This window comes from Giraffa tippelskirchi, chromosome 11 (assembly GCF_054371585.1).
Source record: "Giraffa tippelskirchi isolate mGirTip1 chromosome 11, T2T-mGirTip1v1.2.pri, whole genome shotgun sequence".
NCBI lineage: Eukaryota > Metazoa > Chordata > Mammalia > Artiodactyla > Giraffidae > Giraffa > Giraffa tippelskirchi.
Genome location: NC_137285.1, coordinates 2,213,187 through 2,779,877, shown reverse-complemented (window position 1 = coordinate 2,779,877; position 566,691 = coordinate 2,213,187). Strand labels below are relative to the sequence as shown.

General features: G+C 48.3%; 10 protein-coding genes, 11 long non-coding RNA genes, 5 other non-coding genes, 4 pseudogenes and 3 gene segments (V, D, J or C); 19 read left to right on the top strand and 14 right to left on the bottom strand.

The window, feature by feature from the left end:
- The window catches only part of DRG1 (developmentally regulated GTP binding protein 1), an 80,992-nt gene extending 78,710 nt beyond the window's left edge, over window positions 1-2,282 (top strand). For all 8 annotated transcript variants that reach the window (XM_081542419.1, XM_081542425.1, XM_081542421.1 and 5 more), the window contains 3 exons: window positions 60-227; window positions 492-614; window positions 1,464-2,282. In XM_081542419.1, coding sequence (XP_081398545.1) covers window positions 60-227; window positions 492-614; window positions 1,464-1,563 — 391 coding nt within the window. In that variant the 3' untranslated portion in view covers window positions 1,564-2,282. The remainder of the gene's footprint in view (window positions 1-59; window positions 228-491; window positions 615-1,463) is intronic.
- A 3,861-nt stretch (window positions 2,283-6,143) lies between these two features.
- On the bottom strand, window positions 6,144-51,224 carry EIF4ENIF1 (eukaryotic translation initiation factor 4E nuclear import factor 1). Of its 47 annotated transcripts, none has more exons than XR_014068974.1 (19): window positions 45,752-45,786; window positions 44,545-44,664; window positions 31,255-31,328; window positions 29,150-29,277; window positions 27,814-28,100; window positions 27,418-27,619; window positions 23,828-24,003; window positions 19,197-19,332; window positions 18,803-18,982; window positions 17,917-18,149; window positions 14,988-15,059; window positions 14,352-14,535; window positions 13,362-13,441; window positions 12,877-13,016; window positions 10,701-10,789; window positions 9,284-9,416; window positions 7,828-8,172; window positions 7,421-7,585; window positions 6,144-6,906 (listed from the first exon to the last, which is right to left on the bottom strand). XR_014068974.1 is itself a non-coding variant. In XM_081542353.1 (19 exons), the coding sequence occupies exons 2-19, from the start codon at window positions 44,635-44,637 to the stop codon at window positions 6,665-6,667; spliced, it is 2,958 nt and encodes a 985-aa protein (XP_081398479.1). In that variant the 5' UTR covers window positions 44,638-44,664; window positions 50,835-51,224; the 3' UTR covers window positions 6,144-6,664. The 47 variants fall into 47 exon arrangements, 42 of the variants coding, with proteins under 42 accessions (XP_081398479.1, XP_081398484.1, XP_081398478.1 ...); XR_014068970.1 differs by lacking the exon at window positions 45,752-45,786 and adding an exon at window positions 45,572-45,654 and having other exon boundaries at window positions 12,877-13,019; XR_014068972.1 differs by lacking the exon at window positions 45,752-45,786 and adding an exon at window positions 45,572-45,654.
- Window positions 32,897-33,004, top strand: LOC145528005 (U6 spliceosomal RNA). Its single transcript, XR_014070085.1, has one exon. It is a non-coding gene; the product is annotated as a U6 spliceosomal RNA (small nuclear RNA).
- TRNAR-CCG (transfer RNA arginine (anticodon CCG)) lies at window positions 33,899-33,970 on the bottom strand. The gene has a single exon. It is a non-coding gene; the product is annotated as a tRNA-Arg (tRNA).
- On the top strand, window positions 51,002-137,730 carry SFI1 (SFI1 centrin binding protein). 27 transcript variants are annotated; one of them, XM_081542315.1, is made up of 34 exons: window positions 51,002-51,188; window positions 52,908-53,037; window positions 62,330-62,494; window positions 63,936-64,007; window positions 78,499-78,609; window positions 86,113-86,207; window positions 88,736-88,853; window positions 90,727-90,829; window positions 102,543-102,699; window positions 104,866-105,027; window positions 106,742-106,812; window positions 108,623-108,715; window positions 111,018-111,115; window positions 112,330-112,396; window positions 114,527-114,604; window positions 117,049-117,179; window positions 123,311-123,392; window positions 123,714-123,892; window positions 124,592-124,667; window positions 125,151-125,246; window positions 125,624-125,700; window positions 126,036-126,296; window positions 126,424-126,526; window positions 127,645-127,741; window positions 132,546-132,706; window positions 133,149-133,223; window positions 134,034-134,108; window positions 134,198-134,374; window positions 134,448-134,710; window positions 135,194-135,298; window positions 135,397-135,583; window positions 136,595-136,878; window positions 137,366-137,477; window positions 137,543-137,730. In XM_081542315.1, the coding sequence occupies exons 2-34, from the start codon at window positions 52,940-52,942 to the stop codon at window positions 137,645-137,647; spliced, it is 4,134 nt and encodes a 1,377-aa protein (XP_081398441.1). In that variant the 5' UTR covers window positions 51,002-51,188; window positions 52,908-52,939; the 3' UTR covers window positions 137,648-137,730. The 27 variants fall into 27 exon arrangements, with proteins under 27 accessions (XP_081398441.1, XP_081398443.1, XP_081398445.1 ...); XM_081542317.1 differs by lacking the exon at window positions 114,527-114,604 and having other exon boundaries at window positions 62,321-62,494; window positions 135,194-135,274; XM_081542319.1 differs by lacking the exon at window positions 126,036-126,296 and having other exon boundaries at window positions 62,321-62,494; window positions 135,194-135,274.
- On the top strand, window positions 91,919-93,616 carry LOC145526542 (uncharacterized). The gene is made up of 2 exons (XR_014068981.1): window positions 91,919-92,100; window positions 92,725-93,616. It is a non-coding gene; the product is annotated as an uncharacterized LOC145526542 (long non-coding RNA).
- PISD (phosphatidylserine decarboxylase) lies at window positions 137,669-165,783 on the bottom strand. Of its 10 annotated transcripts, none has more exons than XM_081542411.1 (9): window positions 165,552-165,783; window positions 158,719-158,798; window positions 155,329-155,504; window positions 141,728-141,893; window positions 140,328-140,564; window positions 140,041-140,179; window positions 139,710-139,856; window positions 139,391-139,551; window positions 137,669-138,981 (listed from the first exon to the last, which is right to left on the bottom strand). In XM_081542411.1, exons 3-9 carry the CDS (start codon window positions 155,502-155,504, stop codon window positions 138,757-138,759), a joined length of 1,251 nt encoding a protein of 416 aa, XP_081398537.1. In that variant the 5' UTR covers window positions 158,719-158,798; window positions 165,552-165,783; the 3' UTR covers window positions 137,669-138,756. The 10 variants fall into 10 exon arrangements, with proteins under 10 accessions (XP_081398537.1, XP_081398536.1, XP_081398539.1 ...); XM_081542410.1 differs by having other exon boundaries at window positions 165,705-165,783; XM_081542413.1 differs by having other exon boundaries at window positions 165,746-165,783.
- On the top strand, window positions 145,790-149,690 carry LOC145526541 (uncharacterized). Its single transcript, XR_014068980.1, has 3 exons — window positions 145,790-145,847; window positions 147,370-148,550; window positions 149,329-149,690. It is a non-coding gene; the product is annotated as an uncharacterized LOC145526541 (long non-coding RNA).
- Window positions 165,784-178,430: 12,647 nt separating the features above from the next.
- On the bottom strand, window positions 178,431-222,038 carry PRR14L (proline rich 14 like). 7 transcript variants are annotated; one of them, XM_081542278.1, is made up of 10 exons: window positions 221,466-222,038; window positions 221,002-221,216; window positions 208,742-209,256; window positions 201,849-201,921; window positions 194,030-199,178; window positions 193,092-193,163; window positions 192,327-192,498; window positions 191,670-191,776; window positions 185,323-185,394; window positions 178,431-182,637 (listed from the first exon to the last, which is right to left on the bottom strand). In XM_081542278.1, exons 3-10 carry the CDS (start codon window positions 209,204-209,206, stop codon window positions 182,358-182,360), a joined length of 6,390 nt encoding a protein of 2,129 aa, XP_081398404.1. In that variant the 5' UTR covers window positions 209,207-209,256; window positions 221,002-221,216; window positions 221,466-222,038; the 3' UTR covers window positions 178,431-182,357. The 7 variants fall into 7 exon arrangements, 6 of the variants coding, with proteins under 6 accessions (XP_081398404.1, XP_081398403.1, XP_081398407.1 ...); XR_014068950.1 differs by lacking the exons at window positions 221,002-221,216; window positions 221,466-222,038 and adding an exon at window positions 217,623-217,762 and having other exon boundaries at window positions 192,327-192,493; XM_081542277.1 differs by lacking the exons at window positions 221,002-221,216; window positions 221,466-222,038 and adding an exon at window positions 217,623-217,762.
- Window positions 208,006-208,077, top strand: TRNAF-GAA (transfer RNA phenylalanine (anticodon GAA)). The gene has a single exon. It is a non-coding gene; the product is annotated as a tRNA-Phe (tRNA).
- Window positions 221,279-291,618, top strand: DEPDC5 (DEP domain containing 5, GATOR1 subcomplex subunit). Of its 40 annotated transcripts, XR_014068965.1 has the most exons (45): window positions 221,279-221,685; window positions 222,889-223,006; window positions 227,110-227,197; window positions 227,992-228,038; window positions 229,620-229,705; window positions 230,778-230,861; window positions 231,853-231,902; window positions 233,348-233,417; window positions 235,018-235,096; window positions 235,972-236,033; window positions 238,917-238,986; window positions 239,649-239,721; window positions 240,995-241,098; window positions 241,385-241,459; window positions 242,767-242,901; window positions 243,612-243,673; window positions 243,811-243,884; window positions 244,647-244,716; window positions 244,914-244,950; window positions 245,652-245,772; window positions 248,282-248,502; window positions 249,703-249,906; window positions 250,641-250,776; window positions 251,990-252,087; window positions 254,201-254,266; window positions 256,997-257,122; window positions 257,348-257,504; window positions 257,673-257,833; window positions 259,566-259,683; window positions 261,499-261,666; window positions 264,389-264,608; window positions 265,852-265,985; window positions 271,584-271,692; window positions 274,417-274,482; window positions 277,035-277,183; window positions 278,709-278,854; window positions 279,690-279,767; window positions 280,153-280,285; window positions 281,221-281,329; window positions 281,979-282,203; window positions 284,881-285,050; window positions 285,860-286,031; window positions 288,377-288,437; window positions 290,683-290,765; window positions 290,882-291,618. XR_014068965.1 is itself a non-coding variant. In XM_081542288.1 (43 exons), exons 2-43 carry the CDS (start codon window positions 222,949-222,951, stop codon window positions 291,172-291,174), a joined length of 4,776 nt encoding a protein of 1,591 aa, XP_081398414.1. In that variant the 5' UTR covers window positions 221,989-222,027; window positions 222,889-222,948; the 3' UTR covers window positions 291,175-291,618. The 40 variants fall into 40 exon arrangements, 25 of the variants coding, with proteins under 25 accessions (XP_081398418.1, XP_081398414.1, XP_081398409.1 ...); XR_014068955.1 differs by lacking the exons at window positions 221,279-221,685; window positions 256,997-257,122 and adding an exon at window positions 221,989-222,027 and having other exon boundaries at window positions 257,321-257,504; XR_014068958.1 differs by lacking the exons at window positions 221,279-221,685; window positions 256,997-257,122; window positions 274,417-274,482 and adding exons at window positions 221,989-222,195; window positions 254,612-254,703 and having other exon boundaries at window positions 257,321-257,504.
- LOC145527985 (U4 spliceosomal RNA) lies at window positions 239,444-239,571 on the top strand (annotated as a pseudogene).
- Window positions 291,619-306,214: 14,596 nt separating the features above from the next.
- Window positions 306,215-308,345, bottom strand: LOC145526528 (uncharacterized). The gene is made up of 3 exons (XR_014068968.1): window positions 308,175-308,345; window positions 307,335-307,557; window positions 306,215-306,470 (listed from the first exon to the last, which is right to left on the bottom strand). It is a non-coding gene; the product is annotated as an uncharacterized LOC145526528 (long non-coding RNA).
- A 1,641-nt stretch (window positions 308,346-309,986) lies between these two features.
- LOC145526527 (uncharacterized) lies at window positions 309,987-322,591 on the bottom strand. Its single transcript, XR_014068967.1, has 5 exons — window positions 322,015-322,591; window positions 318,672-318,831; window positions 313,119-313,301; window positions 312,789-312,895; window positions 309,987-311,539 (listed from the first exon to the last, which is right to left on the bottom strand). It is a non-coding gene; the product is annotated as an uncharacterized LOC145526527 (long non-coding RNA).
- LOC145526526 (uncharacterized) lies at window positions 314,884-316,923 on the bottom strand. Its single transcript, XR_014068966.1, has 2 exons — window positions 316,754-316,923; window positions 314,884-315,605 (listed from the first exon to the last, which is right to left on the bottom strand). It is a non-coding gene; the product is annotated as an uncharacterized LOC145526526 (long non-coding RNA).
- Window positions 317,157-326,725, top strand: YWHAH (tyrosine 3-monooxygenase/tryptophan 5-monooxygenase activation protein eta). Of its 3 annotated transcripts, none has more exons than XM_081542312.1 (2): window positions 317,157-317,413; window positions 325,281-326,725. In XM_081542312.1, exons 1-2 carry the CDS (start codon window positions 317,327-317,329, stop codon window positions 325,932-325,934), a joined length of 741 nt encoding a protein of 246 aa, XP_081398438.1. In that variant the 5' UTR covers window positions 317,157-317,326; the 3' UTR covers window positions 325,935-326,725. The 3 variants fall into 3 exon arrangements, with proteins under 3 accessions (XP_081398438.1, XP_081398439.1, XP_081398440.1); XM_081542313.1 differs by lacking the exon at window positions 317,157-317,413 and adding an exon at window positions 322,733-322,778; XM_081542314.1 differs by lacking the exon at window positions 317,157-317,413 and adding an exon at window positions 322,758-322,873.
- Window positions 326,726-330,019: 3,294 nt separating this feature from the next.
- Window positions 330,020-432,990, top strand: SLC5A1 (solute carrier family 5 member 1). Of its 11 annotated transcripts, XM_081542206.1 has the most exons (20): window positions 330,020-330,292; window positions 350,371-350,506; window positions 352,610-353,376; window positions 383,862-383,981; window positions 384,375-384,590; window positions 384,718-385,029; window positions 388,579-388,650; window positions 404,537-404,641; window positions 405,496-405,555; window positions 406,938-407,042; window positions 416,033-416,138; window positions 417,185-417,265; window positions 418,461-418,681; window positions 418,928-419,063; window positions 420,295-420,402; window positions 422,715-422,865; window positions 425,588-425,756; window positions 426,837-427,052; window positions 428,744-428,849; window positions 430,644-432,990. In XM_081542206.1, exons 6-20 carry the CDS (start codon window positions 384,895-384,897, stop codon window positions 430,865-430,867), a joined length of 1,995 nt encoding a protein of 664 aa, XP_081398332.1. In that variant the 5' UTR covers window positions 330,020-330,292; window positions 350,371-350,506; window positions 352,610-353,376; window positions 383,862-383,981; window positions 384,375-384,590; window positions 384,718-384,894; the 3' UTR covers window positions 430,868-432,990. The 11 variants fall into 11 exon arrangements, with proteins under 11 accessions (XP_081398332.1, XP_081398337.1, XP_081398339.1 ...); XM_081542204.1 differs by lacking the exons at window positions 350,371-350,506; window positions 352,610-353,376 and having other exon boundaries at window positions 330,028-330,292; XM_081542205.1 differs by lacking the exons at window positions 330,020-330,292; window positions 350,371-350,506; window positions 352,610-353,376 and adding an exon at window positions 334,527-334,632 and having other exon boundaries at window positions 384,375-384,494.
- Window positions 380,246-404,628, bottom strand: LOC145526514 (uncharacterized). 2 transcript variants are annotated; one of them, XR_014068940.1, is made up of 4 exons: window positions 404,375-404,628; window positions 399,849-400,276; window positions 397,466-397,528; window positions 380,246-381,750 (listed from the first exon to the last, which is right to left on the bottom strand). It is a non-coding gene; the product is annotated as an uncharacterized LOC145526514 (long non-coding RNA). The 2 variants fall into 2 exon arrangements; XR_014068939.1 differs by lacking the exons at window positions 380,246-381,750; window positions 397,466-397,528 and having other exon boundaries at window positions 398,832-400,276; window positions 404,375-404,543.
- On the top strand, window positions 392,465-392,556 carry LOC145528093 (small nucleolar RNA U13; annotated as a pseudogene).
- A 5,727-nt stretch (window positions 432,991-438,717) lies between the features above and the next one.
- LOC145526483 (solute carrier family 5 member 4) lies at window positions 438,718-494,589 on the bottom strand. 6 transcript variants are annotated; one of them, XM_081542216.1, is made up of 15 exons: window positions 492,966-494,589; window positions 464,365-464,436; window positions 463,320-463,424; window positions 461,165-461,224; window positions 459,319-459,423; window positions 456,989-457,094; window positions 455,748-455,828; window positions 453,138-453,358; window positions 449,577-449,712; window positions 446,486-446,593; window positions 444,354-444,504; window positions 441,520-441,688; window positions 439,912-440,127; window positions 439,443-439,545; window positions 438,718-439,105 (listed from the first exon to the last, which is right to left on the bottom strand). In XM_081542216.1, the coding sequence occupies exons 1-15, from the start codon at window positions 493,032-493,034 to the stop codon at window positions 438,894-438,896; spliced, it is 1,914 nt and encodes a 637-aa protein (XP_081398342.1). In that variant the 5' UTR covers window positions 493,035-494,589; the 3' UTR covers window positions 438,718-438,893. The 6 variants fall into 6 exon arrangements, with proteins under 6 accessions (XP_081398342.1, XP_081398348.1, XP_081398345.1 ...); XM_081542222.1 differs by lacking the exon at window positions 492,966-494,589 and adding an exon at window positions 465,143-465,175; XM_081542219.1 differs by lacking the exon at window positions 456,989-457,094 and having other exon boundaries at window positions 463,320-463,444; window positions 492,732-494,589.
- On the bottom strand, window positions 481,493-483,371 carry LOC145526344 (adenylosuccinate synthetase isozyme 2 pseudogene; annotated as a pseudogene).
- A 1,149-nt stretch (window positions 494,590-495,738) lies between the features above and the next one.
- LOC145526522 (uncharacterized) lies at window positions 495,739-497,257 on the bottom strand. Its single transcript, XR_014068949.1, has 2 exons — window positions 497,116-497,257; window positions 495,739-496,835 (listed from the first exon to the last, which is right to left on the bottom strand). It is a non-coding gene; the product is annotated as an uncharacterized LOC145526522 (long non-coding RNA).
- Window positions 497,258-497,480: 223 nt separating this feature from the next.
- On the bottom strand, window positions 497,481-503,520 carry LOC145526518 (uncharacterized). Its single transcript, XR_014068944.1, has 2 exons — window positions 501,961-503,520; window positions 497,481-501,164 (listed from the first exon to the last, which is right to left on the bottom strand). It is a non-coding gene; the product is annotated as an uncharacterized LOC145526518 (long non-coding RNA).
- Window positions 499,759-502,485, top strand: LOC145526504 (immunoglobulin lambda variable 1-40-like). The segment is given in 4 exon segments: window positions 499,759-499,857; window positions 499,967-500,517; window positions 500,740-500,997; window positions 501,298-502,485. Coding segments are annotated over 2 exon segments (387 nt in total).
- A 5,250-nt stretch (window positions 503,521-508,770) lies between the features above and the next one.
- Window positions 508,771-509,319, top strand: LOC145526731 (immunoglobulin lambda variable 1-40 pseudogene; annotated as a pseudogene). The gene is made up of 2 exons (XR_014069129.1): window positions 508,771-508,869; window positions 508,979-509,319. The product of XR_014069129.1 is annotated as an immunoglobulin lambda variable 1-40 pseudogene (transcript).
- A 4,747-nt stretch (window positions 509,320-514,066) lies between these two features.
- LOC145526519 (uncharacterized) lies at window positions 514,067-521,699 on the bottom strand. Of its 2 annotated transcripts, XR_014068945.1 has the most exons (3): window positions 518,433-521,699; window positions 516,134-516,261; window positions 514,067-515,659 (listed from the first exon to the last, which is right to left on the bottom strand). It is a non-coding gene; the product is annotated as an uncharacterized LOC145526519 (long non-coding RNA). The 2 variants fall into 2 exon arrangements; XR_014068946.1 differs by having other exon boundaries at window positions 516,134-521,699.
- LOC145526506 (immunoglobulin lambda variable 1-40-like) lies at window positions 518,249-518,767 on the top strand. The segment is given in 2 exon segments: window positions 518,249-518,347; window positions 518,457-518,767. Coding segments are annotated over 2 exon segments (357 nt in total).
- A 12,072-nt stretch (window positions 521,700-533,771) lies between the features above and the next one.
- LOC145526505 (immunoglobulin lambda variable 1-40-like) lies at window positions 533,772-534,405 on the top strand. The segment is given in 2 exon segments: window positions 533,772-533,870; window positions 533,980-534,405. Coding segments are annotated over 2 exon segments (387 nt in total).
- A 180-nt stretch (window positions 534,406-534,585) lies between these two features.
- LOC145526509 (uncharacterized) lies at window positions 534,586-535,775 on the bottom strand. The gene is made up of 2 exons (XR_014068933.1): window positions 535,661-535,775; window positions 534,586-535,504 (listed from the first exon to the last, which is right to left on the bottom strand). It is a non-coding gene; the product is annotated as an uncharacterized LOC145526509 (long non-coding RNA).
- A 1,135-nt stretch (window positions 535,776-536,910) lies between these two features.
- LOC145526520 (uncharacterized) lies at window positions 536,911-542,438 on the top strand. Its single transcript, XR_014068947.1, has 3 exons — window positions 536,911-536,994; window positions 541,067-541,505; window positions 541,622-542,438. It is a non-coding gene; the product is annotated as an uncharacterized LOC145526520 (long non-coding RNA).
- Window positions 542,439-548,769: 6,331 nt separating this feature from the next.
- Window positions 548,770-551,093, top strand: LOC145526730 (uncharacterized). Its single transcript, XM_081543095.1, has 5 exons — window positions 548,770-548,868; window positions 548,978-549,300; window positions 550,073-550,130; window positions 550,175-550,325; window positions 550,958-551,093. Exons 1-5 carry the CDS (start codon window positions 548,823-548,825, stop codon window positions 551,091-551,093), a joined length of 714 nt encoding a protein of 237 aa, XP_081399221.1. The 5' UTR covers window positions 548,770-548,822.
- A 4,429-nt stretch (window positions 551,094-555,522) lies between these two features.
- Window positions 555,523-555,629, top strand: LOC145528004 (U6 spliceosomal RNA). Its single transcript, XR_014070084.1, has one exon. It is a non-coding gene; the product is annotated as a U6 spliceosomal RNA (small nuclear RNA).
- A 9,451-nt stretch (window positions 555,630-565,080) lies between these two features.
- LOC145528056 (small nucleolar RNA SNORA70) lies at window positions 565,081-565,215 on the top strand. The gene has a single exon (XR_014070129.1). It is a non-coding gene; the product is annotated as a small nucleolar RNA SNORA70 (small nucleolar RNA).
- The last annotated feature ends 1,476 nt before the right edge of the window (window positions 565,216-566,691 follow it).

Below are 566,691 nucleotides of genomic sequence, written 5' to 3'. Positions count from 1 at the left end.
GACTGACAGTCTTGTCCATAGCTCCAGACTAACATACTGTTTTTCTTCTACTTCTGTAGAGTCTATATTCCCTGTATCTATGTGTTGAATAAGATTGACCAGATCTCCATTGAGGAATTGGATATTATCTATAAGGTGCCTCACTGTGTACCCATCTCTGCCCATCACCGCTGGAATTTTGACGACCTGTTGGAAAAGATCTGGGACTATCTGAAACTAGTGAGGATGTAAGTCTTAGTGGAGAGGGTATTATTACTTAGGACTTAAAGAAGACTGTCCAAAAATAATACCTGCTAGAGCTCATTAACATAATCTATTTTTAGAGAGAAAAATAAATTAATTCCTATCATCTGCAAGGCCATATTGAGGGCACCTTCTTCCTCAAGATAGAGGTTATCCGTGTCTGGTCTCTGGGTTGATGGAGGGTTGAGTTGTGTTCACACATGAAGCATTCTAAGAAGTAAGCAACCTGTGCTTCCTCTGTGTTCTAGTTATACCAAACCCAAAGGCCAGTTGCCCGATTACACGTCCCCAGTGGTGCTGCCTTACTCCAGGACCACGGTGGAGGATTTCTGCATGAAGATTCACAAAAATCTTATCAAAGAATTTAAATAGTAAGTATCATGGCATGTGGTACCTTCTTTTCCCTGTGAGCTACTGATTCTTCTAACTAGTAATTCTTAGGATAGTGTTATAGAAATTAGGCGTCAGGAAATGCTTGCTTGGTTAGAACCTTGCAATGTCTTCTTAAATGCTAAATCAAAACAGAAAGTAACACCGTGCCAACTTAGAGCAGGAAGAGCCTTAAACACCTCTTCAGGTTGGGAGGGCTGATAATACAGATTGCTCTGACGTGCTCTTGTTAATTCATTTTCCTCTTGGCAAACACAAAATGTTAAGTCTTCCTGCAAGCATCATATTGGGCTTCACTGGGTACTGAGGCCCCCCTAAACCTTTTGGATAAGTAAATACTCTCTTGATAAGAGTTCCTAGTATGGCTAAGGAAGGACATCCTACGTTTCTTACCAGTAACCGCTGATGGTTCATAGACCCAATAAAAACTAGTATTCTGTAACTGACATTGCATTTGTAGGAATCAGTTTCCAATCAGTTATTTCAGGGTATTTCTCTGTAACAAGCCTATGCTTTCTCCTTTTATTTTTAAATTAGTCTCGTCACACTTCTCATTTGTATTTTTTTCCTTTGAGTTTCATAAATTGGTTCTGGAGCATGGGGAACCACATAACTTTCAAGTCTTCCACTTCTTATGTGAAGGCTCCAGTGTGCCACACTTCAGGGGAAGCTAAAGCCTCTGGGCTTTGACTGGGGATAGGGAACCTTGTCTGTTGCAGGCGTTTGACTCTTAAGAACTGGGATGCTAACTCTAAGCAGAAAGTGACACGTAGGTAGGCAGAAGCTAGGTGATTATTTACACTGAATGTTCTTTTTTTCCTTTCATACAGTGCTCTGGTGTGGGGTCTCTCTGTGAAACACAATCCTCAAAAAGTGGGTAAAGACCATACGTTGGAGGACGAGGATGTCATTCAGATTGTGAAGAAGTGATGCCATCCCCTTCCCCCTCTGCCGGGCCAACCCTAGCAGCTTTCTCCACGATCAAACACCTGACTCCAAGCCCCTCCTGGATTTGGCAGGCACTGGATCAGGATACAGGGAGGGAGATGGAAGCACTCAAATTGGAACTTCACTTGTCTTAACTTGGTGTCACCTTATATGTTGAGCTGCATAAAGGACCTGGTAGGCCAGCTGACTATGTTCAGTTCATGTGTCATTGTCGGAATTTGTTTTGAGATGGATTGAATGAGGATGGTTATCTTAGTGAGGCAGCTGCAGAAGATGTACTTAGGAGCTTGGTCTTGAATGTGAAATGGGTAAAAATGTGACTGCAGCATTTCACCTGATGGTTAGTCCTGAGAAATGCTTCCAGCTGGATGTGGCTTTCAGTCCTTTCAAGTGGTCTTTCTCTAATGATACTGGAGAAAGGAAGGACTCAATGTAAGTTAACTGATCATTCCCTGCAAGTCTAGCCCACTTGGGAGATGGTGTAGTGTGGTGGTTGAGTAAAATACTCCAGCCAGACACATCGGACTTTGAGTGGCAAGCCCACCTTTAATTAGCTGTGAACCCTGCATAAATTACTTGATCTCTGTAAATGTCAGTTTCCTCATGTAACATGGAGATAGTAATAACACCTTCTAGAATGGAGATTCTTAGTATTAAGAGATGGTCCTTGTAAAATGCTTATTAGCACAGTGTCTGATATGTAAGTACTTGGTGAATGTTGGCTGTTGTTTTCACTGGTTCCTCTCCTTTAGTTAGAGCACAGCTGTGTATCCGTGTTGGGCTGAGTGTTGAGCTGAACTGTGCTGCCAGCTGCGTGCCACTGTCTCCTTTGCTATAACCCAGCCCTTATTGAACTCCCATGGCAGTCCTGGCCCCAACCACATAACCTGGGTGAAAGCATGGAAGTAGCCCAGTGCAAGCGAGGCAACCAGTATGATCAGAGCAGGTTTGTGGGTACACCTGTGTGTGTGTATGGAGGTGGGAGGGAGGGTAGGCTATAAGAAGTAATGGGGTCAGGATTACTGGAGAGGGTACTAAGGACACCATTAAAGGTTTTGGACTGGGAATAAGGGAATTTAAATTGACTGGCAGAAATCTTTGCGTCTGGAGTGGATTAGTGAGAATATGGGAGAGGGAGGGTGGGGACATAGAGGAAGAGAAATCTAAACCTGGTAACTGACTTGCTCTTTGGAGAGAGAAGTCAAAGATTATATAACTATGGATTGCAGGGATGATAGAGAAGGGTGGTCCATGAGAAAATCAGGAAGGGAAACAGATTTACAGGAAGACAGAGTTTGATTTTAGATGAAGTGAGCTAGAGCTTCTAGCAGGCTGTGAGCGGTGAGGATGTGGGATTATCCACACACTCAGCCTTTTCCAATAGTTGCTACTCTTGTTATCTTAGTGACAGTTGTTTCCCTCTCATAGTCTTCCTAGAGTTTGGGCTTAACACTGTCCCCATACCCAGGAGATAAGCCTCTCAGGCCTGGTATCCTAGTCACTTTGGAGGGTGTAGAGCTTGGTATCACTGGTACATTCATGATAGAGGCCATAATTTAGAGTCTACTCTGGCTTTTCAGAGAGACACTGGCTTTCTTAGATATGGGATTTCCAGCAAGGTTTACTCTCCAGGCAGAGCATATATTGGGTTTTGGGGAATCCTCAAATTCACTTTCATTGGGCAATGAAATGCCAGAATCTTGAGAAAGATGTTGAAATCAGGGTTCATTCCAAGGCTTCAGGATATGCTTTGAATGGACTTTGCTTCCATCCTTCCACACCTCCTTCTTCCATCAGTGGCCCCCTGATGTTCAAGGAGAGCGTTACCCTACCTCTCCTTTCTGGGCTCAGACTTGGGAGTTCTGGGAGAGGTACAGTTTTGTGTTTGGAATGCTGCCTGGGGTAGGGCCACCAAGGAGGGTTATTCCTACAGGGCAAAGCTTTCTCTTCCTGAACTCCAAGACTAGGGTTGTTTGACTGTTACAACATGGCTTGAATTTCCGTTTTTATTTTCGAATGCTTTTAGCTGTGTTGCAGTTCAGTTCAGCTCAGTTGTGTCTGATTCCCTGCGACCCCATGGACTATAGCACGCCAGGCTTCCCTGTCCATCACCAACTCCTGGAGCCTACTCAAACTCATGTCCATCACATTGGTGATGCCATCCAACCATCTCATCCTGTCATCCCCTTCTCCTCCCACCTTCAGTCTTCCCCAGCATCAGGGTCTTTGCCAGTGAGTCGGTTCTTCGCATCAGGTGGCCAAAAGTATTAAGCTGTGTTTAATAGCAGACAATAACTTAACCAGCTGAAATGGAAGAAAACTTGGTCTCTCACATAAGTTGTGTGGAGCTCAGATGGGCTAGCTGGTAGGTCACTGACGATCCACTTTCTTTCCGTGATGCCACCCTGTCCGCTGCTTTGCTGGGCAAATGGCTCCCCTCACAGTCGAAGAACATCTTTATAGCCTTGGGCTTTATACCAGTATCCAGAGGATGCTAAAGAGGGCTGAGTCCTAACTTTTGATGAAGCATTTCCCAGAAGCTGTACAGCCAGTTTCTCTTTGTTTCATACCCATTCTTGAACCAGCTGGTAGTAAAGGGAGTAGAATATTGGAGTCTGTTTACTCCAGTATGTTATCTTCATTCCTGGAGTTTATCCCTTTCATTTGTAGGCCAGTGGACCTGACTTCCTTTCTACTTTAAGAGGCTGTCTTATAAGATATCTCCTATAAGAAGACCTGGCTGTACTTTCCCATTTAAAAAAAAATTTAGCTTTATTTTTTTTCATTGTGCCTCACAGCACACAGGATCTTAGTTCCCTGACAAGGAATTGAACCCAGGGCCCCTGCATTGGGAGTGTGGAGTTTTAACCACTGGACCACCATGGAAATTCCTGTACTTTCCCATTTTTTCCCCTACTTCTCATTGATTATTACTAATTTCCAAAGTACTGGTTGCTCAACTGCTTCCTTAGGGACGGGGGCAATGTTCTTTCCTACCTGACCCCTCAACTTCCACTAGATTCTCTGTAGCCCTCTGCTGTTTTACTTTGAGGAGGCTTTGCACATCCTTCCAGCCTTGATTGCTTCTAAGCTTGTCTCATGCCTGCTAGACTTCCCAAAGATGCTCCATGTCAGATGGCTTATTAGCTGAGACATCACGTCATCATGTTCTCCTTACTCCATAGCTGGCTCTTAGTTTCTGAAGACTGTATTCACTTCCTTTTTTGCTTCTATTCCCATTCACCAAAATAGTTTTAAGATCTATGTATTTAGCTTCTGCTGTGCTATTCTTAGCAACACTCCTTTATTTTCTTCTGACTCCATCTCACCAGTTACTGGCTTTGCCCTTTGCTTGGTGCCTACATTTGTTCATGTCTGTCGTATTAGCTTCTAGCCTAAAAAGGAATTCCTCACTAGCAGCTTCAAACCAATCCTCCCCACTCTACACCTAGTGCTGTTGGTTCAACATGAAAGGAAAGGAGGTGAAAGGACACACAAGAAAGATGGAATTGGGTTCAGGTTTCTGTCCTGCCACTGTTGCTTGAGATTGTTTTCCAGATTCTTTGTTTATGAAACAAAGCAATTTGTGAGAATTCTAAACAGGGCTTATTTCTGAAGTTGAATCACTCAGCAGATCCCACTGCAGGGAGGGAGGGGTGAAGTTGAAGTACTATGAAGAGACAGACCTCATGCTCCATCCACAAAGCCAGGTTTTGTTGTAAAGCGACCTACTTTGCGTTCTTGGAAGTATAGGGCAGGGTAGGCAGCTCCAGGTTTATAGGCTGCACCCCTAACCCTTAGGCTGTTTTTTTTAACCTTTTAGTCAAAATCCAGTCATCTTGCTAACTTAACTTGTGAATCAGAACAGTCTCATTATTTGAGCCTCTAGTATGAAGTCCGACTAGAGTTGAGGGCCCTAAATGGACAGGAACTGAGAAATCGGCTAAGTGAACTCGAGGAGCTTGAGACTTGTCACCTCAGATTGGGAGGAATAAAAAACCTTCAGTCAGGAAAGGGGACTCAAGGCCATAGTTAGAGTATTCTGGGAGAATCCTCTTCCCAGTGTTGTGCATGTAGTTACGGTACACAGAATACCGGAGCGGAGGAGTAAGAACACGGAAGAAACTAACACAGGCACCAGAGTCTTGAGGGAAGTTCTATATAGAACAAATTCTGGAATCAATCAGAATTCTAATGCTCCATTCTTCCCTACTGGGGACTCTGACCTGGAGAACAGGAAGCCAACTGTTGACTTTTGCCCCAGTAAACGTGACAAATGACTATATACCTGATTACCCAATAAATTATTTTCACTAGGTGGGTTTAATTTTAGAAATTACACACTATCATCTGATATTAGCCACAAGACTACCTGTAGGGTCAGCTCAGTCTAAACTCACCCATTGGGGTCATTAAGGCTCAAGAAAGAGGGCCATGGCTTCCTCCTCCCAATCAGAGTTCAGTTCCATGAGTCTTAGAGAAAAAACTCCAGGTAATTTCCCGCAAGAACCTACTGAAGAGGAAAGGATTCAGGAAGAAATAAACACAACAGTGCCATCTACTTCATTCACACACTTAGCATATGCAACTTTAATCAACCAAAAGAAGCCCCAACTGTACAAGTGAAAAAAAAAATCCAAAATGTTGACACAGGCTTAACTAATACCAGCTACTTTTATGTACAGCTGTATAATTTCAAAAAAGCTATCCTATATGTATGTACAAAAGTTGTTTATACACAGGTCTGTACATAAGGGTCTATACATTTATTTCCTCAGAACCCTTAAGGTGCCACCTCTTGGTGAAGACACCAACACTTCATTCACATATCTTACAAAAAAAGACTTTCTAGGACTGACAATACTGCATCCTGTAGTCAAACCATGGAGACTCCACTGACTGGTTTAAGTTCCTTCCATCATAACACAGTCCACACCAGATGCCTGGGTGCCCCTACACAGCTTCACACAAGAGTGCTACAAAGTAAAAGCCGTAAACCAACGTGAGATGAGGAAGCAGAGTCCTGACCAGGGAGCTGCCTCAGGTCCAGGCTTTGGTGAGCGAGTGAGCCTGCCTGCCCTGCTCACTGTCGGTACTCCAGTTCATCTACACTGATGACTTTGGTGGGCATGGAGGGCAGGGGCTGCTGTAGCACATCTGAGCCAAACCATTTGGCGAGGCCCACAGGGGAGCCGCTCCTCTGGCTGGGGCGGTGCTCGAGCTGGGAGTGAACGTGGGGCAGGCCTGGCCGGCTGGGCACGTTCTGAGGAGTCGTCTGAACGCCGACAGCAGCTGCCTGGGAACCAGAGCCTGGAGGATGAAGAACTGTGGAGATACGAGGGAAGGTTCTCACTCGGAGCACAAGGAGGGAAAGTAGTTCTCCACTAGGCCCCGCTTCACTATCCCTGAAACTACAAACAGTTCTTAACAAGGTGATTGATTCTAGGCTTCTTTTGGAAACTCCTTTCCAAAATGCCACAACAGTATCTTGGAAAGCTGAGCTATTCAGAAGCCATTTGTATTGACAGTCCATCCTAGATGACACACGCCCTACTCCCCATGAGAAGCACAAGCAATGACACAAGCTGGGAAGAGTCTCTACTATCGGCACTCCCTGTGCTGAATCTGTCAGAAGGGTCCTCAGCCTCCTCTCCAAAGAGGCAAACAGACCAAAAATAAATAAAGCCAGGGTACACCTGGCTTTCCAACTGTCTTTACAGGAATTCCCAATCCAATCTTGCTAGGATATATTAGTAAATAGTGTCATTTTATCCCCTTCACTAGAAACTGGATCAAAAACTCCTATTCCTCAGCTCATCTGGTCCTCTCCTGAACCTACCTGAGCGCTGCAGCTGCTGCTGCATCATTGCCAGATGCAGAGGTGTCCCAGGACGAGGGTTTAGGAGAGGGTGACTAGTGGCAGGTAAAGGGTAAAAGGGTTGACTCAGGATTGGGCCAGATAGTCCCTGTAAATGAGTCAGGTCCATCCCAGGGGGAAGCACACCTATTGGGCAGAAAGAAGAAACGTCAGAAATAATCGACCTGAAAATTTTCAAGCTTGACTATCCAGTTTTGCTGATCGAAAGTTCCTTAAGAATGAAGGATGCTTAAGCTAGGTCCCTAATCCTTCAATGGACTGAGGAATAGATCAGATTGGACCCAATGGAATGTCTTTCTAGGGGTAAAACCCTCCAATGGTACAGCACTTCATCAGTTCTGGCAACTCATGCCAAGTGGGAAACTCACCAGCTTGGAGCAAACTTGGAAGATGCTGTGGATGTACTCCCTGGGCCAGCATCCTTTGGACCAACCCTGGGTGAAGCTGGTGAGCAGGCCGAACGATGGGGACATGGGGGACCAGGGGAACTTGGTGGACAGGGCGGAGAAAAGGTGTTCCTGGGACTGGGGATGCCAGGGTGGGCGTCTTCCTCCCAGCTGCTTTAGGTCGATAATCTTGTTCTTTGGTGTAACGATTGGTCTGGGACAGTGGGGTGGAACAGGAAAACCGCTGCAGGGTTGACAATTTGGGATTTGTGGTGGGAGAAGAGTCCCGATCAGCAGTGGGCACAGAGCTGGATGACAGGAGGTTCTCTGTAAGGATCCAGACAGAATATTTTGGTATTCACAAACTTTTTTTGTCCTCCCAATGAATCAGTAACTCATTTGTCAGAAAACTCACAATCCTTATTTGATCTCCTCAACAGATTGAGAGGACTGCATTGTAGGGCCCACTGTTTCTTGCCTTGTGAACTGGCCTAGTCAAGGTCATGGGTAGTTAGGGACAGACTTTGGAGTAGATCCCAAGTATTCCAGTCTTCCAACACCTTGCTGGAAGAGTTTATTTTTGCTACACTCTAAAAATCTAGAGACTCTGAAGTTGTAAATGAGATAACTTAAAAAAGGATTCATCTTTGTTCTTCCCAATCCAAGAACAGCTATGGGCAAGCAAGCCTGGCAACATCAGGTCTGGTGGCCTGACTTGGTCAGGGACTTGGCTCTGTCCATAGCTAGGGCTGTGGTCTGGCTCTGTGTGGGAGCTAGTCCTGTCCTAGTCGGCTGCTTGGGATTAACATGCTTTTCAGCCTAAGGGGAAAAAGTGAGTAAAATTATGCAAGTTCATCACAACAGAAAGCCTAAAGAGCAATTACTGTCTGGTGAAGGAATCTGAACTGCCTTTTAATAGGACCAACAGGATTGCCTTCCTTTCCCCAGAGGCTTTCTCACAGGCAGAAAGCTCTTAGACCAATACTCTAGACCTATATAAAACTCACTCATTAGAATCTGTTTCACTATGTCCTTAACCATCCCAACTGTGCAACCCCTAAAAACCTCTTACATTTTCCACATATTTCTGAAAGCCTCACATACCTCCTATATGCTTCACCCACTGCACAGATCTTACTGGGTAATTAGTCTCCAGACTGGAGAGAACTTTTCAGAAATAAAACTGGTTGAACTTGTATTAATTTGCCAAATAAATGTACTCATAATTCAAGCCTAAATAAGGATCCTGAATGCTTGTTCTTCCTAATGCCAGCACTCATGCCACTATTAGACTGGGCAGAATTTCAAGTGGCTAAGTGACTGTGAGCTGCCCCACTCCTTCTGTTAGACTCAGAACTGAGGTCCAGAGCAGCAGGGGCCTTGCCCAAGGCTTTGTGGGCTGGTGCCCTGTCACACAGCCTCAACAGCTCTGAAGTACCTTCACTGGGCTTCTGAGTGTCCTCTTTACTGTCACCAAGAGCTGCTTTTCCAGAGGCTGGCTCCTCCTTGCTTTTCTCTTTGCTCTCATACATCTTACGAATCACTGAGGTAGGAGTGAAGGAAGGAGAAAGCTGTAGAGGAAAACAGTATTCACACATTCTTTAATTGCCTCTCCCTAATCACGTGGCCAAACTACTGAAGCTAAAGAGTCCCCTTTTGGCAGCACGTGGCAGAGGCCGACTCCAGCGTCGCGGCCTCTAGCTGCTGGAAGAAGAGCATCCGGATGGACCGAACAGGCGGCGGCCCCAGTGCGCCATCCCTTGCTCGCAGTTCACTTTAATCAAAACCGAGATGCAGCCAGCACACAAAGGTAGTTAAAGCACAGAAATTTCTACCTGCCTGTCTGCAGCGATGGAGCCCTGCCTATGCAGCCTCTGCTCCAGCCATTCCCCAGCCCAGAGTTAGGCTGGGAAGGGGAAAACCATGGCCAGGAGAAAACCCTGAAACAGGAGGCCCCCTCCCCTAAGCTGGCAAAGGACATTTCAGATGCAACCACAGAACCTAAATCTCTCTGTACTCTTAATGTTTCCCACCTTAACTTGGCTACCAGAAAACCCAATTAGCTTCTTAATGGTCTCCTCTGCCACCAGTACTCACCATTTGGGGTCCTTTGTTCCCACCTCTTTACTGCCAATTTTTACATTGATGTTTTTACTGTGCATGCAGCTTTTCTCATTAAACAACCCCGTATCCTTAATGACAGGAGACAGGGCATGAATTACGAACAGAAAAGCTCCTAGATCCTGCCTTCAGGGTGCTTGGTGCAAAGACCACTTGGGGTCCTGAAGTACAGAATAATAGTCTTTTCCCCTCATCTTACCAGCCCTGAATAGGTGATAAAGGTGGGGTGAGTAAAACCTAAAAAAATAAATAATGCTGGTTCATGAGTCAGTTGTAAAGCCTGACTTGTAACCGCAAATAAGCAAACCACTCTGTCCCAGCCTTAACTTTCACTGAGCCCTGAATCTAAATTTGTGGACTCGCACCATGTCTTACCGGACGCCCCATGCTCTAGCTCCCATCACCCATCTTCCTCACCTCCCATCCTTCACTTTCATCCCTCCTCTGCTCCCCGCTCCAGTGGTCATTCATTGGAACATACCACACCACCCTGTATGCCCTGGCCCTGACTCTTCTGTCGGAACACACTTTCCCCAACATGGGGGCTTCACTAGAACTTAGAATCGTAAGAGACTACTTCCTGAAAGGGGAGGACCTAATAAACAGGCAGGTATAAACGTCTATTAAATCACTGACTCCTGTGGAAGGCACTCAAGGACAATTCGGGGCACACAGTGACTTAGGCACAACAAGCAGGGAGGAGCCTAGGAGTCATTCATAAGGGCAGAGGTCACTGACCATGCTTGTGATGGAGGCGGCTGGGGCAGGGGAAGAGGAATTCCCTCGGTGCATGGGTGCTGGTGACTTGGTCACTCGCTGTTGCCTGTAAACAAAACCCAGTCATTAGTGTGAGTCCCAGCTGCGTAAAACTCAAGGCCAACCCAGGAAACACCCCATTTCCTTTCTTCAATTTCCCAAGCATTTAATAAGTGTCTAACATGTGCAAAACTATATGCCAAGTTCTGAGAAAGACAAAAGCTTAATGACGCATAGTCCTGGGCCTTGTAAGAGCTGTCATCTAATGGGGGAGATACTAATCTAGGGCAAACATGGCACGTGAAGGGTACCGGCAGAGTACGATGGGAAAACCAGGGGCAGGGGGAACAGGTACAGGGACGTGGGAAGGTCTTGGGAATGTAGGGTTATCCAGGGCTGGTGTGTAGTTTATTGCTGACTATGCCAGTGAGGCAGGCTGGAGAGGGCCTGCATTCTGTAGGGCAAGCTGTGCTCCAGAGGGTAGGGAGCAACAGCGAGTACCACAATCTCTGGTATAGAACTGAGGCTCTGAGAGACACCAGTTCAAGTCAAACAGAGCACCGAGACTGAGCTCTTTTAGTACCCAGTCACCTGAAGCATTCCCTGCCACTCCGGGTGGGCATGCAGGGCCAGCCCCAGGCCTCCCAAATAAAGTTTAAAAGAGCAGACTTCCTTCTCTCCCCAGACATTCTACTTATTCTCGCTTAACTTGGAAGAAAAAAGGAAAAGAGTTGATGACCACATAGGCTGAGAGAAGAATGAATTATGTGAGCTCACTGGCTACTCAAAGTTCACTGCATTTCAGTGATGTCAGACCTTGTACTGCAAAGGCCAAAACCCAAGGACAGTCAATGATTCTGAACTTCACTGACTCATAAGCAGAAGGGAACCCTAAACTCCTGGCTGCCTTCCAGTCTGTATCAGGTAAGCCCCAGTGCTGCCACACTGACACCAAGTGAGACAGCGAGGGGAGAGAGTATTCTGAGTGACCAAGAGGTGAAAAAGAGCAAGACAAGGAGAAACCGTGTCTGTTGGGGGACACAACTGTACAGGGTGTACAGGGAGGGCCTACCGTCTGATCCAAAAATTGACACTGTCTTGGATCTACCTGCTAGTTGCAAGTAAGTCACATTTGAAAAACCTAAGTTTCTGTATCTGTCAAATGCAGTTCTTTACCCCATCTACCTCACAGAGTTGCTGCCAAGAGCAAATTAAGTTGTGGATATCTAAAGTGCTTTGAAGGTCAACAAATTGTTACGCTGTAGAGAGAAGTCCAGTGAAGGGGCTCAGCAGACCAGTCGTGAGCTCTCTGTATAGGCTGGAGGGCTCTTATAGGACGGGCACATTTATACAAGAGAACAGGGTACTTACTAGTTCAGTGTTTTCTGAGTGTCAACATATAACCAGATGAAGTAAGACGCTGAGGCAGCATTTTTAATAATCACATCAAAACAAACAAGTTTCAAGTACCAAATACTATATGGGGTGGGAGTACAGTGTTTAAGGATGCACACTTTGCTGATAAAACTAAAACTATGAAGTTGGTGACTACTTTTAAGAGACTGGACAATGGTCACTTCTGGAGAAAGGAGTACTGGGACAAGGCACAGGGAGGGCTTCTGGGGAGCTGCCAAGGGAGTCTGCCTTACAATAAGCTACACATTTGCTTCATGCAGTTTTCTGCCTGTTTTATTTTACAATAAAAAAAAGGACAATATTGCTACCCTTTCTTCCCCAACTTACGGTTCATTTCATTTCACTACCTGTTGAAACTGGTGGAGAGGATGGGAGAAGAGTGAAGTCAGAAATTATTTGATCAACAAACTTGACTCAGTTTGATACTCAACAAGGAGCCTGAGGGTGAGGAAGCAAGGTGTTTTACTTTTCATCATTTCATAAGTATAACCGCAAATAAGTAGCTATGTCAGCTACATCTGTAAAACGAATCCTTTAAATGAAGAATATAAATAAAATTATATAGGATGAAACGCCTATGCCCCTGCAACAGAATTCAATTATACGATTTCCTCTACTGAACATTTGGTAGGTAAGAACTGTCAGCATATGTTGTACAGTGTATCAGTGTGTACAACAGAAATGATACTGTGGATAACTCATTTGCAAATCTCCACAAGGGTAGGATTAGAAATTTACCTGTTTCTGAATCCATCTCTGGTTCTGTCCACCTGTGGTTTGCCAAAACCAGGCTGGTAGAAGTTTGCTGCCTGCACCGCGAGGTCATGTGGCACGGCCAGCCCCTCCAAAGCTGCCTGCTGCAATTCTAGCTGGCTCATCTGCTGGACAGATGTGGCAGAAGGGGAGTTAGCACAAGAATGACAGTCAGTGCAGCTTCTACAAAGGTCTCTCTCTGATCTTTCAGAAGAGGTATGTTTTAAGCAGCAGCTAAGAGACACTAAGATACTGCAAACCTGCCTAAACTGTGCTGCCATCCACTGAACTGGATGTTAGGGATTTATGACTTTATATGGTGATATAACTTCACCAATTTTCTAGCCTTCACTGAGCTTGAGTTACAGTTCAAAACCACTTCCAAGCATTACAGCCATGTAATTCTATATCCCACAAGCAACAACAAGGGTGAAAGCAAGAGACTAGTTTGAGAAAGAGCTCAGCCAGACCTGGGCTGTGACTGGGCTCATGGGCTTGCGCATGCCTTGGAATGGATCTCCGAGAAGCTGCTGTGGTCCTGATGTGAAACCTGTTGGGAAGGTTACAGATTCAGTGCGTGTCAAGATAGCACCTGTCCCTCAGAGAGGCATTATCTCTACTGCACGATGCTCCTCTCTGAGCACCATCTCTTTCATGAAGGACTGATCTCCTGGGCTGATGATGTCACTCTTCTGTACCCCTACAGTGGGGACCTCACGGACCTCTATCCGAGCACTTCATGATTTGAGCTGCTGGTGTATCCATCCCCCACTAAGCTGTCTCTTCAGAGCTGAGACCTCTATCTGGGAGAGAAGAGCTTTTCTAGCCAGTGATCTGGTTCACGTAACCACACCAGCTGGTACCAAAGCAGACACCAGTGTTCTGAGGTTCACACGCTTTCCATCAGATCTCCCTAACTGTGGAAAGATTACAAAAACTTCCTCTCACAATATGCCTGGCAGGGGTCAGAACAGCCAGCAGCCTCGAGTGGTCGAGGGTACAGGAACACTGAGGTTCTGCACACTCCTTTTGCTAAGACAGCTTTCTGGAGGTGCTTCTCCCATCCATGTCCTGAATCAGCCATAATGCCTCACAGTTGTTGGCAGAGAGCCACTAGTCTGACTTCTCGATGAAGGAAAAACCTAAGGAGCCGAATTGATTTTTTTCAGTTGAATTTCCCAAATAAGGAAGATGACTAAAGAGCTGGATTCAATTTAGTTCTCCAGAGAAAAAACATAAAACTGTAACATAAACCTATTTATCCAGAAGGGCAGCTAGATAATTATCTTCCACTTGTGTCCTTACCACCCCCTGAAAAAAGCATAACAAATCAGCATGTTTCTTTTTAAACTCTTCAAGGGTACCAATGAAAAAGACTTTGCCAGTTTTAGGAGACGTGTATAACCGAGGGAAAGGAGAAGGGAAATGACAGATGGACACCTATGCACAAAAGCATTTACCAACTGGTGATGGTATTCTGGGACGAAGGTAGTCTGCGGAGGCTGCTCTCGTCTGAAACACCTGTGACAACGGAGGAGAGGGTGCTCTTTGGCCCAGTAATGATGTTGTAGGCTCCAAGCTCCCCATAAGGCCACTCAGGAGATTGGAAGAAGCAGGTCTCTGAACAGGTGGGCCCAGAAGTTCCTAAAGGCAGAAAAGTCAAATCCTTGTGAACATACCTAGTTCTTCCTCCTAGTCAGAGGCTGTGGATTATGAATTTGGAAGCCAATGATGAATCTCCCTCCTGCTTCATTGAAGGACTTGGCACATGTACATGCAACGAATTTCTCTGAATGTTCAGCTACCAACATTTCCTTTAAGTTAGTGCTATAAATATAGGTTAGATACTGTAAATTTCCACAGAAATTGCAAACCTGCAAACGGGAAACCAATGGCTTTACTCGATCATCTTTTTTAGCCACCAACCCACCCCACATTTATAGCTACAGAGAACTATGTCAGGCAGCAAAACCGTATCCTTCGTTGCCAGGCAACACGGATCATTCTCTACGGCCCAAAGCTGGCCTACTACACAAAACCAGTTTGGAGGACTACTGTTCAGGACTCCAAGGCCTCAGTATAAGATAGTGAAGTACCTGCAAGATGTTCTTAGGGACAGGCTGGCCTGGAATCTCAGCAGGGGACATCAAATGGCTTTCAAGGGTTCGCTAAAAAAGTCAAAGGAAAACTGGTTTTAACCTTCTCACATACTTATAGATTAATTGGGGACCACAAGAAAACATTAAAAACTCCCCAGGGAGTTGGCACTTAACAGCAGAATGATGTCCAAATCACAGAAAACTTATATCAACTTCTTACTCTCTTATTGCACAGGTCCCAAAGATCGCGGAACAGGAAGAATTTTCACATGTACATTTGCAAAGTCCACTCAGAGACCCTCAGACAAGGTCTTTTCCTCTGGTAACCCTAAGTCCATTTCACTATTTCTAACACTGCATCCAAAAGAAGGGAAAAAGAAAACGGCGAAATGGGGGAACACTTGTTTAGTAAGAAGCCACAAGTAGGAAACTTTGATAATTTACAGATTTTAATGTTTGCAGCAACCTTTGCTAGCTATTATCTTTAACAAGATTTACAGATCATAGATGGTACAAAAACACATGGGAGTTCGGCCAAAATCATTATATTTCAGAGTTTCATATTTTAGGAAATTTAAACTTTATTATTTTTAAACAGCTATTCCAAAGTGGGTCTCCTATTCAGGGTGAAATTAAAATCTTCCACTTTCAGTTCTTTTAATGCAGTAGGTTATATTTTGCATCCACCTTACGTTACCTCTGGTGCTTCAGGACACCCTTGGGTGTCCATTTAGCTCTGCCTGAAGTGCGTTCTCTGTCAAGTTTCCCTTCCACCAGCTAGAAGTGCGAAGGTCCACAGCAGTGTCCTCAGGCACGACAAATAGCCCACAAATATGCAAGTGTTTCACTGTTGGGTTTGGAATTGGAACTGACTGTAAATGATTTTAATAAGATCTCCTCAAGAGTCATTTAATTCCAGCTAACAAAAACACATACACAGCTTTATACTAGATGGCTTACTATATTTGGAGGATAGAGTCTACAACTTAATTTGAAATAGAGTTTAGATTGAAGCAATATGTCCTCTTTTGGGGATAAACAATATGACTGAACCAAAATGGCTGGAGGCAGATCAGAAACAGTATACATAACACACACAGCTGTAGGAACTAAAGGCCTGGAAGCCGTCCATGACAAACAGCAACAAGCAAACTAAGCAGTATTTTGGGATAATGCCTGGTGCATTTAATAGATTTCCTTGTTTTTTTTTTCTAGGTTGAGTTTGTGTTACTCTTTGCCTAGCACCTTAAATTATATCATCCACTCCTTTATGCATCTGTTTGAGGCTCATTCCCTCAGCCGAAGCCAAATATATTTCAGAGCACTGAACCCCCAATATCAGGCAAGTTATCTTCACAGCTCAGGGGCAACTGTGTTAATATCAAGCCCTAGAAATCATATCTGAAACAAAATGTTCAAAAGCATCAGGTAAACAGCTGAACCCCCCCCCCCCCTTGCTCCCATTTCTTTACTTACACCAAACGAAGCTATTTACAAGATTTGACCCACACTGCTGTAGTCAGGACCTAATCACCAAGACATAAAGGTAACAAGAAAGCAGAACAGGACCATTTACAGCCAAGTGATCTGGTCCTCATTTGAAAGCATTTACATCCAATAGTTCCTTGCATGGAATTATTTAAAGCAGCTTACAAAGAACATTCCCCTGTAACTGGCATGGTGTGGTCAGATACACAGGAATAACTCTACCTATCTGAGATGTCTCCTTCTGGAGGTAGAGAGTCAGGTAGGTAGGCCAGGAACAATGGTATCTCTGTTAGGATTTATCACTAACAGCTAGTCATATTCAAAACATCAAAAATCAGCTGTTCTCCCTTGGTACAAGGCAAATGAAACCGAGGCTTCCCCCATGGCTAACCAGTAGTTCCCATACAAGAAGGTGTCAAGAAAAACAGGAGGCAAAACTCAATTTGGTAAAATTGCGATAACTTAGCAACTAGAGTAAGTCTGTTTTTTTTTAAATTAATATTATTCGATTTACTGTTTCCCTTTCACTTTGTAATCATCAAGGGTTAGCAATACTAACACACAGACCATGGCTGAGAGGCACCCTCTAAATGTGTTATGAGAAAGACCAGTACAGGCTACACACCTGCATTTACTGACATACAATGTCCCTGTAACCCAACTTCATGCCTAAAGGTGTTTTTATAAGTTTGGAGTCACAGCTTTTTCTATTAGTAAATAAACAGAATGCAATTGTCTTGAAAAACCCATCTTAGATACTTTACAAATGCCATGTATATCTGTCAACTACCTAATCAAGAAAGCAAGTAATCCCAGGTATCTGGAAGTAATTAGAAGTTGTGAAAAGATTTTACTATAAAAATATGGTAAATTATTTTAACTCAAGTAGCTGAATAAGGGCTTCCCTGGTGGCTCAATGGTAAAGAATCCTCCTGCCAATACAGGAGATGCGGGTTTCATCCCTGGGTAGGGAAGGTCCCCTGGAGAAGGAATGGCAACCCACTCCAGTATTCTTGCTGGGAGATGCCACGGACAAAGGAGCCTGGCGGACTATAGTTCATGGGGTTGCAAGAGAGTCAGACATGACTTAGCGACTAAACAACAAACAGCTGAATAAACAGAAAACTTTCTCTCGAGTTCATCCCAAAAGGTATTTTTACACCATTTTTTTTTAAGCACTGAGTTAAGATAAGCAAGTTATATCTGAATCTATCAATCTCTATACTGTCACACACAATACATTCAGATAAACCTGCTTTTTCAAGTAACAAACAGTATAGTGGTAATTAGAGAACACACAAAAGCATCAAGGATCAAATGACTACTAAAGAATTTCCAACTTACTCAGAATACCTTTTTAAAAATCCATTTATTAGATGGGAAGTGGAATAGAAAGAGAGAAAAGGAGAAAAGGCTGGGGTTTGTGCCAAATACTTACACTGACTTTAGGCTGAGAAGGCAAAGTCCCACTTGCCTTCATGGTGCTCACTAGCTTGTTGAACGCAGTCATATCTCCATCTTTTCTGAGCTGCCGATTGCTGGTCACAGTACTCAGGGTCTCCTCTAAATGTTCTGCCATAAAGGGAGTCGAACTCTTCACTTGCTGGTCGACCTTCAAGCCCTTGAGCCCTGCTTCCACCTCCTCCACGGAAAGCACAACCCCTGAATGTGCTGAAAGGTTGAGAAAGTCTAGGTTAAGCCAAGCAAAGGAATATGTGGTAGGAATTCTCTTTGTATTCTGTGGTGGATAAGGGGAAAATGATTTATTTCACAGTTGAAGTGAAGTTTTCAGGAAAGACTGATACCAAAAACAGACAACCTGAAGGCACTGAGATCCTGCAGGGGGATGTCTATTATAAAGAGTTCTGGAGACTCGTTATGAGGGACAGGAATCCCAGACAGCCCAGCAAGAACAAGAGGGCTGCCTGCACAATGGTTCTTCTATCATGAAGGCTGCATGTTCAGGGCTTATAACCTAAGCAAGAACATGGCAGACCAGGGCAGAGGTGTGAGCAGCTGCCAAGTTATGCTCAGGAGGACTAAACAGTCACTGGAGGGTTATACTCGGGCTCCAGGTGAGCAGGACTTAGAAGAAAGGTTCTTGCCACCTTGCCAAGGTCATCAGCTCATGACCTGCTGATCTGGTAGATTCTCAAAAGAGGTGGTACTGTTTGATAAAAAGTGTTTCTGAAGAACATTAAACAAAGCCCACCATCTATTTGACTTTTGATGAAATAGCAGTCTGTTAGAACCGATTCTGCCTTAATTAAGACTGAGCATCCAAATGTTTCAAATACCTAAAACAGACTCTAATAGACACTTACAGCTCTCTTTAAGCTTTTCTTTATTTGCAGAAAGGCTGGAAAGGAGCGGTTTTAAATCCACTTTGGCTTTCTGTAGCATTTCTAGAATATCCACTTTAGTTTCGGCATGGTCTTCTAATGGTATAGGAGCAAAATAATTCCCCGAGTTCTGTCCAGGAGAGAGGATGGCTTGTTCCAGACCTAATATGGCAAGTTAATATATGTATAATTAATTGGTCCTCAATAAAGCACAGAAACACATCTTCAACAGTATTAAAAGGACACAAATTGAAGGATATTTTTCAGTATCCAGAAACCCATGAACACTAATGCACCCCTGACTAATGAAGAGGAAATGAACCATATCAAGGAAAGCTCAAGCCTATGTCCAGAGCAGAATCTGAAGCAACTGTACCTGCAAGCCTCTCCAGTTCCTCATGAGGTGTTGACCCAAGGCTGCTGGATCGGCTTCCTGATCGGCTCGGGTTAGAGAACCACCTACTGAACCGACTGGCAGAAACTGAACCTTCTCCCAAAACATCTTCTATCATCTAAAGGGAGAAATGAAAGAAGCTAAGATAACAGTTTCCGGGTGAAAAGGACAAGAAGGTTCAAATTTTAAGAAAGGGTCACTTACTTTGAAACTTCCTTTGATGCTGCTGACCTGAAGGCAAACACCCTCAGAACTTAGGATTTTGAACATCTTTAACTTCTGTTCCCCTCCTGGATCGTTTCTGAGTAACCCAAACTTGGGCATAACCGTGCACTTTCTAAGCACATGAAGCAAAACCTCTGTGCCACAGAAAGTGTTCTGATTTTCTATCATTTGCCTCATTAGAAAATCCATGAATGTTCTAAGAGGGCACAGTTTCAAAATCAAAGTCAGCACCAAAGTAAAGCATTCCACTGCCAAGCTGATGAGTGGCCTTCAACTAAGCATCAGGTGTGGAGAGCTGATGAAAGAAAACCCTTGCTTTAAACTTCAACATCCTCAAGATTGTAATGAACACCGTGAAATCCAATGCTGCTAATTTCAGAACCCAAAAGCTAAAAAGTAGAGCTCATATTTCCAAGTCAAAGTTTAGGAAGTGTCAAAATGTGAAAGACGAACTTTTAAATGATCTCTAATATCTGTTTGAACTTCATGGAAAGTTTCAGGTGTTTGTTTTCTTTTAAATCTGACCTCCATAGTTTTTGGTTTAATAAAGCAATTAAATGATGCATTATGATCAGAAATAATTTTTCAAGTGTTTCATAACAGTAATTTCTATTACCAGTCCTTCTTGAATACTAGATTTAAGCATTTTTTGGAAAGAAATTTTCAGTTGTACCCTATTATAAATCTAATTAAATACCCAAATTGATCTTTATGCAGTGCTCTGATCAATATTTAGAAAAGACAAGATAAAGCAAATATCAATCCAAAAATGAGGCCCATCCTTGACAATAAGGCATAAACAGCAAACAGGTTTTTCCCCAAGACTTGTACATATATGACGGAGCTAGGGACTTTGTTTTATCTGAAATCTAGAACTCATACTTCTGTCTTCACAGGTATTGTTCAGCAGATTCAATCACATTCCACTTGTAAACTCTCACACCTTGAATAATGCCGATTTTCAAGTGCACTAATTTGCAATCATTAAATTTTAAGATAAGCATTATAAAGTGATGTTTCACTGTGAAAAATTGGGAACTGTACCCAAAACACAACCGCCTTGGTGAAAAGTGGTTATTTTTAAAAGTAAAAGCTACAGCTATTTAAAATATTTTAATTTTGCAAAGAGTTTGAAATTTTACAAATAGCAAAAATAGCTTTGCACTGTACTTTGTTTTTATTTCCTCTGATCATACTGTATAGGAGAAAAACCAGAAGATACACAGGAGGAACATGAAAAAGTAAAGAAAGTAAATATAAAGTATCTGGATGTTTTCTAAGGATTTGACAGTAAGTGTTGAGAAACTCATTTCCATATTTTGATCAGTGACCAACTTTGTTAGAGAAGCTAAGTTTTATTCTAGCTAAAACATACGTAGAAACAAAATTGCTTTTACACATGTTTACTGGAAATGCCAATTTCAAGAACTAGAGCGTTTTGAAGCCAAAAAGAATCCTAAGAGTCAATCTGGTCAGTCATTTTTACCACAGAGCCAGCTGGGATGCTCCAATGCTCAGCTGAATGCTGCTACATCCCACAGCCTCCTCTAGTCAAGAAGAGGAGGCTGTGAACTGCAGTCTGGTATGTTTCAGCTGCTCCTTCTAGACATTTTTTAATAGCATTTTTAAGGTAACCCATACGACTGCTAGTTTGGTCAAAGGTCGTTTAGACTGCTCATATCCAAGGATTCATATTATTCTGATACAGATACTGTGAAATATCTTTGCTCTTTTGACAATTACTAGCTTTTACTGATCAATGCTTTTCTTACTTTCCACTTTGATGGAAACATCTATATTTTGTATTTGCTTCATTCTAGTGTGATTTTTCTTTGGATTTCTAATGAATGCATTTAAGGCTGCATGTTTTCTTCTTAGCATACTTTTGATTACACCACCAAGGTTTTTCTTTGTCATGTTCCTGTTCATCACTAAGTGATTTAGGATTTCTGTTTTGATTTCCTTTTCCTTCATTTGACATAGTTCTATGTACCTGTTATGTGTCAGGCTTTGTGGTAAGAGGTGCATATCTAAAATCAACTCATTTTTAATTATTTATTTAACTGAAATTATTTGCATGTGTGATCCAAATTTTCATTTTGTACAGATTTTTGTGGCTGTCAGCTTCTAATATATTGTAATGCTAGTAAATATAACTTACAAATATAGGTGCAATTCTGTTTATGCCAATTAATACCCAACATTTATGGGGCCTACTAAGTGCCAGGTACTATCTCAAACATTTTATATCATTTGTCAGTTGATATTGAAACATTATATTGCCCTTATTTTCCCCAACTGATTGGTCATTTTCTGAGAATTATGAGTCTAGTTGCTTATACAGCACAGAGCATCTCTTTTTACTGATCCCAGCTTTGCTTTTAAGCAAACCTATTGCAGAATATATACCTTAGTGAGTTGTACCTCCAAAACCTAGAGAGAATTCCTAGCCTAGGTTCCTATTCAGAATTAACCAAATTTTGGTTGAGGGTGAGGGCTAAAGGATAGGATGGTGCTGTTTCCATTCCTCCCTTTTATATTTTATAGAAAGTACAGTTGTGGGGAATTTGGAGTAAAGAACTATTAACTGAAAGTACAAAAACTAGAATTCAGTTTTCACTACTTACTAGCTATGTGACTTCAGGCAAGTTATTTAAATCTCTCTGTGCCTGCTTCCTCATCTATAAAATGGAAACAGTTGTAGTCTAACTTACAAGGTTTTTCTGGGGATTAAATGACTTGTTAAATGTAGGGCCTAAAACAGTCGGCACGGTATGCATGTTATCTGCTATTAAAAGTTTAGCTTTCAATTCTTTCTCTGTCAAGGCACACAGGTAAGTTTCACAGGCACTCACATTGGGAGCCAAGTACAGGCCTCTAAATTTTGACCTTAGCTGTGAAAACTTTTAGAATAAGATTTCCATCTGTCTTCTAAGAGAATACAAAAAAAAAAGGTCACTAAACACAGTTGGTGTAAAAATAAAAAATTACTGTCCCCTAAGAATTTGAAAAGACCACTCAGTTTTACATCAGGTAAATTAAACTCACATCTGGGTGCAACCCTTCTGCTCACAGTGAGCCGAAGGACTACAGCCAGCTCCCTGTAAGCGAGGTATCAGCCTAGAAGACTAACAGTCGGAACTGTGCCGGAACTTAAGGAGCGAAGCCAGGCAGCTGCCAGTCGGCTTGCGGCCACCCTCTGCCTGCTCCCGACCAGCACTGTGGACAGGTGTGCTCTCAGGTCAGGCTGCTCCACAATAAGGTAAGTTCAGAGAGGTGCAGTAAATGCTTAGAAACTTTGGTAGCAATCTGGCATTGCTGAGATATTTTTACTTTATACTAAAGTATTGGTCCTCAGTAGATTGGAAATAAATCTGGTCCTCAGCATAGAGAATTTAAGCTCTACTGCCCTAGCACTCACCTGTGGCCCTGTACCTCTGAGTGCTATGCGGTGTCTGCTCACCTACTCTGGGTGGCCATCCTTTAGGCTGTGGGCAGCAGGCAAATGACAAAGGAGACAGGACAATGCTGCCTGCTTGGTCATGCCCAGTTTTGTCCACTCATGTAATAATAATAACCAAGAAGCAGTTATAGTTGAGGACTCAAGTTAAAGTCTGTGAACCAGTAATTCTAAAGGACTGGCCAAACTTTCTAGCTGTATTTCATGTCCTATAAATGATGTCCAAGATGTACAGATGCTTTTGGTCAAATGCCTTTAAAAATTCTGTCTCATCAGACCTATGCACTGTTTCAACGACTCCAGAGTTCTGAGGGCATAGGTCACAGTTTTATATTTCCTCCGAAAATTTGATGAGGCGTTGCTAATCCCTAAGTGGTCAAAGGGGACGGGGCAAGGGCGGGGACGAAGTGCAGGTTTGGGATATCTTATTGTTTCTGCTTTAAAAGTCGAGAAAGATTAGCCCTCAACAGTTCAACAGCGATAGTGATAGTGTCCCACGTTCCTTTGCACAAAAGGTTTTCAGAACTATCACATCACACAGGTACCACCTAACCAGCGTTACCCGAGGAATGCAGATCAGTGTGGTACTGACCACCAGTTATAAAAATCCACCTCCACAGTCAGTTTTTACAACAAACACTTAACTATTTAAAAATAGAAGCAATGTTTTTAAACATCTGAAGAATTCTTAGTCCAATGGTAACAGCCTGGAAAAAGAGTTAACTGACAGAATCCCCACTCAATCATTTCTATTTAGCCTCTCAAAACAAAGCCAACAAAAATTCAAATAATATTTAAGAATAAAAGTCAAAAAAACTCCCAGTCATCTAGCAAAACAAAACTTTTAAATAGAATCTTAAAGACTCAGGTCAAATTTAACCCCAATTGGCTGCTCCAATTGTGATTATAAGCATCCTGCTACACTCACCGAAGCCAAGCATGGCACCTTATCAAGGTTAAAGAACTCATTAAAGTCAAATTCTCCTGGGGACTGCTCGGGCAAGACGGCCTCCCTTGGCACTTCCTGATCAGCAGCGGGCTCCTGTTCGAGGATGACCTCCACCTCATCCTCTTCAGCCACTCCTCCATTGCACTCGACTATGCCTGAAAGCAAAACCGGACAAAGACAGTCTGATCAAGCACCCCGCTCCAGAGGTATCTGGTGGCCTCAGCACCATCACAAATGCAAAAGAGCCACGGATGACTTTAAAAGCAGACTTCCTGCGCCAGTGTAGCACTTGCCACATATGGCTCCTATGGGAGCCAGGGGAGGAAAAAGCCCGAGTGCCAAGCCAGAACACCAACTTGACTCAGCAAGGGCTATAGTACCCCCTCTGCCCCGTCTTCAAGTTTTCCATAATGCAGTGGGTCGTCTTCTAATTTTTTTTTTTAAAAGGACAATCTTTGAGCATATCTCATAAGAATGGAACCAAATTAACTTCGCTCAGCTTTCACCCATGCACCTGCATTAACACTTTAAGTCCGAGTAGTCGTGTGAAGCCCAGTCCAAGGGCAGTTTTCACTCGCCTAGTGACTGCAGTTCATCCTTCAAGGCGAAATTCAAATGTCACCTCCACTGGGAAGTATGCCCTGCCTACCCAGTTTTACCCTACCAGAAAACTAATCACCGCCTTCTCTATAATGTTTGTGTTATCTCTCAGAGTACACATCACACTGTATTAACAGTCTGATGACACTCATCAGCTTTGCCTTACTGTGCAATGCCTGGTACATGTAAAACTCAGTTACGTCCAGTTGTTAGGATGGGAAGATAAGGGAAGCTGACATCTTAGTTTTAGCCAGAGGATGGGCATAAAGCAAAATCCTTCAGATAAAACTTATTTTAAAAACTTTAAAATTAAAGTGCACTGAGAGATACAGGAAACTCAACTTTTTAATATGAAGAACAGAGCTCCCAAAGCCCTTCCCTACAAAAGCACCTGTGGAAGAGCTGCTTATGGTTTCAAAGTCACAGCAGATATGAAGTCCTCCTAGGGGAAAAAAAAGAGTGCCAAAGCCTGGACCCATCCCTTCTCGAAAGGCCCCAACAGGCCTGCAGCCTTGTTATCACTCAGCCAGGATATTCTAGACCAAAAGAGGCTATGTGCTATCACCTGCTTTGGTTCCAACAACACTTCAAAAAGCTAGACAGCAAGGCAGGGGACTACAGCAACTGAAAGGTTAGGTGACCTGCTCACCCAGGTCTTGAGATGGTCAGGTGGCGGAAGCGTCAGCCGGCGGGGGGGGGGGGGGGGGAGCAGTGCTCCTCCACGCCCTGCTCTGTGCTGTGCCGACGGCAGCACTGCCCCTCTGCAGAGGTGCCCGCCCCCTCAGGGCCCTGGGCCTCCTGAGGGCCTAAGACCCCAGCAAGACGGCGTTTTTGTGCCTCGGACAAGGCAGTGGGTCAGCATACATTTAGTGCCAGCCAACAGAGGCTGACTGACATTTAATTAACTAAAACTACTACTTTGGTGGAGGTATTTTCCTCATTGTACAGACAAGGAAACCAAACCCTAGAAAACGCAAACAACAGCCTAATCAGTGCCAAGTCTGTGTCCTCTTCCACTAGAGCAGTGCTTCTAACTCATTGAACCCACTGGAACCTGTCTGCGTACTTCACGATGAGAGCCAGCAGAGTCTGAAATTAGTTCAAATGCTCACAAAAAAGCTTTAATGATTCTCCTATTCTCCTGTGTGGAGATGAGAACATCTCTTAGCAGATGAATGGCTTTTGCAAGCAGCAAAAGTGCCCTATGAGTAATTTTATGCCAGCTTGAGAGCAAAATGGGTCTAACAACTGAGAGTAGGTAGGAATATGCTCTAGCAGACAAACACAACTGGCTATTTATTATGATAGTCTCCAAAGCCAGGGACCCAGGAAAGATAACTAAAGGTTAAGTTTTATCGTATTTCAGAATGAATATATACTTTTCTTTTTTTGGCCTTGCAGTGCAGCATGTGGGATTATCTTAGTTCCCTGACCAGGGATCGAACCCATGCCCCCTGCAGTGGAAGTGTGGAGGAGTCTTAACCACTGGGCAGCCAGGGAAGTACAGAATGAATACAAATTTTTCATTAGAGAGAACACAAATTAAATTTTCTATCAATGGAGGGCTTTAACCATTTCCTCCTTCCAGACAATTTTTTTTTTCTGTTTATAAGTTTATACATATTCCAACTTCCATTCGTCACCATATATACAATACCTAGCACTGGGCCCTATATACTAGGTGCTCAACACACACTGTGTTAAAACCACGCAGGCAAAGAACACATCTGTTTTGTTGATGGCTATACTCCTAGCACTGTGATGTGCCTGCAAAGAACTCAACATACTGAGTTCAATGGAAAGCTAAAATACACACATAAATGGGCTCAAATGCACTCATCGGCCCTCCCGTCCTTTCATTCTTGCAGCCAAGATGCAACTAGAGGACGTGTTCATCTTAAAGACAGTGGCTAGGGTAATTAACCGATGGGGGTGACAGAGCCAGGACCCCTGGATTCTACTTGAGGCTCTGCCATTAAACCCGTGGGGCAGGGTTCCCGTTGCCACCTTTTTCCAGGCCTGTCTCTTTTTGCATTTGTGAGGTGAGGAGGTGACACTACTGATATATTTTGCTACTTATGGTTCCTTCCTTGTTGACACAGGAATGGCTGAAATTCCTATTTCATCTTAGTGAAAAAAAAGATGGGCTTTTTCTCACCAGAAGCCTGATCTTTACAATTAGGTGAACAGGTCACACTTGGTAGTGCTGCCTTCGCCTAACTGAGATAAGACAAAGGCATCTCTCAAAGGCAGTTTAACCACAGTCTCTCAAGTTGCCCACTTGCCTCTTCACTGCTTCCTTCCAAGACCACCAGCCTGGTCACTGCCCTGAACACGACTATGAGCCCCCACCCTGCAGCAGGCATCCCTCACACTTCAGCTCTGCCTTCTTCAGTTCAGCCAGGGAGGTGCCTGAAAAAGTGAGTTTGGGAGAAGCCAAGTGACAGCTGACTAGGAAGGCCTACCACCATGGTGAGGGAGGTGGGCTCAGAAGCACAAGCATCTTGCTCAACTTCACTACTCACTTCCTCAGTGTCCACAGACAAGTCACAGGAGCCACCCATGTCTCCATTTGCTCATCTGTAAGATGGCTACGACAGTGTCTACCTCACAGGGTTGTTAGAAGTAGGATTATGCAGACAAAATGCTTATCACATGTCCAGCACACATGCGCTCAATGAACGTGACTCCTCGTTGTCTCTATCACATGCTCTTACCTTTGGGGGCCCTTTCGTGTACACAGTGCTCTTACTGGGTAGGGGAGACTGCTCTGTTTAGCACTGCGGGCAGGACACAAGTTGAGGAGACGTACAGCCTACACACAGTGAGCTCACGCATAGGAAGCAGTTTCAATATTAAAAACTTGCCACTTCTAACACTGCTGCCTATCTCTAAGTGTACAGTTAGGCCAACACTAAACACGTCTCATTTCAGAACAGTGAGCTTTCCCTCCCAAAGGTTTTGCTGACCTTCCTTCACAGAGGCTGTTCGTCGCCTTGTTCTTTTTCTCCCCTTATGGTCTTCTTCCAGTATCTTATCGTCAAAGCCAGTCAGCTCAATGGTTTCGGACTGACTCGTGGGTCCAGCTGAGAACCATTCTGGTTCTTCTTCTGTGTAGGAATCGTTTCTTCTACGCTCACCAAAGACACGCTTACTATCCACAAAGTCCCTCTGGAAAAGTACACAATGCAAAATAAAAAGTAAGATTCTAGTCAGGGCATTTCTACCTCAGTCCGAGTCTTGATGAGTTGAGTGATGCTCACTGATGCGATGAAGATGCTCCCCACCCCGACTCTCGGCTCCTCCCTCTGGACTAAGAAACGGGCCGTGCTCACCCAGCATCACAGAGTAAACAGGAGACAAACCCTGAAACGCTTGTCCTTGTAGTCCCTCTCCCGGTCTCGGTCTCTCACGTCTCGCAGGTCCTTCTCGCTAAGACGGTGATCCTTCTCAAAGGTCCGAGCAGAGATGATCCTCCCACTGCCGATCCTGCGTCCGCCAAGCAGGCGGAGCCCGTCGCCGTCTTTCTCCAGCGGGCTTCCAGAGCGCCGGGAGCTGACGGCAGCCGTCACGTGGCAGCCCCCTCCAAAGCTGCGTCTCTGTGGGCTGAGAACAACATCTAAGTCATCTTCCTTCACACGCTCTCGTGGATCTGCAAAGATGCCAGAAAGAGAGAGTCAGGTGAAGCAGCAGGGGTAGTTCTCCTCCCTGGGGGGATGTGTCCATGACTGGTGGCCACTGGGGTCCTGGGAAAGAGTCACCACTGAAACAGCCAGAGAGTTCACATATTTAACAAAGGCTAGGCCTTCTGCTTCATCTCTCTGGAGGAAGAAACGTACTTCATAATCAATAATTTTCCATGATTCATCTCCACAATCCTTTTAACTAAATTCTTTCTTCTTTTTTGGTTGTACAGCATGGTATGCAGGATCTTAGTCCCGGTGTGTGTGTTCAGTTGCTCAGTGGTGTCCAACTCTCTGTGACCCCCTGGACCGGAGCCTGCCAGGCTTCTCTGTCCATGGGATTTCCCAGGATTTCCCGGACCAGGGATCAAACATGCACCCCCGCAGGGGAGACGCAGAGTGCTAACCACTGGGCTGCCAGGGAAGTCCCTTGACTAAATTCTTATCTCTATAATTACTAGCAAATATTTCGTTAATTAATAAAATATAGTAGGTGTCAGTATTTGAAACAGTAACTACTTTAAAAGTTAAAGTCTCTCTTCAACAAATGGTATTGAACAGCTGACTATCCATATGCCAAGAAAGCCTAATCTTCACATTGCTATCACATACGAAAATTAACTCAAAGTGGATCACAGATATAAATGTGACCCTTAAAACTGCAAAGCTTCTAGAAGAAAATATGAAGGAAATCTATGACAGTGGGTTTGCAGTTTTCTTAGGCATTGACACCAAGAGCACGATCTACTTTAATAAAGGATAAACTGAGCTTGATCAAAATCTAGAACTTCTGCTCTTTTAAAGTTACTGTTCAGAGAAGACAAAAGCAAATCTACTCACCATGGCCACACAGGAGGGGTATGATTTTACTTGCCAGGTAATCATAAATGAACTGTTACATCAGTTTTCTGATAATGATACTTTCTCCCAACGCCTAAAACTCACAGCTACGAATGAAGCCAGGAGCAAAGGGCACTGCCTCTGAAATTGCTGCTCCCACTGCTTGGAGACTGCTTACCTACTATCCTGCGCACCAGGGAAGGCCGGTCCGTGTCCAGCTCTTTCTTCAGGCTCTCCACCGGTGAGCTCCGCCCTGAAGCTGGGTAGAGGGAGGCATGCCACTTCTCAGGGTCCCAGACACCATCACTGCAAGTCAACGGGCACCATGGTCAGCTCCTGCGCCACAAACTACACAGGTAGTCTGACTTCTACTACTGCAGGAGACAGGCTATGGAGACCCCTTTCCAATGTGAAACTTCACGGTGACCATCAGAATGGTTCCCTCCTTCAAAATAAAAACAACTAACAAATTCTGCAGTACCTTGGTGGTGTTCATGTAACAGAAATAGTCACTTGAAAAGCAGTGGTCTGAGAGTAAGTGTATGAACCCTTGTCCTATACAAAGAAATGCTCCCTAAACATTGATTACTCAGTTTACTGAAGCTTAGTACAGGGAGGAAAAAGCCCCTCAATCCTCTCACTAGAAGCAGCTCCTGGAATGCTTGGCGTATATTCCAGAATTTCTATGGACAGTCTTGGTTTTTCCCTCTAAGGTGCGTAGTCCAGGTCTGATATTGTTACTCCCATGCTAATGATGGGGTGGCAGGTGGTGCCGTGTACAGAGCAGAAGCTCTGGAGCCTAATGATCTGGTACCAAACTCCAGCTCTGCCACCACTGACTGGGACCTCTGGACCCCTTACTGAGCTATGTCCCTCAGTCTTGTGCGAAAAGGACTTCCCCGCCCCCAGGTCAGACCAGGCTGTGCCACACACTAGCTCTGCACCCTGCACTTGTCCTTCACAGCCTGTGCTGGTGGTCATGACAGGCTCCCAGGAGTATCTGGATCCCTGCACAGACCCACAGTCCAGGATGATGGTATGGAACTCGCCAGCACCTGACACACAGTACTTGCCACACAGCAGGTAGCAATGCAACCTTTCTTCAGTAAGTCAGTGAACTTCTAGGTCTCAAACTCCTCATAATAAAGGAGGTATTACCTATCAAGGATCACTTGGAGTGTAAGAACCCAATAAATCTTAATCTCTGAGAGAAGAGAAACAGCAGAATGAGAAGCCCTTTCCTCCCTCTCTTATTTTCATTATTATCAATATTATTAGGCACAATGGCTCCACCTCAGGATTAAAGTGAGTATGTGTGCCCATGATAACTTTTATTTTATGCCAAGGAATAGTTGTAACAAGAAAATTCAATTTGAGGCATAAAAAAACCTTTACAGCTTTAATGAAGGAAAAAACCAAAAACAAAAAAACCCCAAACTCCAGCTAATCTGAGACTCAGCAAAAAATACTAACCAGTTGGAAAAGCCATTATTCAAGGATCACCCTTACCAGGGGCAAGTGGTGTGGAATCCAGATTCAGCAACCCTATGAACCGTCCATATACAAAATTTTTGAAAAAGCATGCCCTATTTTACCAAACAAACACTTTATATTCTTTAAAAAAAACGTGGGCCAATATGAAGTATTTACCTTGATATTTAAGTGACCTTAGAGTCTTAAGATAACCATAAGAAATCAACGTAGGGTTATTGTAAGAGACTTTCAGACCATTGTTAGCTATGGCCTTCTCAAACCAAAGCTTTCTACCTCTTTTGAGGGAGCCCAAGATGCAAAAGGACTAATCTCTGAATGGCCTAATGGTTCTCCTGTTTGGTGTGGAGGGGGCTGATAAAAGGCTCAGAGTTCTCCTGATCATCCTACTCGAGGCAGGCCCTTGAAGAAGGACCCTCAAAAGCATGTGCAAAAAATCACTGGTGGAGAGAAAAGACCCCGGCTGGGACTCCTGTGCGCAAGTCACCTCTGCTTTGTGACTGTGCGCCTTTGACCAAGTCATTTTCTAGTTTTAGTTTCATCACCAGTTAGTTGAAAGGGAACTGGTTCAGCTGTCCCTGGAGTTCCCTGCAGCTTGTATCTCTGAATTGTAGCTAATCGGTAATGAAGCTGATGAAGACACTTAGTCATGTTCAAGCTTACTTGCAATGTATTCATGTGGAAACCCAATATCATTACCCCTGAAACCTCCCCACTTGTTAATTCTAGCAAAACAATACCACTCGTAATTTACTAAGTTTGGTATAACAAGAAGCTGACCCCCACAAATACCTGTCGTATTTCTCAGAGAGGCATGAAGGCCTCTGTTTGGAATGAGGGCGTTCTTTAATATCCAAGAGCTCCTCCTAGAAAGAAAAATCATATGGTGATTTTTAACAATATTTCTTGGGTCACATACTTTCAACTTACTTTTGTTATCAGTAACTGAGTGTCTATATTAAGCAGTTCACACAATTCTCATTCATTTACACCCTGGCTTACTCCTGAAAGGGCAAAGTCGGCTCAAGGTTCTCACTAGCCGCTCAAGCATAATTGGCAAATGATATTAAGTGATCAGTTTATTGCTAAAACACATTCTCTCATACACTTCTATCCAGTAATATACTCCACAACACTGAACGCTGATAAGGCATGGAAGCTTCAGGCTTATATAAAATGTTCAGCTAAACTGACTAGTCTTAAATGCACCAGAATCCAACTTACAAGGGGACAGATTTTCTTTTTATTGAATAGTGAAATTGCAAGGGGAAGAAAAAGCATCCCAAACACCCATATACCATTTATCTTGTGTACATGTCCTTAACATTCACAATCCCTCTCCTAACTTATTTTGGTGCTCAAATTGAGAGCCTCTTCAAGCTGGCTCCTGTATCCTTTTGACACACCCCATCATCTTAAATTTTTATTTATTTATTTAGGCCGTGATGCCTGCCATGCAGGATCTTAATTCCCCAACCAGGGATTGAACCTACACCCCCTGCAGTAGAAGCACAGAGTCTTAACCACTGGACCACCAGGCAAGTCCCCCATTCTTTTTTAAAAAGCACATTTTTACTTTCTGCCTTACATGTACCCATCCTGTCCTAGCCTTAAGAGTCAGCCATTTCTCTGAGAAACCCAAGTTCCTATAAGTGGAGAACGGTCTAAGAATTCAAGGTTTGGTAATTCGGTATTCTCATTTGCTTCCAGATATGTTATATACCTGGAAAATGAGAAAAGAAGAGAAGGTAAAGGTAAAGGAGAAAAGGAGAGATATACCCATCTGAATGCAAAGTCCCAGAGAATAGCAAGGAGAGATAAGAAAACGCTCCTCAGTGGTCAATGCAAAGAAATAGAGGAAAACAATAGAGTGGGAAAGACTAGAGATCTCGTCAAGAAAACTGGAGATGCCAAGGGAACATTTCATGCAGAGATGGGCTCAATAAAGGGCAGAAACAGTATGGACCTAACACAAGCAGAGAGATTAAGAGGCAGCAAGAATATACAGAAGAACTGTACAAAAAAGATCTTAATGACCCGGATAACCATGCTGGTGTGATCACTCACCTAGAGCCAGACATCCTGGAGTGCAAAGTCTAGGGGGCCTTAGGAAGCATCACTATGAACAAAGCTAGTGGAGGTGATGGAATTCCAGCTGAGTTATTTCACGTCCTAAAAGATGATGCTGTTTAAGTACTGTACTCAACTATGCCAGCAAATTTGGAAAACTCAGCAGTGGCCACAGGACTGGAAAAGATCAGTTTTCATTCTAATCCCAAAGAAAGGCAATGTCAAAGAATGTTCAAACTAGCGCACAACTGCACTCATCTCACATGCTAACCAAGTAATGATCAAAATTCTCCAAGCGAGGATTCAACAGTATATGAACCAAGAACTTCCAGATGTTCAAGCTGGATTTAGAAAAGGCAAAGGAGTGCTCGCTTCAGCAGCACATATACTAAAAATTGGAACGATACAGAGAAGATTAGCATGGCCCCTGCGCAAGGATGACACGCAAATTCGTGAAGCGTTCCATATTTTTAGTAAGCCAGAAAGAAAAACACCAATACAGTATACTAATGCATATATATGGAATTTGAAAGATGGTAACGATAACCCTATATGCGAGACAGAGTAAGAGACACAGATGCATAGAACAGTCTTATGGACTCTGAAGGAGAAGGTGAGGGCGGGACGTTCTGGGAGAATAGCATTGAAACATGTATATTATCATATGTGAAACAGAACACCATTCCAGGTTCGATGTATGAGACAAATGCTCAGGGCTGGGGCAATGGGATGACCCAGAGGGATGGGATGGGGAGGGAGGTGGGAGGGGGGTTCAGGATGGGGAACACATGTAAACCCATGGCTGATTCATGTCAATGTATGGCAAAAACCACTACAATATTGTAAAGTAATTAGCCCCCAGCTAAAATAAATAAATTTATTAAAAAAAAAAAAAAGAAAAGGCAAAGGAACCAGAGGTCAAACTGCCAACATTCACTGGATCGTCGAAAAAGCAAGAGAGTTCCAGAAAAACATCTACTTCTGCTTCACTGACCATGCCAAAGCCTTTGACTGTGTGGATCACAACAAAATTTGGAAAATTCTTAAAGAGATGGGAATACCAGACCACCTGACCTGCCTCATGAGAATCTGTATGCAGGTCAAGAAGCAACAGTTAGAACCGGATACGGAACAACAGACTGGTTCCAAATTGGAAAAGAAGTATGTCAAGGCTGTATACTGTCAGTTAGTCACCCTGCTTATTTAACTTATATGCAGAGTGAAGTGAAGTGAAGTGAAGTGAAGTTGCTCAGTCGTGTCCGACTCTTTGCGACCCCATGGACTGTAGCCCACCAGGCTCCGCCGTCCATGGGATTCTCCAGGCAAGAATACTGGAGTGGGTTGCCATTTCCTTCTCCAGGGGATCTTCCCAACCCAGGGATCGAACCTGGGTCTCCCGCATCGGAGGCAGACGCTTTAACCTCTGAGCCACCAGGGAAGTCATGCAGAGTACATCATGTGAAATGCCAGGCTGAATGAAGCACAAGCTGGAATCAAGATTGCCAGAAGAAATATCAATAACCTCAGATATGCAGATGGTACCACCCTTATGGCAGAAAACGAAGAAGAACTAAAGAGCCTCTTAATGAAAGTGAAAGAGGAGAGTGAAAAAGCTGGCTTAAAACTCAACAATCAAAAAAGTAAAATTATGGCATCTGGTCCCATCATTTCATGGCAAATAGATGGGCAAACAATGGAAACAGTGACAAACTTTATTTTCTTGGGCTTCAAAATCACTGCAGGTGGTGACTGCAGCTGTGAAATTAAAAGACGCTTGCTCCTTGAAAGAAAAGCTATGACCAACCTAGACAGCATATTAAAAAGCAGAGACATTACTTTGCCAACAAAGGTCCATTCCGTCAAAGCTATGGTTTTTCCAGTAGTCATGTGTTGATGTGAGAGTTGGACCATAAATAAAGCTGAGTGCCAAAGAATTGATGCTTTTGCACTGTGGTGTTGGAGAAGACTCTTGAGAGTCCCTTGGACTGCAAGGACATCAAGCCAGTCCATCCTAAAGGAAATCAAACCTGAATATTCATTCGAAGGACTGATGCTGAAGCTGAAATTCCAATACTTTGGCCACCTGATGTGAAGAACTGACTCACTGGAAAAGACCCTGATGCTGGGAAAGACTGAGGGTGGGAGGAGAAGGGGACGACAGAGGATGAGAAGGTTGGATGGCATCACTAACTCGGCTGACACGAGTTTGAGTAAGCTCCAGGAATTGGTCACGGACAGGGAAGCCTAGTGTGCCGCAGTCCACGGGGCTGCAAAGAATTGGACATGACTGAGCAACTGAACTGATGTTATACACACACACACACCTGCTCGTATACATATATATACACAAAACCATTGCCTCCTTTTTATATAAACATTTTCACAGTAAATTAAAAATAGCAATTCCCAAACTCTCAGTACTAGTAAAATGGTACAGCTGCTTTGCAAAAAAGCATATACCACTGTGACAGGGCCTCTACAACACCCTTGTCACAGGCCTCACAACAGAACACTTGCTGTTTGTCTGATCACTGCTTCCCCTATCTTGGGGTGAATATGGAGGGACAGAGTTACTCTCTTAGCCGTTAGGAATCACTGCACAGAAGCATGCCATGAAATCACTCAGTGTCATCAGACATCTGAGGCACCTCAGTGTTTTCTCCATGATAGCAAAATGCCTGAGAATAAAAAGACATTTTAGTTTTAATACCACAATATCAATCAGGCGTTTACATTTATTTATGATTCACTTATGAATTGTGTCTTATTAATTGGGTAGAAATACCTAGAAAAATTGGGAATGTTGAGATAAACAGAATCCCAAACGTAAGAAAATGTCTAGAGGCTACTAAAAATTCTGAAAAATACTGGCAAAGCACTGACATACCACCTGCAAACTGGCAGTAGCAAGTGGAGGTCAGTGAAATCTGTGTGATGAACAATGTCAGAAAGGCAGGAGTGACACAAGCTGGTAGTGAGGGGTGGGGTGGATGGACCAATAGTAGTTATGATGACAGAAGATACAACAACAGAAATCCTAAGGACAGTAGGGCTTAAAACATTTTCCATTAAAACAGGAAGGACCTTGCAATATAGGAAATACTTACAGATACACCAAAGGAAAAAAACACTGCAATTTTCTGCTATTTGAAGCAGCTCAAAGATGAGTACACACCTATCACTTCACCATTCACAAATCCAATATTAAACTGAGAACCCCAGTATACTATTAAACCAAGGGCAATATACTTCATCCTTAAATAAGTATATTGTCAACATACAAAGTTTCTAAACAGTGTGGCTCTGAAATGTTTTAACTCCAAATGATAACAGGGAGCCCAAGTGATAGGTGTTCTTTATTATTACTATAGCTGTTTGCTGAAACGAGATACCACTTCATGTCTGCCAGGATGGCTGCTTAAAAAAAAAGAAAAGAAAACAGTATTGACAAGGATGTAGAGAAATTGGAACCCTCTATCATTGCTGATGGGAATGGAAAATTGTGCGGCTATTGTGGAAAATGGTGGCAGTTCCTCAAAAAGTTAAACACGTGACCTAGCAATTCCCCTCCTAGTTACACACCAAAGAGAACTGAAAAATTACAAACCTATACAATGCAACAGTTAGCAATAATACAGAATAAGTACTGATACAATATGAGCCTTGAAAACACTATGTTAAGTGCAAGAAGTCAGACACAAGAGGCCACATATTGTGTGATTCTCTCTATATGCAACCTTCAAACTGGGCATATCCACAGAGTGAGAAAGTAGGTTAATGGTTGCCAGGGGCTGGGGAAAGGGAACCATGGGGGGTGACTGCTGGTGGGTAGAGTTTGTGTTTGTGGAGACGAAAATAGTCTCCAATTAGATAGTAGTGATGGCTGTACAACTTTTCAAATTTACTAAAAACCACTAAACGGTACATCTTATTTTTTAATGTTTTATTCATTGGACACACCGCATGTGGGATCTTAGTTCTCCAACCAGGGATCGAACCCATGCTCCCTCCATTAGGAGCTCAGGGTCTCAACCACTGGACCAGCAGGAAAGTCCCTAAACGGAACATTTTAAGAGGGGTGCATTTTATGTATGTGAATTCTATCTCAACAGCAAAAAAGTTTTAAGGAAACTAAGAGGTTCAGTTACCAAAGGTTAATGTTTTGTTTTTCTTTTTACAGATTTATCACTCAAATTACAGATTAATAAACACCAACGACTCTCAGATACAGAAAAGAGGCTCAGATTGGTAAAAATGTTTTATCTTTCTCTCCCATATTATTCTAGTTTTCTCTGTCGACTATATGCTTGGCATGTACTAGGTGTGAACGCTCAAGTGACTGTGCAAACCTGACAGGCATGTAAGAGCATGAAGGGGAGTTACGGGCACGAAGGTTGGTGCACGTGGGCACCAACCGTGTCAGCAGCACCATCCGTGCCAGGGTATGCCTCTGACCAAAGAAAGGCAGTGGCCAGAACACAGCCCACCTGTCTACAGAGGATACAGAGTCATTTACTTTATTAGTAGGCCAAGAACTTGGAAAACAAAACAATTCTTGAATTGTAATAATTGCTGGAAATAACATCTTTCTATAACATCTTTAAACATCTAGGTCAAACTATATACTGTTTTTGAGAGCAGGGCTTCTAAAACCAGTTTCACAGCATCAAAGAAACTGCATATAAACATATTTGAGCAATTTCTGCAATAAGTGTTCTTCTCCATTGGTGATCCAAAGACCTCCACTGGATTCTAAGAGATTAAGAAGTAGCACTTTAAACCAGTCACGTTTCTCAAAATGTGGCCCAATGTTCACCCTAACATTTGGGGGAAAATGAGATCCTCCTCATAGGGTTTAGAGAGTTAAACCTGTTACCTTCAGCAACGTCTCAGGTTGCTTAAGATGGTTTCCCAGCCTGAAAGGATCCCCCACGTTAAGTGGGGAGGAGAGAAACCATTAGCTAAGTCAACACAAACTCTGCTCTTTCGTAACTGTCCACAGAACCCTTCCTGTGTGCCGGGCTTAGTGGCTAGCACAGGCAGATGACTGTTGTCCCTGGCCCACTGTTCTCCAGTCTCTCAAGAGATGTCTTCTTGAACTCGCCATCTCAGGAGTTCTTAACAGCAATTATTCCTGAAAAGGAATCTCTTTGGGATACTTTCAAAGAAAATCTTCAAGTTTGGTGAAAAGCAGAATACTTCAGAGTGCTCATTTTGAACTGAATATGTTCCCTCCCTATGAGTACTTCAGGAGGGAACGGGAGATTACCCTTTTGTAGAGTTCTGACAACCTACAGAAACTTGCAACATGGACAGATTTACTGAAACTATCATCTGGTCAAGAGAAGAGTTATTATCTGAGACCTTACTTTTTTTGCATAAGTGACTAAAACCTGACTGGGCAAGAATAAGCTGCTAATTCCTTAAGAGTCCCACACCCATAGAAGTGTAAACGTATTTTCTTAGGTTTAGCAGCCTTCCTTAAAGAAAATGTGTCAAGCTTTCCCAAACAATCTATTTGGGAACTACTAACATGGACACCCACTTCCAGTGATCAGAATTAAAGTAGAAAGCAAATGATGTAAGCCCTTATACGGTTTCTGCAGAAATCCTATGCGTTCTGTTGACAATCTGACCTAGAATTTCACACAGGACACTTAGCGAGATGTTCTTTACTTCTGTGAGCTGAGTTTAATTCATATGAGTAAGATGTCCAGGTCTTTTGAGGGGGGTGGTGGTGCTGTGCCCTGCGGCGTCAGGGATCCTAGTTTCCCAGCTAGGGATCAAATCCGTGCCCCCGGTATTGGGATGAGGGGTTTTAACCACTGGACTCCCAGGGGAAGTCCCCAAAGCCCAATTTTGTATGATTACCTTGGATATTTCTATTTCACTGTTAGCTGTCCAAGCACCCTGGAAGTGACCCAGTACCTCACCTATGTGCCTGTTCTTCCTGAAAAGGGCAGACGTCCCTGGAACAGCATTTGGGCTGGGTCCCCCTTTGACCTCCTCTCCTGGTCCCCACCCTCCACACGCCCACTAACTTTGGGCTTGGCCCATGAGGCTCTCAGATGGTTGCTGACTGACCTGATATCTCAATCTATGAGTCACATGACTTTTCTGAAAGGCTTAGAAAGCTTTTAAAAATAGCAATGGGGTAATGGCATCCATAGGTGACAGCCAGGCAATGGTAAATGACCGACAGAGGGTCCGTGGGATTCACTTCCCATCCCCCACTCAGGGAGTCTGCTGAGGGGGCACCATTCAGAGCAGCTCTTACAAGCAGGTCAGGGTTGAAACTAGATCCTGTAGGGTCCTGCAGGACTCAGAACCTGGATTCAACCCAAGCCTCTAATGGTGGCTGATCTGATGCACTTTCTTCTATTGAAAGAATTCATGTGAAGATAAGAAAACGGAAATAAGGAAAAAAAGAAAAGGAGAGCCTGCTTTTTCTGTTGATCTGGCCAACACAAAGAAAAATAAACCTTGGCTTTTAAACGTGTTTGTACAACTGATAAAAGCAATGTAAAACATGAAGTAAGCAGGTAAATAAGTACAGAAAGAAACTTACGAATATCATTTTTAGGGTAGAAGCACTGTATCTGCAATACTGCTTTATGGTTTCATGTTAAAATGGAGATGGTTACTGTGACATATAGAAAGTAAGCATGTTGATCTAAAGTCGGTATCTGAAGAAGCTACCTTTCAGTGCCTCCCCCACCCTTATTATATCATAAACCGTTTCTAACACTTATTGTGTGTCAGGCACTTTTCTAAGCACTTGACATCCATTTCCTCATTTATTCTCCACAAAAATCCTATGGGGTAGACATTGTTCTATCTGCATTTCACAGAGGACAAGGATGAGAGTCAGAGAGCTGAGAATATGACTGAAGGCAACACAGGGTCAGCAAGTGGCAGAGTGGGGATCCCATACCAGGCAGCGGGTCTCGGCGGCTCCTCCTTCTCTCCACTGATTCTCCTGGAGGGTGAAGGAAGGCACCCACCCCTCCCAGCAGCTCTGTCACTCAGTGCTGGGCTGGTCTCTGTCCACCAAGACCACCAGGAACCCTGAACAAACTGCCACCTCCCTGGGCAGGCTTCCCCTGCGCCAGCTCCTCTCAGAGCACCTTTCCTGAATCAAAGGCCCTGCCCACAAATGTCTATGTCCCAAGTTCCCATTGTGAAATGACTGGCTCCGTACCTAGCCAGAAGTTCCCAGCACGAGCTAGGAGAGGATACCCAAGGGGGCAGGGGGCCCTGAATCCCAGCTTTTCCAGATGATTCAGAATTGGAACAGGTAGGAAAGAGCACTCAGTCAGCCCCCTCTAAGAACTTCCAGTTAGGTGTTCTGGACAGCAGAAGCTTTAACGTGGTATCGTGATTTTTCATACTGTAATTCTGCCTTCCCCAATATAAATAAGCACCCCTATTTTTATACTAGCTTAAAAGTTTGTAGCTTAGTGCCTCATTGAAATGCCACCTATTAACTCAATTTATGAGGTACTTGTGAAGTTATCGAACGAGATCTCGGTATGGCAACGACTTAACCATCTTACTACTGATTTCAACCTAGACTTTAAATCAAAGGGTATTCTCAAAGGCTTGACTTCAAGTCTCGCACGTGGTTCTAAGAAGGCCAGAATGATTACTCAAAGCAGTCCACCTCAGTTGTTTGTCTGTTTTCTTAATGATTTTCCCTGGCAGTCAGCACCTTCACTGCTGGGGCCCAGGTTCAATCCCTGCTTGGGGAACTAATATCCTGCCAGCCGTGCAGCGTGGCAAAACAAACACGCACACAGAAACAGACCGAAACGTAGAGCAAATACACCAACATGGCTGCACCGCTGCAACAGCTGCCCACCAGCCACACACCAGGGGGATTTCCTTTAACGGTCCTTACACTGACAAAACAGTGCCAATTTATAACTAGTCAAGGCGATGAAGAGCACGCAGGTAACTCAGATAATCCAACACTTATTTTTCAGGTGGTAGATTTAACATGCATGCTTAACACTGGTCAGTATCAAGCTGAATATTCTAAGTGTCCTCTGCTTTTACTCCCTGTCCAACTGGCAGGTGACAGCATTCATTAAGGAGTCTGTGGCAAGCTACTGGAGCAAAAGAGGAATAATACAAAGCATGTAATACTCTGTGATCTAAGACAATCAGTTTGTTCACCCGAAGAAAAAAAAACAAGGATCTGAACAGTGAGATAGTCCCAAGCATTTCTATTTTGTATTTCAGGCAAAAGATGCTATCACTAATTGAAGAGCAGGTACCACATCTCAAGAACTGGTAAAATAGGACCTCTGAAGAAGGTAAGAAGCAGCTCAGTGAGTCCCCAACTGTTTCCACTCGTAAGCCTCACTACCTCCTGTTTTCTAAACTGCTGCTGCTGCTGCTAAGTCGCTTCAGTCGTGTCCGACTCTGTGCGACCCCATAGACGGCAGCCCACCAGGCTCCGCCGTCCCTGGGATTCTCCAGGCAAGAATACTGGAGTGGGTTGCCATTTCCTTTTCCAGTGCATGAAAGGGAAAAGTGAAAGTGAAGTCACTCAGTCGTGTCCGACTCTTAGCGACCCCATGGACTGTAGCCTACCAAGGCTCCTCCGTCCATGGGATTTTCCAGGCAAGCGTACTGGAGTGGGGTGCCATTGCCTTCTCCGGTTTTCTAAACTAACGGTTCTCAAACCTGAATCTGAGTCAGAATTCTCTGAATTGCTTGTTATTCAGCCAGAGATGGCTGGCCCTACCCTTAGAGTTTGATTCAATGCCTATGAGATGGGGCCTGAGATTCTGTATTTCTAACAGTTTACCAGATGATACTAAACCACGGCTTCCCTGGTGGCTCAGGTGGTCGAGAATCTGCCTACAATACGGGAGACCTAGGTTCAATTCCTGGGTTGGAAAGATTCCCTGGAGAAGGAAATGGCTACCCACTCCATTATTCTTGCCTGGAGAATTCCATAGAGGAGGCTGGCAGGCTAAAGTCCATGGGGTGGCAAAGAGTCAGACATGACTGAGCAGCCAACACTTTTACTTTTCACTAAACGTTACTGCAAGCAACACACTTTGAGAACCACTGTCTAAACCATTTTTAATCCATGACTTTTGATGTGGGATCCCACTCTATAACTTCCCAAAGTCCTTAAACATAATGCAATCACTAAAAAAAAAAAAAAAAAAGCACCATTTAAATACTACCAAATCATAGCTTTTGATCTCAGGAAAATGCCAATCTGGCAAAATGGACCTGAGTAGGTTTACACATTAAGGGCTCAAAACCCTCAAAATAGCAAATGATATAATAAGTCTACTTATAACCATCCAAATTAATAATCACTGAGGCTTAGGAGGAGGCCTGAAAATTCCCAGTGTGACTCTTACACGAGTTCCTGAGACATTCATGGCAGCACGACAGACACTAACCGAACCCTGAGGAGTAACTGTGCACCTGAGTCCCTGACAACATCAACACCATATTTCAAGTTCCCCACGGAAGACGAAAGCCTTGCTACTCAAAGCATGGTCAGTGGACCAGCAGAATGGGCCCCACCTGAGAGTTGGTTAAAAAGTCTCATTAAAATAGTTGGTTAAAGAGAGACAGAAACATCATTAAATGCTTTATTTATTCCAACAGTTTGGTCCCAATAAGTAGACAGGGAGGAGGATGGCTCAAATATCATTCCAGGAGTAGAATCAACAGACCGTTTACTATAGTGCTGAGAACACAGAAGTGTTTTAAACTTCCTTCACAAGGAAAAAGGCTTGGTTTGCCTCAAACCCCACATAAAATTACCAGAGTATTGAGAAACATGAATATGAAAGCACTAACCTAATACCCCAACACTACCCAATAGTGACCCTAAAATTGTGTGTGTGTGTGCTCAGTCCTGTCCAACTCTTTGCAGCCCCATGGACTGCAAAGCCTGCCAGGCTCCTCTGCTCATGGAATTTTCCAGGCAAGAATACTGGAGTGGGGTGCCATTTCCTACTCCAGGGATCGAACACATGTCTCTTGTGTCTTCTGCAGCGGCAGGTAGATACTTTACCACCAGCATCACCTGGAAGCCCCTATAATTGTCATTAACTAAAAACTCTTAAATGAGGTGGAAAGTACAACTAATTCTAACTAGACTGGGTAGAGACCATTGAATCTAAACTTAACTGTCATTAACCGAAAAAATTTCTTTAAGGCACATTTATCTAACTGAGGCAGAATTCTGAGGCTAGACTGTCAAATACAGGCAATACTGAGCTTCTTAATGTTTACTGTAGACATACATAAATTCTACACTGAGAAATTAATATCTTAATATTATAATTAATAATATCTTCCTAAAAATGACTTATTCATAAAGATGGATATACTTTAAAAAATGAAATATACACCTTACCCCATCAAGGTGTGAAAGTGATTCAACAGTCTCTATGCCTGGACTCTACAACATAATGTACCAGTCAGAACTTTTACTCAAAACGTACTGGGAGATCTGAATTCACTTGAGTTTATAAAAGCACTTTCCTTTCTTTTAATAAGCCTTTCTCCATTCAGATTTCACTGTCAACATTTTAGGTGATGAATTTAAGCTGTGAAACACTACGCAAGCACTCCCAGGCTTGAGACAAGCTGCGTTCGGGAAGGCCAAGCCTGAATGCAAAGGCAAGCGCTCTCCATCACTGCATACGCTGTTACGCCAAAGCAGACTGGGTTAAGATAGAAACTGACCAAACGCCTTTCACAAAGGAAAACACTCTTGTCCTCAAGATTTTTTTTTTTTACACTAAAAATGAATATCACTCCAATAACATTGGGTACTTGATAAAGTACCCAATTCATTTTTAGTGAATTAGCTAGTTAAAAGTAGCAGCATCAGTACACACACAAGCTAGTTACAAGCAGCGGCATTAGTGCACACCCAAGGCCTGAGTTTAAAACACTCAACAGTCAGCATCTGGGAAGCCAGGGACAACGACCACATTGGAGTCCCTGATTGGGTTCGCACAAGGGGAGTAACAGACATGAGGCCCAACGGGGGCATAACCCTCCCACCAACAGGCCCAAGCACATTTTATGTACTGCAGCCCAACACATTTCGAGGAACTAGGGAAGAATTCACTGTTCCTGTCAACTGCTTCAGAAATGGTCAGTAGCCCACAAGACAGTAAAGCAATAGCTTCAATAAACACATGACCTTGAGGTGAGTCCTCCCCCAACAGCCCCAGGAAAAGCAGGTATCTAGAGGAGTTGAAATCACCACAAGTCTTCAGCTAAGGGAAATCTGATTAACATCTTACTTTCTTGAGTGCATATCCATTTTATAACAGCACATAAGAAGAATGTAAAAATCTCGTTACCCTCGGCAAAGCACACCAAAGAGTACTCCTGTGAGTTCACCTCTCAAGGAAGCATCAACACAGAGGACACGATGTCTGTGAGGCATCCCAGAGCTGGAGTCCTTACTCTACGGATTGTAAGTCAGTAGTGACATACCAGTTACACAGCTGTTATATCAAGTGTGCGCCAACACATTTGTTGTTGTTGTTTAGTTGCTAAGTCCTGTCTGATTCTTTGCGACCCCATGGACTGTAGCCGGTCAGGCTCCTCGGTCCATGGGATTATCCAGGCAAGATTACTGGAGTGGGTTGCCATTTCCTTCTCCAGGGGATCTTTCCAACTCAGGGATCGAAACCCAGTCTTCCTGTATTGGCAGGCAGATTCTGTACCACTGAGTAACCAGGGAAGTGCCAACATATTCCGATCCACAAATTCACACAGGGAGGATCTGAGCCTTCAGTGGAAGCCTACTTAGGGGCAAATTTTAAAGTCTGGGGCTTTGTACTTTCAGAAAAAAAGTTCAAAGCAATGTTTTACTCAATCTAGTTAATATTTAGTCCACATAGTCAGTCAGAATGAGACTACCGCTTTAAACAGTACTAATGAAGTTTCTGCACAATGTTACTAATCTCCTCACCTATAAAGAAACACTATTTCATTAGTAACAAAGCTTACTTTTGTATAGCGATGAGGGGATCTGGAAGCGGGTTGCTTCTTCAGGTCGAGAAAAGCATCTCCATTTTCTGTTTCACCCACACTTCTATCCATGGCTCCTTGGTTGACAGTTTTTTGCACCTGGAAGAAATCAGCACAAAATTGTCACCGAGAACAATAAATTTTCAAAAGTCCTCACTGTCTAAGAAACTGAAATTATGGACTCCCTTTAAAAAACCCTTTCTCTAAACCAGAACCCACTGGAAACAAAACCACCGGTACTTGGATATCTCTTATAGCAGAGAACTCGAAGCATCAACAGGGTAAGGAAAGCAGAAGTGGAACGTGCCCAGATCAGGGGACAGCCTCTAGTAGCTTTAATATGAAAAGAAACCAAGACTGATCGCTGCCACTCGTGAGGGCCGGCCGGCGGTAGTGGGGAAGTTTCCCGAAGTGGGGGCAGGTAGGAGACGGGCTGGGATCGGGGAAGTCGGGCAGTGGTAAAGTGCCTGTCATTTGCCAATGGACGGCGCCAGCTGCCCCTTGTTACCGGAGGCAGGGGACTGGAGACTGGGCCACAGCTCCCCTCGCCCGGCCCGCCGCACCTGTGGACATGTCAGGGGCGCCCGTGCCAAGGAAGGGGCGAGCGCTGGCTTCAGATCCGAAACTCGGCTTCCCCGGGCCGCGACCCCAACCCCCGGCCTCTCGCGCAGGCCCTGGCCCAGCAGCCGCCTTCGGAGGAAGGGCGGGGACGGTACTCACTGAGGGCAGGCAGGCCAGAGGGAGCGGGAGGGCCGAATCCCCCAGCCCCGGCGCTCCGAGATGGAGCCGGCGCAGGCCCGCCGCCGTCCGCCCCGGCCCGGCGGCTCGGGCCCCGCCAGCCCGCCCGCCGCCCCGCTGGCCTCCGGTCCCTGCCCGCCCCCCGCGCGCGCCCCGGCGCTCGCGCTCACGCACGCGACCCAGGGGAGCAGCGCGCCCGCGCCCCTTCTCTCCCCGCGGGCCCAAGCGCGCGGAACCCCGGACCCCGCCGCTGCCGCCCGGCCCTTACTGGTTGCCTCGGCCGCCGCTCCCCTCCCCGCCGCCCGCGCCGGCCCGAGAGCTGCTCCGCGCGGCCTTCGCTCTCGCCCCCCCACCCGCCCGGGCTGTCTCCCTTCAGCCGCCGTAACCGCGGCCCAGCCTCCGCCCCTCCTCTCCGGCCCCCTCCCCCTTAATAACTCCCTCCACGCACCCGGGCCGCAGCACCGCCTTCGCCGCCGCGCGCCCGGATGTGAGGTGTCCGCGGCGGTGCCGGCCGGAAAGGGGAATCATCGCGGCGCGCTCCCAGAGCGCCGGGCCCTGCGTGCGCCCGGCGGCGGGGAGGCGGAGGCCGGGAGGCGATGGCGGCGGCGGGTGGAGACCGGGCCGGGGGCCGGGAGAGCGCTCCCGGATGCGCGCAGGCAGTCGTCGCGGGCAGCCCCGGGGAGGACGCCGCGTTCCCACGCGCGCTTCGGGGCGGGGCGGAAGGGGAGGACGGCACGGGCGGAGCTTGGAGCCCACCATCACCGCCCGGCGGCTGTCGGAGGAAGGCAGCCGCGGCCGGGAAGTGGGGCCGGGGGCCGCAATCTGGGGACGCGGCGGCTGCTGCGTTTGCACGATCCGCGTCGGCGGAGCACCCTGGGGCTTCGGCCGCAGAATTCTGTGTTAGGCGAACCTGGGGGCTTGGAGCCTTCCGGAGTGTGTTCGAACCTCGGCTTTTTTTTTTTTTTTTTTTTTTACTGGTGGTGTGATCTTGGGCAAAGCTCTGAGTTCCGCTCTTCTTACTGAAATGATCTATGTGTGTGAGGAATAAGTGAGATTACGCTTCGCTGGGTTAATAAGCAAAACTGCCACGGTTGCTTCTGAATGAGCTACACGCGACTGACACATTCGTTGAAATATTCTTTCCCGCCCCGTAACCTGAATCTCTCCTTAGCCTGCTCGGGAAGGGGAAGTGCAAGTGTTTTTGGCTGAAAATGAGATTGCAGATGTCAAGCGCTTAGTACGTAGCGCTGGGACCGGCAGACAGGGCCACAGGGAGGCAAAGATCAATATAATTCCCCTCCTCTGTGAGCAATGAGAGTAACTGCCGTGTTGGGAGGAAAGGTTTAACTGAGATCACGTGTGAGCCTGGTCTGCAGGAATTTCACGAGTCCGTTTCTGCCTCGTGGGACCGTGAAATGTTACGTGACTGTGGAGGGAAACGTACTTTTTCTCGTGGAAGGATAGCGAAGTCTACGTATCTTTCAATGGGCCTGCTTTCTTGAAGCTTCATTTGTGAAATCAGCCCATTGGGCAGTGAGGGAGCTCTGAGTTCCCATCCTGTGGGTCTTGGCAGCAGAGAAAACAATTATGGAAACTTTATTTTTGTCTGTAATATTGGGTAAAATGTGTTTCTTACAAACTGTCTTCTATCCGCAAGCCACTATGGAGAAGTGGAGCAGGCCGTTGTTTTGTTGAAGCTCGTAAACCCCGGCCCTGACACTCGGGGTGAAACCAGAGTTACTTTACATTTTGAACCTGTTTTCTCAACTATCAAGAAGAAATAGCAGTGCCTACTTTCCAGGCTTGTAGTGGGAACTAGAGATAACAGTAAAAACACTCTTCTGGTTATCTTTGGCTGTGTAACAAACAATCCCCGAACTCAGTGGCTTAAACCAACATTTACTTTGCACCACATCTGCAGTTTGGGGTGGTTCTAGCTGGGACGGCTGGTCTCTGCCCCCTTTGGCTTCAGCTGTAAAGCTGGGCACTAGGAACATCAGACGGCTCACTAACGTGGTTGGTGGTTGGTGGTGGCTGTCAGCTGGAACCAATGCAGCTATTGGCTGGAACACTTAACACCTGGTTTCTTGTGTGGCCTGAGCTCCCTGACACCGGTGGCTAGATTCCCAGGGCAAGTGTCCAGGTAGGAGAGGGCCAGTCATAAACTGTCTAGCCTAGCTTCCAAGTCACTCATTGTCTGTTCTGCCACATGCCAGTCTTTTTTTTTTTTTTTTGATGTGGACCGTTTTTAAAGGCTTCATTGAATTTGTTACAGTATTGCTTCTCTTTTATATATTTTTTTTTTTTTTTAGCCAAGAGGCATGTGAGATCTTAGCTCCACAACCAGGGATTGAGCCGGTAACCTCTGCATTGGAAGGCGAACTTGTAACTACTGGACAACCAGAGACGTCCCCACATCCCACATCCTAGTCCTTAGATAGGAGTCACTAAGCCAAGCCTGTATTTAAGGGAAGGGGACTTAGACTACACCTTTATATAGGAAGAGTGTCACAGAACTTGCAGGCATGTTTAATTACTGCAAGTCATATAAGAAATGTGCTCCAGGCATGGTAGCTATTATGCTAGAGGCCTGGTCCTCTGATCTATCCTAGTGAGAATGTACTCTTCCCTCGGGCTCTTCTTTCCTGTCTTGTAGAATCTTGTTCAATTTACTTTTTACCTCTCAGAACCTTAATTTATCCTTACTAAAGGAGACAATTATTACCTAGGGATAAAGGCAATCATTTACTAAAGGAGAGCCATCTTTAGGAGAGCTACTTTCACCTGTCACGTAAAGCTGCTGCTGCTGCTGCTAAGTCGCTTCAGTTGTGTCCAACTCTGTGCGACCCCATAGATGGCAGCCCACCAGGCTCTTCTGTCCCTGGGATTCTCCAGGCAAGAACACTGGAGTGGGTTGCCATTTCCTTCTCCAATGCATGCAAGTGAAAAGTGAAAGTGAAGTCGCTCAGTCGTGTCTGACTCTTTGGGACCCCATAGACTGCAGCCTACCAGGCTCCTCCGTCCATGGGATTTTCCAGGCAAGAGTACTGGAGTGGGTTGCCATTGGCTTCCTCATGTAAAGCTAGATGCTTGCAAATCTTTGTTTCATTGTAGCTTTTGAATGTTATTCTCTTTGGCAGGAATGATAATTTGTAATTCCAAATGCCTCCTTTGCAACTAAAAGGAATTTTCAAGTATCAGTATGGGAAATCCCTTTGAGAGAGTAAGAAAGAGATAAGTGATTTATTCTACTTATAAATTATTTGTAAGATCTTAGTTTAGGTTCAAATTCTTGTTTCACAGTTTGGCATCAGGGGACTTCTAAATTTCAGTCTGTTGAGGAACAGTTCAAGAACAGCAGAGAGACAAATGGAAATTAGAAACCTAGAAATTTTGAGAGCAACCTCAACTCATAAAGTTGGGATTACATCTCCACTGCTCTCCACCTTTCTAAATGGGCTTTTTCCTAATCAGCTTTTCTGTCTCCAAGGGTACTCCCTAGTTCCAAGAAAATAGGATTTGAACAGTTTCACAGCTGTGGCATCATGTACTCAAGGATTCAGTTCAGTCGCTCAGTCGTGTCCGACTCTTTGCAACCCCATGGACTGCCGCACGCCAGGCTTCCCTGTCCATCACTAACTCCCGAAGTTTATTCAAACTCATGTCCATTTGGAGTTGGTGATGCCATCCAACCATCTCATCCTCTGTTGTCCCCTTCTCCCGCCTTCAATCTTTCCCAGCATCAGGGTCTTTTCCAATGAGTCAGCTCTTCGCATCAGGTGGCCAAAGTATTGCAGTTTCAGCTTCAACATCAGTCCTTCCAATGAACATTTAGGACTGATCTCCTTGCAGTCCGAGGGACTCTCAAGAGTCTTCTCCAACACCACAGTTCAAAAGCATCAATTCTTCAGTGCTCAGCTTTCTTTATAGACCAACTCTCACATCCATACATGATTACTGGAAAAACCATACTTTGACTAGACGGACCTTTGTGGGCAAAGTAATGTCTCTGCTTTTTCATATGCTGTCTAGGTTAGTCATAGCTTTTCTTCTAAGGAGTAAGTGTCTTTTTATTTCATGGCTGCAGTCACCATCTGCAGTGATTTTGTAGTACTCAAGGACTACAAAAGAATTATTAAGGGACTTCTGGAAGACCATACAGCAAGTTATTTGCAGAGCCTGAACCCTTCCTGGCACCTTACACCTTTGATTTTATATATGCTAAGTACTTAAGAGAGTCCGACACCACCACGTGCTGCTGCACTATCTCCTGTTATTCTGATTAATCTTTCCCAAGAGGACTAATTATTGTAATTCAAATAGAAATGGCTTTAATTCCATCCTAAATCAGTCAAAACCAACGGTGGTAAATGCACATGACAAAATATTAGTAAATCATTTAAAAAGCATAAGCATGCTTACTGATTTATCTTCCTGGATTGTTGTAATTTGTATAAATATTTACATAAATATTAATACTTATAAAAGCAACTTTAAGTAAATGGTAGTCATTGTGTTAAGATTTTTGAAAGTCACTAAATTATTTTAAAAAGTACTTGGCCACATCAGATAAAAGATTGTCCTGTGTCCCGCTAAAGTGGACCTTCTCCTTTTAAACACTTGTAATTACAAAAACTGATAGAAAATAGAGTAAAAATGCAAATCACCTGTGATTCTAATCCCAAAGCACCCAACTTATTTTTCCTCATTTTTCATTTTACGTTTTTAACGTAAAATGTCTCAAGCATTTATATTCATAATGCTAGCCTTTGTTTTTCGCTCTCCACCAGAAATCTCAGGCGCTTTAAATGTTTTACAAAACACAGAAGGAAAGGATACAAAAATGCCCTACCTTGATGCCTTAATGACCTATAATGAAAAAGAATCTGAAAATATATATCTGAATCATTTCGCTGTACACCTGAAACTATTAACACTGTAAATAAACTATTCTTCAATTAAACAATAATGCGTCTAAGCTTTAGCGTCTCCCATCCCCACGTTAAAACGATGATGAGTGGGCCGAAATGTTAAAATTAACGGCTGTTTATGCAATAGTAATAATTAATTCTTGTTGATTACATTTGAAAAGTAATGGTCGAGACGATACCAACCTGGGATAATCTTAACCGCCCGGCTGCGCAACCACGAGCCCTCCCCCACGCAGTCCTCGCCGACCATCTCCCCGCCGCGCGCGCTTCGGCACCGGCTCACTGTTCCCTGGGAACGCGGAGAGCCCAGAGCCCAGAGCGGCCCATCACGCGCGAGGCCGGAGGTGGCGGAAGGACGACCTCGGTCCCCACCGGCCTCCACGCAGGAGTCTCGCTCGTCTCTAGTGCCTGCCCCGCTAAGTGTGACTCGGGAATCCACTCAAAACAGGTTCAAACCAACATCGACATCGTAAAGCAAATGAAACAGCCCCCACCGCTCCTGTCCGACAGCAGTAGGAAGCTGAGCTCTGAGAGAGGCGAGCAAGCCACAGAGGCACCGGACTCTCCGCGGGGCCGCCCCAGGCGCGCCTCTCCACGCACCTCACGGTTAACGCGTTCCGGACGCGGCGAGGCGGCGTCGGCGGCTGGGGGTGGGCGTGCCCCTTCCGCACTGAGGCTGCGCGAACTCCCGGTCCTGGGCGGGGCGTCCTCACGCACGCAGTGTTGCCGTGGAGACGGGGGCGGGGCCGGCGCGAGACGTGCGTCCTGAGGCGCGGGAAGCGAGGCGGCGGCAGGCCGTGGCGGGCACGGGCCGCGCCGGCCTGAGGGCTTGGGACCGCGTCTCCCGAGACCTGTCTGAGGCGGCCGGAGCCCAGAGGCGAGCGCACGTCACTCCGAGCCCGGTCGGTGACTACGCTGTGGGCGCGTCCGCTTCCTCCTTCTCTGGACGCGCAGGTGATGCTGCCTCCCCGCGGGGCTGAGGAGGGAGACGGTAGGCGAGGTGGAAACGGCGCGCAGAGCGGCGCCCGGGGTCCGCGCTTCTCGCCCCGCGTCCTCCCCGCACGTCAGGTGCGCCCGGGCGGGTGCGTGTGCCGCGTCCGTGCAGGGCTCGTTGGCGCGCGCGAATTCGAATTCCCTGCTGTGTGGCCGAGCGAGCAGCTAGGGTTTGCAGAACTCAGGGGCCACACCAGAGCCCCGAGGGCCAATTGGACGAACGCCCGCAGTGGGAGATGAGTGCTTGCTTTTTATTTTTTTATTTAAAATTAATTTACTTATTTACTTTTGTTTGCACTGAGCCTTCGTTGCAGCGCGCGAGCTTTCTCTGGTTGCCCGGTGGCAAGTGGGATCTTAGTTCCCTGACCAAGGATGGCACCTAGGCCCTCTGCATTGGGACGCCGATTCTTAACCACTGGACCACCAGGGAAGCCTTATGGTGCTCAGTTTTTATTTGATGGGAGGCAGTTCAGGTTAATTGTTAATCTCTGGATTATAGTATATATTTGTTGAGCAAATGGTGTTAGGTCCCTGCGTACCGGCCCCAGCTGTACCACTTAGTGATGACGTGGGCCCTTCATTTATAAAATGAGGATGGTTACCACCTGTTGAGGTGGTTGTGTTAAAGCAACTAGTTAATGAAAAGTGCTCAGTATTGATACCGTACCTGACACAGAGTACCCGCTCCATAAATGCTATTTTGACTCTAATCTAGACTTTCTAGGTGGCATGGTACCCACCTAAGTGACAGGGAAGTATAAGGCTTGGAGGTGTCATGGAAGGCTTCCTGGAGTTGAAATTTATTCTGCAACTTGGCATATAAATTTAGATATTTCCTTGCTTTTCTTTAGCAAGATCACTCATTTCTCAGTTATTGTTAGAAGCTGCAGAATACTGTAGAAACTTCCAGTTACTCTTAGATTTGCATTTTTTCAAATTAACATGTGTGTTAAAAAATTAGTATTGGGACTTTCCTGGCAGTCCAGTGGTTAAGATTCTGAGTTTCCAATTTCGGGGGTGTGGGTTCCGTCCTCCCTGGCTCAGGAACTAAGATCCCATGTGCCGCCTGGCAGGGCCAAAAGAAAATTGATATTGAAAGTTTATATTAGGAAATAGTCTCCAGGCTGCAGTTCCAGTTTCCATTCTTCTAACTGTTCATCCTGATGTTACTTGTAAATTGGAAGTAAATAACCTCATAGGTGACATTTTTTGATTTGTCAGATTTACACCTTGTGTCGACCATTATTCATAGGAAATAAGTACTTGGCTCAGTTTTTCTTTCCTCATCCCATCAACGTGGTTGTGTGGTAATTTGTTGTTTATAGTGTTTACGTTAAGTAACAAATATTCACTGTTGAACCAAGGGTATGTGCCCGCGCACGCCCTCAGTTGCTCAGTTGTATCTGACTCTTTGCAACTCCATAGACTGTAGCTTGACAGGCTCCTCTGTCCATGGAATTTTCCAGGCCAGAATACTGGAGTGAGTTGCCATTTCCTTCTCCAGGGGATCTTCCCAACCTAGGGATGCAACCCAAGTCTCCTGCATTGGCAGGCGGATTCCTTACCGCTGGGCCATCTGGGAAGGTGCATGCTGAACCAAGTAGACTGTTTCAACTCTTCCTCTCTTGTATATCCCATCATTTTTTCCGAGAATTAATGCTTATTTTATAATTTTCCTAGTATTCCATGCACAGATCACTAATTTTTGATTCATGAAGAATCTGCTTACTGAAAAATGTGTATCAAGCCACTGGTTGAATTTTCAGCAAAAAAAGATTAAGCAGAGAATGGAGAGGAAGGTTGACTCCAGGTGAGTGATGAGACTTGACAAAAAAGATAACTGAACTTGTGACTTATTTAGAAACTTTTAAATATTTTGTGTGTGAAAATAGTAAATTCTTAAAATGTAGTTTTTTCCTAAAATCAGGAGTAATGAGTAACAGTTTTTTGTTGATATTTTGGGTTTCTCATCTAGGGTATAGAGTATAATGCACATTTTATACTTTATGTTACAGTCAGAATCCATTTTGGGTTTGTGGAGATACCCATCATTAAAATTCTTACTTTGAGCAGAAATAAGGATGATATTCCTGAGAAGTTATATTGAGGCTGGCTTTCTCCTTCTCCTCCTTTGGATCATGGCTGCTTTCAGCCTGCACTAAGGTTCTTTTGATTCCAAGTAAGAGACTTCAGTTCTGGCTAGCCAGGGAAAAAGGAGAGAATTTACAAGAAAGAGGCTGCAATTTACTAACAACCTCAGATTCTCAGGGGTGACTTGCACCTGGCCCTTATGAGTGTCCTGCCCCTTAGGACAGGGATTGGTTCAGGGGTGGGCATGTGACTGCACGGGGCCAATCAGAGGTTTTCCTCTACAGCTGGGACAGGCTTTCAGGAGTGAGACCCACCTGGTGCTGAGAGTAGCAGCTGCTGCAGTCTCCACCCTGCAAAGGCTGGGACCCTGTATGCAGGTCAGCACACTGAGCAGGAAGAATTGACAGTTGGAGCCGCCAATTTGAGTCTCTAGTCGTGAGGCTCTGGTTCAGACTTTGGAAGTCCATGAGCTGGGAAATTACCTCTTTGTGCTGGTTATCTTCAGTATAACCCTCCACTTGTGTATCCAGGGCTTTCCATTGAATTTGACCAGTGAGGTCCTGGTAGAAGATAGTGAGGAGAGAGAGAGAGGAAGGTGAGGCCAGACCGTTTATCCCCTTGGCTCCCTCACTGCAAGATGCCTTTTGGCTTCAGTCTTTCCCAGCATCATGGTCTTTACCAGTGAGTTGGCTCTTCGCATGAGGTGGCCAAACTATTGGAGCTTCAGCGTCAATTCTTCCAATGAATATTCAGGGTTGATTTCCTTTAAGATTGATTGCTTTGATCTCCTTGCAGTGCAAAGGATTCTTAAGAGTCTTCTCCAGCACCACAATTCAAAAGCATCAATTCGTTGGCACTCAGCCTTCTTTATGGTCCAGTACTCACATCCGTACGTGACTGCTGGAAAAACCATAGCTTTGACTATACGGACCTTGGTCGGCAAAATGATGTCTCTGCTTTTTAATATGCTGTCTGGGCTCGTCATAGCTTTCCTTCCAAAGAGCAAGCAACCTTAGATCCTAACTAACATACAGAAGGTTTTTGTTTATTTATTTACCTATGCTGGGTCGTAGTTGCAGCATGCAGGATCCAAGTCTCTGACCAGGGATTGAACTCGGGCCCCCTGCATTGGGAGCACGGAATCTTAGCCACTGAACCACCAGGGAAATCCCCATACAGAAGTTTATTTATTTATTTTTTTTAATAGAATCTACTAGGTCCTAGGCAAGGTGGAAGCCAGCGTAGCTGGAGAGACCTATTCAGCAGCGTTTGGTCCCTTCCTCCTGAGCAGTGCCATCTTTGTGCTTTAGCCCCCACCTCCTGTACAGACTGTGTCTCAGCTCAAAATTCAGTTCTAGGAGAATAAATCTGGTTGGTCCAATGTAAGTCAAATTTCTCCCCCTGCTCTAATCAAATTTTTCTTGGAGCAGGGTCATGGAGCTCCCAGCACAGCTGCTGAGGTCCTACCCCTGCTGACCCCACAGCTTTTGAGGGATCCATCCTCAAAAACTGAATCCACGCCCTGACAGTGTTTACCAGTGATCGGTAGAGTGCTTGTCAGGCCTACCTTACTTTAGCTTCTGAAACAAGTTAACCATGGCCTTAAATTGAAACTCTGTTTCCTCAAATACTCTGCAGCTTTACCATGGGAAGCTTTGATAGGAGAATGGATTCCCTAGGTATTCTGCTGTAAAGCAATTTGAGATCCACCCTGTGAGCCCTGCAGTTCTCCTTGAAGTTCCTTAACTCTCCTTGAACTTTTACACTGCTCGTACCTAATATTCACACCAACTCTTTCCAGTTCCCAACTCCCTACTAGTTTCTGCTCAGATTTCCAAACTCAGTTCCAGTATCATCTCTAGGAAGCCTCTTACCACCTTGTTCCCCCCGGTGTGGATTAGGCACCCAGTGTGGGTGTTCCCATAACACCTGAAGTTTACCTTTTTCATAGCATTTAATGATTGGTGTTCTCGTCCTCTTAATACACCATAAACTCTTGAGAAACTTTTACCGTTATATACTTACTGCCTCACCAGCAATAAGTGTCCAGTAAACTTTCTCTGAGTGAATAAAAAGTGTATGTGTATGTATGTGAATATACATGTATAACATACACAGACATACATCTCTGTAGTATCTGAAGCCTTTGTGGATTTGTTGTTTCTGTTTCCTTAATCACAGAGTCTAGCTTCTTTGTGTGCTGGACAGTGTACACTACAGATTTTGTATAGAACTGTCTCTAGGTTTATGAAGGTTTCTTCTTTCTGAAGGATTTGCGTTTCCCTTTGTTATTCTCCTTGGTGCATTACTATTCCACAGTCACCTTAAACCAGTTGTGAGGCTTATGATTCCCTGACCCTCTTAGAACCCAGAGTGTAAATCCTCTCAAGGCTGTAGGACTTCTGATTCACCCACACCCTCAATTTTGAGAATGGTCCCTGCGTCTTTTGGAGATGGGCTTGTGCTTACTAAACTGGTGTACCTGACAGCATGCCAGTTACTTCTATTCACTTCAGTGCATGAAGTACCAGTTTGTTTACAATGAGAAATAACCAGGGAAACCAGCAGTGTATGCCTACCTGCTGCAGGAAGCCATATTATATTCCAAAGTTTTCTTAGGAAGTTTGAAATCACAGTGTGGGAACATAGTTGATACATCACCTCCAGGATGAATGTAGAGTATCCAAATCTGACTGTGTCACCCCCTCCCTACTTAGAACTTTCCAGTGACTCTTGTTGCCTTTGGGCTCCAGTCCCTGCTCCTTTGCTTTGCCTTCAAGGCCTCTCCACAGTCCATTTTCTAGCCTCATTTCTCACCACTCTAAGCCTCATACTCTGTTTGCAGCTATCCAGCTCTGTTAGTTTGGGTCAGGTTCAGGAAATCCAGAGTTGTTGTTTAGTTGCTGAGTCATGTCCAACTCTTTGTGACCCTGTGGAGTGTTGCCCACCAGGTTTCTCTGTCCGTGGGATTCTCCAGGGAAGAGCACTGGATCAGGTTGCCATTTCCTTCTCCAGGAGATCTTCCTGACCCAGGGATTGAACCTGTGTCTCCTGCATTGGCAGGTTGATTCTTTACCCTGAGCCACCTGGGAAGCCCGAAATCCAAAGTAACGGATGCTAAACACGATAGAAGTGATTTTCCTTTCACAGATAGGAAGTCTAGAGGCAGGTGGTTAAGATGGTTCTGTCCAGTAAGGTTCTTATGGACCCAGGACCTGCCCCCTGTCCACACCGCTGTCTCTGAGAGGTGGTCCTCGTCCTCCCGGTTCAAGCGCATAGCCATTCCAGGCAGCATGTAGGAGGGAGATACAAAGACAAAGTGTGCATTGGGTGGCTCTTAGGTAGATCGTAGGAACCTGCTACCTGATGAGCCCCTATACATCGTCTTAGAACTTAATTTTAGAAGGTAAGAGTAGGGGAGCCTCAGAAATGTAGCCTTTATTCTGGGCAACCATGTGTGCAGCCAAGTAGAGGATAAGTAGTGGGTGTGCGTCAGTGTCCTATGCTTGCTGTAAGCTGTCAATATTCTTGTTTTCTCATGGTAAGATATGAGAAACACACTGAATACATATTTGTCTTTGTAACATATTAAAAAACTGAGAAATTACTTTGCTGACAAAGTCCGTATAGTCAAAGCTATAGTTTTTCCAGTAGTCATGTATGGATTTGAGGGTTGGACCATAAAGAAGGCTGAGCATCGAAGAATTGCTGCTTTTGGTGGTGTTGGAGAAGACTCTTGAGAGTCCCTCGGACGCAAGGAGATCAAACCAGTCATTCCTGAAGGAAATCAACCCTGAATATTCATTGGAAGGACTGATTCTGAAGCTCCAAAACTTTGACTACTTGATGCGACGAAGAGCTGACTCATTAGAAAAGACCCTGATGCTGGGAAAGACTGAAGGCAGGAGGAGAAGGGGACGACAGAGGACGAGATGGTTAGATGGCATCACCGACTCGATGGGCATGAGTTTGAGCCAGCTCCAGGAGATGTTGAAGGACAGGGAAGCCTGGCGTGCTGCAGTCCATGGGGTTGAAGAGTGTCGGACCCGACTGAGCGACTGACCAACAGCAACAACAAGCCCCAGGCTGTGCGGCTGAGCGCGTTACAGTAGGTCCTGGTCCTGAGTGAATAAACCAGCCCTGCAGGGTGCACCCGCCAAGTAAATAGTTAAATGAATCGGTCAGGGCGTGCCTTCCCCTGGGCACTTTTTTGTTTTTTAAATCTTTATTTTAAAACAGTCAAAGTACAGGTGATTTGCAGTGTTGTGTGTGTCTCAGGTGTGCAGCAAAGGGATTAAGTTGCACATATGTCTATGTTCTTTTTCAGACTCTTCCCCACTGTAGGCTGTTGCAAGATATTCAATATAGTTCCCCGTGCTATACAGTTGGTCCTTGTTGTTTATTTTATAGTAAGTGTGCGTCTGTTACTCCCAAACTCATAATTTATCCATTTCACTTTTGGTAACAGCAAGTTTTCTGTATTTGTGAATCTATTTCTGTTTTGTAAATAAGTTCATTTATATCATATTTTAGATTCCCCGTGTGACTGATATTGTATGATAATTTCTTTGTCCGACTCATTTCACTTAGTATGATAATCTCCAGGGTCATCCGTGTTGCTGCAAATGGCATTATTTCATTTTTTATGACTAATATTCCATTGTGTATATATGTACCACATCTTGTCTGTCTGTTCATCTGTCGATGGCCATGTAGGCTTCTTTCATGTCTTGGCACTTCCATTTTTTTGTGTTTCTTGGCTAATCATTGTCCTCCTGTTGACACTTTTTTAAAAAAGTGATTGTATTCCTGTGTCCTGAATTAGACCAGGCTCCTCCCCTGTTCCTCATGATTGTTGGGTTTCTGATACTGTTTTTGAAGTGCCTTCTGTTGCATCTATTTCATATTTCTTTCTATCCTTCTGCCTTTCCTTTGTTCCATAACTGAACACATTTTATATGTCTACCTACTGTGAGTGCCTGGCAGTGTGTTAGGGGCTGAGTATATGTTAGTAGATAAAAGTGGTTCCTGTCATCATGAGGCCTTGTGATGGGAAACGGGCACATACGAATGGAGACTCATCTGTGGTTTCAGTTTGTGATCTCCTCCTTTTGGTGTTAGAATAGCTTAGATTTCTGGGGCTACTTCACGTACACCAGAGTTGGTATCTTTATGATCTTTAAACTTGCAGAGCTGCAAATAGTTCATCTGCTGCTTGACTCACTAGCTGGTGAGGGGGAGCCCAGAGTCTGATGAAAGGAGAGAGCAGTGGTCAGGGATGACTTCACGCATGGGCTTCCCACTCTGATGACCGGTTTGAGGATGTAACAGGGCTTCAAAAGGGCACCGACCTAGCACTTTTTCCATCAGTTTGCTGTTTCATAGGCTCTTAACATTTTTAGAGCCTCTTTTATTTTTGTAGTAAAATGAGTGGGATGAAAGCCTCATTTTAAAAATTTTTGTTAATGTTTTATTTTGAAATAATTTCAAATTGAGAGAAAAATTGCAAGATTAGGACAAAGAACTATATATCTTTCTTGTCCTAGATTTTCCTGTTAACATTTTTACCACATTCATCTGCTTCTGTCTCTTTCTCCCCATCTCTGTCATCTGTCTCCTCTCAGTGTTTTCGTGTCATTTGTAGACACGTGCAGGGGAGCACAGCATTTGAGTCACCGATACGCATGCTCCTGGCTGAGCTCAAACGTGGCCGTGCTCTGCCTCCTTGTTTCAGCTCATCCTCTGAGTGCGGATCCTTTCCCCAGTCTGTGCACGGCCGCGTTTGCACAGTTTGTGCTCTCTGTTGACGGTTTTGCTGTCCGAAGTGGCCCCTGATCACAGTGCTGAAGTGCTGTCTAGTGTTCCTCAGTGCAGGGAGACTGTGCTGTACCTTATGGAGAAAATGTAGGGGACTTCTCTGGCGGTTCAGAGGTTAAGACTCCACACTCTCAGTGCTGGGGGGATGCGGGTTCAATCCCTGGTCGGGAAACTAAGATCCCGCCTGCCTTGTTTGTTGTTGATCATTTGCTCAGTCATGTCTGACTCTTTGCAACACCATGGGCTGCAGCACGCCAGGCTTCCCTGTCCTTCACCATCTTCTTGAGTTTGCTCAAACTCATGTCCATTGAGTCGGTGATGCCATCCAACCATCTCATCCTCTGTTGTCCCCTTCCCTCCTGCCTTCAGTCTTTCCCAGGATCGGGCTCTTTGAGATGCGGCCTTGAGACGAGGCTAAAAGTAAAAAGAAAGTGTAGGCCTTCCCTGGTGGCCCAGTGGTTAAGAATCTGCCTGCCAATGCAGGGACCACGGATTCAATGCTAGTCTGGGAAGATTCCACGTGTCACGGGGCGACTAAGCCCGTGCGCCCCAGCTCCTGAGTCCACCCTCTAGAGCCCGTGCTCCATAACAAGAGAAACCGCTGCAAGGAGAAGCCTGTGCACTGCAGTGAGGAGGAGCCACCGCTGGCCGCGCTAGAGAAAGCCCATGCACAGCAATGAAGACCCAGCGCAGCCAAAGATAATTTTTTTTTTTTTTTCCAAAGATAATTTTTTTAAAAACTGTATGTTAGACGCACTTTGTGCAAGCATGAGTTGTAGGGCTGTTGACGGTGACTTCCGTGTTAAAGACTCACTGTATGTACTAAGCATAGTGTCTTTAAACACAGGCACACATAAAACCAGGCTCTGTGTTGATTAGTTGATGATATTTTTTTTGGCATGCAGGATCTTAGTTCCCTTACCAGGGATCAAACCTACGCCCCCTGCGGTGGAAACGTGGAGTCTTGACCACTAGACTGCCAGGGAAGTCCCGATGAGAACGCTTTAAAGGCTGGCAGGAACCTAACTATGTCTTCTCCTGTAGGGACAGTGGTTCAGGATATTCACTAACTCACTGCTTATGATGACTTTATAGAACTTACCACAAATAATAAGAATCAAACTATATATTTCTTCCCTCCCCTGGACCATTTGTGAGTAAATCGAAGTCAGTTGTCCCCAAAATGATAATTTATAGCAGAAAGAAAACAACAAAATGTAAGAAAAACTTCCCTTTTCATTTTGTCTTTTTGATATTTATTCGTTCGTTTGGCTGTGCTGGGTCTCAGTTGCAGCCTGTGGAATCTAATTCCCTGACCAGGGGTTGACCCTGGCCCCCCGCACTAGGAGCACAGAGTCAGCCACTGGACCCCCAGGGAGGTCCTTCGTTTTGTCTTTTTAGTCCCCTTTAATTTGGAAATATTTCTCAATATTTCCTTATTTTCCATGACCTAAACATTTTTGAAGAGTTTAGCTTACCTTTTATGGATATATTTGAATTTGCTCAGTGTTTCTTCATGATGAATTCAAGTTATGTATTTTTGGTAAGAATTTCACAGAAGTGATGTTGTGTTCTCAGTACATCAATATCAGGAGATATGGTCCTGTTACCATTGATGTTGACTTTTATCACTTGGTATAGATGATGTCTGGAGAAGGCAATGGCACCCCACTCCAGTGTTCTTGCCTGGAGAATCCCAGGGACGGGGAAGCTTGGTGGGCTGCCGTCTATGGGGTCGCACGGAGTCGGACACGACTGAAGCGACTTAGCAGCAGCAGCAGCATAGATGATGTCTGTCAGGTTTCTCCACTATAAAGAAGTGAGTAAGTGTTTTGTGGGGAGATGTGTTGAAACTACATTAATAGCCTGTTTCTCATCAGACTAGCACCCGCTTGTTTTTACATCCATTGACGATTCTTATCTGAGTCAGTTATTCCTGTGATGGTTCTTAAAAGTTTATTAGTTGTATTCTACTGCAAAGTAGAGCTTCCCATTTTTCTTCATCTATTAATTTACTCATTTACTTACTTCAGCATGGATTTGTGGATTCCTGTTTTATTCAGTGGGTTTTAGTCTGTTACTGCCGAAATTGTCCCAGATTTGGCCAGTGGGAGCCCTTTCCAGCTGGTTCCTGTGTCCTTTTGACATTCTCCTGTCATCCTTTGAACATTTCTTTACTTTTTGATCCAGTAAGATAGTCCAGGCTTGTCTTATCTTTTTCTCGTCTCAGACCTGAAAGTCAGCCACATTCCCAAGCACTGCCACGTCCTCTTAGGAGGCAGTGGCATTTCAGAAACAATATTTGAGCTCCGTGTTTGCTTATTGCTGATGGGATGTTGTTGCACTAGATATTTCCTGCAGGCAGATCTCTGACATGTGTTTTTTAAAATCATGAGTTCATACCAATAAGAAGATCTCTTAATGTTTCTAAAATGAGATTAAAAGTCATAAATTTAGTGTTTCGTCAAGGTGTGTAGTTTCACATTGATGTAAAAGTCACATAACCTGGAAATCATTCCTGGTTGTTTCTATGTGAAGAAACCTGTTTCTAACTTGAAAATGATTCCCCTTAAATGACACGTTTAAGAAGTGTGTGTTAGGACTGAGATCTCCAAGGTACCCTGCAGCTCTGTAGTTTCTGCCTAGAGCTGATCTAGCAGTACCCACCTCCAGATGGGATGCGTATTTCTTTTGTTTTTTCTTTTAATAATTTTAATTTGTTTTTTGGCTGCAGTGGGTCTTTGTTGACGCACACAGGCTTTTCTCTAGTTGCTGTGAGCGAGGGCTATTCTGTAATTGCGGTGCACAGCCTTCTCATTGCAGTGGCCTCGCTTGTCGTGAAACACGGGCTCTAGGGTGCTCAGGCTTCACTAGCTGTGGCTCCTGGGCTTTAGAGCACAACAGACTTAGTTGCTCCCAGGCATGTGAGGTCTTCCCGGACCAGGGATCGAGCCCATGTCTCCTGCATTGGCAGGCGGATTCTTTACCACTGAGGCACTAGGGAAGCCTGAGGGTGGGTGTTTTGGTCAGAGATTGGGCAGCTTATTGTCCTTGAAGCAGAGTTATTACCTTTTCTGTCTCAATGAGCTTATCTATTTAATTTCACTTGTATGTTAAAAGATATTTGCATCACATGCAGAGATAATTTGATTCTCTCCTTTTCTCCTTTACTCCTCAAATTTGAGGTCTTTTAGGGACAGTGCAGTAAAGAAACCTTATTCTCCAAAGATACTGTCCACAAAGAAGTCCTCTGCATTCTCTGGGAGCCGGAGTGAGCTATCTAGGGCCAGTCACCCAGTGAAGTACCATCCCTCACAGGCCCGGACCCGAAGGGGCCGGCTAAGAGAACTGCGTGTCAGGTGAGCTTGCCAGGGGTTCCCTGCCTCAGGAACTTTGCCATTTTCCTCCCTTTTTGGTTAAAACAAGGGGGTGATTCTTATTCTCTAATCTCAATTAATTGGACACCACACTGCCTGTTCTTCATGACAGAATGTTCAGAAAATTTAGGAATCTGCAAATGTAAAAACCATCATTGAGTGTTTTCATTCATGGTCTCCACTTGTGCCCCACAACGTGTAAGCTGTAAAGAGTCTTCCGGAAAAAGTCTAAACATGGTCCAAGAAAATGATCATTTTCTGCTACTCTTGATTAGGTCTTTGAAAGGTATCCTTTTTTTTATTCAGCAAAAAGTTATCAGGTGCCTGCCTGGCCAGGTGTTGTGTTAGATGCTGAGCGTATAAGGTGAATATGACATTCCTAGTGCAAGAGCTCACGGACGTGTAAAATCAAGTAGGCTTGGCAGACAAGCCACAACAGTGAAGTGTGGTGAGTGCTGTGAGGAGGGCAGATGTGGTCCACAGGTTCATGGCGAGAACAGCCACACCAGCCCAGCGTTGCCAGCGGTGACTTCCTAGAGGAGGGGGAGTTTAGCTGAGTCCTGAAGGATAAGTAAGATTAAGGCAGGTAAAGGGCAGGAGGAAGGCGAGTGTTCCAGGCTGAACCTGGAGGTTAACTGCCCAAGGCAGGCTCATTTTCCCCGTGTGCTCCAGATAGTGTGCTGGGGAGGCTGTGCGCCTCGGTCCCTGCCCTCAGGCTCAGAGTATGGAGGGAATGACAGGCCCCTGCGAGCAGGTTCCTGGGGTTCTGCATCAGCACATGACTCTAGGGGTGGGAGCAGGGCTGAGAGCACCAAGCTCCTTGCTCTGTTTGGTTGGGGAGAGCCCAGGAAAGCTTCACGTAGGAGTGAGCATTGAGGGTGAACCTTGCTGGGCGAGTGGGCATTTGCCAGGCCTCTGCTAGGTGTTTCAGGCAGGAAGAATGTGAACAAAAGCACCAGCGTACACTTGCTTTTCCTCGACTCTGAAATCTTTATGGACAGAGTATTTATATTAAAAGTATTTTAAAAAATAATCTCAATTTTAGCTTTTTAAATCTGTCCCATCTTGTGCTGTTTTTTTTTTTTAATTTATATTTATTGCAGGATAATTGCTTTACAGTATTGTGTTGGTTTCTGCCATATATCAACATGAATCAGCCACAGGTGTCCATATACCACCTCCCACCCGACCCCATCCCATCCCACCCCTCTAGGTTGTCACAGAGCCCCAGGCTGAGCTCCCTGCGTCACAGAGCAAATTCCTCTTTGTTCTGTGTGATGCAGGATTATCTATGATTCACTTTCGACTCACGCTAGCATCCCACCCCCTGGGACCGTTAAGTTTCCGTCTCCTTTCCAGAAAATTGATGATACAAACCAGATGGACTTGTTAAATGTGTATGTCCTTTCTCTCCTTCTTTCAGATGTGTGGCCAGAAAGTTCTTGTATTTGTGGATTCGAATGACTTTTGGAAGAGTACTTCCCTCTAAAGCCAGGTAGTATAGCTCAGAACACCGGACTTCCGCTGGGTTTCATCCTAGCTTTCTGTTTTGTGCGAAGCCGGTGTGTAACCTTCACTGTGGCGTGTGTTGCATTCCTGCTCTGCTCCTCCCCAGCCACCAGGAGGGGAGGATAATATAACGGTAACTTAACACCTATTAGTCTGGCTGAGTGAATGTTACAAAGGAATCATAAGTAAACTGGGACAGCTAAGACCCTCTGGGGGAAGAAGTATGTGCCCAGGAGAAGCAAATGAGCTCTTTCAGGTCCCTGTTGAGACCAACAGGTTGACTTGGTCTGGGGCAGAACCTAGAGAAACGTTGGCGCTGGCGAGGGGCGTGAACTATACTCAAGTGAAAGTCGCACAGCTTCAGTCTGTCTAGGCTGCCGTCTGCTGCTGTGGGTGTTGGTGAAGGTCACTGTGGCCGCAGTGCCCAGAGTGGACCACACAGGGAAGACACTGGGGTCAGGACACTGCAGGAGGGGCCAGTGGATGAACTGTTTCAGAGACTGAGAACCATTGAGAATGTGGTTGTTGTTATTCTGTCGCTAAATCACGTACAGCTCTTTTCGACCTCATGGACTGCAGCACACCAGGCTTCCTGTCCTTCACTGTCTCCCCGAGTTTGCTCAAACTCATGCCTGTTGTGTTGGTGATGCCATCCATTGCATCTTATCCTCTGTCGACCCTTCTCCTCCTGCCTTCAATCTTTCCCAGCATCAGGTCTTTTCTAATGATCTAGCTCTTTGCATCAGGTGGCCAAAGCATTGGAGCGTCAGCTTCCTCATGACTCCTTCTAGTGAACATTCAGGACGGATTTCCTTTAGGATGGAGTGGTTTGATCTCCTTGCAGTTCAAGGGACTCTCAGAAGTCTTCTCCAGCACCGCAGTTCAAAAGCATCAATTCTTTGGCACTCAGCCTTCTTTATGGTCCGATTCTCACATTCATACATGACTACTGGAAAAACCATAGCTTTGACGAAACAGACCTTTTTGGCAAAGTGATATCTCTGCTTTTTAATATGCTGTCTAGGTTTGTCATAGCTTTTCTTGCAAGGAGCAAGTATCTTTTAATTTCATGGCTGCAGTCACCATCTGCAGTGACTTTGGAGCCCAAGAAAATAAAGTCTGCCACTGTTTCCATTTTTTCTCCATCTATTTGCCTTGAAGTGATGGGACCAGATGCTATATCTTTGTTTTTTGAATGTTGAATTTTAAGCCAGCTTTTTCACTCTCCTTTTTCACTTTCATCAAGAGGCTCTTTAGTTCCTCTTCGATTTCTGCCATTAGGGTGGTATTATCTGCATATCTGAGGTTCTTGATATTTCTCCCAGCCATCTTGATTACAGCTTGTGGTTCATCAGAGTACATCTATTTCACATGATGTACTCTGCATATAAATTAAATAAGCAAAGCGACAATATACAGCCTCGTTGTACTCCTTTCCCAATTTTTTTTTTTAGATTTAAAAAAATTTATTATAATTGGAGGCTAATTGCTATACAGTATTGTGGTGGTTTTTGCCATCCATTGACGTGAATCAGCCACGGGTGTACATATGTCCCCTCGGCCTGAACCCTCCTCCCTCCCCATCCCATCCCTCTGGGTTCTCCCAGCACATCAGCTTTGAGTGCCCTGCTTCCTGCATCGAACTTGGACTGGCGATCTAGTTCACATGTGATAATGTACATGTTTCAGTGCTAGTCTCTCAAATCATCCCACCCTTGCCTTCTCCCACAGAGTCCAAATGTCTGTTCTTTACATCTGTGTCTCTTTTGCTGTCTTGCATATAGGGTTGTCGTTACCATCTTTCTAAATTCCATATATATGTGTTAGTATACTGTGTTGGTGTTTTTCTTTCTGACTGACTTCACTCTGTATAATAGGCTCCAGTTTCATCCACCTCATTAGAACTGACTCAAATGCATTCTTTTTTGTAGTTGAGTAATATTCCATTGTGTATATGTACCACAACTTTTTATCCATTCATCTGCTGATGGACATCTAGGTTGCTTCCATGTCCTTTAGCCATTGTAAACAGCGCTGTGATGAACATTGGGGTACATGTGTCTCTTTCAATTCTGGTTTCCTTGGTGTGTTGGCCCAGCAGTGGGATTGCTGGGTCGTATGGCAGTTCTGTTTCCAGTTTTTTAAGGAATCTCTACACTGTTGTCCATAGTGGCTGTACTAGTTTGCATTCCCACCAACAGTGTAACAGGATTCCTTTTTCTCCACACCATCTCCAGCATTTATTGCTTGTAGACTTTTTGATGGCCGCCATTCTGACCGGCATAAGATGGTACCTCATTGTGGTTTTGATTTGCATTTGATAACCAGTCAGTTGTTCCATGTAGGGTTCTAAATGTTACTTCTTGACCCACATGCAGGTTTCTCAGGAGGGAGGTAAGGTGGTCTGGTATTCCCATCTCTTTAAGAATCTTCAATAATTTGTTGTGATCCACACAGTCAGAGGCTTTAGCGTAGTCAGTGAAGTAGGTGTTTTTCTGGATTCTCTTGCTTTTTCTATTACTCATCGGATGTTGGCAATTTGATCTCTGATTCCTCTGCCTTTCTAAATCCAGCTTGTACTTCTAGAAGTTCTTGGTTCACTGTTGAAGTGAACTGTTGCTTACTTCAGTGAAATGAAGTGTACTATTGAAGCCCAGCTTGAAGGATTTTGAGCAGTACCTTGCTAGTGTGTGAAATTAGTGCAATTGTACAGTAGTTTGAACATTCTTTGGCATTTGGGATTGAAATAAAAACTGACCTTTTCCAGTCCTGTGGCCATTGCTGAGTTTTCCAAATTTGCTGGCATATTGAGTGCAGCACTTTAACAGCATCATCTTTTAGGATTTGAAATAGCCCAACTGGAATTCCATCACCTCTACTAGCTTTGTTCGTAGTAACGCTTCCTAAGACCCACTTGACTTCACACTCCAGGATGTCTGGCTCTAGGTGAGTGACCACACCATTCTGGTTATCCAGGTCATTAAGACCTTTTCTGTACAGTTCTTCTGTGTATTCTTGCCACCTCTTCTTAATATCCTCTGCTTCTGTTAGGTCCATGATGTTTCTGTCCTTTATTGAGCCCATCTTTGCATGAAATGTTTCCTTGGTATCTCTCATTTTCTTGAAGACATCTCTAGTCTTTCCCATTCTATAACGTGTTTTTTAAAAGCTGAAATGTTATAGGTTCTCACCCCTTCCCCCTCTCCTTGCTGTACCTTCTCCTTTTTTCTGACAGAGTAGCTTTCCTGATCTGGAATATCAAAGTCGCTTGATTCAGAGTCTCTCGAACAAATTCAGCTTTTGCCTGTGTTCTCTGGAATCTTTTTCTCTGTATACCTGGTGTGAGGGCCTTGCTGTTCCCATCATCTCCCTGGGTCTTTACCAGTGAAGCTCCGGGGGTGGCACCAGCTCCTCCCAGCCTTGGGGATGAAGCATAGTCCACTTCTGCTTCTCCACCTTCCCCTGGACCTTGCCCTGTCCTTCACTGCCTGGGGAGCTCTTCTGCCTTCAAGGAAAGCTTTTTCTGTGTGTCTTTCTTTCTTGTTGCCACTGGGAGAACTAATCAGGGTTACACAGGAAGTCTTGTTTTTCTCTCTCTTTTTTTTTTTTTCCACTCTTTTTTTATTTTACTTGAATATTTTATCTTCCCTGTGTTAGCTTGCAAGTTATATACTCTTTTATTCTTCTTTTACTGACTGCCCTAACAAATTTGTTTAACTTTTTGGGGTCTAATGTTAATTGGTTTTCTTGCCCTCTCCCCAGACAAGGTCGGCTCCTTTGACCACTTGAGTTCTGCCTGCCGCTGTCCCCGTTCATGTGCCCTACTGTACGGTATTTTAATGCAGTTTGTATTAAAATCTTCAGAACAATATTTTTTTCTTTTGTCTGCATCATGTAGCATGTGGGACTTTAGTTCCCCCGACCAGGGGTCAAAAAGTAGGTCTGCTTGTGATGAAATTCTCAGATTTTGTCTAAAGATGTTTTTACTTTGCTTTCATTTTTGAAAGATACCTCACTGGGTATAGGAAGTCTGCGTTACCAGGTTTCTCCCCGGTTCTTTGAAGATACTCCACCGTCTCATGACTCGCATTTGCATGCAGTTGCTCTTTTGAAGATTCAGTGTTTGTCTTATTTCTTGAAGATTTAACATGATATACCTGGGTGTGGATTTTTGGTTTTTTTAAGTCTTTTAGCTCATTTTGAGGTAGGTTATAGGGTTGGTTGGTGGTTTTCTTGTTTTTTTTTTTTTCCTCCTGTTTTGTGGCATGTCTTTCTGGAATTATCTTTTTGTCCATTGTTGCTGTTCAGTAGCTCTGTTGCGTCAGACTCTGTGACACCATGGCCCACATAACTCCAGGCTTCCCTGTCCATCACCATCTCCTGGAGTTTGCTCAAACTCACGTCCATCGAGTTGGCGATGCCATTCAGCCATCTCATCCTCTGTCGTCCCCTTGTCCTCCTGCCTTCAGTCTTTCCCAGCATCAACGTCTCTTCTAGTAAGTCAGCTCTGCGCATCAGGTGGCCAAAGCTTTGGAGCTTCAACTTCAGTCTCAGTCCTTTCAGTGAATATTCAGGGTTGATTTCCTTTAGGATTGACTGGTTTCATCTCCTTTCTTTCCAAGGGACTGTCAAGAATCTTTTGTCCATTGGCCTGTTATTCTCCTTTTCTTTTCTCCTACAGTAACTTGTATAGAATTTGACCTCACTTTTCTGTCGCTCTTTTTTATGTGGAATGAATTTCTCTGGACTCTTAGAGTGAAGTGAGCTGTGGTTAGGCCTCCTACTGTCGCAGAGCTCCCTCTTCCGGCCCTTCCGTGCTGTCCGCAGCTGTGGTGGCTTGCTCGGTGGGGCACCACACCTGGTGTGAGCCTCTGTCTCCTTGTCTCCTTGTCCCTTTCCTACTCAGAGTCGATTCTGCTCCCAGCAGTTCCTCCTCAGTACGAATCCCTGTCTGTTTTTAAGGTCAGCTTGGTTTTGGGACTGTAGGATCTGAGGTCAGCACCTTCAGCTCTCACATGAGCCCTGATTTTGGAGAGCACAAAACTCCTCCCTGTTTCAGCTGCTGGTCTCAAGTTGGGCCTCCACACTTTGCAGTGACTACTTATTGGCTGATTTAGGTTCTCCTGTTCTCAGGCTCCTCAGAAACCACCTTCATTGCTCCTTTTGATGCCGAAAGCTCAGCTTCTCTGTACTCTGGTGCTGAATCAAATCTTGGACACAGAATTCCGAGTGAGCGGAAAAGGATAGCTCTATTGCTTTGCCAGGCAAAGGGGGACACGGGCTAATCCCGCAAAACCAAGTGTCCCAACTTGGCGAAGACAGTGACAAGTTTTATAATAATTGTTCAAGGAGGGCGTGATCAGCTTGTGGACATTCTTCTGATGGGTTTAGTGGTGAGGCAAGTAGGAGTCCACGTCATTAACCTTCAGGTCTAGCTAGTCTGGGGTCTACATGCTGTGTATTAAGCATAACTTCTCCCCGCTGAAGGGGGTTTTAATATCCACAGGGCAGCTCAGAGATACTGTCATGTGGGTCCTTTGATGGGGAAGCAGGACCCTGCCCCAAGGCTGCTCTTGACTCTTCTTTACTCCTTGGTCTCCCATCTTCTCCCTTCCCTAATTAATGACTGCTTGAATCTGCCCATTGGAATGCAGGGAAGATCCTAGAGGCTGAATGAAGGCTGTTTCCTGTAATCAAAGAAATGAAGGACACAAAGGCTTTGTGTCCAGGAGCCCCACTTTTCTTCTCTATGAATGGTGGTCCTTTGACTTCGATGATTTGTCCTCACCTGCTTGCATTTTGGGTTTTTAGGGTTACTTTGGCACCTGGTTTTGTTGTAGTTGATACATGAGTTTTTGGTTTTTCTGCATGGTTTCTCTGTGTGTTTTATAAGGATTCAGAGATTGAAAAACTATGTTGCTGCCTTCACTCTCTTCCCCAAATCCTTTTTCTGCTTAATTTTTTTATAACTTAAATTTGCCTTGTTTAACTGGAAACCTCTTCAAGTAATACCTATTTATATACCAAGTATTGGGAAATGCTGACTGTGTTAGAAATGCATTTGACTCCAAGTTAGAGAAAGTCAGAAGATGGCTTATGCAAATCAGGATTTGGTTTTTCTCACAGCCTGGTTGGAAAAGATGCTGATGCTGAGAAAGATTGAAGGCTAAAGGAGAAGGGGGGTGCAGAGGATGAGAGGGTTTGATGGCGTCACCGACTCAATGGACATGAATTTAAGCAAACTTCAGGAGATAGTGAAGGACAAGGAATCCTGGTGTGCTGCAGTCTGTGAGGTCACGTAGAGTTGGACACGACTTAGTGACTGAACAACAGCTGTTTGGGGATATCATCAGAGACTCAAACTTTTAGATACGTTTCAGTTCACCATCCTGAGCATATTGGCCCTTTATCCTCAGAGTTGACACTGCATAGTTGCAGGATGACTGTTCTGGCTTTTCACAGAAAGGGCAAGGAAGGGCGGTGTCAGCTAGACTTGTCTCTTTATCAGGGAGGCAGAACTTGCCTAAAACCCCCAGCTGCACGCTACTTTTGTCTCATTGGCTAGAGCTCTGTCACTGGGCTCTTTAGCTACAGAAGAGGCTGGGACCGAAAACCTTCCCAGCCTTTCTGCTGGATGCTGGTGAGGAAGTAGAGGCTGGGCGGGGGGTGTTGGGTCTCTGTGACCCATGTCTGCCTCACTGCATCAGAGCTTTCATATTGTACCCTTGTTCCTTTCTTCGTACTTGAGTGGCGCAGGGATCAAGGAAAGGATGCTGGGCTGGATTTTAGGAGACCCGAGTTTTGGTTCTTAACCAGACCCTAGATAATCACTTGATCTGGGATTAAGTTACGACTCTGGGCCTCTGTTTCTCAAATGGTAAAACTGAGAAGATTTGTTCTCTAAGCATCCACCAGAATTATAATTCTGATACTGTGTTTTCATTGACTTTGAATTTTGTGATGGAGTGGGTATTTTCAACTTGCAATCTCTTTTTAAATCAAGTGGGTTATAACTTTGGGCAAGGTTGGACATATTGATCTTTCCCCCTTTTTTTGGTATTTTCCCATATTGAATTATTTATTTCTCACTTTTAGGAACATTAGAAGAGAATGATATCATACCAGAAGTTTGAGAATAATGCCTTTATGTGCTTAGAGAATCTTTTGACTTCTATAAACTATAGTTGTTTTATGTTTTATTATTAATATATGCAACCAGAATAACCACTGAATTAGTAAGGGCAAAAATAATATAGTATGGGTCCATAGGTAAGGCCATTTTAAGTAGGAAGTTCTCACTTCTCTTTTTGAAGAGAAGATCTGAGTTAATTACTCAGCTAATTTGGGAAGTAGATAAAAACATCATGTCCATTTATAGTATTTAATTTATCAATATTTATTCCTCATTCTTAACCGAGGCCTTGCTTCCTATTTTCTTGAGAAAATAGAAGTAACAGAGGAGACCATCACTGCATCTGCCCACGGCCAGCACCTGTCGCCACGGGACTCGCGTTCCCTACTGTGAGGGAGATGAACTGTCCACGTTCTCATCTCTGGCAAGATCTTCTTGCGCTGCATTTCCTAGTGCCTACTCCAGGCCATCACGCTAGCAGGTTTTTTCCCCCCTCTCTTTTCTGCATTAATTTTTACCTCTTTCCTGGATCATTTGTGCCGGCATATAATGCTATTATTTTCCTGTCCTGAAAAAAACCAACTCTTTGATGCTTCTTCCTCCTGCAGCTAGTTCTCTGTCTCTTTGCTGCCCTTCACGTCACGTCTCCTGAACATCCCCAGGCTCTCCAGCACCTTTTTTTGTAGTCTCAAATTTATCTCATGAGGTTTTTGTTTTCCACCTTGACACCAAAACTGTTTTTACTTTTGTAAGGTCATTTTTGTTGTTCAGTCGCTAAATTGTGTCTGACTCTTTGTGACCCCATGGACTTTACCACGCCAGGCTCCCCTGTCCTCCCAGAGTTTGCTCAAATTCAAGTCCGTTGAATTGGTGATGCTATGCAGCCATCTCATCCTCTGCTGTCTCCTTCTCCTCCTGCCCTCAGTCTTCCCCAGCATCAGGGTCTTTACCAATGAGTTGGCTCTTCTTGCCAGGTGGCCAGAGTATTGGAGCTTCAGCATCTGTCCTCCAGTGAATATTCAAGGTTGATTTTCTTTAGGATTGACCGGTTTGATCTACTTATAGTCCAAGGGACTCTCAAGAGTCTTCTCCAGCACCACAGTTAGAAAGCATTAATTCTTTGGTGCTCAGCCTCCTTTATGATCCAGCTCACATCTGTACATGATGACTGGAAAACCCATAGCTTTGACTACATGGGCCTTTGTCGGCAAAGTGACGTCTCTGCTTTTGAATACCCTGTCTATGTTTGTTATACCTTTTCTCCCAGGAAGCAAGTGTCTTTTAATTTCATGGCTACAGTCACCATCCACAGTGATTTTTTTTAGCCCAAGAAAATAAAATCTGCCACTGCTTTCACTTTTTCTCTTCCTATTTGAAGAAATGGGACTGGATGCCATGATCTTAGTTTTTTGAATGTGGAGTTTTAAGCCGGGTTTTTCACTCTCCTCTTTCACTTTCATCAAGAAGCTCTTTAGTTCCTCTTTGCTTTCTGCCCTAAGGGTAGTGTCATCTGCATATCTGAGGTTATTGATATTTCTCCCGGCAACCTTGATTCCAGCTTGTGTTTCATCCAGTCTAGCATTTTCCGTGATGTACTCTGCATATAAGTTAAATAAGCAAAGCGACAATATACAGCCGTGTTGTACTCCTTTCCCAGCTTTGAACTGGTCATTTTTTCCATGTCTGGTTCTACCTGTTGCTTCTTGACCCACATACGTGTTTCTCAGGAGGCAGGTCAGGTGGTCTGGTATCCCATGTCTTTAAGAATTTTCCGTAGTTTATTATGATCCACACAGTCATAGGCTTTAGTGTAGTCAGTAAAGTGGAAGTAGATGTTTTTCTGAAACTCTCTTGCTTTCTCCACGATCCAGCAAATGTTGGCAATTTGATCTCTGGTTCCTCTGCTTCTTGAAAACCCATCTGTATATTTGGAAGTTCTTGATTCGCACGTTGCTGAAATGTAGCTTGAAGGATTTTGAGCATAAACTTACTAGCATGTGAAATCAGCGCAATTTTACGATAGTTTGAACATTCGTTGGCCTTGCCCTTCTTTGGAATTGGAATGAAAACTGACCTTTTTGAGTCCTGTGGCCACTGCTGCGTTTTTCAAATTTGCTGACATTTTGAGTGGAGAACTTTAACAGCATCATCTTTTAGGATTTGAAATAGCTCAGCTGGAATTCCATCACCTCCACTAGCTTTGTTTGTAATAATGCTTCCTAAGGCCCACTTCACACTCCAGGATGTCTGGCTCTAGGTGAGTGACCACACCATTGTGTTTATCTGGGTCATTAAGACCTTTTTTGTACAGTCCTTTTGTGTATTTTTGCCACCTCTTCTTAATCTCTTCTGCTTCTGTTAGGTCCATACTGATTATGTCCTTGATCATGCCCATCCTTGCATGAAATGTTCCCTTGATATCTTCAATTTTCTTGAAGAGATCTTTAGTCTTTCCCATTCTATTATTTTCCTTTATTTCTTTGCCTTGCTCAGTTAAGAATTTACTATTGATTTTAGAAAGTTCACTACATTTGCTAAAATCAATGATGAATTCTTAAATTTCCTCTCACTTGGCTTAACTGGGGAGCGTTAGCAGCCCACCGTTCTCTCCTCTGAGAAGCCCTTTCCTCTCCCAGCGTCCAGGTTACCATCCTCTCGCAGTCTCCCCTCACCTCTGCTCCTTCTACTCTCCTGTTGGTTCCTCCTCACCTAAGCCCCCACCCCCAGTCCTTGCACTGCCCCTCTGTCTGCGTCCCACTCACGGCAACCTCATCAAATCCCAGATGCTCCCCAGGGGTACCCACCCGCCCAGAACTCTCCCTTGAACTCTGGACTGCTGTCCATCTGACATGGCTCCCTGCATGAGAGAGACGTCACAGCTCAGCGTGTCCGTAGCCAGAGTCTGGGTCTTCCTCACAGGCCTCCCTGCTGAGTCTTCACCTCTCCAGTAAAGGAAACACCCATCCTTCCGGAGACTCGGGTCAGAAACCTGGGTGTCCTCCTCGCCAGCTCTTACTCCCTCACACCCCAGCTGCAGCACCAAACTCCAAAATCACGTTGATTCAGCCTTCAGAATAGATGCAGACCCGAGCTCCTTTCAGCACCTCTGGTTGCCACCACGGTGGTTCAGGCCATCATTGTGTCTCCCTTGAATGCCTCCGGGGCCTCATCCCTGGTCTCCCGCTTCCAGCCTTGTCCTTAGTCAGTCTCTCTACACAGGCCAAGGGCTGCTTCCCATCCTGCTTTCGGTAAAAACCAGAGTCCTTACTGTGACTTACAGGCCTGTCACCTTTCTTTGTTTTAACTATTTGTGGATCTTTTGCTTTTTTTCGTTTCTGCCATCATAGTTTTAATTTCCAAGAGTTCTTTTTTTTTGTTCTATGAATGTTCCTTTAAAAAAAAAAAAAAAGGACATCCTTGGCGGTCCATTGGTTAAGACTTCACCGGCCAGTGTAGGGAATGTGGGTTTGATCCCTGGTCGGGGAGCTAAGATTCCACATGCCTCGCAGCCAAAAACCCAAAACGTGAAATAGAAGCAATATGCTAACAACTTCAATAAAGACTTCAAAAAATAATAATAATAATATCCTCGAGGCTCATAACTTTTTGAGGTTAATATAGTGAATCATTTTTAAGATTTTTGCTCTTTCTTCTAAGCTTCTTTTTTGTGTGTGCTTTTGTTCACTGTCGCATGTGAGAGCCTTTCCTCAAACGTCAAGAGATCCTTTTACTGCCAGCCTGTGTTGAAGAGTTAGGCACTAAAACTCAAATTTAGAAGATAGATGCATCCATTATATTTGTGTGCACAGGGACTTGTAAACTGAGGGGTTCCCTTTAGGCTTTTGGCAGCTTCCTGGGGAGACCTCCATCGTTCAGTATCTGAAGGCTTTTCCCCTTAGGCTGATCAGTTTCCCCAGAGGAGAGAGTCCTCCAGACTCCTCCTGGGTTGAGGTGGAGTGGAGTGGAGGCCGTGGTTACAGGCCTGCGGCAGGCGGAGGAGGCGACTGGGTCTCGTTGTTCGCTGTGCAGACTCCCCGTCTAGGACCATCTCTTGAGCTCTGCCTGGTGTGGGAGAGTCCAGGGCCGCTCGGGTTCGTTCTCTCCAGAGATGAGCCTGAGTCTGTGCCCGAGTGAATAGTGGGATCCAGGGACCTAATCTCTTCTTCACAGGCTTGCAGAACAGTCGTGTGTTTTCATGCCAACCCAGGGCTCCGCACTTCCTGATGGCTCTCATTCCCGCACCTTTCTTGGGTCTGTGCCCCCAGAAGCTCCGCTCGCTCTCCCTGCCAGCTGCCCTGCCTGCTCTCTGTTGTCTGAGATTTGTTGGCGTCTCTTGTTTAGCATTGCTGTTGCCACTCTCTTTCTTTGTGGGCTTACACCTTTTTAAAGTATTTGCTGTTATTTTAGTGAGGTTTTGGAAAAGAATGGAATTAGATGGATAGAGTCGATGGTAGAAGGAAGTACTTGTGCAAAGGGGTGTGGTTCTTTTCCATTAAAAGTTATGGACAAAGCTGTTCAAAATTTTTTCAAACAAAAGAAATCTGTAATACAGGAAACACCAATCTCCTGTAATGCCTCCCGGAGAGAGAACCGCTAGTAACAGTTTGGTATTCTGGAGGTCCTTTCAGTATTTTAATATGTATAATATAATAATATCTGTATGTACACGTACATGCATATAGACACGTTTTTATGCATACATACATTTTATACATATTTATTTGGTGTGTATTATATTAATTCTAACATGGGTACTGGAAATACAAAAATTACTAATAACTTTTTTTAAGAAGTTACACATTTTACCTACCATGAGGTGGTGGTGGTGGTTGTTCAGTCGCCGAGTCGTATCCAACTATTTGAGACCCCGTGGCCTGCAGCATGCCAGGCCAGGCTTCCCTGTCCTTCAGCATCTCCCAAGTTTGCTCAAACTCCTGTCCATTGAGTTGATGATGCCATCCAACCATCTCGTCCTCTGTTGCCCCCTTCTCCTGCTGCTGCTGCTGCTAAGTCGCTTCAGTCGTGTCTGACTCTGTGCGACCCCATAGACGGCAGCCCACCAGGCTCCCCCGTCCCTGGGATTCTCCAGGCAGGAACACTGGAGTGGGTTACCATTTCCTTCTCCAATGCATGAAAGTGAAGTCGCTCAGTCGTGTCCGACTCTTAACGACGACCGCATGAACTTCAGCCTACCAGGCTCCTCTGTCCGTGGGATTTTCCAGGCAGGAGTACTGGAGTGGGTTGCCATTGCCTTCTCCCTTCTCCTCCTAGCCTCGAGCTTTATTTTTCATCCAGCAGGTTTTCTGGCATACCTTCCATTTCAGTATCTTTAATTCTATTCATAAAAAATGACTATGCATCGTTGATTGAATTTGACATTGATTAGAACTTAAGCTGTTCTCTTTTGATGGGTATTTGAGGTGATTTTCTCTTTTTATTTATTATTATGAAAATAGGTGAATTTCTTTATTTTCATTTTTATTTTTTTCCATTCTTTTTCAAGTTCTTTTTCCATTTATGTGATTTTAGAATACTGAGGAGAGTTCCCTGTGCTATATAGTAGGTCATCGCTGATTATCTGTTTTAAATACAACCGTGTGTACATGTCCATCCCAAACTTCCAGTCTACCCCTCTACCCTCTCCCTTCTTCCTGGTGACCCAAAATTCATTCTCTTAAGTTTGTGAGCCTTATTTCTGTTTTGTAGGTAAATTCATCTGTATCATTTTTCAAAAGATTTTGCATAAAAGTGATGTCATAGGATATTTGTCTTTCTCTGTCTCTTCACTTAGTATGGTAATCTCCAGGTCATCCATGTTGCTGCAAATGGCATTATATCATTTTTTGTGGGCAAATAGTGTTCCATTGTATGTATGTACCACACCTTCTTTATCAGCTTATCTGTTGATGGACGTTTAGATTGCTTCCGTGTTCTGGCTATTGTTAATAGTGCTGCAGCGAACAGTGGGAGTTTAATTTCTCTGTGTATATTTTTGTCAGCCAGTTTTTTAAAACCTGTAACTGAGTGAGGTAACCTGCAGAACCAGGAAAAATTTGGAGTGACTGACAGGTCCCGAGTAACCAGTCTTCTTGACCATGCTTGTTAACATCAGTACACTCGCACTGCCCCGCTGTTTTCTTTCTTAGTAGGTTTTTCTCTTCTTATTTTATCTTGCTTCTGTTTTGCTCTTGTTATAAATCTCCTGGCCAGATTTCAGTTAAACTAATGCACTCTTTTCTGTTAAGTCCTAGGAATGCCATTAGGCATTTGCTTATTTTATAACTTTTAATCTCCTGGGTATGTAAATGAGAAGTGGAGCTGCTGTCTTTTACTAATCAAATATTTTTCAGTCCTGGGAATGAAAAAATTGAGACTGTTAATTCTCAACTCACTGTATTTGAGAAGTCAGAGTTTTTACTTTCACCTCTTTAATTGATAAGATCTAGAGTATAACATTTTTTAGCCTTATTTCTAGTTTAAGTAGATCTTTTATCGCCAACCTAGATAGCATATTGGAGAAGGAAATGGCAACCCACTCCAGTGTTCATGCCTGGAGAATCCCAGGGACAGAGGAGCCCAGTAGGCTGCCGTCTCTGGGGTCGCACAGAGTCGGACACGACTGAAGCGACTTAGCAGCAGCAGCAGTAGCAGATAGCATATTTAAAAGCAGAGACATTACTTTGCCAAAAAAAGTCCGTCTAGTCAAGGCTATGGTTTTTCCAGTAGTCATGTATGGATGTGAGAGTTGGACGGTGAAGAAAGCTGAGTGCCACAGAAGTGATGCTTTTGAACTGTGGTGTTGGAGAAGACTCTTGAGAGTCCCTTGGACTACAAGGAGATCCAACCAGTCCATCCTAAAGGAGATGAATCCTGGGTGTTCATTGGACTACAAGGAGATCCAACCAGTCCATCCTAAAGGAGATGAATCCTGGGTGTTCATTGGAAGGACTGATGTTGAAGCTGAAACTCCAATACTTTGGCCACCTGATGTGAAGAGTTGACTCATTGGAAAAGACCCTGATGCTGGGTAGGATTGGGGGTAGGAGGAGAAGGGGACGACAGAGGATGAGATGGTTGGATGACATCACTGACTCGATGGACATGGGTTTGGGTAAACTCCGGGAGTTGGTGATGGACAGAGAGGCCTGGCGTGCTGCGGTTCATGGGGTTGCAAAGAGTCGGACACGACTGAGCAACTGAACTGAACTGAAGATTTTGACCTGTTATCAATTGATGAGCCACAGTTTTTTATGAGAAAGCAATGACCATAGGAGACAGTAATTTGGGAATAGATATCAGCTCCAACATCAGATGTGTCTCTGATTTTTTAATTTTACTGCCTTAGGCTTTACTATGAACAAAGAATCCTGCGAAAGGTCTTTGAAGAGTGGAAAGAAGAGTGGTGGGTTTCCCACCGAGAGTGGAAACTCCGGGTTCGAGCCGACTGTCACTACAGGTCAGATTTCATGTTACGTATTACTTTAATTTTACTGGTGAAGTGAAATGAAAGTTGTTCAGTCATGTCCAACTCTTTGCGACCCCGTGGACTATACAGTCCATGGAATTCTCCAGGCCAGAATACTGGAGTGGGTTTGCCTTTCCCTCCTCCAGGGGATCTTCCCAACCCAGGGATCGATCCCAGGTCTTCCGCATTGCAGGCGGATTCTTTACCAGCTGAGCAACAAGGGAATTTTACTGGTACACATTATCAAATAATTACTTGTTGGCGTAATCCTAGATCAAAGGAAGATAAGTCTTTTTTTTTCTAGTTTTATTGAGATATAATTGACATATTAATTACTGTATGCATTTTAGGTGTACAGAATAGAGATTTGACTTACATATTGTGAAATGATTACCACAAAAAATTTAGTTAACATTCATCGTCTCATATAACTGCAATAAAAAAAATGGGGAAAAAAATTTTCTCCTTGTAATGAGAACTTTCAGGATTTATTCTCTTAACAATTATCGTATATTCTCTTAACAACTGTCATATGTATCATACAGCAGTGGTAACTGTAGTCATCATATTGTACCTTGTATCCCCAGAACTTACTTGTGTTATAACTGAAGTTTGTACCTTTTGACCACTCCCCCAGCCCCCGTGCCTCCGGCAAACCACAGATCTGATCTTTTTCTCAGTTGTTTTTTTTTTTTAAAGAATGCACATGTGAGATCATACAATGTTTGTCTTTCTGTGACATATTTCTCTCAGCTTAATGCCTTCAAATTCCATCCATGTTGTCAAAAAGACAGGATCTCCTCTTTTATATATATATATATATATATATAATTTTTGTGGAATTTCCTCATTTTTAAATGGCTGAATAGATTCCACTTTATGTATTTGGGTTGGCCAAAAAGTTCGTTCTGTTTTTTCTGTACTGCGCTTTTTGACCAACCTAATAGATACAGCTTTACCCATTCATCCATCTGTGGACTCTTAATTTGTTGCCCTGTCTTGGCTTTTGTAAATAATGCTGCTATGAACATGGTGGTGCAGATATATTTTCAAGTCAGTGTTTTTGTTTCCTTTGGATATATTTCCAGAAGTGGGATTGCTGGATTGTCTGGTAGTTCTATTTTTAATTTTTTGAAGACCCTGCATACTGTTTTCCTTAGTGGCTATTCAGTTCAGTTCAGTTCAGTCGCTCAGTCGTGTCCAACTCTTTGCGACCCCATGAATTGCAGCACACCAGGCCTCTCTGTCCATCACCAACTCCCGGAGTTTACCCAAACCCATGTCCATGGAGTCAGTGATGCCATCCAACCATCTCATCCTCTGTCGTCCCCTTCTCCTCCCGCCCCCAATCCTACCCAGCATCAGGGTCTTTTCAAATGAGTCAACCCTTCGCATGAGGTGGCCAAAGTATTGGAGTTTCAGCTTCAACATCAGTCCTTCCAATGAACACCCAGGATTGATCTCTTTTAGGATGGATTGATTGGATCTCCTTGCAGTCCAAGGGACTCTCAAGAGTCTTCTCCAACACCACAGTTCAAAAGCATCAATTCTGTGGCACTCAGCTTTCTTCACCGTCCAACTCTCACATCCATACATGACCACTGGAAAAACCATAGCCTTGACTAGATGGACTTTTTTTGGCAAAGTAATGTCTCTGCTTTTAAATATGCCATCTAGGTTGGCCATAACCTTCCTTCCAAGGAGTAAGCGTCTTTTAATTTCATGGCTGCAGTCACCATCAGCAGTGATTCTGGAGCCCAAAAAAAATAAAGTCTGACACTGTTTCCACTGTTTCCCCATCTATTTCCCATGGAGTGATGGGACCAGATGCCATGATCTTAGTTTTCTGAACGTTGAGCTTTAAGCCAACTTTTTCACTCTCCTCTTTCACCTTCATCAAGAGGCTCTTTAGTTCTTCTTCACTTTCTGCCATAAGGCTGGTGTCATCCGCATATCTGAGGTTATTGATATTTCTCCCGGCAATCTTGATTCCAGCTTGTGTTTCTTCCAGCCCAGCGTTTCTCAAGATGTACTCTGCGTATAAGTTAAATAAGCAGGGTGACAATATACAGCCTTAACGTACTTCTTTTCCTATTTGGAACCAGTCTGTTGTTCCATGTCCAGTTCTAACTGTTGCTTCCTGACCTGCATACAGGTTTCTCAAGAGACAGGTCAGATGGTCTGGTATTCCCATCTCTTTCAGAATTGTCCACAGTTTATTGTGATCCACACAGTCAAAGGCTTTGGCATAGTCAATAAAGCAGAAATAGATGTTTTTCTGGAACTCTCTTGCTTTTTCGATGATCCAGCAGATATTGGCAATTTGATCTCTGGTTCTTCTGCCTTTTCTAAAACCAGCTTGAACATCTGGAAGTTCACGGTTCACGTATTGCTGAAGCCTGGCTTGGAGAATTTTGAGCATTACTTTACTAGCATGTGAGATGAGTGCAATTGTGCGGTAGTTTGAGCATTCTTTGGCATTGCCTTTCTTTGGGATTGGAACGAAAACTGACCTTTTCCAGTCCTGTGGCCACTGCTGAGTTTTCCAAATTTGCTGGCATATCGAGTGTAGCACTTTCACAGCATCACCTTTGAGGATTTGAACTAGTTCAACCGGAATTCCATCAGCTCCACTAGCTTTGTTTGTAGTGATGCTTTCTAAGGCCCACTTGACTTCACATTCCAGGATGTCTGGCTCTAGGTGAGTGATCACACCATCGTGATTATCTGGGTCGTGAAGATCTTTTTTGTACAGTTCTTCTGTGTATTCTTGCCACCTCTTCTTAATATCTTCTGCTTCTGTTAGGTCCATACCATTTCTGTCCTTTATCGAGCCCATCTTTGCATGAAATGTTCCCTTGGTATCTCCAATTCTCCTGAAGAGATCTCTAGTCTTTCCCAATCTGTTGTTTTCCTCTATTTCTTTGCACTGATCGCTGAGGAAGGCTTTTTTATCTTCTTGCTATTCTTTGGAACTCTGCATTCAGATGGGAGTATCTTTCCTTTTCTCCTTTGCTTTTTGCTTCTCTTCTCTTCCCAGCTATCTGTAAGGCCTCCTCAGACAGCTGTTTTGCTTTTTTGCATTTCTTTTCCATGGGGATTTTCTTGATCCCTGTCTCCTGTACAATGTCCCAAACCTCTGTCCATAGTTCATCAGGCACTCTGTCTATCAGGTCTAGTCCCTTAAATCTATTTGTCACTTCCACTGTATACTCATAAGGGATTTGACGGCAATGGCAACCCACTCCAGTGTTCTTGCCTGGAGAATCCCAGGGACAGAGGAGCCTGGTGGGCTGCAGTCCATGGGGTCGCTAAGAGTCGGACACGACTGAGCGACTTCACTTTCACTTTTCACTTTCATGCATTGGAGAAGGAAATGGCAACCCACTCCAGTGTTCTTGCCTGGAGAATCCCAGGGACGGCGGAGCCTGGTGGGCTACTGTCTATGGGGTCGCACAGAGTCGGACACGACTGAAGCGACTTAGCAGCAGCAGCAGCATACCTGAATGGTCTAGTGGTTTTCCCTACTCGTACCAAGAGACCATAAGGTTCCCTTTTTTCTATATCGTCACCAGCATTTATCTTTTTTTTAATCTCCTATTTTACGGAGACCTAATTTCCTACTTTTCTTTTTTTTTAATTGAGGTGAAATTGGTTTATAGCATTATATCAATTTCAGGTGCACAACATTATAATTCTCTCTTGTCCTTTTCATGATGGCCTAGAGGTGTGAGGTGATATCTCGTTGTGAGTTTGATTTGTATTTTCCTGATGACTAGTTATCTTTAAGTATCTTTTCATGTACCTGTTGGCTGTTTGTGTATCTACTTTGGGAAAATGTCTGTTTAGGTCATTAGCCCACTTTTATTTATTTTTGTTGAGAAGTAGTATATTAAACACATGCAGTGCATTAATGCTCATTTAGAAAAAGAATGGTTAAAGGAAGTTGTATAATTTTTAGATTGGATAAAGATGAAAACATTGGGGATTCTGGAACAGTGTTTACTTGCACTTAATACATATTCTCATTTTTCCTACCATAGGACTTTTGAGCCCCCCAAAGGCTTAATTGTTGATATGTATAAAAAAAAAAAAGTAACCTCACTTTTCAGTCTTCTGTCTTTACCTTTGCCCACTTTTAAATTGGATTGTTTGATTTTTTGCTGTTGAGTTGTGTGAGTTCTTTATATATTTGGATATTAATCCCTTATCAGATGTATGGGTTGCAAGTATTTTTTCCCATTTTGTAGGTTGTCTTTCTCACTTTATTGACTGTATTTTGCTGTGCATAAGCCTTTTGGTTTACTGTAGTCCTGCTTGTTTATTTTTTATGTTGTTGCTTGTTCTTAGGTATCACATCCAAAGAATCACTGCTAAGACCTTTGTGAAGGAGCTTTTTCCTTGTGTTATGTTTTCTCCTGGGAATTCCATGGTCTTGTATTTAAGTCTTTAATCCATTTCTATTTAATTTTTGTGACTAGTGTTAGATAGGGGTCTAGTTTCATTCTTTTACATGTGAACAGCAAATTTTCCCAGCACCATTTATTGAAAAGACTGTTTTCCCCCATTGATGGCTCTGTTGTCAAATATTAGTTGACTGTATATTTGGGTTGATTTGGGGGCCCTGGATTCTGTTCCGTTGGTCTCTGTGTTTTGACGCCATGACATTGTATATGCTATGCTTAGTCGCTCAGTCGTGTCTGACTCTCTGCGACCTCATGGACTGGAGCCCGCCAGGCTCCTCTGTCCATGGGGGTTCTCCAGGCAAGAATTCTGGAGTGGGTTGCCATGCCCTCCTCCAGGGGATCTTCCCAACCCAGAGATCGAACCTGCATCTCCTGGATTGCAGGTGGGTTCTTTACCATTTGAGCCACCAGGGAAGCCTATGACATTGTATACTACCGCTTTATAGTAGAGCTTGAAAATAGGAAGTGTGATGTCTCCTGCTTTGTTCTTTCTGAGGATAGCTTTGACTATTTGAAGTCTTTTGTAGCTCCACATAACTTTTAGGATTGTTTTTTCTACTTCTGTAAAAATGAGATTGGAATCTTGGGGTTGCATTGAATCTATAGATGACTTTTGGTAGTATTGACATTTTAACAATATTTTCCCAGTTCACGAACATGGACCACTTTTCTGTTTATCTGTATCTTCTTTGATTTCTTTCATTAGTGTCTTGTAGTTTTCAGAGTGGAGACCTTTCGCTTCTTTGGTTAAATTTATTCTTAAATATTTTGTTATTTTTGATGCTGTTGTAAATGGGATTGATTTACTTCTTTCTTTTTCAGATAATTTGTTGTTACTGTAGAGAAATACTACTTATATTTTACATTAATTTTATATCCTATGACTTTACCAAGTTCATTGATTAGATCTAAAAGTTTTTTGGTTGAGTCTTTAGGAGTTTCCGTATATAAAATCATGGCATCTGCAAATAGAGACAGTTTTACTTCTTCCTTTCCAACTCCGATGCCTTTTGTCCCTTTTTCTTGCCCAGTTGCTCTGGCTGGGACTTCCAGTACTGTGTTGAGTAGGAGTGGTGAGAGTGGGCACCCTTGTCTTGTTCCTGAACTCAGAGGGAAGGCTTTCAGCCTTTCTCCATTGAGTATGGTGCTAGATGTGGGCTCATGATATGTGGCATTTATTATATTGAGACACTGATGATCTTATGGTGTTCTTTTTTCATTTTATTAATGTGGTGTGTCATATTGACTGAGTTTGTGGTGGTTGGACCATCCTTGTAAGGAGAAGAGTTTTGTATTATTTTCTGTTTTTCTTCAAATTCTTTTTAGAGTAAGCAAGATCAGAGTCCTAAATTAAACTAAGCACACAATACTGTATGCATGTGAACTTATACACACAGAGATAACCCTGTAATTCAGGTAACCATTATGTACTGATCATGCTAATGATTAGAATAGATTTTTCCTCACCAACTCCCACTGCTGTATAATTTCTAATTCTGTTTTCTAAACCAATAGAGTTGCTTTAATTTATATTGCTTGGGAGGAAATATATGCCCAATATAGAACCTTAAGAAAACAGAAAAGAAGGACTTCCCTGGCAGTCCAGTGGTTAAGACTCCGTATTCCCAATTGCAGGGGTCACAGGTTTGGTCCCTGGTCAGGGAACTAAGATCCTTCATGCTGCACAACACAGCCAAATAAAATAAAATTTAAATTAAAAAAGAAAATAGAAAAGAAAGAAAAAAAACTTTAAAAAAAGTATTTATTTTTTTAGTGATAGAAGAAACTCAATCTGTGACATTCGTATTCCCAAGGATAAGTGAAAAAAGTAAAAATTGGGAATTCTATTACATACATATTTTCTATACCATTTTTAAAAGTAAAAACTTAATATGTCTCACACATTGTATCTTTTCCAAATGATATTCACTCATAATCACATCTTTAGGCTCTTTGGGATAGGGTTTCTGATTTATGGATATTTCAGATAAAGTACAGACAATGTTTTTGTTAGGGGCTTCCCTGATAGCTCAGTTGGTGAGGAATCTGCCTGCAATGTAGGAGACCCCGGTTCAATTCCTGGGTCAGGAGGATCCGCTGGAGAAGGGATAGGCTACCCACTCCAGTATTCTTGGGCTTCCCTTGTGGCTCAGCTGCTAAAGAATTCGCCTGCAATGCGGAAGACCTAGGTTCGATCCCTGGCTTGGGAAGATCCCCTGGAGAAGGGAAAGGCTACCGACTCGAGTATTCTGGCCTGGAGAATTCCATGACCTATATCGTCCATGGGGTCACAAAGAGTCAGACGCGACTGAGCGACTCTCACTTTCACATAGATAATGTTGAATCGTTCTAATAAGCTGGCAGAGTATGAAATCAAATCTTAGGAAATGGGCTAGTGAAGAGATGGAGGGACTGACAGTCCTACTGTGTATAACGCATGTATTGAGAAGGAAAAGACAAAGGAGGACACTGACCGTGTTTTAGTGCAAAGGAGAGGTGGTGTTCTCCGTGGCGTGGGTGATTCAGAAACAACTCGCATTCTGAATGCTACAGCTCTGTGGGTGCTGAAGATGCAGTCACTCTCAGGTAATTCATGCCTTTTTTCCCTTAGCGATAACATAAGGTGTGGAGAACAACTCTGCATCAAAGAGGACAGATTTCACCGTGTTTATAGGAAATGTAACTTTAGCTTAGGATATGTTGCTGTTTAGTCATTCTTTATGACCCCATAGACTGTAGCCCTCCAGGCTCCTGTGTCCAAGGCATTTTCCGGGCAAGAATGCTGGAGTGGGTTGACATTTCCTTTTCTAGGGGATCGTCCCAACCCAGGGATCCAACCCACATCTCCTGCTTGGCAGGCGGGTTCTTTACCGCTGAGCCACCAAGGAGGTCCAGCTTAGGATATGGATTGGCTTTTCTGTGTCAGAAGTGTTCTGTTAATTTTTCCTTTGTGCAGAACGGACTGGGTATATCAGATTAAGAGTTGTTTTGTTTTAAAGAAACACCTCTTGCTTTTGTGGCTCCTCAGATATTACTTGTACAGCCTGATGTTCCAGACCTGGAAGACCTACGTGTATCAGCAGCGAGAGATGAGGAGCAAGTACCTGAGAGCTGAGAATCATGGTGAGAAAAGGAAGTACATGCTAAAGAAAATGCCTCCATTTACTTGTTTTTGCTTTTTTCCCCCTTTATTAAGACTTTATTGGGAGTTCCCTGGTGGTCTCATGGTTAGGATTTGACATTTTCACTGCCATGGTCTGGGTTCAGTCCCTTGGTCGGGAAACTTGAGATGTTGAATAGAAGTGGTGAGAAGAGTCATCCTTGCTGTATACTTGGTTAGTGGAAAAGCTTTTGAGTTCCTCACCATTAAGTATGATATAGGCTTCTTGTAGATATTCGTTATCAAGTTGAGTAAGATCCCTCCCTTTTCCTAGTTTACTGAGAGCCCAGGTTTACTTTTAGAGACGCTTCTGTGAAGGACAAGTACATTGTCTTTGAGACAGAATAACTCTGAGTCAAAGGGAAGAGTTGTTTGACTCCCCTTTCTGTTTTCCGGGATGTGTGATTTCTCATCAGGAGCGCCTGTGATCATATCCCTGTGGTTTTTCTCCATGCGGCATGGTTTGGGCACCTGCCACTCACCTCAGCATGATTTGCATGAACTGGCTGTTCCCGTCCTGGCTGTGTTTCTCCCACAGCGCTTGGGGCTGTTGTCTGTCTTGCCACAGTGTGTCAGATTACACAGCTTGCTTCTGATCTTGGTCCAGGTTGCCCTTTAGTGATCTTGTGACAGTTCAGCTCTGGTTGGTATCTGGTTCCTCTGTGAGCTGAACTCAGAAACCTGTATGGGTGAGTCTAAGGGAAAAAGGCATATTGAATGATAATGTAACCTCCTGCTATTTCTCATAGCCCCGAACGCCTTGTAGGCCCCTCAAACTCAGCAGGTCCCTTGGACGCCTTGTCCACTGCACCCTGTATAGACCTGCTCTTCCCATAGCTAAGAGAGAATCCTCACTTAGGAACGGCTTCCCCGTGCCCACAGCGCTCAGCTGTCTTCTCTTACAGCACGGCTCCCTCAACTGTCACTTGCATTCTCCTTTGTCACTGCCTGGTAGTAAATGTTATAAGGCCCTCTTCTTTCATCTCTTTTCATTTGTTTTCTCCTTTTCTTACATAATCTCATTTCAGTGCAGTTCAGTCGCTCAGTCGTGTCTGACTCTTTGCGACCCTATGAACCGCAGCACGCCAGGCCTCCCTGTTGGCAAATGTACCTCTAAAGGAGGCACTGTTTTGTAGGTGAGGCACTTGTGTGGGATTACTTAGCTAAGCAACAAGGACAGTACTCAGGCCCAGCTTGTCTTACTCAGCAGCCTACTCTCTAAAACCACAGCGCTACGCTAGTCCTTCTTGCCTGAGATGTGCTGATTCCGGAGGTCTGGGGTGGGCCTGAGGAAAACTGTGAAGTGAAAGTCGCTCAGTTGTGTCCGCCTCTTTGCGACCCCATGGACTGTAGCCCACCAGGCTCCCGTGTCCATGGAATTTTCCAGGCAAGAATACTGGAGTGGTTTGCCATTCCCATCTCCAGGGGATCTTCCTGACCCAGGGATAGAACCCGGGTGTTCTGCCTTGCAGGCAGATTCTTTTATCTTCTTTGCCACAATGGGAAGCCCAAGGAAGCTACATATTAAATTCTTTTTCATCTTTTGATGTGATTTGTCAACAACTTTGAAATATAAAGTATAGCTATAGTCCTCCTGTCCACATTTTAGAGAATGTCCTGAAAATGTTTTACATAATTTTATTTTCTCCTTTGTGTTCTAAAAAAATAAAGAAACTTCACCAGTAATGGCTCTCTCAGTGAAAATGGAATTTACTATAAAGGGAGGGCTGTGGACCTTTGCACCTGCTGTATGAAGTAAATTTTCTATCCTCCGGGATCATTGCTGGCCCTTTTTATTTTGTTTCACAAATTGATACAAGTAGTGTCCTTTCCTTTTTATCTTGCTTATTCTACTTTACAAATACTGTTTCAAACAGCAAATTTTATAACATGACTTCTTTTTTAACCTTATATTGCTAAGTCGCTTCAGTTGTATCCGACTCTTTGCGACCCCGTGGACTATCCTCTATCCACGGGGAGACTGGAGACAAGAATACTGGGGTGGGGTGCCATTTCCTACTCCATTAACCTTGTATTAATGGAAAATTTAAAAATCTACAAAACAGACAGATAGAATAATGAACTTCTGTGTAGCCATCACCCAGCTTCCAATTATCTATACTCACTAGTCTTGTTACATCCATATCCCCATTCACTTCTCTGCTTCCTTTGTTATTTCATGTGTAGATATTGCAGAGTATATAACTCTAAAAAAGTATAAGGACTTTTAGAGTTCTCTGAACAGTGCAGTGCATTGGTTTTCCTTTAAATGTTTTGTAAATGTCATCACTTACATAACTATTCTTTGCATCTTGCATCTTTATTAACTTTGTAGAGCTTCACAACTTTTCCAGCAGAGGGCACTGGAAGACCGGAGGAATTGAGATGCTCAGAGGAGGCACCCATCTGAGAGCCTTGGAGCTTTTTTGCCTTAATCCAGAGTAATCCATCTCTCCTAACCCCTTCTTGGAAATCTTTTTGGTGCATCTAGATGCAAAGCAAAAGATGCGACAGGCCTGGAAGTCCTGGTTGATCTACGTGGTTTTCCGTAGGACCAAACTCGAGATGCAGACCACCGCCCTGGAGTTCAGGCAGCGGAGTATTCTGTGGTAAGTGTGCTGCCTGGCCTACAGGTCAGCAGCATTTGTTTTTACCTCATCCTTGCTTTATGCAGCTGGAAAGCCAGCATGAAAGCCTACCTTAAAAGATTTTGAGCATAACTGATACATAATAAATATTTATTGGTACCTTGTTCAACATTAAGATCAGGTTTTCACAAAATCATAAGTAACACTAATTGAGTTTTATGTTAAGCCTTGTGTTAAGTTTCTGTGTATGTTCATTTTTTTAATGTAAAGTGTCCCATGTACTCCTTACCATAAACTGTAAGATAAACACTGTTATCCCACAGATTAGGATGCATGAGCTCAGGCGAGTCGCTCAACCTTTCTCCTGTGTGAGGCGTAACTAGTGAAACTGGGGCTCACCCCCCATCTTTCCGATGCCACAGCTCACACTTTACCTGCTGCCCTGCACTGCATCTCAGCAGCAGCATCCTCCATTGGGGAGACCGCCTGAGTCAGTCCACTTTGAAAGCCAGAGGTGTGTGGCAGTGAGCTGCTTTATAGCGGCACCGATGCCTCTGTGTGCTGTTCCCAGTGGTTCTCTGGTGTCCCGAACGGCAGCGCACTGAAAGCTCAGTTCCTGGCCAAGAGAGCGGGGCCCTGTGTGTAGTGTGGGTAAGAGCAGAAGCCTTGCAGCTAGACTGCCTTGGGCTCAAACCCCTATTCTCACAAGTATTGGGTCATTTCACTTCTCCAGGCCTCACTTTCTTCACACCGTGAGATGTCTTTTTCAGGTTGTCATGGGAAATACATAAGATAATACTTGTGAAGTATTTAGCCTAGTGTCCAGACCGTCAGTGGACATAAAGAAGTTATTTAAAATGTTTGTTAATTTAAAATTTATTCAGCAGATATTTGTAAATGCTTAGTAAGTATGTAGTTCCACTAGAATCTATGGGGGGGTCTTTCTACATAATTTTATTTATTCGGTGTCTGTTAAGGGCTTAAAATGTTTTTGATTGAGTCCTGAGGTTACATTCAGGGAACTTATAATTTCTCTAAGTGCTTAAAAAGGTAAGTAATAATGCCAGATAGGTTGAGATTTTGAAAAGATACAGCTAAGCATGGCTTAAGTTAAGAGGAAGGAGATATTGGTGAGTTAGAGTGACCAGGGTAAGTGGGTGTAAAACAGAAGTTGCAAACGCTCATTTCCACATTATTGCTTTTCTGCAGCAAATCAAAAAATAAGTAGGAAGGAACCCAAGGCTAGAATGAAACCTGGCAAGGACAGGAGGAAGGGAAGGGATCCATCAAGACTGGAAATCTCAACGCCATTATTGGCTGACTTCCCTGGGGGTCCAGTGGTTAAAACTCTGCTCTTCCACTGCTTAGGGCCGTGGGTTCAATCCCTGCTCAGGGAACCAAGATCCCACATGCTACATGGAGTGGCTATAAATAAATACTAGTAGTTTTGCAGTTTATTCTGTGGAAGCTCCTGAAGTAGTTGGCAGTGATTTTTTTTTTTTTAAACCCACATTGGCCAAACAGAGGATATCTAAACTGTCTGAGGCTGGCTCTGACCTTGTGTGCTGAGTCACCTTGGTTGTATCTGACTGTGTGACCCCATGGACTGTAGCCCGCCAGTCTCCTCTGTCCATGGGATTCTCCAGGCAAGAACGACTGGAGTGGGTTGCCATGCCCTCCTCCAGGGGGTCTGACCTTAGGAACCATCCGTTTCCAGCCCTTCGTTGGCAGCTCTAGAACCGTTCCTTGATTGCTTGTTCTGGCAGCAGGTCTAATGGTGTCAGTCTTAGGGAGAGGGATCTTAGAGCCCGGGGTCTGAGGCCCAGCCCTCACGGCCCTGCTCTTCCGGCTGCCCCTGCTCTGACGGGTCCCGACCTTGATCTGCTCTGCGCAGGCTGTGGTGGAGTGCGTGGAGACGGCGACTGGGACAGGTCCGCCTAGGCCGAGCCCTCCAGGCCGCGGCCGTGAAGCGCCGGGCCCGGAGCCTCCAGCTGCAGGTGAGTCCGCAGACTCGGGCTTCGGGGTCCTCTGTGCACGTCGTCAGGCCGCACACCCCCGGAGGGTGCGCTGGACTTCCCAGCAGACGGTGACCGCCGTGCTGCTGCCTCTGCTGGGCCCTCTGCGTAGCTCCAGGGGCGGGAGTGGTGCGAGGCACACGCAGCGTGGAAGGCTGGGCTCTCCAACAGAGAGGCCGCCGGAAGGAGCGCCCAAGATGTGATCTTCATTGCTAGTTTGTTTTCAGCTGCTCTGGGCCTTCGTTGCTCTGTGCGGGCTGTCTCCGGTTGTGAGTGAGGGCATCTCTAGTTTCCATGCGGTGGCTTCTACTGTTGTGGAGCGCAGCTCTAGAGGGTGCGGGCTGCAGTTTTGGTGCAGGGCTTAGTTGCCACACAGCATCTGGGATCTGCCTGGACCAGGGACCGAACCCATGTCTCCTGCACTGGCAGGCAGGTTCCTAACCACTGGACCACCAGGGACATCCTGTTAGACGTGATTGCCAGTGGTTTTTAGAGAGCTCTTGCTGATCGTGGAGCTGGAAATACACTTAAAGAAACAGCAGTGTATTCTTTATTTTCTCATGACTCTTTTCCAGAGCAAATTAGAAAACAGCAAGAGCAAAGACAAACTAAGGCTGAAAAGAAAACCTGGCCTTTCTCATGTAATCTCTTTGAGTTCCTTTTTGGGAACGCCGCTGACTTTTGGTCAGTTACAAAGGACTAACATCTGTACCAAATGTATGGCGTTTGATAGACTTTCTGAATTTCTGTCACTTTTTAGTGTCTCCTGGGTACTTATAGGCTGCCAAGTCAGTTACAGAGAATAGAACAGGGAAGAAGAGAAAAACAAGTGCCCTTTGTTATATGTAGGAGTAATAACTTAAAAAAAAAATATTTTACTTATTTGTGCTGAGTCTTTAGTTGTGGCATGTGGGATTTACTTCCCTGATCAGGGATCAAACCCTGGCCCCCTGCATTGGGAGCGTGCAGTCTTGGCCGCTGGACCACCTGGGAAATCCCCAGTAACTTTTTGTTTAATTATTTTTTATTTTTGGCTGTGCTGGGTCTCCGTTGCTGCGTGTGGGGCCTTAGTGGGAGCCCCTCTCGTTGTGGTGTGGCGGCTTCTCTTTGGAATACAGCTCTAGAGCGTGTGGGCTTCAGTATTGGTGGCGCACAGGCGTAGTTTCCCTGCGGCATGTGGAGTCTTCCCGGACCACAGATCAAGCCTGTGTCCCCGGCGTTGGCAGGCAGGTTCTTTACCGCTGGACCACCAGGTAAGCAAGCTCCGCCCCAGTAACTTTTTATTAGACAACATTTTGCATCATCTCTGCAAGTATATGCAATATATGGAGATCGTGTGCAAACAACGTAGCTCAGGGGTCAGCACGCTTGGCCACTGGTCAGGTTTGGCCAGCTGCCAGTTGTAAAATCTTTACTGGGATGCAGTTACACCTGTTCATTTCTGTATTGTCTAAGTTGCTGTCAGGCTACAACGGCAGAATTGAGTAGTTGCAACAGAGACCACATGGTCTGCAAAGCCTAAAATAAGAAAAAGAAAATTTAAGAAAAAAATTTGTTGACCTCTGAATTCACAAGGCCTTCTGAAGGAACAGGAAGGAGGTAGGCTTAGTTGTTGCCAGTGATAATGTGGTAACAAGAACAGTGGGAACCGTAATGGCGTTTTTGTCCTCTTACGTCCTAGATGCTGGACTAAGGCCCTTACACGTGTTATCACAATTTTCAAAATTATTTTTAAAAGCCTCTATTATTATTACTTTGCCAACAAAGGCCCATCTAGTCAAAGCTATGGTTTTTCCAGTGGTCATGTTTGCATGTGAGAGTTGGACTATAAAGAAAGCTGAGTGCAGAAGAACTGATGCTTTTTTTTGTTGGAGAAGGCTCTTGAGAGTCCCTTGGACTGCAAGGAGATCAAGCCAGTCCTAAAGAAAATCAGTCCTGAATATTCATTGGAAGGACTGATGCTGAAGCTCCAATACTTTGGCCACCTGACGCAATGAACTGACTCCTTGGAAAAGACCTTGATGCTGGGAAAGACTGAATGCAGGAAGAGAAGGGGATGACAGGGGATGAGATGGCTGGATGGCATCACCGACTCTATGGACATCAGTTTGAGCAAGCTCCAGGAGTTGGTGGTGGACAGGGAGGCCTGGCGTGCTGCAGTCCATGGGGTCACAAAGAGTCGGACACAATTGAGTGACTGAACTGAACTGATTATTACAGGCTAAATAACTCCGATAACTGGCCCTGACCTTTGTCGTGCACCTGGCAAAGGTCGGGGCAGTATTGGAACCCAAGGAGCCTGAAAAGTGCAGACTTGTTCCTTGACCACCCCGCTGCCTTGTCCTCATAGACTCGTGCTCTCGGGAGGGAGCGGGAACTATGTGAAAGAGTTGCAGCGTAGGAACGTAGCGAGGCTGGCTTTCCGTCACTGAGGGACCCCGGCTACGTGAGTGCTCGTCCCTCTCAGCCAGTCACTTTGAGAGCCTGCAGGCTCGTTCTGCTGGTGCCACCATGGCTCAGCACACTTTGAGAATTCCTTTTTGACTTTTGCCCTCGGAGTTTGCAACTGCGGCTTTGAATGGCTATCTTCAGTGAGAGGTTTTCATGATTTGAGGTTGGATTTAATATATAAGACAACCAAAAGTCATTCAGAATCAAATCCAATGAAAAACATGAGCAATAAGAAAACACTGATATGGACCAAAAGCTTTGTGAGACTCTTAAGACAAATTTTATGCTGCAGATTGTAAATAAAATCCTTGTGTCTGATAAGTACCGTATGATTTACCAAGAACCTTAAGTCATTCCTCTCAATCCTCACATCTCTGAACTAGGCAGGACAGACATCATGAGATATGTGAAATAATAAAAAATGAAGTTTAAGCATAGAAACGTGATGAAATATAAAACGTTTATTAAAAATATTAACAAGAGTCTTCCCTGGCAGTCTAATGGTTAAGATTTCACTTTTCAGTGCAGGTCTGATCCCTGGTCCGGGAGCTGAGATCCCTCAGGCCTCACAGCCAAAAATCCAAAACATAAAACCGAAGCAATATTATAACAAGTTCAAGGAAGACTTTAAAAATGGCCCACAACAGAAAAATTAAAAAAAAATTAACAGATATCCACATCTCCAACATACAAATTTAAAAGATGTTAGCATTTTTCCATCCTTGCCCCCAGAATTTGATGTAATTTAATGTCACATTTCAAGCCCTCCCCGCCCTTCCTTCTGCCACCTTTCCTTCTTAGAGATAACCCCACCCTGATGTTGAAATCCTTATTCTCTTATATTCTTTTTCACTTGTAAACGTGTATGTATACATGTACAAAAATAATAAATGTTCTGGCTCTGTGTTGTTAGGAAACTTATGATTGGCATCATACTTTACATTTACTTTGCAGCTTGCTGCTTTTTGGTTTTAATGCAACAGTGTATTTTTGAGGCTTATTCATGTTGATACATAGAGATCTATTCACTGCATACATTCAGCCATTTTACTGAGTAAGACTCAGTTTATCTGCTCACTGCTGCTAAACTGTTACTTCTTCCTAATTACTTTTTTGTTTTTTTTACAATTACAAAGTGTTGCAGAGAGCATTCTTTTTTAAATTAGTTTACTTTTGGTTGAGCTGGCTCTTTGTTACTGCTCCAAGGCTTCTCTAGTTGTGAGCCAGGGCTACTCTCTCTGAGAGTTTCCATGCGTGGGCTTCTCATTGCAGTGGTCTTTCTTGTTGCGGACCACAGGCTCCAGGGTGCGTGGGCTTCAATAATTGCAGTGTGTGAGCTCAGTAGTTGTAGCTTGCGGGTTTAGTTGTTACGTGGCATGTGGGATCTTCCTGGACCAAGGATCGAACCTGTATCTCCTGCGTTAGCAGGCAGATTCTTGACCACTGAGCCACCAGGGAAGCCCGCTCGGAGAGCATTCGTAAACACACATCCCTGAGTGAGAGTCGGAGAGCTGCTCATTCCTGAAAGTGAAGCTGTTGGGTCTTCGGGTGTCATCTCGTCCTCCTTATCCAGCATCCCCCGTTTGCTCTCCACCGCTGTGCCAGTTTACATGCTAAAGCTGTTGTCCGGTCTCTCTCAGACTCATCAGCACTTTGCATTGCCAGACTTGGTCGTTTTCACCAATGTGATACGTGGGAGGTGGTTCTTCATTGTTGCTTCAATGTACATTTCACTGATTCCTAGCGAAGCCCAGTATCTTTTCTGATCCCTGATTGTCATTGGGTTTCTGGTTTTGAGCTTGTTACCGTCCCTCACTCCTTTTTTCTGTTGGGTTATTTAGCTTTTTCTGCTCCATGCACCTTGTTATAGATTCTGCTTACTGATCTTTTCAACTATTAGGTACACTATTAGGTATTTTCTTCTAGTCTGTAGCTTGTTTGTTTATTTATTTTGCTGTATTTATAGTGCCTTTTTTTCATACAGGTGGTTTTTTTTAACTTTATTTTCTTTACTGGGATGCGTGTTCGTTGCTGCGTGGGCTTTTCTCTAGTTATGGTGCGAGGGCGTCTTGTTGCCGTGGCTTCTCTTGTTACAGAGCATGGACTCTAGGGTGCGTGGGCTTCAGTGGTTGTGGCTCCTGGGCTCTGGAGCCACAGACTCAGTAGTCGTGGTGCATGGGCTTAGTTGCTCCGTGGCACAGGGATCCTCCTGGATCCCGGATCAAACCCACGTCTCCTGCACTGGCAGGTGGATTCTTTACCACGGAGCCACTAGGGACCCCCATGCAAGTGTTGTTAATTCCATTGTAGCCTAACTTATATTTTATAAGTTGTGTGGAACAGAGTCTTTGTCATTTTCTTTATGGGTAATTAATTTCTGCAACACTCTTTACTGAGTAGTTCATCTTTTATCTTTTTTATAATGATCATTAGTCCACTTCCATTTGGAGCAAGGTCCCATTTGTTCAAGGGTCTGTTCTGGGCTCTCTGGTCCATTGGTGTAGCTGTCTATCTCTAAGCCAGTATCACACTATTTTAATTATGATTTAACGAAGCAGGTAAGAAAGAACAAAGGTTCTCTCATCAGATTACCTGGGTGGAAATTCTGCTGCCATCACCTGTTAGCTACCTGCCCTTTTAAAATGAGTTATCTAATCTCCTGTACCTTACATTACTTATTTGTAAGTAAATAATAGTGTTGGCTTCCCAGCCCAGTGGTAAAGAGTCTGCCTGCCAGTGCAGGAAATGTAGGTTCAATCTCTGCGTCAGGAAGACCCCCTGGAGAGGAAATGGCAACCCACTCCAGTATCCTTGCCTGGGGAATCCCCTGGACAGAGGAGCCTGGTGGGCTACAGTCCATGGGGTTGCAAAGAGTTGGACATGACTGACGACTGATCACGCATGCAAATAATAATGGTACTACCTCACAGGACTGTTGAGGATTAAGTGTGATGAGGCATGTAATATGGTTAGAATGATGCTTGCAATATGGAATCCTCAGTAAATGCTAACTGTTTATTACTACTACTGATCTTACTGTGTAGCTCTTAAGTCTTCATATGTGGAAAGAGATCTTCTTTACTCGTTCTTTTTCAACATTGCTGTGGCAGTTCTTCCTTACTCCTTAATTTTAGTATCAACTCATCAAGTTCCACAACAAAGCCTACTTGGATTTTTATTGCAATACACTGACTTTTCACACTAGATTGGAGAAGGTTGTTTATGATAGATTCTCCCCACCTGTGAACTTGATGTAGCTCATGATATATTGGCGAGTGTGGGAGGGAGAGCAGGAAAGGCTAGGCTGTGGTGTAAGAAGGACACAGGCCGAGTAAGGCTGTGCAGGCTCTTTTCCCAGGGGGAGGGGCAAGCTCCTGGCCTTGTGTAGAGAAGACATATGATCACACTTCCCTTTTAACAGGGTCCCTCTGGTTCATTGAGTGCTGCCTTTTGGGGAAGAAAGGGAAGAGAGAGTGTGGGTGTTCTTATATTTTCAAGAAGAAGTAATGGAAACATAAACCAAAAACGGATGAGTTGTTACCTCTGAGGGAAGGGAGGGAACGTATGGGAACAAAATTTCAATGAATTTGCTTCGTTACATGGTTTTAAGTTTGAAACCATGTAAATATTTTATATAATTAAAAATAAATCAAAAAGTAAAAGAACCAAGCCCTAGGATTTTAGAACACACTGAAAACAAATATATCAAGTTTGTAGCAATGACCACAAAGAGAGAAGAATTACTCTAAAATATGATACTTCTCATTCCTAGCTGGGAGTGTTCTAAGGACACAGAGAACTGCTAAGAGATATAACATTGCATTCAGCGGTCTTATTGTTAGCAGCAGGCTTGGATTGTTGCGTTGAACTATTATCGCTACTTTGTGAGATAAAGCAAATAACCATGGCAGTATCATTAAGAAGCAGATTTTCAGTATAAAAGGAAAGATTACAGGTATAAAATCAAACAAAAGCCCTGTAATCTGAAATTAGAAATGCCAGTATCAATATGGACCCATGATTTTTTTTTTTTTTAACCTGAATTAGTGAAATTCTAACTATTGACTGAAAAGACTTAGAGGCAGTGGTAATATACAGCAGTTAGCATCCCCGGTGCCTGAGCTGTGGCCTCTTATTTCCTTTTCTTTGCCACTAAAAGGAACTGAGGTGTTTTTTGGGGAGATTACTGATTCCAGGAATAGAGCAGGAACTAGACATCATAAGCCTAAGTCCTAGGAGATGGTGTGCAGGACTGTGAGGAAATGAAGAGCTTGATGGGCTTGTGTCAGCAGACCTCCTGTAGGCTTAAGACAGAACAGTTTGAGCATCAAAAAGCATAATGATTGTCGTGGATTGAAAACATACAAGGTATACAAAAATTCATGCATTCATAGAGGGAAAAAAGAGGTGATTGGTCACAATTTTGGGTTGATAGAGCTTTAATTCTATTCTTTGGAAATTAATGAAGACCAAAGTCAAGCATCTATCCTGCCTTTCCTGTACAGACTAATCTGAGAAATGAGAGGGGTAATGAGAGAATAAGGCTTTTTTAATAGAATTCTAGTTAATAAACAGATGCAGGAGTATTTTAGAATAATTGTTATTTTTCCTTCCAGTGAGAAAATTGATCTGGGCAGTAGTCACCCAGTGGAAAGACAACAGAGAAATATAAGGGAGGGGTCAGACTGATGCCATCTGAAGCCACTGAACAGTCTTGGCACTGAACAGTCGCTGAAGCTGTGGCAGCCTTCCACGCTGTGACGTAACAGGAAGGAGCCCGCAGCACTTGAGACATGTCCCTGCCTAAAATTTGAGCACGACTCCAGCCAAGCCTAACAGGAATCTTACTACCAGTTCTTGGGAAACACAGGAATCAGAGGGACAATTTAAAGACACTAGGAGGAGACAGTTGGCCAAATCTAAGATGTAGAACAGTTTATAGGGCACGTGTGTGCCGCAGTAAAGATTTTAAGGTTGGTACAGCAGTAATTGTGGTTTTGGACCCTGAGTTTTAAATCATTATACCTAGGCTCATATACATCTTTATTAATTAAAATAGGAACCGTTACAATCAACACATTTTTGCCAACAAGAAATGAGTTTGTTTATTCCTATAGCATAAAAATCCACGCCTCAGGATTTGATGAACTCTTGGAAAGCATTTTCTGTGTCCTCCTGGTTATGGAAGCATTTTTCCTGCAAAAGGTTGAGATGCTTGAAGAAGTGGTAGTTGGTTGGCAAGGTCAGGTGAATCTGGTGGATGAGGCAGAACCTAGGGCCCAATTTGTTCAACTTTTGAAGCCTTGATCATGTGACGTGCAGTCAGGTGGTGGTGTGGAGAAGAATTGGACCCTCTCTATTGACCAGTGCCGGCTGCAGGCATTGCAGTTTTCGGTGCATCTCGATTTGCTGAGTGTATTTCTCAGATGTGATGGTTTCGCTGGGATTCAGGAAGCTTTAGTGGATCAGATAGGCAGCGGACCACCAAACAGTGACCATGACCCCTTTTTTGATGCAAGTCTGGCTTTGGGAAGTGCTGTGGAGCTTCTTGGTCCATCCACTGAGCTGGTCATTGCCAGTTGTCGTATAAAATCCATTTTTTGTCACATATCACAGTCCCATTGAGAAGCGGTTCATTGTTGTTGTGTGGAATAAGAGAAGGCAACACTTCAAAATGACAAGTTTTGATTTTTGGTCGGCTCATGAGACACCCACTTAATCGAGCTTTTTCACCTTTCCAGTTTGCTTCAAATGCCGAATAACCTTCGAATGGTTGATGCTGAGTTCTTTGCCAACTTCTCGTATAGTTATAAGAGATCAGCTTCTATGATCTTCTCGACTGGTTGTTGATGGCCGGCCACTGTGCTCCTCATCTTCAGGCCTGTTGTCTTCTTTGCAAAACCTCTTGAACCACCACTGCACTGAACATTCTTAGCAGTTCCTGACCCAGATATGTTGTTGATGTTGCGAGTTGTCTCCACTGCTTTGCAACCCATTTTGAACTTGAATATAAAAACTGCTTGAATTTGCTTTTTGTCTAACAGCATTTCCATAGCCCAAAATAAATGTAAAATAAACAGCAAGTAATAAGTCATTAGGAAAAAATAAAGCAAGAAATGCACATTAAAATGATGTATAACATAACCACATTTAAGAATGTATTCCAGCATCAAGTGGCAAAGTTCAACAATGGAAAACCGTAGTCACTTTTGCACCAACCTAATAGAAGATCCTGGATCCTGAGTGCCACAACTAAGACTTGGCACAGCCAAATAAAAAATAGTTATTTAAAAATAAGTAGCAACATGGAGAGCTTTAAGTTACAAAGCAATCACAACTAATGAAAAGGACCACTGGCTGCTGTGCTAAGAACAGACCACAGAAAATCAAGGATAAAAGCAGGGAGGACAGTTAGGAAGCGATTACAAGTTCCAGGAGAGATTCTGGGCCCAGAGGAGAGCAAGAATGTGTTGGATTCTGGGTATTGTTTGAAGGTATTGCCAACAGGTTTTGCTACTGGATAGATAAGGTGTGAACCTTCAGAGAAAAAGTCTGAGAGGACTCCCAGGTGTTTTGGCCTGAGTCACTGGACCAGTGGAGTTGCTGTTTCCTGAGATGGGGAAGATGGGGGGAGAGGAGGGTCTGTGGGGAAAGACGGGGAGGAGCTGCATGCTGAGCTCCACGTCTTCAGCCTGGTGGGCCTTTCACGTGACCACGCGGGGGTGTCAGGGAGGAGCTGGGTGTGTGTGTATGGAGCCTTGAGTCCACACCGAGAGGTAAACTCAGGAGTCCTCGGCACACAGGTTTCATTTGGATCCACGAGACCGACTGAAAGCACAGAGGGAGTGGGTGAAGCCAGTGGCCCTGAGCCTGCCCGGTGAGGGGACGGGAATCAGCGGAGGAAGAGAGGCGAGGCGGAGGCGAGGAGGCCGGGTGGGGACGATGAGCTGTGTCTGACGTTCTGGCAGGCGAGGACTGAGGTTTGACCTTTGGATTGAACAACGTGGAGGTCATCGATGCCCTTGGTAAGAGCAACTTCAGTGAACCCAGGGAGGAGAGGATCTCCCTGCTTGTTGGGAGAAGAGAAGTGAGAAAGTAGCCAGCCCTTGTGAAGAGTTTGGAAAGGAAAGGAGAGCACTTGGGTGTTGGTGGATGGCTGAGTGGTCTAGAGAGGGGTGTTGGGTGGTTGGTTTGAGGCTCACTGATCTATTCCCGTCTGGAAGTATTTGTGTGACCATAGTCTTTTAAAGCTTTATTTATTTACGGCCGAGCTGGGTCTTCGTTGCTGCACCCAAGCTCTCTCTAGTTGCAGTGCACGGGCTTCCCGTTGTGGTGGCTTCTCTAATTGCAGAGCATGAGCTCTAGGCATGCGGGCCCAGGAACGGGCTTAGTTGCCCCGAGGCTTGTGGTATCTTCCGGAAGCAGGGATCGAACCTCTGTCCCCTGCATTGGCAGGCAGATTCTTAATTACTGGACCAAGAGTGAAGTCTAGTGTGACAGTAATCTTTTACCCTCAACTTTTTAATTTTGACAAGTTCCAAATCACAGAAAAGATGGATGCTGGCTTCCCTTCACTAGGTTAACCATCCTTAGCATCTTCCCACATTTGCTCTCTCAAGCGTATCAGTGTATTTCTTATATTTTCTGAGTCGCTTTAAAGTTTAACCCTGAATGAAAGTGAAAGTCACTCAATCGTGTCTAACTCTTTGTGACCCCATGGACTCATACAGTCCATGGAATTCTCCAGGCCAGAACACTGCAGTGGGTAGCCTTTCCCTTCTCCAGAGGATCTTCCCGACCCAGGAATCGAACCAGGGTCTCCTGCATTGCAGGTGAATTCTTTACCAACTGAGCTATCAGGGAAGCCCCCACCCTGAATACTTCAGCTCATATCTCCTAAAACGAGGATGTTTTCTTATATAACCACACCCTCACTGTCATAGCTAAGAAGTGTGTTGTTGATACGATAATATCAAGACTACAGTCCGTATTGCAGCTGTACACGTGCTCTTTCAGTGTCGGATCCAGGGCCCAGTCAAAGGCCACCCATTGCTTTGGTCGTCACATCCCCAAAGGGAAAAATAATAGCATGTTTGAATGCTGATTTTAAAAATCTAGCGGAGAGTGAAAGCTGATGACACAGGAAGGGAATAGGGGTAATTGCCAGAGTGATAAACTTGAGAAGGTAAGAAAAGATGGGCTGTGTCTGTGGCAGGGGTGACCTCTGTTGGGAGTGTGGAGAGAAGGCAGGGCCCCTGGGGGATGTGTGGGAGCTTGAGAAAATTGTCTTTTGATTGCTTTTATTTTCTTGGCGAAATAGAAAAAATGGTTATTCAGCTGAGAGGAAGGAAGGGAGAAGGGATGTCACAGGTTTACAGAGGTATGAAGGTATAAAAGAAGGTATCAAGTCATCTGTGACAGTTACCTTCAGAGTAGGGTGTGCACGAAGAGCTTCCCAAGGGTGCCAGTTTATGGATAATCTTAAGGGCATCCGTCCGCAGACGCTCGGTTTCTGTAGGTCTGTGTCCTGGGGACTCACGTGCTGAGACAGGCCTCGACCACAGGCTTCCTCCCCCTTGGGAAGAAAAGACAGAGCCTCACCTGTCCCAGATCTGAATTAATCACCATGCCTTGGATTGTCCTTGCTTCTTGTAAACTCATTAATTTTATTATTCCTCTTTTTTTTTCCCTCTTAATCTGGGGGGGCGGGGAACAAAACCCTTTGCTGGACCCTCATTGCTGTGAGGGCAAACCCTCTGCTGGACCCTCATTGCTGTGAGGGCTTTCTCGAGTTGCACTGAGCGGGGCCACTCCCTAGTTGTAGTGTGCGGACTTCTCAGTTCGGTGACTTATCTTGTTGCAGAGCATGGGCTCTAGGGCCCATGTGAGCCTCTGTGGTTGCAGCACACACCCTTCCCAGTCTGTAGAGCACAGCTTCAGTATTTGTGGTGCAATGGCTTAGTTGCCCTGAGGCATGTGGAATCTTCCCCAGCCAGGGATCGAGCTGTGTCTCTCGCGTTGGCAGGCGGACTCTTTACCACCGGGCCACCAGGGAAGTCCCAGAATGCCCTTCTTAAAGATCCTCTCACCCCAGACCCCCCTCACTTCCGACCTGCTTTGGAATCACCACTTCCTCGTTTTCTGATTTCACCCTTTCCAGTGTGTGGGTTTCTCCTTTCTCTCACCTGTATTTCCCCTCTGTTTTCCTGCCTCCCTTAATCATCGTCTTTTCTCTGGTTTTCAGGCTTGGTCACGGTGGCAGGAGCAGCTCCTCTTTGTCTGGAGGGAGAGACGGAAGACGGTCTGTGCAGTGAAACACCTTCAGCACCGGCAGCGGTGGAGAGCCCTCAGGGCCTGGCTTGAGTACGTGCAGCTGCGCAGAGAGAAGAGGCTGCAGAAACGTGAGTCCTGGGCGCCGGGGGCAGAGGGAGGGTGGCCATGCCCACTGCTGCCGGGGATGCTCATGTATTAGTGGGAGGTGGGAACAGTTACACCACAGGTTTTGAGAGAAGAGATCGTGGAGGACAGTAAAGCACCCTTGACTCACATTTATTTCCTTCTGGTTGTTTTTTCAGTATTTTATTCAATTTTTTTAACTTTATTATTGTTTTTTATTGAATGAAAGAGTCTTTACATTCTATAGACCTTTACAGTTTTCAAAAGTTTCGCACACATAATCTCATATAATCCCACATTAAGCCCTCTCCCCACTGGCAACCACTATTTTCTTCTCCACACATCCGAGTCTGCTTCTTTTTTCCTTTGATTCACTAGTCTGTTGTGTTTTTAGATTCCATGTATAAGTGACTTCATACACTGTTTGTTGTGTCTGACTTGTTTTTACAGTGATGTTTTGTGTCCTCGGTCCCCTCAAGGGACTGGAATTCTCCAGAAGGAGCTCCTATTCAATGTATTTAATTCAGTAGGATTTTAATTATGCTGTAAATACTGCGATTATTATGATTAGTATGATACATACAGTTTTGTATCTTGCTTTTTTCCATACAACTAATCGATACTTTCCTGTGTCTTTAAGTTATTTTTTATAAAACTTTTTTTGTGTGTGTGGACCATTTTTAAAGTGGTTGAATTTGTTACAGTATTGCTTCTGTTTTATGTTTTGGTTTTTTGGCCATGAGGCACGTTAGATCTTAACTCCCCGAGCAGGGATCGAACCTGTATCCCCTAAATTGGAAAGGTGAAGTCTTTTTTAACTTTTATTTTATTTTGGGGTATAGCCTAATGAACAACGTTGTAATAGTTTCAGATGGGGACTCAGCCATACATATACATGTATCCATTCTCCACCAAACTCCCCTGCCATCCAGGCTGTCACATAACATTGAGCAGAGTTCCTTGTTATACAGTAGGTCCTTGTTGATTATCCACTTAAAATACACCAGTGTGTACATATCCATCCCAGACTTCCTAACTATCCAGAAGACGAAGTCTTAACCACTGGACCAGGGAAAGCCCATAAATGTTTTTTTTTTTTTAATGACTGTGTTTTACAGGGGGTGCTTACCTTAATCTACTTAGTCATTCTTCTATTAATAGATATTTGGGGGAATCCGTGGAAGTCCAGTGTTAGGACTCCATGCTGTCACTGCTGAGGGCGAGGGCTTGATCCCTGGTTGGGGAACTAAAATCCCATAAGCTGTGTGGTGTGGCCAAAAAAAAGAGAGAGAAAACAGACCTTTGGATTGTTTGTCCCTAGTTATGCAGATGCATGATTTATGATTCTGAGTTCTCTGAGCACTGTCCTGATGGTTTGATTTCCCTAAACCATAGGGAAAAGGTCAGAAGTGACGATAAATTGGTCATGAACGCCAGTACGTTTTGTCCTTCAGTTTCTTGAGCCCACACAGAAATCCTGGCCACAGGGTTAGGCTCTCCTGCTTCCTGCAGGATTCCTAGCCTACCAGCACTGTCTCTTGGGAGAGCTAGTGTGCCCACTTGAAAATAGTGACAAGGGACCCACTGTCTGGATGCCCAAGCCTGGAAGTGGAAGGCATGAAGCTATTTAATGATGAGTTGCAGACTAATACTTGCTTTCACCTGTGGCATTCTCATTCCAGGACCAGTGCCCTTCCCCTCTCTGGCCTTAAGCTCATCAGGCCATTAGCTAGTTAGTCTTAAAAGGAGATGGAGCTGGCAGCCTGCATCAGCCTGGCTGAAGGCTCACAGCCGCCTCTGCCAGCATGTCGACTGAGTCGTGTGTCACTGACTCGTTCCCTGAAGTCCCATCCGGGAAATGCTGGTCAAGAGGAGTAAAACGGGGCTTTCTTCAGAAACAGCAGTCCCCGTTCCTGCTCCTCAGTCACTAACCAGGAGCCTCGGCTCTTTGACAGAATCCTTTTCTCTTTTCTTGGAGAGCAGAGATGTGGCTAAGGGGTCCCTAGTAACCCTCCCCTGTCCAAAACCCTTTTTTTCTAACGTTCTCTGTGGAGCAGCAGCCTTGAATCCCTGCTGCCAGCCAGTGGTGGGTTTCAGCTCGTCCTAAAGATGCCTCCAGCTCGTTGCGCAGCCTTGAGGGGGCAGCACTGACGCTCCTTTCTCTGTTGCAGAGATGGCGGAGCGATTCCACTGCGTCACCCTGCTCCAGACGCACTTCTGTGCCTGGTGGCGGGCCTGGGAGCGGAGGGAGAGCCTGCACGCCCACCACACGCGGGTGGAGGGGCTGGCCAGGAGAACGCTTCTGCGGAGGGCCTTGACTCACTGGAAACACTGTATCCTTTGCATTTCTCAGGCCTGTCCGCTGGCTCAGCCAAGGGTGAGAGCCCGGCAGCCTGTAAGACAGTCAGGAGATACGTGGGAAATGATTGCCCAGCAGTTTTGGACAGTCCTGATCTCTGGTCGGCTTTTTTTAAAAAAATGTTTGTTCCATTCTGGGAATACTCATACCAAGGAGTGTGTATAACAAACATTTGTAGTTGAAAGAATAATAGTAAAATGAGCACTCGGTAGAACATCGCACACACCCCAGGCTGCTCCTCCCTGACTGTATTCCCTCTCCTCCCTGCCAGAAGCATTCCCGCTGCCCTGATTTTGTTATCATTTCATCCTTTCCTTCCTGCCCATTAGATGGTGGAAATAGCTATGCCATTTCTGCTTCAGAAATTTGTTCAATTTCACTTCTGTTTCAGAAAGCCTTCTGTCCTTGGCGGCCATGTTGTTATGCGCCCAGCTTCCGTTCCCTGAGCTGTTGCTACGTGCAGACACTGTGATTATCTCCTTAACCCTCACAGCAGCCCTGTGGAGTGGGTGTCACCATCTCCACCTCACAGATGAGGAAGCAGAGTCGGGGATGCTGAGTGCTTTTCCATGTCACTGGCAGAGCCAGGCTTCTGACTCCAGTGCCCTTTCTTAGTCCCTGCCCCTGCCCCAGTCTGTGCCCAGGTTTGGGATTTGGACGGCCCTGGGTATTCAGTCACATTTTTGTTTGTTCACTGAACTCTTGTTTTAAACTCCTGCCCAAGTTCTGGGACACAGGGAAACCTAGAGACTTAAAAGCTCATTGTCAGCTGGGGAAAATAGACATGAAAACCAGTCTGTGTAAATGTGGCGTGATAAGTACAAATCATAAAGATTTGTATTAAGTCCTGCTAGAGCCGCTGTGGAGACCTAGCCGAGGAGGTAATTGATGTTTGAGCTGAATTTAGGCCTTGGGAGCTGACACGTTCTCCCGACAGGAATCGGGAGAGGCGGTTCGGGTGTAAGGAGTGGCATTCATGCAGGTGTGGATGAGGAGGAGCACCCAGGGGTGGTGACCGGGGTCTGCAGTGCCTTGTGGGGTGTTAGGGGCAGGCAGGTACGGGCTGGGGACCGGCTCGTGGGGCCCTTGTGTAGCTGGTCAGGAATCTGGGCTTCATCCCGGGACACTGAGGATCCCCTGCAGGTTTTTGAGAAGCGATGCAGCAGATCTGTATTTTCGGAAGGACGATGCTCAATGGTGGGAGTGAAGCTGGCATAGGGGACCGAGTCTGGTGCACGGCCCAGTGCTGGGGGTGGGGACAGAACGCAGAGACAAGGAGGGGAGCAGATGGACTTGGCAGCTGAGAGATAGAGGGGTAGGAGGAGAAAAGGACTGAAAATAACTCCAAGGGTTTTAGCTCAGACATCTGACCAGATTGTGCTGCCAAAACAGAGAGTGTGGGAAAGCTCGGAGCAGGTTCTGCTGGGATTTTGAAATGTTTACTCCGACTGGTAGCAGTTTATCGTGACTATTTTTGCCCCTCACGAAGCAGGCATCAGAGGGGAGAAAGGCAGATAAATAACTCACATGGTGGTGCCCCTCAATCCTCTCTTCCCTGGGTCATCAGGCGAGACGAGGCCGACACCAGCCCTCCGGGCTCGCCCGTCATCCCCTGCAGCCGGGACCCTTGGGATGGGTCGCACTGGGCTGGGGCAGGACCTTGTTGAGACAAGCCTTGACTTGGGCAGACATGCTGCTGTGCACAGAAGAAGCTGCGCGGTGGAAGGCGGCAGGAGAACACCACAGGCGCCGCTTGCTGGTGAGGGCGCCGCGGCCGTGCTCCGGCATCCATTCTTGGGGGGCCCGACCCACGTCACGCTCTTTAAGTGTGTCTGGTTGTGTGGTTGGCATTCGTCATGAAGCCCCCTTCACTGTCATGTCCTGATTTTAATTTTGGATCAGAGACGGCGATGGTGTGGGGTCAGAAGGGTTGGGAGCTGCAGAGGAGCCTTAGCAGCGATCTAGTCCTGGGCTGTCGGCACGGCAGGCCCCCTTTTTAAATGGTGGAGGCCTAGTCTTGAAAATCAATCCAAGTTGAGGTGCGGTGGACGAAGCCCGGTCTGGGAATAGTGTCCATTTTGCCGGCTGCTCTCCTCCACCCTCACCACACGAGGTGGCCTCCAGACACTGTCAGGAGCCTCTGGGGGCCCACAGAACACTCCGTGAAAACCCCTAGGAGCTTCTTGTCTGTCTCAGGAAACTGAAGTCAGCCTGTGGAGCATGGGCTGTGCCTAGTCACCCATGAAGCATTTTGGACAGAGCTGGAGCCAGGCCAGCATGTCTCGCCCCTGTCCCCCCACCTGAGTCACCAAAGATGACTTCTTTTCCTTCTGTTTACTCTGCGAAACTGCATCTGCAGTTGCGTAAATACACCAGACTGCCAGGAGGAATAGCAACAACTGCAGATATGTAGGTGACACCACCCTAATGACAGAAAGTGAAGAGGAGTTGAAGAGCCTCTTGATGAAGGTGAAAGAAGAGGGTGAAAAAGCTGGCTTAAAACTCAGCATTCAAAAAACGATCATGGCATCCGGTCCCATCACTTCATGGCAAATAGATGGGGAAACAATGGAAACAGCGACAGACTTATTTTGGGGGGCTCCAAAATCACTGTGCACGGTGACTGCAGGCATGAAATTAAGTCACTTACTCCTTGAAGAAAAGCTGACAAACCAAGATAGCATATTAAAAAGTAGAGACGTCAGTTTGCCAGCAAAGGTCCGTCTAGTCAAAGCTCTGGTTTTTCCAATAGTCATGTACAGATATGACAGTTGGACCATAAAGAAGGTTGAGTGCCGAAGAATTGATGCTTTTGAACTGTGGTGCTGGAGAAGACTCTTGAGAGTTCCTTGGACTGCAGGGAGATCAAACCAGCCAATCCTAAAGGAAATCAACCCTCAGCATTCATGGGAAGGACTGATGCTGAAGTTTGAATACGTTGGCCACCTGATGTGAAGAACTGACTCATTGGAAAAGACCCTGATACTGGGAAAGATTGAAGGCAGGAGGAGAAGGGGGCGACAGGATGAGATGGCTGGATGGCATCACTGACTCAGTTGACATGAGTTTGAGCAAACTCCGGGAGATGGTGAAGGACAGGGAAGCCTGACGTGCTGCAGTCCATGGGGTCACAAAGAGTCGAACATGACTTAGCAACTGAACCATGTGTACACGTTGACTCCACATGGTAAAAGAATAGACAAATAGAAGTAAACCCACCGTAAGCTGCAAGTCTGTATCTCTTCTGAGAGGCGGTGGTGATACTTTGAGCTTTGTCTGGTGTTTCTGTGTGGGTCACAGGGACTCCTGGTCAGAGTGAGGGTGGTTGGCTGCTGTGTGTGCAGTACTTATGGGCAACAGGGAGTGCTTATTTAGTGCCTACTGTTTATTAAGCGCCTGCTGTGTGGGCTGGCTTGCATCAGGCTCCTAACTGAATCTCAAAGCAGAGAAACACTGTCTGGGACCTGGGAGCATCTGTGAACAGCCATGGCTGAGCTTCTCACCACCTTCTCCGGCATCGAGCTCACTGTTACAGGCACACTACTGACTGGTGTCTGTTCTTTTCACAGCAATTTTGCTTTAAAGCCCTGAAGGACAACGTGACCCATGCCCGTCTCCAACGCATAAGAAGGAATCTTGCTCACCAGCAGCGTGATGTTGTGGTGAGGCCCTCTTCTGTACTAAGGCACCTCTTCTGATGGCCCTTCTTTCTCTCTTTTTTTAACCTTTGTGCTTAGAGATTTGTTCAGATCTTGAGACTCCAAAACGTTCAGGTTCATCTTCTTCAGTGATCCATACCAGAGGATAGAGAAACTCTTGTTTTTCTCTTATGTAATGCCATTTTTTATCTGTTTGCTTAAAAAAAAAATCGGTGGTTGAATCAGAGGTCAAGGACTGTGGATTCAGCCCTGACCTGGGGAGTATACTCAAGTCCTGCACCTGGGGGCCTTGGCACTGTGTGCACTGTGCGTCTGGCATTTTCAGTGGTTAATCTCCCTGAGGGCAACCAGCGTTCCACCTTCATTTGTCAATTGTGCTTCTGGGCGTAGAAGGGGGTTTTCTAATTGTGAAAGTGTTCAAATATACAGAAAAAATATAAAAGATAGTATAATAAACCGCAGTTTACCATTTAAGTTCAACTGTTAACATTTGCCTTTTTTTTTTTGAGTCATTTCAAAGGAAATTACAGATGTTATGACGTTTTACATCTAAATATTTCAGTATGCATTGCCCCCAAATAAGAACATTTTGCTCTGGAACCACAATATCATTATCATCCCTGACAAACGGACAGTAACGCTCTAATGCTAACCAGTGTGTGCCCAGTCACGCAGTCATGTCAACTCTTTGCAACCCCTTGGACTGTAGCCCGCCAGGCTCCTCTGTCCATGGGGTTTTCCAGGCAAGAATACTGGAGTGGGTTGCCATTTCTTACTCCAGGGGATCGTCCCAATCCAGGGAGCGAACCTGTATCTCCTGCATTGGCAGGCAGATTCTTTACCACTAGCGCCACCTGAGGAGCCCAATATTAACCAATACCGAGCACATATTCAAATTCATTTGCCCCTGACCCAAATGTGTTTATAGTTGTTTTTTACAAGCCAGGATTCAATTAAAAATTGATGACTTACTACATTGGGTTATGCCTCTTAAGACTCTAATAAATCAATAAGCTACCCCCACTCCCTGTTTCTTTTGTTTAATGTGTTTATTTTTTAATTGTGGTAAAACACACAAAATTTAAGTGTACAGTTCAGTGGCATTAAGTACATTGACATTACTGTGCAGCCATCATCCATCTCCAGAATCCTTTCATCTTGCAGAACCAAAACAATAAATCCCAGTCTCCTCCACCTCCCCTAGCCCCTGGCAACCACCAGTCTCCTTCCTGTCTCTGTGAATTTGACTGTTCCAGGTACCTCATATTTATAGAATTTGCCCTTTTGTGACTGGCTCATTTCACTTAGCATAATGTATATATGTATTTTTAATGACATTGACTTTTTGAAAAGGAAGACCAGTTATTTTGTACAGTCTTCCTCTTCTCCATTTTTCTGTTTACTTTTGATGTCATTTGATTTCCATTTTTCTTATGTAGCTCTTATGAACTGGAAATTAGATCTAAGGGCTTGACTGCTGCTGCTGCTGCTGCTAAGTCGCTTCAGTCGTGTCCGACTGTGTGCGACCCTATAGACGGCAGCCCACCAGGCTCCGCCATCCCTAGGATTCTCCAGGCAAGAATACTGGAGTGGATTGCCATTTCCTTCTCCAGTGCATGAAAGGGAAAAGTTAAAGTGAAGTCGCTCAGTCGTGTCCGACTCTTAGCGACCCCATGGACTATAGCCTACCAGGCTCCTCCGTCCATGGGATTTTCCAGGCAAGAGTACTGGAGTGGGGTGCCATTGCCTTCTCCGAAGGGCTTGACTAGATTGAAGTTAAATGTTTTTTGGCAAGACTACTTCGTAGACAGTGAGCTTCCCTCACCAGGGTAAAGAATCCACCTGCCAATGCAGGAGATGCAAGAGATCCAGGTTCAGTCCCTGTGTTGGGAAGATCTCCTGAGTAAGAAATGGCAACCCACTCCATAATTCTTCCCTGGGAAATCCCACAGGCAGAGGAGCATGGTGGGCTGCGGCCCATGGGGTCACAAAAGATTCATAAGTAGTGATAAGTGATAAGATCAGTTTTAATTTCTAAAATGGTGTTGGCCTCCATGAGGCTCCGATTAGGAACAGCTTCTTCATTTTGATTTCTACAGATCTGATAGATCTAGCTGTTTGTTTTATGTTGGCCCAGAATAGTTCCATATAGTTTGGCCGTAATTATTTTCAAGTCTGTTACATGTCAGGTGTTCCAAATTGAGGTAATTCCTGCGTCTTCTGGAGTTACAGATTCACTACCTAATGGGTCAGGAGAGATCGTTTTGCGTTAATGAACTTCCATTTCCTTCTTGTTTTGCTTCAGCTGCTGCACAGGTTCTGGGACTTCTGGCAGTCGCGGCTCGAGCAGAGGGAGGAGAGAGAGCAGCTGCCCTTCCTGCGTGCTGCCTGGGACCACAGCAGGTAGGGACGTGGCCTGCAGGCTCCCCAGGGGCCCGCTGTGACTTTCTTGCTGGTCTCCAGGAGTCATCACTCGCCCTTCCCCACGTTACTGTGCAGATTTGGAAAGGCCCTGCCGTGGACCAGTGGTTCCTGCGCTGCCTCTTCCTTTTGGTGGACGGGGTGGGAGGCTGGGATGAGGAACGCTTGTGCTGGTGCTTGGCCACCAGTGCCTCAGTTTTCAGGCGTCAGTGACGCCCCGTCTTGGAATTTAGGCATCGGTAGGGTTACAGAGACGTCCCAGGCAGGTGGGTGTGCGTGGCTTGGTCTTGGAGGGTGTGAAGCATGTCCTCAGTTAAACATTCAGTTTAAGCAAATGAAAGCTCCACACGTCCACAGGGAAAACTCAGAATGTATAGAAAAGAAGTAGAAAGTGAAAAGTAAAGAGTGCCTGGACTCCTTCCTTCAACGGCTTAGTCTTATTCTAAAGAGGGAACCACTGTTCACTTTTTATTTTTTCTGACCGCCCCTCGTGGCTTGTGGAAGTTTTAATTCCCCCACCAGGGATTGAACCAGGGTCCTCAGCAGTGAGAGTGAGGAGCCCTGACCACTGGATTGCCAGGGAATCCGCTTTCTAAAAAATTTTTTATTACTTTTTATTCACTTTTTTGCTGCAAGACATGTTCAATAAACCCTCCCCCAAGAGTATAACTTAATTTGCATAGCTATGGGTCCAATTTTGGAGCACTTTTTAATGAGTCAGTAAGAATCCCAGTGTTTAGCCAACTCAGATTGGAGCTGTCAGGATATATCACTATTATAAATCCTGTTTTACAAAGTTGAGTGTGGTTCTCAATCTCAGTATTACTGTGAAGGCATGTCACAGACCAACATGGTCCTAAAAGACCCCAGAGTTTGGCCATAAAACCAGAAAGTTCAGCATATTTGGGGGATTTCATACGTATTACCTAATTCCAAGTCCACTGTCCTTGGTGGTCCAATTAGGTTTACAAGAAAGCTGTTAAATTTTGGGGGGCAGGCCACAGTCCAAAATCAGGGGTTGGTGGATTTCATGTCTGAAATCAGATTATTTCCTTCTCTGCTAGAATGGTACCCCTGAGGTCCCTGCACTGCTCAAGAAGTACCTACACCCAGATTTACCTTCCTTAAAGTCGGAACAAAGTTTTAGAAGCCTGGAAGTGGGAGAGTAATTCCCTTGGTGCTGTGTTTCGTTTCAGAATGACATCGCTTCGCAAGTGTTTCCAGTTGTGGTCACAGTCCACCCAGAAGAGGCGATCCCAGCAGGTACGGAGTTCTCAGCTCAGCGGGCTCTGCTGGCGTTGGCAAGATTCTTGGGGAAAGCCTGTCAGGAGGCTTGGTGTTCTGGTTTGTAGGCAAGGGCACTGTGAAAAGCTCAAAGGCTCTGCCCCCCCAGGGCCCTCCAGGGGTGTCAGAAGGCCTGCATGACTCCCATCCCTGCCTCCGTGTGCTTTGACAGCACAGCTGCTCTCTGAAGGCGATGAGCGTATAAGCCATTCCGTTCATATCTTGACCCAAATCTTGACTGTCCTCAGCCAGCCCGTCATCCCGTGGGACCTTCGGGAGATGCCGGGGAACGTCCAGAGCCTGAGTCCCACATCCCAGAGCTAAACCACGTAAGACACAGGTGCCCACAGTGGTGGGAGGAGGCAGGTGGAGAAAGACTTACTGAGCAGCTGCTGTGCCTGAGACTGAGCCAGGCCCTGAGGATGCAGCTATGATACAAAGCATACAGGGTTCCTGCTCTCACAGGGCTTGTAGTTCAGTCCCATGGGGGGCGCTAACGACGGCTGAGCGCTGAACTGAGAAGGGTGGGTTTCCAGGCCATATCGGGCTCAGGGAAGTGTGTGTTCAATTAGTGATGTCTGCAGGCCCTCAGTAGGACATGGGCTGCTCAGCTCTTTGCTTGGCCTTCCCCGTGGTGAAAACGGGCGGGACACGAACTAGGCTCCTCCTGGTTATTTCGCTGCTGCCCTCTCCACCTCCTTAGCTATCTGCTGCTCGAGTCTGACACATGGCTCTAAGGAGCTTGGCTGGTTCCTTGGTTTGGACATCACACTGACTCCCTTGGGAGCTTGTCCTGTTTGCTCTTCTCACTGTTCCTATTTCCGCTCTGCCCTTCACAGCTGTGCACAGTCCAGCTGCCAGTCCTTCCTGGGTGTTCTCTGCCTGCTCCTGTTTCCCAGTCTGTCCGCTGCCCTGGCAGCTCAGGTGTCAGCCCTGGCCCCTGCCCCCGTCCCACATGCAGGCTTATCGCACGGCATTGGCTGCCCCCGACCTCGTCCACCCCACCAGGCTCTAGGCTCCTTGAGCGTAGAGCCTGTCCTGCCCCATTCATCTTGTGAACTATTGGCCGCGGGCAGGCCCTGGCCAGTGTTGGGACGAGCAAGGGACGCGTGGTGAACAAACAGATGAGCTGCCAGTGGTTGCTTCAGACCACCTCAAAGACCACCCCAGTGCTTGGGGTTTGGAACTGACCCAGGGCCTGGGTCGTTTCTGTGTCACCTTTGCCTTCCACACCTAGAAGATGCTTAGAATTGGTGCATTCTTTGACGTCCCTTTGGCTGTTTTGGAAAGGCTATTGCCACCTGGTCTCTCAAGGTCATTTAATGCAAGCGCAACAGAATATGAAGAAAGAGCCCTTTTAGAAAAAGAATGTGGGCCCCAGAGTTGAAAGGTTATGTTTATTCAAGGTGGAAAAGAAGCAAAGGGTCTTATTGAGTTTCTCCCTGAAAAACAGGGATCCGCTAGACCCTGGGGCCCAGCACTGGAAGAAGGTCAAGGGTCAGAGTCCTTATCTCTCCAGGCCTCCAGCTCAGCCCACACAGTGGACGGTCTGAAAAAGACTAAGAGCCCTGCTCAGCTGTTGTGTTTAAAAAACCTGTAGCTAACAATTTGAGTATTATTCTCTTGGTTTAGATATCCAGGAACACAGGTGGTCTTTGAGGTGGTCTGAATTCCTTTTATTTTAGGAAAAGATAAACATGTAATTTATTATGCGTTTCCTTCTATTTAAGAAGTGATATACAAAGAATGGCGAGAACGTTTGCTTGTTGTTGAAGCTGGGTGAGAAGTCTGTGGGGATTTGTTATATTATTGCTTCTACTGTTGTTTATACTTGAAAATGCCCATAAGCAATAGGTAGACATCATAGAAAATTTGAGAAGTGTAGAAAGACATAAAAAAGAAAAAATTAAAAAACCCATAATCCTGCCTCTAAGATGACATTTGGTGAGTAAACCTGATAATTTTTTTCCTTTGTGTGAGTAGGAGTGTGTGTTCCCATATATTCACAAACACACACGTAGGCATGCTGTGAAATTTCCTATTGCTCTGTAAAAAAAATCACCCCAAACTCAGTGGATTAAAACAACCACCATTTCATTATGTTTTAAGGATTCTGTGGGTCAAAAATTGAGAGAGGACATAGCAAGGATGACTGGTCTCTGCTCCGTGTTACTGGGGCCTCTGCTGGTAAGATTCTAGTGGCAGGGGGCTGGGGTCATTTAGCTTAGTTTCTTCACTCACTCCTCTGGTTCCTGGGCTGGAATGACTCAAAGATAGGGCTCCACTGGGACTGGCAACTAGAGAGCCTACGCTTGGCCTTCCCCAGAGGCTCGGGCTTCCTTACAGCATGGCGGGCCCTGAGTAGCAGACTTCCTCTGTTGCAGCTCAGGGCTCCAAGAGTGTTCCCATAAACAGGACAGGAGCTGTGTGGCCCTTTACGACCTAGCCTTAGAGGTCACTTAGTGTCACTTTCACCATTGGTCAAAGTAGTCACTGTCCACCCAGATTCAAGGAAAGGAAGATCAGAGAGTTTGCAGTCTTGTTTTTGGCTTGGTTTTATTTGTTGTTACTGTTTTTGGCCAAGGCATGGGGGTTTTAGTTCCCCAACCAGGGATGGAGCCCGTGCCCCGTGTGGTGGAAGCCCTAGCCACTGGACTGACAGGGAATTCCCTGCAGCCAGCTCTATCTTAAAAACCGCCACACATGTGTATGCTTCCCCCTCCGCCCCAAGATTTTGTATTATGGAAGCAAATGTATCCTTCTGTCAGTGGTATGTCTTCCTACTGATGTATCCTTAGAATAGTAGTTGTTTTTGTTCAGTCGTTCAGCCGTGTCCAACTCTTTGTGACCCCATAGGCTGCAGCACACCAGGCTTCCTTGTCCTTCACTACCTCCTGGAGTTTGCCCAAAGTCATGTCCATTGAGTCAGCGATGCCATCCAACCATCTCACCCTTTGTTGCCCTCTTTTCCTGCTCTCAGTCTTTCTCAGCATCAGGGTCTTTTCCAATGAGTCAGCTCGTCGCATCAGGTGGCCCAAGTATTGAAGCATCAGTCCTCCCAATGAATATTGAGGGTTGATTTCCTTTAGGATTGACTGGTTTGATTTCTTTGCTGTCTAAGGGACTCTCAAGAGTCTTCTCTAGCACCACAATTCAAAAGCATCAGTTCTTCAGTGCTCAGCCTTCTTTATGGTCCAACTCTCACATCCGTACATGACTACTGGAAAAACCATAGCTTTGACTAGACGGACCTTTGTCAGCAAAGTGATGTTTCTGCTTTTCAATACTCTGTCTAGGTTTATCGAAAGTTTTCTTCCAAGGAGCAAGTGTCTTTTAATTTCATGGCTGCTGTCACCATCCTCAGTGATTTTGGAGCCCAGGAAAATTCCCATTTTTTTCTCCATCTATTTGCCATGGAGTGTTGCAATCAGATGCCATGATCTTAGTTTTCTGAATGTTCTGAAGTTTAAGCCAGCTTAAAACTGGACAGAACAATAGTAGCATGTTTTTTTTCCTATTTTTTATTTAAATATACATGTTTTTTTATTTTAACTTGTGTTGGCTTCTGCCGTACAACAGTGCAGCTCAGCCATAATCATACATACCCCCCCCCCATCGCATCCCTCTGGGTCGGCACAGAGGCCCCTCTGTACACAGCGACTTCTCACCAGCTGTCGTCTGACACCTGAGAGTGTGTATGTGCTGACACTGCCTCTCCGTTCTCCCACTCGCTCCCTGCCCGTGTCCACAAGGCCGTTCTCCACATCCCTATCTCCAGTCCTTCCCTGCAACCAGTATCATTTTGTTTAGATTCCATGTAGATATGCTATATTTGTTTTTCTGGTTTACTGCGCTCTGTAACAGGCTCTAGGTTCATCCACCTCACTAGAACTGACTCAAATCCATTCTTTTTTATGGCTGAGTAATATTCTGAGAGATATATATATATATATCTTTATTCTGATCTATATACCACAGCTTCTTTGTCCAGTCATCTGTTGATGGACGTTTAGGTGGCTTCCATGTCCTGGCTGTTGTAAACAGTGCTGCTATGAACATTGGGTACATGTGTCCTTTTTGATTATAGTTTTCTCAGGGTATATGCCCAGTAGTGGGGTTTCTGGGTCGTATGGTAGATTTTACTGGTCCTATGGTAGATTAAGTAGCCTTTTATAATTACATAAAAATTTAAAGACTCTGTATTTCAAATAAGTATTATAAAATCAAAAGATACAGGGGTGAAAACAAAATTGATAACACACATGACAGAGGACTAATAAGTTTAAGGTTCAAAAAACCCATATATGTCACTGAGTTAAATGCTGACAGTCAGTAAACTGGGCAATGAGGATGAATACTTGGGCCATAGGAAAAAAGTTAGATAAATATATATACACACACATATGGGGTCAAATGTATGGAGAGACGCTTAATTCACTTGTAATGAAAGGGGAACTTTTTCACCTATCATTTCATTTTTCACCTGTCATGTTGGCAGAAATTAAAAGGAATGATTTTCATTTTAAAAGGTGTTTGTATCGGAAGCAATCCTCCCTTGAGAATGTGACCTTGAAAGATTTTTTTCTTTTTTAATGTAAAGTACAAATGGTCATTCACTGTTTTCACTTCAGCTGTTGCAGGCCAGAGCAGACAGCCACTTCCAGCAGAGAGCCCTCCCTGCAGCCTTCCAGGCGTGGAGGAGACTCTGGCGGTGGTGCCAGCAGGAGCGAGCCCTCGAGGCCAGGGCAGCGCGCTTTCACAGGTACACCGGGCGGCTCCTCTCCGCGCCCGGCCACATGTCTCGGGTCCGGGTCTGCTGCCCATGCACCCCTTTGTTTTGTTTCCCAGCCTGCCAGCTCCCTCGGCCCGGGTTCTTCCTGGATTTTCAACAGTGTGGGCTCACTGAGCTCATCTGCCGGGAAAAGACAGCCCATGTTTCCCCTGGGGAAACATTTGCCCATCTGTGTACAAGTGCTTTGAGAACTGCCCTGGTTTTACGTCCCTTCCCCCATCACGAGCCGCAGTGAGCTGCATTAAAGCTGCCCGTCAGCTTCCCAGATCAGAGTGTGGTTGGACGTCGCATCACCTTGGCTGGCTTTCTTGAGTGTGATTTCCCTGAAATGCTTGGCTCCTCTTCTGCTAGACCTTTTTTTTTTTTTTTTACCTCTTGATGGATGGGGTCTTCATTGGGGTTCGTGGACTTCTTTAGTTGGTGCAAGTGTGGGCTTAGTTGCCCCGGGGCATGTGGGATCTTAGTTCCCCAACCAGGGATCAACCTGTGTCCCTCACATTAGAAGGCAGTTTCTTAACTACTAGGCCACCAGGGAAGTCCCTTGACCTGACTTTTTGAAGCCTTGAAAGTATTAATTGTCAACAAAGTTAGGATGGGCAGAACTCCATCCTTTTAGCTCCCATGGGGGACAGACTTGCCCAGAGAAGGTTTGCACCACCTGTTAGGGGAATACAGTGGAGAGGTCATTAATGACTAACTGTCAGCCACGGAGGTGTAGGTGTGGTGCGAGGGGAGAGTGGAAAATACAGAAGCGCATTTGCCTGTGACGACATCATCTTCACTAATAATTTCCTTCTCACAGCAGCCCTTAGAGAACAGGTTCAAAGTGGTAAATGACTCACCCGTGTAACAACAGCCAGTGTTTACATTCAGATCTCCCTGATTCCAAAGTCCAAGTACTTGCTGCTAGATCAGGAGGAAGGTACTTGGTTCAGTTCAGTCGCTCAGTCGTGTCCGACTCTTTGCGACCCCATGGACTGCAACACACCAGCCCTCCCTGTCCATCACCAACTCCCGGAGTTTACCCAGACTCATGTCCATTGATTCGGTGATGCCATCCAACCATCTCATCCTCTGTCGTCCCCTTCTCCTCCTGCCCTCAATCTTTCCCAGCATCAGGATCTTTTCCAATGAGTCAGCTCTTCACATCAGGTGGCCAAAGTATTGGAGTTTCAGCTTCAACATCAGTCCTTCCAATGAACACCCAGGACTGATCCTTTAGGATGGACTGGTTGGATCGCCTTGCAGTCCAAGGGACTCACAGGAGTCTTCTCCAACACCACAGTTCAAAAGCATCAATTCTTCGGTGCTCAGCTTTCTTTATAGTCCAACTCTCACACCCATACATGACCACTGGAAAAACCATAGCCTTGACTAGATGGACCTTTGTGGGCAAAGTAATGTCTCTGCTTTTTAATATGCTGTCAAGGTTGGTCATAAGTTTCCTTCCAAGGAGCAAGCGTCTTTTAATTTCATGGCTGCGGTCGCCATCTGCAGTGATTTTGGAGCCCTGTGACTTGGTAGGAACTTTAAATCTTGGTGAGGAGGAGAGACTGATACTCAAGGGACAGTTGGAGAACAATCCTGAAGAACAGACCGTGTGTCCTCAGAGTGTCAGCACAGGTTCTTCCAGAGCTCAGAGCTGGTGCTGAGGGGTGTGCCCTGGGGAGGCTGGCTTTGCAGGTGGGGGAGAGTGGATGGTGGGATGAGGAGGGCCAGACTGAGGGGCCGCTTGAAACTGCAGGTAGATCATTGACAGGTGTTTGAGCAGGTGCATAGAACTGGTGACAGTTTTGGATATTGCCCTGAGGACAGTGTGCATCAACTAAGGACAGACACAAGGGGAGGGACCTGCATTGGGAGAAGTTGACATGCACTTGGCTTTGGAGGACGCCAGACGCTGGTCTGAGACGATCAGCCGGAACCCTGGGCTCCTCACACTAAGTTCAAGGCAGTGTTTGTAGTGGTGGCCACGAAGCAAAGAGGCTGGTGTCGGCTGGCACTTATCTCTGCCCCCTCCACTGCAGAGAGGGGCTTTGCCTTAGTTTTTGTACTGAGTTCTAATGGAAGAGGCATTCAACAAATGGCTTCACTACCTAAAACACACGTTTCCTTTACAAATGAGCTGGTTCTGTTGCTTGCTTGTTGTATTTTGGCATGTCGTGGGGACCAGAAATCGAGGGCACTGTCAAAGCAGCCCAGAGGAGCTCCAAAAGGGATGTGGTTGGCGTCAGCCTTGGGCGAGTTTAGAACCATCACTCGAGACAGAAGGGTAGAGGGCGAACCAAGGCAGGGAGTCAGATGGAGGCTTGAAGGCTGGCGAAGAAGACCTAGAAATTACTTCTTTGGGTTTAGTTGGATCTTTTTAGAAAACTTAGTTTTTCAGGTTCCTGCCTTCCTGGTTCACAAGAAGGCAAAGTGATTGAGAACCTGGCTTAGAAGCCGACAGGCCTGACTGAGTTCATACCCACACTCCACACTTGGCAGCTCTGTGACTCTGGGCAAGTTACTCAGTCTCTCAGAGCCCCCGTTTCCTCAAATGTAAAATTGAGGTGAATTGACAATATCCCACAGGGTTGCCATGACCATTGAGTAGGATAATCCATACCCTGGAACTGATTTGTGGCTCTTAGGGTAAATTAATGTCCATGGGTTTGGTTTGGAGTTTAGCAAATCAAAGTTCCAAAAAATGCGTATGTTCTATCTTTCCATAATTCTTGGGGTACATTTTAAAAAAATATTTCAAGAATCTAAACTAAATTTATGATGGAATCTCATGAATTATGACTAAAAATAATAGTTTATTAACCTGCCAGTGAAATATTAGAATGAGGCAGTACTGTTCGCCTTTTTTTTTTTTTAATTGAGCTAAAATTTACATACAGTAAAAGGTATAGATGTTAAGTAAGTAGATTGAAGTTTTACAAGTTGCGTCCCAGGATAACTAGCAGCCCAGCTGAGATACAGAACGCTTGCATCACCCCAGAGCGTTCCTTCCTGCCTTTTCCAGTCAGTTCCTATTATAGGTAATCCCTGTTCTGCGTTCTGCTGTTCTAGGTTCGTTTTTGCGTGCTTTTGAACCTCGCACAGTGGGATCATGCAGTACCTGCTGTCTGTGTCTTCGAGTCTTTTAAGGTTCAGCCTAATGTTTTTGAGATTGAGCCAGGTTATTGCATGTATCTATAGCTGTTTTTAATTTGCTGAGTAGTATTCAATTGTATGACTCTAAGACACTGTTTCGATCTGTTTTAACATAGGAGTTGTTTTCCAGTTTGAGACCATTGTGCCTAAGGCTGCTGTGGACATTTTGGTTTAGTGGAGTACGTTTCCACTTCTCTTGGGTATATACCTTGAACTAGACTTCTGGGTCAGAGGGTGGGCATCTGCCTAATCTTGTAGGTGGCTGTATCATTTTCTGCTCTCACCAGAAAACCTGAGGATTCTGGTTGCTCCAGCATCCTCACCAATGTTAAAATGTTTTGTTTGTTTATTTTTGGTTGTGCTGGGTTTTCGTTGCTTCGCGGGCTTTTCTCTGCTTACGGCGCGTGGAGGCTGCTCTCTAGCCGGCCTCGCGTTGCAGTGGCTCCTCCTGTTGCTGAGCACGGGCTCTGGGGCCTGCGGGCCTCAGTAACGGGGGCTTACGGGCTCTAAAGCACAGGTCCATTGGTTGTGGCGCATGGACTTAGTTGTTCCACGGCATGTGGGAGCTTCCCAAATCGGGGATCCAACTTGTGTCCCTTGCATTACAAGGCGGGTTCTCAACCACCGGACTGCCAGGGAAGCACCAACATTTGTTCCTGAAGTCTTTTCAGCTTCACCATTTTGGTGGGTATGTGGAGAGCTGTTTCATTTTCCTGATGACTAACGATGTATAGCATTTCTTTAAAGCCTTATTGTTGTTCATTCGCTAAGTCATGTCTGACTCTTTGTGACCCCATGGACTGCAGCAGGCCAGGCTTTGCTGTCCTTCACTATCTCCTGGAGTTTGCTCAAACTCATGTCCATTGAGTTGGTGATTCACTCAGCCTTCTTTATGGTCAAACTCTCACATCTGTACATGACTGCTGGAAAAACCGTGAAAGTCACTCAGCCGTGTCCGACTCTTTATGACCCCCATGGACTGTACAGTCCATGGAATTCTCCAGACCAGAATACTGGAGTGGGTGGCCTTTTCCTTCTCCAGGGGATCTTCCCAACCCAGGGATCGAACTCAGGTCTCCCACATTGCAGGTGGATTCTTTACCAGCTGAGCCACCAGGGAAGCCCAAGAACACTGGAGTGGGTAGCCTCCCTTTTCCAGTGGATCTTCCTGACCCAGGAATTGAACCAGGGTCTTTACCAACTGAGCTATCAAGGAAGCCCACAGCCTTGACTGATCAGACGTTTGTCGGCAAAGTGACGTCTCTGCCTTAAAGCCTAATGAGCCAGAAACAGGGCCTGTGTGGTTTGACCAAGTCAGACTGGGAACTCTGGAGTGCTGCTCTCCGTACCTGAGGGGAGAGCATTTGTAACTGAGTGGGCTCTAAGAGAAAGAGGGGTCTGTTTTGGACGGATTGCTGTTTCTGAGGCCACACGGGGCGGGTTGAGAGGTGGGGACTCACTCGGGAGCACTGTCACAGTGAGTGCCCTTGGGAGTGAGTGGTCGTGGCAGAGCCTGTCTGGGCGTCACTGCTGAGGACGAGGGGGTCCTCGCGGCACCTGACAGCTGCCGTGGGGCCGAGGGGAAGCAGGCTCGGCTTGTGGTTGGCTTCGTCAAGTGGGACCGTCCTCCAGACCTGATGCATGGTCGGGCTGTATTTACGCTTTTCAGTCTGAGCTGATTTTCATTCTTGGAATACCGGACAGGTTTTGATCCTTTTGCCTTTACCATGTGCTCACTGACCACTTTATACCTTTTGTGAGGTGTCTGTTCAAGTCTTTCTCCTAGTTTTTTAAGAAATTGAGTTTTGTGTCTTTTAAAAACTGTTACTGATTTGTAGAAGATTTTAAAAATATTTTCTGGATACCAGTTCTTTGTTGGACTAGGATATTGAAAATATTCTCTTCCAGGATGTGGCTGGCTTTCTCATACTCTAACAGTATTTATTTTAAGTGAGAGCAAAGTAGGTGATTATATTTGTACTGACATGAATTAACAGTGTTTTGGGGGGTTTTTTTTGTGAGTGGAAGTGTTTAATTTCAGTACAGTCCACTCCTTGATTTTTCCCTTGGATAGTTTGTGCTTTGGGGGTTCTCAGAAATAACTGGCAGCCTCTGCCTCAGCCCAGCGAGATTGTCGTGCCCGCCTTGGCCTCCCTCCCCTGTCCCCAGTGTCCAGAAGGTGCCCCCAGGCGAAGCGGGGCCCGCCTTTGCACGTTCCCTGTCCCTCGGTGCTCACACCTGCGGTGCCTGGAAACAGTAACTTCGTGCATATCCTGTCCCAGTTTGTACCACGTGGCTGGAGCGGAGGCCCAGGGCAGACGGGTTGCAGTGTCCTGGCAGGAAGTGGAGCTCTTTGTTCTGAGTGGTGTGTCCGACGGGTTAAACGCCAGGGTCGCTGTCTCGTCCCACAGCGTCAGTCCTGATGGCCTTGCCAAGGCACAGCCCCTGCAGGCTGTTGACCAGTTGTCCCAGGGCTGCTTTTGCGGGTTTTGGTGTCGCGATGGTATGCAGGTAGGCGCGGGCAGAGGTGCAGACCATCTCTCTGTCCACCTCACCTGAAACACTTGTTTAAAATTCTTTTTCCTGGGGCCCAGCTCAGCTTTGGGGGGTCCGGCTTCTGTTTTTAACTGCTTCCCCTAAGGATGTGTGTAGCAGCAGCTTGGCTGCTCAGCAGGGACTGGAAAGGCTTTCCCTGCACCTGTCAAGCGCTGTGGGTGATTCAGCGTGGGGCGCAGGAAGAAACGGGGTCTCCAAGCCTGAGTCATCTTCACGCCATGTGGGTGAGGCCGGAAACAACGTGGAACGTGGCGGGTCATTTGGGGGGGCTGGCTTTTGTCTGCTCTCCTTGCTCCCCACCTGGGCTTATTTGGCTCTTAATGTAAGAGAAAAAATCCAGTCATTGGAACTTCTCATTCTTGTGGAGCTGAGTGCTCTCCTGATGTTCATCTGGGTTCTTTCAGGGAGATGTTAGAGAAGCAGGTGTTTGCCATCTGGTGTCAGAAGATGTCTCAGCATCGAGAACACCGCTTGGCAGAGAGGATGGTGAGTGGTTCCCCCGGCTATTCCCAGGGAGGTGCCGGGACGCGCAGGGCCTGCTTCAGGTCTTTGCACCTGGTGCCTTGCCGCTGAGGACACTGCTGGACCCGGACCCGTGCTGCAGGGAGACCCGCCTGCAGCCAGGATTCATGAGGTCAGGGCAGGGCCTGGCATCTGTTTCCTTGTCACTGGAGTCTGCAGATGGTTTCTGGGCCCATCCAGCTCCTGCACCTCCAGCTCTTCCGCCTTGGTCATCGTTCGTGGCCTGGACTTTTCCTGGCTTCCCTACCACCTCCTCTGTGACCCTTCCAATCTCTCCTGCCACAGGCCGTGCTCCATGCAGAGCGGCACCTTCTGCAGACGTCGTGGTCCACGTGGCGCCAGCAGGCGGCGGCACACCGCCTGGAGCGGCAGCAGCATGCACTGGCCTGTGCCCACCACCACCTCGGGCAGCTCAGGAAGGCCTTCTGTGTCTGGAGGGAGGGCGCCCGAGGGCTCAGAACAGAGTGAGTGGCCACTCATGCCTCGGAAACCCTTCCCGGGGCAGCTTTGACTGTAGTAGCAGACTGTTAGCTCTGAGTGTCTGCCGGTGCAGGGTGGGAGGTGGTCGTGTCAGCCTGGATTCTGGTCTTAAGTCTGAGAAATTCAAGTTGAAACAGTCTAAGCAAAAGCGGGGCTGCAGTGAGAGGCTCCTGGGGCGCTCGTGGATCTCTGGGCTCAGGACCTCGGCTGGTCAGCAGGGCCTATGGACCTGAGTTCCTGCCCGTCAGCTCCATCCTGCTCACTGACTGGGGCCACTTGAAGCGTCCGTGGCTGGGGCAGGCTGTGGCAGTTGCACCACACCCCATAGTCAGAGGCCAGGGCAGACCCCCCGTGTGCCCTGCAGGCGCCGTCCTGTCCTGGTTCCTCTCTTGATCCGCGTTGTGCTCCGAGGGTCTCTCACCTCTGGAACTCTGGCCACGCTGAACCCCCTCCTCAGTTACCTGTGCCCACATGAACACAGAGCCCTGTGAATTTGTCCACAAAAATTGGGCTGTATGAGTGCTGTTCTGGGTGGAACGCCCAAATGCTTTGGCAGCTGTTCCCAAAGGGTCTTGATTCCCCTCCATATTTAAGACCCCCTGGGCAGGGTCCCGGCTGCAGTGGGGTGCCCCTCGAGAGGGCCTTCGCAGGGTCTGGGCTGAGCGCCAGCTGTCTCCCCACAGAAGGACGGGCAGTGTGCGGGCTGCACGGTTCCACGCGGCGTGGCTCCTGCGCTGGGCCTGGACCAGGTGGCGGGAGGTGAGGCTTTGGCACGGGCACCGCCCGCTTGGGGCTGTGGGTGGGTGGAGCCTTGATGGGGTGACTCGGGACGAACAGCTGGTCTCCTCCATGGTCCCTCGGAAACCACCTGCCCCTGAGTGTATGGAGGAGGCCGGGCAGGTGGAGTGAGCTCCCAGCTGGTTTCATGAGACGACTGGTTCGCAGGTCCCCATCGTGTTAGGTGCCAGGCTTTTCCTCCTGGACGCTCTGAGTCTAAAGTTCCTGGTCCAACGGTTCACAGACATCCTCTTCAGGGTGAAAAATGTTCACACTGATACTGGTTCGCACTGTCATCCTCACAACCCTCTAAGAACTAGTTCGCATGTTTACGGAGGAGGATGCTGGGCTTGGGGTTAATAACCACTTTACCCGAGCTCCCCCAAACCAAGTGTGAGACCGAGGCACGGCTGAGCCCCCCTCAGCCCTGGGCCCGCGGCGGCCGGCTCTCTCCTCTGTCCACAGCGCCTGGCCCTGCGCAGTGCCGAGTGGCAGAAGCTGGTGCGAGCTGACCTGCATTACCAGCACTCCTTGCTGCACAGGGCGCTGCAGACCTGGGGGGTACGAGATGCCGCGGCCCCCAGACCTCCGCAGCTGGCGGGGGGGGATTCTGAAGGCTTTGTTTCCCTTCCTTGTTCCTCCGGCCCCTTCCAAGGTGGTAATTCCACAAGACTCGGAGCAAGTGCCCTGGCCAGTGGATCTTACACCACTGAGCTAGTTCCCCATCCTTCCCCAGGGGCCAGGGGCCTGGGGCCTGGGGGCTGGACTCACCAGGTGAGTCCTCTCCCTGTTGCTGGGTGGGCTCCTAGCCTCCCCCCTCGCCCCCCGCCACCCTCTGTGGTGCCTGCTCTGGGCATCGCCGGCCCTGCACCTCTGCGGCTGCCCCAGAGTGGGGAGCGGTGCAGCCCGGGTCCTCCAGTCCTCCTGATCGCCTGCAGGTTTATCAGAGCCGGGTGCGGAGTGTGCTGCAGGAGGCGGCTGCCAGGGAGAGCTGGCACAAGAGGCAGCTGCTGCGGTGAGTCCGCGCGTCCCTGGGCACAGCCCAGGGACCGAGGAGCAGGTTGCAGACTCCGGCAGGTTGGGGGACCACGACCAGGGTCTGGCGGTCGCTGCCTCCTGCTGCTGAGAGCGAGGCTTCGGTGTTTCCAATGCTAGTGCTGTTCATGGGGGCCTCTTGTGTCTTGAACCCGTGCTGTGTGCTGAGCGGAGCCTCTGGGAGGCCTGCGCCATCTCCCGCATGTCTTGTTCATCTCAGCACCTTTCCCTGCCCCGTTCAGACCTGCGGGATGTGCCTTGTCAGCTCCGCTCCACTCCCAGAGCCCTTGCCCTCACCCCCACCCCCCGCTCTAGGCCTCTCCAGCCCGGGACCGTCTGCGTCTCACACCCGTGGACTCACTCACGCCCCTCGGCTCCGCTGCTTTGTCCCCCTGCCTCTGTCTGTTCAGCACCTGCTGTTCCAGGCTGCCCGTGCTCTTCCTCCATCTTCCCGTCTGCACCTCTCTCATCACACATCGTCGTCACCTGGTTGCAGCCCTGTGTCCCCGAGGCGCCTGAATGCATGAGGCCGTGGTGCCCATGCTGCTCCCACGACACCGCTCAGCCGCGTGCGGGGTGTGCAGGCCACGTAAATCGTCTGTGCGACAGACACGCCAGGGTGTGGGGAGACCTGGGTTCACGGCCGAGCTGAAGAGCCTCGCACTGTCCCCCCGGGTCACCCCGTCCCCTCGTGTGCCTGCAGGCGTGTGTTACGTCGCTGGAGAGAGAACACCGTGGCCCAAGCGGACGAAGCAAAGAAGAGGTCCCGGGCGGCAGCTCACTATAGGAGGACGCTCTGCTCCAAGGTGAGCCCTGTGGGCCAGCTGGTCGCCCGGGGCGCTGGGGCTGCTCTCCTGCGAGGAGGCGGCCTGGAAGTGGCTCCAGAGGTGTGAACTGGACGAGGAGCCCGGAAGAGGAGACGGCGCCCTTCTGCACACACACAGCTGGGCCGGCAGGCCGGCTTGTTTACTCGTTCGCTTTACTGAATTCTGAACCAACCTCCATAAAAACAAAGGCAGGGCGAATACTGACGGTGAACCAGCTCTCCCCAGAACCAGGGTTTCCCGCACACGTGGAACTTTCCACTGGGACTCCACACCTCCGTCCCCTCGTGTCAGCACGGGGTGTACAGCGGGGAGGCCTCCATGACCCCTGGTGCTCTGCGGCCTTGCGGGGTTCATGGCCTCAGGGGCTTTCCATAGAGCATGCGGGAACGTGAGGTCATTGGTCCCGGTTGGTGGGAATTGGCTGACACTCGGTGTGCCCTGGTTCCACGTGCTGCGGGGTGCGTGGCTCTGGGAACAAGTCACATCACGTGACAGGACACACGTGCTGTGCAGGAGGTGGTCCTTGACGCTGGGGCGTCTCGGAAGAAGGCAGTTTGCTGGGAGCCCGGGGCTGGTCCTGACAGCTCTGGAGCCTCCGTGGACGAACAGCACTTCCACGTGGTCAGGGTCCGGTCTGCTCTCAGGGAAGTTCACAGGCCGGCTTGAGTGCCCTGCTCTGGAAAGGACGCTTGGGGCTCTGCTTGGCATCGGGGCTCCGAAGGAGGAGGCCTCTGGGGAGTGGAGTTCATGACTGTGGGGAGCAGGTGGCAGGCACCCTCTGTCCTGTTGCTGTGATTTCACGTGTGCCTCATGTATGACAGTGCATGTGACATGAAGCTTCCACTTAACAAATGGGAAGAGAGCCCGAGTGAGACTTGCTGTCTTCACCGCACTGTGTGAAGGTCAGCTCTGGGCCCGTTGCCTGGGGTACAGGGCTTCCTGTGAGGGGCTTGGGCGTGGAGGCCTGGATCTGTGTGGATGGCGGACACTTCCCAGAGCCCGTGTGAATGCTGTTCCCTCCACGAGGAGCCGCCCGCAGAGCCGGGGTGAGCCCAGGAAGTCGGGACGTGCTGTGACCACACTCTTCTGCCCCTCAGGTCCTGCTTGAGTGGCGAGAGGCAGCCTCCATACAGCTGTATTACCGAGAGCAGGAGGAGGGGGCCATCAGGGAGGCCCAGCGGGTGCTGCGTAGGGGTAAGTGGGGCCCGGGAGCTAGGTGGTGGATCAGTCACTCAGTCACGTCTGACTCTTTGCCATCCCATGGACTGCAGCACGCCAGACTTCCCTGTCCTTCACCGTCTCCCAGAGCTTGCTCAAACGCATGTTCATTGAGTCAGTGAGGTCATCCAACCATTTCGTTCTCTGTCATCCCCTTCTCCTCCTGCCTTCAGTCTTTCTCAGCATCAGGGCCTTTTCTGATGAGCTGGCTCTTCGCAACAGGTAGCCAAGGTATCGAAGCTTTAGTTTCAGCATCAGTCCTTCCAATGAATATTCAGGGTTGATTTCCTTTAGGATGGACTGGTTTGATCTGTTTGCAGTCCAGGGGACTCTCAAGAGTCTTTTCCAACACCACAGTGCAAAAGCATCTGTTCTTTGGCACTCAGCCTTCTTTATGGTCCAACTCTTCACATCCAGTTTGTCTACTGGAAAAACCATAGCTTTGACTATATGGACCTTTGTTGGCAAAGTGATGTCTCTACTTTTTAATACACTGCCTAGGTTTGTCATAGGAGCAAGCATCTTTTAATTTTAATTTTTTAATTAAAAAATCTTTTAATTTTCTTTTAATCTTTTAATTATCTTCCATCTTTTAATTTTCTTCCAAGGAGCAGCATCTTTTAATTTCATGGCTGCAGTCACCATCTGCAGTAATTTTGGAGCCCAAGTAAATAAAGTCTTTCACTGTTTCCACTGTTTGCTCATCTATTTGCCATGAGATGATGGGATCGGATGCCATGATCTTCGTTTTTTGAATGTTGAGTTTTAAGTCCGTTTTTTCACTCTCTTGTTTCACCTTCATCAAGAGTCTCTTCAGTTCCTCTTGGTTTTCTGCCATAAGGGTGGTGTCATCTGCATATCTGAGGTTACTGATATTTCTCCTGGCAATCTTGATTCCAGCTTGTGCTTAATCCAGCCCAGCATTTCTCATGATGTACTCCACACATAAGTTAAATAAGCAGGTGACAATATACAGCCTCAATGTACTCCTTTCCCAATTTTGAACCAGTCCATTGTTCCATGTCTGGTTCTAACTGTTGCTTCTTGACCTGCAAACAGGTTTCACAGGAGGCAGGTAAGGTTATCTGGTATTCCCATCTCTTTAAGAGTTTTCCACAGTTTGTTGTGATCCACACAATAAAAGGTTTTAGCATAGTCAGTGAAAGAGAAGTAGATGTTTTCCTTGAACTCTCTTGCTTTTTCTATGATCCAGCGAATGTTGGCAATTTGATCTCTCATTCCTCTGCCTTTTCTAAATTGAGCTTGAACATCTGGATGTTCTCAGTTCACGTACTGTTGGAGCCTGGCTTGGACGAATTTTGAGCATTACTTTGCTAGCATGTGAAATGAGTGCAATTGTGCAGTAGTTTGAACATTCTTTGGCATTGCCCTTTGGGATTGGAATGAAAACTGGACGTTTTCCAGTCCTGTAGTCACTTCTGAGTTTTCTAAAGTTGCTGGCATATTAAGTGCAGCACTTTCACAGCATCATCTTTTAGGATCTGAAATAGCTCAGCTGGAATTCTGTCACCTCCACTAGCTTTGTTCGTAGTGATGCTTCCTAAGGTCCACTTGACTTCACATTCTTGGATGTCTGGCTCTAGGTGAATGAACATACCATTGTGGTTATCTGGTCGCGAAGATCTTTTTTGTATAGTTCTTCTGTGTATTCTTGCCACCTTTTCTTAATGTCTTCTGTTCTGTTAGGTTCATACCATTTCTGTCCTTTATTGTGCCCATCTTTGCAAAATGGTCCCTTGGTATCTCTTAATTTTCTTGAAGAGATCTTTTGACTTTCCCACACTATTGTTTTCCTCTATTTATTTGCCTTGATCACTGAGGAAGGCTTTCTTATCTCTCCTTGCTATTCTTTGCTAATAGCATTGCTGTTTGCTAATAGCATCTGAATGCTAACTCTGCATTCCAATGGGTATATCTTTCCTTTTCCCCTTTGCCTTTTGCTTCTCTTCTTTTCTCAGCTATTTATAAGTCCTCCTCAGACAACCATTTTGCCTGTTTGCATTTCTTTTTCTTGGGAATGGTTTTGATTATTGCCTCCTGTACAGTGTTATGAACCTCTGTCCGTAGTTCATCAGGCACTCTGTCTGTCAGATCTAATCCCTTGAATCTATTGGTCACTTCCACTGTATAATCGTAAGGGATTTGATTTAGGTCATATCTGAATGGTCTAGTGCTTTTCCCTAGTTTTCTTCAATTTAAGACTGAATTTTGCAATAAGGAGTTGATGATCTGAGCCACAGTCAGCTGCTGGTCTGTTTTTGCTGACTGTCTAGAGCTTCTCCATCTTCGGCTGCAGAGAATGTAATCCACCTGATTTCCGTGTCGACCATCTGGTGCTGTCCGTGTGGAGTTGTCTCTTGTGTTGTTGGAAGAGGGTGTTGCGTTCTCTTGGCAAAACTCTGGAAGCTGAAGAGAGGCCTGTGAAGATTAACCTCAAGGTGCTGGCAGGGCCGTGCTCCCTCCAAAGGCTTTGCGGTTGGGGGGGGTCCCCTCCCCTGCCTCAGCTGGCTTCTGGTGGCTCCCGGCCACCCTTGCTGTGCCTCAGGCTGTAGACATGTTGTCACTCCGGCCTTATCACTCCTCACGTCATCACGTGTGTCTGTGTATCTGTGTCTCTTCTTAGGAGACCAGTCATACTGGGTTAAGGGCCCACCCCACTCCAGATGTCATTTGCTCCATACACCAACCTTCTCACTACATGGCGTTAGCTCTGAGGTTCTGGGGTGGATGTGACCTTAGGAGTAAACGGTACATTGCAGGCCATCTTCACATCCTTTTCCCAACCGATTGCCATTAGTGAAAGGCCCAGGCTTGAGATCTACAGAGAAATACAGCCCTGGAGCTGGAATGGGGTCTTGGAGGCAGGTCGATGGGGAAGTCCTGCCCATGGCTGCTGCTTATCAGGTTGGGCCCGCCACGTCAGGGTCCTGCTTCCTTGTCTGCTTAGGAGCAGGGACTGTCCACTTGGCCCCAGGCATGGGGAGACCTGCCGTTCCAATGGCCTGGGAAGACCACTGCTAGAGAGAGATGTGCAAACAGGGGCCCTTGGGTCTGCAGGGAGGGGCAAGTCTGACACTGAGGAGACAGCTGCTGGTTAGAATGAATGAGAAATGGTTTAAATTGGACCATAGAGAAAATGGATCAAGTTGTTAAATTGGCTTAATAGCATTTGCTCTGAGATGAAAGCTAATCCACTCAGGTTTGGTTCTGACTGGTTCTTGTGTCAATGAACACAGATCCGTGCTCCCTTGGACAGAATCTCAGGATCCAGCATGCTCCTCTGTGACCTCAGACTTCCCCTCACCCTAGAAACGAGGGCTGAGTTTCTAGTCATTCCCAGGAAAGAGACGAGGGGCTCAGCCCGCCCCCGGTCTCTGCTGGGACAGAGCTTTGGCACTGGTGCTGCAGGGCACCCAGTTTGGGTCAGGCGGCCGCGGAGGGGAGGTGACCGGCACACAGCTGAAGCTGCCTCCCCCGCAGGCCTGCCGGCAGCATCTTTCCTCAGACGGGGTGGTGGCACGTGGCTGGCCCTAGGCTTCCGTGTCCATTAGGGCCGGTGCCGAGCTCTGGGGGCTGCTGACGACACACCGTGTTCTCAGCACAGAACACGTATGCAGGCCATGCCTGTGGGGCCGTTTCTTGGCGTAATTAAGCCTCCGTGTCTCAGACACACCTTGGTGGCCTGGGGCTGGGCCAGGGCTGCAGGCAGACGGGGCAGGGGCGAGCGGCTGTGGGCGTTCGTGCTGATCGGTGGCTGTGTGACTCGGGCAGGGCCTCCGCTCAGCCCCAGCGTGCCGCCTGTGTGTGGGGACAGTAGTGCCTGCCCTGGAGGTGGTCGTGGGGGTCCAGTGAGGCTGATACGTCTGTGTGTAAAGCAGGGCCCAGGAGACGCAGCACTTGGCGCGACCCCTCCGGGCTTCTGGGCGCAGCCTCCCCTGCCTGCTCCGGCAGGTCCTGGAGGACGCCCGTTGTGGCCTCAGAGCCTTGGGGTCAGCCCTCTTCCGTTGTCTCTAGAAAAATTTCTCTTGGGGCTGAAGAAAAGGAAAAAATCCCAAAGGGAAAGCCTCACCAGAAAAGAGCGCTTGCTCCCTCGAGAGAGTCTAGTGACAGACACGCAGGGTGCAGCCCCGACCCGCCTGCTTGCGGAGCCCGACCGTCAGAGGACGCACTCAGCAGAGCTTCGCTCTCCCTGGCCTGGCTCAGCCTGCCTGGGCTGCCGAGCCTCGGTCTCCTCTCCCTCTGCCTCAAGCCCAGCAGCATCTGGCAGGCGGCCCTGCGGGGTCTTGGCACACCTGCGATCGCTGTGCACAGGCGTATAGCTCGGGTGGGGTGGGGCCCAACGGGAACAGACCTGGTTCCTGTCAGGCTGTGCGCAGCCCCTGAGGGCGGCCAGAGCCGTCCTCACAGAGGGGCTATGTCCACACGTGGGGGTCTCACACCTAGGTTCTCCCCCCTCTGAATTTCACCGTTGCCTACTGGTCCATAAGGGCTTCCCAGGTGGTGCTAGTGGTAAAGAACCTGCCAATGCTGGAGATGTGAGAGACGCAGGTTCGATCCCTGGGTTGGGAAGATCCCCTGGAGGAGGGCTTGGAAACCCACTCCAGTCTTCTTGCCTGGAGAATCCCATGGACAGAGGAGCCTGGCGGGCTGCAGTCCGTGGGGTCACAGAGTCAGACACGACTGAAGCGAGTGAGCACGCACAGCACTATTGGTCCACGTGCGTCCTCCACAAGAGCTGACTGACTGCAATCTGTCTTAGGCCGCCTCAGGACCTGGTTTTGGCGCTGGCGGGAGCGAAGCCAGAGAGCTGCCCAGCAGAGGGTGCAGACGGAGCGGGCAGTGCAGCATTCCTGCCGGAAGCTCCTGCGGGAGGCCCTGGCCCTGTGGAAGGCGCACCATCAGGGCTGCGTCAGGAAGAGGGTGAGGCTGAGGGCAGCTCCATGAGCTCCCCCACGCAGCTGGGCTGCCTGGGCCAGGAGACCGCGTTCTGGCGAGGAAAGGTCTTTCCTGAAGCGCTCCCAGCAGCCAGTGTGGATGGTGGTGACTGGGGTCCTGAGGGCGCAAGGCTGCCTTTCTGGTTGTTGAGTGCAGGCTGGGGAAGCGGCCTCGGGACCCTATCCCCCAGGTGGACGGTGGCTCGGCAGAGAACCCGTTGAGTCTGAACCATGCCTGTCAGCACTGGGTGAACTGCAGAGCCATATGGACACCCCGTCTGTGCAGGAGGCCCTTGGCTTCATCCAGGACGACTCCTGCTGGTGGGAGGAGGTGCCTGTGAGCCTGGAACCCATGCCGCCCCCATGGGCTCTGGCTGTGGGCACCTGCCGGCCCCAGGCCCACGGCCCATTGCATGCTCTCTCCCCAGCTGCGGCAGAGGCAGGCCGCCCGACTCCGGGCCCAGACGCTCAGCTGGGCCTGCTTCCACCAGTGGAGACGGCAGGTGGGCGCCCTAGAGAAGCCCCCTCCCAGTCCTGCTGCTCCCCACGGGCCCACCTCCAGTGTGTTCGTTTCACCCTCTTCCTGGGCTCCCTCACCCCCACCAGCCCACTGCCCAGCACTGCCAGCTTCCTTCACTGGGAACCTGTCTAAGGCCAAGTCCATTCCTGCAGCGTCATGTTGAAAACATGTCAGTGTGACATGTAGAAATTGATAGGAAACGCACTTTTGGTCTTTACTGAGGCTTTGCTAAGACACCCAGCAGACTGTGTCCTGTGTCCCGCTCGGCGGCCCTTCAGGGGTCAGGTCCCTTTCCTCCCTGGAGCCTGGAGCACTGACCCCTGCTTCTGACCCCGGAGCGCTGCCCCCTGCTCCTGACCTCGGAGCCTGGAGCGCTGACCCCGGAGCCTGGAGCACTGCCCCCTGCTCCTGACCCCTGAGCCTGGAGCGCTGACCCCGGAGCCTGGAGCGCTGACCCCGGAGCCTGGAGCACTGCCCCCTGCTCCCGACCCGAGAGCGCTGCCCCCTGCTCCTGACCCCAGACCCTGGAGCGCTGCCCCCTGCTCCCGACCCCAGAATGCTACCCCCTGCTTCTGACCCCAGAGCGCTGCCCCCTGCTCCTGACCTTGGAGCCTGGAGCACTGCCCCCTGCTCCCGAGCCCGGAGCTCGTGGACATTATTCTTTCCCAAGGGGCTTCCTTGATCCCCGGCCTCAGGGCAGGCAGGGCCGGACCCAGCTGGAAAGGGATCTGAGAGGGACTGGGGCCACGTGAGGGGGTCTCCCTGAAGGGGACGCTGCCTTTCTGGCCCGTAGCTGGTGGACAGGAGGCAAGAGCGGCAGCACACGGCACGGGCCCTGTGGTTCTGGGCCTTCTCCCTGCAGGCGAAGGTAACGGGCTCCCCGTCCCAGCAGAGGCCACAGCCGGTGGAGGGGGGCCCCAGCAGGACGGCTGGGCGTCACCTCTCCTCTCCCTGGAGGCCTGGGCCGCCTGGCGGGGCTTTGTGCAGGAGACGAGGAGGAAGACGGCGCGGGAGGAGCAGGCGGTGCAGGCCTACCACCAGCAGCTCCTCAGGGAGGGCGTTGAGCGCCTCCTGCGCTTCGCAGCGGGTATGAAGGCCTTCCGGCAGCAGCTGCACGCCCAGCAGCAGATGCAGGTGGGTCTGGGGTATCCCCAGCCCCGTGGGGAGCGGGCGGGCACAGCAGCGCCTGACCAGAGCCCGGTTGCAGGCGGCCCACAGCCTCCACCGTGCAGTCCGTCGCTGTGCCATGCTCTGGAAACAGAAGGCATTGGGCCGGGGTGGGGAGCTGCAGCCCCCTACGTCCGCCGTGCCCAGCAGAAGAGTGGCGTTTGAGCGTCCCCTTCCTAGCCATGTTGCTGCTGGGGCTGGTGATGCCCCTCTGGAGACCAAGAGGCCACCAGCTCCTCATGGGCTCTGGGGAGCCTTGGACGGCCTGGCGTCAGCCCCCGGGGACTCCCAACTCCTGGAGCTGTGAGTAAGCTGGGAGTCGCCTGTCCCTCACCTCCTCCTCCTCACTTCCTCCTGGGGCAGAGCTTGGACAGTACAGGAAGGACACTGGGCTCCGGGGTCACGGCCGAGCCACCGGGAGCCCCCGTGCAGCAGAATCCTGCCCCCCTTCTGTGGGGCGCTAACCGGGGGCTCAGCCGCTGTTCCTCCCAGACAGGCCCCCTGGCAGCCCCTCCCCGCCAGGCCTGGTAGTCTCCCCCCTTCTCCCGTCACAGCCAGGAGATGGGTGCCCTCTGGGACACCCCGGCCCCCCTGCTTGGGTCCAGTGAGCGGCAGGGGTGAGGCAGCAGGCCCGTGGCGTTTCTCGCTCAGGAGGGGCCTGGGGCAAGAGCCTTCCTCACCTGGCCTCCAGTCTCCCAGAGAGATTTCAGGGGTCAGGCTGGATGACTGCCCCCGCAGAGGTCCCAGGCCCTGGGCAGCCTGGAGAAACAGCCTGTTTCTTCCCAGCAATGCTGCCCGCTGGGCACGGAAGCAGCCGCGACGCCCAAGCTTCCTGGTGGAGCCCTTGCAGAGCCAGGTGCCCCTGAGGTACGGCCCCCTCAGCAGGCAGGGGTAGGTGCTGCAGTCCTGGGGCCTTGGGGCTGTGGCCCCTTTCCTTCCCACTCCTCTGGGGGCGCTGCCTGACCGGCTCCTGCCGCTCCCCCACTCAGGTCTGAGGCCCTGTGGGAGTGCGGCCTACACCGGGTCCGGACAGTGGGCCCTGCCCAGTCAGCGCTGGACCCAAGCAGCCCCCTGCCACGCGCCCCCAGCCTGAAGCTGCCGCCCACGCCCCCCCCGGCCCCAGAGCTGCTGCCCCCGTCCTCCTTTGCGCCATGTGAGGCCCAAGTACCCGTTCGGGTAAGACCCCTGGGGCCTGTTCTCGGTCTGGTCTTTGCTGCTGCTTTCTCGCATACTCAGTGCCATAGCCAAAGCTGTGCCAGCTGCTTCGGGAGACGCACCCAGTGTAGGGGCCACTGTCCTGGGGACACAGCAGGGAATGGCCCCCGAGGCCCCTGCTCGTGACGCTTACACGGAGGCGGAGACGAAAGGAAACCCCACACGCAGAGGTAGAGGCTGTGGACCACGGAGGGTCGTGCCGGGCCTGGGGAGAAGCTGGACTTTAGGTCAACAAGAGGTTGTGGCTGCGGGTCCAGCAGAAGGTGCTGGTGGCTGGGACACGGTGCACGCCGTGGGAGGCAGACCAGGCAGGGCTCGCTCTGATGGGTTTGGTGAGAGGAAGGGAAGGAGTCCAGGATGGCTCCTGGCTTTCCAGCCAGAACCACTCCAGGAATAATGAGTTCTTACACTGCGAGAGGGAAGAGGTGGTGGCCAGGGACCCAGGTGAAGCGTGAAGAGTGAGTCCTGAACTTGTCAGGTTTGAGATAAAGCAACAGACTGAGCCTGGCCTCCAGGAACCAGGTCAGGGCTGCCGATCAAAGCTGGCAGGTTGCAGCACAGGTTGGAGGTGATCCCGAGAAGCGAAGGGGTTACAGGGAGGAGGGGCTGCGACTCTGGGTCCTCGGGACGGGGAAGTGAGGAGGCACAGGTGTGCCCTGGGCTGGCCCCGCAAGGAGCTAGTGCCTGACGGGCTGCGACCTGAGTGGGGGTGGAGAGAGGGTGGGAGCATCGCGTCCCTCCAGGGCACGGCGTCACCACGAGGGAGGAGGGTTGGAGCACCGTTCTTTTCAGGGAAATGGTCGGTCATTGCGGGAAGGGGTGAAAGTTCAGTACAGCTGGCAGCGGCTGCTCCAGTGATGGGGACCCTCTGGTGGGGTCAGGTGAGCTGGCCCTGGCAGGTGCAGGCGTGGGGAGCCCCAGCTCCCCACCTTCCGCCCACTTCCCGGGTCAGTGGTCATCTTTCCTTTACAGCTGTCAGCCCAGCCGATGACCGCTGGGCTTCCGCCCCAGGTCCCTCCGTCCCTGGCCAGTGTCCCCAGCCCCTGTCTGCTCCTTCCTGGGGACTTCAGGGGCACCAGGCCTGGGCCTGGCTCTGGCGCCCTTCCCGGCACCTTGGCTTACCCTGGACTGAGCCAGGAGGCTGGCCGAAATCAAGCCTGTTCTCCTGTGGGCACCGGCCACAGCGACCTGGAGGCTGAGCTTGAGGGCATCCGGCAGCAGCTGCAGGACTACCAGACCACGAGGCAGAGCCTCAGGTGAGAGCATGACACTCCTGCTGCCCATCGCGGGGACCGGGGCGCTGTGTCCCCAGGGACGGCCCCACATGCAGGCAGCAGCTGCCCGCTCAGTCCAGCGCATTTAGGTCCAGGGTGGTCTCACCTTCAGGAACCTGAGGGCGGAATGCTCAGGAAGAGCTGAGCAGAACTTGACACCCAGCTGTGCCCCCTGGAAGCCGGTGGTCTGCCCGGTGCGTGTGACTCATGCGGGACGGCGCCCTGTGCCCTCTGTTTGGATCCACAGACAGCCTCCCCCATGCCCGGGCCAGGGCCCCTCCGCGTGGGCAGCAGCCTTGATCAGAGGGAAGGGCTCGGGTCCCACGAGGCCTGCTCTGCACAGGCCGAGGACGGTGGGGGGACAGGAGCCTTCCTGCCTCCGCCCACAGCAGGAGCAGCGGGCGTGCTTGTCCCCCGGCCGCAGGCTCTGCCTGGGCAATGCCAGGCAGCAGGTGCGTTATGCCCTCAGGTCCTGCCAGCGGCAAGCACACAGCCTGAGGCAGTGGCTAGAGCTGAGCAGGGAGGAGCCCCGGGCTGAGGACCAGGAAGCCGAGTGGCAGGTTCAGGAGGAGCTGCAGAAGGTGAGGTGCGGGCGGCCGGGACGGCCCCTGGGCCGGGCTTCCTCTCAGCCGCCCCGTCCCTGCAGGTGGAGGTGCAGATCCAGCAGCTGGCCCACGAGCTGCAGGCCCGGCGCCAGCCCGTCCACGCCTGCATCGCTCGGGTCCGGGCCCTGCGGCAGGCTCTGTGCTAGTCACCACGTCCAGGAACAGAATGCAGAGCAGCAATGTTTTTTAGTTTATTTCAAAATGTTGCAATTAAATGAATCGCTGTTCAGAAGTCTCCCACTTTTCATACAAAAATACTGTGCTACTGATACAGTTGAAAAAGTTCAAATGGCTTCTCCTGCAGGAGAAATTCACAGCAGGGCCCCAGGAAACGTGAAACTTGGCCCTCCCCCCGCCGCCCCCCCCCCCCCCCGTGGCTCCGTAAGGACTTCGTACCTGTTAGTATCTGTTACGTGGGGACGGGTTTTCTAGGCACGGACACCCCGCTCCGTCACACACCAACGACAACAGCAAGGTTGCTTTGTTTCCAGTGTAAGCCCCTGACCAACAGCAGCACCTTCTCCGTATTTTACGTAGGTCTGGATGTAGGGAGGGGACGAGCTCCCCCCTGGTCCCAGGTGGGCTACCACCAGACGCCTGCCCTTTTACTTCGGACACCACTGCGGGGGGTTCGATAATGGGTCCTACCAGCTCCAGAAGGTCACTTGCTGGGGCCTGCAAAGCACCGAGCCACCAGAGGCCACCGTTGGGAGCTGCTGGCAGCGTCTCGGCGGGTGACGTGTTCAGCCACAAGTGCAAAGAGAGAAGACAGCCTTTCCCAACAAGCAAGGTGGAGTGAGCTTGGAGACAGAAAGCAGCTGCATTAATGGCCCCGGTGTGGGGCCCACAGTCAGTGCCAGGAGGCACCTCACCCTGTGCAGGGGAAGCAGAGGCGGAGGGCAGAAAGCAGTGATGGGAGGAGCAGCAAGAATGTACCTTAACTACCGCTTATCTCAGAACGGAAATCAGGACCAACCGAACGCTCGGCTGGGAGGTAAAAGATCCAGTTTATATGAGACGTTAACAAAATCTCCAAGAGAGAATCCGCTGTCCTGGCCCACACTTTCTCTTCGGGGGGGAGAGGGGGTGACAAGAGGTCTAGGGCACGGTGGGCTCTGACGACCTCGTCTGCACCCGGGAAGCAGGGACGGAAGTCACCCAGGTCCTGCCTGGTCAGACCCGGCGGTACCCTCCCTAGACAGCCTCAGAGGTTCCCCTTGAAAAGACCCTCAGGAGCCATGGCCACGCAGGAGGCTCAGAGGGAGCCCAGAGCCTCCCCAAATCGGATTTTCTGTCCTGCTTTCAGCTTGAAGTTGAAGTCCCTGGGGGCCTCGAAGATGAGCACGATGGTGGAGCCCAGGTTGAACTCGCCCAGGTGCTCGCCCTTGCGCATGGGGATGCCCTCCTTGTTGGCATGTGTCACGAAGCTGAAGTCGTTGTAGGAGCCCTTGCTGTACCGGGGGCTGTTTGTGTGCAGGTCCTGGAGGCGGGGACAGAGCATGTGGGCCTTGGACACACCCTGTCCCCCACCCTGCTTGGAAAGGGAAGTGGGGACAGCAGCTCAGGCCACGGGCCAGGTCTAAGCTGAGAGCCCCTGACCTGCTGTGAACTGGGGCCGGAGGGAATGACGGAGCCAGACCTGACTGTTGGCCTGTACCCCTCACACACTTGCCATCCAGCAGCACCGCCACCCAGGCTCCCCCTTGGGTTTCCAGCAGAAGCAAAGTGCCAAGCAGGGAGGTTAATTCCTTCCCCCTGCAGCCACCTCTGGACCGGGCTGGGGGACCCGCCTTCCTAGAAATCGCCGCTCTGGCAGCTGTGGCCACACAGGAGATGGTGTGGGGAACCCAGAGTGGCCCAGCCCTTGAGCACCAGTGGGACCTGCTTACCCGGTCGAAGTAGATGCGGATGGAACCCACATTGGTGGCCCCCACGGCTGTCAGCGAGAAGAAGCCATGTTTCCAGTCCCCAGTCAGGACCACCCGCTCGTTGTGGCAGAAGAGCTCTTTGATCCAGCGGGCCATGCCAGGGTTCACAGACATCAGGGAGCCTGCGGGGACAGGGACGCTGGGACTCCCCGCCCAGCATGGCACTCCAGACGCAGAGCAGGCTGGACCCCAACCTGCACCTCCACACCCAGCGCTGCCCCCCAACTCTGGAGCCCAGGTCCTCTGACGAGGTCCGCGGGGGCAGCCGGCCCCAGCCTACCGGGGAAGTGGCGCCTGTGGGAGACGGTCCAGTCAGTGGGCGAGTGGAAGCAGTGGTAGTCCCCGGGGGCCAGGTAGATGACGCAGTGGTAGAGCTCGTTCCCTTCTCGCGTGACCAGCTGGCTCCGGAAGGAGCTGTGGGGCGTGGCTGTGGGCAGAAGGGCCAGGTGCTCAGAGCCCCCTGCGCCGCCCACCCCAGAGCCTGCGTGTACAGCCTGGACGCCGGCTCTAGGGAGGCCTGAGCTGTGGGCAGAGGGTCTCCTGGTCCGCAGGCCCCCCCTCCCTCCCCGACCCTCCCCTGCTGGCGCCCAGCACCGCGGGCCAGGACCCACCTGGCGGGAAGGGCAGGTCCTCTGCGGGCGTGCGAGGGCCCAGGAATGACTCCAGCGAGTAGGTGACCCCCTTCACCTGCTCCACTTCACAGTTCTTCACCTGTCCGAAGTTGAGGATCTTCCCATCCGACGGGCTGATCTGGAAGGGTCAGGAGAGGCTCGCTGAAGAGCAGGGTGTGGAGGACAGGGCCACGGCCTCCCCGAGGGTCCAGCCTGGAAGGAGTGCCCACCAGGCCAACTGTGCCCAAAGGCACCGAGGCGGGAACGGGAGGCGGGTCAGGCCTTACCACGCTGTGCAGGCCACACACGGGCCGGGCCTGCGGCTTCAGCTTGCGCCGGAAGAACTCGCTGAGGTTGCGATAGTGGTGCAGGTCCTCCACGGCGGCCTCCTTCATGTTCACCCCGAAAGTCCAGATGTACAGGCTGTAGACGGGCCTGCGCAGCCAGTGCGGCAGCTCCACTTGGTTGAGGCGGCCCCAGGCCCGCGACAGCAAACGCGTTGGCACCGATTTGTACAAAGCCACCTGCAGGCCCCGGGGGGCAGGTGAGTGTGCCACACCATGCACTCAACCCCAATACCCCTGTCCCCATCAGGGGATCCCCCCGCCCTCCCCACAGGGACCACCTCCTGAGGCCTGAGCAGCTGGGACCCTTGAGGGCTTTGTGACATGGTGGTTTCTCACCAGGAACCAGACTGAGCTTCCAAGTCTTTTACACACAGTGACTTACATAGCTCAGGTATCAGCCATTTCCTGCAGAGTTCCTACCTCATTTCTTGGCTGGGGAAGGGCATAGGCATACAAGGATCGGATGTGGTCACACAGAGGCTGTGGTGGGCAGTGCTGCCTGGCGTCCCAGGCAAATCCACACCCCAAAGGCAAGGGCTCACTATGCCCTGAGCAGAGGGGCTTTCGGGCACTGACACCTACACTCCCAGGGCCTCGCCAGCCCACACAGCTGTCCCCACCTGAAGCTCCTCCAGGAGAGGGGACTCTGCCCCTCAGTCAGACCGTCCAGCCCAAGCTCTTAGATGTCAGGTGCCACTGCTATCGTGGGACCTGCTTTAATCGGTGGCTGCTGCTTGCTGAACACTGCCAAGACACCAAGTCCCTAGGGTGCAAAAGCAATTCCACTCCCAACTTGAAACACCTCTAAAGAGGCACTGAGTTAGCAGCTCTTAGCACTCCCAGCTGATACCCATGCGTGGGGGTGGCCCAGGGCTGCCCTATAACTAGGCCTAATGCCCAGTGCCCCCACCTAGCCCTGCTGGGGGCCCCTGGGTCCTCAAAAGGCATCCCCGCCCAAAGAGGCCACACAGGCTCTAGCCTGCGTGAACTGCCCTCTGGCGTCCAGAAACTTGATTCTTCTCAAAATCACCTCTAAGCTCTTTTCTGCCTGAACACAGATGAAACAGACACCATTTTCTCAATGCCCGATGTGGGTTCTTTCCAGAAACAGCCCTCACACGGCAGAAATGCAGGCGGAGAGCAGGCCGTGGACGCTGGGCCTTCACAGTCACCTGCCCACGGCCCGCATGGCCACCGACCGGCCCGCCCCCTTCACCAACTCGCCTTCTGACAGCATCTGTTGGAGGGCTCGGCCCCCACAGCACCACCTCTGCCCAGAGAACGGGCACCCCCCTCAGGCCTGCTGGGGGGAGGCAGGGCCAGCAGCCCTGCACACTTACCCTGCTCACAGGCCTCCATCCCACCCGGCTGAGGGGCCTGAGGGCGCCGAGGGGCAGGAGGTAGCAGAGGACCGTCAAGGGCCAGGAGCGCAGTTTCAGGGCAGGTTTGGACATGCAGCTCAGCTGTCCCAGCCTCCGCCTCAGGGCCAGCTGAGGGAAGTGCAACCTGCAGGGCACATGTCCATTCACGGCCAAGGTCAGCAGAGGCCCAGGGGCCGCACCGTCCCTGTCCCCATCCAACCCGCCCTCGCCCTCGGCAAGCTCGCCAGCCAGCCGTGGATCCGGTGACACTGGCCAGACCCCACCCTGAGTCGGGCGCTGGGCTGCCTCTGGTCGGCGCTCACCTCCCAGCCTCTCTACCTGCATGTCAGCTGAGATCTCTCAGAACAGCTTCTGAACCTGGCAGGGGCCCCGTCTCGGACCTTGGGGCTGAGCACCCCAGGAAGGCAGTGTAGACAGAGCCCGCTGGGCGGTCCCCACCTGCCTGAGGCCAGTTCTGTGCACATGGGCTTCAAGGAGAGCTAGGCTGAGACCCCAGGCCTCTGGCAGCACAGGATCTGGGTAAATCTCTCCATGGGCCAGGCCTCTTATTTCCTCCTCTGGTCACAGGTAAGGGATTGGGCCCGATAAGATCACACACACACGCAGCTGCACACACACAAACCCCTCACGGCTCCCGCTCCGTCCATCCCTGCTTCTTTCTACGTCAGCTCGGGTTCTCCACAACACTCCAGAGGCTGGTGGTGGTAAGCTCCCTGCCAACCCTCAGGCCTGCCCCAATTCAGTACAGTCAGCACAGGCTCAGCTTCAGGGGAGCCAGAGACCAGAGTAAGTTTTTCCTGAGTCGTGACACTGAGGCCCAAGTCACCATGCCACAGACCCAGGACCTAGACGCTCTCAAGGCCCCGGTGTGGGCATGAGGAGACCACACTACCACCCACTCTGAGAGTGTCCCGGTGCCTCAGTTTCATCAAAAACACTACATTCAGCTGGAGAAGGCGGCACCATCTGCCTGTCTGCTCTCAGAGCAGCTCGGTCCCCTGCCCCCAGTTGCTCAACAAACCAAGGAACAAAGGCACCACCGCCCGATACTAAAAGCAGAGAAAAAAATCGAGCTGAAGGCCGGGCCCTGCAGCTCAGCAGCGGTGGCCCTGAAGTTGCTGCCTCCGCACTGCTCTCCAGACCCTCTGCGACCATTCTCTCCCATCCCCTTTAAAAGGTCTACGAAATGGGTAGGGGCCAAGCACAGCCCGACACATCACTCCTCTACCCCAGGTTCCTCCCGCCCAGCCTGCTCTCTGCAGAAGTGCGGGGACCAATCCCAAAGAAGCTGCGCCCAAGCGGGGCGGGGGTGCAGCGCGGACACCGGACTAACAGCCCGCGGGCCCCCACCCATACCTGAAGCAGGCTCTCCGACTCAGGCCCCCCGGAGTGGGCCCCTCTAGCCGCGGGAGCTGGTCCCCTAGACCCCTGCCGCCGCCACCACCTCCACCACGGAGCCGCTGAACGTGAACTCTGACCTTCCGGAGGTCGAGGCGGGGTGCAGCGGGGTTCGGACGCAGCCGTGGGCATCTCACCATTTCGCCGCGCGGAGCTCCGGTCCTCGCCGCGCCTCCGACTGACACATGGTGGGCAGCGCAAGGAGGCGGGGCCGGGCGCGCGCCTTTGTCTCTCCTCCTTCCTCCCTTCCCCCCGGCGGCGCTGCCACCGCTCCTCGGCCCCAGAGGTTGCGGCTGGGGGGGCCCGCTCCCCGGCTCGGTCCGGTCCGAAGGCTCGGGGGCGCAGGTGAGAAGTCGGGGCTGTTGCAGAGACAGGCGCGGATCACGGACCTGCTCGGCCCGCGCGCAGGACCCGCCCTCGGCCCGCTGTGTCCCTGGCCACCTGCCCACTCCCGGCAGGGAGGGGACTCGGCGCCGCCGGGCCCCGGAGCACAAGCGGGAATCTGAGCCCCGCGCCCCAGGCGGGCACCCAGCGTCGGCCCTGCGGCCCCTCCCTCGACAGGACCTGAGCCGTTTTTTCTTCCAGTTGACAAAGTAGCATCTGAGGGATGAGGGCGCGGCGTGGGACCCCGGCGTCTGGCCTGCTCTGGCTCTCCTCGCCACTTTCACCCCTGCCTCCTCAGAAGAGGGGCAGCCGGGCGCCCTCGGGGAAACCCGCCGCCCGCCTTTCCATCTCTCTGGGGAGGAGCAGCACTTTGGTGGAGGACGCCCAGCCTCCGCAGATAACCCGCAGGGGGAGCAACATTCCGCAGCCCGGAGTCCCGAGTCCTGCCCGGCACACTGCCAACCCCGCGAGCCTGGCGGCATCTTTACAGAAGACACGCGGGGGCCTCGGGCTGCTCCAGCCCGGGCTACCGAGCAGAGACAGAGCAAGAGGCCCCAACTCGGACAGGCCGGACGTCTGACGCCCTGGGCAAACCCACCTCAGTCAAGGAGGTGAAAGTCCGGCAACTGCCGGCTCCCGGGGTGGACGTGGCCACGGGGCTGGACGAGGCCGACTAAGGTTTGGATGTTCTCCTGGATTTCCACCTCATCTCAAACCAGGACGCCCATCTCCCCAGGCCACCCTCCTGAGTGGTCAGAGGGTGCCCACCCAGGCTTCCTCTGCCCAAGGGCCAGGCCCGAGCTGACGTCCTGCTGACTCCCTACCACCCACCTAGGAGCAAGCACGCCCCACGTGAGGCCCCAAGCTTGCCTGCTGGCTCCCAAGGGAAGCAGGCCCACAGGGGAGATGGGCAGTTGGGCTTGAGCATGGAGCTAGGCTTCAGGATGAGGTTCACCACCCGTGCCCCACCCACCTCTAGAAAACTGGATTCGTGGTGGGGGCTGGTGAAGTCTTGTGGGCCTGGACAGGAGCCAGGCCTCCTTGGGGCAGTTTTCCTCACTGTCCTACTGGTGGGACCGTGACCGATTCTGCATGTTGTCAGGCACATTGAGGAGCCCACAAACCAACCCAGCTCATTCCCAAACATCAGGCCTTCAAAGCAGATCCCCACACGTGCCTCCGCAATGCATCCTCTCCCAGGGCCTCCAGTCCAGGGGCCTGGGCGGGGGGGGGGGGGGCTCTGCGGAGATCAGCCCAAGGAGCTGCTGTCCTGGAGTCACTCCAGGAACTGCCCTGAGGAGCCCGAAGTCTTCATGCCTCAGTCCTGTCTCAGTCACTACTCTGCCGCCTCCTCTCAAACGGGACACTGAGACCAGGGTCAGATTTCTTCTAAATCACCATCGGTGCACCCCCAAAGGCCCCCAAGAAGCAGACATGAATTCAGCTGTCCCCTAGAAAATGGGCCAGCACCCTCCGACCAGCTCAGAGCTGCACAATGGTGGGAATGGGGTCCCTAGAGGTCGCCCCTTCTCACTAAGGGCATCCCCATTTCAGAGCCCCACTTGCCCTCTGTGCTACAGTGGCCTTTGGAGGCCAAGCCCGAGCTTTCTCCCTCTCTGGCTCCCTGAGTGCAACTTGGGGCACTCAGGACTGAATGAGGAATCTGCAACCTTACCTCTCTCCCTAGAGTCCCAAGGACACTCTGTGGGATGAGACGGGGCGGGGACCAGTAGGACTTCAGAGTCATCATGCAGCCTCAGAGCCAGCCGCGTGGCTCTGCTAGGGGACAAGGTGATTCTGGATGCCCCCGCCCCCCTCACCCTCACCCTGCGAGCTGGGAAAGGCAAGTCGCAGGTGCTGTCTGGGTCTCAGTCTCCTCATCTGGAAAGGGGAGGGACCGTTCCTCCTGGTCACCTGCCTGGAGGCTCAGAAACCCCACGCCTCCATTCCCCCCAAAAGCTTAGCGCAGCCTCATCCCGCAGACCTGGCTCCTGACGCCTCCCCTCCCTTTCAGACCCACGCTCTGGGAGGACAGAAGGGACAGGGCGGAGGAGGCAGTTCTGACAGAGGAGCCCCGACCACAGGGCAGCAATGATGTGAGCAGGAACGGAGAGCTCAGGAAGACCAAGCTGAGGGGCTCACCTCTGTCAGGACGCGCTCTTCCGGGGTTCACACCCTAGCAGTGCCGCAACATCCCCGCCCACCCCTCACATCCTGCCCGAGTCAGCCCGGGGCCGAGGGTGTTCCGTGTGAAAAGCTCACTGGGTGCCAGACACCTGGCCTGAAGCCTCAGCAGGTAACCCCCAGAGCCCCCAAATCCGTGTCCCTGGCCTGACTTGCTGTGCACATGCCTGCTCTGTGGGGTGGGGTCACAGGGCAGCTGTGTCCAGGTGAGACCACCAACCATTCCTCCGCGAGTGCCAGGGCTCGAGGTGACAAAATGTCACAAGTAGGGAACCAAGAAAATGGATTCTCCCTGTGAAATGGGTAAGCCATCTTGGGGAAGCCTTAGGTGAAAGAAGAGGAAGCAAATAGAAAGGTCCAGACGCTCCTCTTTCAAGGGAGGTGCAGGAGAGGAGGCAGGAGCCTTTCTTAGACCCCCTCCAGGAAAGGAACCTTCTCCAGGACAATCCCTGGCACCAGCGGGGAATGGGGTTCTGGGAAGGGCGGGTTTCACCCCCTGCGGCCCGGGGTTCCCTCCCCTCCCCGCCCCCCGGCCCCCGGCAGCACTGAGGAAACGGCGCAGGGGAGACACCGAGTGGCCCGTGTCTCCCTTTTCCGGGCTATGGAGCGAAGAGATGCTACCAGACGCGGAGGAAATGAGCTCATCCGCCGGGCCCCGTGACCCACCGTGTGGGGCCGGGGAAGGGCGCGGGCTGCTCCTCAGATCCCCGGCGGTAAGGGGCGACCCACATCCCGGGAGGCAAGGGCCTCCGCGCTGGGCGAGGCCTTCGGCTGCGCGCCGCTCACTCACCCGCAGGTGGTCGGCTCCGCTCGCGTCCGCGCCGCCCGCCCGACTGAACTCCCAAGGAGGCGCCGCTCCGCGGAAGCAGGGGGCGGGCGGGCGGGGGCCCGGCTCCAGCCACTCACGCCGCCGGGGCGGGGGCAGAGGCCGGACACCAGGATCAGCCGCGCCCGCCCCGGCCAGGGTCCCTTTAAGGGGCGGGGCGGGGCCAGAGGAGCGGCAGGAAGAGGGGACCCGGCGGCCCCGGGACTCCGCAGGGGGCCTCCTCCGGGGCTGGAGAGCCGGCCGTCCGCGGGGCGGCGCTCCTCGCCGCCGCCGCCGGGGCCTCCGTGCCGTGCGGACCTCCACCGAGAGCCGGCTTCTCTGGACGAGCACAGAGCCCCCTCCGGCCACCTTTTCTAGCCCTCGGAGCTGACAAAGGCAGCGCAGCCCTCGCTCCTTCCCACACCCAACCCTGAAGACAAAGCCTGCTTCCCGCCCCAACCCCTCTTCTCCAGGCAGATACACCCTGACACATAAAACCCCCAGTGTAGACTAGCAAAGGAGGCCCAGTGGGCAAGGTCCGCCCCAGCCCTGCACACAGGCTTCCTCGCAGGGATCAAGACCTGTGGGGTGATTCTCCTCCTATCTTCCTGCCCCACTGGATGGTGGGGCCCCAGCCTGCAGGTTTCAGCACCCTACCCCCCAGGCCCACCAAAAACGCGGGTCAGCATGGGATGGAATGAACCAGTTTTCAGGGGAGCACCACCACCCCTCCTCAATCACAGAAAGCACGCAGGACCACCCCAGCATCTTCTAACCACGGGGAATCCACTTTCCAGAGCAACATTTAGAAGAGCCTCTTCCTCTTCAGGAAGCCTTAGGGCTTATGAGGAGATGGGCAGGAGAGCCAAGGCCGCCTGGAAGGACACGCAGTGGCATGCACAGCCCACACACCGGCCCCGCATCTGGATCCACCAAACCCAGGGCTCCGCAACAAACCACAGCCAGGGCACATCACAGCGGGCAGGAGGGAGAAGATGGGTGGCTCCTACCTCATGGACCGCATGACACCCAACACCGACAAGGCGCCAGCGGGAACTGGGAGGCAGGGGGAGTGCGTGGGACCGGCCAATACCTTCCCACCTCGGTCTCCCGGCCCGGCCTACAGCATTCTCAGTGAGTCTCCGGGCCCCTTCTCAGCCTAGAGCTCCAACCAAACACTACTCACGATGGGATGAAAAGGAGTTAAAGCACAGAAGATGCTGATACACAACCCTAACAAGTAAATTACAGATCCAGAAACCTGGGGAGACCGTCGCGCCTTCCCCAAAGCCTGGAGTGCACCCAGACCAGACGGAGCCCAAGGCAGACCCGAGGGGGGTGACAAACGTGGCCCAAGAGCCCAGCTTCTCCTCCTCCGAGCGGCCCCTGGAGCTGCTGCTCTCCACCGTGAAAGGACCAGCTGGGCTGCTCCACGTCGACCTGAGCTCCTCTGTAATCATTCGAAACTCTCAGGCTGATAGGTGCTTAGAAAACTCATAAACCAGCCCACAGGTCTGCCCTGAGGTCGGCCCTCTCTGCCTTCTAACCTGCCCTCCACCGCGTGTATCTCAGGAGGGAAATGCCTTCTGGACCATATTCCAGACAAAACTCAACATGATTTCTGGGACTAACAAAACCCCTTGGAAGGTGCAGTCTCCCCAACTGAGGCCCCCCCTGGCCAGCTACACTGGGTCCTTTCTGCCCACCTTTCTTGGACTCCCCTGGGCGGGAGCGCCACCTAGCGCCACCGCAAGGTTCTGCAGGCCCCCAGCCACTCGGCCCCTCCCCACACCGCACCCACCGTGCCCTGCTGGGCCAGGGGGCCAAGGGAGTGGCAGGGAAGGGAGTGGCAGGTGTCCTCCGTTAGTTCTTATTCCCTAGGGCTAGCGGACGCCCATGAGGAAGAACAGTGATGGCCGGCGTCCCAAGGCTGGCACAAGGAGCCAGCGGCAGGTCACCAGCCTGGCAGGAGCCTGGGCAGGAGCCAGGACAAGCACGGAGCACCCTCAGGTGACTTCTTGACCCAAAGGCTTCTCACAGCCCCGCCAAATCCTCCTTTGGTGTTCTCCAGCGTTTCCCAGCAGTGCCACAGCCTGAGGACTTCTCTGCCGCCCAGAGAGCAAGCAGGGTGCAGAGGATGAGGAAGCCCCGCAGAAAGATCCCTCTTGCCCGGAGCCCAGCCTCATCCATTCCTTGCCCCCTCAGGGCTCCAGGCACAGGTGCCCCCCAGGCTAGGGGAGAGGAAAGGCTGGAGGGGCTGCCACAGCTCCTGGCAGGTCCAGACTCTCTGAGGACAGAGCTGGGCAGGCCAAGGGTTTGCTTCCCACCAACTTGACTGCCCATTTTAACATCCAGAATTGTCTTCTCAACACCTATGAGGTAAGAAGCAGAATAGCACTTACTGAATACCCACCCCCTGCCAGCACGCTGCTGCTGCTAAGTCACATCAGTCGTGCCCGACTCTGTGCGACTCCATAGACGGCAGCCCACCAGGCTCCTCTGTCCCTGGGATTTCTCCAGGCAGCAGTACTGGAGTGGGTCGCCATGGCCTTCTCCACTGCCAGCATGGGACCAGGTATTTATACCTGTGTCATTCTCATTTAAAAGCAGCCTGTTCACAGAAAGGAACAATAAAGTTATAACAATTACAGGAAGTTTAAAAACATGTAAAACATGTTCCACACTGTCCAGGGTCATGGAGGGAAGGAGGTGCCAAGTGCAGGCTGGTGGGTGGGGCGGGCCACGTGGGAGACCCGACGGGCTGATCCGGCTTCCTTTCTTTTCACAGCTGGAATGCCGCACCTTCCTTTTAACGATACTAAACTGGGCCGGAAACATGGAAGCTGTGTTAACACAGGGACTACTCCCTGAACACCCCATGGCCAGGCTGAGACGACAACAAACCGCATCCTGTGCTCAGATACGGACTGAAGTATCGAGGGATGAAGTTTCAGTTCACAATGTCTGCAATGTTCTTTCAGTGACTCCGAGGGGAGTCCATAAATGCTCGCAGAAATGAAGCAGATACAGTGAAACATTAACGCCCATCAATCCAGTGGTGTGTGGGGGTAACTCTTCTCTCAACTTTTCTGCCTTATTCAAATGCTCACAATAAAAAAACTGGAAGACTCTGTTTAAGCCACAGAAAAACTCTAAATTCTACTACTGGGGAGAAAAGCCCCAGACCGGGTTGGGACACCGTACCTCTCCTGAGAATCCCTCCCTCCTGTCCACACAGCAGCTCCTTGCCTGGTGGGAGAGGCAGCCGCCAACCACCACCCTACACCTTGGGCCCCATCTCCATGGAGTCAGCTCCTTGGTGCAGGAGGAGGACTCGTGCCAGCTTCTGCCCCAAAGGCCACCCTGTCCACCCCGCCCACACCTGTCCTCAGGCCCCGTCAGAAAGGGACACCTCAGAAATGCCAGAACCTGGGGGGGCGGGTCTGCCACCAGATGCCACCCTGTGTGCGACAGGAGACCCTGGGGTGGGCACACCTATGTGCTCCCACCACACGCCTGCCACCCATGTCTACCTGCTGGCACACCTTTCAGCCTCTCGGTAAGAAACACGAAGATCTGTTTCCCCTTTTGCACTTACGGAGACACAAGCAGGGCATATCTGAAATCACAGCCGCCACACAGACAGACGGCGTGACACTCTGGACACGGGGTGGCCTTCCAGCCCCGGCCAGTGCTGTCCCCTCAAAGCCACCTCTCCGCAGAGGCCCAGTGATGACTGCCCTCCCCCTGGAGGCCAAACACCAGGCCCGAGCTGCCCAAAATGATCAACCTCTTTGACCCTGAACCCAAAGCTTTCCCAGGAAGGACGTCATGAGTTCCTGAAGATACTTGGGGAAGAGTCCTCGCCTCGCCCAGCCACAGCTCTGGATCTAAGGGCAGGTGTCCTCCTGATCTGACCAGGGCTGAGGAGGGTGGGCTCCTTATTCCGTGCCAATCAGACTTAAATATTAAACTGACAAGTACGCTGAGCCAATAGGGGCAGAGAATAAACACATGAAAAATGTTGATGGGGACTCACATTCAGAGAAAAGCCAACTACAGACCGTAATACAGCATGAAGTCTGCACCCCTCCACCTGCTCAAGTCAGAACTCGAGGCATTTTCCATTCCCACCCCCACATCCAATCCATCAGTGCATCCTGTCCACTCTCCCCTCAAAACAGCCAGAATCAAATGTGCAATCTCCAGACTACAATGAACTAGTGCAGGCAACAGAGACACAGCGGACAGATACCAAGAACAAGTGGTCACCAGCGGTGGGGGGCGGAACACTGGGAGGGGGAGTGGGCGGTACATTGTAGGACATGGGAATACAGTCAGCAGTTTATAATAACTGTAAATGGAGCATGACCTTTACAACTCATGAATCACTGTATTACACCTGTAACTTACATTCTACATTAATTACACTTCAATAAAAACCAGCATTGACCGCCTTTCCCCTCCGCCACTGCACCCACTCTGACCCAGGCACCGCCTCTCCTGCTGGGATCCTGTCAGAGCCCCCCAACAGGCCCCCTAAGCGTCCCCGCGGCAGCCAGGACGACTGGGTCAGAGCCCACATCACTCAGTGCCCGCTCAGAAGACAGGCAGGGCTGGCGCCACCGTCCTCCCGCCCTCCGGGCCTCCAGCCACAGGGGCTCTTTGTTCTCCATCAGCAGCGACAAGCGCTCTCTGTCCAATCTGCCCGGGTGGCTCTCCCCGCCCCTCACTGAGCAGGGCCCGCCTTCCTTCCTTCCCTGGTACCTGCCCAGCCCAAGACACTTGCCCTTGACCTGTCTGTGCTTCCTCCGCGGTGTTTCAACCCCTCGACATGCCCATGTGTCCCTGTTTCTTGTCTGTCTTAGCCCCTAATAAGGGCAGCTCTCTAAGGATGGGAACTCTGGTTCTGCTCACTAGTGAATCCCCTGCAGCTCAACAAGGCCCGGCCCATGAACGAGCTCAAAGATTTGTTGTATGGAGTAAACACGAGAGGAATAATGTCTGAGACAGCGTTTTCACTAACACCCATTGTGGTTCATGTACAATGATCCTATGCCTAATGAGCAATGCCATTACAGACGGGTACAATAGGTCTAGATGCCAAACACACAGCACAAACTGTGCAGGTGCCCAGACCCTTTCAGACAGCAACTCCACACTCAGCATTCAGCCCGAGGAAAGGCCTATGTGCAAAGATTTGCTCAACAACATTAATCACTGGTAAAAACCACCAGTGCACCAGAATCCACCACAGTAGCAGAGTCACTTAAAGTTCGTACTTACATGGAGTCTGCAAAATCATCACACTAGGTTGGTGCAAATGTAATTTCAGTTTTTGCATTGTTGAAATTTGCTGTTTGATACTGGAATACATTCTTAAATGAGGTTGTGTTATACAACATCTTAATGTGCATTTCTCACTTTATGTTTTTTATGCTAATGACTTATTACTTGCCATTTAGTTTATATTTATTTTGTACTATGGAAATGATGTTAGACAAAACGCAAATTAGAGCGATTTTCTTATTTGAGTTCAAAATGGGTCTTAAAGCAGTGAAGACTCGCAACAAAACAACGCATTTGGCCCAGAAACTGCTAACAGACAGACAGTGCAGTGGTGATTCAAAAAGGTTTGCAAAGGAGACGACCGCCTTGAAGATGAGGACTGTGATAGCCAGACACGGGAGGTGACAGTGACCAAATGAGAGGGCCATCGACGCTGGTCCCCTTACAGCTACACGAGAAGCTGCCGAAAAACTCGGTGTTGACCATTCCACAGTCGTTCGGCATTTGAAGCAAACGGGAAAGGTGAAAAAGCTAGATAAGTGGGTGCCTCACGCACTGACTGAAAATTTAAAACATCGCTTTGAAGTGTCGTCTTCTCTTATTCTAAGCAACAACAAACCATTTCTCAATAGGACTGTGACATGCAATGAAAAGTGGATTTTATATGACAACCAGTGATGACCAGCTCAGTGGTTGGACCAAGAAGCTCCAAAGCACCTTCCAAAGCCAACCTTGCACCAAAGAGTCATGGTCACTACTTGGTGGCCTGCTGCCCATCTGATCCACTAGAACTTTCTGAATCTCAGTGAAACCATTACATCTGAGAAATATGCTCAGCAAATCGATGAGATGTACCAAAAACTGCAACGACTGCAGCTGGCACTGGTCAACAGAAAGAGCCCAATTCTTCTCCATGACAACGCCTGACCACCCACTGCACAACCAACGTTTCAAAAGTTGAATGAATTTGGCTAAAGTTTTGCCTCATCTGCAGTATTCACTGACCTCTTGAATATTCACCGACCTCTCACCAACCAACTACCACTTCTTCAATCATCTCAACAACTTTTTGCAAGGAAAATGCTTCCACAACCCGCAGGAGGCAGAAAATGCTTTCCAAGAGTTTATCGAATCCTGAAGCACAAATTTTTACATTACAGGAATAAACCAATTTATTTCTCACTGGCAAAATTGTGTTGATTGTAATGGTTCCTATTTTGATTAATAAAGATGTGTTTGAGCCTAATTATAATGATTTAAAAATTCATGATCTGAAACCGCAATGACTTTTGCACCAACCTAAAGATACGAAACAGGAGCAGCTGCCCCTGTACAGCACAGGTCCAAACTGCACGGGTCCACTGATAAGCAGTGTTCTCAATAAATATGTACCACAGAAGTATGTAAATGGAGGGTGGGCACACGCATTTGTATCCACTGTAACACAATGCACAGCACCCAGGTAGCTGGCTTGCATTCAGATACGGAGCCACGCATCCCAAGGGTGGCCTGTAAAGTTACATGCGTATTTCTGACTGCTTCAGGGAGGGAGGTTGGTGCCTCTAATCTCTACATTGTTCAAGGGTCAACTGTATATCCATTTAAAAACAGAGACAGACAAGAAGTGAATACATGAAAACTAAAGCCCACGATTACGCAAGAAGTCACCTGGTGAGAAGGAGGGGGAATCATGACTGTGCTCCCCGTTTTCCAACATTTGTCAGAGCATTAACATCGATCATCTCTGTCGTTTACGAGAGAGAGACTGATTTAAGAAGGGGGCTGACACCACTCAACGGGAAAAGGATAGCCTTCTTTCAACCAACAGTGCTGGGCACACCGGACATCCACGTGAATGCAATCAGACACTTACCTTACACGACATAAAAAACAACTCCAAATGGACCAGAGACCTAAACATCAGACCTAAAACCATAAAATTATTAGAGGAGAGACTTCCCCTACGGTCCAAGGGTTGAGCCTCCACGCTCCCAATGCAGGCGGCTGGGCTCTGATGACACACGTGACGGGGCCGCTAGGCCCGGTGCTCCTCCTCGAGAGACACCAGGCTGAGCGCCGAGCGGCGCCCCCACTCGCCGCAACCAGGGGAAGCCCGCGCCACGACGGAGGCCCAGCACAGCCAGTGAGGCAATTTAAAGAGGGAGAGAGAGCAGGCCTAGCTTCAGCCCAGCTCTGTCAGACCCCCCGCTGCACTGGGTCACTCTGCCCCCATGTCCGGTCACCGTCCGGAGCCTAGAACTTCTGAGCTAACTCAACCCTGTCCTCTTTACAAACAATTGTCTTTCAGGTACTGACTCACATATGGCAGCAATTCCAGTTATACAAACAATGGATGCTAAAAAAAACCACTGACGCTGGTCTTTTGTGAATGAGGAAGCGCAGACTCTTTTGGGATTCCTTGGAAATGAGTGGGGATTTCCTGAAAGCAGGTGAGCGGGTCACAGGGTGGGTCAGCTTGACAGATGCTCAGGGTCAGAGGGAAGAAAGCATGGGTCTAACACTCCAGTGGGGTCATTTGTCACAGTCTCACAAGTACTTCACTAGTTGGAAGAAGGATGTGTTACACAGGAAACCACCAACGACAAAGGAAATACACAGCACTCAGCACACTTAAAAAGTGTGACTGACGTACTATAACAATGACCCCTCACCAAAAGGAGTCTGCAGTATGTGACCCCAAAACAGAAAACTTGGAAAGTGATCTGTCTGAATCCACACAGCTACTAAGGAGCAGAGACAGAACCAGCCTTCAAGACTGGGACCTTGGCTGCCGGGTGCAGCAGAGCTGAATTAATGATACGGGGAAGCTCACAGGGAAACCCACACACATCACCCCAAGTACCATCAAGTCTCTGCTTTCACAGGTTATCAGGGTCTACTGATAGCGCAGAGATATTTCATTTGTTAAATTAAGGGTGAAAAGAAAGCAATTTTTAAACTCACACCTTTACACTCTATTCCAGTATTGAGTGAACTTCCACCCGCAGTCAGGAATGAGCCTGCGCCGCGGGAGGCCCAGGCGCGTTAAGCTCATCAGGCGTCACTGGGGCCACAGCTGCCACTAGGTGACACCCAACCCCACCCCCACTTCCTGGCGCAAGAGCATTTTGAGCAGGAATGAGAGAGAAACTGGACGATTTCAGTCTGGTTCCTCGTGAGAACGTATCCACATCACCCAAGTCCAACCCCTCCAGCTCGCCCTCAGGCTGAAGAAGCGTGACCGGCCAGGACGCCCGCCCCAGTGGAAGGCATGAGCTCTCAAGATTTCAGGAGGCCTTGGGGAGACCAGGGATGCGTCTGAGGACAGAGGGAAGCCTGACACAACGCCCAACGTTGGACTTCTGCATCGCCCCAAACCCACCGGAGACATGAGCTCCAAGAAACCCGATTCCGCTCTCTCAGACGGCTTAACTTGGGGGCGATTTACAGACAGGAACTGTGCTCCAGGAGAACGCCAGGAGGCTCCCCTGCTTCCTACCTCCCAGTGACCAGCGAGCCTGGGCGGGACATCCAAGCCCAGCTTCTCCAGCTCTCGCTCCCGGTACTTCTCATACTGCCGGTACCCTGCATACCCGCCGCCTGTGGCGACCAGAATGGGCACGGGGCGCAGCAGGGACAAGGTGCGGGCAGGGGCGGTGTGGACTTTCCTGGCATCTGTAACAAAAAACAGGAAAGTGTTGAGCCAGGAGAAGCGACAGGGTTGAGTCATGCAAACACGGCATCAGCAGGAAGGCTGGGACCAGCCCTCAGCAAAGCTGACCAGACCCCGCGAGGCTGGACTCACACATCTTCCCCGTGAAACAACCATGTACCTCGACTGCTGCCACAGCTACAGAGTTTAAGATGAAAACATCAAATGCAAAGAGGTCAAGAAACTATCCTAGGTTGCCCTGCCGGCTACCCACAGGGCCAGGCTCTCTCATCTCGCTTTTATGACTCAGACCCAGTTCTGACTGGACACTAGTATTCCTTCAAAGGCAAAATCTCATAAGCTCTTACAGTTCAACAGTAAAAGACAAACAGCCCAGTTAAAAAACATACTAAGGGCTTCCTTCATGGCTCAGTGGTAAAGAATCTGCTTGCCAATGCAGGAGACACAAGTTCTATCCCTGGTCTAGGGAGCCAGGGAGCAACTAAGCACATCCGTCACAACCACTGAGCCTGTGCTCTAGAGCCTAGGAACCAAAACTGAAGCCTGCCAGCCTACAGCCCACGCTCCACAACAAGAGAAGCCACCGCAGTGAGAAGCCCGTGCACCACCGAGTAGCCCCTGCTCACCACAACCAGAGAGAAGCCCACGCGGCAACAAAGACCCAGCACAGCCAAAAACAAGTAAAACCAAAAAATAAATAAAGACATACTAAGGATATGAATAGATGTTTCTCCAATAGGAATGGCCAGTAAGTACATGTAAAGATGCTCAACATCCATTATGGGTTGAATTATGTCCCCCCAAACCAGGTGGCTACATGGTAAAGAATCCACCTGCCAATGTAGGAGACACAAGAGACTTGAGTTCGATCCCGGGGTGGGGAAGGTCCCCTGAAGAAGGAAGTGGCAACCCACTCCAGTATTCTTGCCTGGAGAATCCCACGGACAGAGGAGCCTCTGGGCTACAGTCCACGGGGTCACAAAGAGTCGGACACGACTGAGCGACTGGGCGCGTACACATACACAAAATTCCTGTGCTGAAGTCCTAACCCCAGCACCTCTGACAGTCACCTTCCTTGGACACAAGGTCTCTACAGAGGGAGTCAAGTTAAAATACGGTCCCCACAGTGGGCTCTGATAATATGACTCGTCTGTTTACAAAAAGAGAAAATCTGGAGACAGGCACGCACACAGGGAGAACGCCACCTGAAGACAAGGGCAGGGAGGTGAAGGCAGCGAGCGGAGGAGACGGTGGCGCCGTGAGAAGAGGAGCGTGGGTTGTTTTGTTTTTCTTTTTCTCTGGCCACGCCGAGAGGTTTGTGGGATTTCGGTTCCCAGACCAGGGACTGAACCTGGGCCCTCAGCAGTGAGAGCTTCAAGTGCGAACCCCCGGACCGCCAGGGAATCCCCTGCTGTTTCTTTTGTTAATGAGCAAGTATGGATGTCATTAATCTCTCCCCTCTTCTGATTATTCCTAAAGAACCCTTATTACTTAACAACTAAATAGTGTACCTCTAACCAGAAAAACTTGTCAGAAAGCAAGAAACTTTTTTTTTTCCTCTTTCTGGATTATCTGGTGAGGAGAGACCTGCTGTACACAACCTCGTGGCACTGAGCCAGCGTCCCAGGCTGGCAGGTCACACCCTCCTCAGTGCTTTGGCTACACTGGTCTTTGCTTCAGTTACAGGACTCTCTCTCTCTTGCCTTCCAAAGGCTTTCCTGACTCCGCTACAGGAAGCAGGAAGCAGAGGGTGCCCTCCACTCCTGACTGCCTCCCTGCTGCGTCTGTCCCTTCATACAAGTACAGGTTTTCTGCAGGTCTGCGACATTCTGACTTCATCTCTGAGGCTCCCCTCCATCCTTCAAGTGAGTCTTACATGTCCCCACACGCAAGTCCTAATTAAGTAACACCCAGATGTGCCCCTATTTAACTACCTTAATAATAAGGCTTTTGTTTTTATTCTCATTAACCATCTCATTTTATTCTCAAGGTATGATTACTGGGCAGTCAAAAACAGCTTTTGGTACAACAGAATAAAAAGACTATCTAGATAATAAAAACAAAACACATTTTTGTACAGATTCAAACAGCTGTTTAAAAGATCCATAAAGCTCATAACCCACTGCTGACGTGGGTGTGGGGAACTGATGTACTCATGAGCCCTTTCTGCTCAGGAGTGTAAACCGGGACAACCCTCTCTGAAGAGCAATTTGGTCTAAATACCAAGTTATAAAATACACAAACCTTTTTAGTCAGCAATTCTAAGTCACCAAATTTATCCTGAGGATGCATAAAGACATGTTACTACGGAACTGTCTGTAATAGAAAAAGACTCAGTTCAGTTCAGTCGCTCAGTCGCGTCCGACTCTTTGCAACGCCATGGACTGCAGCATGCCAGGCCTCCCTGTCCATCACCAACTCCTGGAGCTTACTCAAACTCATGTCCATTGAGTCAGTGATGCCATTCAACCATCTCATCCTCTGTCGTCCCCTTCTCCTCCCGCCTTCAATCTTTCCCAGCATCAGGGTCTTTTCCAGTGAGTCAGCTCTTCACATCAGGTGGCCAAAGTACTGGAATTTCAGCTTCAGCATCAGTCCTTACAATGAATATTCAGGGTTGATTTCCTTTAGGATGGACTGGCTTGATCTCCTTGCAGTCCGAGGGACTCTGAAGAGTCTTTTCCAACACCACAGTTCAAAAGACTAGGAGCAACTTAAATGTCCAACACCAAATGGTACAGTCAAGCGACAGAACACCACGTACGCACCCAGTAAAAATAATCGGATAACAGCAGCTAAAGCTTCAGTGGTACCTATGTGCCAGGTACTCTAAGCACTTCACAGGCACAATTCCACCTGATTCGAACGACAGTGACAGCCCTATGAAATAGGTGCTGCGTTTGTGCAGATTTACTGATGAGCAAACTGAAGCAGAGAGGCCAGCATCATCTCTAATCGCTACTTGTGCTTGCGCTGAGTTGCTCAGTTGTGTCTGACTCTTTGCAACCCCACAGACTATAGCCTGCCAGGCTCCTCTGTCCATGGGATTCTTCAGGCAAGAATACTGGAGTGAGTTGCCATTTCCTTCTCCAGAGGATCTTCCCCACCCAGGGATCTAACTCACATCTCTTGAGCCTCCTGCGTTAGTAGGCAGATTCTTTACCACCGTGTCACCTGGGAAGTCCAATCTTTTCTAAGTAGTAAATTGCTACTTACTTGTGGAAAAGGTTCTGAGAGGCAGCTTCCTCAAGGACTGAAGGAAGTGGCTCAAGGCAACATCTTCACAGTGAGGATGCCTATAATCAAGCAAAAAGGAACCGTTAAACATTTTTTTAATTAAAAAAATTCGAGGATCAACTGCCCAAATTTGAATGCAATCTATAGAGTCAATAATACTATTGCATCCATTTAATCTACCAGTTTTGACCACTGTACAGTACTGTCGTTTTGTAAGAAAATGTCCTTATAGGAAAAGGGCTCAAATATTTAAAGGTAAAGGGGCACCAAGTGTTTCAGCAGAAAATATATACATACACACACTAACAGAGAGAAAAAGGGAGGGAAGGGAGAATGATAAAGCAGATACAGCTGACATATGGGGAATCAGAGTACAGGGTATTTGGAAATTGTCTGTACTATTTTCATAACTTTTCTTAAGTCTAAAACTTTTTCACAAAACTACTCTTTTCTTCAGACCATACTAAGCAGTAAAGCCGCACTTACACAAACAGCATAGGTTTCTTCACCACAGAAGGGCTGTACACAGCCCTGTGGCCTCTAACTCCTGTTAATTAAAGAACCTAATGAAGTGGCTGCAAGTTTAACTTTTCTTCTTTTTGGGCTGTGCCGCAAAGCCTGCAGGACTGAACTTGTGCCCCCAGCAGCGGAAGCACAGAGCCCTAACCATGGGACCACCAAAGAATACCCTGAATTTTTAAACTTTAAATGTTTACTCTGGGGAAAGAATGATGCAAACAAATCAGGTGGAGCTATTCTAACCCACTTTGAGTCTGGAAGGCACAACTTGTTCAGAATTTTAAAATTATTATTTGTGGCTGCTGCTGCTGCTGAGTCGCTTCAGTCGTGTCCGACTCTGTGCGACCCCATAGCCGGCAGCCCACCAGGCTCCTCTGTCCCTGGGATTCTCCAGGCAAGAGTACTGAAGTGGGTTGCCATTTCCTTCTCCAATGCAGGAAAGGGAAAAGTGAAAGTGAAGTCGCTCAGTCGTGTCCGACTCTCAGCGATCCCATGGACTGTAGCCTACGGGGCTTCTCTGTCCATGGGATTTTCCAGGCAAGAGTACCGGAGTGGGGTGCCATTGCCTTCTCCATTATTTGTGGCTACTTTGCCACAAAAGCTACTTTCACAGGGTAAAAGTGTTTTCAAGCATTCTGAGAATAAAAATGACCATTTTCATGGCTTCAAGCTGTAAGGAAATAGTATTTTATTCTTAGTCTCTCTTCATTTCCTGTTTACCCAGGGAAATAGGACACACCTCCAGTGCAGTAAGTGACTGTGCGAGCAAGGAAAGCACTGATGAATTTTTAGTAACCAACTGGCTCTCTCCTTAATCAAAGAGCAAACACCCCACCTTCAATTCAGACAGCACTTCAGTTCCCCCAAATATTGACCTGAAATCTAAAGTAAAGAAACTATGTCCTTGTTAGTAAGGGTTTCTTTTTTTCCCCTTCGGAGCCTTTTATGAAAGAAGTAGAAATTTACTCTATTATAAATGTCTAAACTGCTATTTTTGTGGAAAATAGCATTTACGACTTTCATACAGTAATATTTACATTCATGGATTCTTACTAGTTATGTCTTACATAAATATCCTGTAAACATTATCAGATTTAAACACCCTCATTTACTCCTGTGCAATTTCCTTGACTTAATAACACTCTCGCAGCATGGTGCTAACAGGGTGAATCTGATTCTCCTACAGGCAAGCAAGATCTGTATGTAGAACAAGTCTGGGACCTTGACCATCACCACCCCTCAGAGGCCAGATGGACAGACAGCTACTAACACAAAGGAGGGTGTGTTGCAGTAGGTGAATGTTCTTTCAGAGTGAACAATGCTCATCTCTTAGACTGGATACTCCCACTGCAAAAGCAAGAGCCTAAAACTCTGCTTTCCAAGTGGAATTGGAACAAGAAGTGTAAATTCTGACTGAAGGCTGCATTGTTGTGTGGTGTACACTGCTGCATTATGCATTCCAGAACTGCTGCTGAGCCCCTAACTGAAAGAATGCCTGCAGACTGGGGAATACGGCTTTTTTTTTTGCCCCTGGTGGGGTGGGTGGGTGGGTGGGGGGTTGGTTAGGGGAGGTACAAGTGGGAGATAATGGTTTATCCACTGTAACACAATGCACAGCACCCAGGTAGCTGGCTTACATTCAGATCTTCCCAAGAACAAAGTCAAGGTCTTGCCATCCACTGCTGCAGCCCCAGCTCCTGGAACAAGTGTCTGGCAAATAGCTCGTTGCATCAGCTTGTCTTTCATTTCTGGATCATTCTTATTCTCATATAAATACCATACTTTTCCTGATCTTACAGGAACACTGCCCACCCCTCTGCAGGCTCGCAGAAAGAGCAGTGTTCACTGTCATCACTCCCTCGTCTCCCTGTCTTAATCCCACTCAACCAGGCTTTTGTTCCCACCACATCATCTCCTGTCAAGGTCACCTCTTCCACGCTGCCAACCCCTACTTGCACTTCTTGGACCTCGTTTTATTTGACCTCTTAGCAGCATCTGTCACAGGTGATCCCCTCCTTTTTTTTCCCCTCCAACTGAGGTATAACTGACATGTAACATTATATTAGTTTCAAGTGTAGGATATTATTCCCTATTTGTATATATTGTGGAAGGATCCCCACAATAAATCTAGTTAAACATCCCTCACCATACATATTTGCAAATTTTTCCTGTGATGACAGATACTCTCTTAGAAACTTTCAAATACACAAAACAGTACTAGTAACTATAGTCCCCACACAGTACAGGACATGCCTGGGACTTTCGTGTTTTTTAACTGGGAGTTTGTCTCTTTCAATGTCTTCATTGACACCTTGCCCTTCTTGAAACACATATAGCCTTTGGAACCCTGATTTTCCTCCTGTCAGTCCGGTCTCCCTAACTTCAAACAGCTGCCATGCCCAAGGCTCAGACATCTGCTTTGTCTACGCTGCCGCCCTAGAGATGTTCACCCAGTCTGGTTTTAAACAGCCAGATGCTGAGGACTCCCCTCACTGCTAATACAGAGACCTCCAGAACATATTTCAACCTGGCTACCCAACACCCTCACTTTAATCACCTCAAACTGAGTTTGTCCAAAACAGAATTCCCCACCCTCCCTCACTCCCTTTCAACGGCTCCATCCCCCAGAGCTGTCCATCTGTGCCAGAGAACCAGCCAGACCATTATTAAATCCACTTCCTCTACCCAACAGATGAGATTTCCTACAAGTGAGTTCTAACCACTGCGAGAACCGTTCAGACTTCCCAGGTCCCCTTCCAGCCTGTTAGATGGAGACAAACATGCAGATCTTGGGCAGCCATGTGTTACAGATGGCGAGAGACGGCCCTCAAATCACGCTGCCCTCCCGATTAGAAGCAGCCTGGACTTACATGATAGAGACAAAAACTTTCACTGTGTTAAGTCACTGAGATGCTGGAGTTTACCTGTTACCGTAGCAACACTGCTATAATTAACACCATCCCAGAAAAAAGGCATCACAATTCCCCCAGTGCACAGGTTGAAACCCTAGGACTCCTTTGCCGGTCCTTTCTTTCTCGCTGTCCACATTCAATCCACACTTTTGAAATATACCCTTATCTGCCTACTTCTCTTCTCTGGCCTGAGCCAGTGGATCTGTTGCTGAAGAGCTGCACTAGCCTGTTCTCCCTGCTTGGCCTCCATGTCCCATTTACCACAGAATATTCAGACTGCCCTTTTCAAAACAGACCCTATGTAAGCAGTCCTCTGAACCCCAGACCTCCTGCTACTTCCCCTGTCCTCACGCATCCACCCCCGCCCCTTGCACACCCACGCCTCTGCATGTGCTGTCTGCTCCGCTGGGCACACCCCCCCAGCTGGTTCGGTCCCTCCTCACTCAATTCTCTGCTCAAATGCTTCCTCCTGACCACAAGCCCAAGAGTTCTCTCTCTGGAGTGCTAGCTCCTTAATTAACTTCCTTTATTTTTCTTTGTAACAACTTCTCACTACCTGAAATGAACTGATTTTATATATATTCACTTATTTGTTTCTGTCTGTACTTGTCGACGAATACAGGGGTTTGTCTGTCTTCCCGCAGGACCTCAATCTCAACAGCGAGATTAAGCTTCAGCGAAATGAACGACTAGGTTCAATCACGTGTGCCTTCTGTACGGTACACCCACGTGCACCTCCAGCGAGGAGGCAATTAAAGCCTACAATTAAGCACGCAAGTCTGACTTTGGGGCTCAGATCTCCATCCCGCCACTTGTTAACTAATTCTAAGCCTCAGTTTCCCCACCTCTGAGGACCTACCTCATCAGGAGTAAATGAGACAATCACATTAAACCTTAATCCCAGGCCCTGGCACCTAGCTACATATTACTCTTATCAAAGTTAATGGAAGTGATATTTAGCTAGCACACACTGGGATGGCCACATCAACTGTGACCACTGTTCACCCTAACTAGTCTGTGTCCACACTGTCATAGTTTTAAAATATTTTTATGATTTATTTATTCATTTAGTATTATTTTTGACTGTGCTGGGTCTTTGCTGTTGCGAAGAAGCTTTCGCAAGCTGTGGGGAGTGGGAGCTACTCTCTAGCTGTGGTGCTTGAGCTTCTAATTGCAGTGGCTTCTCTTGTTGCGGAGCACAGGCTCGAAGACTCAGTAGTTTCGGCTCCCCGGGCTCTAGAGCACAAGCTCAACAGTTACGGCACATGAGCTTAATTGCTCCACGGCATGTGGGATCTTCCCAGAACAGGGATCGAACCCGTGTCTCCTGCATTGGCAGGCCGATTCTTTACCACTGAGGCACCAGGGAAGCCCAGTTTTAAAATATTTTTAACATCATCCCTGGTGGTAACACTAACTATAGTCCTTATATCCCTCCTGCTTTTTAGAGCTGTGAAAGGTTCTCCTGAAAATGAACTGGCAGGTTTCTTAAGGCCTTATTCCATGTTCTATCTCGTATTATTTAGTCGTGTTTCCTCTCTCTTCTACTAAACTGTAAAATTCTTTCAACGCAAGGCCTGTATCTTTTCATTCCTCTCTTTTCTTCTGCCCCCCCGATCTCTGATCCCTGGCACTATAGATGACAGTGGCAGGAATGTCATAAATACTCCTGAAGGAAAGTCTTGCACAAGCAACCACCCCCTGGGTACTATGTTCATATATGCTTGAACCAAAGAATCGTCCAGAGCACCCATGAAGAATACAGATGCCAAGGCCCCAACCCACACCTGTTGAGCCTGAATTTGGCAGCACTGTGGGGATATATCTGGGAAGCTCTTTTTCTAATAAACACCCACTCCATTCTTTTATCAAGTTTAGGAAACAGGCCCTAAATTATCACTTATAATTGCTTTTTCTATTCTCTCACCTGTTACATATCACTCAGTTACTGGAAAACTCTGCAATATGAGGCTTTCAAATATATGTCTCACAAACAGACACTGCTTTACTTAAAAATCATGGAAATTTATCTTTTGGGTTTTTTTTTTTTTTGCATCTCAATATAGTTTCCATCTGGATATGTAATAACTTTGAAAACTGAATTACTGTACCCAAATCCTCACCCCTCCTACCCGGTGGACCTAAATCCAGTTGTATCTACCTACACTGGTACTAAAGTTTCGACTTTTTTCCCTTTCCCTTTTTAAATGATAATGGGTGAAGTCATCTTCCTCACCATAGTTAAAAAAAATATATGAGGGTCATTTTTTTAGTCTTTCCAACTTAAGACACATTTTAGATGATTTCACGTCTGACTCCTAAACAGCACACCTGGTAACAAAAAAAACTACAGAGACCCTCTTGTTCAAACCCTAACAGTTATCACCAGACTGTGGAGCCCTCTCCTGAGAAAGTTACACCATTTCTTAGTAGTTAATAATAGGAGAGTGAAGCTTTCCCGGCCAGGGCAATGACATTTTCTGTTCCCTGTCAGCCTAAACCAGTGTCTCTACTTCCCAAAATTACAGCACCAAGCTCTGGTCCACGCTGACAACATGAAGCCAGTCCGAAACACAAAAGTTGTGGGTGTCGCAAATCTTAGCTCTTCGAAATGACACCGAGTGACAGATTCTGAGTCACAGCTACCAAGATTTTAATCCATTTTCCGAGAGTCCAAATGCTCCCATGCTAGTTCTTACATAAGCTATTTCGAATAATGAATGTCCTCACGGTGGGCAGCCTGTCTCCCTGCGTGAGACACAGAGGTACCTGGGAAGGAGTCTCAGCTCTGCGGCTACCTGGCTGGGTGGAACTGAGCAAGTCCCTCCATCAGGCCCTCGCTGCTGCTGCTGCTAAGTCGCTTCAGTCGTGTCCGACTCTGTGCGACCCCACAGACAGCAGCCTATCAGGCTCTGCTGTCCCTGGGATTCTCCAGGCAAGAATACTGGAGTGGGTTGCCATGTCCTTCTCTAGTGCATGAAAGGGAAACAGGCCCTCGACTTCGCCAAAAATAAAGGGCTGGATTTATAACCCCTCTAGCAATCTAAGAGTTGACAGTCACCAGGGTAACCGAGACCCTATTTCCATCATGGCCTATTCTGAGATTACGGACTCCAACCCTCTCACTTCAGAGACCAAGAATCCGCCCAACTCCCATTCCAGTGCTCTTCCCACATCTCGCCGCCCCTCCCAGCAACACGACTCCCTGAGAAAGAAGCGTTCAGCCCTGCCCCGGCTCTAGTGGCGGACACGCAGCCCATTTCACCTGGTTTAGGGGGTGCTTTTGGTTTATATTTTTAGTTTTTGCCCCTTGTGAGGTGGAAAGGGCAAAAAGAGAGGTTTAGGCCAGACTCGGACCGTCCTAGGCGGAGGCAGTCGCACCTGCGCCCGAGCTCGAGGTGAAGGTGAGCGGCTCCGTCTCCACTCGAGCACTCCTCAGGGCGAGCCCGCGACAGAGGAACGCTTCCTCTCTCTAGACCCCGGTTTGGCTCGGGCCGTCCCCCGTCCCGAGGCAGGCTCCCCAGACAGTTGTACCTGCTCCGCCACGCGACCCCGGGCAGCCACCTCAGACATACCGGCCCCACGGACGCCGCCATCTTGTCTCCTCCTTCTCGGCGGGACACGCCCCCCTCCCCTTTTATACGCGAGTCGCACGCATGTGTCGTAACGAGTCTCGAACTCTCGGGGCCAATGAAGAACGCAGAGTGTGTGGGGGCGGGGCTATGTGTCCAAGCTCCTTCCCCAGCCCCTTTAGGCACCTGCTGAGCCGGGTCGCAGAGGTGAGCAAGGTGGCCGCGCCTACTGTGCTAAACCTGGATCTGGGAGCAGGGTTGCCAGGTCTCCCTCCCTCTGACGTGCGTTTCCGCATGTGCCCGGAAAATCTGACTCACCCAAGGTCTGCGAATGGATCAGTTGAGCTAAATCGCTCCTTTTACGGGTGGGGAATCTGAAAGCGTCCACAGCTCAGCTACCGTTGAGTAAGCGCTTCTTAAGTGCCAAGCTCTGTGCTAATGACTTAGCCTGCATGGTGTCTCATTCTTAACCTCCCATAGGTGTACTATCAGGGAGGCCAGAGACCAGAGGGCTTGGATCACCTAGAAATGCAATTAGTCGTCGCACGAGGTAACTAATGTGACAGCGAGTGCTCCTGCAAAGTTTCTTGACCTTCAGGTTTAAGCGAAAATAGACTTAATAGTCTCTGCCTTCGGCAACTAGCTCTGAGAATTATTCTTATTTTAAAGAGAGAGAAATCAGAGCTCAAGAAAGCTAACCATTAGAATGCTAAAGGGCACACTGCTATAAAAGAGAAAAGCTAGAATTTGAACATACATCTCTGGTTCCACAACCCATGAACTAAACATTCTTCCTTTTAATCCCTGTGCCTAGAATCTGGCTGAATATGGATCCCCAAACTGAAGGAATATAGCTCCGCTTTTTCCTCCCTAAGCTGCTAATTGTATTTCTCTTCACCAGGCATTTGACATTTGCCTGGTGCCTGCAATTACTGATATTTCTATATGGTTCAGTTCAGTTCAGTCGCTCAGTTGTGTCCGACTCTTCACAACCCCATGAACCACAGCACGCCAGGCCTCCCTCTCCATCACCAACTCCTGGAGTCCACCCAAACCCATGTCCATCGAGTCGGTGATGCCATCCAACCATCTCATCCTCTGTTGTCCCCTTCTCCTTCTGCCCTCAATCTTTCCCAGCATCAGGGTCTTTTCCAATGAGTCAACTCTTCGCATCAGGTGGTCAAAGTATTGGAGTTTCAGCTTCAACATCAGTCCTTCCAATGAACACCCAGGACTGATCTCCTTTAGGGTGGACTAGTTGGATCTCCTTGCAGTCCAAGGGACTCTCAAGAGTCTTCTCCAACACCACAGTTGAAAAGCATCAATTCTTCGGTGCTCAGCTTTCTCTATAGTCCAACTCTCACATCCATACATGACCACTGGAAAAACCATAGCCTTGACTAGACGGACCTTTGTTGGCAAAGTAATGTCTCTGCTTTTTAAAATGCTATCTAGGTTGGTCATAACTTTCCTTCCAAGGAGTAAGCGTCCTTTAATTTCATGCTGTAGTCACCATCTGCAGTGATTTTGGAGACCAGAAAAATAATGTCAGCCACTGTTTCCCCATCTATTTGCCATGAAGTGATGGGACCGGTTGCCATGATCTTAGTTTTCTGAATGTTGAGCTTTAAGCCAACTTTTTCACTGCCTCTTTCACTTTCATCAAGAGGCTCTTTAGTTCTTCACTTTCTGCCATAAGGGTGGTATCATCTGCATATCTGAGGTTATTGATATTTCTCCCAGCAATCTTGATTCCAGCTTGTGCTTCTTCCAGCCCAGCGTTTCTCATGATGTACTCTGCATAGAAGTTAAATAAGTAGGGTGACAATATACAGCCTTGACGTACTCCTTTTCCTATTTGGAACCAGTCTGTTGTTCCATGTCCAGTTCTAACTGTTGCTTTCTGACCCGCATACAGATTTCTCAAGAGGCAGGTCAGGTGGTCTGGTATTCCTATCTCTTTCAGAATTTTCCACAATTTATTGTGATCCACACAGTCAAAGGCTTTGGCATAGTCAATAAACCAGAAATAGATGTTTTTCTGGAACTCTCTTGCTTTTTCGATGATCCAGTGGATGTTGGCAATTTGATCTCTGGTTCCTCTGCCTTTTCTAAAACCAGCTTGAACATCTGGAAGTTCACGGTTCACGTATTGCTGAAGCCTGGCTTGGAGAATTTTGAGCATTACTTTACTAGCGTGGAAGATGAGTGCAATTGTGCGGTAGTTTGAGCATTCTTTGGCATTGCCTTTCTTTGGGATTGGGATGAAAACGGACCTTTTCCAGTCCCGTGGCCACTGCTGAGATTTCCAAATTTGCTGGCATGTTGAGTGCAGCACTTTCACAGCATCATCTTTCAGGATTTGAAATAGCTCAACCGGAATTCCATCACCCCCACCAGCTTTGTTCATAGTAATGCTTCCTAAGGCCCACTTGACTTCACATTCCAGGATGTCTGGCTCTAGGTGAGTGATCACACCATCGTGATTATCTGGGTCATGAAGATATTTTTTGTATAGTTCTTCGGTGTATTCTTGCCACCTCTTCTTAATATCTTCTGCTTCTGTTAGGTCCCTACCATTTCTGTCCTTTATTGAGCCCATCTTTGCATAAAATGTTCCCTTGATATCTCTAATTTTCTTGAAGAGATCTCTAGTCTTTCCCATTCTATTGTTTTCCTCTATTTCTTTGCATTGATCACTGAGGAAGGCTTTCTTATCTCTCCTTGCTATTCTTTGGAACTCTGCATTCAGATGGGTATATCTTTCCTTTTCTCCTTTGCTTTTTGCTTCCCTTCTTTTCATAGCTATTGTAAGGCCTCCTCAGACAGCCATTTTGCTTTCTATATGGTTAGTTATGCTCAACTAGGACATAACCAGGCCTTACAGGGAGCCTAACAGGCATCGGATTTCCTATTGAAGAGGAGACATTTCCCTCTATGGTGTTCAAAAGTCTGAAGAGGGTGGGGAGTATAGAATGGGTTTTACTATTCACTGTGAGTAGTAACTCAAAACCAGGGTGAAGAAAGAAGTGGGAGATGGAGATTATTTCAAAATGAAGCACATTTGTGGAAATTGAATATTCACATGGTGGCTCAGATGGTAAAGAATCTGCCTGCAGTGCTGGAGACCTGGGTTCAATCCCTGGGTCAGGAAGACCCCCTGGAGAAAGGGAATGGCTACCCACTCCAGTATTCTTGCCTGGAGAATTCCATAGAAAGAGGAGCCTGATGGGCTACAATCCATGGGGTTGCAAAGGGCCAGACACTACTGAGCGACTAACACTTACACCATATACAAAAATTAACTCAGAATGGATCACAGACCTAAAGCTAAGAACTGCAACTGTATAAAACTCTTAAAACAAGGGAAATTTTCATGACATTGAATTCATCAGTGATTTCTTGGATATTACACCAAAAGCATAGGCAACAACAAAATAACATAAGTTGGATTTCATCAAAATTTAAGTTTTGTGCATCAAAGGACACTGTCAATAAATTGAAAAGACAACCCTGAGAATGAGCGAAAATATTTGCAAACAAACATATCTGATAAGGGTATGGTCTCCATAATATATACAGAATTCCTAAAACAACAACAACAAAAAACCCCCAAATAATCCAATTCAAAGATAGGCAAAGGACTGGAACAGACATTTCTCCAATGATAATATACCAAAGGCCAATAAAAGATGCTCAGTATTATTAATCATTAGGGAAATTCACATCACAAGCACAATGAGATATCAACTTCACACCCATTAGAATGGCTATAATCAAAGAGAAAGGAAAATAACAAGTGTTGGCAAAGATTTTGAAAAATCAGAACACTTATGAGTTGCTGGTAACAATGTAAAACGGTACAGCTACTATGTAAAATGATTTGGTGGTTTCTCAAAAAGTTAAACACAGAATTATCATATGATCCAGCACCTGTGTGGGTGCTCACTAACCCTACCAACTATAGCCCACCAGGCTCCTCTGTCCATGGGGTTCTCCAGGCAAGAATACTGGAGTGGGTTGCCATTTCCTCCTCCAGGGGATCTTCCTGACCGAGTTCTTTACCACTAGCGCACCTGGGAACCCCCAATCAAGCACCCGGGTATAACCTAAAAGAATGGAAGCAGGGACTCAGAGATTTGTACACAATGCTCATAGTAACATTATTCACAATAGCCAAAAAGTGGTTCAATAGATGAATAAATAAAAATGTGATATATCTATATAATAGAATATTATTCAGCTATAAAAACATGTATGAAGGGACTTCTCTAGTGGTCCAGTAGTTAAAAATCCACCTTCCAATCCAGGGGTCATGGATTCAATCCCTGGTTGGAGAACAAGGATCCCACATGCTATTGGGCAACTATTAATAAATCCACAGTCTGGGCCCCCCGAACTCCCAAGCCACAACTAGAGAGAGAATCCCGGACACTGCTCGAAAGACCTGCCATGCTGGAAAAAAGATCTGTGAGCAGCAACTAAGACCCAATATAGCCAAATGAGTAAATATTAAAAAAAGAAAATGTATGAAGTACTGATACATGCTACAACAGGAATAAACTTTGAAAACATTATGGTAAGTAAAATTACCCAGCCACAAAAGGACACATATTGTTTAATTCCACTTATATGAACTGCTTGCTGCTGTTGAGTTGCTCAGTTGTGTCCAACTCGTTTGCGACCCCATGGACTGCAGCCCACCAGGCACCTCTATCTGTGGGATGTTCCAGGAAAGAATACTAGAGTGGGTTGCCATTTCTGGAACGGGGGCTTCCAAGGTGGCCCTAGTGGTAAAGAATCCGCCTGCCAATTCAAGAGACCCCAGGTTGATCCCTGGGTTGGGAAGATCCCTGGAAGAGGAAATAGAAACCACTCCAGTATCCTTGCCTGAAAAGTTCCATGGACATAGGAGCCTGGTGGGTTATAGTCCATGGGGTGGCAAAGAGTCACACATCACTGAAGTGACTGAGCATGCAACCAATAAATAATCTACTTTTTGTCTCTATAGATTTCCCTATTTTGCATTTTCATATGAATGAAATCATACAATATATGGATTTACATAACTGGTTTCTTTCACTTAGCATATTTTCACGGTTTGTCCATGTTATAACATGTACCACTACCTCATTCATTTTTATGATTGAATAGTATTCCATTATATAGATAGACTGCATTTCTTTATCCATTCATAGTTAATCATTTCTACCTTTTAGCACTTATGAAAAATACTGCTATAAACATTCATATATGGTTTACTGTATAGACATATATTTTCGTTTCTCTTCTGTATATACCTAGGAGTGGAACTGTTGGGTTGTATAGTTTAAATGGGCTTCTCCAGTGGCTCAGCTGTGGTTCAGAAACAGTATGGACCTAACAGAAGCAGAAGATATTAAGAAGAGGTGGTAAGAATACACAGAACTACACAAAAAAGATCTTAATGACCCAGATAACCATGATGGTATGATCACTCACTTAGAGACAGACATCCTGGAATGTGAAGTCAAGTGGGCCTTAGAAAGCATTACTATGAACAAAGCTAGTGAAGGTGATGGAATTTCAGCTGAGCTAGTTCAAATCCTAAAAGATGATGCTGTTGAAGTGCTGCACTCAATATGCCAGCAAATTTGGAAAACTCAGCAGTGGCCACTTACTGGAAAAGGTCAGTTTTCATTCCAATCCCAAAGAAGGGCAATGCCAAAGAATGTTCAAACTACCACACATTGCACTTATTTCACACGCTAGCAAAATAATGCTCAAAATTCTCCAAGCCAGGCTTCAACAGTACATGAACCGAGAACTTCCAGATGTTCAAGCTGGTTTTAGAAAAGGCAGAGGAACCAGAAATCAAATTGCCAACATCCGTTGGATCACAGAAAAAGCAAGAGAATTCCAGACAAACATTTACTTCTGCTTCATTGACTATGCTAAAACCTTTGACTGTGTAGATCAAAACAAACTGGAAAATTCTTAAAAAGATGGGAATACCGGACCACCTTACCTGCCTCCTGTGAAACCTGTATGCTGGTCAAAAAGCAGCCGTTAGAATCAGACATGGAACAACAGACTGGTTCAAAATTGTGAAAGGAGTATGTCAAGGCTGTATACTGTCACCTTGCTAATTTAACTTATATGCAGAGTACCTCATGCAAAAAGCCAGGCTGGATGAAGCACAAGCTGGAATCAAGATTGTGGGAGAATATCAATAACCTCAGATACACAGATGACACCACCCTTATGGCAGAAAGCGAAGAAGAACTAAAGAGCCTCTTGATGAAGGTGAAAGAGGAAAGTGAAAAGCTGGCTTAAAACTCAACAGTAAAAAAATGAAGATCATGGCATCTGGTCCCATCATTTCATGGTAAATAGATGGGGAAACAATGGAAACAGTGACAGACTTTATTTCCTTGGGCTCCAAAATCACTGCAGATGGTGACTGCAGCCATGAAATTAAGACACTTACTCCTTGGAGAAAAGCTATAACAAACATAGACAGCATATTAAAAAGCAGAGACATTATTTGCCAACAAAAGTCCATCTAGTCAAAGCTATGGTTTTTCCATCATGTATGGATGTGAGAGTTGGACCATACAGAAGGCTGAATGCTGAAGAATTGATGCTTTTGTACTGTGGTGATGGAGAAGACTCTTGAGAGTCCCTTGGACTGCAAGGAGATCAAACTAGTCAATCCTAAAGGAAATCAATCCTAAATATTCATTAGAAGGACTGATGCTGAAGATGAAGCTTCAATACTTTGGCCACCTAATGCAAAGAGCCAACTCATTAGAAAAGACCCTGATGCTGGGAAAGATTGAAGGCAGGAGAAGGGGGTGACAGAGGATAAGATGGTTGGATGGCATCACTGACTCAATGAGTATGAGTTTGACCAAACTCCCGGAGATGGTTAAGGACAGGGAAGCCCGGTGTGTTGCAGTCCATGGGGTCGCAAATAGTTGGACACAACTGTCAGAGTGTTCTGCCTATGTTTTCCTCTAGGAGTTTTATAGTTTCTGGTTTTACATTTAGATCTTTAATATATTTTGAGTTTATTTTTGTGTATGGTGTTAGAAAGTGTTCTAATTTCGTTCTTTTACATGTGGTTGACCAGTTTTCCCAGCACCACTTGTTAAAGAAGTTGTCTTTTTTCCATTGTATATTTTTGCCTCCTTTGTCAAAGATAAGGTGTCCAAAGGTGCGTGGATTCATCTCTAGCTCCATTTAAAAAAAATGTATTTGGCTGCATCAGGTCTTAGTTGCAGTACAGAGGATCTTCCATCTTCATTGTGGCATGCCCAGGCCCCATGTACAGTAAAAGACACCACCCTTCTCCTAGGACCCCACCTATTGTCACACCAGGTCCTGGTGGTATTAAAAGGAGGAAAAAACACTGTAGTTGCTTGGGACAGGTTCGAGGGCCTTTACCATGGTCACATGGAACCCTCTGCTCCGGACCCCCCTGGCTACTTCCCAGCAACCCTTTGACATGCACTGGACTAGAAGCTTCCAGTTACTGTGTTGACAATGGTTTCTCTGGTCGGGACAATTATACTGATTTCATGTGTTGTCAGATTTTGTTTCATCTCATTTTTCCTTTAAGTCATCTCATGTAGAAACACATTGGATTGGTGAATCCCTGGGTAAAATCCAAGGGGGGAGGAGTTTCCTGAGTCCAAGTAGAGATGCTTATCCTCCAGAGTGAAGGTTGGCTAATGAGGTGTCACTTCCTGTTCTGTAAATAAAGTTTTACTGGAATACAGTCACCCCTATTCGCTCACATATCATCTACAGCGGCTTTCCTGCTACGACCACAGAGTTGAGTAGCTTCAGCAAAGGTCATATTGCTTGCAAAGCCTGAGGTATCTACTGTCTTACCCTTCACAGAAAAAGTTGTCTAAAATCTTGTCTAGAGCACCCTGCGTGGGGGCCCCTGTCCTGGCATCATCAGAGATGGGGGCTAGCCACAGCCCCACAGAGAAAAAATGTAAGAAAGGATTTGGGTTTAGCTCACCAAAAGGGAAAATTATTTCCATGGGATGGTCTATGCTCTCTGACATTCCGTTACTATCAAGAATTCAGATTGGAATCAGAGGAATCTGGATCAGGTTAATTGTCCTGGGATTGGTGGGGAAAGACACAGAGGGCTTGTTGGAGAGCTGAAATGCTTGTAGAAAAGGCCAGGGAAGTCTTGCTGACAAGTTCAGAAGGGCAAAGGGACAAGCACATACGCAGCCAGTCCAGAGGAGTGGAGGTCGTGGCTGTCAGCACCTCATCTCACATCTGACGCTCCACATAGATTGTCAGCATAGAAACTTGCTATAGAAATTCTTTAAGAAGGACAGAGCGTGAGATGGTTGAATGGTACCACTGACTGAATGGACATGAGTTTGAGCAAACTCTGGGAGATAGTGAAGGACAGGGACGCCTGGTATGTTGCAGTTCATGGGGTCGCAAAAAGTTGGACACAACCGAGTGACTGAACAACAATAGTTTAATTGTTTAAGGAACTGGCAGAAGGTTTTCCAAAGTGGCTATACCATTTTACATTCCCATCAGTAGTGATGAAGTTTGCAATTTTCCTGGAAATTGGCACTGCCGTTGAAGGGGTCCCAAGGAGTCAGACATGACTTAGCAACTGAACAACAACAACATAGAAATTCTAGCACAATTCTACAGGGGAAGATAATCAGCACTTTTCAGGAGTAAACAACAATGAAACAAAAGACACTCATATACAACCTCTGATATCTTAAGCATGTGTGTATGTATGTTTGTGTGTATATATATATACATATACGTGTGTATATATGTGTGTGCGTGTGTGTGTTAGTTGCTCGGTCGTGTCCGACTCTTTTGCAACCCCATGGACTATAGCCCGCCAGGCTCCTCTGTCCATGGAATTCTCCAGGCAAGAATAGTGGAGTGGATTGCCATTTCCTTCTCCATATATATATGTATATGTATATACTTATGCACATGTTCCAACCCTCTTAAATTTTAAGAATATATATGTGTCTGTGTGTGTATGTAAAATCTTTACATACCAGAGCTTCAAGGCCTCCTTCCAGCTATGAAGTTCTACAATTTTAAGGCAACATGTGCCTGATCTGGGATTCTGTTCAATCTTTGCCAGCCATGCAGCATATGGAATCTTAGTTCTCCAACCAGGGACCCAGTCTGTGCCCCCGGCATGGGAAGCGTGGAGCCTTAACCACTGGACTGCCAAGGATGTCCCCATAAATTTTTGAGATAATAAATCAGTTCGAGATTGTGTCTGTTTAATGAGGAGAGGAGAGGGGTACTTACTGGACAAAGAGAGAGGGAGGGAAAGGAGTTGACAGAAAAGGAAGAGGCAGCGATGGAAACAAACACACCCATAAGGAGCTGCTGACGTGAACAAGAGGCTGTGAGGAGTGTGGCAGGTTCTCCGGGCCTCACCTTCAGCACCTGGCCTCTTAGAGAATATCACGAGAGTTCTTCCGAAGCTGTGTCGTGGACCTAAACGTGGTGCTCGACCTGCAGGCAGATAAATGTACTCGGTGGGGCTTCTCTGAAGCTCACAGAGTGGAGAGGGCTGTGGATCGCAGTGCAGCTGGCTGAGCTCATGGGGAGTGGGTGGGCTGAGGAAGCAGCTGAGAGGTGCCTGACAGGGAAGGCAGCCGGAGGGAAAAACCTCCAGAGACCCGAAGACGTGGAGGCAGTCAAGCGTAGGGGTGGGAGAAAGAGTATTTGCACCCGATGGTACAGCTTTTTGTGCAAAAGCATCAAGGCCAGAGGCAGCAAGGAGGGTTTGAAGAACTAGAGGGCGGAGCGCCTGGGGCGGCGGGGCTGGAGAGGCAGGTGTGGGCCGAGGGGTGGGGTTTGCTAGCAGAGGCGGATGGCGCGGGGTGGTGTAGGGAGAGACCACACAGGCGCCGTCAATCAATGTCTTTAAGGCTCAGCTTCCTCATCCACAAAGGGGGTTAAAAACATCTACCTCATCAAGTTGTTGTAGGATTCAAGAAGGTAATAAACACAGAATGCTTGGCACTGGGGGTCAGTAAACGCTAGTGTGGGCGAGAGGAACATCGGGGAAGGATTTCAAGGGAGTGAGTGGCTCTGACAACGGCGAAATTAGATCGCTTCTGGCTGGTGGCAGTAGGGGAAACCCATCAACCGCTGCGGTACCTGGGGATATTTGCCCCGTGTTTGTTTTCTTCCAAGGACCATTTTACCCTCTCCCAAAGTCTGAAATTAAAATGCAAAAGGGAGAAAAATTCTCAAGACGATTCTTGCCCTCAGGAGCCTCCACCCTCGGCATCCTGGCGTGTCTGTGCCCAGGGCCAGGGATGCAGGCTCCAGACTGGGCTGCGCGGAGGTACCTGGAAGGTAGGCGACCCCACTGGAGGCGCGAACACCTCGGCTGGCCCCGCCCCACCTGTGAGCCACAGCCTATCAGACGTCACGAGGTCAGCAGTGGGTGTGGCCGCGCCGGGAAAGGGCCCATTTCACTTGCGGCGCAGCCACCAACCAGGTCCTTGGAAGGGTAATGGAAGGGAGGAGAGTTATGAGGTCTTCAAATACTCAGAATTGGCAGGATGGAGAGGACCTCAGCCGGCCTGTCAAACAAGAGGGTCTGTTAATGAAGGCGACCTTTCATTCACAATCAAGTGTTTACGGAGCCCCTATAATATACACCAGGCATCACCGACTCAAAGGGCATGAGCTTGAACAAACTTGGGGAGAGAGTGAAGGACAGGGCAAGCTGGTGTGCTGCAGTCCATGGGGTCACAAAGAGTCGGACACCACTTGGCTACTGAACAACAACAACAAGGCAGTGTTTTAGGTGCCTGAGGGGTCACAAGAGGGACCAGAGAGGAGCCTACGTTACAGGAATGAACAGATACAGGGAGGAAATGATGAGCGCTAGACACATAAAGCATCGGAAAGAGGATGCAAAGGAGCTGGGGTGGGGGGAGGGTACACTTTTAAGAAGCGCGATCTGGGAAGGCAGAGAGCTGAACAGTGTCTGTGGGCACCATGTGACCATGTGGGAGAAAACCCTTCTGGGCACCAGGAGTGCTGGGTGAATACATCATAGGGAGGACCACGCCTGCACCGGCCAAAGAACTGCAGAAAGGGTCTGGGTGCAAGTCCTGGTCAAACTGCTCCCACCCCAGGGAAATGCCCAAGCAGGAGTACCGGCTGACAGCGAGCAGGGAGAGGACGGAGTAAGCTTGAGCAAGCGGTTAGGAAAGACTCACCTGTGACCCTGCAAGTTACCCGAAGAACTGGGGATTTTCTAAAACCCTCCTCAAGAGAAGTTCCAGAAGGAACTGCAGAAATTAGGTCTCCATCACACGCAGAGGGCAGGACACAGTAGAGGATTCTTCCACCAGTCTGGCCCTCTTGCTCTCAAGGCGCCCTATCAAGGCTATGCTTCTGTGGTGGGGATGCTAAAGCAGTAACATGGGGATTTTCCTGGTGGTCTGGTGGTTGGGAAACCGCCTGCCAATGCAGAGCACAGGGGTTTGAGCCCTGGTCCAGGGAAGATCCCACATGCGACAGGGCAATTAAGCCTGTGTGCCCCAACTACTAAAGCCTGCGTGCCTCAAGCCCGTTCTCCACAACGAGAAGCCACTGCAATGAGAAGCCCATGCACTGCATCTATAGAGTAGCCCCTGCTCGCTGCAACTAGAGAAAGCCCGCGCAGCAACAAAGACCTAGCACAGCCACACATAAAGGACGAAACTAGTAACAGCCTTAGGTGATGACGGGCCTCTTCCTTCTAAAGGAAGAAAAGGTGCGGGGAGGACTCTGCTTCAAGTAACCGTGAAACCTAACCAGCACAAGCACATCCGCCAGGCAGGATGCTCCCCAAAGCTGACAGACCACTCGGACAGAGATCTTTGCTGCAGAAATCCAGGAATTGGGAAAAGGCCAGGAAGAGAGATGGGTGCTGCTTTTCCTCTGGACAAAGAATATCCTCGGGAGTTGTGCTTCTTTCTGGAACGTGTCAGCGTGATGGTACGTAGCCTTGTATTCAGTCGTTCTCTCACTGGTTTCCACTGGTTCAACACCGAGTTGAGAATCCGAGGACTCGCAGCCTAACCTCACGCACGGTTGGGAAGGATACGTGACAGAAGGCAAGACCTTTTGTTCATTGTATTGTTTTAAGGTCTTTTTAAAAGTAAGTGAATGTACTCCACCATACTTATCCCCTCCCAGGCAGCCTCCTTAGCAGGCTAAGCTCTCACTCCAGACATCTTGCTCATATTTGATGTGTATTTTGACCTGAATTTGTTACTGCTTTTTTGATTTCCCAGCCATGTGACAAAACTAGCACTATTCAAAAACCACACCTAAAACACTGTGTGTGGTCGGCTTCCCTACCCAACTTAATTGGGTGTGACTTGAATCTCAAGGAGTCTTAGCTGTTTCCAGATACCAAAGGCCCTCAAAATGATCCACCACCCGAGTAAACTTAAAATGCTGCACAACTGGCTCAGAAGGCCACCCACAGGTGGAGATATACATATGTCCTGGGCACAGGGCAGTCCTCAGAAAATGGTGACCACTTTGGGAGGGAACATGTTTGCTGTGATATATATAACTTTGCAATGTCTATTAAAAAACAACAGCAACGTCATGATATTACAGGTAAAATTTTAACTTATGAAGCCGTAAGAACAGCCTTGAGAGTTAGTTGAAAGGTTTAAAAAAAAAAAAAGAATCTTTTTATTTTCATAAATTAACACACATAACAGTGGGATTTTTAGTCACAAACTACCAAACAGAAAAGGAACTGCAGGGGCATTGTGTGTGCCAATGTTACCAAAAATGTACAAATTTCACTGAACTATTGACCATGATAATTATATAAACACTTCAGGCGGCTATTTACTGGCCCAGACCAGCCCAAGGAGATGCTGAGGCCTCTTGCCAAGGATTAATATCCAATTCAGCACCAGAGAGGGGCTCGTGAAGACACATGATGTACAAGCGTCCAATCTGACAGGGTGCGGTGCTAGACGGCGGACTACGCGGGAACCCTTGCTTCACAATCAGAATAAATAGCCTCTGCTACTCAGTGTGTGGCTAGGTGATAGTATCACACTTTGATTTTAGTAAAATGAAGCCTTCTTCCTGGCCAGCTTTTGATACAGGAAGTTTGGTTGCAGCAAGGAGCCCTCCCTGTGCACGAATCCAGGGTACGGTGCTCCGAGCCTCTGGCCAACCACTTACAGACTTTGGGGACAGCCACCCACGATGTTGTGTCTCAGAGGTCCTTTCCATGATACTGGGGTGGGGGACACGCATAGAAAACAGAACACAAGGGAATTAAGGAAAGCACCAACTGCATACTCTGCCCCCAGGGAATGGGGGAGAGTACCACCGCCTACAAGTTGGTCTTTTGCGGATCTTGACTTACATTATGAGATGAACTCCTAGCCTGGAGATGAGCGCTGGCTCTGCGTCCCGCCAGCAGCATGCGCCTTGGAGCGGTGGCCCTGCGCTGCACACTCTGTGCCGGTCTTGGCCTGGCAGGCAGAGAGCCAGCCCCAGGGGGAGGACCGAGCCCAGAAGGCAGGGTCTGCAGTCCACTTCAGGTTGGCTCTGGCGCCCTCCGTAAGGCCCTTCCAGGCAACACTGTGACAAAGTGTCTGATTTTCACAGCTCGAGGGGGAGTGCCGAGTTCCAGATTCACAGCATGAGTTTCTGAGCTCTTCTGGCTCCAAGTAAGGCAAACGCTACATGTCTCTGCACTGCACCCTCCTTGGCTGTAGCTCTTAAGAGTAAGGTCAGTGAGAAAAAGTGGACATAATCTGCTTGAATGGGTGATGAGGTACATTTAAACTGACAGAGAAATGAAGCTGGAAAGGAAACCAGAAGAAAAAGGGGGAGGGTGGCCAATACTGCCAGAAACTGACAGAGGGAGAAAACCACAGCTGAGGGTCAGTGAGACGCCGACGGGCAGAACTGCTGACTGGACCTGAGATTTCTCCTCTTTCCCATATGGAAAACACTAACTCTTGTGGGGCAGGAAGTCCCCACACTTGGAAACTACTAACTCCCAACCCAGAACCAGACCTCCCAAGGCTCTGGGCAGGTGGCGCCAGCAGCCAACTGGTGGCAGGTGGCACAGCTCCTAGGACCACGGACAGTGCTGCAGCTGCCAGACGTTAAGACAGGTGCAGCTGAACACAGCTAAAACCTGACGTGGACTTCAGGCAAGCAACTTCAAGTCTGCAGTGGGGGCCCCTTCTTAACTTTGGAATGAGGCCCCAGGCCGCTGGAAATTACAAGGAGAGGCTGGCCTCAGAGAAGCTACTTCCTACACTCCCAGGACAGGAAGGAACCCGGGTTCCACCTCCTCCACGCCTCCCCTCCAGACAACGAGGCTCCAAACCCCGCTCCCAGCCCTGACAGATGCCACGCCTGCAACAAGCAGACTTGACACTGGATCTCCAGAACGTTGGTGAAACCGCAGCCGCACCCACTTCAGTCTGCCACCTGCCACATGGTGGACTCATCTACACTGGCGACGGAGCTGGCGAACAGGGTTCTGTTCATTTGCTGGGAGTCTGTCCAGCAGGAGCACCCTAAAAATGTTCGTACGCGGGCACAAACTCATCCCTACTCCCTTGAGCAAAAAGCTGGACAGAAGCATTTGTGTCTGAGGACCCTATCCCAGGACGGGAGAGGTACCGAGGTGACACACAGGTCACGTCCACACAGTCTGAGCAGAGTGGACGCACGGCGGCAGCATCTGGCTTGCACTGTCCACAGCCGGTGTGAACGTCTGGCTCTCCTCTGATGCTGCGAGGCCTCCATGGGTCAGCAGGCGGGTACTTCGGTTACTGAAAGCTCTGTCTGAGGCAATGGGCCTACGAGACAGACGTGGCACTTTTCTCACACTGTCTGTTTTCCTGCTCCAGTGTGGCACAGACTGTCAACCTGCAGAGGAAAGGCACACAGAGACCCCCACCCCCCACCCCCTCTCCCTGCCTGCTGACACACGGGGAGACAAAAGGAACCCAGGAGACGAGACCCAGGACGGGACCCCTCGACCCTCTCACAGGCTGACTCGGAGACGCCCCCGGGGATCTGACAGTTCCCGCTGGCCGGCGCTGCTCCCAGGAGAGGTTCCTGGGAGGATGGAGGAGGCGACCAGTGCCCTGCTCACCAGCTAAGGAATGTTAATTCTCTGCGCTCTTGTTTTCAGAGACAGAGATGAAAAAACAAGATAAAACACAAGGGAAGAGGGGAAGCAGGGTGAGGACAGGCAGGGCTGATGTGGGAAAGGAATGAAACCTCTGGGCCGGCCTCGCACAGCTGCGGCCCTGCCCACAGACTCCCTCGGGGCACACGGAGAAGCTAAGAGACCTGCCTGCCATTCCTCCAGACTTCCAGTCGGACCGAGGCAGGAGCCCAGAGGACAACGAGGTGCCCTCTGAGGGGGCTGCCTGTGAACTTCGTGACCTCAGCTGGCCCCTCTCCCCCTGGACTGAGCTGCTCTGGCAGCTGTGGACACTCCGGGTTGGCCTTGGTCACCACCAGGGCCACTGCGGACCTTTGCCACGGACACCACTTCAGATGAAACCCGCTGAGACCACACCCAACCTTCCGACTTGTTAAATGACCGGGAGAGAAACCTGCTCTTACTGCCGTCATTACAATAAATCCATCTCGTTAGTGGGCGAGAACGAGAACCCAGATGACACACGAACCACGCCACGAGTTGCATGTGGGGAAGAGGCTGCCCAAACGCGTTGACGGGGAAAGGCTCTCGGCCACCCACTGACAAACCGGGTCAAATGCCTGTCGTGTGTTCTGGGGATGTGTATTGTCTTTCTCCTTGATGTCTTAAAAAATCTGTTTTAAAATCACATTTAAAGGCTCCAAACATGCAGCAAAAACTTTAAAAAAAGAAGGAAATAAAACAAATGAAAATAATCAACACCACAACATAAAAAGTGCAACTTACTTCAAATGGGCCCTGGACGGGCTCCTCTGGCACTAGTGACCCACAGTCACAGAGGGGAGAAGACAACAGGGCAAAGCCACACACACACACACACACACACACACACACGCACACACACTCACTCACTCACTCACTCCTGGTTCTGGACAGACAGACTCAAAAGATTAGAAAACACAACAGCTCATCTTTCCTCAACTACTGAAGTGAGCCAGCGAGCCCTCACGGGACAGGACGCCAGGTCTCTCCCTAGGCCACATGTCTGAATGATCTTGGTCTAGCACCACCGTAAACGACGTGTGACTTTCACATGGACGTGCAAATGCTGTGAGTCGCTGAAACCTAGTGTTGCTGAAGGGGTGCTGCGTGCCCCTCCACGGATGGCGGAGAATGGGGGAGAATGGGGCGAGGAGGCCGGCGTGATCCGGGACCATTTCCAAGAGAAAGGGAGCATTCCTGAGGTTCTGTGCTCAGCAGTACAAGCTAGAGGGCCCTCCTGCACCAGCTCCTACAGAGCCCGCACCCGGAAGGAGGTAAAAATCCACAGCCTGCGCTCTGAGGGGTTTAGGCGGGAGGGCAAAACCAGGCAACCTCTTCCAAGGAGGCCAAGGAAAGCCTGAAGCCGAGACCCCCAACCTGAATCGCCACTCAGCAGCCGGACGACTGCTCCTGCTCCTCCTCTTCCTTGGCAAAGAAGGTCTCCAGTTCCATCAGTTTCTGTATCAAGAGCGCATCCAGCTCCTGGCTCTGCAGTGCCGCCTTCTGGGCCCGCGTAAAGCTGCCCGCTACCTTGACCTTCCCGCGCGCACGCCTCTTCCGAGGGACTGTGAAATCCTGAAACTCCAGGACTCGCTTCCTCTTCTGTTGGCTGATGGAGATGAGCGTACCATTTCGTTCCTTAGGTTCCTCGAAAATGGTCTCTAAACACCTACAGGTGAAGTACAAGACGGGGTCACTGACACGCAGACCTAGGGGGCCACCGACCCTCCCCGTCTATGCTGAAGGCTCACTGCTCCTGACTCAGCTCCCTTCTCTGGCCCGCAGCTTTATTTATGACAAAAAATATATATATATATATATGTATATGTATATATATGGATATGTAATACAAGCACTTTGAATATGTAATACAAGCAATTTGGAAAACTGAGCAGTGGCCACAGGACTGGAAAAGGTCTGTTTTCATTCCAACCCCAAAGAAAGGCAATGCCAAAGAATGTTCAAACTACTGCACAATTGCACTCATCTCACACGCTAGCAAAGTAATGCTCAAAATTCTCCAAGCCAGGCTTCAACAGTACGTGAACCATGAACTTCCAGATCTTCAAGCTGCATTTCGAAAAGGCAGAGTAACCAGAGATCAAATTGCCAACATCTGCTGGATCATTGAAAAGGCAAGAGAGTTCCAGAAAAACATCTACTTCTGCTTTATTGACTATGCCAAAGCCTTTAACTGTGTGGATCACAATAAACTGTGGGAAATTCTTAAAGAGATGGGAATACCAGACCACCTGACCTGCCTTCTGAGTAATCTGTATGCAGGTCAAGAACCAACAGTTAGAACCAAACATGGAACAACAGACTGGTTCCAAATTTGGAAAGGAATGTGTCAAGGCTGTACATTGTCACCCTGCTTATTTAACTTACAGGCAGAGTACCTCAAGCAAAAAGCCAGGCTGCCTGAAGCACAAGCTGGAATCAAGATTGCTGGGAGAAATATCAATAACCTCAGACATGCAGATGATACCACCCTTATGGCAGAAAGTGAAGAAGAACTAGAGAGCCTTTTCATGAAAGAGGAAAGTGAAAAGTTGGCTTAAAACTCAATATTCAAAAAATTAAAATCATGGCATCCGGTCCCATCACTTCAGGGCAAACAGATGGGGAAACAATGGAAAAACAGTGACAGACTTTATATTTTTGGGCTCCAAAATCACTGCGGATGGTGACTGCAGCCATGAAATTACAAGACGCTTGGTCCTTGGACAAAAGCTATGACAAACATAGACAGCGTATTAAAAAGCAGAGACATTACTCTGCTGACAAAGGTCCGTCTAGTCAAAGCTATGGTTTTTCCAGTAGTTATGTATGTATGCGAGAGTTGGACCATAAAGAAGGCTGAACGCTGAAGAATTGATGCTTTTGCACTGTGGTGTTGGAGAAGACTCTTTAAGAGTCCCTCGGACTACAAGGAGATCAAACCAGTCAATTCTAAAGGAAATCAACTCTGAATATTCATTGGAAGGACTGATGCGGAAGCTGAAACTCCAATACTCTGGCCACCTGATGCGAAGAACTGACTCATTGGAAAAGACCCTGATGCTGGGAAAGATTGAAAGCAGGAGGAGAAGGGGACGACAGAGGATAAGATGGTTGGATGGCATCACCGACTCTATGGACATGAGTTTGAGCAAGCTCCAGGAGTTGGTGATGGACATGGAAGCCTGGCGTGCTGCAGTCCATGGGGTCACAAAGAGTCAGACACCACTGAGTGACTGAACTGAACTGAATACAAAGCACAGAGTGAAGAAACAGAAATTGGACAGGAGGGTAAAGAATAAAAGTAAGACACCCCCACCCCACTAGCAACAGTGCTTCGTGTATCCTCCCAAAGTCATTCAGCATACAGATGTGCATAGGCAAGCACGCATCAGCAGAGGTCAGCCCTGCTGTATGAAGGGCTGGGTAGCAAACATTTAAAAACTGATGAGCCACTTGGGCCTCTGCTACATATTTATTTTCCATTTTTAAACAGTCCTTTGAAAGAACAGAGATCATTCTTAGCTCATAGGACTGGAAAAAAAGAAAGAAAACAGGCGGCTGGCTGAACCTGGCCTGTAGTTTGTGGACCCACGGCACCATCCATCCAACAGTCTGGGCTCCTCATTACTCAGGGGCCGCAGACCACGGGTGTCCTGTGCTGCTCTGACTAGCAATACCCTTTAAGAGTGCCCAGCTGGGTACACAGGGATCCCATGTTAAATGGCTATGCGGCGTAACCCACAGTCAGGATGGATCATAATTTAATCAGAACCCTAGCAATGAGTGTTTTTAAAAGTTGTTTCTAACCCTCTCCTATTATTGGGTTGGCCAAAAAGTTTGTTCAGGTTTATAAGATCTTACGGAAACATTTAAAGGAACTTTTTTGGCCAACCCAATATTTAGCAATGCTGCAATCAATAGCATTACATGACAAAGGCTTCAGAGCAAATGCTTATCCTATCTTATAGGATAAAACTCTCCTTCATCCTAGATACCACAGGAATGCAATAAAAGTTCAAGATTTGAACAGAATTTAGACCCAAACAAAGCCAAGTAAGTGAAATGCCTTCTGTATTTGGGTTTGGAGTCAAATCTGAGGATCAATGAGTCTTAGTCTTGAAGACACAAGTACAAACAAAAAGAAGATACCCAACCTGACACACACTTCTCTCCTGTCCTACTACTGGCTCCAATTCACGCTAACACTAAAAACACCAATTCTAGTTATTTTTGAGATCTGGTATTGGAAGAACTGAACATAAAACCCTTTCCAAAGTGAAAGGGCGGGAGATTTATGTCGATCGTTTCGGAAGCCCTCCCAATCTATTATTTCCTACTTGTGTGTACCTACCTGTTTGCAGGAGGAGATTTGTAATTCTTGTTGGTGTATATTTCTTCTAAACTAAACTCTTTTTTCTTTAACCTGAAAAGAGAAAAAAGTATAAATTCTTCATGGTCTCGCTTTGAAGAAAACAGATTTATGTATCTAGCTCTGCTGGTTAGCTGTGGCATGTGGAAGCCAGCTCACTGACCAGGGATCAGTTCCAGGCCCCCTGAATTGAGGGCTTGGAGTCTCAGCCACTGGACCACCAGGGAAGTCCCTTCACGGTCTCCTAAGAGGAGCAAGATTGGTTTCCCAACTTCATCCTTTCCGAGAGTTCTTGATATATCTCACGAGAACCACGAATCCTGGACCTTCCTCTTCATGCCACTGATCTTAGACTTTGTGAGATTCAGCTCAGTTATACCTACTGGGAGGGATATAACTGGATCTGTACCTATTATCTTAGCTAACAGTTTCTTTTTTTTCCTACTTTTTCAATATTTCTTCTCCTTAACTGACTGCTCTCTTCTTTATCCTCCCCTCCTGGCTTGAAAATTATACATCTTTTGTTCTTTTAGCGGTTGGCAAGAATTTTGATTAGCATATTTAACTTAGAAACCGAAGTGCAGTAATATTTTTACCCTTCTCTCAAACAACACAAGGTCCCTGGAAGTTCTAAGTCTAATCAATACTGTCCCAATTTATACGTTAGCAGTGTTCTATTTTGCCTTTTGATTTTGTAATTATGCATCTAATGAGACAACCATGTTATCTCTTTATTCTGTTAATTAAATCTCCTTTATTCTATTAATATGGTATACTACATGGATTGATTTCCTATGTTCAACTAACTTTGCATTCCTGGGATAAAACCCACTTGGTCATGGGTATAATCATTTTTTCGAATATGTTGCTGGATTCAGTTTGCTAGTATTTGAAGATTTTGGTGTCTACATTTACAAACTTTCCTGGCTTCTTTTAATACCATCTTTCTGTGTTTGGAACTCTAAACTCTCCTTATGATGCAGTTAGGTATGAAATTCTTTTTACTGGTCCTGTATGGGATTAGTATCTTTTGCCAGTATACTAGAGAAAACACTGAATTACCTAGTATGTGAACTATTTCTGAATAAACCTGTTAAAAAGTTTTTCATTTAGATGCTACTTTACTGAGGTGTAACTGACACATAAAACTGAAAGACATTTCAAGTGTAGGTTGTGATCGCCTGATACAGGTATACATTGTGAAAGAATCCTTCCTATCAGTTATTTACGAGTTTGTTTAATTTTTTTAAATTCATTTTGTAGTTGAAGGATGACTGCTTTACAATACCGCGCTGGTTTCCACTGCCCGTCAACACGCAGGTGGGTCCTTTCCCACACACGGCTCTTGTGTCGGCTGCGCTGGCCTTCGCTGCTGCACTTGGGCTTCTCTAGCTGCAGTGAGCAGGGGGTCCTCTTCGCCGCGGTGCGCAGGCTTCTGACTGCGGTGGCTTCTCTCGTGGAGCGTGGGATGCAGGGCATGTGGGCTTCGGTGGTTGTGGCGTGCAGGCTCTAGAGCGCGGGCTCAGTAGTTGTGGCGAACGGGCTTAGGTGCTCCGCACCACATGGGATCTTTCTGGATCGGAGACTGAATCCACGTCCCCCGTGTTAGCCGGCAGACGCTTATCCACTGTGCTACCAGGGAAGTCCTGGCATCGTGTTGTTTAAATTGCTGAGATTTTACAACATATTTTAAGATCTCTTAAGACTATATTCTTTTTTTTAAATTTACTTATTTTTGGCTGGGCTGGGTCTGGCTCGGGCTTTCTCCAGTTGCAGCGAGTGAGGGCCACTCTCTGTTGCGCTGCGTGGGCTTCTCATTTCGGTGGCTTCTTATTGCAGAGCACAGGCTCTAGGCGCTCATACTTGGCAGCTGTGGTATGCAGGCTCTAGGGCAGGCAAGCTTCAGCAGTTGCAGTTTGCAGGCGTAGTTGCTCCACAGTAGGCAGAGTCTTCCTGGACCAGGGATCGAACCCATGTCCCATGCACTGGCAGGCGGATTCTTTACTGGATCACCGAGGAAGTCCCAAGGCTAGTACTCTTTCACTTCACTTGTCTGCTGAATTTTCCAGGCTGTTCTTGCTTTAGTTCTGTACCTACATTAAATACATGGCTTTCCACCCATTCATAGCTCCTCCTAAAACAACAGCGCTTGGTCAAGTGTATTTGCTTTACATTTTGTTTACTGGAATGTACCAGTTACTAAGTCACTGCTACTCAGCTCAGAACGTGCCCTCAGCACCTGCTCTGTGATAGCGCACTCTCGGCCTCCTTTCACAGTGAGTACAGTGCTGGACTTCGGCAAAGGAAGGCACCAGAGGACACTGCGGGAGGAAGGGAGCTTTATTCTGGCTCCTGCCACGTGGTCCATCGTGGGTGTTTGCACATTGGGGTGTCTGGGGTGGAGTCAGATGGGGACACTTGGAGGGGCTCAGCCCCAGCTGAACAGCCAGAGTGTGTAGCCTCCGAGGACCCCTGCGGCACTAGTTTGGTGACCACCACACCACAGATAAGGCATTCAGGGACAGAAGCCCACGGTGAGACCCCAACTTCCTGGGGGTCATTTCCTGTGACTCCCCTGGAGCAAACATCCCCCACTGCAGGCCATGCCAACTGCAGCAGCACCCCAACACCCTGGGTGCAGCCCTCCAGCCTCATCTCGTGTCCCACAGGCTGCTGTTGTCTCCTGCTCACCCGGCTCCAGCGTTAGCAGCCCAGTCATCTGATGGCTGCAACCATACCTTCTGCAACAAAGTCAGGCTCCAGCTGAGGCGAGGGCCCTAAGAAGCCCTTCAGAATTCTCTGTACGGGGCACTTCCCTGGTGGCTCAGTAATAACCTATGCAGGAGGCATAGGTTCAATCGCTGGTCCGGGAAGCTCCTACGTGGGACAGAGCAGCTAAGCCGATGTGTCGAAACTACTGAGCCTGTGGTCTAGAGCCCACGTGTCCTAGAGCTCACGCTCCACAGGGAAAGCCAGTGCAATGCGAAGCCTGCCCACTGCAACCCAGAGTAGCTCCCTGCAACTAGAGAAAAGTCTCTGCACACCTCTATGGTCACTCTTCTGTTATATTAATAGTTCAACACTTTAGTATTAAACTTGCCCTGTTTAAAATACCACGTGGTTTCCACCTCCCAAATAGACTCAGACTGCTATGTGATACTAAGGTGAACCCCTAAGGCTCTACTAGACTGGGGTCCTCATACCAGCGTATTGGGAGACTTTCAAGAGAGCACACGGGAACTCAGCTCCAGCGTAATCAGCCTCCTGAACTCTCATCTCCTGCTCATGACTCACTAGAAGTGTCCGTATGCTCAGGCATAACTTCCCACAAATTCTTTCCGAATAGTCCCATCCACCCTGAACCCTACCTTAGTATCGGAATTAAATCACTGATCTCACGAACTCCTCTTTAGAGATTAATGAAGTCACCGTAAACTTGTCTTGGATGTGTCTCTCCCCACCTCACACAAGGTTCCATGAAGTGGTTTACCCAGAGGAGGCTCGGCCTGGTGTAACGATATCTGGATTTCAGATTCAGCGTGGGACGGAGCTCTCAGAGGGACTTTGTTTCACTCACCTCCTGACTACCATCAGACAACGCCTATTTAAGAAAGAGAGCTTCCAACACCAAAAACAGCTTAACTGTACACAATGTCTTTTTCAAACTATTCTCAACAGTCTGTTATTACTTAGAAAAGCTGGAATTAATAGTTGATTCTTCTTCTTTAAAAAAGAGTAACTGTTTACTGGGACTATCAAACTTTTGAAGATAAAGTATATAAAACTTAGAAGAACTTTAATCAAATCTTAAACGGAAACATTTAAGTCAATTATTCAATCTTCATCTTATAAAATACAACTTCTACTTCCTGTTAACAACAAAAATTATATGATGAGCTGCCATGCCAATTGGTTTGCAGTGATACACTTGTACCCTACATTGAAGCTATGAGATTTTACATAAATTAATGGATCTTTTTTTTCCCCATGATTAATTGTTCCTAAAAGTCTAATCACAGTTTGATTCGTGCATGTGTACACATGTACTGAAGCAATATCATGCTTTCTTATGTAGTCCTCACTTCGTAATTTATTATTTTAGCTACAAATCTCATTGCTTTATTATAAATTCTTATACATAAATTTAAATCCTTATACATGAATTTAAGCTTTGTCTTATGACTTTTAAAGATGTGTTTCATAGTTTATTTCTCAATGGTCTGTATCGTTCTTTTGAAGGTGATTATTAACATACTTGTTGTTTCATAGCCCTGGCCATGGATATTTGTGGCATCATGTCATTTTATATAAGAGACTTGGGCATCCGTGGAGTTTGGTATCCGTGGGAGCTCTTGGAACCGCTTTCCCGAGGATACTGAGGGACGACTACATTTGATTGGAAAACAGAAAAGTAAGGAAGTAAGAATATCTGGCTGATGGGCTTGAATAATAAAAAATGTCTTTGCCAATTAAGTTATATGTCAAAAATTTTCCCTAAGTTTAAGGCACTAAATCAGCATCTTCAAGACACAAAGGTGTACTTGAAGTAGTAAAAGCATCTTAATCAAAATATCTTTGGTAAAGACTTATTGAAGATCTTAGTTTTCCACCTCAATCATTATATAGGCTTAAATAAAGCACCGCTAAGTGACAAAGTCGTATGTAATTTGTTAGCTGTCTGTCACTGGTCAGATCCTCCTGGGTCACGTCCCACAAACCAAAACACTGCCTACCTGCAAAGCCTGGGTGACAGAACCCATGGGAGTCAGCAGTTTTCAATTCTTTGCTTTCAAAAAAAAATTAGGTGATAAATCATTAAATATAATTTGATGATAGATCACTGAATTTTTTTTAATATTACTTGACAGAATTTCAAAGGGTTGCATGTCATTGTTCCATTAAAACTCTCCATTCCCACTACTTATCTGAATAAGATGAATAAGGTTTTCTAGAACTTATATCTACCAAAAAATTCAAGATAGAATACCATGATTCTGAACCCTATTTCATTCTAGTAAAAAGTACTATTCAGCACAGGATATCTGAAATACTTTAAAAATTTCTCTTGAAAAGACACCGTAGGATGATCAATACAAGAACTGTAGGATACAACACATTAATATAAAGCCAGGTGGGAAAGTGGAGCGTCGATCATAGTGACAGTCAACTGTCACGTCTGTGTTTTGTGAAGCAATAAAATAGACACTTTTTTCTCTCAACTGGACTGTACAACAATTTTCAATATTGGGAATTCTTATTTATCTTCTACAGGTAAGTCCTTGATGTTCAGGAAGGTGAAATAACTTACTTTGGGTTAATCAAGGGACATAGGCTTCCATTTGCCAATGAGAAATGAACGAGTGAAATCCATCACAAAGGAAACGTAATTGGGTATCTTCTAAAAATGTGTGTATCTTCACTGTGTGTATCTTCAGTGTGTGTGCACGTGCGTGTGTGTACATGCACATAGTCGTGTCCCACTCTTTGTGACCCAAAGCACTGCAGCCCACCAGGCTCCTCTGTCCATGGAAATTTACAGGCAAGAATACTGGAGTGGGTTGCCATTCCCTTCTCCGTGGGATTGTTCCAACCCAGGGATCAAACCCAGGTCTCTTGCGTCTCCTGCATTAGCAGGTGGATTCTTTACCACTAGCGCCACCTGGGAAGCCCATTTGTGTAATACACATCATCCCCAAACTCGAATCACGTCAAATACACAATCTGGAATCATGCCCAATACATAATTTAGTAATCGTTTTCTTTCCACTTCGCTTTTTAGGGATGAGCAATCATCTCTGTCACAAAAATCTTTAGAATCCAAAATTTTAAAGGCTATACTCTGGACCATAACATGGATCTAGCATTTTCTTAATTAAAAAAAAAAAAAGACTTCTCTCATAACTTGTGGGTCGCTTTCCAGTTCTGCGTGCAGAATGTTGTGAGTCTGGGCTGTGGGGTCGGGTGAGACCTGTGGGGACAGGAGCCACCACGGCCAGGACAGATGTTCTGGCATAACACAGGCCTCTCAGCCACTGAGCCCTGGCACTGGCATCTAAGCCTGGGGACAACAGCAGTGCTGACTTCCCAGCACTCCTGGAGGAGGCACTGGGATCGTAAACACAGAGGGACTCGGCATAGAGAGCTCAGGAAGCGACCCAGAAACCTGCACACAAATCTCTGGCCACGGTAGTGGCAAAATTCTTTTGGATAAATTCCTAGAAGCGTTGATATAACAAAAGCTCAGAGTATATGATCATTGAAAAGGCCATTCTATTATACTAAACAATTTCCAGAAAAATGCATCCGTGTATGTTACAGAAGGCGCTCACCTTTTGGGTCGAGGAAGGCCCATGGGTGTGAGGTTAGGGTCTGGCTTAGGAATGGTTTTCCGGATGCGAATCTGTGAGACTTTCTTCGGCCTCTTTTCTGGCTCAGCCTATTTTTAAGAAGAAAGACAGTCAGGTTGTAAGCCACTCTAAACACACAGAGGCCCCTCTGCTGACACCCACCACCCACACTGCTTCCTCGGTGTACAGGTGACCTCAGGAAGCAGTTTTCTGGCAGAGGCCCCCCCACCCCTCCAGCCAACAGCGTTTTCAGCAACTGCCCCCTTCATGTTACTGTGCGTGCAGTTCAGATCCCGAGATGATCAATGCAGAAGTTTAAAACTGCTGGAGACAGTGGATGCGGAGAAGCTGAAGCACAGCACCCTTCACTCATCTCTGAATGTGTGAAACCCCCTGCACTGTGCTTCAATTCTCTGAACGCTGCTACAAGCGTCATTACGAAAGAAGGGTCCGGAGAGCAAGGAGGATGAAGAGACCCCAGGCGCCCTTTAGTGGCCGACACCAGCGCCCCTGGCTTGGTGACATCCAGTCCTGGGCTGAAGCTGAAGGTGGGAGTGAGGAGACTTGGGGGCCTCTCTGCACCTGTCATGGGATCCGAGGCTCTTCTGCCACCCGAACCCACCGGCACTTCAAGTTTACCTCTTTCTGTTCTGGAGGGCTGCCCTGTGGTCGGGGGCAGGCGGCCGTCACACCATCCAGCTCGTCAAACCCGGGAACTGGGAACTCGGAGGCTGAGAACAGGAGCTTGCTGACGGCTGAGTCTGTTACCAGGGGAGACTTTGGTACCAAGGCAGGGAATGGAGGCTCTAGCCTGGCACCACGGAGAGAGAGACAAAGAAGAAAACGTGGGACAGGTTCACCTTCCACGTCGGCACCTTCATCCTAACATCCAGATAAGAGCTAAGTGACATTCCCGCAAGGCTATCCCTACGTTGCTTCTGGACACGCCTGTGTCTGCATGTGTGATACACTACAAGAATGTGGTCAACCCAGTTCCCTGGGGTGGAATAATGAAACTTGGAAGATGCACTGAATAAGGAAGAAAATGTGAAAAAGGAAAAGAGTTTTTGCAGGAAGGAGACATTTAGGGAACTGAACAAACTGTGCTTGGATGTGATCAATAGCATCCGGGCACTGAAATCGGCTCAACGCTTGAGATGTATCTTGAGGGGACTTGTGGTACAAAGCTGGCTCCTGATTTGACTTTTTCTTTTTTTCAGTAAATGGGACTGACCACACAACTTTAGTTACACAGCCCTGAGGCTGAACCTCTGCCTGTGCGCCTGAGAGATGCAGATCAGGCTTAGAAGAACAAGAGGTCAGAATTGCACCAAGCTCAACCCACAGCAGCTGCTAGAGTACCCCACACACACACATCGTCTCCCTCCCTCCGCAAGCCCTCACCTCATGTGACTGCCACCGGCACTGCAAGCAGCTTCCAGGCCCAGAAGAGGCATGGACGGTAACACGGTGCGGCTGCAGTAGAGCAAAAATAAGAGTGACAGGTCAGGGCGGCGGGATGGTGGGAAAGGCTGTGGGGCCCCGCGGGTTTGGAAGGATGCTCCATCAGAGCCCAAGGAAGACCTGAGAGGTGTCCATCTACCCAGGGAGACAAAAATCTGCCTCCAGGCACGGAAATTACGTGTACGTGCCCATCACTGGGATGGAGGTGGGCTTACAGGAGGGCTGTGTTCTAACTTAAATGGAAAGGCAGAGAGAGATTAGAAGGCAAACTGATATTGGTGAAATTATTTTCAACTATTCTCAGTGGTCAAACCACAAGAACTCTTTCCCAGTTCACGTAAGTCTATGAATTCTATAGCTATAACATGTACATGCCAATCTTTGAAGTTCCTCTGCTCCAGAAAGAAACAAAGGTAGGCTTATAAATAGATTGGGTGATGCCTGCGTAACTGATTAATTTAAAAAGTACTTTTATATCCTTTACACACCAAACACTGAGTATAACACCTGTGAACAGATCATAGGTACAAGTCACAAGTCACCACTTACAGTCTTTAACGTGCAATGCGATTTGTTCTTGTCAAGAAGAGGGCAAGAGAAGAAAAGGAGAGGTTTAAGATTTAATGGTTCGAAGAATTAAACCAACAGAACGAAGGAAGATACCAAATAAAGGGTTCTGCAGGAAATCCAGATCCTTCAGGAAAATTCGAGGGGCCCGCACTTCAGATTACTGCTGCACTTTCTTAGCAGAGATCTGGCAATAAACAGGCAATGCAGACACAGACTCTGAGCCTTGTAGCTTTAGGAGCGCCCTCCCCTCTCCCCACTGGGAGGATGCAAACACAGGACTTCAGCAAAGGACGGGGCGTGGAGTTTACCTGCTCGTGGCCCCCAGAGGTGACTGCCGCTTGCTGGGAGAGGGCAGAAGGGCGGAGATCTCCAAGGGGCGGGCGGAAGGCCCGTGCTGGCTCCAGATGGAAAGCACCCGGCCCACTGAGTAAGGCAGAGAGCAGAAGACCTTGTCGGCTATGGAGGCGGGAGACCGCAGCCCTTTGAGGCCCTGTGTTAACTGGGTCATGAAGAGCCTCTGCATGGCAGGCGTGTGGCTGGTGCAGCTCCGCTTCTTCGTCCAGATGCGGTAGCATCCCGGGGAGCAGAGTGCTAGGAGCGTGTGGAGGCCGAGGACAGAACAGCCCACTCTGGTCTGGACTAGGGCGGTGGCCCTGCGGTCCTGGAGGGGAACTGGAGGCTGGGCGCCTGCCTGGCCGCAGAGACCAGGGTCTTCCCTGAACGTGGCCATTCCAGGGCAGCCATGGGCCAGGAAGAAGGAGAAGGTCCACTTGGGAGGCGGAGAACGGCCCCAGCGGGCCTCTCCTAAGGCGAGTCTCGCAGGCGCACAGTGCTCGGGGAAAGTCCTAGGGGACTCGGCCGCGCGCTCGGGGCCCAGCTTCACACGGAAGGACACCGGAAAGGTTTCGGAACCGAACAGCAGCGACGGCGTCTTGTCGCTCAGATCTACGAAGCTCATTTTGACAGTTTCGAGTGAATAAAGCGTCAGGGATTTACTGCTAGGCCTCCTGTCCCAGTCACCAGCTGCCAGACACGCATTCAGCTGCGTCGCGCGGCAGGAGAGGCCGTCCAGGAGTCGGCGGTATCGGAGCTGCTTGTGGCTTTTAGCCACGGGAAGAAGGTCTGAGGAGCACCGCCGAGACCGCAGCTTCTGGGTCCTGGCAGCGGGGGCCAGTCTGGAGGCGAGGATGGACAGCTTGCTGAGTAAGGCCAATTCTTTGGTAGGCATCCGCACATTCAGGCCCCCCGAGGGCGGGCCCGGGGCGGCCTTCGGCTTTGGTACGTGGCTCACAAGGCTTCTGGCTGGGGCTGTTCCGGGCTCTGGGAGCGCAGGTATAGACATGGCGTGGGAACTGAGAAATCTGTGTGCTTTCGTGGGGATGCTCTCAGAGGAGCTCTTTAGGAAAGCAGAACGTGCGACTCTACTCATTTTCCTCCCCACGGAGACCAGCTCCCGGCAGGAAACTTTCTTGCAGGTTCGGGGGGGCTGCTTCTTTAAGGGCAGCGCCCCCTTCCGGTGCGAGGCGTCCCCAAAGGCACCGTGGAAGGCCTCCCGCGCGGCGGAGCTGGGGTCTCGTGCCCGCCGAGGGCCAGGGCGGGGGCCGGGGCACGTGCATGACTCCGTGTCCCTTCTCAGCGGGTGACACGAGCTTCCCTCCTTCAGGTCTACGTGCTTCTCGGCAGAGGCGCCGATGGCCGGCTTTGCTGAGGTGACTTCCGCGTCTGAGGCGGGCTCCTCTTCGCCACCCTTAGGCGGGCTCTGACTCTGCACCTCATCCGACAGCGAATGAGATGTCGTGCATTGTTCCGATACCGTGTGCGCTTCTTTTTGACGTACCTGCTCCTCTTCCTCGTGGTTCGGAGCCTTCTGGCTTGATGGTTTCTCCGAGCCAGCCGGCATCCTCGGAGCTTTCAGGTGGGTCTGAGAGACCTGGCTCGCGTCGTCCCCTTCCCTGATCGCCGTCTCTTCCGACTCCTGCCCGGCAGGAAGCCGGCCCCACGGCCCCCTCTGCTGTTGTGCAGTGTCTTCTCCGTTCACTTGAGTTTCTGCATCTAGCGTCCAAGGCAAGCGTTCCGCCCTGACGGCTGTGCGGCTTTCTTTGCTAGGATCGCTCTCACTCCTTGGTGCTCCTCCCTCCGTCTCAGGCAAGACTGTGTTCTTATTCTCACAAGGCAGTTCACCGTCTATTGGCTTAAAAAGGTTTTGGGGGACAGTTTCTTCACTATTAATAATTGTTTCTGATTTTTTTTGAGACAATGGGTGCAAAGGCATTATCTCGGTGGATTTCAGGCTTTTCGAGGGGACAGAGTTTACATTGTGGTGTCCAGAAGATGTCAACTCTACTGAGGAAATTTCAATGGTATTTTCTTCGTCTTGCTCAAGGTTTATTTCTAGTCTTGATCCTTCAATTGTTCCTTGTATTTCTCTCAGAGATGCTTCCTTAACTTGCTCTTCATGATGAATATAATTTAAAGACATATTTATTTTACCCAATACTCTTACATCTGGTTCATGATCTGCGATAGACACTATGTCAGGCACACAAAGGTCTGGACACACTTTCATTTCACAGTCTTCTGTGGGTCTGCATACTTTCTCTTCACATGATGTTTTAACATTGAGAGAGTCTGATGTAGAGGAAACAGCATCTTGGAAATCCGAATCCTGGTCAATCATTCCTGTAAATGCAGCGACAGGCGCTCCCCTCTGGGACACCGTACTCCCTGAGGCTTCTGGCGACATCGCCCTGGTGTGTCTTGCACCCCCAGCGAGAGTACCAGAAACTCTTCCATCCAGAATGCCTTCTGTGGGCTCATCACCACAGCCTGTGGAGTCCATGTCTGCTGTCCCACCTGTGGGCTCCTCACAATCAGAAATCCTCCCACAGCCCCGTTCCTTGGGGCTCCTGCCAGATGCTGAGCTGTTACTGCCTGAACCGATGGGTGGAGCCTTCAGGCTGTGGCTTGCCTCTCGGTCAGGCTCTGTGGGCAACTCGCTCTGGGCACAGCCGAGTGTCTCCTCAGCTGGGTTACCTTCACCTCTGCATTCACCGAGTCTGTCTGGGTCACTCTGGGAGTCGAGGGCTTCATCTGCCTTCTGCTTGGGAGTTTCAGCTGCTTGGTTCACGGTCTTAACACTAGAGAACATCATGGGAGGAAACTGGCCAAACAATTTTTCAGGACTTGGAATGTTTGTAGGTTGGTTTAATTCTTGTGCGACACAATCAGAAACGTTACGTCGACAGAACACAGTCTCTTTGGGTATGTCCTGTTCTTTTTCTTCTGGCCCTTCCTTGCTTGATTGGACTGTTTGGTCTGGAGCTTCACTATTTAATGTGCCTGCCATCACTTCATCTCTGGCCTCACCTCTGGGAAGGCTGCCTCCAGTTTCTCCCTCATCTGGCTCCCTTTCCTCCGATGCACAATTCTTTCTACAGCTGCAGCTTTCCACAAAGCTGTCTCTCCCTTGGGGGTGGTGATCGATATGCTGAAAGGTATCTTCATACTTGGTTAACAGACAGTTCTCAACGCCCAGGGTCGATCTGCTGGGCTCCAGGGCAGCATGGGCAGGACACCTGCTCTCCTTTGGGATGTTTTTCTTCACACAAGGGCAGCTAGAGAGATCCCGAGATGGAATGCTCTGACGTTCCCTGACAGAGACCTCTAGAGGCAATGCTGCCACTTCTTTCTTATTTGAGGGAAGTCCAGAATGCAGACTACCTGCTCCCGAATTGGCTGCTTCGGTCTCTCTTTCTAGGCTTTCTGGTCTGCTGTTTAAGGTGGGACTGTTTGAGGAGGCACCACAGGTTCCGCCACTTGGTGGAGAGATGTCGTTCGTCTTTGTTTTCACAGGGACGGGGTGGGTACCAGCAGTGACACCTGTGCCATCCTCTAAAGGAGGGCGCTGGCTCTGTCGGGAAGCCCCGCTTGCTGCTACAGGCATCTCTTTGTCGGTTGGCAACTTTGTGTGGGTTTGAGAATTAAGGGACACTTGATTTAAAACACATTCACTTCCTGTTTTGTTTATAACCAGTTCGTTGTCATGAGGAAATTCATTCACCTCGCAGGCGGCGCTCTGTTTACCTAAATGTGGACCATGGTCCTGGGCGTTTTGTAGGGCTATTTCTGACTCAGGCCTGTCATCAAGTTCTAGGGATGGTGGTAATGGAGTAATGTCTTTCTTGGGCTTAGACGTCTCATTTATAGAATTCATCTGGTCCTCTGGAGTTAAACTCACAAGGGATTTCCCTTCAATTAAGAATCCGTTAGGAGAGGCTTCGTGTGACTGGGGTCTGCCTTCAAGACTTCTCTGGGTACATCCGTTAGGCGAGGCTCCGTGTGACGGGGGTCTGCCTTCCAGACCTCTCTGGGCACAGACGATCTCAGGCAGCACGCTGGGCTCTGGAGGGGCTGTCTGTTGTGGTTCTTCAATCTGCATTGAGGAGGGAGAGCAACTCCCTTCAGAGTCTGTGCCTGGATGGCTCATTTCAGCAAAAGTTCCTCTGTGGTCCTCATGGTTTGCCAAGCTACTGTGAATGTCTAAAGTGATTTTCAAATCATTTTTTTCAAACATTCCTTCCACGGCTTTAGTAAAAGAATCGGGCATGAAGGAACTGGAGCAGCCTATATGGGGACTGCCTTGAAGGCAGTAGCGATCGTGGGCGTTTTCTTTGGGGAAGACAGTAGTCTCTTTTTTTCCAGAACAGTGATGACTAGCATCCTCTCCTGGTTGCCTGGCATTAACAAGGAAGAGTTCTCTTTCACTCCTGGGGTTCAAAGGCTGTTTGTATTCTTCTCTAGAAGACAAGCTCTGGCTTTGACCATTCCCATCGAAACAGGAATTGTGCGTCTTTTCAGCAGATCCCTTTGGCAAGCTATCACCTTCAAACCCACACTTTTCTGAGGACATTGTTCTGGATCCTAGACCAGATAAACCTGATGTGAAGTGGGAAGCTTTAGAATTTTCTTCTGAGGGTTCTGTTATAACCACCTTTCTCATGGCTTTGGGACTGTCATGTGCAGAACTGTGTCTCTCACTATGGTGGCCAGGGACCTGTTGGTGATTGTCGTCGGCTTCACAGACAAGGTTTAATTTACATAACTCTTCCTCCCTGCTGTCCGCTTTGGAAATGGCACTGTTCCCTGGTAACAATGATAACCAAGAAGGATAAGTTCTTACTTCTTCACATTCTTTTTCTTTAGGAGTTTCTTCTGTTAATCCAGGGTCCACAATGTTTAAAGGCTCTAGGGAAACTAAGGTGCTGGATTCTGAAACCTCAGCACTGGTCATGATTTTGTCTGTCTCTGAGTGTCCATGGCACCCAGCCGAGAGACCCTGACTCACACGACCATTCTCAAGTCCTTCGTTATCGTCCACCTTAGTTCCATGGACCTTCATAACTTGGACTTCTTCAGTAGATTTCAGAAGAGTTTCAGCTGTGATTTGTACATTTCCTTCTGTGTAAGAGAAATAAATCTGAATTAATGTGTAATCATTTGCTCTACCTTCATAAATTTAATCACGCAACAAAAAGAAACAACTCCAAAAGAGAACTGCAAAGTTAGTGCTACAATACCATTGGCTTTGTTCTTCTTTGCAAAATATGACAGAGAGCCAAAAGAGTACCTGAAAGAAACAGGTTATTCTGAACAAATCCTTTCTTTAAATATGTTACTTACTTAAACACACTGACCTAGCTGGACAAATGATGATAATGGAGAGACATATGCTGAATTCAGTCTTAGGAAGCTTCCATCCTAAAGCATTTATAAAGCAGACTCACATTAAAGTAGCTTATGTTATGAAATGACCATCTTAATACTTGAATAAATAAGTAATAAGTAAGATTATCTTTGAAAAAGAATAGTAACACATAAAGCCTTAATTAAAAGAGATTAATCTGTAAGTGGAATATCAGTCTTGAACTCAATTACCTGCAAGGCTTTCCTCCCTACAGGGTCGGTCATGAGTTGGTAATAATTGAAGTTGAGAGACAGATTCACATGGATTTAGCATTTTCTCCTTTCCACTTCTGAGTGAGAAATTTTTCATTATGAAACATTAAAACACACACACAAAATACCTAAGATGTAAATGTAACTCATGAAAGAGTTTTACTGCCCAGAACTTCTCTGAAATTCTAGGCACAGAATGTAGTATAAAGAACTTCCCCCAACCTGTTAATCTACAAAAGACGTTTTGTCCCTCTCCCAAAGCTGTTCACATAGAGGTAAATATGTGTATATGCCTGTACATACGCTGCGTGCATGTAACAGGACGCCTGCACTGGGCAGACAAAGCAAGATGCAAATCAACCTACACATCTAGTTCCCACCAGAACATAAGCTCCACGAGGGGAAGGATCACCTGTTTTGGTCTCTCCACCTCCCTGTAGTCTAGCGTAATACCTGGTACATAACAGCACTCAGTAAATATTTGTGGAGCTGATAAATGACTACAGTTAGGTGATGTCAACAGATGCTATTGGATTTTAATGCTCACTCTGTACTGAACACTCCATGGTGACCCTGGAGACTGGTAGGTATGTTACAGATGTCAGCAGAATGAGGAATTAAGTGAGGGAAGCTGTTACAAGTTAGGTACACTGGAGGGTGAAATGTGTTCTGTGAGGTGTATGCCTGTTTAAGCAGCACAGGAGTTTCAGGACCTTGGCTGAACATCCTGGATTTGTGGTCATGTGATAACTGTTTAAATGGTGCTTACGTCTGCAGAAATTGACAGACATCCTAAAACTTGTATGAAAATGCAATGGACACACAACAGCCAACACACAATCTTGAACAAAGAAAACGGACTGAAGGGGTCGGAGAGGAGGATAAGGAGCCTGCAAGATGGAAATGTTCCATTTTTTTTATTGTGTCGGTACAGCTGTGATTACCCAACAGCATGTGTTTGTGTACACACACACACACGAGTGAATTCCACTGTATGTAAGTTATACCTTAATTAAAAAAAAAAAAAAATCAGTGCCCCAAATGTCTAGACCGCGTCCTGGTTGCCTTTTAAATGGGTGTGGTACTGGCTCATTTTTCAACTTTCCACTCCTCCAAAATGTGAATTACAGGAAGATAATGACCATCCTCAGCTTCAGAGCTTTACTCTCCACAGGACAGCGAGGCCTTTGAGCCACAGAGAGAACCTCCAGCAGCAAGAAGCAGAAGGACGAACTGGGACAAGTGTCCTTTCTCACAGGGATGGTCTGCACCCCCTTTTCTGTCCAGGCTGCCAAGAAGCATCATCAAATCTGACGCTGTTCCACAGTAACAAAATGTTCACGTGATTAAACATATTTGCTGTATTTTTTTTTTTGTAGCTCTGATTATTCTACATAGTTAATCTTAACTATATAATAGATACACACAGAATCGTAGGTCAGCACTCTCTTTTAGGCCTCGGTTTCTTCCTTAATCAATTAATAGATCAATCACAACGAAGGGAGTATCTCTGATGTCCATATCCTACCATTGTTTTGAGGAGCAAATCAGTGTAAGTGCTCAGTCATGTCTGACTCTTTGAGACCCCATGGACTGTAGCCCATCAGGCTCCTCTGTCCATGGGATTCTCCAGGCAAGAAGACTGGAGCAGTTTGCCATTCCCTCCTCCAGGGGATCTTCCTGACCCAGGGATCAAACCTGAGTCTCCTGCATCTCCTGCATTGGCAGGCAGAGTTCTTTACCACTGCAATACCTGAGGAGCAAATGAGGTAACAGAAATGAGCTTGGCAAACTCTCAAGGTGATGGGAAGTGGACGTGGGATGAACAGAGTGGGATGTCCTGCAAGGCAGTGGTCCCTGCCCCGTCCATGTGAACCTGTTTGGATGGTAGTGTTGCTTTATAAAGTCAAATGGAAGATTCCACACTAGCTTTAAGGTTCAACTCATAGTCAATGGGGCCTCATTACAGAAAAAGTGGGAAGGAAACTTGTCAGAGAAGAGGCACCGTTGGGTAACACCAGAGGCCTCCGAGCATGTCCATGGGCAGTAATACCAACAGCTGCTATAGTGAGTCCCTTGTGCAAGACAGAGACCTACAATCCTCATGTTCTCAGCGGGAACAAAAATGGTGTAACAAGTGGAAAAAGGAAAGGATGTGAGAGAAAGAGATACCTTTGTTCCTCAGGCCATCTTCAGGGAGGCCCGTGCATAAAAGTTCTTCGCTTGCCTGCATCCGGAGGTCCTCCTGCGGTAAGAAAACCCAGCGGTCAAGGAGGACCCGAGACTCTGAGCTCACAGTGCCAACGATCCTTTGAGAGGCTTCTCTGCAGCTCTTGGAAATGTGCTAGTGGTCACAAGGACTGGGAACTGAAGGAAGCCGCAAATTCAAGTTCATATTATTAGTAAAACCTCCATTCCTCTAGCATATGAGCTTGAAAAGTAAAGTTTCCCAAGGTCCTGACAGATCCAAACAAAACCTTGTGTCTTCCGAATCAATAAACACACTGGTGCAGTGTGATCTTAATAAAGTGCAAACCTAACTAGAAACTGTCAGGAAGCTGGATGGCACCCAGCCCCTAAACATTTTCTTCCTTCCTGGAAGGGCTACTGTCCCTTTTCATCCCCGTTCACTGGAGGAGGGGGTGGGGGGGCGCCAGTGACAACTGACCAAAGGGACTTCAGGAAACAGGCAGCGGCAGCACGGGTGTGGGGCCCGCTGAGGACAGGGTCCAAGCGGGCTGACCGGCTGCAGACACCGACTGACCAACGATGGCTACTCACATCAAAGGGTCCTTCTGGGTCAGCTCTTTTTATCTGCCCACAGATTTACATTTTTTTTTGCACGTAGACTCCAGACCAGTTGGACCCAAAGGTTGACGATGTGGACCCCTACTTACCTCATCACCGACCCATCAGAAGGGCGTCCACCAGCTCATCACGCCCTCTTTGAACAATGACTATAAAACTTCTCACTGTCTTCCCCAAGTGGGGACACTTGGATTTGAGGGCATTAGCCCACTGTGTCCCCCTTTGCCTGCAAAGCAACAAAGCTCTCCTTTTCTACTTCACCCGTCCCAAAACTCTGTCCCAGAGATTTGATTCGGCACCAGCATCAGTGCACAGAGAGGTTGAACTTTCAGCATCACCCTGGGGAAACTGAGGGTAGAAACCAGATGCCCGCCGCCCAGCAGTCAACTGCTGCAGCCACGCCCGTGCTTGACGGTGCACCCCGAGGAGACTCGGGAAGAGAGGCGCAGGGCACTGACCTCAGGGAGCTGAGGTGCGTATCGAAGGAAGGAGTTCAGTCAGTTCCGACTTGTGCATCTTCCTATACAGACAAAAGCACTAAATTCCTTAACTGGAGATATCTGGGGGTTTTTGGTCTTCTTTTTTTTCTCTTTTGGTTTTTCTTTTTGCCTCGCCGTGAGGCACGAGGGGTTTTAGTACTTCCCTTCCCCACCAGGGGCGGAACTCATGCCTCCTGCAGCGGAAGTGTGGAGTTCTAACCACTGCTTTTCTTTTACATCAATAATCTTTTGATGTTCAAAAAAAAAAAAAAGAGTAAAATTTTTCCCTATACTAATTTAATTGGTAAGTACAAGATTCTGACTGACACAACACTCACTTAAATCTACAGATGGTGAAGTCACTGTTGTAACTTCTGATAATTTTTTTTATAGCACTTAAAAAAACAACAACCATGCAAAACCATCTCATCTCTAAGCCAAGTGCTGCGGTGGAAACAGAAGACCCAAGCAATGGCGGCAAGTCCAGGGGTAACAGGAGGGAAAAAGCATCATCACCGGGCCTGAGGGAAGAGGCCTGGCATGGAGTGTCACGTAGGAAGCAAGGCAGTTCCTTTGCTTTTTCTCGCAACTTCAGAGACGAATGCTTTGGTGGAGCGTGAACTTAAAACAGCTCTCTCCAACAGAACTTACCTGTTACTGTACTTGACCAAAACGTACAAATTCTAGTGTGATGCTGGGTCAAATTTATTTGCAAATGGGGAGAGGAGAAAGTTCTCACTTATCACGGAAGGAAGGACGGAACTAGAAAATCACCGCTTGGGAACCATCATGGTGATAATTACCTCAAGAAGAATCATCAGGGGGTGTTAAACCTAGTGGCTAAAAGTCTGAATGAGAAACAGAAATACTTATGTAGTCTCCAAATACCTCCCCACGAGATACTCAATAATTGTGAAGGGGAAAATGGTACCTCCACCGTGGAGAGGCCGGGCAGTTCCCCTGCCCAGGAAGAAGCAACAAGCCTGTGAGAGAATGCATGGAGAAGAACCAATCATTTCTGTGGGATTCCTGGCCTCCTAAATGCACAACCACGATCTGACCACGAGGAAACGTCTGACAAGCTCAAGCTGAGGAAAATGCTACAAAATAAACGGCCTGTACTCTTCAAGTGTCAAGGTCACGAGCTGAGGAAACACTGCAGATTAAAGGAGACTCAAGAGACACGACAAATGAATGTCACCAGCGATCTTGAATTTTTCTGAGACCAAAAAAACATTTTCTTTTGCTAAAAGACATCAGTGGGACGACTGGCGCAGTGTGAATATGGTCTTTCGATAAAAGGGTTAATGTCTTGATTTTGATTAGTGTACTGCGGTCACCTAACAGAATGCCGAATGTTTGCGAGTAAATACATAGTCAAGTATTTAGGCCTCACAAATGCAACTACCAACTAAGATCAGATGGGGAAAAAAAGCAAATGTGGTGAAAAGTTAATGGTGAGGAATCCACATGAAGGTCTCCACATTGCTTCTGCAACTTTTCTGTGAGTCTCAAATTATTTCAAAATGAAAGGTTAAGAAAGCACCTTTTTCTGTGGTAACCCTTGACCTGTACTCCAAATGAGACTGCCCTGCACACTTCTAGCTCTCAGGCTGAAGGTCTGCGGGGTGAGACTGGATGCTATTAGAATATTTCTTCAGATTAACCCTCTATGGGCAAGGCCGAGTGCTGGAGCAGAAGCCGAGGGACAGGACCCAGACTCAGCCCTGCTCCAGCCTCAGGACTCCCACCTGTAGCTTTGTGGAGCAGAGAGAGAGCTCACAAGTGGTTTTATAAAGGGGGACCACAGGCAGCTTGCTCCATGAACAGAAGCTCTTGCTCCCCAGCAGACCTTAGACACTTGTCACCCCTTCCTGTGAGAACGCTGACAGGACTGTCACCAGCACACCCCAGTATCATCTGGGGTGACTGCCCTAAGCTTTTCTGGGTCTAAAGAGCCTCTGCTGGGTGAGAGTGGACCTCCCGCCAGCAGCACACAGCTCCCCTGAGATTCCAAAGGGCTCTGGTGATCTCGCCACGTGACTCCTGAGGGGGCCCTGATGGGGCTGCTGGGAGTTCCGTTCTGCCACACCTGCTCCTCCAAGGAGGGGTCCTGGCTAGAGCCCCCACACCCAAGCCAACTGCTTCAGGCCAACCTCCTCTCCCTGGATAGCGGCACGATCCTAACAGGGAAGGGGAGAAGCAGGGGCCAAGAGTGACAGACTCCCCTCTCCCTCTGCCTCGCTGACTTCTCTCGAAAGGTTTTGAGTCAGGAAAAACAAGTCTCCCCTCACAAGGGCTGCAGACCCTACAAAGCTTTAAGTTCCAGATCTGATCTGGGTTATCCGATATGACCAGGTGAGTCTGAGGTCGGATATGAGGGCCACCCAAGCACCGCCAGCAGGGTGGTAGGCAACCTCCAGACCTGGGAGCTTGACCAGCCTGGGCCCCAAATGCAGATAAGGGCACAGAACAGGTAACTCGTAAGCCATGGCTGAGCAGCCTAAGCATCCCGTGTGTAACTCCACTACCCTCCTGAGGCCGGCCCATCATGTAATAAACACCTGCAAAAACTTATCAGACATGAAGTTCTCTTCCTATAATCCTTTATCAGCTAGTTTTTCCCAGTTGTCAAGTACAGATGTGAGAGCTGGACCATGTGTGTGTGCTTAGTCGCTGTAGCTCTGTCTGATTCTGTGACCCTATGGAGTGTAGCCCACCAGGCTCCTCTGTCCGTAGGGTTCTCCAGGTAAGAATACTGGAGTGGGTCGCCATTTCCTCCTCCAGGGGATCTTTCCAACTCAGGGACTGAACACGTGTCTCCTGGACCTTCTGCATTGCAGACATCCGGATTCTCTACCAACTGAGCCACCTGGGAAGCCCAAAGAAGGGTGAGTGTTGAAGAACTGATGCTTTCAAACTGTGGTACTGGAGAAGAGTCTTGAGAACCCCTTGGACTGAGAGATCATCAAACCTGTCAATCCTAAATGAAATCAACCCTGAATATTCACTGGAAGGACTAATGCTGAAGCTGAAGTCCCAAAACTTTGGCCACCTGATGTGAAGAGCCGACTCACTGGAAAAGATCCTGATGCTGGGAAAGATTGAGGGCAGGAGAAGGGACCACAGAGGATGAGATGGTTAGACAGTATCACCGATTCAATGGACATGTATTTTGAGCAAACTACGGGAGACAGTGAAGCAAAGGGAAGCCTGGCATGCTGCAGTCCATGGGGTCGCGAAGAGTCAGACATGACTTAGCGACTGAATAACAACAACAAATGTACTTAAGTTTCAGGATTCCTCGAGATCAAGTCCTAAACATTTCTCTCTACCATCAAGATTTTTTTAAATCTCCATAGCTGATCACTAGTATCTTAATATTCCTTGCAAAATCTGTTTCCAAGATAAAAGCTAATGTGGATCCCTCTTGCAAAATCAAGTGAGATCACTGCAGTGGTGTGTAGCATTATATAAACTACATAAAATAAGAAAGGTCACACCACAGTGGAATTTGTGAAACTGACAGCAACTCCTCCGCCTCAGCCTGCCACAGCCAACATGTCACTCTCCTGCCCACTGCTTTCAACCAAAATCAACTTGCCATAGTTCTCCAAAGTCTAGGCAGATTTTAGGAGGGTACTGAAAACCATTCTTACTGTTCATCTGTAGTCTAACGTCCTGTTAAAAGCTGGCTGTGAGTCCTAGAAAAGATGCAACACTGGTTCTACCTATGAGGTTAGTATAGAGCCAGGAAAAAAAAAACAAAACAAAACTCCACCAATATCTTTAGGAGGGAAATGAACACATACTGGGCTCTTCAGCTTTTATAAGCGGGCTGGTTACAAGCTCCCAGGGGCCTGATGTATCTCTGAGCCTTGAGCCCTAGATGCTGTAGCCCTCCTCCAAGCCTGAGCTTCCTGAGCTGCGGGCAGCGGTGGTCCAGCTTCAGGCAGAAGCGCCGACACAGGGAACACATGAGAGCGGGGCCACACGTGGAGCAGACGAGACCCCCGCACTGCCTGGCACTCGCGGAGATGGCCACAGCCACGCGTGTGTGGTGAAGCACACTGACCATCAGTGAGACCCGGAGTCTCCAGATGGCCCTGTCTCCTGCCCTCGCCCGTTTGGGAAGGAAGAGCCGCGGGACAGGAGCTCTGATCCCTGTTACAGGTTCACAAGCGATGCTCCTGCGTGGATCTCAAGTCAGAGAAACTTCAGGTAAGGCATCGATTATGTGAGCTGGGTGAGGCGTTTCATGACAGCCCCCCACAGGGATTTACCTAAGAGAACGGCTGAAATAATGAGAAAGTTTTACCTTGTGTGCGAGCTCAGTCACATCCAGCTCTTTGTGACTCCATGGACTGTAGCTCATCAGACTCCTCTGTCCATGGGGTTTCCCAGGAAAGAATACTGGTGTGGGGTGTGGGCTGCCATTTCCTCCTCCACGGTATCTTCCCGACCCAGGGATCCAACCCGAATCTCCTGCACCACAGGCGCACTCTTCACCGCTGAGCCACTGGGGAAGCCCGAGTTCCACCTGAAGGCCTGGCCACAAGCGCACAGTGCCTCAGGCTCTGCTCTGTCACACAACAGGCGCTGAGAACCGCAGGGATGCGGGGACCACTGTGTCCTGGCTGATCTGGAGACGAGCTTACGGCCGTCAGCTTCACTGCTGAGAGTGTGAAGTTCAGACCCTCAGCGTACCAGCCTTTCACTTGAGTGAAGTCGTAGAAATCGCACGAGATCGGGTCTTTTATGAACATGCCATTAAATAACAAGTTTCTCAAGAGCGTCACACACCTCAAGTGATCACCAGCCACTGTGCATCCTTACTGGATGTCTCCGGTCCACATATCTGTCAGACGATGTACACCGAGTCCTCGGATGTTTCAGCCAGCAGACGATTCAGAACTTTTTCCGCGTCTGTGCTGAGCATAAATATCTTGAGGCTAAAGCTTTCACAACAGATTCAACCCGGCAGATCTATCCCTGTGACTCTCAGCACCAAAAAAAACAAACAAAAGAGCAAGCACAGGGCTTTCTTGGTGGCTCAGTGGTAAAGAATCTGCCTGAAATGCAGGAGACATGGGTTCAATTCCCGGTCCAGGAAGATCCCGTATGCCATGGAGCAACCAACCATTAGTCTCACCTAACTAATCCTTCTTACTCTAATATCAAACTCACAGAGACTAGATTTTTCATGCCACACCAAGCAGAGATTCCACTTCTCACTCTGTATTAAAGAACGGGCTTTCCGATTTAAACTTCAGCCTCCCATGAAGTGGGTTACCCTGAATCAGTTCTTTGGAGATCATTATGTCTGATGTAGAAAAAATAAAATCAAAAGTTTAGAAATGACTTCAGAAACACAGAGACCCCTCGAGGGTATCCATCCTGTGAAGCCCTTACTGAGTCCACAGTCTCCCTCAGGCACCTCTGTGACACCTCACTCTGTCCTAACCGTGATGCTACCAAAACTCAAGGAACCGGTACACATCGTTCCTTAACGCTGGACACAGAAACCCCACACAATTGTCACAAAGAGACTCAACATTCCATACACAGCAGCTGCTACAGAGGGCTGACACTTGTCTCATGAGATAAGCGCTTCCTCTCTTCAAGGGTCTGACATGACACGCGTTTTTAAAGATCACTGAAAGAAAGTTAACATCAAGATCAACATTTTGGAAATGTTTCAAGAATGAACCGTAAGCCACCTGTGAGCGTCAGTCCAGCTGGAGAGACGCCGAGCGAGCCGAGGTCTCCCCGTCTTACCTGGCCGGGGCTGAGCGGCTCTCCAGTAGCTGTGGGGCACCCACGCAGGTCTTCTGCTCCCTCACAGGGGGCTCTCACCACCTCTGCCTGGTCCCCTCCGTCTCGGAAGACCTTTTGCTCCAGGCTCTCAGCTTTCGCTTCCCTATCCAAGCTCCCAGGAGCCACGGGACCTTCTGTTGAGGGGTTCGCCAGCCCACACTGCCCAGGCTCACCCCCATGGTCCGAGGGGGCTTCTTCACAACCACTTTCCGCAGGAGTCCTCTGCAGCTCCGAGGGCACAGCCCTACTCTGACTTACACGAGAGCTTGAGGCTCCGGGTTTTACATCTGGAGTTGCACTCGGCTCGGGGTCAGCATGAAGCTCTTTGGAGGCACTCCCTGGGAGTTCAGAGTATAATTCCTGCACCTCAGCAGACATGGAGGAATCAAGTGGAGCGGGCTGGGTCTCCACGCCGGATGACAGCATGGGGGCAGGTGCAGATATGGAGTCAAGCCTCTGACACCAAACGGTTCACCCTGACACAAATCAAAGGAAGGGATAAGAATTTAAAACCTTGCAGGGTAGAAGGAAGCTGTCTCAGCTCAAATTGGCTAAAACAAGCGCCAAAAATTCTACCTCAAATGCCGGCATTATCTGGCACCAAGAAATCTGCTTAACAGACTGAGTTTGAGGAAAAATAAATACCTTAAACCTTTAGTAGACGTCTGTCTAATCTCAATTCAGAGACTGCCTTGTGAACAATTCTCAACTTAAAGCTGGATTTAAGTGAGATCTGATCAAACGTAGATGAGAATAAGACATGTCTCAGCACTCAAGGATAGACCCGATGTACTGGATAAATCAGAAGATCAACGGGAGTTCCCTGGTGGCCTAGCGGTTAGGATTCCTAGCTTTCCCTGCTGGGGCCTGGGTTCAATCTCTGGTTTAGAAACTGAGACCCTGCAAGTTGTGAGGCAAGGTCAAAAAGAAACAAATTTTTAAAATTAGAAGATAAAGACGGTTTTCCATTTGTTTTCAGGCCACGAACCTTGCCCATTTTATTTAGCGCTATATCCCCACTGCCTGGAATAGTTGCCTCACATCTAGCAGGTACTCAGAAAATATCTTCTGAATTAACATACACCGAGGGACTCAGAATCTGATTGACTGACTTCTCTTCATTAAGAATCTTCTTTGGAAGAAGATACAGAGAAAACAGAATTCCACTCTTTTATTGTCACCAAAACCCTGAGCTGTGTCCACACAGTCTGGAGCCAGACTGGACTATACCAGCTCTGGGGCAGAATCCTTCCTGACTTCTACTCAGCACCTCAAGATTGCCCAAGTGCCTTCACAGACACCACTCATGTGATTTTCCTGACAGCCCCGTGAGTTGAGCAGGGCAGCCGTTGTCCTCCCATTGTAGGCTCCAACACCATTGCTGAGGAGGGTGAGGGTGACCTGCCTGAAGTATTGGGTGCTTCCCAGGAGGCTCAGTGGTAAAGAATCCGCCTGCCAATGCAGGAGACATGGATTCAATCCCTGGGTTGAGAAGATCCCCTGGAGAAGGGAATGGCAATTCACTCCAGTATTCTTGCCTAGAGAATCCATAGACAGAGAAGCCTGGTGGACTACAGTCCATGGGGCCACAGCGAGTCGAACATGACGGAAAGAGTGAGCACGCACGCTTGAAATATTACATGGTTAATTAATGCAAGGGAGGAGAGGGGACTCCCGGGGCTTCTAATGTGGTGGTCACGTTTCACTTCTTCTTTTGGGTAACAGAAACAGGTTATCTGCTACAATGAGTACAGTTAAGAAGTTCATGATACTACATTATTAAAATAAAACACAGAGACAGGGAATGGTACCCCCAGAACCAGGGTTTCTTGGCTGGTGACTTTTCCATTTTAGTCTACCCAATGTGTGCAGTTTCCACCACAAAATCCACTTGACCTGACCACGGCGGAAATGGTTAACCAAATGAGATACTGCATGCTCTCATTCTTGATGCTTTCCCTAACCCTGAACAGGAGGACAGAGAAGGTGAGAAATATTTGGCATCTCCAAATTCAGAATGAGAATTTACTAGAGGTACTGGCGGCCAATCCCTTTGGCCGAAATGTACACAGAAAGGATGTTTCAGAAAGCTACTCCCACTGCTTCCGAATGTCCATGTTTCCCCGATAAACACATTACATCAAGTAAAACCCAGTGCCAACTACAGAACTGTTCTGACTGTGTTCAACAGTCTCATCTCTCCAGCGACCGCAACTGTGTTTCTGAGCAGGACTCCCCGAGACACCGCCTAACTCCTTAGGACCCAGCGGCCTTTGGGCCCTGTCTCTATTTGTATCCCGATTCCGAGGGAGCCCGCCAACATCGCTTCCACCAAGGCACACGCTCCGCCTCCCCATCACTGAGCACCCTGCTCCTTGAAAACCCCTGGTTTGACAGGGTGATGGAAGGTCCCCTCCACTGGCCTGTGCTGTCTGCACTGAGCTGGGACCGAGGAAGGGGGACAGGGGGGTGGGTGACAGGTTCTCTCATTGTGGGTCATCCTGCCTTTCTCCTGGTTTTCCAACCTGTGGTGGACAGTCTATTCACGCCCCCAAGCTCTCATCCGCTGAACGCCTCTGTGTTCTCAAGGAACCCTACTCTAAATGAAAGGACACACTGTGACACCGCTAATTTAAATGCTAGAAATTATAGGAAAGCAGACGGCTGATCCATGAGATTGAGGTAACATGAGAAGAGACTTAACTCCAAACGGGAAACAAGGAGAGAGAGGCCGGTGAGCAGAGCAGCAGGCAGGACTCGCAGACTTCCACAGAGAGCGCTGACAAGGCCTCCTTTCTGGAGCTAGTCTCCTGTTCTCCGCTAGCTCCTGGATATCTCCAGGGGTACCCTGGATTTTAGGCCAATGTGTGTGTGTGTAGATACGTGGGGGTTAAGGGAGTAATAGTGGAATTGCTATTTGAGGCCCCTCCCAAAAAAGGCGGGCAGTGCTCCATTTTAGTTTGGTTCAGCTTCCCTTTCACATCAACAGACACCATCCAGCTTCTGACTGTCACATCACAAACTGACTGAAAGAGTGAGGCAGGAGATGGTCGTGTGGATGGACAAGGCTCCGTGGGTCTCCCCACCCGCCATCGTGTGGGGGTTTTCAAATCCAGCCCTGGACACACCTTCCCCGCCTTCACTTTTTTCATGCCCTTGCCTTTTCATACAGCTTGTTTGCCAAGAGGGTGACTCAAAACTGTCCCTTTAGGCACAGAGTAACCACATGACTCCGCGATTCCACTCTGAGTAACATGTGCAAAAACCACACGACTGCACAAAAACTTGTACATGGATGTTCACTGTCACACTGTTCGCAGGGGCCCAAAAGCAGAAACTCAAATATCTATCAACGGATGAATGATCAACAAAATGTCGTCCATCCACAACGGAGTATTACTCAACTATGAAAAGACACAATGCGCTGGTTCATGGCACGACTCAGAGGCACCTTGAAAACATTATGCAGGTAAAAGAAGCCATCATGAAAGACCACTGTTATCTCATTTCCACGAAACGTTCAGGGCAGGCAAATCTAGAGCCGGAAAGCGGATTAGTGGTCGCCCGCTTCTGGAAGCGATGGTTTTTCCAGGATTCACATGTGGATGTGAGAGTTGGACCACGAAGAAGGCTGAGCACCAAAGAAGTATTGCTTTCAAACTGCGGTGCTGGAAAAGACTTTAGAGTCCCTTGGACAGCAAGGAGATCAAACCAGTCAATCCTAAAGGAAATCGACCTTGAATATTCATGAAGGACTGAAGCCAATGGCTGCTGATGGACCGTGTTTCTTTTGGGCACAACAGAAGTATTCTAAAACTGGTTGTGATGATGGCTGCACAAATTCTGACTATGCCAAACACCACTGAATTGTACAATTTGCATCGTGAATTGTATGGCATATGAATTATATCTTAATAAAGTTGACTTTTTAAAAAAAGAAACCTGTCCATAGCCCCAACTTTTTCTCAAGTTGTGATCTGTGTTTCATTCACAAGGATGGCACCCTCTCAAAACTTGTTGTTGTTTAGTTGCTAACTCGTGTCCAACTCTTTTGCAAGCCCATGGACTTTGCTCATCAGATTCCTCTGTCCATAGGATTTCCCAGGCAAGAACACTGGAGTGGGTTGCTATGTCTTTCTCACTCTCCTGCATTGGCAAATGGATTCTTGACCACTGAGCCGCCAGGGAAGCCCCCCTCCCCCAAATTTAACATGCCTAAAATGAAGCGCACTCAACCCAGTGAAAAACTGAGTATTGTCCATGCAAACAGCTGTGAGACTCAAGGGTGTGTTAAGATGTTCTCAGTAACCTTATACGCTTATTTCTGATCCTGCTGCCTCTCTCAGTAATGGCACCGTGTTACCCAAGAGCTCAGACGTGAATCCCCAAATGTAACTGTCTGACCGTCCACACGCTGTGTAGTTAGCACTCATACCCATGCACCCAGCGCCAGCTGTGTCTCCACCACATCTCACTGCTCCATCCCCATGGTCCCAACTCCAGATTTTGCTCTGAACACAGGATCATGCACAAACACACGCACACTCACTAAACAGATCTTTATCACAGGGGGCGATACTGATCATCACAAAAAATGGCTCAAAATCTTCCTCAGGAAAAACTGCCATTACCTTTCCTGTGCCTTCCTATCCTGTGAACTGAAGTGGACCAAAAGAGAACTGTAAAGCTTGGTGACTAAAAGATGGCTTCCAATATACAAAAGCCAGATGTCACAAAGCTACTGTCTCTCGATACGTGTTTGGTAGAGACAGAATTCTAAGACTTTTCAACCTGTAAAACAACCACGCACATTGGCTATTCGAGCAAAACAGACATTCCCTCCTTTTCTCTGCAGCCCTTCTCGTCCTCAAGTCTCTCAGCAGTCTGTGCCGTGGAGTCACCATGAAGAGCTGAGCGCCTCAGCCGAAACCCCCAGAGGTGAGTGAGTGAGTGAAGTTGCTCAGTTGTGTCTGTCTCTTTGCAACCCCATGGACTGCACTGTAGCCCGTCAGGCTCCTCCATCCATGGGATTCTCCAGGCAAGAATACCGGAGGGGCTTGCCATTTCCTTCTCCAGGGGATCTTCCCGACCCAGGGATCGAACCTGGGTCTCCTGCACTGCAAGCAGACTCTTTACTGTCTGAGCCACCAGGGAAGTCCCAGAGGTGAAGTAGTATTTAGACGCAAGCCTAGAGTAGCAGTTTACAATTATTCTTACCTCACCAGCTCATGTCACTAAACTCTTTCAATTTTCTTCATCTATCAAGATACTTGGTTGTGCCACAAAGACAGCAGAAACAAAATTTTACCATTTGAGTCCTTTAAATTTCTGAATTCAGTGGAGCAATAAAAAAAATGACAATATAGAAATATACCTCTCCATAGAAAGCTGTCTGGGATGTCTTATCAAATTAGATAAACATTGTGTTTATGGACTGTCAGTGCAGCCCCACGGACTGTAGCTCGCCAGGCTCCCCTGTCCAGGGTATTTTCCAGGCAATAATACTGGAGTGGGTTGCCATACCCTCCTCCAGGGGATCTTCCTGACCCAGGGATCGAACCCGTGTCTCTTGCATCTCCTGCACTGGCAGGCAGATTCTTTACTACTGTGCCTCCTGGGAAGCCCAGATTAAAAAAATAGGATTATTTTATTTTGGTAAAATATATATCTACATCCATACAGGAAAAATGTTTTAAAAACTATAAGCCAAATGTTAACAATGCTACCATGGGTGATAGGATTATGAATGACATATCCCCATTGATTTTTTTTTTTACAATGAGTGTGTAATACATGTTAAATTTTTAAAAAATATTATATCTCAAGATCCAAATATAAAGCAATAAAGAATAACTGCTAAGTGTATTATCCCTTTACTTTTATCAGTATTTTTTAAATGTTAGCTCTCTCCCTCAACCATAAAAGTTTTTACGTTAAAGTTTTAAATATACTTGAAATAAAGTGAGTATAACATGTGCTTATAAAATGTAGACGAGAGATTTATGGCTTAATCCTCACTACAGCCTTATAACCGACCTACTGGGTGAAGACACCAGATAATTACCTAGTTTGAGGTACAAGGAAAATATAACCCATAGGCTCACAAACAACTCTTTCCTACTGCTATTGGCTTGTCATCTTTACCGTGAACACAAATAAGAATTGGATTGTTTAGGGGATGGATTTATCCCTGGGGGGAGACTAACATTTTGGGGAGTAGGCAGCACAATTATTCCAACAGAAGAAATCATTTTTCAATTGAGAACAATCATCTCCTAGTCTTTCTGTTTCAAAGGCAGAGTCAGGGCTAGGAAGTAGTCTAGTTTTGGTCTCCAAGGTGGGAGGCCAGGGTCCCTATCCTGCCCCTCACATACGAGCAGCATGGCCTTGAGTGTGTGTCACTGAACTCTCCTGGGCTTGTTTTCCACATGTAAAATGGACAAGCCAAACAAAATTTCAGAGAGTCCTGCTAATCCATAAAATTCCCAAGACTCTAAATAACTTTTCTATTTCACTTTGTTTTGGCACAGCGCACCTACAGACGCCAACAAAAGTGGTACAGAATTCAAACTAATCCCCACTGCAAGGGCAAAGGAGGTAATTTAAGAACACTTTACATACGAAAAGGATAGAAAGCTGTTCTTTAGTGTGTCTTCAGGCACTGGGGAAGTGTTAATTCCTATCCCACCAAATGACAAAAGCCAGGGGGAGGGTGGGGAGACTACCAGTGAAAGATTAACACTGCAGCTCTCAGCCTCATTAGAATACGTTTTATTATAGCAATATTAAAAACCTGACTAAGTGATAACTTTTACTTTAGTCATTCAAACACTCCCCCAAACAGAAGTTATGGGGGTATAAAGTTTACAGCACCAAGCAAAAGAAGAAGAAAGAAAAGAATCAAACAAAGAAAACAGCAGAACAGAAAGCCATGTGCCCCAATAACCCCAAACCTGAAGGCCTCCCTTCTCCTTAATTCCCAAAGCAAAGGGGCTGCTCTTAACAAAATGAAGCGGTTAGAACACTAGGCACTGCCACACTCGTGTCAGGGGACAATACTCACAATAGTGATCGGAACCTCAGAAGTTCCCCACACGCCTTTCACCTTGAGAAAGGGCCTTTCTTTTCCAAAGACTCAAACACTTGTGGCCAATCTCTGAGGCAATTCGGAAAAGGGGCCTCTTCTTGAGGGACAGAGGAAGAGCGACCTTTTAACAAGCTCTCCAGAGAAGCTCAAAGTGGAGCAGGGAAGCCCGTACAATGAACAGGGCCTCGCTCTTCCACACGGGAAGAGTGCACAGGAAATCTCCAGAGCATCAGGCGCGGCTTCCCTGTTCCCCCGTTATCAGCGCTCAGAAAAAGGATCCCTCCATCTCCAAGGCGGGGGGAGTGAAACACTGAAAATGCTCCTGATTTCTGACAGACTCTGCATAAGAGATTTTCACGCTTTTCTCAAAGGGAGGGGAGAACAGAAACCATTTGTGCCACTCCAAAGATACAGCAGGAAAGGGCACTCCTCTCAAAGGTCTAGAGTCATATTTTTCTCAGGAGAGCAAGAGAATGAAGTTAGAATCTCCTTTCTGGGGGTGAGGGGTGTGCAAATCAGATAGAGGGAAGCTTTTTCATCAGCAGAGCAAGTATGGGGAGTGGAAAAGGGCAGCTCTAACCAGTCGGGAAGAACTGATAGCTTCTGTGGACAAAGGGAAGGCTGGCTTCTCCTATCAGATCTTCCAGACCTGTTTGCCCAAACAGTCTTCTCCCCAGATTACTCTTAACAGCTTTGTTAATTTAGGATCTAAAAGAGTAAAAGCGCCTCTTTCTCTGCCCCCGGGGGTTAAAAGCCTCCTCTCTAGTGAGGAAGTGATGCGGGGGGCGGTGGGGAGGGATGGGAGGAGGCATGCATGGAAAAATATGTTTCTCTATGGAAGATACTACTTTTCTTTCCTAACAAGTTAAGTAACTAATAGCAACAGTTTACCAAAAGGTTACTATGTACCAAGCAGTTACACGAAATTTCCTGTAGTCTTGAGGACAATTCTATGAAGAGAGGACCGCAATTAAGAGATGGGCTGACAAAAGGTGAAGCAGAGGCAAGGTCATAAAGATGGAAAGTGGGACACACGAGCTTGCATCCCTCACACTCCAAACACCACGCTCTTCATTGTGCAAAGGTAAAGAGCTCAAGGCACACCAGGCGACTCGGGGGCAGAGAAGCAAGGCTCCCTCGGTGGACACGGCTGGGGGAGGGGGGAAAGGCTGACTAACACCACTAAGTAAATTCTGGGTCTTCCTCCCCATATACCGGGATAAAGGCGAAAAATAAAACAGGGGAGATAACTCTATCTTTTACAGGAAAGGAAGATCTCACTTTTATGCAACTTGAGTCTTTCTCTCCACCTGAGGGGCGCTGACCAAATCGGGAGAGGTCTTATTTCTCCTGAAAATAAGTTCGGAATCGCCCCCTCGCACCCCGAGAGGGGGTCTCCCTCCGCTGACAAGCGCGATGCAGCCGGAGACGCGGATTCGCCCACGACAACGGGCGTCGCCTTCCCGAGGAGAGAAGTTGGGGGTCCCCCGCCGTATTGAGGTCGACGAGGAGTCGCTTTCCCCTGCCGGAGCCATGACTCGGAGAAGCCGTTTTGCCCTCGCGACGCGGGGCCCGGACTCCTCCCTCTCCCCTGGTCTCTCGGCGCCCGCAGCGCAGCCTGCGTTCCCGTCGGCGCCCCAAGAGGGCGGGGGACCCGGGCTCCCCCTCAGCCTGCACCACCCGGCTGAGGGTCCGCTAGGGCTTGAGTGGGGCGGGGCAGCTACGCCCCAAGCCTTCCCGCCCCCGGCCTCTTACCCTGAGGCCTGCTCCGCGGCCCGCGCTCGCCCCGCCAGCCCGGCCTCTGCAGCAGCAACCCCGTCGCCGCCGAATCTACCTGAGCCTGCGGAGCCGAGAGAGCCCGGGGGCGCTCCGGCCGCCGCCGCCTCTTCGTCTCTATGGTCGCCCTGCACTTCCTCATCCGGGGCCCGAGCCAGCCATGCGGACTCGCCCAGGTCCCGCCCCCGCACTGCGCGCGCGCACTCTTGGAGCGGCTCTTCCCCGTGGGGACTCGCGCCCTCAGCCAGCTCCGGCGGCCTCTGCCCCGCCCCCGCCTCCGGGACTCTTAAAGGGGAACACACCCTTTGACTCTGCTGCTGAGCCTCAGGCCCAGTGTTTTGATTCCGCTGCTACCACCCTGGTCCAGTCCTCTTTTCTGGCCCTAATGTCTGCAACTCTTGGGACCTCTCGGCTTCTACCCTGGCAGCCCAAGATATCTTTTTATACCTGGAATCAGTATTTTAGATCATGACACTCCCCTGCTCCATCTCCTTTCTGGCATTTTGTTTTCATCTCTTCCTAGCTTTAACACGAGCTGAAATTGCCATTTCATCTATTTATCGACTCCTTTTATCATCTCTCTCTCTCACCCTTGTCTGTGTTGTTCATCATTCTTTGTTCACCGCCTAAAGCAGTGCCCGCACAAGCAAACACTAAGCAGATATTTGAAAGAAGGAAAAGAATGTTCGTTCAAGAGGGAATTGAGGTCTAGCGAATGCAATCAGCTTGCTCCAAATCACACAGTCTTGTGTTTAAACAGAAGTCTGTTAATTCTTGGCTGATTAGAGAGTTAAAGTTTTACAGTTTTGTGAGAGATTTTAATTTTCTCTTCTCTGATCAAGGTATCTTTGAACCAGTCAACATGTGGACCATTTTATTTGAGATAGTGGTTTTCCCAGCTTTAGTTAGGGCTGGAGATGGAGAAACCCAAATGCCAACACTATTGTTTACATCCAATGCATGTATCCATCGTCCATGTATGCATGCACTTCGCATATAGGCTACTACAGATGTTGTTGGGATTAGTTAACTAGAAACTCACTTTAAGACATTTCTACACATTTTTTACAGGAGTAGCCAAGACCTTAAGTTTTTCCTCAGGCCACTGCATGCCTACAGATAAGGATCCGAGAAACTCAGTATTATTGGTTTGTCTTCTGCCTCAGGTTCTAATGTGACAGGCACTGCACCATTATTGTTCTCATCTTTATTTTTAAAATGTGATATTTTGTTCAACATGGATTTTTTGTATTAATGCTTCCTTTAAAAACAATCACATTATCATTTATCTCGCTGAGTGTTTTGGCACTCCCTTAGCATTTTGTGCCCTAAATAAGTCAAGTGGTTAGATAGCATCACTGATTCAATGGACATGAATCTGAGCAAACTCTGGGAGATAGTGAAGGACAGGGAAGGCTGGTGTGCTGCAATCCATGGGGTCAAAAAGAGTCAGACAGGATTTATGACTGAACAACAACTCATTAGCCTCACCCACCTCACCCTAGTCCTAGTCTTGCTCCTAGCTCTGTAGTAAGCACCAAGGGACCTCAAAGAAGCATCATCATTCAACCCCCTAAAAGTCAATGAGAGCCAATTTCCTGATAAATTCCATGCTTTTGGTGACATTTACATGGCATTTGAAGCTCTTTTAATTTCAAAGACCTAATGTAACATGTCCTTCACCTCATTTGGCCCTCAAACACCTTGTGAAGGAAGAATAACACATACTTTTAATTCCCATCTGTCAATGGAGAAATTTGAGCAAAGAGAAGTATCTTGTGCAAAGGTACAGAGCTAACAACAGGCGATCCTGTAAGTGGTTGTAGAACCAAGGCTATTGACTCCCCAGTATTTCAGCTACCTGCTCCAGCCTTCCCTAGCTTTGCCCAGCTTTAGACATTTTTTAAAGTCTCAAAACTTGACAAGGTTCTCTGTTGTTGTTGTTGTCATTTTTCATTTTTACGACTTTTTGCCAAATTAAAAAGTGAAATATTTATATTTCTAAGATATGACACCAATTATGGACATTGCTCAGGAGAAAGAATCAAATTCCCCCGAGGGCCAGGGACACAGAGTCTCCTTTATTCTGTCCGGGATGGAAGGACTTTTCACTAGCTACTGCTGCTGCTAAGTCGCCTCAGTCGTGTCCGACTCTGTGCAACCCCATAGATGGCAGCCCACTAGGCTCCTCCGTCCCTGGGATTCTCCAGGCAAGAATATCGGAGTGGGTTGCCATTTCCTTCTCCAATGCATGAAAGTGAAAGTGAAGTCGTTCAGGCGCGTCCGCCTCTTAGCGACCCCATGGGCTACAGCCTACCAGGCTCCTCTGTCCACGGGGTTTCCCAGGCAAGAGTACTGGAGTGGGGTGCCATTGCCTTCTCCGTCTTACTAGCTACTAAAAAACGCTTACTCCTTGGAAGGAAAGTTATGACCAAACTAGACAGCATATTAAAAAGCAGAGACATTACTTTGCCAACAAAGGTCTGTCTAGTCAAGGCTATGGTTTTTCCAGTAGTCATGTATGGATGTGCGAGTTGGACTATAAAGAAAGCTGAGCACAGAATTGATGCTTTTGAACTGTGGTGTTGGAGAAGACTCTTGAGAGTCCCTTGACCAGCAAGGAGATCCAACCAGTCCATCCTAAAGGAGATCAGTCCTGGGTGTTCATTGGAAGGACTGATGTTGAAGCTGAAACTCCAGTACTTTGGCCACCTAATGAGAAGAGCTGACTCATTTGAAAAGACCCTGATGCTGGGAAAGATTGAGGGCAGGAGGAGAAGGGGATGACAGAGGATGAGATGGTTGGATGGCATCACCGAGTCAATGGACATGAGTTTGGGTAAACTCTGGGAGTTGGTGATGGACAGGGAGGCCTGGCGTGCTGCGGTTCATGGGCTTGCAAAGAGTTGGACACGACTAAGCGACTGAACTGAACTAAAAAACAAAAACAGTCTGAGAGATCTGGGTGTGCCACCCTGAAATGGCAACACAAACATGTCTAACATTTAACATTTTATCCTTGAAAAGTTTTGCAACCGTGGCAATGTGCTTGATTACATGTTTTTCTTTACTATTAAAAATTACAATTATTTTAAAATTATTTAACTTCTGAACCCTTCACCCACCCCCAGTTCCTCTGTGCTATGTGGTGCTTTTTTCCTTTCAACATTCAGAACATTTCCAAAGACTATAGGTCAATTGCCTTCCCTTGTAGCTCAGACAAAATCCGTAAAGAATTTGCCTGCAGGAGGCCCGGGTTCGATCCCTGGGTTGGGAAGATACCCCGGAATAGGGAATGGCAACCCACGGCGACTAACTTTCACTTTTCATAGTCAATTAGATGGAGCTGGAAACTTGCCTGGAGCCCTTAGCCAGCTTCAGGCACTGGCCACACAGCGCTATTTTCCTTGAGAAGAGAAAGGTGTCCCAAGAGAATAGAGGCTTAGGCCCTTGGGTCAGACATGAGGATGCTGGTTAAACGCTCTGCCTTGGAGCCAAGTTGGACTGCATTGGGTCAGGATCCGTACTCGCTTCCTTCCGAGGATTCCTCTGTCTTCAGCCCGTTCCAGTTGTCTGTGAAATGAAATAGTACCTGCCTCCATAAAGGGATGTGACGATTACATAAGAATGTCTGTGAAAACCATGGTTACTACTACCAATAAATAGAGGCACGGAGCACCATTTGGGGTTTGGAAGAATTTGAAACCCCCCCCCAAAGCGGATACTTCCCAGCAGGGGCCATCGCACTAAGTCGCACATGCTCAGCCCTTCACATTTTACAAAAGTTCCCCCGGAAACTCTTATTTTGTGCCTCTCGTTTACCTTAAGTAGCTCAGACGGTAAAACGTCTGCCTACAATGCGGGAGACCCGGGTTCCAGCCCTGGGTCTGGAAGATCCCCTGGAGAAGGAAATGGCAACCCACTCCAGTATTCGTGCCTAGAGAATCCCATGGACTGAGGATCCCGGTAGGCTACAGTCCATAGGGTCACAAAGAGTCGGACACGACTGAGCGACTTCACTGCCCTAGGAGGCGCCGCGAAGGTCCGTAACATCCTTTACAGATACCGGGACGCTCGTCCGAGTTTGTCCTGGTGGGGAAATCACTAGGTCGGAAGTCAATTCTTGGGCTGGAAATTATTTCGGAACGTCTAGGAGGAAAAGGATTTCCTGCCCGGGTCGACGGCCCTTAGGAAGCGGGAAACGCCGTCCGGCATCCCGGCTAATAGGCCGCACGTGAGGCCCCGCCCCCGACGCGAGCCCCGGATGGGGAAGTGGCGCGGACACCGAGACGAGGCGGAGGCCCGGCCAGAGAGGCCCGGCGCGGGTGGGCGGGAAGGGGGCGGTGCCCCGGGGCGGAGCCACCGGAGCGGCGCGGGTTCTCAGGTGAGCGCTCTGTGGCTGGGGCGGGCCGGCCGGCACCTGGAGATCCGGCACCGGATCCTCGCGGACTCTGCGGGCGTAGGAGGGACGTCCGGAGGAGGCGCGGGGACCCGGCCAGGGTCCGGTCGTCGGAACCCCGGCCTCAAGCGGGAGGGGGCTCCGGAGGTGCGGGTGAGTGGACCTGTCCGCCGGGGCCGGAGTTGGGGATCAGGAGGAGAGGGCCAGGGCCCAGGTTCGAATCCTGGCCCCACCCCCAACCTGCTGTGTGACCCTAGACAAGTCTCTGTCCGTCTCTGAGCCTCAGTGACATCAGTTCTGACGTGAGGGGAGCTGGTACGGGTAGGAACCGCGGAGAGTTTGTGCAGATGGAGGTTTGGGGAGCGAGCCTTCCTCTATTTACACGCTCCTCGCCCAAGACATCGGTGGCCGAACGTGAACAGTAGGAATTCTTCTCTGTCCCAGAGACCTCGGGCATGTCCCTTGCGCTGGCCCTCACTTTCCTCATCTACAAAATGAATGTACCAAACCTCTTTTAAGGTCTCTTTAATGTTTGAGTGTTATTGATTTACACAGAGGCAAGGTAATGGTGCCTCGTTCACTCCAAGTTTTCTCTTTAGGGTGTGACAGCATATCTTGGAGGTTGGAGTAGACCCTGACTTGAGTTCCCTTTCGTTCCCAGATTGGTTGGTTCTGTTTGTTTTCCATCCCTCTTGGTATTTGGAGGAGTGATTTCATCCAAGGATTGGTGCCACCTCTCAGCTGAGCAAGAGCCGTATTTTCACTGCCCTAAAATCAAAGAGCAATTGCAAAGAACACTCTGACACTCCAGCCTTTTTTGTTTGTATTTTTGTATTTCACTGGCAGGGAGGCAAGATGACTTCTCTCCCCCAAACTTGGAACAGCTGAAGGAAACAACAATACAAGATGAGAACAACAAAGGTCTACAAACTCGTCATCCACAAGAAGGGCTTCGGGGGCAGTGGTCAGTATTGATTGGTCTTTGGGGTTGTGTAAGTTGGCTGAGCTTCTGATATATCCTGTGCCTTGAAGTTTATACCCTGACTCAGGAGACAATGGAGGCTAAGCAGGTAGCTTAACTGAGTGAAGCAGCAGGGTGATAGTGAGGAACTGAAAGGGTAGCAGGACCCAAGAGCACAAGCCCCTTCTAGAAGCAGTTGCATTCTGCATTTTCAGGGATGTTGTGAATATTTCCAGCTTGCTACTCTTCATTTGTTTTTGTTTTATTTTATTTTTAATTGATGTGTGGTTGATTTAGTGTTGTGTTTAAGATGTATAGCAAAGTAATTCCTGTATATATATTTTTTCATGTATTTTTTCCATTGCAGGTTATTACATGGTGTTGAATATAGTTCCGTGTGCTAGATCCTTGTTGATTTGGTTGTGTTTTTTATTACATATTTACTGTATATGTTCTGTAAAATTCCAGTCTGCACTGGTTCGGCATATAAGAGAAACTTATGTTCAATGAAAGAGAGGTAGTAGGTGTGCATGAGACAGGTATGATCAAAGCAGGAACCTTTGCCTGGCTCTGAAGCACCAGGAGTTGGGGCAGGACACAGCATGTTGCCCTCCATTAAGCCTGAATCTGGGTATCAGCTCTGCCTCTAATTTCCCTGTGACCTTGGGCAAGCCTCTAGTTTACCTTAATTACAAATTCCAGCTCTTTGGGATAATTTCTCCATTTTTCTTTTTTTTTTTTTTTTTAGTTTAAATATTTGCTTGCAGTTTATTTTGGTTTTTCTAAATAGACATTCACATCTGTAAACAATAGGATTTTGGTTTCAGCCCCAACCCCCAATTCCTTACAAGTTTTTGTTCTCATACATTGGCTAGAACTGCCACTTGTTGTTTAGTTGCTAAGCCGGGTCCAGCCCCTTTGTACTCCATTTTTCTTAGCACCTTGAGATTATGAATCTGGAGAATAAGGAAGCACCTATTGATATGACTTTTTTTTTCCTAAAGGAATAAATTTCCTTTCTGTCCTGATAACCTAATTTACTTCAGGAATTGGAATAAACAACACAGTGTTTTAAAAATTGTATTTTACTATATATTTGCTCAAAATCCCTGGTGGCTCAGATGGGAAAGCATCTGCCTGCAAAGTGGGAGACCTAGGTTCAATCCCTGGGTTGGGAAGATCCCCTGGAGAAGAAAATGGCAACCCACTCCAGTACTCTTGCCTGGAAGGTTCCATGGATGGAGGAGTCTGGTAGGCTACAGTCCATGAGGTCGCAAAGAGTCGGGCATGACTGAGTGACTTCACTTTCACTTTTATATCTGCTCCTGTGTTATATATGTATAAGCCTCCCAAAGGTAAGGGCTGCCAAAAAGGTAGAATAATAGTTTCTATATCATAAGATCTTAAGGAGATCAAATTAAGTGATGTATGTAAAGTATTCAGCCAGGCTGCTGAATAAATGTAGCCATTGTAAGTACCAGGAAAAGGATACCATTGTAAGTACCAGGCATTGCTATATTTAAAACATAATTTCTGCTAAAACCACAGTCTGTTGTTAACATTGTACTTTGTATGCAGTGGAAGCTGCCTAAACCTTTGTGGAGCAGAATTGAACAAACAGAAATAACTTTTGACACAGGAAAGGAGAAAAGGATACAGTATATAGAGTGTATCTATTAATACAATGTATGCAAGTTTTCTTTTTCATGTGTGCAAGACAGTGGTAGATCCCTGCTGTACCCAGTCTGCTGCAGGACTATAAAGAAAAAAACACATCCTACAATATTACTCAGCCGTAAAAAAGAATGAAATGTTGTCATTTGCAGCAACATGGATAGACCTAGAGAATATTATGCTTAGTGATTAAGTCAGACAGAAAGACAAATGCTATGATATCACTTATGTGTGGAATCTAAAAAATAATACAAAACAAATGAATGTATATGCAGAACAAACTCTCAGACATATAAAACAAACTTGTGGTAACCAAAGGGGAAAGGAAAAAGGGGAGGGACAAATTAGGGGTATGGGATTAATGGATACAGACTACTATGTATCAAATAGATAAACAACAAGGATATATTACATAGCAGAGGGAATACACCTCTTATCTTGTAATAGCTCATAATGGAATATATTCTGCAAAAATACTGAATCATATGCTGGACACCTGAAGCTAATGCAGTATTGTAAGTCAACTGTATGTCAATAAATAAATAAAAATAAAATGGAAAAAATACATCCAACAAATATTTATTAGGTAGATACCTATACCAATGGAGAAGGAAATGGCAACCCACTCCAATATTCTTGCCTGGAGAATCCCATGGACAGAGGAGCCTGGCGGGCTATAGTCCATGGGGTTGCAAGAGTCGGACATGACTTAGCAACTAAACCACCTACCTATACCAGGCATGAAGATTTGGAATATGACGACGTTCCTTCTCCCTAAGGAGCTTTCAGCTTGATGAGACATACATGCAAAAAGAAATGATAAGATTAAACAGGAAGGAATACTTGTTAGACTGTGAAAGTTAGAGGAAGACTTCATAGAGGATTCACTTTACACTTGTCAATGGAAACTATTTCCAAAAAAAAAGCAACTGTGGATTAACTCAGTACTTTGCTTTCCTAGGCTGAATTCTTGTTGGTTCTAATTATATCTGAAATCTGGAATATTTATTTGTCATAATTTTAGCATGATAAAAGGGTATGTTGGGAATTCCCTGGTGGTCCAGCGGTTAGGACTCTGCTCTGGCACTACTGAAGGCCTGGGTTTGATCCCTGGTTGGGGAACTAATATCCCACAAGCCATGTGACATGGCCAAAAAAAAGAAAAAAAAAAATCTTTCCCTAAAAGCTAAAACAGAGGCAAAGAAAAAACAACAACAAAAAATACCGTATCTTTATGATCCTGAATTTGTTATATTTGAAAGAGTCCCCCCCACCCCGACCCGATCCCTAGAGTGGGGTAGGGATAGATAAACATATAAAATCACATCTTGTCTATACTGTAAAAGTCTCCTGTACCCAGCTCCAGACTGAAAAAGAAGACTCCCATATATTATAGATGCGCTGTATATACTGTATCCTTGCATCTTGTCCTCTGTCAAGTTATTGCTGTTGTCTCTTCAGTTCTGCTATATGTGAATTTTTTCCCTGATCAAGCATCGCCCTCAAAGTCCAGGGCGTTTTATTTGGCTTGAGAGTTGTGAGAGATGGTGGGTTTTGGAATCCTGGACTAGTAACCAGTCCTGGTGTACTGTTGTTACTAGCTGTCTACCTTGAGCAAGTTGCTTTATCTCCAAAGTTGTTTCCTTGCTTCTATTAGATCTAGAGATTTATTGTGAGGGTCACATTCAGACAGTATTTTGAGAAGTTCTTTGAATATTAAATAGAAAGGATTGTACTCTATGTGGGCCCCTGGCTGTCTTGTTCCTGGCGTTTGCCAGATGCACACCATTTGAGGAAGTAAAGAATTGCCCCAGAGGCCTAATTCCCAGAGAGGAAGAGCTGCCTTCTCCCTGGGAGCAGTGGGCTGGTAGGTAAAGCTCTGGAGACAAAGGTCCCCGAACACCATCCCACTCATCTGCTCACCAGCTCTGGCTTCCTGTACAAATCCTTCAGTCAAGCTAAATCTCAATTTTATTTATTTTTAAAAATAATTTTTGGCTCTGCTGGGTCTTCATTGCTGCTTTTCTCTAGTTGCAGCAAGTAGGGGCTACTCTCTAGCTGTGGGGCGTGGGCTTCTCATTGCAGTGGCTTCTCTTGCTGCAGAGCCCAGGCTCTGGGTGTGCAGGCTGCAGTAGGTGTGGCACGCGGGCCCTGTTCTTGTGGCTCCTGGGCTCTAGGCTCATTAGCTGTGGTGCAGGGGCTTAGTTGCTTCCAGGCGTGTGGGATCTTCTGGACCCGGGATCAAACCCATTGTCTCCTGCATTGGCAGGCGGATTCTTTACCATTGAGCCACTAGGGAAGCCTTAAATCTCAATTTTAAATGGAACTTCCTCTGTGAGATGGGGTTGTAAGGACCCAGTGTGAGAACACACACAGCAACCCACAACCCGAGTGAGTTGCTTGCTGCCTGAGATCCCTGAATTGTCTTTCAGACGATGAGCTAGTTGTGAACCCCAAAGTATTTCCGCACATCAAGCTTGGAGACATCGTGGAGATTGCCCACCCCAGTGATGAGTACAGGTGAGCGTCTGAGCAGGAGCAGGGGGCTAGCTGGGCAACCCACTGTTTCCAGGTGATGTGTTGTCTAAGGGGATGGAGGGCAGGCGAGATGGCTCTTTGCCTTGGGGTGAAAATGGTCCTGCCCTCCGGGATTTGCTAGACCAATCATCTTTTTAAAAGGGGCCCATTCTTTCTGTTTACAAGGCTGAGAGGACAACTCTGAACAATTCTGTAGCATTTATTCATTTCCTTGAATACAATAAGTCTCCGACATAGGGTTGAGTTCTGTTCTGAGAGTGCGTTTGTCTGTAAGTCCAGTTTGTCCATAAGTCCAGCAAAGTTGGCCTAGGTACCCAACTGACAAAATTGGCTGTATAGTACTGTACTGTAATAGGTTGAGAACATTGGGTTGGCCAGTATTTGAGTTCTTCCATATGGAAAAACCTGAATGAACTTTTTGGCCAGCCTAATACTTTTTCACACAAATAATGCATACATCAAAAATGCAAAAAATAAAACATATTTAATCTTACAGGACAGTACCTTGAAAAGTATAGTCATCCAGCACAGCAGGTGGCACACAGGGGCTGGTACACACGGTCACGTCTTTGAAAGTTCCCAAGTTGAAGGTTTGGATGTAGGGGACGTACTGTACAAGTGCAGAATTTGTTTCTAAAGGATCTCGCTCCTGTTCTTGCGCTTCCGGTTAGAATATGTCCGGAGTGATCTGTTTGTGTTTTGTGGGTGGTAAAGAAAGCTGATTAGTTACTACTAACAACATCTCTTCTCTCTGTTGCTTTTCTTTTTCCCCCCAGCCCTCTGCTTTTGCAGGTCAAGTCACTTAAGGAGGATTTGCAGAAAGGTAAGAATTTCATCTCTCCTAAGATTTTTTACACTTTATTGTTTCAGAAACTTTAAGAAACCCCCGCTTCACAATGAGGGCACAGTATGTCTCTCCTTATCAAATTGTGTTCCTGCTAGTAAAAATATTGTCAGATACCAAACCTGCCAAGGAATCTCATTTGTCAGCATCTTGAGGGCACTAGAAATTTTTAACTATGTTTAGGGACTCCCCTGGTGGTCCAGTGGCTAAGACTCTGTGCTCCCAATGCAGGGGGCCCGGGTTCCATCCCTGGTCGGGGAACTAAGAGTTCCCACAAGTAAGACCCTGCACAGCCAAGTAAATAAATATTAACAAGAAAACAAAAACTATGTTTCGAATCAAAAGGAAAGTAGATGAAGCCCTACACTTAAACTCCAAAACAATTGTTGGCAAAGCATGCTTTCCTCAATGTTATATTTTTTCACAAAATATTTGTTAAGTGTCTACACTAGGTTGGAGCAGGGGAGGAACATATACTGCTGATTACCCGGCACTTTGCAAGGCACTGCACTGGGGCTGTTTCTCATCTGTCTTGCTTGATCTTCCCACCAGCTCTTGAGTGAGGGAGAACCTTTGTCTCAGTGGGGTGAGCAGGTTTGCCTGGTGTTAGCAAGTGAAGGAGCCAGAGCAGTGACCTATCAATACTGACTCAATCTGGATCCAAATCCTTTCTAATAACTATACCATGCTGATCCAGGGACTAAAATGTTAATTGATAGCAAATAAAGTAATTCCTTAAGTGGCACTGAAAAGAAAAAAAATTTTTTAATCTTCTCTAAAGGATTTTTGATGTCAACCACTTATTTTTTATGTTTTAACTTGATGGGAAAACATGCTTTCAAACCTACATCCTGAGTGTCCTGTTTACTCTCACCTCATCTCCTGCCTGTTAAGTGTTTTACTTACCAGACTTCAGGGCTCATTGGAAAGTTTGTTTCTTTCTTGACTACCAGCGCTACTTTCATTCCGAAAGAGAAGGGATCTCTTTCCTCTTCTAAATTTTCACAGCCCTTTGAACTTTCTTATGTTGCTTCTTAATTTCTTCTCTCTCTCTCTCTCTATATATATATATATTTTTTTTTTTTAGTGTCTCTCTCTCATTTTTTAATTGCTTGGGTTCAGGTCTTACTTCACCTGAAAAGCACCTTCTCTAAGTTTTAAGTTCCTGAAGGCGAAGAACATGTCCTGCCCTTGACAAAGGATCTGTTGTGTTGTTTGTTGAATGTTTGGATATTTATAGATTGTGTGTGTGTGTGTGTGTGTGGGTACGCACGCACATGCGTGCCTTCAGTTGTGTCTCATTCTTTGTGACCCCACGGACTGTAGCCTGCCAGTCTCCCCTGCCCATGAATTTTCTAGGGAAGAAGACTGGAGCGGGCTGCCATCTCCTTCTCCAGGGGATCTTCCTGACCCAGGGACTGAACCACCTCTCCTGCTTCTCCTGCGTTGGCAGGCAGATTCTTTTCCACTGAGCCACCTAGGAAGCCATTTATAGATTAGAATGTATTTACCTAGTTTTTCAGAATGCATTATCTGATCCAGATTTCTTCTCTGTTTCAGAAACTGTCAGTGTGGACCAGACCGTGACTCAGGTGTTCCGGCTGAGACCTTATCAGGATGTGTATGTGAATGTTGTAGACCCTAAGGTGTGTCTCTGTTCTGGGTTTGAACATCTTACGGGGAATGATTAACACCCTTCCTCAACAATAGATCTCTAAGGAAATAATGAGTTACTGAGGGTGTCCCTCGTGGTCAGACAGTAAAGAACCTGCCTGCAATGCAGGAGACCTGGGTTCAATCTCTGGGTTGGGAAAATCCACTGGAGAAGGGAATAGCTACCCACTCCAGTATTCTTGCCTGGAGAATTCCAGAGACAGAAGAGCCTGGTGGGCTACCGTCCATGGCGTCGCAAAGAGTGGAACATGATGGAGCAACTAACACACCAGGCATACTGTTAGACTATTAAATATGTGGTCATACACAGGTCATTTAGGTTATAGATGGAATGTGCGTTGCATTTAAAGTCCTCCTTTTTTAAAAGCTTGTCCTATAAAAGTTCTCTACGTATATGTATGTTTGTGAAGCCAAATATGAAATTTTCTATAAAATACTAAAATTTCTTTCTGTGTTCTCATTTTACTTTGAGCAATGACGCTATAAAATTAAGAGGTAAAAATCGTTGTCCAAAAGACATGGTTGATATTATCTAGGGAAATAAAACCTGTAGCTCAGTGTCACATTTGTGTACCAAACTCAAGACTAAAACACTGACGCTCTACCCTGGGACGTTTTGCCCTTGACCGTGGTGCAGTGGCTGTTGTGTCTGTTGGACACTCCCCTGTTCTCAGAAGCCTTCCCGGGCAGGATAAAATTCTATTTGTCAGGGTTCCGCTACTGAATGGGCTTCCCTCGTGGCTCAGCTGATGAAGAATCCGCCCGCAATGCAGGAGGCCTGGGTTCAGTCCCTGGGCTGGGAAAATCCCTGGAGAAGGGAAGGCTACCCACTCCAGAATACTGGCCTGGAGAATTCCACGGACTGTGTAGTCCACGGGGTCACAAAGAGTCGGACGTGGCTGAGTCACTTTCGCTTTCACTACTGAACGGTCTTCAGTGGTTGTCTTTTTGTCAAAAAGTTTCTCTGTGGTGAGCGAGCATTGTCTTACAACTGTAAAGCATGGCGGAGTGATGCAGAGACATGCGTCTGATTATCCCCTTTAGGATGTGACCCTTGACCTTGTGGAATTAACCTTTAAGGATCAATATATTGGCCGTGGGGATATGTGGCGACTAAAGAAAAGTTTGGTAAGATGTGATTTTTTTTGTTTTAAAGTCTATTACTTTTTCTATTATGTTAATAATCCATGTCACTGGGGAGATTTATATCTAGTTGGAAGAAGAGTATAAAATCGTTTCTGATTCCAGCATCACAGACAATTATTGTAAACATGTTGTCTCCTTCCATTCTCTTCTCATGTTTTTTTTAAATGCTTTGTTTTGCTTGTTTGTTGTCAGAGTTTTACTCTGCACTTTTTGGTCTGAATGGAAAAGTATGATATGATTTTACATTTAAATGGAACTTTGATTTGCAAGTTTTCACCTGATTTCATTTGCTCCTCATGTCTCCTCCTGTGGATAGGCATTTATTACCCCAAATTTATATATATAAAAACTGAGATAGAGGGGCTGAGTGAGTGCCCACGACGGGAAAGCTAGTAAACAGTTGACACTGGGCTGGAACCCAGATCTTGTTGCTTCCAGGTTAGACTGCTTTTCATTTTCCCCTCCTCCCATTTTTCCTTGTTTATTTATTTTTAATTGGCATTTTCCACCGAACATGATCAAAATTCATCAGAATTGTGAGCTGGTGCTGAAACTTCTCCTTTTGGACTCTTTGGCAATTATGGGACCACAAATCCTAAGTAAAATGTCCACACTGTGTATTTTTAGACAGAGATGCCTTTGCTTATTTTTTATTTGGTGGGAGAAGGTTCCATTTTCTAAATGAGAAGTAAATGTTTTGCATGTAAATATAGGTGCATATGTGGGCGTCTATGACAAGTATACTAGTGAAGCTGGCCACTTACTACCCACCCAGTCTTTACTATTGTACCTGCCAAACCCTTAAGAACGTGCTGTTACACCTGCCCCAGCAGCTTTCCCTGTGGGATAAATCTACTGCTCCCATGGTAATTGAATATCGGGTTGTTAGAAGAGATTAGAAAGCCAGGAGACTTTCTCTGGACCTTTTATGGCCTCGATGTGTTGTTGAATCTCTCTCTCTCTCTCCACTTAGGTCAGCACCTGTGCCTATATCACTCAGAAGGTGGAATTCGCTGGCATCAGGTAACTACTGTGTCACTCTTGATTCATCGGCTTGTAAACAGGAGCAGGATCCAGTGCAGTGACTGTGCTACATACAGCCTTTGAGGCATGTGGATGGCCATATAATAAAATACACAGGAGATCCAGGAGCAGACAGATCTGTTTGCTAGGCACACGTAAAGCCCATTGGAACGTCCAGTTTGGGTGTTTTTCTGCTTGCTCTGCCCAACTGCAGAGGATCTTATGGAATCTTCTCTCTGACTTGAGCCCTGATTCGATGGTGGCCAGTCCCAACACACGTGTCCTGGCCGTGGAATTAACACTGTTGAGCACCCCTTGTTCAGCAAGTGCTGTGTATCAGGCGTGTGCTGAGTATTTTTATATACAGTGCTTGTTCATTGTAGACAATTTGAAAAACAGGATAAAGAAGCAAGAGGAGGGCTTCCCTGGCAGCTCAGTGGTAAAGAATCTGCCTACCAATGCAAGAGACACAGGTGCAGTCCCTGGTCCGGGAAGGTCCCACATGCTGCCAGCAACTAAGCCCATGCAACACAGCTGCCAAGCCTGTGCTCCAGAGCCCAAGAGTCGCAACTACTGAAGCCCGCAGGTCGCAGAGCCTGTGCTCTGCAACAAGAGAAGCCACTGCAATTAGAAGCCCACATACTGCAACCAGAGAGTAGCTCCTGCTCGATGCAACTAGAGAAAAGCCCTTGCACCAACAAAGACCCAGCACAGCCAAACAAAAAAAAAGCAATAGCTTAATCTCACAACAATGACTGAAAAATAAACAGATGGAAATGAATTAGAAAAGATGCAGGGGCAAAAGATATTATATTACTTAATAATGACATGAAAATTTTTCAGTCAAATGGCCTCCATTGGGACTTCCCTGGTAGTCCAGTGGTTAAGACTGTGCTCCCAATGCAGGCGGCATGAGTTCGATCCTCAGTTGGGGAACTAAGATCCAGCGGGCGGCATGGCTTGCCCCAAAAAAGATGGCCTCCGTGAGTAGGGACCCTGTGCCTTTATCCTTCCTGTCTGCTTGTCTTTTCACCTGATACTGCAATGGATCTTGTTATTGAAACTCATTATCTCAAAGCTAGGATTAGCAGATTTGTTCATCAGTGCTTTTTAACTGTTTTTGTGACATGGGCCCTTTTGAGATTTGACCAAGTGTCCAATTCTGTGCTCAGGAAAGTTTGCATCATTTAGAGGGTTCGTGGGTTCCCCAACGCCCTTCCTCAGACTCAGAGGTTGTCTGCGGACCCCCAGATCAAGAGCTCCTATTGTACAAGTTCAGTGCACACTGAAAATTCTTTTTGTTGTGTGTGTGGCACTCTGGAAATCTGTAACTGACCAGGTCATTTGGGTGTCAGTGACAGAGCAGAGGGAGCTACCCTGAAGGCACCTCCATTTCTTGTTGGTTTATGTAGGACTCGTAATAATGTGTGTGCATCTCCTTTCAGGGCACAGGCTGGTGAGCTGTGGGTCAAGAATGAGAAGGTCATGTGTGGTTATATCAGCGAAGATACCAGGGTGAGGTTGATGCGACGCTTTTTTGGTTCTGTTTCCCCATGTTGTGATGTCTGTAAGTCGTGAAATCAGAAACAAAACAGAAACCAGCAAAAACTGATCTCATGATCAAGCTCGTGACCAAGCTATACCATCTGCCCAACTGGAATAATACTGAAATAAAGCAGGGACTCCTGAAATTCTAAGGTTTTACAGTTTGATCTCTTTGGTGTGGGGGTGATCTTTGTTTTCTTTTGTTTAATGTCAGATGTAAGAATGGAGTGTCTAGTTCACAGACTTCTGTGCCCACTGGTACACAGCAAAAGTTAAACTCAGTAGAAGATTGTGTTGGTAAACCCGGAGAAAGACCTTTGCCAAGGAATCTCCTCCTGTGACTCTGATGCAGTTGGGAAATTCCAAACTGAGCACCTGTGACCGTTCCCCACGCTGGTGGGAATTCGGGCTCAGGAGTTGAGGCTCCAGGGCTCTAGAGCACAGGGTGCTGCCCCGACCCTGGCGAAAGCACCTGTCTGCTCTTCAGTGTTCCCACCCACAGCCTCCCTTGAGAGCAGTGGTTCTCAACCCCAGGCTGATCATGCCTACCCAGGGGTCTTTTGGCAAAGTCTGGAGACATCTTTGTCACAGCTGGGGTTGTGTGGAGGATTTTGCTCAACCTGTCACAGCATGAAGCACAGCCCTCCACAAAGAATCACCTGGCCCGAAAGGGCAGTAGTGTTGGGGGGGCTGTACCGTGCACTGCGGGCTGTTCGCCGTCCCGGGCTTCTACTCACTAAATGCCAGTGGCTCCCACCCCCGTCCCCACCCCCGCAAGTCATAACCTCCAGAAGCATCACCAGACATCACCAGATGTCCCCTGGGCAGGCAAGATAGTTGAGAACGTGGGGCAATTTTGAGAGATAACCACTCTGTCTTACAAAAAATTATTTTTCTAATTTGCTTATTTATATAGTGACAGTACATGTATATTTTACCCTACGCAGTGTATGACTCGTTTTGCTTACTTTTGAGTTTTGTTAAAGAGAAATGAAAATGTATCCTCTCCCTTCCTCCCACTCTCTCTTAGCTGTCTTGTTTGTACTCACTATTTTAAATCACTGATCAGGAGTGTATTTGTCATGGCATAGGTTCTGCTCTGTAAGATAATGCCAAATTATCTTTCGAATTCTTCGGACTGGTTTATACTCCTAGTAGCCATATATAAAACCTCCTGTTTTTTACTTTCTCCAACACCCGGTTTTAAAGTTTGAAAGTTTCTGCCACTCTAGTGGGCACGCTTTGGTGTTTTACAGTGATCTTTCCCCCAGTTTTATAGCAATTCACCCCTCTTTTTCTTTTCTCTTTTTTGTCTTGGCTGCACTGCAAGGCATATGGTCTCTTAGTTTCCCCATCAGGGGTCGAAACCCATGCTCCTTGCAGTGGAAGGGTGGAGTCATAATCACTGGATCTCCAGAGAATTCCCTTAACCATTTTTAAATGTACAGTTCAGTAGTGTTGAGTATAGTCACATCATTCTGAAACAAGTCTCCAGAACTTTTTCATTTTGCGGAACTGAAATCCTATCCATCATTGTTTTTTAATGCAGTTATGTTTTTGTTTATTGCAGGTTGTGTTCCGTTCTACGTCGGCTATGGTTTACATATTTATTCAGATGAGCTGTGAAATGTGGGATTTTGATATTTATGGTACTGTTCCTAAGTGTGGGTCGTAATGCTAATGGGGAGAAGTTTCTGGTTTCCTTCAAATTGGTATCATTTACAGTAATCTCTGAACATTCTCTGAAGATATGTCCTGAATCTTTACAAATACTCAAATGTTAAAAATAAATATACATTTTACATAAGCAGTGAATTGCATGAAATGTAGTAAAGCATTAATGAAAAATCTGTATTCTCAGATCTTCAATTATTCTATTAGTACAGAATCAAAAGTCATAGAGGTAGTGACTTCATGGCCAGGAACCAGTGCCTTCTTTGATAACTTTCATTTCAGGTTCCATCACCCACAGAAATCACCACGTTTGGCTCATTGTGTTAGAAGCACTGTACTGTAAGTGGAGCGTGGTAAAGCTGCCAGGAGATGTGGGTGCTGTGCCCGACTCACCAGCCTCACAGTTCATGCAGTTCTAGCTTGTGCTTAGCAAAATTACAAATTAATTTTTCATGCAGGTCATCAGGGTTTGCTCAAGAACAGCAGAAACTGCAAATGATAATTTAGTGACTGTGCAGGGTCTACCAGATCACCTTCGAACAAACGTGAAGCGTCACTATGAGAAAACTTACATTTAACAGTTAGATGGTTCCCTCATTTTGAAGATACACTCTTTTTCAAGCATCAAAACTTTTTCAATCTTGTGTTTTACCTTGAACCCATGACCTCTTACTGAGTGAGGTAAATATTAAATTTGGCTCAATAGAAAGTCTAGGTGGGAACCACTTTTAGGATAGAGCAGTACCCACCTTCTCTTTGACTAGTCCTATTCCTATTACTTTACTGAGGGAAGAAATTGTAAGCAAGAAATAAACAGAATTCTCACCTTCTTCCTGTTGTTTCTTTTCAGGGGATCTGTATTTTGAGAAAGCTGTGAATGGTTTCCTTGCTGATCTCTTTACCAAGTGGAAGGTATGTTTCTTCTCATGCACCAAGTCTTGCTGTATAAACATTATTCAGTGCAGATTTTAAAAACAAACTATTTCTATTAATCTGCATTTAATGGAGGCACCAGAGCTAAAGTCTAACTGATGTGACTGTAGATTTAAATTACCTTAATCACTTCAACATGGTGAAGTGTACTTGTGAAGAACCCAGAGCTAACATCAAACTCAGTGGTAAGAGACTGGAAACTTTCCCCCTTAAGTTCAGGAACAAAATAAGGATGTTTGCTTTCACCACCAGTATTCAGTGCAGGTGGTGACTGCAGCTATGAAATTAAAAGATGCTTGCTCCTGGGAAGGAAAGCTATGACAAACCTAGACAGCATATTAAAAAGCAGAGACATCACTTTGCCCACAGAGATCGGTAGAGTCAAAGGTATGGTTTTTCCAGTAGTCATGTTCAGATGTGAGAGTTGGACCATGAAGAAGGCTGAGCGCCGAAGAAGTGATGCTTTCAAATCGTGGTGCTGGAGAAGACTCTTGAGAGTCCCTTGGACAGCAAGGAGAGCAAACCAGTCAATCCTAAAGGAGATCAATCCTAAATATTCACTGGAAGGACTGATGCTGAAGCTGAAGCTCAGATACTCTGGCTACCTGATGTGAAGAAGCAACTCATTGGAAAGACCCTGATGCTGGGAAAGATTGAAGGCAAAAGGAGAAGTCGGCAGAGGATAAGATGGTTAGATAGCATCACTGACTCAGTGGACATGATTCTGAGCAAACTCTGGGAAATAGTGAAGGACAGGGAAGCCTGGTGGGCTGCAGTCCATGGGGTTTCAAAGACTCAGACATGACTTAGGGACTCAACAACAACAACAATTCAGTGTTATACTGGAAATTCTAGCCAGAGCAACTAGGCCGAAAAAGAAAGAAAGAAAAAGAAGGCATCCATATTGGAAGAGAAGAAGTAAAACTATCTTTCTTCACAGATGACATCCTATATGTAGAAAACCCCCCAAAATCCATTAAAAAAAAAACAACTACTAGAGGTAATGAACAAATTTAGCAGAGTTGCAAAATCAGCACACAGATCATTTGTATTTCATCAACAATGAACAATCTGAACAGGAAATTAAAACAAGAAATTAAAAGTTTTAAAGAGAAATAAATTAAAAATTCCATTTACAAGAGCATCAGAGAAATAAAACACTATGCAATAATTTACCCAAGAAGGTGCAAGGTTTGTACACTAAAATCTACAAAATGTTGCTGAAGGAAAGACCCAAATCAATGGAAAACCTCTCATGTTCATAGATTAGAGGACTTAATATTGTTAAAAGAGCAATACTACCCAAGGGCTTCCCTGGTGGCTCAGCCGGTAGAGAATCTGACTGCAGTGGAGAAGACGTGAGTTTGATCCCCTGGGTTTGGACGATCTCCTGGGGGAGGAAATGGCAACCCCCTCCAGTATTCTTTCCTGGGAATCCCATGGACAGAGGAGCCTGGTGGGCTACAGCCCGTGGGGTTGCAAACAGCTGGACAGGCTTGAGTGACTAAACCACCACCACCGCCACCAGATGTTACTGTAAGCGGTGTACGTACATTATCCCACTGAACTCTCTTGTCACCGTTAACACAGATAGGGAAGGTACAGCTGAGAGAGGTTAGGCACCTTGCCTGGGATCGACAGCCTGCAAAGGCAGAACGAGCATCCTAATCCTCTTCCATCCTTTCCCCAGTGCTCTCCTGGGATTGTGACCCCCAGGCCGTCCTGCCTGGGTTTCTGTAATCCTGAGCCATGTCACCCCCGCTGTACGTCACCTTCTCCATCGCACATGAGTTGAGAAGCTTGCGTGCCCACGCCAGTCCACCGTCAGGCATTTTTCCTGTCTAAAACTTGCACCCCAGTCAGATGAGTTTGAAGCTACATTTGGAGTGCTAGATGTCCAGTAAATGAATTGGTGGCTAGTGAAGCTGTGCCCTTGGTCCTATGGCTTGTGTTTAGGAATTTCTGTCTACCTGAGAGAGAGCTGTGAAGAATGTGAGGTGACGTGCGATGTGCGTTACGTTGTCTTCCTTATATGATGACTGCTGTATGGTGCAATCAGTAGGTTGAGTTTGAGTCGAGGTTGGTTAGTGTGGGTTTCTGTTTTCAAAGACCAGGAGGAACTGATACTGAGCTTGCTGACTCCCTGGTGCAGGCCAAATTTCATGCCGTCTGTAAACACCCTACTTCTAGAACATTGAACTCCCGACTGCATGGAAATGTTTATTCTCACTCGTCCCCATCCCAGTCCAAAGGTAATTCTCTGCCTCGATTTCAACCCCTGCATCTCAAGCAGCATCCAGTCCCCATCCCGTGACCCTGGAAGTAGGTGGGAGTGTCTGGTTCTGGCATCCCCTAGGTTCTGTTCTTCTCTAAACCACAGTCCTGAAAAGGTTAAAAAACACAGTGAAGCAGATATAAATACCAGGATCCTCTGACAGTGGGCTGGTCTGTTTCACACCACAGCAAGGAGACAGCACCCCCACCTTACTGGTGATTTGCAGTTTTTTGTTTGTTCATTTTGGCTGCACTGCGTAGCATCCAGGACCTTAGTTCCACAATCAGGGATGGAAGCCGTGCCCCTGCAGTGGAAGCACGGAGGCTTAACCACTGGACCACCAGGGAAATCCAGTGATTTGCAGTGACTTCAGATAACTTGCCCAAGGTCATGTAGTGGTCAGTTTCAGAGCCACGAGTCAACCTAGCAGTCTGTCCCCTGTATTATGCAGCCTACAGTTACAGGAGGTTACCCAATACCTGAGCCTCCGAGCCTCCCAGAGCTGAGACTGCCATGTTCATGCAGGCTGCTTCATGGTGAAGTAAATGGGTTAAACTTGAGCCCTCTTTTTCTCTATTCACGCCTAGGAGAAGAACTGCAGTCATGAAGTGACAGTGGTCCTGTTTTCTAGGACTTTTTATGATGCGAAATCTCTTGGTGAGTAACTCTTTCTCTTACAAAGTTATATTTTTTTTAACTTTTTATTTTGTATTGGGGTATAGCCGATTAACGGTGTTGTGATAGTTTCAACTGAACAGCTGAAGGGACTCAGCCATAGATATACATGTATCCATTCTTCCCCCAAATCCCCTCCCATCCAGGTTGCTACATGACATTGAGCAGAGTTCCCTGGGCTACATAGTAGGTCCTTGTTGGTTATACATTTCAAATAGAGCAGAGTGTACATGTCCATCCCAATCTCTCTAACTGTTCCTAAAGTTACTTTTTTATTAAGCTTTCCACACGTCCATCCTGATTCACTCTGTATCATTTTTTCTTTCCTACTCCATCTCTCCCGTTTTTTCTGTTAAAAGATAGGATAGAGTGGAAAATGCCTCAGTCCATTAGTCAATGCAGGAAGTCTCTGGGCTGTGATCCATCTTAAAACCAACCTAGTTTTGCTCAGTGGCAGTATCATAGCCCATGAGATTTATCCGAGGTGCCATTATTGCTAATTGAAAACTTTTCCCAACTTAATAGAAATATAGTTATCTTTTGTGTGTGTTTGTGTGATGTAGATCTTCAGTCCAGAAGGGGGAGCAGAGAAACTGAATTTCTCTCTTCAATCTGATCTATATATGTTGTTTTCTCTATTTCAGATGAATTTCCTGAAATAAACCGAGCCTCCATTAGGCAGGATCACAAGGGGCGATTCTATGAAGACTTTTACAAGTATGTTTGGGTGTTTTGCTTTTTTTGCCTTTTTTTCTCCTTGGTTGTTTCTTACCTAACTTAAAAAATTAACCTTTTGACTTTGGAATAATTTTAGGTTTGCAGAGAAGTAGCAAAGCTAGCACAGAGAGTTCCCATATACCGTTTACACAGTTTCCTCGCCAAGGTACATCTATTAAAACTTGGAGATGAGCACTGGTGTGTGCCCAGTCGCTTCAGTCATGTCTAACTCTTTCGCGACCCCATGTACTGTAGCCCACCAGGCTTCTCTGTCCATGGGATTCTCTACGAGGAATACTGGAGTGGGTTGCCATTTCCTTCTGCAGGGGACCTTCTCAACCCAGGGATCGAACCCCCATCTCCTGCTTGGCAGGTGGATTCTTTACCACTGAGCTACCTGGGAAGCCCCACACTAGTACATTGCTATGAACCAGACTTTTCTCAGAGTTTATCGATTTTTCCACTTGTGCACCTTTTTTTATTCCAGGATCCAATCTAGGATAGCACATTGCTTTTGAACTTCCCAAACTTTTTATTGTGAAAAATTTCAAATTCTCGCAGAAAAGAAGAATGAACTAAATATAGTGAACCCATACCCCCAGGTCCTGGATTAAACAGATAATATTCCATGTTTACTTCACCTGTGTTTTGTGTGTGTGTGTGTGTGTGTGTGTGTTAAATTTTACTTTAGAGCAAATTACAGATACTAAAGCATTTTGTTCCTAAAGAATAAGGGGGCTTACAGATGATGATGTGTCCCTGCAGGTTTAAGAATTGCAACAAATGCCCCACTCCAATGAGGAATATTGATCATAGTCCGGGGGGGAGTACAAAACGTGTGTTAGGGGAGGGAATATGTGGGAAGTCTCTACACCCTCCTCAATTTTGCTGTTTTTTAAACCATGTTGATTGTTGTTGGCTGTACTGAGTCTTCATTGCTGTGCTCGGTCTTGCTCTGGTTGCATCTAGTGGGGGCGACTGTGTTGTGGCCCAGGCTTAGTTGCCCGGCAGCATAAGAAGTTTTCTCGGACCAGAGATCAAACCCTTGTCCCCTGCATTGGCAGGTATCCACCTGCTTAACCACTGACCCATTAGAGAAGTCCAGTCCGCGAATGTTTGTTAAACACATTTGGCGTCATCACGTATGGTTGTCGGACAGATGACCCCAGCTCCAGGCGTCCCTTCGTCCCCTTTCCGTGAAGCCCCGTAAGGGACCCAATGTCCCGTGCGTCATGGCTGCTGAGTACCCACCTGGCGGTGATGCTCCTTGCAGGGTGGTGGTGCAGAACGAGAGGAGGGAAGAGTGGACCTCACTCCTCGTGACCATCAAAAAGCTCTTCATCCAGTACCCAGTGCTGGTACGACTGGAACAGGCAGGTACTGCACTTAACGTGCCAGGAGGTGTGCTGGGAGAGGAGGTGTCGGGTGGAGGCTGGGGACGCAGAGGTTCCTGCTTGCTTCCCTCCCAGTGCTCAGTGTGGCTCCTGCTTCTGGCCGGGTGCCTGTTTCGGGTTGGGGGTCCCGCTGCTCATTGCACGTGGAGTAAGTTCAGCCATGTCCCTTCTGCAGAGTGGGGGCCCTGTGGAGCCAGGCACCTTCCGCTTGTTTCTTACAAGTCCGTCTTTCATGAGATGTTGTTCCTTCTCTGTGTCTTTTGCTTCAGAGGGCTTTCCTCAAGGAGACAATTCTACCTCAGCGCAAGGCAACTACCTGGAGGCCATCAACCTGTCCTTCAACGGTGAGGAAGGGCGCCAGCCACGGTTTGCGGGCGTTCCGCCAACCGCGTGACCGCGAACCTCTCTGTACTGACAGGCAGAGGCCCAGGCCGAGCTGGTGATGCCCCCACCCACCTACCCCCAGATTAACTGAAAGCAGTATCTTTATAAATGTATGTATTTATGTATTTGGCTTCATTGGGTCGTAGTTGCAGCACGCAGGATCTTTGTTGCGTCATGCGGGATCTTTTCTTGTGGTGCTTAGTTACTCCATGGCATGGGGGATATTAGTTCCCCCACTAGGGGTTGAACCCATGTCCCCTGCATTGAAAGGCGGATTCTTAACCACTGGACTGCCAGAGAAGTCCTGATTGGATGGATTTAATGGCCACCATGTAGGTCTTGGGGGTTCTGTTGGCAGTTGACTTGCTAGTTTCATGCGGACCCGAGGGTAAAGAGTTGTAGGCAATCCTCCTCGGGTCCTTTATTTTCCTAAAAACTGTGTTCCTATTATTTTCCGTTCCATCCCTCAACTGCTTCTAGGTAATTTTTTTTAAATCTACTTTTTTTTTTTTATGACAGAAGGAACCCATGTTCCTAGAATTCAAATGCTAGAAAAGTACTTCAAGTAAAATAAAAATCTCCCCTCTCCTTCCACTGTCAGATGCTTCCCAAGAGGAACCATTGTTAATAGCATGATGTATAGCAGAAGAACTCAGCCGTACATATACATTCTCCCCCAAACTCCCTGCCCATCCAGGCTGCCATGTAACATTTAGCAGAGAATACTGTCTTAAATTAATTTTTTATTCTTCTAAATTGCAATACAGATCCATTTATGGATGGTTTAAATTAACCACATGAGATTTGGGCATGGTGTCTCAGACAGTAAAGAATCGGCTTGCAATGCAGGGGACGTGGGTTCTCTCCCTGGGTCAGAAAGATCCCCTGGAGGAGAAAATGGCAGCCCGCTCCAGTATTCTTACCTGGGAAATCCCATGCACAGAGGGACCTGGCGGGCTGTGGTCCATGGGGTCACAAAGAGTTGGACACGACTGAGCGACTAACACTTTCACTTCTCACACAAGGCTGTGCAGGCTAGGTGTGCGCCCTTGAAGAGGGGGGTTAACCAAGGTGTCGGGGCCGTAGCGCCGTGCACAAGAAGCTCTTAGCGTTGAAGGGGAAGGACAGACGTGGATCCGGGCCAGGAGGTGGCAGTCGTTCTGATAGGGACATGGACGCAACGGGTCTGAGCGCAGGAATGCTTGCCGTCGGCCGGCCCCTGGGAAGCTGCAGCATCTTCACGGGGGGCTTTTTGCTCTGTTTCTAGTGTTTGACAAGCACTACATCAACCGCAACTTTGACCGAACCGGGCAGATGTCTGTGGTGATCACACCTGGGGTGGGCGTGTTCGAAGTGGACCGGCTGCTCATGATCCTGACCAAGCAGCGGATGATAGATAACGGTAATGCTCCCGGGGCGCTGCCCTGCGTCCCCGTGTCTGTAGCCTGGCTTAGCCTTAGGGCTCTGAGTGTCGGGACGGGGGCCTGAGTAACGTCAGGTGGCAGAAAGAGTTCCATGGCCGGCCAGCTTGGGGACGCACAGTCAGGCACAGTTCCTCACTGCCAGTGTGAAGAGGCCAGAGTGTCTCGGTTGCCTCTGAAGGACACAACTGGCATTCTGAGTTTCCCAAACATACTTGACGCTGGAGAACCCCTTTGAGGGTCGTTTCCAGGATCCAGTGCCCATCGGCCCATCCTGGGAAGCACCACAGGCTCACCTGGTACTCCCTCCGTGATGTCCCCAGCCTGCACCCCTCCCCCAGCCTGATTTGTGTTCCAACAGCAAGACGCAGGTGGGAACATGAGTCCCGACGGCCAGTAAAGAGACGCTTTTTCCTGAGGTGGCAGGGTTCTCGTTCCTCTCTGACCTTGAAACTGTGCTCACGGCCGCATGGTGGTCTGCTCGACAGATCACGACCTGCAAGGCAGTCAGAGGCTGATTGTCAAGCGCTGATTAGTGGCAGGTGCAGTGGGACTTGGTGAAGGTTAGAAAGACGGAATGCACCTACTTCCTTCTTACCTGCCATGGGCAGCGCTGATATGTCAGCTGTGTCTCGAACCCTGACCCCACTTAAATCACGCGCGCCCCTCAACTCTCGCTTTTGTTTCTTAGGAATCGGTGTGGACCTGGTGTGCATGGGGGAGCAGCCGCTGCACGCGGTCCCGTTGTTCAAGGTGATTGATTTGCACCGCTTGCTAAAGGCCAGGCTCTGGTGCAGGGTGGTGTTGAATAGTTAGAATCGGGGAAGCTGGGCGGCTCCGGGTCCCGCCTGCTTCCCAGCTCACCTGGGCCGCACTCGGCTCCCTTTCAGCTGCACAATCGGAGCGCCCCTCACGACTCCCGTCTGGGCGATGACTACAACATCCCTCACTGGATAAACCACAGGTGAGCGAGAGCCGGATTCACCGTAGGTGATCAGGGATTCTGTTAGCTCCCTTGCCATTTATTCTTCAAGCCTGTTGAGCTCTTAATATAAAATCTTTTGTCAAGCAAATGTGGAAACTTAAGTTGTAACGTTTGCTTCCAGCCTGTCTACATGCACAGCCATGGCCATGACGTAATTACAGTCTGTGGTGAAAAGCATAAGACCAAGTTTGAAGGACTTATTTCCACACCAGTTCCCAGCTCCCACAGTCCACAGGTGGCTGATGCTGGGCCTGGGCCCCTCTGTAGGAAGCTGCCTGTGCCGCCTCTTCCCTGGGACCAGGCCTCAGTGTTCCTGCTGATTCCAGCTCAAGGAGGAGGTTCTAAACCACTTAAAAATCAAGACTAGCACACATGAGACAATTTATGGGGGAATAAAAGGGATAGAACAATAATTTAAAACATAACCAATGTTTCCTAGTAATTACAAAGGAAAGTCAGAATTGCAAAGATCAGTGAGGCCTAAGTGAGCGTTCCTAGGAGGGCTGATCAGTGGCTGGGACTCCAACTGTGTCTGGAGGTTTAAAATGAAAGGGGTTTGAGGACTTCCCTGTGGTTCAGTGGTTAAGACTCTGCACTTCCACTGCAGGGCTCATGGGTTTGATCCTTGGTAGGGGAAGTAAGATCCCACATGCCGTGCGGCACCGTCAAAAACTTTTAAAAAGTTAAAAAAAATAAAATGAAAGGGGTTTAGATGAGTGACCCTGTCTGTTTCTTTCACAGTTTCTACACATCCAAAAGCCAGCTCTTTTGTAATAGTTTCACTCCACGAATTAAACTGGCAGGAAAGAAGGTAGGTTTCACTGACCAGCAGAGCCTCTGGGGACTGTCACTGATAATTGTTATTTTGGCCCTAGGATACCCCCTGTTCCCCAGTGGTCATGAGCAGCAATTGAAAGATCCGTTATGAGATTTTATAGTCTTCTGCGTTAAATAAATAAAGAGCAGGGCAGATCCCAGGAGTGACGAACTATCTGTTTAACTTCACAGCCCGCCTCTGAGAAAGCGAAAAATGGCCGTGATACAGGTGAGTATTTGTTTCCTTCTTTCATCACTTTTAGGAAGAGTCAGCTGACCCATGGCAACAGGATTTTGTGAGGTTGTGTAAAAAGTTCACAGCCGAGTTTGGGACCTGAATTCCCCTTGTGTGACCTTCGGAAGGTCCCTTAATGACTGCATATATTTTTGTCCCATTACCCACTGCAAAGTGGGTGATAACAAAACTTGTTGTTTTTTTTTTCAAAGTCTTGTGTTTATTTTCCATTGGGTGGAAAGTTTTAAAGGACTAAATATATACATTAAGGTGCTATTTTTTATGATTTTTTTTATCCTTTTAATCGGGGTATAATTGCTTTACAATGTTGTGTTAGTTTCTGCTGTACAACAGTGTGAATCAGCTATATGCATACATGTATCCCTTCACCCTTGAGCCTCCCTCCCACCCACCCCCCACCATCCCACTAAGATGCCATTTTTTAACAGTGGGATCTCAGAAGGAAGTGGTGCCATCATCTGGACTTGACTTAGTGCTTGTAAATAGTAATTTCTCTATTGTTTTGACGCGTTAATTGTTTAATCTTCGCAACCTGATCATGGGTTATTATCTCATTTTTTTTCATGGGGAGATGCTGATGATGACCTATCCTTTGCAGATTTTGATGAAGACCATCCAAAGGCTTCTTGTTGAAGTGTGTTCTGATGACAGTTGATATTATTCATGTGTTTCAGCTCTCGGGACCCCCAAAGAATCCGAGAACGCCCTTCCCATCCAGGTGGATTACGATGCTTACGACGCACAAGTCTTCAGGCTCCCGGGCCCATCCCGGGCTCAGCGCCTCGCCACCTGCAGGTTCTCTGCCAGATATGCTTTGGGGTGGATGTAGAAACTGATTAGGAAACCTGAGGCCCCAGAGGGACCTGCATGAGAGCAGCCTTGAAAATATCTTAAATTAAAATTAGCCAAGTGGAAGCCACAGTATGTATATTGTTAGGGAGTCTGCTTTCCTGTTCTCTGGCCTAGCTGTTTGGTTAGCTTTGTTTGCTATGATGCAGTGTTCACAATTAAGGGAGCATTCTGCTTTTTCTAGCCAAGAGGAGCAATTTGTGAATTCTAGAATCTTCATTTCACTGAGCAGCCACTAATAGATAAAGTGAAAGTGTGTTAGTTACTCAGTTGTGTCCGACTCTTTGCGACCCCATGGACTGTAGCCCACCAGGCTCCTCTGTCCGTGGAGTTCTCCAGGCAAGAATCATGGAGTGGGTAGCCATTCCCTTCTCCAGGGGATCTTCCCTACGCAGGGATCAAACCCAGGTCTCCTGCATTGCAGGCAGATTCCTTATCGTCTGAGCCACCAAGTTAGATAGATCAATAGATTGATCCTAGTGTCCAGAGTTTCTTTTAGGTCTATTATTCCCACAGGGCAAGATACTTTTCTTTCTTTAAATCTTGTGTTTGAAATTTGCTCTATGGTATTTGGGTCACACAGTAGTTTTTCACTGTGATGTGTTTAGATTTACCAACATACTCATTTCTGGGTCTAGTGTAAGAAAGTCATCCCAGATCCAAGATGTGTATTTTGTATTTTCTTCCAATTCTTTTAGTCTTGGTTTTTGTCTGTCTGTTTGTTTTTGACTGCACATTGTGGCATGCGGTTCCCAAACCAGGGATCAAACGACACCCCCTGCTAGTGGAAACTTGGAGCCCTTACCCCTGGACCACCAGGGAAGTCCCCGTAGTCTTAGTTTGTATGCTTAGTTCTTTGTGTAGAATTTTTTTTAGAATGTGGGAAACAGAGTTCTAGCTTTTTTTTTTTTTCTGCCTCGTTGACCAAGCATTGCTGGTCTATTTTCTGCATTTCTTACTATGGAAAGTGTGCAGTAACTAAGTACCACTGGCTGGGAAAACCTCCCGCCTCTTCACATCATGGCAGACGGGCTCATGGTGGCCACGTGCTTGTCTTCTGTCCATTGCCTTCATCCCATCCTGATGTCTGGTCCTGAGAGTGCTTAGAGCTCAGAGTAGGTGCTGTCAGCAGCAGCTCCCTGCACGGGGGTGCTGCCTCAGGGCTTGGTGGCGCTTTTCTTCTGAGCATCTAAGAACACTTTCATGGTCCAAGATCCTTGGTTTTCTTTCTTCTGACCAAAGATGGCAAGACCTGATGTCCCAGAGACTCAGACTGTGTTCCCTGAGGGCATAGACCATGCCCTGGTGGGTGCTCTGACCCTCCACTGGGCTGAGCATATGCTGGTGCTCAAATATTTATTGTTGAAATATTGAAATGTGCAGTCTACCCTTGTGATCTATCTTCAGGCTCCATTGAAGCTCTCACTTTAAAACTCTTCCAGGTGGAGAGAGAATAGCTCTGATACCGCAGGGGCAGCCCTGTGGGCAGTTGCTGACTCTTTCATTCTGAATTTTTGCTTCCATTGGACTTCTCTCCTTCTGATCCATCTTCCTGCCACTTCCAGAGGCTCCCCTCTCAGGGAGTTTCATGTTTTAGTAAGGGCATACTGTTGTTTTTTAATTTTTATTAAGGAAATGTTCAGAGACTAGTGAAATGAACAGTTACCATCATGTTGTCAATCTTATTTTATCACTTCTCCCACATTTGAAATTTCGTTGGAGTATTCTAAAACAGATCTCAGATACCCTTTTTTTTAAAACCTAGAAATGTTTCAGTGTGTGTCTCTAACAAATAAGAATTAAAAAAACAAAAAACAAAACCCAACATGATCATAGTACCTGTGTTACTGGTAACAAAATTCACACTAATTCCTAATATCCTCTGATAGCCAGTCCCTCGCCAGACTCCCCAGTTGTCTCAAAAATGCAGTTTTTATGGTTAGTTTGCTTGATTTGGGATCTGAAGAAAACACGTACACGTAGCATTTCATCTTGTGTCCTTTCTGTGACTGTAGAGTGCTTGCTTTTTCTTCCTCCGGCTCTTTCTTTCCTTTATTATGTTTAACTTCCCCTGTCGTCTCTGAGTCTCCTGTAAACCGGCAATTGCCTCTGGAGGCCCAAAGAGGTTTAGATTCAATTTCTGATGCCAGGACACGTCTCAGGTGGTGCTGTGTGCTTCCTCCTCGATGACCTCAAGTCAAAACTCCGTTCTCCATGACGTTAGCTTGATGGTGGGATGAGTGGGGTCAGACTGAGGGATCGCTTCTCTAAGGCTCTGATCCCAGGACTCCGGCCTCGGAGGACTGTCCATCGTCTCTCCCGTTTCCTCCCGGAGCTGCTCAGGGCAGAGTCCCTCCGGCGTCACCTCCCACCCAGAGATCCCCTGGGGGGTCATCATTACTGGTCTTCCACGCAGCCCGGGCTGGAGACAGTGACTCGGTCTCCCGCCTGCCAGGTCTGTGCGAGAGCGGGAGAGTCAGAGCCGAAAGAGCGCCAGCTCCTGTGACGTTTCGTCCAGCCCTTCACTGCCCGGCCGGACGCTGCCCGCGGAGGAGGTGAGGAGCCAGGCTTCCGACGACAGCTCGCTGGGCATGAACGCCAACATCCTGGTGATCCCTCACCCCCACCTGCACCAGTACGAAGTCAGCAGCTCCCTGGGCTACACCAGCACTCGAGGTCAGAGGGCAGGGCTGGGCAGCCGTTTTTCTCTTGTGTCTCTTTGTTTATTTGGCTGTGTCCGGTGTTAGTGGCGGCACTCAGGCTCTTCAGTCTTCATTGTTCAGATCTGTTTTAGTTGTGGCATGTGTGGGCTAGGCCTCTGACCAGGGCTCGGCCCCAGGCCCCCTGCATTGGGAGCACAGAATCTTAGCCACTGGACCACCAGGGAAGCTCCTGGACCCACTTTCTAACCTGGGTGTTTGCTTAGTGAGCATGGGACACTCACCAGGCGACCTGGTTGTAGGTTTCAGCTCTTTGATCCACTCAGGTTAGGGACCTGTCTGCCATTGGGTGGGACAGGTTGGGTCTAAATAGCGTGCCATCTCCATGCCTGGTCAAGGCTGGATGCACTCATTTCCTCGTTTTTTCCTCCCATGAATTTATTATTATTTTTTTAAACACAGTCACATTGATTGCTTATTCATGTTCCAGGCCTCTGCATCAGTGGGAGGGGGTTTCTGTCCACCCAGTCACCTAGGACCTGGGGTTCCTTCTATCCCTGGATGCCATGGTCATCAACACAGGTCTCCAGAGTTTCCACAGCAGGGGAGAGGAGAATGGAGATCATGAGTGGAAATGTCAGTGGTCCAGGGCTTCAGGTGGAGCATGTCACTTCTGCCTGGGCTCTGCTGACTGGAACTCTGTTATGTGGCCCCAGTGCAAAGGGGCTGGAAACTGCCATCTCCTTCTGAGCCTCAGAGGAACATCAAGCAGGTCTAGTGAACTGTACACATTGGCTGTCTCTGCCAGGGTCTGCCCTGCTGGTCACCAAATACCTACATGTATTGCTCCTCCTGTATACAGAATACACCCACCCCGTCCCCAGAGGAGACAGCTCCATGGAGTCATTGCATCCAGCTCAGAGTCTGGGGTATCCAGGCAATGTGTGTGTGGTCCTCCCTGTCGGCTTTGGGTGTGGCTTCACTGGGCCAGTAATTTAGGGACCCGAACTCCCTTCTCTTAAGAGTTTAAAAAGTAAACAAACCCAGTATTTCATTTCTTTATAATGTGGCGATTTCACTCATTTCCCTCGTTGCCTAACACGTACACCCTCCAAGGTCCTTGTCAGCCTCGGAGGTTCTCCTGCCTAGTCCTGCTTTCCCTGTGACGCCGTGCTTTCTCTCTGTGCTCCCCCCTCATCCCCGCGGTCACTGACAGACGTCCTGGAGAACATGATGGAGCCACCACAGCGAGATTCCAGCGCACCGGGCAGGTTCCACGTGGGCAGCGCAGAGTCCATGCTGCACGTCCGCCCCGGAGGGTACACGCCCCAGCGGGCACTGATTAACCCCTTTGCGCCCTCACGGATGCCCATGAAGCTCACGTCCAACAGGAGGCGCTGGATGCACACTTTCCCTGTGGGTGAGTTTTTCCCTGTGGGGGAGCCATGGCCCCCGTCCCTGCTTGGCCTCAGTCAGAGGTGCCGTCCTTCTTGTCCTTCTCTGCGCCTGGAGGCGGGGACAGCCACGTGGGTTCTTCTCGCCTGACCTGCGTTGAGCCTCCTGGGAGGAGCGCCTGCCTCCTATGCTGTTGTCTTTCTCTGCTGTATCTCACCTGACGTGTGTGAAGCAAAGCCTCCCACAATATTCTTTCTTTTATTATTTTTGGCTGCGTTGGGTCTCCATCGCTGTGTGCAGGCTTTCTCTAGTTGTGGTCGGTGGGGGCTGCTCTCTAGTTGCGTGTGTGGGCTTCTCATTTTGGTGAATTAGTCTTGTGGCCCTCAGGCTCTAGAGCATGGGGTCAGTAGCTGTGACATGCAGGTTTAGTTGCTCCAAGGCGTGTGGGATCTTCCCAGACCAGGGATTGAACCTGTGTCCCCTGCGCTGGCAGGCGGATACTTATCCACTGTACCACCAGGGAAGTCCCCTGCAATATTCTTAGGCTGAGGCCTCACAGGAAGACAAGCCTTGCTCAGAGAAGGCGATGTCCTGTCTGGGAGCCAGAGGGTTGAGGACATGATGTTCCCGCGTGCTGTGGTTGCCTTGCAGCCTCTCCAGCACCCATGTCCCAGCAGCAGGAAGAGAGACAGTTTGAGGTAGAGAGTGTGGCTCTGGCTTTTGGGGGGACGATGGGTCAGTGGGTCTCTGTCTGGTTAGGACCATCCGGAGAGGCCATCCAGATCCATCACCAGACCCGACAGAACATGGCCGAGCTGCAGGGCAGCGGGCAGAGGGACCTGACCCACTCCTCCGCGGAGCTGCTGGAGCTGGCATACCACGAGGCCGCTGGCAGGTGAGGCTGGGCCTGGGGCTCTGGGAGGTGCCGTGAGAATGCTGGGCTGATGGCGAAGCGGGCTGTCCATGACGTGTCACGTCCGGGAGACTCGGGGACATGGTGGGGGAGCAGCATCCCCCTTTGTTGGTCCCCTTCGCTGGGCCCGTTTGACACAGACAGCCTGGGGTGGTTTTGCCAGAGATGTTCCTCAGGCCCTGCCTTAGCTTCCCCTTTAATTCAAAACACGTTTTGTCAACCGCAGACATGAGTTACTTCTGATCCTCAGTCAAGGGTGAAAATGAATTCCAGGGCAAGTGGTTCCTGCTGTGTGTTCTGGGCAGTCAGTCTGTGATTTTTGTCATTTTGGTCATTGAGGAATCCCACTGTCGGGTTAATGCTGAAAGCAATGGATCCCAAAACAATTAGACTCATGTCTTCACTGCAAATATTTATGTTTCTAATTGTTTTTCATATTTTATTGCATTGTTTAGGATCTCAAAATAACCACTGTATAAGAATTTATTTAATAGCAATGGTTGACAAATTGCAAATCATAAGATGGGTACTACTGACTTTCAAGTGATATTTTTGATCAAGTTAACGACTATTATATATTTCTATATTATTAAAATTTTGCTTGATAAAAAGTAAATAAATAAAAACAATGGAGACCAAGGCCTGTGTTTATAGAAACAAGTCATTTTGAATCAGGGTTCTAAATGTGTTACAAGGCATCCAGAGAGAGTCTGCCTAGAAGAAAGTCATTTAAACCTTGACATGCTGTAGCCCAGATGACGCTGGATCTGCTGTGATGCGTTACTCTTGCAAGGAGCAATCTTTGGCCCCTTTCCAGTCGTCCCAGCATCCCATGGGCTGGATATGGGACACAAGCAGGGTGTGACCCTCTTTACCAGGTTAACGTGATACCTCTGGTGAAGCACCTCACGTCCCCCTGTGGGTATCAGCAGGGGCAGGCTTAGGATGGAGAGAGCAGGCATCTGGCATGGTGATGGGGATGCAGCTGGAGTGCCAGGGTGGGAGCCTAGAGCTGGCGTGTGCTCTGAATCCCGAAGCTTGGCAGTTGTGATGTGGATCTCAGTGTTTGCCAGCCCCTGTGGCCGAACGTTCAGGCCTGTTTTTGATGAAAACCCCCCGGAGACAGGGTGAGCAGGATAAAAGAGGTGATGATCCACATTAAGCCAGGCGGCTGCGCTCTGTCTGTTCTCTGCAGGCACAGCACTTCCCGCCAGCCCGGCGACGGCACGTCCTTCCTGAGCTTCGCTGGGACGGAGGAGCTCTCAGTCAGCCTGCTCAGCGGCAGCGGTGCAGGTAACCCACCCAGGAAACGCTCTGAGCAGGCCCACCCCTGGGAGCGACGTGGGGACGGAAAAGCAGGGCCATGTCTATTTCAGGATCATTTCAGCCACAGTTTCAGGTGACCTATTTAGAGGCCGTGCTGTATAATGCATGGAATTATAAATGGGCCGCACATTACGTTTTTAGCTGAGAACATGTTGGTCGGGAACACATTTATCATTGTTCTGTCAGTGAGTCGTGATTGAGCGCTGCTTATGAGATCACTATTGAGGCTGTACCAAGCCTGGAAGCTTTCAATTATATGTGGAAGGGGACACCCCCCCTCCATAAAAATGATCAGAGACCCGGAGGGAGCAGTGTGGTTTGAGATCAGAGAAGAGAAGGGTGGCCTTGTTGCTTACAGCAGGGGTCTCCAATCTCTGGGATCTCATGCCTGCTGATCTGAGGTGGGGCTGATGTAATGGAAATAAAGTGCACAATAAATGTAATGTGCTTGAATCGTCTCAAAACCATCCCCCTCCCTCCCCAATCTGTGGAAAAAAATGTCTTCCACAAAACCGGTCCCTGGTGCCAAAAAGTTTGAGGACCGCTGGCTTACAGAAGTGGATAGGCAGCCCTTCAGATGCGAAGGGGTGGTGTTTGGTCGGAAGGAGAGTTAGAAGGTGAGGAATTCTAAGTGCAGGGAGAGTAGGAGCTTTTATTGATGCAGGCTTTATGCTTTTTGGAAGCACTTGTTATCCGATCATTCCTGTAGGGAGTGAGTCATTAAATATATTTCACACATGTAGCAACTTAGCACCCAGTGATGTGGAGATATTACACTGACCCCTCAAGCCCGCCCCCAGCTGTCCCGCTCTTTCTGTGCTCAGTCGAGTCCGCCTCTTTGTGACCCCACGGACTGTAGCCCGCCAGGCCCCTCTGTCCGTGGGATCCCCCAGGCAAGAGTACTGGGGTGGGTTGCCATGCCCTCCTCCAGGGGATCTTCCCGACCCAGGGATCAAACTCGCCTCTAATGTCTCCTGCATTGGCTGCTGTTTCTGGGTTTCGGCACTCCTCAGAGAGCCTTTACAGGGGTAGGGGAGCATGAGATTAGATGGGTGGAGGGCAGATTTTAGAAAGCCTCAAAGGATAGATACTATACCAAATGAATACGAAAAACATTAAAACTGAAAGAAAAAAATGAAGTTACCATTTCATGCCTTCGTTTTCTGTAAGTTAACTTGCCTTTCTGAGTCTTGACTTGAGGAAGACAATGGAATTGAAATTTTATAAAATTAGTTAATCAAGTTTGCCTCCATTCATGGGTGGATTCAGCTAGTGATGTTTCTGGTGGCCTATAGCTAAGGCTTGGAAACTGGATTGGCAGTGAGAGAATTCCTAAAGTATCGTAATTATTTCCTTCCTATTTCTAGTGATCCCTGTGCTTGGGGGCTGAAAATGTTACTTGGCTGCCAGGCTCCTGTAAAGTGCCTTCAGAATGTGATAAAGGCAAGGGGCCTCCCTGGCAATCCAGGTTAAGAACCTGCCTTGCAATGCGGTGGATGTGGGTTCAATCTGCAAAGCAACTAAGCCTGTGGCCCGCAACTAGAGAGCCCATGTACTGCAACAAAAACATCCCACATGACGCAACTAAGACCCTATGCAGCCAAATAAATATTAAAAGAAAAGAACTTCAAAAAAAAGAAATAGGATAAACGCAACGTTTCTGTTGTTTTGCTGAAAGGAGCCACTTTATAGGAATCCAGAGTTTGACCTTCCCAGCTGTTTGGGGTCAAGTCGTATGAAGGAGGGCTGCTCTGGGGCTTACGGAACCACACTTAGAGTGAATGTCCTGGCGACCTGAGGCAGGGGAACCATGGGTTCAGGTGGTAACTGCTTCAGGATTTTCCCAGGGTGGTCATGGAGTGTGATTCTGGGCCTAGGGGAGGCAGCTCTCATAGACCCGTTGATTCCTCAGAAGATGAGTCTTGGAACTGTAAAATCTGCTCTGGAGAAAAGAGGGAAGTCCTTATTTAATGACTGGTGTGGAAGGTTCTCTCTCTCTCTCTTTTTTTTTAACTGTAACTGATCAGAACTTTTTGCAAAATGAGCCTCACTGAAACAGATTCTTTTTATCTTTCCATAGGTGTAAATCCTCGGACCCAGAATAAGGATTCTCCAGAGGACAGTGTGTCTACCTCTCCAGACCCAAGTAAGAGGGGGTGACTGACAGAGGGCGGTGAGGGTGTGGGGTGGATGGTCAGGGAACTTGGGGAGCAAGAGGGAGCCCTGTGGGGGGTGAAACAGCCTGGACGTTCACGTCTGAGGCTCGAGAAGGCAGTGTGGTGAGGGAGAGTCTATAGCTTGTCTGATGGAAAGGGAGCGGCCACACGGAAAGGGTGGCCATATTCCCAGCGCTGGCCTTGGCTCTGAGATGCCTGACGATGGCTCTGGGGAGAAGTCGGAAGGAGTAAGACCTGAGGCTATTTACATCCCTGCAGTTGGAAGTGTGTGTCTGGGTTGCATTTACATTGATCATCCTTGTCTGTTGAAATAGCTGAACATCTAAATATCAGCAATAGCAAAAGACCAGAAAAAGAAACTCTACTGCTTGATCAACGTTGCTTTACCTCACTGTGACCAATGGATGTATGTACATCACCAAATCTTTTTTGTTCCCACTTTTCAGTAACTTAACAATCATTTCACTAGTTCTCCAGGTCTGGCACGCTAGTCATTTTTCATGTCAATATCAAACGTATTACTATATTGTGATTTGGATAATCATGTCTATTGGTGGCCGTTTGGGTGATTTCTAGTTTTTTTTTTTTTTAACATATAATGCATGGTGCAGTGGGTGTATCTTTTTCTCTTGGTTCAGATCCTTAGAATATATTCCAAAGAATAGTTGGCAGATTGATTATTTTCTAGAAAGCTGCCAGCCTTGAATAGATGAGCCTGTTTCTCCTCCACAAGCCCAGCACTGGATTTTGTCATCTGTGTTTGTCACTGCGTGGTTCTGAGCTGGAACCACCTCAGAGGCTTTGGCAGGGCCTGGAGGTACTGGAGGTGGAAAAGAGGCCACGCAGACTCTTTACCCAGGGAAGCAGCAGCAGCAGCCAGCTAAGAACTGGGAGCTTTTCTCACCATGGGGTTTGAAGTCTCCATGTGTACACGTGGACCCTGTTTCTAAAAGGTTTTTATAGTCCCGAGGGTCAGGGAGCTGGCAAGGGCCAGAACGGTGTAAGAAGGCACAGAGATAGAGGGCCTGGTATTTCCAGCTTCTCCTTGGGGGCTTCATTCAGTGCCCACCTTCTGCTGCAGATTCTAATCAGGAAGCTCACACAAACTCACCCTTGTTTGCCATATGGGAAATTGGGGTGCCAACTAGGATGCTGTGGGCTGGGTTTTTTTGTTGTTGTTGTTTTTTTATTGAAGTGCAGTTGATTTACAATATTGTGCAACTCTGCTGTACATCAAAATGACTCAGTTATACACATATATACATTCTTTTCTTTATATTCTTTTTCATTATAGCTTGTTACAGGATATTTAATGTAGTTCCCTGTGCTATACATGAGGACCTTGCTGTTGATCCATTCTAAATGTAGTAGTTTGCATCTGCTAACGCCAGACTCGCACTCCATTCCTCTCCCTCCCCCGCTTCCCTTTAGCTGTGTTTTGAGTTCTTGGGGTATTAAGGAGTTAACAAGGCCTGTGTGGAGTCAGACTAATAGACACAGAGAGTGGAGTGGTGGTTGCCAGGGTCCCGGGGGAAGGTGGACAGGGTGCGGGGGGTTGCTAGTTGGTGGATGTAAAACTTCAGTCCTTGTGAGATGAGTAAGGTCTCTAGAGACCTGCCGCATGGCACTGTCCCAAGTTTAAGAATACTGAGCTGTACACTTTTGTTAAGGTGGTAGATCTCAAGTATTCTTACCACAATAAAATAAAATTCAGACCAACCAAGCAGAAGTCACCCCGGGACCTGGAGTGGAGACCATGGAGTTAGGCCTATTGCAGGTCAGGTCATCTTCCCCAAAGCCTTGTGGCTGCACACGGGGCCTGTTTCCCGCTGGGACTCAGCTCGAAAGTCTTCTTGGCCCCTGACCCCCAGGCTCAGGGACACTGTTTTCCTGGGGGGCATGTTGGTCACTTTATGGAGGAAAGATCCCCAAGCAGAGAGGCTTCTGGTCCTGTGACCTCGGGGGGATTCAGCTCGGCCAGGCGTTTAAAGGGGTCGATGATGCCGCCACACCCGCTCAGAGGAGGGGTGTCAGGGACAGCAGGTGAAAGGCCAAGGAGCCACGGGAGATGAGGCGTCTGAGGGTCTTGCCGGGGACTCAGAGGCTGAAGCGTGGAGTGTATCTGCTTCTCGTTGCTCCCTTGTATGGAGATTTGAAAAATAATGTTCACTTACTGACGGAATAAGCTAACTGCCCCCTTGTTTTAACTCAGTGATTCTCGGCAAGGAATGTTCTGCTCACTGGAGGCACACGTGGCCGTGTCTCCAGACACCTGGTTTTCACAACCAGGCGATGCCACTGGCATCTAGTGAGTGGGGACCGGGAGGCTGCTCACATCCTGCAGTGCCCAGGACCGCCCCCCATGACAGAGAATTATCCTGACCAGAGTAGGTCTCATGCCCCAAGGTGGGGAAGCCCTGCTTCACCAAAGCGCAGGCCATCTCTGGCAGACCCACAGGGTCCGGGCCACTCTGCCACGGCAGCTCGCCGGCTCCTAAAGTCCCAGCCTCATAGCTTTCCCAGACGTCCTCCTTTGACTCCTCTTCCTGCCCTGGTGGATCTGTGACTTACTTTTCAATCCTTAATTCTGCTCCCCTGTGCTATTTGCTCCAGAATCAGCTGTGCCCCCCTCTTCTCCCCACCCGGCCCCTCCACCCACTCAGGGAGGCTCCCGGCCTGAGTCTCTCTTCCGCTCTCAGGACGTTGATTTGCTTTGATGTGTAACTCTGCCTGGCCTGCCCCTGCCGTAACCTCACTGGACTCACGGCTGCAGCTCACGATCAGCAGAAAATGAAAAGTGTCGGGCTGCGACTCCCATTTGCATGGTGGGATCAGATAAGCACTGCGTTGTCTAACAGCCTCTGTTTCTCTCTCTTTCTCCCTCCCCCCTCCCTTTCTCTCTCCCTCCCTTTCCTGGCAACTTGATCGCCTGTCACCACCGCCCTTCTCCCCCCCCATTCCCCACCCACATCCCACACCTGCCTGGTGACCTCACTACCTTCCTCCCTGTTCACACGAGGCAGTTCTGACGCTGTCTGCTCCCCCTGTAGTGCCAGGCTTCTGTTGCACAGTTGGTGTGGACTGGAAGTCACTCACGACTCCCGCGTGCCTCCCCCTCACCACGGACTACTTCCCCGACCGCCAGGGCCTGCAGAACGACTACACGGAGGGCTGCTATGATCTCCTCCCAGAGGCTGACATCGACAGGTCGGTGACAGAGAGAAGGTGCCTGGTTTTTGCTTCTCTCAAGACTGGTTTGCAAATCCTCACACACCACCACGGAAGGGCTCACGGGGATGGAGCTGAGGACCGGGGACTGTCGCTCTGCCCCTGGCATGTCCCATGAACGCCTGTGAACACCGTCTGTCTTTTCAGGAGGGACGAGGAGGGCGTGCAGATGACGGCCCAGCAGGTGTTTGAGGAGTTCATCTGCCAGCGGCTCATGCAGGGGTACCAGATCATCGTTCAGCCCCGTGCACAGAAGCCCAGCCCCGCCGGCCCACCCCCACTCAGCAGCAGCCCACTCTACAGCCGGGGTGAGGTGCCGCTGCAGACCCTAAGTCTTCTTCTCTACTCAATTTGTGCAAACAAGTTCTTAAGATAGTAGGGAATACATACACTGAAAGTCTTTGTTTTTCACCACACATTTTTTTTTGATCTAGTAATTTCATGGTCACGTACATATATTCATACGTTTATGTGTACTGATATATAACACAGTAATACATTTATATAATGACATATTTATACAGATATTCTCTGCTGTATTGCTTACCCAATTTTTTTTCCCCCTTTTAAAATTTTACTTTACACAAGAATTAATGTCTCCTCTGGGTTCAGACTTATCTTAAAACTCTCTTTAATCTCCAACTCTCCTTTTATGGAAGAGGGTATGGCTAAGTTCAGGAATGTTCCAGCCTGGCTTGAGCAGTACCTTGGGTTCTAGGCGGCTGAGCAGGGGCCGAACTGTCAAACTACAGGGTGAATGTTCCTGTCCCAGAGGCCTGGGTTTATTTCTTGCACGGTGCCTGACACAGTAGGTCGTCTAATGTTACCTGAACCTGAAGTTCATGCTTGTCCTCCCCTCCTTCCCTATTCTTGTCACCGCAGCTCAGTGACCTGAAGCCAAGATGGGCCATCCATGAGTGGCAGAGGCTAGGGAGTAGAGAGTCTCAGTGGTGCTGGCTGGGTTTGAGCTGGGCTCTGGACGTCTCCCCTGAAACAAGTCCAGCAGCGAGAATTACGTGTGGGGGCCTGGAACCAGCGAGTGGCGGTCACTTCCTGGAGCCATCACTGAGCATCTCTTTGTCCCCTGCCTCCTCCTTGTAGCTAGCGAGCACCCCACCCTGCTCCCTAGACAGCCAGAACCAAACCTCAGGCCAGCTTTGGTTCCATTAAAGCTCCTCCAGTCAGAGGATCAAAGAAGCGTGGACCTGTCAGCGGGGGCTTAGTGGTCCTTGTGTCCAGGCCCCATTGTTCACCATGCAGCTTTGGCTTCCTCTGGGTTTTTCCTAAAAGCCTCTTGTGATATGTATCACGTGATGGGGTCTGATAGCTTTCTGAAGAAGGTGGCACTTGATGGTGACCTTAAACAATCTTTAGGAATTTAGGTGAGAGAGCAGAGATGAGATTGAAGAGAAGGCAGAAGAAGCAACAGGAGCAGATGTTTGGAGAAGGAAATTTGAGCAAATAAATAAGTGGTTCCTTTTTTTTTGGCTGCACTGCATGTGGGATCTTAGTTCCCCGACCAGGAATCGAACCCATGTCCCCTGCAGTAGAAGCACAGAGTCTTAACCACTGAACTGCCAGGGCAGTCCCCAATAAGTGATCCTTTAAGTCTGAAACATGGTGTGGCAGAGTGGGCGTCATGGGCTGGGTTGGCCGCTCCAGGGTTGAGGGTCTCAGATGCCAGGTGGCAGCTTGTGCCTGAGAAGGGTGGAGTTCCATTTTAGTCAGTTAACATCCAGCTTAGAACTTCCCTTCACAGAGGATGAGGCATTAGGTTGTTTAGCCTCGAGTGTATCATCCAGATGCTGTCGGTACCCCCAACTCCAACCCCCTGCTGGCTGGTTCAGTAACAGAAAAATCTTCCACCTTCAGGACTTTTTAATTTTTTTAACCAAGAGTATTTCTTTTCCATGAAATTGCCAAACTGAAAGTATTGCCTCTTTTGTCTCTCCTTTTCTGAATCTATGTGGAACAGAAGCAATTGCCTTTTAAAGGAAGGACCCTCAACTAGATGGAGGAAATTCTTTTTTTCCTTATTAGGCCTTGTGTCCCGAAACCGCCCAGAGGAGGAAGACCAGTACTGGCTGAGCATGGGCAGAACCTTCCACAAAGTCACACTGAAAGACAAGATGATCACAGTGACCCGGTACCTTCCCAAGTGAGTCCTGGATGTTTAACGTTTTCAGCTTCTGTCCTAGATCACGTCCATCTACCAAGTGATGTTTATAACACATACTGTCCACATACTGAATTACATGTGTATTCAAACCGGGGAGGTTGAGTGAGTAGTTGTTCTTTTGGAGTTACTGTTTTGTTTCCCAGGGTTGCTTTTTTTTTTTAATTTTTGGCCCCACTGGGTCTTCATTGCTTTCCAAGGGCTGGCTGAGGGCAGCAGTGGCTGGGCTCGTGTCTGGGCTAGTTGCTGTGTGCAGGCTTCTCATCGCAGTGACTTCTTTTGTTGCAGAGCACATGCTCTAGGTGCTTGGCCTCCAGTGGTTGGGGCGCATGGGCTTAGCTGCTCCGCTGCATGTGGAATCTCCCTGGGATCTAACCAATATCCCCTGCATTGGCAGGCGGATCCTATCCAGTGCACCAGCAGGAAAGTCTACTTTCCAGGGTTGTGTTTCATGGTTGCAGCTCACCTATTTCTGAAAGGGATTTGATTCAGCTTACAATGTTTAGCATGAGTCTTAACACTCCAATTAAAAACAAATAATATAATAGAAGAATAAGAAGGTTTCTGTTCAATCACTCAGTCATGTCCAACTCTTTGCAACCCCGTGGACTGCAGCACACCAGGCTTCCCTGTCCATCACCAACTCCTGGAGCTTCCTCAAACTCATGTCCATCGAGTCGGTGATGGCATCCAACCGTCTCATTCTCTGTCGTCCCTTTCTCCTTTTGCCTTCAATCTTTCCCAGCATCAGGGTCTTTTCCAAGGAGTTGGTTCTTCGCATCAGGTGGCCAAAGTATTGGAGTTTCAGCTTCAGCATCAGTCCTTCCAATGAATTCAGGTTTGATCTCCTTTAGGATGGACTGGTTGGATCTCCTTGCAGTCCAAGGGGTCTCAAGCGTCTTCTCCAACACCACAGTTCAAAAGCATCAGTTCTTCAGCGCTCAGCTTTCTCTATAGTCCAACTCTCACATTCATACATGACTACTGGAAAAACCATAGCTTTGACTAGATGGACCTTTGTCGGCAAAGTAATGTCTCTGCTTTTTAATATGCTTTCTAGATTGGTCATAGCTTTTCTTCCAAGGAGCAAACTTCTTTTAATTTCATGGCTGCAGTCACCATCTGCAGTGATTTTGGAGCCCAAAAAAATAAAGTCTCTCACTGTTTCCATTGTTTCCCCACATATTTGCCGTGAAGTGATGGGACCAGATGCCATGATCTTCATTTTCTGAATGTTGAGTTTTAAGCCAACTTTTTCACTCTCCTCTTTCTCTTTCATCAAGAGGCTCTTTAGCTCTTCTTCACTTTCTGCAATAAGGGTGGTATCATCTGCATATCTGAGGTTATTGATATTTCTCCCAGCAATCTTGATTCCAGCTTGTGGTTCATTCAGACTGGTATTCCACATGATGTACTCTGCATATAAGTTAAATAAGCAGGGTGACAATATACAATCTTGATGTACTCCTTTCCCAATTTTGAACCAGTCCATTGTTCCATGTCCAGTTCTAACTGTTGCTTCTTGACCTGTATACAGATTTCTCAGGAGGCAGGTAAGGTGGTCTGGTATTCCCATCTCTTGAAGAATTTTCTACAGTTTGTTGTGATCTACATAGTTGAAGGCTTTGGCATAATCAATACAGCAGAAGTAGATGTTTTTCTGGATTAAAAACTGAGAAATCTCTATTACCAGTCCCCTGAGATGAGCTCGTTACTGTGGTTGAATGCCAAGTGTATTGAGAAAGAAAAGGTACAGAAGAGTTGGTGGATATCCTTGTTTGGACCTTTGTTTTTCAGGTACCCATACGAGTCTGCCCAGATCCACTACACCTACAGCCTCTGCCCCTCCCACTCTGATTCAGAGTTCGTCTCCTGTTGGGTGGAATTCTCGCATGAGCGACTGGAGGAGTACAAGTGGAATTACTTAGATCAGTACATCTGCTCTGCTGGCTCCGAGGACTTCAGGTCAGAGAGCCCGAGTTGGCTCCCCACCATCGCGGCCTGCCACATGTCTGTGATTTAATGCTTCTGTCCTTCCTCCTGATTGCAAAAGGAGGACATTTTTAGGAAAGAAAAAAAAAATGGAGGGAAAAACACATCTGGATTGGGTTAAAAACTCAGCAATGAGATGGATGGGGACGATCGCGCAGCAGTGTGAATGTACTGAGTGCCATTGAATGTGCCCTTAAAGATCGTTATAATGGTAAATGTTGTTACACGTATTTTACCACATGAGACAACAAACAACAACAAACCCTGGCAAAGACGTGCCCTTTGGTGGGATGTCAGTGCTCTTCACATTTTCATGACTGCTCATAAATTTTGTTTTTTAATTGAGATATAGTCAATTTATAATGTCACGTTAATGTCTGCTATACAGCAAAGTGGCTCAGTTATGTATGTACTTTCTTTTTTTAATATTCTTTTCCATTATGGTTTATCCTGTGAAAGTGAAAGTGTAGTCACTCAGTTGTGTCCGACTCTTTGAGACCCTTGGACTGTAGCCCACCAGGCTCCTAGAATACTGGAGGAGGTTGCCATTCCTTTCTCCAGGGGATCTTCCCGACCCAGGAATCGAACCTGGGTCACCTGTATTGCAGACAGATTCATTACCATCTGAGCCACCAGAGACGCCCTCCCCACCATGGTTTATCCTAGGATTTTTAAAAATTTTTTTTCAGCTTTCAGTTCAGTTCAGTTCAGTTCAGTCGCTCAGTTGTGTCCGACTCTTTGTGACCCCATGAACCGCAGCATGCCAGGCCTCCCTGTCCATCACCAACTCCCAGAGTCCACCCAAACCCATGTCCATCGAGTCGGTGATGCCATCCAGCCATCCCATCCTCTGTCGTCCCCTTCTCCTCCTGCCCTCAATCTTTCCCAGCATCAGGGTCTTTTCCAGTGAGTCAGCTCTTCGCATCAGGTGGCCAAAGTATTGGAGTTTCAGCTTCAACATCAGTCCTTCCAATGAACACCCAGGACTGATCCTCCTTTAAGATGGACTGGTTGGATCTCCTTGCAGTCCAAGGGACTCTCAGGAGTCTTCTCCAACACCACAGTTCAAAAGCATCAATTCTTCTGCGCTCAGCTTTATAGTCCAGCTCTCACATCCATACATGACCACTGGAAAAACCATAGCCTTGACTAGATGGACCTTTGTTGGCAAAGTAATGTCTCTGCTTTTTAATATGCTGTCTAGGTTGGTCATAACTTTCCTTCCAAGGAGTAAGAGTCTTTTAATTTCATGGCTGCAGTCACCATCTGCAGTGATTTTGTAGCCCAGAAAAATAAAGTTAGCCACTGTTTCCCCATCTATTTGCCATGAAGTGATAGGACTGGATGCCATGATCTTAGCTTTCTGAATGTTGAGCTTTAAGCCAACTTTTTTACTCTCCTCTTTCACTTTCATCAAGAGGTCTTTAGTTCTTCTTCACTTTCTGCCATAAGGGTGGTGTCATCTGCATATCTGAGGTTATTGATATTTCTCCCGGCAATCTTGATTCCAGCTTATGCTTCCATAATTGACAAAAATAGTATATATGTAAGGTGTCCAGTGTGATGGTTTCATGTAAATATACATTTTTTTCTTTTTTTAAAAATTAGAGTATAGTTGATTTATAGTGTTGTGTTAGTTTTAGGTATCCAGCAAAGTGAATCAGTTATACATATACATATGTCTACCCTTTTTTAGATTCTTCTCTCATATAGATCATTACAAAGTATTGAGTGGAATTCCTTGTGCTGTAGGAATAGGTTCTTTAGTTATGTATTTTATATATGGTGGTTTAGTCACTCAGTCGTGTCTGACTCTTTGCGACCCCGTGGTCTGTAGCCTGCCAGGCTCCTCTGTCCATGGGATTTCCCAGTCAAGAATACCGGAGTGGGTTGCCATTTCCTTTTCCGGGGATCTTCCCGGCCCAGGGATCAAACCCGAGCCTCCTGCATTACAGGCAGATTCTATACCATCTGAGCCACTAGGGAAGCCCTATTTTATATACAGTAGTATGTATATGTCAATCCCAATCTCCCAATTTGCTTCTCTCCACTCTTTCCTCCTTGGTAACCGGTTAAGTTTGTTTTCTTCATCTGTAATTCAATTTCTGTTTTGTAAATAGGTTCATTTGTACCATTCTTTCAGATTCCACACATAAGTGATATCACATGATATTTGTCTTTCTCTGACTTATTCCACTTGGTATGATAATATCTAGGTCCATCCATGTCACAAGAATGGCAATATTTCCTTCTTTTTTATGACCACAGGCTATTGAATACACTTCTCTGTGCTGTGCAGTAGGACTTCATTGTTTATGCATTCTCTATATAAAAAGCTTTGTGATGTCTTGTTTTTAACTTTTCATCTTTATGCATGATTTACGGTTGTGATGATAAAAGGCTGCCACGACACTGGGCCTGGGTGCACACAAGCATGCCCGCGTCTCTGGGGTGGAAAGGAAAAGCAGCCTCGGAGGCCTTCCCTTTGAGCCTGCAGCCTCAGACGGGCACACGCTCCCAGGCAGACGGACCCTCACAGCTCACTCTGGGGTGGGGCGGGGGTGCTGAGCGCGCGCACGCGGAGGTGCTTCAATCGCCGGCTCGGCTCACCCCGCCGGCTCGGCTCACCCCGCCGGCCCGGCTCACCCCGCCGGCTCGGCTCACCCCGCCACCTTTCCCCCGTATCCCTTCGCAGCTTGATCGAGTCCCTGAAGTTCTGGAGGACACGCTTCCTGCTGCTGCCGGCCTGTGTCACCGCCACCAAGCGCATCACGGAGGGAGAGGCCCACTGCGACATCTACGGGGACCGGCCGCGGGCGGACGAGGAGGAGTGGCAGCTCCTGGACGGCTTCATCCGCTTCGTGGAGGGCCTGAACCGCATCCGCCGGCGGCACCGCTCGGACCGCATGATGCGGGTGAGGCCCCGGGGCCCCTCGCGGGCTGCGCCGGGTCTGGGCCGCAGGGCCCGCCTCCTCTCGCGTCAGCGGCCGCTCGCCGGCCAGGTCTTTACTCCAGCCGCCCAGAGACTGTCTTCAGTCCAGCGCAGTGGGTGCTCCTTCAGTGCGGGATGAAGTGGTTGGTGGGGGAAGCGGGGGCAGGCTCCCCACCCAAGGACAGAGCCCCCCATGGGCTCCCCGCAGGGCTCCCGGCGTCGGGCACAGCTGCCTGTGTGCCCTGGTGCTGGATCGCTCAACGGCAGCCGTGTCACTTCTGGCATTTGTGGGGTTTTCCCCACCCTTGGGCCTTCTTTCGATGACTTACTCCCCAGTGAGGATGCTGAGGCTTGTAGGGGTGATGGGAGGGTGTGTCTGAGGGCACCCAGCTGACAAAGGGCCGATCTGGGGTGATTCAGCCCACGGGCACGCCTGTGTGCCTACGCACACAGGTCTCTGAATTTTATAGCTATAGATTCACGTCACCACCATCACTGCCACAGTCAGGACACAGAATAGTTCCATCGCTCCAAGGAAAGCTCTCACAGCACCCTTTAGAGTCACACTGTCCTTCCATCCCTAACCTTGGTGGCCACTGGTCTGTTCTCCATCACTCTGCAGTTGTCTTTTCCACATATCCTATAAATGGGATCATACAGCACATCATCTTTCCAGGCAGGCTGCGTTCTTCCCCTCAGCGTGATGCCTTTGGGATTCATCTAACTTGTTGCTAGACTCCACAGTGCATTCCTCTTCATTGCTGAGCAGTGTTTGATCATCAGTCATGTTGTTACTTTTTGTTTTTAACCTCAAGTTCAGCTGTCTTCTGTGCACAGCATCATTTCCAGGAGAGCTCCTGTAGCGGAAAGAACCGTGGTTTTGGAGTCAGTCAACTGGAGTTCGAAATCCAGCGGCAGTGGGATTTGGGATAGTTACTTCACTTTTCTGAGACTTAGTTTCTTTTTCCATAAAGTAGATGTAGCATTGTTTACTTCCTCAAGCTGTGATGAGAGTAAAATTAGATGATGTACCTAAACCGCCTCAAGGAGGCAGTTTGTTTTGAGTCTGACAGCTATTTGGGACTTTTGGTTTGAGTGGAAAGCTGTTTCCTGGCATTTCTGCCTCCCGGACCTCATCCTCCCCGACTGTACTGATGGGTTCCCAGAGCCTGAGGCACAGCGGACACAGCAGCATCTGATGGCCTGTTTCCTTCTGTCTGCTCTAGAAAGGGACCACCATGAAAGGCTTGCAGATGTCCGGGCCCATCCCCACGCACTCCCTCGAGTCGGCCGGCCCCCCAGTTGGGAAGAAGGGAACCTCAGCTCTGTCTGCCCTGCTGGAGATGGAGGCCAGTCAGAAGTAAGTGCCCGGTGGAGGGAGATACCTTTGCACCCCACAAGCCCGAGTGCAGTGAAATGTGGCTTCTGTCTGCCAAGGAGCCAGTAATTGACAAAAGACAGTCAGGTGAAAAGAAAGGTTAATACGTGGTAAGTATCAAATGTCATGAAATAGGCCAGAATTTATAAACTTGCAGTCTGGAGCTTGATTTGAAATACAGGTACAATTGGTTTGGTCCACAAAGTGTATTTTTGTTAGTGGGTTGATTTTTTGTTTGTCTTTATTTTTAATAGACTTTCTTTTTTTAATTCAGTTTTAGGTTCAAGGCAAAATTGAGTGGAAGGTACAGAGAGTTCCCATACACACCCTTCCCCACACATTATCCATGTCCCTCACTGAGCGGCCCATTTGGTACAGTTGATGGACCCAAAGTGCACCGTTTATTTACATCAAGCTTCACTCTTGGTGTTGCACACTCTGTGGGTGTGGTGATGGTTTAGTCTAGTCATAATTCGTGTCTGACTCTTTGCAATCCCATAGACTGTAGCCCACCAGGCTCCTCTGTCCATGGGTGTAGATAAACTTATAATGATACATAGCCACCATTAAAGAGTAGTTTCTCTACCCAAAAAACACAGAATATTTTTAGAATATTTGAGCCAATTGTTTTTTTGTTTGAAGAGTTCATATAAAAATCTTGACTTCTGAGGCCTGGTGGTCCAGTGGTTAAAACTCTGCGCTTCCACTGCAAGCAGCACGGATTCAATCCCTGACTGGGAATCTAAGATCCTACATGCTCCACAGCCAAAATAAATAAATAAGTAAATAGTAAAAAACAAAAAAAAGAAAGAAACTTTAAAAAAGAATCTAAATTTCTTAGTGAATTCCTATATGAAAAAATAGATAACATATACATACATGATGCGTGGTTATATGAAAAATATAGATAATGTCATACAAAAGTATATTACATATAATATGTAATATTTGCTTTGTTTGGGCTAGTGGAGACTCAGTTAGCACTGGGTCCACATTCAAGCCTGGCCACGGTGGATGGGCTGGCACTTTAGGTGGGCTTGTGCCCTGGTTTACTGTGGAGCCAGCGCATCCTCTGTGCTTGGACTTGACTTGGTGCCTCAGTCCCACCACCTGACCAGCTTCTCTAGGCGTTAGAGTGTGTGGTCCCTTCATGAACAGCAGGCGCTGCAGCTCTCAGGACCCCAGAGGGATCACATCTTGCTTTGGGAGGTGGGGACAGCATCACAGGAGGTGGCATTTAAGATGTCTTTGTAGGAAGAGATGCATTTATACCGGGGGAGGTAGGACTTGGGGAAAAGGAGAAAACATTGCCACAAACCCTAACCTTAACCCCGCCCTGTCCACCCTTCCAGCCAGATCAAGTCCCCTCTGAGCTCCCTGGTGTCTGTCTGGTGGGGGGTTCTGAGCCATGCCTGCAGAAGCCCACAGATGTTGAGCTTTCAGAAGGTAATGTGAGCGAGCTTGTGGCCCAGCGGGAGATACAATTGCAAAGACAGCGTGGGAAGTCAGACTTGAAGCTGTTCCTACATGTTTCCATAGCAAGAGCGGTCATTTGAAAGTTTATTTTAATGCAAAATTTCAAACATTTAAAAAATAAAGTAGATTCACATAATAAATCCCCATTTACCCATCACCCAGCTTCAATGATTGTTAACCCAGGGCCGATCTTGTTTCATTTATATCCCACTTGCTTCTCTTTTTATTTCTTATAAAACCCCAGACATCTCATCTCTTCCTCTAGAAGATTTCAATGTGCATCTCTGAAAGATAAGTACTCTTAAAGCCATAATATCATAATTCACCTAAGAAGTCACAGCAGTTTCTTAATATGAAACATTCATTCAGCGTCTTTGGCAGAAGTGGTGTTTGCAGAGATGGGTCCTGCATATGGGAAGGCCTGGTGGATGGGCTCAGGAGGCAGAGGCCTCACTGGTCCAGGCGAGAATCAGAAGAGGCTGGAGGCGAGGATGGGGTAGAGAGAAAGGGATACCTGGGGGAGGGAAGAGAGTGGCCAGGGTAGCAGTAGGGGGGGCAGGGCCGGTGATGACAGGCAAAACTGGGATAGGTCAGGCCCATGATTGAGCGTGCTGGGGCCTCCAGAAAATCTGACCCAGGAAAGACCCCGGAACTCTGCCTGCAGATTGTCCCTTAGCTAATCACAGACCTTTCCCGCTGGAAAAAAAGAACAAGGAACATATGTTGCTGGGAGGGGTGTGAAGCTGGGGGCGGGGGAATCTTATTTTAATGTGTCAGTGAGTCATTGTTCCAAGCGCTCCAAGGAGCCTCTTTCTGCTCAGCTGGAAGGAGGAGGGATGTCTTGGGGTGACAGTGTCCCCTAATGTGTGTGGGGTGCTCAGCTGACCCCACAGCGGGAGGCAGGACAGGGTGCCCCGAGATGTATTCTCCCCTAGATGGGCGCTCCTGGGGGACGTGGTGCCTCTTCTCAAAGCTGGAGGCTGAGCAGAGGGAGCCAGGTCTTTATGTAATGTTTGCTCACGTGGCATTTTTTACCTTGTGCTTTTCTTTATTTTTTGCTACACCAAGCAGATCCAGTTTTATTGTGGAAAACTGTGTTGCAGCGATAGGAAGAGGTTTAGAAGTTTCACCTGTAGTCCTGCCATCTTATCACGTGTGTCGGTTTCCTCCGGTTCCCCTGAGTCTTTGGCTGGAGGCGCTCACATGTCGTCGCTCTCGTGGGAGGCAGGGGCCATGGGAGAAGGGCTGTGGGCAGTATGGGCTCCGTGGCTTCTGTTTGATGGAGATAAACTGACATCAGGGAGTCAGAACAGGGAGTGAGCCCATGTGGCGGTCATCATGGCCTCTGGGAAGAAGGCAGTGTGCCCCTTACGTGTCTCATGTGGGCGTGTACAGGATAGCAGGTTTTTTTGGTGGAATCCCCTCCCCTGAGCTGTGGAGCCTCCAAGGGCAAGGATGGGTCCTAAGTGTCTCTGAATCCCCAACTCCTGGTCCACAGGTCAGCACATAGATGGCAGCTCAGTACATGAGGGTTGTCACATGTGTCAGACGAGGGGACCCTGGGGCACAGCCAGGGAACACGGCCACAGCTCGCTGGAAGCATAGGAGGACATCCCGGTGTGTGTGTGTGTGGATGCTGCCGTGATGTGATGCAGAGACGGCGTGATGTACGGGGCTGAGGCAGAGTCGGACTTTGAGTCCGCTCTTCATGTATGAATCGCGCCTCAGAGTAGCCAAGTGATTGGTGTGGGGAGGTGTCCGTCTCTCCAGTATTCAAGCTGATGGGTCCAGAGGGAACACTAGGACATTACCACGTGTGGGCTCCTGTGCACTCACGGATCTAACAGAGGTCATCGGTGAGTGCTCACATCGCCAGACGCCGAGGCCTCCGGGAAGAAGCATGCAGCACGCTTGAGGAGTTCCTGCTCATCAAGCCTAGATGTGCTCAAACCTCTAGATACATTTTCTAGTTCTCAGGCAGTGCTGGGCACAGAGGAGCGGGGTAAGCAATAAAGGGATGTGAGGAGCACATCCAGATGGTAAATTTACAGGACCAGTGAGTTCCTTTCTCCCACAGATAAATTGCAGAATATGGAGAGATGAAAAGAGCTTCCAGCTCAAAGGATGCTCGAGAGACATGACTGACTGCAGTGTAGGGACCTGAACTGCATCCAGCAAACACACTGTAAAAAGATTTTTTGGAGACCATTAGAGAAATATTTGATATTAGAAAATTTAAAAAAATTTAAGTGTGTTGATGAGATTGTTATTCTTTTATTTTCTTCTAGAGATGCAATATACACTGAAGTGTTTATAGATGAAATAATAGCATATGTGAGTTTTGCTTCCAAATAATCAGGGTGGGTAGGTATAGATGGCTAGGGTCGGTCGTACAAGATTGGCTCCACCATAAATGATCCTGGGGTCCAGGTAGATCATGGGTTCAATTACATTATCCTCTATTTTCATAAACCAAAAAGAGTGTAGCAGGTTACTATGGAAACTAGTTTTTAATCTCCGATACGAGGTCACCTCACCGTCAGTAACAGACGTGTCAGAATTTAAGACGAGAGAAACGTCATGAATTGGTTTCCCGGGGGAGGGAGGGGGCAGAGGACGGAGGGAGAGGCCCCTCTGCAGGAAAACCCACTGACGCCTCCAGTCTCCCCCTGCAGCTGCCTTGGGAAGTGAGCCGAGTTGGACCAGGCCCAGGCGTTTACCCCCTTTGGTGATGGTTCACTGTCCCCAGGCAGCCTGGGGAGGGGCGTGGGCCCCCCGGAGGGCTGCTGAGGGGCCGCTGGACAGCGCGGCTGTGCAGAGGCCTGGGCTTCCCTGTGCCCACCACGAGGAGCGTGTGCTGCGGGAACAGCCGAGCGTTTACAACTGAGGTGTGAGCCTCCTGGAGCTTACCAAATACAGACTCGGTGATGCATTAAAAGTCTAATCTGGGGGCTCATTTGAGTTACAGTTTGTTACTGCTTAGTCGTTAAGCCATGTCTGATTCTTTTTGTGACCCTGTGGACTGACCCATCACCGACTCAATGGACATGAGTTTGAGTAAACTCCGGGAGTTGATGATGGACAGGGAGGCCTGGCTGGCTGCAGTCCATGGGGTCGCAGAGAGTGGGACACGACTGAGCAACTGAACTGAACTCAACTGAATGGGCTATAGCCCACTAGGCTCCTCTGTCCATGGGATTCTCTGTCCATGGAATACTGGAGTGGGAAGCCATTCTCTTCTCCAGGGGATCTTCCCAACCCAGGGATCAAACCCAGGTCTCCCACATTGGCAGGTGGATTCTTGACCACTGAGCCACCTGGGAAGCCCTAAGTTACAATGGTTCATGGTTTATTTTAGTAGGAAAAGAAATTAGAAAAACAAATGTGAAAGGAGGCATTTATGGACTCCAAGATGGGAGGAGATGCCATAAGAAAACCACGGTTGTCTTGTGTTTGAGATAACGCCTGTTATGTGCGTGGCTTTTTTTAGGGGGTGGGGAGGGATTAAGTGTGTGCATTTGCAAGATTAACAAACCTTCAAAATGTGTGAAGAGTTGACACATTCCACCCTGTTCAGTTGTGCTGAACGGTAACACAGCCCTAATTTTCAGAGTGTGCTTCTGGTTGTCTGTTTAATAAAAACTGAGGAAAAACTCTGTCCCAGAGAGTTGAAAGCATGGTATTCACGGATGGAGTGACTCAAACATGTCACTTGCCTTTTCAAAGGAAAATGTAAGCCCTAAGCTGTGCCAAGGTACTTTTATTTACTTGTCTACTTTTCAATTAAAAAATATTTTTGGCTGCACTGTGTGACATGCAGGGTCTTAGTTCCTCCACGAGGGGATTGAACCCACATCCTCTGCATCTTAACCACTGGACCACCAAGATGCTTTTAAGATTGAGCTATTTTCTGATTTTCGGTGGCAGCTGGCAATCATTCAGGACAGTGAATGAAATTAAGGGCACCACAGAGGGTCTGAGGAGAAACAAAGGGAAAAGCGTGTTTCAGAGATGACGGCCACAGAGCAGCCTTTGCCTCGTTGTGGCCAAAGCCGTCCTTCCCCAGGCTCTGGGCAGAACCGCCCTGGTTTTTCTTCCTCTCAGGTGCTTGGGAGAGCAGCAGGCAGCAGCACACGGGGTCAAGGGCTCCGCCCCGCCGGCCGAGAGCAGTGGTGTTGCCATGACTCCCACCTACGTGGACAGCCCTCGAAAGGTAAAGGAGCCCCCCAGATGAGCAGGGGGCCAGCGTGTGCACTCAGGGCCCAGAACCAAGTGTGCTGAGGAGTTGGGTGAACCCTTTATGGCATCGCTGTGTTGATGGAGGGACTCGTAAGGAAGCTGACTACCTGAGGAAAGCAGGTGTATAAATCAGTCAGGTTAACTGGCTCAGTCAAGACTGAAGGTCTGGCTTGAGCTGTGACGCTGGCCTCTGGTTTTCCTTCAGCTCCATCTTCAGCCCTCCCTGGCGAGGGTAGGGTAGGGATGGGGGTGGGTGTGGGGGGGGGGCAGCTAGAAAACAACTGAAGCAGATTCCAGGAGAGCTCACTCTTTGGTGAACGAAATCCCCATCAGTCTGCATAGACTTCTGAGAAGTAGTCAGACGGGAGTGTCCCGGGAGACAGAAGCCAAAACCTGAGACTTTGGCCTCTGCACAGAATTGGCGAGTACAGTAGAGGGGCTGAGAACTCCACAGGGCAGGCTTGTCGTAGCTTTGAAGACCAATAGATAAGGCTCTGTCAGCTCCTTCTCCCCAGAAATTCAGAACCCCAGATTGTTCTGATGTGACTGCACGTTCCCTTATCTGGTTACTCACTCAGAGACGAAGCAGACTCAATAGGTGTATTTTATTTTTCAACATTGTGGTCAACTTACATATCCATCTGCCTGTTTGTTTATTTTTCTCCCACATCGTGAACATTTCCCTGTCTCATTATTTCTCCGAAGCATGATTTTTAAAAAATACCTATATAATATTTCATCATGTGGATAGATCTTCATTTGTTTAAAAAAGTATGTATGTGGTTTCTGATTTTTAAAAAATAGTTTTTGGTAATTATTCCATAAGGCTTTTATAATTATTCTGCAGTGTATCACAATTTCAAATAATGCTGCAAACAGCCTTGCACATAATTATTTGATCACATCTCTGATTATTTCTTCAGGATAAGTTCCTAGAATTAGATGACTAGGATGGAGGGATTAAAATCTGAGAAAAGTTGCAACCGAGGCTGCAAGCAACTTGGGGAATTCATAGACCTGAGACAGCAAACCTTGATAAATATTTTAGACTTTGTGGGCTGAGAGGCAGGATCCAGGTTGTCGTGTGGACTCTTCTTCCACCATTTAAAATTTGAAAAGTTCTCAACTCACAGACTGGAACAACCAGGGGACCGGATTTTTTGTGCGCTGTTCTGCAAGCCCAGCTCTAAGACAGCGGCCCTGGGTACAGTCCCCAGCGCAGTCTGTGCATCAGGAGCGACCCGTCTCAGTGAGGGAAGTCTTTTCACCTGTCCTCACGGGCACCTCACGTCAGCACCTCCGCTTCCGTGGGTTCTAGCAGAGGAGGGGTGCAGATAGAGCGTGGGACACACGAGTGCCTCCGTGCTGCCCGCTGGCTGTCCTCTCTGAGGGTTAGAAACGGTGGACACGGCACTGAGATGCGAGAGACTACAGAACCCCGAGGATTAGGGTTAAAATACGCCGGTGACCGAATAGGAGACCGTTGTCTACAGCACTCCCCTCATCTTCCGGCCAGACAGTAAAGTCTACACAGGTGGCCATGGATCTGCCGGGTGTAGGTTTCCAAGTGGTCCAGGGGAGGCAGAGGGGTCAGGAGACGGCCTGACACTGTCTCCAGGCAGCATCCTACACGTTAGGATGTGTGGAGGGTACCCGAGTGTGCGCTGCTGAAGACCGGCGTCTCCATGGCTCATTGTTGGAGCTTGTCGTGGCTGATGGGCCGGGACAGCAGTCTTGGTAAAACAGACAGTGAAATACTTCAGTGATTCTACTTTTAGAATTAAAGAAAAGTTGTAGGCAAGCAGAGACCTTCAGGTATATGGAGTGCTATTTCCAAATTTCAGTAATGACATAAAAAGTGCAAAGATTTTGAAGGGACAAGAAGATATGTCTTGACCTTAAGAAGAAAGGAGGGAGGGAGGAGTGATTGGAAAAGCTTTCTCTGCCGTTTATGTTTCAAGTCCACGGCACCTGAACCCCGCAGGGATGGCGGGGAGGCAGCTCCAGGAGCCCCTCCTGGTGAGCACATACATGTCTGACACTACAAATGTCTCAGCGGCTTCATGGTTTTGTTACACAACCAGTAGAGGAGAAGGTACTGCTGCTTCTGTGTCCCTGGTTCGCTTGGAAAGTTTAGCAAGAACTTTTCCTGCGTTGAATCCTCTTCTGCCATCTGCTGCCGTGTTTAGTAACAGGTGGAAGTGCAAGCTTCAGGTGTCCATGTATCACCCAGAAACCTGGGGGTCTCCCCACCAGGCCAGGACGCTGCCCCCCGTCCTGCCCTGTGCACCCCCCCACCCACACAAGCTGCCCTGCAGCCTTCCCATCCCCTCGGCATGGGTCTGAAGGACGTTCAGAGCTATGTGGGGCCGCAGGCATCCAGGCTTGGCTCTGATGAGAGCAGAGGAGCTTGGACACACCTTCCCCAGGTGCTGCGCCTACATGGCTGGGATGCTCTGCCTGGGAAGATGTGGGTTTCTGCTGACGCTTTGCATTTGGGTATCTTCCTCCTGGATGGATGGGTCTCTTGTCTCTCTCTCTCTCTCTTTCCCCTCATGTGCCCTTCTTTCTCTCCTTCCCTCCTTGTTTTTGTTTTTTTCTTTCATCCCTTCCTCCTCCTGCAATGGTTCACCGCTGGGCCGTGTGCCATCCTTCACCCCCTCGCACCTGCCGCCGCTTCCTGCTGCTCTGACCTCAGGACGGGGCCTTCTTTATGGAGTTTGTCCGCAGCCCGCGCACAGCATCTTCCGCCTTCTACCCTCAGGTCAGTCCAACCCCAGGGCCCTGCAGCCCATGCATGCTGTCAGTTGAAGCCTCGACATGGCTTTCAGCTCGGCTCTGAAAACGCCTGGATTTGAGCTGAAGCCGAGTTTGAGGAGCAGTTGAAGTTGAATTTGATCTTGGAGATGCAGTACCTTCTGTTTGTGACGACAGAGGGGCTCAGTGTCCCCATCTTTGCCCACATGGTTGCCGCTGACTCAGCCACATGGTAGCATCTTCCCCTTGAGGTGTTTTTGTCCATATGACATAGCAACCTGACTTAAAGGCTGAGCTCTTTTATTGTTTTTCTCCCAGATGGTAAGCATCATGAAGACAGGGGAGGTTTTCTCTTTTTTAACTTGTTATTTTATATTGATTAACCGTGTAATCATACAAACACTAGTCTGGCCCACCATCTGCTTTTGTCAATAAAGTTTTATCGAAACACAGCCACACTCCTTCATTCACATCATTGATGGTTGCTTTTGTGCTTTTTCATGCAGAGTTGAGCAGTTTCAACAGGCCTTATAGCCCACAAAGCCTAAAATAATTACCATCTGGTCCTTGACAGAAGATATTTTCCACCTTCTGATTTAGAGGATGACTCGTTAACCATATCTTGGTGTGGGCTGCTGGTGGGGTTCTGACTCAGGGGCACTAGACAAGAGATAACCCACAGAAAGGCCCAGAAGGAGCACCTGTGCCAGAGAGCTGGGTCTGGTCCCCTGCATCAGCGTCTAACTTAATTTCATGGCGTGGCACCTCTTCCTAAGTCTTGCTGATTGAGGGCAGATGGTGGTTGGTAATTGCAAGCTGCCTCTTGCTGCATTTCTCTGTGTATTTATGGGGCTGGCAAAGTCTATGTGGTCCTTTTTTTTTTCGGCGATTCATTGAGCCTGATGTAGAAGAGCAAACTGGTTCTTTCAGAACTAGGGATGATTTTGTCTCCCAGGGGACCTTTGGTCCTGGGAGGCATTTTTGTCACAGCTGGAGCAGAGGGAGATGATAAAGGGGGCGTGGCTAGCATCTGGTGAGAAGAAGCCAGGGATGCTGCTGAGTGCCCACAGTGCACCCAGTGGTCCCCACAACCAAGGCTTCGTGGGTGCTCAGTCACTCTTTGCACCCCCAAGACTGTAGCCCACCAGGCTCCTCTGTCCATGGGATTCTTCAGGCAAGAATACTGGAGTGGGTTGCTGTTTCCTCCTCCAGGGGATCTTCCCGACTCAGGAATTGAACCTGTGTCTCTTGCATTATAGACGGGTTCTTTACCGCTGAGCCAGCTGGGAAACTCCCACAGCAAAGGCTTATCTGACCCTTAATGATGGCAGTACCGTGGTTGAGATGCTCTGTTTTATTTAGGAGTGATGTTTTTTGTACCGTCTTACAGAGTATCTGGTAATATTCTTCTGGAAGTACTCAAGAACCCCGTGTGGGAGAGACTGGGCATCTCGTATTTTTCCAGAAGTGCTCTCGAAGCCTTGCTCTCCTTTCCAGATAGATGTTCGTGGTCGGGTGCAGCCTGTCTAGGTTGGCAGGTCATAGCCCCCCCTTCAGGCTGTCTAAAGGGAAGGAGACAGAAAACCATGACAAGAAGCAAAACGTGCTATCCCCCAGGCAAGGGCCAGAGACTGACAGTAGAGAAGAAGGTTTCTGTCTGGGGACCAGAGTGAGTCCGGGAACATTTCACTAAGGGAGCAGCGCTTGGAACACAGCGTTTGTAGCCCGTGTCAGTAGAGAAGGGCATCCCGGCGGGGCCCACAGACAGGATCGAACACTCAGGGTTGACTCTGCTGAAAACGCAGCCGTGGGTGTGGGTGTGGGTGTGTGTGGGTGTGGGTGTGTCCGGAAGCCCTCAGTTCTGCGAATCAGGTCGCAGTCCAATAGCTCGTGGGGAGACTTGAAAGATGTCAGGGTAACGGAGTGATGGGGTTAGAGTTGTCCTTCAGGAGGGTGAAGCTGGAGTGTTTGCAGGTAGGGTGTATGTGGAGTGGGGTCATTGGGAGCCAGGTGGTTCATGGGCACATCTGGTGGGCCCTGGGAGTCAGCAGAGGGGAGGCCACAGGACGAGGCCTCTCCTTAGAGGTGAAGTGGGAGGAGGGAGCTTCAGGTGAGCCTGAAGTGTGAACCTGGACAAATGGGAAGACTGACTGCAGCCGGGGCAGACGTGGGCGAGGAGAGTAGGGTTGGGGGGTGTGGAGCCGCTTGTCTGACAGTGCCATCTCCCTCCTCCCAGCCCTGGGGGGCGACGCCGGCTTCGTCGCTCCTTCTCCGGCGGTTTTCTTTAGTGTAAATCTTGTGGTTTGAGTCAGGTGCTGGTCCGGGGGGTTCACCGTGCACCATGGCCTCCCATGGCCTCGGACTGGGGTGCATGAGCTGCCCCTACTCTGATGGAAGGGGGTGCACGCCGTGGTGGGGGTGGTCCCTGGACCCCTTTAGCTCTTCCCCCAGGGACCAGTGGGGACCAAGAAGGAGAGGAACAGGAAGGACCGTATGTGGGAACAGCCTGAAAGATTTTTGGGTTTTGGTTTTGGGCGTTAACTTTTAAATCTCCTGCAGGTGTCTCTGGACCAGACGGCCGCCCCGGTGCTGGACGGCTTGGGGGTGAGCACAGGCCAGTCCATCGACAGGGGCCACAGCCAGACCTTCGGGAACTCGCAGAGCTCGGGGGAACAGGGCTTCCCCTCTGCAAACTCCAGCGATAGCAGGTGAGACTCAGGAATGCCACGCTCGTCCTCCTGGGCGGTGGGGACACTCTGACCTCAGAGGCCCCAGAGGCCGGGGGTCTGGATCTCGGGCCCGAGTTCTAACTTGGCTACGAGTTATGTCTGGGAGCCCAGACCAGTCAGTGCTCACCAGCAGCTTCCAACGGGGCTGGTGGTCCGTGCCCTGCCCTCCTCACAGGCCCCTGTAGAGACACCAAGGCATCGGGCGCTGTGCAGGAGCTGGGCTCGTCCGGCCTCTCGTCTCTCCAGACCCACGTCCTCAGCAAGCCTGGTGGACGCTTCAGCTCTGGCTGTCCAGGGCACAGGAAAGGCGCGGACGTTTCTGCTTCCTTGTTGCTCATGAGGGTAGAACAGCACGTTCTCTTCTGCTTTTGGAAGAGGAACTGGGAATGTCTAGGCTGGAGAAGGCCCGGAATGACACGAGTCAGAACGCATGGCTGAATTACAGAGAACACACTCCATCTCACGGCAGAGAGCCCCAGGCAGCTGGTCCTGCCTCAGGGAACCAAGCTCTCTGCCGCTGATGATGCTCACACGACGGGGCGGCCTCTGTCCAGACGCCTGTCACGAGGACTCAGGCGTCGGAAGGAAGTTCACTTCCAGGATCTTTCTTTAAAGGCTTCTTTAACCCCTGAGGTTCTGAAATGCTCCAGTAGGTCCTGGACCCTCCGAGTAGGAAGAGGAGGCCAAGACGGGCACCCAGGGAGTGGGGTGGGGATTAAGGAGCTTCCGGATAAGCCCCAGGTTTGATGTGACCCGTGCCTTGTGTGTCCCTTGCCCAGGGATCTGGGTTCAGTTGCTGAGTATTCAGCATCTTTATGATCTGTCATATCATCAAGGAAGAGCTCGCACAGCAGGTGATGGAAAGATCTGGACACTGGGAGCAGGCAGACGGGATTCAAATGTGGACCCTTGATGCTTCCTGGCTCTTTGCCCTTCACCAGTTCTTTTTCTTTTTTGGCCGTGCCGTGTGGCATGTGGGATCTCGGTTCCCCAACCAGGGATTGAACCTGTGCCTCGTACGTCGGAAGCTCGGTCTTAACTACTGGACTGCCAGGGAAGTCCCCTTCTCCAGCATCTTTCATGTCTCCAAGTTCAACAGGGTGGCTGTTACTGTTGTTTAGTATCACTGACCATTTTGGACTTGGTGGGCATCAGTCCATGCTCAGTATTTTATGCACATTAACCTCCTAGCAACCCTAGAAGACAGGAACAGTGTCCTCCCCAGCTTTTAGATGGGGAAACTGAGGCCAAGTAAGACCAGAGGCCCTCCCACTGGTGGTGATGACCGTGGGATTCTGTCCCCTGTGCTCTGACCACAGTACCTAGTGCTTCTGTGCGTGCTAAGTCGCTTCAGTTGTGTCCAACTCTTTGTGACCCCGTGGACTGGAGCCCACCAGGCTCCTCTGTCCATGGGGAGTCTCCGGGCAAGAATACTGGAGTGGGTTGCCGTGCCCTCCTCCAAGGGATCTTCCCAGCCCAGGGATCAAATCCTTGTCTCCTGCAGCTCCCACACTGCGGCAGAGTCTTCACCGCTGACCAGGGAAGAAGCGTGCCCCGTGTGGGAGGCCCGGAGCTCCCCTCTAGGGAAATATCTTGGAAGTGGTCGGGCCTGACGGAGATTATTCAAAGGAGAGATGCTTGTTAAAGGAGGCAAGTTAGGACACAAAACCACCTTGAATTCTTTTTTTTTTTAATGAGTTTATTTATTTTTAATTGGAGGGTAATGGCTTTACAGTGTTGCGTTGGTTTCTGCCATACAGCCGTGTGAGTCAGCCGTAGGTATACGTACGTCTCCTCCCTCTTGAAGTTCCCTCCCGCCCCGCCCCACCCCTCTAGGTTGTCCCAGAGCCCCCGGATCAAGCCCCCTGTGTTACACAGCACCTTCCCATGGCTGACGAAACACTTCACACATGGTGCTGTGTCTATTTCTGGACTGCTCTCTCAATCCGTCCCACCCTCTTCTGCCCCCTCTGGGTCTGTGAGCCTCTTCTGTAGGTCTGAGTCTCTATTTCTGCCCCACAAATTGGTTTATCAGATCAGCCCAAGCAGCCCAGCCTGAGGGCAGCCATGATGTCGCATGTAGTCAGTCCCTGGGGGACACGGGGACCCAAGGATGGGTTTAAATATGTGTATATATACTTGTTTGGAAAGGGCTTCTCTTGTGGCTCAGATGGTAAAGAATCTGCCTGCCGTGTTTGATCCCTGGGTTGGGAAGATCCCCTGGAGAAGGAAATGGCAACCCACTCCAGTGTTCCTGCCTGGAGAATTCCATGGACAGAGGAGCTTGGTGGGCTACAGTAAATGGGGTGGCAGAGAGTTGGACATGCCTGAGCGAGTAATACACACACGCGCTTTGGAAGCAGGACAGCCCCTCTGAGATAGCCCCAGGACGTAGCTGTCCATACCTCACTTCAGTGTCCAGATCATCCTGGCTTCCAGCTCTGTGAGGACTCTTAGGAAGGTCCCTCTCCTTCTCTGTTTGCAGCTCTCAGCAACTGGTGGCCAGCTCCCTGACATCTTCCTCCACCCTGGTGGAGATCCTGGAGGCCATGAAGCACCCCTCGTAAGTGGCTCCTCTTGTGGATGAATGCAGGGGTAAGAGGATCCCACAGCGTGAGCCAGGGTGCTGCTCAGGCAGTGGGGTTTGGTGGGTTTATACCTGCCTCCCCAACAGCTGTGTGACCTTGGGCAGGTTACGTGACCTCTCTGAGCCCGGTTACCTTGTTTGTAAAGGGGGACTACAGTGGTTGAGTCACAGGTATTCTCTGAAGGCCAGGTTTTCCCCTCCCCTTCTCCGTTCCCCTATCTCACCTTCTTGTGTCCTGCCACAGGGATTTCTCGGAGTCTGGGAATAGCGGGGAGAAATTGCACTGTGAGGGGCCTCACTTCAGTGGGGGAGTGTCTTCTGTTTTTACCTTCTCTCTCCTTCTTGCCTCCTTGGAACTCAGGACAGGTGTCCAGCTGCTCCCTGAGCAGAAGGGCCTGTCGCCGAGCTGCTTCATCAGCGCAGAGGTGGTGCATTGGCTGGTGAACAACGTGGAGGGGGTGCAGACGCAGGCCATGGCCATTGACATCATGCAGGTGAGACCACGGGGCGGGTGAGGGTCTAACCGATGAATCACAGGCCCAGCTTGGTTTGAAAGGCACTTTTCTACCTGACTTAAACATTAGGCAGAATCTGCCCTGTGCACTGAAGTATTCTGGGCAGAATCTATACTTCTGAACCTCGGGGGGAATCCCTGTGAAAAGTGCCCAGACAAAGCCCTCTCTCTGCCTCAGCGCCTTCCTGGCTCCCTGCGCTTCCCAGGGCGCCGGGCACAGCTGAGTGTGGTCTCTCTGCATCTCGTTCATCCTCTGCCCTGACCGGGCCCCTTGAGAACAGGGCAGCTCCTACCGTGTGTTTCCACATCACCCGTGCCCGAGTATTGCTTGGCACATGGTAGGCACTGAGCCAGCACTTGCTGAATTTAATGACGTTGTTCAGAACTGGAATTAAACTCGAGAAGTGGGGAAGGGAAAGGTCAGTGTACACCATCTTGTTCACACAGAGGCCTCCATGGAGAATCAATGACATTTGATCAATATGTGTCTATATGATAAAATTATTGAAAACATACGTGAGAATTACATTACACTAATCATTTATTTCTGGATAGAGAGGAAGGGAGTGGGGCATGGGAGAATCCATAGGGATTTTAAAGTTTTGTTTAGTTTTTTTTTTGGCCATGCTGCATGGCTGCGGGATCTTAAACAAAAATCTCTTAAGTCTGTATAGCAGGAAGTTAAATTAGTCGAAGGTGGCTGATGGAATGACCTGAATTTTCTTTGTACTTGTCTGTGTGTTTGAAATATCTAATGACACTGTGTTATGCGTTTGCATTTTGTAATGTAATCTATATCAGGCACAGCGTTTAACACAGTGCAACTGATAAAGCTGATGGGGAGGAGAGTGGGGTCTGAGGGCTGCCCCTCTGAGATGTTCCTCTGCAGGAATTTCAGAGTTTCTCTCCTTCTAGAAAATGCTGGAAGAGCAGCTCATCACACACGCCTCTGGTGAAGCCTGGCGGACCTTTATCTACGGCTTCTATTTCTACAAGATCGTGATAGACAGAGATCCTGAGCGAGGTAAGGCTGACTACTGCCCGCCGGGCAGGTGTTTCCTGGTGACGCGCCCCCTCAAACGACAGGGCTTCTCAGGCTCCTTGTGTGACGCTGTCCCCTCGGTTGATGGACGTGTCAACCTCCCTGAGCATCTGTACTTACTTTGAGCATCACTGGAGGATAAAATAGTTTTTTAACTGAAATAGAGGTCACATGACTTGAAACTTACCATTTTATTTATTTATTTTTGGTCCTGCCACATGGCTTGTGGTATCTCGGTTTCCCGATCAAGGATTGAACCTATGACCACCACTGTGAGAGTGCCTAACCACTGGACCACTGGGGAACTCCCCCAAACTGAGCATTTTAAAGGGGGCAGTTCAGTGGTATGTAGGGCTCACAGTGTCACGTAGCCACGACCTCTGTCTAGTTCCATGACCTTTCCATCACCCTGAAGGGAAACCCCATTCTCGGGTGCTCCCTCCCAAACTTCGCCTCGCCCAGGCCCTGGCCACCAGTCAGCTGTCTGTCTCCAAAGGCTGGCCTCTTCTGGACATTTCTACCCAAGTGGCCTCATGCACTCCGTGGCTTTTCGTGTCTGGCTTCTCAGACTCACTGCGTCAAGGCGTGACTCGGTGAGAACGCGGGCTCCCCCCTCCACTGCCCTCCACAGTGGCTGTGCAGCAACCCACCGCTTGGCACACGACGGCCATGGACGACTTCGCCAGCTTCCAGCGCAAGTGGTTTGAGGTGGCCTTCGTGGCAGAGGAGCTCCTGCACTCGGAGATCCCCGCCTTCCTGCTGCCCTGGCTGCCCAGCCGGCCAGCCTCCTACGCCAGCAGGCACAGCTCCTTCAGCCGCAGCTTCGGGGGCCGCAGCCAGGCTGCCGCACTCTTGGGTAGGTGCCTGAGCTGGTGGGACCCGGGGAGTGCTGGCGGGCAGCTGGGCAGAGGGGCAGCCAGCCAGAGGGGCGATGCTGTGGGAACCAGGGTTAGGGCCACCGCGGCTGTCATGCTGCAGGCTCCTGTGCAGCTTCCACCAGCTGAGTGGGGCACGCGCATTTCTGTCCCAACCAACCAACAGGGCTCAGCAGTTGTCAGATCAGGGTCAGGTGCTAGTCCTGCGTGGACAGGACAGACAGTGTGGTCACTTTTTCCAGGGGATCAGGACACAGAGGGTGTGAGCGACTCTTCTCTGCTGGTTTAACCCCTGCCAGAGGCTGTCCCCACAACAAGAGCATCTCAGGACCTCAGTAGAGGAAGGGATCTCAGAGGTGGTCCATTCCAGGCACTCACTCTGAGCGTGGACCCCCCCCCCCACTAAATACGCTTACCTTGGGACACGCACCCCAGGACCCTTCCTTAAGGTGGGGTGAATACATTCTTATTGAATGATGGTGACCTCTGATTTTGAGAACCGGACTAATGAGTTGAGATGTGAGTTCTAGGCAAGGCGTCGTGAGATTCCCCTCAAAGGCAGGTTGAAGAGACCCTGAAAACCCCCCAGGAGGAGGGGAACAAATATAACATAGGCCAGACTCCAGTGAAATTCCTCTTTCTGCTTGGTCAGCCTGGAAGTGCCCGACTAACTCGAGTTCTTGCCTGGCTGGTGGGATGGAAACCTTGCTGGTTTCCAGATCCTCAGAGTCACTCAGAGCTAGGGCAGCCGGTGCCCTGTGTGAGAGGTAGGGGCAGGGCACACCCATCACCGAGGCTCCCCCCAGGCATGGGTACAGGGCCCTGTGTGTTGCACTTACCCCTGTGTTAGGGTTTCTGCTTCTGGGAGAAGTGTTATCATTTTGGTTCTTGACAGTTTCTTTAGGAATATCCTGGGCATCAGCCGTTCGATAATTCTGGAACTAGGCAGAATCTTCCCTGTGTGCATGTTTTCTGGGAAAACACTCTTACTGTTTCAGCAGCTCCCACGATTGTTGCAGTGGACTGCTGCACATGAAGAAATGCCATTGGATTCGAGGGGGAGGGAGGAAATGGGGCTGATCACAGTTTACAGAAGCCCCAGGTCTGGCCTCACCCAGAAAGACAGAGCAGAGCCCTGGTTCTTATTTATTTCTGAGCCAGCTTCAGGCCTTTGGTCAGGAACTCTATGTCTGACCCGTCTCTAAAACACCTGTCTTGGTTGAGAAGGATTTGTGAGCAGGAGCCCAGATCGGATGAGCTACTTGGGCACTGACCTGGCATCAGTGTGCACCACCCAGTCACTGGGACAGGGCATTGCATACGTACGCTCGTTCCTGTCCGACTCTTTGCGACACCATGGACCGTAGACCACTAGGCTCCTCTGTCCATGGGGATTCTCCAGGCAAGAATACTGAAGTGGGTTGCCATCTTCTTCTCCAGGGGGATCTTCCCAACACAGGGGTTGAACCTGCATCTCCTGCATTGAGGAGGGTTCTTTACCACCAGGGCCACTTGGGAAGCTTGGGACAGAGTGTTAGACTTCAGTAAGAGTTTCATTTCTTGCGAAAAGATTATAGAACTATTGCCTTCCTGGGCTGACACCAAAAAGCAATACCCCCTCCTCACTCTGGTCTAGGCTGCTTGTCCCATCTTGTCCCTTCATGGTCTCTGGAATTGGAAGATCTGGGGCTCAGCCTGGCTGAGGTTCTGACTCTGATCTTGGCCAGGGCAGTTCCCCTCCATGGGCTGCTGTTTCCTCATCTGTAGATCCAGGGTTGGACTAGATTAGAGGAGGCAAGCTATGAACAAACAGGCCTATTTGTTCATTTGTTTGTTTTATAATAACTTTGGTTTTAGAGCACTTTTAGGTTCACAGCAAAATTGAGCAGAAAGTACCGAGTTTCCGTATACTCCCTGCCCGCCTCCGCCTCCCCCGCAATTGACATATTCCCACTAAAGTGGGATGTTTGTTACAGTCGATGACCCTACACCAGCACATCATTATCAACCAGGTCCATAGTTTCCCTTAAAGTCTCCTCTGGGTGTTCTGCCTTTTATGGGTTTAGACAAATGTATAATGTACTCACCATCATGGGGCTTCCCAGGTGGCGCTAATGGTGAAGAACTCTCCTTCCAGTGCAGGAGACACAGGAGATGCGGGTTCTATCTTCAAGTCAGGAAGAGCCCCTGGAGGAGGGCATGGCAACTCATTCCAGTGTTCGTGCCTGGAGAATCCCATGGACAAGGGACCCTGGCGGGCTGCAGTCCATGGTCCCCAGGGTCGCAGAGAGCTGGACACGACTAAAGCAACTTAGCACAGCACAACAGCACGCACCGTGATAGTGTCACACAGCCCTAAAATCGACCTGTTTTTGTAAATAAAGTTTTATCGGAACACAATGTGCTCATTCATTTAGGTAAAGTCTGGCTGCTTTTGCACTCTAACAGCAGCATTGAGTAGTGAGAACAGAGACCTTATAGCTGCACAGCCTAAAACACTTACTAGCTGGACCTTCATAGAAAACACTTGCCAAGCCCTGGACTAGACGATTTCCAGGAAGCGTCTAGAATCTGCAGTTTGTTGTTTGCTCTTCCTCCTCACCCCCTGCCTCCCTTTCCCTCCCCTGGGCGCCCCCCTCCGCCTGCGCGCTGACGTAGCCGCCACTGTCCCGGAGCAGAGGACTGTGACCCTGGACGTGGATGTGAACAACCGCACGGACCGACTGGAGTGGTGCAGCTGTTACTACCATGGCAACTTCTCTCTGAACGCGGCCTTCGAGATCAAGCTGCACTGGATGGCAGTGACCGCCGCTGTGCTCTTTGAGATGGTGAGCCCCCCGGGCGCGGCCGGGCCTGGGTAGGGATTCTCGTCCCTTAAACAGCTGTTTTCAGTCCAGGCTCCTGTTACCTTCACCTGGACCCTTGTAATAGCCTCTCTCAAAAAATTAAACATTGTGAAAAAATCAAACAGTCGGAAAAGGTGTAGATCAGGGGTTGTCTGAGCCTTGGGCTGCTGACATGTAGTACGGATTGTTCTCTGTCAGGAGTAGGGGGCCTGGCCTGTGCACTGTAGGATGGTGAACAGCATCCTTGGCCTCTGCCCACAGTAGCACCCCCTCCTGTGGCAACCAAAAATGTCTCCAGATTTTGCTAATGTCCCCAGGGAGGGGGGCATTGCCCCCGGTTGAGAATCCCTGGCGTAGAGCAAAAAGTAACCCTCTTTCCCACCTCCCTGTGCTCGCTGGGCCTTCCATCTATTGCCCTGACACTCGGCTGGTGCCGTGGGGACATTCTGTGCAGGTGGAGGCCCTGTCACTTTTTTTTTTTAACAGATAATTTTCTGAGAGTTTCCTGTCACCTATGTATCTTCTGTATAAATAAGTCGGCCTCTTTTTTTTTTTTTTAATCAGTTTTGCCTCCTTTTGGGGGGAAGGTTTTTAAAATAACGTTTGTTTCTTAGAAGTTAACACGTGGGATTTCCCTGGCAAGTCCGGTGGTTAAGACTCAGTACTTCCACCGCAGGGGGTCTCAGGTTCGATCCCAGGTCCGGAAAGCTATGATTCTGCCTGCTGCTTGGTACAAGAAAAAAAAAAGTTGTGCATAACAGGAAACTCTGTGTTTGTGTGCTTCCCACCAGGTCCAAGGTTGGCATCGCAAGGCCACCTCCTGTGGCTTCTTGTTGGTGCCAGTTTTGGAGGGACCCTTTGCTCTGCCCAGTTACCTGTACGGCGACCCGCTCCGGGCCCAGCTGTTCATCCCACTCAACGTCAGCTGCCTGCTCAAGGAGGGCAGCGAGCACTTGTTTGACAGTAAGAGACACCCCCCTCCCGAGGGCCGTCCCCTGCATAGAGCATCCCCGCCAGGGTTGCCCCCGAGGCACCGGGAGTGAGGTCAGCTTCTCATGGGTGCTGAAAAGAAGGGGTCTGTGGACAAGGGACCAGCGTTTAATCCTGGTTTCTTCACTTAGTGGCTGGCCAGCCCTGGACAAGTCACCTAATGTCTCTGAGCCTCAAATGGCCTTGTTTCTAAAGTGAGGGAGGCCAGAGCTGACTTGCTGGCTCAGGGAGACCCTCGCGTGGCCTGGAGAGCGTGGTGGGTGAGGAGGGGGCCCTGTTGTCTGGGTTCTCCCCATGCCCTCCTCTCTCCACTCCAGCCTGACTGGTTTGGGTGGCAGGAAGCTGAACCTCATGGGAGGCTTGGACCCGCTGCTCCGCGCAGAAGGGCTGAAGCAGAGCAGGACACAGTGTACTGCTGTGCATGGCTGAGGCGCCTCAGCACCTGGGGGGCTCCAGCCCCATGTCCCAAGGAGGCAGCGCAGGAGGACGATGAAGGACCCCCGATCCCAGCCCTCCCCCAGAGCGGAGCCCACGGGGCCGACCTTGCCCGCTGCCCCATCCTCACCCGCCTTACTCCAGGGGCGGGTGTGGACAGATGGAGGGGTGAGCTGCATTCACACGGCACGGACTTTTCATCTCCAAGCGCGCTGCAATGAGCATATAGTTAGCTCCTTCAAAGCGTCCCATAAGCTCACAGATCTTTATAAGGAAAAGCTAGAGTCACTGCCGGTGATCCGAGCCCTTTAGCTTCCTAGGTGTAGAAATTATCAATGTGGAAGAAGAAGGCTTTGAGGCAGAGGAGGTGCTTTTCCCCGAGTTCTTGTGAGTCTGTGGCATGGTTGGTGGCAGAGAACCATCCCCCACCACCACCCCTGCACCGGGGTGCAAAGAGCTTTTGTTCTGAAGGTACATCTGTATGTTTTTTACATCTTGAAAGACATTTTTGTACAGACACAACATTTTAAGCATTAGTTGGGGCCAGGTAAGCTGCATGATCCCTGGAGGTCATAGATCCCATGATCCTCAGAGTTTATGACACGCTTTCTCTCCCCACCCCCCATATTCTTGTTTCCCCTTGTGGTATGGCCGCGGAGGGACCGTTTTCTGCAGTCCTGAAATGCCAGATGTTCATATCCGTGTCTGATGACTTTAAGCCAGGCACTGCCTCCTACTGCTGTTCTTAATATGTTGCGGAGAAGGCGAGATCTTCATTCACACCATCCAGAGACTCTTCTGGGGTCTCCCACCTTCGCTGTAACTGGGCAGGAGTGCTCACAGGGCTGGCCCCGGAGGACATTGCTGTATGAGCTGATGGTTTTTCCTGCCAGTTGTAACCCAGTCTGTAAGACCAGCATCCTCTGTTGGTTGCCATGGTTACGGCTAAAAGAAAGGCATCCTAGTTGAAAGGAATAAGGACTTGAATCTGCAAATTGATTTTCTTGCTTCTGTGCCATCTCTCCTCCTGTCCTCTCCTCTTCTGATAACAAGGAATTCAAAATCTTAAAAACATGACAAGAACGCGCTGTGTCTTGTTTTTAGCGATTAAAGCCGAAGTCTTTTTTTTTTTTTGCTCTTTGGTTACCCAGAATCCTCACATCTATCGTACATATAAAATTCCAAATAAGGAAAGAGCGAGCAAGCCCCTGCAGGTGTCCCTGGCCTCCGGGACGCCGTCTTGAGTGGTTGCTGCTCTGGCGCTCAGCACCTTGACCCCAGGAGCAGCCCCGGCCGTGGCCTCTGCTGGGTGACAACTGCCTCAGCCCTGCGCCCTCCTTGCCTGCTCCTTCCCTCACACCAGCCAGGCCGCAGCACAAAGCGGGTGGTGGGGGCGGGCACCCATCCACTCCACTCCCCTCCCCTCCCCAGCTGATCACTTTTCCAAAAACCATTTTTATATTGATTTGCTTCAGTTTCCCCACCTCTAAACTGGAAGATTGGTAAATCGTTTTTCTCTCCTTGGAAGCAAATAGCATGCTCTTAAAGCTTGTCCTTTGCTTGGATTTAATATCCTGCTCCTTTCTGCTTTTGGCACAGACTTCATTAGAGTGAGTGTCATAGCAAGTTCTGGCAGCTCACGCTGGTCTCTGAGGACTCATGTGCCTCCCCTCTCTAGACCTTGATGGAGCTTGGGAGCTGTCATTCTCTTTAGGACGTCCCTCCTTGGGGTGGAGGCCCGTCTTTCTGAAAGCTCGTGGCATGGAAAAGCATAGCTCAGGCTCAGGAGGGAGAACTGCCAAGAGGGATCATGGAGGCCGGACCCAGGGATGATTGCAAACCTTGGAATAGCAACTTGGCATTTATCCTTTTTTTCCTTTCAGGCTTTGAACCAGAAACATACTGGGACCGAATGCACCTTTTCCAGGAAGCCATTGCACACAGGTTTGTCCTTAGCAAGAAGGAAGCGTGGGGAAGCCTCGGTGTTTGTTTCAAACAACAAAGCTAGTCTGTTCCCTTTCCGGGGAGACAGACCCAGGCCACCAAGGACAGATTTACTGCATATCTCCGATGGGTCCCTCTGCTGTGCTTTCAGAGATGAGCACCTCCTGTCCAGTTCCTGGAGCTGCAGTTTTTCAGGCCCAATTCCCTCTCGTTCGTGTTGGTGGGAGAGCAGAGAGCCATCACCTCAGTCTCCACCCAGAGCCAAACTTGCCAGGAGATGAAAACCTGTAGAATTTTTCAGGAGCCCCTTGACCCATGTTGAGAAGACAATGAACACTTAACAAGCAATAGATACAGTCAGTGGCTGTTCACTGATAGCTACTATGTGTACCGAGGAAGGCCTTTCCTAGGCTCAGGCCAGTCCAGCTCTGTCTCCAGAATGTCACTAGCTCAGTGTCCGGTGGCTGCCTTGTGTTAACCATAGAAAATCAAAGCCTCCTGTGCTGCTTTTAGGGTCATATCACCTTGTTCAGCCCCACCGTGCACACACATACCCCTTACCATGCACACAGACACCCACCATGCACACACCACTGTGCACACCCACGGTACACACACACCACGCACACAGACCTCACTGTGCACACCGCTTCCACTATGCATACACACCCCCACATACCGTGAACACACATCCCCACTGGGCACACGCATCTCCACTGTGCACACCCATACCTACTGTGCACGCACACACTCCCACTGTGCACATATACACCCCCAGTGCACACACACACGCCCACCATGCACACAGACACCATGCTCACACACTCCCACCATGCGCACACACACGCACCATGTACACACACCCCATCATGCACAGACACACCCCCACCACACACACACCCCACAACCATAGATGAAGTCCAGACCCTTCAGCCTCCTCCACCCAAACTGGCCCAGGCCTGCCTTAGATCTTCCTCTGCCCTTGTCTCTGATGCCTGGTAAAGGCTGTGAAATAAGTGCCGGGGACCTGACTTCCTCCTCCCAGGAGGAGCGTGTATGATTCAGGTCAGTCGAGTGACGAGGTCGGTGGGAAAGGACTTTGACACGAGAAGCAGACAGGCCTGGTTCGCCTCTGCCCCACCCACCCCACCCCATGCCTCTGGCCCAGGAGGTGTGAGCTGCCCTGCCTTCCTGTTCTCCCGGGTTGTTGGCGGGGTTCCCTGATATTCCTGTCACCTAGTAAGCCTCCAGGAGAGGGTAGTTGCTGTTAGGAAGACCCCAGCTGAGTTTGTCAGCAGGTTGTGCTGATGCATGCTGAGTAGATAGCCTTGATGGGAAAGTTGAGAGGAGGAAGGGCAAACTCCGGAGCCGTGCCCACCCGCGCTAGAACCGGCCGACAGTGATGAGCTCACGGGGCAAGTAGCCAATCGGTTTAATTTACACATCTGACTTCACGTGTCCTTCAGCAAAGAGTTACCAGGTGCCTGTGTGAAACCAGGAGCTTCTGCCGAGGATGCAACATAGTACCTCCCCAGAGCTCAGTCCAGGAGAGGAGACAGGACTGTACCTGCTTTAGTTCTGCCTCATCACATCCCTTGTTACATAAACCCCTCAACTCGGGGCAGGGGCCGCGCTCGCCGGCACATCCTCTACAGCCCTTAGCAGGTAGAGCTGTGATGAACGCGCTTTGTAGAAATAGAAAACCAGGCACAGAACCAGCCATGGATGAAAAACAGCCCCTCCTGCCTGTGTCTAGAACACAGTGAGGCAGGGCCCCATGTGTTTCTTGCCTTAAGGAAAACAACTCCAGTTGCGGCATTTCTCAGTGCAAAGCCTTTATTGAGAACCGCTGTGCAGTCAGTGTGGGAGCGCAGGCAGGAAGGGGGGTGAGGCCAGCCAGCTCAGCGGAGTTAAGACAAGGGCCTTCCCCCGGAGCTGAGGGTCTCGGGGGGTTGGGTGATGTAGGGGAGAGGGAGGGAGGGCCCGTGCGATGGAGCGAGGTGGCTGGGGGGATGAAGGCTGGAGGAAGGAGAGCCAGGCAGGTGAGGGGCTCTCAGCACCCCAGAGGGGAAAAGGTGGACCGGTCAGAGGGTGGGCAGTGGTGAGGATGGAGAGGAGCAGCGGGGACGTTCTACTGGGAGACTTTCTAGGTCCCCTATCCTGGGGCCGGGCCGCCTGAGGGTCATGTCAGCCACACTCCTGCCCAGGAGGTCTTCAGCAGCATGTCTCTCTGTCCTTCCTTTAGGTTTGGGTTTGTTCAAGATAAATACTCTGCGTCCGCTTTCAACTTCCCGGCTGAGAACAAGCCCCAGTACATCCACGTCACAGGTGAGGCACTCCAGGCGCGGCGTGGATGGTGGGGTAGGATGTGTGCGTGGGGGCTGGCCCGGGCTCCCCTCCCTCCCTCCCTCCTGGCGGCCCCGTGACCGGCCCTGTCCCCACAGGGACGGTGTTCCTGCAGCTGCCCTACTCCAAGCGCAAGTTCTCGGGGCAGCCGAGGCGGCGCCGCAACTCCACCAGCTCCGCCAGCCAGAACCTGTTCTGCGAGGAGCGCGTGGGCTACAACTGGGCCTACAACACCATGCTCACCAAGACCTGGCGCTCCAGCGCCACCGGCGACGAGAGGTTTGCCGACCGGCTGCTGAAGGACTTCACAGACTTCTGTGGCAACCGTGACAACCGGCTGGTGGCCTTCTGGACCAGCTGCCTGGAGAAGATGCATGCCAGCGCCCCGTGACGGGCCGGGGGCTGGGAGCTGGCGTCCCACTGCCCATGAGACTCAGAGGGGGACGGTCAGGCAGGCTTGGGGTGGTGGGGGCTGAGGGGGCTGCTTGTCCATCCTCTCCCGGAGGGAGGCTGCAGAAGCCGCTGTGCCCCGGGAGTGGGCGGGAGGGCGATCCCGTAAGCATCTGCAGTCTGTCAGAGCGGGATCTGCCGCTTCCCGCCCAGGAGGAGTGCGCACAGGATGTATAATTTTGTGAAATAATGTACCATAGGCTCACACAGCTGTATATACCTGTACAGAGCAGAAGCGGGAATAAAGTGCCCCAGGCAGCATCTCGGTCCCAGCCCGGTCCCCGGCGGCAGCTACCCCCTCCTGGGCCGGGCGGTCGTGCCCCGTCGCCGGGGCCCTGGAGGCTGATGACGTGGCCGCAGATGCTGGGGAGGACTCCAGAATCCACGTGGGGTGTGTGGCTGTGAGTTCACTGAAAGTCTTCTCTGAGCTGAGAGCAAGAAGAAGGCCGCCTGGCTCCTGCCCATCAGGAACAGGGTGGTAGTCCGAGGCTGGGCGTTCTGGGGACGTTTCTCAGCTCGGTGATTGTGCCGGGGGCAGGGGGTGCACACAGGCCCCCTATACACCTGGGCAGCACCCGTCAGCCTCCTGGATGTAGAAATGAGCCTGGGGTGAGGAACCACAAAGGTGGGATGCGGAAAAAGTGGCAGGGAAAGAAATGCATCCTGTTACTGGAACAACAAGAATTCAGCCAGAGGGGCTTCCGAGCAGAGGGCTGCCTTAGTCCCAGCCATGGTTCCTTAAGGCTCCTGTGCACAGGAGCACCTTAAATTTAGCAGGCTCCACAGCTTCCCTTGGAGATTCTGATTTGGGGGGCCTGGACTCTGCGCTGTAAACGACGCTCAAGTGACTTGGCTCTTGATGGTCTGTTTGGGAAGCCCTGCCCCCAGACCCCTCCCCTGGGCTTCTTCCCGCTACCTCACCTGCAGCTCTAACCTGCCTGGAAATCTGGTTCTCAGACAAAGCAAAGCAAAGGCTGCACACCGGCAGGCAGAGGACTCGGGAGCAGGGGGTGCCACGTGATGGCTTGATGGCAGTAGGGGCGGACGGAGAGCCACAAGGACCGCCCAGGGCATGGGACCCAAAGGCACAGGATCCCCAAAGGCTGGGCCAGCACTGCCCAGTTCTATGTCAGAGAGGCACAGAAGCCCATCTCCTGTTTGTAGGAAAGTGAAGTGAAAGTCCATGAGTCGTGTCTGACTCCTCCTGACCCCCCATGGACTGTAGCTAGCCCACCAGGCTCCTCTGTTCATGGAATTCTCCTGGCAAAAGAATACTGGTGTGCCATTCTCTTCTCCACCAGATCTTTCCGACCCAGGGATGGAACCAGGGTCTCCTGCATTACAGGCAGATTCTTTACTGTCTGAGCCACCAGGGAAGCCCATCTGTAGGAAGAGACCCACCAAAACAAGATGGCAGGTTCGGGTATTACAAGAAACAGGCACACGAGACGCGCCTGAGCTGCCAGGAGGCTTTGTTCACATGGAAGGAGTCGGGGAGAAGACAGCAGAAATCAGTACAGGCCTCTCCAGTTCCCTGGAAAACTTCAGATGCGTGAAGTAACGGTTGCGCCATTTCTTGAGCGTTCCTGTGTTCTCAACAGTGAAGCATACTTGCCATGCCTTTCCATCTTGTGGTCTTATCAGCAACTGTCATGACCAGATGAGGGTGGGAGCCCCAAGGCCACACAGCCAGGCCATACAGCTGACAGCTGTATCAGGTCTGTGGGACCCCTGAGCCCAGCCAGGCCCCGTCCACTGCCCTGCCCCCCTCCCCTCCCTGGGGAGCTAGGACAGGGAGGCGTCGCCCACTGTTCCTTCCTGGGGGCTCTGTCCCAGCTGACTGTTCTGCTGAGGTGCAGTGTGGGCTCTGGTGGGAAGGGGGCAGGGCCCTTCCTCTCCCCCAGGCTCCCCCGCTCTGGCCTGAAGCCCCTGACGTCAGCCTGCAAGCGCTCCAGGCGGCTCCTGGCCTTCAGGCTGGCCCCAGGCCTGGCCTGGAATGTGCCGGTGCTGAGAACTCAGTGCCACCAGCCTGTACATTTGACCTCTGCCCGCTTCTGTGGCTGCAGCAAGAGCCACCTGTTTCTCAGTGAATCCTCACACCATCGTTCCAAGAAGGAGCCCTCTTCCCCGTGAGGGTGAGAGCAGAAGGGGAGCTGCAGCGCCATTCCCAGAGGCCCCTGGCTCTCTGAGCGCTTTCTCCCTCGGCAGCGAGCCTGGGTGAAACCCAGGGGCCCACGGGACCTTCCCTTCTCACCCGGCAGGAAGCCGAGCGCTGGGAGGGCTGGTGCCCCCTTCTCGGCTGGAATGGAGACTCATGTCCCAGGCTGCTTATCCCGGCGGGGGGACGGGAATGGAGCCTGGATAAGCAGCCTGGGACGTGGTTCTCAGGGCGGCTCTTGTGTTTTCCTTTCCTGGTACCCGTGGCTTGCCTCTGCAGCTGTGTACATGCCCCTCGAGAGCAGAGAGCAGACCTCGCTCACCGTGTACCCTCACGGCAGGTGCCCACCCCACACGGGTGCTCGTTTAGAATGGGTTGAATTCATTCGTTCAGCCAACATTTACGCAAAGCTGGACCAAGGCGGCCCTGCACCCTTGGTGAAGGGCAGCAGATGCGTAAAGCAAGACAGAAATAGAAGAGGGGGCGTGATTCTGTACAGGGAGCTGGGCAAGGGCCGTTGTGCCCACCCAAAAGTTCTAACTTGAATGTGCCCAGAGGTCCACTGAGAGCCTGGTGTGCCACCAGCTGGTGGGAAGCTTGGGAAGGGAAGGAAAGAAAGCAGAAGAAAGGTAACCTTGACCCCTGCAAGCCGGTGTGCGTCCGCTGTCCGGGCGCTGGGGCCCGAGGACAGCACCCCCACCCCCGCTCCTCAGGGAAGTGGGGGGACTTCCCTCCCCAGGGAAGCCTGGGTTACTGAGCACACACACATAGGAAGGACTGGACTCAGGATTGTCCACCCCAGGCTGGAGACACGGGAGACAGCAGCCCACCGACTGGCTTCCAGGGCGGGGCGGCCACGTCCCGGAAGCAGGGAGGACAGGGCTGCGAGCCTGGATTCCCACACAGTGATGCAGGCTGGGTTCCGGGCTCCCCAGGGCCTGACCACCGCACTGGCCACCGTTGGTGGTTGGTGCTGGGAGGATGAGAACACTCCAGGGTGGTCTAACACAAAGGATGTGTCTTGCCTCAAAGCAGAAGTGAAATGGGACACACTTCCCCTTGCGAGACAAGAAGCAAGTCGGCCCACCTCCTCCCCACCGCCTCCTGCAGGAGCGGGAGCCTGGCTGCCACCGCTGGGGTCGAGACTCGGGGGACGACAAGAGAGGCGCTGGCCTGGTGTAGGGACCCACACAGGGAGCTGGGGTCCACCTCCCACTGCGCTCGCCGCCTCGGGCAGCATCCCTGTGACTAGAAGATGCTATTTCTACCCAGTTTTGTGATTTAGGCTCTAAGGCGGTTGATCTCCAGGCAGAGCTGCAGCCAGCCGGTCCCTGCAGGAGGGAGGGGTGTGTGGTTTGTTCACTTGTTCACTGTTAACACATTCAGCTTCGACTTTCCCATCCATTGTTACATTAAGACCCATCTATGTGCCAGGCTTTGAGTGGATACAGGAGGGAGAAGGGCACCATCAAAGGCCACACAAATAAATATGGTGATGGCTGTGAAATAAAAACAGTTGGGAAAAATGCTCCAAAGGTCATGGAGAGGCCACTGTGCAAGGTCTGACAGGCACCTGACCGAGACTGGGGCTCATGGAGGCTCTTCCATGGAGACCTGGTGGATGACAGGGCCTGCAAAGGGCAGGACAGACGGGAGCTCCTGGCTGGAGGAGATTGAGACCCTGTGACAGAAAAGCTTCGGGGCTAGTGGGGGACGATGTCGTCACAGAGACTGGATCACACAGGACCTTGCAGGCTTCGCAAAGGGTCTACCTGTTCGGTGCATCCTCCAGCGGTGTGTTGAAGGCTGGGGGAACTTGGGCAAGTCTTTCTCCTCCCCCTGCCTCAGTTTCCTCATCTTTTCAGTAGGAACATGCTCACTGTCCTTGCAGGGGTTTGACGAGCCGTTACATAGAGCGCTGGCGCGGCATCTGGCACGGTGGAGGTGCCCCCGAAGTGGAGCCATTAGTCTAATTGTGACTGAGCTGGGCCAGGAATCCAGGCTCCAGTGGCTGCAGTTCCTGCCTCCCGCACCCGCTCTCCCCCCGGGGTTCTTCCAGGAGACACGGAGCCAGGAGCCGTCATCGGGCTGAACACATTGGCCCGAGCTCCAGCTTGCTCTCTGCTAAAGTGTTTCCCTGCTGTCACATCACTGCCCTTTGCCAGTCACGCTAATGACGCCTGGAAAGTGGCTCTGGTCCACAGCCACAGCCAGACTAGGAGCCCACGTCCCCTCCCTCCTTCTAGTCCCCGTGGCGCCCCAGGCAGGATCCAGCAGATGACTGACTAGCCAGTCTGCAGACCCCCGATTCCTGCCATGGCAGCCATGTGCCTGCAGGTGAGCGGCAGGGGTGATGCAGAGCCCGCAGCCCCGGGCCTGAATACAGCAGGACTGCATTATCCTGCAAGGGTAGAGGCACCTGGAACCCCTCTCTTCTGATTCAGGGAAGGAATCTCCCTAGAGGGGGAAAGGAGCTGGCCCGGAGGACGCACGCCTGGAGCCACGCAGGTGCTCTACTTGCTACCTGGCTCCTTTCTAGCAACAACCCCTCATGCTGGGGACCACGGGCCACTTTTACAGATAAGGACCCTCTGGGGATCAGAGTCACCCAGCTGACAAGTGGGAGAGTCTGGATTCTAATCCAGGTCACCACGATCTTGCCTTGGCACCCGCCCCTTGGCTGGTGGCCCTTTGGGCTGGGTTTTGCTATATTTTTGTATTTCATCTGACGTAAGCCGGATTGTAGGAGGCCTGGAAGCGAAGTGGGCAAGGTTGAGCTTCATTTCTCCATCCGGCGAGAGGCCACAGGCTGGAGGCACCTCCGCGCTGGGTGGGGGTGGGGCCCCCCTTCGTGGTTTCAGAGAGGAAGCCGAGGTCTGGAGGTGAAGGGCGGCTTGCCCAAGGTTACCAGGGTGGTCGGTGCAGAGCTGGGCCAGGGGGGCTTTCGTTGTGTCTCCTTTGTGACCTCCCTTGTTGGCCTCTGGGCCACTGTCCAAGCTCTTCCCATTGGAGAATCCCAGCCCAGGGACCCTGGACCTCCTTTCTGAGTCTCATTCCCCCGGCGACCCGGTCCTGTAATTCTGACCACCATCAACATGCCTGTGAGTCTCCACTTGAGACCTCTAGCCTGGACTCTGAACTCCAACCTGTCTGTCCAGCTGCCTTCTTGGCCCTCCCTCGAGACCTGAGAGCATAATGAACTGGACGTGCCCATAACACAGCTCTTAGGAACTCCCTGCTGGTCCAGTGGTTAGGACTCTGCGCTTTCACTGCCAAGGGCCTGGGTTCTGTCCCTGGTCAGGGAACTAATACCCCACAAGCCATGTGGTGTGGCCAAAAAAAAAAAACAACAACCAAAAAACGAAAAACAGGTCTTGATTTAGCTGCATCCTCCCTGCTACCGCCTAAACCTGCTCCTCCCACAGTGTTAGTTTTAGTCAATCCTAAAGGAGATCAACCCTGAATATTCACTGGAAGGACTGATGATGCAGCTGAAGCTCCAATACTTTGGCCACCTGATGAAAAGAGTCGACTCATTGGAAAAGACCCTGAAGCTGGGAAAGATTGAGGGCAGGAGGAGAAGGGGGTGACAGATGATGAGATGGTTGGATGGCATCACCGACTCAATGGACATGAACTTGAGCAAACTCCAGGAGAGAGTGGAGGGCAGAGGAGGATGGCGTGCTGCAGTCCATGGGGTTGCAAAGAGTTGTACACAACTTAGCAACTGAATGACAATAACAACCAACATCTACCCAGTTTTCAGGCTGAAAGCCTTGGAGTTATCTTTTATTTCCTTCTCTCCACCCCCATATCTAATCCACTAGCAAAAATGTACTGTGACCCTTCTTCCCATCTCCACCTTTATCTGAAGCAGCAGCCACTGGCTGGTCCTCCCGCATCCTTCTTTGCCTTGAAGACTTTACTTACAGTGACTAACGTGCTGTCTTTCAAACACAAACAGGGGGCATCCTTTTCCCGCCTGAAAACCCTCCAGTGACTTCCCATCAACTTGGGATGAAATCCTGACTCCTTGCCATGACCCACACGGCGATATGGAGCCTGGGCTTCTGGAAGCTTCTTTCACTTGCTCTTGCTCACTCTGAAAGAGGCAGTGCCTCCTCCTTCTGCTGCATGGATGCCCCAAGGTTGCCCCTGCCTCGGGGCCTTTGCACGACTCTCCCCTCTTCCTGGAATCCTCCTCCCAGGATCGTGGCTCTGTTGCTTCCTCATTGTTGGTGTCACCTGTCGCCCTCCCTGACTCCCCTGTCTGGAGAAGCACCCTCCCTCTGCCCTCCACTGCCCATCACGACCCCCGTCATCTCCCCCTCGCAGCCCCAGACATCACTTGAATCCACCCGCATCACTGGCCCACATGTGCACTGCCTTCTCAGTGGAATGTAAGTTCTGGGACTGTTTCCCATTCCTGCCTCCATACTTACAGAAACAGGGTGCCTGGCATGCAGCAGGTACTCAAACACAAGGGCCCAAGTTTCACGTCAGGTTCCTCCTGGGTTGCTATCCCCAGACTCTCCTGCAAGACAGCACTTCCCCGTCCTTTGATTTCTTTACAACAGTCGTTTCTTTAGGTGCTCAGAGGTCGCTCAGTCACCTGCCTGCTCTTCCCACTACAAGCTTTGTGACCTTGGGCATGTTACTTAATCTCTCTGGGCCTCGGTTTTGTGGGCTGTAAAGTGACAACAGTAACAGTGCCCACCTCATAGGTGAGTGTGTGTGTGTGTGTGTGTGTGTGTGTGTGTGTGTGTGTGTGTGTGTGTGTGTGTGTGTGTGTGTGTGTGTGTGTGCGCGCGCGCGCGCACGCGCGCTCAGTTGTGTCCAACTCTTTGCAACCCCATGGACTGGACTGCCAGGCTCCTCTGCCCATGCAGTTCTCCAGACAAGAATACTAGAGTGCCACTCCTTCTCCAAGGTTACCTCTACTGCGATTTTCACCATCATTGGCACCAGTTTGATTCTTGGAAGGCAAGACTCGTTTCCTCTCTGCCTCCGGGCAGTAACACGTACCTGGCCAGTCTGCCTGCTGGCACCCTCCGGGGGCTTCCTATCCCACTTGGGAAGAGACCAAGCCCCTGGGGCCGCCTGGCAGCCCTGCCTCCTTCTGCAGCCTCACCTCGCACAGCTTTCCCTCTTGTTCAACCCTCTGCAGTCACACCAACCTCATGTTAATTCTTCTTTTAAAAAAAGTATTTACTTACTTTGTTGCGTGGGGCTTGCATGCAGCATGTGGGATCTTTCGTGGTGGTGTGCAGACCCTCCAGTTGTGTTGCACTGGCTTAGTTGCTCTGTGGCATGCGGGATCTTAGTTCCCTGACCAGGGATTGAACCTGAGTTGCAAGGCGGACTCTTAACCACTGGACCACCAGACCAGGAAGTCCCCTCATGTCAAGTTCTTTGTTCAACTGCTGCTCATCCCACGCCAGGCACTCTGTCTGGAATGACCTTTCTCTCTTCCTGCCCCTGCTCGAGGCCTCGTCCCTTGGTCATGGCCCTTCAGCCTCCCGAGACCCCTGACAGGTCTTGTCACAGCCGTGAGCAGGCATGCATGCCTGCCCTGGGTGGACGTGTGCCTTTCCTACAAGACCCTGAGCTCCCCGAGGGCAGAGACGCGGTCATCCTCTGTCAGCTTTGTACTCACAGTGTTTGCACACAGTAAATATTAAGTGAAGGAGTGGAGACAGCCTTCGGATTGCACACACAACCGCGCCGAAAGAAAAATCTGCTGCCTTTGCAGAACCAACCGGCCTCTCTCACCAGCCTCCAGCCACAGAGCAGGAACAGCCCTCCCGACTTCCAGGAGGGTCCACTTGCTCGCAGCATGGCCAGGGGCAGCCCCTGCTTGCAGGCTGCCTTCTTCCACATGGTGCCCACAAGGTTGCAGGCATCGGGAGAGCCTTTGCTCAGCGAGGCCAAGATAGAAAGTGGACATGAAGCAGCGGCTCTGTCGGGAAGTCCGTCTGGCTCCCTGAGCTCGGCTGGCTCACGGCCAGACGTCCAGTTCTTCCTTCCCTCTCGAAGCAGGGCGACTCTGGGGTCCCGATGCCCTCATTTTTCTGGCTGATGGTGTTTCCTTCGATTGCTTGGACCAGAGGTCCTCGCAGGCTCCAGCCCTGGGCTGGTCCCCCACCCCAAGTCTGAGCCAGAACGTGCCAAAATGAGAAAAATCGGGACACCACAGAGAGTTCTTGTAAAGCGAAATTAATTCTCAGATTGTCTGCCCTCCTTTTTTTGTGTGTCAAGACGCCCTTTCTTTTATGAAACAAGGGTGATGGAGGTTGAGATGGGTTTTCTTTCCATCTTTTTTTTTCCTCTTAATGTCACCACTTGTCAAATTACCTACTTAATTTTCTTTTGAAATTTCCTGGTCCGTGGACAGCAGCTGAGTGGGGGTGAACGCTCTCTCCACACTGCAGCTCCTCCATGGAGAGGATGAAATGCAGAGGAAACACAGGAGCCGGCCGTGAATTATTGATGGGCTGCGATGTGGAAGAGGGGACACGCTTGTTCTGGTTGCATCCTGGGGTCACTGGGGAGCAGTTTCAGATGGGCACGTCCCGGGCTTGGAATAGTTTCTGACAGGCAATTATTCAACCACAGAGCGGGCCACCCCATCACAGTTGTCCAGGCACAGCTGGGGCGGCTCCATTAGGGGCTGGTAGAGAAAATATTCTGGCCAGGGTCGGGGTGGGGGGACCAATTAAGAGTCTTTGTCTTAGATTCAACCTGCTTTCAGCACTAGTTGCAGCACTTACTACCTGTGTAACCTTGGGCAAGTCCGATTCCTATTTAAAATGGGGGTAATCATTGTCACCCTCGGGGTCCCATGAGGTTTCAAGAAAGGAGTGAGACCTTCCAGGAGGGTGAATCCTGCCCCCAGGGAGCTTACTTAGAGTCTGGTAGAGAGCAGGAGACTCACAGAGAAAGGATGGTGTGAAGCAATTTACCCACAAAGATCTGCAGGAGTGGCCCAGACTTCTGAGCTGGGGGTGTTTCTGAGGATGTGTTTCTGAGGACGGGTGATCAGGGGAGGAGGTCACACTTAAACTGAACCTGGAGACACTTCCCAAGCTGGACAAGTAGAGAGGAAAGGGTGGGGAGCTTCCTGGGAGGAGAGCATACAGCAGTCTATTAAGTATGAGTCTGTTGTTAGTTGCTCAGTCATGTCTGACTCTTTACCGCCCCAAAGACTACAGCCCACCAGGCTCCTCTGTCCAGGGAATTCTCTAGGCAAGAATACTGGAGTGGGTAGCCATTTTCTTCTCCAGGTGATCTTCCCAATTCAGGGATTGAACCCGAGTTCTCCTGCATTGCAGGCAGATTCTTTATCGTCCGACCACCAGGGAAGCCCAAATATGGGTCTAGTAAGTAGCTATTATTATTATCTAACTCTCCAGGGCAGAGCAATCTCTCCTTCCCTGGGCTGTCACAGCTCTGCGGTCACATTCCTAGCACATGAGAGATGCTTGGTGCATGCTGAATGAACGGGATTGGCTCAGAATAGAGGGAGATATGATTAGATCTAAGTGACCTGGGGAAAGTGAGAGCTTTCTTCCATCCAGTCATACACACCTGTCCATTATCCAACAACACCCATATCCATCCATCCATCCATATGTTTCAGGCAGAGAACAAGAAAAAGCCACTCAAAGCTTACATCAAGTGGGACAGGGCTTACAGATATGAATCAAATAATGACATGAAGAAGTATAAAACTGCAACTGTGAAGTGCTACAGTCAGAGGGGTTCATGGTGCCAGGAGAGTCCAAACCAGAGCGATTTGACCTATCCAGGGAGGTCAGAAAGTCTCCTCAAGCAGGTGAGAACTCATGGGTGAGCTGGAGTAACTGGAAGGATCGGAAGTGTGTTGGGGGATGTTCCAGGTGGTGAGGGCAGAGCACATGCCAGGGCAAGACGAAGTTGCAGGTGGGGTGTCAGCCTGTTGATGTGGGGCCTCCTGGGCCTGTTTAGGATTTCGATTTTTATCCGCAGAGGTTCTAAGCAAGCATCAGGTGACATGATCAGATTTAAATTTTGTAAAAACTGTCTGGCTGTGGTTATAGAAAATGGCAGTAGGGGTGGGACAGGCAGCTGTAACAGCAGGAGACCTGTGAGAAGCCAGGAAACCCAGGATGGAACCTCGGCTGGGAAGGGGTGGGGGAGGGGACACGTGGGTGGGGAGGCCATTTAGGAGATAAAGGGACGTGACTGGGCGATGTGTCTGGTGGGAAGAACGAGGGCGAGGGAGCTGCCTAGGATGATACCTAGGTTTCTGGATGCAGCTGTTGCCAGGCAACAGAGTGAAGGCGAGAAGAGAGCGGGGGAAGGGGTGGGACACATTTTCTCTTGCTGTTGTTATTATGTCTGTGTTTGCAAAATAAGGATGTCGGGAGTGTGGGCGTGCACCGCTCCCCGAATGAACAAACGAACGCCTGCTCAGGGGTGGGAAGGCTGGTTTGAGAAGACTGCACACGGCAGGCTTCAGAGCTGGGCGAGGGAGCTAGCCTTCCAGGCTTGGCTCTGCATCAGGGCAGCTGTGTGACCTGAGGGGGCAGCTTCACCTCTGTGGGCTTCGGCTCTACAATGGACAGGATCAGCATTTGGTGCAAACTCTTAGTTGAGGCATGTGGCATTTTAAGGGCATAAAGCAACCTGAGTCTTACTTGTGTCCACTGGCATTATTTACAGGGCTCCCCCTTGGAAAGTTATTCCTGGTAGATTCCCTTTATCTAGAGCCTGAAGGTTAAAACAGCACAGAGGAGACTTCCCTGGTGGTCGATGGCTAGGACTGCGTGCTCCCAATGCAGGGAGTTGGACCCCCGGGTTTCCCTGCCCAGGGAACGAGATCCTGCATGGCTCAACTAAGAGTTTGCACCGAAGGCTGATCCCGCATACTGAGCCCACATGCTGCACCTAGGATCCAGTGCAGCCAAATACATAAATATTCACAAAACAAAAACAAAAAAATCAGCATTGAGTCTAGCATGTGAGCTCAGAGGACTTGAAGAGCCTCTTTGCCCCATCCTCTGATTTTACACAGGGGCAGCGCTTGTGTCCGACTGATCCTTTTCTCCCTCCTCCTGCCTGACCCTGCATGTAGCAGAACAGGGGGAACAGTTTTCATAGAACCACAAAGCTACAGGGCAGAAGAGCGCCCTTAGAGGTCAGCCCCACTGTCCTCTTCTTGCTTTGGGGGTGGGGATTCTTTTGCAGCCTACCACTGTTTCTTAGCACAGATGGGGCTAGGCAGAGCTGTGGGGATGAGCTAAGATCACAGACAGGTGATGCTGAGCATCTGGGGGAAGAGTCATGAAGGGGACATCTGAAGCTGTGTCCTGCTAAGCTGGGGTCCTTTCTGACTCATTGGAGATGTCTTCTTGTCATGCACCCCTGCCGTGACTCCTAGGTGTCCTCCACAGGCTGCAGGATGCTCTCTGCAAAAAAGGAATTCAGAAAACCCAGCCTACACCCGCCCAACCCCCCCGCCCCATACAAGATATGGAGACAAAAACCTGGTTGGAACCTCAGGGCCGAGGTTTCCATGGTGGCTCCACTCTGCTGCCCTTCCCATTGGCTGTGTGTCCTGCTCTGGCTTTAGCAACAGAGGCTCAGATACACGTCTCCTTCCTGATTGGCCAGACTGGTGCTGCAGCGCCATGGCAACAGGGGCAGAGGGACCAGTCTCTGCAGAACAACTTGAGTCACTCTCTACCTGGGGTGGGGCTGAGATCCAGAGGGCTGCTTGCAGGGGATGCAAACTGAAACAGGTAGCCCCACCTCAGCTCAAAGTCAGGTGGGTCAGTCGTTGGTCGCCCAGCGTGTTGGGAGGCTGCTGAGCTTCTCCTCCTTGTCTCATCTATCCTGTATCTTGCAGCATCTTCCCAATCCTTCTCTTGCCCCAGGGCTACTGTCTCCACAGAAGGAAAAATCAAACCTCTAGCAGTGCCACCAGTTAACTCATTTGCCCAAAGTCACACAAGTTACAAGTTAGAACTTGAACCCTCATTATATTGCCTGACTTAAATAAAGGCTTTAGAGGGTCTTTGGTGGAAAATCTAGGGGTCCTTTTTTTTTTTTTTAATAGACTTTGTTTTTCAGAGCACTTTTACGTTCATAGCAAAGGTACAGAGCTGAAGGTACAGCAATTTCCCATAGTGCTTTCAGTTTTAATAGCAATCCTCCTTTAATTCATCAAACAGCTGATGCTCACCCAAACACTCTCCCAACAGATCTCTGATCCTCCCAATAACTCTTGAGTTTGGTAAGTCAAGAAGGAATGACCGGTCTTAAGATGAGGCCACCAGAGAAGGCAAGCAATTTGTTCCATGTCACACAGTATATTCATACCAGGGCTGGCTCTCCAACCCAGGCCTCTTAAATCCTTGTCAGGGGTCTACCCCCAAACCATCGGCTTATCCATACCAGGGGGCCCCCAGGAGGGTTGAAGGGATGCTCCGAGGGGTTCTCTTATCTGTTTAGAGAACAGTTGCTGAATAGAATCAATGTCTCTAACGTGGACCAAGGGTTTCACATCAAAACTCCAGTCCCTGTCAGGCAATTCCTAAATGTAGCTCCAGTTCCCAGGAAGGGCTCTTGTTTCACCACAAACCTTGCTGTCCACCCTGCTACATGGATGCAAGAAGATACACTCATAAACATAACTACAGTCAGTTTAACATTGCTCTGCACTTGAATTTGAGCTGAGGGCCTGCCTGACTCCTCATTGCAGCCTTGGGTCTTCACTGTCCACTGTTTACAGATGCAGAGGCTGGCTTCAAGGAAGGTCGGCCTGCATGCCAAGGTCACACAGGTGGCAGGCAGCCACACTTCCGACAGGAGGCCACCTGACTCAAAAGCGGGCTGACTTGAACACGTGACGGGCTCTCTGCCCCCACAGGATGCCGAACGGCATCCTGTGGCATCCACGAGGCATCGAGAGCAGATGCTCTTGCTCTTGGGTGTGCATTTCCCACAGTGGAGGCAGTGGCTGGACCTACTTTTCGGTGCTGGAGAAGGCAGGCTCAGAGGATCTACTTTGTGTTAGGGATTTAGAAATCCTTGGCTCCTGAGGAGTGACCCAGTGCCCCCAACACCCTCTCCTGTGGCCTAGCATCTCAGCTTTGTGACCCTTCAGGAAGATGTGCTGGGTGGCTGGTACTCAGCCATCAACTTGGAGGAAGGAAAACCCAGTGGCGTCCTTGCTCGGAATCTGAGCCCCTGCTAAAAACGAACGCTTTGGCAGATTTCTTTCCTTCCTGCTCAGCTCGGGCTCCCTGAAGCTCTTGCCCTGAAACACAGCCCAGCCACCTAGCCTGCCCTCCTGCCCTCCCAAGGGCAAGGATCATGGAGGGCACAGAAGGCGGGGGCTCACACCCATCACTCTGTCCCCCCAAGTGCCACACCAGTAAGGGGCAGGCCCAGGAATTACCATCAGCAACAGTCTGCAGCATCCTCCCTGGGCCAGACACCCCACAGGAGCTAGGGAGATGGACAGGAATGTGCCCCTATATCCCTGCCCTCATGGAAGCTGCTGCCTGGTGGAGGGGATGGACGATGGACCATAAGTGAATAAGTCGTGATTTCCAACAGCAGTAAATGCTGTGGATGACAGACTTCCCTGGCAGTCCAGTGGTTAAGACTCTGTGTTCCCAATGCAGGAGACGCCGGTTCGATCCCTGATCAGGGAGTTAGGATCCCGCGTGCCACAAGGCACGGCCAAAAAAAAAAAAGCCAAGGACTTGTGGACGGGATGAGACAGGGTAATGGGACAGGGAGTGGCTGGCTAGGACAGAGGGTATGTGTGTCCTGTTTCAGCCAGGATGGTCGGGAAATGCCTCTCTGAGGAGGTGATATCTGAGCGCAAAGATCTTGGATAAAGAAGGGGAAACCGTTGATAGGCGAAGTGGGAGAGGCTGTGGCACGACTGAAGCGACTTAGCAGCAGCAGCAGCAGGCAACAAATGTCTGCTGAACCCCTACTCTGCATCAAGGGACCAGGACAGACGGGGGACCTGCCCAAGGCGTGGTGGGAGCCCAGAGGAAGTACCACCCAGGCCTGGAGAGCCAGGAAGTCTTCCAGGAGGAAGCAACAATCCTTTGGAGGCCTGAAGGATGTCAGGTCAAGCACAGTGGGGCAGCAGGGGCATGGAAGATGGTTCCAGCGGAAGAACAGCAGCTGCAAAGGCCAGAGGGAGGGAGAGCTGGGGACTGTCCGGCAAAGGCAAAGAGCTGTGTCTGAAGCAGAGAGGGGAAGGGAGGAGCTTATAGGGCATCCCTGGTAGCTCAGCTGGTAAAGAATCCGCCTGCAATGCAGGAGAACCTGGTTCGATTCCTGGGTCAGGAAGATCCCCTGGAGAAGGAAATGGCCAGTATTCTGACCTGGAAAATCCCATGGACAGAGGAGCTTGGTGGGCGACAGTCCATGGGGTCTCAAAGAGTCAGACACAGCTGAGTGACTAAGCACGAATGGGGTCAAAGTGGGCCTCGGGGGCCAGTTAGAAGACTGCCTTCAGCCTTCTCCTCCTTCAGCCTTCTCCTCCTTCAGTCTTCTCCTGAAGGTAGTCTGCATAGGGTCGCCAGGTTTAGCAAAAAAAAAAAAAAAAATACAGGCTGTCTTGTTAACTTTGAATTTCAGATCAACAACACATACATTTTTAAGTATAATTATAGGCATGCAATATGTGGAACATTCTTATACTAAAATCCCTTACTTGTTGATCTGAAATTCAGTTTTAAAGGGGCCTCCTGCATCCTCTCTGGCAACCCTGAGTTGGGGCCCACAAAGGGGTTTTATGCAGGGGATGACATGGTTGGATTTACATTTTATGAAACCTCCAGGATTTGTGGGAAAACACACTGATGGAGACCAGGAAGAGGGCGGGATGATGAGTCCCTTTGTCCAGGCTGGAGACTCAGAGGCAGGGACCAGGGCCTCTCATCACGTCACCTGCCTCCGTGCGGGTGGCCCTGGGTAAATCCCTCAGCTGATGCTGTCTCAGATGGGTGACTGAAGACCATGTCAGACTGCGGCTGGTCTGTTCCCTCCGGGGCCCTCAGCATCCCCTTCTGTCGAGTGAAGGGGTCAGACAGATAATCAGAAGAGATGGTTCACAAGCGCCCTTCTGTTCCTGCCGCCCTGGGCTCTCTATCCATCCTCCATCTGACGTCTCTCTGGGATGTTGCCCCACCACTGTGACAAGTCCAGACCCGAGACAGCTGGCTCCGAGTCCCCCTCCCTCGGCCCCTTGCTCTTTCTTCCCTTCCCACATCACTCCAGCCGAGGAATGCATGAAACGCCCCCACACTGGGTTTGGGAGAAGGCATTCAGCGTCCGCTGAGGTCCTGCCGTGTGCTGGGCTGGGTCCTCCACATCACTGGTGGTGCTTTAGACTCTCAGTCGTGTCCGACTCTTTGTGACCTCCTGGACTGCAAGCCCTCCAGGCTCCTCTGTCTGTGGGATTTTCTAGGCAAGAATACTGGAGTGGGTTGCCATTTCCTTCTCCAGGGTCAAACTCGAGTCTCCCGCATTGCAGTTGGATTCTTCACCAACTGAGCCACCCAGAACTTCCCGATGTACAGCATTCATCTCCGTTAATTCTCACAAGAGCCTCTCAGGGAGGGGATCATGATTCCCATTGCACAGATCAGAGAACCGAGGCTCAAGTGGTGCAGCTGCTGCCCAGCTGTGCAATGCAGACCTGGGGTGGAGTCTGGGACCGGTCGGCGCCAGGGCTCTGTCCTCCCACTGTCTCCAGGAAGCGTCCCCGGGAGCCCCTAATCCCCCCACAGTTATCACTGGGGCTTGGTCAGCAGTCTCCTTGTCCCACAGCGGGCATGTGACACCCTGGCTCTTTCTGAGTTAAGCCGGGGACTAAAACGCATTGCTGTGATGCTCATCTGCCAGGGGCTTTCCGGTTTAGGAAACTTTACCATCTGTGCCCTCCTCACGACCCCGTGGGGACTCAGCATGGCCCCACAGCCCTCTTAGCCTGCAGCTCTGCCGCAGTGGAGTCTTCATTAAATATTAACGGGGCCGCTCCCGGCACTGCTGTGACGTCAATTACCGGGCTGCTTGATGAGAGCTGTGGCCTCCTTTCCAAGGTGAAGCGGTGCCCGGAATTCAGCCGGCTCAGATGGTGTCCCTGGGGGCCGGCTGTTGGAGAAGATGCCGCTAATGTAAGGCATGGCAGGAGTCCAGGAACTTTCCTCTCATCTCTCCGGCTCCCTTGGGGCCCCGGTGGCATCCTGATGCTGGCACAATGCGTTCAGTCATTTGGTAGGTATTTATTGAGCACCTGCTGTATGCCAAGCACGTACAGCAGGTGAGACGGTTCGATAGCATCACTGACTCAATGGACATCAAACTCCGGGAGATGGTGAAGGACAGGGAAGCCTGGCATGCTGCAGTCCATGGGGTCGCAAAGAGTCAGACACAACTTAGTGACTGAACAACAAGTATGCCAAGCACAGGTCTAGGCTCTGGGGATGCAGTCATGATGGTGACAAGGTCTTTCATCATGGGACATTCTTGTCTGGTGGTGGAGAGGGAGAAACTGTCTTAACACAGAACGGTTGACCCAGCGCTGTGCGCCAGAGCAGGAGCCCATCCCAGCCTGCCTGTGACCAAGGGATCCTCCCAGAGGAAACTAGAATTAAGCTAAACCCAAAGAAGGAGCCCAAGTTCGGTCTGAAAAGAGGACGGGTGAGGGTTTTAGCAGGAAGGACTAGGATCAGATCTCAGACCCGAGTTCTATCCATCCTGTCGGTTACCTGCAGCTGGGTTCCCACTGTACCGGCTGCTACAAGGACTCTAGGAAGCCACAGCTAACAATAGCAGAGGGTTTGATGCTCAGCGAGAACTCAGGAGTAGCTGTTATGAAAATAGCTCTGTGCCTTCATAGAATTCCTCACCCTGTCAGGGATCCTTACAAACTGGGGCTCAGAGGTGTGACATCACAAAGCCCTGGGTAATACTGTGGGTCAGACCCCAGCCGGACACAAGACCCCAGGCTCTGATGGGGCTCTCTGACATTTTCCAGCCACAGGCAACCCAGCTGGGGTCTCAGCTCAATGAGACCCAGAATCCCACGAGAGATCTCAGTGTGAATTCCTCAGCCTTCTTTGAGGTTAAGGCTGCAGCTGCCCAAGGACAAGCCCAGGCCTTGGCTTTGGGGGGGAGCCAGGGCCTGGGCCTTGCTCTGCTGGGAATCTGCTGTGTGACTGTGAGTGAATTTCCTTCCCTCTCTGAGCTTCAGTTCCCCATAGTTAACACTAACACCAGCCTGGGTCTCTGATCCTCACAAAGGAATTATTTTTAATTTCCTGTTAAAGATGAGGAACCAGGCCACAGAGCAAGTGGGGGCTGGATTTGGAGCCAGGCTCGTCTGCTGGCAGAGCTGGCTAACAGCCCATCATGCAGTGTGGTCTCAGAGTAGGAAAGCCAGCCTCAGTTGTCTCTAAGATTCTTACTATTTTTAAAAATATGCATTTATTTAGGGGCTTCTCTGGTGGTCCAATGGCTAAGACTCTGCGCTCCCAATGCAGGGGGTCCAGGTTCAATACTTGGTCAGGGAAAATAGTAAAACATTAAATATTTATTTGGCTGTGCCAGGTCCTCACTGCAGCATGTAGGGTCTAGTTCCCTGCTGTTGTTTAGTCGCTAAGTCATGTCTGACTCTTTGCGACCCCATGGACTGCAGCACGCCGAGCTTCCCTGTCCTTCACTGTCTCCTGGAATTTGCTCAAACTCGTGTCCATTGAGTCGATGATGCCATCCGACATCTCATCTTCTGTCGCCCCCTTCTCCTCCTGCCCTCAATCTTTTCCAGCATCAGGGTCTTTTCCAGTGAGTCAGCTCTTCGCATCACGTGGCCAAAGTACTGGAGCTTCAGCATCAGTCCTTCCAATGAATATTCAGGGACGATTTCCTTTAGGATTGATTGGTTTGATCTCCTTGCTGTCCAAGGGACTCTCAAGAGTCTTCTCCTGCACCACAGTTCGGGACCCCTACACCAGGAGCTCAGAGTCTTAACTGCTAGACCACTATTACGAGTCTGTGATTCAGTGAGTTCTGTACTGCTTCCCAGGCCTGCAGGGACCAGTGATTTCATGAGGAGGGCATTTCGGTTTGGGCTGGCCCTCCAATGTCTCACATAAGGGAGGTAACAGCACAGTCACAAGTGCCAGGCAGGCAGCACCCACTGTCTTCCTCATCCTTGTTCCTCCTGGCATCAGGGGCCAGGTGAGCAACAAGCCCACTTTACAGACGAGGAAACTGAAGCTCAGAGACGTGCAACGATTTGTCCAGGCTACTCCAGCTGCTGCAGGAGAGCTGCGATTGGAGGCCCCATCAGGCAACTCCAGATCTTATACTCCAAGTTACTGCAAGGTGGCCAAATTCAACCAGGAGACCTCCTCCTCCTCATCTCAGCCCCCTCCTGGGCGCTGCAATCTTGCCTCCCTCCCCCAGCTCCCTCCTGTCTTATCTTCCACGAGGCTGCCAATCAGCTGTCAGCCAATATAAAGCACATTCCCCTCCTGGAAGACCTTGGTCACTTACAAAGAGGGATCTTGGTGGTGGCATTTCTTTTAAAAAAAAAATTATTTATTTGGCTGTGTCAGGTCTTAGTTGCGGCATGTGGGATCTTTCGTTGCATGGCACACGGACTCCCTAGTTGGCGTGTGTGGGCCCAGTAATTGCTGTGCACGAGTTAGTTGCCCTGTGGCATGTGGGATTTTAGTTCCCCGATCAGGGATCGACCCCTCGTCCCCTGCATTGCAAGGTGAGTCTCAAGCCCTGGAATCACCAGGGAAGTCCCGTGTAGTTGCACTGCTGCAGTAGGCACAAGGTATGATCAGGTTTGACTGAGCACTCATGAAGAGCGGCACCCTGGACCCCTAGATGGTGAACGAAATGCAGGCCTGTCCTCTGGGGTTTACTTTTTACGAGGGAAATGCCAACTTCCTTTAGGAAGCGGGAAGCAGCTGGTAAAAGTGACAAAAAGCGTGAACTTCGTAGTCAGAAAGTCCTGGGTTCACATCCTGACTCGGCCCCCATTAGCTCCATGACCTTGGGTATGAGAGCTTCCATTTCCTCATCTGTTTAACTGGGTACAAGAGGATGCTCCCACATCACTGTTATCGTGAGGATTAAACAAGATTAAATTGCATAATACAGGGCTTGATGCCTAGTACCTGGCCAGGAAATACCAATCCTACCAAGAGAAGTCCACGCAGGTGGTGGATGCCAGAGTCATGGCGGGAGTGAGTGGAAGGAGAGAGTGCTTCTTGGGGGAGACCTGTGAAAGCTCTTGAGAGGAGGTGAGCTTTCAGCTGAGTGTTAAAGACTTAGAGGAAGAGGTGGAAGAATGGGAGAGTTGGCAGAAACTTGCGGGCAGGGCCTGTGAACCCAGTGGTCTTTGGGTGTCCATAGAGTAGGTAGTAGCTTGGAAAGATGGGCCAGGGCCAGGTCACAAAGGGCCAGGCAGAGGGGTTTGCATCTTTTAAGGGTGAAAACGTCCTTCCTACCTATGACCCCAGTGGCCACTCAGGGCCATCCGCGGAGACCAGCCCCCTAGAGCCAGTCTTCTCCCCTGGCTTTGGCGATTCTAGATCCCTTTGTCTCCTGAGTCGGGGCCAGCCCACCACTGTCGTCTGGAAGAAGACAGAAGGCTGCAGCAATCTGCTTGCCTCCTACTAACACACTGGGGAGGAAAAGCTGTTTTTGAGCACAGTTGCCTGGCAGAGAACCTTGGTAGAAACTTATCAGCTCTCACCCTCACTTCCAAGGTTATGGTTTAAGCAGCAGTTAATGATAGTTATGTGCGCAGCTCAACAACCGAAAGAACTTTTCAGGTGCTCACAAGGTCAGGGCAGGCATGGGAAGGATGGAGATGGTGGTGGGGTGGGTCAGGATCTGAGTTCCTGCCCCCTGCTCCCTGTGCGGCAGTGGGACAGTCTTAGCCTCCTGGGCCTCAGCTTCTTCCTCTGTAAAATCGGAACGGAAATCCCAAACCGTCATGTTTCTCCAGCAGTCATGTACGGATGTGAGAGCTGGACCATAAAAAAGGCTGCACGCCGAAGAATTGATGCTTTCAAATTATGGTGCTGGAGAAGACTCTTGAGAGTCCCTTGGACTGCAAAGAGATCAAACCAGTCAATCCTAAAGGAAATCAACTCAGAATATTCATTGGAAGGACTGTTGCTGAAGCTGAAGCTCCAATACTTTGGCCACCTGATGCAAAGAACCGACTTGTTGGAAAAGACCCTGATGCTGGGAAAGATCAAAGGCAAAAGGAGAAGGGGGTGGCAAAGGATGAGATGGTTAGATAGCATCACCAACTCAATGGACATGAGTCTGAGCAAACTTCAGGAGATGGTGGAGGACAGGAGCCTGGTGTGCTGCAGTCCACAGAGTCCCAGAGAGTTGGACGTGACTGACTGACTGAACAACAACACCGTCCTCACCCTGACTGAGTGGGAGCTCACTGGCCACCCGCTGCCCACAGCCTGCTGAGGAGTAGGTCCTGCCACCCTCTTCCACTCCCTGTGTGGATGTGGGCCAGACACTGGGCCTTTGAGGCATCACGGCTTCATCCTCTTGAGCTGCCATGTCATTTTATGGAACTTCCAGTGGTGTCACACTCTAGACCTTCAGGGCTGGAAAAAAGACAGAACTCTGCCATCTGCCAGCACAGCCTCCCATGTCATAGCCAGGAAGTCCAAGGCTCTGAGAAGGGAAGTCACTGCACAACAGTTTTCCCTAGACCACCACAGCCTCTCCCACCTGGGCCCACCTCCTGATAACCACACAGAAGGCAATTATCCAGATGGTTCCAGCCAAAGGATCTAGAAAATTCTGGCTAAGAAACACAAGCTCCTTGACCATCTGTGGAAGTGAAGCAGAAGCCTTTTTCGCCCTCATTTTAACTATGATTCTATAGGCGACAGCTTGGCCTTCTTCCCCAGAGCCAAGCTCCGCTGAACAAGCTTGTGGGAGGAGGGAATGGGGGTTGCTGAGAACGGGGCTCCGAGCTCCCCACCAGCTCACAGATTGCGGCTACCAGGACATTTTCGCACTTCTTAATGCCAAAAGCTGCCGTGGAAGCTGATCTGCTCCCAAAGAGGGCTTTCAAAGAGCAGCAGGATACTCTGGCTGATCCTGAAATCTGTGCACTCAGACCCTGAAATCTGACCTTAAGACACAGCGGGTGGAAGTTGGTATCTGCAAAAGGGCCTGGCCAGTTGGCAGAGTGTGGGCGTGAGCAAGGAGGCCGGGGTGACTGCCTTGACCGCTGAGCAAGCACCTCACCACTCTACATCTCCTTTTCCTCATGCACATGATGTGAGGACTTGGGGAGCTGGTCCGGGGGGTCAAGTGTTTACCTCCAAGGCAGGCAGAGAGCCAGCAATAATAGTGAGAGCTGTTGCTGCTGCTCCTGTGGGGATATCATCCCTGGCTTGGAATCAGCCAGGTCACTCAAGCGACAGGCCTGCATTTGGGAGAAAAATAAAATTCAAAATCCTATCTAGGTGACACGAATCTGTGGGTGGGCGGCCCCTCCTGCTCAAGCTGGTAACCATGCCGACGGTGTGAACGCCGTCTCTCCAGAACAATACTAGGGCTTCTTTGTAACACGTCTCTTGGTGTCCAGACTTCACAGGGAGCTCAGAGTGTCCCAGAGTGGGGGAAAAGAAAATAAAAGCAGGACGTGCCTTTTCTGGGTCACCTATTCACCGGGCTCCGGTGGAGGGTTCTGGTGATGCTTTGGAAATCCAGTCCCGCGTGAGAAACAGTCATTACCACTGGCTCAGGGTGGGGCACGACATGGAATTTTCTACAGCTGTGATGGCTGGTGCAGGGATGGGGCGGGAACTCGCTCTTGCTGACCTCCAATCCTAAGAAACAGGGTGGTCAGTTCTCCTGACAGGTGGCTTTCCCAAGGGTGCTCATCTGGTAACCGGCAGAGCAGACCCAAGCCCAGGTCTCCTTCCCCATCACACACACGTAGCGGTGGGAGTGTTACTCTGCTCCCCGGGTGAGACCCTGCTAGGTAAGGATGCAGCGGCCTTGGCCCCTGCTCTGGGCGCCTGCTCCGAGCTTGAGAGGCCACACAGTGTGTCTGACCTTGATCATCAGCCCCCGTCCCCGGGCTCAGCAGCCCTCTTGGAAACTGCTCAAAAGCAACGTTGCTTGATGGGACTTTGAGCTCTGGGAGTAGGTGACCTGTCTAAGGTGGTCATCTTGGTCTCTGTTTACAAGACTTTAGGGAGCAGGCAGCTCTCTCCTGAGGGTGAAGGAGATGGATGATAGTGTGTAGGCTACAAGAGGGAGGCTTGTGTGTGCTTTTCACAATCTGAATGACCGCTAAAGGGGAGTCACACCTTGACCCCTTCTCAGCTACACCTCAAGACATCATGGGGCCATCAGGCCCAGGAGGTGGATAGATTTGAGCTTGAATCCTGGGTCTGCTGACTACCAGCTGCATGATTTCGTTCAAGTCATGGAATATCTTCAAGCCATTTTCCTCATCTGTTAGATGGGTTAGAGGTCCTACTGACCTTACTGGGTTATCTTGAGGGAAAAGATGTGCCCATCTCTGCAAAGCCCCTGGCCCAGTGCTGGCAATGGGGCAGAAGTTTCCTTCAAGAGCAGGCATGGATGAAGTCACCCAGGGTAGGGCAGAGGGCCTGGGCAGAGCTCTGGGGGGCCCTAGCATTCCTGTGTAGGCTGAGAAGACGAGCCCACGTGGGAGACAGAAGAGGGGTGGCTGGAGCAATATAGGGGAGCCAGGAGAGGCAGGGTCATGAAAGCTAACAGGAGAACCTGCTATGGAGGGGTGAGCAGTTGTGCCAAGTGCAGAAAAGAGGCCCAGGAAGGGGAGGACTGTGCAGTGACCTTGGACTGGTGGCCACAGCCAGGGCCAAGCAGGTGGAGGAGTGGGTGTCGAGCTGGACTACACTGGATTGAGGGGAGGGTGGGAGGTGGAGACAGTGATGTTTTGTGAGAAGAAAAAAGCCTTATGGGAGAACCAGTGTCCCCCATTTGACAAGGATGAGTGTCAAAATCAGTTGCTTAGAATGCCCCAGTCTACCTGATTTTCACTGTTTTGAAATCACTCTCAGTCCAACATGATCAGAAGCCAGAAGGGCTCAAATTCGTTTAAGGACTGGAAGGAACTGTGGAAGCACCCCCAGTGCTTGCCCTCCTCCTACCTCTCATAGGAATCCATCCTCTTGGGGCCCACGATGTATGATAAATTAGTAGCTATTACTCTCTGGGGCTTCCGTGGTGGCTCAGACAGTAAAGACTCTGCCTGCAATGCAGGAGAACCAGGTTCGATCCCTGGGTTGGGAAGATCCCCTGAAGAAGGGAATAGCAAACCACTCCACTACTCGTGCTTGGAGAATTCTAGGGACAGAGAAGCCTAGGGAGCTACAGTCCATGGGGTCACAAAGAGTCAGACACAACTGAGCAACGAACAGTCACCCATCACACACTTTAAAGATATTCACCAGGGGAAAGAGCAGTCTGGTTTGTTAACCTTGATCCCATTTGTAGTTAGCAAAGCTGACTCTTCAGAGCATGGCGAAGCCTGGGCTGGGGGCTTCCTTCCAGATACACGCTCAGATGCCGTGTCATGGCTCCTCACTGCAGCATCAGAGCAGGAAGAAGGCAGCCCAGGATGTAGAAGACCAAGTGTGGAGGCCTTGGCTCTGCTGGCTGTGCAAACTGGGGCCAAGCCCTCCTCCCCGAGACTTCACTCTCCCCTGATGCAGGATAAGGGATCAGACAGTGGTGAATCTAAGGGTCCTGCCGGCTCTGCCATTCCAGGATTGCTCCTATTCTATAGGGCTTTAAACAGGTCAAGTCTAGTTCTACAGGTGGTAAACTGAGGTCCAGAAAAGGCCCACTCTACAGGCCCTCTCTCTCCCTTCTTTTTAAATAATTTTTAAATTTTATTTTTGACTGCATTGGGTCTTCGCTGCTGCTCTGGCTTTTCTCTAGTTTCGGTGGGCGGGGCTCCTCTCCAGGCGCAGTGTGTGGGCTTCTCTTGTCTCGGAGCACAGGCTCTAGGTGCGTGGGCTCAGCAGTTGCAGTTCCCAGGCTCCAGACCACAAGCTCAATAGTTGCGGCACACAGTCTTAGTTGGCTCTATGGCACGTGGGATCTTCCAGGATCAGGGATCGAACCCACGTTTCCTGCATTGGCAGATGGATTCCTTACCACTGAGCCACCAGGGAGGCTCTCCCACCTTTTAAAAAATATTTATTGGCTGCGCTAGGTCTTAGTTGTGGCATGTGGGATCTAGTTCTCTGACCAAGGATGGAACCCTGGCCCCTGCAACGGGAGCGTGGTGTCCCAGCCACTGGACCAGCAGAGAAGTCCCCTTCCTCTCCATTCTAATGCATCTGACTCTGCAGAGCAAGATTCTGGACCCAAAACATCTCTTCCATGCCTCTGATACTTCCCAATCACCCAAGGGTAAAGCCTCAGATCTTCAGTCTGGCATTGAAAACACTCCATGATCTTCTTCTACTCAACCTCAGGTCCCACTGCCAGGCCTCTCTCCTCACTGCCAAGCCCTCACCCTTGCTGGACCCCACTCCCTAAGACCTTTTCCCTGACTCACCTCCTTCAAAGTCTGGCCCACCTGCTCTTGAGTACTTAGGTCTCTGCTTCTCAGAGGCAGGCACTGCATCCTACTCTGTAGCTCTCCTTTCCCCAGCGCTGAGCATGAAGTAGGCGCTCAATAAGATCCTCAGCGAGCAAAAGGCCCCTCCCTTCTCCTGCACCTCCCTTGGCATGTTGTACTAAGTCTGGCCAGGCTTCAGTCACTGGGATTTTCCTCCCTTGCCCAGGGCCTGGCACCAGGGGTCCTCAGCGTGGAGCGCCAGGACTGGGCTCAGTCAACAGCTGGTCCACTCTCCTCTTTCCCACAGGGGGAATCGTGCCACAACTTACAGGCGGTGTAACTTTGAGCACGTCACTATTCCGGCTTTGAAAGATGGGGAGGCCAGCAGCGCCCACGGGGGTGGGGTTGTGAGCATTAAATAGCATCGTGCCTGCAAGGGCCTAGCACCAGGTCAGCTCCTAGCAGGTGTGTGGTGTTACCCGTTCCAGCGGGGCCTCTCGGTCCCTCCTCCCACGGTGGAAGTGACAAGGCCACCTCCCAGGGCGGGGACCCCGTGAGTGAACGTGCGTGGGGCTGTCCCCGAAGACTGGACCCCACCCCGCCCGGCCAGCGCGGACCCAAGCGCAGGGTGTGGCCCACAGAAGCCCAACGGCTAGGCTGGGCGGGCGCGCGTCTGGTCCGCCCGACCCTCGGGCACGCGGCCTCCGGGCTCACCCAGCACTCAGTGTATTTGCTTTTGGGTCCCTCCTCAAGCCAGACGTCTATCCTGAACTCAGAGCCGCCTTTCTGGATGGGGCCTCCGTTACCGCGCCCCGCTGCCCCGCTCCGCAGCCCCCACCCCGGGTCTCCCCTCTCGCACCTCCACCTCTGCGGCGGTAGAATGCAGCACTCGCACGGCGCCTGCGCACCTCTGGGGCGGGGCGGTGGCCGCAGCTATTTATAGAAGGTGACGTCACCTTGAAATAGACCGTTAGGGCCGGGCCGCCCTTCCCCCGCCCCACTCGCGCCGCTCCGCGCCGCCCGGCCCGGCCGCTCCCACTGCGCAGGCGTCCTCCCGTCCTCCCATCCCCCCCGCACGGCCGCCTGTCCTCCCTCGGCGGCGTCCGCGGCGCGAGCCACAGAGCGCGGGGCGAGCCAGCGAGAGGGCGAGAGGCGCTGCTTGCTGCCTGCAGCCTCGGCCGGCCGGCAAGCCAGTGCGCGTGCGCGGCGGCGGCCTCCGCGGCGACCGGAGAGGACGCGCGGGCGAGCGAGCGGAGCGGGAAGCGAGGCGAGGCCGGGCTCAGCGACATGGGGGACCGCGAGCAGCTGCTGCAGCGGGCGCGGCTGGCCGAGCAGGCGGAGCGCTACGACGACATGGCCTCCGCCATGAAGGCGGTGAGCGCGCCGGGAGCCCGGGCGGTCGGCCGGGGTCCCGGCGTAGGGGAGGGGTGGGCGGCACGGCGGCAGCCCCTTCGGGCCCGGGGCGAGCCCGCCGCCCGGCTGGGCGCGGCCGCCGGCCCGCAGCCCTCGCTTCCCGCGCCCGCCGCGCGTCCCGCCATTTCTTGCGGCCGGGCGGGGTGAGGTCTCCAGGGAGGGGGCGCAGCGGAGACCCTGCGGGCGGACGGGGGGCGCGGCATCCCAGCTTGGAGCCCCGAATGGGGGAGGGTGCCCGGGGGAGCGTGGGGAGCCGCATTCCTCCTCCGGCCCGTTCTGCCAGGCTGGGGCACCCCCTCCGCTTTCCTCCACGCACCCCAACTTGTAATAAAGAATCACCTAGTGAGTGGCGCCCTGTCTCCACTGGTTTCCGCTGCCACGACCCGAAGTCGGTGTAATCCCGATGCGCTTTCGTTCTGCTCACCTGAACCGTCTAGTTCCATCCTCCCACGCCCGGGGTCCGCTTTGTGTGCCGACACCCCTACCCTGCAGTCAGGCGAGGGCGTGGGGGCCCCCTCCCATGTCGGATGCTGCGCCCGTCTGCCTGGAACCCCAAACGGGTTGCGACTCCTGGGCGAGCCGAACCCATGTGTCTTTGCTCTCTGGTGATCCTCGGAGACCCGCCTGCAGCTCCGCTTCCGGGGAAGGAATCGTGGCCGGCCACACCCTGGCCAGTGCCTTGGATTAGACACCACCTGCGTGTCTGAGACCTAAAGTTCCAGCGACCCCCTCACTCTCTGTCTCCTCGTAGTATTTCACGTCTTCTCTAAATGAACATTACTTCTTTCTGCGTCAAGGTCACAGGGCTAGAGCCACAGTCGGCAACCTGCCCTGTTCACCCAGCGCACAACCTCCTGAGACGGGCGCGGATCCCCTGGGGCCCCACCCTAGACCTGCAGACTCAGATACTCGGGGGAGGGGGGGGTGGGACTCAGAGCTGCCCTTGAACCATCCCTCAAGGCAAGTGCCAGTAGGTTTAAGTTCAAGAATGACTGTCCTGGGTTATTTAGCTCCTTTGTCCTTTTTTCCTGCCTTGGGAGGGCTTTTGGTACTGAAAAATCCTCAAATATAGTGGCTCCCTAAAATTTCAGAGTCGTGTGAAAAGCTCCTTTTAAGGCTTTTGTTATCAATACAAAATCTGTTGTTGGGGTCCAAATTTAGGATTATCCAGGTAAGAAGGGTACTTGAAGCATTATTTTCCACGTCCTACACATCATACCTTGAACCAGGTGTCTGGAAACCACCATCACCACCGCCCGTTTGTTGACTCATTGGTTATCTCCAGTTGAGCCCAAGCAGGGTGTTATGGGCTAGATAGGAAGGAACTTTTCATCCAGGCCAAGGACAGTGTGTATTTCGGACCTGAAGTCTATGGAATTCTGAGGATCTCATAAGAAAAAAAAAAGTAAGATTTAATAATTCAGCAAATTTTACAGAAATAGGATTGACTATGAGTGCATTTCCTCGCAAGGGGTCCTGAGCTTAATCTTTGGGATAAAGCCACTTCTGTCCACTCAGCAAGTCACACTAAAGTAGGCCTCTTCTCCCTAGTCACTGAGTGGCACTGGTTGTGCAGGTTGAGGTCGCTCGCTGGACATTTTAGTAAGGCCCTCACCTGTCCTGCCAGTGGGACCTGAAGACTGCAGTGTTGGAACCTTTTGGGGACTAAAAAAGGGGCTGGAAACAAAGTGATTGAGATTAAGGGAAAATGACTAGAAGGCAGTTGTGGAGCTATGGGAAACAGGGAATTTGAAATAAGAAAGAGTGCAGAGATGTAACAGGAAAGGAATAGAGTTTGCAGAGAAAAAATAATTGGTTTTCTGCTCTTTGTAAGCAGGCTTGAAAAATGCTTTCCTGTAGCTTCCTACTTGTGCCCACAGGTTTTCTCTGAGACATTAAGGTAGGATTTTGCAAACGTGTATTGGAAACATAACATCGGTGTCAGAGATGATTGGTGGGTTGGCTAGGCTCCTGAAAATTCAAGCTCTAATTATGTCATCTCAGAATTGTGAGAACCATTCCCTCAAGGTTACTTCTATTAACATGAGAACTTTTTTGGTCAATATGCCTGTTTCTTCTATTAAAGAAATTTTTTTTCTCATCTAAATTAATGGAATATATTTATTGGAAAGGACTCAGCAAGTTCAGTGGAAAACTCACATTTTACCTAAGTTGATGTTTGAACATTAAATTCTTAATTTTATTTAGAAGGCTTAGTCCCTATTTCATTAATATCCTAGGCCTAAAATACAGCTTTTGGAAAGATTTGGGATTCTGTTAACTTTCTGGGTTTATGGGGGTTTTCTTCAGGGCAGGTAAGTAGACTGCTGTAAGGCTTCTGAGTGAGGGAATGCTCTGATGCGGCCACTCTGACCTTGAAGCTCCCAATCTCTTGTCTCCTGGTCCTCTGAAGTGTAAAACTAGTCATGTTGGTGTTACTGTCAAGTGGGTTTTTAGCTTTCATTCTTCTAACATGTTTTCTATTTCCTTTATCATCTAAATGGTACCTAATAATATTGCCTGCCTGTAATGACTGATGTTCCTTATGCTACCAGCGTCACCTGGAGGATGGTGTCGGTAAGGCCTAAAAAAATCACGCATGTTGAAAACAAAGGTGTTTGTTCACATCGAGACCTGCAGTTCCCTGCCTCAATCCCCTAATTTGAAGAGGCAAGAGATGTTTTTGAAGTTAAGTAAAGATGTGTCTTCCAGCTCATCTCGCACCTAGCTGCTTACATAGAGTGGAACAGTGGAAAGAAAAGTTGTGAAAGATTCTGGAACCCAAGTCCTTTTCAGACCAGGCTTGGAATGACCTTATACAATTCATCACCTCCATAAAATGAGTCTAGTTTCTCATGAGAACTATGAGATAAACCCATAATGTGGGATAAAAATATTAGTGCATAAAACTAAGTGATCTAAGGAAAGAGCAATTAATCAGATAGATTTCTAGTGAATACTCATGGGTAGACATCATTCAGTCATGTCACTGCCCTTAGTCATCCATACTGAAACGTAGGTGGCAATCATGAAGTTACAAAATGTCGAAATTATTTGGGACGGCATGGTGTGTTCTGATATTGTTGCACAGTCATTGACAAAGGACGGAGAGAAATACACCTGAAGGACTTGAAGGCTATCTGTAGAAATCTTAAGTGCAGGCAACAGAGCTGCAGCTTTTGAGGCCCAGCCCAGTGGCCAAAGGCTGTTATTCCAATAGCGGTAAGATCTTAGGAAGTAGGGAGTGAGCAGGTGCTCTGTGAAAGGAGAGCACGGCTGAGCGTCCTAGGCTGGGACTTGACCCATGTTGCAGATATGGAAACGAAGGATGCCTCTGAGGTGGATGTGGCATCATACAGCCACACTGGTACTACCATTCGAAATGTGTGTGAGCCAGCAAGCCGCGTTGCTCGTGTAAGTATGACTTTGTCTTAATGGCTGAGGAAGGAGGAGGGCTCTGCATTCGTCCTGCAATATCCTCCGATAAAAGACATTCACTTGGTGAGCAGTTTACATAGCTTTGCTGCATTGACATGAGCTGTCTCCATCTGGATTTGGGGTTCCTAAATGATACCCAAAGAGCTCCCGCTGTCAAAAAACCCCCACCTTTCCTTTAAAGAAACTGAAAGTGTATTTTCTCATCTTTGTCTGGAACTTAATATTAGTGAAAGACTTCACTGTCACACTTTTTCAGAAATAATGATGGGGGGGTTCCCCAAGTGTGTGTTCCCTGTCGCAGTTCAGCAGGTTTATTAGATTTACCATTTTACCTATTACGCACTCAGTAAATGGGAGCTTTGATTCCTTGCGTATGTTCTCATTTGCTCTTGAGAACAACTGGGGGATCCTGTTACTAACTCCGGTTTACAGATGAGATTTGAAGAAATGAATTTCCTCAAGGTCGAGCTGTAAAGTAAAGATTTCGGCTCTCACGTTTAGAGCTCTCCCGTTAACCCAGTGATGATGCCCCACGAGGCTGAGGGATCAAGTTTCTTTCTTGTATACTTTCTGGTCTGTTAGCCATTGTCATCACTGGTGACTTAAGTTCTGAGCCAGTCACATAAGTGGGCTTACTGAACAAATAATTCCCTCTGTTAGATATAAGTCATTTATGCCAAGTTTAATTAAAGACAGTCTGCCACTTACGGGTCTTAGCTACAGCAGGGGAACATAACTGGATAGTTTTAAGAGATTGTTTCTCCATATTGCGTTCACTATATTTTACAAGCCTACAGACCCCCTAAGTTTCACTGTCTAGATCAAAGCCAGTTGAAGCTGCCCCTCCTGCTCCTCACCCTGCAGTGGTGCCCCCTCCTTAGTGGTGGGTTTTGGCACTTCCCTGTAGTTGGAACCCGCACAGCTTCTGAAGCCTTCGGACCTGGTGCCTCAGGGCAGTAGCGTGCAGTAACCCTGTTCAGATGGGGTTGTATTTAATGCCGGTCACGGCCCATGAAAATGTCTACTTAACCCCAGAGCAAGACAAAGGTGGTTTCTTAACGATACAAGGGTAGCTATTTTGACGGATAATGAGCTTAGAGGGAATAGCCACTACCTGAACTCACCTGCTGTGAGCTCAAAGCTGGGTCCCTCCCTGGCCTTGCAGGACCTGCAGCTTCTCCCTGGTGAGGACAGAAGGTGGTCTTTCCAGGTCGGGGCAAGTGGAGACCAGTGATGGATTCCTTGCCAGTGGGGCAACAGGCAGAATCCTCACTTTGGGGGGCATTAACTTGGGAAAGAATCAGCCCCCCAAAAAGCTTTCATTCTTCAAGGTCACTTTTCTTTTTAAAAAATCTATATAGGGTTCTGCCAAGGAAGCTTAAAGAATATCATGTGGTTATGTTTATGTAATTGTTCATCAAAAGCAAGCTTGTTGGTAGCGTGTGGGTGTGGGTGGCTGTAATGTGTGGAGTGGTACGAGTGTGTGTGTGGCCATGAAGGATGAGAAGCCTCAGGAGGAGGAGTATCGTAAACTTCAGCTTGAGCCGTGTGGCCTGGCAGCTCAGAGGTGATGTTTTTTTTTTTTTTTTTTCATTTGTTTGTTCAGTGTTACTTTTGAGGTTGGATGTTTCCCAGATTGAGAACTTTAAGTTTTCCCAAATAGTTCATGTGTTATTTTTGGCAGTGGGTCTGTTTTTACTCACACATACATAGCTTATTGCCCTTTGAGTTAGTGGGAGGAGGCCCATAGGGATTGTTGAGTAAGCCAATGGTGTCACAAGAAGATAAATGAATTCGTAACTGACTAGGTCATTGGATGCTTTCAGAAATGCCATGTGGTCCAGAGCAGAGAAGGATGAAGGGAGCTAGTGCAGCCAGAGGCTCCGTGGTGAGAACACACATGAGCAGAATGACTGGCAGGGAGGCCAGTCCTCAAAGGAGATGAGAGGAGAGCCTTCCCAAATGGGAAAGGTTCAAAAAGTCGTAAGGTTTTCAGGAAGCATCTAAGGATTACCTGGGGTAGGGGGTGGAGCAGGAGAACCAGACAGCAGAGGTGGGGGAGTCCCTCAAAGCTGGCGTGGCCACGTGAAGACTTAGTGTCTTGGGGGGCTGCACTGGGCACAGCTGGCATGTGATGGACATGAGAGTGTTGGAACCAACATTGGAGGAGAAAGAAGGTTGAGAATCCTTGTCTAGGTCTCTTCTGTCTCGAGAATTCCGTGTCTAGTCTTTCTGTTCCTGATTAGCCGTTTGGAAACTTGTGATCCTAGAGATGCAGGAAGTCACCTCTGCTGAATCCGCAGGTGGCTGTCCCGCTGGGCTCGTCTGAGGGTTGGTTGGGACCAGCAGTTCCTACTTTCCTGCCCTGCATCGCGTTGCCCTCAGGATCTACCCCTCTTAATGGGTGACCAGACTTATCTTTAAGTATCCCGGCTCCTGTATTTTGGAAGTTGAAGTGTTGAGAATTTGCGCTAACAAACATTAGTGAAGGTTATTTGCAATAAGTATCAACAGCCAAGACTGGCTGTAAATCTTGTTTTACAACAGGCCATCGGATTTCACTTCAGTCTATAATTTTCCAATCTGGGGAAAACTCCCAATTTTCTTTAGTTATTTGATCAAGTATTAAAACTATCTTTCTCCCATAAGTTTCCTTTTGTTAGCCAAGTTGTAATCCAGGAGTATTAAAAAACACTATATTTAAACATATGCAGTTGTTTCCTAGTTAGGCCCTGGCTGGCGTTCTGAGAACAATGCTTGTTTAGCTGTTAGTCACACTCAGCTGATGCCGATAGTGATTCATTCAGACTGGCAGGCGACCAGGTGATCGTTACATAAACACTGACACTCCTAGGCAATAGTGTTTAGTGTTTCTTGTGAAGGTGTCATTACAAATATTGCCCAGTAGCCTTTTTTGGCGGTTTATTCTGGATGGAGAAGGGATCAGACCTGTGGATTCCTGGGACCCACACATTATAGTACTGACCTCAGGCCTTAACCACACCTGTTATTGTTGCTCAGGAAAAACAAAATCCTAGGATTTTAGAGCTGAAGAAATCCTTGGAGGTTGTTTGGGCTAGGCTTCACCAATTTGACTTGTGATGCCCAGAAAAGTTGTGTTCTGTTGAAGGTCACACAGCTAGCTCAGGCTATGCTCCAGATGTCTTAGGATTTTTCTGAATAATGATACTGCCTCTTGTACAAACACTGTGTGATATATGAATATTTCAGATATGCACTCAATTTTAACGGTATAGTCTGGGGACGTATCTTGAGGTATCTTTGCAATAGTCCAACAAAAGCAGTTTTATTGGTCACAGGATGAAGTATATTATATAGTGTCTCCTTATGGATGTCATCTGCACTTTAATATCAAGTGGCCTTAGTTGGGATTTGGTTACTGGAAGATCTGAGGAGCTTTCCAGATTCTGTTCTTGCCTCACATTTTGTTTTATGCAATATTGTCCTAGAAAAGTGTCATTCTAAAGGATTCAGGCATTCTGAGATTTGTCATACTATTTGAGATAGAATTTTGATTTATATGGGTTGCTTCCATAAAAGGCCAAATTATCAGGAAATTATAAAATCTTCTTATACTTGTAGTAAAGCGATATGAGTATGTGAGTGTCTAAAGGTAGTCCTTGGAGAACACCAGTGGGGTTCCAGGTCTTGAAGGACCTGGGAATGTGGATGAGTAGAGAATAGGGGATTACTTCAGACCTGTGTGGACACTACTCTTATCTGGGTGGTGGTACCGAGGAGCCCAGCTTGTGGGCAGCACTCCTGGGGAATGTTGGGGCAGCTTGCAGCTGAAGACACTGGAGAATGAAGTGTGGATGGACTGGGCAGAGGGGAGACCATCCCCGGCTAAGGACTTGTAGCAGAAGAGGAAGCGTCCTGGGGATAGGGAAATGGGGGAAGTTAGGAGAGGGAGGGTGTTTGTATTTTGTCTGGGATTTATTGAGGAGGGAAGTGGTGATGGACAGTTGCTTGTTTCACTTTTTAAGCACTTGGCACAAGGCCTGAATTATGAATCTCTCAAAGTTCTTACTGCTAATATTTTTGAGTTGGTATCTGTCTCTTCTGTTAGACTGCAGTCTCTCTTGAGATAGGTTGTCCAATTGGTTTTTCTTGAGTGGCTTCTCTGTAATCCTGTTTCGTTTTGGATATTTTTGGTCCATACTGTGTGGCATGTGGCATCTTAGTTCCCTGACCAAGGGAATGAACCTGTGCCCCCTGCATTAGGAGCATGGAGTCTTAACAGTGGGATCACCAGGGAAGTACCACATAATCCTGTTTTTCAGGAGGGTTGTTGACGGGGTTGAAGGAAGATCTCTCTCCCAGGTTTTCGAACTTGGGTCTCAGTGTTTATCTTTTGGGGATGTTGCAGGTGACTGAGCTCAATGAACCTCTCTCCAATGAAGACCGAAACCTCCTCTCGGTGGCCTACAAGAATGTGGTTGGTGCCCGGCGGTCTTCCTGGAGGGTCATCAGCAGCATCGAGCAGAAGACCATGGCTGATGGGAATGAGAAGAAGCTGGAGAAGGTGAAGGCCTACCGGGAGAAGATTGAGAAGGAGCTGGAGACGGTGTGCAACGACGTGCTGGCGCTGCTGGACAAGTTCCTCATCAAGAACTGCAATGACTTCCAGTATGAGAGCAAGGTCTTCTACCTGAAGATGAAGGGCGACTACTACCGCTACCTGGCCGAGGTGGCTTCTGGCGAGAAGAAGAACAGTGTGGTGGAGGCCTCAGAGGCAGCCTACAAGGAAGCCTTCGAGATTAGCAAGGAGCACATGCAGCCCACACACCCCATCCGGCTGGGCCTGGCCCTCAACTTCTCCGTGTTCTACTACGAGATCCAGAATGCGCCCGAGCAGGCCTGCCTCCTAGCCAAACAAGCCTTCGACGACGCCATAGCCGAGCTGGACACACTAAACGAAGATTCCTATAAGGACTCCACGCTCATCATGCAGCTGCTGCGAGACAACCTCACCCTCTGGACGAGCGACCAGCAGGACGAGGAAGCCGGAGAAGGCAACTGAGCGCCTTGGCCTGCCCCGCCCCCGCCCCGTCACCACCAGTCCCTCTTCGCCACACTCACTAAGTATCTAGTGCTCAACCTATCTGTATGGCAGCACAGCTACTCAGACCTGCTCTCCGCCCCCCGGGAAGCAGTTCCAGATAAATCAGTTCATGGGCATTGCTGGACTGACGGTTGCTTTGAGCCCACAGGAGCTCCCTTTTTGGATTGTGCAGACAGGTGCATTCTGAAGGAGGCATTTTTGTTTGCTTGCCTGTCTAGGTGAAGTGCAGGCGAAAGCCACAGAAAGTTAGAGAGGAGAATTAGCCACACAGGCTACAGTTGGTATTTAAATGGTCCACTTCAAACCAGCTGCTAGTGTTTTGTTAAAGCAGTACATCTGTGCATGCAAAAGTGAATTCACCCCTCCCTCTTCTTTCTTAGCTAATGGAAAACCATTAAGGGAAGCCGGACGAGAGACCACTTGCTCCTTTCCATCAGCTTAATAATAAACTTTAACGTGAGGTTTCAGTAGCACCTTGTTCGCCTCTTTAAATTATGATGTGCACAAACCTTCTTTTCAATGCAATGCATCTAAAGTTTTGATACCTGTAACTTTTTGTTTTGGTTGCAATTGTTTAAGAATCATGGATTTATTTTTTGTAACTCTTTGGCTATCGTCCTTGTGTATCCTGACAGCGCCATGTGTGTCAGCCCATGTCAATCAAGATGGGTGATTATGAAATGCCAGACTCCTAAATTAAATGTTTTGGAATTCAGTGGGTAAATAAAAATGCTGCTTTGGGGATGTTACCTCTATGTGTATGGTCTTCATTTCTCTCACTCTTGAAGAGTTGTGACAGCTCCCTGCCCTGAATCCTGATTTGATCTCTCCAAGCTCCACGCCCTGAATCCTGATTTGATCTCTCCAAACTCCAAAGCATTTCTGGAATAGGGAGTCTGTGCCCCCTGATTCCATCACAGGTTTTGCAGCATACACATAAGACTCATGCACTTCAAGTAGTTTTCTCTGAACCCAGCTAATCTGCCCTCTCTGGTCCCCTCTTCCTGTTGCTGGTTCCTTTAAAGAGAAGACCCTAGTGCGTCTTCTGAGGCACAGCCCCTCTGGAAGGTGGGTCTGTGTCTGACTTTGAGGGTGTAGCTCCAGCCACCCCACAAAATTTTGGTTTCTTTTTAACACACAAAGTAGGTACATGTTCACCATTTTTCTTAACATCTTTTCTGCACTACATGGAATAAAATGTTTATTAGGGACACAGCTTGGATACCCAATACAATCTTGAGCAATCATTATTAAGAAAGCTCTGAGTATTCTTTAAAATAGGGTAACAGAACTCCCTCTGAGTTTTAAGAACAAGAAAGACCTGGCCCCTAGTGTACTCCCCCTGCCCATCCCCATCTGCCTCCACCCCAGGTCACTCCTGAAGCCCTGTGTCACCAACTGGACCTGTGAACTCCAGCCCCTTATGATTTCTGGCACCGCCAGGCTGGCACTCAGGGCTGGATATGAACGAGCGGGTTGGTTCAGTTACACAAAGACCCTAAGCACCTTAGGGCCTTCTTGACTGAAGCTTAACACTAGACAGGTGAAGATGGACATGCCCAGTCTCTGTCCTTGGTCCTACATTGCGGTGGAGCACAGAACTCGTCAGAATGGACACTTAACCTATTTTCTCGTCCTGATAGACCCACATGCTAATGAGTAGTCCTCAGTAAGCTATTTCAGGTTGACCTAATTGGTAGCAAAAATCATTACTGAGTTTTTAAAATAGTTTAAAATACTAGGTATTTTAAAGCTACAAGCTTTATGTGGCTAAGGCACTTGGCTTTGATGAAAATACTTTAAACATTATAACTTCTTACATTAGGAATGCCCCTCACAAAAAGGGATTTAGAAAAAGCACTCACATTTTCACTTCACAGCCGTCTTATGAAAAGTTTTGTTCCCTTACAGGGGGAGAAAATAGGTGCAGAGCTGTCGGACCTCTGGAGTCAGCTGGTGCCACAGGACAGCCTCTGCCCCTGATCTAAGGCTGTCTTAGTCCACGGTCTCTAATTTAGAGTCCCATCTGCCCTCTGGTGGGCCCCAGGCAGCTGACAACCTTTGAGGTTCAGGTCCCTCATCGAATTTGGAATATAAGTTTTAATTCAACTCTTGAGTACCATGTGCAAGGCATCCTCTTGGCTCTGGGGACAGGGTGTGGGGAAGTATGGACACACAATTCCAGTCAGCCCCACAAGTAATAAACAGGGTTCTTTGAGAGGACCTGAAATTATACGTGATGTAAAGCTGAAAGCATCTCTGTTGCGTGGTCTCAAAGGCTTCCTTCCAGTTCTGCATGCTCTGATGTTTTAAAACTTGTCAAGATCAAAGGAAAAAAAAGCTTGTCAAGATAAATTTATGGAATGAAATAGGGTCATCTCAGTGTCATCGCAGGGGAAGTGAGACCAGAGAAATGAATAGAGTCGCACTACAAAGTTAGTGCCAGAACCTAGATTAGCGTTCAGATCCCCGAAATCCTTTTCATGGTTTTTTTTCACTGGGCTACAGTCTTGGGGTTGAGAAGGAAAAATGGACGTCACACACATCTTGTTCTGGGGACACTTCAGTGCTTTTAATATTTCACTTACAGTTCAACGAAATACACTTGGCAAGGAACATCACAGTGTTGGTGCTAACGCACAGATTTTCAATAACTCCTCAAACCCTGCTCAAAGGTCCATTTGTTTGATTTGGAGGAAAGGGGAGGATTCTTGATAATAGTGCTATTGTCGGGTAAATACTTGGCCATCTCAGATCACTTGGGATTGGGGAGCTCAGGACGCTGCTTGGTTCTGTAAAGTAGGGTGCATTCCGCTGTCGGGCCCTGCCAGAGGCCGAGGGAGTCCTCTGTTCTCAGAAGGAACCCAAACCCCTCCCCCCGCCTCCCCACCGACCGCCGCCGCTGCCATCTCTGGGGCAGGCACAGGCACTGAGTCACAGCTGGGGGGGACTGAATAGATCCTCTTCTGTTACAAAATGCAGATGTTAGGCTGATGGGTACAACCATTTCGAACACCTTCTGTGTTCCAGACACTAAGTACATGGTCTCTGAGTCTTTACAGAGACCCTGGAAAACAGGAATGATTTAAGTGCCTCACAGCTTGTGAGAAATGAACTTGACAGTGGATTCCTTCATCTTTAGCCCCCCCCCCCCCCGGGCTCCTGTACTGCGGGTCTGCATCACATGATGGCATTTATCACCTGTCTTGTCAACAACCCATTACCTACCATGTGGTAGGCACTGGTCAGGGTGCTGGGGGTGGATACCTTGGTGAATTACCTGTCCTTGTGGATCTAAAACTAGTGGGGGGATACAACACAAACATAGAATAACACAATAACTATAAAAATGTCACTCACGTTCTCAGGGCCTAGCACACAGCTCAGAGTAAGAATTTGTTGACTTCATGAGTAAATGACTGACCTGAGACCAAAATTTTGAAAAGTAAACAGAAGGGATCCTTCATTTCCACACCCAAATCTGTCAATGAGCCACTTAAGAAACTGAGGGTCGGGACTTCCTGGCAGTCCAGTGGTTAAGACTCCGTGCTTCCAGTGCAAGGCGCACGGATTCGATCCCTGTTCAGGAAACTAATATCCTGTATGCCTAGTGGTGTCGCCAAAAAAAAAAAAAAACAGAAAAACCAAACAGAGTCATGAGTCCTTGAGCTTAGTTCTAACATCACCTAAAAACTGGTGTCCTGACCTCTCAGCAGCCTCTAAAAATGAGGCGCATGCTTGGAGTGGTCTCTGGGTACTTTTGCATTTTGGAGATTCTATGATTCTCTGTCATTTTCAACTGCTCTGGGATGGTCCCCATCCTCTTCCTGGCCTTTTTCCTGCTCTCCCCCTCCCTTTTCCTTCCGCCCTTCACATTTGTCCCTTTTGCATCCGCCCTCCACACCCCGCTTCGCTTTCCTGGCCACCCCCTAGTTCCACCAAGAGGGTTTCCATGGCAATCATCTCCTGGAAGTGACATCACTCATCTCCTAGGCAACAGTTTCTAAGTTAGTGACATCATTCAATCACCATGGCAACCCTCCAGGAGGACAGTTCTGCAGTAAAATGGGCAAATAGAATTCTTATGTGTTTCTGGGGCCTTGGGGGGCAATGAAGGGAGCTATTACAAAGATCTCAAGAACCAGAAGTAAAAGCGTTGGGCCTGTAGGGAAAAAAATGGGAAGCCAGTGTGTGGAAAAGCAGCTCTGGGATAAAGCCCTTCTCCTTTCCAATAACTAGGCTGACCATTTAATAGGTCATCAAATTGGGCACTGGGGAGTAAATAAGGGCGCTGTGATTACTACACTGGATGACAGGTGAGAACGAGGCCTCCCCCAGCAAACCAGGGCATGTGGCTCCCACCTAGGTCAGGGTAGGGCCTGGCCTTACCTCCTCGCCTATGGCTCATCCCACAAGCATGGATTCTGCTCTCCTGTGTGCAGGCACCGGGGATACCACAGTGAGCAAAACCCACCCAACAGAACCCACAGTCGTGTGTGGGGGTGGGGGTGGGGGCTGAGGTGACACGCAGTCACCAGGTGAGTGCTGGAGTGCAGAGGGAATGCAATGCCCAGAAGGGAAGGCACAGCACCGGGGTGTGTTCAACACGGGTGCCTGAAGCAGCTGGGGCAGGAGGGGACTTAGTAAGGGGGGTGGGGTGGCGGAGGTGGGGAGAAGTCTGTTTGGCAGAGGGAACAGCATCTGCAAAGGGAGTGTGCAGAGCACCAAGAATGGAAAGGAAGCTGTGTCAGACTGCAGGGCAGGAGGGAGTGGGCAGGCGGGCAATGAGAGTGGAGAGGTGGCCAGAGCACTGGGCAGCCCCTGTGGATGTGTTTAGAGGAGCAGGAGACACAATCCTGTTTGCATCTTCAAAATCCGGTTGCAGTGTGGGGCAGAGTAGGGGAGCAGTTTGCCCAGGAGGGAGATTGGCGTGGGGGAGCTGGGTGATGGCAGGGAGATGGAGGATAGGAGCATATATTTGGGAGACAGAGCTGACAGGATTTGCAAGGGCCACCTTCTTTACCTTTGCCACTATCATCTGTGCTTTAAGGCCCTTCCCCAGGCTGCTCTCCCCAGGAGAGCCTCAGCTTCCCCTTCTGTAAAATGGGGATGATGACAGTAGGAGTTGCCACCCCACTGGTTTGTGCTGAGGCTGAATGAAGTAATCAGAATGGTGCTCCAGTATACACTGGATTGATGGGTGTCAGTAGCTATCGGGATGAGGGCGGGAGTGTGGGTGTGCGCGTGACACACGGCCTGTGGGACGGAGGTGGGAGAGGCGGGGCAAGGACACGAGGACTGGCTGATGGCCGAGGGAGAAGCCTCCTCCTCACCAGCTGGCTCCCGGGAAGACAGCACAGTTTGCACCCCTCCTATCAATCCTACGCCTGCCGCCGCAGGGGGAGGAAGATGAGCCTGGCCTCCCTTGGGAAAAGGGCATCTTAGAAAAAGCCTGGAAACAAGCAGTTCACACTCAGGAGGCTAAAGCCTGGGGGCAGGGGTGGTGCAAGGGAGTAGGAGATCTGCACCCAGACACTGGCCCCATCCACCTCCCAGTCGACCCCACCTCCGCCACGCCCTGCTATTAAACAGTCATAGTTTTGCTTTAGCCTCCAGCTATTGCCGGGAGAAATATCAATAACCTCAGATATGCAGATGACACCACCCTTATGGCAGAAAGCGAAGAAGAACTAAAGAGCCTCTTGATGAAAGTGAAAGAGGAGAGTGAAAAAGTTGGCTTAAAGCTCAACATTCAGAAAACTAAGATCATGGCATCCGGTCCCATCACTTCATGGCAAATAGATGGGGAAACAGTGGAAACAGTGAGAGACTTTATTTTTGGGGGCTCCAAAATCACTGCAGATGGTGACTGCAGCCATGAAATTAAAAGACACTTACTCTTTGGAAGGAAAGTTATGACCAACATAGACAGCATATTAAAAAACAGAGACATTACTTTGTCAACAAAGGTCCATCTAGTCAAGGCTATGGTTTTTCCAGTAGTCATGTATGGATGTGAGAGATGGACTGTGAGGAAAGCTGAGCGCAGAAGAATTGATGCTTTTGAACTGTGGTGTTGGAGAAGACTCTTGAGAGTCCCTTGGACTGCAAGGAGATCCAACCAGTCCATCCTAAAGGAGATCGGTCCTGGGTGTTCATTGGAAGGACTGATGTTGAAGCTGAAACTCCAATACTTTGGCCACCTCATGCGAAGAGCTGACTCATTGGAAAAGACCCTGATGCTGGGAAAGATTGAAGGCAGGAGGAGAAGGGGACGACAGAGGATGAGATGGTTGGATGGCATCACCGACTCAATGGACATGAGTTTGAGTAAATTCCGGGAGTTGGTGATGGACAGGGAGGCCTGGCGTGCTGCGGTTCGTGGGGTCGCAAAGAGTCAGACACGACTGAGCGACTGAACTTATAGGACCCTAAAGACATAGGCTACCTTGAGCTGCAAAAAGAGTGAATTAACATGAGGACTGGGCCCTATGATGCCAGCATGCACATACACAAACTCACTCACTCCTGCTTCCTCTGCGTATATTCCTCAGGGTTCAGCCAGAGAAATGGTACCAATAGGAGATGCACATTAAGAGATTTATTGCAAAGAGCTGACTTATGTGAGTGTGGGGCTGGTGAGTGTGAAATCATGAGGTTCAGGCTGGAACTCCTACCAAGGGCGGGAGTTACTGTCCAAGGGCAGAATAACTTCTTCCTCAGGGAAACCTCTGCTCGGTTCTTAAGCTCTGTCCTTCCAAATGGGACTGAATCAGGCCCATCCAGATTAGCCAGGATAATCTCCCTTAAAGTCAATTGACTTAATTGCATCTACCTTCATCACAACACCAAGATTAGTGTTTGATTGCATAACTGGGGACTGTAACCTGGCCAAGCTGACACAGTAAACAAGACCGTCACACTCAGTTTGCAGCTAGACATGTGGGAAGCTGTTTTGTTTATTAATGTGACTAGTTACTGAGCACTTAACATATGTTAGGCAATGTACCAAGTGATTTCCATGCAGTGTATCAGTGAATCCTCAAAGTTTCCTGTAAGAGCAGGTGCCCTTTTGTACCTAATTCTACAGGTAAGGAAACGGCCTCAGATAGGTGAGGACCCCTTGGGATGGCAGGTGTCCAGCCCTGCCCTGCTGGCCTGTCCTCTCTTGCTTTGTCTCTTCTCCTGGACCAGAAGTCAGAATTCAAATCGCATGATGTGAGGCGATCCTGCATTTCTGGCCTTCGGTTCTCTGTGAGGTGGTTCCATCCTTCCAGACTTTTCTGGGCTTAGGGCTGAAGCAAGAGGCCAATCTGGGAGCACTTTCTCAGTCCTTTGCCGCCACCTAGGGGGCTTGCTGGAGTTCACTGAGCTCCAGACAGGCCCTGGGAAGGCAGATGAGTTGGCCCGGACCAGCGGGGTCGGGGGAGGGAGTAGGTGGAGGCGAATGTGGGCTCAGCACAGACACAATGAATATCCCACTGGCTCCTGTCCCCACCTGCTCACTTAGGTCCCCCAGGTCCCTGAAGAGTCCTCCAGGATTTCTGGGGCCCCAGGCATATTGAAGTTTCCATTACTGTGGAGCTCTGTGCCGGCCTGCCCTTGAGAGGTCCTGCTCATCCCCTGCTGAAGCTGGGAAGCCCAGGATGCCCGGGGTTCTAAGGAAGGCGGGAAACTCTCCCTCCAACAGGTTGCCTGACTGACCTGCAGCACGGCTCAGGCTCCCAAGGGGACGTGCCCATTCTGCTCTGGAGAAGGAGGCCCATGGGTGAAGGGAAAATCTGCTCCTCTCCAGCTGTTGCGGTTGTTGCTGGTCAGTTGCTGACATGTCTACTCTTTCGGACCCCATGGACTGTAGCACGCCAGCCTCCTCTGTCCTCCACCATCTCCTGGATTTTGTTCAAATTCATGTCCATTGAGTTGGTGATGCTATCCAACCATCTCATTCTCTGTCGTCTCCTTCTCCTCCTGCCTTCAATCTTTCCCAGTATCAGGATCTTTTCCAATGAGTCTGCTCTTCGCATCAGGTGGCCAAAGTATTGTAGCTTCAGCTTCAGCATCAGTCCTTCCAATGAATATTTAGGATTGATTTCCTTTAGGATTGACTGGTTTGATCTCCTTGCTGTCCAAGGGACTCTCAGGAGTCTTCTCCAGCACCACAATTTGAAAACATCAATTCTTTGGCTCTGAGCCTTCTTTATGGTCCAACTGTCACATCTGTACATGACTACTGGAAAGACCAGAGCTTTGACTCTACAGATCTTTGTCGGCAAAATGATGTCTCAGTTTTTTAATATGCTGTCTACGCGACGTCGTTATTGCTTTCCTTCCAAGGAGCAAGCGTCTTTTAATTTCTCCAGCCATAGTCCAGCCTCTATCCCCGCCCACTCACCGACCCCGCCCCACCAAGCCCCTTACCCACCCGTCGCCCCGCCCCTAGCCCTTGCCCCGCCCCCATCGCCGTGCCCACCACCGACCCCGCCCCCCCGCGCCCCGCTCACCAACGGCCCCGCCCACAGCCCTTACCCCGCCCCTCGACCCTGCCCCTCCGTTCAGAGTGAGGCCGCCAGGTGACCCCGCGGACCGCGTAAGGACTCCGGCTTGGCCCAGGAAAGAAGGCGCGGCCACAGGGCTCTGTGGAACCCTTTCGTGGTGGGTGAGTTGGCGTGAAGCGAGCGGGAGGTGGAGGCCGAGGCTGAGAGGCCATGGCAACACCCGCAGCCGCCGACCTGCCGGTCAATGTCGTCAGCCGTCTACAGTCCAGTCACTCAGCCTGTCAATCCTGCCAGCAAGCCTGTCAGTCACCTGTCAGTTCCTTCAGCCAGTCAGCCAGCCTGTCAGTCCAGTCAGCCTGTCATTTCTGTCAACCATCCTGTCAGCCAGTTTGTCAGTCAATCTGTCGGTCCCGTCAGTCGGTCAGTAGGTCAGTTGGTCAGGTCACACGGCCGCAGTTTCCCGTCGGCCCTTGTGCCATCTCGGGGCTCTGTGGCCGTCGAGGCCGAGGGTCCGTGGGGTCGGGAGGAGCCGGGCGGCGGGACCCTGACCTGGCGGCGGACGCGGTGGGGCCTCTGCGGGCGCCGCAGCCGGGGAAGAGGGGGTCACCACCCGGCTTCGGTGGCTTCCCAGGGGCGACGGACGGACTCAGAGAAGGAGGGGCGACTTGACCAGACCGCGTCCCTGCCCCTGCCCGGGCTTCAGTGATTGGGCGGCCGGACTCGCGGCCCCCGCGGCCCCCGCGGTCCCCGCGGCCCGAGACTGAGGGAAGGAGGATTGCCCGGGGCCACGGGGGTGCTCGCGCAGCCACGCGGGGGACTGGGGATGGGTCTGGCGGGGCAGGGTCTCCGGGCGGAAGGCGCCCGCAGCGTGGACCGCGGAGCTTCCGAGACCTTCGCAAGGAGGGGGCTTTACCTACGCGGAGAGGGAGGTGGAGACTGGGGTGGGGGTGCTGAACTCGGCTCCCTCTGGAGGCGGGTCTCCCCTCCTTCTGCCCCGGCCCCTCCCCTTTCCTCCAAGTTGGGGACCCTCTCCCGTCAGGTGAGAGCCAGAGTCCACGAGGTGAAACCGCAGCTCCAGAGCCGGAGGGGGCGGGGGTCTGGGAGGAGCCAAGAGGAGTTAGCCGTTCGTCCAACTAGGATTTGTGCACCGCCCACAAGTGCAGCGCTGCGCGAGGCTGTGACAGACACAGCGAATGGAGCAGATGCTGCCCTGTTTCCGGGGTGCAGAGTATAGAGCGGTCGTAAGAGAGATCAGAGAAGACAAAAAATGAAGTAAACAAATTGACTGTGATCAAAACTGTGCTATGAGAGCAGCAGAGAGGATGCTGAGCAAAAAGATAAAGCGGAGCAGTTTGGGAGGGCTCCCTGGGCTGGTGCCACTCAGCTTAGGACCTGAAGAAGGAACCAAGCATGGAAAGGAGAAAGTGCTCCAAACGGAGGGAATAGCGTTCACTCACTCGTGCTCTCATTCCTAGGTTACTGTGTGTCAGGTGCTGTTCTAGTTGCTAGAAGAACAAAGGTGGACAATAGAAGGGAAGTTCTTTCTCTCACGGAGCTTATGTTCTAGCGGGAGGAGACAGAAGACAACTTCAGGGAATGATGAATGCTATAAAGAAAATAAAAACAAGGTTGTGGGATAGAAAATGACTGAAGATGAGGGCGCTATGGCAGATAGGATGGTGAGGGAAGGCTTCTCAAACCAGAATGATGAGAAGGAGACAGACATGCAAGGAGGAGGAAGAATATTCCAGACAGAGGGACACGGAAATGAATTTAGCATGTTTTGTTTGCAGCATATATCTGGTGGTTTAGTGATGGGCAGCCAGGTGCAGGGAGCAGGTGATGAAGGGAGTGGCCAAGCCAGGAGAGGAGTTTGGATTTGTGTGTGTGTGTGTGTGGCTGTGCTTCTTGACTTGTGAGATCTTAGTTTTCCCCCCAGGGATCAAATCTGTGCCCCCTGCAGTGGTTGCACAGACTCTTTATCAGTGGACTGCCAGGAAAACCTCTGAATTTTATTAGAAGGCACTGGTAAGCTGATGGAGAGATGCAGACAGTGTGAGGGATATGAGAAGTCTGATCCCTCTGTGCTCCTTTGGGTGTGGAATGAGGGGGTGGGAGAGTAGGAGTGGAAGCAGTTTGGAGGCTGGTGCAGTAGTCCAGGGCAACGATAATGTTGGCCGGGGTGAGGGTGGTGGTAGTGGAGGTAGAGACAAGTAATCAGACATATCTACAGGCGGAACAGATAGGACTCGATGACTGCTTGGAAGTGGGGCAGGGGTGAAGGAAAAGGATAACCCCTTGGATTTTAATTCCAGCAACCAGTTGGATGGTGATGTCATTGAATTGAGTGGGCTGTCGAGACAGGTTGTGGGGTGGAAAGTGAGAATGTAGTTTTGGAGAACTAACAGAGATTTCTGTTAGACGGGCAAGTGGAGAGGCCGAGAAGGAAGCTAGTTCTCTGAGCCTGGAGCTCAGGGGAGAGGATTGATCTAGAGTTACCATTGGCTTGGGACACGAGACAGTGCTAGTTAGGCCAGCAAGGACAGTGCAGGTCGAGGCACTAGGGCTAAACTGTCCATCACAGTAGCCCCTGGATACACATGACTGTTGGGCACTTAACATAAAAGGCTTGTCTGAATTGAGGTGTCCGTAGGTATAAAATACACACCAGATTTTGAATATTTAGCATGGCAAAAAGAACATAGACTATCTTATTAATATTTTTTCTATTGATTGCCTGTTGAAGTAGTAATAGTTTGGATATATTGGGTTATATAAAATATATTATTAGACTTAATTTCATCTGTTTCTTTTTACCTTTTAAAATGTAGCTATTAAAAAAAATTACATCTTTTCTTGCATTATATTTCTGTTGGGCAGTGCTGCACTAGAGGTTTGGGCTGCACAAACATTGTCAGATGTGGCCAGTCAGGGCACCAGGGGGCAGCGGTGGTTAGGAAATGGAAGGGCACTTCTGCTGAGGGCAGCCTTACATTACACCTAGAGTGAGGCTTGTTGGCTTGGCCCTTCCTTGCTCGCCTTCCTGGGACCTTGTCAGATCAGAATTGCAGCACAGCCTTTTGATTTCCCAACTCCTTGGTTCTCTCATTTGGAGTTGAGGAAGAGGCAGGAGGGATCTCAGTGAACTCGGGAAGATATGGATACCTCAGATGCTGAATTCTCATTCCCTTCATATTACCCCTGGCTGGCACCGTCTGGTAGGGGAACACTGCCACTCCTTACGTTGAGCAGGGTATGCCAGCAACAGCTGTGCAATCAAGGCAACCAAGGTCGTAAAACTCATAACGATTAATTTATATGAAATAGATGTGACTGAAAGTTCTTTTCATTCATTAGCATTCTAAATACCTTCCTCGAATTGCCTATAATGTTTCTAATTGGCAGGAAAACTGCCATTAGGGGAAAAGAGAAATGAGGTGATTGAGTGAGTGAGTTGAATTGAGTGAGGGAGTGAGGGTGAATTCACTTCAGTTAGTTGGCATGACTTTCGTGAATACCACTGTGTGCCAGACACTGGGGCTGGGTGCTCTGGGTTGTTTACTGTGCTGTTCTAAGGAATATATGTTGAAATACCTTCACACAGGGACACATGCCTAAAGATCTATATAGAGACCCATGAGAACTAGAGGAAGAATGAAAGCCTGTGTGTGTGTGTATGTGTGCGTAAATTTTGAACTCAAAGAAGATACCAAGTGGGGTCAGAGCAAAGGGTCAGGATTTGGCTATGCTGTGGAGGTGGGGAGAGAGGGTTTTCCAGGGGCATGGTACATCAAGAAAGGACATGATTCAGGGAAGGGCAGAGAAAGAAGGGCTAGAATATTGGGTGTGTGGAGCAGAGTGATAAAAAAAAGAAACCTGGTGCCAGATCTTGAGAGGCCTTGATTCTCAGGTTAAGGAGATTTGGCTTTAGACTGGAGTAATCGGGAACAATTGAGGAGAGCGCTTAGAAACAGAAAACACTTAGGAGGAAGAAACCACTTGCCTGGAGTTTTTGGTGCTCAGAGGACAGGACGAGGTAGGGTGTGAAACAGGAACTTGTATGAGGAAAGGAGGGAGATAAAGAACCCTTCCGGGACTAGTCAGCCTGCAAATAAAGTGGGGTCATGTCATGGTTAAAAGCATTCATTTGGGAGAGCGAAGACCTGAACTTGAACTGTAGTCTTATAACCGTTTTTTTTGGCTGCGCCTCTGACCAAGGATAGAACCTGGGCCCACTGCATACACCGCTTTAACAGGACTGATGCTTTGGGCAGCTGGTAAATTATTGTGGGAACTGTGAAGGAGCCACACAGTGAGCTTAGAGGATGGTCAGTGCTCAGGAGCTCCCCTCTGCCCTAATTTCCTGCTTTGACACCTCTGAGGGCTCTGGGGGCAACTGTGGCCTCACTAGGCAGAGAGGGAGAGACAGAGTTGCTGAGGTGGAGACAGAGTGAGGAAGGGAAGCCCCGACTCCCTGGCTTGTCGGGTTGGAAAAGTCCCTAGCTGTGGTTCCTTGCCTTTGTTAAGCAGAGGCATGGTGTCCAGTTTGGTGAGAAGGCAGGGCCCACAAAGTTATTTAAATGGCTTTGATAGCCCAGGTCTTCTTTCTTTTTTTTTTAATTGAAGTGCAATTCACACAACATAAAGTTAACTATTTTAAGGTATAGTTCAGTGGCATTTAGTACAAACACAATGTGATAGTTATCACCTCTGTCTAGTTCCAAAGCATTTTGATCACCCCAAAAGAAAACATATATAGTCACACCCTGTTTCTCCCTTCTCTCAGTTCCTGGTAACCATTAATCTACTTTCTCTATGAATTTACCTATGTAGGATATTTCGTATACGTGGAAATATGCAGTCTTTCGTGTCTGGCTTCTTTTATTCAGTGTAATGTTTCCAAGGTACATCTATGTTGTAGCATGTATCGATATTCTTTTTTATGCTGAATAACATTCCATTATTCAGCATATATGGATATGCTACATTTTGTTTATCCTTTCATCAATTGATGGACATTTGAGTTGTTTTATTGTTTTGGCTATTGTGGACATTCATGTACGGATTTAAAAAATATTTGTTTATTTTTATTTTTGGCTGTTTAGATCTGATCCTTGGGGCTTGGGTCTTCGTTGCTGCACAAGGTCTTTCTCTAGTTGCAGCAAGTGAGGGCTATTCGCTAGTTGTAGTGCATGGGCTTCTCACTGCGGTGGCTTTTCTTGTTGCAAAGCACAGGCTCTAGGCACTTGGGCTTTAGTAGTTGCAGCTCATGGGCTCTAGAGCACAGGCTCAGTAGTTGTGGTGCACAAACTTAGTTGCCCTGATCCCTGGTCAGGGGGCTAAGATCCCACATGTTGCAGGCCGACTAAACCCACACCCCATAGCTACTGAGCCCACGAGCTCTAGAGCCCGTGCTCGGCAACTAGAGAAAGTCTGCTAAACTAATACTGTATTTTCCCCAGGTTATGTATTAGCATTTGAAATAGGAACCTTCTGGAGATATCAATCAAATTTATTAATCAAAGTTATTCCCAGGAAGAATAATTTTTTTTGAAAGGGAAAGTAGGACCAATGAATGAAAGTTGCTGGGAGGCTGATTTTTGTCCCAGGATAAAAGAGAAACTCTCAAGAGAGCATCTTGGAAGTAGTGAGCTCTTGTGTCTAGGAGGTGACCACACAGAGGCCAGCTGACGTGTTGGTGGAGGAGCTTCCTGGATCCATTTGAAGGTTGTAGAGGGGATGCTGGCCTCCTGAGGTGCATTTTGCAGGGGCTATCTTTTCCACCCCTGTTCCCAGAAGCCCTTGCTCTCTCCTGCTTGAGTGGCTCCCTCCTTTGGTAGGGCCTGAAACACTGCAGGTATTGGGGTGCCAGAGGTGACTGCTGGGGTGGGTGCCTCCTGCAAGTGTCCTGGCACCTTATCTCCCCTGTCTCCATCTTTCCCCTGCCTTTTCCGGCTTACCTCCTAGTATAGAAATAACCCAGGGCCAAACATTAACTGTGAAACCGTAAAACCACGTGAAGCTCAGGTGGTTTCCAGCAGCCTGGACTCTTGGTGCCCTGTTATCAAGAAATGTTGCCTCACCCCCCTGTGGGTGGGGAGGGTGGCATGGCTGGAATGTTGAGGGGACAAAGCACTTTAGGCTTCTTCCTTGGCAGAGCAGGGGGCAGAGGATGCCTCTATTGCCCGAGGCTCAGGCAAGGGCTGTTTAGATCTGATCCTTGGGGCTTGGGGAGAGAGCGTAGCAGCATCAACAAGATGTGCCCTCACGTATGCAATCCTAGCTTGCTGTGGGCCTGATGTACACATACATATGTGCAGTGATTTCACAGACATTTACATAGTACTGAAAAACACACCTTCCACTCATGTACTCTGGTGTGTACCCATCCATATACTGTGTCTTATTCAGCCCAGAGCCTGGCACAGTGCCTGAAATAACAACACATCTGTGTTGAACTGATGGGTGAATGGTGATTTATGCCCACGCACATACTCATCTACACATATATGCATTTTCAGAGGGGACTTGCAGATGCCACACATGGATGTCTGCATTATACCTACATACTGCACACACACTAGCATAAATGCACCTGTCTAAAAACACTGGCACCTAAGAGTCATATATATATGAACATGTGAATTTATCTAGAGATTCCTAAATGACCCTGCTAAACAGCAAAGGTGGTGTCTGTGAGGAGACAGTATGGTTCCATGGACACTGGACAGGGCAAAGATATTTCCGCTGGCAAGCCCAGCTCCCAGTTGTGAGCTGGAGTGCTTGCCCACAATCTAAAGCTCTTATGCCTCTCTTCTCCCTGGTAAGCAGTTTAGTGCACAAGGAGGGGCTGAGGGGCGCACACCAGAGCAAGTAGGACCAAGTTCAGCATCTCCTGGCCTCTTGTAATCTCTTCAAAAAGTGTACTGGTTGGAAACTGTCGTTCCCTTAAAGGATGATAATGAAAAAGGGGATGGACTTCCTTAGTGGTGCAGCGGCTAAGACTCTGTGCTCCCAATGCAGGGGGCCTGGGTTTGATCCCTGGTCAGGGAACTAGATCCCGCATGCCACAACTAAGAGTTCACAGGCTGAAACTAAAGATCCCACATGCCCCAAAGAAGACGGAAAATCCTGTGTGCCACAACTAAGACCTAGCCAAGTAAATAATACATCAAAAGAGGGGAGGAAAACAGTCCGAGATTCTAAAGAGGTGAAGCCCCAAGCAGGCTGGAGCCCATTGGGAGGTATTCATGAAGTGTGTGTGTGTATCCATGTGTTGGTATGGAGGCTGCAGCTAGCTATAATTTCTTAAAAAGAGGGTGAGGCTATGGTTTTGCTGTGTGCCACACATACTGAAGCCCAGAACTGGGAGGCGAAAACTCTGGCATATGCTGGGGCTCTACCACCAACTTGCCATGTGGCCTTAAGGAGATGCTTCACATCCATGTTACATGCTTCACACTCCAGTTAAGTGATTGACTTGTTTCACAGGGGTCCCATGAGAATCCCAGGAGCTAAGAGAGCTTACAAGTACTTTGAAGAGTGAGGGATATTTCCCCGTGGTCAGGCCTTGTTTCTCAGCTCAGTGAAAGGCATTTCAAATATTCCAGCATTCTCAACAACGAACCCATACATCGAATAAAAGGTGGAACACACGCAGTGCAGTTTCTACTCCCAAGAGAAGTAACCAGGTAGGAAGAAGTAACCGTAGGAGTGGTCACTACAACCTCAGTCTGTCTGTGTTAAACGCCTTCCAGTGGGACCGAGTGCAGTATATTGAGGTGAACAGAGAGCTGTGGTCACAGGGCCTTGGGAAGTCAGAAAGGGTTTAAGGGGTGAGGATCGATGTGGTTTAGTTAGGAGGAGGGGGGGTGGGGAGGCAGGGACTAGGGCACTTTGGATAGAGGGTTAGGGGATGGCACCAGGACCGTGCAGGCAGGAGAGGAATGGTGCCTCACCAGAGCAGGATGGTAAAGATTGAAGGGAAAACAGGAGCCACCAGGTTAATTTTTGAGTCCTTTCTGGAACTGACCCAGTACAATGGTTAATCGTTTGACCCTTGAGGAATTCTTTGGACCCTGTCCCAGGCATACACACACAACTGGAGGATCCAGAGTGGCCCAGACTGAAGCTGAGGGGAAACTTGGAAGTCACTTCATCCAAGGCTGACCCTTCACCAGAGGCAAAACTGAGGTCAGGAGAGGACAAATAGAAGGACTCTGGTTTCCCAGGGAGTTAGTGACAGAGCAGGACCTTGAACTCAGGTGCCCTGAGTTTAGGTCGTCATCAACTCGGTCTTAAAAGTGGGCTGGTTTTCAGAGGCTCTCTGCCTAGTGTTGGGTAAGCCTCACATGTGGATCCTGCCTTCTAAGAGTAGCTGTATGTATTTGCTGATTGTCCTGGAAGTAGAGGTTACTGTTGCACACTGGCTAGACTCCTGTATGTAACCAATGGGCAGTTCCCGGGGATTTCAGGGGTGACCAGAAGGCCTTCTGTGTTCCTGCTTGGCTACTGATACCTAACATTCTGCTGGTAGAGCTTCATGGCCACAGGTACAGGTGGCACTGTTCTGCCCTGAGAGGAAGAGTCGATTGGCAATATGTCAGTGTCGGTGGGGCAAGCAGAGCCTTTCCTGGGGAAAGAAAGCATGAAGCCCAGCCTTTTCAATATGCTAGAGAGGTTACGAGCTTGATTTTAGAATCAGGCAGATTTTTTTCTTATTAAAAAAGCAATATCTCCTTATTATAGAAGAATAAAAAAAATACCGAGGGCAATAATATCAGAAGAAATAGACTCCACAGTCCCCTTCTCCTCTTCCTGCTTAGACAGCCATCATTAATACTCAGGTCTGTGTCCCTTTAGTTCCTTCTCTAAACATATACTGTGTGTATATGTGATTGTGAATAATGTACATGTGTGAGTGTTCATATGTGGTTATTATTTATATGCATATTATATGCATATAAATAAAAGTGTGTAATCTTGAATTCACTCTGGTCTGGGAAGTACATGCCAATGGACATCTCAGAACAGGTCCCTCTGTGCTCAGCATTGTGCAAATTTGTTCAAATATCTTTTCCTGTCACTGTTCATTATCCTCTAGAGCAGCGTAAACTTGCTCTAGAAAAAAGTAGGGCAAATGTTTTCTGAAAAAGGCCAAATAGTAGATATTTTGTTTAATGAGCCATGTAATCGCTGTCACAACCACTCAACTCAACTGTTGTGGCACAAAAGCAGTCCTAGTGCACAAGTGAACAGATGTGACTGTCATCCAATAAGAGTTTATTTATAGACACTGAATTTGAACTTTGTATAATTTTTACATGCACAAAATATTATGATTCTTTTAATTTTTCAACCATTTAAAAATGTGAAAGCCATTCTGCTTCTGATGGAAATGTTCTGTATTTGTGCCATCAGATACAGTAGCCACAAGCCACAGTGACTATTGAGCATTTGAAATGTGACCAGTGCAGCTGAGGAACTGAATTTTTTATTTTTTTTCACTTTAACTAATTTACATTTAAATAGCCACATATAGCGTGTGACTCTTGTATTGAATACAGAATTATTTTCTGAGGGCTGCTGTAACAAAGTGCCACAAACTGGATGGCTTAAGACAACAGACACTTTTTCTCTTGCAGTTCTAGAGGCTGAAAGTATCTAGAAGTCTGAAATCATGATATTAGCAGGAATGGAGAACTCTAGGGAAGAGTCCTTCCTGGCTTCTCTCTTTGGCTTCCTTGGCTCGTAGACACATCACTCCAGTCTCTGACTCTGTTGTCACACGGCATTCTCCCTGTGTGTCTGTGTCTCTGTTTCTCTGTGTAAAAGGACACTGGTCACTGGGTTTAGGGCCCATGCTAACTCAGTATGGCCTCATCTTAATTAATTACATCTGCAGAGACCCTAATTTTAAATAAGGTCACATTCGGAGGTCTTGGGTGAACATAAGTTTTGGGGGTGCATTAATCAACCCAGGGTAGGAACTTCCCTGGTGGTCCAGTGGTTAATAATCTACTTTCCAACACACGGGATGCGGGTTTGATCCCTGGTCGGGGAACTAGGATCGTACGTGCTTCCTGGCAACTAAGCCTGAGCCACAACTAGAGAAGCCTGTGCACTGCAACTACTGAGCTGGTTCACTCTAGAGCCCATGCGCTGCAACAAGTGAAGCCTGAGTGCCATAATGAAGACCCAGTGCAGCCAAAGAAAAAAAGAACCCAAGTTGGGTGTGCATCAGAAATGACCTGGAGGGCTTACTGAGACGTAAATGCTGGGTCCCCATCTCAGAGTTTCTGGTTGGTAGGTCTTGCCTGTCTAACAAATCCCAGGAGGTGCTGATTCTATTTTTCCCTCGTTTCCCACTGGAAGACTGCACTTTGAGAACCACTTTGCTAGAGAGCTTCTGTTAATTTGCTACGGCTGCCGTAACAAAGTATGGTTGTCTCTTCATATCTGTGGGAGACTGGCCCCACAGGGTCCAGTGGGACCTCCCCCCAATGGATACCAAAATCCAGTGATGCTCAAGTCGTTTATATAAAATGGTCATCTTCACAGTTGCATGGCATTCTCCCTGTATATGTGTCTGTATCCAAACATCCCCTTTTTTATAACGGCACTGGTCATACTGGTGGATGAAGATCTGCCCCAATGACCTCATTCTAACTTGATTGCCTCTGTGAAGACCCCATCTCCGAAAAGGTCATATTCTGAGCTGCTGGAAGTTAGGACTTTCTCATATGAATTTTGGTGGGACATGGTTCACCCAATAGCAGAACTAACTTGTTGAGTTAGGGGTACCTTCTTGGAGGCCCTGTGTACAAAATGATCTTTGTACAAAACAATGCTCCCCTTGTGTTTGTTTTAAACAGAGGGCTGTTTTATTGTTTTAAAACTATTTATTTATTTATTTGGCTGTACCACGTCTTAGTTGTGGCATGTAGAATCATTTTTTGTCTTAGTTACAATATGTGGAATCTTTAGCTGTGGCATGTAACCTCTTAGTTGCAGCATGTGGGATCTTAGTTCCTTGACCAGGAATCGAACCTGCCCCCCACCCTTTGCATTGGGAGGGCAGAATCTTAGTCATTGGACCACCAGGGAAGTCCCTACTCCCCTCATCTGTGAATTGTGGATGGAGGTTAGCTTGGATAGGCCCTTCCTGCACTAGGAGGTAGGAGTCTTGGCTTCCAGTTCTGGTCTCATGACATCTGACTGGGGGACCTTGGATAAATCACTAATCTTGAGACCTTAGTATCTCCCTTGGCTTTGGTTATTTCTGACAGTCTATGATTCCTGGGTGGTAAGACAAGGTTAGTTTTGGTAACTTCTTAGCCTTCAGGCTTTCTTGTAGACTTTTGATTTGAGCTAATGAGACTAAGTTTGGAATTTATTTATTTATTTATTTTTTATTTTAAATTAGTTTATTTATCTATTTTTTAACTTTACAATATCATTGACTTTTTTCTAGGGTCTATCATTTTTTATTCATTCTTTCACTAAACACTCACTGAGCATCTGTTGTGTACTAGGCATTGTGCTCAACAGGGCACAGTCCCTGCCCTTCTGAGCTCAGTCCGGTGGGGAGATAGCTGTATAACCAAATAACCAGGAACACATTTGATGAATGCTATAGCTGTTTTGTAAATATCATGTACTATGGGTCCTTGGAAGAAAAGTTATGACCAACCCAGACAGCATATTAAAAAGCAGAGACGTTACTTTGCCAACAAAAGTTCATCTAGTCAAAGCTTTGGTTTTTCCAGTAGTCATGTATGGATGTGTTGCTGCTGCTGCTAAGTCGCTTCAGTCATGTCCGACTCTGTGCGACCCCACAGACGGCAGCCCACCAGGCTCCCCGATCCCTGGGATTTTCCAGGCAAGAACACTGGAGTGGGTTGCCATTTCCTTCTCCAATGCATGAAAGTGGAAAGTGAAAGTGAAGTTTCTCAGTCGTGCCCGACTCTTAGCGACCCCATGGACTGCAGCCTACAAGGCTCCTCTGTCCATGGGATTTTCCAGGCGAGAGTACTGGAGTGGGGTGCCATTGTCTTCTCCCATATGGATGTGAGAGTTGGACTATAAAGAAAGCTGAGCACCAAAGAATTGATGCTTTTGAACTGTGGTGTCGGAGAAGACTCTTGGGCAGCAAGGAGATCCAACCAGTCCATCCTAAAGGAAATCAGTCCTGAATATTCATTGGAAGGACTGATGCTGAAGCTGAAATTCCAATACGTTGGCCATCTGATGCGAAGAACTGACTCATTGGAAAAGACCCTGATGCTGGGAAAGATTGAAGGTGGGGGGAGAAGGGGATGACAGAGGATGAGATGGTTGGAGGGCATCACCAACTCGATGGACATGAGTTTGAGCAATCTCTGGGAGTTAGTGATGGGCAGGGAGGCCTGGCATACTGCAGTCTATAGGATCACAATAAGTCAGACACGATAGTGACTGAACTGAACTGAATTGAGCTGATAGATCCTGGGAGAACGAGGTGGATGGTTCTTCCTGGAGACATCAGGGAAGGCTGTATCAAGGAGATGAGCTGTATCTGAAAGTATCTGAATAGTAGTACTTCTGGGAGAGAGGAACAGAAGAGGAATTCTAAGCAGAGGGAACAGCATGTGCTGTTCCTGGTGCTATGGGAAAGTCATAAGCTATGGCTAGTGCTCTGAGACATGTGGACAACTAGTGGGAGATAAGGCTGAAACGTTGCTTAAGCCTTCATTATGAAGGGTGTTATCTGCCAGGCCAAGGAATTAAGATTTCATCCTGAGACTACAAAGGAACCACGAGGGCTTTTACACCCAGGGAGTTATATGTTCACGTGTTTGTTTTGGGAAGAACTCTGGCAGCAGTCTGAAGGAGGTGTTGGAGGTGAAGAGGCAGTTAGGGTCAGTCCAGCAGCTCAGGCAAGTGATGATGAGGGCTGGACCAAAGCAAGGATTATGGTGATTGAGAAAGGACAAACTCAAGAGATGTTCAACAGGTCTTTAGCTTGGGCCACTGGATGTTTAGTTGATCAGTGGCCGCTCAGGGAAGTGGAGGGGGGTTGGCTGGAGAAAATAATGACTTGTATTTTGGGCATATTGTATTCAAGGGCTCTGGGCACCATCAGGGAGGTGTGTGCCATCACCTTGTGAACTACGGGTCTGGAGTTCAGGGAGGGGCAGGGGCCTTCTCCTCTTGCTCAGTGCTCCAGCCACTCTGCCCTTCTGTCCCTTCTTAGCTCGTGTCAGCCACACTCATGCCCGTCTTAGAGTCTCTGGCTTCTGCATGACTGACCCCTCTCATTCTTCAGCCCCTAGCTCCCTGAGGACAAGGACCTTCACTGTTTTGTCAGTGCTATGTCCTCAGAGCCAAGCACAGTGCCTGGCATATAGTAGCTGCTCAGTGAATGTCTGTTGAGAGAATAAGTGAATGGTGGCTAAAATCTGGATAAGAAGCAGGGGGAAAGGATGCACATTAACATTAACATGAAAAGAATCTGAGGGGAATCTGATGGCAGAGCAATTCCCTCCACAGTTGGCACTGGAATCCTTTTTGAGTTGTTGTTTTTGTTGATAATAATAATATTAAAAATGACAGTGTATGAGTTAGATTACCTGGGCTCAGATTTCTCTCTTATTACTTGTGTGACTTTGTGCCAGTGCCTCAGCTTTCTCACCTGTAAAATGGGGATTATAATACTTTTATCTACTACTCTGCCACTGTTGTAAAGATTGAATGAAATGATGCCCGTGTAGACAGGCACAGAGTAAATATTCAATAAATATTAGCTATAATTATTAAATGAACATCACCTTATATCAGGCACTTTACTAAGGATTTTTCACTTCAAGTTCTTAATTTTCTCAATAACCTGATGAATTTTATTTTCAAAACATCCAAGGACTTCCCTGGTGGTCCAGTGGCTAAGACTCCTTGCTCCCAATGCAGGGGGCTTGAGTTCCATCCCTAGTTGACGAACTAGATCTCACCTGCCACAACTAGGTTGAAGATTCCGTGTGCCACAAAAAGACCTGCAGTCAAATATATAAATTTAAAAAAATATATAAAAATCCATGTTTCATAGTTGAAACATGACATGGAGGTTAGGAAGAGAAAATCACTGAATTAACAGTTGAGAGGTGGAGGCACTGGGAGTTAAGCCCAGGTTTGTCTGGCTTTGATGTTGGTGCACGAAACCTTCGCATCACACTGCAACCCCTCTGCGGGGTGACCCCCAGAGTCCTGGCACAGTCAAGAAGCTGACTGCAGAGGCTGATCAGAGCTTGGAGTCCTATTTCCTAGACTTTAGCCCTCCTGAGCCTGAGTGGACCTCCATGGAAGGGCAGCAGCAAAGGTATTGCAAGACATGGGGGCACCACAGAATAGGGTTCCTACTCTGACTGGGAAGTCTGGGCAGAGGGCCTTGTGACGTCTACAGCCTGGTGACCCACACCAACCTATAGACCAGATTGCTTATAACCAGTCATCACATTTTCTCCACTATCTAGGAGATATTTAGGTATCTATATACCTAAGATATAGATATACATTACATATATCTAAGCCTCTAAGAGGCTTCAGTTAAAACAAGATCTGCCCCTTTGAACAGTCGATTTTTAATTATCTGGCCACTCACTAACCTTGGCTGATATGCTGATAAACATGAGGAAATGACTTTTGAATTTGTTCCTTGACAACAAAAGTCTTCAGAGGAAACAGTGTTTTATGTATACACAGTATGTGTATACATATGTACACGTGCACACACTGCTCAGTTGCAGACACCCAAACACATGCCTCTTGGGGGCAAACTCCTGGGGCACTGGTCCACATACTCTTGGGAACAGAAACTGTCTTGTGTGGAACTTGCCCTGTGTACAAGGGCTCTTATCTACACAATTCTACACGCAAGGCAAAAATCAAAGCAACCACACACACACACATGTAAACCTTCAGATAACTCAAGTTTGAAAGGACAGAAACTAAATGAAAGAATAGTAACAATACTAGTTTCCATTCATTGAGAGCTCCAAGTGCTGGAGATAGTGTTAAGCACTTTACATTGTATTGTTTCAGCTAATCTTCATGGCAACCCTTTTAGCATTCCCTGGTTTCCCACTGGGAGGCTGAGGCCATGGTGAAGTCCGGATGCTCCAGGGTTTATATGTTCATCAAAGTCTGGATGCCTTGTGGTATAGCTTATAGGAGTATATACAACTGGTAAGTCACAGATGCAAACACTGAACTCAGTCGTGTTCTAAATGTAAACCACTAGGATTTTACCTGTCTGTATGTCCATAATGGTGACAGAGAGAAGGAACGTAGACTAATTTTTACTAAAAAGCAACACATGGCATCTTCCACAGCCATCCTCCTCAGCTTGGAATGAGCAGCTATTTTCATAATACCTATCATTTTTTTAAATAAAAAGTTTTCAGATATTTATTTATTCTTGGCAGTGTTGGGTCATAGTTGCAGCGTGCAGGCTCTTTCTGTATGGGCTTCTCTCTAGTTGTGTTCTCAGGCTTAGTTGCCCCGAGGCATGTGGGATCTTAGTTCCCCAACCAGGGGTTGAGCCCGTGCTCCCCTCAATGGAAGTGCAGAATCTTAACCACTGGACCACTAGGGAAGTCCCAAAAGGTAAACTTATTTTTCAAGAAGTTTTGAGGCTCGTAGATAATCCAATACCAGCTCCCTCGCCTCCTGGTAACATTAGTGGTAATATACTATTTATTCTTCCTGTCTTCTCCCATTTCATTCACCTTCAGGCTTTCTGATCTAGGTGGTTCTGATCTTGCCTGAAGTATGTTAAGAAGAAGGGAGGCCTCCAGGCCTCCAGTTCCTTCAAGGGAACCCCAGAACAGGTTCTCCTGATTCCTAGTCATGTCTGTTGTTTACTCTAGTTCTTAACTTCTGAGGACCCCTACCTGTCTCCAGTGACTCCACACCCAGACAACATACAGCCAGTGAATAGCCTTGGGAGGAACCATCTCAGCGCAGTGCTGGGTCTTACTGCAAGATGGTGGTGTATCCTTCTTCGTTTTTAGTTTCTATCTTGATGGAAAATGTCTAAATTTGCACACTGTCATTCAACAAATAGAACTGTGACAAAGGGGTGGCTTCACAATTTAAATAGATAATTTAATTGACTATCCTATTTCATGTTCTATTAGGTTTCAGATAGTTACAAATAAATTTGTTTCTCTGCTGTGCTTTTAACATAATGGCATTACACTAGAAAAGAGAGGGTCTCTAAACCTTAACTCAGTCCTGAATATTTATTGGAAGGACTGATGCTGAAGCTGAAGCTCCAATACTTTGGCCACCTGGTGTGAAAAACTGACATTGGAAAAGACCTTGATGCTGGGAAAGATTGAAGGCAGGAGGAGAAAGGGATAACAGAGGATGAGATAGTTGGACAGCATCACCAACTCAATGGACATGATTTTGAGCAAGCTCTGGGAGTTGGTGATGGACAGGAAAGCCTGTTGTGCTGCAGTCCATGAGGTCGCAAAGAGTCGGACATGACTAAGTGACTGAACTGAAACCTTAACTCTCACCTTACACGTATGGATTTTCCAGAACTTTCTGCTACATTCCTTCTTATAAGTTCTCTGAAAAAGAGGCAATAATTTGGTCTTTCCTTCTTGCAAAACTTTAGAAGCCCGTGGACTCTCTTGCTCCTTAGATGACGTTGCTTTGATTCTATCTTTTTATTAGCTATTTAGTCTATATAAAGACACTAGCATATATGCCTTCGGGACATGAAAAGGCAGGGCTTAGTCTCTCGCTTTCATTTTTATGGACTTCCCTGGTGGCTCAGTAGTGAAGAATTGGCCTGCAATACAGGAGACCGGGTTTGATCCTTGGTTGGGACGATCCCCTGGAGAAAGGAACAGCAGCTACCCACTCCAGTATTCTTGCCTGGAGAATTCCATGGACAGAGGAACCTGGTGGGCTACAGTCCACGGGGTCACAAAGAGTTGGACACGACTGAGCGACTAACACTTTTGCTTTTGTCTTCAGGTTGCTCTTAAAGCCTGTGGAGAGCTTTCCAGAAAGAGAGTGTAAACATAAGAGCTCTTTAGATATTCTGGGTGTTTATTTTGTGCATCTGTTTATTCCCTGTCCTCATGGACTTCACAGTCAGATGAAGAGAGTGGAAAATGATGTATGATGTGTGCTACGAGAAGTACCCAGAACTAAGACACATAGGGAGAATATTTAAGCCAGATTTTAGGTGCAGTGGGAGGCTTCCTTAGAAGTGATAGTTAATCTGAGTTCCTGGGGGATGAGGTAGCCAGTTGGGGCACTGGGCCATGTCTTCCTCCTCTTTTTATCTCCCCAGCAATACTTTTTTTCACACATTACCTTCCACTTGAGCATTATTTAGTGTTTGTGAAAGTAAGAGGGAATTTCAGGCAGAGGAGAGATTTGGGGCAGGTAGGACTTCATAGTATTTCTCAAATTTTACTCAGTTAAGGAGTCTAGGGCAATTCAGCATCCGTTGTGCAGTGCTTGAGACTTCATGAATTTTAGAACTGACCTAGAAGTAAAATGCCATTGATTCTAATCATTTATACAGTGTTGAAATTCCCTGTATGAAATATTAGATAAGTGGTCAACCCACGTCTGTTGTTTAGTCCTTGAGGCTGAGAAGTTCACTCCTTCCGTGAGGTATCTCATTCTATTTTCAAATTAACTGGTTGTTAGAGATCTCTTCCTTATTTTGGACTTTGTCCCCTTTCCACCCATTGTTTCCTGGCTTCCCACTAGAAACACAAAGCATTTCTGTTCTTTCCACCTGGTCACCCTTCAGATACCTAAAGACAATAACCTTGTATGTTTTGAGTCTCCTTTTCACCAAATGAAATATTCCTAGTTCAGTCAATCTCCACTTTCATTCTGAAAGCATTCATGGGTCAGCTTTTACAACTCAGTGAGTCTTTGTTGATGACCCACTGGGGTGGGAGGGGAGACTTGACTTGAGAAGATTGGGAAGAAAAGGTAGCCCTAGGGGAGCTATGTACACACCTATGTGGGAAAATAACTGCCTTGGGCTATGGTTCTTAGCCTTGATAGCATTTTGGAACTATCTGGGGGATTTTTCCTTTATTACACTGTAAAAAAAATGGTCATCAGTAAATATCAATAAGAAAATGGAAATATCAATAACCTCAGATATAGAGACGACACTACCCTTATGGCAGGAAGTGAAGAGGAACTAAAGAGCCTCTTGATTAAAGTGAAAGAGGAGAGTGAAAAAGCTGGCTTAAAACTCAACTTTCAAAAAACGAAGATCATGGCATCCAGTCCCATCACTCCACGGAAATAGATGGAGAAACAATGGAAACAGTGAGAGACTTTATTTACTTGGACTCCAAAATCACTGCAGATGGTGACTGCAGCCATGAAATTAAAAGACACTTGCTCTTTGGAAGAAAAGCTATGACCAACATATTAAAAACATCTAGTCAAAGCTATGGTTTTTCCAGTAGTCATGTATGGATGTGAGAGTTGGACTAAAAGGAAAGCTGAGCGCCGAAGAACTGATGCTTTTGAACTGTGGCGTTGGAGAAGACTCTTAAGAGTCCTTGGACTATAGTCAGTCCTAAAGGAAATCAGTCCTGAATATTCATTGGAAGGACTGATGCTGAAACTGAAATTCCGATACGTTGGCCACCTGATGCGAAAAACTGACTCATTGGAAAAGACCCTGATACTGGGAAAGATTGAAGGCAGGAGGAGAAGGGGTGACAGAGAATGAGATGGTTGGATGGCATCACTGACTCGATGGACATGAGTTTGAGCAATCTCTGGGAGTTAGTGATGGACATGGAAGCCTGGCATGCTGCAGTCCATACGGTTGCACAGAGTGGGACACAACTGAACTGAACTGAAAAAAAAAGGTAATTTATTAATTTACACTTTATTGTGAATCACAGAGCTTTAATTGCAGTTTTTAAAAATTTTATTTATTTTTAAATTTATTTGCCTATACCAGGTCTTAGTTTCGGCCTGGAGCATCTAGTTCCCTGACCACACATTGAACCTGAGCCCCCTGCATTGGGAGTGTGGAGTCCTAACCACTGGACCACCAGGGAAGTCCCTCAGTTTTTTTTTTCAATTTTAATTTACATAGAATAAGATTCACTCTGAGTGTTTAGCTCTATGAATTTTTGCAAATGCAGAGTCATATAACTACCACCACAATCAAGATACAGAAAATTTCCATCATCCCCACAAATTCCACCATTTTGTCAATTTGTAGTAAACCCCACCGCCCTTAACCCCTTGTGATCAGTTCTCCATTACTGTGGTTTTCTGTTTTCCATAATGTATATAAATGAAATAATATAGCATATAGTCTTTTGACTCTGACTTCTTTCATTTAGCAAAATACATTTGAGATTCATCAGTGTTGTTGAATGAATCAGTAATGTGTCACTTTTTACTGATGAATAATTGTCCATTTTATGGCTATACTATTATTTGTTTATCCATTCCCTAGTTGAGGGACATTGTTTTCAGTTTTTAGCACTGGTGGTTTTTATGTGAACGTAGGTTTTTGATTTGTTTGAATAAATAGTTAAGAATGGGATTGCTGGGGCACATGTAATTATATGTTTAACTTTAGAAGAAAACAACAAATTGTTTTCCAGAGTGGCTGTATCATTCTACATTCCTGCCAGCAATATGTGAGAGTTCCAGTTGCCCTACATCCTCCCCAATGCTTGGTATTGTGCGTTAGTGAAAGTCACTTAGTTGTGTCTGACTCTTTGAGGGTCTGTAGCCCGCCAGGCTCCTCTGTCTATGGGGTTCTCCAGACAAGAATACTGGAGTGGGTAGCCGCTCCCTTCTCCAGGGGATCTTCCTAACCCAGGGATCGGACCCAGTTCTCCCACATTGCAGGCAGATTTTTTATCGTCTGAGCCACCAGGGAAGCCCTGTGTGCTTTAGGTGTCAAATATAAGAACTCTTTGCCTACCTCTAGATCATGAAGACTTTCTCCTATGTTTTAAAGTTTTGTAGTTTAACATTTTACACTTATATATATGATAGTTAACTTTTATACAAGGTACAAAGTTTAGATTGAACTTCATGTATGTGTAAGGATGTCTAATTTTCCCAGCACTGTTTTATTATTTTAAAATTTAATTAAAATATATGCATTTATTTATTTGGCTGTGCCGGTCTTGCAGCATGCTGGTTCTTTAGTTGTGGCATGCGGGCTCTTTAGTTGCTACATGTGAACTCTTAGGCACAGCTTGAGGGATCTAGTTCCCTGATCAGGGATTGAACCAGGGCCCCCTGCATTGGGAGCATGGAGCCTCAGCCACTGGGTCATCAAGGGAGTCCCTAATTTTTTTAGCCAAGAAGAAGTGAGTTTTCTTCGTCTCATGAGCAGGGAGCGGCACCAGTGTCCCCACTGTGCCTCCTCTCACTCGGCACTTCCCAGACCTTCACATGCACATGTCACTTGCCCTCAGTCGCTTCAGTTGTGTCCCACTCTTTCCGACCCCGTGGACTGCAGCCCAACCAGACTCCTCTGTCCATGGGATTTCCCAGGCAAGATTAATGGACGGGGTTGCTATGTCCTCCTCTGGGAATCTTCTGAACCCTGGAATCAAACCAGAGTTGCCTGCATTGCAGGCAGATTCTTTACCACTGAGCCACCTGGGAAGCCCATGTCACTTGGGGATCTGGCAATGCAGCTTCTGCTTCAGCAGCTGTGGGCGGCGGGGGTCGGGGGGGAGGGCTGACACCCTGCATTCCTTTTTATTTTCAGCACCATTAAAATATTGTGTAATTCCTTAATAATATACAATGTTGGACATCTTTTCATATGCTATTTTCCAGCTGTACATTTTCTTTAGGGAGACGTGCTTTCATATCTTTGACTTATTTTTAAATTGAGTTTTTCATTTTCTTATTGTTGAGTTTTATGAATTCTTTGCATATTTTGGATAACAGCTCTTTATCAGATGTGTCTTGAGCAAATATTTTCTCCTGGTCTGTAGCTTGTCTCCTTATTCTCTTGACAGTGTCTTTCTCAGAGCAAAAGTTTTTAATTTTAATGAAGTCCAGGTTATGAATTATTTCTTCCATGGATTATATATTTGTTGTTGTATCTAAAAAGTCATCCCCATACTGAAGGTTACCTAGGTTTTTTCCTGTGTTTCCTTCTAGGAGTTTTACAGTTTTGCATTTTACGTTTAGGTCTGTGATCCATTTTGAGTTAAGTTTTGTGAAGGGTGTAAGATTTCTGTCTTGATTATTTTTTTTTTTTTGCATATGACTGTCCAGCTGTCCCAGCATCTGTTGAAAAGACTATTTTTCTCTGTTGTATCGCCTTTGCTCCTTTGTCAAAGATCAGTTGACTATGCTTATGTGGTCTCTTTCTGGGCTCTCTATTCCATTCCATTTATCTGTTTGTCTATTCTTTTGCCAATACACACTGTCTTTATACTGTAGCTTTGTAATAAATCTTGAAGTTGGATAGTGTCAGTCCTCCAACTTTGTTCCTCATCTTCAATACTGTGTTGTCTATCCTGGGACTTTTGCCTGCATACAAACTTTATTTATTTTTTAAAATACTTATTTGACTACATCCGGTCTTAGTTGTGGCACAGGGCATTTTCATTGCATCGTGTGAGATCTTTCGGTTGACGCTTGGGCTTAGTTGTGCTGTCACATGTGGGATCTTAGTTCTCCCATCAGAGATGAACCTGCATTCCCTGCATTGCAAGGAGGATTCTTAACCACTGGACCACCAGGGAAGTTCCCATACAAACTTTAGACTCAGCCATCTTAACAGGTGTAAGTTGATATCTCACTGAGTTTTTTTTTTTTTCAAGATATTTTTTTGACATGGACCATTTTAAAATTTTTTATTGTATTTGTTACAACATTGCTTCTATTATGTGTTTTTGTTTTTTTGGCCTCAAGGCATATGGAGCGTTAGTTCCCTGACTAGGGATCGAACCCCTACCTCCTGCATTGGAAGGCGAAGTCTCTCTCATTGTGGTTTTGGTTTTCTTCTCTCTGATGATTAGTGATGTTGAGCACCATTATATACTTGGTTGTGATTTGTGTGTCTTCTTTAGAAAAAATGTCTATTTAGGGTCCTTTGCTGAAATTTAAAATCAGGTTATTTATTATTATTATTATCTGGCTTTGGGATGCCAGAGAAAGGGTAGAATCCTTGCTGGGTGTGGTTAATTATGGAAGACTTGAATGATGGTTGGTTATGCCAAAGGCACAGACTAAGATATAAATTTCAGATTTCAGCTTTGTCTCTTACGACTTCTGATTTTGGGCCATTTATCTCACTTCTGTGTATCTTAGTTTCTTTATCTATGAAACTTGATAATAGATCTCACCTTATATCAGATGCTTATGAAAATTAAACTAGCCAATATATTGAAAAATGCCTAGCCCAGTGCCTAGTACATGGTGAGTAGCTGCCATAATATTAACACAGCAATGTTAGTATTATCGTTCATATTATTATTAGAGGGCAGGGCAATCTGGGAAGAAGTAAAACTGTTGAGGCAGGAACAGTGAGTTATGTAAGTGGCATCTCTCCAGTGAGCTTGAAGACAGTGTCTGATTATCTCTGGACTGAGGTATGTGTAGGGCATTATTCAGGGCAGCCTGGTGAGAGTCAGCTATGGGGTGGGCAGGGCAAGAGAGCTCTGACAGATGAGAAGTGTCTAAAATCAAGGGCAGGTGGGACTTCCCTGTTGGTCCAGTGGTTAAGAATTTGCCTTGCAATGCAGGGGACACAGGCTCGACTCCTGGTAGGGAAACTAAGATCCCACATGATACCTCACAACTAGAGTCCGAATGCCGCCACAACGAAAGACCCTGAATGCCACGACTAAGACTTGAAGCAGTCAAAAAAAAAAAAGAATAAAATCAAGAGTGGTGGGCTTCATGGGTGGTTTCCAGTTAGTGTTGTGAGGAACCCTAGGAGGAGTGGGCCCTTTGCAAGAGTGAGTAGGCAGCAAAGTTTTCCAGGCTCTGAGACTCTGCTCCCCAAGTTTCTGCTTTAAATATATGGTGGTGGAGGTAGGGGTCCATGAGAGCGTTTATTTAAATCACAAACCCCCAAGATTGGATGGTGGCTGAGAGTTTCAACTCATGACTTTCCAGAAGAGTGTGGGATGTGACTCCAGTTCAGCAGCTGGCTTGGCTGCCTCCTCCTCATTGGGTGTGTGTGAGACATGTCTCCTTCCATCAGCTTGGGGGGGCTTCCCAGTGGTGGGAGGCTGAGTAACGGTCCCTCAAACATGTATGTCTGAATCCCTAGAACCTGCCGATGTTACCTTATATGGGATTTTGCAGATGTGCGTGTAAGAATTTTAAGATGGGGAGATTATTGTGGTTTATCTACGTGGCTCAGTGTCATCACAAAGGTTCCTGTAAGAGAGAGACAGAGGAAGACTTGACACAGAAGACCTTGAAGGTGGACAAAGGGGCCATGCGCATGTAATTCTAGAAGGGGAAAAGGCAAACAAACAGATTCTCTTCTAGAGCTTCTGGAGGCAGTGCAGCCCTGCTTAATTTCAGCCCAGGGAAACTAATTTGAGACTTCTGACCTTGGAGCCCAAACTGTAAGAATAGTTGTGTGCTTTCCCCCCATTTTCAAATAAAGTTTAATAAGAAGGAAAATCTTCATAAAAGAGTACTAAGTAACAAAAGTAGGCTACAAAGCCATATGCACACGATAAATGCTCCCTAGAAAATTATGTGATCTTCCCAGATGGCTCAGTGGTAAAGAATCTGCCTGCCAAGCAGGAGACATAAGTTTGATCCCCGGGGTGGGAAGATCCCCTGGAGAAGGAAATGGCAACCCACTCCCGTCTTCTTGCCTGGGAAATCCCATGGACAGAGGACCCTGGGGGGCTACAGTCCATGGGGTCGCAGAAAAGTCAGACACAACTTTGCAACTAAACAACAACAAATAATTATGTATGCATGTTTGTATATATGTGAGCACACATATTAGGGCGTGTCAGATGTGTGTACAATAACATACATAAAGCCTGGAAAGGAAAATTGTTACTAGTGCTTTTTTTGGATCCTGGATGACTTAAAAATACTTTTCAAGAGTGAACATGTTCTATGCCAGATGGGAATGCTCAGCTACAGTCCGACAGTCAACGTAGAAGAAGCAGAGATGAAGCACAAAGTTAGAACAAGGAAGTCTTGACATCATTTGGGTTTCTGGATCCAGTCATGCATAAGTCAGCTGTGCATTGTCCTTCCCACAATTATGTTGAATATGCAAATACATTACTTACACTTTGTTTTTTGCTTGTTCTGTTTCTTCTTACGTAAGGTTAAACTGGGCTTCCCAGGTGGCTCAATGGTGAAGAATCTGTTTGCCAATGCAGGAGATGTAGGTTTGATCCCTGTGTTGGTAAGATCCCCTGGAGAAGAATATGGCAACCTAATCCAGTATTCTTGCCTGGGAAATTCCATGGACAGAGGAGCCTGGTGGGTTACTGTTGTGACAGGGTTGGACACGACTTAGCGACTAAACAATAACAAGCTTAAACTAGGTTTCCATCACTTGAATCAAAGTTATGTGTTGTTGTCAGCCACCAGGTTTGTGGTAATTTGTTAGAGAAGCCATAGGTAACTCACACACCTGCCCTCTCCCCATCTACCCTCCCTTCCCTTCTTGGAGGGGCTGGATGTTCAGGTTGCTGCTCTTGCTTTTGTCCAGTATTGTTACCTGGGAAATCCCATGGACAGAGGAGCCTGGCAGGCTACAGTCCATGGGGTCGAAAAAGAGTAGGACACGACTTAGTGACTGAGCACATATACACACATACCAGTCGTATCTTAATAAAATCGGAAGAAAATATTGCATTGACAAAATTGACCAGTTTTATATAAATCAGTAATTTTCCATTCAAAAAGATTGTTTTAAAATGTTTAAAATGCAGTTTATTTGTTTCTTACCAGATAAACAAAAATTACACTCACTGAGGATGCTTATTTTTGCCTCGAATTCTGTGATTGCCCCTAGTCCACAGCAGGTGTCCTGTGGATAGAACCTGATACCAGGTAGCTCTCTGGAGTCTCTGGGTTCTCCACCCCAGCTGTGAAAAGGAAAATTTCCCAGGAAGAGGGTGTGACAGTGCTTGTAAGGTGATTAGTGTTTCTTGCTTCAGACACAGGTGTGACCTAAAGAGGGTGGTGCCAACCTCTTAGGCCAGACTCCTGAATGGAGCAGGTGAAAACATGCCCCTCCCTGACTCAGCTGGAGGAGCAAGGGTGCACCAAGCAAAGGCTCGGCTTCCTTCCCAAACCTTAGCATCAGGGAGTGGGTCACTTGAGGACAGTGAGCTCAGGACAGGGACGAGACTTTCCAAGGGTCACCCACCATGACTGTGGCAGGCGATCCTGTGGCTCTGCCCTGCACCCCGGGCTGCCTCTTATTAGGCAGATACTTACTGAGCACCGGCTGTGTGAAGGGTACAGCGGTGCTCTGACTTGCGCTGTGCTCCTTTGTCTCATGCTGTGCCTTGTGCCCCACTTGCCTATTTTGCCTCTTTCCCCTGGATCATCATCACTAGTTTTTCCAAAACTGCTCACATCACTCTTCTGGGAGCTTTCCCAGAGCTCCTGCCTCCTGGGGCACAGCCCTGATTCAGGGCCCCTTCCGGAAGCTCTAGAGCGCCCAGTGGGTGTCTTTGTCATAGCTCACCCTGTACGATGTGGAGCCTAGATTTCCCTCGTTGTCTGCTTCTCCACTGGTCTCTGAGTCTTCAAAGGCATGGGCCTTGTTTTATTTACCTCTGTAGCCCCAGCATTCTCCACAATTCCAGGCACATAGCAGGAGCTATGTTTATTTTCATTATTAGTATTGCCTTATTAATTGAATAATTACTATTAATATGTGTAAGGCATTGTGCTAAGCATATCCTATATGTCACCTCATTAATCATTACAGTAACACTGTGGTTTAGGTCTTATCCTCATTTCGCAGAGGAGAAAACCCGAGACTCAGAATGATTAAGTGCTTTGCTCAAGATCATACTACTAGCATGATCTATCTCAGTTCAGTTCAGTTCAGTCGCTCAGTCATGTCTGACTCTTTGAGAACCCATGAATCACAGCACACCAGGCCTCCCTGTCCATCACCAACTCCCAGAGTCTACCCAAACTCATGTCCATCGAGTTGGTGATGCCATCCAGCCATCTCATCCTCTGTCGTCCCCTTCTCCTCCTGTCCCCAATCCTTCCCAGCATCAGGGTCTTTTCCAATGAGTCAACTCTTCGCATGAGGTGGCCAAAATATTGTAGTTTCAGCTTCAACATCAGTCCTTCCAATGAACACACAGGACTGATCTCCTTTAGGATGGACTGGTTGGATCTCCTTGCAGTCCAAGGGACTCTCAAGAGTCTTCTCCAACACAGTTCAAAAGCATCAATTCTTCGGCGCTCAGCTTTCTTCACAGTCCAACTCTCACATCCATACATGACTACTGGAAAAACCATAGCCTTGACTAGACAGACCTTTGTTGACAAAGTAATGTCTCTGCTTTTTAATATGCTATCTAGGTTGGTCATAACCTTCCTTCCAAGGAGTAAGTGTCTTTTAATTTCATGGCTGCAATCACCATCTGCAATGATTTTGGAGCCCCCCAAAATAAAGTCTGACACTGTTTCCACTATTTCCCCATCCATTTCCCATGAAGTGATGGGACCGGATGCCATGATCTTAGTTTTATGAATGTTGAGCTTTAAGCCAACTTTTTCACTCTCCTCTCTCACTTCCATCAAGAGGCTTTTTAGTTCCTCTTCACTTTCTGCCATAAGGGTGGTGTCATCTGCATATCTGAGGTTATTGATATTTCTCCCAGCAATCTTGATTCCAGCCTGTGCTTCTTCCAGCCCAGCATTCCTCATGATGTACTCTGCATAGAAGTTAAATAAGCAGGATGACAATATACAGCCTTGACGTACTCCTTTTCCTATTTGGAACCAGTCTGTTGTTCCATGTCCAGTTCTAACTGTTGCTTCCTGACCTGCATACAGGTTTCTCAAGAGGCAGGTCATCTATCTAGTAGGAGATAAATAGAGCTATGGACTCATGCTCAGGTCTCTTGGACTCCGAAATTCCATTCAGTAAATTATTAATGAAAGAATTAATCAATGAATAAAAGGTACTATGCTGGGCCTGTGGGAAACACAGACAAATCAATATGTACTCTGTTTTTGAGAAAGTTTGTATCCTATTAGGAGAGAAAACAGGCACATAAATACCTAAGGCTTAAGATTTATCCATCATAGAGTCTTGTGTGTGGTGCTAAGTCACTTCAGTCCTGTCCGATTCTGTTCGACCCTATGGACTGTAGCCTGCTGTAGCCTGCCAGTCTCCTCTGTCCAAGGGATTCTCTAAGCAAGAATACTGGAGTGGGTTACCAAGCCCTCCTCCAGGGGATCTTCCTGATCCTGGGATTGAACTTGTTTTTTTTTTATGTCTCCTGCATTCACAGGCAGGTTTTTTTTTTTTTTTAGTGCCACCTGGGAAGCCCAAGGTTTTGAGCCCAAGGGTCTTGAGGTGGGAGCAATAATTTCCATTGGGAGTGGAGTATGGGGAAGCTTCTTGGGGTGAGAGGGCATTTGAGTCAAGCCTTATAGGAAGGTGGTTTGGACAGGTGGAGGTGACAGGTGAGCAGTGGGTAGTCCAGTCTTGCAAACTCAGTAGAAGAAGTAGCATGACCAAATGCAGAGCCAGAAGGGAGATACTAGGAACAGCAACCAGCTGATTTAGGCTGGGCCTAGGGTCTGTGGGGAGGAGAGGTCAAGGGGAATGGGAAGCTATTAGCAAGTTGGTATCAGATGGTGATGGGCCTTGAACACCAGGCCAAGGCTTTTGGGTTTTCTTTGGCAGGAAGGGGGAGCCCTTGACAATTTTCAGGTCAGAGAGTGACTCGACACGTCACCCAGGATGGACGGGTAGAAGCGGAGACTTGGAGGAGGGAAACCATAAGAGTCTGCAGCAACAATGTGGGGAGAGATGATGGTCTGGGAGGCTGCTGGGGAAGGGGTGAGGAAAGCACTAGAAGAGGCTGACTCCATGGGCCCAGAAACCTGAGGGGTGAAATGGGGCAAGCATTAAGGCAGCAGCAGGCCTGAGTTCTGGCTGAGCCACATGGCCTCACCAAGCCTCAGTGTCCCATTAGTGAAAGATGGAGGATGAGTGATGCCATCTCCAGTGAACTTTCCAGGGTTCACAGCCAAGCCATGGAATTTCCAGATCTTTGAAAGAAGCTGAGCAAGTTGCAATCTAAGTGAGCAAATTTGGAAGTGTAGACCAGTTGTCTTCCTCTGGGTGGTGAGCCGGCTTTGGCAAGACTTCGGCTCTGGGCTCCTAGGTGTGGTAGCCGTGGATGTCTTTGTGACACATGTGTAATCAGGGAGCTGTGATAACAGAATTAGAAACTGCTCCCTTAAACATTTTTGCAGTGGGGGTATGTTGGCATGAGGCTTCCCTGGTAGCTCAGTGGTAAAGAATCTGCCTGCAATGCAGGAGACCTGGGTTCGATCCCTAGGTCAGGAAGATCCCCTGGAGGAAGGCATGGCAACCCACTCTAGTACTCTTGCCTAGAGAATCCCATGGATAGAGGAGTGTGGCAGACTGCAGTCCATAGGGTCACGCAGAGTTGGACACACCTGAAGCGACTAAGCAGCAGCATGTTGGCATGACTGAGGTTATCACCTAAATTATGTACCTTCTGAGAGAGGAGTACCTTCTGATTTATTGGCCTATGAATGAAATGTACCAAACTCATTATGTGATAAGGCTCAAGATATGGGCCCTGATAAAGGTCACAGAGAAAGAGCCAAGGGTCCTGAGCTGAGCAGAGCTCCTGGGAATCTCCTGTCTGTCCCTCCACCCACAGGCCATCAAGACTTTGGGACCCAGTCAGAACCTAAGTCTGGCTCAATTGGAAATATGAGAAGAGGGGGTCAGTAGCAAGATGCCAGAGGGGATGAAGGGAGCCCGTGGACTGAAGAAAATGTTTATTCAGGTCTTCTGGCCATTTTTAAATTGGGATGTTTGTTTTTATTGATGTTGAGTTGTATGAGCTGTTTACATATTTTGGGTATTAACCCTTTATTAGTCATATCATTTGGAACTATTTTCTCCCTTTCAGTAGGTTTCCTTTGCAGTGCAAAAGCTTTTAAGTTTAATTAGGTCCTATTTGTTTATTTTCTCTTTTTTTTTTCTCAAAGTTTTATTTTCTTTGCTTAGGAGACAGATCTGAAAAAAAATATTACTATGATTTATGTCAGAGTATTCCTCTAGGAATTCTATGATTTCCAGTCTTACATTCAGATCTTTAATCCATTTTGAGCTTATTTTTATGTATGGTGTTAAAGAATGATCTAGCTTCATTTTTTTTTTTCAGCTGTCCAGTTTTCCCAGCACCATTTGTTGAAGAGACTGCCTTTCCGCTGTTCTGTAGTCTTGACTCCTTTGTCGTAGATTAATTGACCAGAGGTGCATGGATTTATTTCTGGGCTTTCCATCCTGTTCCATTGATCTATATTTCTATTTTTGTGCCATGACCACACTGTTTTGATGACGATAGCTCTATAGTATAATTTGAAGTCAGGGAGCCTCTTCCTCCAGCTCCATTTTTGTTTCTCAATATTGCTTTGGCTACTTGGGGTCTTTTGTGTCTCCATATAAATTTTAAGATATTTTGTTCTAGTTCTGTGAAAAAATGCTTTTGGTAATTGGATAGGAATTGCTTTGAATCTGTAGATTGCCTCGGGTAGTATAAACATTTTTGACAATGTTGATTCTTCCAATTCACGAGCATGGGATATCTTCTTATCTGTTTGTGTCTTTGATTTCTTACAGTTTTCAGAGTACAGGTTTTTTGTCTCTTTCAGTAGGTTTATTAGTTTGGTGAATTTTGACAAATATTTACACCCATGTAACACCATCTCAGTGAAGAAATATAACATTGGCAGTGCCCCAGAAAGTTTTCTCATGCCCTTCTGCAGTTAATCACCCCTCTCCTGTTCCAGAAAACTGTCTTCTGTTTTCTGTCACTATAGACTTGTAGTTAATTCTGGCTCTTCAAGAATGATGTACAAATGAAATCATACAGTCTGTGCTCTTTTATATTCACCCTCTTTCCTAGTTCAGTGTCTGTGAGATTCACCCATGTTGTACTGTGTAGTTTGTCCCTTTTTATTGATGAGTAGTATTACACTGAATGAATATACCACAGTCTGTTTATTGATTTACCTGTTAGTGGACATTTGGGTTGCATCTAATTTCTTGCTATAGATAAATCTATTGTAAGCACTTGTGTTGAAGTCCTTTTGTGAATGTATGTTGTCTTTGTCTGTTCTGGAGAGCTATAACAAAATACCACAGACTAGGTAGCTTGTAAACCATAGAAATTTATTTCTCATTCCAGAATCTGCCAAGTCCAAGATCAAGGTGCCAGCATGGTTGAGTCTTGGTAAGGGCCCTCTTCCTGGTTCAGAGCTGGGGCCTTCTCACTGTGTCCTCACCTGGTGGAAGGAGCTAAGCATCTCTCTGAGACTTCTGTTATAAGGGCACTAATCCCATTCATGAGTGCTTCACCTTCACGACCTAATCATCTCCTGAAGACCCTGCCTCCTAATACCATTACCTTTTGGGGTTAGGACTCAACATATGAATTTTAGCGGGGCACATTTAGACCATAGCACATGTTTTCATTTCTCTTGAGTAAATACTTACAAGTGGAATTACAGTGTCATAGGCTACATGTAGGTTTAACTTCATAAGAAATTGTAAGAGTTAGTTTGAACAGTGTTTTTGGAGAATAAGGCAGAACATCGGATTGGGAGCTCAGAGATCAGCAATGACCTTGGACAAATCACTCTTCCTCTTTGAATCTCAATTTCCACTATAAAACAGGCATGTATATGACCCAGCAATCCCACTGCTGGGCATACACACCGAGGAAACCAGAATTGAAAGAGACACGTGTACCCTAATGTTCATCGCAGCACTGTTTACAGTAGCCAGGACATGGAAGCAACCTAGACGTCCATTGGCAGACGAATGATAAGAAGGCTGTGGTACACATACACAATGGGATATTACTCAGCTATTAAAAAGAATGCATTTGAATCAGTTCTAATGAGGTGGATGAAACTGGAGCCTATTATACAGAGTGAAGTAAGTCAGAAAGAAAAACACCAATACAGTATATTAACACATATATATGGAATTTAGAAAGATGGTAACGATGACCCTATATGCGAGACAGCAAAAGAGACACAGATGTAAACAACAGACTGTTGGACTCTGGGAGAAAGCGAGGGTGGGGTGATTTGAGAGAATAGCATTGAAACATGTATATTATCATATGTGAAATAGATTGCCAGTCCAGGTTCAATGCATGAGGCAGGGTGCTCAGGGATGGTGCACTGGGATGACCCTGAGAGATGGGATGGGGAGGGAGGTGGGAGGGAGGGTCAAGATGGGGAACACATGTACCACCATGGCAGATTCATGTGAATGTATGGCAAAACCACCACAATATTGTAAAGTAATTAGCCTCCAGTTAAAATAAAAAAAAAGAAAAGATTTAAAAAAAAAAAGAAAAAAGATAAAACGGGCATGTGTGCATATTCAATCACTCAGCAGTGTCCAACTCTTTGTGACACCATGGACTATAGCCCACCGGGTTCCTCTGTCCATGGGGTTTTCTAGGCAAGGATACTGGAGTGGGTTGCCATTTACTACTCCAGGGGATCTTCCCAATCCAGGGATTGAACCTGTATCTCCTGTGTCTCCTCCATTGGCAGGTGGATTCTTTACCACTATGCCACCTCGGAAGTGACAGGGTGGATTAAATGCTCTTAAACCTCTTTCAGCCTGAAGAGTCTTTGATCTTAGAGACTGTGGAAATTGAAAACCTGACACATGTCCGATTCAGGTATTAAAAGAACTGACCCTCAAGGCCACTCACCAGCAACTTCGGGTGCCCGAGGAGGCACAAACAGCCCTCCCATATCAGGGCTATGTGGGCATAAGTACAATGTTAATGACAGCAGTGATTTGAAGAGGCCTTTGCCCCCAAAAGCTCACAGCTCTTTCACATGAAACAATGACTTTGACTTGACTTTGGAGAATATCAGATGAAGCTCTCACAAGGAGTGGAAATGGGAAACAAGTGGGTATTGACTCAGGATGAATGAAAACAAGAGCTTAAACTAAGATCTGTGATGATTGCTGGCTGGCTAGCAGAGCAAATGGGCTTTGTGGTGGCCCTCCATTAAAAATAAGGCCTTGTGGTTGGATCCATGTCCTAAGTCTGTAATAAAAAAATCTCAGTTTCCTTCTCCACTCTTTTCAAACACAACCCTGAACCATCTCCTCTCACCCATCAGCAATTACAGTCTCAGCAAAGATCAATTTCTTATTCGACCTACCTGTCAGAGCCAAATTAAAGCTGGAAGGTCAACCAGGAGGTCCTCCTTCAATCATAGAATCACTTGGAAGACAGAGATTTCAGGATTTTGCATTTTGTAACATCACAATTGTTCTTTCTTTGAGTGAGTGAAAGTTGCTCAGTTGTGTCTGACTCTTTGCAACCCCATGGACTGTAGTCTACCAGGTTCCTCTATCCATGGAATTCTCCAGGCAAGGATACTGGAGTGGGTTGCCATTCCCTTCTCCAGGGGATCTTCCCGACCTGGGGATTGAACCCAGGTCTCCTGGATTGGAGGCAGATTCTTTACTGACTGAGCCACCAGGGAAGCCTGAACTTAAAGAACTTAAGAAGTTCTTTTTTTAAGTGTAGCCAATTTAGAATTGATGGTTTTTCAACTAAGAATTTTATTCTGTGCTTTGGAGTTGATATTTTTGTGTATTTCTATGTGGGTTTATATTTATGGGGATGTTTATATGTGTGTATGTATGATTTGATTTTTATACCTGTTCCATAATACTTTTTTAATTGGAGTATAGTTGTTTTACAATGTTGTGTTAGTTTCTGCTGTACGACAAAATCAATCAGCTATATGTTTACATATATATAATACTTTAAGTTAGCGTAAAACATTAGGCTAAACCCCAGGCCACTGATGATTACATCTTTGTTATTCAATGTAATGGGAGTGACACTCTTCTTTTCTTGCCTCCTGGTAGGATTTTCCAAACTTGGAAAATCCCTATTGAAGAGTTTGGCGAAGACCCTTAAAAAAATCCCAGGGATCAGGTATACTTGACTGTGGGTTAGGTCTTTCCTCTTGCTCAGACAGAAGATCATTCTTTAGCTGAGTCTATGCTTTAGTACTTTGTCTTAGCATTTTTGGTGTCTCAGTAAGGACAAACGAATCATCGTTTGGAAAGGGGTGTGTGTGTGTGTGTGTGTATTAGTATTTATTTATAATGACTCCTGGGAAACGGCAACCCACTCCAGTATTCTTGCTTGGGAAATCCCAAGGACAGAGGAGTTTGGCGGCTACAGTCCATGGGGTCGCAAAAGAGTCAGACACACTGAGTGACTAAACAACCACGACAAATGCTGTCCATGTGAATGAAGCGAAGATCATATTGGGAGGTCTTTCACGGGTTGGCAGTGAGTTTGGCCACTAGAAAGCATGTGTAGGAGAAGAAAACTCTTTCTGGGAAGCCAGTTTTGTGGTTCACTTATTTTTACACTCGTAAGCATTGCCTGGGTAATCAAGTCCATTTGCTTCATGTACTTTAATCCCAGGCTAGATAATAAAACCAAGCAGGAACATGCAGACCTGGGTTTCAGCCCCAGCTCTTCCACCATTAATCTGGGGGACCTTGACAAGGTCGTGCATTCTCTGGGCCTCAGTTTCTCACTATAAGGTCTTTTCCCTGTTAGATTCTGTACTCCTACACCTTTGCATCTTGCTATCTCAGCACCCAGAGCAGTGCCAGGCGTATATAGGACACTCCAAATATATTTCTTTTCTTTCTTTATTTTTAAAAAATATTTATTTGTTTGGCTGTGTCGGGTCTTAGTTGTGGCATGTGGGATCTATTAATAGTTCCCCGACCAGGGATTGAACCTGGGCTCCCTGCACTGGGAGTATGGAGTCTTAGCCACTGGACCCCCAGAGAAGTCCCTCAAAATATAATTCTTGAGCCAGTGAATACATGATGAAGTCAAGCTGGAAGATCTCTGAGGTCCCCAAATACTTGAATGTTCAGTGACCCCAGTGTAGTGTTCTTCCTCTTTCTCTCGTCCCCTCCCTCCTTCTTACTGTCTATTGATATAATTAATTAGACATTCTAATGTTTACAATGTAAGCATATATATAGTCTCCCAGTCATCCAGATATTCTCCCTGAAGGCAATCAATTTTGTTAGTCTTTTCTGTTTCCAAGAGATTTTTAAATTGTACATGTAAGCAAATATGTACCTATATGGTTCTCTTACCCCCTGATATTCTACACTGATTTTAGCATACTATACATTGTTTTGTATACTTTGCTTTTTTAACCTAACAAAATTATCTTTGAGATCAATACCTGTCAATATAAAAGAGCTTTCTTTTTTATTTTTAGTGGCTGTATATTATTATTCCATTAAGTGGATAAACTGTAATATATTTAACCTGTACTTTGTGGATAGGGATTTAGGTTGCTTCTAATCTTTACCCATTGCAAGTAGTGTTGCAATAAATAACTTCGAACATAGGTCATTTGTCCTTACGTAAGTCTGTCTGTAGCATAAATTCTTAGGAAAAAATGATTGGGTCAAAGGGTATGTGCATATATAATTTTAAATAGATTTTAAGAGCAGTTTTGTGTTCACAGCAAAATTGAGCTGAAAGTACAGAGTTGCCATATACCTTCCTCCTCCACGCACAGCCTCTGTCACTGTCAACATGCTGCACCAGAATGGTGCATTTGTTAGAATCAATGAACCTACGTTGATACCTCATTATCATCCACAGTCCATAGTTCACATTAAGGCTCACTCTTGGCATTGCACATTCTATGAGTTTTGATAAATATATAGCAATGACATGTATCTATAACTAGAGTATCATACATAATAATTTCACTGCCTTGAAAATTATCTATGTCCTTCTGTTTATCTCCCTTTCCTCTCCAACCTCGGGCAAGCACTGATCTTTTTACTGTTTTCATTGTTTTGCCTTTTCCAGAATGTCATAAAGGTGGAATTACACAGTATATAGCCTCTTCAGATTAACTTCTTTTTACAAGTTTTATTTATTTATGTCTGTATTTTGTTTTCACCAGGTCTTTGTTGCTGCTTGTGGGCTTTCTTTAGTTGGGCAAGCTGGGGCTACTCTTCGTTGGGGTTTGCAAGCTTCTCATTGTGGCGGCTTCTCTCGTTGCCGAGCACAGGCCCTAGGTGTGTGGGCTTCAGCAGTTGTAGCTCACAGGCTCTAGACTGTGAACTCAAGAGTTGTGGCACATGGGCTGAGCTGCTCTGAGGCATGTGGGATCTTCCCAGGCCAGGGGTTGACCCCATGCCACCTGCATTGTCAGGTGGGTTCCTATCCTCCGTGTCATCAGGGAAGTCCTCAGATTGACATCTTTCACTCATTAATCCACATTTAACATTCCTCTTCTTTTCTTGGTTTGATAGAATATTTATTTTGTCATTGAATGATATTCCATTGTTTGGATGTAGGCCAGTTTATCCATTCACTTACTAAAGGACATCTTGGTTTTTGCCAAGTGTTAGCAGTTATGCTGTAAACATCTGTGTGCAGGTTTTTGTGCAGACATATTTCAGCTTCATTGAGTAAATACCTGCGAGCACTATTGCTGGATTGTATGGTAGGACAGTAGACTTCTTCAGCCGAAGAAGCTGAAGTTGAACAGTTCTATGAAGACCTACAAGACCTTCTAGAACTAACACCCAAAAAAGATGTCCTTTTCATTATAGGGGACTGGAATGCAAAAGTAGGAAGTCAAGAAACACCTGGCGTAACAGGCAAGTTTGGCCTTGGAGTACAGAATGAAGCAGGGCAAAGGCTAATAGAGTTTTGCCATGAGAACGCACTGGTAATAGCAAACACCCTATTCCAACAACACAAGAGAAGACTCTACACGTGGACATCACCAGATGGTCAACACCAAAATCAGATTGATTATATTCTTTGCAGCCAAAGATGGAGAAGCTCTATATAGTCAGCAAAAACAAGACCAGAAGCAGACTGTGGCTCAAATCATGAACTGCTTATTGCCAAATTCAGACTTAAATTGAAGAAAGTAGGGAAAACCACTAGATTGGGTCAAAGGGTATGTGCACCCTGCTTATTTAACTTATATGCAGAGTACATCATGAGAAACGCTGGGCTGGAAGAAACACAAGCTGGAATCAAGATTGCCGGGAGAAATATCAGTAACCTCAGATATGCAGATGACACCACCCTTATGGCAGAAAGTGAAGAAGAACTAAAGAGCCTCTTGATGAAGGTGAAGGAGGAGAGGGAAAAAGTTGGCTTAAAGCTCAACGTTCAGAAAACTAAGATTATGGCATCTGGTCCCATCACTCCATGGGAAATGGATGGGGAAACAGTGGAAACAGTGTCAGACTTTACTTTTTTGGGCTCCAGAATCACTGCTGATGGTGACTGCAGCCATGAAATTAAAAGACGCTTACTCCTTGGAAGGAAGGTTATGGCCAACCTAGATAGCATGTTTAAAAGCAGAGACATTACTTTGCCAACAAAAGTCCGTCTAGTCAAGGCTATGGTTTTTCCAGTGGTCATGTATGGATGTGAGAGTTGGACGGTGAAGAAAGCTGAGCGCCGAAGAATTGATGCTTTTGAACTGTGGTGTTGGAGAAGACTCTTGAGAGTCCCTTGGACTGCAAGGAGATCCAATCAATCCATCCTAAAAGAGATCAATCCTGGGTGTTCATTGGAAGGTCTGATGTTGAAGCTGAAGCTCCAATACTTTGGCCACCTCATGCGAAGGGTTGACTCATTGGAAAAGACCCTAATGCTGGGTAGGATTGGGAGCGGGAGGAGAAGGGGACGACAGAGGATGAGATGGTTGGATGGCATCACCGACTCGATGAACATGAGTTTGGGTAGACTCCGGGAGTTGGTGATGGACAGGGAGGCCTGGCGTGCTGCAATTCATGGGGTCGCAGAGAGTCGGACACGACTGAGCGACTGAACTGAACTGAACTGAACTGATGGTAGGACTATGCTTGGTTTTGCAAGAAACTGCCAAAGTATCATTCAAAGTGGCTGTACCATTTTACATTCTCACCAGCAATGAACGAGAGCTTTTGTTGTTCCACATTCTTGTCAGTATTTGGTGTTATCAGTGTTTTGGGGTTTGGCCATATCTATGGATGTGTAGTGGTATCTTGTTGTTGTCATTTGCAACTCTCTAATGACATGTGACATTGAGCATCCTTCATGCTTATTTGCATGTCAGAAGATATCTGTATATTTGAATAGATGTCTATTGAAATCTTTTGCCCATTTTCAAATCAAGTTGTTCATTTTCTTATTGTTAAGTTTTAAGTGTTCTTTGTATAGGTTAATAGTCCTTTATCTGATGTGTCTTTTACAAATATTCTTTCCCCGTCTGTGGCTTGTCTTCTCATTCTCTTGATATAATTTTGATAGACATTCTCAAATTACTCTGTTAAAATTGGCATCTATTTGTACTGTAATGTAGGAGAGTAAATGTTTTCTCTCATGACACAATGTATTATCAATTTGTGATTTTTTTCCAGTATGATAAGTAAAAAATAAGTATGATAAATAAAAAATAAGAACAGGTGGCAAGAATACACAGAAGAACTATACAAAAAAGATCTTCACGACCCAGATAATCATGATGGTGTGATCATTCACCTAGAGCCAGACATCCTGGAATGTGAAGTCAAGTGGGCCTTAGAAAGCATCACTATGAACAAAGCTAGTGGAGGTGATGGAATTCCAGTTGAGCTATTTCAAATCCTGAAAGATGATGCTGTGACAGTGCTGCACTCAATATGCCAGCAAATTTGGAAAACTCAGCAGTGGCCACAGGACTGGAAAAGGTCAGTTTTCATCCCAATCCCAAAGAACGGCAATGCCAAAGAATGCTCAAACTACCGCACAATTGTACTCATCTCACATGCTAGTAAAGTAATGCTCAAAATTCTTCAAGTCAGGCTTCAGCAATACGTGAACCATGAACTTCCAGATGTTCAAGCTGGTTTCAGAAAAGGCAGAGGAACCAGAGATCAAATTGCCAACATCCGCTGGATCATCGAAAAAGCAAGAGAGTTCCAGAAAAACATCTATTTCTGCTTTATTGACTATGCCAAAGCCTTTGACTGTGTGGATCACAATCAACTGTGGAAAATTCTTCAAGAGATAGGAATACCAGACCACCTGACATGCCTCTTGAGAAACCTGTATGCAGGTCAGGAAGCAACAGTTAGAACTGGACATGGAACAGCAGACTGGTTCCAAATAGGAAAAGGAGTACGTCAAGGCTGTATATTGTCACCCTACTTATTTAACTTCTATGCAGAGTACATCATGAGGAATGCTGGGCTGGAAGAAGCACAGGCTGGAATCAAGATTGCTGGGAGAAATATCAATAACCTCAGATGTGCAGATGACACCACCCTTATGGCAGAAAGTGAAGAGGAACTAAAAAGCCTCTTGATGAAAGTGAGAGAAGAGAGTTAAAAAGTTGGCTTAAAGCTCAACATTCATAAAACTAAGATCATGGCATCTGGTCCCATCACTTCGTGGGAAATGGATGGGGAAATAGTGGAAACAGTGTCAGACTTTATTTTTTTGGGCTTCAAAATCACTGCAGAGGGTGATTGCAGCCATGAAATTAAAAGATGCTTGCTCCTTGGAAGGAAAGTTATGACCAACCTAGACAGCATGTTAAAAAGCAGAGACATTACTTTGCCAACAAAGGTCCATCTAGTCAAGGCTATGGTTTTTCCAGTAGTCATGTGTGGATGTGAGAGTTGGACTGTGAAGAAAGCTGAGCACTGATTGATGCTTTTGAACTATGGTGTTGGAGAAGTTGTTTGAGAATGCCTTGGACTGCAAGGAGATCCAACCAGTCCATCCTAAAGGAGATCAGTCCTGTGTGTTCATTGGAAGGACTGATGTTGAAGCTGAAACTCCAATACTTTGGCCACCTCATGCAAAGAGCTGACTCATTGGAAAAGACCATGATTCTGGGAAGGATTAGGGGCAGGAGGAGAAGGGGACGACAGAGGATGAGATAGCTGGATGGCATCACTGACTCAATGGACATGAGTTTGGGTAGACTCTGGGAGTTGGTGATGGACAGGGAGGCCTGGCATGCTACGATTCATGGGGTCGCAAAGAGTTGGACACGACTGAGCGACTGAACTGAACTGAACTGAAGTAAAAAATAGTATCTTACTGTAGTCTTGATTTCTATGTACTTTATTAGTGAGAGACTGGTTATCTTTTAGTATGTTTATGTGCCATTTGTATTTTATTTTATATGAACTATTTGTATTTTTTGTTCATTTTTCAGTTAGGATTGGCTCTTACAATTACTGTGGTTGGTGAGACTATGAATAAACAAACTCTGTGGACTAGTTTAGAGCAGAGCTCAATATCCTCAAAAATGTCTTCTCTACACTCCTCATTTTCACATACTTTTTGACACTTAGATCCATTCACTGCCAGCATCGTCTGTAGCTCAAGGTCCTGAATTTTCAGTGACTCTGTTTTTTGTTTTGACTGATGTTATGGTTTGTTCCATATTTGATACTGAGTGCGATTTTTACCCAACTTGAATACTCTCTTCCTTCCCAGGATTATCACTCTGGGAAATCCCATTTTTCTTAGTCAGCAATACCTTCAGGTTTTGTACATAATCTTTTTATGTGCCAACTGTGATAATGAAATAGTACAGAGAGTTATCCTTATAAGTATTTCAAAATTCCCTTTAACTCAATACTACTGCTATTGCTGGCCTTCCCTGGTGGCTCAGCAATGCAGGAGATGAAGGAGACACGGGTTCAGTTCCTGGGTTGGGAAGATCCCCTGGAGGAGGGCATGGCAACCCACTCCAATATTTTTGCTAGGAAAATCCCATGGATGGATGAGCCTGGCAGGCTACAGTCCATGGGGTTGCAAAGAGTCAGACAGGACTGAAGTGACTGAAGTCAGATAGGACACATGCATGTACCACCATTGTTACAGTGGAGTCACTGTTACTTCACAGTATCTCTGATGTCAGGTGTATCATGCGTGTAGAAAGTGTGACAGCCAGGACAGGAAACAGTTCTAACTCAATTTAGAGCTCTTTAACTTATCTATCAATCCCCCTATCACTCATCGATCCACCTACCCATCCACTCTTCATCCATCCATCATCCATCCAAGAGTAATAAGTGATTACTCTTATTTCAAAAAGGATCTAAAAATATCTACACATTCAGGTTCATAGCAGCATTAGTCACAGTGGCTAAAAGGTGAAAGCAATCCAAATGTCCATTAATAAATTGATAAGCAAAATGTACTATATTTAAACAATGAAATTATTCAGCCTTAGAAAGGAAGGAAATTCTGACACGTGCTGCAACCTGGGTGCTAAGTGAAATAAGCTAGTCGCAAAAGGCCCAATACTATATGATTCCACTTATATGAGATACCTAGAGCAGTCAAGGTCTTAGAGATGGAAAGTAGAATGGTGGTTGCCAGAGCTGGGTGGGGATGGGAGGATGGGCAGTTACTGTATAATAGGTACAGAGCTTTAGTTTTCGAGATGAAAGGAGTTCTGTGGGGGATAGTAGTGATGGTAGTACAACACAAGTATTTAATGCAACTGAACTTAAAAATGGTTAAGATGGTAACTTTTATGTTCTGTGTATTTTGCCACAATTAAAAAAACACACTTATAGTAAGATTTGTTTAGTCAACAAATATTTACTGTGTTCGGTAACTTCCAGGCCATGTGTGCTAGGCACAGGAGATAAACCCTGAACAAGAAAGATACGGTCTCTGCTCTCACAGAGGGGAAGAGAGCCAAAAAAAAAAAAAAAAAGTAAGCAAGGAAATCAGCAAGATACGTATACTTTGTTATGAGTGCTGTGAAATTCTCGAACTGTGGTGGGAGTGAGGCTGTTTTAGTTACGGTGGTCAGAGATGATGGTAGCTCTTGTTCTTTTTTTGAGTCACTGATCTTGCTGAGAATCTGATGAAAGCCATGGGCCCTCTCTCCAAGAAAACATTAATCTGATCACAACTGTGTGTACAATTTTAGCAAGTCCATAGATGTTCAAAACCTACCTCTGAGGGTTCCAAGGTCAAGAACACCTGCTTCTCTGGTTCCCCAGGGTTCTATGGGATCAATTACAGGATGCTTAGCATGCCACACTAGGTCCCTTGTAGCCCCGTTCCTGCCCACATCTCTGGCCTTATCTCTGGCTACCCAGCCAAGTAGACCACAAGCACTTACTGTTCCCTGAATATGCACACTGTGTTCTCTCACATCTCAAAATCATTCCCCAGCTGTGGCACCACAGGGACTCTTCCCTGAACATTCAGTGTAAATATCCCCACTTATCGATGATTTCTTTTATCCCCTCTGTATCCTTTAGTGGGACAAAATTAAGCCTGATCTACCTCACCTTGCCTCATCATCTATCATGCTATAATTTTTTGTGTTCATTATTAATTCATTCATTTGTCCAGCTAATATTTATTGAGCACTTACTATATCTCAGCCCCAGTCCGAGGCACAGGAATGGCCGAGAAATACTGGGGCTACCCACATGAAACTCATAGTCTAGAGAGAACCCTAGATATATAGTTATACAACGAAAAGTCAACTGAAAATTGAGACAAAGACAGGAAGGGCAAGAATAGAGACTGAGAACAGGTTTCTCAGAGAGCTTTTAGGCTAGGGGTAGGGTACAGGTCAAGAAGATTCTTGAAAGAAATTTAAGCTGAGATAAAGAATTGAGAGTTAGCCAGGTGAAGAGCAGGGGAGAAGGCGTCCTTGCATAGGGAACAGAACATGCATATCAGATGTAAACTTTCCTTGATGGACTGGGAAGGCCCCAAGGCAGAATTTGTGGGTTTTTTTCTATTTTGGCTAGTATTTTCTTCCCCACTCACTTTGTTGAGATGTAACTGACAAAATTGTATATGTTTAAGGTGTATAATGTGATGATTTGATATATGGATACATTATAAATGATTATCACGATCAAATTAATTAATGTATTCATCATTTCACACAATTATCATTTAATACCCCCAAAATGGAAGAAATGCAAACAATATTTGAGGAGTCAATGGGTACATGAAAAGGTGCTCAAGATCGCTAATCATCAGGTAAATACAAATGAAAACCACATCTCATACATCTTAGAATGACTGACTATCATCAAAAAGACAAGAGATAACACAAACGGCAAGGATGTGGATGTGGAGTTAGTAGGAATGTGAATTGGTGCAATCATCATGGAAAAACAGTATGGAAGATATTCAAAAAATTAAAAATAGAATACTATGTGACTCATCAATCCCACTTCTGGGTATTCATTTTAAGGAAATGAGAATCTCAAAGAGATATCTACACTCTCGTGTTCACTGCAAAGATTGTATCCTATTCAAGTTTGTAACCCCCAGTACCTGCTGTACAATGGATAGTCTGAATGAATGAATCCATGAATGACGCTTCTCAATGTATGTTTATCAGGACCAGCCATTAGATGACAAAGAGAATCCTTTTGATGGAGAAATAAATTCACCCTTTCATTTTGCTCAAATGACTTGTTGGACAAATGAATGAAACTCTTGAAACTTTTAGGATCAGCCAACAGATTGGGGAGAAATAATCTGCATGGGGAATTAAATTTTTATGATCTCCAGACCTGGTACCTTGTGCATGGGTTTTTAAAAGATTGGAGTGAAATTTACATAATATAAAATTAACCATTTTACAGTGAAAAATTCAGTGGCATTGAGTACATGCAGCTGCCACCTCTCACTGTAGAGGTGATTCTCAGATGACATAGGATGCTTGCCCAAGGTCACCCAGCATGACAGAGGCCTAGCCAGGGCTCTGATGCTGGGATGGAGACCACAAGGGGGTCTTGACTTTAGCTTTAGAGTGAGAGTCAGGAGCACTTTGTTCCTTTCAGCTTTCCATTCTGCCCTACTCCCCCTGGGACCAGACAGTAGTTCAGGAGAGAGGGGTGGGCAGCTGAGGCCAACTCACTGGTTCTCTCTCCCAACTCTTCTATTCATCTTCACCTCTTCTCCTGGCAGCTTTTTGACATTTACCCCTGGGTCTGGACTTACCCCCTCTAGCAGCTCCCTTCTCCCCTCCCTGTCCTTCCTAAAGCAGCTTCAATCCTGTTTCCTCCTTTTACCAAACTGAACTTAGGTCTGCTTGCCCAGCTCAGCAAAGGCAACCTACTCATCAGGTTGTGTTGAAGCAAAGTGCAGCATCAATTTGCAGGGCACCAGGCAAGGCGAATGGGGACTATTACTGAGAGACCTAGACTGCTCAGTGCCTTTCAGGCAAGGGTTTTTTAAGGCAACGTTGAGGGAAGGGTTGTAAGGTGCTCCCATGAGGGATCAGCTCATGGACATTAGTCTGTTTGGTTGGTGGTGAGGTAACAGGGTGATGTTTCAGGAATCTTCATCATCAACCTTCTGGTTCCAGCCAGTCTGGGGTCTACATGCTTGTGGTCAGCATGTAGTCACCATTGGGGATGTGTGTCTTAGTTTTAGCAGAACAGCTCAAAGATATGAAGCAGATTGTTATCTATCTCTCTTCAGGAGGAACTAGGAGTCCTTCAACCATTGTTCTATCTGTTAACTGCTTATGTCTGCTCTTTGGAACTTGAAGTGAAAGTGAAAGTGTTAGTTACTCAGTCGTGTCTGACTCTTTGCGGCCCCATGGACTGTAGCTCGGTAGGCTCCTCTGTCCATGGAATTTTCCAGGCAAGAATACTGGAGTGGGTTGTTATTCCCTTCTCCAGGGGATCTTCCCAACTCAGGGATCAAACCTGGGTTTCCTGCATTGCAGGCAGATTCCTTACCTTCTGGGCTACTAGGGAAGCCCACTGGAACTTGAGGAAGACCAAACAAGAAGCGGGGGACATGGTGGGACTTGTACTCAGGAAGGCCCTGCAGGGTCCTGCTTGGTTTCAGTACCCTCTTTTCTTTGTTGCTGTTGTTCAGTCGCTAAGTTGTATGTAACTCTTTGTGACCCCATGGACAGCAGCACGCCAGGCTACCCTGTCCCTCACCATCTCCCGAAGGTTGCTTAGATTCATGTCCATTGAGTCAGTGATGCTCTCTAACCATCTCATCCACTGTTGCCCCCTTCTCCTTTTGACCTCAATCTTGCCCAGCATCAGGGTCTTTTCCAGTGAGGGCTCTCCGCATCAGGTGGCCAAAGTATTGGAGCTTCAGCTTTAGCATCAGTCCTTGCAATGAATATTCAGGGTTGATTTTCTTTAGGATTGACTGGTTTGATCTCCTTGCTATTCAAGGGACTCTCAAGAGTCTTTAGCACCACAGTTTAAAAGCATCAATTCTTCAGTATTCAGCCTTCTTTATGGGCCAGCTCTCACATCCATACATGACTACTGGAAAAACAGCTTTGATTATATGGACCTTTGTCAGCAAAGTGATGTCTCTGATTTTTAATATGCTGTCTAGTTTTGTCAAAAATTTCTCTCCAATGAGCAAGCATGTTTTAATTTCATGGATGCAGTCACCATCTGCAGTGATTTTGGAGCCCAAGAAAATAAAATCTGTTACTGCTTCCATTTTTTACTCTTTCTATTAATATTTGCCATGAAGTGATAGGACCGGATGCCATGATCTTAGTTTTTTTAATATTGAGTTTTAAGGTAGCTTTTCTTTGATATTCCTCAGTCCTTAGGGGAGCAGGAACTGAACAAGAAAGAGAATAAAGTTTTGGATAGAAAAGTGAATCATAAATTCAGCAGGGAACATCAGTTTTAGGGGGATTCAGTCTCGGTCCATCAACGCTTTCCACATTTAGACTTCTTCACCATCACTGATTGCCGTGGTTCAGATAATAGCCACCCAGAGGTAACAGGTCTTAACCTTGGAACCTGTCAATGCTACCTTATTTGGAAGAAGGGTCTTAGCAGTTGTGATTAAGTTAAGGAGCTTGAGATAAGGATACATCATCCTAGATCATTCTAGTGGGCCCTAAATGCCATCACAAATGTTTTTGTAAAGGAGAGAGAGAGGGAGATTTGGCAGACAGACACAGAAGAGAAGGCAATATGAAGCTGGAGGCAGACAGTAAGATTCCACTTACATGAGGCCCCTGGAGTAGTCAAGTTCATAGAGACAGAAAGTACAGTGGTGATTTCCAGGGGCTGGGGGAGGAGGGAATGGGGAGTTACTGTTTAGTGGGTACAGAGTTTCATTCTGAGAAAATGAAAAGGTTCTGAAGATAGATGGTGGTGATGGTTGTACAACAACGTGAATGTACTGAATGTCACTAACTATACACTTAAAAATAGTTAAAATGGTAAATTTTATGCTATGTGTATTTAACCACACACCCCCCTAAAGAGACAGGGGTAGAGATTAGAGTGATGTAGCTACAAGCAAGGAATGCTGGCAGCCACTGGAAGCCGGAAGAGGCAAGGAAGGACCCTCCCCTCAAACCTCAATAGTGTGGCCCTGTTGACACCTTGATTTCAGGCCAGTAAAACTGATTTTGAACTTCTGCCTTCCAGAACAGTGAGAGAATAGATTTGTTTTTTTAAACAATTTAATTTAATTTTATTTGGCTGTGCGAGGTCTTGACTACTGCACATGGGCTCTCCCTAGCTGCGTTCACTGAGTGGGGACCACCCGTTAGTTGTTTCGCCTGGGTTTCTCTTGCTGTGGCTCACGGGCTCTAGAGCAGTCTCCAGTTGTGGCGCGCAGGCTTAGCTGCCCTGTGGCATGTGGAGTCTTCTCAGACCAAGGACCGAACCTGTCTGCCCTGCATTCGTAGGTGGACCCTCAAGCACTGGACCACCAAGGAAGTCCAATTTCTGTTTTGTGGTAATTTATCACTGAGTTTGTGGCAATTTCAGACTGAGGAAACGAATACTTACACTAACCAACAGCCTGATTCTCATACCTGTGCTGATCACCAGGAAAAGGTAAAGGATGGAAAATCACAGTAGCCCCCTCCATCCCTCACTTTCACCCCTTCATTGTCAACAGGCCTCTTCATATCTCATTCGTGCCTCATAGGTACAGAAGACAGTCCTTGTCTCTCTTCAGATGGAGTCAGAGGCACCTGTGAGCTGTCCATGGTCTGCTGCTGGTGATGGCTGAGCTGAGATTCAGGGTAGACACGTGGGTCCCCTCTCCAGACAACCTCCCAAACTCACGGCCTCCCCACCTAGGCTGTCGACTTTACTGTGGGACAAGCATTCAGGAGCCGACCATCCCACCACGGTGTCCTCCCTGAGTAGCACAGTTTGGCCAGTGAGAGATGGAGGGGCTCCTGGGGAGGACCTTCCTGGCTGGCAGGAGCAGGCTGGACTCTTGTGAGACCTGCATAGATGAGCAGTGATGAGGGAGGCAGAGGAGAGGAGATGGGACAATTTCCATTTAATAATGAGGGCTTCCCAGGTGGTTCAGTGGTAAAGAACCTTCCTTTTTTTCAGGGTTCTCGGGAGACTCTGGTTCGATCCCTGGGTTGGGGAGATCCCCTGGAGAAGGAAACGGCAACCCACTCCAGTATTCTTGCTTGGGAAATCCCATGGACAGAGAAACCTGGTGGGTTACAGTCCATGGGTTCACAAAAAGAATCAGACATGACTTAGTGATGAAATAACAAAAACAACAACCCTCCAAATCTTGGGTCTCTCCTTGGCCATCTGTAGATACTAGCTTAGCAATCTGAGTCATTTGACTCAGTCAGGTTTAGCTGTGAACCTGTGAGCACCTGGCTTTTCAAACTTAAGACCCTAATCTGACCAGAGGTTGTGAACCTGTGTGGATTTAGGTGGGTTCTGCTTTGTGCTCTCACATCTGTCTTTCTTCATCAGCCTCATCTTCCCCACGTCAGGTTGGTTGGCCTGCTTTTTTCTCTGAGGTTCTGATAACAAGGTTCTTTTAAAAGATCAGACCCTGGTTTTTGTTGGCAACAGGGAGGGCAGGAGAGAGGCGAATAGGATCCTCAGAAATGAGCAGTGACTCGGCAGCTCTGGCCAGCTGTGAAGGCAGGCGGTGCATCATACTTTCTTCCTCTGGAACCATCTGTTCAGGGGAAATAAAAAATTAGGCTGTACCACAAGACTTTTTAAAAGGTGTACTATGTGATGATTTAATATGTATATAGAGTGTGAAATGATTACCACCATCGAGTTAACTAACCTCACTAGTTACCTTTTTTTTTCTTTTTTTGTGATGAGAACACTTAAGATCTCTTAGCAACTTCCAGTAAATTACTGTTAACTATAATCACCATACTGTGCTTTCGATTTCCAGAATTTATTCATCTTAGAACTTATATCCTTTGACCAATGTCTCCACCATTTCCTCCACCCACGGCCCCTGGCAACTACCATTCTCCTTTTTGGTTCTATGAGTTTCCTTTTTTTAGAGTGTAGGTAAGATCACGCAGCAATTGTTTTTCCATGCCTGACATTTCATTTAGCACAATGCCATTAAGGTTCATTCATGGTGTCGTAAATGGCAAGATTTCCTTCTTTTTGTATGGCTGAATAACATTCTATCGTGTAATATATATCACACCTTCTTTACGCATTCATCCATCAGTGGATGCTTAGGTTGTTTCCATGTCTTGGTTGTTGCAAATAATGCTGCTACGAACACAGGAGTACAGATATCTCTTTGACACAGTGTTTTTATTTCCTTTGGATATATTTCCAGAAATGGGATTGCTGGTTTATATGGTAGTTCTAGTTTTAATTTTTTGAGAAACCTCCATACTGTTTTCTTGGGCTTAATTTGCTCTTTTCAAGACCAATGAGGAAGAGAAATTGCAAAAGGACCTTGGTAAGACTGGGGATAGCCATGGTGGGGATTGCTTGCTGATGACATGCTTTTAATTTATTTTTTATTTTCAATCCCAGCTGGTGACTTCTTATACACTATAGATAAATCCTCTCCCTCCCTCACTGTGCTTGCCCTCTCCTGGTACATCCCTCACTCCCCTCTTACCTGACTCATTCCTTCTGTTTCAGGGCCCTGCCCAAACCAGACCTTCCCGCAACCTCGACTCATTCCCGGGTCAAAATCCCTGCTAGATATTTGGAGCATTAGTGCTTCTCTTACAAAGCACACATCACTGTGCTAATTTTAGAAGTATATGTCTTATCTTTGCTGACAGTCTGTTTCCGCTACTGGGCTGGAAGCCCTGTGAGAAGGGCAAGAACCCTGTGAGTCTCCTTCATAGCTGTAACCCCAGTGTCATCGCACATGACCTGGCACATAGAAGCTGCTCTTTTGTTGCAAGAATGAATGAATGAATAAATGAATGACTGCATTCTCTGTCTCTCCCTGGCTGCCACCCATGCCTTACCTCCTCTGGCCACCTATGTTCTGCTGCCCTAGAAATGGTCAGAGAGCAGCTGTGTCTCCCCCTGAGGTCCATTAGCGCTTCCAAGCCTTCCTCCCACTCACGTTTTAAGTTTTCTCATTTCCATAGACTTCACTTTTAGAACTGGGCATGGGCTGGCTGCCTGCAGCTAGGGGTTCAATGCTGGACTTTTCCTGGGGGTCGGTTCACTTCCAGATTAGTCTGAAAGTTCCCCGAGGGCAAGGACTCTGCTTGGCACAGAGCCAGGTGAAAAAAGCTTTGTTCAGTGTGGGGGCCGATAGACATGGATTGAAGGTGGCGGCTCCACACTGTGACTGATGGCTGAGCTCTAAGTCACGGGCAGTATCCATGGTGAAGAGCCCCTGCTCCCAAGATCCCCAGATGGGGAGCTTCTTTTTCCTGTGGACAGGTATTATTTTTTTCACTGTTTATTTATTTCTTTAATTGGAGGATAATTGCTTTACAATGTTGTGTTGGTTTCAGCCATACATCAACACCAACAAAAATCAGCCATAGGTACACACGTGGTGGACAGGTATTATGATGGGCCTTGGATATAGCCTCATAGAGTTTATAGTCCCGGGGAATGGTTGGGGAAGTGGGGACAAACAGGCACTGGAGGGACAGGAAGAGAGTGGCCCTCGGAGGCAGTGAGGTGCAAAGGAATGGGCTGCTTGACTTGAAGCAGTGGTTGGATGTCTGGTGGGCAGGGAGGGCCCAAGGCATCATAGCGTCCTGGCAGGGTTTGGGTGGCCCTTCCCCACTCTAAGCATCTCATCACTCAGCAAAGCTCCCCTCTCTATAGTACCTGCTCGGGAGTTTCCATCACCAGCCCCTGAGAGCATCCCAACCCTCCTCTGAACGAGGCCTGCCTTGGCCTGGGCTGCATGGTCACCTCTGTCACTGGCTCACCGTGTGCCCTCAGGTGAGCCATGCCTCTCCTCACAGCCCTCTCTCTTCTGAGCCCTGACTTCCAGATTAGACCTGTGTTTCTAGGTGGATAGGCTGAGCCCCACAGAGGGCCAGGGTTTGGTGAGCTCCTTGGGCGGGATTCTCTAGCATCTTCCCTCCCTGCCTTGGAAGGGTCCCAAATAACATCACTGGGTGAGGTACAGGGCAAGGAAATAGCTCCCGGGGGATCTCCTTTCCCACACTCAATGTCTCCCTCCTTAAGTTGGGATAACCGTGGGCAGGGGGCTGCAGGCTGTAGAGGGAGCGGCAGAAAGGTGGATGGGTGAGCGGTCATCCCTTTGGCTAAGATATTGTCACCATGCTGAATTTTCTTCAGCAACATCCAGCAACTTCTGACTTTCCCCAGAATGTTCTCCACGGAGACCAAGAACTTGTCCCTGATTCCTGGGATAGTCCTGCCTGCCTTTTACACATGGAGAAGCCAGGTCTGCAGAGAATACAAGACCGGTCCACGGCCAGGTGGCAGGTGATCTGAAGCTTCTAGGTCCCCAGCACCAGGCAGTCTGGCTCCTCAATAGAGCCGCTGGAGCCCTGGCCTGGGTGTGGCCCCACAGCAGGCCAGGTGAGGCTGCCGGGTGCCCAGCGATGGGAGCACAGCGGGCTTTTGTGCTCCGCGGGCACCACCCCCTGGCCGGCCCCACCCCGCTTTCTGGAGAGCCTTTACCTACCCGCCCACCTCCTGCCAACAGCTCTGCCAGCTCCTCCTCATTCTGCACTCAGAGTTGCTCTCCGACCAGCGCTGGGGCCCCTGCACGACAGTCCTGCTGCCAGATTTCACGGGTCCCCTCCCCCGGGCTGATCATTAACCTGGAGGCTGTATAAGGAACCAACAGCCCTGGCAGGAGGGACGCGTTGCAGCTGCCACTATGGACAGTAGCACCTGGAGCCCCCCGGCCACTGCCACCGCCGAGCCCCTCAAGGCCTACGAGCGCATCCGCAATGCAGCCGACATCTCTGTCATCGTCATCTACTTCGTGGTGGTGATGGCTGTCGGGCTGTGGGTAGGTGGGGGGTCCTGAAACACGGGGCTTGAGGGCGCAAGGGCCAGGGAAGGAAGGGAGAAGGGGGCCCACGGAGAGGCCACAGTCTTGGTGAAGCACGAGGAGCGGAGGGTGGGCTGAAGGGTGTGTGAAGCCAGGGGGAAGTGACTTGGAAACGTCTGAAAGGAGTACAGGGGCACCGTGTGAGGTGAGGGGGCAAGCAAGGGTAAGCAGAAGTGAGGGGATGCTGGTCAGTGTCCAGGGAGGCTCCCCCATCCCAGGCCAGTGGGCCTGGATGAGAGTGAGAGGTTGGAGAGGCCGGGGGCTTGAGAGGCAGCAGAGGACCAGCTCGTAGCTGCAGGGAGGGTCCCGGGGCTGAGACGGGAGCCCCAAGGAGGTGACTAGCTCCTGCCTCTAGTCAGATGGAAGAGAAACGGGTGGGTCGGGAAGGACACAGCACCTGCCAGCTGCAGGTGCTGTGGGGCGGCCCCTCCTGGGAGAGGCCCTGTGCCCCGTGCAGGGGCTGGAGTGAGAGAGAGCTGGCAAAGCTGGGCCCGGGGAGAGGAGGAGGAGGAGGAAGGCCAGAGTATGGCCTGGGCTGGGCTGGGCAGAGGGAAATGACTGGGCTCCCTCTTGGGACTCTGGGGACACACCAAACCAGAGAAACTTGTTCTCGGCAGTCCTGAACTTGGAAATTTTACTTGGGACAGACTCTGGCACACCCAGCAACTGGAAGACAGGTGTTTTAAGTGTGAACATCTTCCAGTCACTCTCAAAGGCTTTCATGGGGGGGGTGGCAGGCCAGGAATCCGGAGGAGAGGAGGGTGGACATTAACCCCTTCATGGTCATAGAGTGTTATTTTTTTTAACAGAAAAAGGGAAGTATTGATTTTTAAAAAGAAAAGCATAATTTAAAAAGAAACCAAATGTGGCTGAAGGCCTTAAGTGTCACAAGGGGTCTATGTGACTGATTCTTGCTCAGTAGCCTCAGCTTCCTAGACTCTGTGGAAAGTCCAGCCAGGGGCCAAGGTTCTCAGGTTTAGCGCTGGCTTCTACACCTCCCAGTGTTCTTTCGATGTTGGTAACTCTGCCCAGTCTCAGTTTATTCAGGTGTGTGATGTGTACAATCTTACCTGTTCTTATGACTCCTCATAAATGGCTGTGAGGGTCTGGGAGATGCATCTGAAAGCTCATTATGGACTGTAGGAATCTTTCAAAAGTATAATTGGGTTGACCAAGAAGTTCATTTGTGTTTTTCCAATATCTTACAGAAAAACCCAAGCAAACGTTTTGGCTAACCCAATACTATCATTTGCTCTCCAGGGTAAGAGTCGGACCCTGAATGATTTTTGTTCTTTTAAGTAAAATGGCAAAAGTGGTCAGATGGGTAGGACATCTCACAAAAAGCCATAAGGAGGGCAGGAATGCTAATCCTCATTTTACAGAATAAGAAGTCGAAGCTCTGTGTGACTGTGATTTGCCAGAGTTGTGATGCACGGAACTCGGGTCACTGACTCAGGTCTCCGTGGCACCAGGTGCTCTGCCAACCTGCCTGCCCTCACCCCTCACCCCAGGCTGTAGCAATAAGTGCTGCAAGTGAGATGGGAATCCATCGCTTGCCAGCTGTACCTCCTGTTTCCCTGACAGTTGTCGATAAGCTCAGCTCCCCTAACCAATCTCATTTTAGCGCCTCCCCTAACCAATCTCATTTTAGAGCCGCCAGTCCCGATGGTTATGGTGTTTACATTTCTCAAATATCTGTGAGTTCGTATTACTTGTCTTGTTAAATGCTGCCTAATGAGCCTGTTAGTGTTTGTCTACAGTTAGTCTTTCCCTATTAGTCAGTGCCCCCGACCGCCTGATCATTTAACATGCTGGCTTTCTTCTAGTTTAAGTTTCTTGTTTCCAATGGAGTGTCAAGAGTGGTTTGGCTCAGGGACGGACATCCTGACTCCTGTGTGATCTCCATGCTGCAGAAACAGTGATCCAGGCCCACTGTACTTCCCCAACTTAGAAAAGGCATCCAGGCCAACATCCTTTTGTTCATCCCTGTCTCTTCCAATATTTTTTCTTTTTTTAAAATCTTTTTAATCATTGGAAAATGCTGCCTCATCCAATGGTATCTGGGCTTGAGTTTCTCGAATTTCTTATCTTTTTAGGGTATAGTTCCATGTGTCTTTCACCACCTCCTATGGGGAATTTTGCATCCTTTTTGGCTGACTATTCCTTCTGGAAGATTTCATTAAGATATTCTGAAACCCTCTGTGCTGGCATTGCTAAACTACAGCCCATGGACCAAATCTGGCCCACAGCCTATTTTTGTATGGCTTACAAGTTAAGATTTAAAAAAAAAAATGCTTTTCAGGGGTTGTAATAAACCTAACAAAACAAAAGGAATATGTAGTGGAGATCATATATATCCCACAAGGCCTAAACTATTTACTACCTGGCCCTTTTTCTTAGAGCTTCCAAGGCAGCTCAGTGGTAAAGAATCTGCCTGCTGATGCAGGAGATGAGGGTCTGATCCCTGGTTTGGGAAGAGCCCCCTGGAGGAGGAAATGGCAACCTACTCCAGTATTCTTGCCTGGAAAATCCCATGGACGGAGGAGCCTGGTGGGCTACAGTCCATGGGGTTGCAGAGAGTTGGACACGACTGAGCACGAACTCACATCACATGTCCTTTTTCTTAATGGAAACAATGTACTGACCCCTGCTTTATGCGGCATCTGCATTAATAGCATCATTGGATGCCTGAGTCGTAATGGGGGAGCCCAACCTTTCTATTTAACAGATGAGGATCAGAGAGGGTGACTAGAAGCCACTCAGAGGAATCAGCCCCAGGGCTGGGACCAGAGCCCAGAACTTTCGATGCCAAGGGCAATGCTCTTTCCAATATCTCACCCTTCCCCCTCCCTAAGACTCTGTCCTTTCTGGGAATACCCTCTCCATGGTCCTTACCACCATTTGCACTGCTGTTACAGTGTCCCTCACATATTCTCATAAAGTGAGGGCCTAACTTGATCATATTCAACCCTCTTCATCCTATTCTCAAATCTCTTGTTTAAACCACTTGACAAAATCACCTTGACAAATTGTCAGCATGTGTGTGCGCTCAGTTGCTCAGTTGTGTCCGACTTTTTGCGACCCTATGGACTCTAGCCTGCCAGGCTCCTCTGTGGGATTTTCGGGCAAGAATACTTGAGTGGGTTGCCATTTCCTACTCCAGGGGATCTTTCCCACCCAGGGATCAAACCTGCATCTTCTGCATTGGCAGGTGAATTCTTTACCACTGAGCCACCTGGGAAGCCTCCAAATTGTCCGTGCTTTACTCCAAAACTTCCAGCAGAAACTTCCCCCAGGGGTGATATTTCCATTCCTGGATGGCTCTGGTGGCAAGAAAATTCTTCCCGGTACCGAGCTGAGACCTGATGTCCTAGGGTGTACGATTGTTTCAGAAAGTGAAGCAGGTTGAAGAAAGTGAGAGTAAATGGGGAGACGGGGGATGTCCTCTTGGCTGACAAGGTTAGTCTGTTCTGGTTTTCTATTAAGTTTTTGATGCTTCCTCCCTAGGCCATGTTTTCCACTAACCGTGGGACTGTTGGAGGCTTCTTCCTGGCAGGACGAAGTATGGTGTGGTGGCCGGTAAGTTTTCTCTGAAATATGATTTTCCTCATTTTCTTGTTGGCTCTGGGTGGTGGTGATTCTTTCTCCTTGCCTTTGATCCCGAAAAATGGATCACCTTCTCACCAGGTCACCAATTCCCTTTAATCTCCAGTGGTAAGGGAACAAGCTTTAAAGAAATAATGCTTGACATTTTTTTCAAGGGATAAATAGAGGAAAGACTTCACAAGGAGGACAGTGTGGAAGAGCAAAAAGAGCACCTAGCCCAAGGTGATCTTGGGCAAGTCTGAGCTTCCACGTCAGTTTCTATAAGATAGGAGTGATGATGTTTACCTTCTAGGAGGATTATGAGAAGTGGAGACCCTCTTATGGGGTAGAAACTCAGTAAATAGTAGTTCTTTTTGCTTCAAGTTCTACAGAGGAGAGAATTCCTCTGTCTACCTCAGGAGCCTAACACAGGGCCTGATACCCAGGAGGCTCTCAATAAATGCTTGAAGAGTAGCTGGAGGAGGGGCCCTACTGTCCCGTCACTGTTCTCCTCATCTCTTGGTGGATTTTGTATTTTGTATGTATGTGAGGTATTTTCCCTGACATAGGAATCCCAATCATAGGACATATGCATAGGTGGAAGAGAAAGTGGGAGGGCCCTTCCATCCTGTCACCCCAGGGCTCTGCTGAGTTATCAGGTCAGCCCAATGATGGGTTCTATGCAGAGTTCTCATCGAAACTACTGTTGACCAGATTGACCAAATTGTGCAATTCCTTGGGCCTAAGATAGAAGCAGGACTGGCTGGTGAAAGGGGGGTTAACGAAGCGCACATACAATGAGAAGAGAGTGACAGCTATGGAGGAAGAGAAGTGAGAAGGTAGAGGCTGTCACTGTCATAACACGTGGCACAGAGGGGAGGTGGGAGGAAACCGTGACACTTCCTGCAGCTGCCCTCTGGTCAGTTACTTGGAGATGGGTGTTAATGGTTAGCATTTTGGGACTTGCCTGATGCTAGTGGTCAAGACTCCACACTTCTACAGCAGAGGGTACAGGTTTGATCCCTGGTTGGGGAGTTAAGAGCCCATACACTACACTGCACCATCAAAATGTAAAACAAGCAAGTAAGTAAATTAGTATGTTCACAGTTGCTAGCTTCATCCCTGAAGTCATTTCTCTTTATCTTTAAGGTGGCCAAGAACACTGGGCAGCTGCTGACTTCTGTGGGGGTCCCTCATGCTGGTCTCTCATGACACATTCTATCTTCTCATGCTTTGGCCTTTGATGCTCTTCTAAAGGCTGGTGTTGAATTGGCAGCTGTGACCACAAAGTTCAAGACAAGGTTGAACTGCAGTATCCAATATGGTAGCCACTAACCACATTGGCTTTTTAAATTGAAATTAAAATAAGGTCAAAATTTTATTTCCTCCGTCACACTAGCCATGCTTCAAGTGCTTAACAGGTACATGTGGGTGGTGGCCGCCATACTGGATGCTGCAGATCTAGAATGTTTCCATCATTTTAGAAAGTTCTATCGGACACCGCTGCTCTACAGACTTCAGAGAGAGGCTGGCATGAAATCTCAGTGGACTTGAGATTTGCTGACTTAGAAACCTGAGTGGGACTTGGAAGTTTACTTTAGTTGTTAGGAAACTGGCATCCCACTCCAGTGAATGCTTCAGCACCCCCAAGAGGAAGCCTGCCGTGTGCTCACCCAGCCTCGGTTTGCATCCAGACCTCTTTTCTCTTCCTTCCCCCAACCTTAACAGGAAACGCATATCTCTTCATGTAAACTTTCCAGGGCTGATTCATTAGGGATAAGGCCTTAGCTTCCACTCTCTGGGTCTTGGAGAAGCTGATGAGAAGGCAGGGGCATGGGGCAGAATCACCTTAGGAGACAGACATTTTAGGTTAGGCTTGGGAACACATCACATCTTAACCAGTGATGATGTCTTCCTTCCTGATGACACCTGGGTTTGGATCTGGGCTGAGAGTTGGTTGGTGAGAGGAATTGGCTCCACCCCACCCTGACTAAACAGGTCAGATTCAGAGGTTTATGTGGGTTTCCTGTGGGTGTTGTTTTCCTTACTCCTGTCTCAGTGTTGGATTATTCTGACCAATGTGACATCATTCCTCTTTTGTGGAGAAGTCCCTGCTTCCTTGATGAGGCTGAAATTTTACTCTTCTTCATCCAACAATGGTATCTAAGGTTTCATGAGATTATATGAAAGGTTTGTAAACTGCCCGTGTATCCAGGTCACCTGGTATGCTTTAAAAAAATACAGATTCCCAGGCCTCATTCCAGATCCACTAGATTAAAACACTTTGAAAGAGGGCTCCAAGAATCTGCATTTAAAAAAAAGAGCTTCTCAGAGGCTTCCCTGGTGGTCCAGTGGTTAAGACTCTGCACTTCCCAGTGCTAAAATAGGGGAATCCTTTTGTTTCCTTCGAAGTCCTAAACATAGAGAACAGCAAGAAGCCCAGAGCTCCAGGAGAAGGTTCTTTGTGGACATTAACCATGGGCAACAAATGAAAAATCTAACCTGTCTGGATAGCTCTATTTAAAAAAATTATTTACTTTTGGTGGCACTGGTCTTTGCTGCTGTGCACAGGCTTTCTCTAGTTGGGACGAGCAGGGGCTACTCTCTGGCTGCATTCGTAGGCTTCTTGTTGCGCTCGCTTCTCTTGTTGCAGAGCATGGGCTCTGGGGCATGTGGGCTCAAAGCTTGTGGTTCCCGGGCTCTAGAGCACGGGCTCAGTAGTTGTGGCTCATGGGCTTAGTTGCTCCAATGCACGTGGAACCCTCCATGATCAGGGATTGAACCTGTGTCTCCTACATTGATAGGTAGATTCTTTACCACTGAGCCACCAGGGAAGCCCCAAGGGGATTCTTGAATGGGAATGCAGTGACCTCTAAGTCCCTCTCAATCCTGAAAATGCTCTACTTCCAGAAAATTCTAGCGTAGAATGAGCACAGGCTTTGAAGTCAGCCATCTGACCCCCTTCGTGTATTAGCTGTATGACTCTGGGCGAGTCACTGAACTTGCCTGAGCTGCAGTTTCTCCTTCTGTAGAGGAGAGAATAATACCTACTGTGGGGGACTCTTGTCGGGATTAAACGAGATTATGCACGTACGGCGCTCAGCACTGTGCTTGGCAGGGGCTCAGTAAATGCGAAAGTTAACATGTGGAAGGAAGGTTAGGAGACTCAAGACAGAACCCCTCAGTTGGCACTTATCGGCTGCCCAGTACCTGGAAGCTGGCATTTATATAAAGCCACTGCTGCCACATCACTTAAATTTAACTTTCACATTGACTGTGTGAGTAAATGAACATGATTTATATGTAATTTATTTATACCTACTGTAAATCATCAATTCCAGCTACACATTGATCACATTTTTACAGCTCTGAGACTGACTCTCTCTGACAATCGGTCAGTGGCATGTCATACTTTAAGTGGCAAGCTTTGTGCTATGTGGTATGTCTTACAATAGTTGGTGTTTTAGATTCAGTTAAGTGTGATTATAGGCTTCCCTGATGGCTCAGATGGTAAAGAATCCAACTGCAATGTAGGAAACCCAGATTCGATCCCTGGGTCAGGAACATCCCCTGGAGAAGGGAATGGCTACCCACTCCAGTATTCTTGCCTGGAGAACTCCGTGGACAGAGGAGCCTGGTGGGCTGTAGCCCATGGGGTCCCAAAGAGTCGGACATGACTGAGCAACAAACACTTTCACTTTTCACTTTCAAAGTGTGGTTATATTCTAAGATAGTAGTCCTTAAAAGAATGTTCACTACAACCCTTGGGCTTCCCTGGTGGCTCAGGTGGTAAAGAATCCAACTACAGATCCTTTTGTAGTTCATGAGCATGATGATTGGGTGTTCACATGTGCCTCCCTGCAAACCTTGTTACGACACCGGCACATTACCCGTCTGACGGTAAAAAAAAAAAGAATCCACCTACAGAGAGCTGGACGTGACTGAGCGACTGACACCTTTGGAAGCTGCAGAGATGCTTCAGGGACCGCTTTTGCTCTCCTTCCCAGGAAGCCGGTTTTCACTTATTTTATATGAGGGGACTCTACTGAGATTTTGTTTGAGGTCAGTGTTCTGCTAACTCATGAAATTTAAAAACCTCTAATTTAGAAGAAAAATAATTATGATGATTTCCATTCTAAAATTTAAAATGATTTAAAAACTATTGCAGTACACATTTGAAAAGACAACACAGCATGCAAGAAAATGCAAATCAAAGTACTTTTCAAACTTGAAAAATAGTCTAAACTGCATCAAAACTATACTTCTAAATTTCCCTTTGGACTAAAATACAAAGTCAGTTTAAACCTGTCATCAGTCTATAAGTTTATTGTCAGAATATCAGTCCTCCAGTGTGCTGGCTCAAGGAGGACATCACAGGGCCCACAGGCTCTCAGAGCTGACGTCTCTCTCAGCCTGCGGTGGCCCCTATATCCCCTTCATCTGCCTTTAGCTCTGTTGCTCTGTGATGTAGTAGGATGAGCAACACCCCCACCCCCAACCTATGTTCTGAGCTTCTTTGGTGGTTCAGATGGTAAAGAATCCACTTGCAGTTCATGAGACCTGGGTTCAATCCGTGGGCTGGTAACATCCCCTGGAGAAGGGAGTGGCAGCCCAGTCCAGTATTCTTGCCTGGGAAATCCCATGGACAGAGGAGCCTGGCAGGCTACAGTTCATGGTGTTGCAAAAAAGTTGGACACGACTTAGTGTCTAAACAATGGCAACAAGGGTGAGCAAGCAGAGAAGCTTCAGAACGATAGTCTCAGGGGGGTTTTAGGAGGAGAGGACTTGCACTGACCTTGGACTGATATACCTGAAGCCCCAAGGGCTTGGATAGTCATCCATGGGAAATCAGAGCTCATAAAGTCTGAGAAAAGATTGGACAGAGGAGAGACCAGTTTTTTGGGGGTATACCTGGGGGCTTTGGTGACTTTGAATGGTGCAGTTGCGATCTGTAACAGGTGGAGGTCCAGGCACTCTGGAAGAAGATTCCATTCCTAAAAAGTTGATGAGGCTGAGAGAGAGAGAGTTTGTGCTTGGCCTGGGGGTAGAAGTGAGGGACCATCAGGAGGAGGAGCAAGGACTCCAGGGCTGTGTCGTAGGAGGAATTAGCTCACAAAGACGGCCAGGCAGTGGTCTTTGACTCAGAAGTGTGAGTCACTTGAGGCAAGCCAAGCCCACTGAGAAACACAAAACCTTGTGAGTAAAATGAAACCTTATGCAACTGTGGGCCAGGAGTCCCCTTTTCTATAGCACCATGGCTTCGTGTGATTTTTTGTAGGAGATGTGAAAGCAGGAAGGCGAGCTTTGAAGGGGAAATTCCCCATGTGTTGGCTAGTGGCAGCAGAAATTACTCAGAGAGGTAGAACCCCATGTACACAGCCCTACAGAGAACTTTTGTTTTGGAGGAGAGTTTGGTTACACCAGCCAGAACCACTGGCAGAGCCAGCTCCGTGGAGCAGCAGGTACAACGGGGCTGAGCCAACCCTTTAACCCTCAAGGCATTTTCAAACACTTCAGAAGTTAGTATCCAAAGGGAGTGGGGATCTCACAAGGAGCTGGAGGATTTGCCTTGTCCTAGATTTGTGACATCAGGCCGGTCATTAGCTTCTCTGAGTCTCAGAGAGTCTCCTCTAAGTGGGAGATAGTAAGATCAAGATCTCAAAGCCTTGACCAAGACTGAAATCTGAGGTTCCACACCACAGAGGAAGGAACAATCATCCTAGCCAGTCCATCACCAGTGGAGACGGGATGGCTCTGTCTCTCAATAGCCATGGTTTCTTTCCTTCCTTTACTATTTGAGAATCAGCAGAGAGGAGTATATCACAGTGGTTTAGGTCACAGGTTGACAAACTTTCTTTGCAGAGGCCCAGGGAGTAAATATTTCTGGAGGCTATACAATCTCTGTCACAACTACTTAACCTTGCTGCTGTAGCATGAAAACAGCCACGGACAATAAGATGGATAAGCATGACTGTGTTCCAATAAAACTTTACTTATAAAACAGGCAGAGGGCCAGATTTGGCCCATAGGCTCTAGTTTGTTGACCTCTTAGTCAGGCCTGGGCTCTGGAGTCAGGCTGCTTGGGTTCAAATTCAGCCTCTACCCCTCACTAGCTGTGTGACCCTTGTTTGAGTTACTGAATCTCTCTGTGACTTACATTTGTTTTCTTTTAACAGAGAAACAGTACTTACTTGAGGTTGCTGCGAAGATGCACATTCAGTCTCAGAATAGAATCTGGCATATGATAAACTCTCAGGTTTAGCTCTTATTCTTTCTTCAATTACTTATCTGATTGAATCCTCAGCCATCCAGCAAGAATGACGATTAACCCCATGAGTTGCCCACGTTCCCACAAGATAAGAACACAGCTAGGGTTCTCCCTGTTCTCCTGGTTGCTCAGGTCTCTTTCTCCTTACTCTTTCAGATGGAAATTTATGAGATCTATAGGCATGGTCTACAGGTTTATCTGAAAACCAAGACATTCTTTCATTTATGTTTGACCAGAGACCCTGATGGAAATTTTCTGAGAAAAGAGGACAGCTTCTCATACTTCTTAAACTCTCTTGAGTGAAATGTATCTGATTTTGTCGCTAAGTCTAAAACCTGGGGATCAGATCAAAGGTCAGCCACTTAGGAGTGGCCACTGGGAAGAGACTGGCAGGCCTGAGATCTAGGTGGGAACTCATGAGTGAGAGGAAAAGCAGGAGTGAAGTGAATGGACATAGAGGAAGCAGAGAGCTCACCTAGGGAGCAAGGTCGGGAAGATGTGAGATGGGAGGCAGGCAGGTACCTGACCTTCATAAGCCTGAGTGGAGGTGACTGCCAAGTCTCCAGGCAGTCCTCTCTTCCTGCTGATCGCACGAAGCTGTGTGTGCTTTCATTTGTCTCAGAGCTGAGCCTGTATGTTTCTTAATCATTAAAAAAAAAATCTATTCCAACACCTAGTGCAGGGCCTTGCATCCAGTATGTACTGAATTGAAAGAATGAGAGAGAGAAGAGAGCTGTGTCCCCAGACCCTCACACCGGATCCCTTTGTTGATGTCAGCTGAGCCCTCAGCCTACCTTCTGCCCTGGCGCAGTGACTGCACAGTGTAGACCGTGTTAAGAATCAGGAGGCCCAAGTGAAAACCTGCCTCCAGCAGTGCTCCACATCTCTGTTCCTATGTACACCTCATTTTTTTCCTTTAGGGTATTTTTTTTAGGCTCAGTTTTAGTGGTAAAACTGGAAAACCAAGCCTGGTCCTAATAATCAGAGTGCCCAATTTCAGCCCATACTGGACACCGTGGAAAAATCTGGTGTGACCATGCTTCCTTGTTATTTCAGACATGTAGTTTCTCTCAGTTCGAGTCAAGATTTTGCAAAACTTGTCGGTTCCTGCGTATCTGTGTTGCCTTCCTGGTAAGAGTTTTTAGCCTGCCGTGTCAGTGTCTGCTTAGCTCTTGAAGAACCTGTTCTCGTTCTTCCTCCTCCTCTTTCTTTTCTTCCTTCTCCTCCTCTTCCTCCCCTCTGCTCGCCTCCTCCTCCTCCTCCCTTCTCTCACTCTCCCCCTCATCCTTCTCTCTCGCTCTTTCTTTTCTGCACCCATTTCCCTCCCATTCTTCAAGGCTTGTTGGTCTCTGAGGAGTTTCTCTGACTCCTGTGCAGGCGCTCACTGCCCCACGTATTCTTGTGTTCCAAGGCCTCAGCTGCCTGGAGGGTCGCCAAGTTCCTGTCCTCTAGTTTGTACCTAAGCTCTTGGCTTCTCTTCTGCCTCTGGCTGCCTTCCCAGAATTCTCTAACACATTAGTACTTTTGCCGACAGAGAAAGGAAAAAGTAACCTATAATCGATGTCGCTAGTTGGTGGAAGTCAGAAGAGTGCTGAAACTATCAGCCAAGATAAAGTCTTTGGATCACTCAAGTTAGAAATGTATCTGGGCTTTCCCTGTCTACCAGTGACATGGCTCATTTTGAGGTTGTTTCTTTTTGGATAAGCTTTATGTTAGGGGGGTGATTTGGAGTTGGGATTAAGAACCAGGCTGCCTTGGTTTGAACCCCAGTTCCATCCATTCCTATCTCCGTGGCCTAGGGTGAGTTACTTACCCTCTCCTGCCTCAGTTTTCTCAACTTCAAAATAGAGATCATAGCACCTATGTCACAGAGTTGTTTTGAGAATTGAGTTAGTTAATATGTGTAAATCTCTTAGAATAGTATACAGTTAGTGCTACCCAGGTTGGCCATTCTTATCATCATCGTCATTATCCCTTATCATTCTCCTTATCTCTGTGTCTCATCTCCAAATCCTCCTTGTTAAAGTATGAATTCAACCATTTACTTATATATGCATTGCTGTGATTTCATCCTACATTTGCATGTTGATTAGCTTCTATGTGTCACATCTATATTAGGTCCTGGTATATATTTGTGTGTGTGTGTGACACAACTTCTTACAAAATGCATCTAAAATTACGAACAGTGGTGAGTGGTAAGAAGGCAGTGTTTCGAGTCTTAACCTACAGAGGAGGATCAGGGAAGCCCATTTTTAGATTGAGCTCTGAAGGATGAGAAGGAGACAGGCATGTGAAGATTGGAGAAAGAGCAATCCAAGCAGAAGGAACAGAATGGTCAAAGGCCTGAGGCGGGGAGGAGTTTGGGGTACTTGGGAACTTAAGGGGGGTCAGCGTAGGGGAGAGATCATGCATACTGATCAGGCCCTTCAGGTGAGGGGCCCTGAGTTGTCGATGATCCCAAAGACGAATTTGTCTGAATTTGTGAGAGGACTGGTCTCCAGCCCCCTTGACCTATAAATGCCAACAGAAGACCTCACTTACCTACAGCCTCTGGGAAGAAGACAGCTTTGGCAGTGGTTTTCTGATTTCACACTTGTTTGGTTCCTGGGACAAAGAGAGAGTTCATGAAGATAAGAAGTGAAAGGCCCCCTTTGTCCATGGGGAATGTGAGTTGATGTAGAGTAAACAGAGATTATGATGGCTCTTGGGAAGGCCTGTGTCTAAATATTTACCAGAGCCTCAAGAAGTGAAATAACCTGAATGTAGGAACCCCACCTTCTCTTCTGTCCCCAACCAGGAAATGTCATCCCTAAGAGATGGTAAGGGTCAAAGATTAAACCTTCTCAAACTTCCCCTGTGAAAAGACTCTTTACTAGGGAATCAAGATGTTAATTTAGATTAGACCAGTTCCTGAAAGGATGAGGGCGGAATCGGAAATACAAGTGTGATGCAGACACACACAAGGTCGGGCCCCCCCTTGAGGTCTTGTTTTTACAAACACTAAGCTTACAGGTCACCCCATCAACATCTCAGAGCAGCTCATAGTCTCTACTGAGCCCCACTGTTTTTATGGGCTCTTTGTGGGCCTGGCAGGACAGGTTTATCGCCTCTTCCTCGGGAGAGAGGCATCCCTGGCATGCCCCATTAAGAGTCCCGACGCCAGGCAGCCAGTGGGAATCAATGCAGCACAGGGGCATGTGGTCACTTGGTTCCTGTGGTTTCCCCAAGAGGGGGCTCCAAGGATTTGCTGTCACTCACCCACCCACACGCTGACTCAGCAGGCTTTTACAGCGTGCTTGCCACGTGCAAGGAAGGTCCTGTGCTAAGTGGACGCACGCATGCTCTTCAAGAGCTAGAGGATGTTTGGGGAACAGCACTTATACAGAAGCAGTTACCAAAATGGGGCCTGATAGGCACCGGGAAAGTGCAGCAGGCAACACACGGGGCAAGGTCGGGGGAGGAGGAGCCTGGCTCTGGATGGTGTCAGCAGAGAGATGGGGCTGCGTTTCTCTTTGAACACGGGGGTAGTGTTTTTGCACATAAAACTTGATGGAGAGGAAATTCCAAGCAGAAAGAAATGGTGCAAACAGAAGCAGGAGGCAGGAAAGCCTCCTGAGTATGTCTAGGAGGCTGGGTCTATGTGATTTAACTGGAGTGCAGAGTTCTTGAAAGGCATTAGGGGTGGAGGTGGGGGGCTACTGGGACTGGAGAAGAAGGACGGGGCTAGTTTACAAAGGCCATTGAGAGCCTGTAAGTCCTCTTCCCAGTTGCATGCAACGGCAGGAAAGAAGAGCCCTCCAGCTGGCACTATTGATTGACTCTGGTGGTTGAGATCACCCTCTGGGAACTCTTATGACTCCATCTCTTGAGGTGACAAAGTGTTTGTGGAAGAATTTCCCAAAGAGCCTTTGAGTGGCTTGTGTAGATTTCCATTTGTAATGTCTCAATAACTTTCCTGTGGTGTGAGGATCCTCTGGAAGTCTTTATTCAGCTGAGCCTGCCAGTTAGTTCTAGGGTTTCACCAGTGAGATTGGCCAAAGCTTGTTCCAGTTCACGCGCTGTTACCTTGGCATATGGGGAAGTGACAGTGTCTCTCACGTTGTAGCCTGAGTGCCATGGTAATAGGCCTTTAAAACTCTGAAAGTGTTAGAATAAAAATAATACTAAAATACCCCCAAAACAACTCTAGAGGTAAGTAGGAGATTTTGGGCAGGGAGCTTCTTTCACCCCAAATTTTTTGTCCTCCATCTGAGCATCCCAAGTTTGTAGTTAGTCACTGTACTTCCGCTCCCCCCAAAAGAGGTAAAAACAAGTTTAAGAAGGAATAGTGACTTTCAGTACAGTCTAGGGCAGGCTTCTCTAGCTTTACTGTGTATAAGAACCACCCTTACTCCTCTGATTCAGTGGATCTGGAGTGGGGACTGAACTTTCGTAGTTCTCCTGAGCACCTGGGTGAAGCCAACGCTCCAGGCCCACAGGGCACTCTGTGAGTAGCATTGGTTCAGGGAGCCCTAGGGCTGAACACTGAAGGAACGATCGTTAGATGGACTGATGTTTTCCTTTGGTTTGAGAGATAGATGTAGTTACTGCTAGCTTCCCACTCCTGACATTAATGCAATAAGTCCCCTACATACATAGGAGCATGTTTGTAAGTGAGCCTAGGTACCCAACTAACACAATCAACTATGTAGTACTGTATTGTAATAGGTTAATAATACTTTTCACAGAAATAATACATACATAAAAAACAAATGCAAAAAATAAAGAAAGCCATGGAGTCGCAGAGTCAGACACAAGTGAGCAACTGAACTGAATGCTGTAACACATTTTTGAAAATTGTAATGAAGTAAATCAGGAAGAAACTTAAAAAAAAAAATAAATTAAAAAAAATAAAGAAAACACTTTTAAGCTTACAGTACAGTACCTTGAAAGGGCTTCCCAGGTGGCTCAGTGGTAAAAAATCTGCATGCCAATGTAGGAGACGTGGGTTCAATTCCTGGGTCACGAAGATCCCATGGAGAAGGAAATGGCAACCCTTTCTGGTATTCTTGCCTGGGAAATCCCTGGACAGAGGAGCCTGGAAGGCTACAGTCCTTAGGGTCACAAAGAGTCAGATATGACTGAGCGAGTAAGCACACACACACCTTGAAAAATACAGTAGTACAACAGCTGGCGTACAGGGGCTGGTGTGCACATTTGCATCTTTGAAAGTTCCCAACTTGAAGGTTTGTATGTGGGGGACTGACTGTAGTTGGTATGGAGAAATGAATTTGGCCAGATGTTTTCCTTGTGGTTTCAGTAGTTGTCCCTTTAGAGAAGGCTCATGGGAAGACATCAAATTTGTGCCAAATCCTGGAGGGATTGAAGGAAAGAATTTTAAGTGATAGAGCCACTGTATTGTTAATGTGGAATTGATAATTCCACATTATCAGGAATCTAAATTGCAATGAGAAGAAATCTGTTTTTGTTAAATGGTCCAGATAATTTAGAGGCAGAGTCTCTGACAGAGATGGGAATCAGAGGCACTGGCTTTGTCCTCAGCACTGCCAAGGACCCAGTGCTGAGCGGCAGATTTGAAAGTGTACCTGAAGCCACATGATGTCAAAAACAGATGTGAAGTCAAGAGGGCAGCCTGCTTAGCCTGGCTATTCAGTCCAGTCATGTCTGGACTGGTCTATTCAGGTCTGAAGCCCATCTGGGGTCACAACTGGGGCTGCAGGCAGCAGAGAGAGAGACAAAAGTGGTTTTTGAGGAGCAGACACATGAGAAGACAAAGCTTAGCCTGGGGAAGATTTGAGGGTAGGCACAACCCTGTCCCTTGCAAGGAGATCAAACCAGTTAATCCTAAAGGAAATCAGTCCTGAATATTCATTGGAAGGACTGATACTGAAGCTGAAGCTCCAATACTCGGCCACCTGATGCAAAGAGCTCATTGGAAAAGACCCTGATGCTAGGAAAGATAGAAGGCAAAAGGAGAAGAGGGTGGCAGAGGATGAGATGATTAGATAGCATCACTGACTCAATGGACATGAGTTTGAGCAAACTCTGGGAGATGGTGAAGGACAGGAAAGCCTGGCATCCTTCAGTCCATGGGGTTGCTAAGAGTCAGAAATGACTTAGCAACTGAACAACAACAACCCCTGTTCAGGGAACTAGATCCCATGTGCCACAACTAAGAGTTCTCATGCCGAAAATAAAGATTCAGCATGTCACAACAAAGATTGAGGATCCTGAGTGTTGCAACTAACACCTGGCACAGCCAATAAATTAAAAAAAAATTTTTTTTAAAAGAAAAAATGGGAGATAGTGACAGCCTGTACAAGGATGGTGTGAAAAGTGCTGGGCGCCAGTGCCATTGTGAAGGCAGAGTCAGGTGTAAATGACTCAGTGCAGGTCCGGTGGGGATGGGTAGGAGTTCAGATGAGGCCAAGGGGAACGGCTGGAGAACAGTGATGACCATGATAGAAATGAACTGACCCCGGACCAATATCCTCAGAGCTCCCCTGGCCGCCACTCATCAAACGGTGACAGCCTGCCTCAGGAAAGCCTACAACTGCATAAAGTCCACTGTCTCCCTTTGAGGGGATCTTGGAGAGGACTCCTTAAACTTAAGGTTAATCTAATGCAGTTAATCATTACTGATAATTATGCTCTTAATAGTACAACATTAGGCTTAATCATTTATTGAGTAAGAGATGATAAATGAAAAAAAAAAGATGATGGATCATGACAGGCAGGCTACACGCAGAAGGGAATTCTGATTAAAGGTGGACTGTTATTCCCACCAAGCTTTGAGGAGGAGGCAGATGTGCTTAAACAGCCAGCTTTCCTCTCAGTTTCCCCTTCCCCTCCTCCTCTTTCCTTTTCTCCTGCTTTTTACCCTCACAAAGTATTTTAATATTTGTGCTATAATGAGGACAAAATGCAGTGTGAAGCAATAGAATTTTCACATCATAAGAATTCCACTTATGATCAGAGGCAATGGTGATTTACTTCTTTTTTTATTAATTATTTTTATTTTTGGCTGTTAGGCCTTTGTTGTGGCATCTGGGATCTTCTCATTGCATGTGGGCTCAGTAGTAGTGGCACGTGACGGCTTTAGTTCCCTGGCCAGGGATAGAGCCTGTGTCCCCTGCACTGGAAGGCAGACCCTTAACCGCTGGACCACCAGGGAAGTCCCTGCTAATTTACTTCCTTATGCAGAGTTTACTGGGTCCTCTTCTTTTAACTAAGGCAAGTGAGCACATGTTGTTCAACACACTTTAAAGTATAGGCAACAAAAGATTAAACATTTTAAGCTGCAGTAGTTAAAGTACACAGTGTCCCTTCTCAGTGAATGACATCCACCCAGTCACTGAAGTCCTGATTCTAGGCATTATCTTTGATGACCCCTTTGTCCAGTCTCCTACATCTGCTCCATCAACGAGGCTCATCAACTTTGTTTCCGAAGTGTGCCCCAGTGTCTATGCTTGTCTTTGTCTCAACTGCCGCCACCAGAGACCAAGCCACTGTCCCTGCTCCTCTACAAGCAGCAACTGCCTCTTGCACGTTTCTGTTTTCTCCTGTGCCCCCAGCGCTACACTCTCCACATGCTTGAGAGAAAGCCCTGAAAACAGGTTAGATCCTGTCCCTCCCCTGCTTGAAACCTCCAGTGGCTTCCTATCAGAGTAAAATCCACACTCCTCCTGCGGCCCACTTGGACCTACGTGATGTACGCCTCCCAGCTTTCCAACCTCGTCTCACTCCACCCACACACTGCCGCCACTCTGGCCTTCTTTCTGCTTTCCAACCACAATGCCCTTCCTACTTGGCCAGAGGGGTGATCTTTGCTGGAATGCTTTCCCTCTGATCTCAGCGTGGTTGACTTCTTTTATCATTTTGATCTCAGTTTAGACACAGCACAGAGGATCACTCTATCACACTTTTCTATTCTCTTCACAGCACTGATCTCTCTTTTTCTTTTCTTTTTCGTCAGTGCTTTTCATAGAGGAATCCCCAGTGTCTAGAACAGAGCTTGACATATTGAATAGGTGCTAATTAACATTTGTGGAATGAATGAATGAAGACACTTACATCATCATCTCCTCATTATTCTGGAGACCTCCAGACCCTCTCCTCTGACTTAGCATATGGCACTAAGCATGTCAGCTATAAATCATATATTGAGGGAGAGTTAAGACAGTTCCTTGGAACAATAATCTGCCTTTTGGGAAATATGTGTTTTGTTCCAGACTTGAACCATCTTAGGGATTTTTAGACAAATAGAGCCTCCCTGCATTGCTCAGCAAGACTGGGGATAATTGTATTAATACTAGTGTGGTGCTTTTCAAATATTGCTCTGCCTTCTCCTCCTGGATATGGAAAACTCTAGAACTTTTTGGAGTTTTCTTGGATCTCAGATGCAGTTGAGTTGATGGTACGGTATCATGATCAGTCAGTGCAAAATCCTCTCTCGTTTCCCCCGATACTTCCTCCTTCATCTCCTAGTCACAGTCCTATTCTCCTTTCCTCTCCTGGGCTTCCACTCTTGGGTATTTAATACACATCCTTCCAATTTGTCTTCTAGCCTATGTTATTAGATAAATGTATATCTTTGAAACATGCAGTGTTTTGTACATATACACATGGGGTCTTTGAGATCTTTGTAAAAAATAAAAATACTCTATTGAAGGAATTCCCTGGCCACCCAGTGGTGACAACTCCGTGCTTTCACTGCCAGGGGCTCAGGTTCGATCCCTGGTGGGGGAACTAAGATCCCACAAGCCTTGCAATAAGGCCAAAAAATATATATATCAATTTAGAGAGATATTTGGCTTCCCTGGTGACTCAGTGGTAAAGAATTTGCCTGCAGTGCAGGAGACACAGGAGATACGAGTTCAATCCCTGGGTTGGGAAGATCCCCTGGAGGAGGAAATGGCAACCCACTCCAGTATTTTTGCCTGGAAAATTTCATGGACAGAGGAGCCTAGTGAGCTACAGTCCATGGGGTCACAAAGAGTCAGACATGACTGAGCGGCTGTGCAGCGTCCCTTATAACTTGGGAGCCAATGGGATCACAGAATGTAACAGCTGGGAGTCACTTGGAAATTATCGGCCCTACCCCTTGCCTTCTTTGACAAGTGACAAGTGATCTGAGGTCCATAGGCTTCCTTTTAAATGATTTCTTTCAACGAAACTGTCCCCCTTTCCTGAGAGCCTGTATTGGTCAAGGTCCCCAGTCAGCAGTGCTGGAGAACACTGAGATGGATGGCGGAGGCCCCGCACCTGCGCCCCCGGCCTCTGAGCAGACTTCTGGAGGAGGCCTGATAGGCTGTGGGGCTTCCCGGACCTCCTTAACTGTGCAGCGTCGGGCTTACAGAGGTCTCACGGGGATCCCATCTGGGGTACATCCCATAGCTCCTCCAGTTCTCCCCTGTGCCTCTTCCCCGTTCCCCAAGTCCCCACACTCACCTTCTGAACCTGTGGTCCCAGCAGACCCTGGCAGTCAGGCTCCTGGCCGGCTTCTGCTCTTTCTTACCCTGCTCTTGGTTGCCATGTCCCTTCTGTCTTTGGTCTGGCCTCGAGTGTCCTGGTGAAGCACAGAGTCCTCACCCGAACCTTTTGTGTTTCCAGATTGGAGCCTCTCTGTTTGCCAGCAACATTGGAAGCGGCCACTTTGTGGGACTGGCGGGGACCGGAGCAGCTGCAGGAATTGCCACTGGGGGCTTTGAATGGAACGTGAGTAACACTAGAGACACTGTGTCCTGGTGCTGGAAGTAGCTGCAGCAGTCAGCGAGCTCAGTTTACCCTCAGAGATGTTCTAGACGGTAGAGAACCTCCCGGGGCCACCTTGCAGTGCAGTGGGGGAGGGGCTCAGTTTCAGGCCCCCAGAGTCCTGCTCCCCTTCCACCACGAGAAATCACTGACACGATGGTGTTAGTATTCCTTTCTTCTTTTAAAAGGGTGGGGCAAACTGAGAGAGTAGCGCTGACATACATACTTACCGTGTGTAAAATAGCCAGTGGGAAGCTGTTACAAAGCACAGGGAGCTCAGCCTGGTGCTCTGCGATGACCTAGAGTGCTGGGATGCGGTGGGGGAGGTTCACGGGGGAGAGGATATATGTATACTTATGGCTGACTTACCCTGTTGTATGGCAGAAACCAGCACAACATTGTAAGACAATTATCCTCCAATTAAAAATAAATTAAAAACAGCCAAGCCCACTAGGACCCTTTCAGCCACATTAGAGGTTTGGAAATACTTACGACCAGATTTCCAACATTATTATTATTATTATTTTTAAAGGCTTTCTAAATGGTATTTTACTCCTGTAAACCAGGGAGATGGCTGAAGGAACTATGATACCAGTGGGTAGACCCCTGGGTCCCTCTCCACTGTTGCCCAACTATTGTTCCCATGGGTCCATCTGGTGTCACAGGCCTCCTTCAGTCACTGATGTCACTTAGGAAGATGTCCCTAGAGCTCAAAGAGAAAATGCCAGGTGGTTGTTCAGGAGCAGCTGTGGGCCCTGCAGGCAGCAGTGTGGGCTAAGTCTCCTCCTGGTTTGACTCTGCCTCTTTTTTGGTTTTAGGCCCTGATTTTGGTGGTTGTGCTGGGCTGGGTGTTTGTCCCCATTTACATTAAGGCGGGGGTAAGTATCTGCTCTGTTATTATGTAAGATGTGTTTTCCTGTTGGCAAGTATTTTGTGTGAACTTGGTCCTCCTGGAAAGCAGAGGAGACTTTTTGGGATAAGAGCCTATGACTTGGCTTTTTCCTGGGCTATAAAGTTCCCAACTGCTCTCAGAGACATTAAATAGATCCACCTGGCCATGACTTGTCCCTCTAGGAAGCCCTCCTAAGCAGTCTCAGTCTATTCAGCACCTAAATTATCACATTCCCTCACACTGGGTGAATGAATACTTGCAAGGTACTGCTGGGCATTGCTCACGATACATAACCGTCTGCCTCTGCCCCCGGAAGGGAAGCAGCACAAGAAAGAGAACCATAGTTTCTTTTCGTTTACGAGCACCGGCAGCCTTTGTCTGCTGAGCATGCAGCTGGCACTCACCTACCAGATGCGTGTTCAGTCTCCTGACTAAACCTCTGACATTTTACATAAGACAGCTTTAGCATCATTCATCCAGTGAGATGTAATGAGCATCTACTACCTGTACATCTATACGCGGGGAGCTGAAAGCAGTAAAGAGGAAGCACAGGTAGACCATGGATCTCCTGGAGGCTCATGGACTGTTGGTGACACGTGTCTGATTCCAGGAGGCAGCAGGCTCAGGGTTGAGGACACAAGACAGACTGTGGTTGGAATTTGCAGAAAGGAGCTGGGAGAGCAGTTGAGCTGGCCTGCAGCCACAACCCTTGGCAGGGCTTCTGTGCAGAGCAGGGTGAAGCATGCACCCAGCCTGGCCACCTTGTTTCAGCGCACTGGAAAGGTCCCACCATGGTTATGACATCTTGTTTACAGTAGGTACTTTGTATAAGACTATCTATTTAGGGGCTTCCCAGTGGCACTGTGGTAAAGAATCCACCTGCAATGCGGGAGATGTGGGTTTAATCCCTGGGTAAGGAAGATCCCTTGGAGGAGGAAATGGCAACCTGCTCCAGTATTCTTGCCTGGAAAATCCTGTGGACAGAGGAGCCTCGGGGGCTCCAAAAATAGTTGGAACTGACTGAGCAGATGCATACCTATCTATTTATCTATCCCTTCCTCCTTCAAGGCAAGGATCTGTCTTCTTGGTTATATGCAGTCATGTGTTCATTAAAATATTGTTTATTTGGCACCTTCTATGTCCTGGGATAATACCGAGTTGCCTCTGCAGTGGTCAGGCATGTGGAATTGAGATGAGCAAGTGGCTGGAGGACCGGGACACCTGGACACCTCTCAGACTTCTCTGACCAGCAGGGTCGGAGAAGTGACCTTTGGTCACACCTCTGACACCAGGGTGGATGCCCTGCTCTGCTTGCTCTGGGCCTTCTGATCACCTAGGCTGGCAGTGACCGCCCTTCCATCCGTGCAGGTGGTGACGATGCCAGAGTACCTGCGAAAGCGATTCGGAGGCCAGCGGATCCAGGTCTACCTCTCTGTCCTGTCCCTGGTGCTGTACATTTTCACCAAGATCTCGGTGAGTCCCCCGCCCTGGGTGCTGGGCGCTGGCTGGCACAGAACCTGCCCACTCTCGCTCCTCAGCAGACGCTGGCCCACAAAGGGAAGGTCAACTCGTTCCCCTAGGCCTTCTTGCTTCTGAAGGTAAAGTCCTATTTCACAAGCCAAGGAATGAACATACAGACCTCCTTACTGTGGGGAAGGTTGAAGACATAAGTGGTTCAAGAAGGTTCAGTGAAAGCTGTTCTTAATAGAAGTTTAAAAGGAAATAACAGATGCCTGAAGGCTGGCCCTGACATAAAGCTGTAAGCCTTTATACCCTGTCAGGGTCAGAATCTGGACCTAATTCTTGTCACTTGGCTTTCACAGTGAACAGCATGTTGTCATTCTTGGTTCATCTCTGCCTTTCCACCTTTTTTTCTCCAGTAGTATTTTAAGTCAAATGCCAGACATCATGTCATTTCACTGTAGATTCTTTGGAATACACCTTTAACTTTTGAAAACACATAACCATTATGCTATTATCATGCTTAACAAAATTTATAGTAATTTCTTATTTTAGGTAGTTTAACACCTGAAATAATCTGAAAAATGTCTTCTTTCAGTTGATTTGTTTGAATCAGAGTTCACAGGAAATTTACACTTGGCATTTGACTTTTCTTTCTCTAGAGGAAATATATATAAATATATATATTTATAAATATGTAAATACATATATATGTATACACATATGTATATATATATATATTTTCAGACTACCACAATAATTTTCCTGTTTTATATTATTACCTTTTACATTCTTATATATTTTTTTGATTGGGTTGTCTTTTTGTTGTTGCATTGAAATTGTTCTTTATGTATTCTGAATACCTTACTCTTATCTGATACATGATTTGCAAATATTTTCTTCCATTCTGTAGGTTGTCTTTTCACTTTAGTGTCCTCTGATGTACAAAAGTTTTAAATCTTGACGAAGTCCAATTTATGTTTTTTCTTTTCTTGCTCGTGCTTTTGGTGTCATTTCTAAGAATCCACTGCCAAATCCAAGATCATGAAGATTGAATGCTATGTTTGTTTCTAAGAGTTTTATAGTCTTAGCTCTTACATTGAGGTATTTGATCCACTTTGAGTGATCTTTGTATATGATGTGAAGTAGAGTCCAAGTTCATTCTTTTGCACATGGACGTCCAGTTCTCCCAGAACCATTGAGGCGATTGTTATGTCCTGACTGAATGGTCTCAGTGGGAACACGTGCTCAGGAATTGGGCCCGTAGGGCTTTGATTGGAGTTGGGACTGACACCCAGCCTCACTGTTCTCTCCCTCCCCAGCTTCCTGACGTCAAGGGCTGCTGCCCTTGACTGGCTTGTGTGATGATTCCACTCCTTCACTTTCTCCTCCCTTCCTTCAGGGTAGTTTTTAGTTACAAGATGAAAACCCTGAGCATTTCAGTCTTATTTCCTTAGAGACTTGTGTGTATAGCCTGGACTGGGAGTTGCTGAGAGGGGTGGAGAAATCGGGCTTCCTGAGGGAGGGGAGGGCGGGGGCGAGAGGAGGAAAGGAGTGTCAGCAGAAAGGTGCGGAGGTGACCCTGGCACCTGTAGAAGCTGATCGGGACCGCTCCTTGCTCCCTGATTCAGCTTGTGAGGTCGCACCTGTCTAGTGAGCATGTAGAGGTGGGCACCGGCATTCCCTTTCTTGGAAGCCAACCTTCTCCAAGTCCACAGTTCAGGTGAGGGAAAGTCTGCTGGCTGAGCTTTGCCCTTGGAGCAATGTAGCAGCAGTCATATAAATAAGCTCAGGGCTCAGCCTCTCTGTCTGCCTTCCCAATCGCCTCACCTATAGTTCAGGTTACTGATTAAACCTCCTGGACGTGGGAGCCCACAGGTACCTGAGGGTCAGCCTCCCTCAGCTCAGATCCTGATGGAGTCCATCCTCTCTCCAGCACTTGGCTTCTTCTGAATTTTACTTTTGAATAGTACTTAGTATGGATTGTGGGCTTCCCAGGTGGTATTAGTGGTAAAGAACCTGCCTGCCAATGCAGGAGACGTAAGAGACATGGATTCAATCCCTGAGTTGGGAAAATTCCCTGGAGGAGAATATGGCAACCCATTCCAGTACTCTTTCTTAGAGAGTCCTATGAACAGAGGAGCTGGGTGAGCTACAGTCCAGAAGGTCACAAAGAGTCAGACATGACTGAAGCAACTTGCACCTTTTCTGTGTGATTTCTGGGGCTGCTTACTGGAGGCCTTGCCCAATGTCCACCCAGTACCCAGAGCCAGTGATCCCTTGAAAAATGCATATGAAGGATGACCTCTGTCTTTTGTTTTGTGCCAATCTTTTTATTTAGTCTCCAGTAGGGGCTTGACTTCTTCCATCTCCAGTCCTCATAAGAGTATGGCATGGGTGGGGATTTTTACTTATTTTCCACTTCATGGAAGAGAAAACTGAGTCTCAGAGAAATTGAGTAACTTGTCTCCAATCATGTAGCTAGTGTAGGCAAAGACAAGACTGGAGTCTGGGTCTCTCTAGTCCCATTGTCTGTATTCTCACAATTCTTCTCTGTGCTTGGATGGGATGAAGGCATAGGATAACAGAGTGGGATAGATTATCTAGTTCTCTGATCGACGCTCCCATTTTTCAGTGGGGAAACTAAGGACCAGAGAAGGGAAGGGGCTTTGTGGGGTTAAACACTAGCAGAGCTAGGTTGAGAAGCAGAGTCTCTGGTACTTTCAACAATATGTCCCCTGGTCTTCTAAGTCCAGTATAAACAGATCAAAATTCAAGAACTGGGGGAAAAGTAAAATAGCCAGTTAAGTGACCTTCCAGTATAACCGCGTCTCTGAGAGTGGGATTTGAGAGGTCTGTGAAGGGAGAAGTCAGCTCACACTGGATGTATGAAGGATCTGCAAGTAGGCCATTTATGCAGTGGGGAGGGACAGGGAAGGCCAGACAGGCAAGGCTTTGTCTTTAAAAATTAGCCTGACTTCAGATTCACCATGGGTCACAGAGCATGAAATCCTTAGAAGAATTACCCTGATAGTGACTGTACTTGCTGGGAGCTCACATTAAGATGCACATGAGTTCAGGGTTTGTGGACAAAAGGAATCATTAATTAAAATAAGGTAGTCATTGCACACAAACAGAGATTAATCACTATTGTGTGTGTGGAGGCATAGGTATTTTATGATGGAAAAGAAAAGAAGAGTGGCCTTTTGAGATCCACGTCCAGACAGGGAACAACCAGGGACCTGACAGGAAGGCTTTGGGAGGGTGTTGGGATCCAGTGGGCATATAATTGATAGGAGAGAAAAAGTGAAATGCATTTCAGGTGCAGTGTCTCAGATGTGGCTCAGGCCATTGACCAGGGGTGGCGTGGAGTCTTGATTCTGGCTGCCATCTTGTGGCCATGTCCTTTTGGACTCTGAGTTTCTGAGACCCAGACTTGATTATTCCTCCATGCGCTCCTCCGATGGCACAGTGGTAAAGAATCTGCCTGCCAATACAGGAGACTTGGGGTCAGTCCCTGGGTTGAGAAGATCCCCTGGAGAAGGAAATGGCAACCCATTCCAGTATTCTTGCCTGGAAAATCCTATGGACAGAGGAGCCCAGTGGACTATAGTCCATGGGGTCACAAAGAGTTGGACATGACTGAGTGACTGAGTACAAGCATGTATTCCTCAGAATTTTATAAGCTCCTTCCCGTCCACCCACTCCACCCTAGCACCCTGTCTTATCAAGTTCGGAGAAGCATTCTGTGCTGTAAAATTTCCTGGCATCATGTCTCTTATTCAAATGTACAGAATCACTTGAGATAAAGCCTCAGATTTTATGAATTACTTGTGATGACCAAACATCCCTGTGTATGTTTCCTGGGACTCTTATCACAGATCACAACTGCAATAAACTTTTATAGCAACCCTGCTATCTATTCTGTATCTTTGGTTGAAAATAAGAGCTTTGGCTTTTGCTAAAGTTTTGAATGCTTATCACTTTGTGCATTCACTGACAAATAGAAAGAGAAATTTGAATAACTGGGTTCTCCATCTCAAACCTCATTACCAGGCAAGATTTACTAGGTGCTCTGATACAAATCGGGCTAGAATGGGCAGAAAATGCATGCATATAAAATCACAGAATTTCAAAGCATCAGAACTAAGATTAAATAACCTGCCCAAAGCTAATGAGATTAGTTACTCTAAGAGGGTTTCCAACTGGATTTGTATTTTATTGTTCCCTGTGAGTTCCATAGAGCTTGTTCAGTCAAGCTTTCAAAGGCTAAATCCACCTTCTTGTTTTTGTAAATAAAGTTTTATTGGAACACAGTCATGCCCATTAACTGATGTATCATCTTCGGTCTGCTTTCATGCTTCAACAGTAGATGACGTTGAGCAGGTTGGACAGAAACTGTATGTCCTGGAAAGCTTAAGACATATATGAAGTGAGCCTTTACAGAAAAAGTTTGCTGGCCCCTGGTCTAGAGGACCATAAATGTCTAGTTCACTTCAAATTGGTTTTGCTTAGCAGCATTGGGAAAATTTACTGTGTCCCCGACCGCCTCACTTCCTTCCTTCCTTCTTTAGTAAGGGTTAAGAGGGGTTTAGAGAAGGAGCAATTTGGGATGAGCTATGAAATAATTGATCTCACAGGATTAGAGGCAAGGTCTTTTATATCAAAGCCGATGGTACACTCTGCATCCAGTCCTCAAATTTTATGAATAAAAAAGTAATGAAATGCTTTGAATATACAGTAAAGTACAAAAAATAATATAGCCAACCACCAAGAAGGTGGTTGCACCAAGATTCTATTGATCTAAATAGCTTATCATTTTTTTAAAAAAAAGAAATAAAACATAAAAGATAATAGATAAGGCTCATCTATAACCTTTTGACCACATTTCCTTCTTCTTAAAAGGTAAACATTATCTTGAACTTGGTATGTATTCTTCTATTTTAAGAATATTTTTACTATAAAATGTGTATATATCCATATATCCATAAGGAATATATTGTGCTGTTAAATTTCTGTTTCCTCACCTTTGGAACTGCAAGAAAAATATAATGATGGCATGTAAGAAAATCTGCAGGGGAAAAGCCCCCATAACCCTATAATTCTGACACAGACATTTTCACAGTTTGACTTGGCCTACAGTGTGTATTTTCCTTTAGAGAGCTGCATTCAGAATAGGCAAGCCATTTTGTAGTCATTCTCCCCCTTCTTAGTATCAAACTGTAAACATTTCCCCATATTTCCATCTTCACAATCATTTTTTAGGGGCCATGGAGCATGATAGTTGATGTAAGATTTCAGCCAGCCACCTAAACAACCTCTGGTGGATGAAAGGCTCTCAGCAGTGGTCATCTTTGGGTCTAGTGATAGAAGCAAGACTGTATTAACTTTCAATGTATAACTTTCTGTGCTATTGTTTTGAAATCGTACAACATAATTATTTTATTTTAAAAAGAAGTAAACACATTTTTTTTGATTAAAAAAAGACCTTGCTCTCTGCAGAAAAACATTCCAGAAAGGAAGACATTTACCTTTGAATGTTGTGGGAAGTCATTGGATTTGGAGATGGAAAACCTGGAGTTTAGCCCTTGAGCAAGTCATTGACTTTTTCTCTCTCATCTATAAAGTGGAGTCAATTTACTTGTCCTGTTACCTTGTTTTGAGAATTAGAACAACGTATGTATCTAAAAGTTCTTGGTCAACTGTAAAATCCCCTAGATATGGAGGAAAAACTATTCTTATGAAGTGGGGAAATGTGTGGACACCTAAGAGACCCCAAGACATGTCAGCGTGCCTGGGGTTAACAGTAAGCTTGGCTATCATGTCCTTGGTCACACCTGCTGACTTTCAGGGTTCCAAGGGCAGAAAGAATTCATTCTTGAAGTTAAGAATGACTCATAAGAGGAAGAATTTTTCAAGGAAGAGTTCATAATTCATGAGGGAGGTTTTCTTGAAATTCTTTAGCTGTCCTGTTAACTGGAAACAGTGTATATTATAAGAGCAAGATTTTGATTAGCCCAACACTTCCCATAGTCTCTATAGACTTCATTTATAATGTTGTCTTAGGAATTGTGTTACTTATTTGTGACTAATGGTGGCAAAGCAAATATTAATGAGGGTGTCATAGTCTGCTATGGTGTGTTGCCATAAAGCATTACAAATTAACTACTCTGGAAGATAAACCAAGGGCATTTTAAAGGCAGGAGAAACAGCCTTGCAATCTTTTTATAGCTCACTTATGCTTATTAGCTAATTCACTGAATCTACAGTGTGCACATTTAACGGCATTCCAATGAATGGAACCCCTCAAACTGAAATAACTTTAGTGACAGTACAGAGGCCTCAGAGGGGAGAGACCGACTTTGTCAACACTCATCACAGTTCCACGTGGCCCAGAGTGCAGAGTCTAGCAGGAGTGGCCATTCCACCCTTAGCGAGGCTTTTGTGCAGCAGGGGGCTCTTTCTTCCTCCTCAGCCTTAGCTGCTCCAGAAGGCAAGGTGGAAGAGGTCTCAGACCTGGAAGGGGAATGTTTCCTCAGCTGCAGATCTTCTCTGCTTCCAGCCACTGAGGATCACAAGCCCTGGGAGTCAGCTTCCCACTCTAAAGATAAGAACACTGAGACAGGGAGAGGTGAAATGTCCTATCCAGGGTCACTCAGACCTATCCTGGCAGTATTGGAGATAAAACCCAGGTCCTCTCACCACCAACCCTAAGGGCGGAGGTCTCTTTCTAAGTCGCCATCTCTCTCCCCACGTCCTGGATCAGCCTCTCTTCTTCCAGGGAAGGCAGTGACAGTAGGTCCCCTGGGACTAGAGAATCTGCTGGGAGCTAAGGCACTAGGTCCTCAAGAGGCCCGACCTGGGGGAGGAGGCCAGGCATTAGCCTGGAAGCTTGGAGTTGGTGTGAGATGAGCTCTCTGCCAACCAAGAGGCAGGGAATAGGAGATTTGGTGGGTGGGACCTGAGCCACTGGAGGCCCCGAGGAGCTGTGAGGAGGAGCAGAGGGGACGATAAGAATCGAGAGAAGATGCAAGGGCGCCCTTCCCCAGGGCCTGGCTGGGTGGCCCCTTACATGCTCTGAAATGTGTTCAGTTTGACGCAATAAAACAGTCCTTGCACTGCATCTAGGGAAAGCCTAGTTCTTTTGCATCTAGAGATTTGAAAACAAAAGGTTTACCACCATCATCCCTTAATACTGTCCTTCTGGTAGTATTTTGGAGACCACATGAACATTCATTTTGGGTGACTCCAGGGCTCTCTGTTGGTTTAACTGCACCAACCAGCCAGGTAGAAAGTTCTTTATGGGGCTAAATGAGTCAGGGAGAAAAATAACTGCATCAAGCACTAGTGAATTCAGGAATGAAGAGGGAGAGATTCCCCCTAAACTTACATGAGATAATCTGGATCAACAGTCCCCAACCTTTCTGGCACCAGGGACTGGTTTTATGGAAGACAATTTTTCCATGGACTGGGGGGCACGGGATGGTTTCGAGTTGATTCAAGTGCATTACATTTATTGTGCACTTTATTTCTAATCTAATGCCACCATTGATCTGACAAGGAGGTACTGGCCCAGAGATTGGGCACCTCCGATCTAGCTAAAGCCATCTCTCACCAAGCCTGCCACACAGGGGGTTCTTGGTGATGCTCTGGCTGTGTTTGAATCCAGATGGATCCCATCTAGACAGAGGAGATAAAATTATGGTGGTGTTTACATCTCTCTCCATTCCAGGGTGAGGGTGGTTTTCCCTCTCGCAGACTCCAGCATTCCCACTTGTATTTGGGAGTAGATCTGATAAACCTTTTACACTGAGGTGTAAATGAGGGATAACAGCTCACAGAGGCAGCCCACAAAGTGAATTGTGAGGAACCTCAAGGTGTTAATAGTTGCTCCTTGGCAGAGTTCCACAGCTGAGTGAGTTTGAGGGTCATTTACTACATTTCTCTCCTGGGGATTCACAGTATGGTAAAGGCTCAGAGAAGTTGTATGGTAAAGAAACTGCTTTAACTTTGTTTAATTCAGCATTTCACAGGCCTCTTTTACAGAATTCTTTTTTTTTTTTATAATCATGGAATATTTATTATCATCTTGAATAAAGCTTTTTGGGAAATTTAGGAATAGAGCAGGATTCTCTTTCAGGTGTTCATATCCTTTTGTTTTTTCACATATATTCTTATTTTTCTATTATTTCTGCTAGTTTTATTTGTTTATTTTTAATTAATTAATTATTATTTTTTGGTTGTGCTGGGTGTCCGTTGCTGTGTTTGGGCTTTCTCCAGTTGCAGTGAGTGGGAGCCACTCCTTGTTGCAGCCCACAGGCTTCTCTTTGTGGTGGCTTCTCTCATTGCTGAGCACAGACTCTAGGCACATGGGCTTCAGTAGTTGCAGCACAGAGGCTCAGTATTTGCTCTGTCGCTTGTGGGATCCTGTCGGACAGGGATTGAACCAGTGTCCCCTGCATTGGCAGGCGGATTCTTAGCCACTGTACCACCAGGGAAGTTCTCCTTTTGTTTTTTATTTTTACTTTTATTGTGGTCAGAACACTTAGCTTGCCATCCAACCTCTTGACAGATTCTGAGTGTATAATACATATTGTTGACCAGGTGCAATGTGGGGCAGATCTTTAGAGCTTATTCCTCTTAACTGAGAGATTATGCCTGTTGATTAATAACGCCACCTTCCCCCAGCCCCTAGTAACAGCCATTCCAGCCTCAGATTTTATGAGTTTGGCTATTTTAGAAACCTCATATACATGGAATTGTGCACTGTTTGTCTTTCATATTCTCAACTGGGGGTAAGGATATGAACCGCTAATTGTGAAATTTCAGCCAAAGGTTAAGGGGTTGTGGGCCAGCGTGGGGCCCCAGAAATCACAGGCATCAACATGACTTAGGAGTTGGTTTCTGCTAACCTCTCCAAGCCCTCCTACCTGTCCCTGCAGCTGACTGACGTGACTCAGCTGATCTCTCTCACCCCAAACCCACCTCTCCTCTCCTTCCAGGCAGACATCTTTTCTGGGGCCATATTCATCAACTTGGCCTTGGGCCTGGATCTCTACCTGGCCATCTTTATCTTATTGGCAATCACCGCCCTTTACACAATCACAGGTGAGTCCCCTCGAATGGCTCAGCCCCAACGCAGCTCAGGGTTAGGCACTTGTGAAGGGTGAAAGGAAGGAGGAGACATGGCTTCTCCTCTCGAGGAAGAGATCCACCCAGAAGACAGTTTGAAGGAACAGTTTCAGGTGCCCCAGAAAAATCCAGTGTTGGTGGGAACAGGAGAGAACCTGGCCTAGTCGGGAGAAGCAGGGAGGGCCGGTCAGGTGCAGGGAGAGGTGGGAACAGGGGAGTCAGGAGCGGGAGTGGCGGGGCTGGGCGGGGTGGGCAGGTGGGTGCGTTCTGCTGCAGGAGGGTGCTCAGCGGGAAGTAGCTGAGGGCAGGGGGTGTAGGTGGGAAGACCTGATGGCTGAAGTGGGGTCACAGTATGGGGGTCTTGAAAGTCATTTGACAGAGACCTTGGGTTTGATATGACAGGGGCTGAGGGGCACTCTAGGGAGGAAGGTGGGGAGTGGCAGACACGGATTTTAGAGGGAGACTCAGAATGCGACTGGAGAAACTGGAGACAGGAGTAGCCACTGGGGGCACCTCTGCAGAGGTGCTGCTCTGCCCTGACTGGGGGCAGGCAGGGCCGGTGATGGAACTTGCTGCCGAGCTGGAGCCCCATAGCACTGGGGACAGGTTACTCAGATGGTCTGAGAAAACAGGGGTGGATGGGCAAGTAGCCCTTTGACATGGGCCGACTTGCTCGTGTCCCCAGACATCTTGGGAGGTGTCACCTCTTTGCTCTCCCCTTCTCCGTCGGTGGCAGATGCTTCTCCTGGCTTAAAGCAGCACATCAAACTCTCCACCCTCCAATAGGGGAAACTTTCTTCCCAAGGCCTTCCCAGCCTTTCTGTGGAAAGTGGAGATGCTGGAACGTGTGGGTGGCAGACGGCTGTGACAGGACAAAGGCGGGAAGGCAGGAGGGCGACTGAGGGGTGCAGAGGACATGCCAGGGGAGAGGAGAGGGGGTGGGGGTGAGGGTGGGGAGGGGAGGGGGGCCGGCGGGGTGCCCTCCCCCCTGAGGTCAGATGCATTGCGTCCTTTGCTCTTAGGGGGCCTGGCGGCTGTGATTTACACAGACACCTTGCAGACGGTGATTATGCTGCTGGGGTCTTTCATCCTGACTGGGTTTGGTAAGTGGGGCAGGGGCAAGCTGAGGAGGTGGGGAGACAGAGTTAGAGGCTGCTGGCCTGGGCAGTTAGCTGGGTACACTCTGCCCTCCCTGGGGGAGTAGACTGGCCTGGATTGGCCATCACTGTGGGTGTGCGGGGAACACCTTCCCCAGCCCTATAGGTCTCAGGTTGGGTCTGGCCCAGGCAATATCTGGACTCCTTGCTGTCCTCTCTACACAGTCTGGGCTAGTGGGCCCCAGGGTGGGCCTCATGGGCCTGTCACGGTCTTCTCTCCACAGAGAAACTGGACGAAAAAAAAAAAGATAAGGCTAAATATCTATCAGACTAAATATATTTAAATGTCACATCTTAAATCTTGGATTGTGTCATCTACATTTTAATGTTAAATGTCCTCTCTTTTGTGAATTGATCATTTTATTTACTTCCCTATTTGACAAAATAAAAAAAATCAGCAACTCTGTAGTCCCCGTCCCCCCAGTTTTGAAGATTTATTTGTTTTGAAATCCTAAGGACAAGACCAAAACCCCTACAAATAGAGATACTTGTTATGGGAGGATATAAAATACCGTTTTATTTTTAAGGGGGCCCATGCTTTCTGGGTGTCCTGTGAAGCCTCTTATTCTCTCTCTATGCTGTATTTTCCAAGAGCTTCCATTTGGTTTTCCTTGGTGTCCTCAGGAAACTGGGGGAGGAGAAAGGAATGCCTTATTCTGCAGGGCAGGGGCTGGAATACCTTATTCCCACAGCCAAGGTGCAACAGAGCTCCAGATGTCCTCACCCATCCTCTTCCATCCCACCACACTGCTGGGATGGGGGGGCACTAGTCTGTGTCCAGGATCCCAAAGGCCCCTGCGGATAGCAGGTGGGGAGGGGGAAAGCAGAATCTTGGCATCTGATTCAAAACCAAGGTCTATCTTTTAATAATTCAAATACTTGCCCTTTGTAAAGAAGCTCATGGTTGGAGTACTTTCACAGGTTATTGCTTTGGACCCACACAGTAGCCCCTGATGGGGCTGGGCAGGGTCAGTAATCCCATTCTATGGATGAGAAAGCTGAGGCTCAGAATGGGATGATGGCTTGCCCAGGACTGCACAGTGCAAATTCTGGCTGTGGGCTTCTCAGGCATCTGCAGAAGAAACTGCTGTGAAGAGCTGAGAGTTTCAGGAAGTTGACTTTTGTCACCAATGTTTTCCAGCTTTCCACAAAGTGGGAGGGTATGGTGCCTTCGTGACAAAATACATGAATGCCATTCCAACTGTGATCTCTTACGGAAACACCACCATCAAGGAAGAGTGCTACACCCCGAGGGCTGACTCCTTCCACATCTTCCGAGATCCTCTCAAGGGAGACCTGCCCTGGCCTGGGCTCATCTTTGGGCTGACCATCATCTCCCTGTGGTACTGGTGCACAGACCAGGTACCCATGCTGTTGGACATGGGAGGAGAGAGGGTCTTCCCCAGGGTGCTGCAGAGCCTCCTGCCTTTTGTGCAGCTTGTGGGGTTGGGGAAGGCAGGGCAGGCTCCTGTGGTCTGAGGGCTGCCGAGTCTTGGTGATGTGGGAGTGCCAGGCTGACGACCCGGGGTGGTGGTGGGAGCTGGGCTGGTCAGAACATGTTGCGAGGTCTCTTGCTGACACCCCTCCTCACTGGGCTTTCCCTGGCAGGTCATCGTGCAGCGCTGCCTCTCCGCCAAAAACATGTCACACGTGAAGGCCGGCTGCATCATGTGTGGGTACATGAAGCTGCTGCCCATGTTCCTCATGGTGATGCCAGGGATGATCAGCCGCATCCTGTTCACAGGTGACACCTTCTGCTGGACTCGCCAACCTCTCTTTCCCACTTCGAAAACCCCCATGGCTCCCTCTTCCTTTTTTCTGCCCTCGTCTTCTCTTGCCGTGATTACGAAGCATTATTGTCCCCCCTGCCCCAGACGCTGAGCGACTTGAGGTCACAGAACTTGTGTAATTGTGTTCCCTGGGTCTTCACATAGACAATCACGGTTTCCCCTTTTGCAGACTCTCTGAAGTCATGACATGCCTCTAGCCAAGGCTTTTTCTGGCTAACAGTTACTTATCTTTTGCCCTGTGTCCCCCCACACCCCCAGGTTATGGTATGTGTTGCTGTTCAGTTGCTAAGTCCTGTATGACTCTTTGCGATCCCATGGACTGCAACGTGCCAGGCTTCCCTGTCCTTCACCATCTCCCAGAATCTGTTCAAACTCATGTCCATTGAGTTGGTGATGCCATCCAACCATCTCATCCTTTGTCGCCCCCTTCTCCTTTTGCCTTCAATCTTACCCAACATCAGGGTCTTTTCCAATGAGTTGACTCTTCACATCAAGTGACCAAAGTACTGGAGCTTCAGCTTCAGCATCAGTCCTTCCAATGAATATTCAGGGTTGATTTCCTTTAGGATTCACTGGTTTGATCTCCTTTCAGTCCAAGGGACTGTCAAGGCTCTTCTCCAGCACCATAATTCGAAGGTGCTTAGCCTTCTTTATGGTCTGATTCTCACATCTGTAGCTAGCTAAAGTCTGGGGACTATCCCCTCTGCTTTCCTCCCTAAGCATTTCTTCGCTTTTCCCTCCTCTGCCTAGGAGCTGTCTTTCCTCCCCAGGCAGAGCTTGGGATGGTCAGGAGCAGCAGAGCAGGGGGATGGCATGCAAGGGCTTCTTGGGGGCTGCGTTCTTTGTGAAGCCACTTCAGGGCTGTGGGCAGGAATGTCCTGTTTGAAGCGCTGTCCTAGGTGGCGCTAGTGGTAAAGAATTCACCTGCCGAATCAGCGGACACAGGAGACGCATGTTAGTTAGATCCCTGGGTTGGGAAGATCCCCTGCATAAGGAAATGGCTACCCACTGAGTTTCTTGCCTGGAAAATCCCATGAACAGAGGAACCTGGTTGTCTACAGTCCATGGGGTCCCAAAGAGTCAGACATGACTGAGCACCTAGCACGCACACCTGCTTAACAAGGTGAATCTTGGAAACATTTCTCCGATGTCTGCTTGCTGACATGACTCTTCATCTCTCCTCAGACAAAGTTGCCTGCACCGTCCCCTCAGAGTGTGAGAAATATTGCGGCACAAAGGTTGGCTGTACCAACATCGCCTACCCGACTTTGGTGGTGGAGCTCATGCCCAATGGTGAGAGCTGTCCTGGCTGGCAGGGTCTCTCTTGGAAGGCTGACTGGACTTGGGCTCTATCTACGTAGCTGTCTGTGGGCCTTCTGGAGCAAAGCTGTTTCTGAACCTGGGGGGTCTAGGAGAGAAAGTCTCACCCCGGGGTCCTCAGTATTTGAACTTGCCTTTGCCTCAGTGGGAAGGAGACCTCTGGCTTGGTTGGGCTCTGTGAGTCCTGGCACTCATCCATCAGTCAGGCATGGGAAGGAGACCATCTGAAAACGTGTGAGGGAAGAAACACAACGTTTTCATGCTCTAAGGTTTCTTGACGCTCTCCAACAGACATTAACATGAGGCTTGAACTAAATGGAATTCTACCTGGAGAATGAATTGACTCCTAGGTTTTTCCAAGGAAAAACATGGAGAGAAGGGCAAAGGGCAGTTTTAGCTCTAGAATGAGGAAGTTCAAGGCAGTGGGTAGATCGGATACCAGGGGGGTCTCACTGTAGAGAACGTGGAATCCAGGAGAGTGAGGACTTACAGTTCACAAGAGTTAGTTTTGGGGTAGACCTGTGTGTTTACTGTTCATTTTCATGTTGACGGAAAATCTAGTTCTGGCTTAAGGCATGGAAATCTCTTTAGGTTAGGGCCCCAGGGGACCAAAAATTCAAAGATATTCATCAGGAAAATTTAGAATAAACAACATTTTTTTACTGAAAGGAAACATGAAGATCATCTAGTCAAACCTGTTCATTTTACAGTTGAGAAAATTGAGGCCTACACAGAGAAAGTGATTTTCTAAGGTCATGCAGTGTCTGGCATGGTTAACTCTGCTGAAGGTGAGAACTGAGGAATTTTTTTTTTTTTTTTAAACCACAGACTGGATGAATGACCTTGGGCAAATTGTTTGTATTCAACTTCTATAAAAATGGGAGTAATAGTTAACAATTCCACTGAGCTGGGCTGCTTATTCATTAAGGTTGCAGTTAGCAAGGATCATGGCTCTTTTAGTCATTCTTGCTTCTGTTGGGGTGTTTATGCTGTTTCCTTAGACCTGCAGATCCTGAGTGAGGTAGCTCTGAACGCTGCACCAGAGTGGATTGTGCATGATAGAAAGCTGCGTGGCCTGCAAGACCAAATATTGTGTCTGCACAAACCACTGCCAGTCTTTCTGGCTGGAATCTGGCCTCTGTAAACACCGGATCCCCCAGTGGCCTCCCCATGCTGGATCAGATAGATATTTTCCATATGTTCCTCAGTAGCATTCAGCATTATTGATCACTCCTCTCTCTTGAGTTATTCCCTCCTCTTGGATTCTATACTACTACCATCTCCTGTTTTCTCCTCATCCCTTCCAGCTATTCCTTTTAAATCTCATTTGCAGATGCAGCCTTCTTCATTAGCTGGTAAATATTACCCCACCAATCCCTCTCCAAAGTCTGTCCATGTTACCTGCTTCTATTCATCTCCCTTCTCTTGTTGTCTCCATCATGCTACTCTGATGTGCCGTTATCTGTTTCCGGGACTGCTGTAAAATTATGGTCAACAAATATTTGTTGAGTGAATAAATGAACGTGAGCTTGATAAGAGGTGATACAGAAAGGAGAGAGCTATATCCCAGCTTAGCAATTAACTGGTGAATCAGTCTGAGCAAAGGGCAGAACTAGGACTTGAAGCCCTATAGACTAATTCCTTGAAATGGACATTTTATTCTATTACTGAGAAATGAGAGAGTTGGATGATCTTTGTAGCTCCTACTATAGCTCCAATAGTCTGTAGTCTACATGATAGACTCTCAAGAGGAACCATTAAAAACACTCTCCCAGCAAATGACAAAATGATCAGAATAGGCAACCTTTATTTTTCTTCTTGTTAGGCTGTAGATGAAAACAAAACTATAAAATTATTTACAGATATAATACCTAGAGGATGATAGAATAGTTTTCCAAAACTCTTATTAGATATATGAAAATATTTCCTCCCATTCTATGGCTATCTTTTCACTTTCTTGAAACCTCATCTTTTGAATCCTAGTTTAAATATTTCTCCATTATCATTAATCTTTCAGATGAGAGACCTTATAAAAGCTCAGATGGAAACACACACACACACTACCATCACTACCACTACCACTGGCAATCCAACTGGAGAGCATTTACTGCATGTGTGTAATTTAAAGACACAGTCCATTCCTTAAAACGTCTAATCTCCCTGGAGAGATAAATCAAATAATATGGCATGGTGTCAGAAGGCAAAAAACCTTGAGCTGTCACACTTTTCAAGCACAAAAGAGCTGAAATGCTGCGTGTACCACTCAGAACCTCCCTTTCCCCCAGGGCTGCGAGGCCTGATGCTGTCGGTCATGCTGGCTTCCCTCATGAGCTCCCTGACCTCCATCTTCAACAGCGCCAGCACCCTCTTCACCATGGACATCTACACCAAGATCCGGAAGCGAGCATCTGAGAAGGAGCTCATGATCGCAGGAAGGTAAGTACAGCTCCCCCTGTCAAGCCCCATGACAACTTGAATGACCAGAGAGGTTCCCTCAAGATGGGGAAGACTGGTAGATGCTGGGGAGAATGAGAGTAACCACTGTGGCAAGTTATATCGCTCTCAGCGGCATTTAACTTTAAATCCAAGATCATTAAAACCATGTCCCTCTGGGACATGAAACGCCATCAGAGATCATTTAAGCTGGAGCGTGAAACAACATCAGGTATGATTAATCTAACCTCAGTTTATCAGTGAACAAAGTGAGGCTTGTCATACTCAAATAAGGAAGTTTGGACAGCAGCCGAGCCAGGACTGGAACCCACAGCCAACTGAGTCCTTGTCTCGGCACAGTACACCATCCCACACTGTCCTCCTAGGCCTGCACACTGCAACTCTCCTCTCTGGACGTCTTTTAGGCCCAGGTGCCTCCAATGCCTTGACCCTTTGCTGTAGCATTTTACAGGACCATTGTGAGGGTCAGGTGATACTATGCTTGTGAATGTGCTTTGTACAGTCTAAGACACCATACTCTGTGCACACTTGTTATTGTCAAGTGGGCTAATGGACACAACAGGGTACTGGACACAGTAACTGTGGATCTGTGGGCCAGGTGTGCCCATTATCTCGATGATCTGTGGAGCAGAGGCTTTGGGTAGAGGACCAGCAGAAGCTCTGGGGCGAAGGCAGGCCAACCTCCTCGGGGCAGGTGAAAAAGTCCCTGGGATGTCTGTCCAGGGAAAGTTTCCTGGAGAGTGCTGCCACCTCCTAAATCTCATGAGCAAGATTGGGGCAAAGGAAGGAAAGGAACATGACAGGCCACTCGCAGGCGATAAGACACCTGCCACCCAGGGGAGGTCAGACTGGGCCAGAGTCTGTTCTCTGCTTCGCAGGAAGCAGCATGGTTCCCTGACAGGGTTTTCCTCTGAAAGATGTTTACTGGCATTCTCTCAAGATGCAACATGGAAAGAAAATCATTTTGTTGCTTTGCTCAAGGCTGGATCTCTTGGCCCTGAGATTGTGTTGGGGCTCACACTTTTTCTGCATCCAATGACTGCTGCTCTGGGGTTTGTCCTTGTCTTCAACAAGCTTACAGTTACAAGCAACAATTCTACACTGCGCTGTGGTACCTGTAACAGCAATCACAGGCTCAGAGAAGGGAGAGATGACTGTGCTAGTCAGTAGCTGAGCAAGGCTCCTGAGGTAGGGAGACCCCAAGCTGTGTCTAAATGGTGGATGGGATCTGAGTAAATGGGAGGCAATGGGAGGGGCACTTTAGAGGGAGAAATATGTGAGCAAGAACATTACTTTGTGAAGGTTAGCTTAAGACTCTTCTGTCTTAAATTCAAGAGAGAGAAGAGAACCACCGCCTTCTTTCTAATTAAATCAAGAGGTTAAAAGGAACTCCCCATCTTTCCCAGGTGATTCAGTGGTAAAGAATCTCTCTACAAATGCAGAAATTCCAGGACACTCTGGTCTGATCCCTGGGTCAGGAAGATCCACTGGAGAAGGAAATGGCAACCCACTCTAGTATTCTTCCCTGGAAAATCTCAGGGGCAGAGGAACCTGGCAGGCTACAGTCCATGGGGTTGCGAAGAGTCATATATAACTGAGCACACATCCCATCTTTTCAGGACTTGAAGTGAAACTCAAAAGAAGGAGAGCTAGGGACTCCCTGGTAGCTCAGATGGTAAAGAGTCTTCCTGCAGTGTGGGAGACCCGAGTTCAATCCCAGGGTTGGAAAGATCCCCTGGAGAAGAAAATGGAAACCCACCCCAGTATTCTTGCCTAGAAAATCCCATGGATGGAGGAGCCTGGTGGACTACAGTTCATAGGGTCACAAAGAGTCGAACGCAACTGATCAGCTTCACTTTAACTTTCAGAGAATTCCCAGGTGGTCCTGTGGTTAGGATTCCGTGTTCTCACTGCCAAGGGCGCAACTTCAACCCCTGGTTGGGAAACTGAGATCCCATGAGTCATGAGGCGTGGCCAAAAAAAAAAAAGGAGACTGGCTCCAAAGTCCACGCCTTTGTTCCTAAACTCCACTGCCTCTCAAAGTGGATTCTTCCCTGGTGGTTAGTGGGCCTCCTTTACTATCGAAAATCAAGTGCATTTCACTTATAGGCAAAGAAGATTTTCCTGAGGGAGCCGTGCTATGTGCTTAGTCGCTCAGTCCTGTCCAACTCTTTGGACCCCGTGGACTGTAGCCCACCAGGCTCCTCTGTCCTTGGGGATTCTCCAGGCAAGAACACTGGAGTGAGTTGCCATGCCCTCCTTCAGGGGGTCTTCCCAACCCAGGGATCAAACCCACGTTTCCCACTGTTTGAGCCACAAGGGAAGCCTCTGAAGGAGCAGCATACAGAAGAAAAGAGTCTCAATGAATTTGCTAATTATTTTCCCCGCTCTGGTCATATAACCCTTTCTATCTATCCGTCTATCCCTACTGTTGCTGTTGTTCAGTCACTCAGTCATGTCTGACTCTTTGTGACCCTATGGAATGTAGCCCTCCAGGCTCCTCTGTACGTGGGATTTCCCAGGCAAGAATACTGGAGTGTGTTGCCATTTCATTCTCCAGGGGATCTTCCTGATCTAGGGATTGAACCTGAGTCTCCTGTATTGCAGATAGTTTCCCTATCTATCTGTCTGTCTTCTATCTATCTATCTATCACTATTCCTGTGGAGCCATTTGCTGACCCCCTGCTGTGGGGCTTGATTTCAGGTTGTTCATGCTGGTGCTGATCGGCGTCAGCATCGCCTGGGTGCCCATCGTGCAGTCAGCACAAGGAGGGCAGCTCTTCGACTACATCCAGTCCATCACCAGTTACTTGGGGCCACCCATCGCAGCAGTCTTCCTGCTTGCTATTTTCTGCAAGAGAGTCAATGAGCCGGTAGGTATCATGAATGTCTAGAAAAGTCATTCGGGCACAGAAATTCCCATCTGGATTTGTATATTCTCTGGGAGGAATTCTACTTCCAGAGATCTTGAGCAGGAATGAAGGTGCTGGTGAGGGTTTATATGGAAAATCCTCCAGGGGCCTTGGGACTCTCCTCCTCCTTGCTGCAGGTTCTAAATTAATTCCCAAGTAATGATGTGTGTTTTCCATCTACTCTGGGTGATTCTGACTGTGTGGCACTCTCTGGGAAGCTTGTAGCCTCTGGGCAAACAGCTCCATAGGAAGTGCTAGCAGAGGCTACCTCCTGGGTTCTGCAGGGGGCTAGGTTTTCCAGCCAGCACTTCTCAGGGCCCAGTGAAGGACCAAGAAGTGATACTCCAGCTAGATAGGGATAAGGGTGAGGGGACTTTGGATCTATAAAAGGGGCTGATGGAAAAGTTCCTTTCTCCTCTTCCTCTAAGAGACCAAATTTCTTTCCCATGTCTTCAAGGAACACAGATTAGCCCACAAGTAATTGTGTTATAACTGAACGTACCTAAATATGGAGTCTGATGGTAATAGTAGCTGCAGGTAGAGAAATTCAAAGTATTTTTAAAGTGAAAGGGATTTTTTTTGGCACTGAGAACTTGGGTGCTATTCTAACCAAGGGCTTCCCAGGTAGCTCAGTGGTAAAGACTACACCTGCCAGTGCAGAAGATGTAGGAGACACCGGTCCAACCCCTCCACTGGGAAGATCCCCTGGAGGAGGAAATGGCAACCCAATCCAGTACTCTTGCCTGGAAAATCCCATGGACAGAGGACCCTGGCAAGTCCATGGGGTCACAAAAGAGTTGGTTGGACATGACTGAGCAACTAAGCACACGCAAGTACCAAGTCGAGTTACTAAGAGGTGGTAAACATAGCCACTGAAGGCCTGACATAACATTCCTAGTCACGTTCTGAACTCCAGTGTTCCTGTTTCAGATGGCCTGGAGCTCGTATTCCTCTCACTGTTATGCTTTTCTCTCTGTCCCCCAGTGAATGCACAGCTGTTTCCCAAACACAGTGTTCATTGACTAGGCCTTTCTTTCACAGGGAGCCTTTTGGGGATTGATCATAGGATTCTTGATCGGGGTGTCCCGTATGATTACCGAGTTTGCCTATGGAACCGGGAGCTGCATGGAGCCCAGCAACTGTCCCACGATTATCTGTGGTGTGCACTACTTGTACTTTGCCATCATCCTCTTTGTCATTACTATCGTCATCATCCTGGCTGTCTCCCTCTTCACAAAGCCCATTGCAGATGTGCATGTGAGTATCCGTGTAGGAGACTGTCCTGCCCTGGTTTCATGTTCATGCTGCAGCACTCAACTTGATTGCTTTGGCTGTTAGAGGTCTCTTACTCTCATGATTAAAATAGGCTGTCCTTGTCTTTGGTGTCATGGAAAAGGACACGTGGGCTTCCCAGGTGGCTCAGTGGTAAAGAATCCACCTGCAATGCAGGAGACCTGGATTCAATCCCTGCGTTGGGAAGATGCCCCAGAGGAGGAAATAGAAACCCACTCCAGTATTCTTGCCTGGGAAATTTTATGGACAGAGGAGTTTGATGGGCTACAGTCCATGATGTTGCAGAGAGTCGGACATGACTTAGCCACTGAGCATGCTCAGAAGGACAGGACAGGAAACATGGATTTCCAGCAGAGCAGGGTCAAGGGTGCCTTCAGCCACATTTCAGGCCAAGGGACTGCTCTCTGGATCCTGCTGCCCAAGTGACGTCTCAGGTACAAGGCAATGAGATCACATGGGCAGACACAGGGTTACCCCAGCTTGGATGCCTATGTCCCAGATAGGAATGCATATTTCTTGTAATAGTCTCTAGGTCATAGCTTCCAAAGGTCCCTGCAAGGGACATACCTAGTGGTAAAAATCACCACACTGAGGGAAATCTGAAGCATGATATACCCTTTATTTTTTTCCCAATGAAGCCTCCAAACAGTTGCCCATGGAATTTAAGAAATTCCTAACAGTATCAAAGTCTAACTGATTCAAGACTTCAAAGATGACAAGTACTCTTCTTTAGCTCTAGATGTCGCCCTTGGTTTAGGGAATGTTCGCAGCCCTCCCAATGCAGATGAAGGTCACCAGTCATGGGTCACTTTTTACCAGAAGCAGTGTAGTCTGGAAACCCAGTACAGCTAGCACTCTACCCTTTTCAGGTTCCCAGCAAACAGAGCGAGAGAGTTAACCCAAGATCACATTTGTCTGAAGAGAAAGAGAGAGGGTTTTGTTGGTCCCTTTCTCATGCATATGCAAAAATAGGAATCCCTAACAGACCTTTAACCTCGCTGCCAAATTTTCAAAACTGTGACCAACCTTAATGTCAAACAAAGATTGCTTTTATAGCAGCAGAACTGCCTTGTTGTTATTGGCCAAATCGGTCACAAACTCTCTTTATGTTGTATTAATTGCTTCTTGATGCCTCAGTTTTTGAAAGTATTGTAGCCCCAAACACATTTAGTTCCATGCTTCTTGATATAAAGTAGTTTCTGGTTTCATGTCATAGAAAGTACACCTCCAGCTCTTCCTATTCTAACTGGCTCATGAGTCTACAATTAACATGGTACAAAAATCTGATCTTACACTGCTGGTCTGGATAAATGGGTGCCTGGCCTTGTTTCCTAGCACGAGTGCTAAAAGGAACAAATTCATTTATCATATGTAACGAGATCATTCATTCAAAACATTTCTGTGCTCATGACAGTCTCTTATCCTCCGAATATGCCCATATCCTAGGGGATGGTATGTGCATGTGTATGATTTATATCCACGTTCATAACATATTCAGAGATAGTGCTGTGGATGGGAACTGTTATCTGTGTTGTTGATGGAGTTGAGAGCCACATTCCTTTTCCTTTCTTGACACACATCTCTTTGTTCTCCCAACTTCTTGGCCCAGGACACTACTTGAATCTTCTTGCTAACCTGTTCTGCTTTCTCCACAGCTCTACCGCCTGTGCTGGAGCCTGCGTAACAGCAAAGAGGAGCGTATTGACCTGGATGCAGAAGATGAGGACATTCAAGATGCCCGGGAGGATGCCTTAGAAATAGGTGATTTGTGGCTCAGAGCCTATTCCCAAGTTACCCCTCCAACCACAAGACCACCTTACTGAAGCCTTCACCAAGTGCCTTCAAAGCTCAGATCTCTCTTCTGGAGGGGAGTGAGGAGTGGGGTATGGGGTGAGATGGATAAACGGGTTTTGGGCAGTTCACTCAAGGCCTTGTCAAGGGGAGGAGGGGGATGCAGAATCGTCCCAGCTCTTCCCTTTTTGGTTTACAGTGCTCAGTGAGTAAGTACAGGTGAGATATTCCCACCCTGACTTGGTTTGGGGCTTGGCTAGGGACAGGGAAGACACTAGCCTATAAACTGAAAGCAGTCGGAACCAAAGCTATGGTTAGTTCTAGTGATATCAGGGGAATGAGATAGAGGTTCTTAGAGTCTTGTGTCCTGCTGGCTTACCATATCATGTTTAAACTATCAGATTTCCCTGCAAGTCCACTAAGATAATGCTTGTTGGTTGTTGTTCAGTCGCTAAGACATTTCTGACTCTTTGCGACCCCGTGGACTGCAGCCCACAAGGCTTCCCTGTCCTTCACTCTCTCCTGGAGTTTGATCAGACTCATGTCCATTGAGTTGGTGATGCCATCCAATCATTTCATCACCTGCCACCCTCTTCTCTTTTTGCCTTCAATCTTTCCCAGCTCAGGGTCTTTCCAATAAATCAGCTCTTTATATCAGGTGGCCAAAGTATTGGAGTTTCAGCTTCAGCACCAGTCCTTCCAATGAATATTCAGGGTTGATTTTGTTTAGGATTGACTGGTTTGATCTCCTTGCTGTCCAAGGGACTCTCAAGAGTCTTCTCTGGCACCACTGTTCAAAAGCATCAATTCTTCAGAGCTCTAAGATAGTGCTTAGTCAGTGCTTAGAGACTTAGCCTGATCATGGAGCAATGTTTTCCTCAGTTTCTGTGTCAGAGCTTTTCCTCCCTAAATGGGAGGGATGCCCACATGGAGGGTGGTCGTGGTGATGTGTGGTGTGCAGAGGTGTGGGAGCACAAGGTCATGTGTGATTTACTGGTACTGGGCTGGAGACGGGAGGGCAGTGGTCTCTGACCATGGTGCTGAAAACAAAGTGGGCTTGATTTCATATCTAGTGAGTCACAAACCTGGGATTCTAACCCAGGTCTGCTTACCTTTAATGCCATACCTGGGCTCAGAGGACAGAATTAGTTCCCTTGGTGGGCATTCACTTTTAGTGGCAAGGTCAGTTGAATGGTTTGACCCAGCAGTATCAGATCTTAAGCCCTAGAAATGTTGCTCACTTGCTGCCCTGGATCAGGGACTGAATAGACCAATCCTTGCCACATGGCTGGATCTGTTGTGAAGCCTTGGGATTTCCAGGTGCAGTCAATACACTCTTGAGTCATGCCAAACTCATTGCTTTCAGTGATGTAGCAAACAGATATGGGTTTCTCTGGTTGAGAGGTGGGTTTTCCACATTCTTCACATGTCACAGTTCCCCAGTCAATGGTTAACATTTCTCTCTCATAAGCTATTATTTCTTGTTTGATTCTGAGTGTCCTAAATCAAAATGTATTTCCTTTGGGCCCAGCAGAGGTAAAATATACCACCACAATATATTATGTAGAATCCAACTATTAACATCATCTTATAATTAATAACATTTATTCGAACATTAATTTGTATCATTTTTATTCTTGCAAACAAGAAAATTGGGAGTTGTGTGCAAAGTGGCAGATGTGTCATGGCCTGATATCTCCTCTGGAAATCTTTTCTAGTGCCTCCTGCTTCTGTATCCAACAGTCTTTTTATTCCTTTCCCCAGACACAGAAGCTTCTGAGGAGAAGAAAGGATGCTTCAGGCAAGCCTATGACCTGTTCTGTGGCCTGGACCAGCAGAAAGGCCCCAAAATGACGAAGGAAGAGGAGGCAGCCATGAAGCTGAAGATGACAGACACCTCGGAGAAGCGTTTGTGGCGGACGGTAGTGAACGTCAATGGTGTCATTCTGCTGGCCGTGGCTGTCTTCTGCCACGCCTACTTTGCCTGAGTCCTGCTTTCTGCTGCAGGCTGTGCTTGCGGAGGCTGGAGTCTTCACCCTGTCTCTCTTTGGTCCCATTCAGTGGTGTTGAAGGGACACCAGCCGGTTGTAAACTCTGCCCTGTCGATAAATGTGTACATTTGTAATTACAGGCTAGCTGGAGAAAAATCACTGATTTGCTGTTAACTTATATATTTGAGGCCAGTGTGGTACAGTCATCTGTACATATCAGAGCTGCAGAAGGAAACCCCACTCAGTCCAGTGTCTAGGAAAAGGCAGACTAAGATACAGAAGCCCCGTGATGTCTGATGCAAGTTTTTCTCAGGTAGATTCAGCACGTTAACATTGTTTGTAATCCTTAAATATTGCTTAAAGAGTTGTGGTCCCTGGTTACTACCACTTTCTCTATCTAACCTCCCCCCTCACTTTTTTTTTTGAAAGAAAGCATCACCCTATCTCATGAAATCTTTGTCAAGTTTTCCTGGCACAAGAAAGATCGATCTGATAAATTGGTGAACACGTTGAAGCTGAGGATGGGAGCTGGAAGGGGTCTGTGTCCTGGGTGTTTGCTCTTTGAAGGAGAGGCCTGGACATGGCAGTACCCGTGCCGATGAGAGGGATCCAGGCACCAGCCTCGGGCCAGGGGGGAAGCAGATAATCTTGAGTCAGGGGATTTTCTGGCTTTCTTGAAAGTGTTCATTGTCAGTTCCTTGTGTTTGAGATTTCATTTATTTTGGCATTTCCTGTGCCTGGACTATCTTAGCCACTCAGTAATGTTTGTGGGCTGAATGGATGACATGTGTATTTGTTAATAAATGCTTGTTTTCTTTTTGGGCTTCCCTGGTGGCTTAGATGATAAAGAGTCTGCCTGCAGTGTGGGAGACCTGGGTTCGATCCCTGGGTCGGGAAGATCCCCTGGAGAAGGAAATGGCAACCCACTCCAGTATTCTTGCCTGGAGAATCCCGTGGACAGAGGAGCATGGCGGGCTACAGTCCATGGGGTCGCAAAGAGTTGGACATGACTGAGTGACTTCACTTTTCTTTTTGGCTAACCTTATGGCTGCACAGAGTGCACTCTCTGGTGACTATAATGAGTCGGGGTGCATTTTCCAGAGGCTCCATACACTTCCTCCTGGTGCTGATGTAACTGATTCTGTGGGGCTTAGTAACCCTTTCTATGTCACATAATGAGCAAACATGCCTCTGGGGGCACTTGTCACCTCAGAGCAGCCGCACTCTCTTGAAACACTGAAATTTTTAGCCCAAGATCCTCCTCCCTATGAGTTCAGGTGGCCACAGCTCTTTTTCCTTATGTGTCTTGATTGGTGATCATCCACTGAACAAGGTTAGAGTGGGCAGTCTCTGTTCCAGGTGGTAGTGTTCAACATTTTTATTTTGTGTTGTACCTCTTTCCTAAGGAGAAATTTTAACAATTAAATTTAAATTTGATTAATCCTTTTAGTTCCACCTGAGAAATCTTAATCACTTTGTAATATAATCCTGTGGAAGTCATGATGTTTGTATTGACTGATCTGAGGCTAGCTTAGCAAATAGGTGGGATCTGAGGGTCTGTGGAGCAGCTGAGAGTAGTTCCTGGGGTGTAAAAATGGTTCAACGGGTAAAGAATGGCTTGTTCTTATGAAAGGAAAAGAAAATATTTGATGTGCCCTCATATTCCCCTTAAGCCAGGCAAAGAAGAGGGAAAAGTGGAGAATTTCGCACGGCTAGTATTACTCAGAGTACTCAGCTTTGTGGGGAGTTTGTGGTGTTTGTGAGCTTTGAGAGGATCAAGAATGATGACTGAAAGCTGGTGGATGGAGCAGGCATAAAGTATCTAGGTTGTCCTAGATTCTGTTCTGACCTTGCCAATGATTCACTGTGTATATTGTGGTATATTATTTTTTTCTCAACTGTGTATTTTTCTCTTTGAAAAAATGAGGACTTGGTGCTTATAGCATATACCTACCTCCTCTAGGTGTGACGATGTCACTTTGAAAAGTAGATGAGTATAAAGAGGATGGCATCTTTCTTACATACATGAAAAATGCCAACAGATGTTATATTAAACTGCATTTAGTCCTTTTCACTAAAATTTATTACTTTGGTAAAAAAAATAAAACATTGAAAAGCCATAACATCTTGATTTCCTGTTTTCTAGCCATTCTAGACAAATACTGACTGTGTCTGTGGTGAGAATTAGTTGACACAAAATATGGATTAGGAAGCAGAAGCCAGGAAAGTTGAGAATAGAATCTGGCAACTTGAACAGGTTAACTACATGTAGCAAAGTTTGGAGAGGATTTCAACTTCAGAACCTCTAGTAAAGACAAGGTGAGTAACTCTGTCTTCAATGCACAGTGTTGCATGAGGACAGACTGAACCACTTGGGCAACCAGGGCCCAGTGAGTGATAAACTGTACTAGAATGATGTCAGGGATGCAGGAAGGAGCTGTTTCTTTCCTCAGATGGAAGGCATGTGCTGTGGGGCAGAGTGATTGCTCATTAATGTTAGTTTACAGAACTGAAAAACCATGCCCTGTCGGGAAAAAAGTTTCTTTACATATGGACTGATGCTGAAGCTGAAACTCCAATACTTTGGCCACCTGATGTGAAGAACTGACTCATTTGAAAAGACCCTGATGCTGGGAAAGATTGAAGGTGGGAGGAGAAGGGGACAACAGAGGATGAGATGGTTGGATGGCGTCACCAACTCGATGGACATGAGTTTGAGGAAGCTCCAGGAGTTGGTGATGCACAGGGAGGCCTGGTGTGCTGCAGTCATGGGGTTGCAAAGAGTCAGACACGACTGAGCGACTGAACTGAACTGAGGACCATTTAAAAAGGAATCTCTCAAAATGAGAAGACAAAGCTCCTTCTTTGAAGAATGATGTTGGTCTTGGGGCCTTTGACAGACTTGGTAGCATTTCTTACTTCTGTACAACTGAGTCAGGCATTGGTGTTTATGTGGAAAAAAATTCTACCTTAAAAAAATTACTTTAAAAATTGGAGTATAATTGCTTTACAGTGTTGTGTTAGTTTCTGCTGTACAACAGTATGACTCAGCCACGAGTATACACGTATCCCCTCCCTCTTGAGCTTCCCTCCCACCCTACCCATCCCACCCCTCTGGGTCATCGCAGGGCACCGACTGAGCTCCCTGAGCTGTGCAGCAGCTTCCCACTCGCTGGCTGTGTTACACACGGTTGTGTGTATACGTCAGTGCTACTCTCAGTCAAGTTTCTGCCTGTGAAACTCATCAGAGCTCTCACTGTTTACTAGTATTGAAATCACCATTTCCTGAAAGATCCGCTACAGCTTGTTCTGCTTCACAAAAGCAAACCTTGGAAGAAAACCACATGTGTGCTTAGCTGGAGGAGAGAGATTTTTTTTTTTTTAACATTACCCACAACCCAGTCCCAAGAATGTTCCTTCTAACTTCCAAATTGGATTTAGGTGAACCAAGGTTTGGAATGAGGTGCTATTGCCTTGACGGGTTGGTGGGGATGGAATTAAGGTGATGTGGGTGAGGTTAATGGGGCAGGATTGTTTGACTGGCTCTGGAGGATCCAGGTGAGTGTTATTCAGTCCCTGAGCTTCACATTGCATCCATGACTCGGCCAGTTTTTTCTATCATATTAGCTTCTGCTCTTCTATGAGGGCTCTTCCAAGCTTCCCAGGACACAGGTAATGATGCTATCTGGTTCTAGGGCACACTCAGCTGGGGAGAAGCTGGTCCTTGTGTGGACCTGCGTTCCTAAATCACACTCAAAGGCCAAACTAAACATTAGATATTTCAGATTGGAAAAATTCAAATTAGAATTCGGACACTTGGCTTGTATCTTCTGACAGTTCAGGAGTCGAGGTGCTGGAGTCCTGGGAGCCCCAGATGCTTTCCCTTTGGCTCTTTGCTGTAAACCTCTGTGGTCCCGCCGTCCAAAGGCCCTGCGCCACCTGCCTTCTCTCACCCTCGGCCCTGTGCGTCCAGTTTGTAATTCTATGTCCTTTTGCTGCATGACATCCACTTCAGATTACTGTTTCCACAGGAAACTATGACTTGGGGACCGACAAGATGAGAACTGACTTTACCTGCGCTGTAGGCTTGATTGTGTCCTCTTCTCTCACTCATTCATTCATTCAGTGCAGTTCAGTCACTCAGTTGTGTCCGACTCTCTGTGACCCCATGAACTGCAGCACGCCAGGCCTCCCTGTCCACCACCAACTCCCGGAGTCTACCCAAACCCACGTCCATCGAGTCGGTGATGCCATCCAACCATCTCATCCTCTGGCATCCCCTTCTCCTCCCGCCCCCAATCCTACCCAGCATCAGGGTCTTTTCCAATGAGTCAACCCTTCGCATGAGGTGGCCAAAGTACACTCATTCATTAGGTTTAGTCTAATTCCCTAGCGCCTCAGACTGTGATTGCAGGGGCATGGGGACTAGGGTACCACATGCCATTTGGTGCGGCCCCCCGGCCCCCATCCCCCAGATAATAAAGTTTAGAAAATAAAATAAATGCTTTGAAAATGGTGATGTCTAGGGCTTCCCTGGTGGCTCAGCGGTAAAGAATCTGCCTGCCAATGCAGGAAACGTGGGTTCGATCCCTGATCTGGGAAGATCCCACAAGCACAAGCTGCAGATCAACTAAGCCACAACTAGGGAGCCTGTGCTCCGGAGCGGGGAGCTGAAACTATTGCGCCCACAGGCCACAACTACTGAAGCGCAAGCGCCCCAGAACTTGTGCTCCACAACTAGAGAAGCCACCGCAATGAGAAGCCCGCTAGACAGGCGCACCCGCTTGGCGCAACTAGAGAGAAGCCCACACAGTGGTGAAGACGCAGCACAGCCAAAACTAAATAAATAAACAGACATTAAAAACAATGGTGATGCCTGCAGTATGGTGGCGGAGGCCACTCCATACTCTAATCCTCCAACAGAAACACTGAAACCTGAACAGAAACTGTCAGAACCAATTTAGTGAGAATTCTAGAAAATGGTTTGTAAAAGTTGATAGCAAACGAACAAGCCTGAAAGCAAGAAAAAGTCACTACGAAATGGTTGGAAGGTTTTGTGGCGCTTTCTCCTTCCCCTCGCCCTCTCTCTCTCTGTGGTGGCAGTCTTAGAACAGCGCCCCTTAGTAAGCGGCACCAGGCTCAGAGCAGGGGTAGCCCATGCTCCCAGTGTGGAACCACTTCCCCAGGTCCAGAGGGGGCAGAGCAGACCATGTTCACAAATGACTGGGTAAGCCTGTTCTTTCCTCCCTTCCTACCTGAAGGGCTGACACTAGGTGGCGCTCTGTTTCACCCAACTGAACTCAGGAGCGAGAAAGCTTGAAAACGCCGCAAGCCAAGCTAACAAGCCCCAGACGCCTGCTATTTCAAGACATACAATAGGGAGTTCCCTGGAAGTCCAGGAAATGGCAACCCACTCCAGTACTCTTGCCCGGAGAATCCCATGGACGGAGGAGCCTGGTGGGCTACAGTCCACGGGGTCGCAAAGAGTCGGACACGACGGAGCAACTTCACTTTCACTGTCACTTTCCAGGGAGGTGAGGTGGACTGTGACTGTGTGTGGTGGTCCAGTGGTTAAGACTCCGTGCTTCCAAGGCAGGCGGCGTGGGTTCCATCCCTGGTCTGGAAACTAAGATCACACGTGCCATGCAGCATGGCCTAAAAATAAAAAGCATAGCATAGACTGATTGAGGCAAAATCTTGGGGAAATGTCACTGGGAAATTAAGACATCCAAAAGCGACTATATATGCTGGGGAATTTAGGAAGCCATAGTTAGAAAGACCAGGGTAAGACACATGCTTAGAAAAGGCCCCAGAAGACTCTAAGATTTCACCTTGGTCAGATCCAGAGAAAGCCTGGTCAGGAGCTGAAGAAGGGCCTCGGGACAGTCAGTTTGGAAAATGGGGAGAACTCCTGGAATTCAAGGAAAGCTCTATCAGAGCAAGTGAACAGAAGCTAAGGGACAAAGACTTCCATGGCCACATCAATAAAGAATATGGGCATTGCCACAATAGTCTGGGAAAGCCACTAAACAAATGGACTTGCACATCATTTAACAGCTAAGAAAATATACAAACAGCTCATGCAGCTCGATATCAAACAAGATGATCAAAAAACGGGTGGAAGATGTAAATAGATATTTCTCCAAAGGAGACATTTGGGTGGCCAAAAGCACAGGAAAAGATGCTCAACATCACTAATTATTAGGGAAATGCAAATCAAAACTACAATGTGGTATCACCTCACACCAGTCAGAATGGCCACCATCAAAAAATCTACAAACAATAAATACTGGAAAGGGTGTGGAGAAAAAGGAACCTATCTACACTGTTGATGGGAATGTCAACTGGTACAGCAAGTATGGAGAACAGTATGAAGGTTCCTCAAAAACCCAAAAACAGAGCTACCATATGATCCAGCAATCCCACTCCTGGGCATCCCACTCCAGAGAAAACCATAATTTGAAAAGATACACGCAACCCACTGTTCATTGCAGTGCTATTCACGATAGCCAGGACAAGGAGACAGCCTAAATATCCATCGATGGATGAAAGGATAAAGATGATGTGGTACATGTATACAGTGGAATATTACTCACCAATAAAAACAAAATAATGCCATTTGCACTGACCTGGATGGACCTAGAGATTGTCATATTGAGTGAAGTAAGCCAGAGAGTAACAAATATCATGTGATATCACTTATACGCGGAATCCTAAAAAATGGTACAAATGAACTTATTTATAAAACAGAAACAGATGTAGAAGACAATCTTATGGTTACCAAGGGGAAAGACTCCCTGGAGGAGGAAGTGCCAACCCACTCCAGTATTCTTGCCTGAAAAATTCCATGGACACAGGAGCCTGACAGGCTACAGCCCATGGGGTCACATAGAATTGGACACAACTGAAGTGACTTAGCATGCACATATTCATCAAATATTACAGATAATACCAAATAATTGAAACAAATGTGAATGTTTCTCAGTAGAAAAATGGTCAAATTATGGTAAATGATTTTATGGAATAATGTGCTACTAAAAAGGATGAGGGATACCTATATGTACTAATAGGTGAAGAGCTCCAACATAAATTTTATACGGAAAAGTCAGTCACAGGACAATACACAATGTCAAAATAAAACAAACACAGAGAAAAACATATTCCAGTAACAAAGCAAATAAAGAATTAATGTTAATATAGAAAATTAGATTTGGTAATTATTGCACAACTCTGACTATTCTAAAATAAACTTAATTGTACACTTTAAATAGATGAATTATGTGAACTATTTTTAAAAAGTAACCTAAAAATCTATAAAAATAGAATCAAACTACTTTAAAACGTAGTCTAAAAATCATTCAAATTCTCTGGTGGTTCAGTGGCTGGGACTCAGCGCTTTCACAGCCAGGGCCCAACTTTAATCCCTGGTTGAGGAATTAAGATCCTATAGCCACAAGGCATGGCCAAATTAAAATAAAAAAGAAGTCTAAAAATCAATGGCTTGATATGCTAACATTTAGTGGGGAGTGGCTTTATGAGATATAAACTAATAATATCCAATAAATTCACAAATATATTCATGGCTGGTATTCACCTCCTTTCATATATTAGGAAACATTTCTATTTTCCAAATCCTTGAGAGCAATGAAGGGAAGACAGGAGAAGTTCACTTTGATAAATGAAGAGCCTACTATGTGAGGCAGAGTTGGGAGAGGCATTCCTTCTAAGTGGAAACCTCTGGAAATTGCAGGAAGTGAATGTAAGTTAGGGAAATCTGCCTGTGAGGCTATAAAAATATTAAGACCCAGTGCTTCTAGCTTATGTACACCTTGAGTCAACTCACTGACTTTTGAAATTATCAACTCTTTTTTTTTATTGACACAAAGGAACAACAAAAGCTAAAATCCAGGCATCTCATTCAATACAATGCTTATCTGCCTTTGCAACACAAAAAAGTTGTACAAGTGAAAAATCAATAAAATTATCCTTTGTTTAGTAAATACTCTAGTAGCTCAGACAGAGTTCAGGCGAAATAGCCATGGACAGAGACTGCCACTGCCAGGAGGATGATGGCGCTGATGTTCACTACTGTCCTCCATAAGGGCTTCTCAGACGTGTCTGTCAGCTGCTTCTGGGCTTCTTCCTCCTCTCTGCTCAGTTTGGGGCCTTTCCTCTGCAAACCGCAGAGCAGGTCATAAGCCTTCCTGAGACATCCACGAGTTTCCTCAGGATTATCTGAAGTGAAGAAATAAATGACCCCAGAACACGGGAAATAAAACTCCCAGTGTAGTGCAGGCGATCGTAAAGGGTGATCGTAGCTGCTAAGTGTTGCAGAAACCCCGGCACACATGGACAGATGGTGGGCGGGGTGACAGACAGACCGACGGACAAGCGGAGGAAGGCAAGGGTTTCATACATAACAAATGGTCTTGGTTGTTGGGAAGGTAAGATTTTAAAGTGTAAGTTTGCCGTAAACCTAAGAGCTTTTTCAGAAGCTGAATTTTAAAAAAAATGAAGCAAAGACAGTTACATACAGTTTCTATGTGAAAACCAAATGTAAACCAGATATTACCGTTGTCAACACCCTCATCGGCTTCTTCGTGTCTTTCCTCTTCTGCATCTAAATCAATTCGTTCCTCTGTACTATTCTGAAGAGCCCAGCACAGGCGATACAGCTAACCAGAGACCAGAGACAAGCATGTTAGCGACAGCAAGTGTTTATGATAATGCAACGATACACTTGTTTATTGTACAGTGCAAACAAATCAAACAGCGCAGAAAAGTACAGACAACAAACAAGAGATCTTCCACCACTCTCACCCACAAAAACATTTATCATTTAAAATTATTTCTGCTTTTTAAAAAATAAAGTTATTTATGGTTTTAATAACATTTCTGTTTTCTGGTAGTTATTAAAAATCATCAATGATATGTTTAAGAACCCTATTTCCAGGTCCCATTGTATGGGACTCATATACCAGTTGCAACTTTAAAGGCAAAGAATCCTTTGAAAATGAGCATATCTATTACTCATTACTCACATGTACATCAGGAATGGGTTTTGTTAACAGGGAAATTCCCAGGATGATCAGTATGGAGACAAAAAAGAGAATGAGGGCAAAGTACAGATAGTGCACTCCACAGATGACTTGGGGGCAGTTACTGGCAGCCAGACAACTCCCCGTTCCATAGACAAACTCTGCGATCATACGGATGAGGCCAATCACAAATCCAACACTTAGACCCCAGAAGGCTCCCTGAGAAAGAAACAAGAGTAAAATTTGTGTATTTAGAAAAGACAACACACTCATTCAAGAAAGTCGTAATTACCATCCTGGCAGTTTTCTCCACTACAGACCAACGAATGGCTCATCTTGACCACAAGGTCGTCAAAGCAGGGAAAAGCCAGAAATACCTGTATTCCCAGCGGGCTGTTGCTCTCCGTGGTTCTGAAAGATCATTCCCCTGTGGGTTCTCCAGCTCCAGGACATTACTGCCTACGCTGACACAAACTGAAGTTTCCTTTGTGTTTGACTTTATACATAGATGTTAAGACTTGTGACATTTTGGAGAATGAACATAACTATCCTTTATGTTACACAATTTAAAGAATTGGTATTAGATAGTTTGACAACTTTATTAAGGTTTTGACAATTAAAAGCATTTATTTTATCTGTGAAGTTGGTGGGAGTACAAACATGTATCCCTGTTTCCCTGATCAAGAATTTGTTGTTGCTGTTGTTTAGTCGCTAAGTTGTGTCTGACCCTTTTGCAACCCCACGGACTATAGCTCGCCAGGCTCCTCTGTCCATGGGATTTCCCAAGCAAGAATACTGGAGTGGGTTGCCATTTTCTTCTCCAGGGGAATCTTCCCAACCCAGAGATCAAACCCACATCTCCTGCACTGCAGGTGGATTCTTTTCCACTGAGCCACCAGGGAAGCCTGATCAAGATGTTATGTTTAGGAAAAACAGTATTGCATAGAGATTAAGACTGTGAGCTTTAGATGGAGGAAGACCTTAGTCTGTATCTTAAGATCCCACTTACTAATGTTAAGTAACATATGGAAAGAACATACATATTAATCTCTCTGCATCTGTTCCTCAGCTGAAAATTATAATAATAAGGCTAATATCTGGGAACAAAGAAGCAATTAAATGTTCAAGGCTCATAATAATCAATTATATACGTCATAATGTAAATATTTTTTAAATCTTTATGAATGTAATAGATTTCCTTCTAAGTACTTTATGTTTTAAAAATCTTTTAAAATTTCTTACATCAGTCTTTTAAGGTAGGCACTGTGATTGTCTTAAGTTTACAGAGTCAAATGGTCTGATTAAGATCACAATGATATTCAGTGGTAGAGCTGGGATTGGACCCTGGTGGTCTTACTCCAGACATTGTATTCCTCAGCTCTGTGACGAGGATGTAGATACTATTTTGTAAGAAATATAAAAACTGTACTCTGAGTGTGCACTATGTTCCTATACACTTTAGTTAGAATTAGGAATTGTAGATGACCACAGTTGAAATTGAGAGAGGCCTTGAGATATATAAATAGGGTGAGAAGAATGCATTTTTCTACCAGTGAATGAAATACCTTTTTCTCACTCCATCAGGTGAGAAGTTTCCCGATCTTCACTTACCTGTTCATTGACTCTTTTACAGAAGATGGCAAGCAGGAAGACAGCTGCAATTGGAGGCCCAAGGTAGCTAGACATAGATTCTATGTAATGGAACAGTTGTCCATTTTGAGCAACCTGTACTAAGGGGACCCACACAATGCTGATGGCAATTAAGAGAATGATAAATAACCTGGGAAGAAAATAGAGTAATTTCAATATTAAACAAAAGCCTTATTGGTACTTGTATTATGTTTTGAATTCATTCTGAGGCCATTCATTGATTTTCCAAATAAAATCAAGGAGCTTGATTTTATGGAGCCACACTGTGCCTAGTGATTATCTGTTAGTAAAATTCTAATAAAGCAATTGCTTATCTATAATTAGTCATAATATCTTCAACAATGAGATTAAATATTCAAATGTCAGCAGTTGATTAATATGTACTGTGGTTTATGCAATATATCAATTGAAACTACAACACATTATTTCTATTAAGAAGCAATTATTTGCATGATAAAGAAAGCAGACTCCCATGTTGGTCCTTTATACTAGCTTGAGAGAAACTAAGTCAGTTTGTATAGGTGGGAATTAAAACAGATATGCTGAGTGAAGTGGCCCGAAATGCTAATTAGTGCATTTTACTACTTGAGTACTTTGACAGGTAGAAAAAATTGGTTAAAATATTGATAAACAGTAAAAACCTACTAGAGGCTCCTGGGGTCCAGGGATCATGACAGATTCACTCTTCTAAACTCCAGTTATGCTTGTTGTGTAAGTAAATAAACAAACATAGTTTACTGGTCTTCCTGCAAAAGGTTATCACTACTCTGTGCTCACCTGAAACAGAGACCTGAAGATTGAGAGAAGAGAGGGGCAAGCATTTGGGCAGGAGATTGAGGCACAAGTGTCTCATTTAATCTTTACCAAACCTCTGCAACTCTGCAGTAACTAAATGTGATAAACCATGGCAAGTCAGCACGATGCCTGGAACACAGTATAGATTCAACAGATAACACACACTATCCTAGTTGTTATCCTCATTGGAAAGCAAATCACACACCTCCCTTGCTCTTATCTTTGATTGATTTCTAACACACATGGAATGAAATCCAAAGTCTTGTTACGGCTTGAATGGCCCTGTGTGCCCTTACCTCCCTTTACCTCTCTGGCTGTGTTTCCTGTCTCCCTCCCAGCTGCTCCTCACGTGCCAGCCTCACCCCTGTGGTCCTCACATGACTCTTGAAAGCATGCAGCACTTACTGTTCTGTCCACACAGAGCCATGGGACTCATCCTGTACTTCCTTCAGGGTTGTGCTCAAGCATTACATCCTCAAGGGAGGACTCCCTGAGCATCTGTCTTCAGTAGCCACCAGTCTTTAATCCTGTTTTGCTTTTCTACCTAACATTTTTTGTTATTGGTATAGAATGTATGTATGAGTGTGTGTGTGTGCGCATGTGTACACACACACGCCGTCACGTCTGACTCTTTCCACCCTCAAGAACTGTAGCCCATCAGGCTCCTCTGTCCGTGGGGTTTCCCAGGCAAGAATACTGGAATGATTTCCATTTCCTCCTCCAGAGATCTTCCCGACACAGGGGTCGGACTTGTGTCCCTTGTGTCGCCTTCATTGGCAGGCGGATTCTTTACCACCGAACCACCTGGGAAGCCAGGTATAAAATACATTTATTGTTTACCTTCCTTACAAAGGCATAAATCCCACAAAGCAGGACAGTGCTTGTCACATATATGTCCTTTATTCACATTTGTATTCTGAGATGTAGTAGACATTTAATAAGAGAGATAAAAAGAAAAGCTCATTAGTTGATCATTGAGACTTAATGTAGAATGATGCCTAAGACTACATACCTCTTAGTGTGACCACTGCCTCTTGGGACCTGCTGAATTCTAGTCCAACACTGTCCCCACCACAAAAGCACAGATGTCTTATTTTTCTTCCTGTCCTTTGTCCAGAGTCAAGATCTGGACCAAGTGAGCCCTTGGAATTTTTCCCTCAAGTGCTTAATTTACTAAAGCAATTGTAACTGTATTCAACAATGCATAATTGTTTAGACAGGTGGTCAGTTTCTCTTAACATCTCATTTCTTAATAAATGTAGTTGATAAACTCTTCTGTAGTAGTGTGTGGTTTAGATACACATGGAAGCTTCTAGAGACAATGCATTTAGTCTATCCCAGTAAGTGGGAAGTTTACACCCCCAGGAAAACATGGAAGGAGTATCATGAAGATGTGGTTGGGAGATGGTGTGAGGAGAGGAAGAAATAAGAAACAGAGGCATTTGAAAGTCTGGACAAAGCAACTATTTCACTTACAATATGGCCCCCAATTTTGTAGCTAAAAAGATGAAGTGGAATTAAATGTCCTCTAATGTCTCTTCCAAATCTGTCTGCCAATGCAGGAGACACAGCAAACAAGGGTTAGATCCCTGGGTCAGAAAGGTCATCTGGAGAAGGAAATGGCAACCCACTCCAGTATTCTTGCCAGGGAAATCCCATGGACAGAGGAGCCTGGAGGGCTCCAGTCCATGGGGTCGCAATGGAGTCAGACACAGCTGAGCCACTGAGCATAAAGGTCTCTTCCTCCTACTCTAGAATGCTATGGTTAGTTTCCTGAACCCAAAGTCGAGGAGATTCTAGCTCATTTATCTGCCTTTTTCTTTCTTTCGTTTTAAAAATATTTATTTATTTGGTTGCACCCAGTCTTAGTTCCCCAACCAGGGATCGAACACAGGCCCCCTGCATTGGGAGTGCAGAATCTTAGCCACTAGACCACCAGGGAAGTCGCTATGTCTGCCTTTTGGCAGAGAAATTTTAGACAGAAACCAGGAGTATCTCACCGTCCAGCCATGAGGAGCTCTTTCTCAGATGCTCTCTTCCGGATCTTGGTGTACAGATCCATGGTGAAGAGGGTGCTGGCGCTGTTGAAGATGGAGGTCAGGGAGCTCATGAGGGAGGCCAGCATGACCGACAGCATCAGGCCTCGCAGCCCTGGGGCCGGGAGAGGGTGCGACCACTGGTTAGGAACGGAACACCATGCTCCGCGAGGGCCTTGCCAAACCGGAGAGCTGTTCAAAGATGACGTGTCATCTGGAACATTCACTGACTGCTGTGCCTGTCGACATGGATCATCATATGGCACTTCCTGCACGTTTCCTGGTGACTTGAGAATAGTCCAGCATAGAATTTTGGTTGTAAATACAAACTTAGAGGCCATTTGAAAGAGAGGAAACAGGGTTCTGCCACCTTTCTTTGGGGGGGAATTCTTGGCTTCCTGAAGATTAGGGAACTGGAGAGGGAAAAGCCTAGCGGGAGGTTCTCTTGGAGACATCTTTGGTGGGCAAAGCAGAGTGAAAAACTGTGGCAAGTTCATCCTTCAGCTCCCTCTTTTTATTAGTGATGCCATGTAGGCTTCCCAAAGTGTGAAAGAGGGTGGATGGGGTCACTTGTGGGTCGTGCTCCCTTCCTCTTGACAATGCTCATGTGGGTCAGGGAGGAGAAAGGTCACAAAAGTGTTAGCCAACCTTTGATGAGTCTAAGGTACAAGATCACTGGTCACTGCTGAGCCTCTTACCCTGCTCACCATCTAGTATCCTAATAACTTACTAATTTCACATAATGTGTGGTTTGTTTTTTGTCTCACAAAACTGGAATGTGAATTTTATTTAATAGGGGATTTTGTGCCTACTTCACTGATGTTTTCTGAGCACAAAGCAGTGTCTGGCACATAGTAGGCACTCAATAAACAGTTGCAAATTAAATAGATTGAGGTATATTATTTGGGTACCACTGCTGTAAAGAAAGCAGAATGAATATTTAACCTCTAGCCCTCTGAACTTATAAGTTTATTGCTATGAAACTCTTTTATTGATTAATCAATCATTTAAATGCCCCTGATTGCCTTGATAGTTTTGAATTCAGAAGAGTAAGAATTCTTCTAATAAGAATTATATCTGGTTCATTTCTGCATTCCCCAGGCCAAGAACAAGGCTGGTAGCTTACGGAAGGTGTTCAAGAGAGGTTTGATGAAAACAACTGAATTAATGGAAGTAAGAATGATTAAGGATTATGCCATAACCCTTTCTCATGGTCCATCTACAGACCTGGCCTCTGAGGCAGTCCCAGCACAAAGATTTTTTTTCAGATTTATCAAGGTATGATTGATAGATATCAATTGTATGTATTAAGGTGTACAATGTGATGTGAAATGGTTACCACAGTCAGGGTAATTAACATATCCATCACTCACACGGTTACCATATTCTGGTTTTGTGGTGATTATACTTGAGATCTATTCTCTTAGCAAATTTTAAGTAAGTATTAGTAATATGTTATTATTAACTATAGTTTCCATGCTATACATTAGGTTTCCAGAACTTATTCATCTTATAACAGAAAGTTTATACCCTTTGACCAACATCTCCCCATGACTGCCCCTCTCCACCCCAGCCCCTGATGATCACCTTCTACTCTCTGCTTCTAGGAGTTGGACTTCTTTAGATTCCACAGGTAAGTGATGTCATGCAGTATTTGTCTTCAGGTGCTGGACTTGTTTCGGTCAGCCTAATGTCCTCTACCTTCCTCTATGCTGTTTCAAGCGGCAGGATTTCCTTCTTTTTTTTAAGGCTGAATGCATGTATGCATGCTCAATTGCTCGGTAGTGTCTGACTCTTTGTGACCCTATGGACTGTATCCCGCCAGGCTCCTCTGTCCACGGGATTTTCCAGGCAAGAATACTGGAGTGGGTTGCCATTTCTTCCTTCATGGAATCTACCCAACCCAGGGCAAAGGCATGTTTTCTGTATTGCAGGCAGATTCTTTACCACTGATCCATTGGGGAAGCCCTACAGCTGAATACTGTTCACTTATCAACACCTCTCTCTCTCTCTCTCTATCTATTCATCCACCCATCTTTCTCTACCGAGCGTCACATTTTCTCCATCCAGTCATCTGAGCATGGATGCTTTCTTACCATTGGGCGTCAGTTCCATCACCAGCATTGGGTAAGCATAGTTGGAGCAGCCGACTTTAACTCCACAGTGCCTCACACATTCCGAAGGTACAACACAGGCCACCTTCTCTGGGGAGGGGATTCAGAAAAGTGGGTTCACTGAGTGGGGCTAAACAGATAAGATCTACAACCATTGGACATAGAGACAAGTCATAAGATCATGGGTGAGAAGAATTTCCACGCATGGATATTAGAGATTCAACTTTGAACTCCACACTCTGCATCTGCTCCCTTTTTGCCCAGAATATGACCTCCTAAGTGTCTCATGCCTATAGCTCCCTGTGCACTGACCTAAGGGGCAGGGCTCTTCTTTGGGATGTGGCTGCGTGAGAGCAGAACAGCAAACAGAAGGAGCTGCTCCACCCTCCAACAAAGCTGCAAGAGTGCAACTCCTCTGAGGAGCACAGAACTGCAGAGACAAAACCAACCCCACCCCTACTCCACCTCCAGCACCCCACCCCTACCACAACACCCAGGAAGTTAGCCTCGTCTGATCACTTAGCCCAGTGTTTTACCACCTATGCCTAAGAAGAAGTATCACCTGTGCTGGTTGTTGGAGTGACTGCCCCATGTGGGATGATATCTTACTTCACGGTGGCATTTGCATGATATCTTTTTTTTTGGTTCTTAAACAATATTATGACAACAAACAGCAAAACTTGATTAAAAAAAACCCACCCAGAATGCTAATACCTTAGCACTTTAACTTCTTTTGGTTTTTTCAATAGTCTTCTCTAATCCTTTTCCACCAAAAAAAAAAAAATATATATATATATATTTGCATAGCTATGGTAATTGTTGAGGTAATATTTTGTAATCTGCTTTTTACATTTAACATAATAACGTCAGCATTTTCTTGACTTTTGAGATGGTCTTCAGTCCCTTGTATGCAATTTTCTATGAAGAGGGATAGAGTAATTTCTTTGACCATTCTCTGCTTGTTGGATATTTTCAACAACACTATAATGTTGCAGTGATAAGAACAAAGAAACATTCTAACTTGCTGTGTAGGGGAATCATTTTGATGTGACACCACACCCCCATGGAAACAGTAGTCTTGAAATAAACATCATTAAAAAAATTAAGACAAAAAAATAAGGGAAGGTGGGAATTGAAGCACAAGGAATACCTATAAGGAGCTATTTACAATAAAATGGATCATTTTGGGGGGAAAAAGGTGATTTTCATTGTAACAAGATTTTAGCTAAATAAACTGATGCGCAGTTAAGAAAATATGATGTGGATCCGGTGTTATCTGATGGACTGCCCCACTAGAACCAGGGGCCTTGCTTAGCTGAATATATTCCCTTTACCCTTCATAATAAAGGAAGAGTTGATTTTTTAAGGAAGATTTTCAACATTAGTAGCTACTCTCAGCTGGCTCAGAAGTTCAAGTACCCATACAACCCAATTCCAAAGCAGTGAAGTCCAGTCCAATCCAAAGCACTGAAGTCCAGTCCAATCCAAAGCAGTGAAGTCCAGTCCAATCCAAAGCACTGAAGTCCAGTCCAATCCAAAGCACTGAAGTCCAGTCCAATCCAAAGCACTGAAGTCCAGTCCAATCCAAAGCAGTGAAGTCCAGTCCAATCCAAAGCAGTGAAGTCCAGTCCAATCCAAAGCACTGAAGTCCAGTCCAATCCAAAGCAGTGAAGTCCAGTCCAATCCAAAGCAGTGAAGTCCAGTCCAATCCAAAGCAGTGAAGTCCAGTCCAATCCAAAGCAGTGAAGTCCAGTCCAATCCAAAGCACTGAAGTCCAGTCCAATCCAAAGCAGTGAAGTCCAGTCCAATCCAAAGCACTGAAGTCCAGTCCAATCCAAAGCACTGAAGTCCAGTCCAATCCAAAGCACTGAAGTCCAGTCCAATCCAAAGCAGTGAAGTCCAGTCCAATCCAAAGCAGTGAAGTCCAGTCCAATCCAAAGCAGTGAAGTCCAGTCCAATCCAAAGCACTGAAGTCCAGTCCAATCCAAAGCAGTGAAGTCCAGTCCAATCCAAAGCAGTGAAGTCCAGTCCAATCCAAAGCAGTGAAGTCCAGTCCAATCCAAAGCACTGAAGTCCAGTCCAATCCAAAGCAGTGAAGTCCAGTCCAATCCAAAGCAGTGAAGTCCAGTCCAATCCAAAGCAGTGAAGTCCAGTCCAATCCAAAGCAGTGAAGTCCAGTCCAATCCAAAGCAGTGAAGTCCAGTCCAATCCAAAGCACTGAAGTCCAGTCCAATCCAAAGCAGTGAAGTCCAGTCCAATCCAAAGCACTGAAGTCCAGTCCAATCCAAAGCACTGAAGTCCAGTCCAATCCAAAGCAGTGAAGTCCAGTCCAATCCAAAGCACTGAAGTCCAGTCCAATCCAAAGCACTGAAGTCCAGTCCGATCCAAAGCACTGAAGTCCAGTCCAATCCAAAGCACTGAAGTCCAGTCCAATCCAAAGCACTGAAGTCCAGTCCGATCCAAAGCACTGAAGTCCAGTCCAATCCAAAGCACTGAAGTCCAGTCCGATCCAAAGCAGTGAAGTCCAGTCCAATCCAAAGCAGTGAAGTCCAGTCCGATCCAAAGCAGTGAAGTCCAGTCCAATCCAAAGCAGTGAAGTCCAGTCCAATCCAAAGCAGTGAAGTCCAGTCCGATCCAAAGCACCGAAGTCCAGTCCGACCTCCAACCACCTTGGAAGGACCAAGAAGTGACAGTGAGTCTTGAAGACTCTCTCAGTCAAAGATGTTTTGGACTCAACCATCACAGCTCACTCAGCTCACATTTTTCCAGTTTATCTCATCCTCCTGCATTATCCTCTAGACTAGCTTAAATCCAAGCCACTCATGAAAACAGGCTCGCAAGCTCAAATGTCTGCAAGGAGACAGGCGTACAGATATAAGAGGACAGAATGTCAAGTGTGCCAACATTTCCTGCTTCTAAGCCTCTGCACAGGCTCTTCTTTCCACTTGGGATTCTGTCTCTACTGTCGAATGTAATGCATTTTCTAGTTTATCAAATTTTTATCTATCTTGAAACCACTACTCAGAATTCACATGTAATAAAAAAAAAAAGGATCTATGGATTCAAGACTCACCTGTGAACAGGATGCGGCTGATCATCCCTGGCACCACCATGAGGAACATGGGCAGCAGTTTCAGGTACCCACACATGATACGGGCGGCCTTCACATGTGACATGTCCTTGCCTGATAGGCAGCGCTGCACAATGACCTGCCAGGGGAACATGATGTAGTCACAAGAAAACCAGAGGATGCCTTCAATGAAGGGGAGTGCCTCTCTTCAGAATTAATGTTACATGAAAAAGAGCCGTGGTAGTGGAAAATAATGGGCTTCAGAGTAAAATTGGAACTTGAATCCTTGCTCCTCTTACATGAATATTTGACTTCTGTGAGTCTCAGTTTCTTCATCTCTAAATAGGGTTATCTCTTGTAGGGCATCCTGAATATTTGGTATGTTTGTAAGACTCTTGTTACATTTAAATCAATACCTATCACTACTATTAAAACATGTTTACTGCTCCCAGGCTGTATTGCAACAAGGGCCATGTGCTCTTCCAGGTACAAAGCTGTCACTATTGATTTTTGCCACAAGTTGTGCCTTTGATATGTGTGTGTGTGCATGTGCTCAGCCCTTCAGTCATGTCTGACTCTTCGTGACCTCATGGTCTGTAGCCCACCAGGTGGAATTTTCCAGGCAGGAATACTGGAGCAGTTTGCCATTTCCTACTCCAGGGGATCTTCCTGACCTAGGGATGGAACCTGTCTCCTGCATTGGCAGGCAGATTGTTTACCACTGTGTCATCTGGGAAGCCTTTGATATTTTACTAAGTATGTGACTAAATAAGTCACACTCATTGGTTTCTCTATACTATTGTTAGGCAATTATCCCGAAGGGAAAGCAAACTCATTGACACAGAAACACCAGAGTCAGGCAGCCATCAGAATAGAAGTCTGAGATATTCATCTCTAGATTTCTTCAGACCGCATTGAGTTAGGAATCAAATATGATGGTCCTGGGAAAATGAATGGATATAATTTCATAATTCCTACTTAAGTTGTACAATTTCTTGACTAATAATTCCCTAGCAAAGCAGAATTTCTAACCATAATAATATTTTGATGTCACTCTTTCTTCTCAAGGAATGTTGTAAAACAAAAATGTCTTTTTCTGCTTAATTGTCTTTGGGGAGACAGATCTGTCAGGGACAGTGCCGGTGTTATTTACTGCTGAGGGAGCAGGTGATATTTTTGGACAAAGGCCTGGAAGCTGATGGTTGGAGGGGCAACACAAATTGCAGGTGAGGAGAGAAGCCCTGTCAGCAGACAAGCATGTTCAGCCCCTACATCTAAGAAGAATGTGAGGTCACTTATAGGAAGTAAGTCAGTTAGTCAGAGGCAAAATATAAGTAATAAAGATGGTGCCACAAATCAGTGGTGTAAGGATGCATTCTTTGATGGATATGTTGAGGAAATAAGTTTACTATATAGAGAAAAAGAAAATGGACACTGACATCATGTATGGCCATTGATTTAAAGTGAGTTAAAATTGTGAAATTGTACGTTTAAGTTGACAGAGACTATTTAGGAAGAAGAAAACTTCAGAAAAAACCCCACCAAAATAAAAACAAACTCATTAGCTATAAAAAGGAGCACCCAGAAAACAAAAAATAAGATCTTAGAAGCTTTAAATACAAAGGCAGAAAAACTGGAGGATAAAATTAAGAAAGTCTCCTATTAAGAAGAGCAAAAGACCAAGAGACGGATGATGGAGAGAAGAAGTAAAAATACTAGAGAGCCAGCTGAGGAAGACCAACATCCAAAAGTAGAGTTCCAAATACAAGAAAACAAAATGGAAGGCAGCAAAAAAGAATCTCCCCAAATTATTCAAGACATCAGTTACCTCATCAAAGAAGTTCACAGCGGCCTGTTGTAATGGATAAAAATAGATCCACACACAATAGTACATTGTGGTGAAATTTCAAAATATTGAGGCCAAAGGAAAGGCAAGTTTCCAGAGAGAAAAAGCAATTGTTGTTCAGTCCCTCAGTCATGTCTGACTCTTTGTGACCCCATGGACTGCAGCCCACCAGGCCTCCCTGTCCCTCACTAACTCCTGGAGTTTGCCCAAGTTCATGTCCATTGAATCGGTGATGCCATCTAACCATCTCATACTCTATCACCCTCTTCTACTTCTGCCTTCAATTTTTTCCCGAGCAGAGTCACACCCAAAAGATCAAGAATAACTTCAGGCTTCTCACCTGTGAGAGCGGAAGTCAAAATACAATGAATCTATGACTCTGGGAAGATTATTTCCAACCTACAAATGTGCACATAGCCAGAGGATCAATTTACTAAGAGTTAGAGTGAAGACATTTTGAAACATGGAAATACACAGCAAATGTATCTCCCTTCTTTCTCGGCAACTAACCGGAGAATTCATTGCCTCAAAAAGCAGGATTAAACGAAGAAAGATGATGATGTAGAATGTTGGAAATAGGGAATGTCAAATATGGTAGCGAAGGGAGTTCTGAATTAGGATGGGCACCAAGTACAGTGGACAACCCAAGAGTTGGTGAGAGATAAAAGGCTCTGAGAGAAAACAAGGGGCTCACAAAATCCTTGCTGTGTTTGCAAGAATTGAGAGGAGATTTAGGCAATTTGCTGGGGGTTTGTTATTGAATGGGTAATAATCACCGAGAAAATTTAAAACAAAAATATTCAGGGTTATTCATTTTAGGGAAAAGGAAAAGCTAAAGAAAAATCAGTCAGAGATTATTATGTAGCTTGGTTGTGAGTAACATTTATGTAGTCACACAAAAATTGCTGCATTGAATGCACATCTCGCCAAAATTGTGAAATGGATCTGTTAGGAAGATGGATGAACAGGAGGTGTGCCTGTGTGGGATTGAGGGTGGAAAACTGAGAAAGCTAAGCTCTCATATCTCTTTGTGGGAAGCCGATAGAAAACTCTAAAACTGGAAAACTAAGAGGGAGCAATGCAAGCGTTTATTTGAATCTCCGGGGAATCAGGTTTATGAGAAAATTCTGATTCAGTGGGTGTGGGTAGCATCTAAGAGCATTCATTTCTAATGAACTCTAAGGTAATATCCATGCCAGTTGTTCACAAACTATACAGTGAGTATAGGATTTAGAGAATAAAAATACATACCAAAATACTTAACTGAAGGAGCTGAAATTGTTTGCCTTTGGGAGACGAGAAATAGGTAGAAAGTTGGACACCAGACAGGTATTATTCATAACAGTATTTGTCACTCAGTCATGTCCGATTCTTTGTGACCCTATGGACTGTAACCTGCCAGACTCCTCTGTCCATGGAATTCTCCAAGCAAGGATACTGGAGTGGGTTGTCATGCCCTTCTCCAGGGGTTCTTTCTGACCTAGGGATCGAACCCGGGTCTCCTGCTTTGCAGACAGACTCTTTACCATCTGAGCCACCAGGAAAGGGTCCATTTTTTTTTCGTTTTTCATAACAAGTGTTGTATTAATAGAAATGTTTGGCTCTTTGAATGATGCATGTGTGTGTATGAAATAGAAACTGGATGTTTTTCTATGAGTAGAAAGAGAACAACAGAAACATATTCATGTATCTCTCTCTCACACACACACACACTTTACCTGATCTGCACACCAATACCACGCAGCTACAACGGTCATTCCGAATATTGTTCCTGGCCATGGAATATCCCCAGTGACAGCATCTCGAACAATATGGACGGAGTCTCCCTGAGGTATGTAACACTTGGATTTGATTGTCAGGTTGTCCCCCTCCACTACGGTTGGAATGGCATTCATGTAGTTCTCTGTAAAATTCTCGTAGCCTCCGACTTCGGCAAAAGCTGAAAAGGAATTGGATAAAATGAGATTTCTGTCAAACCTTAGACATCTAAAGTGTTCACAATCACCCCTTTGTGGTGGAAGTACTCAAACACCTCCAATCAGATTATGTGTGGTGAGGGGAAATAGGGAAACTCACCCCATGGGAGGGTCTAGAAAAGCTAGTCAGGCATAGGAAAGAACCACAATGGATGGAGACCTCAGAAAGGTGAGCCCAGACATTTGGGACAACTTATAAAGGCTCAGATGACACAGAAGTCATCAGAGTAAATTTTAGAGTGGTAGATACTACAATTCTACATTTGTAGAGTTGAGTTTGACAGTTTACTTCTTTATTCATTATTTAATTGAGCACTAACACGTTTGTGTGTACCAAATATTGTGGTGGGATTACGTGCAAAATGAATGTGCAAGGCAGAAACTCAACCTAATGGAAGATGCGGACAATACAAGGAAATTGTTCTGATAAGGGAAATGTGGTTTGTAGCAAAAATACATGGAGGACCTAGGAGGTGAGAGTCTACCCATAAGGATAGGATAAGTGAGTCTTAGAGAAGCTGATGCCAGGGTGTATATCACTGAGGCCAGAAACCAAAGGAGCATGAACGAGAATAACAGAAATTCTGGCTAAGTAGCAAGTTCACAAGGAACTGGTAGTAGCAGTTGCTTCAGAAATAGCATTGTGCAATAGAACTTCCTATAATGATGGAACTGTTACATATCTGCAAGGAATTGGTAGTAGCAGTTGCTTCAGGAGTAGCGTTGTGCAATAGAACTCCCTACAATGATGGAACCATTACATATCTGTGCTGTCCAATGTGGTAACTACTGGCCATATATTGGGGCTTCCCTAATGGCTCAGTCGGAGAAGGAAATGGCAACCCACTCCAGTGTTCTTGCCTGGAGAATCCCAGGGACGGCGGAGCCTGGTGGGCTGCCGTCTATGGGGTCGCACAGAGTCGGACACGACTGAGCGACTTCACTTTCACTTAATGGCTCAGTGGGTAAAGAATCTGCAAAGCAGGAGACACAGGAGATATGGGTACAATTCCTGGGTCGGGAAGATCCCCTGAAGGAGGAAAATGGCACCCCACTCCAGTATTTTTGCCTGAAAAATCCCATGGACAGAGGAGCTTGGTGGGCTACAGTCCATGGGGTCACAAAGAGTTGGACATGACTGAGCAACTACGTGCAGGACACTGCCATATATTGAGTGCTTAAAATATGGCTAAGCAAGTGAGAAACTGAATTTTTAATTAGCTTAAATTTAAACAGCCACATGTGGTTAATGGCAACCATGTTCTGACAAAATCATCAATCGTCATTATGAATTTGTTGTCTCTGTAGTTCTATCAGTTTTTGCCTCATATCTTTAAGCTCTGATTAGGTGTCTGCATGTCCAGGAATGTTGCATTCAGTGCAACTTGAGTGGGTGCTGGAGCAGGGTGACTGCTGGGCAAGGGAGGGGTGAAAAGACATTTGTTTTCACCTTATATCCTTTTTATTTTATGTATGGATTTTCTATGCAAACAAAAACAAAAACTATAATAAAAGAAGCCGAAAATTAGCAAGCTGTAAATTAGATTCATCAATAGTGATCTGGCATGACTTGAAAGAATGAATAACTGATGGTACTAATAAGTGAGGGTCATAAAGGAAAATACAAACCATATCTGTTACTTATATAATAATAGAGTAAGGAATATACTTTAATAATTTCCATCAGTCATAATGAAGTTAATATTCAGTTACCTAAATTTTTCCTAATATTTAATCCTTCATTTAATGAGGATTCTATGTAAATGAAAGGTTTCTGTGCATTGGATGCAATGCACCAATATTTTGGTAAAATGTCAGCTCAATGGTACTAATTTTGTCCATTCTGAACACAAGGATATTAAGATTAAACAAAATAATTTATCTAAGCAATAATTTTTTAAAGGCAGTAAAAGTGAAAAGTGAAAGTGAAGTCGCTCAGTCATGTCCGACTCTTTGAGACCCCATGGACTATAACCTGCCAGGCTCCTCCATCCATGGGATTTTCCAGGCACTAATATTGGAGTGGATTGCCATTTCCTTCTCCAGGGGATCTTCCCCACCCAGGGATCAAACCCGAGTCTCCCACACTGCAGTCTCCCACACTGCAGGCAGACTCTTTACTGTCTGAGCTACCAGGGAGCCCCAAAGGAGGTGAAGTTCTCCCTTACTTCTTCATGCTGAGATAGTACAGTAAGAAAGAAGTTCGCAGACACTCCAATGATGTGAATTATATGAATGATTGGAAAATGTGGCCAAATAGAAGGGAGCCAGTGGTCAAGAGCAGTCAGACTGAACAGACCCAAGTCCCAGGATTTCTGACCCCAGGGCACTGCTCATACAGTTATCACTTACCAAACCCCATGAGAATAAAAGAACCTATCAGCATGATGGCCGTTTGGAGAGTGTCTGTGTAAATAACTGAGGCCAAGCCCCCTGTGAAGAGAAAGAAAGGAATCAGGACATTTTGCTCATGCGTCCTCATCTATCTGCTGTCACCTCTGCCCAAACTCTAGAAATAACTCAGCAAAAACATAGCAAATGCTCCTGGATGGACCACAAGCCCTTCTCGGCAACTTTGTCGCCTTAGTGGTTATGCCTCTCATTGGCCCTCTTGTCTCCCTTGCCTTGCCTTGACTCAATGTCTATGAACTGTAGTGGAGTTCCACCTTTGTGTGAATTTTTGAATATTAAATAGAGATAAAGGCAAAGTTTTAATACCATAGATTTTCCCTCACTGATCCCTCAGTTTGCTTCATTCAGCACAGTTACAGTTGCTCTCGAAAAGCTGGGCAAGGCCATTTTTGCTCTCCTGTGGGAACGTTTCATTGTTTCATTAGTCGAGAACCAGATACAGCTGATGAGCTGTGTTTTGCTGCAGTGTTGTTCGAACAACAAAAACTTCCCTTTCATCTCTGGGCTCACAGAATCTCAGTTAATGATACTCCCTTTATGAGAGGGAAACAAGATGGATACTGAAAATAGGAGATGTATGCCCTTATCTGTCACTTATTCTGAGACATGTACTTGACGTAGAAAAAATGGCTTCAGGACTGTTTTTATTGTTCCAGCTATACTTTTTCTTTATTTTTCCAACTGAGCTGGTATAGTCTGATTTTCGTGTTAGTGTGCATGAGGGAGAACACTGGTGTGTCTGGCTCTTGAAAGCCTGCTTGAACTATTACCACACCTTTCCTCGCACAACCAACCCACTGCTCCAGTTTTCCTTTCCTGATTCTGCGGCTCATAGTCCCACCACTGTGCCCTGGCATGAATTCACTTGGGCCCCGCCTGGGTGTTGCCAGTCTCGGGTCTAAGCCACTGCTTCATCCTGACCTCCCGTGTGTGTGTTACGCTGGATTCCAAATGCCGATCTGTGTACCAGACACATGGCTGAGCCAAGTCACCTTTTCCCACGCCATTTACCACGTCATCGGGTGCTCACACCTCATACTGAAGATTCTGTTTTCTTTGCTCTGAGTGTGTCTCCATCCGTGCTTGAATCTCACAATGGAAATATAAGGGCATCCTTACACGGCGGTGACAATGTTAATGACAGCTTGGGGTGAGGTCAGCAAAAGATAGCGTGGGCTCACCAGTGATTGTGTAAATAGCAGTGATAGCCAAGAGGATGAAGATCGCCAGGTATAGGTCCAATCCCAAGGCCAGTTTGATGAATATGGCTCCAGAAAACATGTCTGACTGGAGAGAGAACAATCACGGTGGGAAGGAAACATGCAGTGCATCACTCAGCTCTTCACTGAAGCCTTCCCACTGATATCTGATGCTCCCTAGCGGTTAGGATTCAGCGCTCTCACAGCCTCGGGCCAGGTTCAACCCGTCAGGAAAGCCTTTCTTTTCTCTCTGCTTGCCACCTACCAACCTCCCTAGTGAGACCATACCATCCTTTGGGGCTTCCCAGGTCGTGCTAGAAGAAAAGAATCTGCCTGCCAATGCAGGAGACATAAGAGATGTCAGTTCTATCCCTGGGCTGGGAAGATCCCCTGGAGAAGGGCATGGCCACCCACTCCAATATTCTTGCCTGGAGAATCCCATGGACAGAGGAGCCTGGTGGGATAGAGTCCATGGAGGCACAAAAGAGTCAGACATGACTGAGCACTCCTGGACCCTACACGTTACTGGAGGTTGAGAACCAATGAACAATATGATCTTTTTAAAACTTGGGGCAGGGGAGGGCTGTGAAAGTTATTGATCTGTTTAATAAGTAACCAGGATAGAAGATGTTATCATTGTATAATAGTACACAAAATGTCATGTCTAGGATTATTGACACCACTTAAGATATAACCTTGTAGGTAAGAATGGACTCCTGCTACAGGCTCTTCCCAGCTGGCCACGCCAGACCACGCACAGTCACACATGCTCTGGGCTTCTGTGCTGCTCCGTTCAGCTCCCCAACCTTCCACCCCCTCCCCACCAGCAGGAACAACCCACCTCGGGAGGCGGCCTCCCTGGGGGGCTCTCTGTCATTCTGCTGCAGCACCTTGTTCATACTCTAGCATCATAAAGCTCTAGATGTCAGAGCCAGAGGAGAGCAGAGATCACCAGCTCCCACCCGCCAGAGGGGCCTGTAGGCATGAAACCCCGGACACCTGCAGGCTCCTCTGCCTCCCTTGGGCTCTCTTTACCTTCCTGTCCTGGGACTGCCCCCAGCCCTCACCCATGAGGACGACCTCCAATTCCACCCAGCATGGACTGCCATCCTCTTTCCTGGCCTGCAGCATATTTCCTGTACTTATCCACACACTCATGTCTGCATATGATGTCATAAAGTGCTATTTCCCATGTAAAATTCTTATACCCTTAACTACGAGGTGAACTGCTAGTGAACAGGAATCTTGTTCCCCTAACATAGAGCCCAACAATTTATAATAAGTACTGGGAAATGCTCACGTCGCATTAGGAAGGCTCACGCCATCTAATCTAAGCAGCTGGTTTACTTCCAGTCATGATTTTGCTCAACAGAGGATCAATAAGCAGGGTGAACTTCTGCTCCAGTGAACTGCCTGGACCATAAACTTGCAGGAGATTATGTCCTTAGCCAACGATACGTGAGGAGATTTTTCTTTGGTTTCTACATGTACTGCTGAGTCTGCAGATTGCTTCTTTCCTCAGTAATTCTATTCAAGAGACTTAACTTAAAAAAAAAACTTCAGAATTCTTTTAACACTTGTTTATAACATTCGTTTCGTACAGGCAATCTCAGATAAAATAGGGTACATTTAAGCAAAGTCAGTATAATAACACAAAACACTTTCCCTTCTGGTCTTCATGTTAGATGGTGAAGCTGAAAAGGAAAATGTAAATGTAGACTGGCCTTGACAATGAGAATGAAAAGGTTATTGTGCAGGGGCAGGTGGGAGCTAGAGAATCCTTCTTGTTTCTGCTACTGAATTGCTGCGCTACTTGAGTGAGACATTCTGCTCTGTCTGCACATCCATTTATTTGTTTCATAGTCTTAATGAAAGGATGGGTTTACACTCTGGAGGCTCTTGTGACTCAGGATTTTTTTACTCTATGAATCCAGGGTTTCTGAAGCTCCTTTTTTTTTTTTTTTTTTTGGCATAAAATCTTGATAGAGAGACCCCCCTGGTGGCTCAGATTGTAAAGAATCTGCCTGCCATGCAGGAGACCTGGGTTTGATCCTTGGGTTGGGAAAATCCCCTGTAGAAGGGAATTGCTACCCACTTCAGAATTCTTGCCTGGAGAATTCCATGGACAGAGGAGCCTGCTGGGCTATGGTCCATGGAGTCACCAAGAGCCAGACACAACTTAGTGATTAACACGTTCAGAGAGACCCCAAGTAGTTTTAAAACATCCATATATGGCTTGACCCATAAAGTTCTCTGATCTTGGCACTCTTGTCCCTCATGAAGCTAAAATGCCAGGAGGGCACTGAACTCACTGAGATTCTCAAAGCCACACAGATGAACAGGGAGAGGACGGAGAGGTAGACCTGGAGCCACTTCCCACCAAATCGCTTCCTCAGGTGTTCCGGCATGGTCGTCACCTGCAGAGATAGACACCAGCAGGGATTCATCCTCAGGGTCCCACACATTCAGATGACCCAACATGTATTAAGGCTCTGTGGACAGGTAAGTGTGTGTGGCAGTTACCCTCAAGGTGGGTAACACCCCCAAGCTGGGGAGACATGCGTGAGAAGGCACAGCCCCTTGGGAAGCAGTGAGGCTGGAATGAACATGGGCATTGCACTCAAGCGTTCTTGGGATCTGTTCCCAGATTGTGACCTTTGGCAGATGATAGTCTCTCTGAACCTCTGTTTTCTCACCTGTAATGTGGGGCTTTAATATGGAAGTAGGTGTAAAATACCTGCCACAACACCAAATGAATGGTGACGCTCAAGAGATAATATTTATTATTTCCCCTGATAATGTTGCAGTCTAGCAAAAACAACATAAATGATAGACTGCAATTATGGTTACATGATAAGTAGATGATTGAATAAATTGCAAATATACATCTGTATGTACATTCACATGATTATCTTTATTGAAAAGAAGAGTTACATTAAATTCTATGTAGAGAAAAAGCTGAGGTTATCATTATCGAAATACTAGATCAGCTATGTGATCAACTTAAAGGGTACATTTTTCTGGTTCCTTCATAGCAGACCAAGCTCATGGCTTCTTCTTCCCCAGTATAAAAGAATATTAAATAAACATTTATATAATATTATCAAAAGCAAGAAGGGGAACTCTTGGGGCCCAGAAACTGTGCAGAACCACCTCAAGAATGGTAAGCCATGTTCAAGAACACAGGCATGAGTTACATGCTGTGGATCCTTGCACCAAAGAGAGGAGAGCTTGCTCAAGCCTGGAATGGGACAGGACTCAGGATGGGCAAGGGACTATACAGTGACATACAGAGGCAGTAGACAGAAAGCTTGCTCCCCTGGGACCCCATCCCAGGAATTATCCCAGGACACAGCACCTCTCAGCTGCAGAAGGAGTAAGTATGGCAGTTAGGCCCCAAGAGGCACAGCAGTGCCCCAACTGGTTGGAAACATCCAGGTGGAAGGAGAGCCGCTAGAGCATGGTACTTCCTGCCCCTCATTAAAAAAAACCTACCTTCCAAACATCAGAATAACAAAAATTAGAATGAAGGAAAACATCGTGCATTGGTAAGGATGTCGGAAAAATAGAGTCTCCACAACAGTGATCAGCAAGAGGATAGCTGACTGCAGCCATTTTCAAGAGCAACGCTGCAACACTTTGTGGTCTTTTTTTAACTTTTAAAAATTCTTTTATGATTTGTATTATTTTTTGGCTGTGCTGGGTATTTGTTGCTGCTTGCGGCCTTTCTCTAGTTGCAGCGAGCGGGGCCTGCTCCTTGTTGGCAGAGCGTGGACCTCTCATTGCAGTGGCTTTTTCTTGTCTCAGAGCACAGGCTCTAGGAGCTGGTTTCAGCAGTTTTGTGGGCAGCACGTGGGCTCAGTGGTTGCGGCTCGAGGGCTCTAGAGCACATGCTCAGTAGGGTGGCACACGGGCTGAGCTGTCCGGCCACGTGTGGGATCTTCCTGGACCAGGGATCAAACCCATGTCTCCTGCATTGGCAGGCAGATTCTTTACCACTGGACCACCAGGGAAATCCAGTAGTTAGTGGTCTTATGTAAACGTAAGCTCAGAAATTCTGGGATGAATGATGTCATTCAGGTTTCATAGCTGAGCAGAAAAAATGAGGGAATAAATGAATGCCTGACATGTGCGCCAGAGACACCTGTGGATACTCACCCCTGCCTTGATGTAAATGGGGACAAAGAACCACCCTAGAACCAGCAACAGCAGCAAGGCCTGCAAGAAACCAAGGACAGAGTGGAAGTTAGAGAGGTTTGGCTCATGGGCCTTTTCACTTCACAACCTCCAAGTTTGAAAATAAAATGTTTGCTTGGATCCTGTCCCACTCAAACACTTATGATCCCAAGACAGCTGTGGGTCTCTTTCTTCTGCTTCCATGATCCAGAGATCACTGTTTCCTGGGGCTTAGGATGTGGCAAAGATGTGTGGTGAAAACCGGGCAGTCAGAGATCTGAGCCCAGCTGGACCACTAGAAGGTCATACGATCTTTACCAAAAGGAATTATTCTTAAAAAAAATTATTTAGCTGTGTTGAGTCTTCCTTGCAGCACATCGAATCTTTCTGTGTGGTGAGTGGGCTTAGTTTCCCTGCAACATGTGGGATCTTAGTTCCCCCACCGTGGATCAAACCCTTATCCCCTATATTAGGAGGTGGATTCTTAACCACTAACCCACCAGGGAAGTCCCCAGGAATTATTCCTGAATGTCAGGAATCGTATAGAGTGACAGACCACTGAGAAACTTAGAGACAGAAGGATATTCCCGTTGCCCCCCCAAGTCTCGCCGTATATAATGACGATAATAGTATAATCTCACATGGATATTAACGTGTATGAAACAGTCTTCACTTCTATCACTCATGCTGTTCTCATAGCACCAGGTGAGGCAGATGTGATAAGCACAGTTATTCCTGTTTTATGGAGGAAACTGAACCTCGCAGAGATTAAAGAAATCCAAGGTCACAGGCTAAAGAGCTAGGCTCTCAGCAAGCTGATAACCATACTCCCTGGGGCCATAGGGCATTTTGTCCACACTTCTGGAGGCTGGCTCCTTTCTGGACTCCATAGCACCGTCAAAGCGAAACCCAGACCGTAGGGCACACGTGGAGGCTGGGTCCATTCTGAGTCTCTGACACTACTAAAGTAATTATAGGGCAAAATCTTCAATAGGGGCGGGGCAAAGTTCCTTGTGATGACACAAGGTCCCTTGCTGAGTCTATCCAGGATAGTCTGTTTATATATATATATTTTACAATGATCCAACTTTCTTCCACATAAGCACCTCCCTCTGACTGATAGGCATATACATGCACAAGCAAACACTAGAAAGGATAAGAGAATGGAACCGAAAACACTCAGTCAACTCAAGACATGTTTGCAGCATGTGGCCAGTCACATGCTGGATGATGGGGCAGTGTGAGTAACGCAGGAGGAGATGGCCTCTTGTCCTCAAAGATTCTGGAGTCTAATTAAGAAGACACAGCTTGCACTGGTGAGATGGCAGCACAGCATTAGGAACTCAGTCACCAAGTCTTAGAGATTCGATCTACTACCTCCAAATCATTTACCCTTTACTATGTTGTCACTTCCTTGGCCAGTTTCTACTCCTCTGTCTGGCATCAGCCGCAGGAAGTTCCGTGGACACGTGCCTGGTCCCACCCACCATCTAGGATGGATGCCCCTTCTGCATCCATGCCCCTTCTGTCTCCTACTGTAGTGAATGTTTATCTGTCTCTCCCACTGGGATGTAAGCTTTTCAAAGAAGGAATCATTACTTGTACATTTTTAAATTTCTTGCTTCTAATTCAGATTGAATGTATAATATAGCTCGGGGCGGGGAGAGAGATAGAAATGAGAGCTAAAATGATCAAGGAGGTCAAGTAAAAGTGGGATTAAATGATATAGAGATGACTTCCCTGGTGGGAATAATGGCTTTAGTGAAATCTCAGTGGTAGGGTATGGCCCAGGCAAGAGGGGCTACCCAGGGAAGGCCCTGAGGTTCAAGAAGGAGAAATAGGAGTCAAACCAAAGAGGAGTTTGCCCTATGCAGAAAAGAAAAGTGAAAGTCGCTCAGCTGTGTCCAGCTCTTTGTGACTGTACAGTCCATGGAATTCTCCAGGCCAGAATACTGGAGTGGGTAGCCTTTCCCGTCTCCAGGGCATCGACCCAGGGATTGAACCCAAGTCTCCTGCATTGCAGGTGGATTCTTTACCAGCTGAGCCACAAGGGAAGCCCAAGAATACTGGAGTGAGTAGCCCAGACACACACACCTAGAGTTTTGATTTAAAGGAAAAAGCCTGTGATGTCACTTACGTTCCATTCCAATGCTGCAATGGCAATTCCTGAAGCCGCTCCGGTCCCTGCCAGCCCCACAAAGTGGCCACTGCCGATGTTACTGGCGAAGAGAGAGGTGCCCATCTGGAATCCAAGGGAAGAGTCTAGGGTCAGAGTTAAAAGTCCCAAATCAGACTTCTTGAAAGCAGGTAAACGTTGAGATGTTTCCATTACTTCTCCATACGGCAGGAGTCAGCAAGCTTAAAGCTTGTGGCCTAAATTTAGCCGGTCACCAGTTTTTGCACGGTTGGTATACAAGATTGTTTTCATGTTTTTGAGTTATTTTTGGCTGTGCTGGGTCTTTCCATTGAGGTGCACAGGCCCCCTTGTTTCGGGACACGGGCTTTAGAGTGCTTGGGCTCAGCAGTTGGGGCTTGTGGGCTTCTCTGATGCGGTACTCAGGCTTAGTTATCCCTCGGCGTGTGGGATTTTAGTTCCCCAACCAGGGATCGAACCTGCATCCCCTGCATTGGAAGGTGGGTTCTCACCCACCGGGCCACCAGGAAAGTCCCTGAATGGTTTTTAAAGATTGAGAGAGTAGCATTGGCATATTTACACTCCCGTGTGTGAGATAGCTGTAGTGGGAACCTGCTGCAAGCACAGGGGGCTCAGCCTGGTGCTCTGTGATGGCCCAGAGGGGTGGGACAGGGTGGGTGGAGGGGGGTTCCAGAGGGAGGGGACATACGTGTGCTTACGGATGATTTGCAGTGCCATACGGCAGAAACTAACACAACATTGCAAACCATTATCCTCCAATTAAAAACAAATTAAAAAAAAGAATATGAATCAGAGCCAAACCAGCTCTTTCCAAATGCCACGCTACACCTGCTCTCATAACCGGTGATGTATTCTTGTTTATTAGAACGACAGGGCTGAGCTCTGAGGTCAGGGGTTTAGGAAAAGAGACACCAGAAAGCAGGCAATCAATGCACCTCAGATGTGATCAGCCTTCTACGTGTTTTCTTGGCTTGTCCTTAAACATACACACTGGAAATTTATCGCCAGGAAGCTTTGATGCACTCACCGGCCGCCAGGTCACATCTCTACCAGCCAGAAAGAAGCCTCCAACAGTGCCCCGGTTAGTCCTCAGCATTGCCTGAGCAGAAGGGAAGACATTTACAAGTCAAGCCACAGAAAGAGCCCCTGAGACGCCCCAGAATCTCTGGCCAGGGTTCTGACAGACATGACCTTTTCCAGCACCCCTAAAGAGAAACATTATCCTCAAAACTGTGCTACAGCGCCAATGTTTCAAGGACTTCAAAATCACACCTTCATGGAAACCAAGGCACTTTCAGACGTCGTGTTTCTCAACTTCTGTCCTAATTGCCCAGTTTATTTTCACTGCTGAACACAATGTGAGGTATCTATTGCTAGAGCTGTGCTTGGAAGAAAAGTTGCAGCCTCCAGCTCATTATTTAAAGAATGAATGTAAATGACTTAAGCGTCCAAATCAACTAAGTTATTAATAGAAAGTGAGCAAAGGAAAATAAAATCAATGAGATAATAACACAACATCTTTATTCATGACATCAGGTGCTGGAAATGCCGAACAGGATAAGTCTACAGTCCCATTCTTGGCCCTGTTCACACGATGGGCTTGTTAGAAGAGTAAAGTAAATCAGTGGAAGCATTACTGACATCACACATGAGAAAATGACTGCTTAGGGAGGGACGATAAAATCTGTGACAGCTGATTTAACGTCCTCTCTGCTTTGTCACATCACACTTTTCCCTCCCTCAGTCATGTCCCCCACCCACAAGCCTTGAGCCCACTCTGAACATCCCACTAAGCTCCTACATACCCACAGTCCAACGGCCATCACCAACACGAAATAGATGACAATGCCGGAGATGTCAGCAGCATTTTGTATACGCTGTGATGTCTCAGGAGGGCTGGGGGTCTCAGTCACAGTGCTGGGGCTTAGTGTGCTGGCCACGGTTGCAGGCACTGCTTTCCCCATCCCAGGGACAGCCCTTTTCTTATATGTGCTCTAGGTTAATGATCAGCCTTGGGCAAGTGGGCAGCACTATCAGAGCCATCTCCTGGGCAGGAGGACCTTTAAACCTCTCCTCTGAAGCTCTGAGACCCTGGCCCTCCAGCAGTCGTGTTGGACTGGGTGGAGTGTGGGAAGGAGGGGTGAGAGATGAGAAACGGGGTGAAAATTGGAGGTGGAGAGAGGGGTACTCACTGTGTGGAAAGATGGCATCTTTAAGAAGATTTGAATAGTCTGGGTGAGGATTAGGGAGAGATGAAGGGGACAAAGAGAGGGGTAAGAGAGAGGTGAAGGGTCTAGAAGAGTCAGGAGGACAAGGGGTGAGGGATCCTTGCAGAGCAGATAAGATTCCTGACCAAGAAATTACATCCCTTTAAAGTGCAGTCGTTTTGCTTCTCCTGGGTTCCTCTGTGTTTCTCTGGAACAGGTAATCTGAGTTAGGCTTGTATTACACGTCAGGACTGAGGCAGCTCCTGCAAGAAGGGAAGTGGCTCTATGGGCACTGCATTCAGGGGGGTCAGGGCAGGGGTGTGGAGTGGGTTGGGACAGAGGTTTTGACAATGGGCGTATCAACCTAAAAGCATGTGATAATGATTCTCAGGACTCATGTAAAGATGTGGGATTGCTTGATCATGTGATAGCTCTATTTTTAACTTTTTGAGGAACCTCCATACTGTTTGCCCTAATAACTGTATCAGTTTATACCCCACCAATGGTGCATAAGGGCTTCCCCAGTGGCTCTGTGGTAAAGAATCTGCCTGTCAATGTAGGAAACATGGGTTCGATCCCTGGGTTAGAAAGATCCCTGGAGGAGGAAATGGCAACCCACTCCAATATCATTGCCTGGCAAATCCATGGACAGAGGAACCTGGCAGGCTACAGTCTATGGGGTTGCAAGAGAGTTGGACATGACTTAGCGACTAAACAACAGCGGCAATGATGCATAGGGGTTCCCCTTTCTCCAGATATTAGCCAGAACTTGTAAGTTCTAGTCTTTTTGATTTTTTAAATTAATTAATTTTTTAGTTGAAGGATAATTGCTTTACAGAATTTTGTTGTATTCAGTCAAACCTCAACATGAATCAACCGTAGATATACACGTATCTCCTCCCTCCTGAACCTCCCTCCCATCTCTCTCCCCATCCCACCCCTCTAGGTTGACACAGAGCCCCTGTTTGAGTTTCCTGAGCCATACAGAAAATTCCCGTTGGCTATCTATTTTACATATGGTAATGTAAGTTTCCATGTTACTCTCTCCATACATCTCACCCTCTCCTCCTCTCTTCATGTCCACAAGTCTATTCTCTATGTCTGTTTCTCCATTACTGCCCTGTAAATAAATTCTTCAGTACCATTTTTCTAGATTCTGTATATAAGCATTAGAATATGATATTTATCTTTCTCTTTCTGACTTACTTCACTCTGTATAATAGGTTCTGTGTTCATCCACCTGTTTAGAACTGACTCAAATGTGTTCCTTTTTATGGCTGAGTAATATTCCATTGTGTATACATACCACCACTTCTTTATCCATTCATCTGTCAATGGATAGTCTTTTTTGATTTAATATTCATACTGACAAGTATAAGGTGATATCTCATTTTGGTGCTGATTTGCATTTACCAAATAATTTGTGATGCTGAACATCTTTTCATACACTTTTTTGGTAATTGGTATGTCTTCTCCGGAAAAAATTCTATTCAGGTCCTTTGCCTATTTGAAAATCAGGTTATTGGGTTTTGTTTTTTGTTTTTTTAGCATTTAAAAATATTTATTTGGCTGCACTGGACCTTAGTTGTGGCACTCAGGATCTTCACCACGCTGGACATTTCATTGTGGTGCATGGACTCTCTAGTTGTGGCACACAGGCTCACAAGTGCAAGGGCACAGTAGCTCCACTGCATGTGGGGTCTTAATTCCCTGACCAGGGATCAAACCTGCATCTTCTTCATTGCAAGGCAGATCCTTAACCACTGGGCCACCAAGGAAGTCCCTAGTTTGGCTTTTGAGTTGATGAGTGTTTGCATACTTTAGATATTAACCCCTTACCAGTTATATGGTTTGCAAATATTTTCTCCTATTCTGTAGGTTGCCTTTTCATTTTGTTGATTGATCTCTTTGCTGTGCAGAAAACTTTTAGTTTAATGTAGTCCCGTTTGCATTTATTTTTTTCTTTTCTTGCCTGGGTTTTTGATATCATATCCAGAAAAGTTATTACTAAGATCAAGGTCAAGAAGATTCTCCCCAATATTTTCTTCTAGAAATTTATAGTTTCAGGTCTTACATTTAAATCTTTAATCCATTTCAAGTTAATTATTTTCAGTGTTGAAAGATAGGGATCCAGTTTAATCTTTTGCACGTAGTATGCAGTTTTCCCAGGACCATTTATTGAAGAGACTATCCTTTTTCATTGTGTTCTTGGCATCCTCGTCAAAGATTAATTGACCATTTTCTGGGGTTTATTTATGGGCTGTTGATTCTGTTCCATTGGCCAGTGTATCTCTTTTTATCCAGTGTTATACTATTTTGATTACTATAGATTTGTAATTTAGTTTGAAATCCAAGAGTGTCGTGCCTCCAGTTTTGTTCTCCTTTCTCAAGATTTATCTATTTGAAAACTTTTGTGGCAGGATATTTTTTTCCTCTTTCTATGAAAAAATATCACTGGTATTTTAATGGGGATTTCATTGAATCTCTAGATTGCTTTGGGTAGTATGAGATTTTGACAATATTAATTCTTCCAGTCTATGAATGTGGGGTATCTTCCCATTTATTTATATCTTCTTCAGTTATTTTCATTAAGGTTTTATAGTTTTCAGTATACAGATCTTTCACTTCCTTGGTTAAATTTATTCCTATTTTATTCTTTTTGCTGCTATTATAAATGAGATTATTTCATTTATTTCTTTTTCAGGTAGTTTATTGTTAGTGTTTAAAAATGCAACTGATTTTTGCGTGTTGATTTTATATCCTGCAACTTTACTGAATTTGTTTATTAGTTTGAACAGCTTTTTTTTTTAATTTTTGTGGAGTTCTTAGGATTTCTTGCCTAGGTGCTCTGGCTAGTACTTCCAGTACTATGTTGAATCAGAGTTCTGAGAGTTGGCACCCTTATCTGATTCCTGATTTTAGAAGGAAAACTTTCAGGTTTTCACCACTGAGTATGTTAGCTATGGGCTTGTCAGATATGGCCTTTATTGTGTTGAGGTAAGTTCCTTCAGCGCCTGTTTGGTTGAGAGTTTTTAATCACTAAATGGTGTTAAATGCTTTTCCTGCATCTGTTGTCAGGTCTGTACATGGGACCCCAGTCAGTGAGACAATGACCTGGGCATGGGCTCACCTTCTAAAAGTGCCTGTCCCTGGTCCTGGACTCCATCAGGGATTCACATGATTCCCAAAAGTACTTTTGCCCATGGAGCCATACCGAATTTTTGTTGCTGAGGGTGGGTACTAGCTGGAGACCTTCTATTCATCATCTTGCTGATGTCATCTCATGAACTCCCATACCATTTTAAAGATGTCTTTTTCTTGATTCAACATTTGCTTGATTGCTGTCAACTTTTCATTGTTTTTCAGAGCTCAAACAACATTTTGCTTTGTTTGTTTTTCTGTTTCTGTTGGGGAATGAAATCTTGGAATATCTTAGGCTACCATTTTGCTGGTCATTTCATTTTTATAATGGAGTTCCATAGACTGAGGCATCTCATCAGGTCATTACTATTATTCCCCACACTCTCCCAGAGACCCTATCCTGGGTAAAGTATCCGTCCTTTCCTTTACAGCATCTGCGAGCATTTCTGACCATTTAAATGCAGGTCAAGAAGTAACATGGATGAAATAAAGCCTCAGTAGAAGCCCAGAGGAAAGTCAAATGGGACCCCATACAGGAATATAGGAGGAGAGCTAAGTCAACTAAACCTTAAAAAAAAAAAAGCTGCACACTTTAATTAATCAGTTTATTTATTTACTTAAAGTAGTTTTTTTTTTTTTTTGGTCTCAAAGCATGTGGAATCTTAGTTCCCAGACCAGGGATCAAACCTGTGCCCCCTGCTGGCGGGGTGGACCCTTAACCACTTAACCCTTAACCACTGGGCCACCATAGTCCCAAGTTAACCAAACTGTGAGTGTAAAAGAAGCTTGTGGCCGCGATGGATCTCACTAGGGAAAAACAACAACCAAAAACTGTGACCTTAGAGTAAGGCAAGAAAATCTGACTTTGTAGAGAGACCTGTGGACCTGAGTCTAAAACCCTCATACAGCATGTGGGAAAGGATTTGGAAAGCTCCGTTTATAACTTTCCTTCACCAAATAAATAAACCCACCAAGCAGCAGGTCTCCTTTGGATCATTTTTCTTTCTGAGTAAGGAGTTTCTGTTGGGCATCACATTATCTTCCATCTATAGGCCTGGAGTTTTCACCTTCTGAGCTTCTACCTCATCCTGTGCGCAGGAAGGAGGCTCAAGGGGCCGCATCCCGGCCTTCTGAAGCCCTCGCTTCTCGAGCTATTTGGCTTCAGCATCTCTAGTTCCTGCAGCCGTGCGGTCACATTCTCTCATCTCAGGCCCAGGGGGAGGGAGAAGGAGGAGGAGGAGTCTGGAAACTAGGATACCTCAGAGACCTGTGGGTCTACAGTTCCTGAACATTGACCAGTCTGAAAAATTAATAAAGGAACTTTATTACTTTACTACCCTAGAAGAGAAGCGAGTTCTCCTGCCTTCTCTGGGAGATCTATATAGAACAGTTGGCTTGACAATTGTGTTTGTTTGGGGCTTCCCTGGTGGCTTGGTGGTAAAGAATCCTCCTGCCAGTGCAAGAAACACTGGTTCGATCCCTGGTCTGGGACAATCCCACGTGCTGAGGAGCACTGAGCCCATGCGCTACAGCTACTAAGCCTGTGCTCTACAGCCCGGGAGCTGCAACTACTGAGCCCACTCACTGCAGCTACTGAAGCCTGGGCACCCTAGAGTCCGTGCTCCACAGCAAGAGCAGCCACCACAATGAGAAGCCGCGTGCTGCAACTAGAGAAAAGCCCCCACTCTCTGCAACTAGAGAAAAGCCCGTGCAATGATGAACACCAGCACAACCAAAAGTAAATAAACAAATAAAATTATTAAAAGCCCTGCATTTGCATGTAGGGGTCTAGGTTGGTCCTTGGGAAAGGTTCCATCCACCCTGTGTGTCCTCACCTCACTGCTACAGGCACAATGCTTCTGTCTGCTACCTGTCACATAAAGCACCCCTTCCTCCCCCAATACAGGCCTCTTGTTCCTTTCTTTATCTGCCTAGGCTTTCCCCACCTTACCACCATCAGCAAGTGGCACACACTGCAGACTTCTGCCACCTCCTGGGTGTCCCTTGACCTTAAATGCAGCAGAGGCTTTATGCTTTTATTTCCTCTCCTTAAAACGTCCTTTCTGCTAACTTGTTAGAACTATAACAAGTTCTTCCTCCTCTGGGAGACCAAACAGACTCATGTAAAGTCATGTAAAGAATCATGTGTTCATTGTTGCAACATTAAGGCCAGGACAGTGCTTCATCTGTTGGAGTCATGAAAACAATGTGAGTTGCAAAGTCTTATTGTTGCTGTTCAGTTGCCAAGTCATATCTGCCTGTTTGCTACCCTGTGGACTGCAGCACGCCAGGCTCCTCTGTCCTTCACTATCTCCCAGAGTTTGCTCAGATTCATGTCCACTGAGTTGATAATGCCATCTAACCATCTCATCCTCTGCTGTCCTCTTCTCCTGTGGCCTTCAATCTTTCCCAGCATCAAGGTCTTTTCAAATGAGTTGGCTCTTGACATTAGGTGGCCAAAGTTTTGGAGCTTCAGCATCAGTAACGTCTTGTAACAAGAGAAGTCCCAGGATTACCAGCTCTGTGGGTAGAGGGAGTTCAACTTGAACCAGCAGGGGGTGCTGTGGAACTAATCTTGGGTACTCTGCTTTTAGTGGCTCCCAGTTGCATGAACCCCAAGCCTGAGGGCAGGAAACTTTTGCTCCCCACCGGGGCTTTGCAACTGTGTCCCCGTGAGGAGGGACATCTGTGGAGTCACAGGTGATGATCTATGAATTATTCAGCAGAAGACTGGGAGCCATACTCAATTTTTCTTGAGATTTATTGTTCTAAAATAAATAGCTTGGTTCTGTGGTCTTCTGTGGTGCAGAATTTTATTTCTTTGGATCCCCAAGTGAAGTGAAGTCACTCAGTCGTGTCCGACTCTTCGTGACCCCTTGGACTGTAGCCTCCCAGGCTCCTCTGTTCATGGGATTTTCCAGGCAAGAGTACTAGAGTGGGGTGCCATTGCCTTGGATCCCCAAGGTCATCATTATTGTATAATATTAATATACATATGATACAATATATAATTTACATTATACCATATCATTTTATATATGATATACAATTTATAATATGTAGTCTGTATTATAGTATGAAAGTGAAAGTAGCTCAGTTGTGTCTGATTCTTTGTGACCCCGTGGACAGTACCATCCATGGAATTCTCCAGGCAAAAATACTGGAGTGGATAGCCGTTCCTTTCTTCAGGGGGTCTTCCCAACCCAGGGACTGAATCCAGGTCTCCACATTGCAGGTGGATTCTTTATCGTCTGAGCCACTAGGAGAGTGGCTATAGTGCACTATAATTTTTATGCATATATTAAAAAATTTTTAATTTATTTAGTTATTTATTTTTGGCTTTGCTGGATCTTCGTTGCTGCGCTCGGGTTTTCTCTAGTTGTGGAGAGCAAGGGCCACTCTCAGTTGGTGCTGTTCAGGCTTCTTACTGCGATGGCTTCTTGTATTGGGGAGCACAGTTTCTAGGGTGAGCAGGCTCAGTAGTTGAGGTGCATGGCGTTAATTGCTTTGCAGCATGTGGAGTCTTCCTGCATCAGGGATTGAATGTCCCCGTATTGGCAAGCAGATTCTTAAGCACTGGACCACCAGAGAAGTCCAGTATAACATAACACAATAGGGTCTCAGCCTGATTCTCTGGCTCCGGGTCAGGCAGGTGGCCTCCCTGACCATCTCTGGGCTCCAAACTGAGGAGGAGGAGGCTGATCAATCCTGCTAAGCCTGGAACAGCGGCCCAAGCTCACACAGTGCTCCAGGCCAGGGGGGAAGTGAGACAGAAACCCTGAGCTCCCCAGATCCCACCAGTCACCTGGGGAAACTCACGGAGCACTGTGTAACCGGCCCATGAGAAGACAAGAGCTGAGGGCTATTGCCAGTAGTGTGCGCTCCTCAGGAGCATTGAGAATAATGAGTACAAGTGTCTGGACCTCACAACTGGTCATTGTGAATATGTTTGCAGCAACTTAAAGTTATATACATTCACACAGAGTAAAAACTGGTAAAAAGGAACACAAGGGTTAACTAAGGGGATAGGCCTATTTCCAGACTTTTCTGTTCTATTCCAATTGGAGATGCTGGAGTCACGTGCTCAGAGGGTCCACCTCTTTGACCTTGAGTGGCCATTCACCAAGATCATCAGTCACCTTTTTCCTGCCTCTTTTTCTGTCCTTGGCACATGCCCTGACATCTCACTCCAGGGATCTTTCTTCCTCTCTGCCATGGAGACCACCTGACAGCCTACGGATCCAAACTTAGGCATCAGATTTCTTGAGGCTTCTTTGGCCCAACTTCCCTGTGCCCCTCAACATGCGTAGAGGCTAGGGACTCCCCTTGTGGTCCAGTGGTTGAGACTTTGCCTTCCAATTCAGGGAGTATGGGTTCGATCCCTGGTGAGGAAGCTAGGACCCCCACATGCCTCATGCCAACCGCCCATCCCCTAAAAAACATAAAAGAAGCAATGTTGTAACAAATTCAATGAAAATTTTAAAACTGGTCCATATAAAAAAATCTTTTAAAAAAACATTTAAAAACATGCATACAGGGTAATTTCCCATGTGTGTTTCTGTTGTACCCTTTAACTGACCTTTCATATACGTGTGCAGTGCCTGGAAACAGCAGGCAAGTTTAGAGCTGTAGGGGTACAGTTGACAGAGACTGGCAGTTAAATATAATATGCTTCTATTGAAATAAAAATTCAGATGTGAAAGCATCACCGTTCCAGTGGTGGATCTTCTGAGGCCTCTACTCACTCTATCCGAGGTGGAAACATCAGGGAAAAATGGCAGTACAAAAAGAACCCTCTGCTCCGTGGCCTGTTATCACAGTGACCAGAGGATGCGGCCCCTATGGCCAGCAGGGGGCGCTGTGTGACGTCCGTTCCCCAGACTGCAGGTGTGGTAGACAGCGGACAAACCACTCAGCTTGCTCCAGGGGATTTGGGCAAACTGTGCTCTCACCGATGTGTGACTTTTCTCCACCTGTGATTCCTCCTTATCACCCCCACGAGCTCCTGGGTCTGGCTGTTCTGTAGCTTCAGACTTGAGTCAGATCCTCTTCTATACAGTCCTTTCCAAGCTGGTTTTAGAAAACGCAGAAGAACCAGAGATCAAATTGCCAACACCCACTGGATCGTTGAAAAAGCAAGAGAGTTCCAGAAAAACATCTACTTCTGCTTTATTGACTATGCCAAAGCCTTTGACTGTGTGGATCACAATAAAATGTGGAAAATTCTGAAAGAGATAGGAATACCAGACCACCTGACCTGCCTCTTGAGAAACCTGTATGCAGGTCAGGAAACAACAGTTAGAACTGGACGTGGAACAACAGACTGGTTCCAAATAGGAAAAGGAGTATGTCAAGGCTGTATATTGTCACCCTGCTTATTTAACTTATATGCAGAGTTCATCGTGAGAAACGCTGGGCTGGATGAAGCACAAGCTGAAATCAAGATTGCTGGGAAAAATATCAATAACCTCATATATGCAGATGACACCACCCTTATGGCGGAAAGTGAAGAAGAACTAAAGAGCCTCTTGATGAAAGTGAAAGAGGAGAGTGAAAAAGTTGGCTTAAAGCTCAGCGTTCAGAAAACTAAGATCATGGCATCTGGTCCCATCACTTCATGGGAAATAGATGGGGAAACAGTGGAAACAGTGTCAGACTTTATTTTGGGGGGCTCTAAAATCACTGCTGATGGTGACTGCAGCCATGAAATTAAAAGACGCTTACTCCTTGGAAGGAAGTTATGATCAACCTAGATAGCATATTTAAAAGAAGAGATATTACTTTGCCAACAAAAGTCCGTCTAGTCAAGGCTATGGTTTTTCCAGTGGTCATGTATGGATGTGAGAGTTGGACGGTGAAGAAAGCTGAGCGCCGCAGAATTGATGCTTTTGAACTGTGGTGTTGGAGAAGACTCCTGAGAGTCCCTTGGACTGCAAGGAGATCCAACCAGTCCAACCTAAAGGAGATCAGTCCTGGGTGTTCATTGGAAGGACTGATGTTGAGGCTGAAACTCCAATACTTTGGCCACCTCATGCGAAGAGTTGACTCATTGGAAAAGACCCTGATGCTGGGAAAGATTGAGGGCAGGAGGAGAGGGGGCCGGCAGAGGATGAGATGGCTGGATGGCATCACCGACTTGATGGATATGAGTTTGGGTGGACTTAGGGAGTTAGTGATGGACAGGGAGGCCTGGTGTGCTGCGATTCGTGGGGTAGCAAAGAGTCGGACACGACTGAGCAACTGAACTGAACTGATGTTTTTAGGAACAGATTTTATTATCTCAGTCATTGATATCTCCTCATATCTAGAAAAGTACTAAATCCCTTCATGGTGACATCAGACCCTCATGACTAACGAAAAACCTTTTGTGAAATGAGTGCTTCACGGTATTGAACTTTTCCTTCATCTGAAACTTATATATCGACCTTCTCCCGCTGGTGCTTTGGAGCAGACTCTGAGAGCTCTCTGAGATGCTGCCTCCTGGGCTGCAGTCCTCATTTTGCCCCAAATAAAGCTTAACTTGCAGCTCTCAAGTTGTGCATCTTTTTTAGTCAACAGATTAAAGATAATAATGTGAGCAATACAGCCAGGACCTGCACGAGGGGTCAAAGCACATGGTCAGCTTGACTGTGAGTGAATCTGAGGCTGTAGAAAAATATGCACCTTTACTGGCTCCAAAACTTAGTTAAAGGGGATTTCAGGGTGTAAGTAAGGGAATTTTTTTTTTTCACTGACATTTGTGTTTTATTTGGAGGAGGTACTGTACAATTGTGCTCATTTCACATGCTACCAAAGAAATGCTCAAAATCCTTCAAACTAGGCTTCAACAGTATGTGAACTGAGAACTCCAGATGTACAAGCTGGATTTAGAAAAAGCGCAGGTAACATTGATCAAATTTGGTCAACATTTGTTGGATCATAGAAAAAGCAAGAGAATTCCAGAAAAACATCTACTTCTGCTTCATTAACTATGCAAAAACCTTTGACTATATGAATCACAATAAGCTGTGAGAAATTCCTAAAGATGAGAATAGCAGACCAACTTACCTGCCTCCTGAGAAATCTGTATGCAGGAAAAGAATCAACAGTTAGAACCAGATATGGAACAATGAACTGGTTTGAAACTGGAAAGCAGTTCGTCAAGGCTGTATATTGTCACCCTCCTTATTTTATATATATGCAGAGTACATCATGGAAAATGCTGGACTGGATGAATCACAAGCTGCATTCAAGACTGCTGGGAGAAATATCAACAACCTCAGATGTGCAAATGATACCACCCTCATGGCAGAAAGTGAAGAGCCTCTTGAGGGTGAAAGAGGAGAGTGGAGAGACTGGCTTAAATTCAACATTCAGAAAACAAAGATCATGGCATCTGGTCCTATCACTTCATGCAATCAGATGAGAGAAAAGTGAAAACAGTGGCAGATTTTATTTTGTTGAGCTCCAAAATCACTGTGGACAGTGACTGCAGCCAGGAAATTAAAAGAAGCTTGCTACTTGGAAGAAAAGCTATAACCAACCTAGACAACATATTAAAAAGCAGAGACATCACTTTGCTGACAAAGGTTCTTACAATCAAAGCTATGGTTCTTCCAGTAGTCATGTACACATGTGAGATTTGGGCCATAAAGAAGGCTGAGGGCTGAATAATTAATACTTTTGAACTGTGGTGTTAGAGAAGACTCATGAAAGTCCCTTGGGCACCAAGGAAATCAAACCAGTCAATCCTAAAGGAAATCAATCCTGAATATTCATTGAAACGACTGACGCTGAAGCTGAATCTCTAATACTTTGGCCACATGATGCAGTGAGCCAACTCATTGAAAAAGACCCTGATGCTGGGAAAGATTGAGGGCAGGAGGAGAAGGGGATGACAGAGGATGAGATGGTTGGTTGGCCTCACCGACTCGAAGGACGTGAGTTTGAGCAAGCTCTGTGAGTTGGTGATGGACAGGGAAGCCTGGCGTGCTGCAGTTGATAGGGTCTCAAAGAGTCAGACACGATTTATTAACTGAAAAGTGACAATCGGAGGATCCTACCCCTCTGAGTGATCATTAAACTAAAGTGCCTTTATTATGGTCATGAAGAGATAATCTGACCTTGCTCACCTGTGAAAGAAAGAGATTAACACAGTCCTTCCAAAGGTTGGCCCTTCATCGAGATGTTTTACAGACTGGTGGCCTCATTTACTTTGCTTCCTCACAGCCTATCCCTCTCTATTCTGCCTTTTGACTGTAGTTCCTCACCATGTTGCTCTCTGGTTACATAAAAGAACCTGGCATCTGACCTTGAGGAGTTGGTTATTTTGAGACATTCATATGTCATCTTCTCAATGAGCCAGCATTTCGAATAAAGTTGTATTCCTTGCCACAGAACATCTCCAATTCATTGGCCCGTCAGTTGATGAGCAGAGTGGGCTTCGACTCAATAACACTGGGATCATTTATAGTTCAGATAGAGCACTTGCTATGATGAATTTACTTTACACACAAAGAGAGGGGCATGAGGTCTCTGTCCTCAACTGTGTGGCTTCCTGGTAGGCCTGTGTCGTTACGGGTCACAGGAAGACTCTGTATGTCCTCTAAGATTTTAGCTGAGAACCTCCTTCTTTCTGTCAGTTTTTCAATCAGAACTTCCCAGTTTCTGTCAGGTATTACCTCAGACCCCCTAGTTTCTGTCAGATTTTACTTCAGAACTGCCTAATTTCTGTCAGATTTTACCTAGAAACTCCTTGTTTCTGTAAATTTTTACCTCAGAATCACTTCTTTCTGTCAGATTTATATCAGACCATCTCCTTATTTCAGTCAGACTTTAACTAAGAACCACCAAGTCTTTCAGATTTTATCTCACAACCTGCCATTTTCTGTCACATTTTATCCGAGAAATCCCTAGTTTCTGTAAGACTTTACCTAACAGCCCCATAGATTGTCAGATTTCACCTCAGAATTTCATAGTTTCTGTCAGATTTTACCACAGAGCCCCACCTAGTTTCTGTCAGATTTTACCTCAGAAGCCCCTAGTTTCTGTAAGATTTTATGTCAGAACCACCTCGTTTCTGTCAGATTTCACCTCAGAACCCTCTAGCTTCTATCACATTTTACCTCAGTACCCCCCCGGTTTCTGTCAGATTTCACTTCAGAAAACCCTATTTCCGTCAGATTTCATCTCAGAAGCCCCTAGATCTGTCAGATTTTACCTCAGAACTCCATAGCTTCTGTCATATATCACCTAGAAGCCCTTAGTTTCTGTCAGATTTTACCTCAAATCTGCCTATTTTCTGTCAGATTTTACCACAGAACCTCTTAGATTGTCAGATTTTAACCTCAGAACCCCCTAGTTTCTGTCAGATTTTACCTCAGAACTCCCTAGTTTCTGTCAGATTTTACAACAGAATCCCACTTTCTGTCTGATTTTACCTCAGAAGACCATAGTTTTTGTCAATTTCACCTCAGAACCCCCTAGTTTCTGTCAGATTTTATTCAGAACCCCCTAGGTTCTGTCAGATTTTATGTCAGAACCTCCTAGTTTTTGTCAAATTTTTACATCAGAAGGCCCTAGTTTATGTCAGATTTTACGTCAGAAGCGCCTAGTTTATGCCAGATTTTATCACAGAACCCCCTAGTTTCTGACAGATTTTACCTCAGAAGACTATAGTTTCTGTTAAATTTTACATCAGAATTCCCTAGTTTCTGTCAAATTTCCCCTCAGAACTGCCTAGCTTCTGTCAGATTTTACCACAGAACCCCCTAGTTTCTGTCAGATTTTATTTCAGAACCCCCTAGCTTCTGTCAGATTTTACCTCAGTAATCCCTAATTTCTGTCAGATTTCATGGCCAATCCCCTAGTTTCTGTCAGATCTTACCTCAGATCTCTCTAGTTTTTGTCAGATTTCACCTAGAACCCTTTAGTTTCTGTTAGATTTTACCTCAGAACCGTCTTGTTACTCAGATTTTTACCTCAGTATCCCCTGCTGCTGCTACTGCTAAGTTGCTTCAGTCGTGTCCGACTCTGTGTGACCCCATAGACGGCAGCCCACCAGGCTCCGCCGTCCCTGGGATTCTCCAGGCAAGAACACTGGAGTGGGTTGCCATTTCCTTCTCCAGTGCATGAAAGGGAAAAGTGAAAGTGAAGTCACTCAGTCGTGTCCGACTCCTAGCGACCCCATGGGTCTGCAGCCTACCAGGCTCCTCCACCCATGGGATTTTCCAGGCAAGAGTACTGGAGTGGGGTGCCATTGCCTTCTCCGCAGTATCCCCTAGTTTCTGTCAAATTTTTTCTCAAAACCCCCTAGTTTCTGTCCAATTTTTCCTCAGGACCGCCCCCGCTCCAAGTTTCTGTAAGATTTTACCTCAGATTTCCTGATTTTCTGTCAGATTTTAATTCAGAATCCTCTAGTTTCTGTCAGATTTTACCTTAGAACCCTCTTGTTTCTCATATTTCACCTCAGAATCCCCTAGATTCTGTCAGTTTTCCTCAGAATCCCCTAGTTTCTGTCAGATTTTACCTCTGAACATACTAGTTTTTGTCAGATTTCACTTCAGAAGCCCTTAGTTTCTGTCACATTTCACCTCAGTAATCCCTAGTCTCTGTCAGATATTACCTCAGAATCCCTTCGTTTCTGTCAAATTTTACCTCAGAACCTCCTAGTTTCTCTGAGTTTTTACCTCAGAACCCCCTTGTTTCTGTCAAATTTTACCTTGGAATGCCCTAGTTTCTGTCAATCTTATGTAGTTTCTCAGATTATACCCCTGAGCCCCCTAGGTTCTCAAATTTTACCTTTGAAGCCCCTAGTTATAGTTAGATTTTTCCTCTTACCCTCCTACTTTCTGTCAGATTTTTCCTCAGACCTTGTTTCTTACTGACAGATTTTAACTCATATCCTCTTACTTTCTCTCAGAGTTTTTCCTCAGAACCCTGTAGTTTCTCCGAGATTTTACATCTGAACCTCTTTCTGATTTTATCACATAAACTAATTTTTTTCTATACATTTTTACTTCAGAAACTCATTTTTATTTTCTCTTAGATTTTGCCTCAGTATGTCCTATTTTATGTTATTTTCTGCATCTTTGCTGCAGCCATACCCTGGCTGGGTCCCCAAACTCCTGACGCACAGGAGTCACAAGCAGTCCTTATCATCTCAGAGAAGTTCTCCGGTTCCAGGTCCGTTAGGACCCCTGACCATCCCTGGGCTCCAGCCTGAGGACGTGGCTGACTGTTTGTGCTCAGCTGGGGTGGCAGCCATGCTGCTCACAGGGGAATTCAGACCAATGGGAGGTGACCCTGAATCCTGAGCTCCTGTCCTCACCCTGAACGTATGGCTCACAGAACACCCCATGTCACCACTTGAGTGTTCTGCTGCTTTCACTGTCCTTTCACACACACATGTAGGATTTGCACCACAGGCAGGTCTGGACTGTGGGGCCACAGCTAACAGAGATGCACATTTTGGAATAAGGTCAGTTTCCAAGGAGACAAGAGTCCCAATGTAAGCATATCTCTGTGCCCAGGGTGGACCTAGACACGCCCCTCAGCCCACTCCCCTGTGGGCACCGTCAGCAAAGCCTGCTGCACAGTGGGCCACTCTGAACGGGGACTGGGACACCCCAGAGGTCAGAGGAGGTGTGCGTGGCCAGCATGGGCCAAAATGCCGAGTCTCAGAATGGGTGGTGGGCCAACCAGTGGGGAAACCACTCAGGGCACTCTGAAAGCTTCCTCTGTGATGGGGACCCTCATCCCCATGAGGCCCATCCCCCAGAACTCCTGGTCTGTACCCAACAGTTCAGATTCAGTTCCCACCTCCTGGTCCATGTGAGGTCTTAGCCGAGTCTGTGTCAGGGAGGGGCTGCTGGAAGCTGAGAATCAGAAGGTGTCTCTAAGGAGAGGGTAGATCCTGGGAGCGTCTGTGCAGAGGAGCAGACAAAGCTGCGGGCAGAGGCTCTGTAGCGTGACCTGTGTGGAGTTAGGTGTGTATGTTCAGTGTGTACTAGGATGTTATTAAGATGTCTAGGTGTTTCAATATTATGTAGTTTTTGCTATTATTGGTGTTAAATTTATTTATTTATTTTATCACAAGTCTTTTAATGACTAAGTTTTTTTAACATTGCAATAGTTATTCTAGGGAACAGTTTTTTCCTTTTAACATTTAAGTACATGCTCAATGTGTTAAATAATTCACAGAGAGAAACACATTTTGTGTTTTGTACAAATTGAAGGACCCTTGAGTGTAACACACGCCTACCACCAAAGCTCAAATTTGCAGCGGTCTCAAAGGAAAATGAACAGTTCAAAATTTAAACAGAATTTATATCACTACAAACATTCATATGATTCCTCTCATCATTTTCTCAAACAACAAAGGTTACAGTGACAGAACTGAATGATCAGAATGTAAAAATATTTGTGCAAAACTGCATTAATTATTCTTACTGTTCAATAGAGATAAAACCTATGAACACACAACAATAATGAAGGAAAACTTCATTTTTGAAAGTAATTCTATTTTAGATTTCAAACAACACTGATTATATTATTATTAAAATTAAAAGAAAATATGGCACCATGAGCAGGAGGAGCAAGGAAATTGCCAAATTGCTAAAGTGTATCTCCATACCAGTCATCCATCTTGAAAGACTGGAAGCGACTATAGGGCCTAAACCTCATTTCAGTGTCTTTATTCTTAGAATTTGTAGATCATAAATGAAATATTTAAGAAAGTCCTTTCCCCACCTCTCCAGGAATGCTTCTTATATCACTGGAAATCCTTAAAAGAGTTGAATCGTAGACTCTGGATTTATCTAAGCAAATCTATTTAACTGGAATTTGAACTTCATCTTCAATAAATTGAACAATTCTAGGCATTAATAGGTAGTTCCTTAAATGTCCTTGCTCTTCATATCTGTGTGTTCCATTCTGGAGGGTCTTATATTTAAATCCATTTATTTAAGAGTTCTTGGTTTACTGGGAAATGAGTTATAACCTCACCATCTAACTTGTATGCAACTTCAACTCTGATTTCCATAAATTTGTCCAAAATATCAAAAGTTTTAAGTACCAATGCAGTAAATCCATTAATCATATGAGCATATTTAATCAAAACAAGGTCCTACCAGACACATCTTCTTTTCCTTCCTGTAGTTACACCAAACTCTCTATCCCTTGTTTGTAATAATTCTCCAATTTCATTGTCTTGCTCTGTAGGAAAGGGACCAACACCAGCTCTAGTTGTATAAGCTTTCATAACTCCATACACTTATCCAACATTTTAAGGGGGCATACCCAAGGCAGTACAAACACCTCCAACTCTACAGTTCAAAGAGGTTATGAAAGGCTAAGTTTCAAAATCAATATCTAGCAGTGCTGCATTTGCACCTTCTACCAAGATTTTCTTTGATGGTCCATCGAGAGCCTCATATAGGAAATAGACTCCATATATCTCGCAGTTGGTTTCATCCTTTCCATATAACCCTCGAGCTTTTGGAATTCATCTTCAATGTCTATTTCCGAAGTGGGGTGTATAGGTTTGTAGCGGTTAGCCAGAACTTGCACCCTCTCAGAAAAGCCATCACAGTGGGAAACAAGATGACATATCCTAAGTCCACTCTGGTCTTTTTTTGAAGAATAAACGGGGAGAATGTCCTTTTTGTGGTGCCCCAATTTTTTCCTGCTTGTTCTCCTCTCTGTTGTTCCTGGATACCATTAGCTGTTTGATGAAAATCAAACACAATATGAGCTCTGTCAGGTATGAGAAGCCTTTGCTCCAGCTTTCCAGACCTTTCCCTTTTTGAACATTTTTTTTCTGCTTCCTCAAACAATCCAGGTAGATGAATTACCACCTCATTTCCAATGAATGCAGTAACATTCAGGCTCCACTGGGAGCCTGAGTTATTCCACCGGGTAATGATTCCACTGGGTAAAAGATGAAAATCACCCTCCACAGAATCTACAGCAACTGTTCAGGCCAGCATTATTTCCTCCCTGGCAATGGCGCGAGCGCTGGTGTCCTGCGCTAGCAGATCCATCACCTGCCCCTTGTCTTCCTTGTCCCACTGCCCGCCAAGCAGCAGGGTCACCAGGCTCCCTCCAGGCTGCTCCCTGGGGCAGCCTAAGTCGCCTTGGCCAAGGAGGATGCTCCCAGGTTGGTCTCGGCAAACGTCCTGGCTCCAGAGACACGAGAAGAGCCCGGAGGGGTTGGGGGCGGCTGGGAGTGTGTGAACTGAACTGCTCTGTAAATTTATGTTTGAGAGTCTTAATATAAAATATAAAATTAAAATATTTGAAAAAATGACATCTGGTAACACTGTCAATTTCTTAATCTGATATTAGAATTTTTCTAATTTTCTAACTTTTCATTTTGTCTAGAGTATTTGCATCAATATTTAACGACAATGGTTTGTAATATTCCCTCTTTTCCTGGTTTAGTTGTCTGGTTGTTTCTTTAAATTTTATTGATTGATTGATTGATTGATTGATGGCTGTACCGGGTCTTCATTGCTTCTGGGCTCCCTGATTGCGGGGAGGTGCGGCCGCTCTTCATTGCCGTGCGCTGGCTTCTCATTGAGGTGGATCCTCTTGTTGCAGAGCACCTACTTGGGTGAGGGAGCTTCAGTAGTTCTGCTTTCCTGCTGAGTTGCTCTGCAGAATGTGGAGCTTCCTGGATCCGGTACTGAAACCATGTCCCCTCCATCGATAGGCAGGTCCTTAAACACTGGACCACAAAGGAAGTCCTATAAATTTCCCTCTTATGTGCTTTATTTATGGGTTGTATGTAAAACACTCTAACTGCTTTCTCAAAGAACCACAAATTACACATTTTTTTCAATGCTTAAAAAAATACAAATCAAATGTATGGGAAGCATATAACGCCTGAAGTTTGTTAGATATTTACGCTAAATAAGGATACATTATGTCTTTTTGTGGAATAATTCCACTACTATAAAATATTCTGTTTCTTCTAAGCATCTTCATTTGTTTACCTATTTTCTCTACTAGAACAAATGTTGTACCTTAGAAAACTATGAATTTCATTCCCTTGTTCTGCACAATTTTTTCCACATGTTACCAGCAGGGGGAGATGTGGGACTGCCTTGGGGTCCCTGCACAGCTGCTCAAGGAGGACCACTGACTCCAAGAGCGGGGCTGGGGGCGGGGCCTGCGCTCCTGGGGGGACTTAGCACTGTGTGCTCTCTGACTACAGAGACCCCTGAGCAGGGACTTGTGTGGCCTCAGTAGGTGCTTCCTCCCAGGGGCTCCCTAGGGGGAAACCCCCTCCCTCCTGCTCAGTCTGGGCTCTGAGCTGAGCTCCAGCATCAGGGCTCAGGGAGGGGCTGGGCGGGCCCTGGGTGGACCTCATTTGCATGGCGGCCCCTCCTCTGGCAGAGGCTGGGCGAGAAAAGGAGGCCTGGGGCAGCCCCGCCCACTGTGGGGACGAGGATTCTGTGAGCACCGTGGCCTGGACTCCTCTCCTCTCGCGCCCCTTTCTCACTGCACAGTTAGGGACGGGCCCCGGGCAGCAGAGCTCAGTCCCCAGCCTGCATCAGCCCCTGAGGCGCAGACTCTGGGAATCTTCCCTGCAGCTCCGGCCCCATCTCCCCTGCGTCTGTGTCTGCAGGTTCCCTCTGCCAGCCTGAGCTAACTCAGCCGGCCTCCCTCTCTGAGTCTCCGGGAGCATCAGCCAGACTCTCCTGCACCCTGAGCAGTGGCTACGGTGTTGGCAGCTTGCCTATAACCTGGTACCAGCAGAAGGCAGGGAGTCCTCCCTGGTACCTCCTGTCCTACAACTCAGGCTCCCAAAAGCACCAGGGCTCCGGGGTCCCCAGCCGCTTCTCGGGATCCAAAGATGCCTCGGCCAATGCAGGGCTCCTGCTCATCTCTGGGCTGCAGCCGGAGGACGAGGCCGACTATTACTGTGCTGTAGGTTCCCACAGTGGCTCAGATGACAAGGAAGTGAGACAACAACCCCTGGGCCACGGACTTTGGCTCTGAGCCTGGTTTCGGCGGGAAGTTTCTGTAGAGGGGTTTCCAAGGAAGGCTTCTCTGCACAGAGATCTCTGTGAAGGGAGGGAGGAAACACACAGGATCGTGCTGGGACCCGAGACAGCGCAGGCATCCCAGGAAGCCACGTATCTGAGTACAGAGCCCACCTGCCCCCTCCCTCAACATCTGGAGTAAATTCCCCAGAGCAGGCGCTGTGTCTTCAGGAGAAACACTCCAGCGCAGCCATGGGCCTCCTCTTCTGCATCCTCTCGCCCGACAGTGTGGGTCCCAGGCTGCAGCTCAGATGCTGACAGGAGCTCTGGCCCCTGCTCCCTCCTCTCTCCTCACTTCCACAGCGCTGTTAACAGGACGGCATTTTCTAACACTCAGGGTCCTCCAGGCTCCTAGTAACTGGGTGGAGAAGATATGGGAATTTTCCTTCCTTCAGAATGAACTGAGCCCTCACACAACGTGAGCCCTGAGGGGTCAGCAGAGGAAGCCCTGGCTGCCTCTCCAGACAGGCCATGCTTTCTTCTGCAGGTTCTCTTTCTATGAATTATCTGATGGCACCTCAACGGCAGAAACATTGTTTTCAGGTCCCATGTCCCGTTTCTTTATCCTTTCTGAAATCAAATCGGACAGTCACTCATGGTCCGCCTGTTGCAGAGACCTGGACCATCAGGGCCCATGACCTCACTGTGCTGGGGGCGCAGGAATATGGCGTTGTGGACCCCCCTGCCCTGGGCTTTGTGAGTCTGCAGACCTGCAGCCGTAGGGCTGGGCTGCGTCCTTCCCGGTCCTGAAGGGAGGACCGGGAACAGGCAGCTGGGAAAGTGGCACAAGAAACTCAGCCTGTTGGTCTTCTTCTTGGAGAATTTTCAAGTCTCACACACCTTGCATAGATACCTCCTACACTTGAAAAACCTTCTGTTTCGTGATGAATCTACTCCCAACTATCCACTCAGTTTATATGATGTCTCAGGGAAAAGCAAAACCAAACAAAAATAGTTTCTGAAATGCTCCCTGATCATCCGTGTGTGATCAATCAGAACCTAACTTGAGACTCATCCTGGTCCATCTTTATGGGGTCGTTGATAATATCTCCTTCTCTCTCTGTTTCCAAATACAAACGGAATCCCACTGGGCCCAGATACACAGGGTCCCTCATAGGTATTTGGCAGCAGAAGTCCAGCATCGGTGCCCTGGAGACCTGGGGGGGCCTCTCCCACCCCCTGCATGTCCCTCTCCAGGCTTTGTGCTCCTGCCCTGAACCCTGACCTTTAGGGAAGCTGGGTGCCTCCCTCTCTCTGGGGACTGTATCCTGAGAAGCCCTCCTCTCCAGGTACTGGAAGACCCTCCCCATTAGGGTGTGGCTCTCAGATTCATCACTTGCTCATTTTCTCCTCTTTTCCCCCATGACCTCTCTCACTTTCGCTCCCTGGTTCTTTATTTGAGATGATATTGGATAAATATCACTCTTTTCAACACAGACCATGTAAAACCAGCCCTATTAAATCTATGGAGTCTAACACATGAACTTGGACTGTATCCACTGAAGATCAGGTAACAGGTCATAAGGGTTTCTATGCCCAGCAGGGGAGGAGGAAACCCTAAAAAGGATGAGATTCCTATTTATAGCCATACTCTCTTACATCAAGCATTTTAAACAGAAAGGTTATGAAATCAGACTAAAAGTATCTTATATATATTGGAGTCACAAATAAACGCTGTCAGGATCTTGGAAGAAAAGGACATGTTTTCCCCCAGAACGGCGTATTCTCTCGGCAAAGACAGAAATAAGAACAGAGATGGGCATTTAGGGCTGGGACGCCTCCTGGAGACCCAGCAAACACAACGTCAACCACATTTCAGCCTGGGAGGATCATGACAGAGTCACGATCAGGTATAATCCATGGACACTCTGGGACTTTGAAGCCTTGAACTTGTTTTGAGGTGGCTGTGCTCTGGTAGTGACCCCAAGAGCCAGGCAATGCAAACTGATACATCAGAGAACCCGAAATTACATCAGCATTCCAGATGAGGCTGCAGGCCATTAGTGACCTGGGGACATGAATGACAAACCGCAAACTCCACGGAGGGGTGGCCTCAGGAAGACCTTCCTGCAAGTGTGAGAAAGCCCTTCCAGGAGGCTGTGGTGTGAAGTGGGGGAGGAGGAGGTCTGAGCCCAGCAGGGGCCGCTGAGGGCCTGGTCCTGAGAGCTCAGGGTCCTGGCCAGGCAGGCTGGGCACCTCCTCCCCTGGCTCTTGCCCACATGGGCAGCAGGGTCCTCACTGGAGGGTGACGTTCCTGCACCTGGGCCCCCAGGGGACACAACAGCTCTCAGCTCAGAGCCACAGGCTTGCCTCTCAGTCCCTGCTCCTCTGTCTCGTCCTGGAGGGAATCTGATGTCTAAGCAAAGAGTGATGAAGATCACACAACAGAAATGGACTTGCTTCAATAGACTTTGCCATTATTTCAATTATTTCTTTCTTATTTTACTGCATTATTTCTCATTTTTCAATGTTGTATAGTGACATATATGGAAACTGATATTTTATTTTCACCTTCCTAATAATTTCTTTTCCATGTTTGTTAATATTTCCCTTCAATTAAAGAATTTGATAGACATAAAATACCCATTTAATCCCACTGTATCAGGAAATATTTTCATAATAGGAAAAAGATTCAAGGCAAATATTTCTCTGCTATGAGTTGACTCTCTCTAGCAGATGTAGAGAAAATAAAATAATCATGTGAATTTTAATAAATAGCTCATTTACCAGCAAATCAACATGAATATCAAATAAAACCTTTTTCTCACACTGAGATAAGCACCAATTTTGTTCCTCATTTTCCCCAATTATTTGAGAGTTTCTATTCTCCGGCTTAATCTTCTTACACCTGCCACAGCAGAAAGCCAATTGAAAGGAAATTTTAAATGTTTCATATTTGCACTGAGGTGTTCACACATTGTTACTTTTATTTTCCATCATAAGACACATGTTTTCCTCAACTGTTAGATCTGATATTCCCCAGAATGTAACAATTTCACAGTGACACTGTGAACTGTCCCCTCAAAACCTGAAGTAAAATTAATTCCTTATGATAGTTGCTTCTTTAAAGAAAAGGAGGTTGTCACTGCAAGCTTGGCCATGCAACTCGACATGTGAGATTCCCTCAGGCCTGCTCCCCCCACTGCTGCTCCTGGGACAGGGACCAGACCTGAGTCAGGGGAGACACCTGACTCTCACACCCCACATGGGCTGTGATGTCCCAGTGGACTCTCTGCTGCAGGAAGAGTGACTGCTAAGGCCCTGCAGAGAACACAAGCAGGGATTTCACTGAGGAAAGAAGAAATGCGCCAGGGGTGGGGGGAGATTTGGGCTGACGACTCTGGGCAGGAGTTGAGGACACCCCATCTCCTCCTTCAGCCTCAGACTCTCCAGGGAGGAGCTGGAGGACCCAGGTCACCAGGGTCATGGGGAACATTTGCTAAAAGATACTTTCCCATCACTGAGATCTCCACCCTGTGCTGGCCCCGCTCTGTGTCAGGTCCAGCATCTGCTTCCTTCAAGAACCCCTACCCCAAGGGACCTCAGGTGACCTGGGCAGGGAGAGGGGGAAGGGATTTGCATGAGGTCCCTCCTGCTCCTGACAGGCTGGAGGCATGAAAAGGCCCAGGACACCACCTGCAGCCCAGGAGGCTGAGGAGGCCGCGTCCTGGGAGGGTCCCCACCATGGCCTGGACGGGGCTTCTGCTCGGGCTCCTCGCTTACGGCTCAGATCAGGCACCGGGACTCTGCACCCTTGGGGCATCTCCAAGCAGAGTCTCAGGATCCCTGTCTCCACAACAACCCGTCTCTCTCCTGTTGCTCTTAGGGGTGGATGCTCAGTCTGTGGTCCAGGAGCCGGCACTGTCAGTGTCCCCAGGAAGGACGGTCACCCTGACCTGTTGCCTCTGCTCTGGGTCAGTCATTACCAGTAGCCACCCCGGTTTTTGCAGCGGACCCCAGGCTCCCCGACTGCTTATCTACAGGACAAACAGCCGCCCCTATGGGGTTCCTGCTTGCTTCTCTGGCTCGATCCCTGGGAACAAAGCCGCCCTCACCATTACGGGGCCCCAGCCTGAGGACGAGGCCGACTATTACTGTGCTCTGCTTATGGGTTGTAGCAATACCACAGTGATGGGAGCTCGTGGGGAAGCGCTACCCAAACCACGCTTGTGTTCAGAGGGCTCAGCGCTTAGAGGCGGGAGAGGCAGAGAGAGGGTGGAAATGCTCCGCAGCCCGTGGGGAGGGGGCTCTGGGGTCCCATCTCCTTCCAGTGGTTCATGGCCCCGCGCCTGCTCCTGTCTCTCCTCTGGGGTGTCCAGCTCTTCAAGGGGACCCCCCCCTCTGCTCACAATGATGTGGAGGGTAATCAGATCCAATTTTATCATCAACTTTCAGAGGCAGAGTCCCCAGCATGACTCTCCTTGCTGACTTTGATGATGACCCTTGATGACCTCTAGGGCTAGCAGATGAAATCCATGAACTGTCCCCTGGCAGGGGTCTAAGCATCACTGTGTGGGGACCTGGTCTCCCAGCCCCTCCTGGCTGAAGCCGGCAGGGCCCCATGACCCTGGGGGTCAGGTGGTACCGAGGATCCTGCCCATCACAGCCTCCAGACTGAGCCTGGCCAGGAGTCAGGCTGGTCAGCTCTCCAGGTCTCCATCCAACACCTTGGAGACAAGGAGGGCCTGAACTTCTAGGCCATCGCCCAGCCTGAGAATGACCAGAGGGACAAGCCAGCCTCGTCTGTCCCCACTGACACTGCCAGGTGTGGAGCAGGAAATTAAAGAGAATACTGTCAGTGACACGGCCAGGTCTGCACAAGCAGCCAATGCGTGGAATGTGGTCAAGGTACAAAGTGAATCTGAGGCTGTAGAAACATATGCATCTTCACAGGCTCCAAAACTTAGTAACAAACGGATTTCAGGGTTACAGCAAGAGGATGTGATTTCCCTGGCTTTTCTTTTCTCTTCCATTAGGAGGAGGTGATCATTACCTCAAGGGTCCACCTCTCAGACCTTGAGTGGCCAGTGCCCAGGGTCAGCAGCCACTACCCTCCCCCTTCCTGTGACCTTGACACGTACCCGGACCTCGGACATGAGTGCCCTTCTGTCCCTGCAGGGAGGTCACCTCACTCACCCTCATATCTCAACCGACCCCTCAGAGTTTTGACCAGGCCCCTATGCTGTGTTACCTCCCAGGATACGAGGACAGCGCTGGGGTCCTCCCAGCGTAGAGCCCCCGGGGCATCGGCACCGGCTTGGGAGGGGGAGCAGAAACCAGGGGAGACCGAGTGATGATGACCGTGGGGCCAGCCCCCGAGATGCACCAACAGTGCCGACTAGGAGGTGGGGGGATGGTGGGCACTGCGCTCACCCCTCCCCCTTGGTGTCCCTGTGACCCCGGAGCTCAGGGGGCGGAGCGTCCACCGACCGCAGCCCAGCAGCCCAGCAGCCCAGCAGCCCGGCTCAGCCTGGCTTCCCCTCCCTGAGGGCAGCAGGAAGCAGGGAGTGGTCTCAGCGTCCCCCTGGGTGGGGGACGTTGCTGACAGGAGTTTCCCCAGGCTCCCAGGTTTGGGTCAGCAGCACAGAGAAGTCGGGTCCGGACCCCCCGGCGCTGGGTCTGTGGACTGTGATCACATACCCTTGATGATGGACTGTTGGTCGGAAGAAGATGGGGCAGCCCTTCCATCCTCACTGGTTCCCCACCGTGACCAGTCCCCGAGCCCATCACCAGGGGGCGCTGCGCACCTGCTCAGAGCTGGCCGACCCTGAACACAGCACATGGTGCCCTGACCCTGCGCCACGGCTCACTGGACTGAGCTGGACGCTCCAGCAGGTGCTTCCTCTCAGGGGACACACTCAGAGCCCCGGCCCCCAGGCCTCCTGCTGGGAGTGAAGCTGCACACGGGGCCCAGGGCTCACAACTGGAGGGTCTCGGGCTCAGGGCCTCCTCAGGCCCCGCCCTCTTCCCCAGGAGCAGAGGAGGGGAGAGGCCAGCAAGCCCACCCCTTGCACGCCTCCCCCTCTCCGCAGCCTCCTGCTGCGCCTCCTCGGCTCTTTCCTAAGAGCAGCCTCTGATCCATGACTTTCCTCCCCAATCCTGGGCTCCTCTCTACAACCCATCACCAGCGACCTGCTCTTCGAGACCAGCGTCGCTCTATCAGGTCAGGGACCGGTTTCCAGGCTTCCTTGACCAGACGCTCCCTTCCTGGTCCTCCTCGCCTCCTCTCTAGCCCTCCCACTGGAGAAGCCTGAGGTCTCCGGACTCTCAGGTGTGACCCCAGCTCATCCCCTCCCGGCCAGGGCTGTCACTGCTGCCTTACCTGGACCTCCTTTAACTCAGCTTATCTTCCTATGGTCACTTCTGAGGGTCCGAGATCCGCAGATCTGACCTGTCATGCACTTTCCCTCATGTCAGATCTGAGGCTGACCTATGGCTGCAATACCTCAGCCTGCCCTGTTTTCACTACCTGCTCAGAGAGAAACACTCCCAGTGGAGATGCAATATGTGGCCGAAAGAGCTGGTTCTACTCTGCCCATTCAAATTCCAAAATGTAAGAATGCAAGTATCTTTGTAAAAATAGTTATACTAGATAATATTTAAAATTTCCTAGGATACCTGTTAAGTCATTAAAAGAGAACTTTTTAATAAAAAAAGAACTTACAATGATAATTAATTTTCGGAAACTGTACGTTTGTGATGAAAAACTACAAGAGAACAGGTTTTCTATCAGTTTAAATCATGCACATATTTTAAGGAATGACTGTAAATTTTCACTAATCCATTACCACACTTTGATTCATTTAAAATCTCACACAGCCAGAGTGTAACATCTATATCCAGTGCAGGGCAAACTACATCCCACCGTTTTTTTGCAATCAAACACTTCAGAATTTTACCTTCTCAAACCTACGACTTGAGAGGGTTGGTGCTAACAGCCGTTATGTTCCAGGCTCCCCTGGGAGCACATCCTTCTCAGAGCCCTTCAGAGTCTCAATAAAAACTGCCAGGAGCATCACCAGCCCTGCTCCCTGCAGCCTGTGCCCTGTGCCTGCGGGAGAGATGCCCAGGAGGGGTCCCTTCATAAGACAGGACATGAGGTCGGGGTCCAGTGTGTGGAAAGTTTCACACACAGTCAAAACCCAGGTTTTTAGGGATCCAGGGTCACCCCCCAGCCCTCTTTCCAGCCACTCCCCACCTCCACAGAGAAAAGCCCCCTCCTCCTCAGGGCTGAGGGGACGGACCACAGAGGAAGGACGCCTCTGCCCCGCATGGAGGAGGCCCACAGAGAAGGGACCCGCTGTCCTGCACCGAAGGGGACAGGCCTCCCTGGAGCTGGCACTGCCGTGATCTGAGAGGAATTTGTGTCCTAGACGGCCGCTCCGTTGTGATGCCTGAACTGTCAAGGGTGCCCTGGACAGACTGAACCTGAGGAGTCTGAGGGGAGCGGACAGATGGCCCTGAGGTCACGGGGGACAGAGAAGAGGCACTTGGCCCGGCTCTAAGGAGGCAAGTTTGCACAGGACAGGGGGCAGGAGCTGGCCCTGAGGGCTCTGATCACCTGGTAACAGGATGTGTGTCTGGACCTGGACACCAGAGGGCGCTTGGGGGTCAATCCTGAGGGTCAGGGGAGTGAGAGATGGGACCAGTTCCCCGGCTCTGCCTCCTGACCTCTGCTCAGGGCTCTCATCTCTGACCTTCCACTCCTGGGTCCCACACAGAGTCCCGCCCCTGCGCACCCCCTCGCCATCCCCAGGCACAGGGACCTGACCCAGGGCCCAGGGAGGAGTCAGAGAGCAGAGGTTGGTGGGTCATTTGCATGAAAGGACACTCCCCCTCTCGGAGTATGAAGAGGGGAAGGAGCGGGGTGGGGACGCTCTGCTTAGCTGTGGGGCCACAGAAGGCAGGACGCCCTGACCATGTCCACCATGGCCTGGTCCCCTCTGCTCCTCAGCCTGGTCGCTCTCTGCACAGGTGACTGGTTGGGGGGACAGGGGAAGGGGCTTGGGAAGACTCACGGGCCCTGCTCCCCGCTCTCGTATCTGGACCTCAGAGTCACCATGTCTGTTTCTCTCCCCTCCAGGAACCTGGGCCCAGGCTGTGCTGACTCAGCCGTCCTCCGTGTCCGGGTCCCCGGGCCAGAGGGTCTCCATCACCTGCTCTGGAAGCAGCAGGGATGTTGGCCGTAGTAATGTGGGCTGGTACCAACAAATCCCAGGATCAGCCCCCAGAACCCTCATCTATGACGGTACCAGTCGAGCCTCGGGGGTCCCCGACCGATTCTCCGGCTCCAGGTCTGGGAACACAGCCACCCTGACCATCAGTTCGCTCCAGGCTGAGGATGAGGCGGATTATTACTGTGCAGGTTATGACAGTAGTAGCTACTATGGCACAGTGCTGCAGGCCAGGGAGGAAGTGAGACAAAAACCTGCTCTCCTCCAGACATGGACCTCCTGGGGCTGAACCATCTCTGTCAAAGCAGACACTGCAGCAGCAGCTCAGAAATGGACATAAAATCGTATTTCATTTTCCACGGTGGGAACAAGGATGTTGTGGCCGTACTTCACAACTTACTGCACGTTTTCACCCTAAACGCCCTCAGCTGCTCTTCCCAGTCCTTCTGCTCCGTGTAAGACCATTGAGTGCAGAGCCAATCTGTAAAACTCCACAATGTTCAAACCAACTTGTTCAAACACTATCATTTTAATTTCTGATGTTGAGTAGTGTGTTTTCCTGTTATTTTCCACTGATATTTTGGGAGAGTCTCGATTTAATGGCTGTATTGCGGACTTCCTTCTGTAAGGTTGCAGGTATATTAATTACACTCCTGTTTATTGTTGCTTTCTCTCAGCACAGGATGGCTAAGCCCCTAGAGCTGGTGCTGGTGTGGGTGTCCACACCGCAGCCCTGATGCCCTGGACTGTTGAGGCCGGCATTGGTCTCACGGCCTGTGTGTGGGGAGATCCCCGTCCCCTCACAGACCACAGTGACGCTGTGGCTCCCTGCACCCTGGACAGTGATGTCAGTGTTGGCCGCTGTGCCATTTACTGGAACCGGCAGAAGCCGGCGAGGCCTCTTCAGGCCCCCTGTCCTACCACTTAGACTTCAGTAAGCACCAGGCTCCGGGGTCCCCCGCGGGTTTTCTGGATCCAGAGACGCCTCGGCCAACGCAGGGCTCCTGCTCGTCCCTGGGCTGCAGCCTGAGGACGAGGCTGAGTGTGACCGTGCCGTCTGGTACAACAGGGCTTCCCACAGTGACACAGGCAATGGGATCCTGGGAGAGAACCTCAGCCTGTCGGGGGCATGTTCACTGGGAACTGTCAAAGTTTAAATAAATTCCCCAGAATCAATTTATTCCTGAGGTATGTTCTGGTTCACAATATGCCTACTCCCAACTGTACAGTCAGTTTTGCTGAAGTCTCAGAAAATGTAAACAGTTTCTGATACCAGTGAAGTGCTGCCTGGTCATCCGTGTGATCAAGAGAGCCTGGAGCTGAGCTGCCTCACTTGAGATCAGGAGCAGGAGGCTTTCCCAGATGCACCCTCAGCAGAGTCCGTGGACCATCCCAGGAGGCTGATCATCCCCCAGGGCATGAACTCTGCTCCCGAAGGGTCAGAGCAGAGACCATGAGGAGTGATGGGTACCGGTGATACATCACAGGATGCAGGGAATCCCGGGAGTGGTTCTTGTGAGCCCACAGGTGCCGGCTGTATCCTTCCCTCCCCTCCTCTCCTCTCCACCCCATCGGAGCATTTCCTACTTCAGGGTTGGGGTGGTCTGTGGACTGTCAGGATCAGGGGCTCCCCAAGATATGCCTGTGTCCCTCTGCCTGTGATGCCTCTGATGAGCCCACATCCGAAGGCACCATCTCCTTCAGAGGGAGCAGCCGAGAAACGGGGATCACCATGGCAATGATGACAAGAGATTCCAGGCAAAGTCCCTGCCTTTGTGACCCAGGACAGAGGTGAGGGACACTCAGGGCTTGGTCCTGTTCTGTGGTTGCTGATTGGTCCACACGCCCTCCTGGTTCAGTGTAGACCCCTTCCTGCTGAGGAGGCTCGTCATCAGGTCACACAGCTTATCACTCACCACAGCCACAAGGAATTTCCATGTGACGGCGATGTCTGATGGAAGTTTGCCCTCTCCTCCCAAGTTGGACCCATCGCTGCCCTGACGCTGACTGTGATGTCACCAGTGCTGGTTTGGTCTCTGCTGTCACTTGTGCTAATAAATCCAGGCAGGCTCATACCCTCATCCTGGTCCATCCTTATGGGGTCCATGAACTTGACTCCTTTTCTCTCTCTGGTCTCCAAATACAAGCAGAATCTCCATGTGCCCAGATACACAGGGTCTCACAGGTACCGGGCAGGATGCCGAGGAAGCAGAAGTCCAGCATCTGTGCCCTGCACGTCCCTCTCCTGCTCCAGGCTTTGTGCTCTGCCCTGAACCCTGACCCTTAGCAAAGCTCGGTGCCTCCCTTTCTCTGGACACTGCACCCTAGGAGCCCTCCTCTCCAGGTGGGGGAGGCCATCCCCCTTAGGACACGGCTCTCAGACCCCTCAATTGCTCATTTCCTCCTCTTTTCCCTCATGACCTCTCCCATGTTTCCCTCCCTGGGTCCTTGTTTGAGATGATACTGGATACAGATAAACAGTCTGTGTCACTGTTTTGGACACAGACCTTATAAACCTACTCTCATTAAATCTATGGAGTCTAACAAATGAACATCAACCATGTCCACTGAAGATCCGGTAACAGGTCAGAAGGGCTTCTCAATCAGGAACGAAGGAGGAAGCTGACAAGAATTGATTACCATTTACAGTCATAATCTTTTATATCAAGCATTTAATATAGAAATATATAGCCATGGTGAGCAGCCGCTGCATGGCCCTGGAGCAGCAAGTGGCTGAGAGGAGATACCCCACGTCCAAGATCAGAGAAACCCCAGTAAGACAGGAGGCACTGGTGCGGCTGTGAGGAGATACCCCACATCCAAGTGCAAAGGAGAAGCCCCAGCAAGAGGGTAGGAGGAGCGAATTTGCCTTTATTATTTTTATTTATTTATTTGGTTTCTATTAGCTTGCGGTCAACTCAAATCTTTTTTTTTCTTTTTTTTAAAATTTAGTTTTATATCTATTTTTCTCTTTACAACATTGTATTGGTTTTGCCATACGTTGACATGAATCTGCCATGGGTGTACAGATGTTCCCGATCCAGAACCCCCCTCCCACGAATTTGCATTTAGAATCAAACCCCATTCCCGCCAGAGACGCTCAGGGGGCTCAAACAAACCTTGTGCGCCCCAGGACTCAAGGGCCCCTCAGAGACTGAGCCGGAACTCTGAGCGTCTCCTGCGGAGGCACGGGCCGGCAGTGCTCTGCCGCAGGGACAGGGGCTCCGGGTGTGGCTGTGGCACAAGTCCTCTTGGAGGAGGTGGCATTAACCCCAGCACAGAGCTGCCAGAACTTACACAGGACTGGCCAATAGCCTCTTGGAGGGCACAACAGAGCCTTGTGCAGCAGGACCCAGGAGACAGGAGCAGTGACCCCAGGAGACGACCCCAGACTTGCCTGTGGGTGTCCGGAGTCTGCAGCGATGGCGCGGGTCGGTGGTGGCCTGCTGCAGGGTTGGGGGCGCGGACTGTACTCAGAGACATGTGCTGCTGCTGCTGCTGCTAAGTCGCTCAGTCGTGTCCGACTCCGTGCGACCCCATGGACGGCAGCCCACCAGGCGCCCCCGTCGCTAGGATTGTCCAGGCCAGAACGCTGGAGTGGGTTGCCATTTCCTTCTCCAGTGCGGGAAAGTGAACGCGAAAGCGAACTCGCTCAGTCGTGTCCGCCTCGCAGCGGCCCATTCATCTGTTCACGGATGGAGCGTCTGATGTCCTGAGAAAGGGCAGCCGCCCCGCCTTCCTCGCTGTTTCCCCGCCGTGGTCATTCCCCGAGCCCGTCACCAGGGGCGCTGTGCACGCGCTCAGAGCCGGCAGAGCCTGGACGCGCCAGATGGTCCCCCGACTGGGCGAGTCCCCAGGCTCAGTGGCCCGACAGACGTGACAGCAGGTGCTTCCTCTCCGGGGACAGACTCAGAGGCCTGACCCCACGCGCTCCTCCTGGGAGCGAGGCTGCCAAGGGGGCCCGTGAGTGAGAATCGGAGGCTTGGGGCTCCGGGGGAAACCAGGCCCCACCCTCTTCCCCAGGCGCAGAGGAGGGAGGAGCGCCCAGATCCCAGCCCCACGCGCCCCTCAGCGCCCCTCGGCCTCCTCCTGCTCCTCCTCAGCTCTTTCCTAAGGGCCTCCCTTCCCTCACCGTCCCGCTCCGATTCGTGGCTCCCCTGCCCGGTCCTGGGCTCCGTTCTTCCTACAGCCTCCACCCCGGGACCGCCCCGGGCATGATCAGGTTCACCTTGTCAGAAGGTCGCGGACACGTTCCCAGATCTCCCTGAACGGGACACTCACTCTCTCCTCCTCGCCTGGAACCTCTCTGACATTTTCCTTCTCCAGAAGCCTCAGCTCGCAGACTCTCAGGAGGGACCCCAGCTCATCCCTTCCACCCTCCTCCCCAGGTTCCTTTATTTCCCAGGGGGTCCAGTGAACCCCTCCAGGGGCGGAGTCACCCTGGCAAATGCTCACACTCGGTCCTGTGTGTCCATGCAGGGAGGAACCACGTGGGGAGAGAAACCCCGGGTCCTGAGGGCCTGGGAGGGATTCACGGCTGAGGTGCCATTTCCTTCTCCAATGCATGAAAATGAAAAGTGAAAGTGACACAGATGCATAGAACAATTTTATGGACTCTGAGGGAGAAGGTGAGGGTGGGACGTTCTGGGAGAATAGCATTGAAACATGTATATTATCATATGTGAAACAGAACACCATTCCATGTTCGATGCATGAGACAAGGGCTCAGGGCCGGGGCAATGGGATGACCCAGAGGGATGGGATGGGGAGGGAGGTGGGTGGGGGGTCCAGGAAGGGGAACACATGTAAACCCATAGCTGATTCATGTCAATGTATGGCAAAAACTATTACAATATTGTAAAGTAATTAGCCCCCAACTAAAATAAATAAATTTATAAAATGAGGAAAAAAAAAAAAAGAAGGAAAAAAAAAGTGAAAGTGAAGTCGCTCAGTCGTGTCCGACTCTTAGCGACCCCATGGACTGCAGCCTACCAGGCTCCTCCGTCCATGGGATTGGCCAGGCAAGAGTACTGGAGTGGGGTGCCATTGCCTTCTCCAGGACAGGACTGAGACCGAAGCAACGGAGCCCCACCTCCCGCAGTCTCAGCGCCGTGACCGTCCCCGAGGGCGTCGGCAGGCGGCGCTGTGCACGGCTCCGACCCGGCAGCGCCTCCGCGCGCCCACAGGGGCCTGAGCAGGCCCTGCTCCCGGGCTCGGCGGCCTGGGCTGGACGAGACCGCAGGTGCTTCCTCTCAGGGGACAGACCCAGACCCGCGGCCCCCAGGCCTCCTCCCTGGACTGACGCTGCACACGGGGCCGGGCACCCGGGATCGGAGGGTGAAGGGGTCAGGTCGTCATCAGTCCCCAGGCTCTTCCCAGAAGCAGAGGGGAGGCGCCCCCAGAGCCCAGCCCGGTCACCCCTAGGGCGCTTCTCAGCCTGTTTCTGCTCCTTCTCAATTCTTTCCTAAGTCTCCCCTTCCGCTCCCCTCATTCTTGACTTTCCTCCCAATCCTGGGCCTCTCTCTTTTTACAAACCTACACGGTTGAACTCCACGGTCGTGACCAAGCTCTCTCTGTTAGAAGCCCATGGACATCTTTCCAGATCTTCCTGAAACACTCATTTCCTCGTCCCCTCCTTGAACCTCTCTAACCCTCCCTTCCCGAGGAGCCTCAGGTCTCTGACTCTCATGTGCGACCCCATTTCGTCCCCTCCCTGCTCCTCCCCAGGTTCCCCTTCTGTCCCAGGGGATCCATGAACCCCTCCTGTAGCTGATTTATCCCCTGAAACCTCACACTCCGTCCTGTGTGCGCATCGAGTGAGGCATCAGGTGGGGAGAGAAACCCTGGTCCTAAGACCTGGAAATAATTCCTGGCTGAGGAGGGTCTGTCTGCAGTTGCTGTGGGATTGATTTTGTGCACAGTCAGCCCGGGAGAAGCTGCTGGGGCCCTCGGCTAGGAAAGCAGACCATGTCTTGGGGCTCTGCCCCCGGGGCCATGACTCCTGCTCGGTCTGGACCAGGTCTATAGTCACATCTGAGTTTCCTGAGAGCAACTGATCTGCCTTGTCATGTCCTGTCCCTCAGGTCAGATCTGAGACTGACCCACGGCTCTGATAACTCAGTCTGCCCTGTTTTCGCAGATAGAATGTCCTGCTACGACATAAAAATCCCTCGGGAGTTGCCATAAGTGTCAGAAAGAATTTGAAATCATATTATTTAAAGAACAGAAGCTACAAGGAAAATTATGTTTTAGAAATAGTAGCATGGAAGTGCAAACTTAAAACAGAGCCAGAGGTGGACACAGCTTAGTGACTTAACAACATTTTCTTCAGGTAAATGTAGGCATCTATTTTAAGAGACGACCTTAGATTTTTACTAATCAATGAACACGTTCTGGTTCATTTAAAATCTCAAAGTCACATGTCCACTGTGTAACACTCACATGCACTACAGGGTAAGCTACAGTCGGCTGTTGTTTTCCATCCAAACACACCCTGAAGGGGGTAATTTCAAAACCAGCTTTTGGAAAGTTGACTCTAAGAGCTCTGATCACCAGGTCAGGATGTGTGTCTGGGACAGGACAGCAGGGGGCGCTCCGAGGCCTTTTCTGAGTGTCTGGAGGGGTGAGAGCAGAGACCAGCCCCTGGACGTCCTGGAACTTTCTGCTCAGGTTCCCAGCGGTGACCTCCCACCACCAAGCCCCGCACAGCCCCGCCCCTGATCACACACTGGTCTCCCTCAGACACAGGAACCTGACCCAGGTCCCAGGGGTGATCAGAGAATTGTGGGGGCTGGTGGGGGAGCACGGTCATTTGCATGAAAGGACCCTCCCCCTCTCAGAGTATGAAGAGGGGAAGGAGCAGGGTGGGGACGCTCTGCTCAGCTGTGGGGCCACAGAAGGCAGGACGCCCTGACCGTGTCCACCATGGCCTGGTCCCCTCTGCTCCTCACCTTGGTCGCTCTCTGCACAGGTGACTGGACGGGGGGACAGGGGAAGGGGCTTGGGAAGACTCACGGGCCCTGCTCCCCGCTGTCGTGTCTGGACCCCAGATTCACCATCTCTGTCTCTCTCCCTTCCAGGATCCTGGGCCCAGGCTGTGCTGACTCAGCCGGCCTCCGTGTCCGGGTCCCCGGGCCAGAGGGTCTCCATCACCTGCTCTGGAAGCAGCAGCAACATCGGTTATTCTAGTTATAATCCTGGCTGGTACCAACAGATCCCGGGATCGGCCCCCAAAACCCTCATCTATGGTGGTACCAGGCGAGCCTCGGGGGTCCCCGACCGATTCTCTGGCTCCAAGTCTGGCAACACAGCCACCCTGACCATCAGCTCGCTCCAGGCTGAGGACGAGGCGGATTATTACTGTGCAGCTTATGACAGTAGTAGCTACAATGGCACAGTGCTCCAGGCCAGGGGGAAGTGAGACAAAAACCTGCTCTCCTCCAGACATGGGCCTCCCGGGGCTGAACCATCCTCTGCCAAAGCAGACACTGCAGCAGCAGCTCAGAAATGGACATAAAATCGTAATCATTTCCTATGGTGGGAACAAGGCTGTTGTGGTCGTACTTCACAACATACTGCACGTTTTCACCCTAAACGCCCTCAGCTGCTCTTCCCGGTCCCTCTGTTCCATGTAAGACCATTGAGTGGAGAGGAAATCTGGAAAACTCCACAATGTTCAAACCAACTTTTTCAAACACTATCATTTTAATTTCTGATGTTGAGTAGCATGTTTCCCTATTATTTTCAACTGATATTTTAGAAGAGTCTCTATTTAACGACTATATTGTTAACTTTCTTCTAAAAGGTTGCAGTTATATTAATTCTACCCCCGTTTATTGTTGCTTTCTCTCAGCACAGGATTGCTAAGTCCCTAGAGCTGGTGCTGGTGTGGGTGTCCACACCGCAGCCCTGATGCCCTGGACTGTTGAGACCGGCGTTGGTTTCACGGCCTGTGTGTAGGGAGACCCCCGTCCCTGCACAGACCACAGGTGACGCTGTGGCTCCCTGCACCCTGAACAGTGACATCAGTGTTGGCCGCTGTGCTGTTTACTGGAACCGGCAGAAGCTGGCGAGGCCTCCTCAGGCCCCCTGTCCTACCACTTAGACTTTGGTAAGCACCAGGCTCCGGGGTCCCCCGCGGGTTTTCTGGATCCAGAGACGCTTCAGCCAACGCAGGGCTCCTGCTCGTCCCTGAGCTGCAGCCTGAGGATGAGGCTGAGTGTGACCGTGCCGTCTGGTACAACAGGGCTTCCCACAGTGACACAGGCGGATGGGAACCTGGGAGAGAACCTCAGCCTGTCAGGGGTTGTTCTTTGAGAACTGTCAAATAAATTTATAAATAAATTCACAGAATCAGTTTTTTTCCTTATATAAGTTCTGGTTCATAATATGTCTACTCCCAACTGTACAGTCAGTTTTGCTGAAGTCTGAGAAAATGTAAACAGTTTCTGATGCCAGTGACGTGCTGCCTGGTCATCCGTGCGATCAAATGCCGGGAGCCAGCCCACGAGATCCCACCCGTGACAGAGTCATGAGGAGAAGACGCGACGAGCAGAGCTACTCAGGCCTCAGGGATTCTCAGAAGGCTGCCTCAGCGCTCACCTTAAAGACGATATCTGTCTTCCTGATGTTTGCTATAATAAACCTCTTCTTATTTTCTCTGACTTAAGCAAAAGGCTTTTCCTGATTCTCTTCTAAAATAGATCATTCTGAAACCTCAATCGATAAGGCTCCTGAACGGTAGCACCTTAATAAAATTATCTAGGATATAGAGTATGCTAATCTAAATTCCTCTTGCTAGCATATTGGTTTGTTTAATAAATGTACCTGTGCCTTTGGAGCTAATGTGCATGACAGCTCCTTAACAATAAACAATACTGAAAGCCTCCACACAGAAAGCCTCAATGGGCACAGAGCCCTTCGTAAGAAAAAGGGCTCATTAGAAAATATAAGAAGCATTACTTTATAAAACTGTTACTTAGTCTACATTTACTCACTGTGTTTTTGCTCTTACTGTATTTAGCCTCTATAACGAAAGCATAATAGTTAGGGATTTATATAAATAAAAATTTACCTTTAATACAAATAATAAGATGATTGTTAATTCAGCTGGTGATTTTGCTAAGCACTGACCTTGGCGCTACATTGTTTCAGCTTGCTGTGCCATGACTTTATGGGATCACATTCTTCTCTGTTAGGCTCAAGACATAAGATAGAGTACAGAAAACAGGTTTTACCTTGAAATTCTGAGTTTATAAATTCTTTCTTTGTCATAATCTGCTGTGCCTGTATTTTCTAAAAAAAATATAACTCTGGTACTTTTTATGCCTGACACAAAAGTGCTCTGGCTGATCAACTCTTATCAATAAAGGAGTCACTGGATGTTAGCAGGCCTTCAGGCCAGAAGAGGATGTAAATGACTTTAAACCTTTTGTAACTAAGAAACACGAACAGTGTCCTGGTTCCGATAAGGGTCAAAAACTGCTGACCCATTAGTCTGGTTGGCATGACTCTACACTTTACATTTGTCTCTATGTACAACTAAAAATATAAAAGCTGCCTTGAAAGCAATAAAGTCGGAAGACACTTGGAAACACCACGACTCGCTGTGTCTTCTCATTCTTATCGCCGACGCCGTCCATCCTGAGGGAACCCTGACCAGCTGGAGCAGGTCTCCGGCAATCAAGAGAGCCTGGAGCTGAGCTGCCTCGCTTGAGATCAGGAGCAGGAGGCTTTCCCAGATGCACCCTCAGCAGAGTCCGTGGACCATCCCAGGAGGCTGATCATCCCCCGGGGCATGAACTCTGCTCCCAAAGGGTCAGAGCAGAGACCATGAGGAGTGATGGGTACCGGTGATACATCACAGGATGCAGGGAATCCCGGGAGTGGTTCTCGTGAGCCCACAGGTGCCGGCTGTATCCTTCCCTCCCCTCCTCTCCTCTCCACCCCATCGGAGCATTTCCTACTTCAGGGTTGGGGTGGTCTGTGGACCGTCAGGAGCAGGGGCTCCCCAAATGTGCTCATGTCCCTCTGCCTGTGATGCCCCTGATGAGCCCACATCCGAGGGCACCGTCTCCTGCAGCAAGTCCATTGAGTCAGTGATGCCATCCAACCATCTCATCCTCTGTCGTCCCCTTCTCCTCCTGCCCTCAATCTTTCCCAGCAACAAGGTCTTTTCCAATGAGTCAGCTCTTCACATAGGTGGCCAACGTATTGCAGCCTCAGCTTTAGCATCGTCCTTCCATGAGTATTCAGCGTTGATTTTCTTCAAGATTGACTGCTTTGCTCTCCTTGCTGTCCAAGGGACTCTCAAGAGTCTTCTCCAACACCACAGTATCATTGCAAAGCGACTATACTCCAAAAACAAAAAGATAACAGTCCTTCCCAAATGGATCGCAGTTCTCCCTGCAAACACGATCTTCACCTGCCATGAGCACGGGGTAGGAAGTACTATGTAAGAAATGGAAACCGTGAGAAGAGACCTGGAGGGAAACACAGCCCTGGGCCCATCCTCCTCTGTCCCAGGTGAGCTGATATGTCTGAGGGGAAGGTGCAGGAAAGGCTCCTTGAACTCCAGGGACACGGGCGTTCCTGAGATCCCCCTGCGGTGGGCACCTGGGGTCCCCTCTCCACCAGGAGTGCCTTTGTGACCCGCAACCTGTTGGTGAGAATTATGACCCGGGTGCTCTAAACAGAAGAGGGTGCCCGTGTGATTTCCGGGCTCCGGGAATTCAGGGTGGCATTTCCCAGACAAAAATGGAACCTACATCTGTGAACCTTGAATAGAGAATACAAAGACCACCCCCCACCACACCCCCCCCAGCAATGACACACACAATCAGATTTTCTTCATAGCTGCCTTGGCTGGTTCCCGAGAGTGCAGATGCCCTGCCACATGCGGGGTGCTGACAGGCTGGTCTACTGGGTTTACGTGGAATGATGCACCCACCGGGTCAGGGACTGTTTTTTGCAGACCTTCACTTCCTTGTAAGTTTGGCAAATCAATAATAGAAGTCAGAAAATATGTGAAAATATTTTTAAATTAAAAATTAATATGAGATTACGCTGAAAATGAATGAGAATGAATACAAAAATGTTCAAGTGCACAGTGTTTTAAAGTAGTATATAAATTTAAAATTGTGTAAATTTAAAAGTAGTTCCATGTGTGTGTTAATCTGTTCCTTGTGGTAAAAATGAAGCATAAACTTTGACCATATTTGTATGATAACAATAAACTTTCAGCAAGATAAATAAAAGAAAATTTGAACAAGAGGGAAATATTTTCTTCCAGGAAAACAGCCAGTAGCGAGGTAGTGCAAGCCCTTCATTATTTATAGTGTTGCTTCCTTATACCTGATTTCCCTTGAGAAGACGGTGGGGTATGAGCAGCGGGGTCAGGGCAGAGCCCTTGGATGTCAGAAGGAAGGGTGCTGGCTCCTGACGCGACACGAGGGTCACTCTGCCTGCTCAGAGCCAGGCTCGGCAGCAGTGACGGGCCACCTGTCCCCTCCCCGCTGAGCACAGAGTCCTGAGCACAGTCTGTGCTGCGTCAGCCGAGCCCATTGTCCGGTTTAGCGCTCAGGTCCTCTAGTCCTGGAAAGAGCGACAGACCTGGCGGTGTGATGTGCCCGGGAACCAACAGGTCCCAGCCAGAGACCCCAACCATGATGCCTGCTGGTCCCCAACCCTCAGGATCCGCTACTGGTCCTTTGGCTCCAGATGCGGTCCCTCACGTTCCTTCATGACTGGGGTCTCCTATCCTCGGGTGAAAGAGGAGGAGGATGGGGGTGATCATGATGCGGGCACCTGGGTACAGGTGGTGCCACCACAGTTACCTTCTCTTCTGTGCCCTGGGAGCTGGGAGCAGAGTTAGCCTCACGCAGAAAGGCAGCTTCAATTCCCAAGCAGAGAGGGGGGAACACGGGGCAAATGTTTTATTAAACTCACGTAGGAAAGAGGAGACCAGGAGCTAGAACACTGGGGTCACAGAGTATATTTAAAACAACATGGTTATAGTCCACGGGGACCAGGACTTCGAGGTAATGTGTGTGCTTGTGTGCGTGTGTAAGGCACGGTTTCATTTCATTTCTAATGAAGGAGAAAGCACCCGCGTACTGCACCGTCAGGAAGCTGCATCCATGCGGTCATCACTGTCCTGACTTGACTCTGATAAATAGAATAGGTGTCTCCGACGCCCCCTCGGCCCTGCTCCCTGAGCTGCCAAGGGCACCGTGTACAGACTCACCCTGAGGGTCTGAGGGGAGCCTGCAGACGGCCCTGAGCTCACGGGGGACACAGAACGGGCTCCTGGCCTGAAGGCAAGAATGAGACAGAGCCCAGAGCAGGGCCAGGGGCTTCCCTGAGGGCTCTGGTCACAGGTCAGGATGCATGTCTGGGCCTGGACACCAGGGGGCGCACGGGGGCCGTTCCTGAGGGTCTGGACGGGTGAGAGCAGAGACCAGCTGCCTGGTACTTCCTGGTGCCTCCTGCTCAGGATTCCCAGCTGTGACATCGCACCCCCCAAGCGGATGGACCCTCTCTCTCTCAGAGTATGAAGAGGGAAAGGAATCATGTGAGGACGCTCTGCTCAGCTGTAGGCCCACAGACGGCAGGACGCCCTTAGCATGTCCACCATGGCCTGGTCCCCTCTGCTCCTCACCCTGGTCGCTCTCTGCACAGCTGACTGGATGGGCGGACAGGGAAAGGGCCCTGGGGAGACGCATGCCCCTTCTCTCTCCTCTCCTTCTTGAAGCCCGCAGTCACCACCTCTGCCTCCCCGCTTCCAGGATCCTGGGCCAGGCTGTGCTGACTCAGCCGCCCTCCGTGGCCGGACTTTGGGACAGAGGGTCACCCTCTCGGCACTGGAGGCAGCAGCAACACTGCGGGTTGTGAGCTGGAACCGACAGCTCCCAGGATCGGCCCCCAGACTACTGATCTACGAAAACAGCAAACGACATTCAGGGGTCCCAGAATGGTTCTCTGGCTCCAACTCTGGCAACATGGCCTCTCTGACCACTTCAGTTCAGGCTGAGGATGACACTGATTATTCCTGTTTCTCATGGGCTCACAGCTTCAGTTTCCACAGTGCTTCAGGCCAAAGTTTAAGGAGAGGTAAACCTGCTTCCCCACAGCCATGGGGCTCCCAGGTTGGGGTGTTTGCCCCTCCCTGCCTGGTGTCCCTGAGGCCACAGAACCCAGCAGACTGAGCGTCCACTGACTGCAGCACAGCCGCCCCCTCAGCTCGACTCCCCCCCGAGGGCAGCGGCTCACGAGGGGTGGTCACACCCCAGGATGAAGGAGCTGCTGACAGGAGTTGCCCCAGGTTCCCAGATCGGAGTCAGCACCTCAGGCCAGGGGGGTCAGGGCCACCCTTGCTGGGTCACGGGGCAGTGAACACACATCCCTGACCTTCTGCCACAGAAGGGTCTCCTGTTAAAGGAAAAGGAAATGGAATTCAGAGTTTCTTCAGGTAATTTCCAGAATATCCAGGATCCAGTAAAAATTGTCACTTATATCAAGAACCAGGAGACTAAATATTGAAGGGAAATGAGACTCCATAGACATCAATGCTCAGATGCCTCAGATGAGGAAATCAGGTGACAGATATCTTTAGGGACCAATTATCAAATCTGTTTGATGAGCAAATACAAACACTCTTGGGTCCTAAGGAAAAGGAGATAAATGGAAAAAATAAACAAAGAATCATGAGAACAAAGTAGTCAGAGTCACCTGAAAATACAATACGAGAAAATAAAGAAGAAGTCCCTGTACACTATCAAAGACATGTAATATTTCTTGGTATTTAATTCATTCGTTAATTGACAGAGTATTTGGTGACAAGAAAAAATGGAGCCCCTCCTTCCTCACAAGTCTTCCCTGGTGTCACTAGTGGTAAAGAACCCACCTGCCAATGCAAGGGAGATAAGAGATGGGGGTTCTATCCCTGGGGAGGGAAGATCCTCTGGAGCAAGAAGCCGCTACCCACGTCAGTGTTCCTGCCTGGAGAATCCCGTGGACAGACGAGCCTGGGGGCTACAGTCCATGGGTCACAAGAGTCAGAAGGACTGAGACCCAAGCACCGGAGCCCCACCTCCCGCAGTCTCAGCGCCGTGACCGTCCCCGAGGGCGTCAGCAGGGGGCGCTGTGAACGGCTCAGACCCGGCAGCGCCTCCGCGCACCCACAGGCCCCTGACCAGGCCCTGCTCCCGGGCTCGGCGGCCTGGGCTGGACGAGACCGCAGGTGCTTCCTCTCAGGGGACAGACCCAGACCCGCGGCCCCTAGGCCTCCTCCCGGGAGTGACGCTGCACACGGGGCCGGGCACCCGGGATCGGAGGGTGAAGGGGTCAGGTCGTCATCAGTCCCCAGGCTCTTCCCAGAAGCAGAGGGGAGGCGCCCCCAGAGCCCAGCCCGGGCACCCCGCCAGCTCTCCTCAGCCCGCTCCTGCTCCTCCTCGGCTCTTTGCTAAGAGCCTGCCCCCCGCTCCCCGCAGTCATGACTTTCCCCCAATCCTGGGGTCTCTCTTTCTACAGACCTACACTGTTCACCTCCATGGTCATGAGCCAGCGCACTCTGTCAGGAGATCACGGTCGCGTTTCCAGATCTTCCTGAAACACTCATTTCCTCGTCCCCTCCTTGAACCTCTCTAACCCTTCCTTCCCGAGGAGCCTCAGGTCTCTGGTCTCAGGTGTGACCCCTACTCGTCCCCTCCCTGCTCCTCCCCAGGTTCCCCTTCTGTCCCAGGGGATCCCTGAACCCCATGCGTAGCTGATTTATCCCCTGCAACCTCACACTCCCTCCTGTGTGTCCATCGAGTGAGGCATCAGGTGGGGAGAGAAACCCTGGTCCTGAGACCTGAAGTGATTCCTGGCTGAGGAGGGTCTCTTCGCAGCTGCTGTGGGATTGATCTTATGCACAGTGAGCCTGGGAGGAGCTGCTGGGGTCCTCGGCTGGGAGAGCAGACCCTGTCCTGGGGCTCTGCCCCAGGGGCCGTGACTGCTGCTCAGTCTGGACCATGCCTAAGTCAGGTTTGCTCCCCATGGTCATGTCTGAGTTTCCTGACAACAATGACCTGCCTTGTCATGTCCTGTCCCTCAGGTCAGATCTGAGACTGACCCACGGCTCTGGTAACTCAGTCTGCCCTGTTTTCGCAGATAGAATGTCCTGCTACGACATAAAAATCCCTCAGGAGATGCCTTAAGTGTCAGAAAGTCTTTAAAATTACTTTATTTAAAGAACAGAGGCTACAAGGAATATTATGTTTTAGAAATAGTACCATGGAAGTGCAAACTTAAAGCAGAGCCAGAGGTGGACACAGCTTAGTGACTTAACAACATTTTCTTCAGGTAAATGTAAGCATCTATTTTAAGAGACGACCTTAGATTTTTACTATTCCATGAACACGTTTTGGCTCATTTAAAACCTCAGAGTCACACGTCCACTGTGTAACACTCACATGCACTACAGGGTAAGCTACAGTCGGCTGTTGTTTTCCATCCAAACACACCCTGAAGGGGAATAATTTCAAAAGCAGTTTTGAGAAAGTTGCCTCTAAGAGCTCTGATCACCAGGTCAGGGTGTGTGTCTGGGCCAGGGCAGCAGGGGGCGCTCCGAGGCCTTTTCTGAGTGTCTGGAGGGTGAGAGCAGAGAGGAGCCCCTGGACTTCCTGGAGCTTTCTTCAGAGGATTCCCAGCTGTGACCTCCCACCCCCAAGCCCCGCACAGCCCCGCCCCTGATCACACACTGGTCTCCCTCAGACACAGGAACCTGACCCAGGTCCCAGGGGTGATCAGAGAATTGTGGGGGCTGGTGGGGGAGCACGGTCATTTGCATGAAAGGACCCTCCCCCTCTCAGAGTATGAAGAGGGGAAGGAGCAGGGTGGGGACGCTCTGCTCAGCTGTGGGGCCACAGAAGGCAGGACGCCCTGACCGTGTCCACCATGGCCTGGTCCCTTCTGCTCCTCACCCTGGTCGCTCTCTGCACAGGTGACTGGACGGGGGGACAGGGGAAGGGGCTTGGGAAGACTCACGGGCCCTGCTCCCGGCTCTCGTGTCTGGACCCCAGATTCACCATCTCTGTCTCTCTCCCTTCCAGGATCCTGGGCCCAGGCTGTGCTGACTCAGCCGGCCTCCGTGTCCGGGTCTCCGGGCCAGAGGGTCTCCATCACCTGCTCTGGAAGCAGCAGCAACATCGGTTATTCTAGTTATTATGTTGGCTGGTACCAACAGATCCCGGGATCGGCCCCCAAAACCCTCATCTATGGTGGTACCAGTCGAGCCTCGGGGGTCCCCGACCGATTCTCCGGCTCCAGGTCTGGGAACACAGCCACCCTGACCATCAGCTCGCTCCAGGCCGAGGACGAGGCGGATTATTACTGTGCATCTTATGACAGTAGTAGCTACAATGGCACAGTGCTCCAGGCCAGGGGGAAGTGAGACAAAAACCTGCTCTCCTCCAGACATGGGCTTCCTGGGGCTGAACCATCCTCTGCCAAAGCAGCCACTTTTGTTGTCTGTTTTATTTAAAACTCGGATCTGCCACCCCCACCAGGAACTTGGTGAAGGAAATCTTTTCAGATTTTCTTCATTCTTCCCCCTCACCAAGGCTTTTCTTTGGCAACCACATATTATATGATGCCTGAAATTGAGCAGAAGGCCCTGAACGCCAGAGGCAGGTCCTGGCGGACAGAGTCCATGACAGTCAGGTCAGAACCAGAGAGACAGAGTCCAGCTGTGTCTGATTCAGGACACAGCAGCTCCTTGGCTGTCCCTCGGCAGAGCTGAGACCCGGGCTGCTGCTCCTGCCTTTCCTGTGACCGCCTCTCAGGCTCCCCCAGGGCTCCAGTCCTGCGGGAACTAGACCAGGATCCTGTCTCACTCGGGGAGGTGGGGCAGCCCAGAGGTTCCTGCTCCGGCTCTGCCGGACCTCCTGTTGCTGCTGCCCCCTACCCTGGGTCCAGGTCATCCAGGGGGGCAGCCTATGCATGAGGCTCCTCCTCTCCCCGCTGTCCTCAAAGTCCCTCCAGCAGCCCGTTCCCAGGAGAGGGCCTCAAAGGAAACAGTCTGTGTCCCATCACTGAGGACATATAGTCTGTCTGTCTTAATCTCAGAGTCTGAGGTGGGGGATCCATCTGACATATCTGGGACCTGGCAGGCCCTCCCTCTGCCCTCTGCCCTCTGCCCTCTCTCTTGCACAGGGAGCAGGTCCTGCTCTCAGCCTCCTCTGTGCCCTCACGGTGTCCGGGGCCCTGGCAGGGTGGACTCAGCCAGTTGGGTGACTCTATCTGTGGGCACTCAGCCACGCTCATCTGCCTGGAAACAGCAACACTGTTGGCACCAAGGGGGCAACTTCATGGCAGCATCAGTGATGCTGGGTCCCAAACTCCTGACCACAGGAGTCACAATCACCCCGCAGGGTCTCAGCGAGGCTTTCGGTCTCTGGGTCAGCTGGGCCCCCAGACTATCTCTGGGCTCCAGCCCGAGGACGAGGCTGATTGTTCCTGCTCAGCTGGGATGCAGCCCTGCTGCTCACAGGGGTCTTCAGGCCAGGGGGAAGTGATCGCGAACCCTGAGCTCCCGGCCTCACCCCCGTGTGGGGTCACAGAATACCCCAGGTCAGCACGTGTGTGTCCTGCTCCCTGTCACGGTCCTTTCACACACACGTGCAGCGGCAGCACAGTCGGCCGGGCCAGGTTGTGGGGCCACAGTTATTAGTGATGTATTTTGAAATATGTGGGATTATTCCTTCGAACTCCCCCTTTTCCCTTAAGCCTTAAATTTGCCTCATCCTCAATTTTCATACACACAAAATGACACGTTTTCCAATGTATCAGAGGAAGTTTGCTTAAGAGGCTCCAAATCAAACAGTGCGGATCTTTGCTGCTGGAATCGGGCCCAGACACAGATACTGAGAAAGGAGGGCAGTTTCCATCGCGTTGTGGGAAGCAGACGCTGTAGCAGCTGCTCCGAAATGGACAGAAAATTGTATTTCGTTTCACGCGGTGAGAACGAGAATGTTGGGGCCGCACTTCACAATTTACTGCACACGTTTTCCCCCTAAAATCCCTCAGCTGCTCTTCTCAGTCCTTCAGCTCCTTGTAAGATCATTTAGGGGAAAGGGAATTTAGAATACTCCCTGACAATCTCACTATCTTGTTCAGTCACATGATCGTTTTAAGATCCATTTATGAATCATGAGTTTTTCTGTGGTTTTCACTTGGTATTTCAGGAGAGTCTCGATTTAATGGCTGTATGGTTGACTTCCTTCTGTAAGGTTGCAGGTATATTAATTATACCCCCGTTTATTGTTGCTCTCTCTCAGCACAGGATGGCTAAGCCCCTAGAGCTGGTGCTGGTGTGGGTGTCCACACCGCAGCCCTGATGCCCTGGACTGTTGAGGCCGGCATTGGTCTCACGGCCTGTGTGTGGGGAGATCCCCATCCCCTCACAGACCACAGTGACGCTGTGGCTCCCTGCACCCTGAACACTGACATCGTGTTGGCCGCTGTGCCGTTTACTGGAACCGGCAGAAGCCGGCGAGGCCTCCTCAGGCCCCCTGTCCTACCACTTAGACTCCGGGAAGCACCAGGCTCCGGGGACCCCGTGGGTTTTCTGGATCCAGAGACGCCTCGGCCAGCGCAGGGCTCCTGCTCGTCCCTGCGCTGCAGCCTGAGGACGAGGCTGAGTGTGACCGTGCCGTCTGGTACAACAGGGCTTCCCACAGTGACACAGGTGATGGGATCCTGGGACAGAACCTCAGCCTGTCGGGGGCTTGTTCACTGAGAACTGTCAAAGTTTAAATAAATTTCCCCAAATCAATTTATTCCTGAGGTATGTTCTGGTTCTCAATATGTCTACTCCCAACTGTACAGTCAGTTTTGCTGAAGTCTCAGAAAATGTAAACAGTTTCTGATACCAGTGAAGTGCTGCCTGGTCATCCGTGCGATCAAGAGAGCCTGGAGCTGAGCTGCCTCACTTGAGATCAGGAGCAGGAGGCTTTCCCAGACGTGCCTTCAGCGGAGTCCCTGGACGGTCCCAGCAGGGAGATTGTCCCTCAGGGCATGAACTCTGCTCCCGAAGGGTCAGAGCAGAGACCATGAGGAGTGATGGGTACCGGTGATACATCACAGGATGCAAGGAATCCCGGTAGCGGTTCTCGTGAGCCCACAGGTGCCGGCTGTATCCTTCCCTCCCCTCCTCTCCTCTCCACCCCATCGGAGCATGTCCTACTTCAGGGTTGGGGTGGTCTGTGGACCGTCAGGAGCAGGGGCTCCCCAAGATGAGCTCGTGTCCCTCTGCCTGTGATGCCCCTGATGAGCCCAGATCCGAGGGCACCATCTCCTGCAGCAAGTCCGTTGAGTCAGTGATGCCATCCAACCATCTCATCCTCTGTCATCCCCTTCTCCTCCTGCCCTCAATCTTTCCCAGCAACAAGGTCTTTTCCAATGAGTCGGCTGTTCACATAGGTGGCCAACGTATTGCAGCCTCAGCTTTAGCATCATCCTTCCATGAGTATTCAGGGTTGATTTTCTTTAAGATTGACTGCTTTGCTCTCCTTGCTGTCCAAGGGACTCTCAAGAGTCTTCTCCACCACCACAGTATCATTGTAAAGCTACTATACTCCAATAACAAAAAGATAACAATCCTTCCCAAATGGATCGCAGTTCTCCCTGCAAACACGATCTTCACCTGCCATGAGCACGGGGTAGGAAGTACTATGTAAGAAATGGAAAGCGTGAGAAGTGACCTGGAGGGAAACACAGCCCTGGGCCCATCCTCCTCTGTCCCAGGTGAGCTGATATGTCTGAGGAGGGGGAGGTGCAGGAAGGGCTCCTTGAACTCCAGGGACATGGGCGTTCCTGAGATCCCCCTGCGGTGGGCACCTGGGTTCCCCTCTCCACCAGGAGCGCCTTTGTGACCTGCAACCTGTTGGTGAGAATTATGACCCAGGTGCTCTAAACAGAAGAGGGTGCCCGTGTGATTTCGGGGCTCCGGGAATTCAGGGTGGCATTTCCCAGACAAAAATGGAACCTACATCTGTGAACCTTGAATAGAGAATACAAAGACCACCCCCCACCACACTCCCCCCAGCAATGACACACACAATCAGATTTTCTCCACAGCTGCCTTGGCTGGTCCCCGAGAATGAAGATGCCCTGCCACATACGGGGTGCTGACAGCCTGGCAAGTGGGGTTATGTGGAGTAATGCACCCACCGGGTCGAGGAATGTTTTTCGCAGTCCTTCACTTCCTTGTTAGTTTGGCAACTCAATAATAGAAGTTAAAAGAATAGAGGAAAATATTTTTAATTCAACAATTAATATGAGATTATGCTGAAAATGAATGAGAATGAATGCAAAAATGTTCAAGTGGACAATATTTTAAAATATATATATAACTTTAAAATTGTATAAATTTAAAAGTTTCACGTGTGTGTTAATCTGCTTCCTGTCATAAAAATAAAGCATAAACTTTGACCATATTTGTATGATAACAATAAACTTTCAGCAAGATAAATAAAAGAAAATTTGAACAAGAGGGAAATATTTTCTTCCAGGAAAACAGCCAGTAGCCAGGTAGTGGAAGCCCTTCATTATTTATAGTGTTGCTTCCTTATACCTGATTTCCCTTGAGAAGACGGTGGGGTATGAGCAGCGGGGTCGGGGCACAGCCCTTGGATGTCAGAAGGAAGGGTGCTGGCTCCTGACGTGACACGAGGGACACTCTGCCTGCTCAGAGCCAGGCTCGGCAGCAGTGACGGGCCACCTGTCCCCTCCCCGCTGAGCACAGAGTCCTGAGCACAGTCTGTGCTGCGTCAGCCGAGCCCATTGTCCGGTTTAGCGCTCAGGTCCTCGAGTCCTGGAAAGAGCAGCAGAACTAGGGGTGTGATGTGCCCGGGAACCAACAGGTCCCAGCCAGAGACCCCAACCATGATGCCTGCTGGTCCCCAACCCTCAGGATCCACTACTGGTCCTTTGGCTCCAGATGCGGTCCCTCACGGTCCTTGATGACTGGGGGCTCCTATCCTCGGGTGAAAGAGGAGGAGGATGGGGGTGATGATGATGCGGGCACCTGGGTACAGGTGGTGCCACCACAGTTACCTTCTCTTCTGTGCCCTGGGAGCTGGGAGCAGAGTTAGCCTCACGCAGAAAGGCAGCTTCAATTCCCAAGCAGAGAGGGGGGAACATGGGGCAAATATTTTATTAAACTCACGTAGGAAAGAGGAGACCAGGAGCTAGAACAGTGGGGTCAGAGTATATTTAAAGGAAAATGCTTATAGTCCATGTGAACCAGGAATTTGAGGTAATGTGTGTGCTTGTGTGCGTGTGTAAGGCACGGCTTCATTTGATTTCTAATGAAGGAGAAAGCACCCGCGTACTGCACCGTCAGGAAGCTGCATCCATGCGGTCATCACTGTCCTGACCTGATTCTGATAAATAGAATAGGTGTCCTGGGCCCTGCCCCCTGAGCTGCCAAGGGCGCCGTGTGCAGACTCACCCTGAGGGTCTGAGGGGAGCCCACAGACAGCCCTGAGCTCACGGGGGACACAGAACGGGCTCCTGGCCTGAAGGCAAGAATGAGACAGAGCCCAGAGCAGGGCCAGGGGCTTCCCTGAGGGCTCTGGTCACAGGTCAGGATGCGTGTCTGGGCCTGGACACCAGGGGGCGCGCGGGGGCCGTTCCGGAGGGTCTGGACGGGTGAGAGCTGAGACCGGCCGCCTGGTACTTCCTGGTGCCTCCTGCCCAGGATTCCCAGCTGTGACCTCTCACCCCGGGGCCCCAGAACACCCTGGCCCAGCCCACCCACTGGCCACCCTCAGGCACAGGGACCTGACCCAGGGCCCATTGACCGATGGGTGGGAGGCATTTCCATGAATGGACCCTCCCTCTCTCAGAGTATGAAGAGGGAAGGGAATCATGTGAGGACGCTCTGCTCAGCTGTGGGGCCACAGACGGCAGGACGCCCTGACCGTGTCCACCATGGCCTGGTCCCCTTTGCTCCTCACCCTGGTCGCTCTCTGCACAGCTGACTGGACGGACGGACAGGGAAAGGGCCCTGGGGAGATGCATGCCCCTTCTCTCTCCTCTCCTTCCTGAAGCCCACAGTCACCACCTCTGTCTCCCCGCTTCCCGGATCCTGGGCCAGGCTGTGCTGACTCAGCCGCCCTCCGTGGCCGGACTTTGGGACAGAGGGTCACCCTCTCGTGCACTGGAGGCAGCAGCAACACTGCGGGTTGTGAGCTGGAACCGACAGCTCCCAGGATCGGCCCCCAGACTACTGATCTACGAAAACAGCAAACGACATTCAGCGGTCCCAGAATGGTTCTCTGGCTCCAACTCTGGCAACATGGCCTCTCTGACCACTTCAGTTCAGGCTGAGGACGAGACTGATTATTCCTGTTTCTCATGGGCTCACAGCTTCAGTTTCCACAGTGCTTCAGGCCAGAGTTTAAGGAGAGGTAAACCTGCTTCCCCACAGCCATGGGGCTCCCAGGTTGGGGTGTTTGCCCCTCCCTGCCTGGTGCCCCTGAGGCCACAGAACCCAGCAGACTGAGCGTCCACTGACTGCAGCACAGCCGCCCCCTCAGCTCGACTCCCCCCCGAGGGCAGCGGCTCACGAGGGGTGGTCACACCCCAGGATGAAGGAGCTGCTGACAGGAGTCGCCTCAGGTTCCCAGATCGGAGTCAGCACCTCAGGCCAGGGGGGACAGGGCCACCCTTGCTGGGTCACGGGGCAGTGAACACACATCCCTGACCTCCCGCCGCAGAAGGATCTCCTGTTAAAGGAAAAGAAAATGGAATTCAGAGTTTCTTCAGGTAATTTCTACAATATCCAGGACCCAGTAAAAATTGTCACTTATATCAAGAACCAGGAAACTAAAAATTGAAGGGAAATGAGACTCCATAGACATCAATGCTCAGATGCCTCAGATGAGGAAATTAGGTGAGAGATATGTTTAGGGACAAATTATCAAATCTGTTTGATGAGCAAATACAAACACTCTTGGGTCGTAAGGAAAAGGAGATAAATGGAAAAAATAAACAAGGAATCATGAGAACAAAGTAGTCAGAGTCACCTGAAAATACAATACGAGAAAATAAAAAAGAAGTCCCTGTACACTATCAAAGACATGTAATACTTCTTGGTATTTAATTCATTTGTTCATTGACAGAGTATTTGGTGACAAGAAAAAATGGAACCCTCCTTCCTCACAAGTCTTCCCTGGTGTCACTAGTGGTAAAGAACCCACCTGCCAATGCAAGGGAGATAAGAGATGGGGGTTCTATCCCTGGGGTGGGAAGATCCTCTGGAGCAAGAAGCCGCTACCCACGTCAGTGTTCCTGCCTGGAGAATCCCATGGACAGAGGAGCCTGGGGGCTACAGTCCATGGGTCACAAGAGTCAAAAGGACTGAGACCCAAGCACCGGAGCCCCACCTCCCGCAGTCTCAGCGCCGTGACCGTCCCCGAGGGCGTCAGCAGGGGGCGCTGTGCACGGCTCAGACCCGGCAGCGCCTCCGCGCACCCACAGGGGCCCTGACCAGGCCCTGCTCCAGGGCTTGGCGGCCTGAGCTGGACGAGACCGCAGGTGCTTCCTCTCAGGGTACAGACCCAGAGCCGCGGACCCCAGGCCTCCTCCCGGGACTGACGCTGCACACGGGGCCGGGCACCCGGGATTGGAGGGTGAAGGGGTCAGGTCGTCATCAGTCCCCAGGCGCTTCCCAGAAGCAGAGGGGAGGCTCCCCCAGAGCCCAGCCCGGGCACCCCGCCAGCTCTCCTCAGCCCGCTCCTGCTCCTCCTCGGCTCTTTGCTAAGAGCCTGCCCTCCTGCTCCCTGCATTCATGACTTTCCCCCAGTCCTGGGGTCTCTCTTTCTACAGACCTACACTGTTCACCTCCATGGTCATGACTCAGCGCACTCGGTCAGGAGATCATGGACGCGTTTCCAGATCTTCCTGAAACACTCATTTCCTCGTCCCCTCCTTGAACCTCTCTAACCCTTCCTTCCCGAGGAGCCTCAGGTCTCTGGTCTCAGGTGTGACCCCTACTCGTCCCCTCCCTGTTCCTCCCCAGGTTCCCCTTCTGTCCCAGGGGATCCCTGAACCCCTCGCGTAGCTGATTTATCCCCTGAAACCTCACACTCCCTCCTGTGGGCGCATCGAGTGAGGCATCAGGTGGGGAGAGAAACCCTGGTCCTGAGACCTGAAGTGATTCCTGGCTGAGGACGGTCTGTCCTCAGCTGCTGTGGGATTGATTTTATGCACGGTGAGCTTGGGAGGAGCTGCTGGGCCCTCGGCTGGGAGAGCAGACCCTGTCCTGGGGCTCTGCCCCTGGGGCCATGACTGCTGCTCAGTCTGGACCAGGTCTATGGTCACATCTGAGTTTCCTGAGAGCAACTGATCTGCCTTGTCATCTCCTGTCCCTCATGTCAGATCGGAGACTGACTCGTGGCTCTGATAACTCAGCCTGTTTTCACAGATAGAACTTACTGCTAACACATAAAATCCCTCAGTGGAGATCCCAAAAGTGTCAGAAAGGCTCTGAAGAGCTTTAGGCTACAGAGTTTAAAGGCTCTAAAGAACCAAAGAGCTTGTTCTGGCCCAGCCTCCCTCGGTGTCCGATCAAATTAAGAATGCCAATATGTTTGTAAAAGTGTTCTTTTCTTGATAACAATATTTCATAAGATACCTCTCATGTGATTTAGATAAAATTATTTAATGAACAGAGCCTACAAAGAAAATTATCTTTTAGAAACAGTAGCTTGGCTATGCAAAAGTAACACAGAACCAGAGTCGGACACAAGTTCGCGACTGAACAACAATATGTCCTTCACTTCAATCTATGCACCTGTTTTAAGTGACGACCTTAGATTTTACTAATCCATGAACACATTTGGTTCATTTAAAACCTCAAAGTCACACACCCACAGGGTAACACACACATGTACTATAGGGTAAACTCCAGTTGACTGTTCTTTTCCAACCAACCACTTCCTGAACTGCCTAATTTCAAACCAGTTCTCGGAAAGTTGACTCTAAGAGCTGTGATCACTGGATCACAGGAAGTGTGTCTGGTCTGGACAGCAGGGGTTGCTCCAAGGCAGTTCTGGAGGGTCATGAACCCACAGTGTAACATGGGGTCTGGGGTGCTTATTTGCATGAATGGTTCATAGCTGTGACCTCCCACCCCCAAGCCCCACACAACCCCGCCCCTGATCACACACTGGTCTCCTTCAGACACAGGAACCTGACCCAGGTCCCAGGGGTGATCAGAGAATTGTGGGGGCTGGAGGGGGGAGCCCGGTCATTTGCATGAAAGGACCCTCCCCCTCTCAGAGTATGAAGAGGGGAAGGAGCGGGGTCGGGACGCTCTTCTCAGCTGTGGGGCCACAGAAGGCAGGACGCCCTGACCGTATCCACCATGGCCTGGTCCCCTCTGCTCCTCACCCTAGCCGCTATCTGCACAGGTGACTGGTTGGGGGGACAGGGAAAGGGGCTTGGGAAGACACACGGGCCCCGCTCCCCGCTCTCGTGTCTGGACCCCAGATTCACCATCTCTGTCTCTCCCCCTTCCAGGATCCTGGGCCCAGGCTGGGCTGACTCAGCCGTCCTCCGTGTCCGGGTCCCTGGGCCAGAGTGTCTCCATCACCTGCTCTGGAAGCAGCACCAACATCGGGGGTTATAGCAGGAGTGTTGACTGGTACCAACAGATCCCAGGATCAGCCCCCAAAACCATCATCCATGGTACCACCAGTCGACCCTCGGGGGTCCCCGACCGATTCTCCGGCTCCAGGTCTGGCAACACAGCCACCCTGACCATCAGTTCGCTGCAGGCCGAGGACGAGGCGGATTATTACTGTTCATGTTATCAGAGTGGTAACAATTAAGGCACAGTGCTGCAGACCAGGGGGAAGTGAGACAAAAACCTGGTCTCCTCAACGCATGGGCCTCCCGGGGCTGAACCATCCTCTGCCAAAGCAGCCACTTCTGTTGTCTGTTTTATTTAAAACTGGGGTCTGAGACCCCCACCAGGAACGTGGTAAAGGAAATCTCTTCAGATTTTCTTCATTCTTCCCCCTCACCAAGGCTTTTCTTTGGCAACCACATATTATATGATGCCTGAAATTGAGCAGAAGGCCCTGAAATGCCAGAGACACGTCCTGGGGGACAGAGTCCATGACAATCAGCTCAGAACCAGAGAGACAGAGTCCAGCTGTGTCTATTTCAGGACACAGCAGCTCCTTGGCCGTCCCTGCGTGGAGCTGAGACCCAGGCTGCTGCTCCTGCCTTTCCTGTGACCGCCTCTCAGGCTCCCCCAGGGCTCCAGTCCTGCGGGAACTAGACCAGGATCCTCTCTCGCTGGGGGAGGTGGGGCAGCCCAGGGGTTCCTGCTCCGGCTCTGCCGGACCTCCTGCTGCTACTGCTCCACCCTGGGTCCAGGTCATCCAGGGGGGCTGCCTGTGCATGAGGCTCCTCCTCTCCCCACTGTCCTCAAAGTCCCTCCAGCAGCCCGTTCCCAGGAGAGGGCCTCAAAGGAAACAGTCTGTGTCCCATCACTGAGGACATATAGTCTGTCTGTCTTAATCTCAGGTCTGAGGTGGGGGATCCATCTGACATATCTGGGACCTGGCAGGCCCGCCCTCTGCCCTCTGCCCTCTGCCCTCTCTCCTGCACAGGGAGCAGGTCCTGCTCTCAGCCTCCTTGTGCCTTCTCGGTATCCGGGGCCCTGGCAGGGTGGACTCAGCCAGTTGGGTGACTCTGTCTGTGGGCACTCAGCCACGCTCATCTGCCTGGAAACAGCAACACTGTTGGCACCAAGGGGGCAACGTCGCAGCAGCATCAATTGTGCTGGGTCCCAATCTCCTGACCACAGGAGTGACAACCAGCCCGCAGGGTCTCAGAGAGGCTGTCGGGCTCTGGGTCAGCGTGGCCCCCAGATCATCTCTGGGCTCCAGCCCGAGGACGAGGCTGATTGTTCCTGCTCAGCTGGGATGCAGCCCTGCTGCTCACAGGGGTCTTCAGGCCAGGGGGAAGTGACCCCGAACCCTGAGCTCCCGGCCTCACCCCCGTGTGGGGTCACAGAATACCCCAGGTCAGCACGTGTGTGTCCCGCTCCCTGTCATGGTCCTTTCACACACACGTGCAGCGGCAGCACAGTCGGCCGGGCCAGGCTGTGGGGCCACAGTTATTAGTGATGTATTTGAAATATGTGGGATTATTCCTTCTAATTCTCCCTTTTCCCTTAAGCCTTAAATTTGCCTCATCCTCAATTTTCATACACACAAAATGACACATTTTCCACTGTATCAGAGGAGCTTTGCTTAAGAGGCTCCAAATCAAGCGGTGCGGATCTTTGGCTGATGTAATTGGGCCTCAGACACAGATACTGAGAAGGGAGCGCAATTTCCAGCGCGTTGTGGGAAGCAGACACTGTAGCAGCAGCTCTGAAACGGACAGAAAATCGTATTTCATTTCACACGGTGAGAACAAGAATGTTGGGGCCGCACTTCACAACTTACTGCAAGATTTTCCCCCTAAAATCCCTCACGTGCTGTTCCCAGTTCTGCTCCATGTAAGAGCATAAGGCGAAAGTGAATTTAGAATACTCCCTGACGTTCACACTGACTTGTACAGACACATGATGATTTTAAGTTTTGATCATGACTCACATGTTTTTCTCATATTTTCATTTGTTATTTTGGGAGAGTCTCGATTTAATGGCTGTAGTGTGGACTTCCTTCTGTAAGGTTACAGGTATATTAATTACACCCCTGTTTATTGTTGCTTTCTCTCAGCACAGGATGGCTAAACCCCTAGAGCTGGTGCTGGTGTGGGTGTCCACACCGCAGCCCTGATGCCCTGGACTGTTGAGACTGGCATTGGTCTCACGGCCTGTGTGTGGGGAGATCCCCGTCCCCTCACAGACCACAGTGACTCTGTGGCTCCCTGCACCCTGAACACTGACATCGTGTTGGCCGCTGTGCCGTTTACTGGAACCGGCAGAAGCCAGCGAGGCCTCCTCAGGCCCCCTGTCCTACCACTTAGACTCCGGGAAGCACCAGGCTCCGGGGTCCCCGTGGGTTTTCTGGATCCAGAGACGCCTCGGCCAACGCAGGGCTCCTGCTCGTCCCTGGGCTGCAGCCTGAGGACGAGGCTGAGTGTGACCGTGCCGTCTGGTACAACAGGGCTTCCCACAGTGACACAGGTGGATGGAAACCTGGGAGAGAACCTCAGCCTGTCGGGGGCTTGTTCATTGAGAGCTGTCAAAGTTTAAATAAATTCCCCAGAATCAGTTTCTTCCTGAGTTATGTTCTGGTTCACAATATGTCTACTCCCAACAGTACAGTCAGTTTTGCTGAAGTCTCAGAAAATGTAAACAGTTTCTGATACCAGTGAAGTGCTGCCTGGTCATCCGTGTGATCAAGAGAGCCTGGAGCTGAGCTGCCTCACTTGAGATCAGGAGCAGGAGGCTTTCCCAGACGTGCCTTCAGCAGAGTCCCTGGACCGTCCCAGCAGGCAGATCGTCCCTCAGGGCATGAACTCTGCTCCCGAAGGGTCAGAGCAGAGACCATGAGGAGTGATGGGTACCGGTGATACATCACAGGATGCAGGGAATCCCGGGAGTGGTTCTCGTGAGCCCACAGGTGCCGGCTGTATCCTTCCCTCCCCTCCTCTCCTCTCCACCCCATCGGAGCATTTCCTACTTCAGGGTTGGGGTGGTCTGTGGACTGTCAGTAGCAGGGGCTCCCCAAGATGAGCTCATGTCCCTCTGCCTGTGATGCCCCTGATGAGCCCAGATCCGAGGGCACCGTCTCCTGCAGAGGGAGCAGCGGGGACATGGGGATCACCATGGCAATGATGACAAGAGATTCCAAGCACAGTCCCTGCCTTTGTGACGCAGGACAGAGGTGAGGGACAGTCAGGGTTTGGTCCTGTTCTCTGGTTGCTGGTTGTTCCACACGCCCTTCTTGATCACTTTGGACCCCTTCCTGTTGAGAAGGCTGGTCATCAGGTCACACAGCTCATCACTCACCACAGCCACAAGGAATTCCTGTGTGATGGGGATGTCTGATGGAAGTTCGCCCTCTACTCCTGAGTCAGACCCATCGCTGCCCTGACGCTGACTGTGATGTCACCAGTGCTGGTTTGGTCTTTGCTGTCACATGTGCTAATAAATCCAGACAGGCTCATACCCTCATCCTGGTCCATCTTATGGGGTCCATGAAATTGACTCCTTTTCTCTCAGCTCCCCAAACACAAGCAGAATCTCCATGTGCCCAGATACACAGGGTCTCACAGGTACCGGGCAGGATGCCGAGGAAGCAGAAGTCCAGCATCGGTGCCCTGGAGCCCCAGGGGGTCGCTCCCTCCCCCTGCACGTCCCTCTCCTGCTCCAGGCTTTGTGCTCTGCCCTGAACCCTGACCCTTAGCAAAGCTTGGTGCCTCCCTCTCTCTGGACACCGCACCCTAGGAGCCCTCCTCTCCAGGTGGGGAGACCATCCCCCTTAGGACGCGGCTCTCAGACCCCTCACTTGCTCATTTCCTCCTCTTTTCCCTCATGACCTCTCCCACGTTTCCCTCCCTGGGTCTTTGTTTGAGATGATATTGGATAAATGTCACTGTTTTGGACACAGACCTTATAAACCCACCCTCATTAAATCTACGGAGTCTAACAAATGAATGTCAACCATGTCCACTGAAGGTCCGGTAACAGGTCAGAAGGGGTTCCCAATCAGGAATGAAGGGGTAAGCTGACAAGAATGAGATTACCATTTATAGTCATAATCCTTTATATCAAGCACTTAATATAGAAAGCTTACAAAATTCGACTCAAAACCTCTTTAATCGTTACATATCTGAGTCAAAACCTACTGGGAGGACCATGTTCAAGGGTCAATGAGAGCCCAGGAAGTAATCAAGGAAAGGCCTGTGACCCCTGAGAACCTCGTATTCTCTTGGGAAAGACAAACGTAGGAGCAAAGCGGTGCCCTCCAGGCTGGGACGGTGCCTGGTGACCTGCAACACCAACATCAAGCACGTGTCCACCCGGGAGGGAGACTCAGGCAGGATCATGACCAGATATAACCCACAGGCATCCGGGTGTTTGAATCCTGGAACCTGGGTGAGATGGTTGTGTTCTGGCAGTGAACCCAGGAGGGAGGCAGAGCAAACACAGACCTCAGGGAATCCTGAAATTCATTTGTTCGTCAGCATTGCATTCCAAGGTCTGAAGTCACAGTTCCTTGGAAAAATTTATGACCAGCCCCAAACTCCACAGAGGGGACTCATTCTAATGCCCTGAGTGGGGACATCAGGAAGACCCTCCTGCGAGTGTGAGAAAGCCCTTCCAAGAGGCTGTGGTGTGAAGTGGGGGAGGAGGAGGTCTGAGCCCAGCAGGGGCCGCTGAGGGCCTGGTCCTGAGAGCTCAGGGTCCTGGCCGGGCAGGCTGGGCACCTCCTCCCCTGGCTGTTGCCCACATGGGCAGCAGGGTTCTTTCTGGAGTGTGATGTTCCTGCAGCTGGGCCCCCAGGGGACACGACAGCTCTCAGCTCAGAGCCACAGGCTTGCCTCTCAGTTCCTACTCCTCTGCCATGGAATCAGTGCCCAGAGCTGACATCCAACCAAAGACAGAGCGAGGATCATACAAGGAAAACGAACTTCCTTCAGTAACCTCGACCTTGAGTGATACCTGGACAGGAGACAAGAGACCCCTGCAGAGGGACTGCCCCGTTGCCCACAGAACACCCGGTGTTCACAGTGGAAGAGGGATGAAGGAAGAACCCTTTGTCACTGTCCATGTCATTTGAAATTATGCCTGTTGTGTTATTTGACATTTTCAACATTTTAGAGTGAAGTATGGACTCTGGTTGGAGAAGGCAATGGCAGCCCACTCCAGTACTCTTGCCTGGAAAATCCCATGGACGGAGGAGCCAGGTAGGCTGCAATCCATGGGGTCGCTAAGAGTCGGACACGACTGAGTGACTTCACTTTCACTTTTCCCTTTCATGCACTGGAGAAGGAAATGGCAACCCACTCCAGTATTCTTGCCTGGAGAATCCCAGGGACGGCAGGGCCTGGTGGGCTGCCGTCTATGGGGTCGCACAGAGTCGGACACGACTGAAGCGACTTAGCAGCAGCAGCAGCATGGACTCTGGTGTTGTATCAGTTTTTGTGGCTTCCTTACTTGTTCCTTTATGTGACCCCTTCTTGGATCAAAAAACTTGCGATATATGAAATCACATATTTCCCAAACTATCATCAGCACATTTGTATAAGAAGACAATAATTAACTAGGAATATCATATTTTTCACATCTATAAGTTGAGCTTGTCAAAGACCTCTGACAAAAATCATGTGAGTGTTATTAAACAGCTACTTTACCAGCAAAGCTAATATGAATACAAAATAATAGAATTTAATATTTTTCATGTTGAAGAAACAAGAGACGAACAAGACTGTTACAGTCTCTTCCTCACATGTTAATACTTGGGGTGTCTGAGCTCCTTCGCGTCCCTGTTGCCCCCACATCCCTCCTCCCTCCCTAGTCCGTCGGCTCCACAGCAGAACCACAGGGAAGGGAGTTTGACAGTGTCCGCGGTGCTCACCACGCCTACCTGTTCACACACGGTGCCTTTTCTATTTCTGATGGTGAGACATGTATTCCAGCTTTATTGTAACTGAACTTGCAAGCTATCATAATTGCATGATGGTGACCTTTTCCCCTACAGGTCTACTGAAGCTAGTGCAAATTGTTATGGCTTTTTACAGCGCAGGAGGCGGTCACCCCAGGCCTGGCCGTGTGTCTCTATCTGTCACTCTCAACCCCCAGCCCTGATTCACCAGCTCTGGGACTAGAGACACTTTGCAACATTGCGATCAAGAGCCACCCCTCACCCTTCACACCAGACACACGTTCGTGATACTCTACTGGGCTCAGGGCTGGAGGGACAAGGGCGGGTCACACCACCAGAAGGCACACAGGGGTTCCCTGAGAAGGACAGAAAATCTTCTAAAGACGGGCTCAGGTTTGGGAAAGGCTAGATCATTGCAGCAAATAGCAAGACTTGCAAACTCCTCCTTCAGCCTCAGAGTATCCGGAGAGGAGATGAAGGAGCGAGATCACCAAGGTCACGGGAGCACATTTCCTGAAAGACGTCAGCCCATCACTCAGGGGCTCCTCTCTGAGCTGGCCCCGCTCTGGGTGAGGTCCAGCATCTGCCTCCTTCAGACCCCCCACCCCAGGGACCTCAGGTGACCTGGGCAGGGAGAGGCGGAAGGGATTTGCATGAGGCCCCTCCTCCTCCTGACAGGCTGGAGGCATAAAAAGGCCCAGGACACCACCTGCAACCCAGGAGGCTGAGGAGGCAGCGTCCTGGGAGGGTCCCCACCATGGCATGGACGGTGCTTCTGCTCGGACTCCTCACTTACGGCTCAGGTCAGGGGCCGGGACTCTGCACCCTTGGGGCCCGGACTCTGCACCCTTGGGGCCCCTCCAAGCAGGGTCTCAGGGCCCTTGTCTCCATAACAACCCCTCTCTCTTGTTGCTCTTAGGGGTGGATGCTCAGACTGTGGTCCAGGAGCCAGCACTGTCAGTGTCCCCAGGAGGGACGGTCACCCTGACCTGTGGCTTCTGCTCTGGGCCAGTCACTACCAGTAACCACCCCAGTTTTTCCAGCGGACCCCAGGCCAGGCTCCCTGGCTGCTTCTCTACAGGACAAACAGCCGCCCCTCTGGGATTCCTGCTCGCTTCTCTGGCTCCATCCCCGGGAACAAAGCCGCCCTCACCATCACGGGGACCCAGCCTGAGGACGAGGCCGACTATTACTGTGCTCTGCTTATGGGTTGTAGCAATACCATAGTGATGGGAGCTCGTGGGGAAGCGCTACCCAAACCACGCTTGTGCTCAGAGGGCTCAGCGCTTCGAGACGGGAGAGGCAGAGAGAGGGTGGAAATGCTCCGCAGCCCGTGGGGAGGGGGCTCTGGGGTCCCATCTCCTTCCAGTGGTTCATGGCCCCGTGCCTGCTCCTGTCTCTCCTCTGGGGTGTCCAGCTCTTCAAGGGGACCCCTCTCTGCCCATAATGATGTGGAGGGGAATCAGGTCTGTATTTTATCATCAGCTTTCAGAGGCAGAGTCCCCAGCATGACTCTCCTTGCTGACTTTGATGATGACCCTTGATGACCTCTAGGACTGGCAGATGAAATCCATGAACTGCACCCTGCAGGGGTCTAAGCTTCACTGTGCGGGGACCTGGTCTCCCAGCCCCTCCTGGCTGAAGCCGGCAGTGCCCCATGACCTTGGGGGTCAGGTGGTACTGAGGCTCCTGCCCACCACAGCCTCCAGCCTGAGCCTGGCCATGAGTCAGGCTGGTCAGCTCTCCAGGTCTCCATCCAACACCTTGGAGACAAGGAGGGCCTGAACTTCTAGGCCATCGCCCAGCCTGAGAATGACCAGGGGGACAAGCCAGCCTCGTCTGTCCCCACTGACACTGCCAGGTGTGGAGCAGGAAATTAAAGAGAATACTGTCAGTGACACGGCCAGGTCTGCACAAGCAGCCAATGCGTGGAATGTGGTCAAGGTACAAAGTGAATCTGAGGCTGTAGAAACATATGCATCTTCACAGGCTCCAAAACTTAGTAACAAACGGATTTCAGGGTTACAGCAAGAGGATGTGATTTCCCTGGCTTTTCTTTTCTCTTCCATTAGGAGGAGGTGATCATTACCTCAAGGGTCCACCTCTCAGACCTTGAGTGGCCAGTGCCCAGGATCAGCAGCCACTACCCTCCCCCTTCCTGTGACCTTGACACGTACCCGGACCTCGGACATGAGTGCCCTTCTGTCCCTGCAGGGAGGTCACCTCACTCACCCTCACATCTCAACTGACCCCTCAGAGTTTTGTCCAGGCCCCTATGCTGTGTTACCTCCCAGGATACGAGGACAGCGCTGGGGTCCTCCCAGCGTAGAGCCCCCGGGGCATCGGCACCGGCTTGGGAGGGGGAGCAGAAACCAGGGGAGACCGAGTGATGATGACCGTGGGGCCAGCCCCCGAGATGCACCAACAGTGCCGACTAGGAGGTGGGGGGATGGTGGGCACTGCGCTCACCCCTCCCCCTTGGTGTCCCTGTGACCCCGGAGCTCAGGGGGCGGAGCGTCCACCGACCGCAGCCCAGCAGCCCAGCAGCCCGGCTCAGCCTGGCTTCCCCTCCCTGAGGGCAGCAGGAAGCAGGGAGTGGTCTCAGCGTCCCCCTGGGTGGAGGGAGCTGCTGACAGGAGTTTCCCCAGGCTCCCAGGTTTGGGTCAGCAGCACAGAGAAGTCGGGTCCGGACCCCCCGGCGCTGGGTCAGTGGACTGTGATCACATACCCTTGATGATGGACTGTTGGTCGGAAGAAGATGGGGCAGCCCTTCCATCCTCACTGGTTCCCCACCGTGACCAGTCCCCGAGCCGATCGCCAGGGGGCGCTGCGCACCTGCTCAGAGCTGGCCGACCCTGAACACAGCACATGGTGCCCTGACCCTGCGCCACGGCTCACTGGACTGAGCTGGACGCTCCAGCAGGTGCTTCCTCTCAGGGGACACACTCAGAGCCCCGGCCCCCAGGCCTCCTGCTGGGAGTGAAGCTGCACACGGGGCCCAGGGCTCACAACTGGAGGGTCTCGGGCTCAGGGCCTCCTCAGGCCCCGCCCTCTTCCCCAGGAGCAGAGGAGGGGAGCGGCCAGCAAGCCCACCCCTTGCACCCCTCCCCCTCTCCGCAGCCTCCTGCTGCCCCTCCTCGGCTCTTTCCTAAGAGCAGCCTCTGATCCATGACTTTCCTCCCCAGTCCTGGGCTCCTTCTACAACCCATCACCAGCGACCTGCTCTTCGAGACCAACGGCGCTCTATCAGGTCAGGGACCGGTTTCCAGGCTTCCTTGACCAGACGCTCCCTTCCTGGTCCTCCTTGCCTCCTCTCTAGCCCTCCCACTGGAGAAGCCTGAGGTCTCCGGACTCTCAGGTGTGACCCCAGCTCATCCCCTCCCGGCCAGGGCTGTCACTGCTGCCTTACCTGGACCTCCTTTAACTCAGCTTATCTTCCTATGGTCACTTCTGAGGGTCCGAGATCCGCAGATCTGACCCGTCATGCACTTTCCCTCATGTCAGATCTGAGGCTGACCTATGGCTGCAATACCTCAGCCTGCCCTGTTTTCACTACCTGCTCAGAGAGAAACACTCCCAGTGGAGATGCAATATGTGGCCGAAAGAGCTGGTTCTAGCCCTGCCTCACTCAAAGTACAAGATAGTTAATGCCGGAGTCCAGCTCCGACACCTCTAAAGGGATGAACGGGGTCGGCGGAGAAAATGATGCAGCCTCTCACTCAAAGCACTGGGCAGCATGTTTATTTCAAGCATCAGGTTTTCTTTTATACTTTTACAAAAGCATTAGGTCAGAGGGATGACATCTTCAGTTTCCCCTCACCCAGATTTACTGTCTCCATCAATCACTGTTGTCCTTCAGAGTTCCCTCTTAAGTGTCCTTGTGATGACATTGTAACACATGTTTGTCTCTGGGCTATACACCACATTCCTCAGTTTCTTTCTTATCTTTTTAAATCCTGCTATACCCTAGTAACTAAGCTCACTATCTCCTAAAAAGGCTTCTAGCTATTAGCACATACCTTAAACTTTTAGCTTCTAACTATTCTTAATTATTCCTAAATCCTAAACTCAGCAAACTACTTTTGCCATAAACATTTTCCTTGCAAGCAGGTTTCAGATAACAATGCTTCCCATGGCCTCAAGCTGCGGCCTATGTGCTCATCCTGGAACATTCTTTGTAAAGGTCCTTGAACAAATGTAACTTTATGGATTATTTCCTGGGCAACTGCAGAAGGCTTTGTGCTTTCTCATGCAAGAACAATAAGCACCTTAACATACTTTCCAGCCAACTCAACCGAAGGAAGGATAGGACAAGTCAGAATCACAAGACCTAACTCCTTCATCCCGGGACCCTGCCTGTGGGATGAGGAGAGGGGGTTGGGGCCGTGCCTCCATTTTGTCAGTAATGCCTATCGCGGCTCCCAACAAGTTAAGAATGCGAATATCTGTGTAAAAATATTTTTACTTGATGATAATTACAATTTGCTAGGATACCTGTTAAGTCATTTATAGAAAACCTTTTTAATAACAAAAGGATTTACAATGATAATTAGTTTTTGGAAACAGTACCCTTGCCAATGAAAAATTAAAATAGAACATGGGTTTTCCATCAGTTTAATTCATGCACATATTTTAAAGAATGATTGTAGATTTTCACTAATCCATTTCCACAGTTTGCTTCGTTTAAAATCTCACACACCCAGAGTGTAACACCTATACCCAGTGCAGGGCCAAGTACAGTCAACCATTCTTTTCCAACCCAACAGTTCAGAACTCTACCTTCTCAAACCCACTATTTGGGATGGTTGGTCCTATCAGCCATTATGTTTCTGGCTCCCCTGGGGACACACACTGCTCCTAGCCCTTCAGTTCAGTTGAGTTCAGTCGCTCACTTGTGTCCGACTCTTTGCGACCCCATGAACCGCAGCACACCAGGCTTCCCTGTCCATCACCAGCTCCCGGAGTCGACCCAAACCCATGTCCATCGAGTGGATGGTGCCAACCAACCATCTCATCCTCTGTCATCCCCTTCTCCTCCTTCCCTCAATCTTTCCTAGCATCAGGGTCTTTTCAAATGAGTCAGCTCTTCGCATCAGGAAAGCCCTTCAGAGTCTCGATAAAAACTGCCAGGAGCATCACCAGGCCTGCTCCCTGCAGCCAATGCCCTGTACCCGCAGGAGAGATGCCCAGGAGAGGTCCCTTCATAAGACAGGACACGGGCACAGGGCCCAGTGTGTGGAAAGGTTCACACACAGTAAAGCCCTAGGCGTTTTGGAATCCAGGGTCACCCCCAGGTCTCCCCCCACACCCTGCCCACCTCCACAGAGAAGAGCCCCGTCCCCCTCAGGGCTGAGGGGACGCACGGAGGAGGGACTTGCTGTCCTCCACAGAAGGGGACGGGTCTCTCTGAGCGGCCATGTCCTGATCTGAGCGGAATTTGTGTACCAGACGGCTACCCAGTCCTGACACCTGAACTGTCAAGGGGGCTTTGAACAGACATGCCCTGAGGGGTGTCAGGGGAGCCCGCAGATGTGCGTGAGGTCACAGGCAGCAGAGAAGGGCACCTTGTCTGGCTCTAAGAAGGGGACCGTGCACAGAGCAGGGGGTAGCAGCTCTCCTGAGGGGCTCTGGCACCAGGGCACAGGATGTGTGTCTAGGCCTGGACACCAGGGGGCGCTCAGGGGCAGTTCCTGAGGGTCTGTGAGAGCTGGGCCCAGAGCCCTGCCCCTGCCCACCCCGCGCCACCCTCAGACACAGGGACCTCACTAAGGCCCCGGGGAGGGGCCAGAGGGCTGGGGGGGGTCATTTGCATGAAAAGACCCTCCCCCTCTCAGAGTATGAAGAGGGGAAGGAGCGGGGTGGGGACGCTCTGCTCAGCTGTGGGGCCACAGAAGGCAGGACGCCCTGACCGTGTCCACCATGGCCTGGTCCCCTCTGCTCCTCACCCTGGTCGCTCTCTGCACAGGTGACTGGATGGAGGGACAGGGGAAAGTTTTGGGAAGACACACGGGCCCTGTTCCCTGCCCGTGTCTGGACCCCAGAGTCACCATCTCTGTCTCTCCCCCTTCCAGGAACCTGGGCCCAGACTGTGCTGACTCAGCCGGCCTCCGTGTCTGGGTCCTTGGGCCAGAGGGTCACCATCTCTTGTACTGGAAACAGTAGCAACACTGCAGGTTGTAAGCTGGAACCAACAGCTCCCAGGCTCGGCCCCCACATTTCTGATCTATGAAAATAGCAAACGACGCTCAGGGGTCCCAGATCGGTTCTCTGGCTCCAAGTCTGGCAGCTTGGCCTCTGACCATTTCAGTTCAGGCTGAGGATGACACTGATTATTCCTGTTTCTCACGGGCTGACAGCTTGAAAGTTTCCACAGTGCTTCAGGCCAGAGTTTAAGGAGAGGTAAACCACCTTCCCCACAGGATGGGCTCCCAGGTTGGGGTGTTTGCCCCTCCTTTCCTGGTGTCCCTGAGACCACAGAACCCAGCAGACTGAGCGTCCACTGACTGCAGCACAGCCGCCCCCTCAGCTCGACTCCCCCCCGAGGGCAGCGGCTCACGAGGGGTGGTCACACCCCAGGATGAAGGAGCTGCTGACAGGAGCTGCCCCCGGTTCCCAGGTCAGAGTCAGCAGCTCAGACCAGGGGGGTCAGTGCCACGCTTGCTGGGTCACCGGGCAGTGAACACACATCCCTGACCTCCCGCCACAGAAGTGTCTCCTGTTAAAGGAAAAGGAAGTGGAACTCAGAGTTTCCCCAAGAAATTTCCATAACGTCCAGGATCCAGTAAAAATTGTCACTTAAATTAAGAACGAGGAAACTAACCAGGGCAGGGAAATTAGACTCGATAGACATCACAGCTGAGATGCCTCAGACGAGGAAATCAGGTGACAGATACTTTTAGGGACAAATCATTTAATCTATTTGATGAGCAAATGCAAACACTCTTGCGTTGAAGGAAAAGGCGATAAATTGAGGGGGGAAAAAGAACCATGAGGACAAAGTAAGCGGATGCACCTGAAAACACAATAGGTAAAAGTGAAAAAGAAGTCTCTGTTCACCATCAAAGACATGTAATACTTGTTGGTATTTAATTCATTTGTTCATTGACAGAGTATTTGGTGACAGGAAAAAAGGCAGCCCCTCATCCTCACAAGGCTTCCCAAGAGTCACAAAGAGTAAAGAACCCGCCAGTTAATGCAACGGACATAAGAGATGTGGGTTCTATCTCTGGGGTGGGAAGAACCTCTGGAGTAAGAAACGGCAACCCACGTCAGTGTTCCTGCCTGGAGAATCCCATGGACAGACGAGCCTGGGGGCTACAGTCCATGGGTCACAAGAGTCAGAAGGACTGAGACCCAAGCACCGGAGCCCCACCTCCCGCAGTCTCAGCGCCGTGACCGTCCCCGAGGACGTCAGCAGGGGGCGCTGTGCACGGCTCCGACCCGGCAGGTGCTTCCTCTCAGGGGACAGACCCAGAGCCGCGGCCCCCAGGCCTCCTCCCGGGACTGACGCTGCACACGGGGCCGGGCACCCGGGATCGGAGGGTGAAGGGGTCAGGTCGTCATCAGTCCCCAGGCTCTTCCCACAAGCAGAGGGGAGGCGCCCCCAGAGCCCAGCCCGGGCACCCCGCCAGCTCTCCTCAGCCCGCTTAAGAGCCTGTCCCCCGCTCCCCGCATTCACCACTTTCCCCCAATCCTGGGGTCTCTCTTTCTACAGACCTACACTGTTCACCTCCATGGTCATGACCCAGCGCACTCTGTCAGGAGATCATGGACGCGTTTCCAGATCTTCCTGAAACACTCATTTCCTCGTCCCCTCCTTGAACCTCTCTAACCCTTCCTTCCCGAGGAGCCTCAGGTCTCTGGTCTCAGGTGTGACCCCTACTCGTCCCCTCCCTGTTCCTCCCCAGGTTCCCCTTCTGTCCCAGGGGATCCCTGAACCCCTCGCGTAGCTGATTTATCCCCTGAAACCTCACACTCCCTCCTGTGTGCGCATCGAGTGAGGCATCAGGTGGGGAGAGAAACCCTGGTCCTGAGAGCTGAAGTGATTCCTGGCTGAGGACGGTCTGTCCTCAGCTGCTGTGGGATTGATTTCATGCACGGTGAGCTCGGGAGGAGCTGCTGGGGCCCTCGGCTGGGAAAGCAGACCCTGTCCTGGGGCTCAGCCCCCGGGGGCCATGACTGCTGCTCAGTCTGGACCAGGTCTATGGTCACATCTGAGTTTCCTGGAGGACTGAGACCCAAGCACTGGAGCCCCACCTCCCGAAGTCTCTCAGTTCCTGAGAGCAACTGATCTGCCTTGTCATCTCCTGTCCCTCATGTGAGATCTGAGACTGACTCGTGGCTCTGATAACTCAGCCTGTTTTCACAGATAGAACTTACTGCTAACACATAAAAATCCCTCAGTGGAGATCCCAATAGTGTCAGAAAGGCTCTGAAGAGCTTTAGGCTACAGAGTTTAAAGGCTCTAAAGAACCAAAGAGCTTGTTCTGGCCCAGCCTCCCTCAGAGTCCGATCAAATTAAGAATGCCAATATGTTTGTAAAAATGTTCTTTTCTTGATAACAAAATTTCATAAGATACCTCTCATGTGATTTAGATAAAATTATTTAATGAACAGAGCCTACAAAGAAAATTATCTTTTAGAAACAGTAGCTTGGCTATGCAAAATTAACACAGAACCAGAGTCGGACACAAGTTCGCGACTGAACAACAATATGTCCTTCACTTCAATCTATGCACCTGTTTTAAGTGACGACCTTAGATTTTACTAATCCGTGAATGCATTTGGTTCATTTAAACCCTCAAAGTCACACACCCACAGGGTAACACGCACGTGTACTCCAGGGTAAACTACAGTTGGCTGTTCTTTTCCAACCAAACACTTCCTGAATTGCGTAATTTCAAAACCAATTCTGGGAAAGTTGACTCTAAGAGCTCTGATCACTGGATCACAGGAAGTGTGTCCAGACTGGACACCAGGGGTTGCTCCAAGGCAGTTCTGGAGGGTCATGAACCCACAGTGTAACATGGGGTCGGGGGTGGTCATTTGCATGAATGGCTCATAGCTGTGACCTCCCACCACCAAGCCCCACACAACCCCACCCCTGATCACACACTGGTCTCCTTCAGACACAGGAACGTGACCCAGGTCCCAGGTGTGATCAGAGAATTGTGGGGGCTGGAGGGGGGAGCCCGGTCATTTGCATGAAAGGGCCCTCCCCCTCTCAGAGTATGAAGAGGGGAAGGAGCGGGGTGGGGACACTCTGCTCAGCTGTGGGGCCACAGAAGGCAGTACGCCCTGACTGTGTCCACCATGGCCTGGTCCCCTCTGCTTCTCACCCTGGTCGCTCTCTGCACAGGTGACTGGACGGGGGGACAGGGGAAGTGTCTTGGGAAGACACACGGGCCCTGCTTCCCCCTCTCGTGTCTGGACCCCAGAGTCACCATCTCTATCTCTCCCCCTTCCAGGAACCTGGGCCCAGGCTGTGCTGACTCAGCCGTCCTCCTTGTCCGGGTCCCCGGGCCAGAGTGTCTCCATCACCTGCTCTGGAAGCAGCAGCGATATTGGGAGTAGTAATAGTTATGTGGCCTGGTACCAACAGATCCCAGGATCGGCCCCCAAAACCCTCATCTATGGTACTACCAGTCGAGCCTCGGGGGTCCCCGACCGATTCTCCGGCTCCAAGTCTGGCAACACAGCCACGCTGACCATCAGCTCGCTCCAGGCGGAGGACGAGGCGGATTATTACTGCTCATCTGGTGATAGTAGTAGCTACAATGGCACAGTGCTCCAGGCCAGGGGGAAGTGAGACAAAAACCTGCTCTCCCCCAGACACGTACCTCCTGGGGCTGAAACATCTCTGTCAAAGCAGCCACTGCAGCAGCAGCTCAGAAATGGACATAAAATTGTATTTCATTTCCCACGGTGGGAACAAGGATGTTGTGGCCGTACTTCACAACTTACAGCACGTTTTCACCCCGAACGCCCTCAGCTGCTCTTCCCACTGCTTCTACTCCATGTAACACCATTGAGTGGAGGGCAAATCTGGAAAACTCCACAATGTTCAAACCAACTTGTTCAAACACTATGATTTTAATTTCTGATCTTGAGTAGTGTGTTTTCCTATTATTTTCAAATGATATTTTGGGAGAGTCTCGATTTAATGGCTGTATTGCTGACTTCCTTCTGTAAGGTTGCAGGTATATTAATTACACCCCTGTTTATTGTTGCTCTCTCTCAGCACAGGATGGCTAAGCCCCTAGAGCTGGTGCTGGTGTGGGTGTCCACACCACAGCCCTGATGCCCTGGACTGTTGAGACCGGCATTGGTCTCACGGCCTGTGTGTGGGGAGATCCCCGTCCCCTCACAGACCACAGTGACGCTGTGGCTCCCTGCACCCTGAACACTGACATCGTGTTGGCCGCTGTGCCGTTTACTGGAACCGGCAGAAGCCAGCGAGGCCTCCTCAGGCCCCCTGTCCTACCACTTAGACTCCGGGAAGCACCAGGCTCCGGGGTCCCCGCGGGTTTTCTGGATCCAGAGACGCCTCGTCCAATGCAGGGCTCCTGTTCCTCCCTGCGCTGCAGCCTGAGGACGAGGCTGAGTGTGACCGTGCCGTCTGGTACAACAGGGCTTCCCACAGTGACACAGGCGATGGGATCCTGGGAGAGAAACTCAGCCTGTCGGGGGCATGTTCACTGGGAACTGTCAAAGTTTAAATAAATTTCCCCGAATCAATTTATTCCTGTGGTATGTTCTGGTTCACAATATGTCTACTCCCAACTGTACAGTCAGTTTTGCTGAAGTCTCAGAAAATGTAAACAGTTTCTGATACCAGTGAAGTGCTGCCTGGTCATCCGTGCGATCAAGAGAGCCTGGAGCTGAGCTGCCTCACTTGAGATCAGGAGCAGGAGGCTTTCCCAGATGCACCCTCAGCAGAGTCCGTGGACCATCCCAGCAGGCAGATCATTCCCCAGGGCATGAACTCTGCTCCTGAAGGGTCAGAGCAGAGACCATGAGGAGTGATGGGTACCGGTGATACATCACAGGATGCAGGGAATCCCGGGAGTGGTTCTCGTGAGCCCTCAGGTGCCGGCTGTATCCTTCCCTCCCCTCCTCTCCTCTCCACCCCATCGGAGCATTTCCTACTTCAGGGTTGGGGTGGTCTGTGGACCGTCAGGAGCAGGGGCTCCCCAAGATGAGCTCGTGTCCCTCTGCCTGTGATGCCCCTGATGAGCCCACATCCGAGGGCAATGTTTCCTGCAGAGGGAGCAGCGGGGACACGGGGATCACCATGGCAATGATGACAAGAGATTCCAGGCAATGTCCCTGCCTTTGTGACCCAGGACAGAGGTGAGGGACACTCAGGGTTTGATCCTGTTCTCTGGTTGCTGGTTGGTCCACACGCCCTTCTTGATCACTTTGGACCCCTTCCTGCTGAGGAGGCTGGTCATCAGGTCACACAGCTCATCACTCACCACAGCCACAAGGAATTCCTGTGTGATGGGGATGTCTGATGAAAGTGTGCCCTCTACTCCTGAGTCAGACCCATCGCTGCCCTGACGCTGACTGTGATGTCACCAGTGCTGGTTTGGTCTCTGCTGTCACTTGTGCTAATAAATCCAGGCAGGCTCATACCCTCATCCTGGTCCATCTTATGGGGTCCATGAAATTGACTCCTTTTCTCTCAGCTCCCCAAACACAAGCAGAATCTCCATGTGCCCAGATACACAGGGTCTCACAGGTACCGGGCAGGATGCCGAGGAAGCAGAAGTCCAGCATCGGTGCCCTGGAGCCCCAGGGGGCCGCTCCCTCCCCCTGCACGTCCCTCTCCTGCTCCAGGCTTTGTGCTCTGCCCTGAACCCTGACCCTTAGCAAAGCTCGGTGCCTCCCTCTCTCTGGACACCGCACCCTAGGAGCCCTCCTCTCCAGGTGGGGAGACCATCCCCCTTAGGACGCGGCTCTCAGACTCCTCACTTGATCATTTCCTCCTCTTTTCCCTCATGACCTCTCCCACGTTTCCCTCCCTGGGTCCTTGTTTGAGATGATATTGGACAAATGTCAGTATTTTCAACACAGACCTTATAAACCCACCCTCATTAAATCTATGGAGTCTAACAAATGAACGTCAACCATGTCCGATGAAGATCCAGTAACAGGTCATAAGCGTTTCTCAATCAGGAATGACGGAGGAAACTGACAAGAATTGATTACCATTTACAGTCATAATCTTTTATATCAAGCATTTAATATAGAAATATATAGCCATGGTGAGCGGCCGCTGCCCGGCGCTGGAGCGACAAGTGGCTGAGAGGAGATACCCCACGTCCAAGGTCAGGAGCAGTGCCTGTACTTCGCTGGAACAGCTGTGAATAGATACCCCACATCCAAGGTCAGAGAAATCTCAGTAAGACAGGAGGCACTGGTGTGGCTGTGAGGAGATACCCCACATCCAACGGCAAAGGAGAAGCCCCAGCAAGATGGTAGGAGGAGCGAATTTGCATTTATGTTATTTTATTTTGGTTTCTATTAGCTTGTGGTCAACTCAAATCTTTGTTTTCTTTTTTTTTATTTATTTATTTTTTTTCTTTACGCTATTGTATTGGTTTTGCCGTACATCGAGATGAATCCGCCATGGGTGTACAGGTGTTCCCCTTCCAGAACCCCCCTCCCACGAATTTGCATTTGGAATCAAACCCCATTCCCGCCAGAGACGCTCAGGGGGCTCAAACAAACCTTGTGCGCCCCAGGACTCAAGGGCCCCTCAGAGACTGAGCCGGAACTCTGAGCGTCTCCTGCGGAGGCACGGGCCGGCAGTGCTCTGCCGCAGGGACAGGGGCTCCGGGTGTGGCTGTGGCATAAGTCCTCTTGGAGGAGGTGGCATTAACCCCAGCACAGAGCTGCCAGAACTTACACAGCACTGGCCAATAGCCTCTTGGAGGGCACAACAGAGCCTTGTGCAGCAGGACCCAGGAGACAGGAGCAGTGACCCCAGGAGACGGCCCCAGACTTGCCTGTGGGTGTCCGGAGTCTGCAGCGAAGGTGCGGGTCGGTGGTGGCCTGCTGCAGGGTTGGGGGCGTGGACTGTACTCAGAGACATGTGCTGCTGCTGCTGCTGCTAAGTCGCTCAGTCGTGTCCGACTCCGTGCGACCCCATGGACGGCAGCCCACCAGGCGCCCCCGTCGCTAGGATTGTCCAGGCCAGAACGCTGGAGTGCGTTGCCATTTCCTTCTCCAGTGCGGGAAAGTGAACGCGAAAGCGAAGTCGCTCAGTCGTGTCCGCCTCGCAGCGGCCCATTCATCTGTTCACGGATGGAGCGTCTGATGTCCTGAGAAAGGGCAGCCGCCCCGCCTTCCTCGCTGTTTCCCCGCCGTGGTCATTCCCCGAGCCCGTCACCAGGGGCGCTGTGCACGCGCTCAGAGCCGGCAGAGCCTGGACGCGCCAGATGGTCCCCCGACTGGGCGAGTCCCCAGGCTCAGTGGCCTGAGAGACGTGACAGCAGGTGCTTCCTCTCCGGGGACAGACTCAGAGGCCTGACCCCACGCGCTCCTCCTGGGAGCGAGGCTGCCAAGGGGGCCCGTGAGTGAGAATCGGAGGCTTGGGGCTCCGGGGGAAACCAGGCCCCACCCTCTTCCCCAGGCGCAGAGGAGGGAGGAGCGCCCAGATCCCAGCCCCACGCGCCCCTCAGCGCCCCTCGGCCTCCTCCTGCTCCTCCTCAGCTCTTTCCTAAGGGCCTCCCTTCCCTCCCCGTCCCGCTCCGATTCGTGGCTGCCCTCCCCAGTCCTGGGCTCCGTTCTTCCTACAGCCTCCACCCCGGGACCGCCCCGGGCATGATCGGGTTCACCTTGTCAGAAGGTCGCGGACACGTTCCCAGATCTCCCTGAACGGGACACTCACTCTCTCCTCCTCGCCTGGAACCTCTCTGACATCTTCCTTCTCCAGAAGCCTCAGCTCGCAGACTCTCAGGAGGGACCCCAGCTCATCCCTTCCACCCTCCTCCCCAGGTTCCTTTATTTCCCAGGGGGTCCAGTGAACCCCTCCAGGGGCGGAGTCACCCTGGCAAATGCTCACACTCGGTCCTGTGTGTCCATGCAGGGAGGAACCACGTGGGGAGAGAAACCCCGGGTCCTGAGGGCCAGGGCGTGATTCACGGCTGGGGGCCTCTGTCCTCAGCTGCAGGGGGATGGATTTTATGCACAGTGAGCGCAGGAGAGGACCCCGGGGATCTTAGCTGGGAAACCAGACCCTGTCCTGGGTCTCTCCTCGGTGGTCACTGGGCCCAGCAGCGGGTCCTCTCCGTGTCCCTGGGGAACCTCAGGACACACCCAGCTCAGGCCCCCCTCCCCGATATGACACTGAACCCCGGGGGACACACAGGGCCCCAGAAGGGGTTTGCTTGTTCAGAGGACGGGACACATTTGCATGAGGGTCCCTTCTCCTGGGGCTGGGGGTTTAAGAGACGGGCAGTAGCAGCCTCAGCAGAGCTCTGGGGTGGCTAAACCGTGGCCTGACCTCCCCGACCCTCCTGACCCCCCTCCTTCACTGCACGGGTCAGGACAGCCCTGAGCACCTTGACTCCCCATCCATTACCATCCCCGACCACATGCAGGAAGCGTACCTCCCTGTCCTTCCTCAGGACATAAAGGGTGCCTGTGATTTCAGGGTCCTTCTCCCAGCCTGTGCTGACGCAGCCGCCCTCTGCATCTGCCTCCCTGGGAGCCTCGGCCAAGCTCACCTCACCCTGAGCCATGCCTACAGCAGCTACTCTGTGGACGGGCACCAGCAGGTCCCAGGGAGGGGTCCCCGTTTCCTGATGCGATGGGCACCAGTGGCATTGCTGGATCCAAGGGCGATGGGATATCTGACCACTTCTCAGGCTCAGGCTCTGGCTCTGGCCTGGAGTGCTACCTGACCTTCCAGAACGTCCAGGAGGAGGACGAGGCTGACTCTATACGTGGGGCAGACCATGGTGTGGGAGAGCTCTGTGTAACCCACAGTGACACGGGCAGAGAGGTGACACAAAATCCCCAGTGACAGCCCTCCCCACGCCCCTCCCATCACCAGACCCACAGTTTAGAGGGTGCCTCCTGACCTGCCTTGAGAGTTTCCACCTCACCAAGTATTTTCATAACTCAGCACCTATCTGGGAGGAAGGTCTGTCTCTGCACAACCTTCCTGGTCTTGGTCCACAGCAAATGTTCCCCAGGTTTGTAAAATGTAAGCCAATCTAGACCAAATTACAGTGACACATATGATGTCGTGAACTTCAAAGCTGCAAAACAGGATACCCTTATCCTTCCCGTTGTCAATCTGTACAACATTCACTTGGAGCTTCCCAGGTGGCACTAGTGGCAAAGAACTTGCCTACCAACGCAGGAGATGTCAGAGACCTGTGTTCGATCTCTGGGTAGGGAATAGCCCCTGGAGCAGGGCATGGCAACCCAGTGCAGTATTCTTGCCTGGAGAATTGCACGGACAGAGGAACCTAGTGGGCTGTAGTCCATGAGGCTGCAAAGAGTCACAAACGCCGGAAGCCGCTAAGCACACACAACATTCCCTTAGGTCACCACTGGGGAAATGAAAATCAGATGAAGCCATGTGACAGTAGCTGGAATCGATTGCCTGGGTGCCCATGAGATATGAAACACGTGTATGTACTAAAGAGTGTCCCAGGGAAAGTGGGGATGTTGAGATCTTTACTGTCTTTCAGTGATGAAGTAAGATGAGGGCTAAGAGGAGTGGAAGATTGAAATAGGGAAATCACACTGAAGAGGGTCGATATTGGGTGAGAGTATAGGGGATTCATGAGTCTGCTCTTCAAGGATTTTTGTCGTTTTAACAGAATTGTTTACCCATGGATGAATGTGTACGAAAGAAACCCTCCATCCCTGTCTGCTATGATGTGTGTCTCCCGTGTATTAACAGATGACCCAAGTGACCAGCTTCTATGCTTCCAGCACGTTCTCTAGGTCAAGCCCTCTGCCTGGAGGCTGGGACACCCCAGGGACCAGAGGAAGCACCCGTGGCCAGGAGGGGATCATTCCACCCGCCCTGCAGAGTCCCAGAGCGGGTGCCAGGACAGAAAACAGGGAGGCCACTCAGGGATCGAGGACTGGGCAAACTGTCGTCCCTGATGGGGGGTCCCTGTTCCCTCTGAGGTCTGTCCCCTGGGAGGTTCTGGTCCTGGGAGCCTAAGCAGCCAGTTCAGATTCTGATCCCTCCTTCTCATCCATGTCGAGTCTTTGCCAAGTCTGGGTCAGAGAGAAGATGTGACGAGTCAGAATGTATCTCCAAGTAGAAGTGGCTCCTGTGTGTGTGATGAGTGTGTCTCAGGATATTACAAATGGGTTTCTTGTTCCTGTGTTAATGTGTTTTTTGCTATTATTGGTGTTCAATTTATTTTTTCAATGTCTTCCTATGAAACAAATGTACACAGAAACATTAACACTTGATCTGATAATGGAATTACTTTGTTAACTTTTTCTTTGGAGTATTTGTATACCTATTTAACCAGAGTGATTTATAATCTTCCCACTTATGTGTTTTATTTTCAGGTGAATGTCCACCACTTAAGCTGCTTTCTCAAAGAACTAGGAAATTTTACATCTTTTACAATGTTTTATAAAAAAACATACCAAGCAAGTCTATGGAGACAAAGTAGTTGCTGGAGTCTGCTAGGTATTTTGTTTGTTAGATATTTCCAGTAAATAAGCATATACTATGTCTTTTATGGAGTAATTCAATGATAAAATTTCTGTGTTTTCCTGAAAAAAAAAGTCTCTTTACTTATATTTTCTATGAGACCAAAGTAGTACCTTCCTAGGAAAGTATGATGTGAAAGGGAAAGTTGCTCAGTTGTGCCCGACTCTTTGTGAAACCATGGACCCTACAGTCCATGGAATCCTCCAGGCCAGAATGCTCGAGTGGGTAGTCTTTCCCTTCTCCAGAGGATCTTCCCAACCCAGGGATCAAACCCAGCCTCCCGTGTTGCAGGTAGGTTGTTTGCCAGCTGAGCCACCAGGGAAGCCCAGGAAGATATGATATCCTGGCTTTTTCGATGGTTTTCCTGCAGCTCCTACCCCATCTCCCCGCTGTGTCGATGTCTGCAGGTTCCCTCTCCCAGCCTGTGCTGACTCAGCTGGCCTCCCTCTCGGCATCTGTGGGAGCATCTTCCAGACTCACCTGCACCCTGAACAGTGGGTCAGTGTTGGTGGCTAGCAAATGTCCTAGTTCCAGCAGAAGCCAGGGAGCCCTCCTCGTACCTCTTGATGTTCAAGTCAGACTGCAATAAGCCCCAGGCCTCCGGGGTCCCCGGACACTTCTCTGGATCCAAGGATGCCTCGGCCAGCGCAGGGCTCCTGCTCATCTCTGGGCTGCAGCCTGAGGATGAGGCTGATTATAACTGTGCTACCGTTCACCATCAGACTGGTGTTTACCAGGTGCTTCAGACCAGCAGCGACACTGTGCCCTCCCCGCCGCGGCCGTCGCTGCTGCCCTGCTCTCGCTCTGGGTAACCGCCTGTGGTCACTGCTGCACTTCCTGAGAACAACAGACCTGACCTGTCATGCACTGCCCCTCATCTCAGAGCTGAGACTCACCCATGGCTCTGATAGCTCAGACTGCCAGGTTTGACTCATCTTCCCAATCAGAGGTAAAATTCCCGCAGTGGAGATGCTGTAAATGGCAGAAAGAGGCTGGTTCCTGCTCTGCTTCACTTGCTGCTAAGTCGCTTCAGTCGTGTCCGACTCTGTGCGACCCCATGGACTGCAGCCTACCAGGCTCCTCTGTCCATGGGATTTTCCAGGCAAGAGTACTGGAGTGGGGTGCCATTGCCTTCTCCGTCTGCTTCACTTAGACCCCCCAAAATTAATAATTCAAATATCTGTGTAAAAATTTGTACTTACTAATAAAAATTTTCAAAAGATTCACCTGTGTCATTTATTTAATATTTTCTTAATAAGAAAATAAACTTACAAAGATAATTACATTTCAGATACGGAACTCTTGTCAGTGAAAAATTGAAATAAGCATAGATTGTCCTTCAATTAAACTCATGCCCCCAAAAAATAAAATAAAAAATAAACTCATGCACGTATTTAAAGTAATGACCTTAAAATTTTTGCTAATCCATTAAGATATTTTCATGCATTTACTATCTCAGGAAATTCCAAGGTGGTCCAATGGCTAAGATTCCATGTTCCCAGTGAAGTCAGGTTGGTTTCATCCCTGGTCGGGGAACTACATAGCAGAAGCCACAATTAAGACACCACCCAGACAAATAAATAACTCTTTTTAAAAAGTCTCAAAGTCACATGTACCGTGTAACACACACATGCAGTGCAGGACAAACTGCGGTCAGGCCATTCTCCTCCCACCAAACTTTCCCTGAACTGTGTCTTCTCGGACCCACTAATTGGGATGGTTGGTCCTACCACCCAGCACACATCAGGCTCCCTGGGAACAGACGCTGCTCAGAGCCTTTCAGAGTCTCAGCAAAAACTGCTATGAGTATTACCAGCCCAGCTCCCTGCAGCCTGTGCCCTGTGCCTGCAGGAGATATGCCTAGTAGGGGTCACTTCATAAGACAGGACACAGTGATGGGGTCCACTGTGTGGAAAGCTTCACGCACAGTAAAGATCCAGACAGTTAGGAATCCCTGGCCTCTCCCCCTACACCTTCCCACCTCAACAGAGAAGAGTCCCCTCCTCCTCATGGCTGAGGGGACACCCAGACGGAGCAGGGCTCCAGTGGCATTGCTGGATCCAAGGGGGATGGGATATCTGACCGCTTCTCAGGCTTAGGCTCTGACCTGGAGGGTACCTGACCTTCCAGAAGGTCAAGGAGGAGGACGAGGCTGACTACATGTGTGGGCCAGACCGCGGCAGTGGGAGCAGCTTCGTGTAACCCACAGTGACACAGGCAAAGAATTGAGACAAAAACCCCAGTGACAGCCCTCCCCACTCCTCTCCCTTTGCCGGACTCACACTTCAGCGGGCAACAACAGACAGACCTTGAGAGTTTCCATCTTGCCGAGTATGTTCATAACTCAGCACCTATCACTGAGGGTAGTCTCTCTTTGCACAACCTTCGTGGTCTTATTTCACAGAAAATGTTCCCTGGGTTGTAAAGTGCAATCCAATCTGGACTTAATTTCAATGAAATGAGTCATGCTGTGAGATGCAAAGCTCCAAAACAGGATCCCTATACGCTTTGCCTTTACAGTGAGTACAGCATTCGGTTAGCTCAGCACTGGGAAAGTGAAAACGCAAATCAACTCCCGTGACACTAGTCGGAATGCACATGAGATTTGGAACAGGAAAATGTGTGTATGTACTAAAGAGTGTCCTATGGAAGTGCTGATGTTAGGAAGTGTTCTAATCTCATTCAGTGATGGAGTAGGATGAGAGCTAAGAGGAATATAAGACTGAAAGAGGGAAATCATACTGACGAGGGCCGATGGTGGATGAAGGTGCAGGGGGCTCATGAGTCTGTTCTCCATAGACTTGTGTCATTTCATCAATGTGCACAACGAAAAAGGTGTAGAAAGGGACATCTCCATCCCTTTGTGCCGTTCTCTGTGTCTGCCCTGTGTTCACAGAGCATCCAGTGGCCAGCTTACATCCTGCCACCATGATCTCAAGTCCAAGCACTCTGCATGAGGGCTGGGGCATCCCAGGGACTGAAGGAGGGGCCCATGGCCAGCATGGGGCACAGGGCAGCGTCCCAGCCAGGGTGCTGGGCAAACTGTCCCAGCTGATGGGAACCCTCGTCCCTGTGAAGCCCGTTTCCAGGAGCTTCTGGTCCTGCTCCCTCACCACGAGGGTCAGATTCGGGTCCCTCCTCCTGGTTCATGTGGGGTCTTGGTTGAGTCTGGGCCAGGGAGGGGCGGCTGGAAGGTGAGGAATCAGAAGGTGTCTCCAAGGAGGAGGTGGCTCCTGGGAGAGTCTGTGCAGAGGACGACACACAAGTGTGTGCAGAGGCCTCGCAGGGTGACCTGTGTGGAGTGAAGCGCGTGTGAAAAGTGTGGACTGGCGTATTCCAAAGGCTGCTATTGTTGCTGTTTTGATGTGGTTTTTGCTATTAGTAGTGTGAAGTTTATTTTTTAAATATCCTCAGAGAAAAGAAACTTGTGTGTGGAAAACACTAACACTTGATAAAGTATCAGTTATTTAAACCGATATTGGCGTTTGTTAACTTTTTCTTTAGAGTATTTGGATAAATATTTATTGAGACTCGTTTATATTGTTCCTCGTTATGTGTTTTATTTTCAGGTTAATATACAAAACTTTAACTGCTTTCTTCAGGAAGTAGGAACTTTAATATCCTTTTCAATGTTTTATTAAAAAAAATCATGCAAAGCAAAATGGTAGGAACCATGTAATTACTGAAGTTTGTTGGATATTTCTGGTTTGTTAAATATTTCTCATAAATAAGGATATATTATGTCTTTTGTGGAGTAATTCAATGATAAAATTTCCTATTTTTCCTGAAAAAATTCATCTCTTTGCTTAGTTTCTCTACTAGGCTAAGGTTGTAACTTCCTAGGAAAGTATGATTTTATTCCCCCTTTTCTGATGATTTAAAAAAAAAACAACCTCATTTCTACATGTAAGCAGCACGGGGTAACATGCAACCACATTTAACCAGCAGGGGTTACATGTGGAATCCCAGGGTGTGGGACTGCCGTGGGGTCCCTGCAGACCTGCTCGGGGAGCACCTTTCACCCGGGAACTGGCTTAGGGTAGAGAGGTTTTGTAGATGTAAGTCCTTCAAATTAACACCTAATAAAACATAGCTCAGCGTTTAGGATTTTACTCGGGTGTCTTGAGGAAGGAACCCGTGGGAGTGAGGGACCAAGCTCACAGGTCACTTACTGAGAATCCCTGTGTGTCTGGGTGAGTGGGGACCGTCTGCACAATTGAAGCAGATACGCATGCAGGATCCCTTAAGGAAGTGATGGTTTCTACATTCAGAAGCTCAGGCACAGTCCACCATTCTGCTAAACTACAACACTGAGCAAGAGAAAGCTCAGGAAGTAAGTGTTGTTCCTAAAACAGACAAATTGTATCATCTTTCAGACAAAGTCCTGGTAACAAATATGACAAAATCAAGAAAACTCCAACTGTCACTCATGACTAGAGGAATTTTTACCCAGTTTTCTGGTAAATGGTCAAGCAGCCAGACTAATAGATATTCACAAGTCAATCTAATCTCCGTGAAAATTCTGAAAGCGCGGCTTGACGTTTGAAATGCTTGCAGAATTCCCATGTTTGAAATATGCCCTTGTGCTTATTGCTGAAGAACTCTGTCTAAACCGTTGCCCCAGACACTTCCTCATGTCCTTCAAGCCAGCTTAGTGTCCCCTGGTTGTGGACACTTGCCCTGAGGCACACCTGGATGACTTCACTTTTCTAGGCAGTACTCGGGGAGAGTGGTCTCTAAACTTCAGGGGTTCCTGATACCCGTTTTGCACCTTCCATGGACAAGATCTGCTTTTGGAAGTAAGAACACTGTACAGTCAGGCTCAGGACAAAAGAATCCCTGCGTTGGGAGCCAGATCATGGACGTGTGAATGGAAACAGGGACTAGGTGAGCAGAGAATCTCTTTGGGCCACAGGACTTTGAGCCACACCGAAGTTGTGCCCTGTGCCCTGCAGGGGGCGCTGTGGCCCTGCCCTGGGGTGCCCGCACAGCTGCTCAGGGAGCCCCTCACTGGAGGAGCTGGGCTGGGGGCGGGGCCTGAGCGCCTAGGGGGACTCAGCAGTGTGTCCACTCTGGGTGCAGAGTGCCCCGAGCAGGGACCTTTGCAGTCTCAGCATGTGCTTCCTCCCAAGGGCTCCCAGTGGGAAGGCTGTGAGCTGAGCTCCGGCAGCAGGGCTCAGGGAGGGGCTGGGCGGGCCCTGGGTGGGCCACCATTTGCCTGGCAGCCCCTCCTCTGGCAGAGGCTGGGGGAGAACAGGAGGCCTGGGGCCGCCCAGCCCACTGTGGGGACCAGGGTTCTGTGAGCACCGTGGCCTGGACTCCTCTCCTCTCGCGCCCCTTTCTCACTGCACAGTCAGGGACGGGCCCCGGGCAGCAGGGCTCAGTCCCCAGCCTGCATCAGCCCCTGGGGCGCAGACTCTGGGAATCTTCCCTGCAGCTCCGGCCCCGTCTCCCCTGCGTCTGTGTCTGCAGGTTCCCTCTGCCAGCCTGAGCTGACTCAGCCGGCCTCCCTCTCTGAGTCTCCGGGAGCATCAGCCAGACTCCCCTGCACCCTGAGCAGTGGGTGCAGTGGTGGCGGCTGTGCTATATACTGGTACTAGCTGAAGTCAGGGCCCCTCCTCAGTAACTCCTGAAGTTCACTCAGACTCCAGTGAGTACCAGGGCTCCGGGGTCCCCGGCCGCTTCTCTGGATCCAAGGCTGCCTCAGCCAACGCAGGGCTCCTGCTCATCTCGGGGCTGCAGCCGAGGACGAGGCCGACCATTCCTGTTCAGCCTATCGCAGGAGCACTGATCCAAACAAGGCGCTCCAGACACACAAGGAACTGAGACTAGAACCTCCCCTGTGCCCTCCCCGTGGGGCCATCACTCCTGCTCTGTCTGGACCACGTTTAACTCGAATTAACCTCCTGTAGTCACTTCTGAGCTTCCCGAGAACAACAGATCTGACCTGTCATGTACTGTCCCTCCTCTCAGGTCTGAGACTGACCAATGGTTCAGATCCCTCAGCCCTCTCTGTTTACAGACAGAAATCCCTGCTCAGAGATAAAAATTTCCCAGTGGAACTGTAATAAGTGGCAGAAAGAGGCGGTACCAGCCGTGCCTCAATCAGAGGGGAAAATTACAGAATTAAAAGAAAATTAAGAATGCAAATAGCTTTGTAAAAATTATATATCATCTGTTAATAAATAAACTTTCATAGGATACATGTTGTGTCATTGAATTAAAATGTTCTTAATAAAAGGAGGAAACTTCCAAAGATAATTATGGACACTCACTCCAGTATTCTTTCCTGGGAAAACTCATAGACAGAGGAGCCTGGCGGGCTACAGTGTATCACGTCCCAAAGAATTGGACCTGACTTAGCGACTAAACAAGAAGAATGATACCCTTTTCAATGCAAAATTAAAGTAGAACATAAGATTTCCTTCAAAAAATTCATGCAGCCATTTTAAGGGCTGGCCTTAGATTTTCAGTAACCCATTTACACTTTTTGATTCATTTAAAATCTCAAAGTCACACATCTGCAGTGTCAGACACACATGCAGTGCAGGGCAAACTACAGTCAGCTGGTCTTTTCCAATCAAACAGTCCCTGAACTGTACCTTCTCAAATCAACTATCTGGGAGGGTTGATCCTAACAGCCATCACGTATCAGACTCCCTGGGAACAGAAGTTGCTCAGAGCCCTTCAGAGTCTCAATAAAAACTGCCAGGAGCATCACCAGCCCTGCTCCCTGCAGCCCGTGCCCTGTGCCTGCCAGAGAGACGCCCAGGAGGGGTCCCTTCATAAGACAGGACATGAGCACGGGGTCCAGTGTGTGGCAAGGCCCATGCACAGTAAAGATCCAGGCGTTTAGGAATCCAGGGTCACACCCTAGGCCTCTCCCGACACCCTCCTCGCCCCCACAGAGAAAAGCCCCCTCCTCCTCAGGGCTGAGGGGACACGCAGAGGAAGGAGGGCTCTGGCCACCAGGGAGGAGGCCCACAGAGAAGGGACCCCTGTCCTGCACAGACGGGGACGGGCCTCCCTCGGAACAAAAATGCCCTGATTTGATCTGAGAGGAATTTGTGTCCCAGGCGCTGCCTCAGGCCTGACCCCTGAGCAGGCAAGAAAGAGGTGGACACACTTGACATGAAGGGTCTGAGGAGAGCCCACAGATGACCCTGGGGCCACAGGGGGCCCAGAAGGGGTGCCTGGCCTCCCCTAAGGAGGGGACAGAGTGCAGAGCAGGGGCGGGAGCTTCCCTGAGGGACTGTGGTCTCCAGGTCACAGGATGTGTGTCTGTGCCTGGACACCAGGGGGCGCAGAGGGGCTGTTCCTGACGGGGGTGAGCTGGGCCAGCCCTGACTGCCTGGTGGCCTCTGCTCAGGGCTCCCAGCTGTGACTCCCACCCCTGGGCGGCCCACAGCCCGCCCCTGCCCACCCCCTGGCTTCCCTCAGCACAGGGACCTGACCAGGGCCCAGGGAGGGTCAGAGAGCCTGGAGGGGTGTCATTTGCATGAAAGGACCCTCCCCCTCTCAAGAGTATGAAGAGGGGAAGGAACAGGGTGGGGACGCTCTGCTCAGCTGTGGGGCCACAGAAGGCAGGACGCCCTGACCGTGTCCACCATGGCCTGGTCCTCTCTGCTCCTCACCCTGGTCGCTCTCTGCACAGGTGACTGGATGGGGGGACAGGGGAAGGGGCTTGGGAAGACACACGGGCCCCGCTCCCCACTCTCGTGTCTGGACCCCAGATTGACCATCTCTGTCTCTCTCCCTTCCAGGATCCTGGGCCCAGGCTGTGCTGACTCAGCCGGCCTCCGTGTCCGGGTCCCCGGGCCAGAGGGTCTCCATCACCTGCTCTGGAGGCAGCAGCAACGTTGGATATGGCAATTATGTGGGCTGGTACAAACTGGTCCCAGGATCAGCCCCCAAAACCCTCATCTATGGTGCAACCAGTCGAGCCTCGGGGGTCCCCGACCGATTCTCCGGCTCCAGGTCTGGCAACACAGCCACCCTGACCATCAGCTCGCTCCAGGCTGAGGACGAGGCAGATTATTACTGTGCATCTTATGATAGTAGTAGCTACAATGGCACAGTGCTCCAGGTCAGTGGGAAGTGAGACAAAAACCTGCTCTCCCCCAGACATGGGCCTCCCGGGGTGAACCATCCTCTGCCAAAGCAGACACTTCTGTTGTCTGTTTTATTTGAAACTCGGGTCTGAGACCGCCACCAGCAACTTGGTGAAGGAAATCTCTTCAGATTTTCTTCATTCTTCCCGCTCACCAAGGCTTTTCTTTGGCAACCACATATTATATGATGCCTAAAATTGAGCAGAAGGCCCTGAAATGCCAGAGGCAGGTCCTGGCAGACAGAGTCCATGACAGTCAGGTCAGAACCAGAGAGACAGAGTCCAGCTGTGTCTGATTCAGGACACAGCAGCTCCTTGGCCGTCCCTGGGTGGAGCTGAGACCCAGGCTGCTGCTCCCGCCTTTGCTGTGACCGCCTCTCAGGCTCCCCCAGGGCTCCAGGCCTGCGGGAACTAGACCAGGATCCTCTCTCACTGGGGGAGGTGGGGCAGCCCAGAGGTTCCTGCTCAGGCTCTGCCAGACCTCCTGCTGCTGCTGCCCTACCCTGGGTCCAGGTCGTCCAGGGGGGCTGCTTGTGCATGAGGCTCCTCCTCTCCCTGCTGTCCTCAAAGTCCCTCTAGCAGCCCGTTCCCAGGAGAGGGCCTCAAAGGAAACAAAATCTGTCTCCCCATCACTGGGGACATACAGTCTGTCTGTCCTCTATCTCAGTGTCCGAGGTGAGGGATACGTCTGAGCTTATCTGGGACGTGGGAGGCCCGCCCTCTGCCCTCTGCCCTCTCTCCTGCACAGGGAGCAGATCCTGCTCTCAGCCTCCTCTTGGCCCTCTCGGTGTCTGGGGCCCAGGCAGGTTGGACTCACCCACGGTCAATGACTCTGTCTGTGGGCACTCAGCCACACTCACCTGCCCTGGGAACAGCAACCGTGTTGGCACCAAGGGGGCAGCTTGGCTGCATCAACACTCAGGCGGGATCCTCACACCCCTGACCACAGGAGTCACAACTGGCCCCCAGAGTCTCAGCGAGGCTGTCAGGCTCTGGGTCAGGTGCCCCCCCGACCATCTCTGGGCTCCAGCCCGAGGACGAGGCTGATTGTTCCTCTTCAGCTGGGACGCAGCCCTGCTGCTAACAGGGGGCTTCAGGCCACAGGAGAAGTGAGCCCCGAGCCCTGAGCTCCTGGCCTCACCCCCATGTGGGGTCACAGGACACCACATATCACCAGGCAGGTGTCCTGCTGCTCCGGGCCAGTGCCCTCTCGCACACACGTGCAGGGTCTGCACCGCAGGCGAGGCTGGACTGTGGGGTCACAGTTAACAGAGGTGCACATTGTGGACTATGGCCGGTTTCCATGGAGACGAGAGTCCCAGAGTGAGAGCATCCCTGTGCCCAGGGTGCACCTAGAAAGGCTCCTCAGCCCACACTCCTGGGGGTAACATCAGCAAGCCTGCTGTACGGTGGGCAGTCTGCCGGGGGCTGGGACATCCCAGGGGGTGGAGGAGGGGCCCGTGGCCAGCAGGGGATGCAGAGCAGAGTCCCACAGCCGGCGGTGGTCCAGACAAGAGGGAAACTACTCAGGGGTCCACCATGCTGGGCAACTGCCCTTCCTGATGGGGAGCGTCCTTCCTGTGAGTTCATCCCCCGGTAGCTCCTGGTCCTGTTCTTCCACCACACTGTTCAGATTCGGGTCCCTCCTCGTCCATGTGGGGTTTTTCCGAGTCTGGGTCAAGGAGGGGCTGCTGGAAGGTGAGGAGTCAGGAGGTGTCTCCAAGGAGGAGGTGGCTCCCAGGAGCGTCCAGGCAGAGGACGAGGCATAGCTGTGGGCAGAAGCCCTGCATGGTGACCTGTGTGGAGTGAGGTGTGTGTGAAGAATGTGTGTTAGTATATTACAAAGGGGTCTAGCTCATTCCATGTTATGTGGCTTTTGCTATTTTCGGTGTTAAATTACTTTTGAGTGTCTTAGTATACAGTGCAACTTGTATATTGGAAAAAATAATATTTGGTCATGCTATCAATTCATTTCTTAATCTGGCATTGGAATTTCTTTGTTAACTTTTTTTTAAGGCGATTTGGATACATGTTTAATGAGTGGCTTGTAATGTTGACTAATAAATGATGCACAACCTGAGAGCTGTGAGTCCATGTTTATATAAATGAGGGTTGCATCCCAGCAGACAGCACATCAGATATCCCTGAGAGAATGCTCCAAAGAAGTGGGGATAGAGAGTTCAATACATAATGTTTTGGTGAAGGGGGAGGAGTTCAGTGCAATCAGGCGCTGACTTTACAAGAGGTTTTCTGCTAGTCACAAGCAGCTGATGTCCCCGGGAAGGAGTTTAGTGATTTTCTCGACTTGAAGAGATGCAAGCATGGGGATCAAGAAATCGGTTCCTGAAGATATCTTAAGCAGCTGAAGACCTGGAGGTTTCCCTTGTTTCCACTGGATTCCCTGGAGCACCAAGTGCCTCACTCTCCACCCTGAACTCCTCGCATGCAGTGTCAAAGGTCAGGCGCAGCTGCACGGGCAGTTGGCCAATGCCCTAGTTGTTGTTCAGTTGTTGGCAAACGTTCTTGGCAAGTGCCCGTTTGCAGTTGACAGCAATATTCCCTGTTTTCCTGTTCTTTTTTCGGAATTAATTAATTTGTTGATTTATGACTGAGACTTCCCTGGTGGCTCAGACGGTAAAGCGTCTGTCTACAATGCGGGAGACCTGGGTTCGATCCCTGGGTGGGGAAGATCTCCTGGAGGAGGAAGTGGCACCCCACTCCAGTACTCTTGCCTGGAAAATCCCATGGACGGAGGAGCCTTGTAGGCTACAGTCATGGGGTTGCAAAGAGTTGGACACGACTGAGCGACTTCCCTTTCACTTTTCGGGTCTTCACTGATCTCCAGCTTTCTCTGGTGGCAGGAGCTGTAGCCACTCTCCATTCGGTATGCGGGCTCTTCACTGCGGTGGCTTCTCATGTCGCAGAGCACAGGTTCCAGGTGACGAGCTTCAGTAGTTGGGGCTCTGGGGCTCAGTTGTTCTGAAAAATGATGAGTCTTCCTGGACCAGGTACTGAAGCCATGTCTCCTCCATTGGCACACAGAACCTTAAACACTGGGCCACAAGGGCAGTCCTGCATATTTCCCTTTTATGTGTTTTGTGTAACAGGTGGATGTATAACACTTTGCTTCCTGAAGAACTACAAGTTTTTCATGTTTTTCCATGTTAAATATAGCTATATTATATATAGATAGTTAATATATACGTTAATTATACATTATAAATGTTAAATATATATTATTAATGGTAAACATATATTATATTATATATAAATGTAATGTTAAAACATATATATATATATCTATATATATACAATCCCTGGGTCGGGAAGGTCCTCTGCAGAAGACTGTGGCAATCCACTCCATATTCCTGCCTGGAGAATCCCATGGACGGAGGAGCCTGGCAGCTACAGTTCGTCGGGTCGCAAAGAGTCGGACACAACTGAGGGACTAGCACACACATAGAAGCAAAGCATGTATGGGGGAAACGTAATTGCTGGTTGGTTTCTTATTCTCAGTAAGTAAGGATACAGTGTGTCTTTTTGTGGAGTAATTCCACGGTAACATTTTCTCTTTTTCTAAGTATTTTAATCTGTTTTTTTTTACTTTTCTCTACTAGAATCAGTGTTGTACCTTCTTAGAAAAGTATGAATTTCATCTCCTTTTTCTGCAAGTTTTTTTCTCACATGTTACCGGCAGGTGGCGCGGTGGGACTGCCCTGGGGTCCCTGCACAGGTGCTCAGGGGGCAGCACTCACTCCAGGCGATGGCCTGGGGGCGGGGCCTGTGCTCCTGGGGGGACTCAGCCGTGTGTGCTCTCTGGGTGCAGAGACCCCTGAGCAGGGACCTGTGTGGTCTCAGCAGGGGTTTCCTCCCAGTGGTTCCCAGGGGGGAAGCCCCTCCTGCCTCTTGAGTCTGGGCTGTGAGCTGAGGTCCAGCAGCAGGGCTCAGGGAGGGGCTGGGCGGGCCCTGGGTGGACCCCATTTGCCTGGCGGCCCCTCCTCTGGCAGAGGCTGGGGGAGAACAGGGGGCCTAGGGCAGCCCCACCCGCTGTGGGGACCAGGAAGCTGTGAGCACCATGGCCTGGACTCCTCTCCTCTCGTCCCCTCTCTCACTGCACAGGCAGGGACGGGCCCTGGGCAGCAGGGCTCAGTCCCCAGCCTGCATCAGTCCCTGTGGCGCAGACTCTGGGAATCTTCCCTGCAGCTCCGGCCCTGTCTCCTCACTCTGTGTCTGCAGTTCCCTCTCCCAGCCTGAGCTGACTCAGCCGGCCTCCCTCTCTGTGTCTCCGGGAGCATCAGCCAGACTCTCCTGCACCCTGAGCAGTGGCTACGATGTTGGTGATTTCTCCATACATTGGTTCCAGCAGAAGCCAGGGAGCATGCCACGGAACCTCCTAAGGCTCAAGGCAGACTCTGATAAGCACCAGGGCTCCGAGGTCGCCAGCCACTTCTCTGGATCCAGAGACGCTTCAGCCCGCGCGGGGCTCCTGCTCATCTCTGGGCTGTAGCCCGAGGCCGAGGCCGACTATTGCTGTGCTGTGTGGCATGGCGACCCTAAAGCTTACACGGGGCTCTAGACCAGCGAGGAGTGAGACAAACCCTCCACTCATGCCTGGTTGAGGCTTGGATGAAGTCTAGTCAGGGAGTGACTTCAATCATCAGATGTTAGGCAAGCACCAGATTTTCCTTGATCCAGCAGATTTGATAATACCATATCTTTTACTTCAATTCACCTTTTAGATTGCTAAAATGCTCTTATCCAATGCAGATGTGTTTCCTTGTTTTCTGTTTTGGCCAATATTGCTTGTTCAGAAATAAAAAAGCATTTCGATGATGAAGAGGTGGTTTTAGGCCAGGCCCAGCTCAGGGTTGAGGGTTCAATAAGACATGCTTCTGTGAGTGTTTCACTTGGGTTTTTGTATAAAAGCCAACATGCAGAAATGAATTGTATTCTGTAGTCGAGTAATGAATCTCCAGTATCTAAGAATAAAAATAGTAATATGCAACATGTAATCAATATAAAACACTTAAAAGAATTCTGAGGAATATTAAAAGCCTGTGCACTGAAAACTACATACATACAAGAGAACTTAATAATGAATAGATACTCCTGGTTTATAGTTCAAAACACTGACTGTCACTGAGATACCTGTCATTGAAAATAGCACAACATTGTAAAGCAATTTGTTGTTCAGTCACTAAGTCATGTCTGACTCTTTGTGACCCCATGGACTGCAGCACATCAGGCTTCCCTTTCTTTCACTACATCCTCGAATTTGCCCAAGTTCAAGTCCATTGAATCGCTGATGTCATCCAAGCATCTCATCCTCTGTTGGCCCCTTCTCCTCCCACCTTCAATCTTTCCCAGTATCAGGGTCTTTTCCAATGAGTCAGCTCTTCACATCAGGTGGCTAAAGGATTGGAGTTTCTGCTTCAGCATAAGTCCTTCCAATGAATCTTCAGGACTGATTTCCTTTAGGATGGATTAGCTGGATGTCCTCGCAGTCCAAGGGACTCTAAACAGTCTTCTCTAACACCACAGTTCAAAAGCATCAATTCTTTGGTGTTCAGCTTTCTTTATAGTCCAACTCTCACATCCAAACAAGACCACTGGAAAAACCATAGCTTTGACTAGATGGACCTTTGTTGGCAAAGTAATGTCTCTGCTTTTTAATATGCTGTCTCGGTTGGTCATAGCTTTTCTTCCAAGGAGCAAGCATCTTTGAATTTCATGGCTGCAGTCACCATCTGCAGTGATTTTGGAGCCCCTCAAAATAAACTCTCTCACTGTTTCCATTATTTCCCCATCTATTGCCATGATATGATGGGACCGGATGCCATGATGTTAGTTTTCTAAATGTTGAGTTTGAAGTCAACTTTTTCACTCTCCTCTTTCACTTTCATCAAGAGGCTCTTTAGTTCTTCTTCACTTTCTGCCATAAGGGTGGTGTCATCTGTGTATGTGAGGTTATTGATATGTCTCCCGGCAATCTTGATACCATCTTGTGCTTCATCCAGCCCAGCATTTTGTATGATGCACTCTGCATATAAGTTAAATAAGCAGGGTGACAATATGCAGCCTTGACGTGCTCCTTTCATGATTAGGAAAGTAGTTCGAATCACCTGAAAGTACAATAAGTGAAAATAAAAAAGAATTCTCCGTACACTATCGAAGACGTATAACACTTATTGGTATTTAGTGCTCGCTTCGGCAGCACATATACTAAAATTGGAACGATACAGAGAAGATTAGCATGGCTCCTGTGCAAGGATGACACGCAAATTTGTGAAGCGTTCCATATTTTTGGAAAACTGGTCAACCACTTGTAAAAGAATGAAACTAGAACACTTCCTAACACCATACACAAAAATAAACTCAAAATGGATTAAAGATCTAAACGTAAGACCAGAAACTATAAAACTCCTAGAGGAAAACATAGGCAAAACACTCTCCGACATAAATCACAGCAGGACCCTCCATGACCCACCTCCCAGAATATTGGAAACAAAAGCAAAAATAAACAAATGGGACCTAATTAAAATTAAAAGCTTTTGCACAACAAAGGAAACTATAAGCAAGGTGAAAAGACAGCCTTCAGAATGAGAGAAAATAATAGCAAACAAAGCAACAGACAAACAATTAATCTCAAAAATATACAAGCAACTCCTGCAGCTGAATTCCAGAAAAATAAACGACCCAATCAAAAAATGGGCCAAAGAACTAAACAGACATTTCTCCAAAGAAGACATACAGATGGCTAACAAACACATGAAAAGATGCTCAACATCACTCATTATTAGAGAAATGCAAATCAAAACCACAATGAGGTACCATTTCACACCAGTCAGAAGGGCTGCTATCCAAAAGTCTACAAGCAATAAATGCTGGAGAGGGTGTGGAGAAAAGGGAACCCTCTTACACTGTTGGTGGGAATGCAAACTAGTACAGCCACTCTGGAGGACAGTGTGGAGATTCCTTAAAAAACTGGGAATAGAACTGCCATATGACCCAGCAATCCCACTGCTGGGCATACACACCGAGGAAACCAGAATTGAAAGAGACGCGTGTACCCCAATGTTCATCGCAGCACTGTTTACAATAGCCAGGACATGGAAGCAACCTAGATGTCCATCAGCAGATGAATGGATAAGGAAGCTGTGGTACATATACACAATGGAATATTACTCAGCCATTAAAAAAATACATTTGAATCGGTTCTATTGAGATGGATGAAACTGGAGCCCATTATACAGAGTGAAGTAAGCCAGAAAGAAAAACACCAATATAGTATACTAATGCATATATATGGAATTTGAAAGATGGTAACGATAACCCTATATGCGAGACAGAATAAGAGACACAGATGCATAGAACAGTCTTATGGACTCTGAGGGAGAAGGTGAGGGTGGGACGTTCTGGGAGAATAGCATTGAAACATGTATATTATCATATGTGAAACAGAACTCCATTCCATGTTCGATACATGAGACAAATGCTTAGGGCTGGGGCAATGGGATGACCCAGAGGGATGGGATGGGGAGGGAGGTGGGAGGGGGGTCCAGGAGGGGGAACACTCGTGGACCCATGGCTGATTCATGTGAATGTATGGCAAAAGCTACTACAATATTGTAGAGTAATTAGCCCCCAACTAAAATAAATAAATTTATTTAATAAAAAAAAACACTTATTGGTATTTAATTCATTTATATGTTCATTGACAGAGTATGTTGTGACAAGAAAAAAGGCAGCCCCTCCTTCTTCATAAGGCTTCCCAGGTATTGCAAGTGGTAAAAAACCGGCCTGGCAGTGCAAGAGACATAAGATGTGTGGGTTCTTTCCCGAGTTGGGAAGCTCCCCTGGATAAGAGAATGGAATGGTAACACACTCCAATATTGTTGCCTGGAGAATCCGATGGACAGACAAGCCAGAGGGGCTACAGTCCATGGGTCACAAGAGTCAGAAGGACTGAGACCCAAGCACGGGAGCCCCACCTCCCGCAGTCTCAGCGCCGTGACCGTCCCCGAGGGCGTCAGCAGGGGGCGCTGTGAACGGCTCAGACCCGGCAGCGCCTCCGCGCGCCCACAAGGGCCTGACCAGGCCCTGCTCCCGGCCTCGGCGGCCTGGGCTGGACGAGACCGCAGGTGCTTCCTCTCAGGGGACAGACCCAGAGCCGCGCCCCCCAGGCCTCCTCCCGGGACTGACGCTGCACACGGGGCCGGGCACCCGGGATCGAAGGGTGAAGGGGTCAGGTGGTCATCAGTCCCCAGGCTCTTCCCAGAAGCAGAGGGGAGGCGCCCCCAGAGCCCAGCCCGGTCACCCCTAGGGCGCTTCTCAGCCCGCTCCTGCTCCTCCTCGGCTCTTTGCTAAGAGCCTGCCCCCCGCTCCCCGCATTCATGACTTTCCCCCAGTCCTGGGGTCTCTCTTTCTACACACCTACACTGTTCACCTCCATGGTCATGACCCAGCGCACTCGGTCAGGAGATCATGGACGCGTTTCCAGATCTTCCTGAAACACTCATTTCCTCGTCCCCTCCTTGAACCTCTCTAACCCTTCCTTCCCGAGGAGCCTCAGGTCTCTGGTCTCAGGTGTGACCCCTACTCGTCCCCTCCCTGTTCCTCCCCAGGTTCCCCTTCTGTCCCAGGGGATCCCTGAACCCCTCGCGTAGCTGATTTATCCCCTGAAACCTCACACTCCCTCCTGTGTGCGCATCGAGTGAGGCATCAGGTGGGGAGAGAAACCCTGGTCCTGAGAGCTGAAGTGATTCCTGGCTGAGGACGGTCTGTCCTCAGCTGCTGTGGGATTGATTTCATGCACGGTGAGCTCGGGAGGAGCTGCTGGGGCCCTCGGCTGGGAAAGCAGACCCTGTCCTGGGGCTCAGCCCCCGGGGGCCATGACTGCTGCTCAGTCTGGACCAGGTCTATGGTCACATCTGAGTTTCCTGGAGGACTGAGACCCAAGCACTGGAGCCCCACCTCCCGAAGTCTCTCAGTTCCTGAGAGCAACTGATCTGCCTTGTCATCTCCTGTCCCTCATGTGAGATCTGAGACTGACTCGTGGCTCTGATAACTCAGCCTGTTTTCACAGATAGAACTTACTGCTAACACATAAAAATCCCTCAGTGGAGATCCCAATAGTGTCAGAAAGGCTCTGAAGAGCTTTAGGCTACAGAGTTTAAAGGCTCCAAAGAACCAAAGAGCTTGTTCTGGCCCAGCCTCCCTCGGAGTCCGAGCAAATTAAGAATGCCAATATGTTTGTAAAAATGTTCTTTTCTTGATAACAAAATTTCACAAGATACCTCTCATGTGATTTAGATAAAATTATTTAATGAACAGAGCCTACAAAAAAAATTATCTTTTAGAAACAGTAGCTTGGCTATGCAAAATTAACACAGAACCAGAGTCGGACACAAGTTCGCGACTGAACAACAATATGTCCTTCACTTCAATCTATGCACCTGTTTTAAGTGACGACCTTAGATTTTACTAATCCGTGAACGCATTTGGTTCATTTAAACCCTCAAAGTCACACACCCACAGGGTAACACGCACGTGTACTCCAGGGTAAACTACAGTTGGCTGTTCTTTTCCAACCAAACACTTCCTGAATTGCGTAATTTCAAAACCAATTCTGGGAAAGTTGACTCTAAGAGCTCTGATCACTGGATCACAGGAAGTGTGTCCGGACTGGACACCAGGGGTTGCTCCAAGGCAGTTCTGGAGGGTCATGAACCCACAGTGTAACATGGGGTCGGGGGTGGTCATTTGCATGAATGGCTCATAGCTGTGACCTCCCACCCCCAAGCCCCACACAACCCCGCCCCTGATCACACACTGGCCTCCCTCAGACACAGGAACCTGACCCAGGTCCCAGGTGTGATCAGAGAATTGTGGGGGCTGGAGGGGGGAGCCCGGTCATTTGCATGAAAGGACCCTCCCCCTCTCAGAGTATGAAGAGGGGAAGGAGCGGGGTGGGGACACTCTGCTCAGCTCTGGGGCCACAGAAGGCAGGTCGCCCTGACTGTGTCCACCATGGCCTGGTCCCCTCTGCTCCTCACTCTAGTCGCTCTCTGCACAGGTGACTGGACGGGGGTACAGGGGAAGCATCTTGGGAAGACACACAGGCCCTGCTCCCCGCTCTCGTGTCTGGACCCCAGAGTCACAATCTCTATCTCTCCCCCTTCCAGGAACCTGGGCCCAGGCTGTGCTGACTCAGCCGTCCTCTGTGTCCGGGTCCCTGGGCCAGAGTGTCTCCATCACGTGCTCTGGAAGCAGCAGCGATATTGGGAGTAGTAATAGTTATGTGGGCTGGTACCAACAGATCCCAGGATCGGCCCCCAAAACCCTCATCTATAGTACTACCAGTCGAGCCTCGGGGGTCCCCGACCGATTCTCCGGCTCCAAGTCTGGCAACACAGCCACCCTGACCATCAGCTCACTCCAGGCCGAGGACGAGGCGGATTATTACTGCTCATCTGGTGATAGTAGTAGCTACTATGGCACAGTGCTCCAGGCCAGGGGAGAAGTGAGACAAAAACCTGCTCTCCCCCAGACACGTACCTCCTGGGGCTGAAACATCTCTGTCAAAGCAGCCACTGCAGCAGCAGCTCAGAAATGGACATAAAATTGTATTTCATTTCCCACGGTGGGAACAAGGATGTTGTGGTCGTACTTCACAACTTACAGCACGTTTTCACCCTGAACGCCCTCAGCTGATCTTCCCAGTCCTTCTAGTCCATGTAAGACCATTGAGTGGAGAAGAAATCTGGAAAATTCCACAATGTTCAAACCAACTTGTTCAAACACTATGATTTTAATTTCTGATCTTGAGTAGTGTGTTTTTCTATTATTTTCAAATGATATTTTGGGAGAGTCTCGATTTAATGGCTGTAGTGTGGACTTCCTTCTGTAAGGTTGCAGGTATATTAATTCCACCCCTGTTTATTGTTGCTCTCTCTCAGCACAGGATGGCTAAGCCCCTAGAGCTGGTGCTGGTGTGGGTGTCCACACCGAAGCCCGGATGCCCTGGACTGTTGAGGCCGGCATTGGTCTCACGGCCTGTGTGTGGGGAGATCCCCGTCCCCTCACAGACCACAGTGACGCTGTGGCTCCCTGCACCCTGAACACTGACATCGTGTTGGCCGCTGTGCCGTTTACTGGAACCGGCAGAAGCCGGCGAGGCCTCCTCAGGCCCCCTGTCCTACCACTTAGACTCCGGGAAGCACCAGGCTCCGGGGTCCCCGCGGGTTTTCTGGATCCAGAGACGCCTCGGCCAACACAGGGCTCCTGCTCCTCCCTGCGCTGCAGCCTGAGGACGAGGCTGAGTGTGACCGTGCCGTCTGGTACAACAGGGCTTCCCACAGTGACACAGGCGATGGGATCCTGGGAGAGAACCTCAGCCTGTCAGGGGCTTGTTCACTGAGAGCTGTCAAAGTTTAAATAAATTCCCCAGAATCAATTTATTCCTGAGGTATGTTCTGGTTCACAATATGTCTACTCCCAACTGTACAGTCAGTTTTGCTGAAGTCTCAGAAAATGTAAACAGTTTCTGATACCAGTGAAGTGCTGCCTGGTCATCCGTGCGATCAAGAGAGCCTGGAGCTGAGCTGCCTCACTTGAGATCAGGAGCAGGAGGCTTTCCCAGATGCACCCTCAGCAGAGTCCCTGCACCGTCCCAGCAGGCAGATCGTCCCTCAGGGCATGAACTCTGCTCCCGAAGGGTCAGAGCAGAGACCATGAGGAGTGATGGGTACCGGTGATACATCACAGGATGCAGGGAATCCCGGGAGTGGTTCCCGTGAGCCCACAGGTGCCGGCTGTATCCTTCCTTCCCCTCCTCTCCTCTCCACCCCATCGGAGCATTTCCTACTTCAGGTTTGGGGTGGTCTGTGGACCGTCAGGAGCAGGGGCTCCCCAAGATGAGCTCGTGTCCCTCTGCCTGTGATGCCCCTGATGAGCCCACATCCGAGGGCACCATCTCTTGCAGCAAGTCCATTGAGTCAGTGATGCCATCCAACCATCTCATCCTCTGTCATCCCCTTCTCCTCCTGCCCTCAATCTTTCCCAGCAACAAGGTCTTTTCAAATGAGTCAGCTGCTCACATCAGTGGCCAACGTATTGCAGCCTCAGGTTTAGCATCGTCCTTCCGTGAGTATTCAGGGTTGATTTTCTTCAACATTTACTGCTTTGCTCTCCTTGCTGTCCAAGGGATTCTCAAGACTCTTCTCCAACACCACAGTGTCATTGTAAAGCAGCTATACTTCAATAACAAAAAGATAACAGTCCTTCCCAAATGGATCACAGTTCTCCCTGCAAACACGGTCTTCACCTGCCATGAGCACGGGGTAGGAAGTACTATGTAAGAAATGGAAAGCGTGAGAAGAGACCAGGAGGGAAACACAGCCCTGAAACCATCCTCCTTTTGCCCCAGGTGAGCTGATATGTCTGAGGAGGGGGAGGTGCAGGAAGGGCGCCTTGAACTCCAGGGACACAGGCGTTCCTGAGATTCCCCTGCGGTGGGCACCTGGGGTCCCCTCTCCACCAGGAGCGCCTTTGTGACCCGCAACCTGTTGGTGAGAATTACGACCCGGGTGCTCTAAACAGAAGAGGGTGCCCGTGTGATTTCAGGGCTCCGGGAATTCAGGGTGGCATTTCCCAGACAAAAATGGAACCTACATCTGTGAACCTTGAATAGAGAATACAAAGACCACCCCCCACCACACCCCCCCCAGCAATGACACACACAATCAGATTTTCTCCACAGCTGCCTTGGCTGGTCCCCGAGAGTGAAGATGCCCTGCCACATGCGGGGTGCTGACAGCCTGGCAAGTGGGGTTATGTGGAGTGATGCACCCACCGGGTCGGTGATGTTTTTCCCAGACCTTCACTTCCTTGTTAGTTTGGCAACTCAATAATAGAAGTTAAAACAATAGAGGAAAATATTTTGAAATGAAGAATTAATATGAGAATATGCTGAAAATGAATGAGAATGAATACAAAAATGTTCAAGTGGACAATATTTTAAAATATATATGTAACTTTAAAATTGTATAAATTTAAAAGTAGTTTCATGTGTGTGTTAATCTATTTCCTGTCGTAAAAATAAAGCATAAACTTTGACCATATTTGTATGATAACAATAAACTTTCAGCAAGATAAATAAAAGAAAACTTGAACAAGGGGGAAATATTTTCTTCCAGGAAAACAGTCACTTTCCACATAGTGCAAGCCCTTCGTTATATATAGTGTTGCTTCCTTATACCTGATTTCCCTTGAGAAGACGGTGGGGTATGAGCAGCAGGGTCAGGGCAGAGCCCTTGGATGTCAGAAGGAAGGGTGCTGGCTCCTGACGCGACACGAGGGTCACTCTGCCAGCTCAGAGCCAGGCTCGGCAGCAGTGACGGGCCACCTGTCCCATCCCCGCTGAGCACAGGGTCCTGAGCACAGTCTGTGCTGCGTCAGCCGGGCCCATTGTCCGGTTTAGCGCTCAGGTCCTCGAGTCCTGGAAAGAGCAGCAGAACTAGGGGTGTGATGTGCCCGGGAACGAACAGGTCCCAGCCAGAGACCCCAACCATGATGCCTGCTGGTCCCCAACCCTCAGGATCCGCTAATGGTCCTTTGGCTCCAGATGCGGTCCCTCACGTTCCTTGATGACTGGGGGCTCCTATCCTCGGGTGAAAGAGGAGGAGGATGGGGGTGATGATGATGCGGGCACCTGGGTACAGGTGGTGCCACCACAGTTACCTTCTCTTTTGTGCCCTGGGAGCTGGGAGCAGAGTTAGCCTCACGCAGAAAGGCAGCTTCAATTCCCAAGCAGAGAGGGGGGAACACGGGGCAAATGTTTTATTAAACTCACGTAGGAAAGAGGAGACCAGGAGCTAGAACAGTGGGATCACAGGGTATATTTAAAACAACATGGTTATAGTCCACGGGGACCAGGACTTCGAGGTAATGTGTGTGCTTGTGTGCGTGTGTAAGGCACGGCTTCATTTCATTTCTAATGAAGGAGAAAGCACCCGCGTACTGCACCGTCAGGAAGCTGCATCCATGCGGTCATCACTGTCCTGACCTGATTCTGATAAATAGAATAGGTGTCCCTGACGCCACCTCGGCCCTGCCCCCTGAGCTGCCAAGGGCGCCGTGTACAGACTCACCCTGAGGGTCTGAGGGGAGCCCACAGACAGCCCTGAGCTCACGGGGGACACAGAACGGGCTCCTGTCCTGAAGGCAAGGATGAGACAGAGCCCAGAGCAGGGCCAGGGGCTTCCCTGAGGGCTCTGGTCACAGGTCAGGATGCGTGTCTGGGCCTGGACACCAGGGGGCGCGCGGGGGCCGTTCCGGAGGGTCTGGACGGGTGAGAGCTGAGAGCTGAGAGCTGCCGCCTGGTACTTCCTGGTGCCTCCTGCCCAGGATTCCCAGCTGTGACCTCTCACCCCGGGGCCCCAGAACACCCTGGCCCAGCCCACCCACTGGCCACCCTCAGGCACAGGGACCTGACCCAGGGCCGGTTGACCGATGGGTGGGAGGCATTTCCATGAATGGACCCTCCCTCTCTCAGAGTATGACGAGGGAAAGGAATCATGTGAGGACGCTCTGCTCAGCTGTGGGGCCACAGACGGCAGGACGCCCTGACCGTGTCCACCATGGCCTGGTCCCCTCTGCTCCTCACCCTGGTCGCTCTCTGCACAGCTGACTGGACGGACGGACAGGGAAAGGGCCCTGGGGAGACGCATGCCCCTTCTCTCTCCTCTCCTTCCTGAAGCCCACAGTCACCACCTCTGTCTCCCGGCTTCCAGGATCCTGGGCCAGGCTGTGCTGACTCAGCCGCCCTCCGTGGCCGGACTTTGGGACAGAGGGTCACCCTCTCGTGCACTGGAGGCAGCAGCAACACTGCGGGTTGTGAGCTGGAACCGACAGCTCCCAGGATCGGCCCCCAGACTACTGATCTACGAAAACAGCAAACGACATTCAGCGGTCCCAGAATGGTTCTCTGGCTCCAACTCTGGCAACATGTCCTCTCTGACCACTTCAGTTCAGGCTGAGGACGAGACTGATTATTCCTGTTTATCATGGGCTGACAGCTTGACAGTGCTTCAGGCCAGAGCAGAAGGAGACAAAAACCTGCTTCCCCACAGCCATGGGGCTCCCAGGTTGCGGTGTTTGCCCCTCCCTGCCTGGTGTCCCTGAGACCACAGAACCCAGCAGACTGAGCGTCCACTGACTGCAGCACAGCCGCCCCCTCAGCTCGACTCCCCCCCGAGGGCAGCGGCTCACGAGGGGTGGTCACACCCCAGGATGAAGGAGCTGCTGACAGGAGTCGCCCCAGGTTCCCAGGTTGGAGTCATCACCTCAGGCCAGGGGGGTCAGGGCCATCCTTGCTGGGTCACGGGGCAGTAAACACACATCCCTGACCTCCCGCCACAGAAGGATCTCCTGTTAAAGGAAAAGGAAATGGAATTCAGAGTTTCTTCAGGTAATTTCCAGAATATCCAGGATCCAGTAAAAATTGTCACTTATATCAAGAACCAGGAAACTAAATATTGAAGGGAAATGAGACTCCATAGACATCAATGCTGAGATGCCTCAGATGAGGAAATCAGGTGAGAGACATTTTTAGGGACAAATTATCAAATCTATTTGATGAACAAATACAAACACTCTTGGGTCCAAGGGAGAAGGAAATAAATGGAAAGAAAAAAAAAAAGATTCATGAGAAAAAAGTACTCAGAATCACCTGAAAATAAAATAGGTGAAAATATTTTGCAGCCAATTAAGCCGACTGTGCTCTTTTCCCCATGGGGGCCCAGTGTGCAATGGCTGCAAACAGCAGCCTCCTTGGTAGTGTATGCAACCTGTTGCCTGTACAGGTTGTCCTAAGGGACCTTGGAGACAACTCTTCTAGTGGGCATTCGTGACTAGCCTGCTGTTCCCCAATCTAGACTCCAGACAGGTATGCGCGGTGCTTTTGGAAAGCCCCAGGGCACAGTGGCCAGGGTCCACGTTGGCCAGGTCATAATGTCCATCCGCACCAAGCTGCAGAACAAGGAGCATGTGATTGAAGCCCTCCACCGGGCCAAGTTCAAGTTCCCTGGCCGCCAGAAGATCCACATCTCCAAGAAGTGGGGATTTACCAAGTTCAACGCGGATGAATTTGAAAACATGGTGGCAGAAAAGCGACTCATCCCGGACGGCTGTGGGGTCAAATACATCCCTAATCGTGGTCCCCTGGACAAATGGCGGGCCCTGCACTCATGAGTGTTAGCACTGTCCCCACCTTAATCATGCTCACCAATAAATGCTATTTCCTGTCAAAAAAAAAATAGGTGAAAATAAAAAGACTTCTCTGTACACTATCAAAGACATGTAATATTTATTATTTAATTCACTTATTGTTCATTGACAAATATTTGGTGACAGAAAAAAAAAGGCAGCCCCTCCTTCCTCACAAGGCTTCCCATGAGTCACAAGGAGTAAAGCACCCACCTGCCAATGCAAGGGACATAAGAGATGGGGGTTCTATCCCTGGGGTGGGAAGAACCTCTGGAGCAAGAAGCCGCTACCCACTTCAGTGTTCCTGCCTGGAGAATCCCATGGACAGAGGAGCCTGGTGGCTACAGTCCATGGGTCACAAGAGTCAGAAGGACTGAGACCCAAGCACCGGAGCCCCACCTCCCGCAGTCTCAGCGCCGTGACCCTCCCCGAGGGCGTCAGCAGGGGGCGCTGTGCACGGCTCAGACCCGGCAGCGCCTCCGCGCGCCCACAAGGGCCTGACCAGGCCCTGCTCCCAGGCTCGGCGGCCTGGGCTGGACGAGACCGCAGGTGCTTCCTCTCAGGGGACAGACCCAGAGCCGCGGCCCCCAGGCTTCCTCCCGGGACTGACGCTGCACACGGGGCCGGGCACCCGGGATCGAAGGGTGCAGGGGTCAGGTGGTCATCAGTCCCCAGGCTCTTCCCACAAGCAGAGGGGAGGCGCCCCCAGAGCCCAGCCCGGGCACCCCGCCAGCTCTCCTCAGCCCGCTCCTGCTCCTCCTCGGCTCTTTGCTAAGAGCCTGCCCCCCGCTCCCTGCATTCATGACTTTCCCCCAATCCTGGGGTCTCTCTTTCTACAGACCTACACTGTTCACCTCCATGGACATGAGCCAGCGCACTCTGTCAGGAGATCATGGACGCGTTTCCAGATCTTCCTGAAACACTCATTTCCTCGTCCCCTCCTTGAACCTCTCTAACCCTTCCTTCCCGAGGAGCCTCAGGTCTCTGGTCTCAGGTGTGACCCCTACTCGTCCCCTCCCTGCTCCTGCCCAGGTTCCCCTTCTGTCCCAGCGGATCCCTGAACCCCTCGCGTAGCTGATTTATCCCCTGTAACCTCACACT

Excerpts from the sequence above, each read along its gene's own strand:
- LOC145526730 (XM_081543095.1), top strand. The coding sequence starts at position 548,823 with ATGGCCTGGTCCTCTCTGCTCCTCACCCTGGTCGCTCTCTGCACAG. Across the intron at positions 548,869-548,977 it reads CCTGGTCGCTCTCTGCACAG|GATCCTGGGCCCAGGCTGTG; the intron begins GTGACTGGATGG and ends TCTCCCTTCCAG. Across the intron at positions 549,301-550,072 it reads ACAATGGCACAGTGCTCCAG|GGAGCAGATCCTGCTCTCAG; the intron begins GTCAGTGGGAAG and ends TCTCCTGCACAG.
- LOC145526483 (XM_081542216.1), bottom strand. The coding sequence starts at position 493,034 with ATGGTCAGGGTGGCTGTGTTCCCAGACCTGGAGCCGGAGAATCGGTCG. Across the intron at positions 439,546-439,911 it reads AACCCATTCCTGATGTACAT|CTGTATCGCCTGTGCTGGGC; the intron begins GTGAGTAATGAG and ends GTCTCTGGTTAG. Across the intron at positions 439,106-439,442 it reads CGATGAGGGTGTTGACAACG|ATAATCCTGAGGAAACTCGT; the intron begins GTAATATCTGGT and ends TCTTCACTTCAG.
- PISD (XM_081542407.1), bottom strand. The coding sequence starts at position 165,766 with ATGGCGGCGTCCGTGGGGCCGGTATGTCTGAGGTGGCTGCCCGGGGTC. Across the intron at positions 155,505-158,718 it reads TCTCAGAACCTTTTCCACAA|ATGCCAGGAAAGTCCACACC; the intron begins GTAAGTAGCAAT and ends TTTTTGTTACAG. Across the intron at positions 140,565-155,328 it reads GGCTCGCTGGTCACTGGGAG|GTGGCTTTGTACAAATCGGT; the intron begins GTAGGAAGCAGG and ends CGGGGCCTGCAG.
- PRR14L (XM_081542278.1), bottom strand. The coding sequence starts at position 209,206 with ATGCTGTCATCCGGCGTGGAGACCCAGCCCGCTCCACTTGATTCCTCC. Across the intron at positions 199,179-201,848 it reads AGATGGCCTGAGGAACAAAG|AAGGAAATGTACAAATCACA; the intron begins GTATCTCTTTCT and ends TCTCTTACACAG. Across the intron at positions 192,499-193,091 it reads GCCGGTGGCAGTCACATGAG|GCTAGAGCCTCCATTCCCTG; the intron begins GTGAGGGCTTGC and ends CCGTGGTGCCAG.
- DEPDC5 (XM_081542283.1), top strand. The coding sequence starts at position 222,949 with ATGAGAACAACAAAGGTCTACAAACTCGTCATCCACAAGAAGGGCTTC. Across the intron at positions 249,907-250,640 it reads GATGCACACTTTCCCTGTGG|GACCATCCGGAGAGGCCATC; the intron begins GTGAGTTTTTCC and ends CTGTCTGGTTAG. Across the intron at positions 288,438-290,682 it reads CAGGAAGCCATTGCACACAG|GTTTGGGTTTGTTCAAGATA; the intron begins GTTTGTCCTTAG and ends TCCTTCCTTTAG.
- SFI1 (XM_081542315.1), top strand. The coding sequence starts at position 52,940 with ATGAAGAATCTGCTTACTGAAAAATGTGTATCAAGCCACTGGTTGAAT. Across the intron at positions 132,707-133,148 it reads AGGGCTGCGTCAGGAAGAGG|CTGCGGCAGAGGCAGGCCGC; the intron begins GTGAGGCTGAGG and ends CTCTCTCCCCAG. Across the intron at positions 134,109-134,197 it reads CCTTCTCCCTGCAGGCGAAG|GCCTGGGCCGCCTGGCGGGG; the intron begins GTAACGGGCTCC and ends CTCTCCCTGGAG.
- SLC5A1 (XM_081542206.1), top strand. The coding sequence starts at position 384,895 with ATGGACAGTAGCACCTGGAGCCCCCCGGCCACTGCCACCGCCGAGCCC. Across the intron at positions 420,403-422,714 it reads GGTGGAGCTCATGCCCAATG|GGCTGCGAGGCCTGATGCTG; the intron begins GTGAGAGCTGTC and ends CCTTTCCCCCAG. Across the intron at positions 428,850-430,643 it reads GGAGGATGCCTTAGAAATAG|ACACAGAAGCTTCTGAGGAG; the intron begins GTGATTTGTGGC and ends TCCTTTCCCCAG.
- EIF4ENIF1 (XM_081542345.1), bottom strand. The coding sequence starts at position 44,637 with ATGGATAGAAGTGTGGGTGAAACAGAAAATGGAGATGCTTTTCTCGAC. Across the intron at positions 13,020-13,361 it reads TGAGCCCAGTCACAGCCCAG|CAGATGAGCCAGCTAGAATT; the intron begins GTCTGGCTGAGC and ends ACATCTGTCCAG. Across the intron at positions 7,586-7,827 it reads TCCAAGTTTGCTCCAAGCTG|GTGTGCTTCCCCCTGGGATG; the intron begins GTGAGTTTCCCA and ends TCTGCCCAATAG.
- YWHAH (XM_081542312.1), top strand. The coding sequence starts at position 317,327 with ATGGGGGACCGCGAGCAGCTGCTGCAGCGGGCGCGGCTGGCCGAGCAG. Across the intron at positions 317,414-325,280 it reads TGGCCTCCGCCATGAAGGCG|GTGACTGAGCTCAATGAACC; the intron begins GTGAGCGCGCCG and ends GGGATGTTGCAG.